Source organism: Condylostylus longicornis, unplaced genomic scaffold (genome assembly GCF_029603195.1).
Source record: "Condylostylus longicornis isolate FDR11 unplaced genomic scaffold, ASM2960319v2 ptg000028l, whole genome shotgun sequence".
NCBI lineage: Eukaryota > Metazoa > Arthropoda > Insecta > Diptera > Dolichopodidae > Condylostylus > Condylostylus longicornis.
The window spans coordinates 5,045,449-5,588,455 of record NW_026577997.1 but is presented as its reverse complement, the minus strand read 5'-3'; the positions used below and the strand labels follow the sequence as shown (position 1 = coordinate 5,588,455).

The 543,007-nt window shown below is 22.7% G+C and overlaps 17 protein-coding genes across 30 annotated transcripts; 6 read left to right on the top strand and 11 right to left on the bottom strand.

Moving 5' to 3' along the window:
* Positions 1 to 103,017: 103,017 nt before the first annotated feature.
* On the bottom strand, positions 103,018 to 103,948 carry LOC129607734 (deoxycytidylate deaminase-like). The gene is made up of 2 exons (XM_055518903.1): positions 103,887 to 103,948; positions 103,018 to 103,765 (listed from the first exon to the last, which is right to left on the bottom strand). The coding sequence occupies exon 2, from the start codon at positions 103,733 to 103,735 to the stop codon at positions 103,178 to 103,180; it is 558 nt and encodes a 185-aa protein (XP_055374878.1). The 5' UTR covers positions 103,736 to 103,765; positions 103,887 to 103,948; the 3' UTR covers positions 103,018 to 103,177.
* A 23,279-nt stretch (positions 103,949 to 127,227) lies between these two features.
* On the bottom strand, positions 127,228 to 175,527 carry LOC129607633 (phosphorylase b kinase gamma catalytic chain, skeletal muscle/heart isoform). Of its 8 annotated transcripts, none has more exons than XM_055518756.1 (11): positions 175,268 to 175,527; positions 138,105 to 138,283; positions 137,893 to 138,025; positions 137,509 to 137,660; positions 137,352 to 137,442; positions 137,126 to 137,262; positions 135,687 to 135,784; positions 134,653 to 134,736; positions 131,840 to 131,932; positions 128,277 to 128,435; positions 127,228 to 128,198 (listed from the first exon to the last, which is right to left on the bottom strand). In XM_055518756.1, the coding sequence occupies exons 1-11, from the start codon at positions 175,363 to 175,365 to the stop codon at positions 128,061 to 128,063; spliced, it is 1,362 nt and encodes a 453-aa protein (XP_055374731.1). In that variant the 5' UTR covers positions 175,366 to 175,527; the 3' UTR covers positions 127,228 to 128,060. The 8 variants fall into 8 exon arrangements, with proteins under 8 accessions (XP_055374731.1, XP_055374733.1, XP_055374738.1 ...); XM_055518758.1 differs by lacking the exon at positions 175,268 to 175,527 and adding an exon at positions 154,593 to 154,957; XM_055518763.1 differs by lacking the exon at positions 175,268 to 175,527 and adding an exon at positions 154,601 to 154,957.
* A 3,302-nt stretch (positions 175,528 to 178,829) lies between these two features.
* LOC129607663 (septin-1) lies at positions 178,830 to 197,880 on the bottom strand. Its single transcript, XM_055518804.1, has 5 exons — positions 197,431 to 197,880; positions 180,014 to 180,206; positions 179,687 to 179,942; positions 179,243 to 179,608; positions 178,830 to 179,167 (listed from the first exon to the last, which is right to left on the bottom strand). Exons 1-5 carry the CDS (start codon positions 197,455 to 197,457, stop codon positions 178,936 to 178,938), a joined length of 1,074 nt encoding a protein of 357 aa, XP_055374779.1. The 5' UTR covers positions 197,458 to 197,880; the 3' UTR covers positions 178,830 to 178,935.
* A 1,122-nt stretch (positions 197,881 to 199,002) lies between these two features.
* Positions 199,003 to 201,074, top strand: LOC129607620 (CAAX prenyl protease 1 homolog). The gene is made up of 2 exons (XM_055518714.1): positions 199,003 to 199,294; positions 199,510 to 201,074. The coding sequence occupies exons 1-2, from the start codon at positions 199,211 to 199,213 to the stop codon at positions 200,770 to 200,772; spliced, it is 1,347 nt and encodes a 448-aa protein (XP_055374689.1). The 5' UTR covers positions 199,003 to 199,210; the 3' UTR covers positions 200,773 to 201,074.
* Positions 201,075 to 201,668: 594 nt separating this feature from the next.
* LOC129607621 (translocating chain-associated membrane protein 1) lies at positions 201,669 to 204,851 on the bottom strand. The gene is made up of 5 exons (XM_055518715.1): positions 204,563 to 204,851; positions 202,843 to 202,922; positions 202,657 to 202,765; positions 202,235 to 202,566; positions 201,669 to 202,157 (listed from the first exon to the last, which is right to left on the bottom strand). Exons 1-5 carry the CDS (start codon positions 204,695 to 204,697, stop codon positions 201,710 to 201,712), a joined length of 1,104 nt encoding a protein of 367 aa, XP_055374690.1. The 5' UTR covers positions 204,698 to 204,851; the 3' UTR covers positions 201,669 to 201,709.
* A 964-nt stretch (positions 204,852 to 205,815) lies between these two features.
* Positions 205,816 to 206,801, bottom strand: LOC129607723 (thioredoxin, mitochondrial). The gene is made up of 2 exons (XM_055518887.1): positions 206,438 to 206,801; positions 205,816 to 206,345 (listed from the first exon to the last, which is right to left on the bottom strand). Exons 1-2 carry the CDS (start codon positions 206,564 to 206,566, stop codon positions 206,061 to 206,063), a joined length of 414 nt encoding a protein of 137 aa, XP_055374862.1. The 5' UTR covers positions 206,567 to 206,801; the 3' UTR covers positions 205,816 to 206,060.
* A 704-nt stretch (positions 206,802 to 207,505) lies between these two features.
* Positions 207,506 to 208,241, top strand: LOC129607735 (probable 28S ribosomal protein S25, mitochondrial). Its single transcript, XM_055518905.1, has one exon. It carries the CDS (start codon positions 207,665 to 207,667, stop codon positions 208,166 to 208,168), a length of 504 nt encoding a protein of 167 aa, XP_055374880.1. The 5' UTR covers positions 207,506 to 207,664; the 3' UTR covers positions 208,169 to 208,241.
* Positions 208,242 to 208,292: 51 nt separating this feature from the next.
* On the bottom strand, positions 208,293 to 209,667 carry LOC129607730 (uncharacterized). Of its 2 annotated transcripts, none has more exons than XM_055518898.1 (3): positions 209,401 to 209,667; positions 208,955 to 209,339; positions 208,293 to 208,902 (listed from the first exon to the last, which is right to left on the bottom strand). In XM_055518898.1, exons 1-3 carry the CDS (start codon positions 209,445 to 209,447, stop codon positions 208,555 to 208,557), a joined length of 780 nt encoding a protein of 259 aa, XP_055374873.1. In that variant the 5' UTR covers positions 209,448 to 209,667; the 3' UTR covers positions 208,293 to 208,554. The 2 variants fall into 2 exon arrangements, with proteins under 2 accessions (XP_055374873.1, XP_055374874.1); XM_055518899.1 differs by having other exon boundaries at positions 209,435 to 209,667.
* Positions 209,668 to 210,267: 600 nt separating this feature from the next.
* Positions 210,268 to 210,859, bottom strand: LOC129607757 (uncharacterized). Its single transcript, XM_055518930.1, has 2 exons — positions 210,535 to 210,859; positions 210,268 to 210,471 (listed from the first exon to the last, which is right to left on the bottom strand). Exons 1-2 carry the CDS (start codon positions 210,688 to 210,690, stop codon positions 210,394 to 210,396), a joined length of 234 nt encoding a protein of 77 aa, XP_055374905.1. The 5' UTR covers positions 210,691 to 210,859; the 3' UTR covers positions 210,268 to 210,393.
* A 1,065-nt stretch (positions 210,860 to 211,924) lies between these two features.
* LOC129607648 (tyrosine-protein phosphatase corkscrew) lies at positions 211,925 to 255,688 on the top strand. Its single transcript, XM_055518785.1, has 12 exons — positions 211,925 to 212,107; positions 213,192 to 213,382; positions 213,474 to 213,600; positions 250,254 to 250,434; positions 250,979 to 251,158; positions 251,216 to 251,336; positions 252,003 to 252,542; positions 252,635 to 252,909; positions 252,978 to 253,068; positions 253,157 to 253,346; positions 254,924 to 255,093; positions 255,196 to 255,688. The coding sequence occupies exons 1-12, from the start codon at positions 212,094 to 212,096 to the stop codon at positions 255,249 to 255,251; spliced, it is 2,136 nt and encodes a 711-aa protein (XP_055374760.1). The 5' UTR covers positions 211,925 to 212,093; the 3' UTR covers positions 255,252 to 255,688.
* Positions 255,689 to 260,352: 4,664 nt separating this feature from the next.
* On the bottom strand, positions 260,353 to 262,520 carry LOC129607784 (WW domain-containing protein tag-325). The gene is made up of 6 exons (XM_055518960.1): positions 262,452 to 262,520; positions 261,983 to 262,343; positions 261,347 to 261,673; positions 261,170 to 261,275; positions 260,777 to 260,953; positions 260,353 to 260,668 (listed from the first exon to the last, which is right to left on the bottom strand). Exons 1-6 carry the CDS (start codon positions 262,518 to 262,520, stop codon positions 260,629 to 260,631), a joined length of 1,080 nt encoding a protein of 359 aa, XP_055374935.1. The 3' UTR covers positions 260,353 to 260,628.
* A 3,487-nt stretch (positions 262,521 to 266,007) lies between these two features.
* Positions 266,008 to 331,262, top strand: LOC129607804 (carboxypeptidase D). 3 transcript variants are annotated; one of them, XM_055518980.1, is made up of 13 exons: positions 266,008 to 266,547; positions 318,661 to 318,884; positions 318,971 to 319,298; positions 319,440 to 319,591; positions 319,704 to 319,798; positions 325,353 to 325,452; positions 325,540 to 325,856; positions 325,939 to 326,659; positions 326,723 to 326,999; positions 329,155 to 329,369; positions 329,426 to 329,578; positions 329,639 to 330,750; positions 330,823 to 331,262. In XM_055518980.1, the coding sequence occupies exons 1-13, from the start codon at positions 266,026 to 266,028 to the stop codon at positions 330,942 to 330,944; spliced, it is 4,338 nt and encodes a 1,445-aa protein (XP_055374955.1). In that variant the 5' UTR covers positions 266,008 to 266,025; the 3' UTR covers positions 330,945 to 331,262. The 3 variants fall into 3 exon arrangements, with proteins under 3 accessions (XP_055374955.1, XP_055374958.1, XP_055374956.1); XM_055518983.1 differs by lacking the exon at positions 266,008 to 266,547 and adding an exon at positions 309,085 to 309,997 and having other exon boundaries at positions 330,823 to 331,238; XM_055518981.1 differs by lacking the exons at positions 266,008 to 266,547; positions 325,353 to 325,452; positions 325,540 to 325,856; ... (4 more) ...; positions 329,639 to 330,750; positions 330,823 to 331,262 and adding an exon at positions 309,114 to 309,997 and having other exon boundaries at positions 319,704 to 319,869.
* Positions 327,148 to 329,148, top strand: LOC129607805 (uncharacterized). Its single transcript, XM_055518984.1, has one exon. It carries the CDS (start codon positions 327,282 to 327,284, stop codon positions 329,034 to 329,036), a length of 1,755 nt encoding a protein of 584 aa, XP_055374959.1. The 5' UTR covers positions 327,148 to 327,281; the 3' UTR covers positions 329,037 to 329,148.
* A 4,930-nt stretch (positions 331,263 to 336,192) lies between the features above and the next one.
* Positions 336,193 to 365,434, top strand: LOC129607766 (arginase-1). 2 transcript variants are annotated; one of them, XM_055518941.1, is made up of 8 exons: positions 336,193 to 336,261; positions 336,546 to 336,606; positions 336,735 to 337,092; positions 337,159 to 337,344; positions 337,515 to 337,701; positions 364,749 to 364,848; positions 364,915 to 365,005; positions 365,087 to 365,434. In XM_055518941.1, the coding sequence occupies exons 3-8, from the start codon at positions 336,876 to 336,878 to the stop codon at positions 365,311 to 365,313; spliced, it is 1,008 nt and encodes a 335-aa protein (XP_055374916.1). In that variant the 5' UTR covers positions 336,193 to 336,261; positions 336,546 to 336,606; positions 336,735 to 336,875; the 3' UTR covers positions 365,314 to 365,434. The 2 variants fall into 2 exon arrangements, with proteins under 2 accessions (XP_055374916.1, XP_055374915.1); XM_055518940.1 differs by lacking the exon at positions 336,193 to 336,261 and having other exon boundaries at positions 336,391 to 337,092.
* On the bottom strand, positions 356,793 to 361,653 carry LOC129607764 (protein elav). Of its 3 annotated transcripts, XR_008696844.1 has the most exons (6): positions 361,290 to 361,653; positions 360,618 to 361,156; positions 360,235 to 360,499; positions 358,671 to 359,731; positions 358,272 to 358,349; positions 356,793 to 357,919 (listed from the first exon to the last, which is right to left on the bottom strand). XR_008696844.1 is itself a non-coding variant. In XM_055518937.1 (5 exons), the coding sequence occupies exons 3-5, from the start codon at positions 360,484 to 360,486 to the stop codon at positions 357,904 to 357,906; spliced, it is 1,329 nt and encodes a 442-aa protein (XP_055374912.1). In that variant the 5' UTR covers positions 360,487 to 360,499; positions 360,618 to 361,156; positions 361,290 to 361,652; the 3' UTR covers positions 356,795 to 357,903. The 3 variants fall into 3 exon arrangements, 2 of the variants coding, with proteins under 2 accessions (XP_055374913.1, XP_055374912.1); XM_055518937.1 differs by lacking the exon at positions 358,272 to 358,349 and having other exon boundaries at positions 356,795 to 357,919; positions 361,290 to 361,652; XM_055518938.1 differs by lacking the exons at positions 358,272 to 358,349; positions 360,618 to 361,156; positions 361,290 to 361,653 and having other exon boundaries at positions 356,794 to 357,919; positions 360,235 to 360,607.
* LOC129607765 (endoplasmic reticulum-Golgi intermediate compartment protein 2) lies at positions 365,379 to 369,560 on the bottom strand. The gene is made up of 8 exons (XM_055518939.1): positions 369,373 to 369,560; positions 369,258 to 369,294; positions 368,958 to 369,185; positions 368,658 to 368,897; positions 368,406 to 368,591; positions 368,223 to 368,333; positions 365,806 to 365,955; positions 365,379 to 365,743 (listed from the first exon to the last, which is right to left on the bottom strand). The coding sequence occupies exons 1-8, from the start codon at positions 369,448 to 369,450 to the stop codon at positions 365,493 to 365,495; spliced, it is 1,281 nt and encodes a 426-aa protein (XP_055374914.1). The 5' UTR covers positions 369,451 to 369,560; the 3' UTR covers positions 365,379 to 365,492.
* A 9,939-nt stretch (positions 369,561 to 379,499) lies between these two features.
* LOC129607645 (microtubule-associated protein futsch) lies at positions 379,500 to 411,385 on the bottom strand. Its single transcript, XM_055518780.1, has 9 exons — positions 411,287 to 411,385; positions 398,536 to 398,708; positions 398,236 to 398,458; positions 397,991 to 398,149; positions 395,125 to 397,937; positions 394,533 to 395,055; positions 383,664 to 394,442; positions 380,510 to 383,605; positions 379,500 to 380,382 (listed from the first exon to the last, which is right to left on the bottom strand). The coding sequence occupies exons 2-9, from the start codon at positions 398,623 to 398,625 to the stop codon at positions 380,213 to 380,215; spliced, it is 17,853 nt and encodes a 5,950-aa protein (XP_055374755.1). The 5' UTR covers positions 398,626 to 398,708; positions 411,287 to 411,385; the 3' UTR covers positions 379,500 to 380,212.
* Between the last annotated feature and the right edge of the window lie 131,622 nt (positions 411,386 to 543,007).

Sequence of the window (543,007 nt, the reverse complement as noted above, 5' to 3'; positions counted from 1 at the left end):
AGGAAACAAAATGAAATAAATCGTAAAGCACATGAATAAAAAATAATCAAAATTAACACTGCGCGCACATATCGGAACAAATTATTGAAAAAAAAAATTCCTACTTGTACTTTTTAGTATTTCTCACTTCTACAACCTATTGTGCAAAAATATTCGTATACATATGCTATATAACTATATTTATACAAAAATACATAAATTTTAATACTAAAAATAATTACACGCTTAAAAAAGATAAAAAATTATGGACAAAACGACAAATCATTCTTTTTACCATATGCAACGAAACACTTCTTTTATTCGCAAAATACACACTCATAATAATGCTTGGCAAATGTCGTTAATGCCATATAGTATACATAGTCAAGCGATGGCTTACCAGCATAATATGTTATTGTTGTTGTACACAGAAATTTGCTTCGTTTTTCTGATATTTTTTGTTTTTTTACAATTTTTGAAGTTAATTTGAGAAGCGGAAATTAGTTATCAGAAAAATATTTTTTTAATTTTATATGGTGTTCAAATAAAACATAATTATTAAAGCATGAAGAAACAATAAAAAGAAAGAAGTAACTGCAAAAAAAAAAAACACAAAACAGAAAATTAGTTAATCTAGTCAACCAAAAGGTAAGCGAATGAATTCACACACAAACATTTTTCTTTGAGGATTTCATGTACAAGAACACGTACGCAATCAACGACAAAATCGAGGAAAAACGGCAAAAAATTTTTAATCGTAAAAAATATGTTTACAAATTAAAGGTATTTAATAATTTTCTCTCTAAATCCTAAAATATTGGTGTTATTGAAAATTTCTTTAATCAAATTTCAAATCCTATTGAATTTGTGATTTTAAGGGAAAAAAAAAAAAAAGTACGAGTAGACAGTCGAAAAAATCATTATCGAATCAAGTTAAAAATTTAATTTTGGAAAAAAAATTGAATCATTTTAACATTATTGCTCACAACTTACAGCTCATAAACATGACATCGGCTAGTTTACTCAATGACTTCTGTGTAACTGAAGCTTGACTCGAAAAAATCAAGTGGAAGACAATAATAGTCGCAATAATGGAGTAAGAGAGAAAAAACAATACAAATTAGTAAGAGAGAAAAGTAGTGATTAACATTTTTTCCGCTAGATGACTTTTTATGCCATTGAGATATATTAATAATGTCTCAATTTTGACATAAACCTGTCACCAATTACTCTGAAACAGATTATATTATTGAATAAAATTCGTCCTCAATAGCTCGACTCTCTTAATTTTTTGTATAACAATTATAACAGTTTGTAATGCCTGCTATTTTAAATGAAAATATTAATATACTTAAATTTCATAATTTAACTGCGCAAATAAATTTGTTGAAGTTGGCCACAAATCTCTTTTCACATTATAAATCTAAATTTAAAATTTAAAGCACACTTTTATGTGCAAATATTTTATAACGGTTCATAAATAATATACATATATATGAAAAACATAATGATATACATAATATAATTATATGATAATGAAACAAATTGCATGTTATAACCTTGCCTAATGATGACTGACTCACTGACTGATTGAGAAGTTGAAAACCATATTATTATTTTATGCTCTTTTATTATTTTATATTTTTAGATTTATATTATTATTTTTCTTTTAACTCTTATATTTTGATAATTAAATTATATTATTATAATTTAGAAAATAATATCATTATAAAGTATAATTTATATTATTTGTATTTTTAATTTCAAATTCTATATGGTCGAAAATTTATTCAACAACTCAATGAGTTATTCGATGAAAATATTAAAAAACAGAAGAGGAAACCTTGAAATTTTTAATATAACAAATATAATAATTATTATTTAAGTTTTAATAATGATTTTAAAATTTGAAATTATATAAAAAGAATGAAATATTATTTTTGATTTATTTTATTATTTGAAAATTTTTTTTTAAATAAAATTATACTGACTGACCTTGTGAATATTTTTTAATATAATTATTATTATTACTTCATTAATGAAGTTTTTGTTATATTTTTCACTTAACAAAATACTTAAAAATTGCGTACACTTAGAGTTGAAAGTGAATGAGAAATAAATTTAAAAAAATTCCAATTTTAATCAGAAGTGTGGGAAAAATTTGGAATATAACAATATTAAAATAATAAGATTTAATTATATAACAAAAATAAATTATTTATAAAGTAAATATTTTGCTTAAATTACAATTTATGAGTACATTGTTCAGACAAAATACTTTAATTACAGAATTATAAGGAATTTTATAAATAAACACTTTTAAAATTGAGTATACGGAAAATTATAATTATTAATATTATTATTTTAAGTCATAATTATTAAAATTTTATTACCTAGAATAAAACTTACAGATAATAATTGCAATATAATATTAACATAATCGCATTATATGTAGTATAGTAGTTAAAAATAAAATATTCTAAAATTTCTTTGTTAAGAATTTTGAATTATAAAAGATTATTTGGAATAATTTCATTAGCATTCATCTGGATTTTGAATTAATCCAAAGTATCATTTCGACGGTATGCAGCATAATTATATTTGAGCAGTAGGTAATGATCGTTTCACTGCTACCATCCCATATGAATGTATTTGGCGCCTTTCAAACTTTAAATAGTCTTAATATTCCGAATTTGAAGAGTTCTAATAAAAAAAAATTTATTAGAGTTTTGAAACTCATTTAGAACTTAATATTTTCTTTATAAACGGTATTTAAAACCAGAGTCCGACTGATTCCATATTTATAATCAGGGTCCGTATACTAATTTATAAAATCGTATTGATATTAATGATTTCGTAAAAAAGTTTTAAAACTTAAATTGTTTTAAAATACTGGAAAGCCCTCATAAACAAAAAAATAAAAGTGTGGTTTAGATACGATGAGGCGGATCTCAACATACTGTTGGGGTTGCTGACTGAACATTGCTTCTTCAGGCAAAATGGACAAAGTACTTGGAGTCGCTTTGACAAATGTCTGTTTGGGATGTTAGGATATTGCGCAGATAGAAGATATGGAACATGTTTCACATATTCGTCTCTGATGTGGAAGAGGAAGCGTAACCGGGAGATCTTCTTTTACAAAGGTCTGGGGTACCAGCCGGGAGAGTCTTTGGCGCAGCTTTTGATTCGTCAAGGAGTTAAATCAATTCCAACAGATGGCTGTGGGTCTGCTATAGCATTTAGGAGTGTTGATTTGAGGGTTGCCTATGGGCCAACTCGTTGGCCTAATGTGTAAATTTCGTGTGTGGATCCCCCTCTCTTACTACTGTTTAAATAAATAATATTGTTTAAAATAAATATATTGATTTTTTATTGACTTATATTGAAAACAAATTTGAAGTCATTTTTGTCTTTCAAAATCAGTCTTATTTGCCAAAATATGTTTGAAGCACAATTATGAACCATACGTTAATATAATCCTAACTATTAATAATCAAAATTATCGAATACATTAAATTCCAATCAAAATTAACTAAAACATTTTTTTTTTTTTAATTTACTCGGTTGTTAAACTTCTTGAGTATAAGCATAAGTACTAGTATAAATTTTCTAAATTATTAGGATATTTTTGTTAAAATTTTTAAACAAATTAAATTATTTATTACTTGCAATATTATTATGCTACCAATTACCATATATCTTATAATGTGACTGAATACATATACACTCATTTTATAGACGTACATACATTTGTGTATTCAAGGTATAAATATTTGTAAAATAAACTATTATGGGTACATGTCATTAGCATTTGTCTAGGTACTGTACCAAAATCTTATTATACATTAGCATTTAATAAACGTTCCATTAGATAATAATTTATGTTTTTAATGCTTGTTAAAATAAAAAAAAAAAATTAAATAACCAAAAAATATTTGATATTTTCCCATCGTTTATTCGACAAATTAAAATAAATATAAAAATATAATAAATAATAAATTTTTGTTCAAATCAAATTAAAAATTATAAAATTATTTATTAAAATGCATTAAGAAATTATTGACTTTTATACATTATTATTCGGTATATATATATATATATATATATATATCATAGATGTACCTACATTCAAGTGTTATGCATCATATAGTTAAATAACATGCACGTATTTATGTATATTTTCTGATGTATATACATATAATTTTATGTACATATAATTTAAATATATTGTACATTTAACTATAAATTTCGCACCAACATTATATAATAATAATATAGTGTATATATATATCTCTATATAATACTCGTATAAAAACAACTAGTTTATAGTATACATAATAAATGAATGTACAATATGTGAAAAAGCGAAGAGAGAAAGAGAGAGAGAGAGATGGAGAAAACAGAAAAGAAAATCTTAACCGTTATACCTATTAATTTTAAGTAGTTAATTCTTTTTCAAAGAGACGTTATATTAAATTATGGAAAAATAATGGCTATTTTTCTTCTTATTCTCATTTTTAGCATATTTCTAAGAAAATAGTGGAAGAAAATGACCTTACAAACTTTGCTCTGTTCGTTTATACACAAAATTTCTGCTCATTAACCTATTTTTATCTCTCCTCGTTCCCTCCTCCACTTATTTCTCTTTTACTCGTGTGACAACTTGTAATGGTGCAACTGTAAGCAATTTTTAAATTCCAAAAACATTTAAAGAGAGAAATCTATTTCTTTTGTCGTAAAAACACATACATAAATCTTAAATAGACAAAATGGCCGCTGAATTCGACAGTTTGTCGAATTATAACAATTTCCAAGTTTTTAACATCATGTTTTTCTTATACGTTTTGTCTTTACCTTTAATATAAACTTTAACGATCTGTAGAATTAAATTTGTAATTTATTTTCAGAACAAAAATCTTGTTCTACCTCCTATAGTTAGTCCATATTATCTCTTAAAATATAGAAATTACAATATTTTACATTTTGTTTCTCTGAAACTGAGATTTTCCTGGTAAAACTTTTAAGGGTAAAGAAATAGTTCTGTCCTATCAAACAATTTTAACCGACTTAGTTGATCGAATGCAGTTTCGAGTTTAAGCTAATCCGGAAAGTATGCAATCGCTCATCCTAAATATATGCAATAAAAATACAAATTATAGCAACATTAACAAAACTAATTCTCAAACAACTTAAAATTATTCAAGTGGAATGTGCTACTTTACGAACCCTTCCTTTAATCCGAATTTAATTTTTTTTTTCTTTCTTTTAAATTGGATAGCTCGTCGTTTCATGCCATCGTAATATTATTTTGGTTATTAATATGAGAAAATTATATTTGCAGAACTATTGAAATTATTTTTTTTTTTTTTTTTTGTTATTTATTTAAGTATTTATATTGAAAATTATGTTCATACCGCACATACAATTAAGATTCCATAACTAAATTGAATATTCTATGATATATCAAGTGATATGCACTCTTCTACCCAGTTAAATCTAGCCACATCTATATATTATATGTATATGTAAGACATATAGGTGAACATGTTTATAGTTTATATGTTTATATGCAATTATATTAAATAACGATTTATAACACTGTGATTTTATAATGGACTTGTGAGCGACTATAACAAACAAGTTTGATTTAATTGAAAAATTAAAAATAAAAAAAATGTATTTATACTTACATAGAAAACTGTTAATAATAGGAATGTTGATTTTGTCACAATTACATAGCTTATAGGCATCAGATTTATTAAACATAATATTGAAAATTTAGAATATATTTTAAAAGCAAATTCATGTACATGTATGACAAGTAATTGATTGTATATTAGAAAAGAATTATACAAAGTTTATAATAAATAAAGTTATTATCCAATATGTTATTTTTAAATTAGATTCAAAAGGTATAATTTTATAATTTTTATTGTTATGAATAATAATTATGTAATTTATTTAAATTACAAAATTAACAGATTAAGAAAATTTTATTAAATAATATATTTTCACCCCGGTTATACAATCTTACAATCTGTATAACAGATATGTTCTTGGATAAATGCTATTTGAATTTGTATTATAATTGATTTTTCAATTGTTATATGTATATAATGAGCTCAAGGTGGAATATTAAGGATTCAAGAAAGCTCGGAAATCCCAGATATAGTTTACATGCAAAATATAAAGTCAAAAATCGAGAATTTGGGCTTGTCATGGGACCCAATCAAACAAAAAGCCAAAAAAAGAGAATACGATGGAGATAGCAAGTCGCAAATGTTATACTCCTAAGAGGACTGGAGTGAGGATAAAAAAAAATATAAACGGTATTTGATATCTTTGAAAACATTTGAACCAAAATAATATTCTTTTTTTCTCCGCGGGAACCGAGGCCCTTAAGCCCTTCTTACGTTGAGACATATGATCTTTTGTGATTCGCATTCACACCTACTTTAGCTCTATATCTAAGCCCTTGACAAATTGCAGTATAGCAGCCACATCAAGCAGCAAAATTTCCACCGAAATCAAAAAGCCCCCTCTGTAATAACTGCTCCACATCATAATCAGTTAAATTATATGTTTATTTGCATTGGATTTCCGTTTAAGAATTCTCCTTAAGATTTAGCCTACATCATTAATAATAAACAAATCAAAACATATATACAAAATAAACTTTTAAATTATGTTTATTTAAACAATATTAAATTATTTCCAATTCATTTTCATTATAAGAAACCTCCTATATATGTACATAGTAAACGTCTTGAAATTCAAATTATCCAATGTAGATAATCTCGATAAAAATCTATATTATACTTACTGTAATCTTTTTAAAAATTATTATAATTATCATTTGAATTGACGATTCAAACTAATATTCATTAGGATTTGATATTGTTGAATGAGAAAAAATTAATATAACATTTTAGAAAACAAACTGTATAATATGGTAAAATCATTATTAGCATGTTTAAAAATATCATTAAAATGTTATCACCTCATACACAAATAGGTTGACTTAAAGCAAAGCATATTATGGTTGCTAACATCAAAACGAGACTTATGGAAAAAAATTAACAAGAAAAAAAAATTGAACATTTTTTTTATTTTCATGCTAAAATTTCATTTTTACAAAAAATTTTTTTTGGAAAAACTGGGCCAATCGGCTTCAATTTGTCCACTTATTTGCAAAATTAATTGAAAAACAAAAACTTTTTTAAGTAATCGAAAGAACCGATTGCTTATAGCTTATACATGACACTCTTTTTCTATTATACAGAAATGTATAAAAGACTTGGAATGTGAATTCTTTCCTAACAAGTTTAATACCTATCAGTTTTTCACAACAGTCAACAGCATTACCGAATCAAACATAATTCAAACATAATTTAAACATAATTCAAACATGATAATACATCATAATACATATTCTGCGTGATGCTCTCACTCGCAGAAGAGGGAAAATATTGGAAAACTATGTACTCGAGTTCATCAGGAGGGCGAATCTCAAACGGAAACTCTTCTCTTGATTCCTACTCTTCACCGAGAGTTATGCAATAAGATGTTGCAGAACAGAATGATACAAGAGTGAGATTGAGTGATGTAATATTGACTCTAAATCAAATTATTTAGAGTCAATTGTCATTCTCCTTCACACATTCTAATTGTTAACATCTATTAGATTGTTTAAGGTGAAATGTGCTCTATGAATTCCTCGTTTAATCCAAAATAATTTTTGTTCTTCCACTTATTTTTTTACTTGGAATCGTTTAAAATTTTTTTTTTATGTTAAATACAAACCACATGTAATGATAATTATTGGTAGAATTGCAAGAAATAAGCAAAAAAAAAAAGTAAAACATATAACAAGTGGTATGTAAATTACGTTATATAAGTGTATGTATGTATATGCATAATATTGTATACTTGAATGTATTTTTAAAATACATTTAATAATCAATACAAATTTATTAACAACGTAATAAAAAAACTAAACTGATGTAGACAAAAAAGCAAAAAAAAAAATAAACTTCCATTTTTCTTCAATTTTGCATTTAAGAAATGAGGCAGTGAAGACAAAACTCAAAATAGCAATTCTAGATTGCATAAACACTTTAGAATTATGGAATATTGCAAATATGTAAGTATGTATGGATATTGACATTATATTATTGAATTTTATTTTAATTAATTTTCATTTTACTTGTTAAAAAACAGAAAATAAAACGAATAATACCTAGTTTATTTATAATATTGAGCTTCCAGCAAATCGAGGCATACTTATTTAAATATAAAGAGTTCTGAATATGAAAAGTGATTCTCAATCTCTTTGTTATTGAGAACGGGAAACGAGCTATTGTGATTGTGTCAGATAATTGGGCTACTACTGTAACACTACTGTAACAGTATCTTCCGGGGCAGTGTAGGGTTGTTTTGAGAAGCTCTATTAGGGTCCACGAGTATCCGATGAGCGCTTTCACTGTCTTTTTGTTTTGGCACTTCAGAGTCAGTGAAAACTCATTTAATTTTGAAAGTGAAAAAAAATTTTGTCCGAAAAGTGAAGAGACCACAATATATTTTCTGATGAAGTGTGATGCTCTCACTCGTAGAAGAAAGAAAAGATTGTGGGGAACTATATGTACATACTTAAGTTGATCAGATGAGTGGATCTCCAGCAGGTACTGTAGGAGTATGCCCTCCATTAATTTTTAAACCGATTATACAAACGAACCTACAATCTTATTGTTGAAAATCACAATTTTATTTAAAACACGTTTTGTGCTACAATGGTTTGAACAACGTATTAAAATTTTAAATATGAAGTTTGATTTAACCACTACAACAATTCGGCTTTGCAGCAGAATTATTCTTATCAAACGACTGTTGCTTGCATTAACAGTTTTGTAGTTCTGTGGTTAATTTTTCTTTTTGTAGTTCTTGCAGTTTGCTTGAAAACTTTTAATTATCTAAGGAATTTTTTAAATAAATTAATTAATTAAAATAAAATTTTTTTCATAAAATATTTTTGTTATAATAAAATTTATCATCACTGATATAAAATTAATTATTGTAGTCTCTATATTTGTGTTAAACATTAAAACATGTAGAGTTCTGATTTCATATTTTAAATTAATTTTATTCTCATTCTTGTTTGTTTTTGTATTTTTGCATTATGAATTTTATTATATAATAAATTTTTATTCATTATAATTTTGTTCTATTAATTAATTATATTATATTATAAACATACACATTTAATATTTATAATACACAAATTAACAGAAAGATATGCAAAAAATTAAAATAAAATTTTCATATATAATTGATTTACTTTTAATATTGTAAGAACAAAAACAAAAAAAAATTATTATTATTTTAATTTATGTGACGATAGCCTTATCGTCTGAACAAGAAGTGCTACTAAAAAAATAAAATTTAATTTATGTTTAATATTGTTTTTATGTAAATTTTTATTCAGACTATATTATAAATTTAGTATATTAAATATTAAATTTAAGAATTTTAAAATAAATTGGAATTAATTTAGAAAAAAATAATCGTATTTTACAAGTGTCGAGTGTTTAAATTTAGAATTCAGAACAAAATATTTAAAGATAATTGGAAATAAGTTATAATGTAGCTTCTGTAATATTTAGTGCGCATAAATGTAGACACAATTATTTAGGATTAAAATAGAATTATGAAATTCCAATTACAAAAAATTTCAGAATTAATGTCATATGATTTTTTAGTTAAATTAAAAAATAAGGCAATAATTTTTCACAAATTTTAAATGAAAATTACAAATATTCCTGATATCTAAAATGCAATACAAAATTATGACTGCAATATTCTACTGAACTCAGGTCCAAAATGCAAACAAAAAAATTTCAAACGGAGAAAAACAAAGAGAGTAGACAAAAAAAGTTCTCTATACTTTTGTATTCAGAACTCAGGTAAACAATATGTTATTAAACCTTATTTCTTACATTTTTGCAGCGGAATCGCAATGAAACTTCTTTTACAATGCACATTGTATAAACGCAAATATAGTCTAAAACATTGTCATTCGCTGCGAAGTGAATAATGATCTTGGCGAAAATGATTTTTTAGCACTTTTATCGGCGAATTCGTCTAAATTTTAAGCAAATGAGGTTAAATCAAATTATCGGCGAATTTGCCTAAATTTTTAACAATTGAGGTTATAGCGAATTCAGTTTTTTAATTTTTTGCGGTAGTAACGTCTAAGATCCGGCAAATGAAATTATTTGTCGATTATAATTTGAAATGTTGCTGAATTTGCCAAATTTGTTTGATTTCGCTTAACAATTCGGTTCGCCGTTCATAATAAGGTCGGCAATTGAAAAAGAAATTTGCCTTGCAAGAAATATTTTGCAATTATTGTTCTCTTGATGATTTTTCGCTTTATATTTTAACATTTTTCTAACAAGTGATACATTTTTCAGAAATATAAACCATATTGTTCAGTTCACAATATTGTTGATTATAGCCATTGTTCAATTTATGATATTCTTGATTACTGCAATTATTTAATACATCTTAAACATTCTTAGCTTTTAAAAAATGGCTATTTAAAATAAATCTTTATACATACAACATACTAAAATACTTTTGAAATCATTGAACTATAAATAATACTACAACATATAGGGTATAAGATTTTCCAATTAAATTGAATTTATAATTAAAAATATGTATATATATATATATTACAATGTCTAGAAGAGAGGGTTTTTTTTCTCCAGTATTTAATAAAATGCTGTAAAGTATGCCACATTCATCAACAACTCATGCTGTCTTAATTTTCCTTTTTGCATATCAATCAAAATATTTTATTGAAATTTAAATTTTTTTCTTATCTTTTTACTCTTACAATTGAAAATTATTAGTTATTATTTTTTTTTCTATATTAATCATTAATTTTTAATATTAAAGAAAATGCAATAGAATTGCGAAAAAAAAGTTCTTAATAAAGAAAAAAAAGTAAGCAATAAATTTTCTTTGTTAAGCATTTCATTTAAAATAACAATTTTTTTTTGTGTTAAAATAACAATGGTTTTTCCCAATATACAAAGACCTCCCATCATACGTGATTTGAGTAATTTTTTTTTTTTAATTTTATTTATTTCTAGCACATATTTTTTATGTAAGTATATATACTCTATAATTTATACATAAATTTTACTATTATTTACCGCTAATAATTTCTATCTAATTTATTTCTATTTTAACAATAATATTTTTAATAATTTATTTTTATTTTCTATACATGTACATATGAATATACATTCGAACATCATTGTATACATATCACGTATTTTGTGGCACTATATACTGTGCCTACATATATGATTGGTATATACGGAATCATTCTTAGCTATTCCTATATGGCACTTATGGCACTCATATGCGCAATCGCTGTTAAAATATTATGTATATGTACAATATGCGTTTAAATTAATAATAATTGTTAAAATTAAAAAAAACATAAAATTCAATAGAAAAGAAATAGAGGTGTTTCAATATTATTAGCCACTTAAAAAAATGTTATTCATCACCAATATCTTGTCTATATCTACATATGTATATTTATTTCGCTTTATAGAATTTGAAGCAATATTCTTTCGTATGTAAAAAATAATGTAAGAAAATGAAAAATTTCAATATGAAAAACCCCAAGAAACTTGGTCACCATGAATTTGTAAAAGAAAAATCATGATTTTAATTAAAAATTAATAATAGCAATATATATATATATATATATATATATACATGCAAATTATGAATTTATCTATAGCATAACATGCTACGCTTACATTATATCTACGACAATCTATTCCCTTATGTAATTAATTTTTTTTAATTAAATTCATAACAATTTGAATAAGAGCATATTTTTTGAAAAAGAATCTTGGAAAAGATTAAGAGTTTAGAATGTTCACATTAAAATGTTTGATAATTAAATTCTCCCACTGCTCTTTTAATAAATTAGAACGTTTTTAAAACTTAAAATCTTTCGTACGACTGGCATCTCCTATATGCTAATCTCCAGCACGAATTAATTTGAATTAAATCTACCTTATTTAATGTAAATGCCAGGGATAATAGCTGGTTTTTGTAAAATCATGTCAGGCGGGTGCAAATGATATGGGAAGGAGAGATCCGGAGCTACAAGATGAAGTTTCTTCAGCATAACTGCACGCTTCGAAGAGTTACATCAATCTAACCTATGATTATGTAGTTCCATCCATATGACTAAAGTAATGCATTACATTCACCTACAAACAATTTAGTTACTATTTACAACAATAATGTATATAAGAGTCCACTTTTATTTAATAATGGAAATTTGCTTGTAACCACAGAATTGACAAGTATAACAATAAATTTTGTTCCTTTTTTGTTATACAAAAAAAAAATCACAATTTTTTTTTTCTTAACTTACATGTAATCTATTTTTTTTTAACATTCTGTTGGATTTACATATTAGATAATAAAATTAATATTATATCAAAAAGATTAATCGGATTCAAATATTTCGAGAGAAAAAAAATTATAATTCAATAAAATGTAAAATAAATTTAATTAAATTATATGTAATATGTGAGAGCTTACTATAATTTATAAGACTTCATAAATTTTATGAGTGTATTCATGAATATGTAAATTAATACATTTGTGTATATATGTATTTTTAAATAGAGCAGGTTTTAATTTAATCGATGACTAATTTTTCTTAAAGCAAAACGCAAAATCGAACAGCTAAAGCAGACATTTTGTTATTAGAATTGATTTAGAAACTACTAGACCTATGACTAATCTATTTTAATTACGATTCTTATCTGTTAGACACACAAACTACCTTTTATTAATACATAAATAATGTTTTTTATGATTGTAATATTGTAAAATATTGTATAGATTTTGATATATAAATATTAATTTGTTATACTAATTGAAATTCTATTAAATTGTTTAATTATTTTTTTGTAGATTGAAAGCGAAATTTATTCTAAAAATTGCAAATTTACACCTTTAATATGAGAAATCAAGAACTAAAGTCTTGATTTTAATTTCATTTACATACAAAAATGGGCTATTAATTATAGAATTTTTTTATTTGCAATCATTTTGAATTAGATAGCCAGATATTTTCCTTCCATATTTTCCCGGGGTTTATTTTCTTGCAATTTTGTTACCATTCTCAAAATCTTTTACAGAAAACTTAGTTAGAAACTTAAAATTAACCGCATTGCTACTAAAATTCTCAATATAAATACATACATAATGCTGGGCCTCCTTAATACTTTTATATGTACGAAAGATGGACTCTTTTGTATTCAATTATATACCGTAATCGCCTCATAATTTATTTTTAAAATTTTAATTGTGCTCTTTTAATCTAAATGGAGAAAATTTGACTGTACAAAAAAATATATATCCTTATAACTTTCTCCGAACTCCGAAAAATTTGTATTAGGAACGTAAAACGAGTTCCGATAATGGAAAACAGTTTTTGAAAAGTTTTTGAAAAAGAAGAAAATCCAAAGTAGTTTCCGAATTAAACCTACTATCCTTGAAGGAAAAAGCTTTCTCCGAACATCTATTCCGAATTTCGGAGTTTCTTAAAACAAAAGTTTCCGAATAAAATCTACTTTCCCTTGAAGGAAAAAGCTTATTCTGAACATCTATTCCGAATTTCGGTTTTTTTGATAACTTTTCGTAATAGTTAAGAAACAATAACAACCTGAGTATCATCACAGCTGAATATAATTTCATGAACGTAGAAGCGTAAATTAATAATTTTTAAGGTAAATTTGTGTCTCAATTTACGATGACTTTTCGGAATATGATTTTGGTGAAAAATTTCAAAAAATAAACACAGTATAGGAGCTGGTTTGAATATCAACCATTCGTAGAACTTATATAAAACATCAACCATTCGCAAAACTTATATTGATTTGTCGAAAATGAATTTTTATACAATCTTAAACATTGAGTATATGCTTATAAGTACCAGTTAAGTTAACAAATGAATTACTCAACAATATTTCAACAATATTTCGCAAGTACTTAACTCAAGTGAAGAGAAGCCAAATGGTCTGCTAATTTTTTAAAATTATTAATGATAATTTATAAATTTTATTTCGTCACCACAACAATTTTTTTAAATTTTTTTTTGAATATTTACTTATATGGAATTTTGTTCTTAACGAAAATCTTAAATTACACAATTTGAACATTTTACAAACTTTTAAAATTTAAATATTCAAAAGCGTGATCAAAATGATATTTAAATTTTTTTTTTCATATTTTAATATAAATATATAAAAAATATAAAAAAGCAAAAAAAAAAATTTACAATCAAATAAAATGAAAGAATAAAAAAAAAACAAAAAAGACAGAACAAAGAATTAGATGCGAAAAACCTACTGCCCACATGAGAAAATATGCACGATAATAAATCATATGGGCAAAAAAAAAAACAACAATAACAATAAAGCAAAAAAATTTCCCTATTAAGAAAACTCGTCTCAATGAAAAATCTATTACTCGTATAACAAGAATTTTCAAAAAGCTTAATGTATACAAAAAATAAACCATGCGACATAAAAAAAAAAGTCCAAGAGCTTAAATGTATAAGAGTAAAGGTACTTTGACTCAATGATTACAGCTTTTTTTTTTGTTTTTGTTTTAAATATATGAATGAAATCTTATCGTATAATTCAAAATAATAGAATAAAATATTATAATAATGATATACATAATAATAAACGATATATATACAAATGCACAGAACCGGATCTTAAAAAAAAACTTTACTCTACAACAATCTGCAAATCAATTGAAATGCTGAGCGAGTACATATAAAATTTTGTTGAGCAGAGTATGTGAGAGGATTTTTTCAACTTGGAAGGAGAGCAAATAATGTGGAATTAATATCATGGAATCATTTGAAATAAACACATTTGTGAGTGCACTCTTCTCAGTGACTTGGTTAACCGTAATTTCCAGCAATATTTACCAACTTTCAATTTTTTTCGTAAAGAGTTTTGGAAAAGCTATTTCGAATCTGTAAGATAACAACATCTTTCAAACTTTCTTCATTGAGCCGGAGTCCTATAAAGCAAGCTTTAATTATCTATCTTCGTCGTATTTCTTATTCAGATATCACTATTTGTATAGAGTCGGTTGAAATTCTATGACAAAAAAAAAACTCCCTTTTCTTTGAAAACATTGGCATATTTACCCATGGACCGTCACCTTAAAATCTAGAACACAGCCCTGTATTTTTACCCTATTTTATTATATAACTATAAATATAAGTACATCTTATATAAATATTATGTAAATTTTGACTGAGTATGTACAAAGATAAGAAGTTTTTGTCACGTATTTTTCCTATATTTAGAAATATTTTAGTTAAAAGATTTTTTTTCATAGATAACGTTATTCTCTTATATAATATTGTTGTTATTATTATTATTATATAATATAAAAGTATTGCCAGAATTTTGAATTCTGTTTTTTTTTTGCCTTTTTTTTTTTTGTACATATTTTTATTTACCAAAAAAGGGGCATTTATTTGCTTATATTCAATTAAAAACGCATATTTATTACAATTTAAGTGATGCAACATTATTTTCCATTATAAATTAAAATTTTCTACAATATATTGTTTAAAATTGTTACAATATATTTAGTAAGTATGTTGTATATAGATAATCTGATCATTATTTATTAAATTAAATTTATTTTTTTATAAAATTATATAATTTGCATATTCCATTTAAGGAAGAATATTCGCTATCTTATATTAATAGTTAAGATATTGAATCCATATGCTACTTACTAAAATGCAGTACTTAAAATTGAAATAAAAGGGCTTACTTTGATTGCACTATAAGAGTTATAAGAATTTAAAATCGGAAATAAATATGTGTGTATACTTACAAATAAAAGAACTTACATATATTTTTGTTTTACTTTATGTATAAAGACGGATCTGATCGTATATTTATTTTGAAAAAAGTGAACTCTATAGATGCCATATTAAGTTTATTTACATATTATATGTGAAAAATATAAAGGTGTCATATGAAATATATAGACTATAAAAGCAGTAGTTTCTATTACGTCTGATTGAGATAGGAAGTCGATACATACAAGGCGATATATACGTCGATATATACCAGGCTTATAACCACGGTTGGGCGCCACGTATCCAAGTAATCTATTTGTGACTAGACTGCTTGTCTAACCTACCAAACAAATTAATGATTATCACAGGTCGTATAAGACCTTAATTCGGCCCGGGAGAATTTTGAAATTATTATATTCAATGAGTGATATGAGTAGTGTTGTTATGAAAAGGATTGATTATCTTTTATGGTTTCAGGTCTCATCTTGGGATGAGTTCCGGGACTTGTTAACGTTACTCACCTCCTGTTCCATAACCCAAAAAAAAAATAAGCTCGTAGAAAGCCGTAAAATTCGTCTAGTAAATGTTGGCGTTATCATCTTTATTGTAAACACAAATTTTATTCTCTGAGAACAATACAATAAATATAGTTTTACAATAATATTAATATGAGGGTGTACGTGCTCAAAAGAGCATAACTGTATAGAATTCTCTGAATTAATAATAATTTGAGAAAGAAAATATAAAAATTTGAATGCAAATCAAATTTTCTCCTAATAAAATTTTTATATATATATATATATATTTTTAGGGTTATTGCAGAGGTAGAAAATTAATATTAGTTATAATTTTAATTAAAAAAACAAAATTAAATATTAAAATGTATGTAGGTATGTAGGCATAAATTAATATGAAATCAACTTTTTTTCCCTTCAAAATTATCATAATTTTTATTTTTTTAAAATAATAAAAAAAAATAATAATTTTGTCCGTCCCCTAAAGGATAATATGAGTACAAAAAAACCCACCAAATCAACTTCAATGGAAATCTCATAAAATATTTTTTTTTTCCTAATTTTGTTTTTCTCTCCTTTATTATTATTGTTATGTATTGTAAATCTTGAATACATTTTGGTTTTAGTCAATTAAATCTAAACTAATTATGTAGTCTAAGCATATATTCTGAACATGAAATGAACGAAAACTCAAAAAAAAAAAAAAATTAAATTTTAAAAAATTATCATTTCAGTTTTCATGATTATTGTTCATCTGGTTGTTTGACCGTTTTTTCGACTGTTTTTTTTTTTGTTTTAGTTGTTTTTCTTCTTCTATACTATACACGTTCTTTGTATATTTTATAAACTTATATAATGCTATCCTTGGTAAAATAAAATTTTTAACTTAAGGTCCAAAAAAATAAAAAGGCAAAAAAAATTTTTTTTAACCCAAAATTATTGGAATCTCGAAAAAAAAAAAAATAAAACAAAAGAAATGTACTCTTGTAAACTAAAATGAACACTACTTTCGTAATTTTCTCGGTCATCGTTATCTTGTTATAATTTCATTCAATTATTAGTTTCGATTAGTTTCGTTCAATTTTTGGTAACGCGGTAATAATAGTACAATGATTATGGCAAACAGTCTACCTGGTTTTGGCGAAGAACCTTAGGTTTAAATAATAATAGGGGCTTGTTAATTAACAGGTACAGCCAGATTTGATCTAATTTAAGATTCTAAATTAAATTTTATTTTAAATAGAGTATTGATTAATTAAAAATTTTACCAGAGTTGCCATCTATTGTTAAAACTAATAGATTATCTGAATGTCAAAATATCCGAGAAAATAATGTATAATGTCATTGACATCCAAAATCCGAAATCGCCGGGAAAATATGACAACAAAAAACTTAAAAAAATATTGTGTCTCTTTTTTTTTTCGATGTTATTTCAACTTTTTTTTTTTGTGTTTATATTTTTTTGCTATTTTTGTTGTTTTTGTCAAAAATTTCAAATTCTAAAAGGAAATCGAAAATGATTAAATCTAAAAATATCATCAATTTCCAAAGAATTGTTGTTAGCCCTTTTTTTTTTTTTTTGAAATTTATTTTGTTCTGTTTTTATTGTTTTTTTTTTTTTGTTTCCTCCTCTTCTTTAAATCATCTTGTATATTGACATTTATTTTATATGTGCATATTAAATGTACATATAAGTTCGAATACATGCTATACTTATACATTCGAACACGTATATATACTTAATGGTTATACGTAAAAACTTTGTTATTTTTTTTAATATTTTACATTTATACTTCTGGCATTATTTAGACAAAATAAAGAAATATTTCGGTGGCATCTCCCCGGTACGTGTTGAGAGATACCAACCGCGCGAGAGGAGTTCACCACAAAATCAAAAAAAAAAAAAAGAAAAAAATATATAAAAAATTCAAAATGATAAATAAAAACTAAAACACAAGAATAAGAGAAAAATATATTTTTGTGAAGAAAATTATAAACTCAAATAATAAAAAAACTTAAAGGAAAAAGCCTATAAAGACTGCAATCAAGAAATAAATGCAGAAAAGTCAAACATCCAAAAGAAAAAAACGCAAAACAGCCCAAACGCACTATTATATGAGAAACGATTCGTATATACGCGGCCACTTATTAATTCAATATTTTGGCGATGTTAATAAATACGTTTTGAAATACAATTAATATTAAAGAAAAATCAGATGGAAGAGATTTCAACGTTTATAAATCAAAATATTTTATTACCTTTAACATAAATTAAAATAAAAATTTAATTGTAAATCTTAAACTTTTGGCACTACATCAGTGATTCATAAATTTTCACTATCACTAAGAAATTGAGAAACCGTTTATAATCTAGCTCAGTCATCTTATATGTGCATACAAATACAATACGAAAAATGTAGCGTTCCTATATGTAACGTTAAATATGTGACCCCACAAAATAATTTTATGGACTACCCACAATCACAAAATGGACTAACAAAACCTGTAAGTAAATTTAATGTAAGTAATTTTTTACTTGCTAAGAGATTTTCTTTGGACTCTATCACCAAGATTAAAATGAATATTTACGAAAATTTCAAAGGTAGCAATTGTATGTGATTCATGGCAAAAAAAAAATGGAAAATTTTGTAGTTATTCCTTGTGATTATGTGTTTCAAATAGAAGATTACATGTTGCATTTTAATGTAAACAATATTAACAAATGTCTACTAGACATTTTACAATTTTGTGAAATGTCTAGTAGGCATTTAATTTAGAATTTCATTTCAAGAAATTCTAAACCGGACCGAGCCGATTTCAGCTGGAATTGAAAGGACTATTGGGCTAGAAAATGTTTTATTTTAATTCTTCGAAATTGATAGATATTTTAGAATGGTTTGTAAAATAGCACATTTCCTTTCAACAACTGGTTTAAAAGAAACAAATTCAGTAACAAAACCAATATTATTATTATGATTATTGCATACGTTCAGGATGAGAAGAAAAATTGCAAAAAGTATCATTAACAAAAATTTGTGGCTATAAACATACAATGAATGTGACATTCATTGTATGTTCATAGCCTTCCCATGTTTAAAAGGTGCCAACCAGACGATCGGCAAGTACTGTAAGAAGATTTTTTGTAGCCAATTTTGTTTCTGGAAATGTACAATCATATGAAATGAGAAATTAAAGTGTAAGTTTTTTTTTCTGCCATTTTTTTTTCATTTCTTATTCTCTTCATTTTTTTTTCTGCAGTTTAAGAAATTTTTTTATATTTTTTTTTAACTTTTTCAATTTTTTTTTTTTCATATTGCCTTTTTTTATTACCATTTTTATTGTTGACCATTCTTTTTTCTTCTTCTTCTTCATTTTTATTATTTTTTTGTTTTCATTTTCTCAAACGTGTGTTTGATCGTCATCAATTTGATTTAAAATCCCTTAAAAACAGTTTATGGTATAGAAGTTGCATTTTATGTGCATTTCAAGTAAAAATTTTCAAGAGGAAAAAAAAGCGCACATAATTTTTTTTTTTGTGAAAAAAAATTTGCATATTCTGGACAATATTCACTCTTTTCCACTTTATTTTTGTTTTTTTTTTGTAATTTTGAGGGAAAAATGTGAATTTTTCTCTTGTCTTTTGTTGTTATTGTTTTCATATTCTTATAAAATTTTGTGTATATTTTTTTGTTATTTTTATGATTTTTTTTTGGTTTTCACCATTTTTGTTTTTGTTTGTGAATTTTTTGTTGTTTTTTGATTTTATTTTGTTTTTATTTCGTAAGTTTTGTTATTTTGTTTTGCAACTTTACTGTTACATTCAGTGCTACTCTTTTGTTACAATACCTTTATTATAGAGGTAGGATGTTACAAACCTTTATACAAATATATTAAAGGAATTTTGGGGTTTATATACAAAAATCCAATTTTGAAGCTGGGCTGATGATTTCTACTTTAAAAAAGAATTTTTTCTGTTTTCTCTCTTTTCTTATGAAAAAGAAAAAAAAAGTATTTAATTCAATCCACCCATCTTTTTAGTGAATTTTTTTTATTATTTCCAATTTTTTTTTTGCATTTCTTTATTTTGCATATATTCCAATCATCCATCCTTTTACTGAGTGAAAATTCTCATTGTATTCACCTTCATATCTGTATTCTTTAATATTCTTCTGTTCATTCACATTTTTAATACTTTATATTAGTATAAGAATTTTAAGAATACTTGAAAAGTTCATGCATTCCGCGCAAAAGTATGTAAACAAAAAGCAAAGAAAAGCAAAAAAAAAACAAAATCATAATAAAAAATAAAATTTACAGTACATAATTTAAAAGCTTATTTATTCTTATTCTCTAATTGTTTACCATTGCTTTCCAATTTAATAACTAAAATTTACAGACGAATTCAATTTAAAAGTACACTGAAAAAAATTGTTAACATTAAATTCTTCTCATTATTGTAATCATAGACAAATAGACTGTAATTGTCCGAAAATGGCCCCATATCGTAATAAATCAAGATATAGGACTTCAAGGAGCGCTTAACGTGTAATACATGAGTAGGGGGCATTTCAAATCCAATTTATACGTCAGGGAAAAAGGTTACTTTATGTAACAATCTGCAATTCACAAGTCATAAGATTTCTAATTTAAAATTAATTATTAAATCTATTAAACTTCAATAATCTTATGCACTCAAGTTGATTTTAAACAGAAATTTCAAAATAATTATAAATAAGAAACAGGATTAATATTAATTAAAATATTTTTCATTACATTTTTATTTTTTCATTACAAGACAATTAATTCCAACTGTCTTATTTAAAAATCAAAATCATAAATATTTAGGTATTTGATTAATAAATTTTTTTTTCTTTATCAAGATTTTATAATTTCTTGTCATGTTTTACATTTATATTTCTCTATATATACGGGTATATATACACCTACATTAATATTTATAATATGTCACATATATATTCATATATAATGGGTGATATTTAATTAAAGCACTTAGATTTCGAGAAAAATATGGAAAAATTGTAAATTTACGTTTTCATTGGAATCGAAAAATTTAACAATTTAATTTCAAGTAAATACTTTTCATATATTTGTTCGTGAATACTCTTCCACTGATCCACTCGGATAATTCAATTTTTGCTACATACTTTAAACATATTGAATTTAATATGATTAGTTACAAGTACAATATAACTAACTGTCAAATTATTTTCTCACCAAATCTTAAATAATAATTGTAAAGTATTACAAAAATTAGAAATTTGATTCTGCCATCTATTATTAAATGACAAATTAAACTAATTCGATTTGACGTTGACAACTGCAACGTGTCAAGTGTCAATGCGGTAAAGTGTCAAAAATTAAAATATGACAAACTGAAGACCAAAAATCAAATATCACCCATTATTAAAAGATTGATTACATAAAAATCTATTACATTTTAAATTTTAAAATTCAATATTGAATTACTTGTAAATTAAAAATTATTTAATATTAATGTATATGTATATTATATTCATACGTATGTATGTATGAATGTATTTAATTAAGTGAATGCACGCAAATGTGATAAAATTTCGTAATTATAATTAAAAATTCATGTAATAAAATTACGTTATAATATGTATGTTAAGATTTTTTTTTTCTTTAAAAAGGAATCAAAAAAAAAAAAATTTAAATAAATAAATTTCATGTTTTAAATTAGTCACACAAGCAAACCTTTACTTAAGATTTTATTTAAAAAAAAAAAAACAAAAAAATTTTACCGCTCATACATGAGAAAATTTTTATTAAATAATTTTAAGCATCACGGCAATTACAAAAAAAAAAAAATTATTAAAATAAAGCTATGTGAATGGTAAGATCTAAATAAAATTAAAAATTGTGAATCATTACGTTAACATGTGTAACAAATTAATTTAAGAGGAATGAAAAAAAAAAAACTTAAATAAATTGCATAAATATTTCAACAAATTGCAAACAAATATAAATAAACATCCACAATAAATATGAATTTTCTTTTAATGTTGACACAAATACAAAGAAATAGAATGAAAATGTAATTTATTTTCTTAAAACAAATATTGTGTTTCAATGTACGAAAACGTATATATACGTTTTCTATGTTAGTGAACAAAAATTGGTGCCATTACAATTTAATACAACAATTTGAACTTCCAATCTAATATACTTATATGAAAGTATGAAAAATTTCAAAAACAATTACAATAGCCCCATTTTTTAAAATTTTCTGATATATAGAATACGCTCAAATCTGATATAGACAACGCTGAATATGTAACCATTTCAATGTAATTTAATTTAAAAAAATTTGGATTTTTAATAGGAGAAAATTAATCAAATTTATTGTTACACAAAATTATAACTTTTACATAATTGAACAAAAAAAAAAAATTTTTTTTCAATACAACATGTTTGAATTAAATTAGAACATGTTTGAATTGTATTCGAACATGTTTGATTCAAAAAAAAATTTTTTTTAATTCGACAATTCGATCATACAAAATTAAATAAGAAAAATCCAAATTTTTAAAATTCAATTAATTTCTAAACTTAATACAGAAATAAATCTGGAATTGTCTGTACAAAATACAGATATGTATGAATACATTGTGAATTGAATATTTCCATTTTTTTTTTGCATTGTTAAAAGATTGAGCAGTAGTTAAAAGAAAAAAAAATATATTTTTTTTTCCTGTAATATGGTTATATTTTCTGTCGTTTAAGTTTAAAGAGATATTCAGATATAAAATATTCAAAAATAAATATATTTGTACACATTATTAAATAAACATACTATATACCTTACATATATGTATATATACTTATATATAAGAGTACATTTTGTTTATAAATTACTATTTTGCATACAACAAACTTTTCACTATATAAAAATATGTATGAATGTTAGGTTGATTTTGAGTGAAATGACATTTTCTCGGCAATTGAATGCACAAATAAATTATTGTTGAGTGACTGTTTCGTTGACGGCCGTTAAATTCTTTAAATAAAATACAAAAAAAAAGAGAAAAATATAACAAAAAATAAAAACATAAAAAATAATAAGAGACAAAGATTCTTTTAAAATTGCATACAAAAATTTTTAAATTTTGTATGTTATACATATACGCTATAAGGTATAACAGAAAATAAGTCCTAATATAAAAGATTTAAAATTTATTGGAAAAAAGTGAAAAACTCTGATTATTAGTAAATGATTTTTGGTCAAGTTTATGCAGATCACTCGAGAAATATTTGTTTACCGAAATTTTTGGTGAAATGTTTAAATTTACTAACCATTGTTTTTTTTTTTTTTTTGAATTTGAAAGGTTATCGAATCAAAATTTTGAATTTTCTTTGCCAATTGTTTGAATAAATTCTTAATTTCCCAAATTTAATTAAATATGTTTTAAAAAACAAAAAGTGTACAACCTGGTTTACAGCGTGTATGAGACTGTTATACCATGATATTAAAATTTCAAAAGGCCCGAAAATTTCAAAGTTATTTTTTTAACAGAAAAGTTCCGAAATCGTTAGGCAAAATAATTTTTCAATGTTAATCATTAAGAATCACATTGTTTCTTTGTGTTTTACAGTTTACGTGCTATAATGATCCATGTCACAAAAAAAATTTTTTTGTATGACATGGGTCATTATAGCATTAAAAAATTTTTTGAAAAATTTATATGAAAATTTTATCCATACGCCAACGATTTTGGATATGGATCAAAATGGATCCCAAATTAAATTTTAAGTAAAGGTGGATCAAAATGACATCGGCGTATCTACGAAACTAAATGATATAGCGAAAATCTGATTACATATATTGAAAGATCATCGTCGAAAACCTACGGAAGTGGTCTTAAGTCAGAAATTTCGAAAATGGCGTATAGATCAAAATAGCACTCAGCCGACGAATTGTGTTTACATAGAAGAAAATTTTTGTTTTGTGGCAGTGTCTGATATACTAAAACACTTGAACTTTCTAAATACATATATGGTATATGGTATTGTTCTAAAGCTTTTATAGAATTCTTCTATATATTCTTGATCTTTTAGAAAATTATGATTACCCACGGAAATTTTTTAATTTATTTATACATATATCTACATACATATGTCCATATATATATAAAATGAACATCATCTTAATATGGAACTAATGTCTCTGGGAATTGAAAATCCGGACACCGAATATATTTTATATATGTAGATATAGCGAATATTTGAACATATATTTCCAATTTACAAATATATATATATATATGTGTTATAAATTGTTATATATACATTCATTTGTGTATAGTATATATAAAATGGGTAACCATCATTGAAATGTTATGTTTTATTATTTTTTTTTGTTTTTCTTATTTTTTTCTATATATTATTTTTATATGATATTTTCTTTTTGATTTTTCATCTACCTGTCCGGGTATGTAACAAAATCTTTTGTTTTCTTAAAAAAAAAAAAAGTTTCTATACTTTTTCTGTTTTTTGTTTTTTTGATGACTGATTTACCTGTCGGTGGCTTTAATCTTTACTTCATCTTATTCTAAAAACTTTTATAGAGTTGAAACACAGAGAGGAGAAAAAAAAACCACAGATATTTTTGTAGCTTTTTTTTTTGTAACCGTGTTTTTTGTTTTTTTTTTCTCTCTTTTACATGTTATTTTTATTTTGATGATTTTCTGTGTGTAACTAGTGATGACAATAATAATGATATTGATTATATAATATTGATGATGGTTTTAATCATAATGATTGGCTGTAATGATGATGATCATGCTGATGGTGATGGTGATTCCGTGAATCCCTTCGGTATTGTAAAAAATTTTCGAAAATAGAATAAAAGAAAATGTTCAACTTTTTTTGTCATTTCAATTTTTGTCTTTTTGTTTTTTCGTTTTTGCTTTCTTCAACTTTAATGTAAATATTTTTCTATTTTAGCTTCATAAGATGCTAGAAAAAAAACTAATCATTATTATAGACATATATGTATACATACATACTTATATAAGTTGGTACACAATTTTAGAATAAAATGTAAGCATAGTTAATAAACAAGTAAACAGTTAAGCAAGGCAAATCAAGCGGAAAAAAACAGCAAAAAAAAGAAGAAGAAGAAAAAAATTTCTAATGAGAATTGAGAACTGCAAAAAAAAAACCAAACTCAGAGAACAGAACAGCAGCAATAATGTTAAAAAAATAGCATAGACAACAACCATAACAGCAACAACAACAATTTTCGTTTAAAAAGGTTAATAGGTTGAAAATTTCTAATATTAAGAATAGAATGTAGTAGTTTTACTACTTATTATGAATAACATTATTATTTGATTTTATGGTTTTTGTTATTCAAATCCCATGATGATGCTTTTTTCATGTAATTTTTTGAAAAGTACAATTATAAAGCAAAAAAAATAAACCAAAACAAAAAAAATTTAACACGATATCAATCAAATTTAATCACTTTGTTGGCATATCTGTGTGAGTAACATAACGGTTAAAATTTTATTATGTTCGTATACGATGCTTATATAATTTTTAAAAATTTTCCTTTAGAGGTACCTTTAAAATAAATATTTTTTGCAATTTTTTTTTCTTCTGTTTTATTGTCTACTGTAATTACTTTTTTTTTTTGTAAATCACATCGTACGAGTAGTGCACGAATGTCATAAAATTATGATTAAGAGTGTCTCTAGGTGTATAAGGTATTTATTTTTCTGTAAGCAAAATAAAGTATTTGACATATTTTATATAATGAAAACATGTTGTTAAAATCACAATAAAATGTTGTTAATATTTAAAAAAAACATATATGTAAAATCTAAATATGGTGAGTTTTGTGTTAAAACGCAATTATTTAATTAATTTTTCTTATATTGTATAAAAATTTTACTCAAGTAAAATTTATAAGTCAAGTCCTGTAACACATGACATTTATTTAAATTCGAATTCTCTTGGATAGTTGGAAGTAAGTTCTGTTGTCGTTCTGTTAATAAAAAAAGATATTTTTTAGCATAGCAAATCACATACTAGCGTTCATGTTAAGTTTCCATACTGTGTTAAGTTTTCTAGCTATAGTACCAATTTATATCAGTTTAAGTTAAAAAAAATATTAAGAAAATTACTTCTGTACATTTATTCCGATTTTTTCGATTAATTCCGAATATTTTTCGAATTACTCCGAATATTTCCCGAATTATTCCGAATATTTCCCGAATTATTCCGAATATTCCTCGAATTATTCCGAATATTTCCCGAGTTATTCCGAAATTTTTTGAATTCAAAATTAATGTCAAATTTATGAAAATTTAGTTGTAATGTCAGTTTTCATAAAGTTTTTCACAATAAAAAGTATTTTATTGTGGCTTGTATTCAGTAACTTCTCCCTGAAAATAACCTTCTATTTTTTTTCAATCAATCTAAAAAATACCAAGAGCTTATCACTTTATTCGTGTTTAAAATCACAACAACACTAAATACCACTAATAAATAAAAATTTAGTCTATTGCACTACATACATAAACACATCTATGCTTCAATATAAAATCAAAATAATTTGCACATTGCCCCCTATTTGAGTTCATAATTTATTACTGACTATATACAAAATTAAAAAATATTTAGAACAACACACTTACTTACGAGTATACATATATACAAAGCACAAATACCACGTTCAGAAATGATTTTTCTTTAAAAAAAAAATCTATAAATTTAAGAAAAATAAACTTTACTATTCTAGATTTTTTTGTATATTGCCTTAAGGATATTTAAGATTTTAATGTTTAACTAGAAGAATATTAAAAAAATATTAAGGCATAAAATTATAAGAACTTTTATTTTTCGTTCTCTGCAAAAATTAAATTAAAATAACACGTTTTTAATGTAAAATAACACCTTTCTAATAAAAATATGAACACTAATTTTAAAATGTTTTTGTTGTTTTTCCAACAAAACTTCATGTCTATTATTATTTTTATGATAATGGATTTTTAAGTTAGAATTAAAATACTCGTAAATTCAAACATAATTTCAATGCTAATATTTTAAAATATTCTTATAGATATCAATCAATATTTGAACTATTTGTATGTGCATAATTTAGGCTGTTATGCAATATATAAATTGTAGCTTGAAAGAAAAAAAAACAAGTAAGTCAAAAAATTATATTTCGGGTCAATAGATTTTTTTATTAATTGAAAAATTCTGAGATATTTTTCTTACCAGAAAAATATTTTTTGATTAATTTTATCTGAACTAATTTTATTTAAATTAGTTTTGTTTGAATTCGCAATTAATCTAAATAAGTTTTGTTTGAACTCGCCAAAAAATGCATTTCCTTTTAATCGTATATTACGGCAATCTAGTTGAAATTTTAGTATAAATTGGCACACCATCATGAAATCTACCGGAAAAAGTGGAAAATACGATTTTCCGCCATAGTAATAAGTGTTATACGTATGAACTGTTATACACTTAAACTGTTATACGGTTAAACTGTTATACGGTTGTACACAAAAGGAACCAGACCATGAATAGTTGCTCATAAGGTATTAGATATCTATGAGTTGTTGCTCATAGGGTACATTAGATTGCAATTTAGTACTGTAATTTACAAAATTACTAATATTGGTATAATTACTGCCGTACTCGAAAAACAATTTACTTTATAACAAAAATGGAATTCAATATTGTTTCATTCTATCTGATGATATTGAAAAAGTTGTTAACAATTTTAGTAATTACCATTTCTTATAAAAAACAAAACAAAAAAAACAAATCCAAGTGTTAATAATTTCATAATTGATTCAAAGTAATTGTTGTCCTAGTTTTTGTTTTCTTTCTTCTTTCACGGTCATTATAATGTAAATGTTAAGAATATTCAAGTGTAAATGTACAAATAAATATTCAAAATATTCATTATATTTTTCTAGAATATTGTAGTGTATAATATTATATATACTAGTATATATAATATTAAATGAACACAGTAAATATTAAGATACTGAGAAACAATACAAAATCGAAAAAAAAACAAATAATATGCAGTTGAAATTTAATAATTTTGAAAATTCTCTACGATTTTCCAAGGTAATATAGTCAATTCAAAAATATGATGAATCATTCACAAAATGTAAACACTTATTAATCATAGATGGTCACTTGAAGGTATTATTCTATAAAATAGACCTATTATTGTTCACTAACTTCGAACAATACATGTGCCATTGAATACAGTTTCGTACTCGACCGAAATCCTTTGGTTGAATTGTCGGTTTTGCATCTATAAAATAATATTATTAACAATGCAACGAACTTTATATTAACAAATTTCATGAAATAACAGTTTAGATATGATCTGCTCTTATAATATTTCCAAAATAAAAAAAAATTAGTTGTACATGTTGTACAATATCAAATTTGAATTTTTCATAATTTCAGCAGTATAATTTAGATAATATACTAAATCCCATTAAATATAAATTCCTCGGCATATGAAATTTTAAAATTAATTTCATTTTAAAATATAAAATGTAAGTATAAGTGATTACACAATTTAATATTTAACATCCATTTATTAAATTATACCAAAAAAAAAGAAATAATTTTTTTTAAATTCTACCAGCTTATCTTTAATCTTTAAAAAAAATTTTATCATATTTTACCAATCGAATAATTAGTTTTAATTTAAATATTATATATATACACACATACACGCATTTGTTAAGCGCATACCGTCATAATATAAAATAGAACGTCTATATCATATATACACAATACATGTATATAAGAGTGCTTTACATAAAAGATTTATTATCCTTTCATATATTGTTATATAAATTGCTATGCTTTATTTAAACATTAATAAACTTAAATATAATACCTACACAAACATGTATAACTTATTCTCTTTTAATACAGTTTTCTCTTATCTTATATATATAATAAAATTTATTTGTAGATTTTAAAAATTAAATACCAGCAATAATTTTTTATTTTATTTTGTATATATATAAATAATATATTAAAAAATGTACTAAAATAAAAGTTAGTAGAGGCTCCCAATAATTCAAAAGTCTAAAACAATTAAAAGCAAAAACAGAATAAATTTTATTCAAATGAATGGATTGCAAAATAGCACATTTCCTTTGAACAAGTGAAATTAAATATATTTTTTCATTTATTTATTTATATAACTTTATATAATAAATTTTTATAATATAAATAATACTCTCGTTTGCCAGGGCTATTATGAGTAAAAAAAAACCGTAATTTAATTAATGTATTGTATTAAAAAATATCTTAAATATTGCATACTTTTAGGACGGGAAGCAAAAAAATCATTGACGTAATGGGTAAATTCTGCTCAGATTGATCAAGTGAATTAACGCAAACAATATTATATTATTTGATGACAAAATATTTACCATTTGTTTTTAGGTTTTACAAAAAAAATTCGAATAGATTATCGTTTCGGAGCAATAGAAAAGTGCAAATTGAAATTTTGTGAGTCTCAAAAGTCCAAAACATGATAAGAGAATGTGGTGTAAAAAATAAATTTTTTAATTCTAACAAAATGAATTTCTTATTATTATCTAGTAGCTTCTTAAATTTCAGAGTGCAGTAATTTACCGACTGCAAGAAAAAATATGTTATATTGAAATATGAATGGACTTAAGGAAACAATTAATTTAAATAGCCATTTTCTCATTGGAACGTATTCTTCTTCAAAGTAGAAGAGAAATTTTCAGCAAAATTTATTTGTATATAAAATTTCAGTTCTCTATTATAAACAATGAAGATTTTAATATTGTTACCAGAAAAACAAACGGACGAACAGAATGAAACTGTTAATTATATTTCCTTTTTACAATAATACTAATTTAGAAATATACTAAAATTTTAGAAGGATAAAATTAAATGCACGCATTATATAAAAATATAAAAATATACTTAAAATGTGACCATACGTACGTGTGCAATAAAAAATGTAGGCATGTAGTATAAGAAGATCTACTCTCTTAAATCAAAAAAAAAAAAAAAATAATAAATGCAAAATTTCAAATAAAAAAAAAAATCAAAATATGCTACTATTTATAAAGACTGAAATAAATAAATATAAATTTATATACATACATAACTACATATGTATATATATAAATTTATTTTATTTGTTTTAATTAATTAATTTAAATTCAAAATGCATAATTTTACCTTTTAATTCTTATATACTTTTTCATATTATATCTTATACTTATATATTGCACAATTACCATATTATGTACATATATTTTGTAGACTTGTGATTCAGTAAGTTACCCGACAAGTCAAGTCTATATATACACATCTAAAATGTTATGTTTTAAAAATTTTAAATGTTTTGCTTCTTTTTCACATATAAGAAAGTATAAAAAGAAAAAAATAACAAGAAAAATAAATGAAAATTTTGCAAGAAAACGACAAGGATAATAAATTCTCAAAATATTAAAACCACGTACACATAAATAAAATATAAAAAAAAGAAAAAAATTGAAAATTTCATATATGAGACATGAATTCATATACAAAACTACTTGGTAAACAAAAAAACTTAAGTAGAAATGGTTCCCGTGGAAAAAAATTACAAAACCAAAAAAAAAAAAAAAAGCCCAACAAAACTCTTGAAACAAGAATTCTTGAGGTTGACAATTTTTTTTTTCTTGTCTTGTTTTTTTTTAATATCTAAATCTGATCACTTTGTATCGGTGGTTAAATTTTTAACCTTACTTAATAACTTTCTAAATATTTTATTTTTTTAAATTATGCGTTACTCTTAAAGTTCAAAATTCAATTAATTTATTTGAATAAAAATAAATGGTTGCTTCAAAATAACCAATTAATTGTAATATTTTTGTTCTAGCATAATCTACTCACCACACACAGTGGGTAATGTTTATATGTAAAGTTGAACTGCTTAAATTAAGAATTAATGATTTTGTATAAGCATATAATTTTGTTTATGAGAGGATTTAGACTTTTAGTGTACAATTTTTTTAGCCTCTCTCCTTGTAGTAGTGTGCGTGAATATGACTAAAACGTGTAAAACCCATAGATTAGCCAACATTATTTTTCTTTCTCGGCCCTCCTTCTCCATTTAATGAAATATTTTGAATTAAGCTTTGGTTGTAGTATATACTTCTTTGGTGTATAAAGAGCGTTTGCATATTCCAGTTAATTTAATCGTCATTCGGAAAACTCTTGGTTACTTCTTAAAAATTAGCGAATATTTTGGATTCTCCTGAAAATATCTTTGGTCTTCCTTAATGCGATACAGTCGCATAATTTGAGAAAAAGCGAAGAATTTAAGAACTTCTAAACCTTTACTTGAAACTTGAATTTTTTATATTAATTTCTTCTATTTTGATACGACTACCCCATATAAAATTCCTATTCGCCTCAATATCTCGATACCTCTCTTAATAGCCCTTAAAAAAATTTCTTTATTTTTCTCTTCACAGTATACAAATATGCACGTACTCGTTTACATGTACTCATATAAATAACATCGTAAAATATAGTTATAGGATGTATAGAATTTATATGATACTATAATTATAGAGGATGCTACAAATATAAATAATTGTAGCCAAAATTATAAAGTACACAAAAATGTAATAATTTATTTAAAGATTTTTATAGAAATTGAAATAAGTAATAGATAAAAAAATGGTAAGTAATTTTCACTTAATCAAAAATAATGATCAATGTTGTATAAAAGATGCACTTTTTTTGAGTAAGAATTAGTATAACGAATTTTGCTAAACTAAAAAGGATTTTAATATTAAGATAGAAAATATAACATAGTTATACTAAAGAGAAAATAGTTATAGACAAAATAATTCCAATATTCTCAACAAATCTTAATATTTTCAATAAGAGCTCAATAAAACCGAAACAATATCCCAACAATTATTTTCTAAATAAATTTTTAAAAGAATGTCGTCAATCAACCTACGATATAAACTCACTTTTACACGAAGTATCGAATTGAAAACCAATTCAACCTATAGGTATTTAATCCTATTCTGACGAAATCCAATTTGATTTTAAATTTAACTATACAATTTTTATTATAATTATTTTCTATTTTTTAAATTTCGGAATTTTCTATCAACATTTTCTTTTCATCACAAATTAAACACACAGAATATATGTATATCTTTATACAAATAATAATCAGCTCATACACACACATACACACGTTTGTTAAGATATAAGCTCATGTCAACGGTATTTTATTAAAAAAAAACAAAAAAACAAAAAAATCTTCATAATCCACAAAAAAAAAAAAAAAAAAAAAATACCAAATAAAATAATGAAAATATTGAAATTAATGCCATCACATGGGTCAAATCTTAAATACCTTAACCTCACTTCTTTCCCCCCCACCGCCTCCTCTCGTCCATCGCCAAAAATAATATTTCATCCGAAAATACACATGTACATATGTACCTACAATGTAACAGAGCCAACTAACATTTAATATGAACAGAACAGATAACAACAAGGTAAAAACAAAAAAAAAAAAAACACAAAATGAAAAATCAAAAAAAAAAAAATAATCAGGGTTCCAAAATTCTTAAACAGGTGTCAAAGGTTAAGCATTAATTCATTTTCAAATTTTTTAATTTGTAAGCCAAAAGAGCATTACCAAAAAAAAAAATCCCCAAAAAAAAAAAGAAAAGTAAAAAATACAAAATGAAAATCAACGGCAGCAATAACAAAAACACCAACAACAAAAATCTTAAGAAAAGATTAACTTGCATACTAAATTCAAAATATTCTTTCTTTTTTTTTATTTTACAAAAATTGCAAGTTATTTACGAAAAAAAAAAAAAGTTTTTCATGCGCTTTAAGCTGTAAGTTCGTGTTCCACAAAAAAAAAAAATCCCAAAATCTTAAAATTTTTTCTCATTTTTTTTTTTTTTACTCTTCGCCTTCTTATTTTTATTTTTCTAGCCTTTTGAATCCAATATACCTGCAGTATAAAACTGAGAGAATAAATACAATAACAAATAACAATAATTTCAACCGTATAGTAAGAATATCCAAAAATTAAAACAACAAAATCATTTCGACCACAATAAAATAAAAAACGAACAACAAATCGCAAACGAACCAAACGAAATCAAACCAAACAGAAAATCAGTTTTATAAAATCAGATTTTGAGTGCTTAATAATATATACATACATACCTAGATATATAAATGGTGACCCCAATACTCCAGGTGGTTTACAAATGATTAAAATTTTTGTTTGCCGCCTGTTATACATTTTCTCTTATATATATATGTATATATATATATATAAATACATTTGTTATTATTCTTCTATATACACATATATTGTTTATATTGTACCTGTGTAGATATTTATATATATATATTTTAAACTGTACATACAACAAAATACAAATATTACACAATAATGACAAAAAAAAATTTGATTTTCCTTTTGGTTTTTTATATGATTCTCCTCTCGCGCGAACTGTTTTCGCGATTCCGGTCATTTGCGATTAAAAATTTTTTGAATTTTCGAAAAAGACGTGAAAACAAAAACAACAGAAAAATTCGGAAAAAAAAAAAATTAAAAAATTTCCTGTAAAAAAAAATTTTTTTCTCATTTTTTTTTTCCTGACTCTATTTGTTTTCATATTGTATTTTAAACTCTTATCTTAAACAAATGTTCTGCCAACACACACTGGACTAATATTATATGTATGTATATAAACATAAGAAAAAATTATAATGTGTGTATAGGTGAATTTACATTAACCTAAAGGGCAGGTTTAAAGTTATTGAAATAATACGAGAAAACAAAAAAAAAAAAATAATAAGGAAACTAAAACAGAAATAAAAGGGCAACAAATTAAAAAAAAAAAAGTCAACAAATAAAAAAATTGCATCTTTCGTTGGAAAAAAAAACAAACAAAACAGAAAAAAAAAGGAAATCATACCTTTATAGATCTGAAATCTTTCTCTTCAAATTCAAACATAAAACAAATTATATATTCCAAGCAAATCGATCAAGCACGCACGCAAGAATTTATAGCACGTACACGAAAGAACGATTCAATATAACAACATACACATATTATATACGTGTTCTTGTATATAACGTACGCTCATTTACCGAATAAAAGAGCACAGGGGAGAGGAATGAGAACATTAACAGAAAATGAAAATAATAACAGCAACAATAATAATAAGAACAACGTCAACAAAATTACACCAAAAATTTTCTCTTATTTTTTATTTTATTATTATTTTTGTTTGGTTTTTTTTTTCTCTTTATTATCTTATTATTTCATTATTATTTTTATTATTCTTATGATTCTTGAAGATGAGTTACACCATTGCTTCATGTAGTAACACAGCATCAATGATGTTTCTCTTTATTATTTTTTTTTTTTTAAATATTAAACATACAAATATACCAATAAATAGTATTAATAATAATAAAAATAAAAATGAAATAAAAAGATGATAGAAAAATAAAAAACAAAACAAATACAAAAGAAAATATTGAAAAAAAAATTGTAATCAGATTTTCCGACTTTTACAATACACACTCATTTAATTCAAAACACACATACAATACAAATTACATATTGTGAATTGCATTTGCAACAAATTTTAACATTTATTTGTATTTTGTGAAATTTGTTTTTTTTTTTTTCAATTTTAATCTGAAATTGTGAATTCCGGTATTATTGCAGTGAGGCGCCTAAATTTATGTTAAAAATATTTCAAACTTATTACCATTCCCCATTTTAGTTGAATTTTCTTGCACCACAATTTTAAAACAATTTCTAGCAACATACAAACTTGGAACTACGCATTGTCACTGAAATTCACAATTTTTTTTTTCACACTATTCTTTTAACTGCATGAAAAAATTTCGGGCAATCACAAAATATTTTGAGAGTGCAAATTTTTGCTCAAAAAATTTTACTCAATAGTAAAACACAAAAAAAATGAAATTCACAACTTTTTTTTACACCAATGTTTTAACTGCACGAAAAAAAAATTTCGGGCAATCACAAAATATTTTGAGAGTGCAAATTTTTGCTCAAAAAAATTTATGCCACAGTGAAAAAAAAAATAATAATAATTTCCAGAATTTGAGAGATGAGATGCCAGTGATTGTAATTAAGAAAATATTAATTTTTTAATTAAACTGAAAAGAATCGATAACAGAACAATAAGAAGAACGTTGAGGCGACAAAAAAAAAAAATTTTTGTTTATATAAAAAGACTAGACTTTGGCACTATTGGAAAGTCGCTTTCTCTCATTGTCACCTGAGTGCTTCATAATTTTACAAAAAAAAAATAATGTGTACCAACATCTGACCAAAAATAATATTACACTTGCACATGGTGGTGTACCAAAAAAAAAAACACAACAACAACAAGAAAAGAAGAAGATACCTACATAAAATGAAAAAGAAAGAAAAAAATTGAAATGAAACACAATCCGAAGACAACTACGAAATTCTTGTATAGCAGATTTTTTCTCGTTTTTTTTTTATTAACATTATTTTTGTTTTCTCATTGATCTTATATGCACGAGTATAAATGTGTATTGTGGCTTTAAAACGTTAATAAAGGTATACAACATTTTAATGCAAAAGGAATTAAAAATACAAAAAAAAAAAACAAGCAGTTTAATTTTTTTTTTAATTCTTTTAAAAACGCAAAAATATAGTTGTTGTCTTTAACAACTTTCATAAAAAGAAAACCATTTTAAAACTTTGTTGCAACAAATTTTCAGCAATAAACACAAAAAAAAACAGTACGCTACATGTACCTAGGTACCCCCATATACATACTTTATAGTTTGTTGTTGTTTCACCATGATGTTTTTTATATTGTTGTTGTAATTTCATATTTCTTGTGTTGTTACATTGTTCTAATTGTTCTATATCAAAATATATATACAATATACATTATTAAATATTGATTTAATTAAGAATATAAAATATAAGTAAAATGAGTACTAAAAAGGATTGAAAATCTTTTATAATTGATAATTTGATATTTTATTTAAAAAGAAGAGAAAAAGGGATACAACAACAACAACAACAATAAATTCAGCAAAACAAAATTGTATCATCATTAATCTTTATGTGTTCTGTTGTTGTTGTTGCTTATTTGTTGCATTTGTTATGTTTAAAATTTAAAATTGAGATCAAGATTGTTAAATTGTTTTTGGTTATTTCTTTTTAATAATTAAATATTTTTTTTTCAAATATAATGTGCAACATTGTATAACTTTATTAACATCAGTTTTCTTTTTTAATTCTTCAATTTATTTCTTATGATCTTTATTAAAATAAATGCAATATTTTTTTTATTTATAATTTAAAATTTGAAAATATTGTGTTGTAAGGAATGTGAAGTTACCATATTTTTAGAATATTTTATTATACATTTTTCTCAGTGTTTAAATTACATTAAATTCATGAGAAAAGTTTTTTTTTGAACAAATAGTGGATACACATTGATAGAGATGTTTAAAGTTTAGAAGAGTTAAAAGAGAATTTTATTAAGGAGAAGAAAAATCTTGAATAAGTTGAAATTAAAAAAAAAATCTAATTTAAAACAGCCAAATAAAAATTGAGTACGAGGAGGCAGTATAGTCACCCGCCGAATTAGATACTTAATGAGTAAAGAAATTATAGTATGTTATAAATTATAGTATACAACAGTCCTAATACTCCACTTGAGAGTGCAAATGGTGAGAGAAAAAAACATAATTTTCCTGTCTCCAATAGAAGGTTTCACATTTTTTTAATACACTTGTCTTATTTGTTTTGATAATTTTTAATTGTTTTGTTGAATTGATAATCGTAAAGTTCGGCCATAATCGTAAATTATGTGAATTTACTGAAAGTCAGGTCACAAAATTGAAACGTTACTTAAGTAAAATCTGCTTAAATACCGCCTACATATTACGTGAACATAATTATTTAATAAAATTTCTAAATTCAACAAAATCAACGTAATCGTATCAGAAATCCGAATACGATCAAAATCAAATCGATTTTCTCTTGTCTTTATTTCTCCTCAGCCTCACTAAAAATTTTTACACTATTCTAAAAACAATTTATACATATACTTACATAAAAATGATGGAAAAATTTTTATAACGATATCGTAAATAAAATTATTATCAATTTTTTATTATTTTTTTTTTTTTGTGGTTATTGGCGAACAAAATGATTATAATCAATTCGATAAGCACATTAACTCGGTATGCTTTAGTATTTTAATTAAAAATCAGAAGGAATTTATTGCATTTATTGCAAACGTTGAGAATTTTATTCTCTTTTTATTTTTATTTCTCGTATATTCTTGTTTTTATTTTTTTATTTTGTTTTTTTAATATAATTTGATTTCTTATAGAATGAATGAGTAGAACAATGTTGAAGTAAAGTAAAGAAGAGAAGAGAGAAAAAAAAAACACAATGAACGGTAAGTAAGTAGTGCGCGCATACAGCGTATAAAAAATCATTAATTAAAAAATACTGTCATTATTATTTTAAACATAATCAAATTAAATTAGTTTTCTTATTGGTTTTATTCTTTGCATATTTTATTGTAAGTAGTTTAATAAAAGATTATTTAATATTGATAATTTTTTGATAGATATTTTGAATTGAATTAAAGACACATAGAGGGAGAAAACAATAGTGACTTTAGTGTCACTAACAAAACCAAATGACATGGCAGTATGACACTATTCTTTATTAGTGATATGTTATGCCATATGATTAGTGATAAATTATGCCAGAAAATCACATATTATGTAAATGACTAAGTATATAAGATTCAAAATTTAGTATGTTCTCACCATAATTATCCGATTTAAACTGACTGACGTGACGTAATTGTAGAAAATTTATAATTTTAACCAGAAATACACTCTAATTTTAAAATTTTTAAATGTGTATAAATCAAATGGTAATAAAATAACTATACAGAAAAGGCATTAAATTATTTTCAGATTAGTATTAAGCAAAATATTAATCATTGCATAATATTTGCAATTATCTACTTATAGCAATGATTTCATTGTCACAATAAAGAACACCTGAATAAAATCATTGATGCATTTAATAATTATTTAAATTACCGACAAGTTTATTAATCACAAAGTATACGGTTAATTAAATTTTTGTGTCGTAAAAATAAACTCCGGAAAAATTCACCTAATGAACTTCGGAACTTTATTGAAATTTTTATTATAATGTATGTATAAATTTAAAAATATATTGTTGTAAATCAACGGGAGCTTTAATTTGAAATGCCATATACTTCTTAAACCTTAATACAAACCTTAATATTTTAGTATAGCACGTATAATATAAGAGATTTTTGTAAAGTATTTAATTGCAAAATTCATCTATAGTTTCAATAATAATATTTTCGTAAAATAATGTCAGAATCAAGATCACATTTTTCTCTTTTTTTTTTTTTTACAAAAATTAATGAACTGTTAACATAAAATATTAGTTGAATGCAATAACCTTATAATAATATTATTTATTTAACATTCCTTTTAAGAAAAGCTTCGGCTATATAATATTACAAAGTTGTTTTGTTTTTTTTTTTGTACATTATTTTTTAAATTTCCCAAAAATGTTTAAATTTTTCTTTGATTCTTATTTTCTGTGTTTTTAAAATTCATTTTTTTTTTATTTGACAATTTATTACTTTAATTCACACCCGCTTACTTTCTCTTTATAATCAGATCAGTTATGCTGTGCTACTCTTTGCGCGCGATTGTATCATTTTACAATAATTTTCAAAAACACAATAAGTCATTTAAAATAAGAAAAAAAATTGTTCATATACTTTGATGACAAAAAAATAATATAGAATGTATAAAAGTCAAAAAAAAGATATCTGTGGCTAACAGAAAAAGTAATATATTTAGCCGACTCGTAAGTCGTGTCAAAAATTAGATTAGCATTATTTTAAAAATCTGTACTTAATCTCTTGTATTCTCACAAAATCCAGTTCCCCTATGAAAATTGTATTCAGAATTTTTTAAATCAAAAACAAATACGTTGAGAACCATCGTGGAGCAATCAGTTGAGTGAAACTCACGAATATAGATTACATTCGTACATTTCGAAATAGCATTCGACGCAATACATTGTGAGGTATCTGGGAGACACTAAGAAAGAAAAGAATGCTAGAAAAAATAATCTGATAATAAAACTACTATACGAAGAATATTAAACAAGAATACTGCATAGTGGTTCAGTAAGCTAGCCAGTCAACACAGACACCGGAGCGAAACTAGATTGTCCACTCTCGATGGTGCTATTGCAAACAGTTTTAGATGAAAAAATGAAAGAGGTCACGTGCACACCTAACGGCCATGCATATGAAGAGATGCTAGACAAACGCGATAAAACGAGAAGAGCTCACCTCCGAATAAACACACACTAGACAAATTTCCTCAGAATAATTAGTCGAAACACATACCAGTTCAAGATAAGTGATATGAAAAAAATTCAATTACCTCGGTAGTATAATTAATACGCAAGGGAGTACAGAGGTACACATCTTGAATAGGATTAGGCTGGCTGGAGCAGGATTTGCAAAAAAATGGGTTGCATGGAGATCATTCGACCTGAACAGAAAAACTAAGTTAAGACTCTGCGGGATTTGCATAGAACCGATACTATTGTATGAGAGTAAAACCTTCGTCAAATGTGCGTGATCTTCTGGTCAAGAAGAATCTGCAATGTGGAATGGTGGGAACTGGCAGTTGAGGAGCCCGTAATGACACAAATAAAAAGAAACAAAATATCGGTGGCGGCGGTATACCCTGAAGACATCATAAGGAAAACTTGAAGTAAGGAAACCGAAAATAACTTGCCTTGGAACAAATAAATAGAAAAATTACCGAAAGCAGTAAGACAATTTAATGATTATTTTAAGCTAACTATATAAAATTATCATATTATAAGAATATTTCAAAACTTTTGGTCCATTACAAACGTAATAATAAGCAAAAAAAAAAAAACTCCAAAAAAAATTTTTTGCAAGAAAAATTTTTTTGGCAAACAAAAGCCTATTGTATTTCTTTCTTCTATAAAATACCACCATAACCAAAATAGTTTTTAATTAGCTGTTGTTAATAATTTATGACTGTCATTATGCAACTGAATTTAGTCAAGTGTAAAATTGGTTAATTTTAATTGTTAATCTGTAAATCTGCTGAGAAGTTTAGAGATTTTATAAATTTTCACTTTATACCGTGACAAATTAGAATTACAATGTATCCAAATACATTTTAACATTAATTTCAAAGTTGACTAACCTTGAAGAAAATATATACCATTGTAATTTTACATATATTAAGCAAAAATTCTACATGGTATTAACTGAAATTTTTTTGGAAGCTTAAAAGTGTGATAAAAAATTGTTGTAAATTTTGAATGAGTAAAATAAGGTTAAAATTAATATTTAAACTTTTCCAAATATTGAAAAAATATTTAACAGATAATGACCGGGTCTAGATCTTCAACCAAGAACAATTTTGATTTGAATTTGAAGCATAAATACGTACTTGGTTCGAATTGGAACTCGAATTGATATTCTGTCAGATTTCCAGAAAAAACCCCATTAACACATTTGATTATAGCACATTTTTTTCCCAAGTCTCAATCAGTGGTAAAAATTAAGTGTAATGTACAAATTTGTTCTGTTCCTGGTAACTGGTAAGCAGTAAAATATTAGCAATAACTTCGATAGTTTACTATATCTGAATAATTTTAATTTTAAAGAACCAAACAAAGAGTAAAATTCAAAGGTATTTAAAAAACAAAACTTGAAAAAAAAAGATATTGGACAATATTAGTAATAATGGAATGAATTGAATAGGTGAATGGTGACCCTTTCCAATGGATTACTAACTTAATGTCGAAATATTCGTAGAAAAAATTTTTTTTTGTCCAATATAAAAAATTTAAACAAAAGTTTTTTTTTTTTTTTTGGTAAAAAAATAAGCAAATCAAAAAACAATTTTTAGATTTAACGCTTAACAAACATTAATTATGAAATAGAGAATGAATTGAAATAGAAACCATATTATTTACAATAGATATTTTGCCATTATTTTCTGGTAAGGCAATCAATTTCATATTAGGAAAGTGAAAAGAGAAAAAAAAAATAACTTTGTTTCTATCTTGAAAAAAATTAGAAACGGAAGTTGAATAATAAAATGAAAAAGTGAAAATTAACACCATTTTGAAGTTTTTTAATATGATTTCGATTTCAATTTGAAAAGAAATAATTTCGAAAATGTTCACCTTAAAAGAAAGCTACGAAGGGAGCATTGCGAATAAAGCAATACAGGGATTCAAAGCCTGGTGATGCCTGTGACTGACATGTTCGGAAAGGGTTTCGTGACCCCGATGGAAATTTCGTGGCTTGAACTGACTGGGGTGTATGTAAAACGGCTAATGACTAAAAACTGTATTAACTTCTGTAAATCAATCAAATTTCCTCCTCCCAAATTGAGAGAGTTTGATAAAATTTTCAGAATGGCCGTACCTGGATTAATCTAGTACTTCTAGAATAAGAGAAAATTAATTTATATAATTTTTGGGTGTCAAAAATTTTTATTGTAGATTTTCGGAAGAAACTCATTAACCTCATTGCTTCTACAAAAAAAAAAATTACATTGATAGCACTCAATTAATAAAATTTGCAAAAATTAGTAAATTTCAAAAAAAAATTTTTTTTTGTTTCGGGAAAAAGTAAAAAAAAAAAATTTTAAAAAAATAAAAATTAGTATTTGAAAATTTTCTCACAATTTTAATAACAACAAGAACAACAAAATAAAACAAAGTTTAATGCAGACTTCTCTTCACAGTTTACTCATATTATGCTAAAAAAAAAAGAGAAAAATGAGAAAAAAAATTAAAAGAGCAGAAAATAAATTTATTCAAATACTAAAAAATATTGAAGTCGTGCGTTTTGAAAATTTCCATACTTCCTTTCGTTGTAAATGCCAACTATTCATATACACATATGTGCATATACATGTACATATGAACAAATTCATATATGCATACATACGCAAGTATATAAAATGTTTAAGACTGTAAATTGTTGCAGTACTCAATTTTATAAGAAAAAAAAATTAAAAAACACAGAAACAACATCAATAAAATAACAACAACAGCAATAGTATAAGAAAAAAAAAATTGTACATAAATCTAAGGAATGGAAAGATAGAATTTTCTTCTGACAGCTTAAACCTAAACCCAAAATCATATTTTTCTATATATATACGCTATATATTTGATAATCTTGTATTTTTCTTTTTCTTCTGCTTCTTCTTTTTCTGAATTTGTTTTTTTTTGTATATTCGGCCTTTTATGAACACAATTCTTCCATATAACAGTGCATGTAAAATTAAAAAAAATCTATCGCATAATTCGCGATCATGAAGGCTTCCTCTTGATAAAATTTGTTCCTAATTCATGAAATTCCAAAATGTTTGTGCAATAGCAATTAAAGATTCGGAGTATCAGCTGTAGTATAAGCTGAAATTCAAAGAAATTTACCTTCCGGAATAGACCTCGCAATTAAAAATTCGGAGTATCGCCGTAGTCTAAGCTTAAACTTACAGATTCTTACCGTCCAGAAGTCGACATCACATTCAGAATAAAAAGTTGTGCATTTACTAAATTGAGATCAGTATTAAAGCAATTTTAAGAAAAAAATTATGGAGCGAACATTAAATCCGTGTTTCAAAAATCTTAAGGCTGATTTTTTTGTTTCGCTCTTCCACAACATCTATTATTGTATTAGGACAAAACTCAAAAAGAAATCAAATTCAATAAAAAGCCGAAAAGACAAAGTAAAAAATTTGATACGGAGCTCATAAAATGTTCAATACCACTTTTGGTCTACCGATTTTTTTCTTGTTATTATTTGTACTGCTCTGACTAACGTTGTTTTTCTTTTTCGCTCATGTTACTTTTATTATAAAGTATATACATACGTATATAATATACGTATACAAATCTTGTATTAATAAAAATTGAAAAAAAAAATGCAAAAAAAAAATTGTCTATTGGATTGGAAAAGGATTTCAAATCAAAATATCCTGATCGCTTGGAATCCCATATCAAAAATTTTAAAATAAAAAAAAAAATTAATAAAAACAATAAAAAAAAATATAAATAACATCAAAAATAACATAACTACATCCCAAGATGAAACAAAAACAGCACAAAAACAACACCAAAAAAAAACATCAAAAAGAAATATGAGCAACAGGAACAACAAAAACGAAAAACGAGAAAAATTACGAGAAAAAATAAAATTATGACGATAGTTGATTGCTTTGATTATGACTTACAAAGTGATCATGATGATGATCAGCATCATCATCATCATCACTTACAATATGATTACAAAAATCATCATCTGTACATCATCAATATCATTATGTATTATAATTGTAATCAATGGTAACAACAACAACAACAACACTGGCATACCATTTTCAATATTACTAATAACATTTTAATTTTTAATCAATACAATCAATACAATCAATATCAATCAATATAATTGCAAATTCATTTGGCGATTTGTTTTATTTTCTTTGTATTATAATTGTTGTTGTTTGTTGCTGTTGTTGTTGTTTGCTACAATTTTTTTTTTTGATTCTTGTTTTTCAATATTTTTTTTTCATTCTTTTTCTTCTTTTTTCTTATATTGCAATTTATGTAGAAAAAAAAAAATTACAGAAATTATGAATTGTTGCAATCGATGTTCGATTAAACTTTAAAGAAAAATTCTATAATAACTAAATATAAAAACAAAAAAAAAAGATCGAGAACAAGGCGAAACAAAAATTAATGTTTTTTTTTTTTGTTTGCAAAGAGTTTTCAATATTTTTTTTTGCTATTATTATTGTTGTTGTTCTATTTTTTCGTTGATTCTATAGAATCCGACCCTCCCCTCCTCTTCTTCCCTTATTAATACTTATTAAAGGTATTCTGATTTAGAATTTAACGTTTGTAATACACATTAGAATCTCATAATTTTATTGATGGCGCCCGACTATGGGCTAAGATGATTAGTTGACATTTTAATATTATTGTAAATATTTTGATATTATTTTATAATTGAGCAGTAAGATAATACTGTCCTAGTCAGAATCCAAATATGTATATTGTTTAAAAGCACACGTATTGCATTAATATGCGAATTGTATAGGAGTGTACGTGATAATGCAGCATTAATACAGGTATAATTCAATTTATATGAATTGTAATTGCTGAATTATGTATTAATACCATGTTATTGCGATTTTGAAATCTGGATAAATTGGTTAAAAATTTTTTGAAAATCATTCCCCCCGGGATCATTTAATTTGATAATTTTAAAATTCTTATAGAATTTAAAGCAAATATTTGGTAATTTGAAGATTGGAATATGGGGGACTGTACTCACAATTTGCTCATAATATTTCTTAGTTTGTCTATACCAAATCAATTCAAATTAGTAATTTTTATCTTATTAACATTGGAATAATATTCAGAATTATCTTATTATCGAACAAACTATTTTTTCTCAAAAATTTAAATTCTTTTTAGAATTTTATAAACACAGTTTTAATATTCATCTATTCACAATGCAATGACGAAGAAAACTCTAAATTTTCCATTTTCTTTTTGTTCTCTTATTTTTTTACGATTTTTTTTTTCAGTTAAGAGTATAATACTGATCCATCATCTAAATATTATACATATTTGTGTACAGTCGAACGCAAATATATACACACCCATTTTTTTCGGATATTAAGTGCATATTTATACTCGTATATCGAACTTTAAATTTATGCATATAAATTTGCGTGGAAGCGTATAGTGGCGGTAAAATTGAATATATTTTTAAACGAATATTGATTTTAAGCGAATTTTGCTTTTAATCGTGTTACTAATACGAGTGTTCGACTGTATATATGCCTTAATAATATTATATATGGGAGAATATAGCATATTTTATAATGTGGTACAAAATCCTCGCTTACTGATATTGATATTGATGATCATATACACGATATACATATTACGTATACAAGACTCAATATATGTATGATGATATAAGGATGATGATTATCATCAATAATAATATAATAATAGTAATGATGATTGGTTTGGGTTTATGTTTTTTTAGTTTTTGTTCAAAATAACATGTAATAAGTAAAGTAACCAAAAAAAAATAACTACAAAATGCAAGAATAAGAAGAAGAAAATGATGAAAAATGAAAATTTTTGTTAAAAGAAAAATCAAAAAAGAAAAACTTGTTCAACTCGTCATCAAAACAACCATATAGGTACTTAAAGTAAATCGACTTTCTGTTGCAAATGCAATGCAATATTAAAAATATAAAAATTCCAAAGGAAATTGGTTTTTGATCTCATCATCAAAGTGTAATACACATAGGAATTTTTAGTTTTTTTTTCTCTTTTTTTTTTTTTTTTTTTTGCTTAGACTCTTTATTATTATCTGGATGAGATCCCATTTTTTTCTTCTTCTGTTTTTTCTTACTGTTAATTCATATACACATTCTATCTCTTTCATTCACATTTATTTGATATTGAATTGCATTCGCTCATTTTGTTTTTCTTTATTATTTTTTACATTATTTTTATGAAATAATACGTTTATGAAAAAAATAATAATAAAAATCAAAAAAAAAAAAAGTAATTATTTATTGAAAAAATATCTTTTTGATCAATATTGAAATAATATGATGTTGTTATTCATACATATACATACATACATGCATTCATATATTTTAAATCGAATAGTAGATAAAAAATAATATGCACTTTTATATTTTTTTGTATAGCATAAAACCAATTATGTTTACCAATATAGGTACACACACATAAACACTAATACATAGGCCTTTATTATATAACAAATTTGTGTGTAATTGAAATTGGAGCTTTTTTTAATAATCTTCTTTTATTTTCTGTAATCTACGGTCGACTATTACTAAAAGTTGAGGGTAAATATACAAAAAAAAAATTAAATTAAATTAATTTAATTTTTTTACTAAATTAATTTTTTTTTTAATAAAATTTTAATGGTTTCTAATTAACAAAATGTGAAATTTTTCTCTCTTTTTTTCCAATTAATATCCTTTTCATCATGTTTATTCATACATACTTTGTATAGTACAGTAGAATCCAAATATTATGAAATTACTTCAAATCAAATCATCAAAAAAAGTTAGGACGTTTTGCGGCAGGTCGAGCGAGGCTTATATATGAAATTTCAAGCAAATCGTTTGAATAGTTTCTTTAAAATGATCAAAAATGTAAAACAGGCCTGATATATCCCAAAAATTGATCAATCCGTGTCATGGTCGAAATAAACTTACATATAAAATTTCATCAAAATCGGTTCAGCCGAACTTGAGGTACACGCGTGCACACACAGACCGACAAACCGACAGGTTGCTAAAAATAGTTTACTCACATTTCCCTACTATGGAGAAGTGCGTTCCCACCAAAAACTCGATATGCAAAATTTGTTGCCATCACATAACCTACCTATTGTATACACAATACGGTCGGTAAAAACACCATATATATTAAAAAACGTAAAAATCCCCTTATTTTACATAAAAACGTAAATAACTCAATATTTTTGTCATAGAACCCAATATCCTCAAACCTTTTATACACAACATAGAATACTTAAAAGAACTCTAGTATCCTCCGTTAAAAATATATAAACTCTGGAATTTTCCATATCATTTGAAAAAAAACACCATATATATTAAAAAACGTAAAAAACCCCTTATTTTACATAAAAACGTAAACAACTCTATATTTTTGTCATAGAACCCAATATCCTCAAACCTTTTATACACAACATAGAATACTTAAGAGCAATCTAGGATCCTCCATTAAAAATATATAAACTCCGGAATTTTCCATATCAAATGAAACAAACACAATATATATTGAAAAACGTAAAAAACGCCTTATTTTACATAAAAACGTAAACAACTCTATAATTTTGTCATAGAACCCAATATCCTCAAACCTTTTATACACAACATAGAATACTTAAGAGCAATCTAGGATCCTCCATTAAAAATATATAAACTCCGGAATTTTCCATATCAAATGAAACAAACACAATATATATTGAAAAACGTAAAAAACCCCTTATTTTACATAAAAACGTAAACAACTCTATAATTTTGTCATAGAACCTAATATCCTCAAACCTTTTATACACAACATAGAATACTTAATAGCAATCTAGGATCCTCCATTAAAAATATATAAACTCCGGAATTTTCCATATCAAATGAAAAAAACACAATATATATTAAAAAACGTAAAAAACCCCTTTTTTTACATAAAAACGTAAACAACTCTATATTTTTGTCATAGAACCTAATATCCTCAAACCTTTTATACACAACATAGAATACTTAATAGCAATCTAGGATCCTCCATTAAAAATATATAAACTCCGGAATTTTCCATATCAAATGAAAAAAAACACAATATATATTAAAAAACGTAAAAAACCCCTTATTTTACATAAAAACATAAACAACTCTATATTTTTGTCATAGAACCCAATATCCTCAAACCTTTTATACACGACATAGAATACTTAAAAGTACTCTAGTATCCTCCGTTAAAAATATATAAACTCCGGAAGTTTCCATATCAAATGAAAAAAATCTGATGTGGTCAGCACATAACCGTTGGTCATGTCATGTCTAGTTAAGTGAAAGTGTTACAGAATATTATAAAAATGTCTGTTAAATATTTCTTTCCAATTTTTAGGACATTAGTAAGCTTATAGTTAACATACCTAGAAAAATGTAAATTTGGCTCTTAGTAGAGTTTCGCTTTGTGCCACCCAAATTCCCTGAAATGCTCGTCAGTTAGTTTCGGTAACAACCAGAACTCAAATATCAAATTTCAAGAAATTCCATAAATTCGTTCAGTAGATATGGTGAAAAATGGAAAATCGGCCCGCAGATTAGTTTTCCAGCCCTGATCTTTCCAAAAAATTTTATGTTCATTGTTTTAATACGAGGAATTCATATATTAAATTTCAATGAAATCGGTTGATTATTTCTCTTTATGTACGCAAAAATGTATATTTGGCCCGTAGTAAACGTCTAGTTGCTGACGCCTGATTTCTTCCAAAAGTTAGGAGATTTTGCGGCCGGTCGAGCGAATCTTATGTATGAAATTTCAAGCAAATCGGTTGAATAGCTTCTTTAAAATGGTCAAAAATGTAAAACAGGCCCGCTAAAAAGTGGAGTTCCCTAGGCCTGATATATCCCAAAAGTTGATCATCCGTGCCATGTTGGAAATAAATTACATATAAAATTTCATAAAAATCGGTTCAGCAGAACTTGAGATACACGCGTCCACACACAGACCGACAGACCGACAGGTTGGTAAAAATAGTTTATTTACACTTCCCTACTATGGAGAAGTGCGTTCCCACCGAAAACTCGATATGCAAAATTTGTTGCCATCACATAACCTACCTATTGTATACGCAATACGGTCGGTAAAAATTTACTTCGCTTTTAAGTATATTGTGCCGAAACGATGAGAAGGCTGCCAAACACATTTTGTGTGATTAATGTCATATGGGCTGGTTTGGAAAAACTCAATATATCCAGACGGGGACATCCCATTATTTAACGAGATTTTATAAGTACTCTTGTAGAGAAATGCAAGCGGTGATTGGATTAAAATAATATCCATAAAAGTCGTAAAATAAATTCATTTTTTCGAGTTTTCTCTTTTTTCAAATTCAATTTCGAATTCCTTATTCAAGTTTTAATTCCAAATTTGTCTTATCCAGGTTCAACTGTACATATGTATTTAAACTGTATATATTTGTTATAGTTTCACCTGTATGTACTATATGTATATATGCATTAATTATTGCCCAGCCTAGTTCAATTTATTTTATATTTTTTTACTGGCAGATTTGATATTATTCAGATAAAAGATTAAGGGAGAATAATTATATACATATAAATATATACAAAATATATAAGAAAATATGTAGTTAAATATTATTAATTTGAGTTTCATTTAAGATTTTAATTGAATTTTTAAATCATCTGCTTATTTAAAGCGGGGCAATTGAGTAACCATATAATTAAAAAATTAAAATGATTATATGACATATAAAATCATTATTTTATTGTTATTGCAATTATATTTTAATAATAATTTTTTGTAGGACTAATTTTCTTATAAAAATTATACAAATTAATATTAAATTCAGAAATATTATGATATTGTGATACCTATACGTAATTTTTCATGTATCTTTAAACACAGAGAACTAGATTTGCTTTGAAAATTCGATAATAGTACCTATAAATCAATGCTAAATATTTAAATATAAGTTATACATGAAAATAATTTTTACTTCTGAATTAAAAAACTAATTAAATTTTAAATCGAGCTCTCATTATTCTTCCTCTAATGTACAAGAATTAATCATTTTCTAAAAAAAATTTTCATATAAATTTTAAAATTTAAAATATTTATAACATTTTTATACTTTAAACTATTTTCAAATACAAGTTATTAGAAAGTGTTATTGAAATTTTATAAAAAAAAAATTTAATTAAATTTTCTCATCTGTCTTTAAAATTTTTTTCCTCCGTTTTTATTCATAATGATCTAATACTTGGGTTTTCTGAGCATACACATTCTAAAGCACATAAAATTAAATTAAATTTACTAACTATTTTAGAAAAAGTTAATTTACCAATAAGATCAAGGACAGCTTCATTTTATATAAGAATTTTTATATTCAATTAAATGTAGTTAAACAACATTTCAATTATTTTGAAAAAAAAAAAAAAAAAGAAAATTAAAATCAATTTCTTCAATAATAACAATAAAAATAAAGTATACAAAGAAAAAAAAAATTAAATTCCATTTTTCAGAATTTAATTCAGAATTTTATAATCCAGAGCAATTTCTATTTTATATATAGGGTGGCCGAAACTGAATGGTACTTCCGAAGAAATGTGATAGAACGAATCTAACCGAACAAAAAATTATGGGTGACATTTTCTTGCTCCCATTCTCATGCTCAATTTATTGTACTTTCTATTTCCCAAGTTTTTTTTTTACTGAGTCACGAAATATGATCAATAGCACCGAATAAGCCAGCATGTTTCAAAGAAATATTTAAGTGGAAAATCATAATTTTTAAAATATTTTTCATCAACTTTCTCATTCGCACTGTTTACTCTGAATTCCAAAATATAAATATAGCGTGAGAAATAAAATGCTATGGATCAGTGTTTAAAATATTCCTTTTAGTAAGCAAGCCTTGAATGCAAGAAAATTTCTGGACAAATCATTCCATTAAGTTAAAAAGCCTTAATATACGACTATGGAATCAACATTTTCATTACCTTTAAAAATGGATTCACAAAGTCAGCTTGTAATATTTCTCGAGTTACCAAGAAAATATTATTAGAACTATTCATTGTTCATAGGGATACCATCTTAGAATTTCGGAAACTCGAAGAAGAGAATAAAAACAAAGATATCCCCTTATTTTCTTGTATTTTTGGATCAATTCTATGGGTAGTGCAACTGAGTCTCAAACACCCTATAAGTGAAGAAATAAGTTAATACATTTTCTTCTAATTTCTCTTACATTTTCTATTGTAGAATCTTTTAAATTTTCCTCTCTTTCATTTAAGTACGTATGTTAGGCTTTACCTATGTAGGTAAATATTATTCTATATAGAAGTGTGTGTTTATATTCAGATGCATTATTTACACTATAAGCTATATGTGATGTGCCTATGTTTGAATGAATTTCGTACATAATATTGAAATGTCGGTATGTACACTAACTATGAAGTATAATTTTGTAAACTATTATACAAAATACAAAAAAAAAAATTTTTTTAAAATGTTTTATCCTCGTTCTAAATTTTAAATACAAATTTAATATAATATAAGTATAAGTGTACATACACACACGTACGAGTAAGGAACATCTACATAATATCAAACTTTAATGATTTTTTATATTTGAAAAAAAAAGCCAATTACCAGTTACTATGTTATTTATTTTTATTATAGTTATTTTTTGTTTTTCTTATACATTTTCTCTTCATTTTTCCACTTAAATGATTTACTTTAATATTCTTTATGAAAATGACTGTGAAAAATTGAAATTAAACCGTTAAAAATTCCATCATGTACAATGAAAATAGCTATAAATTTTAACAGCTTCACCAGTTATTATAATAAATGTTATATATGAAGTGTATGCTCGCAAAAAAAAAGTACTTAACTTACTAGTTTAACAGGCCAAAGATCCCAAAATAAAAAGAATAATATAAGAAGAGAAAAGTATAACCAAAGTACCAAAATACTATAATGAAAATTAAGAAAGAACGAAAAAAAAAATTACAAGAAAACGTTTAATTTCGAAAATGAGAATTTAAATGTACCATATTAATACGATTTGTAGGGCTGCCTGCTTAAATATTGAAAAAATATAAAAAATTTTTAATATGTGCATACAATATATTTATTATTTCACCCTAAACAATCTAATAATGAAAAATAAATTTGTAGTTGAGCCTTAATACTATTGGCTATACACAAGAGCAAAACAAAATCTGAGTACATATTTTAATTTTTGAACACAAAATTCTTCTACTCAGTTGAAAATTTTGAGAATTTTAAGAATGAGAATATAGAACGGTTGTTTGGTTGATGTTGGGTTGACGCATCAATGTGCCGTTTTAATACACTTAACTCTTAAGAAATAAGTCACCATAGAACGTCCGATTGCATGTTGCCAACCTAAGACATCCTGTTTCAGTTTAGTTAGAATCCTATTTAAAATATCGATTTTTATTGTTGATTATACATCTAGTTCCGTCACGTTTATTATAAAAAAATAAGTAATGTAAAATTAATTGGAATCATCATATAAATAAAATTGAATAGAAAAGTACAAAGATATTCAGAAGGTTATTAAATCTAATTCCAAATAAAGCAAGAAGAAAGAAGGTCCACTTCTACTTATCACAACAGAGAATATAACATTATCACCATTCGACGCCAGCTTAAAATGGAGCAATCCGATCATATACATATAATGTTAGAAATGATTTACTACTTTCAAATACAAATTTTTCACAACGAACTGAAACAAAAAGTCACAACATTAGCTACGCTTCAAACTCAAGAACAATTACAAAAAAAAGGTCAAATAAACCGGAACGATTAGAATAATTCGCGCTAACTATCAATTCTCATATACTTTTATTGCTAGTCGAAAATAATTAACACAATAATTATTTAAATATATAATTATTATAATACAATTAAATAGAAAATTAATGTTAAAAATCGAAAATTAATATTAGAATACCGTATTTTAAAAATTCTTCATATTTGTACATATGTGCATTTCAAATAAACACATTCACATACAGTTAATATATATAAAAACAAAACTCAATACCATATCATACATGTATAACAGAAATTTTAATAATAAAAGTTTTTTTTTTTTTGAAAAAATAATAAGCGTTTTACACATAAAATGTGCATAACCAAATCAAACATATCATAACTATACAGGTACACATAAACATATCGTTTACCTTATAATAATAAAAATAACAATAAACAATAACATTAATAATTATGGTGAATAACTTGAAAATTTTAAGGTTATTAAAGGATGAAAAATTTTTTTTGATTTCCTTCAAAAAACAAAAAGTTGTTTTGGTTTTTAGTTAAAATTTAAAATGAACAAATTTTTTAAAAATTATCCAACGAAAAGCAGAAACAAAAATATTCTATAAGAAATTGCACATTATTACCGAGCGAGTTAAAAATTAAATTCCACTTTTTTTTTTTCATCGATTTGGTTTTCCTTAATATTACGCGATGATGTTCTTTAACCTTTTTTGTTTTGTTTAATGTAATTTTAATAGAATTAAGCCGCCATAAAAAAAATTCTCTCATCTTTAAAAAATTTTTTTTTTTTTATTTCGGAGGATTTCAAAATTATGAAAAAGAGAAAAGAACACAAGAAAAAACACAAAAAAAAATTATACACTTTAAAAATGAAGACGACAAAATTTTAATAAAGAATAAGAAGCTCAGGAAAAAAATATGAAAGAAAATTTAATCCTTTTATTAAATATTAAATATAATTATGTGCATACTTAACTACCTATATACTTGCATAAGTGTATAAGAAGGGTACAATACACCAGTTTTTTTTCATCATCAATTCTATGGACATTAAGCTTTAATATTGTGAAAATTAATTTAAGACTTGATTGGTTTCATTGTGCCATAATACGCGCATATTACCCTATTTTGATTATTACACGTACATACATACATATAAGGAAAAAGCAACTATAAAATTTTAAAATTTCTTTTAAAACAAAAAAAAAATTATAATCAGTTATTCGAACATGTTTAATTAATAATTTTCAATTTTTTTTCAATAAAAATTATTAAAAAACAATTTAATTCTTAATAATTATATGCCATGCCTTTAATAAGCAATACTTTCTCATTGAAATTAAGAAAAACATAGAGAAAAAATTTACGGTTTTATTTAATAACTCACAGCTTTACGTAGCTCAAACATTGAAAATAAATTGGATATCTCAAAACAATATGTGGCATCCGAGTAGTTACACAGTTCCGAGTACATTTTTGAGTATGTTTAACTTTTTTAAGAACTATTTCAATTGTTTAACACTTTAATTTACAAATTAAACCTTAATTTAGGTCACCACTATAACAATTTTAGATCAGCGAATTATATATTTGAGGTCGGATATACCAAGATAGGAATTTACGATGTTACACCAAGAGCAAGATAAAAATAATAATTGAATTTACAAGTATTCTAGCAAAAATTTATTATGCACTTGAAAACATTTATCAGTAATATTAAAATTTTTCTTTTGTTGTATTTTACAATATGAGCTGCAGCATTTAAGTGTTATAACCTCATAATCTTATTCGATTTCAAAGTTATAAATTATATGGCTCGGCTTTTAATATGCTCGAAACGAAAAATTAAAAAAAAAAAAAACCAAAAAAAAAGTCATAATTTTAAACCAGTTTTGCCAATAATTTTTGCTGTTATTGCTATGCAAAAAAAAAAAAAAAACAACAAACAAGAATCAAATACAAAGTTACAAAAAATTTTTTTATTATAAAAATTTCGAAAAATTGAAATTAATTTTTTTTTTTTAAATTCACATTAAAAATCATAAAGGGTGCCACATATAGCCGCGTTATCATAAATATATTGGAATTAGGATTATTAATTATTGTTATTATTATTTTTTTTATTTTCTATATTTAAAATGCAATAAAAATTAAAATATTTTTTATTATTGAATTTTAATATTTAAAAAAAAAAAAAAGAAAAAATGATTTTTTATTTCACCTCTTAAACTCTTCAACTCTTTTAATATGTGCATTTTTTTTTTCTTCTCAGTGTATTTGGGCTGAATCGGATGGAAGGCAAAAGAATGAATGAAAGGGGAAATTATTAATATTATGATTAATTTTAATTACTTTTTAAATTTTACTTTTGACATTTTGTAGTAGCTAGTGATTTAAATTTATTTTTATTTAAATATTATGTTTTTTTTTTTTCATTACAAAATAAAATTTTCTTTAATATGCATAAAATTTTTTTTATTTTGTTTATATTATTACTTAAATACTTTAAAATTTTATTCTTAAATGGGCTGTATAACAACAAAATATAAAATAAGAAAATTATAAGTGCGGCCAAATTGGACGGGTTTTTAAAAGTAAAACAATAATTTGACCACGATCATTTTACGCAAAATAGTTTGTCTTATATGCATGTATATTCGCATACAGGCAGGATGGATGGCAGAGTGAGCGCTTAAAAGTCGAAATCACGAAAACAAAAAAAGCCGAATTCATAAAATCAGGGTCGGTCAGTTGGAGTCGAAGAGTTGGAGTCGGGGAGTTGGAGTCAAAGAGCTGGAGTCGAAGAGTCGGAGTCAAAGAGTCAGAGTCGAAAAGCCGGAGTCAAAGAGTCAGAGTCGAAGAGCCGGAGTCAAAGAGTCGGAAGCGAAGAGTCAAAATATAAGTGTTAAAAAATCGGAGTTGAACTAAAGAATCGGATCCGAAGAGTCAAATTCAAGAGAATGGGAATCTAAGTGTGAACAGAAATCCTTCTGAGAAAGAGAAGGTCGCTGTTGAGCAATTGTCTTAAACTTAAATTTTACTCTCTCAATAGTATTCAACCGGCTATTGGATGTTTCTGTTAAGCTTCCTCTATTTCCGATTTTATTTCGGATTTTTTTATATTGATTGTTTTGATAAAGTACAACTAAATACAAATGTGTTCAGACAACATTACCTGAATGGATGAAACATATTTTGGAAATGAGATAATGACAACTGAAAATACAAAATTTCGATTGCAATATAACTCTTATGATTTTGATTAATATTCTAAAATATAAAATATTTATAATCAAAAATGACTAATTTCACATTCCTGAAAACAATAAAATGACACGTATATACATATAATATTTTTCACAAAATTTACGATCAAGGGAAAAAATAATAAAAGAAAGACAGAGAAAAAAGGATTATTAAGAATTCTTTTAAATTATTAACGGATCATTATTAAATTTTAAATTATGGTCACTTCAAATACCGGACAAAGTAAAGATCTTAAAATCTCATCATTTCATTTCTTGTTCTTTTAATATTACTTTACTTTTTTTAAAATTTAATTTCTATATTTTGTAAAATTTTGACATTTATTTTTTAAATATTTATTAAATTTTAATGTTTATTTTGTTGAAAAGGAGTGTACAAAAATAATTTTTTTTTTTTTTTTAATTTGAAATATGAAAATAAAATGACAAATCAATATTTTCTAAATTTATGGATTTTTCGTTAACATAAAATAAATTTTTAAATCTTTTAAAATTGAATTATGAATTACTTTAAACTATTTAAGTATATAAAATATTTTTAAAAAAACAATTTGAAATAACACCCAACTAACATTAAAAAATAAAACTTTATTTATATAATTTTCTTTAATAAAAAATTAAAAAAAACATGTATGAATGAGAATTATTAAATTTAATTTATGTTCATTTTAGTCTATACGAAAGAATGGATTTATTGAATTTTATCTTAATGGAAGAGAATTTATATATACACATGTATAATAATATTATACGGCAACTTTAGACATTAAAATGAGAATATATATGTATGATTATGAATCAAGGCATATAATGAAATATGAGAAATTCTGAAGAAAATAAAAATTATTATTGAAATTTTTGTAAATCTACGTAAAATATTGAAAAATTTTCATCAAAGTCATTTTAACAACATATTAGTCAAAATTTTTAACCATTTGAAGCGTATATATACAAGATTATGTGATTCGAACGAGTAAATTTTTGCTACACTTTATGTGTTTTTATTATTTTGAATGGGAAAGCTTAAGATTTTCAGGTTTGTTGTATAATATGAACATTGCCCAAGCTTTTTCAATATTGTTTTTTTATTATTTTTAGCACAAATTTCTCTGAATAACTCAATAGATCGATTATAACACCTTATATCAAACTAATTGATCCTCAAAATCCAGATGATTTTGTACATTGGCATAAATTTTTTGGAGCGGTATAGTATGACTTCAGAAAAATCTCATCGTTATGAATAATCAAACGATTTTTTTTTTTTAATTCAAAACATTTTCTTTAAAATTGTTCAGCCCAAATGGGTTAAATAATGCATTTATATCATAAAAATTGCTAATATTTGTTTGTAATGTATATGAAACCTGATATTATTTATGTTCATACATGAATAATTAATAAGAATTAAATTTGAATTAATACTAAAAATGTTATTGAAATAAGAATAAAATTGTATTGTAAATAAAATTATGTACATACATTTAGATACATACATACATATGTATGTTTAACATAATATGTATTTAATATTAAATTTTAGAAGTTAATTAAAAATTAAATGACTTACATTAATAAAATATTTTCAATATTGTGAATAGCCTGGATCAGTAATCTGAAAAATAAAAATGAAAAATATTATATTTTATTATTGGAGATTCGAACATTAAATTTTATTAATTTAAATAACATACATACATATGTATGTACATATGTAACTAGTATTTAATATTAATTATTAAAATATACATATGTATATAATAAATACCTAACATAATTATTAATTGAATAATCCTCCTGTAAAATTGTTCAATAAATTGTACATTTTATTTAAATATCACATTTTTATTAAATTTTGAAAATGAGAAATTTTTTTTTAAAAGAATTTTGTACATTTTGAAAGAAATTTTTTCGAAAATTTTAAAACTTTTGATTTTCATAAAAACAAGAGAATACTTGATTTTAAAAAAAATTTTTTTTTTGAATATTAAAATAAAATTTTCTAAGCAAACATGATTATTAATCTGAAATATTGTATTTTCTTAAATTATTAATGTTGAGTATAGTAGTAATGCAAAACAATTTAAATAAAATAATTAAAAATCACTAACATTTTTAATTGATATTTTAATCTTTAAATTCCAGTTCATCACAATCTAATTGAATTTTAAGTACATATGTACATACATATATTGTAAATTCTACAATGTAGAAAATCATTCTTGTAGGTATACCTATACATGCATACCAAATTACCAAATGATTGTGATTGTGAACTTAATAATTCAGTTGCATTTCTATTAAAATAATTGAGTTATACTATATATATATTTTTTTAAATCATTTTTAATACATTTTATTATAAGTATATGAAGGATATCCTTTATAAGAGGTAGTCTTTGGATTATTGCTAATTCAATTTGATATTCATATATTTACATATATATATTCGTACAAACATGTATATATGAATAAAAAATACTTATAATAAAAATTAAATTAAAAATTCAAAAAGGAAGACCTTAATTATAAAATAACAATTATCTCATAATATTTACATACCCATCAAAATTATTTCATAAAAAATTTGTTATACATATACGTACATATATATATTGCTATATATGTACAATTTTATGTAATTACATTTTATTATCTTAAATGTTATACATATTATAAGCACATATATATTACATATATTTGGATTACTCAAAGTATACACTGAGGGTAATCCAAGTAACACGCGATGTACAAACAAATTCAAATTAAACTTCATATATATATTTTTTTATATGAATAAAATTTATATAAGGTAGCAATAATTTTAATGTCATTAACTTATAAATAAAATTAAGTTATTACCTTGGGTTTTGATTAAAATTTTTCTTATAACGTAATTATTTTATTTAAAAACGAGTAATTAAATTTTTTAATTAATAAAATGTTGTTTAAATTCGAATGTAAATTACTATAGGAAAACAAACTGACTTTAGGTTAGAAAGAAAAACAACCTGTTTTTGTAATTACAATTAATTTAAAAAGAAAACATAAATAAGAAATTAATTCAAAACTCCTTATTTAAAATTCTCAACCTTATAATTTTAATAATTTAATCAAAATTTCATGATCAATTATTTTTTAATAATTACAATTGTGATTTTTTAATTAACAACTTTATTTTTAATATTAAATAATTTATTATTCAGCAATTCAATCATATTAATTAAATTATTAATATTTATTTTGTTATAATTATTAAATATACATAAATATAAAATAATAATTATGATTTAATATCTTTATTTCTATATTTAATTTTAACGGGATTTACAATCATAACATAATAATTCAATTCACAATAGAGTAAATAATAGATATATATAAGACAGCACTTTTACGAAAATGACACACTATTCCTTAATTAATTTAATTTAAAAAAATAAACATAGTATTCACAATTTAATCACATATTCAATTTGTTGAAAGAAAATTTCATTAAGAGAATAATATTATTTTCAAAAAAAAAAAAAAATAGGAGAATAATATTGTTCTACATTTTATACAAAAAATTTGTTGTTTTTCTCTTGTCTTGTATTATTATCTGCTCTATGATTATATTAATAATGATCTAATATGATAATTAACAAAATGTGTGTGTAGGACAATAAATATTAACATTGAAATTTATCAATAACTATAATGTAACATGGCGAAAAATCTGTTTAAAATGACACTAATATATAATGAATAATGAAAATTCGAAAAAATTCTGCCATGATCCGGTAAAGTTTTCTATAATTGAAGACATCGGGAAGTTTACTTTAATAAAGATGTAAATAAATATTTTATACACAAAAATATGGCCTCATAAAACACTACTATAACTCCTAAATCGGGTACATTTTAACATGTGTGATCCAAGATCAAGTTCAGATCAGTGTATATATATTTCTGTTGAAGATTCCATATAAAATTCTACATTTTACATAGAATATAGTGGAAAATGAATAGAAATATAAAATACGATCAGTATATTTTCATATAGATCGTATTTTCATATAAAATACGGTCAGTATAAACATATTTACAACTATAATTTTATACTTCTTATAAACGATCGACATGGATTATCCTACAACGTATACCTAAAAATTTTTGTATACTTAAGAGTATAGAACCGAATCTATTGTATTCTTTAATTTCATCTTCATAAAACACTGCTAACAGACATCTGTCCATAAAAAACTTACATCCACATATTTTTACATGCATATATACATATACTTTATAAGGTAGATATTATAAATTTTTCTTAATAAAAGAAAAATGATTAATAAAACAGAAAAAAAAGAAAGAAATCAAAACTACAAATTAAGTAAATAAAGAACACAAAAAAAAAAATATATAATTTTCAAAATTAATTTAAAAAGAAAAAAAAATATTTAATAATAACCACAAACAACAACAATGATAATAAATAAATAAAAAAAAAATTTACTAATTTCCGCTTTTTATGATCTAACAAAAATTTTTACAATGCAAGAATAAGAAAAAAACACACACAGAAAAAAAATATAAGACAAAGTAATAAAAAATTATTAAAGTGCGCGAAACAGAAAAGGAAAGCATCAGAAACCCAAAACAACAAAAAAAAAAAAAAAGAGAAAATTAAAAACAATAATCTCAAAGGATTCCGACACAACTTTGGTTCTGCTGCAACTTTATTTTATACTTAATTTCAATACATTCAATTTTTTTTATTATTGTGAGAGTTTTATGTTGGTTGCTCTTGACCGCGAACTTCATTTATCTGCTAATAACTTATATTACCTGTCAGTTTTATAACATTTCAGTTTTGTTTTTTTTTTTTTGCTTTTTCCCATTGCTTATATTTAATTTTTTACTTTTTTTGCTTCTCATCAATGTGGTTTAATATTACGAACTTCCGTTTCCCACCCCCATTTTTTAATCATCATCAATATGATCATATTTACATGATCATCATCATTATATATGTATGGCCATCTTCATTAAAAATTCTTAATATTTTTATGATGATCATTCTAATCAAGAGTATACAACCATACAATAAAATAAGAACCAAGTATATATGTACATACATATGTACATCATCATTATTATATAATTATCCCTTAGAAATTTTAATAAAACTCATCATAGTAATTCTTCAAACGAAAACTACAAAAAAAAAAACTATACAAGAAAACAAAAAGAGGATAATCAAAAAAAAAAAAAAAAGAATAAATTCAATAAGCATTCTAAAAAATAATAAAAATGTCGGTTCACATAGTCGCGACGCGTCTATCATTTCATTTTAGTTTAATAATAATATCCTCATAAAAATTTTTTGTATGCACATATAGGTATCTTAAATAAAAGGAGCGAATAATACCTGATGAACCCAAAACTTAATAACATGTGAACGCATTAAAAATTTTTTTATGTTTTTGGTTTACCACTCAAAATTACAATGTGTTTACCATAGAATATGATATTTTAATTCTCTTATACATATATTAAAATGAAATTGTTTATATTGTGGATAAATATTGTGTGTGTACACAATATACAATTCTTGTAAATTCAATAATTGCAAAATAAGAGCAACAACGGCAACACTAAAACTAATACGATTAGATTTTAAAAAGTTTTGATTATTTACAATAACGGAGAGCAAAGCACAAACTTCTGCCCTTTTTTTTTGAGTATTCTCCTAATAAAAATCCGTCTTTCTTGCAATCTCTACACCCTTAAACATAAAAATATGAGATGTCAGATTTAAATAAGTTTTAATGTCATTGCTTCTCTTAAACGTAATTTATTTTGCGTCTCCTCTCCTTGTTTTGCCATTTTTTTAATGCAATTTTTCCCCTTTGTGTCAATCACGAATATACTTCAATTTTTTATAAATAGTTCACTCACGAGCACCGATAAATATTTCACTTCTTTCCACATCTTCCAAAATTTGGAAAATGTCAATTTTCAGTCTCCTTCTTCAACAATACGTCACCATTATAAGCTTTTTCGAACTTCTATGTAATAAAAGAAATATAACAGTAGCTGGCCTCATTCGAGTCTTAGGTTTTGATTTACTCCTTTCTTGACAACCGTTTGCCTTTATGTCTCACTTTTAGTCTGCTGTTTTAAAGCATTGCAGATCATAACACTGGCTATCAATACTTCAAACTGCTGCCTTTGTATAAAAACTTTTATATAAATTCCAGTACAGGACATTGATTCTTAAATTACAAATTGAAAAAAAAAAAAAAACAAAGTAAAAATTTCAATCCCTTGTATAATAAGCACAAAAAAAAAAAACAAAAAAAGTGAAAAAAATTCTTGCGGACACACAAAATAAGTTTTATAAATCCTTACTTAATGCAATTGCGCATTGAATTTCCATTTTTTTACTCAATGAATAATTATTTACATATGTATGTAGGTATATATATATAAGTATACATACGTACAAATATTGGAAAGAAATTAGTTCTTAAAATTAACTTTTTTAATTTTTCTCGTCCAACTGTTTTTTTCAATCGACGCCGATTTAACGCCTCACAGTTACTCAAGATGTAATCGACCATCTTCTTCTCCACGGTGCAAAATCTACAATACCTTTCCAATGCCACTCACAGTTCATGCTGGTTATATGATATGCTATGTGATAGTTCAAAACACTGTAATCCGAGAAGAAGCCAATTGCCTTCCGTTCAAATCTATGCGCTTCTACATTACCGTATAAACCCATATCAGCGAACACTCAAGATTGGATTACTTTTTTAACGATTCTGCTGATCGCCATCTAACTGTCGGGAAGACAGTGGAGTATCTCCACTGCTGAAGCCGGAGTCATCCTCATTAATCCAGTGATTATCAACAACCCATATACATTAATTGACAATGAATTTCTGTGACTACTACTCGTAATGAGTTAAGAATTCTTTGGAAAATTTGAATATTCAGAATTAGTTTTTCTCACCAAAATACCTGGTTTCAATTAAAGTTGTATTAGAATATGTTTAATATGTACATATTTATTCGGTTCTACTAAATCCTTAATTTAATAACCTTTCTATTGTCTTCTTTCAAACCCAAAAAAAAAAAAACGGCAAATTATATTGAAATACCTTATAAATTCTTTTGCGATATTCTTCGCTCCTAATTATACACATATGTATACTTATGTACATACTGAAAACTTTAAAAAATTATTTTACTCGAAATAACTTCAGCTTGATAAAAAACATATAAAATCAAAACAAAATAAAAACCAACGCAAAATCAGAACAAAATAAAAATAAATGCAATTCCGCGTACCAAAAAGCCAGGTGAATTCACCTGTAAATTGTTTTATATATATATATATATATATATATATATGCCACCAGAGATATTTTATTAACTGGCAAGATATGTTATGGTAATACCACATACCACATATTATTCTTTTAGAAAAATAAAAACAAAACCGAAAACAAGAAAAAATTACCTCCTTTTTTCTTAACCTACTATACTCTTATACTGTTTTTATTATTGCATTATTGTTACCTACAAATGGTAGTTTACTACACTACAATTACACAACGAAAGAAAAACTTCTGTTTTCTGCTCTCTTTTAACCTCGCTCCCGCCATGTATTTTTCCTGTTACTCCTTAAAAAACTAATGAAAATCATATTTATGTATACACACAATTACATTTATACAAAAATATAATTTCGTGGTCTTCAATATCTAGCCTCAATTATCTGACAATTTATATTTGACCGCAAATAACCAAACAGTAATAACATAACATAAAAACAAAAATAACATTAATTTCATACAGGCAAAAAAAAAAAATTCATTTTGTTTATTAACCCAAACTACTCTCAAAAAAAAAAAATTAAAAAAACTCAAATTTACATTAAAAACATAATGACGATAATAATCGAAAGTAAACGAAGACAGAATTGAACAGAACAGAATGTTCGAAAATAAAAGACAACTAAAAGCAACATTCAAACACATAAAAATTTTGTAACAATAATTTTGATTACTTTTTGATAATAATTTTTTTTTTAAAGATTACTGACTATAACATTATTTTGCCATAATATTAAATTTATTTTAAAGTTATGGAATAAAAAAAATAAAAAATTCCGCCTTTACCAAGAATTAAAACTCAACAAATTTTGATTATTTCCTTTGGAAACTCTATGACAATAATAATCAGTTTATTCAGATCCAGGTTAAAAACCAAAACGAACAAAAATATTTTTTAATAATTCCTAATATTTTATAATCAAAAATCCAATAACGTAGGAACCTGGCTATTTCTGATATCATATGGAACCTATGAAAGAGGAGAAATGTAACATGAGTACTATATAAAGTTTTTTGAAAATTTGCAAAAGTAAACTTGGTCCAAACAAATAAGAAAAGTACACGTTCACCATTTTAAACTCTTTCATACATGTATGAAAGGATGTTCATAACATACAAACATAATGATTTTTATTTCATTCAAACATGTATGAATAAAATTTTTGTTCAATTCATATGTGCATGAATAAAGTTACTTATATCATTCATACAATAAAGTTTTCATACTAATCATAAATTTAAGAGTAAAGTTTTTATAAATTTCATACATGTATGAATTAAATTTGTTTACCGTTTATGCAAACACAACAATACAATTTATACACTTCTACATATTGTATAAATCAAATTATTACTGATTGTTATCCACATGTTGGCTTATATGATACAGATAGTTTTTTAGAACGAAAATAACTCGTTTTTAAACAGTTCAACAGTTCATGTTGCTTATTAGAGTCATACAATTCGGATCATACAATTGTTCGAATATGATTTGTTTGTTGAAGGGCTATGGAAAGATTGTAAAAAAGCAGTCAAAATCAAATCGAACCAAATTGTATTATCAAACATAAATAAAATCTATGTAATTAGGATATGAATTCTGGTTAAACTACAGAGAGGCCAATCACACACATTTGTAAAATAAATTCATATTAAGCAAAGTATCATATAAAAACTAGCATTTACTTAATAAAATAAAAAACCCTTTACATTTTAATTCTATTTTTTAATATTTAACGCTGGCACTGGCAACATTTCCTGTAAATTGTTTGATTATTACCTACCAGGAACATAATTATCATTAATACTAAAGTATATTCAGGATATTATTCCTATTATTTTCATTTTTATTATATTTTCCATTGTTTTCATCTGCTAATGAATGCATTTTGATATTTTAAACGCATCAAATTGTTGAATTTGCAAAAATTTCAAAACTTTTTAACTATAGGTACGCTTATTAATGACTCTATTTTAATTGACTTGGTCTATGTATACAATTAATTTCAGTATACTTATGTATATATAGAAAACACTACTATAAGGAAAATTTCTTTTATAATATACAGGAAGTGAATAAAATATTTCTAATTTCTATAATTTACAGCCGTTTAAAGAAAACTAATGATTTTACCAAAAATGGTAAAATTTCATTGAAGTTGATTTTGTTTTCTCTAATATTTTCTTTATATTTTACGATAGTTTAAAAGAAAAGTACTAAAATATTTTCCTTTTTAAATTTATATCAAGGAAATGTTTTAGATGAGTTTAAGAATTAATTTTTCTTAACAATTTAAATTAAGTATATATTTATATATATATATATATACAATATAATATATATACACTATTTATATTATGATAATTATTTTATGAAAAGAATTGTTATAAAATTGTTGTGTTGTTTTTCAATATATGGTTTTGGCGGTATGTGCGAAATGTCAATAAGTAAATTCCAATATAACTTCATGAACTAAAAATGTCAATTTATAAATAAAAATTCTCTTCATTTGCGAGGAGTTCTTATATTTTCTCTTCATTTCATATAGATACTGAAATTTAATTGACAACTATGTGTATATTTTTTAAGCTTCAATAATCATAAGCTGTTTTTAATATTATCGACTGTCAATTCGGAAGAGTTATTAAAACTATAGATATGAATTGCTTTGTATATTGTATTTAAATTAGAATGAGATTTCTAAAGTAATCCATGTCAGATAATCAATATTTTGTATATTAAAAAGATGATGAAGCGTGAGAAAAAAAAAACAGTTCACATAAAAAACACTTATTTAATATTTCCTAACTAAAAACCTACATAATATTATATACAGGAAATTAATAATCATTTACAAGTTGATGAGTACATTACATATTTAATATAAAATTCTAGTTCATCTGAAAAAAAGAAAATAATCTTAACTTTATTGCTTTATGAATTGGAAAAGATAAAGAACATCAATATAGAGATATTGAATGATCGCTATACATTAGTTGTTAAATTGTTGTTTGAATATTGATGAAATTCTTAGTACTAGAAGAAGACAACATATAGAAACTGTATATATTTTGCAAAACTGATGACTTTGCAATTAATGATATTCATTTCAATTTCATCCATAATTGTAAAAGGTATACAAAAAATATATAAATTTCAAAAATTTTCTTATATTTAATATCATACTTGTATAATAAATGTTCTTATAGTTTCTTTGATATACATATATTGTTTAAACAGTATACCATTCTACTCCACTTATCATCAATATTATCGATAGATCTGAGCCTTTTAAAAGATATTTTTACTTGTTCTTGTTTTATTTGGTGTGGAATACTGCAAGAATATGCGCAGACTGTCTGCTCGTACCATAGTTTTGTCAATCGTATAGACACAAACCTTATTAACTTGAAAGCATTGGAAATGAGAAGAATATCTTACGATAAATCTGTCAATAGCAAAGATGAAGTAGCAGCGGAGGCGAAAGCTATGCAGATAATGCAGATAAATGAGCAGCTTTTGAGCAAATATATATTAAAATTTAAGAAATAAGTACCACAGGAAGTAAAAGAGTGGCGGAATTATTAACCGACCATAATATTGGAGTGAATCATTAACATTGAGTAAAATTAACTACTACATTACGCAATTTTTTATCAACTCTTAAATATATTTCAGCCTTTTCACGTAAATGAGATGGTGAAAATGAGCTACCTTCAAATATAGGCAGTACCACAATGCCATGATACCATCATCCTTACTCTTATTTCGAATGCAAACAAAAGACGTAGTAAAACGTAGGAGTACAGTACGACGGCGAAATTTGAATATAAAAAATTTTCAATTTCAATTCAGTTCTCTTTAAACATCATTCTTTACAATAAAATTTATTCCTCTATACCACACATTAAAATTATTAAAAAAAAAAAACAAAAAAATTAAAAATTTTCTTTGTTTCAAACAATTTTCTATTAATAGGCAAAAATATTAGAGAGAAAGAGAGAGAGAGAGAGAAAAATCTATGCGATGTAAACCGTTGACAATTCAAATTAATTATTACAATAGCAAAAATGTTGATAGCTTATTTTTTATAACACTTTAAAAAAAAAAAACAAGCAAGAAGAACAAAATATCAAAAAAAAAATGCAACACAAATTTTATAATAATCGAAAAAGATTCATAATAAAAAATAAGAATAACAAGAAAAATATGAAATGAAAACAAAAAAAATTAAAACACAAAACGCTAATGGAATGAACAGATCCGTCCATACTTTAATGGTACATAAAAATCAAATAATTTCAATTTTAAATTTTCAAAAATTATTTGATTTTCTTCTTTTCTTTTCTTTTTTTAGTTTTAGGAATTGGGCACGCTAAAAAAATAAATCACTCTCTTTAATTTTTTTTTCAACAGTGTTCGCTTTCTAAAGAATTTTTACAATATTTTTTATATTTTCTTGTTTTTCTTGTGTTTTCTTGTCATTTTATTCATTTTTGTTCTTCTTTTTATTTACCTGCATAATTATAATTTTTTTTTATTTTGCTTTTTTTTATTATTTAATTTTATTTTTTATTTTTGCTTTTTTTTTTTTTTGGTTACCCTAATGGACCTATGATTTTAACTCTCTGCTAGTGAAGACAACTAATTCAGCAACTATACACAAAAAAAAATATAACAAAACAGAAAATTCAAAAACAACAACAACAGCAACAACAAAAAATGTTTGAACAAATGGGAAAATATAATTTAATAACATGAGAAAAGTAAAGATACAAATATCTATACAAAAAAAAAACACATAACAATAACAACAAATAAATTATTATATGCTCAGTTTATTTTTAAATACACACATATAGAGATACACACACACATACACATAATATCTGCATAATAATATTATAGACAAAAAATATATTTGTATATATGTACATATAATTTGATTTGATAATCATATAAAAATAATCAAGAAAAAAAAAAAAACAAACAATAAAAATACAAAAACAAAAGCAAAAGAAAAAAAAAATCTACATTAGCCTACCTAGGTTTTCATATCAAAACCAAGTATCAAGCAGGTCGATTTGCTGTTTTTCCTGTCTCTATATTCCCTATGTATGTACGTATGTTTGTACGTATAACAGGCTAACTTAAAATATAATCAAAATAAAAAAATAACAAAAAAAAAAAAAAAAAAACTAAAACAGAACGAAATTTTCAAATTGAAGAAAAGCATATTTAAAATTTTAGGGTTACCAGAATGTTTTAAATTTTATTTAAGCATAATAAGAAAATAAATAGGAAATATGTGTTCAAGTTCGTACAACATAATTTCGAATTTTTACTGGATTCTTAAATTGAATTAAAATAATTAGATTTTTAAATGTTCTCTTTATGTAATTATAAAAAAAACAAAATTTCAGTTCCAACTACATATTCTGCAATTGCTTAATTAAAAACAGGGAAAATTTTACTTACATTAACAATCATATAACTATTATATCGCTATCCTCTATTTTAACAGTGAATTATAACAGTATACTAGTGTTATGTATCCATAAACATTGTTTAATTTGAAAGAATTCTAATATTAATTTGAAATTATATCAAACTAGTTTGGGTGGTTCACATAATTTTTAATCCCTAAAATTTTATTTAATTGAGACTATACTGATTTTAGACGTAAAAGGCAGTATTTATAATTTATTGATAAATAAATTAAAATTTAGGTAACTGTTTTGAAAAAATTATTTCATAATGAAATTAAAATTCTATCCACTACTTTAATTACAAAAATATTTTACTACAACCCCCCTACCAATTGTTAACCATACATGTAATTAACACGGTCTTTGTATATTACAATTAATTTTTCATTAAAAATTAATTATAATTTCCATAATTTACGAATTAGTCAAATTACTCAATCATTAATATATTAATATAATCTGGCAATCCTATTTTAGGAGTATACGAGTATAGTATAATATTGAGATAAGGATTGAAAGAAAGATGAACAACAAACGCATCATTTTACATTTCCTTTAACTTCTCTTTTTTTCTCTCTTTTTCTTGTTCTTGTTTTTTTTTTTTTTTGTATTTATTTTTCGTATTTTTCCCTTGTTTTTGATTTTTAATTTTTAATTTTTTTTTTTTGTTTTTCTTTCAACTTTCAAATGTTTAACTGCGAACAGCACTCTATGTTGTTTGTTATGTGCTATGCTTGTTGTTGTTGCTGTATGTATTATTTGCCAGCTTGGGGAATCTTGTATAAAAAAAAAATTTTTTTTTTGCTGTTGTAATTTTGGTTTTTTTTTTTTTTACTTTCTTGTTATTCTTATTTTTAATTTGATTCTATCTGTGAACATAAAAAGTAAATTTAAAAAGCAGACAGGGTAAAAAAAAAACACTACGAATGGAAAAGTAAGAAAAAAATTAAAAAATATAAAAAAAAATAAAAAGGAAAATTATACACAAAAATTATTAATACAAAAAATACAAAAAACAAAAATAAAAAAAAAAATACACGCCGCGCGCCTTGTCAATTTCATCTGCGCGTTTTTTACTTTTTTCTTTTTTGTGCTCTTGCTTTGTTGTTGGTACTCTGTTAAAATTTGTTTGATTTTATTATTGTTTTTTGTTATCATTGTTACTGTTGTTGTACTATTATTATATAGGTACTATTATTACCTATATAATACATAATATTGGCAATTTTCTCCAACTTAACAATTTTATTCGCATATTTATTAATATAATGCAAGTATAGGAGGGAGATGCAATTCATGCATAAACATACGTACTTATATAATATATTTGATTTCAATCATAAAATATAATATAAAAGAATATTTTAAGAATATCAGAAAATGAATAGAAGTGTAAAGTTCCTTTCTATACAGAATTTAATTTTTTCCTTTTTTTACTACAAATTTACTAATGGAAAAGTTAAAAAATAAAAAGAAAATAAAAGGAAATTAAATAAAAAATTCAATATATTTTTTTTTTGTTTTTAGTTACTTGCGTTGTTCAGATTGTTTTTCTTTTTGTTTTACTAAGATTAACCCAAAATACACAAAAAAAAATAAACTTAAATCTGAGAGAAAACATTTATTTCGGTAACTTTTATTTTATATTTTTGCATTAAACTTAAAAAAAAAAGAAAAATTATTTTCGTAACATTTGCCAGCACTTACACACAGCATTTCGATTGAAGATGAAGTAGCAAGATGAACGAATTTTAATAATTTTTCTTCCTAGTTTTCCTAATTCAAAAAGAAAATTTTCTTATATTTGAATAAGCCCAGTGCTTTTCAAAATTTTCAATATAAAAAATTGTAAAAATTTTAACGACCTATCAAGGGTTAAAAAATTTATCACCAAAATTATAAAATTTTTCATAAGAAAATAACAAAAGATTTAAGTGAAAAACTTGTACATATAATTTATTTTCTTAAATGAGATTCCACAGAAAAAGAAGAAGAGCACTAAAAATAAAATTTCGCTCAGATGGTATTGAAAATATTGATCGTCAATATGTTGTTGAAGACGATTTCATAGTTATATTAGTATTACATTTCCAGATATTGCTTACGAAAAGACGTTCAAATTTATCCTAACAAATTGGTTTTTAATTGAAAATGAGCTTTTAATAAACAAATGTGCTTAAAGGTAAAGTATTATCGTAGAAGAAACGAAATTTTCTTAAAAAGTGCGCTTCTATATGAAGAGGACATATGATCTCATTCACGCAATACACTGTAATCATCGATCTATAAACAAATTACATTTTATTTGTCATTAAATTCGTGAATTTTTTTTACAATTTTTTAAAATATCGAATATTTTTTTCCAAATATTACGTATAAAATAATTGAAAATATTTTTATTTTTGCTTTTATTTTAGTGAACATACTCAAATAAATACACAAAATGCATTTACAATGGTAAATAACACAAAACTTACTAAAAAATTCACTTCTTTATAAACCAAAAAAAAAAAAATTCATTTTTCTTTAAATTAACGCCTAAAACATTTAAAATTACACCTTAAAAACAAAAATATAAATAAATTATTACACAACAAAATTTACAATAAAATAAAATGCAAGTAAATACAATCATACTCTCGCACACACATCCATTCATTAATTATTACATATATATTAAAAAGCATAATTATAAATTGATTCAATCTCACGATTTATTCTTGTCAGGTTAAATACTTAATTACTTATTATATAAGTATGTATAACAATCATGTATATACATATATGGGTATAGGGTGTCTCCGTGATGAAAATAATGATATGAGATGATAAAAAAATTATTTGAAAAACAAAATCTCTTCTCTTTGAAATTTTAAGCATTTTAATATTTTAGTCATTCTGAGTATTTTTAAGATTTTCAATTGTTTAATATTCGTTGATTTTAATAAAAGTTGTTTTCCTTGGAAAATGTACAAGGATTTCTAAAAATTTCCTTTTCGACGTCACGGCCATTTTTTTGTTATAATTTCTTTCCAGACTCTTCTTAAAGCGTTTTAAGAATTGAAGCTGAGGAAGCCTCCCAGACATGGGTTTTCAAAAAACTTCACGACCTTTCTACCTTTAGGTACTTTATATAAATGTATTTAGCAATCTTCAGCTGTAATCAAAAAGAACTAGTGGATCGTGAAATATTTTAACTATTCACTTGTACCACGTCTCTACAGCTTATTATCTTTGAGGAAAAGAAGTGGGGTGGGAGGAGGGATAAGAAAGAGAAAGAAGGAGAAGTGTGCTTATATTTCACTAATTAAAACGTATTTGTTGGGAAACACTGTTATTATGCCGTTGAGTACACACATATACGTAAGTATAAGATATAAAATATAAATAGGTTTTCATACATACATACATACATACACGTATTTTTTATTTGATTTATAGCATTAGTATGATAAAACGGATAAAACCAAATATTTATCAATCTTTTTATGTCATCTATGAAAATATTAATTTTTTTTTTTATTATTTTTTTTTTAAACATTTTACTATTAATTTTTGTGTTTTTTTTTGTTTTTTTATGAAATAAAGTGCACATATTTAGGTCTTGGGAACGCGATAATATTTAATAATCTTTTAAATTGGTACATGAATTTGTTAAAAGAAAAAAAAAATTAACTACAAAAAAGGAAGATGAATAAAATTTTTGGTTTTAAATGTGTGGGCAAAACATTAGGATTATTTTTTGATTTTTAAAAAATTAAACTTAAAAAATTGCAACTTTGGAGATAACACGTTTTATGGAAAATTTTCAGTGAATTAAAATTTTGAAATTTTTTCAGGAAATCACAATGGATGACCTTAATGATAATTACCAACACTGAACATAAAATTAAGCTATATGAACAGGAGAAGCAAGAAAATGTGGTAAACAATGTAATATACTCTTTAACCCAGCACTCTAAATTATGGAATTATCGTAAGTTTGGGATGCAATAACCATATCAGAATATGGAATTACACGTCATTAATGTCATAGGCCAGGGAATCTTTTCTTACTCTTACAGGCCCAATATTTAAAATTGCAATAGTAAAGAAGGCCAAATAAGTTTCAATACCCATTATTGCAAATTTTGCAAAGTTATAGCTGTTGAAGTTTGTTTTTTAAACTGAGAAGACATATTCAGTGCCAGGTGAATTATACAAAATTGTAATGCATAACCCCAAGTTGTACTAAATTGCGACTGGTCTTCTTGGCAATTGCGACTGGTCTTCTTGATAGGATTAGTTTATGTAAAAAATTTATCATTAACATTTAAAATTTCAAATCATATTGTATATGTGAAATGCGCATTACAAATTTATAATAACTTTTATAATATTATTCAAGAAAATTCAAAATTTTTTAACAAAAAATATCGTGTACTCTTATCAAACAAGCCGTAAAATTTTTATTTTTTGTTTTTATTCTTCGATATGAATTTTATGAAAAATTAAAAATATTTCATAAAGAACTTTTTATAAAGTGTGTCTTAAATAGCAAATCTCTTGACTACATACAAACATACACACATGCACACATGCATATAAAATAATATCAAATAATTGAAAAATATTCAGAAATTAATAAAATCTGCAAAATAAGTAAAAATTTTTATGAATAACACACATACCATTTTATGCATATCAACATCTAAACATGTACATGTGTGCGTATATACATATATATATGAAACTATTAATGGAACAACATGAATTTTAAATTACATATTGTGGTTACTGAATAGAATTATTATAACATTTTGTTTTTTCTTTTATACTATTTTAATTTATTACAATAAAAGATAAGAAAATTAAAAAAAAAAAATTCAATGCATAAAATAATAAATTTTTAAATTTTATGTTGAATTACAAAAATAATTTTACACTTAAATATTTAAAAATATTTGTAATTTTTACGTATTATTGAATATTAGCCAATAATGCGCGTTCCTATCACAGAAATACCTATTGCACGTTCGTCTCACACGAATATACTTGTAACTGCTACGTAATACTTGACAGTAGTTTGTGAATGGAACACTACCAAGCCATGTTTCGAAAGAAATGTGCGGAACTGCTCCTTTCAACTGATACCTCGTTTATACAGGCTAGTGTTATGATTGGGAGTGATATGCTTACAGAGTGTTATACTTGTGAAAATTTAATTTTTATTTAAAACTAGTGCTATATTTTCTTACAATAGGTTGCGGTTTTTCTTTATTTGTACGAAAATATGCCTTACGAAATCGAAAATATGATGTAAATTAATTTCACTCCTTTTTATAACACGAAGCCTAAACAACTTCCCACTTGACGTGCCCTAAATAACTTTTCTAAGTGCCCAACGAGTATTGCAGAGGCGTGTTCCGTTGGGCACAAATTTGCCAGCGTTAGTGATTTAGTTATACACTTATATCGTGAACGAGTGCCTATCATAGATCAATCAGGGGCAATTGATAACAATAATTGAACGAGTACCAATTATACGCTAACCAAAGATTAATCAAATATTTTATAACAGTTATGACAGTTTAGTATTTATACTGACTGTTTATAATATGCATAAATTTTTCGACTATTAGCCGCCTATATTAAAATATTCTTTACTTCACCTTTTAATATGTATTACAATATATACGTGTATATATAACAATATACTTACTTATTATTACAAAATAATAGAATAAATTAAGTGTGAAATACTTACATAATAAATCTACTTTAATGCCCAAAACTTACATATAATAAAATTATTTGGAGTAGAAAAAGAAAATTATAACATTTTTGCGGCCAATATTCAAAATTTTTTTTTTTTGATTTTTGTTATTTAAATATAAAAAGTCATTTTTCATTGTCACTTTGTATATGTATGTATATGGTATATAAGCACCTCTTGACAATGCAGTCACAATATGAAAGTTATTATACAATATGTATTATAAAGTTGTATAAAAATATATGAACAATAATTGTAATTTTAAATAGAATTATAAGAGTAACTTTTTGAAATTCAAGTGGAGTTCATGGTAATTTGTATGATATTTTGATTTTATATAATTCAAAAATTGTTCACACATTTTATGTACACACATGTACACAGTTTATTATACAAGAATATCTGATGGGGAATTGAATATCATTGAATAGCATACAATTATGTAAAATATTGATGAAAAGATTGATAAGAATTTTTCTTTTCATTTCGTTTATATACCTATAACGACGTATAGAATTTGTATTAGAAACAAAAATTCTAAAACAAAAATAGAGAAAATTAGTTTATTGGCTTGCAGAATAGCACATTTTATTTAAATGAAATAGGCGAAAAACTAAAAAACCTTCTTAATTTTAGAATAATAAATGATCTGTCAGATGTTATTCAAAGGAATACCTATTAGCCTGTGAAATTTCAAGTTGTTTCCAAAACTTTTGTAAACGTTTTCACACTAACGAATAGGGGGACGAACAAAACTAATATAATATTTATATTCTTTCAAAAAAATTTTTGGAAATTTCCTGAAAATTTAAAAGATAAAGGTGTGAAGGTTGATTTATATCAATGAAGTATTTATAATAAATTTGATATTATTACGAGTTTCAAGTGTTTTTCCTCCAGTGGATATTGAAAATGTTGTGGTAATTTATCATGTATAAAAAACTCTAAGCTCAATCTAAAATTTTAAGAAAAATTAATTTCAAAATTCCTATTTTTTAATAATTACGAATAACAATTATTGGTTGCATTTTAATTCAGAAATCACAAGAACACTTGTATTTTAAAACAAATATGATATTTAACAGTTAACGGTAAATTTTAATTCTAATTTTTTAACGAATCTGCCTAAAAACACAAATATTCTTCATATAGAGTATAAAAACTTTTTAATAAACAAAAAAAAAAAATATTTTTGCCCTCGGAAAACTTCGGATTTTTGAGGCCAACTCTGTGAGGTCTTTTGTGGTTTCCATACTCTTAATGTTATGCCTTATATCAAAAACAAGTAAACCTGAACACAAAGTCTTGATTATCGACTTAAAATACGACTCTCCAAGAAATAAATGTTCGTTTAGCCTTCTCTTTCTGAAAACGTCAATTTCAATTCTGAATTTTAAGTTGAGTAAAATGGTAACACTAAAATAATAAAAAATTAAATTTCATTTTTAAAATACTAAGTAACTTTGCAGGTTGCTAAAATATTTAAGAGAAAAAAAAAATAAATTTATAATAAATTTTTTTTTATTTTTTCTTCTTCATATTTTTTGTTTTTCATTTTTAATTTCATAAACTTAAACTGAATTTAAAAGATTCATTTTTGATATAGGGTTGAACGTTTTTTTTTTAAAAAATAAAAAAATAAACACCAGAACAGAGCAAAGCAGCAGCTGATATTATTTAAAATAGTTGCACATTTATTTAGCTTCATAAAGGCAAGTACACATAATTTTTAAAAGGTTTAAGTAAAAATATACATATAAAAACTGTATACATATAGAAAGAGAAGAGGTCTTCAATAATTTTCATACTTTCAAATGAAGCCCATGATGACGATGAGCTAAGAAATATATAGGTACATATATACGTATGTATATAGAAAAGAAAAGTATATATAAAATATCAAAACAGAAAAAATTAAAAAGATTCTGAAAAGGAGATATGTATCAAAAGTGGGAGTTTCTCTCCCATTAGGATTCCTTATTAGATCTTAACATATCCATATAAAATATTTATAGTATATGATTGTAAGTACCTAAGTATATTTATATCTAAGTGTATATTTATTATAATATAAATATGAATGAGTTTAAAAAAAGAAAGAAAACTTAAAGGAATGTGATTGAGATTCACATATTTCCACCTCTTTAAAAAGAATATGTTATTTTCATCTTTTCATCTTTTCATCTTATTATTATTATTATTATTGTTCTTATTTTGTTTTTCCTTTACTTATATATTTTGAGAAATGTTCCTATTATTTTGATATAATGTCTGCGCCTGATGGATCCACAATATTTATACAATGTATGATTGTATACGAGTACTTTTGCGCCTATAATGAAATTGTTTAATAATTTTACTGCTTTTTGTATTGCATTTAAGTTGAACACATGAACAATGATCTGAATACAAAATTCAAGTATATATATGAACATTACAGTATTAAAACACGAATATATAAATGAAGAAGAAAATAATATTATAACAGTTTGGAGATATAGAAGAGTACTCGTTGAAATAAAATGACGAAGTGAAGTGATAAAGGGAATATTGGAAATCATAAATTTCATATTATATACCACAGATGATTTTTTATCCCAGATAGCATTTTGAAACAAAACAAAAACAAAAAAACTAGAATTTTTATACGTGCTTTAATATAAGGATAATTTTTTATATATTTTTTTTTCTTATATTATTATTGTCCTTATTATTATTATTATTATTTTTAATTAAAGAATCCCTTTTTATATCAAGGTAAAAAAAGAAAAAGTAAAAAATTTACTCTGCAATAATAATAATGTGTACGTTTTTCTCTTCTCTTATTTTGTTTGTTATTGTGTTGCCGTCGTTTTTATTTTGATTGTTATGACTGCGTTGTATATTTTGTTTTCTTTTGATCTAATAAAGAACAGCCCACTAAAAAACAAAAAAAAAAAACTAAAAACTAAATTTTTGTACACATATTTATGAAAAGCACATATTTTTATATAAAAAACAAATTATGTATATATATATATATATATATATATATACTTATACAAATTTATATATTAGATTTATAAATATAGATAGGGTGCCTCTCAAAGTATCATCATATCACAGCTGGAGTTAAATAATTGTGAGAAATTTGTAAAGAAAACGAATTATAATATACAAGAGTGTACAAGAATATTTTTTGTATAGTTTCATATAAAGCAAGTCATTCTAAATGAACTTATATACATACGTCTACACATATAGCAAATAATAATAATTATTCTATATTAGTTTTGACGAAAAAAAAAATTGTTTTTTTTTTTTTCGAACTCAACTTACAAAAAAAAAACATTTGGAGAACAGAACAGAAATAGAATTATATAGAAACGGAAAGAAATTGTTTTAATCATGATTTTCCATTTTTAATTTTATGTTCAATGCTGGATATAAAAATATTTTTTTCTTTTTATTTTTTTTTTTCTAGTTTCTACAATCCAATATTTAAATAACGAATGTATCGACTGTAATATTAAAATTTAATGAGGAAAAATTTTTATAATTCTAATAAATTTAAAACACGAATTTCGAAAAATGTTGGCGGCTAAAATTATAATTTCGAAAAATTTTCGGAATTATATTCGAATTTTGAAAATATTCATAGTAAAACTTTAAATACTTAAAACTATTATTCGAAAAATTTTAGCTCAATAAAACAGAGAGGAGTCAGGTATATATAAAAAAATTAGTCAAATTTAAATTTCGAAAATTTTCTGTTAAGAAAGATCATTGTGATTTCGTGATGAAATATCATTGTGAAAAACATTAATTTAAAAAAAAAAATTAGTTCATTGTGAAATTTAAATTTTCGAAAAATTTCGAAATAATTTTTCGTGGTGAATTTTAAAATTTGAAAATAATCGTAATAAAAACTTTAAATTCAAGTTTTAACTCGAAAATATTTATAATAAAAAATTATTTTCGAAAATCTTTGTGGTGAAATTTTTCGATATTTCGAAAATATTCAAAATAAAATTTCTTTACAAAAATTGAATTTTAACAATTTTCATTGCAAATTTCACATTACGTAATTGGTTTTGGTGAAATATAAATTCCGAATATTTTTGTGGTGAAAATCATAATTCGGTTTTTTTTAATAATAAAATTATAGAATAAATTTTCCAAGAAAAATTGGTTTTCTTCTCTTCTTTAATTAAATTATATCGAAATTAATCAGTTAGATTCCTTTGGAACAACCTGTACATATTTCTGCATTGCAAAAAGCAAAAAAAAAACAAACAACAGACAAAATAAAATAATAACGAAGAAAGCGTTTTGTTTTAGACAATTATTTATAGAAAATTCTAAAAGAATAAACGTTTTCTGTAATATTTTATATATGAAAAAAAAATATATATTTTTCTGATTTATGGGGAGGTGAAGTTTAAAATAAAATAAAAATTACAAATTGGTTGAATTAAAGTATCAAGAATGGTGTTTTTTTTGTATTGTTCTCGTCTCTATCTCTCTCGTTCTCACCCTGTGTTCCATATCATACCATCATATTTTATATCAAAACAAAAAAAGAGAAATACAAACTGTCAGACTTTTATAACAAAAATTGTATGGAAAAAAAAATCTGTAATTTTAAACTGAAATAATTTCAAAGTAATTTCTTTCCTCAATTTTTAAAAATATTTTAACTATATAGGTACTTAGTTATAATGAACATATTATGTATATACTTACAATATAACATTTAAAAAGACTTATGGATTAAATCAAAAGAATAATAATTATTTTGTTATGTTTAGTTATGATATTCCAATATTATTTTTAAAAGAGCATGGTTTTGCAAAAATTTAGAAATATTATGACCAGTAACTAAAGCATCTAACATTAAGCTATACAACATAATAAAAAGCCTTTTTAATTTTATAAGAAGACGATTACTGAATTACGTTACGAAAAAATGTAATCAATTGCTTTCATTATTTTACTGTTCACTCAGATCGGCCGAGAGAGTAAGATCAATGCAATCATGAATCGATTTGTGAACACAATCCTCTCTAAACGATCTTCTTAGAAATTTTATTCAAATAAATAATATTTGTTTAAATAGCGTTCGTAATATTAGATGTAAATTTTTTTGCCGAATATTTTATTAAATTCAATTAAATAAAAATATTCAAATATTTCAATAAGAAACAATTATTTTCAATATACACATAAAACATACGTTATACATAAGGAAAACGTCCAATAAATAAAAACATTTTAATCAAACATGGCTTATAGCTCACATGGCAAAAATAAATAACTAAAACCAGCATGAATTAATTCGATCCCCTAAAATATTTATCATATATTATTCATAACTTGAACATATACACAATATCACATGTAAACATATTACATGTAAATTTCGAAAAATTGATTTATTAATATCAATAAACAACATAATCAGGTGGGGCAAAAAAAATATTATATAATATAATAATAACACTTAAAGAGTGCAAATTGATGAAAATTTATGTTAAGCTTGTCTTTTAAAAAAACTAAAATATTCATCAAAATATCATTCATTATTTTATTACGAGTATAATAAAGTATACACAAGTTACTTTGATCATATTGTGTTTGTGTTAGCATTTGGGTTAAGCGTTTTTGTTAGCGTTTTTGCTAGCGTTTGTGTATTCAATAATATTTCCAATAATCACCATCAAAGATTTATCACAATTAAAGATTGTTGAATTCATTTTTGAAGTATACTTACTTATTTAAAAATAAAAAAAATAGAAAATTCAATTCTACAATTTTTCAAAAAAGAAATGTCCGTCAGTCTTACTTTTCCTTTTTTTATAAATTTAGCTTATATTAGTATACGAACAGTTTCAATTTTAATTGAAAATTTTACGAAAAAATTTCATAACACTAAAATTATTAACCTGTTTCTTCCAACTTTTGTTTACAAATTATCAAAGTAATAACACTTTTCGTCACAATATTATTAAATTTAATGCCACTTAAGTTTAAAATGAAGTTTGATTACTCACTATATACGATTATTTTATTTTGTTTTATAGCAAGCATAATTGCAAAGCGAAAAAGAACGTAAAATTTAACCAGGCCAGTAATCAAAAAGCTTACAAGAATATTGAGTTTTTCTTTGAAATATGAGTTGATAAATTTTTGTCGAATTTTTAAGAAAGTAAAACATATGGCCGAATAATATAATTTGCCGAATACGAAAACCAAATGAATAATTTTTTTTTGAACAAAATTTATTCTCAGGGTTGCTTGAAAACTATAAAATATATTAAGCCAAAGCTATGAGCTTAAATAATGAAATTCGTTAAACAACTGAATTCGGCAGATCAATGAGTTCTAAGTTTTATTCTAAATACATAATTTTAGATATGGGTACGAAAGTGTTAATTAATTTTAAAATTCAAATATTTTAAATTTTAAAATACAAAGAGAATATTAAAGTATTAAAGGAAATTTAATTATTTCTATAACTTCTTTGTCATCTATAAATAAAATAATGTTGTATTTAAATAAATTATATAATAATATGATAATGATAATCTATATAAATTTGTAAATAATATTATAAAAACAAAAAAATTAATTTAGAAAAATCACGAAAATTTCAATTGATCATCAAAAATTCTAATTTTTTTTTTCAATATTAAAGATATTAACGATTATAATGAATTTTCATGACAGAAAACATGAAACTTTCAAAATTCAAAAAAACTCTGTTTAACTCATATATTATGTACCTAGACGACTTTACATTTAATGGAATAAATCTTTAAGATGTTCTTATAAACTTAAAATGGTTAATTATTCGTTTAAAATTTAATATTACATAAGATATTCAACATATGATTTCATAAAATTCATGTATACATTTAAATATCGTGACAAATGATTTCATCAAATTTAAAATTCTAAAATTTAAAATATGTAAATTTTTTATTAAAAATATAACCTTAAAATTTCACGAATTTATAAAAAATATAATGCTTAATATATATATATAAACAATTTTAGCACTATATATTGAACTGAGTATATATGTACACCTCATAATTTCATAATTTGTAAACCTTATATTTATAATAATAAAACATACTATAATTGTTATTAAACTAAAAATTTATTTAATTTTAAATTAATAATTAAAATATTGTAATATTAATTTAATCAAAATAATTATCACATAATATCCAGTACAGTATACATATATGTATACACAAACATACTGTGCGAAAACTAATCTGCTTAAGAATATTATGTGAACCCAATAAAATATTTTTTAAATAGATAGAATTAAAGGAGTTCCGGTCACACTCCTCAATACTATGATTGAAATTTTTATATAGTATTGAATAAGTAATTAAATTAATATACTTTATATAGCTAGTGAGCTATATTAATCCGATGACGGTTTATGTTATGTATATTTAGCAGGGATAAATATACATAACATGTGCATTTCGACTTACAAGAAAGAGGTAGATAAGTTTAATCAGCTTTTTAATTTCTTATTTTTAAAAGGGATGGGAAAGAAACAAATGGATGTCCGTTTTAAATAGTTTTTTTTTTCGTATTCAAGAGTTCAATTAAACAAGAAACCTTTAATATACACAAAAATTTCTGTGATTTGTGAAAAAATTGCTTGAACCAAGTCCTGATTAATTTTACAAATTTTATATTTATAAACATATTTTTACTTTTCGTTCATATTTTTCTCATTGCTATTAGTTTTTCTATTTTATTAGTTTGAAATATTTTATAAATTTTCTCACAAAAAAAAAAAAAAACAAATTTTTTAAATTCCAACAAATCAAGAATTATTTCACTTTTATTCAATTCTGATCAAAATAAATTGATACTAATTTACCCACTTATGTTAACTGAGATATACAAAAAAAAAAACGAAAAAAAACCTTCAAAAATGGAAATATCTAAGATACACCAAAAACGCAAATTAATAAAAAATAATCAAAAGACCATCAACCTATTCTTCGAACTTGTTCACGTATACAAAAAATGAGCAAAAAATTTAAAGTACCATCAAACAGCAAATTAATCTCCTCTATTTCACCCTCTATCTCTCTTCTCTTCTCTTCCAATATATACATAATCAAACATATTGTAATATAGAGAAATAATTCGAAAAGAATTTATTCAAACCACTTTTAAAATAACAACAATCACAATTTTAATAACAACAACAACATTAAAATTGTAAATGTTAAAAAAAAATAATCAAAAAATAAATAAATTAACAATACAACAACACTTTAATTACATAATAAAATCATATTATTTTTATCTTAAGTATTAATTTTACATTTGATTGAGATTTGAGAGAATAAAAAAAAAAAACGATTAATACGAAAAACAAAAATTATTGAAAATTATTTTGAAATTAAAGAGGAAATTCAAATCCCTCTTGAAGGTTTCGTTCCACATTCAATCTCTCTCTCTCTCTCCCTCTCTCTCAATAAAATATAATGCACTATATTATTCTGTTACGTCTCTATTGTACTATACTTATTGTTATTGAACGCACAGAATATACACTTATACACATAATATCTGTATATTTATCACTATTCACATAGGTAAATTTATTACACAGGTAAGTTGAAGTTTTAACTTTTAAACATTGTAATAAAAAATTAAATGTAAATACCACAATAATGTATTGGAAGTAACAGTAATAGTACGTTGTACATAAAATATTAAATTATAAACATGCAAGGTTTGTGGTCGCTTTACAATTTTACCTTGTTATCGCTATATTTTTTTTCACTGTCTACTTCCACTAACTTTATTTAATTTTTAAGTGTATTATTAACGAAAAAAACAACAACATTCATTCTCTCAAAATTAAATAAAATTCGAAAAAAAAAATAAATAGAAGTAAAAAATTAAGTATATTGTGTGTCGACTCTAAGACACTGGGATGAATTGAAAAAAAGCGATTCATAAAATTACAATTTAAATGGTGACCTTATTATAAAACTCTCATATATTTCAAATTAATTTATATTGCAGGAAAACTTTTACAAATCAAAATTCGATGTAACAAACAAAATCGTAAGAAGATCAGAACTTGCACAATTTCGACCAAAATCAGAATTTCGATAATTTGGGACGCAAATCTTGACACTCTTTCCGCATCGAATTCAAATTAAAGATTTTTGAAGGTATATAACATATTTTAATCAGTATAATTGTTTAAGTTTCTAAAATATAGTTGAGAGAGATAGTAGCTAACATTCTGAGTAAAAGTGTCATATACGTATTTGTGACTCAATGTTCCAAACTCTCGGTATTACAAAAGTTATGTTAAATTTACAATATCCTACGAATATAGTTTGTATTAATATAAAAGTCATCTATTCCCAATGGGTAAGTGTATGCACGTATATATATAATATAAAAATTTTTAATGACTTTAGACACAATTAAATAAATATTTGACATCAATTGTCATATTGTCAAAATAATTACAAATATTAAAAAAATTTAATTTTGAGAAAAAAATACGACCTTGATTAACAAAATATAATCTGAATGAATTGCATTTGTTAAGCAAATTGTAATAAAATTAAAATAATTAAAATGGAATTATTTTTATTTATTTTGAAATTATAAAATTTCAAAAAATTTATATTTAGAGAAAACAAATATGGGGAATGATATATGTAGATTACAGAGGGGGACATTAACTACCGTATTTCAAAGGATCTCTCTAAATTCTCTAAATTTCTGTCTATTATAGGCTAGTCACATTATTTTTACAAATATTTTTCATTCGATTCGATCTCTTTAAGTATATTTCTCAATTCTCCTTCCCTTTGAGCTTCAATCTGACTACAGTGTACGTCAGCCATATCTTCACTTTCTTTCTTCTATATAGCCACATAAATCTTTGTAACTTGGTATTGATTAATTAATGCAATAACTTTCACATTATGTCAAATGCATGCATATATAAGTCTCTATATAACCATCACAATTAAATAAATTTTAGTTTAAGTATTTTTGATATTAAATTTTAATTTAAGTATTTCTTTTAATGATGAGGGCTTCAAAAAAAAAAAAAAAGCAATTATAAAAAACTCTCTAATCGTTTTTCGTTTTTATTTCTTTTATATAGATTGAAATCAATGTCATTTCATTAAAAATAAATAAAAATAATATAAAAATTAAAGACATCAATCAAAAAAAATAAAGTAAATGAAAAAAAAAATACAACATAAATTTTTAATGATTACGGTATGCAAAGAATTTTTACTATAATTAGTTTTGAACATGACAATAATATATAAAGAAACAATATCAAAAGAAAAACGATATAAATCTTAGCAAGATCTTTAAAACTTAACCTGATAGCCATTAAAAGCCTATACTTTCCTAAAATGTTTCAAAGTGTCATATTTGTAATAACTTCTTTTTAGTTGTATACTTGGACTAATCAACTGTTCATTTATGGGTATTTGAAAAAAAAAACATTTTTTATTCTCCTTTATTAATATTTTCTCTCCTTGTCATTCAATTTTCATTTTACTCAATTCAATATTTATTGTGTATAGTGTGTAGTCCAGGGATGGAAAAAGTGATACGACAAATGTGATTGTATACGACAAATGTGGTGTTTTCAGAAATAAAATTGGTACGACTGTACGCTCTACAAAAATATGATACTATATCTAGTTATATATGTGACACTCATTATAAAAAGTATATTTTAGATATGATGCAAAAGTATAAAATGCTACTTAGATTTAAAGAGCGTGGATGCTTCAGAGCCGAGAAAATGTGACTGTAAAAAGCGTTTAAAAATTTTTGAAAAACAAATATTCCTATGTTTAGAATTAGACAATACTTTATTCCAATATAAGAACTTTAATATACGTATAATATTCCGACTGCTGGAAGCGTTTTGAGGCTGTTCCAATTCAATCTTTAGTTTTCAATCAAAAAACATAAAAAAAATCATTAATATTGTAAACTTTACTTGGAACAACAACAATTAATAATATTTAGCTAAAAACTGCAAGAAATCAGTAATTCCCTATAACACTAACATTATAATGTCTATGATATATGAATATCCAATGATTGCCAATATAATGTAGTACTACTCCATATAACACATGTAAATTGATGTAGTGGTAGTCTCACTCTCGGTTTGATTAACGCGGCATTGTAAAATTTTTTGAATTCCCATCTCTGGTGTGCACGTACACTTTTAATTCTTTTCTGCTATCTCTTTTACTCATATTTTATTTTAAATACATGCGAATTTTATTGATAATTTTTCATTTTTATTTAAAACATTTCGGAGCACAATATTTTAATGCATTTAATAATACAAGTATAGTAGAGCAATTATAAGTAAAATATAAGAAGAAAATCACATCTATACGTCAAATTATGTATAGTTATAACGGTACTTTTGACATTATTTTAAAGTATAACAAACAATTTTTTTTATAATAATTTTTCATTTCGTTTTTTCACTTTTTCTTATTTCTTTCATAGTCTTTTGCGCTATTCATCATAGTAATCCGGTAATGAGTTTAAACACTTTATCTGTTTTTGTCTCACATTATTTTATATTTAGTAATAGTATATATGTATATCAATTTGGAAATAAGAGAAATCTAATTATTCTATAATTTCTGAATAAATTTAATATTGGAAATTGATTTTTCAACTGTAATTATATATAATTTTTGTATAAAAATATCTTCACAATATTTCCCTTACTTACAGGTACATATTTTCATTGACAATAACTTATGTTACTCCAGTAATTAACATGAATTTTTCCTTATTTCTTATTTTTAATTTAAAATTATTAAGAAAAAAAAATATTTAATAATATTATTCAAATAATTCGAATTCAATTCGAACAAGACGGAAGGTGAGCGTAATTGCAAATGGTCTCCTGACGCAACACTTCAAATAAAATTACTTTCTGCATACATTATGAGAAAAATGTTGTTGCTAAAGCATATTCTCTGAAAATGTTTGCTCAAATCATTCCTGTAAATCACAAATTTTAAGTATTCTTTCATTTTATTTATAGCGCTTGTATTATTTTCCTCAATAATTTTGTTAATAAATTTCAAATATTTAAATAAAAACTCATACGGCCAATATAATTAATTTCGTTAATAAGTTAATAATTCAATAAAACACGATTATTCTTAAAAGGAAGAAAATTTTAAGGTATTAAAAATAGTTTTACAATAAATATTTTATTTTCTTTTTTTATTTTTGTTTTATTCTTTGAAAAAATTCTTTATAATAAATTTTTAAATTTATTACACTATTGAGAATGGTGCACCCCATCGTCTACGCATTCTTTATAATTATCGTCTACTATTTCTTTGATGTAAACATATTAGAAAGAGATAGATATATGTAAAAGCAAAGTGAACAGAGCAAGAAAAAAAAAATAAAGTAAAAAAATTATCGTAAAAATAAATGACATGAGATCTTGTCACTTTTCTACAAAAATATGATCAATGACGGATGAGGTTAAATGTAAAAAAAAAAGCAACAAATACACACACGCAACACGATATTTAAAATTTAATTTGTTCGTTTGTTTGTTTTCTTTTTCTGATATTATTTTTGAATTCTTTGTATTTTTTTTTATTCAATGAAAATGTTATGCAATTTTTGCACTATAATCTTAATTACCTGTTATACTTTTATACTCTTGCATATTTTACCAGTTTTGCCATCATTCTTCTTCTTCTTATGCTTCTTTTCTCTTACTTTTTTGTTTTCTTCTTATTATTACATATTAAGATTTCATTATATTTTGTAGTATAATTTTTTTTTTTGTATTAAAATCTTAGAATGTTAAAAACGGGAAGAGGATAAGAGTAGAGAGGGGAGAGAGAGGTATATATTATATTAGGTTCCGGTTCTTAATTTTTTCTCAAATGAAATTATTATATTCCTCTTTTTTATCATTCAAATGATCTGTAAAGTAGCACTTTTCCCGTGAATAAAATTGAATTACTTTTCTTTTCGCTCTTTAACATTTAACCGATTCCCTTATATTGCTCTCTTATACTTTCAAATTCTGTGTACCTATCACACTGTTTTATGCTCTAAACCGTTAAAATCTTCAATTTCTACAAAGTACAACTCCTTAGGGAAAACGTTGTAAAAAATTTGCAAAAAGAAACGAATATCAGAAAACGGTTATTTTATTAATAATTATCGTTTTTCGCTTGAGGAGTTTAATTTTTTTTCGATGAAATAAATTGTCAAAAAATTGGAGAAAAATAAGTTTTCCGAAAAAATCTACTTATATATATTGGTATGTAAAAGTTCAGCGTTTTCTCTCAAGCGGAAGAGAAGTTTTGTAAACAAACGCAGGGATAGAAGGCCGGACAAACAGAAACCAATAAGTACGTTTTTTTTCAATTTTGTTGAAAAAGTACTACTAAAAAAACAAATTCTTATTTTTCTTCTTTGGCAATTATTTTAATCGCTAAATAATATGGCAAGAAAGAATTTTATCTCAACCATTCAAAATGTGAAGAAAAATAAACCAAAGAAAACCCATTGTAGAAATTCTTCAGAATTTTTTTTAATTAAAACCTACTTGACAGGAAAAATGATATGAAACAATTATCCTTAAGCTGTTATTTACCGAACCATTTCAATAATTTTATTGTATTTAGAAAAAAAAAATACAAAATTGAAATTTAAAACTTGCACTATGTTCAAAATTTTTAACACTTTCATTTTAATACAATTTTACAAATTATTGAAATATCTTGTTTTTAATGCGCCTAATTTTATGCAATTTTTAATATAATTAAATTTCTTCTACACAAAATTGTCTTAGACTGCGGCAGGATCAAAGAGCTTCTAAATAACAAAAACAGAAAAAAAAATATAAATTAATATAGAAAAATAATGGGAATGCGTAGAAACCAAGTGAAAATACTCAAATATCTTCTAACATTGTCAACACAGGGGTCATCTGATAAAGTTTTGTTTGGAAGAACAAAACACATTTTTATTTTATATGGAAAAACTCAAACAACTTTGATGCACCTATCACCGTCCGGTGGATATGGTGAGTTAGTTCACAGGAGAAAACAATATGGAAGTGAGTCTGTGGACGTCCTTGTGGCAAGGAAGGTGTGAGAAACCCCCTTAAGATATCTGAATACATAAGGAGAATGCAGTTAAAACGGGCGCTTTAGGTATGATAACTGCTTGGAAGGCGCCAAAGATCCACTTCTTAGATGACGGTAAACGGTTACTCTACATGTGTATACTCGTAGTAATCTACTCAAAATCTACCCACAATAAAATAACAAGTTAAACAAGAATACTAAGAACTCGATGGTGAATTAATCTAAGGAAATGAAATATATTTTCTTTTTATGACGCCAGCATTTTTTGTATAAAAATCAACACCTTATTTAAAGAAATCAAAAATAATCTAATATATTAAAGTCATATATTATTATGTAATCAGTATAATTATCAATTACAATATAATTAAATTTATTCTATTAAAATCATTTTAAATTCAGTATTAAGCTTTTTTTTTGCTCAATTTAATTTTATTACGAAAAATCAATATTTTAATTATTAAGACGGAAATATGATAATTTTTGTATTATTTTATTGTAAATTTAATTGCAATAAAAAATTTAATTAAACATAAAAGCATATTATTCAATACATGGTGATTTGTGGTGAAATAAAAACAAACACTGCCGGCTTAATCAAAATTTGATAATCGGCCATTGGAAGTCAAAATTTTAGGAATATGCTTTAGAAAAATCGGCAAGTATTATGATATGGAATTTAATCCATTAAAATTATGGATCAAGAAATTTAAATTTTCGTTAATTGTGTCAAGATTCAAGCCGTTCAAGCGGCACGAATAAGGCTTGCCGCTCTGACGGGGCAAACGTAATTTTACCAACATACGTTAGTATGCAAATCAATAAGGACAGTGTCCATAAAAAAAAATTAAGCGTGCAAAAAGTATTGTTATGCAAACGAATTGATTTTAATTTTTGATAATCAATAAAAGATGGCGCTGCTGTAATTTTTTTTTTTTAAACAAAGACTCTGTACTTAATTTTTCTTATTTTCTTCATTCAAGTTGTAATTTTCTTTTAAATTTGCTTTATACTTTGAATATTATTAAGTAATACGCAGCAATAAGGAAATAAATTATTATTTTTAAGTAAAAGAAAAAACGAAATTATGAGAAATAAAACTGTTAAATAATTATAGAAATGGATAATAGCGCCATTTTGGATTTAAATTGGCATAAACTAAACTTACTTATAATTTTGTTAGTTTTTTTGCTTTTTTCCATCATTTTACATAAAACAGAAAAAAAATTATTTATAATTGTTGCTTTCAAATCTATTGTCCAAAAGAAAAAATAAAGCAAAAAAAAAATAATTTTTTTTTCCATAATAAACTTGTCAAACTTTGAGGTCTAAAGTGAAAATTATGAAATTTTTATATTTAATTTTTTATTCCATTGTTTTATATATGTAAAATTTATTTTAAAACAAGAAAAAGTTTCACAAGTCCAGAAAAATGGTTATCTTGAATTAAGTCACAATTAAGGCACTTAAATTTCTGCCTTCCAAAGAAAATTGATGGGATTTCATCATGGTACAATTGGAGTGCACGTGTAAGAAAAGTGATGCGGAAGTACCAAAAATTTCATAATATAATTTAATGGTAATAACTGTAGTAATTTTATCCTAGTATACTAGCGCATTCCCCTATCTATCACGTAGTATACCATCGTTAGGAAAACACCTTATATTATTCAGTAAAACAAGTTCTGAATCTGGTCAATTGAAATGAAAGGTATAAATGTCAAAATAAAATTAATTTTCAAATAAAATTACAAAATTTTACACGCACTGCTTACTACTCATAAATTCGAAACAAATAAGAATCGCTCATTAATCAAATTTTGACAGAATATTGATCATTTTATAATAGGAAATTGAAACAATTCAAAAGAGTTTTAAGAACCAACTTAGGCAATTGCGATATTGTAACAATGGAAATAATCTGATCGGCATTAAAAATAAATTTTATGAATATGTTTAAAACCACAAACCATTGGGGCTTATTCTGAGTATCGAATCACTAAGTGATATTAATCGGAAAAGTTTCAAAAATTTTTTTTATAGACACGAATCATTTATAAAAATTGGTTTGTGTTTACAATATTTATATCGAACTTTTTTACACTCACGAATTCAATACACATTTTGTACATGGGCAAGTGTAAAGAAAAATTACAAAATAAAACAATTGAATTACATACCAATTGTAAGTATGTTAAATAATTCTTGCAACCACCGAAATTAAATATTATGAAAATATAGAAACGGTGTTTATATTTGTACATACATATATATACATATGTATATGTAATTATGTGTAAAAATTTTTATTTTTGATTACATAGATTTCCTCTTTACATGGAAATCAAATATTTTTTTATAATTTTTAATTTTTTAATTTAAGAAAAAGAAAAGAGAAAAAAACTAATTTTATTTTTTTTCTTAAATTACACTTATTGCTACTTGAGACGACGAACCGACCGACCTCTTTTTGTTTTTGACGATTCTCCGATATACATTGGCAAGAGTTATAACCAAACTCTAACGAAATAACTCTTTTAATTTTTTATTTCTCTTTTTTATTTTTATCATTAACTCATTATCTATATCTATCCCTTTCTCTTTTTATTTATTTTTTTCATTTTAACACAGAAAAACAGTGCAGAACTTCCGATTCAGTTAAAGGTTAAAAACTATAATATTAAAAAAAAAAACTTTAAAAGGTATCACCACAAATTAAAAAAAAAAAGAAAAAAAAAAAACAAATAAAATAATAAGAATGTTATGTACCTACTAACTATAAAACAACCGAAAAATAAAAACAATAAAAAAACAAAAAATTTGATGTGAACAGTTAATGAACGACCAAATCTTTAAGAAAATTTAAAATCATGATTTTTCAATATAGATCTCAGATATAAAATTTTGAAAAAAAAACTGTCAAATGAGTAATTGTCCAAAATATTTCCGATAATGTTTTTAATATGTCTTCTTTTATTCTAGTATGCTGCAAAGTCAATTCATTGTATCCAGAAAATCCGATATCTCACTCATAATAAATATTTTTGCCGTTCTGACTTTCTCAGGCGTTCCGAATAGCTGTTAATAATGCTACGACGAACAAACAAAGAAATTATATCAGTTTATTCGAAACTAATGAAAAGATTTATTAAGTCTCATTATTATTATTCTGTTCAATTATAAAGTTGTAATACAGAACTGTAAATACAACAAAATACGTTTTCTATATAACGAATAGGTAAAAATATATAAATATTCGTGCTGAAAATTCGTCTTTTCAAATTTGTTTCGATCACAATACCTTCCTTAATTTTTGTATAAAATGTGAAATGAAACGAAAATACGACAGAATTTTAATAATAGTTTGCGTACCTTCACACATATCTACGTATATATGTAGAAGAAATGAAAAAACAAAATGAACAACGAAAAAACCCCCAAAAGAGCCCATTAAAATTGAAAAGTTGATTTTGTGGTTCCCATATATTTTTGTAATTTAGTATTTTAGTTTTCTTTTTTTTTTTTTTTAGAGACAGATTATGACTATGGCAATGAAATTTTTTTATTTTAAATGGCATTTTTTTTTTTTTGCTTGTAATATTCTTTTTCTTAAAATAGAATATAGAAATATAATGGTTAAAATTTTAAAATAAACTGTAATAAAAAATAATTAAGATTTTTTTTTTGTTTTTGTCTTCTTATTCTCTTGAAATATCTTTTAAAACGACCCTAGTAAAACTTGATAACTCTAATAGAAATTAAAAACCAAAAAAAAAACTAACAAAAATAAAGCTAGTTAAAAACAAAAAAGCAAGTAAAAATTAAAAAAAAAATTTAGATTTAGTTTTTCGAAGAAAATAAACTTTAAAATCGACTCATTAAGAAAAGAAGAACAAGAAGAACAAGAGTAAGAAGAGAAGAAGAGCAAGATGAACAAGAAGAACAGAAAAGAAGAAGAAAGAAGAGGTAGAAGAACAGTGAAGAGACAGAAGAAAGAGGAATGAAATGAAATTAAAAATTAACAAAAAAGAAATAAAAAAACAGAACAAAACCTATTCGAAAAAAAAACAGAGAAGATAAAACAGAAAAGTAGTTATAAAGAGAGTTGTATTAAGAAAAAAAAATAATAATAATAAAATGATAAAAAATAAATAAATAAATAAATAAAGAAATAGATTATATAGGTAATTTAAGAAAGCAGTAAACAAGTTTAACTAAACAATGAACTCAACAACTTATTTTAGAACCTAAAAAACACAAAAAAATACAAAAAAAAAAAAACAAATAAAATTAAAAATTAAAACACAAGAAAAAATTTAACACAAAATAATTTTTTTTTATAATTTTATTTTTAACAAGTAAAAAGAAAAAGAATTATTTATGTAAGTAAAATGTGAATTTCATGAGATATTCATTATGATATTAAAATTATATACCGTTTATTCAAACATATACCATTATACAAACATGGCCAAACTGCGGCTCTTCAACCAATTTCATGCGGCTCTCGAAGAAAAAATTAACAAATATTTTTAGTGCAGCTCAAGTCGAAAAAAAATATTCCCAAAAAAAATTTTTTTATGGAAATTTGACTGAAAGTAAAAACGCAGTAGAGTATAACTTTTCCCACACTTTTTAATTTTGTCAATGCTTACTTAACGTATGGAAAAATAATTTGTATATATTGGTAAATTCTTAAACGTCAAATTTTACAAAATCTGAGTTGTCTGAGTTTCCGAATACTCTACGTTTTTATATTACAATTAATTATAAGCCAGATTTTCAGAAATTTGCAATACAAACCAAGCCACATGCATCAACCAGTAAAGTATAAAAATATCATATTTTTTTTCTTTAATTCTAACTCTTTTTTATTTGTAGGACTAAGACATTTTCAGCCAGATATTACATAATTTATAATTTATATCATAGCGGCTCGCAAAAAAATCAAGATTTTGAGTTTTGGCTCTTACCACGACCAAGTTTGGCCACACCTGCCATTATAGATATAATATAACACATTTATACATATGTATAACACATTATTATATTAATAGGTGAACAAAAAATTTTCTAAAACATCAAAAACAAAAAAATATTTTGCTTTTTTTAATCGACGTTACTTACTTACTTTTATTAAAAATAAATTTATCATATATAGGTATATGTACGAAATTGTATATATTATGTGTATGTATATAAGTTTGTATGAATTCCTATGGCAACTTTCTCTTAAAGAGTAATGAAGCAAAAAAAAAAATCTAATCTTTAAAAAATTTTTTAACTAAAATTTTTTCAAGTAGATATATACTTAATTACATTTATACAAATGAATACTTAATATACAAGTAAATAATTAATTTAAGCACTTAGTACATATATTCTGTAAAAATGCTATTTTGAATACAGTTCGTTTGTACTGCGATGCATTATTATCCTTTACAGCTATTTATTTTCAATTACTTGAGAACGGTAAGTCTGATATCAATCTTTGGCATACTGTTACATAACGTTAGGTCTGTAAATTGACAAAAAAGTTTCCGAACCCGATTTCGCTGTAGCTTTAACAGTTTTAATTAAAATTATAACTAAAGTATAAACTGTTAGAAATGATTTTTTTTTAGGTTCTACAACAGAAAATTAGAAAACCTGAACCTTTATTTTTGAAATTGACATACACAACTTATAAACTTCAGCATTTGAGCAATATACTTCTAATAGTAATTGAGAATTTAATATTATTTAATTACCAATTAATTCCACATTTTTGACTTATCAATCTCTAGCTAAGATTAAGCAATCTCAATAAATTCTCAAGATTAAAATAATTTAGGGCTGTATGCAAAAATAACAAAATTAACTTTCTAATGTAAAATTATGTAGAGTATACACAAGTATTTAAAGATACATACATAAATATATGTATGTATACACATAAATGATTCAATTTATAGCAATTACAATATTTAAACAACATGTAATGTAATGTTAAAATGTCATGTTATGTTAATGTTAAAATTAATATTACAATAAAATAATATTAATATAAAAGTTTTCCGTATAAAATTTTTTTTTTTTTGGATTTTTTTCATTTTTGGCATGTCTTTCACAGTTTTTGACATAAGTTTTTTTCTTTTTTCTATAACATTTATTTGATTTGTATATGTTTTGATTTTGGTAGTTTCGTATAATTTCTATTTTTTACATTTCCATATGTACATAGATATTTTTTTTATTTAATTTTTGAATTCAATCGAAATATTATAAGATTTATACGGTATCTAGCTAGTACCCCTTTTCATGTGTCTATCATATCATTTAAATTAGAGATATAAAAATTATATGTTTATAGTAAATGATAATTACAATACTTACAGTATAACTCAGTTATACCGTACATAACATCGAATATAACCATTGATTGATTATGTACCGTAAAAAAACACAAAAAATAGCAAAAACAGTTTTATTGCAGAAATATTGTTTAAAAACTTACAACAAACTGTTATACATATATGTATAAGTTGAAGTGATATCTCTGCCTTCTTATGTTGAACAAAAATTTATGTGAACGTTTACTACAACAAACTTTTATTAATTAACTTAAACTGATCTAATAAAATTTGTAAAGAAAGTTTGTAATCCGCATACTGATGTAAATCTGCAAAATTATCAAAATATAAGTACTCCGAAAAATTTTTTTTTTTTCAAATTTCATATTAAGTATAATTGCATAAAATAATTGTATAATTTTTTAATTGCAGGTAGATCCGTATAACAGAATTTCGTATTTTCTCTTTTTTGTACATTAATTCCTTTTGTGTACATTATAAAGGATTTATACTGTATGTGATTAACTATGAATTAAATGTAAATATGCATTTGTAATCTATATAAGTATTATACTATGGTATACTAGCGTGTTTGTATTCCTACTGATAATACGTAAAAATATTTTTATCCAAATGGATAGTGCAAATCCTTAATGCAAAATTAAAATTAAATAAAAATTAAATCAAATTGATATATGTATATATATGTATACATTCAAATCTTGTTATTTCTGCCATTATGAACGTAAATGTAATGTATTATATAAAAGTATGGATGTACTTATAAAATATAAAATAATGTAATAAATATTATTTGTTATAAATTTAATAATTTAATAAAATAAAGAAATGTGTGTATTTCTAATTAATTATTATTATTATATTATATGTATATATAATGTATATTATAATAATATTATACATATTAATAATTATAAAATATTAAAAACAAAAAAAATTCAACATTTCAACCTTAACTCATTTAATAAAAAAATATATAGAAAATTGTTTAATGAACATGAGCATTTGATTTTCTTTTCGGATCTCTATATATATATACATAAAACTTATGTACATATAATATACATAAATATAACTATGATTTAAGATATAAAAACTGGTATATGTGCAATTTCATTAAAATTAATGTCTGTATGTGTCAACTGTCAACTCAATTAAATGTCTTTCTTTATATATTTACTTATTTGTTTTTGTATATTTTATTTTGTTTTTCTGTTGTCTTTGCAATTCAGTATCCGTATCCGCAACTGTATTTGCATATACAAACGTATATATATATATATATATATAGACTTAAATAATGTATGCAAAAATAAATATTTAAATGTGATTACATATATGTATATGGGTTATGTATGTAATAAGGAGAGTAAAATAAAGAGTAAATATTAATTTTAAATATCTTAGATGATCCGACAATTTTTTATTTATTTATTTATTTATTCACTTTTTTTTTGTTTTTAAATTTTTTAATATTTAACTTGATTTAATTAAATCTAATTACCTTTTTATTTAGTGAAATTTTGTTTTCTTTTTTCTCTTTGATTCATTCACATGTAGTGTAATTGTGACAATTTAAATTTAAGAAAAAGTGATAGAAGAAGGAAAAAAAAAATAAAATTGATTATTAAAATAATATTTAATCTTATGATAAGAGACATATTACTTGTATATGTCAAAACGCGGCGAATAGACATTATATTAAATAATTATATTATTGTGTGTATATTTGTGTATGTGAAATTATGAACATGAATTTCAAGTTACATTACAATCAAATACATTTAGGATTAATACAAGAGACTTGATTCATTGGTTCTTCGGTTTCACAATGAATCAACGAAATTGATAAAAATGTTTTCTATAAAATTAATATATATACATATTTTCTCTTTATTTTTTTAATTTTTGTGACCCTCTCTTTGAGAAAATTCAAAATAGTTGATAAAATTAACCGTTATCAAAAATTCATGGAGGGTCAATTGTTTGATTTAAGATAATTATTAAATTATGCAATTAACCCTTGAATTCGATCGTTATGTTAATGTTCCTTTCAATTTTTTTTTATTATCCTAAATGTATGCAATATGCAAATTTGGAATATTTTAGTACGTTATGTAAATGAAAACTATTTAAATATTGTGTATAGCAGATTGTTTTCAAAGATTTAAAGAAATTCTATATTATGAATTCTATTTCTCATATTCTTGTCTATCCCTTCAGATTCCTTATATTCCTATGTAAAAGAATATATTACTCCAAACGTATGTAGGACGAATTATTTAAAAACAAAAATGTTTGAAGAGCAAAAAATAAACTTCTTTTCGTTTTATGAAAAAAATTTTAAAACTTTCTAGGAAAATTTTTTTATTAGAAAACCTATAAAACCTATAAAACAACAGCATAAAACATTTTTTTTTCCACTAACTTTATTTTTAACAGCATATAGACAACGAAATAGAGAACCATTTTGTATAATTAAAAGAGCATTTTGTAATTTGAGGAACATTTTAATAGCGGCAAAACACATACACAATAGCGTTTTGTTAGTATTACTGTTGTTTTTTTTTTTTTGTTTTTCGTTAACTTAAGGCTAATGTCCATCACTTACTCTATAATATACATATATACATAGCTATACTTCATTTAAAATGTTGGAAATATTTAAAAGAGTTTATAATAATTGAGTTATCTTAATGGTTACAGGCAATAAAATTAATCGACTTTTGTTTTGTATTTTTTTTCTTTTAAATAAATAAATTTTGCGATATTAAATCGAATAATAATAAAAAACTATTTTAATTTTTTAAAAAAAAAACAAGTTAATCTCTATTTTTTTTTTTATTTATGTGAGAACTGAGACTTGAAATTTTAAAATTATTTGTGCCATGAGCTGCTTTCTCATATTGCCAAATTTATCTGATTATTCAGATATTTAGAAGGTTTTCGATTTATTTTTTTTAGCTCTCTATTTGTTAATTACATGTTCAAAGATTAATTCAGAACGCATATAAAATTCGAAATAGTGAATTATGTAAAAAATTTGCAATTATTACGGTTAAAAGAATCTCGATTTTATCGAATTCAGTTCAAATTTCAATACAATTTCTAAATGATAGCTTCAAATACGATCATTAATTTAATGCCATAATTTCATTTAAATTTAAATACACTTTTATACATATGCCATATACATATTGTATTCTTTGATTTAAAATTAATATTTAACTACATATACACAGTAAAACCTGTCAAAGATGCACGGAGCCAAAAAAAAAAATTCGTCTTAAACAGGTTTGACTGTACATGTATTTCTTTTAAAATAAATTTGACTGATAAAATTAAATTATTAAAAATATTCATTCTAAAAATTAATTTAAGAAAAAAATACATAAAACAATTCCAATTTAAAAGCATTTACAGAATGAAAAAATGATTTAAAACCTCATTAAGAAAATTTTAAACAAAACCTTACGGCAAAATTATGAAGTTTATTAAAAATGAAAAAAATTTTTGAAATGTCACATACTTTGTCTTTATTTTCTTAACTACATTTGCATCAAATACAAAAAAAAAATCATCAAATATATTTGAACATTAAAAGTATAAATATTTTTATTAAGTTCTAAAAATTCTTAAAATAAAATCATGTAAATTAAATTTTAATTGTTTTGCATCTTCTCTTTCTTTCATCAATAATGTTCAATAAAATCAAATTCTTCTTCTTTAATTATTAGCTTATATAGCTTAAGGATGTTTTCTTATTATTTCTTTGCGATAAAAGCAAAAAAAAAAAAAAAACATTTACTTTTATTTTTGTTAATTAAAAGTAGAGAAAAATATTGGTGCAAAAATAATGAGTAACTTACATTTATTATACAGTAGATTCACGTTAATTTGAACACATAGCAAAATTCAAGACTGTTCAAGCTATTAAATTGCTTAAATTAAGTTTATATTATATAATTCAGATAATAATTTAGATTGCAGCTTGTATTAAAAAATTTAGCGTAATCAATCCTCTAAGGGTTGAGACATAACCCTACACAACCGTTCTTCGAAAATTATACCGCTAAAGTTTTACAAACCACAACTTCAACATCGTGAGTATGCAGAACTTACAGTTTTCTCTTTTTAATATTTCCTGTCATATCACTAAAATACCGTACTATAGCATACTTTTTAAATATAACAACGTTACCTACATGTATTAAAGTTTTGTCAAACCTTCTTTCTACAAAAACTGCAAGTACCTTTTTTTTTTTATTTTTTTAATTGGTGTGAAAAGAAAACTTCCTTTTATTCGGAATAAAATACTTTTATTTTTCGCTAATATATTTCGTGCGCTACATAAGCACTTTATCAAAGCTGATTTTCTTCTAATTAAGACAACAAACAATAAAAATTGAAATCTATTAAAATTAGGAATATTATACCTGACTTAATATAATCTACCTGACTTAATCTAGAATTTGATTATTTATTTATTTTTTTTTTTTTGTTATTATTTACAAACTAAATTTATACCTGTTTTAAACCTTAAAACTGGTCAAATAATTAATTTAAAGAGCCAAGTAGCCGCGTTACCTTCGTCCGTGTTTAGTAGGCAGTCCTTGTTTGATTTGTATATCTGCATGCTTTCATGAACTTCTCTCCTGTGTTTTCCTTTTACCTCTTTTAATACCTCTAAGTTATCTTCCGTGATTGTGTGATCCGTTTCATAAATGTGTTTTGCAACCATAGAATTGAAAATCCGGTTAAATCCTACTCTCCTTGCACGTTTTATTTCACTTAAATGTTCCTTAAGTCTTGTTGTAACGGGTCTCTTCGTTTGTCCTATGTAAAATTTATCGCAATTATTACAATTCATTTTGTACACACCGCATCTTTCATGTATCTTCAATTTATCCTTAGCCGAATCTGCAAGTACCTTTACATTTTAGAATCAGTTTTCTGTATCTCCGAAAAGATATACTGTTAAAAGTTCTTATCTTATATATAAAAGCACAAACAGACCTTTTAGTCTTAATTTTAAGAAATACATTCTCTTATAAAATTTTTGCATTCTATTTAACTGTTTTTCTTTTTTTTGTTCTTTTCAATGCACTATTTATAAATTTTGAATATAAAATTTCATTAATAATATTCGTTCTTTTATATTAATACAAAGGTTCATATAGTTAAAATACTTAAATTTAATATCGGATTTTATTTTCATTGGAACGACATATAAATATAGGATATTTTATATATTTTATTTTTTAGAATTAATAACTAAATATGCATATTTAATAATCGTATATAAAGTAATTAAAATCATAATAATAAAATTTTAAAATACAATTCTTAAATTTTTATTTATATACGAGTGTATAATGTATTACACACACACAAATATTATATATGCATATTTTATTAATATAAGCCCAAGTAAGATCTCCAACGTTTGCAGAAGAAATAACACACAAAAAGAAAACGAAAAAAAAACAACATGCAGAAAAAGACGAAAAGAAAACGAAGAAAATAATGTATTCTCAATTTTGTACATATATTACTCGTATATCGTATTTATATCGTATAAGATGTAAAACGATTTTCTGCACAATTTACTCATTTTCGTTTCATTGCCTTTGTACGCAGCATAAACAATTACATGTGTGTATGGTATAATTATTCTTACTATTGTTATTGATTGTTCTTATGTGTAGTTTTACTATACATAGTAGATTTCTGCAAATAAAATTAAATTATGAAATGAACAATTAAAGAAGAGAATAGATTGAAATAATTCTGTTACTTCTTTTAATTGTTGTTTTAATTTATGAACTTTAATTGCCAAAATGGTTTGCGCTAATTACATGTACTTATATTTATATTGTGTCAGAATAGAAAAAAAAATTATTTATGTGACGTGCATGTACAATAAAAATTATTTATGCTTACATGTGTACAGTAAGTAGCATTCAATTCGTTTGCCGAATAAGTTAACATAAAATTATTAAACGTTCTTATACACATTATGTAAATAAAGTAAGAAAAACAACACGATAGGCAGAAGTACCATATTACTATTCGATTTCTCCACGAATGAAGTCAACGCAAACTTATAAATTTTTACATTAACAGAACTCCTTCTTACATATGCAGGATATGTTATACGTTGACTGTGTTATGTGACTAAATATTAGGCAATAACTTATTTTTCTGTTACAATTATTATGTTCCATTTTATTTTTTTTTTTTTTTGGTGTACATAATTTGGTCAGATTTAAGTTTAAGACAGGACAAGAGCGATTTTCCTATCGCCTTACCCATTCCATACGTATAATCGGCATTTACCTATGTGTTTCTAATCTTATAGATTAAATTACTTATATAATTTTGAATAGTGTAATTATTGAGAGATTTAAGCTATATTATACTTGTATAAAATTTGGAATTTGTAATTAAAATTCCAATTTTTTTTATTTTCTCAAGTTTTATTTTAACATGGAATTTTATTTTGGTGTGAAAATTAATTTTAATTTCAGGTTTTCCTTATTTAATATTATTTTGTAATTTTTTTTTTTGCAAAAAGGAACAACAGAAAGTGTTCTCAATTAAACGTGAAGAATTTTTATTTTGCAATTTTTTTTTTTGCTTTTATATTTTTTTGTTTTTTTTTTTATTTTTAATGATTTCTTTATTAAAAACAGCACCTCTTTAATAAAACCACCTACACTTACATGTTCCTGTATATAAAACAGAATTGAATAAGTATCTAAATGGTTGAAAATGAAAATGATGTTGATGTGTTTTAAATACATGGCGGCGCATTATATTAAAAAAAGTTTTTGGGTGGTCTGCTTAATTTTTTTTTTTTTTCACTTTTTTCGCTTTTTTGCTATTTTAAATTTTTAATTCCTTTGACATTTTTGTAATTTTTCGTTTTTGTTTTGTTTTATTTTTTCTTTTTTTTTTGTGTTTTTATTTTTAAATATTGCAAATAAATGACGATTTAGTCATTCAGAAGTCAGAGGCAGAATTGGAAAACTTTTGGCCTCCTTCGGTTTCTTCTCAAGGTAAATTTCTTGAAATTATATTTGCGGTGGTCGATTACTTTAGTTTTTTGCTTTCTTTTTCATTAATGCAAAAATTAATATACTTGGCCACTAAGGATAAAAAGGTTCCTCATCTCTGCTATAGGGTATTACAAAAGTATATGTATAAAAAATAAATTAGGAATAATATAGCCTTGTAAAGTAGCACTTTCGGTATGAAATTGAAAATAATTTTGTATTTTAAAATATTGTGTTCTTGTTCTTATTTTCTTGCATTATCATGAAATGTTGCATTATTGCATACCTTTAGGATACAACAAATTGGATAAAGCTATTAAATTTAAAAGTACAGCACATAATTAAATCTAATTAAGTAATTTAAAAGAATTTCTAACTCTTTGAATATGAAAATTTATTTAATTTCGAGAAGTGATAATTGAAGTGAGTAAGGGAGAGCTGGGGTAGGGAAGGAAGGTAAAAAAAAAAAAAATAAAATATTGTAAAAAGATGGCCGGCCTATAAAGCGGACGGACTACCACAAACTTAAACCAGTAAGTATACATTTTCAGAAAAATTGTTGGTTAAATGTTATTTAGACCCATTTTTGTTTTTTCTTGCAGTAAATTACATTTTGTTTCTGGTATTTTAAAAAGTATTAAGAATTTCATACAAAAGTTTATTCAATTTAATTTTATTGTTGAAATAAAAGCTCAAAATATAGAATTAATTAGGGTAAATTAATAAAATTATGTATAATTTTGAAAAAAAATTAAGGTTATGCAGCTATTTACTTATAAAATTAATAAATCAAAAATTTACATATCATTCATTTATTAAAACCATTTTAATATCTACAAAATTTCAAAGATCTTCCAATTGGAGACTACAATATTGGCTACCTTCTTGTGAAATATCATCAGTAGACCTTTTTGAAATTTCAGCACTAATTTTTTCAGTATCATCAAAAGTAAAAGATATTTTTTTAGTTTTTAAAACATATTTTGTAAGTGCAATTCCTTCCAAAATTTTTTTAGATGCTATATTATAATCTTTTTCATTATCTTTATCACAACAAAATATAACTTCTTTAATACCACTTTGTTTTATTAATTGAGCACATTTATTGCAAGGGAATAATGTAACATAAATTTTGGCACCATTTATATTAGCAATATTTTTATTTAATATTGCATTTTCTTCTGCATGTACAACATATAAATGTTTTTCAGGTTTATCCCATGGTAAGTCCTCATCACAAAAATCCTTTGTGCTAGAATTATAACCAATACCAACAATACGATTTTCATTATCAACAATGCAAGCTCCAACTTGAGTTTTTGGATCTTTTGAACGTTGTGCTGCTAATATGGCAGTCAACATAAAATATTCTTTATCTCTTAAATAATTTTGTCTTGCCATTATAAATTAAAATTTCAATTTTCTTTTGCTCTAAAATTTAAATTATAGAAATATATATGAGTTATTATAAAAATATTAAACTTAAGAATATCAAATTTAAAATTCAAATTTAATTTTTGCAAAAAAACATTTTCAAAAATATTATTCTTACATTTTTTTATAATTTATTAACAAAATATCGAAAAAATAGAAATGAAATAGTTTTGAATGAAATCAATAAAATGAATTTAACATTAGTTTTATATCGTCTTTTTTATCGTCTATATGAGAAAATAAATAAAATGATAAAAAACATTTTTAATTGAATATGATAAGATAAAAAAAAAACAATGCATTTAATTATTTTCTATCTATTTAATTTTAAAATATAGAATAAATATTTAAATAGAGTACAAAAACTTTATAAATTATGACACATTCTAATTGAGTGAATAACGTAATTTAAATAGGCCATTTTCCAATATGTCAAATGTTATATATAACTGCAAAGTATTGACATTAATTAAGAATATCAAAGTGTCATTAGCTATACGTATTGCAATATACGTTGCTCACGTAATTTACGATCATTTTAAATATTCCTTTAAATTTTTCTTAAAAAAACTATTTTAATATTGCAAAATATACTTAATTGCAGATGATTGTAATGTGAAAAATTAAGCGATTGACAATGCAATCGACATGGCATTATTGCCAAATCTTTAATATACTGAAATTGTCGTTAAGCGATACAATATATGCATATTGATTCGTATATATACAAATAACGTCGGAATCGTGAAACTTATAGGCTAACCATTAGGCACTTGTTTTAAAGTCTGTATGAAAACGACTATATCCGCTATACAACTCTTCGCTATACCCGAATTCGCCGATATAAGCATTCTCTTAGATTTACTTAAATTGTCCAAAGAAAATGTACCATTTTACAAACCATATAAGTAATGCATATGAGCACAGTTTATTCGACTATATCAAAAACTTTAGTTATACATTTTCGAAATTATAGCATTTTTTCTATTTATTCAAAAGGTCTAACTTAATTTGATTGTTACCTGTTTTTAAAATGATTAATAATGAATGTTTTAACAAAAATTAAGACTATACATACAAAAATAAACAAGAAGAATGAATTTTTCCACCTACATTTTATTTTAAAATTTTCATCTAAAATCCAACCCACATTTCTAAATCAACATAAAGTATACATAAAGGGTTTTTCAGCATTACATACATATTTGTACATAAATAGGAATAATTGGATTTCAAATTTTTTTAATGGTCAAAAACGTAAAATAACAAATTGATTTTTTTGTTTAATTGTCAATTTTATTCAAACATATTTTATAAATTGTAATCATATTAAATAATATACGATCTTCAGAAATGTTTACAAAACATTCAATAATTATTATTCTAAAAGCTTTGTTTTATTATACAATGTCATCACATAAGGTTTATCGTATTGTGAACTGCAAATTCAATCGAGAATTATTAATTTCTATGTTACTATATATTAAAAAGATAAATCTTTATTATTGAAAAACCCATTGCACACACATTCATATACGTATATAACAAAAACCTTATTTAATTGAATTGGAAATTAAAATTTAATAATGTTTACTATAATTTTATTTTGTAAAAATTTTTCATGTACATGGTTGGGCATAACAAATATACTTTTAATTAATTATAACAATTTTAACATGATCATGGAAACATTAATCTCTGCACCATACTCATATAGAACAATTTTAATTAGAAGAATTATAAGAATATTTTTATATTTTATAAAAAATATATGTATATGTATATTTTGCGTAGTAGCAACAATTTAGTTAATTGTTTTTATTATTTCAATATATATGTACAAATATTTACACGGAAATACATATATATATATATATATATAAACATATAATATTTATTTATTTATTGTAAGCACCTATTATATGAGAGTAATGTGAGCACTTAAATTTATGAATTACTTATTAAATAAAATTTCTTAAATAAATATTAAAAAATTGATTACAATTTTATATACAGTAATTATTAAACTAAATGATTCATATTATATGCGGGAATATATCGCCGAAACAACATACACCGATAAAGTATTTATAGTGTATACTTATAGAAGAATATATATAAATATACTAAGTATCACTTAATATAAGTGCTTAGTATAATAATTTCAAAAATAATCACATAAGTATATACACAATTTTAAAATGAAAACATTAATAAACATATTTGGATTTTTTTTTTAACAAATATTTTAAATATACGAGTAATAATATTTAATTAATATTATTATTAAATTAGTATTTATCATGATATATATATATATATACTATATCTTCTTATGATAATTTATAAGGTTTTTTCCCCCTTTATAAATTTGTACAACTTAAATAATAATAATTGTGCATCAAATTTTCCTCAAATATACATATACTTGGATTTAAGATACATGCATATATATAGATTCAAATTATTGATATATTATTAATAAAAGATCATTTTAAATACTTTTTTTTTTAGTGATTATGTTGTATATCACTTTAGATCAATTAATCGTAACTTTATATAACAAATAATATTGTTATAAATAATAAGTAAAAATAATAAATAATAATTAAATAATAAATACTTAGCATATGTCTTGATTTTTTTGTGTTTTATGAATTAGAAGCATGCGACAATGTTTGCATACTTCTAATTTAGAAAAAAAAAATTTTAATTTTTTTTTACTCATACTTATATTAAATTATGAATAATTAACAAAATAATTATAAAATAATAATTATGAATAAATTACCAATATATTATCAATTTACCAAAAAATAAAAAAATTGCCAAAAAAAAAAGAAATTTAAATAAAAAAAAAATAAAAAAATAAGAGTTGACGGTATCAACTCTGTGATATCCGTACAAATTTTTTATCCGTTGTGCGAGTAAATGACTCGTACCATGGAACAGACTATAACTTTAAGTTGCTTAACTTTAAGTTATACCATAAATTAATTTATACAAAATTTCAGTACTATGAATTTTTCAATATTTTCAAACATATGGCCAAACTACTATTGAAGTTGTACGGCAGCTATCACAAGAAGTCAAAAAATTTCAATCATTTTTATCAAACACATTTGCCCTACTAATTAATTTGTTTGTGCGAAATTTCAATACCACTGCTTTTATAGCTTCTGAGATATAGCCAAAAAAATTTGGAAGTTGTGTGGCAGGTACCCAAACCAGTACCACGATCATAACCAATTTAAATTCTGGCGTTTACTATAATAAATAATTTGTGAAAATTTAGTGAACTTAGCTCAATTATTTTTTGAGTTATCGTTGGGACGGACGGACGGGCGAACGGCCAAATAGACCGACAGACATGACTAAATCGAGTCAGAATTCGACGCTAATCAAAAACATATACTTGAGTCTATATCTCAGACCATTATTTCTTAGCGTTACAAACGGTAAGGCAAATTTAGTATATCCTTCAAACATAATGTTTGTACGCGTATAATAAACAAACAACCACACATTGTGCAGATCTCCCGATTTGTTCGCAAGAGAAACATATGTGTATTTTATTCTTACTCGCTACAGCAATTATAGTTGTAATTTCAAATATAAATAATATTCCTTAAAATAAAAATTTTTAACAGTAAGTATATTTATAAATTGCAAATTAATTGAATATTTTGTTAGAACTTTAAATTTAATACCAAAAATTTACGTAAAAATGTTTTTAATAATGTTAAATATCAAAAACAAAACTTCAAATTTAAACACTTACTGGAAGGTAATAAAAAGACGTACATTAAGTAAGTATATAAGTAAATTCCAAACCTCAAATATAGAATCTATTCAAAAAATAAACCATATTACTTAAAATTATCCTAATATGCCGGGAATCCAAAATATAATGATGAGATTTTAAGAAAATGAAAAAAAAAATATTTTAATATTCAATAAATTTTATTTAAGAATTTTTAATTTTTCTTTTTTTGTTTAATTAATTATTATTTTATTAATTTATTCTTTATAGGCATAATAATATATTAACATTTTTATAATATATATATTCGATATTATTAAATGCCTTTTAAATTCATTCTATACCATTTATAGTTAATATATATTATTGTTATATATATACAAGGTACAAGTGCTATTGAGTTCATATTTCGATTAACTCCATATTTTTATGAAAATTTAATATTAAAATTTTTAAATATTTGGTATACTTATTGACGTAATTTTATATTATTATAGTTTTATTCTTCAGTATATAGTATGCCAGGTTGTCATATACGTTCTTCGGAATTTCGTTCCGTGTATCCAAATTTCAATTATTAATAAATGAATCGTGGATAATTATTTTTTTTCATATTTTTCAATTTCTTCCATTATTGAGTTAATACAAGTGTATACTGGACGGCTATTGTAATATTATGATCATAATTCATAAAATAAATAAAACAAAAACAGAAGAATGAAATAACCAAATTCATATTTTTTAATCTCATACTTAAATATGAATTCATTGTTATATACGGGTAATAAACCTAACTGAATTTGCCTATTTTTTCTCTCTATATACATATCTATAGCACCCACAGAATTAAATAATCATATATCAAAAATATCAATTTTAAATTATTTACATACTTCAAAATTTATTTTCTAAATAAGATGCTTTATTTCTACTAAATTACAAAACTACCATGCATATATATTAGATTTTTAGTCGTTTTCATTACACATACATATATATTTTAATACGCATCAAACTTTCATATAACTGAAAAATTAATATTTAGTTAAAAATTTATTTTTGCAATAAGTACCGCACTTGTGCAGTACAATATTATTTTTGCAATAAGTACACTTAAATGATTAAAATCAATAATCTAACTATATATATACAATATGAATTTATGCAAAAAATCAAAAAAATTTTTATGTATGTAAGTGCATATAAGTATTTCAAATATGCTTATAACTATATTCTTATAGACAACAACAACAATATAATAATCATATCATTCCACCTGACCACAAAACAATTTTAAAACCGCAAAGGTCATTAAGGAATTAATAAATACTTATAATACCTACATCCATATACTTTCATACACATATACACATGTACGACTAAGTAAATGCATAACAAATATACCAAATACCATTTTAAAGACAATTTTTTATTATATATATATATATAAGTAAGTATATTTAGTTTTTTTCAGTTTTTCAATTTTTTGCGCTCTTTTGTTTTCTTTTCAAATTACCTACATTATATTGCACAACTTCTACATAATAACTATAAGATTGTAATAATTTTTATTTTTTATATATAACTGTAATATTTATATATACTATGTATATATATAAGTAATAAATATAAGGTATATTTTCATTTAATAATAGTAATATTGAAAAAGGCGAGAGAGTGGAACACAGTGTTGTTCCACTCAAAAACAATGTTATAAAAAAAATAAAAAGAAACACCCTCAAGGCATAATTTTAAGATTGAAAATATTTTGGTTATAATCTGACAAGTTGAAGAAAATGCAAAAAAAAAAAACAATAATAATGATAAAAATATAGCACAAAAAAAAATTCGATCTGAACAGCACATGATCGACAATATTGCATGCTTTCCATGCTTTAAAAAGCACGAAAAAATTTCGAAATTCGAATTTATTTTAATTCCATAAAGTTGTTAGACTGTTAACAGCAATATAATTAGTAATAAATATTATAATATGTTTCCCTTCCAGAACGATATATTAAATTGTCACTTTATAAAGATCCAATATATTTATAGTTCCGCTTATAAAAGTTCAATCTACGCGAAAAGAAAACTTTTTTATAAATTATAATATTAAATAAATAGACCAAACTGCCAAATCGAGATCACTTAGTACAGCCGAAATCGAAATCAATACAATTAACATTGCAGTGTTTTTAATATCTTTTTGGAAATTATTGCAAAAATAAACTTGTAAACACTGAATAGTTTTCTGCAAATGTACATAAAATATAAATGTAAACTGCCCTCACTTGGGTTAACATTAATTCCATACACGATAATTTCATTTTGGAATATAATACTTTTCAAATTGTATTTGTACTATAATACGTTTGATAAACATACAATATATGAGCTGAAAGCTAAAAAATAATTATTACATTTTATTTTTTATAAAGATGCTGGAAAGTTTATTGAGTAAGCACCGTAAGAATATGGTGTGCATTATAAAAATTTTACTGTAATTTTTAAAACCACAAAAATCTATGATTCGATGCTATTGAAGTAAAAAAACCAAACTCTAAAAACCAAATAATAAAAAAACATTTTTTTTTCTTCTCTTTTTTATAAATTATGTAACTTTAAAATGTATTTTCCAGCTTTATATTATTTATTGCAATATAATAGTATGTAAGCATATACTTAAGCAGTACGAAAGTATAATTATATTATTAAATACTATAGGTAAGTAGTAGATTTAAATTAATAAGAAAATAAAAATTTTAAGGAGCACATAATTATTGTGGTTTGAAATATAAAAGAAAAGGTTAAAATAATCTCAAAATTTTAAAAAGATGAAGAAAAATTTCATTGAAATTAATAAGAAAACATAATTGAAATTAATAATTAAAAATATTATAATTTTACTTTCACTTGTTATATACACATACACAATTATATGTTATAAGTTATTAATTATAAGTTAATTGAGATTTCATAATATTAAACACCTCCCTCCCCCCGCCCAGGCAGTAGGTATTATTTAATTTTTACAGAACCTGAGTGAGACTTGAGAGAAATAACATAATTGTTTCGCTGCTTTTTTTTTCCTTGAACTATAAACCTTGTAAAGTTTTTACGATAATTTTTTATTTTCCGTTCAAAAAACAACTTCCGTCTGAGTATTCTTCTACCCGAACCATACTGTTTATTAAAATTTTTGTTATTGTTTGAATTTTGATATTAATCTTAAAGAATCTAAGGGAACTGAATCATTTATATTTTGTTTAGCAAATAAAATCCTTATGTTACTCTTTTCTTTATAGACTCAATAATAATACCAAGTCACAATAGAAAAATTTAAATTTATTGTAACCCATTTGATCCAATCCCTTATATTTTCGTTAAATTAATAATTAGAGTTTAATTTATTATAATAGTATATAAATTCACGTACTTAACAAACTACAAATTTTCTAATTATATGTACTTATATATTTGGAAGTCGTAAATCATACAATTCGATTGAAATATCGTAAGCACATTTTCAATTATGTAGATGAATGATCTACTCTAAATTAACGATTATTATACTTGTATATTAGCATATAAGTAATTGAAATTATTTATTACTGTTAATCAATATTAAGTATATTCTAACATTAATTTTAATATTTTAGAAAATAATCCATTCTTGTTCTAGAAATAAAAGAGTGAATACAATACAAAACACAAGCGATGCATTATCAAGCCATAACATACTTAATAATAAAAACAAAAAAATGTCTTAATGGTGAATAGTGGTGTATAAAAATTAAAGGCCATAATCTTATTATAATTTTAAAGAGCTGCCTAGAACTCTCCAAAAACGACTAAATTACAATTAATTTACAATTTAATTTATAAAAATATTTTTCAAATTTGACTTACCATTTTTATTCACAATAATTAATAAAATTGACACAATAAACAATAACATTTTGTACTTTATTATTTTCAAAAAAAAATTTTTTTTTTATTTTAATTATTTTAAATGAAAATTCAAAATTGTTAAATTTTTTTTTCATATAAGAGTTGGAAAATTTCCTTCCAACCCCGTTTTAATTATTTTCCTTTTTTTCTCTCACTAATATTTTCAATATTTTTTTAACTACATATAATTTTTGTATTATTCACAATTAATATTTTTTCATTGAAATTTTTTTAACCATAAAATTCTGTAAAAAATACACACAATATTTAAAAATTAAATGAATTTTTCTTCAATAAACTCTGGATTCTTTTCTTTTTAATTTCAAATACAACCAATCTATAAATTTTAATTACTGTAATTATTATTAATATTATTTTAATTTTGTAACCAGTGAGCTACCACAGTTAAATTTTTTGCGCTAAAACATTTACTTACATACATAAATTAAATTTATATATAGATAAAATTTTTTAATGAACTTTTTAATATTTTTTTCTTTTTGTTGATTTGATTCTTTTGCATTTTTCAAATTAAATTCAGGTGAATTTAACATGTTTTTTAATATAGTTACATAAATATTATAGTCTATTCTAAATACTATAAGTATGTATGTATGAAGTAATTATGTATGTTTAATATAAAAATAAAAATTTAATGGCATAAATAAATTAATGCACAATGAATGCAACACCTACTCACCTATTTTTTGAAAATTTAATTAAAATATATATATATATGCATGTATATCTAGGTATAGGTATAAGTAGAACAATATTGTGAAAATTTGAATATAAAGAAAACAGTCAAAACCAAAAATTAATAATATTTAAGTATACAAACATAATTATTGTATAATTATACAAATATAATGTACATACATATATATACATATATACATATGAAGATAGATTTCCGTTTAGATTTTTCAACAATAAATTGAAATTAATTTTCAACAATTAAATACAACAATAAAAAATATTGTTGATATAAAGTAGGTAAAAAATTTTTGAAAAATACTATATTACATAAATATTAATTATGAATGCTTAAAACATACGTATACAAATCACTTAAATTCTACAGCCGTGTGATGCGATTTTTGAATTAGTTATTTATTTGTGTTAAAACATTTATGCAAAAACACCAATTCTGTATATACCTTGACAATAACATTGTCGTTTACAATAAATAATAAAAAATTTTAAAATTAAATTTATTCAAATGTGAAAATTTTGAGTTACATCAGTTTTGTATCAAGCGAATGATCTAAGATCCTTTTCGAATAAAAATCAAATATGGCTCCGTTTTCGGTTTAAAATAACTAAAAATTTAATTAACCGATTATTTGCTTTATACTTAAAATATTTTTTTTACTATTTCGATAATATTATTTTAAATATTAACATTTTCCTTAAAGGATTTTGAAATCGCATACAGAGACTTGGGTCACTTTAACAAATAAACCATTCATATTATTATTTACAAATATTATATATCATATTTTTTTTTTATTTCTATTGGAAATATAATTATGGTTAATCTCGATTATAATCAACAAATTATTGACGATGAAGTACAAAAATATGCTAAGTACAAAATTTAAAATTGTGTACATGATAGTAATTGTAAGCTACTTGCATATTTATGAAAAGAAATCAGTTAATTATTATTATTATTATTTAGAGGATTTTTTATTGGTCTTAATACGTAACCCTTTTGGATTTTATCAGGCCCTATTAATTAATTTTCATAAATTATTTTAAAATATCTGTAATTATAATAAAATTATACAATAAATACTTTACTAAAATATCAGAATTTTGTATAATTTACTAAAATATCATATTAATGTGATATATTTCGTCTTCACTTTTCAAGACTTAAATATTTTGTATTTTATATTTTGGTTCTGATACTTGAAATGAAATTTTGTGATAATCATCAAAAATGTGTTGGATGGTTAAGCTATTATCAGATTCATAAATAGGTGTAGAAATTTTTTCGAAAAGAAATTTATATGTAAAATTGAAATGTCCGGAATAATGCTATATAACTTAATTTTTATTCTTTATTTTTTTTTTCTAATTAAACAACTTAAATTTGTTATTTTACCATAATATTTGCAATTCATTATAGGCATTATCATTTGCATTATTATTATATACATAATTAGCATGTAAGTAATATTAAGGATTATATTTATTATATTCACCACACTTTAAAATTTTAGAATCTTTTAAATATTGTCATCATTAATAACTTATCAAAATATTTAATTATCAAAAAAAAATATTTTAAAAAAATTTATATTATATTAAGATTTCTTTTTTTTTTGGCTTAACTCAACTCAAATAGGTACTCGTAAGTTGTATGTTTGTTGTAAAATTTAATTATTGTGAATAAAAATGGTAAGTTGAATTAAGCCATAAAAAATTTATTAATTATACAATTATTATTTTAATTACAAAAAAATAAATCAAAAATGTACATTGAAACATACCTATATACTCAGATATTTAAATAAAACTACCTTGTACTAGTACCTACTTGTAAGCTACAATTTATTTCTCTTTTGATATATATATATATATATATAGATATAGACATGTATATAAAAGACAATTTATCTTCTCTTTTCTCTTCAATTGATTAAAATTTTGTTCTATTTTTGCTCAATTTTGTACAATTTTAAAGAGTAAAAATAAAACTATTCTTATATTCACCACATTAAAAGTTTTATAATTTTTTCTTTTAATTTATTTTTGCTTGTTTTTGATTTCTATTCAATTTTTAACCATTTGTATTAAGAAAATTATTTTTGTTTTCAATAAGATAAAATATGATATATGAACATACAATATACAAAAATAAATAAAAATATTGAATTTATGACTTAAATAAACAAATTTTATGTAATTAATAAGAAATCGAAATGATGATATTTAAAAAAAACAACAAGAGAGAAAGCAAAAAAAACGAGCAAAAATGTCATATAAGAAAAGTTTTACAGAGAGCACAGCAAAGCATACATAGCAGCCATACAAACTAAACAACAATACAACAAATATAACCATTTTTTTTGTTTTTGTGAGTGTGGTGAAAATTCCATTCTTGTAAAATTTAACTTTTTTTTTTGTTTATTATTATTGTTTTTGTTTTTTCTTCTTTCTTAAAGTTGATTTGTTTGTTTTTGTATTTTTGTTTTTTTTGATCCTCAACTTAATTTTGCAATTTTTGCATTTCTGTTTTTCTTATGTTTATTATTCTTTTTATTATTATTTTGTTTTAGATTTTCTTTTCTTAAATACTTAATTAAATTAAATTCAACTAATTTGAAATATTCATTTATTTTGAATTTAATTTTGAAAACAAGAAAAAAAAATATTAAAAAAATTTTACAATTTTTCATTTATAATTAAAATTTTTTTTTTTATATATTTTTATTTTTGCCTTTCTCGTTCATTTTCATTATACATATACATTGCACATACAATACATACTTATATGTATGTTTGATAATATAAAAAAGTTGACCAAAAAATAATAACAAAAAAAAAGAAGAAGAAAAAAATGACACAAATTTTATGTTTTCTTCTTAAAAACTGGTTATAAAAATGCACTTTTTTTCATATATATACTTAAGTATATATATATATATATATATATATATATATATATATATATATATACATACATATACAATATAAACAACATAATACTATTATAAGAAATAAAAATAATAATAATAAAATCAAAATAAATTAAAAAGAAAAAACAGTTGAAAAAGAGAAACAAAAAAAAAAACGTACAATAAAAAATTTTATGTTGAAAAACTTTGTAACATAATATTTATGTATATATATACATATATATAATAATTTTTTGCAAGCAAATACTTTTGAACATATATTATGTATGTATATACAGAATGTATATACACATATAATTACAATTTAATATTATTTAAAAAACAAAAATAATTACAAAAAATAAAACCGAAATTCCCCACGTTTTTTTTTTCTACTTTTTATAATTAATGCTTATAGAAAAACAAAAATAAATTCGGAATTTTTAGAAGACAAAAAAAAAAAAACGATCTTAATACTTCAACGTTACAAATAAAACTGAGCTCAACAAGTAAAGAGTGGTTAAATTTAAAAGCATAACGATTGTTATACATCAATCCATGCCTCGCTATATACTCATATTTTAATAATATATATATAGAGTATAGTAGCATACATATATACTGTTGCTGATTGTTTTGCCGCTGCTGTTGCTGCTGCTGCTGTTCTCTTATGCTATATTGTAAAATTTGCTGTTGTATATATTGAATTATTATCATTATATATATATATATATATGTTATGCTGTATATATCACATATTATTTTATGGTTTATTTTATGATTGTATTATATGTAATAGATTATATATATACAAATATATTTTATACTATTCTTATTATTTAGAGTTAGAGTGTTTTTTTTTAATTTAATTTTAAAATTTTAATAAATTTAATTTGTTTCGGAAACATTTGATATTCTTTTTGCTCTTTTTATAATTGAGAGATCCAGGTTCAGTTTAATGGGAAATATTTTGGTATTTGTATTTTTTTTTTGGTTTTAAAACATTCTCTTTTCTGAGTTAATTCTCATTTTAATGAGATTAATTAATAAAATATATAGAAATGTACTTGAATAAATTTAAATTTGTTTTTTTTTTTATATAAAAAATGGTAAACATTTTTAGTAATGAATTTTTTTTTAAAAACTAATGAAAATATTTTACAATTTTTCATTTATAACATTACATTATGTTCGTTAAGTTAACGTAAATTATAAAAAGTAGAAATAAAATCAATATGTATATACGATCAATAATCGATCGTATTTTGTATAGCAATTTCCTAAAAAAAAACCTTTAAAACCGAAACACAGAAAGCTAGCGACATGCTTCTTCTACCGCAACACTACACAATTGAATATTTAAAAAGACAAAATTTGGTCGTTGAAATCTACCGTTATCTAAGATTTGTTTTTTTTTTTATACAAATTTGTTAATATAATTTTTCTTCTAGACGGCAACTTGTAGTAAAAATTTTTATAAAATCGAAAAGGTAACGGTAAATGACATGTCATCAAAAAATTATAAATATATTTTATCTTGACTGACTCCTCAATTTTTTTTTTCATCCTGAAAGTATGCAATAAAGTAAAAGGTTTTTGTAATTTAAATAATGTCATAGATTATTTAAGAGAAAAGTATTTCCTTACAAACCAACATATTGGATCTTGGTTTGATCAAAATTTATTAAATAATATTTATTTAATAAAGTTTGTTTAAAAAATTTTATTATTTTGTTCTAAGTAATACCTCCCTTATTGTTGGCAATTCTGTTGTTACAATAATGAAAGAGAAAATTTTTAAATAATTTGAAAAGAGTATAAAAATATCATGAATCTCTTAAAACGCTGATGCTAATAAGATAAATTTTATGCTAAAAATTTTATATTTTCTTGTTTTGGGATTTGTGAGTATGTAAAATATGTAAATGCTTATTTATATATATATTATACACATGGACGTATACATATATATATACATACATATAGCTGGAATCTTATAATCATTATACTTGAAATTTGAAATTAACTTGGAACTTGTCTTTTATTTATTGTTTTTGTTTTTTTCATTTTTTCTCTTTAAATTATAAAAAGGTGGATATTTAAGAATATTGAGAATATCTTCGTATTTAAGATACAAAAACGTATTATTATTTATTTGTATTTTTTGTTTTTTTTTTTATTTACAATTTTTTATACGAGATAAACAGGTGAGATGAATGCTGGAGAATGATCATAATTTATTTTCTGTTTAATTTTTGTTTTTTTTTTTATTTTTAATGTACCTACACGTATATTTAACAATTTTATAGGTAAGTATACCTTACTATGGTAATCTTATGTTGTCGTCTTATATAATATTATTATATGTGATTGTATGCATGTATGTACGTACATGGAGAGTTGAATAATTTAATAGTTAGTTTTGATTTGTTTTTTTTTTGTTTGTTTGTTCTTCTTTTATTTTTAGTTTCCTAATTAGTTTTGTGATGATTTCAATGAAATGTATTGCATTCGTGTATTTAATAATATGATGAGAGAAGAAATTTTAAGATGGAAAAATTATAATATTAAAATTTTGGTGAGTAAAAATATTGATTTAAAAAATTATTGAATTTGTTCGTAATCGCTTTCGTGAGGCGATTATCTTCTCGCAGTGCGATTTATGCTCAAAAAATTTCACTCAACAGTAAAAGAACGAGTTATATTTACAAAAAAAATTATCTGGAATTGTAATACAAAAATTGTAAGGTCATCTGAATCTGATCAAAGGTATACTGTTTGTGGAATAGGGCAATAATTATTTTCGTAGAATTAAAAAGCATATTAATACTTTCATTCCATAGAGGATCTACGATTGTCTTAATTCTTCTGATATTTAAACTTATAATATAGTGTATTATCGGCTCATATCTGTTTTATCTTGTGATATTACATTGATTGTAATAGATCAGGATGGTATAATGTTGATATTTAGAAATGGTGTATTCGTTCTGTATAGTTTTTATAGGCCAACTTGCCTATCAAATGCATATTTAATATGATATTTAATATAAACTATGCCATATATGCCTCATGTGACACATATGCCACATGTGAAGCATATGCCACATATGCCACATAATATTATATAATATTGTAAACTATAATAAGAATCCTTCTATGTATATACTTACATGTACAGTATAATAGAATTCATTTAATTTTCCTTTTTTTTTCTTTCCTTAAAATTTTAACTACTGTTTTTCAATTTATTTATGCATAAAATTTATAAATTAAAACAAAAAATTATTAAATGAATGCATATAAATAAATACCTATATAAGACATTCATATATAACATTTTTATATATTGTATGTGTTTTCTATATAATGTGCAAGTATATACTTATCGGACCCGATACTCGATAGCTCCCTGCATTTATAAACGTATAGGTATACATAATGTTTTTCTTTTTATTTTTTTTTTTCTTAAATTCAACACTGAAATTCAACACAAAACACAGTATTATTTTCATCTACAGAATATATTATGTATATATATATATATAAAGTTATATTTAACACTATAAGACTATTCCAATTGAAAAAATTATCATTAAAAATTTAAAGAGAAAAAAAATGTTATTATTCTCATTCTCAATATTATTTGTTTACAATATAAACTTATATACAATAAGTATAACAATAATAATTAATAACTTTTCTCTTTTATTTATAAAAAAATGAAGAGTATTCATTAAATTTTTATACAACATAAATATTTTAGTTCTCTTCTTTTAAAATTTTAAGGTTAAAAACCTTTCCTCTTGTAAATTTTTATACCAACATAATTTCACCTTAAAATAGATCTTATTTAATTTTTCTCTCATTCTTAATTCAACTCAATTTTCTTTATTTTTCTCTTTGCATTATGTTGAAAAATCAATCTAAGGTATTTTAAAAATAAAATTAATTTAAAATAAAGAGTTTTTGTATTTAAATTTACTCAAAATTGAGAAATTGTCATTGGGAAATGGAAGTGTGTATATAAAAGATTAAAGTGAGAAACTTTATAAAAGATATTAGTATATTAGTTTATGGTGATGGAATTTAACCACAGACATTTTTATATATTAAAGGAGTAAATTATAGGAGTTTATATAACACATGTATGTGTATGTTGCAATTATTGCACAACTTAAATTTTTATTAATGTTACTAAAATATTGAATAATTGTGAACACTGACAATTTTGTTCTCTCTCTCTTTCATTTCACTTGTATTTTTGCAGTATAGTAGCTTTAATAATTTTGCTTAAAGAGAAATTTTGAATTTTTATTAATTTTAAGAGTAAATTATTAATTGTTATATAAATATGAAAATTGTAATACGTATAGTGATTAATTAAAGGTTTTAAATTTTTTTTTTAAATAGTGATTTTTTGTTTTTCTCTTTTTATTTACATAATGTACATATATATTATGCATTTATTAACTCTATATATAGGGTGTTTCGCAAATAATTTCTGGTCTGATTCTTTCATCAATTTCTCGAAAAAAAATTGTATAGGTGCGGGGGGAGAATGCAGATATACACGTTTTCGAGCTACAGTCTGTTGAAAAACAGTACCAAACTTTTTCTGCTTATAAATAAATGTTTATAACTTCGGAACCATACAAAATAGAATTGCCATTAGGATCTTGTTTTACAAGTGATTGATTGCTTTTTATTTTTGGTCTAACTATTAATTTGAGCCATAGTTTTCGAGAAACAGCTCGTTAAATGTAGAATTTTTTTTTACGAAACTCGAAATTTCTCAAAAATTTTCTCGATGAGATCTAAATGTATCCCGTATAACATTTTCTTCTATCTTTCATAGTTTTGTCAGTAGAACTATTTGCCAGTTATAATTGGAAGCTTGTGGAAACACCTTGTATACATCTATATATGCACACATGTTTATCCATTTATTACTTTTATATAATATATTTTTTTTTATTATTTTTTTATGTTACTGGTTAATATTCTGTTAATAAAGTGGCTCATATTTTTGTTCCTATTCAATATTTCTCTGTTTTCTTTTGTTTATTTTGTTTTTATTTTTTTTTCTCCTTTTTTTCATTTTAATAATTTTTTTTTTGCTTTTTATTATGCAGGTGTATAGTATTTTTATAATAATATATGATTTGTTTACCTGGTTTTATATACCTATCTATATATTCAAGTGTGTAAAATAATATTCAGGTATAAAAAAAATAAATAACAAAAATCAAAAAATATAAATGAAAAGAATATGAAAATATTGATATACTGGTACAAATAATATGTTATTCATATATTGGATGCATTCAACACACAACACTACACATAGTAAATATCTTTCAGTATTTCAGAAATCATAAGAAAATGAAAAGAAAAAACAAGGGAACAAAAACAATATTTTTGAGAAAGAAAATCCCGACGTACTACTTTAAAAATCGAGCTACAAAACAAAAATAAATTATAAAAAAAAAAAATAATAAAAAATCATAAATACAAGGGTATTAAGAAAAAAAAAAAAAAAAGAAACGACGAAAAACAAAAAAGTTAAGAGTTTCCGTTGGAATTTGTAGCACGTGAGCCTTTAAGGCTTTTAAAATTCCTTTCGATAATTATTACACTCTTCTTCATACTCTACATAGTTGAACTTCAAAATAGATTGCATTTTTTTTTTTGTTCTCTTCTTCTTGTTTCTCTGTGTTTTTTGTTTTGTTTTATTTAGTTTTTTTTTTTTTAATATTTTTAATTTAATTCTTACGCTAATAATAAAATTTATTTTTGTATTTTTCATATTTATTTATTTTTTTGTTTTTCTTTTTTATTGTTGTAAGAGAAGGGTATTACATTATTTAATAATGAGGGATTATCGTAATTTTTAGGCATTTTGTATTATTAAATTGACCGTATTTAATTATTAAAACATCATATATTTTGTAAATCCATAGTATTTATTTTTGTATTGTTATTCTGGAATTTGTAGAGAAAAAAAAAAGAATATTAGAATTATGAAGATTAACAGTTATAAAATTCTAAGAATTATTGTAGCGTCACATATTTGCAGATTTTCGAGAAAAAAAATTTCTATGTATATTGAATTTGCCCAATTTGTTCGCCCAAGAATAAGAGCGAAAAAATAAAAATATATGAGCATAATAATTAGCGGTAAGTGAACAAAGGGATTACAAACTTACATTTGCAATCTGACACATTTTTTTCATTAAGAAATTGTAAAACTATTAATTTTTTTTTGTTTTTTTTATCTCCTATGTGCACTGTCAATCTCGTCTTCTATTAAGTTCCTAGCTATAAGTTATAGTAATCACAGTTGAAAATATATGAAATTTAATGATGTTCTATCCGAAAAGCTTAAATTTCGTCAAAATGTTAGTTAACTCCTTTGTTCACTTACCTCTTCATTATTATGACAATATTAATAATTTACTCCCTAATATTAGTTAGAACTGGAACAATGGTAGCACATTGTTGTTATTTACTGCAAAAAGCATTAATTTTTTGTTTGTAAAACTGGAAAAAAAATCGTCAGCATCAATGGTATAAAATTTTTGCTTCTCTTATATTTATAACATTAATTAAAGTAAAGAAATCAAACTTTTTGACATTAGAATTTTTGCTTTCAAATTTTTGAAATTTGTAATTTACTACTCTTTATTTTTCACAAATGAAATTCAAGATCAGATGAAAATTGAAATCTGGTTGAATAGATAGAGAAAAATATTCAAAATTTTGAAGTAATTGTAATTTTCAAAGAAAAATTGAAAAATTCGAATCAAAGAAACTCTCTGCTTGTCATTCATTTAATTTTTAATTTTCTTTTTTAAATAAAACCTTATAGTAACTATGATCAACTTCTAAATTTGTTTTTTTTTTCGATATTACCTTAATATAAATTTTATTGTTACTCGGTTTTCTTTAAAATTTAGAGTTTATATCTTTTCTTTATGGTATTAACCATTATTATAATAAAATGTTATATGTGGTGTTCAATTTGTAATTTTGTGTTTTCTTATTCTAGATTTTTACTTCTTATTGCTTTTTTCCTTCTTTATTCGGTTATTTTCTTTTTATTATCTTTATTATTATAATTTTGATTTATGCATAATCATGATGATGACAGCAAATTGCGTGTAATCGTTGTTCTATGCTTACATATAAGTAAAAGAGCATTTTGTCGCGGTTTTTAGATAGGTAAACATAAAAAGAGTATAAAAAAAAAAATAAGAATGAAAATTTAGCGAAAATTACTTTAGAAAATAAAAAATGAATAAAATAATAATGAGCTTTACGGTATGTGATGATGTCTGCATGATTTTTCTTTTTTTTTTGCATTATTTTGTATTTTGTATTCATTTCAAATGGGAAATTGAAGCACCATTATCTTGAAGTTCAGGTTTGTTAAACAGTGGCCCAATGCAAGTATCATAAAATAAATATAAAAGACTAAAGTAATTCATGTATAATAAGTACCGATATTATTCCATTCTACATATCTTTGATAGTATTGATAGTAAGATTGATGATAAGATTCGCTCAACTCTTGAAATAAAAAAAGGTTGAACATTTCTGATTTCATATTATTTTTAAGTAAAATTTAATAAAGTCTAATTTACAATGGAAATTTTAATGGTATATTGCATTTTATTGTAGTCTAGAAATGGAAAAATAATTTCACTGACTAAAAGAAAATTACATACAGAAAAAATTAAAAGTAAAAAAAGAATTAAAACACAAAAAAACGATTAATGATTTTCAATAAAAGTAGGTTAAAGCTATAAATTATGATTTAAAAAAAATTAAATAGGCTAAAAATTAAATAGTTGGTAGCCATTCCATTTCAAACAAAAAAAAATCAAATTTTCTTATACAGAATCAAAAAATTTTAACTATACTCATTAAAAAGAATGTAAAAACTACATTTAAATACCGACGAATTGTTTTTTTAAGAATATTGTAACAAAGTTTTTAATGTTAAAAAACTTATCCTCAATATGAATTACAAAAAAGTATGAAAAAACTTGGTACAAATATTAAGTAGAATATAAAAAATACAGAGTAGTCGTCCCAATTAATTTATTGTTGAAGAAATAAAGGATTTTCGAAAATTCAGTTCCAAATCTTAAGATATAAGGCATGTTTAATAAATTGCAACCACCAAAAACTTCAAATGTAGCATATTTGAAAAATCTTTTCTACAAAAGAAGCACATTTAAAAATGAATAAAGCATTTCTAAAGATTTTCTTTTAAATGCTGCAAAATTATTTTAAGTTTCACATACAAAAATGTAAGATATTAATAATCTGTAATAAAAGTAAACTATTTGGTTCCTATATAGATCTATAATGATGCAAAAAAAGATTTCTTTAAGACTTAAGTTAGAGCTTTAAGCGCATATCTGAATTATCGAAAACTTTCATATACCCATGTCAGAACAATTGATATTATAATATATAACTAGATAATTCCATTAAGTATAAACCAAGGCAATTCTAAATGTTATAACAAAAACCATCATAAACTCAATGGGTTTATATCTAAAAACTCAATTAGATAAAATTAGAAATATAAAATTTCAAAATTTCTGGGTATTTTTTAATCATTCATTTCCGACTTAGTTTTTGTGTAAATCTGCAATAGCAGCTATGTTAGATAAACCTATTCTACAGTAACATTTCTTAATTCTCCAAATAAAATAAATATATTTAAAACAAAAAAAAACTATTTTATAGGTTTTTCTTATATATTTTTTTTTTTATTATAAGTTTTAATTAACTTAATATTTTTTTTTTTCTGTTTTTAATTTTTTTTCTTTTAAATAATTTATTTCAAATTCTCATAACTTAACATTATGTACATTTTTATTATAATGTGAAAAAAAAAGAAATCAATATGCATTATTTCAAGCTAATCAAATTCAAGATAAAGTTTTATCCAATTTTTTTCATTATTCTGCTTTCTAATAATAGTTTCAACTAACTGAAATCGAATAGACAATAATTTTAAACAAAAACAGTAATAAAAAATACTATTTTGTATTAAAAAACATTCACCTATATTGTGTTAGTCGAATCACTTGACGTGATAAGTTATTATTAAAAAATCTCAAATTGTTCTTAATATAACCCTATTCCGAAACTCGAAATTCTATACTGAAAAATAAAATTATTTTCAATAATATCTTATTACCCCAAGTGAATCAACTGCTAACACAATATAAGTGATTATTCAAAAATATCAATTAAATTAAAAAATTTTCTAATTCGTATAGGAAATAATTTCGTTTCTTTTCTTTTTATATAAATAATATCGCAAATGAATTTATATTCACATATAATTTGACTTATTGCTTATTAAATTTTTATTCATATAATATTATTAAAATATTATTTTCTATTTTATAATTTTATTTTCACATTCAACAAATAATATTATTATTTTTATAATAATATATAAGAATACAATTTAGTACGTTAATTAAGTCTGAATTTATTTTAAAATAGCCAACCAAAATTTGAATTTCAATAAAATAATTTAAAAAAAAATATTTTTGAAGTGAATTAATTTAAATATTATTTTTATGATTAATAAATAATATTTAAATTAATTCTATTTAATATTATAATTCTATATAATTTTTCTATTTAATATTATAATATTAATTTCAATTATTAATTAAATTATTATTTATGATTAATATATTTTAATTATGAAATAAAACACATTTTTAGATTAATGTAGAACTTATTGAATTCTAAATTATACATATAAAATTTCTGTTCGCCATTTATTTTCATTTATTTTTAGGTAATGAAAATTATAATTATTTGATTTATTAATGATTTTATAAAATAGTTCTTAAAGAACGATCACCTATTAATGACAAACTTAATAAAATGTGAAGGTGTTCTTGTGATATATACCATTAATAATATTTATAATTTCAATTTAAAAATATTGAAGCTACAATTTGTAAATATATATTTGTATAAATATTATCAAAAATTAAATTCTTGCATACAAATTAGTGCTTTAGAAAAAATAACACTCGCAATAATCGGCTTCAATATTTTTAGTTAATTTATATTTATCTATCATTTAAATAGATAACAAATAAACATTAGAAAACTTTATAATTTCCATAATAATGAAAAATTAATTATTCCTTATTTATTTTAAACAATTCAATTATATAATATTAGATATTTGGTTGGTAGTCCACAATATGAACAAGCATACATTGCGCGAATAAATCAAAAATTTAAAAAAAATAAAAATTTATTTAACGTACATAAATGTTTCTCTAATATTAATTCTATCATAAAAATAAATAATATTATTTTATTAATTTTTTAATAACAATATATTTATAAACAAAATAATGTTCTATTAATTAGGCAAGCGTGGAAATTTTGGCATAAATTAACATTTAACTACATTAATATTATTCAATTAACATGCTTTCATTTAAAAAAAAATATTATTCTAAAATTACAAAATATCTTTTATTTATTTTTGCTAAAATTGAAATGCTAAAAAATAAAAGAATTTTAACAAAAATAGAATAATTTTTAAAATAATATTTTTTAATGTTGTTTAATTGAATAAAAATATTTTAAGTTTATAATAAATAAATACTTAAATTGATTTTAATTTATAATTTTAAAATTTATTTTATTTAACTAATAATATTATATTTAAAGATAGGTGTCCCATTAAAAATTTAATTTTATAATATATGAAATTAAGGTAAAGGGATGGAAAATTTTATAATTTTCCAATTTTTTATAATTGATTATTTAATAAGATTGAACAAAATAATTAAGATTAACCATTTTTTTTTTTTTTTTTGGAATCAGTTTTTAATTTTTATTGAATATTGATAGTATAAAAAATATTTGTTGAATTTAATTAGAGTTTTATTCCTTAATATTAAATAAACTTGCATATTTGAATGATAGTACGAAAAGGAATGTAGCTGCAAAATAATATCTACAAAAATCAAAAATAAATTATTCTTCTAGCGAATTTATATCAAAAATTGATAAGTGAAAAATTAAAGAATTGAAATAAAGAGAAAAAATTTGTTTAAAATATTTAAAAAAAAAACAATATATTTTTTGAAATTAATTAAATAATGAGACACCTACTTTATCTATTTTTTTTATAATTTTTAATTTAGTATGTTTTTCTATTAAATTTATTAAATTTTTTTTTTACATTTTTATATGTTTTTTTTTTTTTTTTGGAAAAACTATTACAAAATCACATATTTAAAAAAAACTAATTCGTAACTTTTTCATTGAATATTTTAATACGAATCAATTCTTTTATTGAAGAAATTTTATTATAATAAAAAAAAATAAAATATATGATTTAATTAACAATATGTAGGCCACAATAAAAATTTCGATTATAAATAAAATTTAGATTATAAATAAAATTTAGATTATAAATAAATTATTGTATCAGAAAACCGGCTACAATTATTGTCTTCAAAATGCTCATAATTTTTGATATTTGTATTCGAAATTTTTATTCAAATAATTTCACACAAAATGAAAAAATGAAATTTTTTTTTAAAACACAAGGAGTAGGTACAATTAATAATTTCCAAATGTTGTTTAATAAAATATTTATTAAAAAAAATATGAAACAGCATTGAAAAATAATTATTAAGGACGTATGTATGTCACTTATACAACAAAGTATTAATTAATAATACACATATAATATTTGTCACTTATATTAATATTATTTTATTATAATAAATAATATTATTTATTTAATAGAAAAATTTATTATTTGTAACAAAGTGCAAGAAAATTCAATGAGCTGAACAATCGTTTAATAATTATATAATATTGTTATGATTTTCTTTATTAAAATATAATAAAGAAATAAAAATTTTATAAACATAATAATGAAAAAGGAAAATAATTTGTAATTATTTATAATGTATATAAAAATATACATTTTATATACATTATAAATAAATAATATAAAAATTTTTATAAAACGAATATTGCATTTCTTCTTCCTGTATTGGATAATTTAGTAATTATGTAGAATACAAATTTATTGGTTTTTTTTTCATTCTGCATTTAATTGTTTTCATTTACTGAAAATTTCAACAATAATTATATTTAAAAATTAATTTCTTATTCACATTATTTTCAATATTTAATTAATCTAATTAAGTTTTAAATCTAAATTTATTTCGTGGCCTTACAAAAATTATTGTAATATTTTTATTGTTTGATATTTAAATATATTTATCTTCAATGTGATCGCTTTATTATAAATACATATAATAATTAATAATAATATTATATTTGATTAAGTGCTAATTAAAAATTTGATATCTAATAAATATGATATATATTTTTTTTTTAAATTTAATTTTAATTTTTCAGTTTTGATTTTAATAATGTATATAATTTGAATATACAAAATTACTACATTAATTAAAAAAAAAAATTACTCATAATTTTATATTTAAGTTTAATGACTGATCATTGAATTATTTAATTATTATTTTTACATTTACTTAAAATTATGAAAAATAAACAAAAAAAAATTATTTTTTTTTTTTAATTTATTTCTATAAAAATAAAGAAATAATAACAAAATATTGATAAATAGGTTTTGTTTTTTTAATTACAATATGAAATTTTTTATATTTTTTTTTTTTTTTTAATTTTACATTTTCATTTACTGAATTAATTTCAATATATTTTTTTCTATAATTCTCTGTTTCTTCTTTTTTTTTTGTTTTATTTCATATCTAAATTATTAAATGTTTTATTTTTTTTTATAAAAAATTTTTATATTTTAATTTAATTTAAATTTTTTTTACTCTAAGGTAGTAATAATTTCTTTTAATTTCTTTAATTTAAAAAAAACTTAAAAGTCGAATTACCGACTTTGTAACTTTTTTAAATAAATAGCATGAAGTTCTGTACGTGGTGTATTCTCGAAAAGTGCTGCTCTATTTTGTCCTTCACCTTTCTTAACCCAATGACCATATACACGGAAGGCACAACCATCAATTACCTAAAAAAATAATTAAAAAAATAAAGTATTATAATCAATTTGTATAAAATTTATGTATATTATAAAATTTATTATTACCTTTCTAAGTATTTTAACACGATATGGATCTCTTATAGCATCTTCAGCTCTTAAAGGTTCAGCAGTATAACGTAATCTTTTTATTCTTATCATCGCTCTTACAACCATAATAGCGAATTGGAACTTTTTCCGTGCATTAAAGCGACTTTGTTTACGGAGCTATTATTGAAAATAAAAGAAAAATAAAATAAAAAAAAATATTATTTTTTTGAAAAAAATAAAAACATATATAACAATTTCAACAATAACAAGACAACATATAAAAAACAATTAAGTAAAAAAAAAATAAACAAAAAACAACACACAAATTGTAATCATAATTCATTCAATCCAGAATTTCTATACAAATATAACAAAATGTAAAAAATGATGAGATATGAAAATAAATAAAATAATTTAAATTAATAAATTTAAAAATCATATCTCAGCATAAATTTACAATAGAAAATATATTTACATAGAAAACAATAAAAAGAATTAAAAGATATAGAAAGCACAAAAAGCAGACAAAAAACATAAGATAATTTTAATACTAAAAATATAATTTTTAAAATTTTAAAATAATTTCATTTTAAAATTAATTATATAATAAAATAGCAAGCATTTTTCATATTATATTTGAATATCTTAATGAAATAAACAAGATTTTTGAAAATATGTAAAAGTATATAGAAGAAGAAATGTAATACGAAGTTGGATATTTTTGACAGTATTATAATATATAATGAATATGATTCTGTTCATTTTGAAATATTTAAAGAAGAAATGAATTAATGGAATTTTTAACATTATTAATATAAAATATTTTAAAAAAATATTCCTCATACTAATATTAATTCTAAATAATTAAAGATTTTTTAGCCCTTTCTTAACTTATAAATTCTTAAATGTTAAATTAAAATAAAATCTCGATTAAGTTTTTACTGTCATTCAAAGTTTAACATTTTAAATGTCAAATAAAAATTATGTTTTATGTCAATCATGTATACGTCATATTTATTTTATTTAATTTTTATATGCAGATAATCTGCATTCTGTGCATAATATTAATTTGCTTTATCACAATATTTCATATTTGAATTTTTATGATTTTCATTTATAGAAGAACCAACCGTTTCGAAATAATTGAATGAATTTGTTTTTATATTATAAATAAAAAATTTAGCATATTCTGAACTTTAACTGTATGTATACATTATGGAAATTTTGAATATTTTACATACGTTTCATGGTACGTTTATATGAAATGCATAGTATATTTGGTCTTGTAAACATTTACTTGAGAATGATAGTAAAATTATAAAATAGAAAAAAAAATAATTAATTTTAAAATATAGCCAAAAAAAAATTCAAAAAATAGCATTTACTTAATGTAAAAAACAATAATTTTTCTTACATTAGAAGTAAGCAAATATTTAATTAAAAATTATAAATAATTTTGACAAAAATAAATTTCGATATTTTCTCTAAGTGCTTCAAGTAGTATTCTAACATATTATTGTCAATAAGTAATTATAAAATCAAAAGAACAGAAAAAAAAACATTAAATAAAACATTACAAGTAAGAATATATAAGAGATTTTCGTAAACGCAATACTGCAATTTGAATTCCAATAATTTTTGATGCTAACGTCATACATTTCAGTTTTAGTTGCTAACGCAAGTTATTGTCATTTTTTGATTATTATTTTTTTTGCATTTTTTTATTTGTTATTGCATTTGCAAAAATTAATTATAAATAAATGATTTGGATATAGAAAAGAAAAAACAAGTAAGAAAAAATGAGATTTTTGTTTACAATTTATAAAACATCAGTTAAAAACGGTTTTTTTATTTGCATACGACTGTAATTTGCAAATAAAAATGATTAATGTGATTGACAGTTGTCTGATATTCGTCAGATTAATGATGTTCTGGGAAAATAACAACGCGTTGCATATATTTTCAACTATATTCTATAAAATTAAAACATAATTCAACTGATTTAACTGCGTTACTCAAACTAATTTCGCTTTATTGCGAGAATTTTGCAAAACCAAATAGCAACATTTGTTTATAAACATGAATAAAGTACAGTTTTCACTATATATCGCTATATATTGCGTTTATGAAAAGGCTTATAATATACGAATTAGTTTTTTTTTTTTGCTTGCACAGAGAATAAAAAATTTTTAAAAATTTCTACCTTTTAATTGAATTTTATTCATTATTTCAGTGCTTTTAAAGCATTTTATTAAAAATAAAAGAAAAAAACATACCTCAAGCAATGAATGCTAAGAAGTAGACTGAAAAATTTTTAGAGTACAACCAAATTTTAATAAAAAGAAGAGTAAATATAAATTTAAGAAAAATTTTTCAAATTTTCTGCACTTTTTTTTTTTACATTCTAGAAGTTTAATAAAATTATAATAAATAAGTGAAAAATATTCATAAATAATTAAAAATCAAAATTTTAATAAGAATAAATTGCATATGAAAATAAATAAGGGAAATTCGAAATATTGTAAATAATTCTCACAATTTAAAAAAAAAAATATTTTAAATTAATTATTTTTATTTTAATAAATTCGAAAATTCAGAAATATATTTTATTGCCGTATAGCAAGAATCATATACAAATTTAGGAGTTAGGAACTCGAATTTTAAATTAAAAAAAAAATTTAATGAGTCATCAGCTATATTAAATTCAATTACATACCGTTGGCACATCAATCAAAATAACATAAAATTAATAAATTTGTAATCAAGAAGATGCTTATTTTTAACTATTGCTAACTTATTTAAAAAATTAAATTTCTTAAATTCAAAAATACGGTAATGTGACCCTTAAATTCAATTGAGCTTAGAATTCAGATGTTTGAGATTTTAATTGAAATCAATTCAGCTAATACTACTGATTCAGTTCAATTTTTGTCTACTTTAACTTAAATATGAATATTGGAAACTTATTCTGAATATCGAACCACTAATAGTGATAATTATCGTAAAAAGTTCGATATTATTATTGGAAACACAAACCAATACAAAATGTTCGTGTCTGAAATAAAGTTTTAGAAAAATTTACGATCAATATCACTATGACTTAGTGATTCGATAGTTAGAAATAAGCTTCATTGCTGAATTCAAATTAAATATACCGTATTAATTTGAAATCTAAGATTTTTTTTTTAAATAAATTTAAACAAAAATAATTTTTTTTTTGCAATATTAAAACATCTATTTTATATAATGTATAATTAAATAATATCCAAGAAGCAATAAACTTTTATATACAATACAGTTAAGTATATTGCTGCTGCTACTTAGCGTGCACATTTAAAATAAAAAAAAAATTATAAGTAAGTGCACGGATGTTTTTATTTTTTTTTTTTTTTAAATAAAAAGCGAATCCTTTTACCAACATTATATAAATATATATAAAAAAAGACAACTAAATTTTATTAAATGAGAAAATCTTTTTATTTAAAAATCTAATTTTTAATATAAATTAGAATTTAAATTGATTTTTCTAATAGTATAAGTATATATAAGTAGTATGTGCATGAAGTTTTTAATTTACTCACTGGCTCATCACTTTTAAGAACACCAAATTTTATTAGATTTGTAATATTTGTAACACATTTTGTAAAACGTTGTATTTCACCCATATGTATATCCTATATAAAATGATGTTTATTAATTTTAAAAAATAAAAAAAAAAACAAAGTTAATAAAATTCATTCGCCATTTTTATAATAATTTTGAACTAATAATTAAAAATTAAAATATTATTAATTTATAATTTAATTAAATAAAATAAAAAAAAAAATTTTAGTCTACACTAAAAATCCCCAAAAACTTTATATTATCAATGTAGGTTTGACAACTTTACAAAAATTATCCCTTACATTCAATTTACAAAAATAATATTTTACTTCACAATTCAACTTAAAATAATGTTAATTATTGAATTGTAATAAATAGATAAAGTTGCAATGATGCTATTTTTATATATTCAACTCAAATTTTTATACAAAAATATATGAGCACGGAGAACTCCGCTACCCATACCTAACCAGAATTGAATTTAAAAATCGTATTTTTGCAATATGCAACTCAAAAATACTAAGAAAAATAACGTAGAAAATACTTAAAAAAAAAGCACAAAATAGTATTCAAATTGAGATTGACAAAAAAACTCTTTGTTTGCAACAATAATCTAAGTAGACAATATTCACTCACGCTACGTTTAAGAAAAGATTACACGATTATAAATATTTACTTAAGAAAAATATAAGAACACTTTTTTAATAAAATTTAACTTTAATATACAATTTCAATTTAAGGACATCTACCAATAATACAGATGTCAAATTGATTTATTGAGATATTAAAACATTATTACTAAATAAATCAAGTTAATATTCTACAAAATCTACTATAAAAAACAAGAAGTTTTTTTGTGACAGTCACGTTCCTACAAAGAGATTTTTATGCAAGACAAATATCACTTTGTAATAAAAAAACAAATTTTGACAGCGACAATCGCGACATGTTTACAATTATGACTTATGTCATAATATCGCATATTTTTTATTAGAGAAATAGATAGCTACAATTTAACAATAAAATTGTATTTTCTAATGGAAATAATGAAAACATGAACGCAATAAAAAAAAATATATAAAAAATTTTTAAAATATGGACAACTTGATTTAGTTTTACAAGTAATTAATTGGGGAAAATTCTATATTTTGAGAAAAATATCGAAAATTTTATCGAATAATTATTTTGAATTTGTTGTTCACAATATCAAAATATAGAAATTCAATATATTAAATGCAATATATTATTATTTTTGGAATTAGAAAAGATACAAATTATGAATAATTTTTCAATTATAGATTCGCTTTTTATAACAAACAAAATTTTCAAAATTTTAAATTTTTTAAAAAAAAATATTTCTGAATTTTCTAAGCATATGAAAAACTCTTAAACATTTTTAATTATTTTTAATTACTATTAAAATATTGCAAATTTAAGAAAGAAAACTCTCATATTATTATAAATAAGTTTATAAAAGGAAGCTATTTTCTTTCAATCAAGTTTAGAAAGACAAATTAAAAATAGAAAATTGAAAGTTAGTATGTTAGTGTTAAAATATGTTTAAATAATAAATCAAAAATATCAAAATATTTTTTTTTGTGTTAATAAATATTAAAAATCATGCTTGTTTTTTTTTTTCATTTCAAATTAAATTTCAACTAATTTTTTTTTTTTATTTATTAATAAAATATTTCATTGTTATTATTATAATTCAAATATTTTCTTATTTTTTAGATTATTTCCATTTTAACAATCATAACAATAATAAATCACTTTCTTAACTGTAAATGTTGCATATCAATTAAAATTTAGTATGTGTTAAATGTCATCAAAATCAAAATATTAATGTTAATTATTTTATTAGTTATTAATATTCAATCAATTTTTATTATTTAAGCATTCAAAATAAGACGAGACACAAGACAAAAGACAATTTAAATAATATTTTTTTTTTTATTTTTATATAAGAATTTAAAATTTTTTTGATAGACTTTTAATTTTCAATTTCAAAATAAATAAAATGAAGAAACGAGTTAAAAGACATTCTCTATGTATACGTATAAAAATTAACATTAAGAGAAAAAACAAAATGAAATTAAAACTGATTTAAATGAAAATCAAATGAATATATTTTTTTTTTATTGAAAGTATAGAACTATTTTAAAAATTTTAATTTTAAATACAAAAATGTATAAATCAAAAAATTAAATTAACAAATTAAAAATGATCTATTCAATTTAATTAAACAAGAGACATAGAAGTTTTCAAAAATACGAATTTATAGTTTTTGTGAATTTTTTTAACAAAATGTCAAAAACAATGTGTGAGATTTTAATTGATATTGTCGATCAAATGATCTGTCAATTACAATAATTTGACAATTAAAAAAAAATTTTATACTTTTTATACATAAAAAATATTATTAATAACATTTATGAAAATAATTTTCAATAATCATTTTAAAATTAAACGTATTTATGAAAACATCTATTATTTAAATAATCTCAAAAATTAAAAGGAAGAAAACAAAAATTATCAAAAACAAAATGTAAATTATGTATGAAATTGTATAGGTAAATACATATATATGTATGTAGGTAGGTATATATCAGAAGAAAAAACAAATATGAGATTTTGGTTTTATTTAAATTTAGTTCTAATTTCACAAACAAAAATTGAAAAAAAAAAAAAAAAAAAAAAAGTTATTATAAAAAACGAAAAATAATATAAATGGATCTTTCACTCGTCTCTTAAAATTGAAACATTGTTTTGTCCAGAAACTAGTGGTTACCAGTGCTAATTCTGTGATACGACTCATTCTTCTTGATTTCATTGATAATTTGCGTTTCAATTGAGTAATATCTTCTTCGAAAAGCTATTAAATATTTTTGTTTTTCATTCATATAAAGGTTGTCATTTTAAATGCACATTGCGTGGCATTTTGCCAAATATGACATAATTTCAACACACATATGCGTGGTGTGGCGAATATAATTTTTTATATTTTATAATAATTTATTGTTATTTTTTTAGTTTTATTTTGATTTATTATTTTACAATATTATATTTTTATTTTTAAATTATTTTTTTGAATAATTTTTTTTTTTTAGCATGATTTTTTGATTTTATATGAATTTTTTGATTGTGTTTTAATTAATTTTTTTTTGATTGTATTGTTAACAAGAACATGTAATTATATTATTGGTATTTAATTATGTTTGATTTGTTTAATTATTATAATTTTTTAATTTTTGTATTAATGATAAAATAAACAAAAAAAAAATAGTTTTAAAGAAGTAATAAATAAGGTATTTTGATTTATATTTAAAATCAGAGTATTGAACCACAAAATAAATGAAAAAAAAATAATAAAAAAGAAAAAAGAAAACAAATAAATTAATAAATTTTTGTAATAAAATTAAAAATAAATTAAAATTTTTAAGCTAAAAATAGAAAAATGATTTTCAACTTAAATCCAAAAATTAACAAAGAAAAATTTTCTAAATACTAAAAATGCATAAGAATTTAAATTTAAAAATTTCTGTATATCGAAAAGATTTATAGACACTTAAAATTAAAAAAAAAACCTTTATATTATTAAAAGTTAAAAATACTTTGGTGCTTAAGATATTTTTTTTGAATTTAGCTCTTTTTCTATAGAGATTTTTTAAATGAAACAAATCTGATAATTACAATAAATTTATATACCGAAAACAAAAATAATATAAAAAGGATTTATAAAGTAGAAGAAGAAAAAAAAAGAAACTGGGATTTTAAAAAAATAAAATCGAAATTTTCAAACATTATTTTCATTACAAATCTTACCATTTGATTAAAGAATGGATGCTTTAAGACTTCCCTGACTGTAATTCGTTTAGCTGGATCAACAACTAAACATTTCCTAATTAAATCTTTTGGATCCTCTAAAATTACAAAAGAACAAAATAAAAAGATTACTATAAGTAAATAATTTACTTTACAATTAAAAAAAAAATTATAATAATTATGAAAAATATATTAAAAATTTACAATTTTATTTAAAATAAGAACTTACAATTCTATTATTATTAATTTTTTTTTTTAAATTATTAAAATTATATATTTGTAAGTGCAATAATAATATCAGTTAATCCTTAAGTTTTTAGTAGTTATAAAATAGAAATTGGTGCAAAAAGAAAAAAAAATATTATTATTATTACTATAATCAAATCACTATTAAATTTTTTAATGATATTCGAATGAAATCATAATTTAAATCAATATTTGAAATTAAATTAATTAACTTAACTTACAATAATTACTTATTTTAATTTAAATGTTACTAAAATAAAAATTTGTCAACTTTAATAACTTGAATATTTATCAATTTTAAAAATACTTAAATAATATTTGAATTTTAATAAAATTTTTACTTAAAATTTGAACTTAAAATAAGTAAATTAATCAAATAAAAAATTTAATGTTTTGAAAAAACAATTAAATGCAATTATAGAAAATAAAAATTTGGAAAAATTAATCAAAATTTAAATTACATTGACAAAATATTATCCAAATGCTAATTTAAAATTTAAATCTAAAAGTAAATTTGATTTTTATTAGTCAGAATAAAAAAAAAAAAAATAAATTTAAAAATAAATATGAGTCATAGGAATTTTTTAAAATTAATCTCATAATTATATTTAACCGAATAGTTATATCTAATTGATTAACTAAATCTAATTCGATTTAAATACAATAAAAATTTTATTTTTTTTAATAGTATTTTTTAATTAAATATTGGAATAAATTATTCGTATTGATAAGTATAACATTTACATTATTAGAAATTATTGTATTTTATTCAAAAATGTATAAAATTTTATAAAATTTTTAAAATACAAATTTAAATAGAATTTTTCTTCAATTTTTAATTAAATAATAATTGCAAAAATTACTATAAATAATTATAAATAAACTTTAAGAATTCAAACCTTTTAAATTTTCATAGAAATAAACACAAAAATACATAAATTTCAAAAAATTAAAAACAAAACCAAAAATTAATTGAGTAAATACATATACTAATAATTTTGAATATTTTTACAAAATTTAATTTAAATAATAAAACCTATAATTTATTGATTACTTTATTGAAACTTAAAATTCTAAATTTAAAATCTAATCCTGTCTAATTTAAATTATTCTAGCATATGTACGTTAATTAATCTTATGGTTAGACATTCATAAATGAAAATATTCTTTTCGTATCATCAGTATATCTATACCTGAAATATCAGCCCATTCTGGTGATGTAAAACTATATTTTCCTTCCATAATATTTCTTAACATTGTCATTTGTTTTCTATGCCAAAATGGTGGGCAACCAACTAATAGTGTAAACATTATAACACCACATGCCCATCTAAAATACATTTAAAAAAATTTTAATTTATTAACATTATTTTGAATTTGAATATAATTTTAATAGAATATAAAAAAATAAATATTTACATATCAACTTCTTTTGAATATCCTGGTGAACCTTCATACATACTACATCTTATAGTTTCTGGTGCTAAATAACCGGGTGTACCACATAAATCTATATATTTTAATAAAAATTATAATTTTAAAATATAAATATGGAAAAATTTTATATTAAAATTACCAGTTAATTTTTGATTATCTTGTAATTGTCTTGCAAAACCAAAATCGGTTATTTTAACATTATAATTATCATCTAATAAAATATTTTCTGGCTTTAAATCTCTATGAACTATATTTTTTGAATGAATATATTCTACACCTTCGAATATTTGTCTAAAAATAAAAAAGAATATGATAAATGTATACTTTAATTTTACATTATTATTACTTATTTATTAATTAATGTAAATAAAATATTTAAAGAGGATGAAGGTCTAGTTAAAATGACTATTGTTAGACTCACTGTAATACGATTAAATTAAATTTATCAATTTTAAAAATGTCATATAATCCCTTCATCTTCTTCATTATTTTTGAAATTTAAAGAATTTTGTATAAAAATTACCGCATGATATGCCTAGTCTTTTTTTCTGATAATGTTACAACTGATGTTAAATAATCAAAAAGTTCACCTCTTGGACATAATTCAAATACTAAAAAATAAAATGCATCCGATTCGAAAATATCTTGTAAATCAACTAAAAATAAAATAAAATTTCATTAATTTCTCTCTATATACAATTTTATCTATTATATTTAAGTAGCTTAATATCTTACTAATATACGGATGTCCCATGACTTGTCTTAAAATTGCAATTTCTTGTCTAGTTTGTTCTTTCATACTTTGTGGATTCATTTCATCACTATCATTAAGACCACCTAAATCTATAATTTTTGCTGCATATTCTCTACCAGTTTCTTTACAAATACATCGGCGTACTGTTGAGCTAACACCTCTGAAATATAAGAAAAAATAAAATATTAGAATTAAAATGTAAACACAATAAATTTTTTTATTTATTTTATCAATAAGTTCATGAGTACTTGTATTTATAAAAATATAATTTTATTAACATATGTACATGTTATATAGACACATGTATGTAAATCAAAGGAATTAAATCATAAATTTTAAATAATATACGGAAACAATAATGAAAACAACCTATATAGTAATCGATAATTAATAATTTTTCGTTTTCGTAACCAAATTTGGTTGGAATAAAAATCATAATAGACAAAGTGAAAAATATATATTTTAATTTATTCATGTATATAAGCATGAATATATACAAATTCAAATACAATATAGGAAATGGAAAAAAAAATTATACTTAAATTTATTTTGAAAATTTTCCATATTTGAATAATAAAATTTTTGTATACCCTTCTTGTTCTTCACAAATATTTGTAAAAATAATTAAAATAAGTGCGTCTAAGTTGAATTCTTGTTAACAATTACAGAAACAATTAATTCCAGTATGTGGTTGACTATACACAAAACGCAGTAACATAAAAATTGAAGTGTTTTATCAATTCTATTGGTTGCTTTTAACTCAATTGGCCTATAGCAATTTGATTTACAGAAATGACAATAATTTTTAAGACTGGCGAATACTGGAGGTAGTGCAAATTGTACCCTATAACGGCATGGCAGGATACAAAATGAGAAATTTTAATATAAACCTGGGTTCCATAACTTGTGAGGCATATGTACGTTTTTTAGGAAATGCCTGAAAAGTGACGAGGTGAGAGGTGTGAGAGATTTAAATATCTAAATTTCTCATACTAAAAAAACAAAAGAATTTTATGTAAACTTTTTGGCACTCCCATACCATTATCAAGAGAGATCTGATATAAATTGTAATTGAATGTCAATATAAAAGTTTTCTATACCTTATACTAGCTGTAAGATATAGAAAATGTACTACCGTAATAATTTTAAATTCAAAGCATGATTATTTAATATTTAGTTTTTTTTTCTAATTTAATTTATCAATTAGCGAAACTATGATATAATTTAAAAAAAATTGCAAAATTTTAAAATAAACTTGTCGATTTTATATTAAAAAACTATTATCACACTATATTCGAATAAACAACCTTTTTGCTATTAATCTATCTATATTAATAATTAATATAACAAATAGATAAAAAAAATAAAATTAAATTAAATAATATTACGGAATAAATAATTGAAAATATGCATATTTTTATCATCAAATCAAATTTTAAAATTACTTAAATATTGAATTTTAAATAATAATATAGAATATATAGAAAGTTATATAAGTATATACATACAATAGAAGTGATTCTAAATTATTATTATAATAAAATGTCATTTGAATTACATAATAAATTGAAATTGTTATACAATATTATTAAATAAATATAAATTTATTGATTTATCAATTTGTTATACAACGCAATCGCAATTAAGAATTTGTAATTTTAATTGCGTTTTACAAAATAGAAACTAGTAAATTTCAAATTTGCATATACGTAATTTTCATTTGAATAAGTCAATCATAAATACTAATTACCTATTTTCTAGATATTTCCTACGAATTGTATGTAAGATCTTCTGGTCTAGAAGAATTGGGAATACCGTCTTGTTGACACTATCCAATAAGAAACCAGTAAGTGTACAGATAAGAAGATGGAGGCGATGTATACTTTACGAAGGCCATTAGAAGTAATTGCCAGATGGGCTCTAAAATTAAAACCAGAGAAAAAACGCGAGGTGGGAAAGCCTTGAGCAACATGGCGAAGAACAATAGAAAAAAAGATCAAAAGTAGGGACAAAACATGGGCACAATTAAGGCTACTACAAAACAATGAAGTGCGGCGGAGAGGCTAAGTGGAAACCTCTTATTCCTGACTTATAACAGTGTCAGTTTACTATAACTGCATAAAATTATATTATTGTCTCGCTGTATAAACAAACGAATATCGTAAAATTCAATATTTACAAATTAATTCACAATTTTGTAGTTAATATAGAAATTAAATACAAATAAATTTACAATTATAATAATACTGCGCATTATACTAAATAACATCAATGCATTAATGTAAATGTACTTAAATAAAAATTTATTTACATTAAAAACATATAATAATTAAATTACAAATAATTAACAAACTGGTTGACGCCTTTTTAATAAATTATAATTATATTTATTATTTAAAATAATTATTTGATTTCTAAACACTTTAATCAAATTTAAATTCAACAATAATTTGAAACACATATACACACAACAAAAAAAAAAAAAATTTAAAAAAATTGTGTGTCAAAATTAAATGACGACAAATAAGGTAAGCCCCTGGTAGACAAACGAAAAACAAAAATATAAATAAATAAATATTTTATTAAATTTATAGTAAATATTAAATGAGTTTAAAAGTAAATATATAAGTAATAGAATAATGATGATTTTAATTACGTTATAATTGAAAAGGATTATTTTGATTTTATATTTTGTGATAGAGAAAGAATCGTAATTATTTTAAAAAATAGTAAAATCAAAATTTTATATAATTTCCAAACATGAAAAGTTTGAAATCCCCTGAATTATCAAAAGAACACCTCCCTCAAACCAACGCAGCCTGTCATGGTTTATTGTAGTCGTTCCATATCGCATTCACTTATACTATTCAAGTATCCCAAGTAAATACACGGTGATATCCCTCTGGGAGTAGGATACGAGCTCCCTTATACTTAAAAGGACCTTCTAAATCATTTGTGCCTTCTGACGGGTAGAGCGCAACAGTCAGAACAAAATATGTACATCCATCTCCTCATCATTCCGCCAAAATCTACACAAATGAGAATCCAATTTTACTATTTTAGTTTGTGAAAATTATGAAAAGCACGAACAATCCATTCACAATAGCTGTGATGATATACCTCATTAACCTCCCAGTGAAGATTCGATTAACCCTCAAGCAAAACGCCAAATCTGTTCCTAATTGCAAACATTGACAGTCCAATTAAATTTGCTTTTAATTTAAAAATTTTTCATTATAAATGAATTTCTTATATTTTTTTTCAAATATTTTAAAATATTTTTAAAAATTATGAACTCATTTCTACTTAATTATTCCTTTCATAATTTCTTATTTTGTAAATCTAGAAAATCATTATCAAGGCTAATTTTTATTTACTTGTATATATATATATACTTGTTATATATTATATGATGATGTAATTTTATCGTTAAAAACAATATACTTTATTGTTTTGAATATAAAGTAAACAATTTGTTTTGAAAATTATTAAATACTTAAAGTGAAACAATAAATAAAATTCTGATATGAATAGAATTAGAAATAAAAATTTGTTTCATGGTAATGGAGTATATTATGTGTTAATATTTCGAGTATACCAGTCACAATGAAAATTTCAAATATTTATTCAACAACAACACGATTTAATTAATTGCTCTCACCATTTCCTTCTAAACTTCACAACATTTTCTTTTCTTCAATTCGTATAATTAATTTATAAAAATTTGCAAAAATCTGCAAGAATCTGCAACAATCTTCTAAATATAAAAAATTAGAATAATATAGCTCTATGCTACAAAACAACAGCAAACTACATCAGTCTATAAAGTAGTAAATTTAAAAGCATTGCTGCCAAATAGATTAATCCAAATATTTTCATTCTTCCAAAATAAAATCTTCGTTTTGAAGATTCGATAAAAAAAAAAAACTTCAACTTTTCGAAATCTTCAAGTAAAGTTCAACTGCAAAAAATTAGGAGGCCAAATCATCACAATTTATTTGTTTAAATTGCGTTCGATAAAATTAAATGACAATCAACAACAATCTTCAAAACTATCAAATAGATTCTTACGGTCATTTGACTTATCAAATGATGATCACTTCGACTATGTCGAAAGAAGCCAATGTCGATCTAAATCTGAAAGGTTAATTTTTAATTTTTAAATCACTATAAGAATTATTTCCTATATATACCACTTTACGTATACCAAATGAAGTTACTTATAATATGCGTGCAAATTTATGTTATACGTATAACGTATGTACATCATATAGTTTTTCATATTATAAATTTGCAAAATTATTAAACTTCCGAAAAAAATTTCCATTAAACAAATTGAATTTCCAATATCATTAAATTTCTGATAAGTAAAAGCAAAAAAAAAAAATGGCATTTTTCCAAAAAAACAAAAAATATTTTTATTTTTTTGCATGGGTATTTTCCGAAATAATATTTTTATCAACAATTTTTTTTTTCAAAAAGCATAAAAAGAAAAGCCATTGTATACTTAATTGTTTTAAATATATTTTTTGTTTTTCATTTTTTTTTTAATTTTTACAAATATTTATCTGATTATAATAGACTTTGTACTCTCTTAAAATTATTTATTTTATATTTAGTCCAGCTTATTTACTATCTATGCTAAAATATTATAAACATAATCAATTATTGTTTTTCTACTCATATGAGTCATAAGTCATAAGCTATTAATTTTTTTTATTTATTACTCAATTTGTTTGGGTTTAAATTTAAAGATTGTATTTTTCCACTGCATATTCAGCAAAAATGAAATTGTAAACAAAATTTTATATTTTCGTTAATAAGTTGAAAAAAATAAACTCTTAATTTTTTATATTGACACTTAAAATTTTCAATATTTTAACCTCATCTCGAATATATTATTAGGTAGCAAGATATTACATTCAATCATAATTTCCTACATAAACTGTTTGATTGCTTTAATTGCATGCGATCATGCTGTTGCACATGTATGCGCGCTTGAATATAAAATACCTATTTGATACAAATAAGCAATCAAACAGTATAGGAAAATTTTAAAAAATTGCTAGTCTACCCTTACAAATAATAAGATCATTCACGCAGGATAAAAATCCTATAAAAATTTTTAAAATAAATTCAATGAACTTAAATTTTTTATTTTTGTAAAATTTTTTGGTATACAAAAATTCTTTGTACCTTATATTTAATTTTTATATTTTTTTTTTCATTTTTATTTTTTATATTAATGCTAAAAACTCTTCTGACCAGATGTTTGTACACGCTTTAAAAGAGTGTTAAAAACGTGAAATATAAATGATAAATTTTAAAATTAATAAAATAAAAAAAATTTTAATTTTTACTTTTTTTTACTTATTGTGACAAACAATAATGAATTTCCTCTACTATAGGCACACATATAGGCACATTCATACACAATATTGTTATTTTAAATGAGAGGAGAAATTGTTGCGTTGGTGGATGAATTGTAAGAAAAAAAAATGAGAATTTCGTCTTCTTTGTCACATGTGACAATGACAAATTTTAAAGTTACCTTAATTTTTATATCCAAGTTACTTAAAATATATTTGGTTTTTTGGCAATTATCTTGTATTTAAAAAAAAATATGTAAATACATACATATTAAATATTCTAAAAATTTTGGTTGAATAATAGAAAATTACTTTATTTAGAATTAATATTTTCTGACATAGAAACATAAAAAATATAAAAATTTCAAAGAATATTTTTTCACTCAAAATTAAAGAAAAAAAATGATATTTTGAAAACCCTATTTTTGTATGTTTACTAAACACTTTTTAAATTCTATAACAACAGAATGTCATGGCAACTGTCATTAATAGACAGTCAAATGTCACTATTACAAAGCAACCTCTGAAAACTAACCGTTATCTTAAATCTGATATTTATTTAAGACAAAATGGAAAGTACAAAACCTTAATTAAATACTCAAACAATAAAATAAAATCGCGCTCATTCTTAATGCAATTTCTGCGCATATTATAATTTAAGCTAAAATTAATATTTAATCTATACAAGTATGTTACACCATAAATATTATAAATTTTATTTTAATTTTTAATGAATGAATTAGATAATTAATTAAATATTTACTTTTAAAAATTTTAATTACTTAAATTTTGTATAATTATTTATTTTGTAAATTTTTGCAATTTCTTAGTAAAACTACTCATTCTTTTATTTCAAATAAATACTAAATATGTATACCTAATTGTAAAACTATTATAGAACGTAATTGATTCATGAGTCTAGTGCATGTTTTGAAAAATAAAAAGAAATATACACTTAAGATAAATAAGTGCAATTTATACTTGCAATTTCTAATAAAATAAACAAAATTATGAAACTTAAAATTTATAACACGGCAATAAATGGCAATAACAAAGAACAAATTTTTCAATTTTATTACTTATTTAAGTTGAAAAAGATTAAAAGTAAGAATAATATTTATAATAAAATATTTTATATTATAATCCCAAAGAGAATTAAGATAATGCATATATTGAAAATTTTCAAATGCAATATGGAACAAAATTATATAATTGCTAAAAATTGAAAATTTTTTGGTATCACTGTAAAAAATTAAAATGTTATTGGTACCGTTTAAAAAGTATTCATTACTTTGTTACACTAAAATTTATTAATAACATTAATTTTGTCAAACACAACTGATTGAAAGCAAATATGAATACATAAATTAAATCAAACTTTAAATTGTAACCAAAATAAGCATTTCGAGAGAACACGTGCAAACTTATCGAAAAAATTTTGACATATTTTGAGTAATATTGTCACAATGACCAAAACAAACGCGTCCATATTGTTTAAAATTTCAGATTAGTTGTATACTTGGTCAACATATCTGTTATCGTAAAAATATTCTTTACTACGAAAACTTAACGAACTTATCTACTCTTCTGATGCGTTCATTTTAGTTGAATATATTTATTTCTTTGCATTGGTATTTTTAATATCTGTCAAGTCACGATATATTTATTTTAGCCTTACCACTTTAATTTCAATTAAATAAATTTGGAATTTAGTGTATACCGAAACAATAAGTAAAAGGCTTAATAAGGAATTTTTAATTATTCGAAAATGTACATACTAGATATTTCTGATAAAAATTTAAAAAATTAAAGAAATTTATCGGCCTTTAAAAGTTTAACCTTTATTAAACTAAAATTTAATTTACGCGTATGAGTCATAACAATTTTTTTTTTGACAATTTAATCTAGCCTTCATCTTTTGTTTTAAATATTATTTATCCTACTTCCTATTACAATTTGAAATAATTTAAATATTACTCGTATTAAAATTATCTAATATGAGGAAAAAAGATTTAAGAAACTTATTAAATTTAATAGTCACTCTTAATATAGTCACACAACGCAACCAAAATTAAAACGAAACAATTGAATCACATATGGGAAGAAAATGTGAGTAGAAAATAATTTTTTAAGTTGAACCCATGATCATGAACTTTTTTTTTTTTGTTTTTTAATTCTAATCAGCAAATTACTTTTATTTGAATTTTTATCATAGAATGAAATCTTGATAAGAACTTAAGAGTGCGGTTTAGTAGTTTAGTTTCCTTATCTTTATATATATAAGTATATGTATATCTTATTTTATTTGTTTAATTATTATTACCTACTTTTATTGTTATACTTTACTTCCTTTAGTGTTGACATTTACTTATTTTTAATAAAAAATAATAAGGAATTTACAAAATAACTTAAACATTGTACTTAAATGCATTATGATTATTTTATTAAAAAAACATTCTATATATTAAAACTATAATCGCTCTAGCTCTATAATAAAATACTTAACCTTCGTTTTGAAATTCAATAACTACACTTAATTATTATGGGAAAAAAAAATATTGCGTACTTTAACAATTTAAAGTTAATATACCATTTTAAAATAATTATTATTTTTTGAAATTTTCCACAAAAATAAAATATAAAAATCATATATTAATTGAATTTTCAAAGATATTGTTAAAAGATCTCACTCTTTGATAAATTCGAACAGTGATAAATTCCATAATATTTATTAAATTTTGAAAAGAAATCCAATTTGACCCAGAAATCAAGTCATAAACTTAATGACAATGGTTTAATCCATGATGCAACAAGAAAATTTATGAAATATAATTAAATTTCAAATGTCAGCCCCTAAATTTTTTTGAATTTTCTTAAAATTTTAGGCTGTCAGACAATTTTGGCACTGCTATTATCAAATTTTGTCAACAATTTCTAATATTAAATTTAATATAATTAATTTTAAGGCATTTTAATTCCAATTTACTAGTTAATGTCAAAGAAATATTAAAACTAAATTATAGATTTTCAATTTAAATTAATCAATTATTGTAAAATATTTAAATAAAATTAATTTCAGTGTTGCTAATCCACCTATGTATATATCTGTAATGTAGTAGATTTAATGTGATCACAATGAAATATTTTTTGTTAAAAATTTTTTATTATTTTTCTTTGACTGCACTATAGCAAAATATCGCCATCACAGTCAGTATGTAATTTTGTTGCTTAATACAAAAACATAATATGTACAACATTTCGATATCGTAAATTTCAAATTTTATCGTAATTACTAAAAAGTGAAGTAAAGTGAAAAAAAAATTCACAATTTAAATCACTTTATTGCCTATATGATTACTATTATACACTCAATTTTGTATAGCAACAAAAACCTTGTTCATTTTTATGGAAAATAACCAAGATAACAAACGATCAACATTTTAAAAAACTGAAAAATAAATAAAATGCAATATAATGAAGAAAAAAAAAAACAATTTCAACAACCACGATATTAAATGGGAAAATAGAAAATTAACACTCGAAAATGTAGGCTTTAACAGTCTGTCGTAGCAACCATAATAATATTAATAAAACTGTTTAGATGCACACTTAACAAAAAAAAAACTCTAAACAAAATATGCGAATAGAAAATTCTTATATGATTAATAAAAAGCATTTGTATGTATAACAAAAGAAAAAACTCTTCTTTAACATTATTTTTTTTTTTTTGTGGAACATTACCACTTGAAAAAGGTTGTGTAAACAATGGAAAATTCCTTTACAACAGACAAACATTTTTTTTTTACAAAACTCTAAAAAAAACTCAAGGAAAAAAAATCAAAATTTTTCTTTGTTTACATTTTTCCATTTCATTTTTATATTTGATTTTTATTTTCTTTATTTCCCTTCTTTTACATACAAAAACAACAAAAAAAAAAATAATATGGAGAAAAATGTTATATAATACCGTACTCATCATCACCATTTATCTCTCACTCTCTCTTACATTCTTCATACTTCAATAATATTTTAACATTAACATAAGTATAACACTTATATTCATCTTTTATTTCACATTTCGTTTAATAAAATGCATTTAATATGAAGTTCTAGTACAGTATAATAGTTTTTGATATATATCTATATATACAATATGACAGTATTGGTATGTAATGTATGCTTCATAGATATTTGGTTAAATATATGGAGTATCTCGCTTAAGAGTTCTTAACCTCCAGCAAACACTTTATATGTGCACAAATGTATATATTATGAACATTAGGAATTTAAACAAACCAAATTTGTATAAAAAAACAAAAAAAAATGTATAATAATTGCTCTCAGTTGAGAAGGCAAAAATACAAAGATTTTTCCATAGAAAACATAAAAAAAACGAGAAAAAAAGTAGAGTTGACCTTGTCAACTCTGTGATACCCGTACGAATTTGTTATCCTATGAGCGAATAACTAATGTGCCATAACTAACTATGGGGCAGACTATGACTTTAAGTTGCCGTATTACCATATTAATTTATGCAAAATTTCAGTACTATGTGTTTTTCAAAATACTGGTTGTGCCAAACTACTATTGAAGTTTTATGGCAGCCACCAGAAAGAGCCAAGAAATTTTAACGAATTTTATCAAGCACATCGGCCCTACTAATATATTTACTTATGTGAAATTTCAATACCACAGCTTTTATAGTTTCTGAGATATAGCCAAATAACTTTGGAAGTTGTATGACAGCTACCAGAAGAAGCCAAGCAATTTCAACGACTTTTATCAAACACATTGGCCCTACTAATATATTCGTTTGTGTGAAATTTCAATATTATAGCTTTCATAGTTTCTGAGTTATAGTCAAATAACTTTTGAACTTGTATGGCAGGTACCAGAAGGAGCCAAGTAATTTCAACGACTTTTGTGAGATACATTGGCCCTACTAATATATTCGTTTGTGTGAAATTTCACTACCACAGCTTTTATAGTTTACGAGATATAGCCAAATAAATTTTGAAGTTGTATGGCAGCTACCCGAACCGGTACCCGGATCATGCCCAATTTAAATAGGGTTCTGGCACTTACTACAATGAATCATTTGTGAAAATTTGGTGAACTTAGCTCAATTAGTTTTTGAGTTATCGTTGGGACGGACGGACGGACGGACGGACGGACGGACGGACGGACAGACAAAGCTAAATCAACTCAGAATTTGACGGTGATCAAAAACATACACTTGAGTCTATATCTAAGACCGTTATTTCTTAGCGTTACAAACGGTAAGGCAAATTTAGTATACCCTTCGAACATACGTTCGTACGGGTATAATAATAAGCCAGATGTTTTTATTTCTCTTTTAAATTTTTTTTTTTTTTTTGGTTCATTCAACACACACTGTGTTTTTCGATATCGATTAAAAAATATTTTGCTGCTACTGCTTTTGAATATTTAAAATAAAAAAAAAAAGGTTACCAGCATTATAAAAATTAAACTTAAAAAAAGACGTAGATCAAGAAGAGGTAGGAGTAAATTGTCCGAATGTCACATTCTAAATTGTTTATACAAACATATATTTTTAAAATTAAATTTTAATCAATTGCTAACTCAGAAATACGGTGACGTTATTGTGACACAAACAAAAACTTCAACTAAAAATTTGACGTATGAGTTACTGCGCTAGCTATATACATGTATATGTATGTATATAGTTTCTTATATTTCAAACATTTTCCACAAAAATTTGCAATTCATTTTAGCTCAATTTGTCGTTTCTTCTCCTTTATTTCATTTTTTATAAAACTATTTTTTATACATTTTAAGTTTTTTCATATTAAATATGCATACTTATACACTTAATATACCTATATGTACGGATATATCTTGCTGTTTTAACAAATCACCATTATATTGCCGCATTGCTTTTGCACCACCCCCCGTTGTTTTCTTTGATTTTAATTTCATTTTCTTATTATTGAACTCTTATGAAAATTTTCGATTTGATCTTGATTTGATGATCAATTTTTTGTTATACTTGCAACATGCATATCAGTATATTAAAAATTTTCTTATATTTTTTATAACACTTTTTATTTGTTATATTATGTTGCTAACAGACGTATGTATGTGTATAATAGTATTGATTTATTAATATTGCGTTTTTATCATTTTTTTTTATTTTTTAGATTTTATAGCCAAAGCTGTCAAAGTCTTCTTTGTTTAGAATTCATTCATATACGTATACGTATGTAGATGTGTACATATATATATGTACATATATTAAAAAAAACGAGTAATAATTTAGAAGCGTGCTGCTGTTTCTTTACATCATCAAAAAATAGTAATAAATACTCATAACTAAAGTCTAAAATACAACTTGGAAGAAGAACAAAGTGTACAAAAGCAGAAAAACAAGAACAAATTCAAATTTTGATGGATGGTCCATAAATTTCAAAATAAGAATAAATTTTATAAATAAAAGCAAGGGAGCCAAAGGAAGAGAATAACAGAAAAATAACAAAATATATTGAACGTTTTAGATTTTTTGAAAGACTCCTTTGAAAGCTGATAATTGTAGCTGTCAGATAAGGTTTATTATCACCACACTAAACAATAATTTATAACAAAATTGATCTTTTTTTTTTTGAATTTTTTATGCATTCTCTTTATTTCCTACCATTTATAGGTTAGTATTATACTTATATTTTAAAATCGATGTTGTTATTTTTATTTTTCAATAGAAAAAATAGATTTAATATTTTGTTCTTTTTATCTCAGTCTTCTTTAATGGGGCTATTTGTATTCCAGTTTGAACTTACTGTTTGACTTGTTTTTCTTTGATGAAATTCAATAATAAGGGGGAAAATAGAACTATATATATGTATGCATTTGTATGAATTGTAAGTAAATATAGAATTTATGTAATTTGAATGATCGACATGTTATGACATTTTATTTTAATATAGTTCATGTAATAATTATAATGCATTCTACAAATTAAAGAAATTGAGGTTATGTGATTCTTGAAGTTATTTAATCTTATTTTCATAAATTAATTATGCATTATAATTTAAAAAAAAGACTATAATAATTAATTTATTTAAATTTTAAATTTTATTTTTAAAAATAATTTTAGAAACTGTTATACGAAGAGGTTAAATTAATTACTAAACAGAAAAAGAATTGTTCAAAACAGAAGACTTACTCAGTTTGGTTTTGATTTTATTACACACTTTTATGACACATTTGTTTTATTACAAAATTACATTTTTAATCGAACCAAAATTAAATATATGTACATGACATGACCATAAAAAACCTCTAGCTAAAGTAACAAGGCATAGAAAGTTTTCAAAAAATTTAAAAAATTTTTAACATTCTCAAAAATCACTTTAAATTTTATTATAAAAACTCCATTTAAATTATTTTTATGAATATTTTATGTTTCAAACTTAACATTTTGTTATAATAAATTGTATTTCAAATAAAAGTTGGGAAAAAAAGCAGTCTAGGAAATTTACTTATCAAAATTTGTTTAACAAAAAAAGAGAAGCACAATAAATATGGTGGGAAAAGTATCATATGTAAAAATTTTAACAAGAAAACAATTAATTGGAAACCACAAGTATACTTTGCCTGCCCACTTGCATTTCACATTATTAGGCAACTTCAAATTTATTAACAACATTTTTTTTATTGTACACACTGTAAAAAAATTTTCGTAAAAATTGAAAAAATTCAAATACTAACTTGTCTGTAGCAGTAAAAGTGCCATGATGAGGTTAAAATTTTATACGATTAATTATAATTAATTAGAATAAATTGAACTGTAGAGTAAATTTACTGTAAAAATTATATTTCTCTACGAAATTTTCACCGGTTAAGAGGAAATATTAGTCCATTTCATTCTCATTTTCAGTGATTCTACATTCCATTCCATAATGGAAGTACTACCCCAATCGCTCATTGTAGAATATTTTTCTTCAATTTTACCATAAATTTATAATTTTAATATGGTAAAAGAAAAAGCTTCCTGTCATATCAACTAAATTCCTTAAATTATAGTAAAAAATTATTTCAACCAATTTTTTACAGTGTATACAATACCATCACTATTGATTATAAAAATTTTTCTTAATTTAATAAAAATAATTTTTAAAATTCTTCTTCACCCACCAATGATTTTCGGAAAATCATTTCACATAAAACAGAAAAAATAATATATAAATCAAGAACAATTAATCAAAATTAAATTCATTTTAATAAATTAAAAAAAAAGCAACAAAACGATAAAAAATAAAACTGTTATATAATGTAGATAAAAAGTACATAATTGCAAGGTTATCAACATATTAATCAAATTTTTTTTTCCCTTCATAAATTTTCAAGTAAAAAACGAAAATATTAAAATTAAAAAATTCTTCAACATACCTAACAATAATAGAATCTACACAATTCATAATTAAATTTACGATATCATAAGTTAAATTCGAATATAATTGCATGTTCTTCAACCTACATACATATATCGGCTCCATATACCAATTTGCTACAAAATTGTAACAACTCCAAATATGTTAATATTCAATTTGTTAGTTTTCAAATTGAAATTAAACAAGACAGTCAGTTGCGCATTTTGTTAATTTTCAAATTAAAATTCCAGCAAAAATAGATAGCGTAAACCGCCGGAAAAAAAAAAAAACCGGATAAAATATTTTAAACCAAGTTTATTAAATATTTATAACCAAGCCATCCGTTCGCTTTACGCCTTAAAAGAATTTTCATCCATCTGATAATAGAAAAATTATTCTGAACAAATTTTTATGTTTAACTGGAATATTACATTTTTCTGAGTTGTTACAGTTTTGCAAAAATCAATTGATGTTTACCTACAAGTACCAGTCTGTACTAATTCTGTACAGACTGGTACTTGTATTATATGCGTATATTGATTTTTATATTACAAGGTCATTATTGTTTATAATAAATAATTTGACTATTCCTAATAAACATACCACATTAGCACTACTATAATTTACGTTATGTGCTTACATAGTTTGAAAATATTTTAGAAATATTTTCGAACATAATAAGTACAAAATGTATAAAAGTTTACTTAGTAATATTAAAAAAGAAAATGCGCAAATTAAATTCGCAAAAAATATAAAATTAAAAAAATAGGTAGAGTAAAAATTCATGCATATTATTTGAATAGTATTTAAATAAATAATTAAAATTTATATATGTATAAGTATGTGTATATACATACTATATATATATTAATAAGTATGTGTATATACATACATATGTATGTATATGCAATTAGGCGGGGGTATATTCATCATTTATGCATACTATATTTATTACATTAGTATACAACATATACGACAATGAACGGTAATTTCCATAAATAATAAGACTACTTACATATATCGTAATAATTTATCGTAAAGATTTCTTATTCATTTATTCTTCCAATTTTGAAATTCTTAAAAAATATTTAAAAATTTCATTTAATTGCGTTGTTAAATTTTTATAAATTCTATTAAAATAACTAAATTAAATAAAATTATTGATTTGAATAAAACAAACTTGCAAAAAAAAAAAATTATAATAAACATGATACACTACCTACAACGCGTAATAAAACAAATTAATTATTCGAATTCCACACCTTATAATTAGAATAATTAAATGTTCTTTGAAACGATCGTTTAACACTATCATTCAAAATTTCATTCAAAAATTATATAACTTTGGTTAGTGGATAAGATACTAAGTAGGTTACCTAAGAACCTAAGCAGGTTAACAAATTATTTAGAGTTTTCCGAAAAATACCACTTTTAAATTAAATTATTTGCTTGTCAAATTTACTGTGCAACCACACTATGCAATAATGAATCATCGTGATAGTAATTATAACTATCATGATAGTATTAATGTTTATTTTGTACAAAATACCTATAACCATATAGTTCAATGTCACAAAGTTTATTGACCCATATAAAAGCATAATTTTTACCAATATCATAATTACAGTCGAAATACTAAATACCTATTAAAAACTGAAAATAGAAAAGAAAAAACCTTTGAAAAAAATTGTTTGCAATCCTTTTATAAGCAACTGTATAACACTTTATATGCTTTATAATGGAAATACTACCCCAACCGTTCATTATACTATAGACATAACGGATTCTTCAGGTAGATGGTTTTTATATGTTTATAAACAAAATTAATACAAATCCTTAATATCATAAGTTTTTATTAATTTGTTTTAACTAAATTATGCAAATACGCATTCCATTTGCAAAACAACTCTCAACTATTACTCGGAGTACATTTACATATGTATGTAAATGTATGTAGTTATATTTAGTTAATTACTATATAAATGTATTATTGTAATATCGTAAAACAAATTTATATGGCTATTAACAAGAAACAAATGCAACAATTCCGCTCAATTCACTTATATTATTAATAAATTCCAAAATTAATTAAATATATATGTACATGGTTATACTGATATATACATACATATGTACCTCATTATAATTTGCATTATAATTATTATAAATTAATTACTGTGATAAAAGTAAGATTAAAGAGATTTCAAGTAAAAATTTCAATTCCATTACCATTTGCTAACAATTACTGTAAATATTATAATGTCATGAAATAAAATATCGCATTGTAGATATACATATATACTAAAATGCGAATAGTATAACAATTACGTCATAAAATAGTAATCAATCAGTATAATTTGCCGTCTTTATTATAATATCAAAGAATTTTTTATTATTGTTGTACTATTTAATATTTCAAGGTCTTATTATAACACAATACAAAGCGCTATAACAATTTTAATATACATATGTATGTACATATGTATGTCATTATACAGCCGGTTAGTGCGTATTCACTTGTTTTGTATAAAAAAAAAAAAAAAATCGATTTCTTACTCTTTCCTCCTTTTATACCTAAATTGTACATATTTACTCTTTCCTCCTTTTATACCTAAATTGTACATAAATACGATCTACACATCTAAAATTGCCCTATCTTAGCTATCTATTTACAAATTCTGAACATACATACTTACATATATAAATTCCTTTGTTTATTTTCTTTACCATTAAATTTTGCACAGATTCACTGAACTTTTATAACAGTAAAATATTTATGTATGTGTATTTATATTTTGCAAGTTTATTTTTTTACGATATTAACAAAAAAAAATTTTGTTCTTCACACTTCGTTCGATATTTTGTTTATTGTGCTATTATCAAATTTCGAATTTTTAAAAACACAAAATTTTTTTTTCGATAAATTATGAAATTCAAATCGATTTGATAATAAATTTATATTAGAAAAATTAATAAAAAGCGCGGAATTCGATGATAATAATTAATTTTTTTTTTCTAATTTAAAAATTAATAGACGCCTTAAGCAACTTCACTCTTAAAAGACAGAATAAAACTGACCTGTGTTTGATTAAAACAAAAAATTTTTATTTCTCTGTTCAAAAAAGTGAACATAAAAATAAAAATAAATAAAGAAACGAGCATAAAAAAAAACCTATGCAACAAAGCAGCACAACAGTAAAACTCATACTTACATAAAATGTGTTATACATTCATACAATTTACGATACGGTATATTTACAGTAAAGACAAAACAGAAAAATCAAAGCACTTAGCGCACACATAAATGTGTGGCATGGCATTATTGAAAGAATAATTATTATGTATAACAAAAATGAAAGGAAAAATAAAATAACAAAGAAAACAATAAAAAAAAAATATTTATAACCAAGTATATTCCGAATAAATCTGCTTTGTTACTAGAACTAGATAATATTATAAGCACAATCGTACACACTAGTCAGCCAGCCAGATTATATTATTATTAATATAAAATAAAGTCTGCACAACATACACAAATCTCATTCTATATTATGTATGTACGTAAATATATAATATATATTATAAATATCACTGCCTATATGCATGAAAAAGAGAAGAGAACAAAAGAGCCGTTTTTCAAATAAACAAAAATAATTTCATATGTTTGTATAAAATTTACTACATAGATACTGGGATTAGATACTAGGAAATGTAACGCACAGAAAGAAGAAGATGTTAAGTGTTTAGATCTTGTGGAATTATTATTAAAATAATATTCTAAGAGGAAAATTTACACCTACATATGTATGTATGTATATAGGGGATTATCAAATATACATAAATACTATTAATAATTGAACACAGCATAGTAACTGAGACTGGAGTACTTTTTGTATATTTTACTTCTGATATATTTTTTTTAATAAGAAATTGAATGCCGAATATTCTGAAATTATTAAGGAAACCCGATCCTAAAAATTTACATTTATTAAGAACCAATTTTTTACCTTCTTTTCTGACTTGATACAATTGACAATACCACTATTAGTGTCACCCAAAAAAATAGTACAGCACAGCCTGCGGTTAATTATGTTATCATCACGTTAAATTCTTAAATTTTACTGTATTTATTGTATTATAAATTTTTATGCCATGGCACGCACTTGAGTATAGAAATTCATACAGATATGTACATACGTACATATGTATATGTATGTATATAAGTATGCATACACATTTGTATAACAGAAAGCAAATTTTAAAATAATCACGAATAATTTAAAAAAAATTTTTTTCCAAGAGAAATTAATCAATAATCACGTTTTTACTTTTTATGTATGTATACCTATGGATGTGTGTATGTATTTATGTTTGTTAGATAATTATACTGTAGAACGGTTTTGTACTTATTTATTAAAAAATAAATAAGATTTTTCAATTATCTTAATTTATTTAAATATATTTTTAAATTCTTAAATGAAACTTCAGACCTCTTGACCACGGAAATAAAATTCTACATGTATGTACGTAGTTGTACATACATACGTAAACTTGTTTGAATTTGATAAGAATTTTTAACGTTTTATCAAGTATTTTCATATTGAATGCAAAAATTTTAATTTTATGATTAACTAAATATTGGAATATTTTTTATTAGAGAAAATAACTAAATTTCCTTATGTCTTAAATTTAAAGTATGTTATTAGCCTTTAAGATTTTCAAGAATACTCTCCAATATAATAAACTAAATTATCATTTACAAATACCTCCTAAACTCCGAGTTCAAAAATTAAACTAATAAAAAAAAAGAGAAAAGATTTTACGATAAAAATCTAATTAGAATAAATATTTTTCAAGTCCTTTAAACGCATTGCATTCAGGAAGAGAAACAAACAAAACTAATATTCTTTTCTTCTCTCAATTTTCTTGTGTTTGCACCTGTTCATTAATTTGATTTGAAAAATACAAACGCTTGTTCTCAGACACGTGGTACCAAAAATATTTAAAATGCGAAATTTAAATATTCAGGTAAAAAAAAAGTTATCCTTAACCCAGCTAGGCACTTTGTCCTTAAGAAATTTTTAATGAATATGTAAGATAAAAATCTTTTTTTTGTAGAAAGGTTAACTGCTGTTATAATAATTAAAATAGTTTGTTAAATTAAAAATACGTTTTTAATTTAAACTTTGTGCTCATTTTTTGCATAACTCATACATTTTCATTTCATTTTGATTAGATTTGATCTGTCATTCATTTCATATACTTAAAATTAATTACGATAATTAAAAATTCCGTCCAAAACAATTATAAAAACCCAATTATAATAATCAAAAAATAATATGAAAATAATCAAATAATCAAAACAAATCATTGACACCACGCCATCTGTTATTTTTGGTGACATATTCGTGTAAACGTGACTAAAGTCACCAAAAATTTAAAATTATCATTATAAAGCATTTTCCTTTTCCCTTTTTTTTTACAATTTTATGAATTTACATACATACATATGTATGTAATATGTATGTATAATGTTATATAATAGCACCATGTAGTTTAGGTAGCTGCAATAGTAGCAAACAAGATAAACATGAAAATTGGTGATTATTAACACACTATACCGGGTCACGCAGCGAATAATATTTTTTTGTTTAAATAGCATATTGAATTCATTCCTTATGAACTATATCATATGTACGAGTACATGTTAATATTAAATATATTTATGTGAAATATTTAGTATTATATTTCTTGAATATAAGAATTCTAAGTTAAATTGTGGTAAAATTAATTATTTAATATGCAGCAATTAAAATAAAAATATAAAAATACAGGCAAACATAATGTAAGACACTTTAAATAATAGAAAATTATTGGGAATTTATTATTAAATTTTTGGAACATTAAGATATTATTTAATTTTAAATATTTTAAAGTGAAAATTTGACAATTGACAAAGAGTCGGGTGACACTATACAATTATATTGTATTACAATACAATATTATGGAAATTATCATTTTCTCAATGTTTTAAATGCCCCATCTATTGTCTTATAGAATTACTAATCACATAAAGTAGGCTATCGTCTATGTAGTTGAATAAAATTATCAATCATTTTTCTCTAAGCAATTATAATTGCTTAATAAATTTAGAAAATTAATTAACATTTACAAATTATTAAAGATTTAAGGTTAAACGCTATGAGACAATCCATCTGATGTTGATATTTTATTGATAAAATTTAAATCCCTTAAAACTTTATTAAACTCACACAAATATTTAAATGAAATATTGCTATTTAAATTTGAAAGCAAACATTTTTTCAATATATTCTTCCACATACATATATTTAGTAAATATACACATTATGTATATGTATATTATGTACAACATATCTATTTTAATCTTCAATTTTTAATCAATGTCTAACAATCAAATTTATATTCAATTTATTGATTTACAAATAAGTATACATATATAGTTAAAGATTAAATCAATAAAATTATTTACTTTCCAGAGAAAATGCTAAGTGGTGCTTAGAAAAGAACTGAATTGTAATCAAAATAAATTTATAATGTCAAACTATAAATTAGGACCATAAAATTTTGTTACGTTTCAGGAAAAGAGTGAAAATAAACGCTTTCATATTTACTCTCAATTACAAAGCAGTACTTACTTAGATTGTTACGATTTTTCTCAATAGAGGCTTTTAATATTTTTATTTAATTAAAATTAATGTCTCAAATGCTTAAAAATTAATATTAACATGTAAGTTTTTGATTACTAATTACAAAATTAGTTTTTAATTTAATAACAAAAATATTAATTTTTAATATTTAAATTTCATTCATATTACAGGTACCTATGTTTTTTTTATTAGGCCCAAATATATACATTTGCACCTACAAATTAAAGTTCAATTGCCTGAATTTTATAACGGATATTGTTTTTGACATACATACATACATTATATATTTATACTTTATTATAATTATTATGATTATTATCATTATGAGAATGGAATTTCATTTAATTTAGTTATGTGTTGTAGTCAGTTTATTTGGAAGTGTTATTCAACTCTTCTATAACAATATCAAATAATTCACTAAAATTTTATATGATATCATATAAATAATTTTATAAATATGTAGATAAATATGTACATAATTAACAAAAACATAAATCAATTCGCATATGTACATACTTTAATATACATTCATGCATATATGCTGATAAATATGCAAAACACCACAAATAATTTAATCACCTGTTAAATTCTAAGAATTTTTATGTAATTTTAAACCTTTTACGCTCATTTAGTCACATACTTAATTTCATTCTAAATGAGTATAAGTACTCAAATTATTAAAAAAACATTCAATTACAAAATTCATGTTTTTGTTTATTGTTCATAAATGCATTATATATGTACATACATATGTAGGTATGCATAAGTTTTTTGTATAAAAACATAATTTTTCGCAATATTATTTTTTTTTTCTCACACTATTCTCATTTTCATATTACCGATTTGAACCCGAAATTCAACAAGAAATATTAACATACAATAAAAACAACAAAAAAGAATCTCTCTTCAAAAAATAAATCAACAAAAAAAAAAATGACAAACAAATAAAATAATATTGAGTTCCTTGACCGGATGAATCAATAAATATTCGATTTCAATATTAACTAAATCAAAAAAAAAAATTAAAAACGAAAACAATAACAAAATGATAACAGTAATGAGAGTAATTAAACTAAAAATAACAATTAATAATATAACAATAACAATTATAATAATAACAGTAATTATTACAAAAATAATAATTATAACAATAATATAAATAAGCAAATCAAAAAGTTCGAAATTTTCAAATTTCGGCGGAAAAGAGAAATTTTGTGTTGTTTTTTTTTTTTTATTTTTGCACACCCACGATAATATTGAATATGGACTTAAATTAATTAATAAATATTGTAAGCAAATAAGTGTAGATCAAAAATTATTAAAGCTTACATTAACATTTTAGATGAATAAGTGTTTCATTTTAGGAAAGTGTAAGCATTGTCTAAATTGGTAATTGAATTGATTTTAAATTATGGCCTCTGTAATTTGTTAAACGGCTACAATTTTAAAAAATAATTTAAAATTTGAAAATAAAGCCCTTATTTTCCATATTTGTAAAACTGTGTTGTCTTAAAAAATAATATAACAGTTAAAAAATACAATGTGTACCTACGTACTTAAACAGTAAAATTTATTAAGTTCGAAAGATGAACTCTTAATCTATATAGGAAAATTCTATTTAAATAATTAAACACTTACTATATTTTAATTACATTACTTAATTTGTTGTCATTTTGTGATATTCGGTGGCGACATCTACAAGAAGCATTATAGTTTTACATAAATTCAATTACACAATATTAGTATTAATTCATTTATTTACTCATTTAGATTTACCTAAATGAAATAATTACGTTATTGCCCTTAGTAATACATTTATTTCTATATTTAAATTAATAAACTACAATTTAATTTGTTTTACCTGGCGCTAAATTTGCTCTATTTATTTATAAACTGTTTACTTTTAAATTCAATTTTTCTTAAAAAAAATTTCAAATGTCAAAATTTTTAATTAAGAAATATTATCACATTTTCATGATAGCAACAAGAACATTAACCTTTTTAATTGTCTTACAAGGTCGTGTATGTTTATATGTAAATTTTGCTCTAGTTATTTTAAATAAAGAAAAAAACATTATTGCCACTGGTGTAATAATTACAAGTTGTTTGTTATTTATATGAAAATTGCATCTATTAGACAATTAAAAATAAAAAAATACGAACATTTTTTTTAGAAAACAAATATTTTTACATAAATATTGATAAGTATGAGTATTAAAAAACACAAAAACAGCCTAATAATGCTACAATAAAATTAGGGTTTTGGCGCGTTCAAGTTCAAATATTAACCATATTACTTAAATTGTAAATATCATTAATTTACTTTCGCCGAAGGGTTACGTTTTCATGTGAAAATATGTATTTCTTCTATCATACTTAAGGAAATTCTTCTCAGAATTTTCGGATATAATGAGAAATCAAGTGTATGCCATTTTTCATTCAACTTATGGTATTTGCTTTCAAATCAAAATAAATTTCTCTCTGTGTAAATTATAATTCTTACAATTATTTTCAAATTTTTTTTTTTGCTTATTAAATTATTTTTATTGAATTATCAAACCCAAGAAAGTAAAAATTATTTGATTTCAATAAGTACTTACATACATGGTCAATTTAACTTAAATAAGAAATAATAAAAAAACAAAAATAACCTATAAAACTTGCTACCGGTAATCTTTAAAGAATAACAAAAAAATAAAAAAAAATTTGGAAAACCAGTAAATAAGTTTTAGGTAAATATATAAAAATAACTTGTGGTACACTTTTGATATTTTTTATTACCAATAAATCAAAACACTTGTTAAAAAATACAATAAGAAAACCGGTTTAACTATTCTTTTGCGAATATATTCGCTAGACATACTCACATATTACATAAACATACTTACACGTATACAAGTATATTTGCTTTCATACATACGTATGCATATGATATATCCGAGTAAATATGTAATACATAATCTACAATTTATAAATTACAATAATAAAAATGAGAGACTATAGAAATCAATGAGTGCCATTCAAAGGAGTAAAATAAACAAATTGTTATGGTTAACATGACACAAAATGAGTAACGTTGATATATCGACGAATGGAATGAACGAATTTTCAAAAATCAATTAAATTTTAACGTAGTGCATTTCATTTGATTATTTCGTTCTTTATTAACAAATAACACACAAGCACGCCATTTGAAGTCTGAGACTGTAGGGGTTAAAGACTTTTATCGAATGAATATTATTAGTGTCAAGAATTGTAATTTTTGATTTGGCAAAAGCAAAACAAAGGCCGAACATAAACAAAATATTCCACCAAAACGAGTGGATATATAAGCATGTTCGACTCTTTTTTTTTTTCAAATTATGTATAAAGTATCGAAGCAAATTTTGATGATTAAATCAAAAATTTATAATAGATCAAATATTTTTTAGAACCTGTTCTTACCAGTCTTCATTTAAGTATCAAAATATAAGCCAAAATATCTTAACTACTTAGTTTAATTTTAGAGTTTCAAATTTCAAAGAACAAAAAAACACTTTATTATATTTTGTTCATTTAAGTCTATACAGTGTGATTCAAGAGTCAGTCAGGAATACAATCGAATCCCGGCCACTCCGTATATGAAAAATTTAAGGCCTCAAATAAAAAAAAAATTTTTTTTTCACAAATAATAAAGGATATTAAAAAAAAATTAGTTATCTATTTTATTGTTAGCTGTGTACCCCTACAATTTTCACAGGAATTCCTTACTTTCTCTCTTACTATATTTTAATGTACATATGTACATATATTTATCCGTTAAATTTATTGAAAAATAATACTCTTGTCTAAATATAGGATTGGCAGAAAGTATAAAGCCAATAAAAATACTTGAGTATATTTGATTTCATTAGGGAAAAAACAGCAATCGCATTACAAATTATTAATAATTAATTACTCTAATGTATTTAAATATTAATTTCACATTAGTTTTATATAATCTAAAGAAAAAAATTCCATAAAATTTTCCACTATTTTATTTAATTAAATTCTTTCATTAAAAAATTATTAATTTTGATATTTTGCAAAACTTCTCTAACACCATGAAGCATTTAATTAAAATTATTGTATATAACTATAACTACTTTGTTAATAAAATTTGCTAATTCATCTAAAAAAAAGAATATGCAAATTGTTATTTATTACATTTTAATTTTATTCAAAAAATTTCACATGTTTTTTTTTTTATTGAAAAATTTTTAAAATCAATCATTTTAAGCAACAAAATTGTTAATTTTTTTTTTAAATTCATTTGAGTATATTTTTATAGAAATATATTTATACCTATGTACGTGTTTGCATATGTGAGTATGTCAAGAGAGTATATTCGCAAAATATACTTATTTGTTTACAATATTCGTTCGATCATGAACTTTTTGCAAAATATTTAAGTATGACGTAGGTATTTTATTAAAACATATCAACAAAAAAATAATTAATTAATGATCATTGATCTCTTTATGTATGTAAGTTCAAGAGTCTAAAATTTTTAAAAGGAAATTTTTAATTTTCTTGAATGCTTATAGCTTCTTACTTTTTACAGTTGTACAATAAATAAATATTTAAATTTTGAATAACTTTATTAAACATTGTTTTTAATTAAAATTTTAGTACTAAAAATAAATTTGTACTAAAATCATTTCATACTAATCGAGATTCGATTGTATTCCTTGTAAAGGAACATTCTCCTTTTAAAATTCTAACTCTGCTAAAATTCTCTAGGATCCATGAGTTTTGGAGATAGTTTTAAAATTATTATCAAAAAAAGATTAAGCAAAAACTGGAAACAAATTTGTGTGGAACACTTTAAGACCACAATTTCAACGACAGTGTCGGATACTAGCTCGTTTTTTCCCAGATTTTTTTGCCATATTAAATTCCTGAATTTACGTTTGTACGGAGAACTGTTTAAAAATATTCATATACCTATGTATGCGTAAGTACATACAAAAATTCATGTACCCTCTATAATATAACAGTATTAACCTTTATTCGGTTGAGTAAAATTGGAATTCTGGAGAAAATGCGACATAACAAGCTCATATTTCGCCGAAAATTTGAATATTTTTAGCATAGCGTAAATTCTAAAACATTGTACTTACATACATATTTGGTATTTGCAATCAAAACTGACATTTACATACATACATATATGGATCACTTTAATACCCTCTAATTCTCTAAATACATAATTTTAAAAAATTTTAAAAAAATTTTCCTCGTAATTTTTAATAATTTATTTTTTATAACAAAAAAAAACTACTAAAATATTTTGATTCCTTTCAAAAATAAAATCAAAATTATTATTAGCCTTCAAAATTTTTTTATTACCCCAAAAGCAAAATTAAAATAAATATTTCAACAATCTTGCACGCAAAATATTAAAAATATTATTTGAAATTAAATTCCGGTTTCATCACTTACTCATCACATTCTTATTCACGTTTATCATTTTTTCTAAAAAGGCAATAAAATTTGTACAGTTAGGTTATGTACATGAATATATGTATGTACATACATATCTATGTATGTATATGTACTTACGCATGTTGTCATTCAAATTCCATGTCAATTGATAGCTTTTTTTTTTAGAACGTGTACATATTTTGACAGACTTTTATCAATAACGAATTGCTGATAACAAAGTTCACTACTTGTTTAGGTAAAATTTAACAATCACGCCCACTTCTTTTTCGTTCTTTTTTTTTATAAATGTTCATATAAAATGCTATACATACATATGTGTATATAAATATGTCAATCCATATAATATAAGAATACATATATACATATATGTATTTCCAATTCAAAAATTTAATTTTGCAATTTTATTAATACAAAAAAAAAAAGCACAAGTAAAAATAAAAATTTGATTATCAATTGAGGAAAAACTAAGTATGTACATACATATGTATACAAAAATTTTTAGAATTGAATTTGGAAACAAAGCAGTTTCTTTGAGATTAATTCTATATTTTTATTGATTTTGGAATATGTGTACACTTACACAGTCATAAAATGAAATCGTAAAGTATATAACTTAAAAGTTCCGTAGACGTCTATTCATATTACGTCAAATTTTTGCGGACATAAAATAAGAATATTGTTTTACGTCCAAATAATATATGTACGTATACATACTTTATATATTTTACATATATAAACAATCTAATTATACATTAAATGTATAGTTCATAATATAGTCGATTGGTGGCATTTGAGTTCTTTCGGATAATAAATATGTATGTACATAAATATGTATACGTCACTTGTCATGTCCTCAGTTTTGTTGCAATAAATATACATATGTACATACATATTTTAATTGTTGAATATGGCTTTAGGTATCATTAATACTGATAGAATTTGCTTGTCGACACATATATACATACATATTATGTATATACATAATTATATTTAGCGTGTAATTAAATAATCCTATAAGTATGCAAAAAATTTGTTTTCACTGAAACACAATAAACCTTTTATCGTACATCGGCATGTTAATGTTGGACCTAAAATTTCTATTTGTGTTTTATTTAAATCTTAAATTTTTTTATAAGGTTTCAAATTAATTACCTTTTATTTACACATACTTATTTACATATACCATTAATATATTAAAATAGAGAAAAAATACTAGATTATGACACAGATTTTTCTATATTTTTGTCACTTTATTTCAGTTTTATCGTACAATAAAGTGTTTAGTAGAATAATGGACTAAATTAATTTTATTTAATTTAATGCCAATATAAATGTGAGCCACAAAAGAAAACAAAATTAAGCTCTTTTTTAAATTTCGAATCACATACATACATAGGTATTTTTATTATATTAATTGTTTGACATTTAAAAATGAAAATATATCAAACATATTGTCAAACCAAAGGGAACATTACCGGTCTAAAATACATGTTTAAAATTCATAAAAAAATATTTTTGTTATAGGTATGTGATTTTTCTAGGAAGAGTCTAGAAATTCTGGTACTCGAATGTTCGTATTCATAAGCACATACATACATAATACATCGATTTTTGACATTGAATATAGGTTATTAAAATAATTTCAAATACTGTGTAAATTGAAATTCCATTCCGTTATATTTTTCGATTACCCAGAAACATATTTAACTTAACTACTTGTCAAGAATCATAAATTTTTTTCCATTCTATGTTCTGAAATAAATTCTATGTTCAATTTAATTTGGTTTAGTTTTTTTATGTAACTAATTTAAAAGCTATTGACACCATGAATATTGAATGAATATTAGTTACTTAAGTACTTACAATTTCTAATTTTATTATCTGATTATTTATTTTTTTTTTTAGAAATATTTCTTTATACATCATGAACAAAAAAAAACAAATTTGATATGATCAGCATATTATCGAACCATTGTGAGCTTTTTTAAAATAAACCCTGTGATGGACGGAAATCTTTTGATGCCCGGAAGACCGTATCTCCTCTGTCATGAGAACAAAGCCTCCTAGTATTTTCCTTCTCCTATGAGCGAGAGGATCTTACTCCCCCAGAATGTGTACCCACAGAATCTGCAAATATCTCAAAACTCAAAATCTTATCAATTAAATTCTTCTATATTCTCATCTGATTCTTGTACAACGTTTTAATTTTTTTAAATCGCTTTTGCTCATATTCTTTTAGAAGCTCCTTGACCTGCCTCAGCACCGAAAGATTTCTTCAGTATGTGGTCAGTATATGAAAGTAGTTTCGAGTCAGAGCCCTCTAAGTGGTTCGACTTGTGGCACATTATTAAATTTTTGATGATTCTACTCCGTTCGCATTCGGGTGAAAACAATACCTTCCTAATATATATTCTATATAGAAGACATTCTATCATTTAAAAAAGTAGGACATTTTTGAATTATAAATTTATTTTTTAATTTTTTTTTTTTGTTTGCATTCCATTTTAATTTTTTAATTCGATTATGGCATACTTTTCACATTTTATTTGCAAAACTTATTATTTTTTTTTATTTTCTTTCGAAATAAATCATAAAATTTCTAAAATAATTATTTAAATCCATTTATAAATGACTTTATGTACGGGTAATACTCAAGTATATGGCGGTAAAAATTTACTTTTATCTTTTAAGTTTTAAGTACACTAAGTATAGGGTTATTATTTAAATTTATTTAAGCTTCTTAGAGGAATATTTATTTTTACACTTTGATAATTTTATAAGATTTCTTAAAAGTTGCTTCAAATTTCAAAAGCAAAGAAGATTTACTCAAAATATTTCTGTCAAACACTAACTTTTAATTATTATTTAGTTATTTTCATTTTTAAAACGATTTTCAACTTCTATATTTAAGTATAGATTTTGTAATTGAATTATCACTGTAATACTGTAAAAGAAAAGCAGAAAGCCTGTATTACAAGCAGTTAATAAAGAAAAATAAATCAATTAAAATTAATTTCTAATATTAATTTCCAATTGCACGAAATTTTCATTTGATCAACTTTGACAAAACATTAAGAGTATTAATTGGTCTTATTTCTCCAACTTCCCTGCCAAATAATAATTTTCATTAATCATATGATATTAAAATTGGCTTAGGTATTTCTAATCCTTTCAATAAAAAATTTAGCAATTACATATAAGCAAAGACTTTATAATGTATTTTTAAAGTATTTGATATACCTACATAAGTAAGTATCAGTACGGAAGTTACGGAATTTATTATAAGTAGGTACATATATTTTTTGTATTGGCTGTTTAAATCAGATTCGACTAGTTTAGAATATTACGTCGAATAAAAATTCATAATTTATTCACGTGATTCAAACATTTTAATTAAGATTATAAAACTACATATACGAAATTATTTGTATATAGTAAGTATGTACGTGCATACGTATATACATATGTACATATGTATACAGAACTCGGAAATGTACTTTATATACACACATCATCATGTTTATATATCAGTAAATTATTACTTATACTTATGTATATGTAAAAAACGTAAATAAGTTTTTTAGGAGTCAACAAGTGAGAGTATAGCCTATTCTCTATTCTCATAAGATTTGCTGTCAGATTTAGTTATTTTTTTATTTACATAGGTTACAATTTTCGTTTAGCAAATTGTTAAATTTTAACAAAAAGTGAGAAAAATTTTTAAATCTGATATATGTACATACATACATATGTATATGTACATATATACTACATATGAATAAAAAAACATCAAATTTTATCGTAGATTTAATCTTAGATTTGTTCCAATACGTAAATTACCTTAGAAAAAATGACAGTGGAATACAGTAAATTGAGATATTTAGATAGTTGTATAACAGAGAATATTTTTTCATATTAATTTTTCTTTTTTTATATTACACACAAATAGTATTATTCAAAATTTACATATGTGTGTACATATATCACTTATATTTTCCTTTTTTATTTCGCTTCATTTAAAATCTGCATACAAAAATATTAATACATACACACATAACAAGGAAAATAAATAAGAAATTTTGGAGGCACACAATGAAATGACGACGAATAATAGAAACAAATTTTATATAACAAATAACTGTAAAAATAATTTTTTTTTTTAAGTAAACAAAACTATAAGGAAATCAAATTCAAAAATAATCGTTTTCTAAGAGCATACATACGTACATATGTACATACCTATATACATAATGTTTATAGTTCATTCTATAAAAAGTATATATACCTACATACCTAATTATGTAAGTTTGTATGAAAAAATAGATAATATACAAGAAATACAATAAATATTTTTGATATCGTATGAACGTACATATGCACATATACATATATGGGAGTGCAAGAACGTAAAATACATTGTCTAAAATATACATATACATATGTACATTAAAATTTCACATATGTATGTACATACATATTTACTTTTTGTTGTTTATCATAAACAAAAATTTATAAAATTTTTACTTTAATAATCTAATCTAACCTAATTTTTTTTTTTATTTTTTTAATTAAATTTTTTTAAAATAATTTGCTATCAAATTTAGAATATAAATAATATAAAATATCGTAAAAAATATATTCGGTCCACTAACAAAAATAGGTCAAGTTCAAAGTCCCCATAAAAAAAAAAAAAATTAAAATTAAACAAAAAAAAAAAAATATTCAGAAAAAAAATTTACAGCAAAAGAAGAGAACAATGATTAATAATGAGAGTACGAAAGAACGCATCAATGAAATTTTATCATTTAAAAATTTCGTATTTATAAGAAGTATTAAGTAATAAAGTAATGCGTTGTCTACAATCGCCGCATTATGCAGTATGGAGTAGCGTATTTAAGTATTCGTAAAATTTGCATATTGTTGTGTATTAATTTATTTGTGCTAAAAATAAACCGCATGCATAATCCATTTCTAATATTATTGAAAATTGATGAATTAAAACAAGAAATACGATACTTGACAAGTTTACTACTGCTTTGAACAAGATGCAAGACATCTATTATGTATATTACAAATATAACGTCATCTGAGATTTGGTGTGCAATTTTAAGTTTACCAAAATATTTTGATATTGATTAACTTAATTTTTTACTAAAACTAATTTGCGACTTCCAAAAATATCATTTAATTCCTCTCTTTTCGCGTTACCAACAAATAATATTCTGTTACTGGCATACGTACATACATATGTATGTATATTTTCATTTTCCAAGTTAAGCTTTATACTAATTTATTCGTACATGTACATACATATGTACATATATTATATTACATCAAACATAATGTTTTGACTTATTTAATAAAAAAGCAATACATACTTAATAATAAAAAATCAAATTAATTTATTTTTTATGAGCTTCAATCTGAGACGCCATATACATACATATGTTTTTAATAATTTTAATTTATAACAATTTATTGTGAAAATAAATCTATTTCTAGTTACATTTTTGAGGTCGCCACCAAAAAACAATAAAAAAAAAAATAAAAAGCAGCGGTCATTAACAGCTGCAAACGCAAAAATATTTTTTTTTTAGAACTTACTTACAATATAACATAACTGTAATTAATTATATACTCGTATACAGTGTTGGGATATATTCATATTTTTAATGCTAAATTTGGCAGAATTTTTTAAAGATTAATTATAATAACGTTTTGAAAAAACCATTAAAGAATCTTTGAAAAAAAAAAGTTTTTAAGGTTGTTCATTTTTATAAACAGCTTTCATTCGGCATAAAATGAAATTACATTTGGCATAATTTAGCACAATTTGCTCGACCAAATATTCCAGTAGTTCTTGTATTATAAAATATATCAATGATTGAACATTGTAAATATGTACATAAGTAAGTATATGTGAAATTATTACAGAGCGCACAATAACGTTACATATTTAGTTAGTCAAACAAATAATTAAGTTAAATTTTTTAATTAAGGTACCATGTGTGTACCATAAGAAGAGGAGACACAATTTTCTTGTTTAAAAATTGAACAGAAATTAATAACGCAATTTCTGATTTTAAATCAAACACAGAATTTCAGAATTAAAGGAGTCAAATTTCATAAGAAAAAGCTAAATAATTAATTTTTATTATATTTTTTGCTATTTTATTCTTTTTTTTATTCCTTTATGTAATTCACAAAGAAATTTCGCATAAAATATACTTTGTACATAACGCCGAAAGCTCAAATATCTACAGTAAGAAAAAAATTTATTCTTATTTTATAAAAATAGAATTAAAAAAAAAAATATTTATACATAATTTTGTTTATTTATTCATATATTTATTTAATTATTTATCATTTAATAAGAAAAAACTCAAACATTTCAGTTTTTTTTATTCATGATTTCTTATTTGAAAATCAGGCGATCTCAAAATGATTTTGTTTCAATCTACATATTTCTTTTATTAAAGTTATTAATATCAAAAATATCAAATTATAAAAAAAAAATAAAATATTTTTTTGCAAAGTTTGCGACGCAAAATTTTTAAAGCTTTTTTCTTAATTTATGAATTTGAATTTTATTTTAAGAACTAATTTTTTTAAATGGATTTTGTTTGAAGGCAAAACATTTTTTTGTTTTGTTTTGAATACATAAAAAAATATTTTGAAGGAAAAAGTTCGCAAATTAATAAAAATTAATAAAATAGTTTTTTTGTTTTGTCTGTTTTTTTTTTCAATATTTAATAGTAAATATTGATAAAAATTGGACTTGAAATTTAGAAATTGATTTTAGAACAAGTAGATTTTGTAAAACAAAGAAATGCAATTAAAATTTTAATTTAATTTTAAATTCTAATAATTTAGAATTGTTTGGCCCTTTCAAACGCATATTGAATTTCAAAAATTTAAAACTTTTTATGTGCACTCATATATATAACAAAAAAAAAAAAAATAATTAACTTACTTATTTTAATAAGATTTTAAAATTTTTAAGGTTTAGTAATTAGTAAAACAATTTAATGCCCCTTAGGCAAACACATTGTATATTTTGAATTTATGTATGTAAATAAGTACAACTTTCTATTTATTGTATAGTAATAATTGTAATGGCAATACGAGTAGTAAAGGTTATACTTAAATACAACATTTCACTTTCACAAACAATTTTAAAATTACAATAATAAAATGTAAGTAATATGTAAATTACATAAAATTCTGCTATTCGGATCGTTCTTGAAATTATTACGGATTAACGTGAAGCTACTGGGGTATTATTAAAAAATTTTTGAATTGATTTTATTCAGAAAATTATAAAACTTTTATTAAGTGAGACGAATAACAGAATATGGGTGAATTTTTTAGCAAAGAAATTTTCACACTTCTATGCAAGTAATTTGAGAAATTTTAAGGAAAATTGAGATCCAATTTGAAATATTCTTCTTATCAAAAATTAATTTATCCAAAAATTAAATTTAATTAATATTTTATTTAAATTTTAAATTAAAAATAAAAATAAAATTGTAAAAGAAAAAGATAAATAGCGAAAAAATTTTGCATCTGATTTTCTTAACAAAAAAAAAAAAACAAAGCAGGTACTAGACACGAGTACTTTATTTAAATTATTTTCATTATTTTTGTAAAAATGTAATTAGGGCTATTTTACTTTAATTATTTTATGATTCAAAAATAAATTACTTAATTACAAATACTGAAAATATTTAAAATAATTATGTTTTTTTTCGGATTTAAAAAAAATTAAATACCAAATAAAAAAAAAAACAAAATTTATTTTTTTTTTTTATTTTTTTAAATTTTTATTTCCTGCAATCAATTGTAATCGTCAAAATTCCTGTGATCGATATTGATCGTCATCAATAAGTAAAGTACTTTAAGTTAATTTATTCAAAATTGACGTAAATAAAATTTAAATAACGAAATAAGTAAGTAAGTATGTGTTAATTTAGTTTGTTATAAAAAAAAAAAATCGAGAAGAAAAAAGAAAAATTCTTTTTTCTTTTTTGTCAGTGAAATAGCAAATAAATCACAAATTAGTAGCAATAATGTACTTACTTACACAGAGAAAAAAATAAAGTTGAATTATTTTTTTTTTATTTTAAATTTCAATTCAATCTAACAAATTTTCATTTTGTTATTTTGTCTTGATTTTTTTTGTATAAAATTATGTTATATCATAATTTTTTTTTTTGTTCATTTTACAAAATAAGCTTTTAATAAATACAAGTATAAGAGAAGCAAAAAAAAAAAAACGTGATTGACAATAAATTATTTAAAAAAGATTTAAGCACGTGCCCCTCTCTTTTTTTCTTTTTATTTTAAAAAATTCACTGACATTGAATAAGACAGACAATAAAATAATGTAAGATGTATGAATTTTTTATTTATAAATACACTTAAGTATATATATTTTACAGCTTTTAAAATTCTGAATATATAAGTATGCAAGTACATCTCGTATATGTGCATATTTTAAATATCAGCCAAATATAAATGTATAAGAATATATAAATATACTCTTATAATATAGGGTAACTATAAATATCTAGAATATAAAAAAAAAAAAAGATTTTTTTTTTATTTAATTTTGTGGGCTCGTCCTTATAATGAATGCATGCAAATTCATCATTCAAATTATTTTTGTATTAAAATTAATTGACTATTTTTTTTTTTGTTTTGCTTCGATTTTTTATTTTTAAAATTATTTTTTTCTTTTCTTTTAAAATACTTAATTATAAAAAAAAAAACAAAAGAACAATAATTGTAATTCTTTTCTTTCAATATAAATTTTGTCGAATCACAATATTACAAATATATTTTTATTCACGTCAGATGCCGGGTTCGAAATTTTTTATTACTTATTCTTAATTATTTTAAATTAATGATTTGTTGATATTTGATTTGTAAATATACATATGTATATGATATATAATTTTATACATATGTATGTATATATTAAGGCAAATAATAATAAAAATATATCAAAACATTTTTATAAATAGATTCAATTATAAATCTATTAAGTATATAAAAGTGTAGATACCCATCAAGTTTGTTCTGACTTATCTAAGTAAATAAGAATAAGAAACAATAGGGTTTAGGTTTGTTGTCTTATTTTTTTTTTTTTTTTTGATAAAATAATATAAAAGAAAATTGACAATAATTGTAATAATTGAAATGTTTCAAGCTTAAAATTTTTTTGGAATAGATTTTTCGTATAGAGCTATTACTTAATTTATTGGAGGAAATACTAAATAGGTGTTTAAACGAATTGCTTAATAATAAATTATAATTTTCTTAAATTTTTAGGAAATTTAAAATAAACATTAATATAGTTATAAAAATATGTATATCTGGAATTCAATTGATGAAATCAAATTATTTCTTAATTCAAAAACAATTTCTAGTTAAATTAATAATAATCACAGTTCGAAAGTTATGTAAATAGGTATTTAATCTTATTGTTGAAAAAAATAATTATTATTTATTTAAGCAAATAATTATAGCAATAGAGAATTGTGCCGAACTTTTACTTGGTGTTAAATAAGATAAAATAGAAATGTAACAGTTCTTGACAATATGCCATAAAAAACTTTCTTGACGGTATATTAAGACATTGTAATATATTTCGCAATATATTTAAGTAGGGCCCTACATATGCAGCTACCTTCTCTGTTAAAATTTACGAAGCACTTAATACAATAAGAAATGTAGCACCTATTGTGGAAATATTACATATTTAAAATCACATCAAGTCGTGTTGAAGAGAATTGATTAATATTAATCACAATAAGTAAAAACAATTTCTAAACAATGGTGTTATACTTAACATTTAATTGAGTAATGAATTGTACATATACGAGTATTTAGTTTTTCAGTAGAGCGAAAATAAAGAAAAATTATAATAATATTTTAAAAATTTTGATACTTAGTAATGGTATTTGGTGGCAAGATAGAAAAGCAAAACAAAAATTAAATGATTTAAATTCCTATTTTAATTAAATTTGAAAAAAAATTAATTATAACCTTTTCATTTTAATTGTTTTTTCTTTTTTATTATTTTTCACTTTCTACTAAGTATAATAGGTTATCTACTTAAAAATATTGTTCCGTATAATCCTTGAATATACATTATGTACAAATATTTTTTTGTTAAAATATTTTCAGTATTATAATTTAATTAATAGTGATGTTATAGTATCTTTTAACAAATTATATTATTCTACACGTATATGAATTGAACCAAATCATATTAATTCTATATTGAGTAGATATACATACACATGTACATGTTCTATTTCTCTAACAAGTTTTTTAAGAATAATTTTCTAAATTAATTTTTGCCAAAAGCTTTTTAATATACTTACATAGAAAAAAATATAAAATACACCAATTATAAAAGAAATATTTGAAAACTTTTCAGAAAAAAAAAGAAAACTATTTTTAAATCAAAGAATATAACAAAATTTTCAACAAAAAACATTTTTTATATCATTATTCGAAAATTTTAGAAAGGAAAATAGAGGAGAACATTTAAAATGTCAACATAATTAAATTTAAAGTTTGTATTTTTCTATTGAAAATTTATAACTAGACGTAGACCTACATATTATTATGTTGATGTATAAATATAAATATAGAATATTATTGTAGATTATATATTAATGAAGAGGAATATGAGCAAAGGAACTGCTCCCTTCCAACCACTGCAGCCAAACCATGGGTTACTGTAGCCCAGCCATATCACACTTGTATTACCCCGGTCCCAAGTATATACGCAAAAATATTTTCTTCAGGGTATCTACCCAAATTTACACAAAAGCGAATCCAGTTTTTACAAGTTATATTTCATCGCATATGATATTAAAAAATATAAAATTACATAGATATAGCTATGTACTTAGTTATACTATAATCAAAAAAAGACACATGTCATCCCAATCTCTTCAATTAAAAAGTAAACAAATTAAATTGGTAGGTCCTACCGCTATAAATAAATTTTTGCTTTCAAAATTATTTTTTCGCCTTTCACTTGTTTATTTTATCGTAAATAAATTTTTAACCTAAAAGATTACATAAGAAATATTAAAAAATATTTTATGGTTTAATTCCTTTGAAATATATATAAATAAATAAATTAATATTCAAACCTAGCTATATGAAATTAAATATTTATTGTAGAACTCACCTGCCAAGAATTTCTTTTGGTTCATATTTTGCATAAAATCCTTTAGCAGCATCCTTATCGGGTAGAATATCATCATCAATTTCTTCTTCTGCACCCATTTTATTTTTTTTTTGTTTTCTCCTTCTTTTTTTTTTTTTTACTTTATTATATTAAATATTAAATTTTTAATTATAATTCTAATAAGGTAACTTTGAATTTTTTTTTTCTTAGAAAATATGAAAATTTAGCCTCTCTTTTATTTTTTTGATTTTCTTCTATTCTAATTATTATTATTAATAAATTTAAGATTGTATCACTTTATAGTCAATTTGACTTTTTATAAATATTATTTTATAATATTTTAATTTATGTAATTAAAATTAATTTAAATAATCCTAATTGGAAGAATATATTATAAACTATAGCTATAATATGTATGTACATATGTATGTATGTAGAAATTTCTTACAATGAAAATTTAATAGGCAAAATTTATTGTTTGAAATTGAAGATTTACTATAAGTATACTGTGCAATTATCCGATTTCTTTATTTTTAATATTCTTAAATTTTCTTAAATAATTAAATTAAATATATTATTTTCTCAAATATTAATATTAAATATATATTAAATAAGAAATATTTTGTACATTTAAGCACCACAATATTTATAATTTCAATGTCATAAAAGGTTAATCACTCAAAGAGCATGAAGATTCGATTAGACCACTTAATTAAAAAATAAATATTTATTCTTTAATTTTATTTCAATATTTATATTACATTTTATTTTTTTAATAATCATATTAATTGTTTAATTCAAATAAAATATAATTGATATTACGCGAGTAGGAAAAAAAAATCACTAATTTCTTTCTATAATTTTTTTTATTTGCGAAAAATTCCAATTAAAGGTATGTATTTTCTCGTGCTTATACAATTCATACCAATTCAACAACACCGTACCGAATGACAACTTTGTACAAATGTCAAATTATTTAAAACCAAAAACAGAAATAGAAAATGACAACTTGAAAGACAATATTATAATTTATTTTGCCATATTTTTTTTTGACATTGACAGCAAAAATGTAAAATTCAAAATAATAAAAAAATTTTTCATAATTCTCATATGAATTTGATATTGTGAATAAATTTGTTTTAATTGTGAATTTGATATTGATGAGACATCTATCGGTTGTTTCTAGAATGTTTATAAAAAAAAGAAAAAATAAGTAACAGTATTTCTCAAATTTATTACTCCTCATTGGAAAGCCAGTTGCTCGAATTTAACATGCGACCTAAGCAGTATGGTACAAAGCAAAAATTGCTCGTTACTTACAATTTAGGCCTTCTCAACAGTCAAGTCCTTCTTATTTAATTTTGAATTTATTTCAAATTTAACTTGAGATTTCTACTTGTAGAATATTAAATGAATATCATTAAAATTCCAAATATTTGACCACATAATAGCTGAAATTGATCTTAGAAATTTTATAATATTTGAAGTTTTATAAAAAATGCTCACCATTCGTATCCATTTTATCCTTATTTTGAAATAAAAAGAAATTTATATAAAATTTAAAATAAAAAATAAAAAATTTTTATTCAAAAAATACTTGGTATATACATAAGTAGTATATGCATTGCAGAAATTATAATTAAATATTTTCTTAATATTAATTTATTCAACTTTTTTTGCAATCAAATAAATATACATATCTATTTTATGAAATCTATATTGTTTTTTTTTTTTGTTGAAAATAAGTTTTTTCATAATTACTGAGCCTAAATTATTTAGTCATTAGTTTTGTAAATCAAAAATATATAATTTATTCACAACTCTTTGTTTTAAAACACTACAAATTGAAAAGAAAAGCGATTTAAGTTTTTTTTTTTGTGTTGTTTCAAATTAAATATTTTCAAAATTCAATTCAAATATTAAATTTAAATAAAACTACTTTAAAATTTTATTATATTTTGCAAGATCAAATTGTTCATGTTTTTAAATTTTGTTTAATTTTTTTATGTTTTTTTTCCGTAGAAAAGTACAAAAGCTTAACTTAAATTTACTTTTATATTTTTATTCGTACATATAATTTATGTATGAATATTTATATACATGTAATATAGTATACATATTAGTATTTAGTAAATAATATTATATTAAATTTAAATTTTTTATAACATATTAAAAAGTTGGTTAATAAGGGAAAGATATTTAAAAGAGCTTCATGAGATTCTAGAAAATAATTGAAAATACTTTAAATATTTGAATAATTCAAAATAAAAAACCGAATATAATTTTATAAATTTTTTGAATGAGATGAACTCAATTTGTTTTAATATTTCCATCTTGAACTTTTAAATGTTTCAAAATTTTGTCACAAAATGTTACAAGTTCTTTAATTTATTTTGAATACATATATGCAATTTTCAAAATGCAAATTACAACATTTAATTTAGTTCTTTTTTAATATTTTGCTCATATTATATAAATTATATTATAGGCACCATGTTTAATTATGATTGATTGTAAGTGTAAAGATTAAGTTTTTTCTAAAAAAATTGCAATTAGTTAAAATTAATTTTAGTATTTGCTGTGTTATTGCTGTTATATAAAAATTTTTTTTAAAAAATTTCATTTAATCTTTTACAATATTTTTATTTTGGGTTTTATTTAATTTTTAAATGTAATCATAATATCAATTTTTTTTTTTGATTTTAAAATGATTTGTTTCAAATTTCCAATTTACATTGAACACATTTCAAATGCTTATGCAATTTCAATAATTTTTATATTCAAAATGATATTTATTTATTATTATTATAAGAAATGATCTTTATTTATTGATTTTGTTTTCAGTTTAACAAACTATTCATTCTCATTAAATTACTTAATAAAATTTAAAAAATCAACTCATAACTAAACTAAATAATATAACTAAAAAATTTTTGTATAAATGATTAACAAACTCAAATACTAATTACAAAATTTTAATTATTCAAAGCTAAATAATTAATTACAAAAAAAATTTTTTATTAATAATATATATGATTAATTATTTTATACGAAATTCATAATTTGTGATTTTTATTTTTGTTCTTATAACCTAGTGATATTTTATTCAATTTTTCTTTTTTCAAATATATTTCTATGTTTTAATATTAAAATATTAAAAGAAAATGTTTAGAAGTAATTATTATTTAATATTTGTCATATAATTTATTTTAAGTTACTTTCACAATATATTTGTATGTAGGTTTCATTTTTCTTTTTCAATTTAGAAATTTATTTAAACACAAAATTCACAAAAATTCTTTTAACTTTTATTTTATACGTTTTTTTTTTAGTTTGTAAATTTTGTTTTATAATACAGTCTACGATAAAAAGGGTATAAATTTTCTTATAATTAGAATTTTAGGGAATTTTATACTTTTATTTATATTTTTGTATATAAACAAATTTTTTTAATTTAATTTTTGTTATTCATTTTTTTAACACATCTAATTTATTTTATGTATGTATTTACATATAACATATTAATATAAATCAGAATATAAATGTGGATAGGATTTTACTCTTTTTTTTCATTGTTTTGTTTTTTAATATGAACTGTAACTTTAATTTCAAAATATAATATGAAATTTATGATTAATTCTATATTTTTGGATGGGTTCAGTAAATATTTATTGTTGCGCTTGCATTTTTGCTTGCATTTGCGCTAACATTTCTTGCATTCTTCTTAATTCTGCTTCTTTTTCTTGTAATATTCTATCTTTATCAGATGTAACTATTGGTACAATATTATCAGTTGCTTCTTTTTTAATACCATTTTTAATACCTTTTGCCAAACGTTCAGAACGATAATTTTCATAATGAACTTCTTGTGTAACTTCTTGCAAATCTTGCATATGTGTACTAAAATTTCAAAATTTTTAATATTAAAATTTATAAAATATTTTTTTTTATTAAACATAAAACTAAAGTACATACATTAACATTGTTCTCAATTTAATGAAATCACAATGTTCTGGATTTTCAACTTCAACAACACCCCATGGGTATAAACGACCACGAACTTTTTTACCCTTAACTTCTAATAATGTATTGGCACCGCATACAGCAAATGGAACTGCCTCTTTTAATTGTTTTACTTGTTCCTTATAATCTTCATCTTCATCACTGTCACAATCTGGTAATGGATAAATTTTTATATGATTTTCTTCAATTTCTTGTAAAATTCTAGTTTTTAAACGTTGAATCTCTTTTTTAGTTAAACAATCAGCTTTTGCAATCACAGGCACAATATTAACTTTTGAATGTAATTTTTTCATAAATTCAATATCTAATGGTTTTAATCTAAAAATAAAAAATAAAACAATATTATTTATAATTTTTTATATAATTATATTTTATAAAAAAAAACAAAAAACATACCCGTGACCAAATGGTGATATAAAATAAAAACAGCAATGAATACGATTATCAACAATATTACGTCGATTCAAACCGCTTTCGTCTCTTAGGAACCTTTCATATTGCTCATCAATATATTCTAATATCGCAGAATAATCTGAATTATTTATTGCATCACCAAAACCTGGTGTATCTACAACAGTTAAACGTAATTTAACACCACGTTCTTCAATTTCAACTGTTGATGCTTCTAATTTCACTGTTTGCTTTTGTTTTTCTAAAATATTACAAATAAATATGTACAAGTTATTTTTATTACATTTAATGCTTATATAAAAATTTTTTTACCAATAGCTCCAGGTATAACTCTTTCTGGATATAAATCTGTCAAAAATAAACTGTTCACCAATGTTGATTTTCCTAATCCAGATTCACCAACCACCATTAATGTAAATTCAAAACCTTTTTTTACTGATTTTCTATGAACCTGGTTTGGTAAATTAGCAAAACCAACGTAGCCAGGAGTTTCAAGGCTCGAAAACTAAAAGAAAAAAAAAGAAAAAGATATGTTAAAAAAAGAAAGTTTTTTGTACCCAATCAATAATTTGTTTTCATTTTATGTTTATTTACAAAATGTTGTACATTTATATTTATTTTAGAATTTTATCAAAATTTTATTACTTTACGGTAATTAATCAATATTTGCCTAAGTATATCCGGAAATTGCGGTTTACTAATTTATTTATTATGATAGCCAATAAATGTTTAATCTAATCTTAACACTTAAGTGAAAGATATTTCAACTACCTTATGTCGAAATTAAGAGTTCAAATATAAATAAAAAAAATGATAAAAAAAAGTAAATAACATTTTTATTTCGATTATATAAATTGTAATAATTTGAAATTCTGTTACAAACAAAAACTGGTAGGTAACATTATTAGACAAAATGAATCACATTTTGAACACATCAAAATGAAACCCAAAAAAAATTAAAAATCATTAATACTTGTTTCAAATAGCTCTTCATACTCTCTCGTCTACAAATAAAATTTATTTTATTATTTACGCTCAATGAATGCTCGTATAAACAGGTCCAATGTTAAGTATAAATGGAAAAATTGTCATCAAATATAAAAATTAACTACAATATTTTCAAATGATGAAAGATTATGATATTCGTTGAAATTCAGGAAGACATATAACATAAGTACGAACACAAAACCCTAGTGGTTTTTACACAAGAAAAGAAATTTTTTAAGTGCTTATTTCTGCTTAAAAAAAACTCAGAAATCATATTTTGTTGCTTATGTCATGGTCGCAGTAAATGAGCGATATTGTTAACAAATAAACAATATAACAAAATATAAAAAAATCATTTATCATTATGCATTTAAAAATATTTTCAAATCATATTTAAATTAACCCTATGTGTACAATGTACAGTAATAAGCAGCTAGTTTAAAACTAAAACAATAATATTGAAAATTTTCTAATGAATACAAATTGAAAATCTAGCTAATAAAAAATTCAAGAATTTTATAAATGTATCAAATAGTATTCAATCACAATTTAATTTTATATTTTCTAGCTATTTTCAGAATAATTTAATTTTTTTAAATGAATTTTAATTGAATTGTATAATAAAATATTCAATTTAAATTTAACCATTTTTCAATAAAATTGTAAAAAAAATTTTGTTGAAAAATCAATTGTATCAAAATTTATGAAAATAGAAAAATAAAAAAAATATTTTTATTAATAAATCACACTTCACTTGAAAACTTAAATAATGTTCATCTTATAAATGCTGAAAACAATCACCACCACCAATTTTGAGTAATTACACATTGTCTTTTTTCCAAGAGAAGGTGCTTATGTTTGTATGTAAGTTTTTAGGTCATAACAATGTAGAAAATCTTATTCGGATTTCAATCTCATATACATATATTGTGAAGTATATGTATTACATTCCAAAGTGATGAAAATTGTACAAGCAAGTAGTAAAGAATAAAATTTCATACTCATAAAAGAGCAAATAGAAAATCATTCATTCTAAAGGATCAATTATTTGTCATTTGTTTCGTTTTTATAAGATATTTAAAGAGTTTTCTTTATATTCGGGAATTTCAATCAAAATTATTAATTACAACGTTCTCAAATAAATTAGAAAAGTCTAAAAGAATTCAAATTATTTCCTAACTAATTTAATAAGAAATAGAAATACTTAAATATTTATAATAAAACTATTCTCTTTACCCTTTCTCTCACTCTTTCTCTCATTTTATTACAATAATATAAAATTATTGTGCGTGTTGCAATTACATGCACACCATCAAATTAATGTCAATTTATTGTCATTATTCTATAACATTTTTTTGTCATCCCATTTTATTAAAAAAAAAATGTGTGCCCCCTTAAATGGTGTAAACCTAATTGAATTGTTCATAAGTATTTTTTTTTTTTCGTTTTCGATAATATTCGATAATAATGTTATTATTGACTAACTATTCATGCGTTTCAAAAATTTGCTTTCTACTTAAGCACAAAGATACTTTTTATACACACTTTCAAACAAATAATTCTCTTTAGTTTAAAAAAAAAATATTTGTTTTTTATAATAAAAAAACTGTTGCAACTAAAAACAAGAAAATAAAAAAAAAAAAAAAAATTCTTGATTAAAATTGTTGTTCCCATACGTGTGTATATGTGCGCTAACAAAACGCTTTCATTTACTTACTTTAATAAAAAAAAAAAATTTTTTTTTGTAAGTACACAAAAAACATTTGGAAAAGTTAAAAATAAAAAAATATTTTTTTTTACAGGCGACTCATCAAAATCTACTAAAAATCAGTTATTACTTATGCAGGCATTCCTATAAGAGTGTAAAATACAGTATGTTCCATTTGAAGTAAAAGTCAATAAGGAAAAAATAGTGTTTTACGGAAAAATCTTTTGATTCATTTTAATTTATTTGCAGTCTCTTACATCTTGCAGCCCTCTTTTCAGTCAGTATGCTGCAAAATTGAAATTTTATACATTTTCTTTGAGCAAACATTGAAACATTGAAATCGAAAAATTAACAAATTTATTTATATACAGAAATTCGGAGTTAGGATCGTAAACTTTGTAATTTAAAAATTATCAAATTCGAAAACAAAATTAACTGTAAGGAAACTTTAAATACAAAAATAATTATTTAAGTATATTTAACTGAACTGGCATCGGAGTATAATTCGAAAGAAATTCTTTTTATGAATTTAAATTAAATCATTATGTAAGTAAATTATGTGTATGTAAGTACTTATGAATGTAAGTATACATTTATAAGCAATAAATGAAAGTAATGTGGTCTTTACATTCACAGATAGTAAATTGCGTTAGTAGTAAGTTTATCGAAAATTTTGTTATACATATTTAGGTAAAATGTGTAAAAAACATTAAGAAATGAAGCTAAAAAAATAATCAATAAAAAATAGTACTCATAAATTATGACTTTGGCAAGTTAAAGTAAAAATTTTTTCACCAAATAATTTTTTCTTAACATGAGTGAGAAAAAATTGTTTGGTGACTAGAATTATTAGATAAAAATTCTAGTCGCCACAGAAAATTTAATTTTTTTTTGAGAAATCCACTTCATATTTCTGACAAAATTTCCCAATTCTTTAACCTTCACCCTATCTATTGAAACACTTTGTACATTTACAAAAAAAAAATACCTACATACCTACCTAACTATATACCTACAATATATTTTAGAAAGAATAAATTTAATAAAATAAATGAAACGGAACGAAATCAGAAAAGAATTCAAAAATATTTTCATTTTTTTTTTCTTTATTATTTTATTTAAGAGTAATTGAAATGCATAACGCATAATTGACACGTTTATTAGTTCATTAGTATATAAAAGGCTGTCTATGACCCCATCTACATTTAAGTATATATAAGTATTTACATACATTATTATTATTCCTATTTAAGTAACAAAAAAAAATTTTTTTTATTTACTGTGAATTTTTTTATTTCATAAAATTCCATAATGCATAAGTAAGAAAGTATGATGAAAGTATGATTTTTTTTTTTTAAACCATTTTAAGTATGTCTTTATTTTTTTTTTTGTGCTTTGTTTTTCTTAAAAGTATGGAAGTGTACTTACGGTGATTTTAATCATTACAAATATGTATATATACTTATTATGAGTACGTATGTATGTATGTACAATTATTATTATTCTAAAATGTTTAACAAAAAAATTTCCTTATTCTTTCTTATAAATACTACTTAAGTGATCACATACACCGTATATCTCTACATACTTACATACATAATAATGTTTTAAGAGTAAATTTATTCGCATACTTAAGTACACATAACCTCTATCTAAAAGAATCTTTAAAAAAAAAATTCTTTTCTTTATTGTCTTTCAGCAGAAAGTTAATTTAAATTGCAAGCTTGTACCTTGTATTTAAATGCGGTAAAAAATCATGTATTGTACTTTAATTATTAATAAATACATACATATATAATAACACCATATAGACATGTACATGTGTAGAGAATATATATATATATATATATATGTAAATACTTACACACACCTAAGTATGTGCATGCTTTGTTTTTTTAATTTTTTATTTAAAAAGTCACACCCGTTTATATTTTTATTTAATTCATTTTCATGATTATTTTAGATAGATAAATATTTAAATGTGTAACTATAGAGAATATTTTAGAACATTTCCCAACAAATTTGTAAAGAATAAGAAATTTACTTATTTATTAATTTTAATGTAGTCTACTCGTTTGTTTATAAAAAAAAAATTGTTCTATTTTTACATCATTTAATTTTGAAAGGTGAAATTTTATACAAAAATTCATATAAGTAAATTCGTGGGGAACCTACTTATTTCCATGAAATAATTTAAAATGGTCTAATAATTTTCCTATAGTAATAATATCGTGTAAAGAAATAATTTTTGACAATTTATTGACAATTTGAGGAACCATCAAAAATTTTTTCAATTTCAATTATAATTTCCAATTTAATATTAGCAAAATTTCAAACTCTAATTTGATAAAATTGCAATTATCAAGAAATTATTTCTTCTAAACTCCATAATTTTCCAAAATTTTAATCAAAATGTCTTCCTTTTAAAAATTACATGCATAATATTGTTTATACACTTAATCCATCAACAAATTTTTCAATTTAATCCTCCTTTTACTTTTATTTATCATCCTAAATGTATGCAATTAGTTAACATATTATGATATTGAGAAAATCATGTAAAATAAAACATTGTTTGTTTTTAACACTCAAATGATATGTCCAATAACGAGCCACTCAAATTATTTAATGGAAAATGTGCTGTTTTATAAAACCAAATTATATTTTAATTCAAAATTTATTCATTTTTATGCACTTCAATGGATTATACTCAAGTAAGTATTTGAGTTTAATCGTATTTTATAAGAAGATAATTATAATTTTAATCAAATGTTTGTAATATAACAACGATATTTAAGTATATATATATTATTTGAACGTGAAAATAATAAAACACAAAAAAAAAGAAATTAAAAATATGAAAAAAAAAGGATTAAAGTACTATAATATTGTTATCTCTACTATAGTCTGAAGAAATACTTAAGTATATTTCATATTATTTGAACTAAAGGACACAAAATCAATTTTGTATAAAGTAAGAATAAGTGGTAAAATATTAGAAAGAAAATGTACTTATTGTTGTACGCACTTATTTTTATATAGAGGCAACAACAGAAATTAAATGCAAAAATGGAAGACATAAAAAAAAGAATTTATTTAAGTACATATTATGTGATTATTGAGAATAGAAGGCGTTATACAATTCTTACTTTATTTTATTTAATTTTAAAGGGTTAATAATATTATTCAATATTATAAGAGGGAAAATAACTCACTGAAAATTCTAATTCAATTTAGTATTTTTATTTCTAGTAAATTTTAAATATGCAATTGAATAATATTAACATATTTATGTAATTCAAATTTCCTAAGTTAAATTATTAAATTAAAACCATTGGGTTTTAAATATGGAACAAGTCATGTATAAAAATTTGAATTACATACATCAGTTTTGTTACAAAATTAATTTTAAATAATTTATTTTATTACTAAAAAGCTACACTTAAATGATTTAGTTTTCAGATCATATAACAAAATTTGCAATTTGGCTTAGTGTTAACATTAAATTTTACAACAAACCAAAAAAATTAAAAACTTTTAGTAAGGTAATTATTAACAAATACAAATTATTTTTATAAGAAAATTAAATTTCATGATGCTGAATTAAAAATTTCAAATATTTCCTAAAAATTCTTGAATTTAATGAATATCTCATGAAAGCGTTCAGTAAATAATTATTTATTTTCTCGATTTTGTATAATTTTAGCAAGAAATTGTAAATTTTTATTCAATTGTTCAGTAATTACATATTTATTAAACGCATTCAAGTAACTGGGTCACTTTAATAAAGATAAGAAATTAAAAAATAAAAATGAAACTCTGTGTTTAGCAAGCAAAAATAAACAGCCTATTAATTAATACGATTTCATACTTATAAAATCATCTTACAATTCGCAAAAATATATTTAAAATAAAAGTTAAATACTTATTATTCATTAATTAAATTATTATTTATTATGTAAATGAAATGTAATACTTATGATTTTTCAAAATTTTTATTTAAGATATTTTACTTATCGAAAATATTTTTGAATATTAAGCAATAATTTGAACAATATACCGCATGAAAAATTAAAGTATATATAAAAAATAGCTGAATAAAATTATAAAAATATGAAAATTAAATTAATACCAGCTTATACAAATTTGAATTAAAAAATATGCCCATTTCAATCATCTGCTTAATTCATCAACAAAATCGAGCATACTCGTATAACATTATGTATAAAAGGCACGAAAAAAAAAAAATAATAATTATTTTGACCTTAATTTGAGACCTAAAATATACAAATTTGTGTAGTTATGCATCTAATTACATATACATATAAAATGTTTACGTATATATAATGTAAAAAATACAACAGTACTTAAAATTTTCAAATTGCTTAATCAAATTAATTATCAAATTATAAGTATGATAATTGCCTGTTATTCGAAAAATGTTATATGAACAAAAAGCTATATACATATACAAATTTTATTTTACAAGGGGATGAATCGGAAAAATTTTTTTAATTTAAGTAAATATCTTAAATGTTGACAAAAATTTTATCAATAATCGTTTATAATGTTCAAATTTAAATGTAAAATTATATTTGTACATTAAGAATTTTCTCCATTACATTTTCAGATGATCTTATATTACATATATTTATTATTTTCACTGGAATGGAGGATGTTTACTATAACATAAGCAATACATTCATTAATTTTATGTATCTTCAATATTGTCCTATACATTTGTACAAACATAAAAATGGCTTGAATTTACACTGGCCATCAGCTAAAATTTTATTCTGCCATGTAGGTATTTAAAAACGGTTTGTTCCTTAGATTTTGCTTCTATCGTTATAGAATCACTTACTTAATTCAATTATACCTAAAATAGAATCAGAATAAATTTAGTTAAAAATTCAATAATTATTTATCAGATTAAGAATTTCAGTGGCTTCAATTTAAATTGAAGCGGTTCAAATATTTTCGTAACAAAAAACATTCAATTTTAAATTCAGGAAATTGCAAATATTTAAATAAATACTAAAAGTGTAATAAGTATGTCTTGAATTCCGCCCGGAAATCATGAAAACTTTTGAAATTTGTTATCAATTTTTCCTCCCTTCAGATACCTATTATACAGATTATTCATTCTGTTTTAATTCTATTACTCGTATGAAAACGAAAAAAAAATTTTTTTATTAGTTTAAATTTACTTGAACTACTATTAAGAATTCTAATTTAATTGTCTGAATAACTCAAATTAATTTAAAAATAATATTTTTTAATAGTTAATATAAAATATACGTATATCGTGCTTACATATAACAAGCAAGTATACTGTCTAGAGAATTTATTAAGATTTATTTGTTAAAATAAAATAGCAAATAAAACTTATGAAATTCCATGTTAATTCAAGTCATTTCAATAATTAAAATTGAAAAAAATCGCTTTAAACCTTAAATAGTTTTATAAAATATTTCAGATCAAATTCCAAGAATATACAACTGTTGATTATTTTACAATATTTTGAAATTTTTAGATCAAAAACCAATAAAATTTATTCGTGTTCCAATCTTAAACATTTTAGTAAATAATTTAAAAATTTTTCAAATGGACAGACAGACAAAATAATTAAGAATAATCAAAATTTGTTTTTAATTTTGAAAGTAAATTCGAGAATTCGCAAGAAAATTTTTAAATTTATTCATTTTCTAACTAAAATTTCTCATTACAGTTGCGTTTTAAAACTTATTTCTCGAAGTTAATAACAAACACCACACTAAAACAAAACATTTTACCCCATAGGGTAAGACCCCTTTAACACTACATCGAAAAAAAAATCATTTTTATCGTTCACAAAGCTTAGAAGCCTATAAAGTGTACTCATAATTAACAAAAGAGAATTTACCTTATACTTTAGCTCATTAAAAACTTAAGAATTTCGTAATTAACACTTAGTTATTGTATTTCACACAAAGTGCAGACTGCAGTGCAAAGAAATATTTCTTTGACCAAATAATTAAACTATTATCAAAAGAAAATTAAAATGAATTTATCCCACATTTTTTATTTTACATTTTCAATTGTAAATTTTAATTTGTTCTTCCAAAAAAAAAATAAAGCATCACTTAGCCTATTTTTGGAATATAATTTTCAAGCAAGACGCTATAATCAAAGTTTTCAATTTCTCATTTAAATCTCAAAAAAGCTATTGTTTAACACGTAACTACATCATTATTAACACACTTAACTCTACATCAAATATAATTAGCCGCATAATTATTTAGCAGAACAGCATTTTCTGTGTAAGTTTTCACTATGCATAACTAACATAAGTAATAGCAATTACTTATTAATTTACTTAGCTATAAAACTTTCAAAACCATGTAATAATTTTTATTATTTCTTTTTTTTCCTAAATTATTGTTTCTAATTTTTTTTATAACAAAATATTTCTAGTAAATTTAATTGTGAAACTACAAATGTAACACATTACAAAATAAAAATTTTTGATGTGATCAGCACGATCAGCACATAATCGACCGCATTTAGTATTTTATGAGTAGGTATATCAAAATTCCAATAAATCTATATTGTAGTCTTTAAGAATTGCAAGAAAAAAAATTTCATTTAAATATGGCCGTCCATGTTTAATTAATTCGTTTGCCAAACAGAATTTTAATATTAATCACTTAAGTCCATCCATCAGATTGGAATATAAAATTTTGAGTAAACTTTAATTGAAAAATTCTCTTACACATATCCGAAAATACATATTATTTAAACGTCGTCCCATATTAGACGCACCCCATTAACTGAAACTTAAAAATATCCCCAAAATTTAACAAAATTCATAAAATATCAAAATTTAAACTCAGACATAATTTTTTTTTTAAATATACTCAACCGAAATTTGGATCAGCATGAGTGCAAAAAGTACTGAACGATAGTACGATAATGGACCCTAAAGAAAAAATAAACTAATTTATGATATTTACGGTTATCAGGCACGGAAGAAAAGCGTTTTCGTCCAAAAAAAAAAAAACGACATGTGAAATCTAGTTAGATTACAATACCTATTCCTCTCTCTTTTTGAATTTAATACGGTCGGTAAAAAATTAATAAATACCTACAAAGCTATAATATACTTTCCCTCTCTAAATCTCTATTTCTTTCAAACATAAAAAATAACTACATACTTTAAACCCTTAAATTAAAAACTAAAAATATTAAAAAATAATGGAAAGTAAAACCAAAACCACATTGTTCTGTATTTTTCTTTCCTTTTCTTTTTGTAGTATTATGACGCTTGCTTGCTTTACAATGACTTATTGTAATACAACACTTTATACACTTATTTATGTAGAAAGCTAAAATGTGACTATATTCATAAGTAGATTAAATTTCCGATTTGTGGTGATTACATTAAATTAGTAAGTAAGCCACAATACAAAAAAAAAAAAATTCTGTTGACAAAAAAAAAAAGTTTTTTTTGGACAGTAGAAGGGTTTTTATTTTTAACAACAAAAAAAAATATGTATGTATGTATGCTACCACCATGTATAAGAATGCAGTGTTGAATATCAACACATAGCCGCACAACAATAATGCAAAACCATGCGCTTACATAGTTAAAATTAAAAAAAATAAAAATTAAATTGCAATATTATTTCCATTTTTCCTACAATAAAAATAAATTATAAATTTTCGTGTACATGTAAGTATGCATACATTTTTATTATTAAGTATTTAAACGTATGTACTTAGATATGGGGGGTTAATATTTTGTGCATCCTTCCAGGAAATGTGCAATTTTTTCAAAATTTATTCATGTATCAATTTATTTTTTACAGTCATATTTGTACATACTTTTCATAATTTACGTTAAATATGTATGTATGTATATATGTACATATTAAATGTATATTGTACATACTAATGTTTATATGCACTTGTATCGGGAACATTGCCCCGTTTATTCACCCCATAAATATTTTTAACCATAAACTACCTACATACTTGATTTTTACAGTTAAAGTGAGATTATAATTTTTTAAAGAAAAAAGAAAAAAATAAAATAAAAATAAAAATTGGAATTGATTTTTTTTTTTGCAGAACTTTTTTACATTCTTAATTTTTTAAATAAAATATTAAAATGAAAAACGTTCATCTCTTTCTATTTCAATTTAGAAAATAAAAAAAAAAAATAAGCACAAAAGAAACAATGAAAAAAGAATATGAAAAAAAATTTTTTTTTTTTTTTTTGTAAAGTTTCAAGTTAAGCCAGCCAGGCAGTTATAAACTACCGTTATAAAATCCAGAAAAATTTTAATTTATAATCGTTCGTCTTAAAAGTGATATGAAAAAACTTGTAAAGTAAAAGAGGATTAAAAACAAGAAAGAAGAATAAAAATATTAAATGTTTACTAAATTTTCATAATTTAGAGAAAATAAAAAGCAAATTTCTTTTAACATAAAAAAAAATAAAAATTCCAATGGATTAAATGGTCAAATCTGTTCCCATACTTCAATTCGGCACTGCAATTTGAAAGTACATAATAAAGTGTGTATTAACGTGACACATCGAAATATGTAAGTAGTTTATGAATTATGGTTTGCTTACGGCCCATTAAACATTTTATTTAATGCTTTAGAGGAGGAGTGAGTTGCCAAATCCTTAAAAGCCCCAAAAATTAAATTATATAATATTTTTATGCTAAATAGCTAGTATTTATATACATACATATGTATAACAAATACTATATAAATATTACAGTAATTTGGTTCCGAATTGTAGGAATTGTGTATTTAAATCTAATTAGAAGATTATATTTTAAATAAATTAATAATAATAATATTTAGATTCAATTCGGTTCTGGTACAAAATTCTTGAATTCTAAAGCTGATTTGATATTAAGTAAAGCTGAGAATTTCATTAAACTTAATATGAAAACTAATAAATAAACCAAGCAGGATTAATTAGAAATTGTCATATATGTACATGTGCTTCGATTCTAATAATAAAAGAGTTCTTAATATTTGTAACAGATTGTATAGAATTCAAATGTTATGAGAAGAAGAAACCCATTTGCATTTTGGGTATTTGCTGCACTAGCAAAATATACTAAAAAAACGTTTTATGTACGCTTGGAATTTTTACACTAAAATTTCATAAATTTTTTTCTGTTCATTTATTTCAATTTAAATGTTGAATGTAAAGCGTTTTCTTATACCTTATTCTATTCCTTTATTATTTCATTTATCTTCCTTGTTTTTTCTATCATTATTTATTTATTTATAAAATATGCATGTAAACACTTCACCATAATAATGTTGTTGTATGAAATTGAAAATGTAATAATTTCCTATATACTCGTACTTATCTACTTATGTAAGAAAGAATATGAAATATAAAAAAACATAAGCAAAAATCTCACTTTTTTATGTACTTGAAAAATACAAAATAGAAGTGAGTGATAATAAGAATTGTAAATAAATACCAAGAAATCTATTTTGCCATTTTTAGTTACCTACTTAAATTCTTATTGGAATTATATTATGAAAATCTTATTAGTTTCTTGATACTTATTTTATTTTCATGTTTTTTAAATGTCACAAGTTAAAATGAAGGTTAAGTTCTTAGGCATTTTTCCATTTTTTTTTTCCTATTTTGATTTTTAAAGATTTAATTATTTATTACATTTACAGCCTGAGAGTATATCTCGTTTTTTATTCACTTTCAAATCAGAATTTTCAGTATTTCTAATGGATTTTTTACTTTTCCAATAAGATTAGTCATTTTTTTAAATTGGATTTTTGCATTTTTTCTCAAATTATCGATTGAACGTCTCACTTTCAAAAACAAAGTGAATTGAACGTCTCACTTTCAAAAACAAAGTGAATAAATTTTGTATGCTTTTTACAAAAAAAAAAACGAGATATTCAATACCAAATAATTCTTCTCATTCGAAAATTACATTATACAAGTATATGACAGTTACTCACTTGCTTCTCACTTTCCGAGTAAAATGGCGAAATAGAAAATCAGGCCCATTCAACACAATTTAATTCAATTAAATAGAAAATTTCATTCACAGAATACTAAAAATATTTGTATTAAGAAATAAATTAAAATATATTCACTTTAATTATAGTAGTAAAATTAGAATATTTTGTAATACAATTAATTTTAATAATTCTACGAAACTGCTTTCTAATTGAATTAATTTAAAATAATCCCTAATTAATAATTTCAATTTTTAAATATTATTAATTTTGAATAAACAAAATTTATTTTAATTAGTTACTATACTAGATATAAAAAAAGCAATGTGCAAATGTAGAAGTCTAGAATAGCATTAGCACTAAAATTTTCATAAAGACTTTTACATATATGCTAAGTACTTGTTTATTATTTGTTTTATTGAAACTTGCTTCAAAAAAAATCTTTTTATACAACATTTTTGTACCACATCCGAAATTTTAATAATTTTCTTACAATTTAATTTAAAAAATTAATATCAGCATTTTTAATAAAACAATATAAATTCTAAAAATATCAAAATTTTTGTAGGAAATATGAAAATGACTTCATTAGGGGCTAGTATGTACTTAATTGCAATTTTATTTTTAATATAATTTTTACAAAATCTATTAGAAAAAATAATGGTAAAATTATTTTTTCATAACAATAATTATTTTTATTTTTTATTTTTTATTCCTCATCAGCTACTGACCAATATTATTTTTATAGGTAAATAACAGAAATATGTTAGTAGGTATGTAAGTATAACAAATTTTATTATTACTTACTTACATATGTATGTATAAGTATATAATTATGTAGGTACTTATTATATAAGTATTTTGTTTTATTTTATGAAAAATATTATGTGATTTAATATCAAACAAAGTGTAAAAAAGCACTTAATGCATAATACATTCGTTTTAGTTACATCCCTACATATATATTGTATATAAAAATTTTTTTATATTTTTAAAAAATCAAAAATAAAGCAAACAATAATCATTCTTTCTTTCTTTCTTAAAAAAAAAAAAGGAAAATTACAGTAGAATAAAAAAAACATGCTTTTAAAATTGTTTATGATAAAATTTTTTCACAAAATCTCTTTAAAGATGTTAAGCAAGTTTAAATAAAATATAATTATTTTAATAATCTCTGACATCCAAATTGTAAGTAAAACGCAAACTTTACAAAGTTGTATGATTTAGAAAATATTAACTATGTTAAAAATTTGTTTAAAACATTAGAACTGCTTCGAAATATTTAATAAAAGGCAAATAAAGCAAGCCATTCATCTAAAAATTTAAATTGCTATACTTTAGTAAAACTGATTAGTCAAAACATTAATATGTATGTAGCTGACATTGTCAATTTAAATTGAAAACAGCTGATCATTTTTGAAATGTGATTATTAAAAACAAAAAATAAGATTTGATTTGAATTCCAGAATTTTTTTTTTAAATGTTATAAATAATATGCAAGAATAGTGATCCAAAATGTTAAATTATAAAATTTTTATGGATTACGGATCTGATGGAAGCTAGTGTCAGGGATCTTAACCGTTTTCTGAAAAGTTCGATGCGAATTTTTTAATATTTTACGGTAATATGGGGATATCTTAATATTTTACGGGGATATCTAGCTCATGTGTACCGGCAAAGTACTGTTACGGTAATATAAATTTATAATAGTGCGATATATAAACTGTAATATACAACTTTTGATACGATTTGGATGTCATCGAATGTTTTAAGGCTGTTAAGAAAAAAAAAATATGATTATTTTTTATTTCTGCTTTCTTGGTTTTTTCCTTGTATTTTCTAAAATTCATTCCGGTCTGATAATTATTTTACATTACAGTTTTTTTATTTTTTTTTAAAGAAACAACAAATTCTATTCTGTTTCTCATATTTTTCATAGATGATTTTCTTCATGCATAAATATTTTAAGTATGTTGTAAACAATTTACACCCCTCTAATAGCATAATTTTGTGTTTTCTTTTTTCTATGTTTATATAATACAAAAGATGTTTTTTAAAATAAATTTTCTTTCAACTCGGCTTAGAAATTTTTTTTTTTGAGTAATAAACTAAAAATAAAAGCAAATATAAAGAAAAATTATATTAAATTCAAATATACTTATGGCATTTTTATAGAAGTTTTAAAGAGATTATAATTTTTCTTTTTAGCATCCAGAAAAATTACAATCTTAAAAATCTTATATTTATATTTTAATTTATTAATTTATTATAGTCGTTCTGTTTTCTCTGGTTAGTATTGAAGAACTTTTAGTCATATTTTATTTCTTGCATCTTTTTTTTTGCTTTTAATTTTCATTCCTCTTGTACACAGTTGATATGGAACTAGGTACCTACATTAATATAAGAACAATTTGTATGACTCAAGAACAGATGGATGCAAGAATGCATGAAATTTTTTATTCATAGAAGAAACAAAAAACAAAATGCCTTTGTATACAATATTATTTATTAATTATTAAAAGAAAAAGATGAAAGAAATAATTTACACAGTGTATTATTAATGGATTTATGATAAAAAAAAGCAAGAAATAAAAAATGTTTCCAAAACAAAATTAATAAATTTAATATTAATTTTAAATTTCATATTTTTTTTTTGTATTATTTCTTAATGTAAATTTTATTAGTTTAAGCTATTTACATTCAATTATATAAGAGAAAAAAATATATGAGTAGGCAGGTGATAAAGTTGATATTATAAAATGCATGTGTCTGAAATTAATTTAACTAGGTATGGAACAGTTTACCTATATGTATGTGTAATTATTGATTGTTGCATGAAAATATTATGAGTCATAGTTATGGATAATATTCACTTGAATACCTAATGCGCGATATTATGTATGCATTCATTTAAAATGTGTACTAAAAATATACAGGGTGATTCATTAAAAAAATACGATATTCCTTTAAAATTTTTAAATACAAATGGTTTATTTTTTTTTTGCTTTACTTATCTCCTATATATGTACCTACTATTGAAAATTTTTTAACGTTCAATGTTTTAAATTAAAGGTTACGATACGAAACTGTGCAAAATTTTTGTAAAAAAAAAAATAATTTAAAGTTTCTAAAAATTTAATAAAATATAGAAGAAAAAATTGATATTTTTCTAAACACTAAATGATTGTGTTTCTGAAATTAGGTATAGATTGTAGGTCTACATAAAATATTAGTTATATAGATATTGTAGTTAAGCTCCTTTAATCTAGTCCAGGCATGGGGAACCTGCGGCCTTAAGGCCGCATGCGGCCTTTTAACTGTTTTTTAGTGGCCTTTGTCCTTAAAAAAATTTATTTCTTATATTTCTTAAAAGTTAAAATTTTGCTGCCAAACGAGGCTGGAACCAAATATAAAATTGTTATCGAGCAACAAACAATCACAGAAAAGTCATTGAAATAATGAACCATATTATTTTATTAATAATGTACATACTTACTTATCTATTTTTATTTATGAAATAAACTGTTTTATGTTATTTTTTATATTCTGACATAATTTTGTTTTCATCAACCTACACAAAGCAAAAATTTATAACCTTTGGACTTTTTTTAAACTTTGTGGCCTGATTGACTTTGCATTGACTAAAATTTGGCCTTATATAGAGAAAAGGTTCCCCATCCCTGATCTAGTCCTTTCAAAAATGGTTTGCCCAAACTGCTTTTATCTATTTCGGAAGCGCTTAAAGCAAAATTAAAAAAATAGTTTGGCAAATTGAAAATTCATGAAAATTTGTTAAAATTCCTACATTTCAGAAAACATTCCAAATTTTTGTTCTGAATTAGATTTTGCATCTAGTTCCAAACTAAAATTTTACTCATTTTTTATACCCTATACAAAACGATGGTATATATTAAGGGACTAATTACTGAATCATTTTGTATATAATGTGTTCTTATTTAAAATATTTGAAAATATTGTATTAAATAATATTAAGTATTAAAACATCTATTAACTCTATACTTAGACAACTTTAAAAAGAAGATTTTTAGAGATAAGTATGACGTGTAAAAATTTAGAAATTAAAATACCATAATTAAATGATATTCTAAATTAATTTATCCTTAAATTTTATTGATTATACGAGGAATTCTTCCAATAATTACCTATACCTACATATGTACATAATTGAATGTCCTCAAATTTACTTAGAATTATAATAGGATTGCAGTAGTACAATATATCTATAACACTATTATAAATTATAAGAAGTGGAATAAGAAGGAACGATTTTAATAAATAAGTATACTTATTGTTATATGTATATTACCTCGGTACATATAGGTCTATACAATATAATGTAATGAAAAATGAGAATATTAAATTTAATATCCTTTCTGTTTTCCGTAAACGACAACGCCCTTGAAATGCTTATTAAATATGAAATAAAATAAATAAAGTGGAAATATGTACATAATATAATACGTACATCTAGTTATGGCATATAGAAATATTAAATTTTTCCACAAAATCCAAAAAAAAAAAAAAAAAAAGTATTAACATGCAATTTTAAGTTTATTTTTTCTCTGTTCCTTTGCTGGCTGATTTTTATATGCTATTTATTATATTCTTATAGTTTTTTTTTTCTTGTATTAAGACCAGACAACGCCTACAAACAGGAATTCTTTGGCAATATTAATTTTTATTTCAAAAAAAATCAAATAACCCCCCATATTTTTTTGGGGGAACAAAAAGTATCTTTTTAACTAGCATTGATCAAGTATGTACATACACGCTTACATATTACACAGAGGTATGTACATATGTACAATATATAAAATTGCAAAAACAAACTAAAAAAAGTAAAGAAATGAATATAAAAATCTTTGTAAATATACACACAATGTTTGTATGTACATATTATGTATATAAAAGATATTATACGTATATAGAACGTATGTATGCATGCATGTGTATCAAAATGTAATGCTATATTATATAAATATGTACATTAAAATATCAATTTTTTTCTTACATTTTTTGCAGCAGTATCTGACGACATTTCACACTTAAGTTCGTCCGGTTTTTTTTTTTACTCCAATATAAAAAAAATATGTAAATCCTGGCAGTTGAAAGATTACCTTATTTGTTTCTTTTCTTGTTTTTTCAAAATTATGTTTTATATTTTATTTTTTATTGATTCAAATATTAAAACTTTAAATTTAATATTTTAAATTTAAATATTTTAAGATTAAAAAGCAAACAAAAAAACTCCTTTTCCTTTCTCTCTACGTATTCAAAGAGAAATAAAATGTAGGGTAAAAAAATTACTAAGGTGATTGAGGTGAATTCATTAAATTTATTATAGAAAAAAATCGGTAATTTCTTATTAAAAATAATTTTATAAATTTCACGAAAATCTGAATTTTCTTTTCAATTTTTTAACGATGTAAAAATTATTTTATAATTCTCCTTTTTTTTCTTTCACAATTTTATTTTTTTTTTTTCTTTTTAAATTTTTTGTAAACAACGCTTCGATTTTTTTAACGCTATTCTTTTGAAAGCCGGATAAAAACTGGTAAAAAAAATTTTTTTTAAATAGAAAACAGAAAATAAATTTTCCTTTTCCCTCTTGTGTTAAATAAATACAAAAATTAAAATTTGTATGAAATATGACAGCCGAAACGAAAAAGGAGAAATTTTTAATTACAAAATGTCATTTTGCTATAAAAATAAAAAACGAAATGCATGACAGTTCATTCAACAATTTATATCTTGTTCTCATTGTAAATTGCAATTTTAAGTTACTTAGAAATGCGAAAATGCTTCATTCGACAAAAATTAACTCAGGTAAATAATAAAGTCGCGACTAATTTAAAAATACTTCAATTCAAAAAGTAATTCAAGTATATTTTGACAATGTCAAAAAATTATGTTAAAATTAATACTAGTACTTATATAAAAAAAAATATGTACTAGAAATTATAAACATAATTTGACAATAATATGATTGTTTTTTCACTTTGACAGTTTCAAAATTTTATATATATATGTAATATATAACATAATATTATAATCAACAAAACAATTTAAATCTGATTTCTATTACTCTAACCACTTTTGCTTTCCAACTTTTGAAAAAAAGTACTTTTTTTTATTAGTACAATTTACTAGTGTTTTTGTTCACGTAACAAAAACATAAATATTTTGATTAGTCGATTAAACATAAATTATAAAGAAACATAACACAAAACACAAAAATAAGGAAACATAAATATTTGATTAGTCGGTGAAAAGTAGTAAAAACTTGCTATTGCAATAAAACCCTGCATATTTAGCAATCAAGTAACAAATTTTAACAGGCAGCAAAAAAAAAAAAAATTGGGAAAATAAAATTAAAATTGCTAAAAATAAATTAAAATTATCACAATTTTTCAAAAAAAAAAAATATTTTGATTCATTAATTTGACATATTAAAACGACCCACTTTGGGCTATGCCATGCTGAGTTTGTTGAATTATCCTGTTTTACAGAAACATGCAGAGCTGTCAAAATATCTATTGACTATTTCGCAGGATAACTATGTCAAATTAATTTTGATAGAAATGTCACATTGGTTTGCGTCTCTCCTTGTTTAAAATTTTAAATTAGGATAGAAAATCTTTGGACAGTTATTATCATTCTACAGAGTACAGAATATTAACAAAAGACTTGATATATAATTTTTATTACTAATTAATATACTAGTTGAAAAAAAATATATTATAGGTTATTAAGATTTTCCAACTTCACCGCTTTTTTATGCTTTATAAAAAATGGAGTACGATATCATAACTTATACCTTGATAATAATTTTGTTTTTAGAAAATTTATGGGAAAATTATTTGGTTTTTCGACAGGTAAGTTATTTTAGAAAATAATAAATATTAATAAAGCTTGAGCTCTGTATAACATGGGAATTGTTAATAACTTCTGCATGTTTGAAGAAATAGTAAAATTTGATTCACTATAAGACATGGGTTACGTGGTTTTTACAATGTAGTTTCCTTCAAAAATTTTCAGATATTACTTTCAATTATGTAATTGAATTTATGTAAATATTTGTTTATTTCAGATTAAAGTATTTCGTAAAAGCACAAAAGTACCGAATGAACTAAAAGATGTAATGAAAGATGAAACATTTGATAAGGCACGAATTTACGGATTGGATAAAGAATGCTTTCAGCTATTTCGTTCAATTATTCTAGACCTGATAATATTAACAATAGAAATATATTTTGGTTTTATAGCATATTTATGGCAAAAATCGAAAGACTATACAGCATTAATGGGATTGAGTTCAGATAATGAAATTCACGTTAGTTGCACTTTCATTATTGTTACAAATTTTTTAACAATTATAAAAGAAATGCCATTCAAATTGTACAAAACCTTTTCATTGGAGGAAAGACATGGTTTTAATAAACAAACTTTAAAATTTTTTATTTGGGATCAAATTAAAGCATTCATTATTGGACAAGTAATATTTATACCAATTGCTGCCGCAATAGTATTTATAGTTAAACTTGGTGGTCCGTATTTCTTCTTATGGCTGTGGATTTTCACTGGAATTGTTGTCTTTTTGTTATTAACAATTTATCCATCGGTTATTGCTCCATTGTTTGATAAATATCGTCCTTTAGATGACGGTCCATTACGTGAAGCAATTGAAAAATTAGCTGCGTCATTGAAATTTCCATTAACAAAAATTTATGTTGTTGAAGGTTCCAAACGTTCTGCTCATAGTAATGCATATTTTTATGGATTATTTGGTTCCAAAAGAATTGTTCTTTTTGATACACTTTTAATAAACAAAGGAATGAAAGATGATTCTGAATTAAAAGAGGATGAAAAAGGTAGAGGATGTACTGATGATGAAGTATTAGCTGTACTAGCACATGAACTTGGTCATTGGAAATTGGGTCACGTTACAAAAAATATTGTAGTTATGCAAATTCATTTATTACTAATGTTTGCAGCTTTTCAATATTTATTTGAATATGATGAATTCTATCAAGCCGTTGGTTTTCCAAAAGGAGAACGTCCAGTTTTAGTAGGACTTTTATTAATATTGTCATATGTTCTAGGAGCATATAATGCGATAATAAGTTTTGCAATGACTGTACTTTCAAGACGATTCGAATATCAAGCTGATGATTTTGCTAATCAATTAGGATTTTCAGACGAACTTGGAGGTGCATTGATTAAATTGAATATTGATAATTTAGGTTTTCCAGTTTATGACTGGATGTATTCAGCTTGGAACCATTCCCATCCAACACTCCTGCAAAGATTGAATAGACTCAAAGAAAATAAAAAAGAGAAAAAAAGTAATTAAGAATTGAGAAATATTGTAAAACTCAATGAAATAAATAAGAAAGGAAAATAAGAAATAGATTTGACCAATCAGAATGATACACTAAATACCTAAACATTCTATGTAGTTAATTTAAAAATGCAAAAATTTTTGTATACTTTAGAAATCAGTTTTTTTTAGATGCGATCCAAATTGTTGTAAAAAAAAATATGTGTATGTTGAAAATTTATTTATTTTTGAAATTTATTTGAATACTTTTGTTTTTTTTTTAAATTTAAAACAATTTAGTTTATATAACAACAAGCTTAACATGTACTTATGTTTGAGATGTGAAATGAAAAACGCAAATATTTGATCACTTTCAACAATATGGATTCAACTCACTAATGGAAAAAATTGAATTTGAATTTTGTAAAAATATAAATGTATATTTAAAGGAAAATAAATTTTTTTTTTCAATTTCTTAATTTAATTAAAAACTTGAGTTTTAGGTTTCATTTCAGAAATAAAATTTGTTCTCATACAAAATCTAATGCAAATTCTAATGCAAAATTATTGATGACTTTATGATGTTTATTGGCTCCTTTTAGCGATATGCTTAATGCTTGATCTAAGCAGTAGTTGTCTTAATAAATGAGTCAGCATATACTTGAAAAGAAGGTATAAGATTTTATCTCAAAAAACTAATTAATTTTCAATTATATAATCAAAAGTCCTGAAATTTGGGAATAGGAATAAAACAAATATTTTGTAATTTTAATTTTTTTTTATAAAAAAAAAAGGTTTAAAACAAAAAAATTTACATTGTTTGTTCATAATAAACTTTTCACTTAAAATTTTTTGAAATGCCGGAATTTTCATATAATATGTATGTTGTGTGCTAATCGTTAATGTATGTATTTTTTGTGTGTTGTTTCTTTATTTTTGTTTTTTTTTTTTTTTGTTTTTGAAAATTTGTTTATCTAGTTTTAATTTTTCCCAAATTTATTGGCGATTGATCTGCTTCCGGTAAATCACTTTCTTTCTTCTTTTTACTTTTATCTTTATTTGCTTGTTTATTTGATGATTTTTTACTATTTTGTTGTTTTGCTTCAAGTGCTCGTTCTCTTTTTGCTTTTAATTGTTCAGTAATAAATGAAAATATTAAATATCCTTGTAATACTATTATACAAATTAATGCAATAAAACCACGTGCTGCTTGTTCAGTATTTGCCACACCATAATATAATGTTAAAACTGATATGACCATTGTTGAAAAACGTACCAAAACAAATATTATACTATTAATATAATTTAAACCAGAATATTTTTCATCACGATCAAATACACTTATTAATTGGAATAAATGTGCAATGATTTCACTAAGATAGTGCAATGTCAATAAAACTAAGGCAATTCGTTGGAAACTAGAAATAGAATTAATAAAAAAATTGTATTTTTGGAATATTAACATGCCAAAAAAAAATTTTTTTTTAAAACATACCCTAAGAAATAACTACTTGCAACAACTATAAAACCACATACGGAATGAATAATTTTTGGTTGACGATCTTCTTTTTTAATTCGTTGAAAATATAATTCTGGTAGCATATGTAGATAATATGCTAATTGTATTACAAAATATAATTTATGTAAAAATATCATAGGATGATTTGGAAAATCACTCCATAACAAATTAAATTTTGAAATATATCCTTCACGTATAATAACATCAACACCCCAAAAAAATGATGTTAAATAGAATACAATTAGTTGGCCGGATTCATTGAATAATGATAATTTATATTTTGATAAATGCAATCTTTTTGATACTTTCTACAATACAAAAAGAAAAAAAAAATTAAATTATATATTAATTAATTTGAAAATTTAGAATTGTTTATTTATAGGTATTTAAAAACTTACATCTAAAAGATATTCTTGTAATATCGCATGCATTATAATACATATTAATGTATAAAAGAATACAGCACAATAATCTTTAACACCAGATTCATATATCATCCGTTTATCCCTAAAAAAATAATAAAAATTTTGATTTATTTTCATTATTTTATTAAAAATTTAATTTAAAAAACATTTAAATTTTACCTTAAAGAATCTTCGGTTGTTCCTTCAGGTGTTATGTGATGATGTAATGAAATAAATAAATTGGCAATTGAGCTTGTACCCTAAATAGAATTTAGAAATAAATTTTAAAATTTTAATTGATCCAGAATATTAATAGTTAAAATACTAGTATTCACCTACATCATAATTATGTTACTTAATTATAGAAATTGTTCTATGCAGTCAAAAATTATTAGGTATAGATACATACAAGTATAATTACCACCTATTTCCTATATTATGACCATAGTTAAATCTCAAGAGATTTTTATATTTTTCAGATAAGACATGAAATTTGATAAGATATTTCTGATAACTTGTTTAAAAATAAAAACAATGCCATGCTTTTTGGAATAGATTGGTACCTACTGATATTTGAAAAACAAAAAACAAGAAGACGTAAAAATAATAAAAAAACCTAAAAGCTCTAAATTTTTTAATAAGCCACGTATAAATTAATAATGTACGCGTAAACTAAACAGATCATGTTAATTTTTATGTTTTTTTCTTTTATTTATGCTTTAATAATTGAAACTTTCTCTAAAGTTATTTAATTTCGTTGATTTTATTTTCTTATTATGATTAAGAATATGAAGAGAATTGTTAATTTAAAATTTTAGATTTATTTATTACATAAAATACATAAGGTATATAAGGTAGGCTACAATAATGTTGCAAATTTTCGCCTCAAGCAAACTTTTTATAGGTATAGGTAAGTGACTGGTTTATTTAATATTGTCAATATGCAATTACCAACCAACCAGCCAAATTCAAACCGGTTTTTATATTGAAGATAAAGCTGATATAATCTTAAATATAATTGAGCAAAAAAAAAACGCTTTACAACAGACAAGGTACCTATTGCATTTCTACAACTTGTTTGTTATAAGAATGAATTTTTATTACTATCACTTGTCCATTTTACATAGATACGAACATGTTATTCAAGTTCAAGATCAAAAATCGTAAACTTAAAAAATTTATGAAATATTTTAATTAAAAATCAAAAATACATTCTTGTAGAAATCATTCAATAATTCAAGAATAATTTACAAAGAAAAATTCCACAAGTTGCCGGACGCAAAAAAGAAACAAACAAAAAATAAATTTTCACGCAAGTCCAATTAAATAAGGTAATGTCATTTTTAATAAAAAAAAAAAAAAAAGAAAATTCTAATAAATGACTTTCTAATCTTCAATGTTCTGTCAAAACTTTTTATGATTAATTTCTTTAAAATTGCATTTTTTATTTGAAATAAGAAAATATAAGTAGTAGATATGAAATAAGTTTTAAATTAATTAAAATTATTCCTTCAGCAACATAAAGAAAACCACACTACTACTACTACTACTACTTTCATAACATTTAAAACAAAAAATTTTTTCTCAGTTTTCAGGTGCCTATGATAACAAATTTCTAATTACACCGGTCCAAAAAAAAAAAAAAAAATTCATATTGTAAATTTTTTCTAATTATCGAAATACATACATACATACATAGCTAAAAATTAATTAAAAAATTTGTTTATTTTAATCAATTCATTAACCTTTTTTTTTCTTCATTTTAAATGAAGATGCTACGTGGCAGAAGTATAAAAAATTTTAGGATTATTATGCTCTTTTTTGTTTTGAAGGTAGGTAACATTTATTAAATGAAAGTTTTTTTTTTTTTTTCTTAACTACTACCATACCACTTACTTACCTGTAATGTTAAACCGACAACAAAAACCATTGCAACACAAGATATGATATCAGCATGATTTTGTATTACAAATTCATGACTTAAAATTGGTGGAGATTTGGAACTTTTTCTCCCCATTCCCGGTTTAATTGCCATGTTTATTTTTTTTAATAAAAAAAAAAAAAAAGTATTATATTGAATAGCCGACAAGCTTTTTGATTATCAAAAAACAAAAAAAAAAAAAAAACGAAACGTGTAAAAACGACAGCAGAACGTAATCCGCTTTAACTTTTACAGCCTGTTGGCTTGATAAAACAGCAACTACACAACTATTCGAATAACTTGAATACAAAAATACAAAAAGTCAAATTTGTATTGAAAAATGAATAAAGAAAAAAAATACAAACTATCATAATAAAAAATTAAATGTCAATCAAAATTATTAAGTTGGTACCAATGACAATTTTTTTTTTGGAATATGTAATTGAATTGTTGTAAAATATTGTTAATGTTGCCATATTAAAAAATTTCTCTGAATATAAATGTTAACAAATGAAAAAGATTCTTTAATTATTGGAGTAAAAATTTTTGAATTATTTGAATCGTAACTTCCTTCTATATTATGCAAATACAATTTGAATAATTAATTTTAGTATATTTAAAATAAAAATTTAGAATGACAATATCTAGAATCTGTATTGTGTTAACCGAATAATTGCATATAACCAAAAGTTATTTAAAATATTTTTAAATTTTTTTCACATAGGTATGTTATTACTAATAATTTTGCTTATGGGAACTTTAAACCCTCAAATTAAATACAATATTAAATTTAATAATTATACATAGTAATAAATGTATATGAACATGTACAATGAACATGTATATTGAGTTCAATTTGGAGTTTAACCAGTGGACTAGCTGTTTCACAACCACAAAAAATTTCTTAATTCAAATTAGCTTGTTATAAAATTGAATTAAAATCAAGACATATTCAATATCTAGCAAAATTATGCTAGACAAATTGTTTTGAAATAATTTTATTTAAAATTTCTCAAGAGAAAATCTGATTTTTTGATTAATTTGGTGTCTTACTTAATTAACGTATGAAATTTTTTAGGTCCAAGGAAAATTGAGATTCTTCCATACGGATTATAGGACAAGATATATACGTGCACTTATATATACATGTATGAATAATTAAATCTTCATCAATGTGTACTCCCTGTAAATACAAACATAATGTACCAAGTTAAAAAATTCAAGAAAAAAAAAAAAAATTTAATTTATACAAAATTTTATTATTTTCTTAGCACTATCAAGTTGTAATTCAAATTATGAAAATATACTTTAGTACCTAATACGTGTATAATTTTTACCATTAATATAAATTTTTTTTCTTCTTCTTCTTCTTCAAAAAAATTGGATGTTACAATATAATAGCACAAGTCTCAACAAACCGAAACAAAATTTTATCTTTAATTTCATTAAAAATTACAGCTTGCTTACTAATCTCCATTTATTTTTTCTTTTTCAATTTATTTATCAAATTTGTAATTATATCACCGTCAACTAAACCTATAAATTTGTCGACAACAACCCCATTCTTAAATGCCAAAACAGCGGGCACTGCTTTCACTTCAAAAGTTTCAACAAGATCCAGGTTAGATTCGACATCAACAATAGCAAGATCAATTTCATTGGAACCTTCTAGTAATTCACTCATTTTTGGAGTAAGAATTTTACAAGGATCACACCATTCTGCATGAAAATTGACGATTACTGGATTTTCACTATTTACTACCTAAAAATTTGTAAAAATTTTCCTCTATTATGATTTTCTTTTAAAAAATAATTCTTTATTATTATTGATAAAAAAAAAAAACACAAATTTACCTTTTGGTCAAATTCATAATGGTCCTTAATAATAAAACTCTTGAAGCTTGAAGTTGAAGAAGATACATTTTTCCAATCAAATATACAACGATTTATATGTTGTGAGCAAGCTTTTGCAACTTTAAACATTATTCTAAGTCGAAATTTCGATATTGCAACTATTTATAACAAATTAAATTTAGTAGTTCCCCTTATCAATACAAATTGTTTGCACAGAATATAAATCGTTATTTTCCTAAGAATATTTTACACAAATTAATTTTAGATATTTCAAAACACTATAATCATTTTAGTGAATTTATTTCCAAAATCAAAATAAAAGTCGAAATTTGCTTAAAGGCAATGGACAAAAGAATTATTTATGACGAAACCAGCTGATGAATACATATGAAATTTCAGTTGTCAGAATGACAGTTTCAAAGTAAATATTTTACGTGAGAGACCTCTGTTAGAATTTTTTGAAAACTTCACTAAACATAGACTTGTAAGAGCTTTTTTGACTTTAAGTTTCTTCAAATAAAGATTTTCAAAAAATTGAAGAATTTGAAACGTTAAATATGTATTTAAGAAAAAGAAAATCCCAAAAATTGAATGTAAGTCAATCAACTTAAAGTTATTCAATTTAAAAGCGACGAACCAATGACTATTGAGAAAAAACTTGAATACTTAATAGCTAAAATGTCAAAATCCTGAATTCAGAACAATTTGTTGAATTAAATGATGGTCTGAAAATTTACAAAGTGTGCTGCATAATAGAGAACAGTTTTCATTTTTGGAGAAGGTGACGTAATCGAGGAGATAAATTATATGGAAAGGAGTTATATAAACTATGTTTCATTTACGCGTTTAAATTAGTTAAGAGTGTGCACTATGCGAAATATCTAAAGGGAACAATTTTTTTTTAAGTAACAAATGGAAACCAGATGTATAGATTTGTAAGTTTTTTCTAATTGAATAAGTTTCTTTCAGATGACGTCATATTTGAAAACGTCAATGTCATTAATTAAACCTTTCATATTTAGCAATGAGTTTTAATGATAATTTTCAAAAACAGCTGGTTTAATCAAAATGAAATAAAAACATTGTGGTTGATTTCTCGATTATCTTTAATAAAACTTACAATTTTTTAAGCATTTTTTTGTAGTTTTATGTAAGAGAAGAACATTCGAAACATTTCATTTCTGTTTAAATTCATTTTATAAAAGTTTTCTTTTCTAAATAAACAATATGCCGTTTATGAAAGGACGGGCTCCAATTCGCAGAACTATTAAATATCTTGAGGCCGGTAAATTGGTGCTGAAAGAAAATATTCGCATATTTAGTATCAATTATAATACTTTTGCTGATAATCACAGTGGTGCCCGAGAAATAGTATTTTGGAATATACCACAAATACAATATAAAAATCCAGCTGTTCAGGTTATAACATTTAAGAATATGACACCTACACCATTTGTTAGATGTTACTACGATGATGGAAAGCAGGTTCTTGTGGATATAGATAACAGAAATAGAACGGAAATTTTAGATCATTTAATTAAAGTTTTTGGTAAATCAAAAGAACAATTGGCTATGGAGGCATTTTTAGCGGAGAAAAAAGATAATCCAGCTAATTTTGGTTATGGTTGTGACAGACACTGCATATGTGAAATACTCGGACAAGTCCCTTGTCCAGGTACAGTACCTCTACCATTGCATATGAGAGGCAAAAACAAATATCAACAACAGTAATTAATATCACTATTTGCTTTTTTTGTTCATGAATATAGTGTACAAGTAAATATAAATATTTATAAGTATGGTATTGGATTTTGTATTTATAGACGATTTAAATGACCAGAAAAAAAGTCATCTCAACAGTTTTTTACAACTAAATAATGTTTATTAAAACTAAAATTTATTAGCTTTTCATCAAATTACAAAAATTAATTTCCAATATAAAACTATATTCAATAAATTTAGGGCTCTATAAGTTGCTTAACATAGAAAATATAACAAAAAATAACTATAATTTGGGGGGGACGAGGTTGATCTAGAAATTTAAAACTCAACTAGGTACGACAATTTTGAATCCAATATTCACCAAAGATATTGGCTGATAGTCTCAAGAATAAGTTTTATTTTTCATTCGGTAATACTTCTTTTAATTTTTCATTTTGAATACGTAACATTTCGTTTTCAGCTCTTAGTAGACTATTTTCTTCTTTTAAACTAACGAGTTCATCCATTTCAAGGCACAAATTTCCTTTGAGGCTTTCTATTTCTTCTTTCATATTTTTTATATAGTCACAAGCTCTAATTAAAATTGCACTTTTTGAATCATTTGATGTTTTCGATGTACTGCTTGGTTTTTCTGGCCAATCATCTTCTGGTAATAATATTTTTAGTTTTTCTATCCATTGATTAATCCTATCACGTCGACGTCTTTCTACTTCATTATGGTTGGCTCGTCGGGCTTCATCACGCTAAAAGAAACATTAAATTAGAAAAGTTATTTAAAAATTTTTTGTTTTTTACTTTTCTATTTGGAGGACGTGAGGGATGCTCTATTATTTTCGTTTTTGTTTCTAAATTTGGGACTATTGGTATCTTTGGATATATAATACATGGTCTGTTTGTTTGTATTTCACTTATGTTTGAATCTGCACGTTGTGTATTATTTTCCAGACGCTGAGTATTTTTATTTCTCGCAGATTCTTGTATTTGCTGCTGTAATTGTATTGGCTGTATTTGTCTTATATCTGCGGTTGTTGTAGATTCTATAAGTCTATATTGTACACCAGAGTTAATTTCATATTCGCATCTATCGTCCAGTGGGTTACGAGGGTTTAAATCAGATTCAAATATAATTAATGGGTCTTGGTTTGAAGATCTCTGATTACTAAAGTTATTCATATGTTTACTGAAACATAACAAAATTAACTTTCATTCGTATTTGCACCTTACATAATTCATTATTTCACCTATTATAATGCGATGTAACAAAGGTGAATTTACCTTTGTTTGCCATTTTTACATTATTTTGGATAGTGCAATTTGGAAGGTGTTATAAAAACAAAGCAAATAAAATTTTTAGTCCGACATAAGCTATTTTATTTTCCAGTCCTATTTTCCTTTTGTAGCGAAAAAGTCTTCAGTAAATAAACAAACAAAAATTTTTTCTTTAGCTTGTGATGATAAACAATTCAGACTTTTACAAGTTTTATTTTATTTGCTATGATTGAAGTTTGACTTATCAGCTAATCATGTGATTTTATAATAGTGAAAATGACAATTAGTTTTAGGCGATGGTTTAAAATTTTATATCTACATTGTCAATGTGACGAAATTTAAAAAAAAAAAGTGACGTCATCGGGAAGAAATTAGAGAAAGATTGTTTATAACATGCTAACATCACTTAATATTATCCTTAAAAAGTTGTGTAAAAATTCTTCTTCTTAACAAAATTTTATGTTCAATGACGTCATAAATAGTACTAATAAGTAATGACTGGCACTGGACTTTTTACAAAAATTTTTGAGAAAAATACTTTCAATTGTTTTCAAGCATAATTTCTGTTCACACCTCCTATTTTGAAGATCTCATACAAAATTGAAATAAATGTATATGTAATTTAAATTTTTAAATTAAAAATATGTAATCTGATTTTGATGAAGGCCTGACTAGTTGAATTTATAGCCGTTTTAGTGCAATATTGAAAATGATCTTTTTTCAATACAGACATAAAGTGTTGATAAATTTCAATGAACTTATTCTATGTTCGCCAATGTCTTTATATTTTCCTACATATCAGTTCTACATATTTATAATATGCAACACTTTAAATTAATAATATATTGTCACCTTTTAGTGAAGGGTTTAGAACCTGCCGGCGGCCAACTTTATTTACAAATTTTCTCCATTATATTTTTTTTACTACATTAATTAAATTTAATTATAAATTTCAGCTATACAAATCATGCTCTTAATTCTGGTGCTTTATCAATTGTTGTTCTTGAACTGGGATGTTTTCCTTCCTCTATCATTTGCAGTTCCTAAAATTTGTGATTAAAATTTTTTTTTAATTAAAACTTATTTTAAATTCCATTTATATTTACTTTTTGTTGTTTTGCTGGCCTAATAACAGTAAAATAGCGATGAACTCTTAATCCCAATAGATATGATCCATATAAAGTTAGCCCAATGCAAGTCCAAACTACACCACGGTGCATTCTATCCAATACTTGATTTCTTGAAACTTTTTTATTTAACATTTTTCTGACTTAAAATAGTTTCTTGTATATAAATTCACTTTAAGTTCATAAAATAAATTTTCTGAATAGTAATTTACTTATTATTCTCTTCAATTTTTTTTAATTTATTAAAATATAAATATTGAATTTTGTTTTATAATGTTAAACAGCTGATAATTTATTGTTATTATTAAGCATCATGTACTTTTGAAAATTTCCCAATTTATAGAAATTTGCTTCTAAATTTCCTGTTATTAAAATCATTCACAATATGAACTGGCTAAATTTTATTTTATATACAACATTATAATTGGGTTTGATTATGGTATTGTATATTATAATTTAAAGAAATAACATACACATATACTAATTTGTATATATTTATATACATATATACATTAAAGAGCTATGAAACAGTTTCGTAAACTATGAAATTGTATGATAAAGAAATATCGCAAAAAATATCTAGTTTACTCTAGTTTTCAATATGATTTTTCTGAATTTAGTTCCCGTTTTACAAATTCTGATTAATTTATAACATTATAAATGCTTAAAATATTTCAAAATCAAATTCATCTAAACATTTTAAAAGAAATTTCTCTACTGGAGGATTTTCTAAAAAAATTATATGTAAATTAGAATGTAATTTAGAGATACTTGTAACGGAATATTGAATTAATTTAACTTTAACCGTTTCCGTAAGTCTTGCGATAGATTTCCAGTTTATTTTCTTTCTTTAAAATATTTTTATACAAATTATAAATATTTCAGAAGCTGTAACTAACATGTAGTTTGTAAAAACTATTGTGAATTATTGTGAAAACTTATTTGTGACATTTCTGTCAATTTAGTTACAAATTTGAAATTTACAATTAAACTTCAATAAATAATGTCAAATTTCAATAAGTGAAATCTGAATTTCTGGAAAGTGTTACCAAACCACTTCTTGTTAAACAAATTAAAATTTTAGAAAAATCAGCAGAATTTTTTTTTACTAATTTTATAAAATATTATATAAAATCAATAAAATGTTATTATAAAAATTAATTTCCAATAGAAAGTATATATATTTTTATATATATATATATATATTTTTATATGAAAGTATAAAAGATTTTTATTTTTAAAAGTAAACCATGTTTAATAGTTTTCAGTTAAAATTTTATTTCCAATCATTTTTTATGATTAATAAATCTGGTAATACTGTTAGATTTTAGTTGTCAAAATTTTTTGATTTAGGGAGAGGTGTGTGTTTCAAAGTGCCAATATATTAATATATATATATAATTTTTAAGTTCAAGAAATATTTTAAACAATTAAAGTAATTATCAAATTTTTAAAAAAATTTTAAGGTTTTAAAAAAAATTCTAAGCTGTCTTTGGTGGATTCAAAGTCATTGTTTAAATTGAGAATTAAGTGAAGATATGATCTCTAGAAGGTAAACCTTTTTTTTTCTCTCACTCAAATGGTGTTAAAATACTAATAAGAAAAAAAAAAGAGGAATTTAGAATTAAAATTCTTTTATGTCAAGAAAAAAACCAATAACAAAATGAAACTATATTAAAAAAGAAATTCGAATTGTCTATAAAATTAATCCAAATTTGATTAAATTTTTTGCTCCATATACTTACTAAACAATAGAAAAAAAATTTATATACCAAATAATTATATTGTGTACATACTTATATCTGATTTATATTTTGCAATTTGAATGCATTTCACACATATGTAGATAATCTGGATCAGCTTTTGTTTCATTGTAAACTATCATCTACCTACATATGTTTTATCTCTCTTCTAAGTACAGTACTTGTCATGAATAACTATATACTAGGCCATTTTGAATGTAATATGTAGGTAGGTAGGTACATAGGTAGGTACCTATCTATATGTGTATACAATATTATATGGATACAAGAAAAAAAAAAAAACAAAATAAAAAACAAAACCCTTCTATATAACCATAATACTAATTGAAAAAGATTAAATCATCAACTGATACAAAATCGTTTTATACATTTTATTATTTTTTTTTAAGTTTATATTTTAATTTCAAACAAAATTTCTTTGTATTCTGAAAAAGTAGGTCAAATTGCAAATCTTACTTATTTGTGATAAGTTCAGTTAATGTGAAATTTTTTTTCAATAAAGATTTAGGTAGTAAAAAAAAAAATTTAACAAAAATTTATGCCCTACTCAAAGGAAAAATAATATTAAATTAATTAATAGATTTTTTGTATGACTGTTTGATAATATCTTCATCTACCCTTCTACTATTTCGTTCCACTAAGAGCATCAAAATTTTTCTTAACAGTTGTAATTTTACTAACATTTTTTTCATTTTCTAACAAAATGCCCCTACCAACTTCGATATAAAAGAATTCAAAATTTATTAAAGTATTTTTTTAACATTAATTTTTACATCCTTAATTTCTAATAAAAAAATTATTAATTTTATAGACTTTAAATAGAGGAACATATAATACCTGTACTTATATAAAATTAAAATTTTTCAATTATAGCAGGTGGTTTCATCCTACAATAACTGGCATTGAATCTGAAAGACTGCTTCTTGAATATGGATTTGATGGTTCATTTCTTGCACGTCATTCAACTACAACACCTGGAGCATATACATTATCTGTAAGGCGTGGAAATGAAGTTACACATATTAAAATACAAAATAATGGAGATTTCTTTGATCTATATGCAGGTATAATAAATTTTTCTTTTATAATTTTATATAAACTTTTGTTAAAAAAGAAATCTTTTCTTTTATATATATTAAAAAATAAATATTAAAGGAGAGAAATTTGCAACATTACCAGAACTTGTACAATATTACATGGAAACCGGTGAATTAAAGGAAAGAAATGGACAAATAATTGAATTAAAGCAACCATTAATTTGTTCTGAACCAACAACGGAAAGGTAAGTACCTAATTTTTTTTTTGTTATTCAAGCAATTACCTATCGAAATATTTATAATAGTAAAACTGATAACTTGTAATAAAATTCTAAAATATTATTTTTTTGAGATGGTAGTAATTTTTCGCGAATTAAATATAATGAAGAGAATGAATGAAGGCACGTAAATGCATTCGTGTGTTTTTTTTTAACTTTATAAACACTTGTATAACCTTCAATAAAAAATTTTTTTTTATTTTTATTGTTATAGAATAAGTAGAAGCTTAAAATAAGTTTTTAAGGAAAAATAATCTGTTCATACGAAAAAAAAATCTCGATCACTTAATTAAGTATTCTAGTATTGTTTCCATTTTTATTGTCGTGCGTCAATATTTTTTATTTCTTATTGTTTAAGTTTAAGCAATGAGAATTATAAAAAAAAAAAATGTATAGTAAATATTAATATAAAATTATTGTATTTCTCTGCTACATATAGTAATTTTAAAATTTTTTAGGAAGTTTTATTTTGCTGTTCTTGTTTAAATAAAATTTTATTAAAATTTTATAATAATGTACAATTTTTCCATGAACTTTTTACGTAATTTAAAATAAATGGCATGGCAAAATATAAATATTTTATAAAAATGTATGTATTTTCATATTTAAGGTAATTCCGTTTTAGAGGCACGTTTTTTCTATAAAAACATATTTAAAAGTTCAATAATCTTTAATATACAACACTAAATGTAAAAATTATTTAAATAAAATTCATTTATTGAATTTCTAAATTATTAAATTATATCAAGGACTATAATCGAATTTTTTGTCAACTGTTATTAAATTTATTTGAATTTCGTATTTTATAATACTAGCTTAACTATTAAATTGGATCGGATCAAATGATTTTACCCAATTATTTCAGTATCTTTGTATAGTTAACATGAATTTCATGATATTGTCAAATATTTAATTATTCAACTAGTAGTTTTTAGGATATGTTTTACAAATATTTCAGTTTATTTAATATTTTTTCCCGAATATTATTAAAAATAATTCAAAATTTAACAAAAATGTTCTATGATTCAAAAAATTAGTAAATTATATGAGAAACAATTAATGTCGTGCAACAAGTGCAATTAGAAACTATATGTATAATAGTATTTAATATTTTTTTTTTCAAATTATTTTATTTTTAGGTAAGTTTTATATGCTAACATTTTACGATTATGCGGTTAAAATTTTTCTCAAAATGGAAATGAATACGCAATTAACAAAATGTAGAAGAGCGTTAATTTTTCATGCATATATATCATGTCTGCTTGTTCATTTTATTATGATTACCGTGTCAGCTATTAAATTTTTTTCCTAGGATTTTTTTTTTTTTGATGGTGGATTACCTAAAAAGTAGTACAAATGAATATTAAAAATTTGTATTTGAAGAATATTAATGATTTATGGAAGACCAAAAAAATGAAGAGTACCAAAATGATATTGTCAAGTTGGAAAACCATATTAAAATTATGGGGGTAGGAATTATTTTTATCTTTAATCTAGAAGAATTTGTATTTAATGTTCGAATACGCGAACATTATTGACGTCAAAAAGAATTCATTAGAATAGATTTTATTCAAATAATTTTTATTTGTGTTGCTAGTACGTGTTAACCATAATGGTTTATTCATTTTCTAAATCTAAAAATCAAAAATAGTTTAATTATAAAAATTTTGTTTTATTCAATAAAATCTTGAATACTTTGCCAGAATAATTAGTTTATCAGAATTTTTATAGAAATTACTTTTTTAATTTAATTCGACCGACAACTTAATTATGTTGAAAATAATGTAAGAAGAAGCGTAATTGTACATAAATTCAATAATATTATAATTTTTGATTAAGTCATTTAAATTAATCTATATACATGAAATGATTAATTCGTGACTAAGTACGTAACATGTTATTTGAAACTGATCATTTGTTTTCCATTTGCATTCTTAATGATTCTTAAATGGTGATAATTTTTTCTTTTTCTTGTTAAACTTGCAGAATTTAAAGTTCACCCACTTCATTTTTTCGTACATGCTTTCAAAAAAAAAAAAATAAAATCAATGACAAAAGAAACAAAAATGTTAAGAAAAACGTCAGAGCTATTTCTTTTCATGACGCTATAGGCTTTCTTTTCCTTTAATGGAAATGTTGGTAGTGCTATTTAAATATTGTGTTTTTAATATTAAAATGTATACATATGAAAATTATAACGTCATAAGTTAATAACAAATTTCTGAATAATTGTTTATTAAATTTTTGTTGTTGTTTATATAAGAATGATTCAACTGGTCTTCGTTTTTTGTTTTTTTTAACCATTTTTGGAATTTAAGAGAATTTCAAGAATTGTGTATTGAATATAATAAATAAAAAAATAATAATTCTGAAAATTTGAAGTGGTTAAATAATATTATGTACGTACATACATAATAACGCCTCCACAAAATGCTTATCTCTTATTTTGTTATTATTGTTAAAGATTACTCGAGTTTTTAGAACTCTTTTTTCTGTTTTTATTTTATTTTATTTCATTTTTTGCTAAATTATATTGATTATCTAGTTTTTTCCATAATAATTAGTTTGTGACATATTAAGTAGGATTATTTGATTAAATGTTATTTGATAATAAATTTAGAAATTTTATATGAATTTAAATAGTTTGTTTTGATTAAAATTACTGAAATGATTTAAAAGTGTTTCAGAATTTGTTTAACAATTAATTACTATATTTTTTTTAGATTTATTATTTGTTTTGTTATTCCTAAACTATTACGATTTTTATATATTTTGCGGTACAAAATTAAATTAATAGAAAATAATATAATTAATGTATTAATTAATTTATATATTTTTTTTTTTTTTTAATTAATATCATGCAATATTTATATTAATAATGAATTTCCTTTGAATTATATTATTAAAATATATAATTATCTGTAATTTATAGTTATTTTTAATATAATTATTAATTTGTGTATTAAAGTTGAAAATAAACAATTCCAAGAATAATGATAACTTAGGGAGTTGTAGTGAAAAATATCATTTAATTATTTGTTTGAATATAAAAATTGGTGACAAATTTGAAACTAATTTATTATAAAACTATTAAAAATTAACATTTATTTTAAGTAGTTTTGAAATCCTTGATATTGTTTTATTTTAGAATAATATTATTTTTATGAAAACTACAAGATTACATTTGTTTAATTTCTTATTTTATTTTTTAGTTAAAACGATGGTACGATTATAATTACATTTTAGGAAATTTTAATTCTAGTATTAGTTAGCCTTGATAATCAGCTACAATTTTTTTAAAATCTATTAAATTTTTGGTTTCTAGTTGGGTTTTTATGTTTGCAAATTTCCGAAATACATTTAATTGCGATTAATTTCAATTTTTTTTTTTAAAGTTTCCTAAGTATGACAAAAGAAATTTTTTTGTCTTCTTATTTGTATTTTAAAATATTTCTGTAGAGTTCATATTATTATTGTGCTTAAGTCAATTCAATCATAAGTTTTTTAACAGTAAAAACATATAATTGGTTCGGATGCTATAATCTATACTTACTACATAATTAATCAGTTATGCATTAACACTTATGAGTTTATTATCCTTAATATAAATTTAATTAGTTTAGATTGAAATTTAAATATCTGAGATTATTATCGAAATACAAATTATCAATGTAATAATGTAATTTTAATAATTTGAGCTGAGAACTTGTAATATTTTCAGATTAAAAGCTATAAAATATTATTTTACATAGATATTATACTAATTCAATATTCCTTGCCGCATTTCAAGCACTAAGCTCAAAATATTAAAATTTTACAAGACTTAATTTTATAATGATGTTATTAACGTAATTTTGAATTTGACGAATATTTTAATATAAAAACGGTCGTAGACTTTTTCATCGTTCTTATATAAAAATTTTTTTTTAACTGTATTGTACGCTAAACATTATTAAGTATGTGTATATATAAACCACAATTATATACATACATAAATAAAAGTTTACTTCAAGATGATGTTTGAAGAATTTTTTAGCGAGAGGACAAAGTCAAGGTTATTACAAACTAAAGGAAAATAAATAACAAAAAAAGAAAAAAAAGAGATTAAAATGAACGTATTTTGTTTTTTTTTGTTTAGTTTGAATAAGTTTCGTTTATGTAAAAGCAGAAAGTAAAAAATATAAGACTGATGACTTTCATTGTAAAGTTTTGAAATACATAAGTTTTTTTTTTTTACTATTCTTTTTTTATAAATAAGTAGGTATTATGTTTTTACACGGTATGACTATTGTATATTAAAAAATTTTTTTTGAATGGAATGACATGTAAGATATACATAGTAGGTATGTAAGTATATCTACCTCCGATATTCTGTTACAATATTATAAAAATGATAATAGTTTCATGATTATTTTATGAGTAATAAAAGAAAAATTCTATAAAAATATTGTAGTAATTCGTAAAAAATTCAAATTCTGTTTGATTATCATATATTGTTCGACTAATAAGAAACAATATTATAAATCAGAAATAATTTGTGGAGATTTTTACAAAAATTTTGAAAAAATGTGATTATTTTAGAAATTTTGAATTAAAAATGATTTTATAATTAAATATTAGAAATAATTAATTAAATATACTATTAGAGATTTTCATAAACACAATACTGCAAAACAATAACTGCGAAACGCAATACTGCAAAATCATAACCTGTTGAATATATGCAATATAATTTTAACTATAAAATCAAAACAGTTCACATTGTTGCTAAAATTTAGCAATGTATATATGAGCTTTGTTGATTTGCAACATTTGTTTATGAACATAAATATAGCGCAATTTTTACTATATATCGTGATTTACAGGCGATTATGAAAAGGCCCATTACTTTCCGTAAAATAATTTTATTAAAAACAGAGATAATTTTAATATCATTATTTTAAATTTTTAAGAAGAAAATTACCAAAAAAAAAATAAAGCATTTGTTTACTTGGTGATTTTAATAATTAAGTTTATTAAAAATTATTGTTGTAATGTAGTTTACTCACCCGAAATGTCAATTTAATTTTTAATTAAATTACGGTCAATTTAATGCCAATTATATTATTAAAAAGTAAAAGAATATTATACAAAACATACGAGTATCGTAATTAAATTTAATCATTATTTTGTATATAGCAATGTGACAAAAAATTTATCACAATAAATTAATTTTTTTTTAATTTACTTATACTTTGTCAAATTCAATTACTCCGAAATTATAATAGGTATACTCGGTCTGTAGAGTATAATTTGAAAAATCTTATTAATGTTAATTTTATAGAATTGTTTAACATATTTTATTGTTTGATAAATATGTAATAGTATACAATTGTGATCCTGAATTAATTTTAAATTTTAGGATTGTGACAAAATTTAATTGATATTAATTAATTTTTTTGGAATACATACATAATTGGTGTTGCCTTCTTGAAATTATTTACATATAAAATGATCAATATATTAAAAATTTTCCTTTTAATTTTAATTCGAAATTTTATTAACAATATTTTTAAAGTACATATGTACATATACAAAAATAAAACAATTCAATTCTTTGTATAGCTAGTAATTTGTTAATTATTTAAACAACAACAAAAAAAAATCACCTACACATATGTACATATATATTTATCAATTTTACACATTTTAATACTGTCATGACAGTTTAATATTTAAAAATTAATATGAAAAAAAAATATTTATCACATATGGTCATGTTGACTTTTAGTTTTGATATGTTTCTGTCAAAAAAAAAAAAGAGTAGAAAAATAACAGAGAAAAAAATATGTGTACATATACACATTATGTATACATATATATATATTAAATTGATTGTGTAACTTTACATTTATCAACATTTATACAAATATAACAATAGTTATATACAATATCAATTTGAATAAATATAAAATTAAATAATTTTAATTTTATAATAATCTTCACATAAATTTCAAAAAGGTGTAGAAAAAATATGAATACAGTATTATGGCTGTCATTTTATAAATTATTATTATATGTACAAATATGTGTATAACACAAAAATAAATTCATATATATGATTAGTTTTATAATGTATAAGAGTTATGTAAAATAAATACTATGAGTGAATTTAATTCTTAAGAAAAAACAAAGTTTACAATATGACTTAAAAATTGTACTATGATTGTACTTTATACCATACTTTTATATACCAGTTAACCGGTAATTTTTCATACCTGTATTCTCATGGACCCATTTTCTAAAACAAAAGACTTAGAAGAGGAACTTGCCCAAAAAAAAAAAATACAAAACTATGATGTGGCTACAGTAAATATTGCAATAGTATACACGATGGCTTAAGTTGGCTCAATAAACATTTTACAATATTTTTTTCCCAAAACAATTAAAATAATTTTTAAATTTACAATTTTTATAAAAAATATTTTTCAGAATATCTTCATGTTTATATTTTAGTATTTATATACAGATTTTTCTAGTTAATAACAAAATTTTTATTATTAATTAATTACTAAACGTATAGAAATTAAAAGCTAAACATATGCAAATAACAAATTCAATAAATTGAAGTACAGTAGAACTTCTATATCTCGAACTATGTTAATGACGTAAAAAAGTTCGAGCAAGAAAGATACTTGAGTTAGACAAATTAAAGTTAACAGAAATATGTAGGATTACGTAGTGTATGTACAATATATTTGTTTACAAATTATTTACAAATTATTTTTCAAAATTTCAATATTTTATTAAATAATTTTGAGGTTAGAAATTTTCAATAAGTGTCATGTGAATGACAATTTTTCTGAAAACAATTCTCTTATATATTAAAATTTAATGTGTATTTCAAATTGAATTCATCAGGTGTTTGTTATTTTTAAAATATTAAAATTCTAAATTTTTTTAAATTTGCATAATATTATTTTCATTTCACATACTCGTATACTAAAACCGAAAAATATAAATCAAAAATGGCAAAAAAAAATTTTTTTTTTGTTACATTATTATCACCTCAAAATTATTTAATCAAACAAAAAAGAAAGAGAAGAAAAAAAATATAAAATGTGCGTTTTATTCCAAATACAAAACCTATTTTAAAAATTTTAAAATATTTTTTAGTATAATAGTTATAAAAGTATATAAATACAAATATAACACATATACATGTATGTATATGAGAATGTTATATTATAAAATTGTTATAATCAATATATTTATAATAGCTATATATGAAAACTAAACAAAAAAAAATTAAAATACCGGCTTAATCCAGAGATTTTATTCAATTTAAAATAAATTTTCATTTAATATGCAAAAATTTAATATCATTTTAATTCAATTTTTTTTAATTTTTTATTATTTTTCTTATTTCTTTTTTATTATCGAAATTTTTTTAAGATTTAATTCTTTCGTAACTATCATATTTGTATAATAAATTAAAATAATATAGGAAGTAAAAGTTTTTTCTTTTATTTCTTTCATTTTTATTTCATAAAATATCATAAAGTTTGAGTAAATTTATATGTACATGTGTGTATTATGTACGTATACATATGAATTTAAATTATAAAGAATGTTGGAGTAATTTAATATAATAAAATAAATCAATTAGATTTACTGTTATACAAGTATATAATATTAAATAATAATTCGGAAATAAAACTTGAAATTTTTGTCTTACGCATTTTTTTTTTTATATTTTTGGCATTTTATTATACGTATAACATTTCAGGTGTTATACGTATAACATATATAATAACCTAGTATATATAGGTTACGTAAATGAGTTATAGTTGCGAGCAATAATCATACGTACATTTGTTTCTATATAAATGCCAGTCCTATCGTAAATATTCAATTTTATAAATAAATTTTATTCTCATATAACAATCGATTTTTAAATAAAAATAAAATTTATTTTATTTCATATAGATTGAATTTTAGAGTGTTACACATGTGAGATATAAACATTTTTATTAATTTTAAAATTTTATGATTACACAGTGTTATAATAATAATTATATTGAGATTAATTCTAAAAATCAATCAAAGATATTGTAAGAAGTTTTTTTTAGTAACGCCATCTATTTATGAATACTCGTACCATAATTGTGACAGCATTTGAAATTTAATTTATATCGAATTGTACATAGTCCTTTCCACGCTGAACAGCCCTTCTTTTAATTTCTCATATCTTCTTTTATGTTTCTCATATTCTTTCTCCTATCTATAAAAATAAAACTTGTCTCTTGGTGAGAGTTTACCGTTTACCTACAAATTTTAATACTGTGTATATTTTCGCTCAATGCATATATTCAGTGTGTAAATAGGCCCAATGTAATTTGTGCAATATTTTTTTCTCATTTAAATTTTTTAATTAAAAAGGGAAGGTGGTTAAAAACGTGTTTTATATGTAATAACTAAAATACGATATTGTTATCTAATAAAAAAAAAATAAATTAATTGTTTTTTTTTCTTTATTTCTTATTTTTAATTATAATAAAAACGTCTGGTGCACTTGTTATTTCCTTTACATTTCTCTCTATATTATTAAATATTTTTTTTCTGTCATTCATTTTATTTGTTCTTACATCCATAATGTTTGATTAGTACTTGTATAATTTATTTTTTATTATTAATAATTATTGTACGAATATTTCAATAGTTCAATAAATAAACCTCAAGAAATCTAAATAGCAATTGTTAAAATAAAAATTCAAATAATAATATTTTTTATTTTTAAAATTTTTTATTGATATTATAGAAAAATTTGAATAAAGCTGAACTTTAAGCTTAATTAATTATAAAAAATTTATCAATATAAATGTGGTTTTTTAAATAATAACAAAAAGAAAAAAATTAGATTAATCTTCAACCTATCATAAAATAATATTGAGCACCTTGTTAACTTTTCATCATATTTTTTTTTTTAATTATAAAATTTTTTGTACATTTATTTACATTAAAGTTTTCTGTGTTTAGTTTTCATATATAAAATAAATAAGTAGAAACATTTGAAGTTTTATCGTAATTTTTAATATTTAATTTATATTTTTAATTGTAGAATGGAATTGTAGAATGGAATTTTTTTTTATTTTAGAAATAAACAATAAGAATTAGGTAGCTATTTATTAATATTTAAAATAAATTTTCCATTATTTGAATAATAAAGTAATAAGGAGGGAACCCTTATTACAATTGCGGTATACTAAAAAGTTTCATAAAAATTACAATTAAATATTTGGTATTACAGTTATTTTTGTTATTCGGCAAAAGCAAAAAATTTTAATTCTTTTGTTCGCTGAATTTGATATTTATTGAGTGGTTTTTGTTTGAGTCTTAGGAGACACGGTTTTAATGAGTTTAAAGTTAATTATATATAAAATTTTTAAAGGTTTTTATTGAATAAATGGTTTACAATTTAAGAATTATTTGTATTATGTATGTATGTAGATTCGAAATACTTTTTAAGTCTAATAATTTTTTGAAATTTAAATATTAAAATTTATAATAATATTCATTTTAAATTAGATTAGGTTAGGTAGCGTTGCCATGCTCCGCACGTACTGCCAAAAATTTATTAATATTACAATATCGTACGTTGTTGTTTCTTTACAATACTAGATAGCGCTAAGTGTGTTTTTGGAATACTTTCCCTTTTAATTTAATTTTTTTTTTTTAAAAACAAGGTGTCTCAAAAGTAGATGACTTCCTATAAATACAATCTTTCTATGAAATGAAGGAAACTATATCTTTAAATTTCTCAATATAAAAATGCTTTAATACTTTTAAAGCTTTTAATAGTTTAAGAGTATTTACGTATATATTGTATACATGTATATAAATATACACACTTATATTAAACTTAAAAAAAAATTTTAAAGAAATGAAAAAAAAAAATTAACATTCTACAAGTAAAATAAAAGCCTTTTTCGGTTTTTATTTTTTTTATTAATTTCTTTTGCTTCTTCTTTTGCAATTCAAAAATTTCGCGCATTTTTTTTTTTTGTTTCTTTCTTTATTTCTTTTTCTTCTTCTTATAAGTAGGTATATATACATTCGAAATATATATATATATATGTACATAAATAGGCATAAAATGTTGTAAACTTATGTACATAAAAATTGTTTTGATTTTCATTTTTAAATTTTACTATACTTGAACATTGAATCGTAAAAGTCTATCACTCATATTATTTTCGTTTATACTTACATAAGTATATAAAATAATATTATGGTCTTTATATAAATTTACACTAGGTGTCAAAAAAATTTGAATAATATTTATATTTTTGTGTATGCAGTTGTCATTTATTTGTTAATTGAGTTTGGCATATGAAATGAGAAAGTGAGATCAAATCCATAGGTAAAATAGAGAACAAACCCTTTGCCCGTGGCCTATGTATTAAATTCAGAATACAAAAATATTTTAGAAGGCACTCTATTTTAATTTTCGAAATAAATTTCTTATACCTAGTATATGATTTAATATTTCAAGAGAGTTTTAGAAATATTGACTTGTTTTTACATATAATCCATATGTGACAAATTTTGCGCCAGTTATTGCATCGGTTCTCTAAACCTAAAGTCCTCGCGACATGTATTTTAAAAGCATTGTTCAAAAAATATTTTTTTAATAAGTATATTCGATTGTTATATTGTTTGTTATTATTAATAAGCTCATGAAACTTATAATAAGCTCATGAAGCTCAAACTTATTAATAAGCTCATGAAGCCCGAACTTGGTTTGAACTTTATGTCTTTCATTATCACTGAACTTGAAATTTTAATTGAACTCTTCTACTTCTTCAAAAAAACAAAAATCTGATGAAATATTTAAGTAGTTGCTCTATTTTTTTTAGATTTTAGTGTATCAAATATCTTCTTGTATTATGCGTTTTATATAAATTGTACATATATATATATATATATATATATATATATATACAATTCTTTAAAATATGTGCAATATCTTCGAAATCTGTGAGTTTATGTGTACTTAATCCAAAACATTTTATATTAAATAACTAGATATATTTAAATACATATATTAATATTAAAATAAAATAAATTTATTTTATAATATACCAACATATAAAAGTATATATATATATATATAATTTATGTGTGTGTAGTATAAAATCATATATACGTATAATGAGTAAAAGAAAACAATAATAAGAAATAAAAAGCATAACATTATTATTTATTCTCTTTTTTATTATTATTATTTGTATATACATTTAATTTTACATACACACATATTAATTTATATAAAAATATTCATATATATTCTACATGTGTATATATACTTAATAAATATTTGTATAAACAATTTGGACTAAAATAAAATATAAAAATTTTGCAAGATTTAAGTTTAGTTTCATTAATTTACTAGAACCGATAACAACGTGTTAATTTTAAATAATAAATTTAAAAAAAAATATATTATAAAAAAAAATATATTATACATACGTATTATGTATATGTAAAATATGTCCATATATTTTAATATATACATAAAAAATGTTAAAAAAAAAAATAATATTTAAATTTTGCGGCTCCGGTTAAAACAAATCGAAGAATAAACTCTAAAGAAATTCATTTTTTATTTTATTTAACAACGCAATTTAATAAAAAAAAAATTTAAGTTTTAAATTAAAAAATGATTATTTAATATACAAAAAAAAGCCTTAAAAATCATTTCATTAATTAAAAAATTTAAATATTTTTATTAATTTTATAATATAATCATTAAATTTATATACACCATATACTAAATTAGTGAGAGATGAATAAGCTTAAATTATTAATGAGTATTTGACCCAATATGAGTATGATGACAGTGAATTTTTTAACAATAATTTTTATGAATTATTCAATAATCACTGAAAATTATAAGTGTTAATTTATTGATAAAATAAGTGTAAGAGAAGCTATACACATACAGTTATATTGCAGGACAAAATTAATTAATCACAACTAAAAAAAAAAAAATTTATTAAAACTAAATTTAGTTGAATAAATTTAGTTAATTGAAAAAATTTACATAAAATATAAAATGTTCATAAATAAAAACCAAAGAAGTCATAATAATAAAAAGATTAATAAATATTTCATAATTATTTGTGAAAATAAATCAAAAATTTAATTAAATCCAATTTTAATTGATTATTTAAAGAATTTAAAACTTTGTGTTGAATAACACAATAATTTTGATTTTTGAAACAAATTATTATAATTACTTATGCAAATAAATTTAATTTTAATTAATAAATAAATAAATAATAAATAAATAAATAAATAATAAATAAATAAAAAAAAATGTTTCAAAAATATGTTACAAAAATATCAAACAGTATTAATACTGTTAATTACTTAAAAAAACGAGCCAAAGAACATCATAATCATAATTATGAAAATACATTTGATAATTATAATAAAAATAATAATAATTATACAAATTTAACAAATAATAATAATAATAATAATAATAGTCATAAAATTGATAATAATAATGTATTATTATTAAAAATAAAACCAACAGAAAATATAAATATTAAAAATAAAAATAATAATGATAATAATAATTATAATATAACAAATAATAGTTATAATAATAATAATAATAATGATAATAGAACAAATTCATTAAGTAGTACATTTGATGAAGAAATTGATTTATATCAATTTGAATTGAAAATTTTACCAAAAGAAATTGCTGAAAATCGAATTAATTTATATAGAGTTATGTTAGTATTGAATTTATTTTATTTTTTATTTAATTTTTTTTTAAATATTAATTATTATATTTTATAAAATAAGTTATTTAATATTTATAATATTAAAATAATATTAAAAATTGATTTATGATTCAAATTTCTTATTAATAAAAGGCATTCTTAAGTAGTGGAGAACAAACCTTATATGATTTAATAAAATATTTTAATTAGTGAATAATTTAATAATTTAATTGTAATTTAAGTATAATTTTCCCTCTGTGTATACGCACCTAAATATGGTAAAGTATACACAGAGAGAAAATTTTCAATAGAAAACGTTGGTAATTTTTTTTATATTATTAAGGTAAACTTTGACATTATTTTTTAATAAATTCAAATTAATTTCTAATTAATTGGCTTTATTATATTCAGAAACGAAATTGTAAAGTGATTATTTAAATTACCCGCACCAATATTGAATGTTTTCTTCAAATAAATTCAAAATTATTTGCTCCTATTTCATTTTACTTATATGCGAAGAAATTATACATATACAACATAATTTTGTTTGTGGTTTCATCAGTTTTTTACTAAAAAAAAAATTTGTTTTTTTTTCTTATATTATTAATTTTTGACACGAAAAAAAAAAATGGAATAAAATTCATTATTAAAATTTCATTAATTTCATTTCATTGCCTCTCATTTAATAATTTTACTTAATTTGGAAATTTTTGATTCTTTATTCAGATTTCCAATTCCAATTTTATTCATGATACATGATGGTTTTCTATATGTTTTCCCAAATATTATTAAAATGATTTAAGAAATATTTATGAATCATATGGCTTGGTATGAAGATTTTTATAAATGAAATAAAATTACCATATTTGTAAGAAAAAACAAAAAAAAAAAAAATTTTTTTATATCTAGCTATATTATTTAAATGTTGAATACAAAAATGCTAATAAATTTTAAAATTTTCAAGTATATTTGAAAAAATCTTCAAGTTATTCCATAATAAAATGGTAGATTCCAGAGAGGGCTAAATTTCATATGATTTGAAATATTAAAATTTTTTTCTTATCTTTTTGCATTTTCGTGATTTTTATTCAGTATATATATAGTTTCTGTTAGTTTGATTTGCTAATTCATAATATTGAGACTTACGCCCGAATAACACGTCCAAATTGTTAATACTTGCAAGTATTAGTTAGAAAATAATTATATTAGTTCGGATGAGCAGTTGGCTTCAATTAATTTGAAATTATTTAGTCTGCCTAGATTTTGGTTGATGTTAGTTGGCAATCTGTATCATCTGATTTCAACCCTCTTGATTTTTTTCTTATTACTAATAAATGATAATTGTCTTGTTTAAAATGATATATTTGGCACCGTATTGTAGCCTTCAAAACAGTATTGAACATGAAAATGGTATGATATTCCAGTCGATCTAAATGGTATGATATTCCGGTCGAAGTAATCTCTTAATATGTAAATGTCAACGATTAATTTAACGATTTCAATAAAATTAGCGTGTAAATTTGAAAATTTTCTGTGTTTCTTATTAAATTAATTAATTGGTTCGCTTACTTTTTCTTTTGTTAATAAGCTTAATGACCCTCTTATTGTCTTATATTTAAAATATTTTTAGCTGAAAATAATCTTCATATTTATGTTAATGCAACTTAATTAACATTTTTTTTTTCGTCATTATTACTTTCTTAATTTGATAATATAATTTGAAATTATCATACACGTGTTAATAATTAATAATAATGATAATAGTAGCAATTTATATACTGAAAAAAAAAAATTTAAATTTATATAATTAATTCATTTATTTTTATCTATAAATTAAATAACATATATAGAGTTTATATAATTAGGAAACTAGTTTTATACTTGATTATATTAAGTATTTTAGCAAACAAGCTATTTATTTGACAATTTTCTAAATTTTATCATTAAATTTATATTTATAATAATATTATTTAAATAATTTTAATAATGAATCATTATAAAATAAATTAAAGTAGTAAAATTACTAGAAGATTCTCTTATTAATTTATTTGTTTTTATAAATTTAAATGCAAATTTTCATTTATATTAATTTTTTTCAATAATATAAATTAATTTTTCCATTTATATTTATTTAATAGTTTTGTTATTAATTAATTATTTCTTATTTATTTTAGTCTTTCTATCCTCATCCTTAAAGTATGCAATAAAGAAATATTATTGCGTACTTTAAGGGTGAGAATATTAAGAAAATGGTGTTAATAAAACAACCACATGTACAATTTTTTTTTCTTTTTGTTTGAATAAGTGCTATTAAATTAATAAGAGTTATCAATTGTTTGAGGGAAATGAAAACTATTCATTTAGCCCAAATTAGTTAACGGACAGGAGGGTAAATGCCAATTCCATTGTATATGTACTAAAAAAAACCATGTACTTTTGCACAAAAACTTTTATTTCTAGTCTCAAGATTCTGAAGAAAGAGATCCCACTAATATCCATGTATAGAAAAAATTAACAATACAAAGTAAAACCGATTAAAATTTCTTTGTTATTTGAGACGTAATCGATTTAGTAAAGTGTACGACTCTTATTGTAATAAATGGTATATATGGTATATAAACATATATGTACATATATACTATATGTACATTTATATAATTTTTCCTTTTTTTTTTGTTATAGAATTGGATCGCAATTTCTGAAAAATGCTAATGTTAATTTATTGCGTGCGTAGGCACACATTCAATTTAATGTATATTAAAATAAAATTTATTTATATTATAATAAGTATGTATATACAAAAAAAAAAATTTACAAAATAAATATGTTTGAAATATACGCAGAATTTTATTTTTTGACTAAAGCTTATTCAAATAGCTATACAAAAATTAACAAAATTTATGCTGAAATTGCGATTTAATGGAAAATTTTGTAATTTATTATTATTGTAATTGTAATTATGTATAAAGATATTGCAAATTATTGAATATTTGTCAGGAAATGGGAATCTATTTAAAGAGTAGAAATATTTGCAAAATGAAGAACAATGAACGTGTATTTACTGCAGTTTATATATAAAACGTTCTATGTTCCAATAAATTTGTAGTGTGGTGAAAGTAATTAATAATAAAAAAAAAAAGATTTTCGTTCATTGCTCTCATCAGCTTAGTCTTGACTATAATTTTATATAGTTTCTGTACTTTTTTCATTTGTATAAATATATATGATTATTTAATAATTATAAAGAAAATAATTTCAACATTTTAATATATCAAATCGCCTTCAAATTAAGGTGTATTTAGTAAAAATTACAAAATAGACTTACATAATACATGAAGGCGTTCATTTTTCCTACGTATATTTTTATTTGTTTACTACAAAACATATATTTTATTTAATATATACTATATATTTAACGATATATAGGCTTATTTTACTATATATTAGTATGAATACTATAGATTTAACTAATTAAGCTTAAACTATAGAATTAATGACAAAATATAATTGCTAAAACTATTAAAATAATTAAAATTTTTAATATTCTAAAATTTTATTTAATATTTTAAGATCTACTATAAGTACATGTATATATACACTTAATTAAATCTAGTCTCTATTTTTGTTTCTTTGCCAAATTAAAAATTAAACAATGTTTTGTTTAATTACTAAATTGTGTATGTAGTGTTTTTCATTAAAATGACAATAAAATTTTAAAAAATTTTTCATTTTTTATTTTTGTTTCGGCTATAGTCTTTGATCATATAATATAAAAATTATTAATTAATATTTTTATTATATTTAATATTAAATGTTATACTTGAGATCGCCATATATATTAATGTTTTTCATCAAAATTTTAAAGTTGATCAAACCAAAAAAATATTACAATATTTCCTCATTATTTTGTATAGATTTTAATTACAATTATTAAAAATTCGCCATATGTCATAAGAGTATAGCCTGTTAGAGATTTGTATTGAAATTTGTAATGAAATTTTTAATTAACTTACGCAACTGATTAATTAATAATTAGAATACCCGTACGAACGTGTTGCCACTCCTTTTACAAGACGCAAGTATATTTTTTTAACCAGCGTCGAATTCTGAGTCGATTTAGTCATAACTGTCTATAGAGACGTAAATAACATAGTTTTGAAATTTCGCGATTATCACAGATTTGACAGGGTCAGTTCTACCAATTCCCATTTTATGTTTTTTCTATATATACCCATAAAATATAGGGTATACGTAGGAGATCTTAATTTCATAAATAAGAGAAAAGTATTTTTAAATGTAAAAATATTATTATGTCATATTCTAAAACAATTTAAAGAATTTAATTTTAATTTTAATAAAAATATATTTTTCTATTTTGAATTCATAATAATGCATGATTAAATAAATAATTAAAACTTTCTATTATTAACATTTGAACTCTTTTTAAAATAGAATAAATACTTATGAAATATTTTTATCTTAATAATTATTTAATTAATAAGAATTTAATATTAATTAAAATTTTCTATTTTTGAATTTTTAATTAGAATATTGGAATAATGGAATACCATTATTAAATCAGAATTTCTCTCTCTATATATACACATATATATTTATAATTGATGTCAAGTTCATAATTTTATAATTGGGGGGGAATGATAATAATTGAGGGTAAAATACTTTCTCTAGCTTTTAATTATATTTTTTTTTTTTAAATAGAAATTTCTAAAGAATCTTTTCAATCTGAATGAATTAAACACTGCAATGATTCTATTTAAAGAATTTTTAAAAAGTATTCAATTAAAATTATATAATATAGAATTAATAATTGTATTTTGCACCTTGAAAATAATTTATTTAAATGAATTTATTGTAAAATATTAAATTGTATTATTTATATAATATGGTGATAGTTTTTAATTATTTCTGTAGAAAATTAATAATATGAAAGGTGTTTTTAATAAATTATATTAATTAGAATTTTTATGCGTAATATATTTTCTATTTTTAGAAAATAGGCTTATTTTAATTGTTATACAATCTAATATTATATCTTTTGAATTTTCTGACTTTTTTAAGAATTCATTAAAAAAAGAATTATAAATTCTTCTTAATAAACGCTTAATACTTTACCGATATTTCTTTTAAATAAATTTAAAATTTATTCATTTAATATAACAGTTAATTTAAAAAAAATTTATTAGAAATTTTGCTATAAAAATAAATAAATAAAATAATTATTACAATAAATACAGAAAACTTTTTCAAAAAAATTTATTAAATAAAATTTATGAATAATTTTTTTTTTTTGCGCTACATTTTATTATATTTACTTATATAATTGCAATATTATTGTTATATTAAATCAATTTAGAATGAAATTACTTACTTTGTATTTCTTTGCATACATAAAAATCATTTCGAGACGTGCTAATAAAATAAATTCTGTGAAAACAGAATCAAAAACAAAAACAATTATAAATAAAGACGAAATATCGAGAAAAGTAATAAAATTTCGTTCAAATATACCGTAATTATACCTGAATAACAAAGTTTTGTGTATAAATAGTTAAAATATAGAACGTGATTAGAGGTTCTCCCTCTCTTATACAAATGTATGTATATAAATTTTTAAATTTAATATATGTACGTGTTAATTACAAAAATATACAAAAAACATTCCACATCCATTCAATTTATTAATATTTATCAATTAGGTTTTGGATTTTAGTTTTTAAAATTAGCAATACTTTAATATATTTTTGTTTTTTCATTATAAATTGTTGCCATAATATTTGTATTAAGTCATTTACTTTAATATTTTAGAATTAAATTTAAATTTAATACAAATGGTGGTTGAAATTTTGTCTTTGCTTAAATGATAAGAGAAATTAAAAGAATAAATATTATTTTCAAAATAAAAGATAAAATATACAAAAAACAAAAATATTATAAGTCCCAACAAATCAACAACAATCTAATAAAATGAGGTCATAGTATGAGAGTAACGCTTTAATTATTATTATATTGTAAAATTTAAAAAAAATTACCTAAAACGTAGGTCAAAAAGATACTGTAGCCATTTGCGAGTTATTAAAGTTTCCTCACGCTCCCGTCTCTATAATACCCCTCTTCTAAGTATAAAGATGGAGATATTCCCAAGAGAATTGGACAGCAATTTCCGAATGCTCACAAAATTCCGCCCATTCGATGCCAGATACCGCCGCGCACGTCGGTGTTCTTTACTGTTACCAAAAAATCTACTGTTTTCAATGTATATATTTATATTTTTAAGTAAAAAATGTCTTCATTTGCATTTTGATTTACGAATTCATTGTATATTCCAATAACTTCAAATTTTTTAAAAATTTACCATATTTTCAAATTGTTTTCTTGTTGTAATTTTTATGATAAAAATAACAAATTTGATGAATTACTTTTTGTATTTTATTATAAAATTTATTATTTCTTATAATTTTATTTGTGGTGTATCGAACATATGACAACTAAATACTTTACGTGACAAAAAAACTTTACTTAACCTACGCCGCTTCAGAACGACAACTACAATATGATTTAAACACATGTTTCTCTTACTAATCCCTGAAAAGTTTCACTGCGATCACCATTTAAAATATCAAATTCAAATCGTAACGACATTTGTATAGTTTAATTTCGATAACTTGAGAATAAAGTTCAATGAGTGTTAGTTCGATTATTGGTGACGTTTACAGAATCTATATACATATATCTTCGTATAATATTTAAAATTATTTTTATTCGAGCAACTCAATTAAAATTAGTATATCAACAATCAGAAATTGTAATTTAATTAGAAATATTGAAATACTTGAATGTCGTCGATTCTCTGTTATGAAACAAATTTTAAAAATTTTATTTGATTTGTTCGAATTTTTCAATTAAAATTATTTTATTATTACTATATACTTTATATCTATTATCTGTTATCTTTCAATTTATTACAATAAATTATACAATATAATAATTTTAAATAAAATCTTATAATTGCATAATAGATAATTACATTTAAAATATTTTTTATAAGTAAAATTCTTATTTAAAATTTTAAATTAGATTATATTTTTTGTTATTTGAGTTGCTTTTCAAAATAATCAAAACTCAAATACTTGAATATAATTAATAATTCGTAATAAATTAAATAGTAAAATTTTTTTTAAGATCACTTGAAAAATATTTTTCTCAAATAATTGAAAACATGAATTGCATATATATATATATATATATATATATATATATATATATATATAGATATATATGCATATATCTATATATCTATAATAAACAATTTTAATTTACAAATTTATAAATTATTTATTTCTATAATAATATGTAATCTAATTTTTCTATTTGTACAGCAGTTTTAATTTTCTTAATGTGCTTTCTATTTAAGAATATTTGATTTTTTTTTATTGTTAGGTATATATATATATATATATATATATATATATATATATATATATATATATATATATATATATATATATATAATGTATGTATATATGTAATATAACAATTAAATTAGTTTTAATTTTATATAATCAAAATATTATAATAAATATTTTTTTCTTAATTTGAATTTGATAACACAATTAAAAAGGAATTCGATTTTTAACAATATACAAATAAGGTCAATATATAAGTAAATGAGTTGAAAAAATTTAGATATTAAATAAATAATTTTATTAAAAAATAATAACATTTTTTTCTTTTATCATAAACAATTGCATAAGAATTTGTTATTGATAAATTTTGTTGAATAAATAAGAAATTTGTATAAATAGACATTCAATTTGCAATAAAATTAGAAATAATAATTAAATTTGAGTGACAAAATATTTTATTATTTTAAAAACCTTAGCGGTAATTTATAAAGAAATATGGTTTTAAAAAAAAAGAAGAATATGTTTTGTAAACCAATGTGAGTTTTAGAAAAATTAGTTTTTAAGATTAGTTTGTAGATTTTAATTTCTCATGCATAATTTTATACAAATTGTCTGAAATTAAATAAATAAATTTTATAACAGTATATATTTTAAAAATTTTTTTGAGAATATCGTGTGAAATGTAGTATAAATTTTTTTGGAAACCTTTCTTGCATTCGTTTTTGTTAAATTTACTTTCAAATGACTGATTACAAGTCAATAGAACTATTTCATTAAATATTGCATTTATAACACAGGATCCGATTCTAGTTTAGGGAATTCAAAATTGTCGCAACACGATATTTATATTACAAATTCAGTTTATGAGTTTTGATTACTGAATTGTGCTTAAAATAAAGTCATATTATGAAATTTTGAACTTATAGGCAAAGTATTCTACAATTTTTATTTATAATATACATGATTTTATATACGAGAGTAGTTGACTCATTTGTCATAAATTTATCTTTGATAATTTAATATAAATGCTATTTTAGAAATTGAATACCGACAGCCGGAAACTATACAAAAAAAAAAGCTTATATAGAAATAGGCAAATTCTTACTGTAGCACTTTTTTTGAATAATAATATTAAATAGAATAAAAATATTTCTTAAAAATCATAATTAATAAATTGAAATTAATACAATTTCTAGGAAACAACTTTAGTAAATAAGTATATGTAAATTAAAAAATTCTCAAACAACATAAATAATAAAAAAAAAAATTTTTTTTTTTTTTTTTATTAACATTTAATTTTTTAATTAAAAAAAAAAATTGCCATTATTTTACTACGTCGAATTCATTGATTTTCAAGAATATTTCTTATATGTATTATGATTTATATATTATATTATATACATATTCTTACTCATAGATAAATAAAAATTATCTTAATGCTATAAACATAAATGTTTCCGTTCTTTTTTTCAATACCAGTTATTAATTAATTATAATAAAATTCTAATATTTTAAAATTAAAAAAAAATATATATTTAAATTCAGTACAATAAATAATTTCATCTAATTTTTTCTTATGAACTTTTACAATTTTAGAATGTTGATTATTACAATATAACTTTGTGATATATCCTTTACGTCACCAATAGCCGAATTAAATCCGATTGAATTTTATTTTTTTTTTATTTTTAAAAGATATCTTTATTCTTAAAGCTTAGCAATTCTAATGAATTAAAATATTTAAAAATTTATAATATAAATTTTGAATATTTTAAAACTATATATGTAAACAAATTATTTTTGTTATATAAAAGAGTTCATATAAAATATTAAAGGAAAATTTTTGTAAATTCAATGGTCAGAACCTTGTCACACTTTATGTACTCGTACATATTTATTTAATACATGCTATCTTTAGGGTTAATTACAACAACTAATTTTATTAGGCTTATTTTACGCGATCAATACTTAAAAATTCATATCGTTCGTTTCTTATGTGTAGTGTTGTATTCAAAATAAGAATAGGTATTGCATTAGCACCAAATTTCACTAAGTTTGTATATAATATATATACATATTTCTTTATGATAGTGAGAATCGTAAATATATACTATTTGTTATTGAGTTATGAGTCCATTACTGTATCTTAATTTCGATAATGCTGATTTTGAATAAAATTTATATCTGATTTTACTAAACGAATGTAACAAATTTGATCAACTGTTTTAGTATGTGTAGTTCTCTAAACCAGGGTTTTTTCGAAAAATGTCTTGAACTAATTATGTGCAATCATCGGGCCGTTTTCGAAAAATCAAATTAATATTTTTCTGGTCTAATAATTGGGAAAAAAAATTCAGAATAAATCGCTGAATCAAGCTGAACTTTAATAAAAGAATCATTTTTACTCTTCTTTTTCTCTTAAAAATTGAATGTGTGAGTCACTATATCCAAACATTCATATAATTCATTTTTTAAAGAGAAGAAAAATTTCAAATTTCTGAATGTAAACTTCTTCTGTAAAAGTCGAATTAAAATTTTTAGAAATGTTCTAATTAGAAAATTACTAATTTTTTTTAATTTTTGAAATGATACCGGAAATTTTCATAAAATATTGTACGACCCTTTCGTAGAATCAATATACGTATATAATCTTATTAAAATTCATAAATGTTATTAAAAAAAAATAAAAAATACATCGTGCGGTCGGTCATGTGCTTAGCCGACCTCTTCTCTCTTTTTTTTTAACATTTTATTTTATGAACTCGATTAAAGGTCAATAAGGTATTCCAATATATTTCTAATGTTCATTCGCATTTTTAAAAGACCTGTCGTTTTTTTTCTATTTTATTTATTTTAGTTTTTTTTCTTTTTGTAAAATTCCATGTCAATGAACCTGAAAAAATAATCGAAAAGTATTGAAAATTTAAAATATTTTTTTTCGATTTATAAATATTAGCAAAAGTAATTTGTTTTAAAAGGTAAAAATATTCATGTAATATGCACGTACACACATTGTACCTTCCTGATTTTAATTGATAAATAGCCAATGACTTAATAAGAATTTCATTTTTTATTTTTAAAAAAAAAAATCTACGATAATTAGTTAACAATAATGATAAAAAAAAAAAAATTCTGTAACCAACCTGAATTTTTAATAAGTGTGCCGCATTGTCTACACTACATTGAATTTAATAATAAGGTTAAACTTGAAAAAATTTTCCGACTCTAAATGAAATAAAATAGGTGACAAATAATATAATAATTAAATTGATGTGTCTGACTAATTTTTGTTCTCTTCTATAATTCTAAATTAGCATTATTTGCTTATTGTCTTATCAAGACATTGGCAAAAATAAATTGAAAAATTTTATTGGAAAAAAAAAAAATTAAAAAATATTGAATTCTTTTAAGAAAAATAATGAATGGTATTTTTCCGGTAAATATTTGCTTTTTAATAAAACAACAAAAAAAAAATATTCTTTTAAAAACGATTTTTCGACTTCAATTCCACGTTTTTGCTTTTTCTTGACACTCTAATGATTATTAAGAAGAAAAAACACATTTTTAAAGCGTCATAACAATAGCAATAACAGAAAAAATAAGCAAGTTAAAAAGAAAAGTTTATACAATAGGAAATTTCTGACATGATAATTTCCACCTACTTATATAAAAACAAAACAAAATTATGTAGTCACATATATCGCACAATGAGAAAAACAACGACATAACTCAAAAATGTATTTATATATATGTATACATTACATTCCAGTATTCAAAATATTTATAGTTAACTGAAAATCAACCCTAAATAATATTAAAATGTATCAAACGTTGTTACTAATGTTCTAAAAGAGTCCTTGACTTTCAAAACTTAGTAATATAGCTTTTCACACAATTCAGCAAATCAAACTTATAAGCTGAATTGCGTATTAATAACGTATTAGTGAATTTTTCACTTGTAAATTCACTTAAATTCAGCTTTTCATTAACTTTTTCACTTAAATTCAGCAAAACACTTATTAATACACAATTCAGCAAATCAAACTTATAAGCTGAATTGTGTATTAATACTCGTACCGCATTGTATTTTCCACTTATAAACTTAAATTCAGTAAAACATTTATTAATACACAATTCAGAAAATCAAACTTATAAACTTACATAACAAATTTTATATTAACACCGTATTTCTCGACTAACACTTATAAGCTTAAATTCAGCAAATAACTTTTATAAGCTGAATTGTGTATTAATACCGTTGTACTGCAATTCATACTTATAAGATTGAATTCAGCAATTTACCGTTATAAGCTGAATTGTGTATTAAAACCCCGATACTTCATTTTGCAAGAAAACGAGTATGAACAACATTTCTTTCCGCATTTTATTTTATTGAAGAAAAATGTTATACCAAAGCCAGTCTAATATCACTCTAATTATTGACTTAAATAAATTATTGTTCTCACAAATGTGCGACACCTTATATGTATACTACGACATGTTATGTGGATATATATTATGGAAATAACTACAGAAGTATGAAAATAAAGGTGAAAAATAAAAAACTTGTTTAGAAAGGTTATATTTAAAAAATAGTATGAAAAAATAAAAAGAAAAAACTAAATAAATAAAAAAGTGTCAAAATCGTATATGTAAACTTTAGTTTTTGTTTACAAGCTTTTAAAATTATGTTTTACTCTCTGCGTCTTTTTATATATAACATTTTAATATTATAATTAAAAGTATATGTAGTATATGTATATCTAATGTAAGCAGAAGTTATGCGTGATATAAATTAATAAATATCATCATTATTAATTATTTTTTATATTATTATTTTGTTTACAACATGTAGATGTGAAATATAATTGACTGCATTTACTAGTAATAATGATATTTAAAAAATAATATCGAATAAAATTTTTAATCGTAAACAATGTTTTATAATATGTAGTACAATAGAATTTAAATGGTGTATTTATTATTTGTGTTATTGCACATTCTACATATTTAAGTATGATTCAGATAAACAATAATGAAATAAATTTCGACATTATAATTTCTATCAATTAACTTCTTAAATTCAAAACAAGTATTAATAGTGTGCTTTCCCCTATACCATAAGTGTGGATAAGCACGTGCGTTATATAACGATATCAAGTAACTATTATATTGTCTAAAAACTCCTACATATACATATATAAATTTTTAAAGGATTCACTGTAGAATCAATGTGATTTTTTAAAATTGCTAACAAATTTCAATAGAACAAAATTCATTCAAATTTTTGGTACTATAATTGTATCTTTACGACGTTTCTTATAAAAACTATTTATTGAACTTATATGAAATTTTTCTTTATTATTATTATTATATAAGAGTTTACTAGCTCATCTTCCTATGAGTTTCCTATTTATAACCTATGAGTTTATCTTGTAGCTATGTAGATTTTTAAGGGAACTGAATGAGGTAAGAGGATATCTCCCTCGGATCATAGCAGCCATTCGCGACTAATAGGAAACCTGGCCAAAATAATTACCATACCAGACACCAAGTACCGGGTAGTTGAAAAGGGTGTGCACTGTGGTTTCGTCATTGTTATGCAGGTCATATTTTACTAGGCATTGTATTAAGTATACTTTTGTTATATATCAGACCCAAGAACCGGATTTTTTGATATTTTAAGCAGAATTATAACTTACCATGGATATCTACCTAACCAATCACATATATGTAATCAATGGCAAAAGCAATAACAATAATTTAATGTAATCATCATGATTTTAAATCAAATACACATTGAAAAACTGAGATAATTAGATTTAGTTTTTTTAAAAAAATATTTATTTTATTTAAGAATATTTTATTTAATTTAAATTTTTTTTTCAATTTCAATGAGAAACCGAATAGCCTCGCTTGTATATGAGTTTAAGATTTGTTAGAATGAATATTATGTACATAAACTGAATACTAATTATAAAAAATAATATTATGTAGAACGAGGCACGGTTTGGAATACATGTTATGTATTTGTCTATTATGTGTTTAATATGACGAATTCATGATGAATCAAATGAATTTCTTTTAAATTAATGAATAATCTAAATGTTAATCTGTAATGACTTGTAAGCATTTTTTGATTACAATGATTAATTTGTGTAATCTTTAAAAAATGAGAGTATAACGTAATTAACTATTACATAATTACTTACGTTTACTTAAAATTTAATATTTAGTTTTCAGTTTACAAATATTTTTGTTTTCTTAAAAATAACTCCTTAACTAAGAAAAGACACAGACTCATTGTTTGTGACTTATGAGTATGTGTCTGACTGTAATATCTGTGGTTAAAAACAAGAACTGCCTAAATCGATTTTAGTACTTTTTTTGATTCAATTGAAAATTTTAATTTGTTATAGTGTTAAACTGTATGTTATACAAAATTTGTATCAGCAATTTTGTATCATATATACAATTCCGAGATTATAAATGAAAATATTGAAAATTTGAAATTGAAATTAAATATTAGCAATCGTGCAAGTTCTCGTGATGATATTTTAATTGATTACATTGACCTGGTACACATTACATATATATGATATAGATTCTCTTCAAGACTCGCAATATGTTCTATTTTCTAATTACATATACATATATGTGACTTTTGAGTGCATGCTAGCGTTATAGTATAAAAAGTAAATTGTAGCTTGCTTATCTTTTAAATTGTCCTGATGTCATTGCAAAATTTCATTATTATTTCAATCACGATTAAGATCAGACTAAGTAAATATTTTGTTTTATTTATATTCTTGTGATTTGCATTTGAATTATGATTTCGTGTATATATGTACGTACATTTTTTTTACAAATTAATTTGTAATAAAATACACATTAAACGCATTCATTTTAATTAATTAATATTTATTCAGAAAATTAATAATAATTATTTAATTTATATTATTTGTACATAAACTTGCGGAATTTTTAGAATTTTCTCTGAGTTGTAAAATTAAAATAATTTTTATATTGATTATTATTAGAATAATGAAAAAATATCACGTATACCAATTATATGATAATATAAATTATCCTTTAAAAATTCTTTAAAATTTCTATAATTACAATGAAATGCGTATGAAGCTGTATGAATGTATACTACGCAATTTCTATACTACGTTTTAACTCCTTTTCTGTCATTTTCTTCTGTAACGCACTCTTATAAAATGCGATATTCCTCCTTTACCATCGGAAGTGTTTGCTGCTTAACAATTTATTATTTATACCTACATATTATACTTTTTTTTTAACAATTTTTTCTGACATAATTTATTGTATGTTAGAAATTTGCGGGTATAATAAAATCAAGGACGATTCTTAACTAAAATTCTAAATAAATTTAATTTTTTATTCGTGTTCGGCCGTAATAAGAAATATTTTTACTTCTATTTCATATAATTTACATGCATATCAGATTAAAACGATTGAGTTTGTAATGATTATTGAAATTATACCAAAAGATGTTGATAAATTTAAGAAAATATCACGCAATTTATTGCATTGTATGATGTCATAACATAAAATCAAATTTTCTATATATAAATTAAAAGTCTAAGTAATTTATAGTGCTTTCTTAATAATTAATTGATTAATTTAAAGAAAAAAAGGATTTTATTTATTACATTTGTTAAAATTGCCTATTTTTAGGCGACATATTGAATAACAAGCGATACATTGCAGTGTTATTATTATTATAATTAAATTAAAACTTTGCGTATATGTGTTTATTTTTAATTTTACTATGACCTAAATTTGCTAAAATGAAAAATCCTTTAACTGAATATTGTGCAAATATAAGCAATCTAAGAGTATTTCCCAAAATTTATGAAAATAAAAATGGGGAAAAAAAAAATTAAAATTGGATTAAAAACCACTAATGGAATTTTATGAAAGCACATACTCTTTACAAATGACAATTTTCCCCTTTTCATAAATTCATTAAATATTTTTTGGATGAAATTATTCAATACTATAAATAAATAGGGTAAATTTAATGAATTGTTGCTCTTTCCATAAAGTAAATATATAAGTGCAATGAATTCTGTATTCTGTACTGAATGAAATAATTCTTGTTTTATATTAAAATCTGTTATACAATGCTATGCTAGCGTATTTTCATATCCGATATGTATACATATACATAATGTTCATTAATGTGTGCTTGTTATACACACATATAAAAATTTTTTTTCTTGCAGTTTTTCACTGTATATACGCAATATTATTTACCCTAATTTTCATTATTTTTTAAAAAAAAATTTTTTTATGTATTTTCAATAAATATAGGTCAATGGAAAATATGGGTAAAATTTTTTTTCAATATTTGCATTTTAATTAAAATATCAATGCAGTAATACTATAATTTGATGTTATATACAAAAATTGGGGATTTTTTTTTTTAATTATAATAAATTTATTTTTTGAGTTGGGAATACCATTTGCTTGTGAAAAGTTAATTTTTATATAATAGTATAACTCAATTATGTTTTTGTCTTTTGCGTGGCTATGAAGGCCACTTTTATATACTATAAGTACTTTGAACGAGTATATAAGGAAATCAATGTGATAAGCATGTGTTATAAAATTCTTCTAAGAGAGCTTTAGAGTTACTATGAATGTCTCACATTCTTTTAAATTAAATTTTAAAATTTTTGCTTTTATGAGTTATGAGCCACCACTTAGAAGAAGAGAGTTTCTTGAATGCTATACTCTATGCTGTGAAAGTGTTATACCACGATAAAGTCAAATATTGTTTTTCGCCGAAAATTTATTTAACCCATGTCCTATAATTGAACCAATACATAAACACATTCGTATGCATTTGAACAAGTAATACACAGTCGGGCAGTGGATTTGTTCGTTTTATAATAGTTATGACATTCAAAAACAAAAAGAAACAAACGGGTCACATTGAACGCATATTGTACAATTTTTAGCATGTCATACACAAGAATTTTTGGGGATAAAGTTTCTATATGGAAATGTATAATATCCCTTTATCAATATAAATTTATTATTATTTTAATTATTTTTATAATTATGTATATGTTGTGATAATGACATTTCATTAATCAAATAAACTATTATAGAATATTATTGAACCACAATAATTAATTGGAAATTTTGTAATTAAATTGAATGTCAATTCAATTTATATAATATGTAAAAATGAATTGAAATTAATGAGAATTTGTTTTTTTGTTATTAAATTTGCATTTATATACAAATAATTACGATATTTAATATTCACATACATTTTTGCATTATAATAAGCGTATATTTATGCATAATAGAATTTTTATTCATAATATTGAAATTAACTGTATATTCTTATAGAATACTGAACTCCCTTAATATATGTGGAACTTTATCATTTGTAACTCAAAAACATAAAAATATAAAATTAGTCCTTGATCTACATTATGCAGGATTATAACCACTTTAATAGGCTTTCATATACACGTGGTATGCAAATAATTTTTTATATACACATGTGCATATGCATATTTAGTATAGGTACTCATAAAAACAAATATTATGTATTTATAAATATTTGTATAACTATAAAATTAGTTGAGTTTTTTTATAGGATTTTTTTTATTTGCATATATTCAAAATTTATTTAATATTTTTGCTCATACATTTTTTCTATTGTTATAAAATTTATTTTATAACCCTTATTTACTATTATTAATATTTTTATAAGTAAACTGTACTAGCTATTTTTAATTACAATGATTATTGATTTTTATTCTCTATTCACACACACATACACATACATATTAATAAAAGATAATTTAATGGCTTTATGCAGTGATCACACGAGGAATTGCTATTTTTGTTTTATACAAACAGTTAAATTATAATATGCACTGTTACTCTCTTTATTTATGACGAAGGTGAAATTTTTAATATAACATGAGTTTTTAATAATGGAAAATTTTCGTGTTGTAAAAAACAAAAATGTTAATTTTGGTGTATATAACAGTTTTAATTAAATTAAATAAATAACGGTAAGACTTAATAAAGAGAACTAGTCGTTTTCTTTTTTTAAAATTTTTATAATTTATTTTTTGTTAATTTATTTTTATTTTTTAAAAGAGAGTAAACGTCAAAAATTTATTAACGTCTATTGTTGATCTTCTTTTGCTGTCATTTATCTGAGAGAGTGTGTTCGGAATTATTATTATTTTTTTCTCCCTTTAATTTTGAAATTTAAATCTTCTTATTAAAATTTCGGCAAAACATCTGTCAAATGACTCATAATTTTTATTTGCTTGTGTCACCTACAGGTTTAATAACTTTATTATATTAGTTCAATTTTATTTTTAAATAATTCTTTTCAATATAATTTACTATACCATGTTTATAACGTATATATACCATTTTATGTTATAATAATAAATTTCACAGTATAAAAATATTTATTTATAAAGGATATTTTACGATGGATGTATGTATGTATAGGAATTTATGTAGATATATTGAAGGAAAAATATACCAATCGATATATATGCACACATATTTTTAATAAATTCAATACATTGTATTATTGGAATATAATTTTATATAATAATATTTATGTATATAAAGGTATATACTTACCATTATAAGGTAAAACATGTTCAAATGTAGAAAAAAAAATTAAAACAAAAATCTTTAAAAAAAAAAGCTTTTGTGATGTAAAAAATTCTTAAAAACAAAAAAAATATATTGAAAACTTACCATACCATACAATATATATACTGATACAAATACATACATGTAAAAATGTTTATGTATATTATGGCAATATAATAATTTATTGGTAAACACTTATTCATTAATGCAGTCCTCAAAAAAAAAAAAAAAAACAAGTAAAAAACTGAATTTCAAAAATTCAAGGTGGTTTTACGCGCCAAATATAGAATCTAGAATTTAAATCGAAGTATGTAGTATAACAGTTTACATATTGTATTACTATAGTATATATATTTTTGGATATATATTCATAAATATTTATGTATATATTGAGTATATTAAAATATATGTATTTATATTTAAATAATATGTCAAATACATGCGATTTGATTTATATCATAAAGTATGTATAAGCCTATATATACTATATCTATATATTGTATGAATATATATAACATTAATGTTTTATATTGATACCCTGAATTAAAATAAAAAAAAATGTTGAATTTCTTTTATTCGCGTTTTCGCGTTGTTTTTTTTTTATTTATTTCTGTTAATGTTATGCTTTTCTTTTTATATTTATTATGTTATTTTTTTTCTCTGTGTAATTTATATTAAAAAAAAAATGCTTTGAATATCGTCGAACTTAAAGAAAAAAAATAACAATAATGCTTGTATTGTGTATAATCATTTGATATTTATGTACATACATACATTATTAACATATTTATGTATATCCATACTATATGAATGTACATGTGCATATATATATATACATTCATTATCATACATAAAATGTTATTAAGAAAAAAACACAATAATGTTTTGTATTGATTATAAAAAAAATAAAGATTATGTTTAAATAAAGTGACAATTTTCTGATATATACGAGTATATATATATATATACATAAATATATATATGTATGTATGTATATGCCTATGTACATATATCAGAATGAGATAACAATAAATAAACAAAATTTATGTATATACTAAATTTATATATGTAACATTTTTTGGGTATATTTGTCAAGATTATTATTATTATGTGACAAAGTAAATTTAACCTGTATGTACCTTTACTACTTACTATTTATATATATATGTTTGTATAATTGTGTATATATATACATAGATATACATAATAATTTAGTTTTTGTTTTTATTGTTTTATTTTTTTAATTTGAAAAGCTTTCTTCCCGTTTTAGAAATTCATTCACAATAATAAAAGAGAGACAGACGACGACAGTCAGAAAAAAAAATATTAAAGTATATAGTACTGCATGTAATTTAAGTCAGTCAGTCAGTCATAATTGAATACTCGTTGCGTTAATACCTAAACTAATAAAAAAAAAATTAACAAAAATTAATTATTAAAAAATTATAAAATTAAAAATAAATATATTTTTTTTTAGTATTTAAAATATAAATTTTATTGAAATAATTAAAATTATAAAAAAATTCCGAATATTAACAAAAATTTATTTAAATACAAATACATTAAAATCAAAAGTATTTACTTAATAATAAAAATCGAAATTATTAAAATTATTAATTTATTAATTTAAAAATAAAGGAAAACTAAATAAATTAACAAGATTTAATAAGAGTCGAGTAGAAAGAGAATAAGGATTACGGTCATTTTAAACATTATAAGATTGTTACCTCCACATATAATAATTGCATACAAATATATATAACAGATAAATATATTTTAAAAAATATAAATTTAAATTTACATATATGAATAAAAGGAAATACCTTCAACTTAAGTACGTTTTAATTATAATTCAATTTTTTTTTGTCTTAATAGATTTTTTAAATGCATAATATAGAAATTATATAAGTGTTATACTAATTATATTCAATATATTATATACATATAATAACTAATATAATTTTTAACAAAAAAAAAAAAATTATTTTTAAAATAAAACAATAGTGAATTTATTTTTAAATTCAAGTATAATAATAAAGTTATTAAAAAAAAATCAATTAAATGCTATGTATAACAAAAAAAAAAATACAGAAAAATTACTTAGATTAATTAGAATAATAGTTAGAATACTACCTTGATTTAAATATTTCTTATAATTAAACTTTTCTTCTACTTTTATATTTTATATTTATTTTCAATATATTATGTGTGTGCATTTGTACGTATAATAACTTAACTTTTGTATGATTCACTTGTTTATTGTATTTTGTTATATTTATTTTATATTATGTTTGTATATGTATGAGTATATGAAATATGCATAAAATTTTCGGTAAATATTAATTCCTGTCTTTATATATTGTTGATATATATTGTTGATGATACAATGATATCCCTATAGAATGAACGCTCAAAATCTCACAAATTTTGTTCATAATATAAAGATAGACAGCTGTTTTAAAATTGAAAACAATTTTATATATAATGTAAAATTTGTAAAAGTTAAAAATAAAAATTATTAGTGAAACAAATGTTTCGTTAAATAGAAAATTTTTGTTATATAGCGTGTTCAATATATAGAGATTATACTGTAGATAATAATAAATACATATTTGATTTTGTTTTATTATAGGACAAGTTATAAAATAAAGTAGTTAATTAAATTAGAATTTTGAATAGATTTTTTAATTTTGAAATTAAATTAGAATATTTGTGATTTCGGATATTATGATTTAGGAATAAATTCCAATTTGAATTCGAGTTTTTAGTGGGATTTTGAAAATATTGCAATTTTAAAATTTTCTCATGAATTATTATTTTAATGTTAAAGTTGCTTTTGAAAATTGAATTCAATTGAATTCTGAGATTTAGAATTTTTTTTCTCAAATTTAGAATTATTTTGGAAGTGCTGTCTTTGGTCAGTCAAAATTTTAGTTATTAAAATTTTTGTTTTCTAATTTTTCTGTTATTGTAAGCAGTTTTCTCTTAATAAGAGAATCAATAAGAGTATAATAAACCCATTATAATTTTTGTATAATAACATTGATTTACTTTTCAATTTAATTTTGAATTTGTTATAAAATCGTAGTTTTATGGTGCGAATATTGTAAAATTTAATCAAAAGAGGGCAAAAAATTTTCACTTATCATTTTATATTATTTCATTTATACATTAATAATTTTTGTATGAATTCAACATTTCGGGTGAAACAAGTAGCTATTTCAAAAATATTTTTGTATCTATTTAAAAGTTTAATTCATTTGATTAACAAGGTTAATAATATTTTCATTATTATCATTAGTTTCATTAATTTTATATAAATTTTTATAAAATAATATACTTTCACCTGCTTTTTACTATTATATCGTATAATAAATTAACAAAATAAGATAAAGTATAGAAAAGCAATAGAAAATTTTAATTTTTAATAAATTTCCATTATGTTTGAAGTTATTGTTAATTCACATTTTAATCTTAAAATTGAGTACTTTTTATATTTGTTGCAAATACTGCAACTTGGCAGTATCTATTGTTTATCTTTATCTAATAATAGTTTATGAACTTTACTGTTATAAACTGCTCACTATTTCAAATAAAATTGTAAATTGTACTAGGACATATTGTATACTAGTATATATTGTTAGTAACTGTTATATTTGCATTTTTGCGCTGCGGTACAGCATGTAATTTCCAAACGTACTTTTTTTGTGATCTTTCCTACCGAAATTCAATTATTTTTGTAAATTTTAAAGAAAAAAATCAAAATTTAAAGAAAAGAAATGCCTATAACATTTTTAATTAATGCGAAAATTTAAAGTATTTTATTAAATTTAATTTTGTATCTCTTCTAAAAAATTTATTATATTTGATCAAATTCCATGGCCCATTGCTATTTAACTTTTGAAGCCCTGAATTACTGACATTAAAATGTACAAATTTTTTTGTTTTTTTTTTTTTTTAGAAAAAGTACAAAGTAATTTTACCAGGAAATAATTGATTTTTTTTGTTTTCCTAAAAAAAAAAATCGTGTGGGCACAAAAATATAAAAATTCTTTCGGTTATATATTAATATTCATTACGATAATTGCTAATGACGCATAGGAAATTGTTATTAAAAAAAAACAAAAAATTTCTTTTTGTTTCATTTTTTTTTTTTCGAACTCCTTAAAAAATAAGAATTGATTTTATATCAAAATAAAGGTCATATCAATAAATTATCAATTACAACGTCCCCAATTTAACCTCTTACTTCTCATCATATATCCCATATATGTATAATGTAGGTCTTTACTTAAAACAACTAACTATTATTGGTATTTTCATACATGTGAATTAGTTTTTAAAGAAGAGGAGAAGAACAAAAATACAAAATATTATAATAATAGCAATAGTGAGTAAATGTAACAGTAAAAAAAAAAATTTACGATATTGCATGTAGGTGTCTCTTTTTTTGATTTTTTTTTATATCCGAGAATAAGGACATTTTTGTGTTTATGAATTTATTATTTTCGTTTTGTATGTTATTATTTACCATTTCGGTAAGTTTTATTATGTAGGTGCTTACATGAAAGTAATATTAATTTAAAGAATTATCATTCACGTATACGGGAATTAACGGAATATTTAATTTAAGATTATTTTAAGTTTAATCTATTTCTATTTTTAAAATAGTATATCTATAGGTTTTTCCTTAGAATTCAAATAGAATAGAAATTCTAGATGATATAATAATAATTGTATAATTAATTTATTAATAGAACAATTTCTAAAAATAAAATAAACATGAATTAAATATGGAGTATTTTAAATTATAAATTATAAATTTTTATGCTTATATGCAAATAAGTAATTACCTTATATGTACTTACATACTAAATTACTATTGAATTTATATTAATAATAAATTAAAGCTTTGAGTAATTATTGTTAAATATTATAAAACTGTTTTTCTGAAAATTACGTAGAAAATGTAAAGAAAAATTCCCTTGCATCATAACTAAAGAGGCAACAATCATAAATATTTAATTTCTTTATGAAGAATTAGTAAAAAAGCTTAATTATAAAAAAAAATCTTTCTTTTACATTTTTATATTTTTATAATTGGGGTTTTCAGAATTAATTCTTCTAATTTTTTTTTTTTAATTTTAGCTCATAGTTAGTAGCAAAATTTTATGAATTTGGTTTTTTTTTTTAATTTTTTTTTTGTCATTTGTTTTTTTAACGTGCCATGCCATTCATTATTAATTTATTCTGTGCGCAAATATTTTCACACAAGTTATACAAAATTTGCTGTGCTGTTGCGCTGTATAATTATAAAAGCACACATAGGGAAAACTTATTTGTTTCTTCAAAATATTATTGTTTTCTGTAAATCAGTAAGCATTATTAAGTTTTTGTGTAAACATTAAACATATAGTTAGTTAATCTTAATTATTGTTTAATCAAAATTGAGACCTTATATATCAAATTAATAATTATAATAATTGTAATTATTAAAAATGTTGTAAGGAATTATTGAAATATTATTATTATTATAAAATTATGAAAATTTTTATTAAAATTGAAAAGAAAATTTTCAAAAAAAACTGTTGAGGATTTTCGATGATTCAGATATTGCACTGAAAATTCTAAATTAAATCGTAAAATTTTTTGCACAACCATATATACAAAAATCTGCAAAAACTAAATATTTTACTTTTCAAAATTTTTTAATTTTAATTTTTTTATTTACTTTTTACAGATGGTTTCATGGTAATCTTTCTGGTAAAGAAGCAGAAAAACTATTATTAGAACGTGGTAAAAACGGTTCATTTTTGGTTAGAGAATCTGAAAGTGATCCAGGGGATTTTGCATTAACTGTTAGAACTGATGATAAAGGATCTTCAGAAGATAAAATTACACATGTAAAAATTAGATGGCAAGTAAGTAATTACGTTCGGTGGAAAAAAAAAAATTCAAAACTTAATTATTTTTATGTTTTATTTCACTTTTTTTGTAATGTCTTGTTATTGCATTTTTTTTTTTTAATTAAACAACTTGTTTCTCAATTTGGTCATAATGACTTTGAAGTTTATTTAACAAGTATTATTTAATTTGTGATTTAAAAGTTTTTTAATTGAAGAGTTTTTCTACATTTACTAGTAGCTATTACTAATTATTTATAATATTATAAAGAAAAAATCTTCTAAAATCTTGAATTCATAAAAAAGTAAAACCATAAATGAATGTTCTATAAATTCAATTGATTTATTATAAATTAACAACTTCAATATTTTTATTATTCTGCTTCATTTTTTGTGGTTTCTGTGGTTTTAAAATAAAAAGGTTAAATTTTTTTTTTTGTAATGATTTGTAAAGTTGGTTTTATTTTTGCAATATAAATGCAATAAAAATAATAATTATTAATGACTAAAAAAAAAAATGAAATAATATTAATAAAAATCTTGAATTTTTGTTTTTTTCTAGGATAAAAAATACGATATCGGAGGTGGTGAAAAATTTTCCACATTATCAGAATTAATTGCCCATTATAAAGAGAATCCAATGGTTGAAACTTGTGGTACTGTTGTGCAGCTAATACAGCCATTTAATGCTACTAGAATAACAGCAGCTGGAATTAGTGCCAGGGTCGAAAAATTAAATAAGGTAAAAAATTAATAAATGAAAATTATAAATGTTATATTAAATTTGTGTATATTTTAGGGTGGTTTCTGGGAGGAATTTGAATCTTTACAACAGCAAGATAGTCGTGATACATTTTCTAGGCAAGAAGGCAGCAAAATTGAAAATAAAAATAAGAATAGATATAAAAATATTCTTCCATGTGAGTTTTGTTTTAAAAAATTTAATCTGTATTTTTTTTTTTGGTTTCTAGTTGAAATTCTAGTTGAAAGAAACAAAAAAAAAACTTAGCGAAATATTGAGAAAATTTTAACAAAATGTTATTTATAGCAAAATTGAATATGAGTTCTTTTTAATACGTACTGCTTTTTCTTTTTAGCCATTTATTAATATTAAAGGTGTGAAATACATAACAAATTAACACATTTTGTACCAGTCGCTTAAATTCATAACACACATGCTTCAAAAAATAATCAAATACAAAAACAAACTGCTGTTGTTTTTCTTTCCAAAAATTTCTTTTATAAATTTTACAAAATTTCGTGTATATCTTATGTATTTGTTAAAACAATTTTCATTTAAAATCAAATATTGATTTTTAACTATATTGACTTCAAAGTAGTTAGTAGCTCAAAAAACAAACACAATTATAAAGAATAATCTAATGGAATTTTAATCTTATTGTATAAAAATAAAAGTAGACGTATGTCAAATTTCTTTTATATTATCCATTTATTTGTTTTTAGTTGAATACGTATAAAAAATTTTTTTTTTTGTTTAAATTTCATGTTTTTAATTACATACATATTTTGCTGTATTATTCCAAAGTAATTGATTTTAATTTTTTATTTTTATTATTATATTTTAGTTGATCATACACGTGTTAAATTAAAAGATGTTGATCCAAATATTAATGGTGGAGAATATATAAATGCTAATTATATACGTTTACCAAGTGATTCAGAATATTGTAATTTTAATTCATCATCTGAAAATTTAAATAATAGTATACATCAACAATGTCAGGCATGTTTAGCTGCACAACAACAAAAATGTTGCCAAAATTGTCAAATGTTAAATAAAATATGTGTACAATGTGCCATGAAATCTGTATCACCATCATCAAATTGCACAAATTGTAATAAAAAATCAGATACATTAACAAGTAGACATAAAAGAAGTGAATCAATTACATCATCTTCAATTAATAATGGAAGTAGTATTAGTAGTGGGACAGGTGGTTGCGGTTCCGCTAATGATAATAAATCACAAAAAAATGAAAAAGAAATGTTTAAAACATATATTGCGACACAAGGCTGTTTACCGAATACAATACAAGATTTTTGGAATATGATTTGGCAAGAAAACACAAGGGTTATTGTGATGACGACCAAAGAATATGAAAGAGGTATATGCACATAAAAGAATTTTGATCATTTATATTTGAAATTCTTTTTAGAAAAAACAGAATGTATTGAAATAATTTTTTTTTTGTTTCAGCAAAACAAAAATGTGCAAAATATTGGCCTGACGAGAATCAAACAAAGGAATGGGGCTGTGCTAAAGTAAAATGGGTCGCCGAAAGCTCTGAAAAAGAATATAAGTTAAGAGAATTTTTATTCTCGTGGAGATCTCAACCAGAGCGCCGAATATATCAATATCATTTTATTGGATGGCCAGATCATGGCGTACCCAGTGATCCAGGTTGTGTTTTAAATTTTTTATATGATGTTAATACCAGACAAAATCAGTTAAGCCAAGCTGGGGAAAATCCTGTAAGTTTTTCAAATAAAATTTAAAATTTCAAAATTTATATTAATACTTATTTTTAATTTATAATTAGGGACCTATTTGTGTACATTGTTCTGCAGGAATAGGACGTACTGGAACCTTTATTGTGATTGATATGATCTTAGATCAAATTGATAGAGAAGGTAAATATTGTAATAAAATTTATATTTTATCATATAAATTATAATTTTTTTTTTTTTTATTAAATTCATTTTTCTTTGCTCATTTTAGGTTTGGATACTGAAATTGATATTCAAAGAACAATTCAAATGGTTCGTTCTCAACGCTCTGGAATGGTGCAGACTGAAGCACAATATAAATTTGTTTATTATGCTGTGTTATATTATATTCAAACATTATTCCAGAGGAAGCGTGCTGAAGAGCAAAGTTTACAATTCGGTCGTGAATATACCAATATTAAGTATGTGGATGATTTTTATGTTTAGAATTTTATAATATTTATTTTAATTGATATTGTTTAAAAAAAAAGTTAAACTAAAAAAAAACAATAAAGAAAACTAGTAAAAATAAATAGAATTTATAAAGCAAAAATAAAATATTTACAATAAGATATATATAGGTGTTTAAAACGATTTTTATTAATAAAAGAAAATAATTTAATTATTAATTTTAAGATTTTATGTATTTATTTTGTTAATATTTAGATTTAGAATTTTATATTTTAGAAAGAAAAAGAAATAAAAGTATTACAAATAAAAGTATTTAATAACAAATAAACGCTACAGAAAGGAAAATTGTGAATAAAAAACTTTTATATAGATATTTATATATTTTATATACACAATAGGTTTAATTTTCTTTTTATCTTATTGAAATTTTAAACATTAAATATTTTTAAAACGGTAGAGAATTATCCTTGCATATACGGAAACAAATTTTATTTAAATATTATATGATATTATTATTTTATATATTTTTGCCTTCATCTCAAATATATCAAAAATCTTTTCAATTTTGTATATGACTGAAATTTTTTTTAGAAATCTTACCCTAAGTAATCTCATTTAAATAATCAAAATGATCAAACTGACATAAATTAAATATATTTTGCAATAAAATGTTTGTTTTAATAATATTTTTTTAAGGGATGAAAGTATTTACAAACGAAAAACTCCTTTACACCTTAAAGAAGTTTTTCGTTTGTATTTTCTGTACATACGTTTAAATTATTTCCTATATCTTAAGATTAATGTTTTTATTTATAATAACATTAATTTTAAGAATAATTTGAAATAGAAATGAATCAATGATCGCAATAATCAAAATGCAAATCTTTTTATGCTTTATGGGTAAACTTTAAAGCATATAAAATATATAATTATTTATAAATATTTTCATTTCCTAAAAATGGTAAAATAAACAAACTCATATCAAATTAACGAAATTATTTTAAAAATAATAAATTTTCTTTATAGAACGTTACTGAACCAAAAAGAATGACCTTGACCCATATTTTATTCTGTAGCTTTTTTGTTATACTTTTATGATCTTTCATATTTTTCAAATAGATCTGTTTTTGTATAATTTGCAAAACTTTCACAATTCATTAAATATGCTAATATGAATAATTTATATATTCGCATATATATAATACTGTGAATCATTTATATGTATATTACCTGTATGATTTGTGCTTTATGTCAAATTAAATCCACCATTCAATTTTATTTTTTTTTATGTTTATGACTAATAGTCTGTGCAATTTCCGCTTCACAAATTCAAGGTTAAATTTTGTGTCGCAGAATAATAGTTATAATAATAACAGAGATATAGCTAGGTAGTTTTCTTTAATAACAGGATGTGATAAATTGAAAGATATTAGAATGTTTTTTTTTTTTTAAATAGAAACGCATTATAATGTTAAAATTTAAGAAAGTAAATTATTTTTTTTTCATAATTCCTTTTATAAATAAAAAAAATTTATTCTACATTGGATTGTTTTCACTTGATATTGAATTTATATTATTTTCCTTTTAGGTATACTGGAGATATTGGAACCGAATTAAGATCTCCTTTACCACCGTCAATGTCTAGCTTAAGTATAACTAACAAAAATCAAGATAATCATAATATTAGTAATAAATTGGTTAAAAATAAATCGCCAATCGATCAATCAACTCCAAAGAATGAATTTGTTTCTCAAACAGGTATTTTATAAAAATATATATTAATATTAAAGTAAATTATAAAAATATAATTTTATTTTAATTAATTATTTATATAATAATGATATAATAATTTTGTTTTAGCATATGAGAACATTCCTAAAGACGTTAAACCACCTCCACCACCAAGGAAAGCATGACAAATCGATGTTTAAATTTTATGTATACTTTTTATATTTACATCTTACATTATATTATAATATATAAAATATAAAATGAAAGAATAAATAAAAACTAAAATAAATAAGAAAGAGAAAAAATGTTAAACCTATAAATAGAAATAATAAATATTTTAAAATATATACTTTTTTTTTCGAATTGGGCAAATTTTTTATAATAAGAAAAAAGTTAAACGGACAAGTCAAAAAAAAAAAAGTAATTTTTTGGTGATAATTTAAAACAAACAAAAAAAAGCAAGTAAATTTCAGTAAACAAAATTAATATAATATAAAAATAAAATCAATATTAATCATTTTAAAATGGCTATAAAATAAGATGAAAAAATTTTTATTTTCAATTTTACAAAATCTTTTTTTATTTTAACACTTTTTTTCTTTATGCCTCCTTTTTTTTGTTCTTTTGTGTATTTATCTTAAAATTATAAAAATTTGAAATGTTTGTACTATTTTTTACTAGTTTTTAAAAAATTTTATGATATAAAATGTTGTTCTCAATATTTTTTTTTTTGTATTTTAAGTAAAAATTTTTATGTTTTAATTTAATTTTCATTTATTATTGTATATTGTAATAAGTACATATTTGTAATTTTTTTTTGCTAAATTTGCATGTGATATTAATATTTTTATACCAGAAAAGTAATTGTTTATTATTCCATTATTATTTTAAAAACAAAACAAAAAAAAATATGAAATGAAATAAATTTGCAAAACTAATACTAAAACTTTTGAAACAAAATAGGAAAAAAAAATACAAAAAATTAACATTATAAATATAATATTAAAAAAATATATATTTCATTCAATTATTAATTATTATTATTATTATTATTATTATTATTATTATTATATTAATTAAAAAAGATTTTTATTTTAAAGTATTATTAAAAAAAATATTTTAATTCTTTAAAATTTGATTGGAAAACAAAATAGAAACAAAATTATTATTTTTTTATAAACAGAATTTGTAATATCTGAAAAATTTTATTCTAAATTAGGAAAAAAATTAAATCTTTTTAAAAAAAAAATCTTATAACATATTATTTTATCATAAATTTTGTTAAAAGAAAAAAAAAACCAGTGTAAAACCCATTATAATCATATAAAAAAAAATAAATAATATAAAATATTTTTGTTAAAGTTTGTTAAATTATAAAATGCGCAAGTTTTAAATAAAGAAAAAAAAAACCGTATCATAAATAATTTTTATGTGTAATTAATAATTATAATTAATGCTTTTTAATTATTAAAAAATATATATATATTTTTTTTGTTTATTACATTACTTGTAAGATCTAATAGATATACATATTATGTATTTAAAAATATAAAAAACATTTTTTTTTTTAGGTATTATGTTCAATAATTATTGATAGGCACATAATTTTGGGGATTTGATAAAAAATATTTAATTGTTTTAATGTGAACACAAAATTATCGACATTTATAAGTTATATTATAAAAAGAAAAAAACCAAGTTTAAGAAAATTGAAAAAAAAATAAAACCAAACTAATGAAAATTATGTATAAAATGAAAATTGAAAATAAAAGAAAATTACAGCAAGATTCTTAATTAAATTTAAAAAAAATTTAAAATTATATAAACAATAAAAACAAGAAAATATTTTAATAAAATGTGTGTATTAGAGAATCTACATTATCATTAATATTATAATTAAATAAAAAATATTTAATTAAATTAAAAAAAAAAAAAAATAAACCAAACATATAGTAAACAGATGATTGAAATAAAGAATCATAATTAAAACAAAAAAGAAGAAAAAAAAACACAAAAAAAAAAAAACAAAAATTCATTAATAATTTATAAATTTTATGTTATTTTAAAATGTATACCTATGGATTTAATAACACCTATATTATTTACAGATTTTTTATTGCCTATACACACATAATTATCTATTATATTTGATTTAATTTCTTTTTTTCAATTTTTCTACATTAACGCAAAAATTCTGGCATTATCAATAATTGATTACTGAAGTATGTATCTTCGTTATCAAAGAATTTTTTTCAACACTTTAATCTTTATTTTAATCCAAATATGTAAATTCAACATAAAAATATCAAAATTTTTAAATTTATATAATTTAAAAACTTGTTATATTACATTTAACTTTTGTTTGTCATATTTATTTAATATTAAATGTATTATATACATGTATTATATTTTTTTTTATAAGAACCACAAGTCGAAATGCTAAAGGTCCACTATTAATATAATTACATTTAATGTAATGTATTATAGAATAAATAAATAAATAAATAAATTTTTCACTTCATTTCAATAAAAACATTTATTTTCAAAATTTTAATCTAGTTTTACAACAAAATATTTTAGTGATTTTTTGAAAATGAATTTCGTTTTTAAATTTATTTAATAATTTAATATTAATATTCATTTATACTGAATAATTTTACATTCTTGAAATATAAAAAATCCATAGGTTACTATTATTCATCATAGTTAAAAAATAAAGAGCAAAATAAAAACATAAAATTTAATTAAAAACTTAAAAAAAAAAAGTTGTTGAGTAGATAATAATAGTTAGGAATATATCAAAAAAAAAAATTAAAACCACAAAAATAAAAAAAAATAAAAATAGGAATTTAAAAAAAAAAAAAATTATTTAAAAATAAAATTGGTATTGAAAAAAAAAAACATGAGAAAAATTTATTTTAAATAAATATTTTGTTTTAAACATATTTTTATTTAAAAGTAAAACAAAAATGTAAAACAAGCAAAATTAAGAAAATGTAAAATTAAAAAAAAAAAACCAATAAAAAATTATGTTATGTCTAGTCTAGAAAAAATTTCATTACAATAAAAAAACATTAAAAAATTATTTAATTAAAAAACAAATCAACAAAACATTAAAAAGGATGATTTAAAAATTAAAAATGCAAAAAAAAAATAATCAAATAAAAATATTGTATAAAAAAAAATTTAAATATAAAAGAGTACATACATAATATATAAATATAAAAAAAGAATTATTAATACCCGAAAAAAAAAGAAAACAAATTTTAATAATGTTTAGGTAGATTTTTGAAATTTTTTTGTGGAAATAACAAAATAGGTGAAAATAACTTTAAAATTATATATATATATAAATATAAAATTTATATATGTATCTATAAGTATTTATTATGTATTACATAATATTAGTTGTAAAAAAAAATTATTGTAACAAAAAAAAAAATATAAAAAATGTACTGGAAATTTGGTAAAAACAAACAAAAAAAAAAATTCTATTAAATTTTGTATTTTATTTGAAAAAGAAAAAAAATATTTCTTTTAATTTGTTATTTTCATTGAATGCATAAAATATAATTTTTTTTAACATTCAAATTGTTTAAATTCAAATAATTTGGTAGTTTTTGTGTTTTTTACAAATCTTCTACCACTTTGTATAATATATATATATATTAAATAATATTTAAAGGACATGCTTAATAATATTTTTTTTGTTAAAATATAAATTTTATGTCCGAACAATATATGTTTTATTTTTAGATTATTAAAAGTATATCACTTTTAAATATATTAACAATTTAATAATTATTTTATTTTTTATTAATTAATCACTATAATTATTTTATTTTTATTATTATATCATTGTAATTTGTTAATTAAAAAACATCATTTTATTGAAATAGAAAAAGAAAATTCACTATAAAATTATGCTACGAAAAAAAAAGAAAATGGCCCACTTTAATTATTAAAATAAAAAATTTTAAAATTTGATTTAAAATTTCATTTTGTATAAAACATAATATTTTGTATTGTTTTTTGTTTATGTTTAAAATTTTATAAAAAGAAATATTAAAATATTATTTTAATTAATATACATATTCGAAAAATATGTAGTTAATAATAATTTACCCATAAAAGAAATTATTAAATTTTTATTTTTTTGTTTTTACCTACATAATTTTAAGTAAAAATTTTAACATTTTTGTAATTAAAAAAAAATCATCTATGACTTTAACCCATATATATTTTTAAAATATATTTAATGAAAAAACAAAATAACTACATAATATACACATACATATTTTGAATCAACAACACTATATAAATTAAGAAAAAAAATTTAAGTTATTAATCTACAATATTCTTTAATATTATTTTAAAATGAAGGTTTATAAGATGAATAAGATCAAAAATCGACAAAAAAAAAACCATTAATGTCATGTTTTATATACTTTTCTATTCAGAGTTCTATAATAGCGCTACAAAATAATGAGCATAAATTTACGTAGTATTTAAATATTTTTATTTATGTAGTTTTTTTTTTTTTTTTTTTTTTGAAATTTTTGAAAAATAAGACAAACTAAATATAATGGGCATTATAAAGTTTTGTGAAAAGTGCATATTATAAGAAAAGATATTTTTTTATAAAGGTTTGTTTTCTATTTTTAAACAAAATAAAACAAAAAAAAATATATGAAAGTTTTTTCACTAAAAAAGGAAAAATATTATCTCACTTAAAATTTTTTTTTTATATTATTTTTAATATTGTTGTGATTTTGAAGAAAAAAAAAATATAAATATATATATATATAATTATATGCAATTGTAAAATAATATATTTTAAATTATGAAGCAAACAAAAAAAAAAATGCATTTTTATTATGTAAAATCGAAAATTTTCTAATAATTATGCTTAACGTCCTATTTAATTAGATGTAGTAAATTCTTCTTTCAACTAGAAATTCAAACTAGATTTTAATGTTCAAGTTTAATAGTCAGAAAAATATTGCATACTTATAGGTAAGTAAATATTTTCGTCTCTTTTTTTATAATGTTAAAAGTTTTTGATCTTTATAAAACTCTTTTTAATTTTATCCCCAAAATCTAGAATTATTAAACAGTTTTATTTAATTCAAATAAATTTTGTTGTTCCGGGATCCCGTCTTAATTAATAAAAAAAAATAGTAAATAAAAATCTATTACGTCAAAATTTATTTAAAAAGAAACCAAAATTCTTTGTATATAGCAAGTAAATAAATATATTGAAAAGTAAAAAATATAAAACAAAAATTCATAATAAAAGTTATTATTTTATTAATTTTATATAATAATATTAACATAATAATATTAAATGTATTATTGGTACTATAACATTTTTCAACTCTTTTCGTATATAATACAAATACAAAAATATACATACAATTTCATATGCTTCATTTTATATTATTAAATTTCTTTTGCTGTATTATTATTTTTTCTTCAATAATTTTATTTTATTGAATAGCCTTTAAATATACCCGACCGGGGTTTATACACGGACATGATGGCCATTTTTTGCTGATTTGCCTAGATAACACTCTGCCGAAACTCGTTCTGTGAGGTAAAACTAAGATTCGAATACAATGATACCACTTACAAGTTTATTTATGATGGAACAAATTCAAAACAGTATAAATGTTGAAATTAAAAAATTGTATAATTTAATAATACTTACTCAAAAATTTTTTCATCATATTCAATCATAACTTCTAAACAGCTTGTTAAAATTTCATTTTCTTTCATTGTTGTATGAATATCAGCATTATTAGTAACAGTAAAATGAAATATTGTTGGTGTTAATGAAACAGCTAAACTCCGAGAATTTACAAATTGCAGAGGCATACGTGTTAATCTTAAAAAAAAAAAATAAAGAATTTTAGAAAAAACAAAGAAAAATTTAAATTTTAATATATGGCTAATAGGGTCATAATTTATTGAAGAAACGGAAACAATTCAACCGGAAACTGCCAATGATTTTAATATTTTAATAATAAAGTGTATTTTGTCTGCGTTTCTGTTTCTGGTATAATGTACGAAGTTTGAAATATTTTAAAGATAATCTACTCACTTATGCAAATGTCTTAATAGGTATGATAATGTATCTCTATTTTGTTCTGGCAATGATTTGACTAATTTTTGAAGCACAGTAATTTTCATTTTAATTGGAGCCAAAGCTAAAAAACAAAATATATACAAATTATCAAATTTAAATAAAATTATAGTAATATTAATTAATAAATCTTACTCCAATCTCTTGCTGCACCAATAAATAATTTTATTTCGGATGCATTCACTAATGGATCTTTAATTTCTCTCAAAAACAATTTCAATACACCAACTATTGTATGAATATCTCTAATATTTTTTAAACATTCATAATCATTTCCATCAATAAGGAAGCGTATCTTTTGTATTTCAACATGATTTCCTGACATTCTATATAAACCTTCAGTTGGTTTCTTTTTTGCCTTCAATTCAATTAATTTAACACATTCTATAACAATTTTTGGTATTGTTGGATAATCTTCATGTTTAACAACATTTTCTAGTTCAGTATCAAAACAGGGTTCATCTAAAATAAATTAATATTAAATTTTTAAAATTAGTATTAATTTTATTTAAAAAATATAATAAAATAAATCTGAAAATGAAAATTCTTTATTGTATAGCGAAAAGTTTATTCCAAACGTGAGACCATTAGCGAAAAGAGATCCAAATGTAATGACCAATTTCTTGAATAAAATTTGCTTTTTCATTTAGTTTCCAAGTAGGTAAGTCTTATAATTCCATTTAATATTTATGTATAAAGAATTTTCATTATTGAAAAATATTTTTAAAAAAATTTTAAAGAAAAAAATATAAGAAAAATTTTCATGTTTACTTTGATAAATATTTTGTTCTTTTAATGATTCCACTGTTGGACGATATTTAAAAAATTGAGTAAATTTTGTCCAAAATCCACTACCACTATAACCATCTGTTTGTGTTGCGTTCACTTCAGATAATTGTATTAATTTTTTCAATGTTCTTTTCTTTTCTTTATCGGATGGCATTACTGATAATGATAATCTATGACCTGATACTGGTGAATTAGTTACACTTGGGGGTGGAGGTGGTGTTGATGTATTATTTCCTCTTAATAATGTTGTTTTAATCATATTTATTGAATCGTTACTATCATTAAATTCTTGATTTAATCCTTGATATTGTTGATATTGTTGTTGAGGTTGTTTTTGTTGTTGCTGTTGTTGTTTTTGTTCATATAAAATCTGTTGTTTTTTATTAGTTTGTTCTAATTTCTTGACAGTATTCTCTAATTCTTCAATTCTTTCTATATACATATTTAAAACTTTATTATGACGTATTGCTTCATTTTCTAATATTTCAATTTTTTTCTGTAATTTATCATATTGTTCCATTGTTACAAATAATGGTAATCTTTGTAAATTTGATAATGATGAAGGTATTAATGATGATTTTGAATTTTGTCTTAAAAATCTATTATTTGTTGATGATGATGATGATGATGAAGTTGTTGCACGATCATGTAAAGAACTTGTTAAACTTTTTTTTGTTCGTTTTTCCATTTTTTTTTTTGTGTATTTAAAAAAAAATCAAAATTAAACCAATATGAATTTTTAATAAATTTTTTAAATAAAAAGTAAGGTTATGTATGAGTATTTATTTTTTTGTTATAAATATTTTAAAGGAACTTGAATATCTCAGTTTTTTATTTTATTTTATAAATTGTATTTCATTAAATTATAAAAATGATAACTAGCACTTTTACGTCCATGTGCATATAAATTTGATTTTAATCTTAATGAAATTTTCGAACAGTTATTGTAAATTTAAACTGATTATTATAAAAGAATTCAATACGAATATAAAACTTATCATATATGTATGTACATAAATAAACATTTATACAATAATGGCTACATATGTGTTATAAGAAAACTATTTCCATTGAGTTTATCTTTTAAGGCACTTTATTTTATTATTTTCTTAAAAAGCACAAAAAAAATATACTATAAAAAATTTCTGATAAGATAAAGATTTTCCTTATATATTATATACATATGTATGTATGTATATATGTATGTTTAAATACTTCATATTTATTGTTGAATTTAATTGTTTTTATATTTTTTAAATAAAACTTCATGTGGTTATTGCAATTTTTTCTATTTTTTATTTATTTAATTGAATTCAATGTTGTCTATGCGTTTATTAAAATGCTACTGTTATACAATTCAATAATAATGAATTTGTGACGTTAAAAAATAATTAGTTTAGTACAACAAGTTCACTCTGGTACTGGTATAAAACCTATATAATATACTCAATTCATATTGTACAAGATAAAATTACGAGTTAAAAAAAAAAATAAAATAAAAAAAAAATATGCTAAAATAAAATGTGACTCCCATATTTTTGTTAGTCATCACGTTTTTATTTTTTTATTTTTTTTTTACATATAAGAATGTTTGTAGTTTTTATAAGTGTGTATTAATTATAGAAAGAAGATGACGATAAAAAAAAAAAGTTCTCACATTTCAGTTTTGATGATCCAACACCAATTATTAATGTTGTTGTTGTAGATGGTGTTATATGCATAAATTAAAAGGTTTAAGTAGGTTTTTATTAATTTGTTATACAAATATTCCGGAGAGTGTTTTATAATGCAAATCGGATTATTTAATTTAATTATATAAACTTGATTTAAAAGGAAAGGAAAAGTGAAAAATGTTTGAACAATACTTTTATTGAAAAATACTTTATTCAAACATTATTCAAACTTTATTGAAAAATTTTTTATTAAAAAAAGTATTTTAGTTAAAGTTCGAATTATAAATACATAGATGTGCTACGGTATTCCTCTACTTACATGCACACATACTTTAAATTAAGCAGAACATGTTTTTTATTATAGTTGTAAGCTTTACTATTGAAAAATTTTTAAATTTTATCCGGCCCCAGTACATTCGACTATTCTAGGATATTTTTTAAATTCTATTAATAGTCAAAAATTAATTAATCAAAATCATCAACATTTTCTTATAGTTATAAATTGATATTTCTTATAAGTAATAAATTTTTTCAAATTTTTAAATTTAAATATGAATTATAAAATTCAAATTTTTAAATATTTATTTATATTACCTTTTTATGGAACTCCTTTTTATTATATTATAAATTTTTATTAAAAATTCAAAATTAATTTGAAAGTTTTTTTCGAATTATATATTGCAAAAGCAGTTTTACAACTAAAAATTTTATAAAAAAAAATATATTTTTCTTGAATTATACCTTTAAATAAAAAATACCTAACACAGTAGAGGGACTTAGCCTAGGTATAATATAAGTTTTTGAATAAAAAAAAATCGCATTGAGAATTTTAAATTATTTGATCTAACTTTTGTGGTTTTTGGTTTTTGTATTAAAAATATATATAAATAAATAATTTAGTGCAAGCGTGTGACATTCAATCAATAAAATTTAAAAAAATTTCAAAAAAAACAGATACGTATATGTTGTATTTTTTTAATATCCGAATAATCGGGAAAGATATGAAAAAGGCACAAGAATTGTATTAAAGTATGAGACTGCAAAACGATATCCATGGGTATATTCTTAACTTGGTGTATTTGTTAATATTTTTTATTAAATAAACTTATAGACACATGAAACTATAGGCAAAAGGAATTTCAAAATTTAACTGGGAACTAAAAAAAGCAAAAAATCACTTCAAATACTACATTAACCGACATAAAATCCAAATAAAGATTGATGAAAATTGGCAATACTAAAAATATTTAATTTAAATCAATTTAAATGTCACCAAAAATAATATGTATTCATTTAACAATAATCAATACTTATTAATTTGTTCAAAATTTATAAAGAATAATGAAATAAAACATAAAGCTTTGTTACACAAAAATTTAAAAATTTTGACATAGACGTTTTTATTAAGACCGAATTTTATTATTTCAAATTCAATTTAAATTCAAAATTCTCTTCTTTTGCATAGAGTGTGTTTCGTTCAAATATTTAACATGACTTAGTTTATATATTTGCCGCTATAAGCGCTATATTAGCTAAATATATAATTTTAACAAAATGTCACAAAAAAAAAACCAAACAAAAAAATAAACAATATAAACAAATCAAAATATAGTTGTCAAAGTGCTGTCATTTTTTTTTTTTTTAGATGAGAAAGTTTTATTTTTTTATTACTTTACAACAAAAAAAATTTTTTTTCTAAACTTTCGGATCAGTTAAAGTTGAGCTATTGGATTAATCAAGGAGAAATTTCGGTGTTTTCTTGAACGTACTTATATAGTGAAACTTTACTTTTTTTTTAAAACGATATACCGTGTGCTTGAATTATAACTGTAAAATTTTTGCAAAATTATGTTTTGGGCTTTGTATAAAATAGATTAAGACCTGCTTATTATGTGTTAAATTATAAATTGAATAGTGTTGTTTGACCATTTTACTAAAATAAATAAGAAATCAAAATAATTTTTGTATTTTAAAAGGAAACCAATATTATAATAGTTATGATTTGCGATCAGTTTTAAAAATATAATAGTGTAGTGACTGTAGTTGCGTGCCCCTCTTAATTTTTATTTTTCAATTAAATTAATAAAAATTCTGAGAAACAAGGGGATATTTTTTTTTCTTAACTTGCGAACATTTATTTACCATTTTTTTTATGATCGTGTAAATAACAAAAGAAAAAATAAAATAAAACAAGTTTTTTTTTTTACTTGTTTTTTTAGTAAATTTTTTTTTAAGTTTTTCAACTTAAATTCAATTTTAAGTAAATATTTGCAAAAGTATAAAATAGTATTTAAATATAAATTTAAGTGAATTTAGTAGAAAAAAAATTTTAAAAGAAAAATAAATATCAAAATGCCACCGTGGAATATAAAAAATTTAATTCTATTTATAAATATTTTAAATATAATTTTTGCATATCCAAATCCAACAACTAATACTGATTCTAGTCATCATCATATTATAACATCATCATCATCATCATCCTTAACATCAAATATTGATAATGAAACATTATCATTTTTAAAAGAACCATATTATCAAAGTGAAGCTGAATTAGAAGAATTATTTAAAACGCTTGTATTAAAATATCCAAAACAAGCAAATCAATATTCAATTGGTACATCATATGAAGGAAGACAATTAATTGTATTACAAATTAATGATGATGTTAAATTAAGAAAAGAATTAGTACCAATGGTAAAATTAATTGGTAATATGCATGGTGATGAATCAATTGGTAGACAAATGTTAATATATTTAGGTGAATATTTATTAGAAAATTATGGTAAAAATGATGAAGTAACAAATTTAATTGATACAACTGATATACATTTAATGCCAACAATGAATCCAGATGGTTTTTCAAAATCAAGGGTAAGGAATTTAGAATATCTGTTCATTTTAGCGAAAATTATTATTATTTAAATAATTTTATATACTTATTTTTAAATTGCTTATTATTTACTCAGATTTTTATAAAACTAATCAAATAATTAAGTAAATAAAGCCAAATGAAAGTTTATATTTAAAAAGTAATAATTCTTAGTGACTTACTAATAGGTATACCTACTAATTTATGTATTTAATACCTACTTTTCATTGGCCTCACAAATTCAATAAATTGTTCACGCTCATTAATCAATTAATTAAAATTGTTGGTGGGTAGGTTAACTTATATGATAATATAGACATGACTTGGACTCTGTTATTCGTGATTCATAATTTTTCGCACTACTTCTGATATTTATGATTAATTTTTCATAATTTTTTTTAAAATATAAATAAATTTGAAGCCCATATTCAAAAAATTTACTCCAAGATAAGCTGATCGTGAAAAAAATTTTATTTCTAAATTTGAAATTTACAATCATGATTCTTTTATTGTAAACAAAATATTATCACATTAAAAATATCAGACTCAAAATAAACGATAGATAAAATATATAGGCATATAAAGGAATTATTTCTAGATAAGTAATAGGCAGGTTTAGGTAAAGTAACTTCTAATTCAAATCTTATCAAATGTTTTGCAAATAAATATCTGATATATACACGAAATTAGGAAGCGAAAAAATTTTAAAATTTTTTTTTAATTTCACAAAACGCTCTTTTAAAAAGCCGGATATTTACATTTAAAACAAGCAAGTGTAATAATTTATAAAAAACAAATATAGAGCAAACAATTTATATATTTCATTAATGGGTCGATCAAGTGTTTTCTTCGTAAATTGAAATTTTCAAAACTTGTACTACCTTCTGCCTACTTATTTTTATTTTTGACTTGATAAATTATTAGAAAACATAAGACTTCAATATTATTTCTGAATCAAAAAAAATTCCCTGTAAATTTTTTTAAAAATGCTAAAAAAAATTTAATATTAAGTATTCCTTGTAAATTCACTTTCTGGCGCTTTCAGTCCAAAAAAAATTTTGTTCTTTTGCTGTTTTTTTTTTTTGCTGTTTTAAAGATTATGTATTTGATTTATTAATGGAATTTCGTTTTTAAAATTTTTAACACATAAGTATACTTGGGAAATAAATATAAGATTAATGTCAAGACATAAAATTTTTTTTGATATTTATGTAGAAATGAATATGTATATTAAATGTATGTATGTATGTACATATATTTAGTTTTGTTAATATTGAAAATTGAATTGCCGATTTATGATGCATTAAAGATTAGAGTATGTTAACAAGTTTAATAAATAAGTAAAATCAATTTTAGAAAACAAAAAAATATTCTAAGAACTTATATTATGTTGCTTAGGCCTATGTGTCCAAGAATTGATATTTAGATTATAGTTAATTTTCAATAAAGGTGTAAAATTTAAATTTTGTTATTAAAAAAAACGATCGTAAATTTATACTTATAGCCTTGTAGTTCTATATTCTACTTGTAATTCATAAAATCTTATTGGAGATTATATAAAAAATGATGTAGTAAATATTTATTCCCACGGAGAGATATCTTGTTGCTACACTTAGTTCCCTTGAAATCCACAATCTAAAATCTACATATCTAAAAATACTTACTTGAATTTCCGAGCACAATATAATATCTCTTAGCTAGAGCTATCGTAAATCTTGTTCTTATAAAATACGTGTTATTACCTATTATTATATTAAGTATTATACTAACTTTCATGTATTATTTACAAAAGCAGGTGATTAACCTGTTGCATTCAAACATTTTTATTCTATATTGTCTTCGTATTATAAAAATTTTCTTTACTTATAAATTAATTCTCTTATCTCCTCCTGCCTCTCTTCTCCTGCCTGTCTCCTCAATATGACAATAAGTAAACAAATAACAAAAATTGATTAGTACTCAAACAGCGTAATATAAGCATGTTCGTAATTTATTAGTTAAAAATAAATTGTATAAGGTAAAATACGTAATCAGATAACAAAGAAAAAATATTTAACAAATAGTCACAAAATTTTTATTAATTTTAATAATTTTATTATTTAAAAAATTTATCAAAAATTCCATTATGAATTTTAAGTTATATAGGATTTTTTTTTCTTGTTGTTTGGAATACAATAGATTGGGGTCTTAATAGACTTACATTGGGATTGATTAACATAAATATCGCATTTTTCAACAAAAAAATTGAAAAACAAAAAAGGAAAAAACCGCAATTTTTTACACAACATAAATTTAAAATAAAAAATTGGAAATTTCATTTAGAGTACAAAATCGTGGTTTAAAACTAAAAACGTAATTTTGAATAAATTTTAAATAATTTTAATTTTTGCTTAAAATAGATTGTATTAATTTGAAATTATCAGGGTATATGATTTTATTTAAGACCTCAACAATATTGTGTAGTAACAAGATTGTTGAAAATTTGATTGCTTATTTTTCTATTAAAAATTTAATTCCCGGCTACACATTTACGTCTATGTCCGTAAATTTTTAAATTGTGGATATGCACTTTTTCAAAGAATAAAAATGAAAAAAATTAATTTAAAAAATAAAATTTCCAATTTCCAATTTTAATTATAATTAAAATTTTCAACTAAAATTCATTTTAAATTTTAAATTTTCATACATTTTACTAGTATATGCAGTCATATTTTCCAAGCAATTATTGAAATATAAAAAAAATCCCTATAATTAGCAATAAAAATAAATTGCTATGATGCTGTTATATGAAGGTTAAATTCATAATTGTGATAATTTGTGTGGGAACTAGCATTTATTGGTATAACATAATTTTTAATTTTAGTAAATTTTAGAACACATGTTTAGAATTTAGTTCATTAGCTCAAACGAACTAAATTTTTATAATAAGAATATTTTTTTTTATTAGTAAATGAGGAATGTACTTAATTAGTAATTACACTTTATATGAAAAATACATATTTACTTATAAAATTTTATAATTAGTATGCATTAACAATAAAATTGCACCATATATACTTAAGATATAAAAAATACTTGAAATTTTTAATTGTAATATTCACGTACTTGGCAACTTTATTAATAAATTGCAATATAAAATTACTTACTTGAATATGGTGGTAATTTATCGCTATCTCTTTTGAGTGAAATTTAAGAATTAGAGATTAGAGAGACTAGATTGATTTGTAAATGCATTTGAATGCCAATTTTTATTAAATAAATTCTTAATCTTTATTGATCTGGTCTTATCTTAATCTTTATTATAAAATTAATATTAAATTCAATTTAAATTAAAATTGAAAATAATTACGATTAATTGATTAAATTGCAATAACAAAATTAATTTTTTTTTTTATTTATTTATTTGTTTAAACCTATAGGTGTGGATATTGTAAAGCAAAAATTAATATTTTATTCTATAAATACAATTTACTTAACGTTTTTAATTTTACATTATATTTATGAATAAAAATTTTTGTGGTTTTAATACACGTACGAGTATATATATATAAATAAATCCACCTCCTTACTTATTTGTTCTTTTCTACAAATTATGAGTATATTATAATTATATTTACACTAGGGTGGATCAGATTTTATTTAAATTGTAATAATTAGTGATTCTATGTTGCTTAATAGACTTCAGTAAATAGAAAGTAATTGGGTACAAACATTCAATTCAAAATTTTCCAGAATGCTTTCAGACAACATACTCTGAATTTTTATTATAAATTGATCTGGAAAAAATAAATAACTGTGTTGTGATCCACCCCAATATACAAGTAATATACAAATATATGTATAAGTACTTTTTTATTTATATTATTATATATTACAATTTTACATACTTTTTCCATTTTTATTTACTTATAATATATTTTTGAATCACACGAAATTTTAATGAATTTATTATTTATACAATTTTACTTGTGTTATACAAATTGTTTTCTATAGAATTAAGATTTATTTAAACAATTAAAATATAATCCACATTTAGTGGATAAGATTACATTTTAAATAGGAAAAAAAAAAACAATTACATTATATACTTATAAATATTTTGTGTTATTTTTTTTGTCACCCACATTTAATTTTACAATTCAAGGACCTTTTTGTGATTCTTAATTTATAGACTTGTTTACAAATACGAGTATTTTTTTATTTGACGAAATTTTATTTAAAAAAAAAAATTTTTTTATTTTGCTCGTTCATTTTCGAAATCAGGGTCTTTCTTTATGTACTCACACTTTTTAATTAATTACTTAGTAATCGTGAGTAACTATAGTAGGTAATTAATTTCGGTACTAATGATTTTCAACAAATTACTTAATAAAATTCTTAGTTTTTTTTAAATTCTTTGAATGTTTGAATTGCTGAAATTATTTTAAAAAATTTTAAATATTTATACAACCTTAACCGAAATATTAAATAAAAAAAAAAAATTCTTAGATGTTCAAATATACCGCAAAAGTAGGTACTTTCGTAACTTACACATATGTATCTAGATTCTAATGTTAAAAATCAACAAGGTTTCTGTAATTTTAACATCATAATTCATAATTCTATATATGTATATACTTACACATTTTCTTTGGTATGTTATACATATATACAAATTACATATAAGTATGTGTCATTTAATAATAAGTAATTTATAGTTTTTAATGTGCAAAATATTGGCCCTTATATAATATATTTGTACTTATATGTATAATCCTCTTATTATGATTTAAGTATTTAGAATTTTCTCAAGGTTATTATTTTATTTTCTAAAATAAAATTAAGTACAAAGTTATACAAGCACATACACTATATAAGTACTTACTTTACGTACGTGTATAACAATATGTTTCCTACATAAGTACATTTTTTTTTTTTGCCTTGAATGTATATAGAAGTCAAACACTTATTTAATGGTATTAAATTTTGTCAGTACGTATACTTCTATTTACTTTGTTTTTATTTTACAACTACTTAAATTTAAATGTAGAAAATTTTCTATAGTTTTAAATACTTGAACTACTTTTTTTTTTTTGTTTTTAATTTTACAAAGTTTAAATAGTAGTTGTTTGAGTTTTTGCTTTCCTGCAGGTAAATAAGTACTTGCATATTTCCTATTGTTTTTGTGTTACTTTTTTTTTGTATGATGACTTTAAAATTATGTTATAATAAAAGTACGTATACTTTGAATATAATGAGAAAAGTAATAAAACAAGAAGAAAAATAAAATATTTAAAAAGTGTGGTAAATAAGTGTAAAAAATATATAAGTACATTTATGTATATATATAATTATATAGCTTTTTAGATTTATTTAAAATAATCCCATAAGAATAATAAATATATAAGATCATATGCGTATACGAGTTTGATTATTCTACATTGTATACTTGAAAATGTACTTATTTACGTATATTTGAGTATATATGTATGTACTTACATGCTTTCAAAGTAAAATCGTTAAAACTAAATTTTCAGAATTTTATTATTATATTTTATAAATATTTAAACAAATTTAATCAATATCTCGTATGTATGTAATTAGTGACAAGATTTAACGCATTGATTACATTTAAAATTACATACATAAGTACTCCTATTAATGAATTATTTTTCATGAGTACAAGCATCGAAATTTAACCGATTTCATTGTTCTAAAAACAGTTATTTATTTAATAAAACCCAAAAAACCAATGGAATAATAATTTTAAATAATGCGGTAAAACTTGCATATAATAATTACATATTTGTGGTAAAGTATGTTTTTGAATCTCATTTATTTATTATTATATATGTATACGTGATAAGTACTTACGTCTAACAATATTTGAATATGTACTTGTTGTTAGCTATACTATTCTTGTACCTATGCTTCATATCATACGTATGATTACAATTAAGTAATTTATATGTGCCTATGTATGAATTATTTTATTTATTTACCTATTTTATATTCTAATTTAAATATTTAATTTTACTTGACAAAAAATTCATATAAGTGTATATATACGAGTACAAAATAATAATAACAAATAAGAGAATAAAATCATTAATTATTATTATTTATTTTTTGTAACTTGTTGCTTTTCATTTATAAAAAAATAAAAACTGAAAAAAAAAATATGGAAAATAATAAAAGTAAATCGTGGAAAATTAAAAATAGATTGGGAAAAACATGACGTTTAATATTCTCGTGAAATATTTTCGTAGTAAGTACTTACATTTGCATATAGCTATGCATATCATATTTTGTATTGTACTTGTTATTGCTCACTCAAATTAACACTTGTATAAGAATGTATACATATATAACTATGTTTCTATACGTATGTATAAATACTTAAATTTTTTTATGGTGTAGGTGTCACGAGACATATTCAAAAAATTATAAACTTTAAGAAAAGTTTAAATGAACTTTTTTATAGGTGTTTTTATACTATTTAAGTATTTACTGTCTTCTAAAATACTTAACGTTGTTAGAAATGGTAAGGAAAGTACCATAAAAAAAATTCCAGTTTAAAGTGTTTATAAAAAAAAAATGTCATATTTTTTTCAAGTAATTTAAAACAAAAAAAAGAAAATACTAACTAACTAAAGCGATTTTTTTTTTACTTAAGTGTATTTAAAAAAAAAGAAAAGAACTTTTTCAAGTTCGTTGGCCATTTCAAGTACTTTGTACTTAAAATTGCTTTAAAAATTATTCTTTAATCCCTAATTCTAAGAAATAAGTGAATAACCACAATCCGGTATATTCAATTGAGTGGAGCTGTAACCATTACTACGTCATCCAAAATTGTGTTATACTAAATGAAGTTAACCACAATCTACTTAGTAGAAAAATGCAAGGCACCTAAAGTTTTTTTTTTCAATTTAGTAGAGAGGTTAAGTACGGTAAAACTTAATTATATATATATATACGTGTATATTTTATTATGTACTAGATCTCATATACTTAAATCAATTATAATTTTATAAAATTTTAATTTGTATATTTACTAGTATACGGTATATAAACATAATACTAAAATAGTTAATGTATTTGATTATGCAAAACCAACTGTGTGAAAACAGTATTTTTTAAGAACTGTAAGCATAGTAATTAATTTTAAATCGAAATTACATGCATAACAAATGAACAAGTAAATAATAATTATTTAATAATTACAAATTAATTATCATGTTTTTTTTTTTCAAAACTAATTCTTTTACACATTGCTTAAATAAGTTTCTCAACTTCCAACTATTGTTTTTATTAAAATAGCTACTTAATTTTTAAATAATTTCTTTCTGTATACCTACTTACTTAATTTAGAATTCATTTTGTAAACATACTAACTATGAATTCAATACAAAATAAGTATACGAGTTAAGTATTTCGTCATACTGTTGTTTTTATTTTCAATTTTAGTAGAAGAAAAAAAACAATAGAATAAACCGGTTATGCAAATTAATAATATTTCAGAAATATTCTACTTTATGGTTACATACGAACTACATCAAAATTTTTTATTTGAAATTTATAAATATTTGTATATTGTAGGAAATAATATACTCGAATATAATTTTGTATAACACAAAATCACTGGTACAGTGGTACCTACAGTGACATTTTTTTTTTATTAATAATGGCGCTAAATTATAATAAATTGAATATGAAATCGGAATAGAGTTTTTATTTTGAATATTTTTTTACATTTTTTATAATCTAAGCTAGACATACATTTATGTACATGTTTAGGTACTTAAAATAGTTCTACTTATGTTTTTTTTTTTTAAATAAATCTGCAAAAACTAAAAACCTATTTTATATTTTGTTAAAATAAAATTTTATACCGTTTTGAATTTTGTTTTTTTTGTGTTTGAAAGGTATTATAAATTTACCATTACATTTATAAACAATGACGTTCTGACTTATAAATATAAGTACATATATGTTTTTTAATGAGCATCTGTTTCTAAATCGATTTAGTCATGACTGTCTGTTCATCCGTCCCAGTCATATAATTGGAAAACCTATTTGGTCACATCTCAAAAACCACTGAAGATACAGAATTGCAATTTTGATCTTTGACTACAGGGAAATACAAATTCCAATACAAACGAGATACAAAATTCTGTCACGAGATCAATTCTGTCTGTCTGTTCGTCCGTCCCAGGCATATAATTGTAAAAGTTATTTGATTACATCTCAAAAACCACTAAAGATACAGAATTGCAATTTCGTACAAATTAAAATACATATACTCTTTCGGCAATTATGTTTGATAAATGTCATTAAAATTATACGACTCCTTTTTGTAGCTGCCATACAACTTTAAAAGTTATTGATATATCGAAGCTACTATCTGACATGTATGACTAAAATTTTCATTATTTTCGTTGCAAAATTCACTAAGATTTCCTAAATTTGTTCAGGTCATATACAGCTGTCATATACATTTTCAAAAATGATGTAATCATATTAAGGGAATATGGAAACTCTTCCAGTAAAAATTGAGTAGAAATGTCAAAATGACATGTTAATAAACGTCATTGTAAAAATACATATATAAAACAACACAGTACAGTGTAGCAAAATTATATAATTCTTCAATTCCTTGATTCGTGTGGGGGGGTATCACAAAGTTGACATTTTTAACTCTATATATTATACATATATACATACATATATTCCCGTTTGTATTGGAATTTGTATTTCCCTGTAGTCAAAGATCAAAAAAGAAAACTTTTATTTTATTTCTTGTTTTACTTTCTACCTACTTAAATTAATAGCTTCCTATTATATTGCATACTGTTATATTCCCATGTGATTCATAATTTATGATTCATTTCAAATTAAAGACATAAATTTTAATGAGATAATTTTAGATACTTTAATAAAATGTGAAGAAAAAATGTGATGAATTTTAACAAATTTTTGTATCATCCGTCAATTTGTAATTTATAAGTATAGTCTTTTTTTGTTATATTTAATTAATTACTATTAACTAGATTTTTTTTAAAGCATTTGCCTTAATACAATTATTAAATCAATTTGTTAAAAAACAATTTGGGTTATTTAAATTGGGTAATGAAAAATGTACTGTTAAAGTGAAAAGCTTTAAATGTAACTAATGTTGGTAGCATAAGTACCACCATTACTTCAACTTATCCATGTTATTTTGAATTATTTTTCTGAATTTATGCAAAATTTAGAAAGTTTTTTATTAAAAAATTACGAAAATTATTATTGAAGATTTTTAAAATAAGATTAATTGAAAAATTTCAACAGTATTGAAGGATGATATGTAATTAAAAGTGTACAGTCTGAATTCCGGCACATTTTTCTTTAATATTTGATAATTATAAAAGTTCTATATTGTTTTCATATTTTCATGTTCTCTTTAAAAATATGGTATTAAAAATTTGCTTCATTCGTCGCCAGATACAGTCTTCCATTACAAAACAGTCCCCCATTTTCAAAATATTAGAATATAATTTTGCATTACACCTTTTTACTCACAGAGCGGTAAAAACATGATTGAATGCTAAATGTTGTTGCTATATTTTTCGGAATGGAGTTATTGGCACTGGTGTCTGTATAATTTTCTTCTTTGAAACATTATCATATTCAGTACTAACTCGCCCACCTGAAAATTATTATTAAATTAATTAACATTTATGGCAGTAAGTATTCGATTAACTATTCAATATAACAAAATTCATTGTCTTTCGTACAAGACCATAAATTTGTATTTTAAATCTAATAATAAGTTCTGAATTTATTATTTTTGCAATAGAAATTTTCCTAGAATCGATTTATTCAAAAAAAAAAGGAAATAACAAAAAAAAATGCTCTTGAAAATCGAAATTCAAAAATTTATCAATTGATTTTATTGTCTTTTTTAAAAATTCAATTAAAATCTTAAAGCAGATGCAACTATACTCATGTACATAAATACAGATTTTATCAGATTTCATAGAACTCATACATATGTACACATATAAAAAATTTAATAAGTCATGCATACAAAATCATATTGTCTATTGTGTATTTAAATTTTGTGATTTTAAATACAGAAAAGTAATTGCATTAAATAATATACTATGAGTGGTAAAATAAAATGCTCACCCGCACATTTTGATTTGTTTTTTGAACTGTGTTTATTGTAGTATGTTACATATACATAAAAAAAAAATAAATAACAGAAATAAAATACGAGATTTTGAAATAACTATAGAAATAGTAACAGTAGAATGATTTTTAGTAATAGTCAACATAGCTCTGTTTTTATTTTTATTGGAGAAGCCTTAATTATTGAAAATAGCAAAATGTATAATAAACCAGTATGAAAGAACGAAAATAATCAAAAATGTTAAAGAAAATAATCAGAAAGTCATCTGAGAATATTGAAAATGGTACACTAGTATTTGCTGCCCTAAACTTGGGTTCATACCATATGCATATAGAGAAGTGAACGATGGCAAACAAATTGGAGCAGCATACTTGTTGTTCTTCTTAATTTTATATTGTTAAATAATGCTGCATATGTACATATGTAACTAAAAAGTTTTTCATATTGCTTAGCAATTTATCAAGCAAAACAACCAGTGTTAGCAAATTTTGGCCAAGTAAATTTTGCTTGATTAGCTAATTTGTTATTTTGTGCCAAATTTTATAAATTTTAAAGTTGAACTAAAAAAATCGAGCATTTTTGCTTTATCTTATATAAGGTAAGTGTCCCTATTACTGACATATTTCGCAACAAATTCAACTTTGGCGTGAGATATTTTATATGTGGGACACAATAAGTGATCGTGTTTCCGATTTTTTGAATAATTTGGATAATTGAGAATAATGTTTTTTATAAAATTATTTAATCAAAATATTTTTTAATTCATAATTTTTCGATTAAAGATGAAAAGAAAAAATGCTCCTAATATTGACATAACCGCAAATGTTTGTGTCTATTACTGACAGTTTGTGTTCCTAATACTGACAATGTAATTTCATATGCTGTAATCTATATTCTATATATGAATAATGGTTAAAATGGTTAAAATGATAATATTAAATAAAAAGGGAATAATAATTTAGATTTCTACGGATATTTCATCTTATTTCAAAAAAAAATAAAAATGAATCAAAATATAATTCAAACAAAAATAAAAAACATATTTTTTATTGAATTAAAGGTAAAAATATGTGAAATTCAGCTGATTTGAATTTATTATTACTGTAGAATGTACATTTGCTAGTAGTCTTAATATGCAACAATGAATAAATAAAAATTTTTAAAAGAAATTTATAAAAATCTAATTCGAAATGACATAATGTTTTATAAAGTATTATAAGTAATATTTGCTACAAATGTATTCTTATAAATAATACCTAAAATATGATGTACCATATCACACGAAATTATAAGAAATCATATCAATATATTCTAAAGCTGCTAATAAGCCTATTCTAAAGCTGCTTTCTGCAGCTTTAGAACAAAGACTATTTATGTATTAAGTACGTAACGAGAGCAACCCATTCTTAATTTTTAGAACAACATTTTGGGTTATTAAAAAGGACTACATTTCTTATTTAAAGAGAACCATTTCCGTTGTGATATTTGTTATGACGTTAACGTTTACAGTAATTTTAAAGCATTTTTTTAGAAAGCGAATTGTACTGTTTTATTGACAGTATTGTATACAATATTGATACACAATTTATTAGACGAATATCACTATTAAAAAGGTAAAAAGGTCATAGTCAGATATAGGTTTTCACAAATGTAATCGATTTTTATTCGACAGAAATAGTTAAATTAATTTTAAAGTATAAAAAAATTATTTTAATTAATTAAAATGAATATCAAAATTAAAACTTTATACTGACATAATTTTGTACATAATATTGACCTTTGTTAGATCGTATTACTGACACCAGTTTTTAAAGGTAAAATACTCCGAACCTGTAGTAAATTCTTAGTGTCAGAATTCGGACATTAGAAAGAAAATTCAAATTCGATTTTAATTAAATAAATACGAAAATAAAAATTTAAATATTTTAAAAATGACGGCATTTATAAAAATACGGATTTTTGACGTATTACTGACACATATCTCAGTAATAGAAGCATGGTCGAATTTTAGATGTTTCTAATACTGACAGAAATTATTTGTTAAAATTCTTATTTATTTAACGTTTTTACTCCGAATTACTTATAAAATAAGATAAAAAATAATCAAAATATTTAATTTAATATAAATACATATATTTTTAACCGTCAAATAAGTCAAATACCAATAAAAACAAAATCGGAAAAATTAAGCAAAAAGTATAAGAAATTCTCCAATGCAACCCACCCTTGCTATGTCTATGGAAACAAAACTGATTTATGTTCAATATTTTGGAGTTATTTCAAAACTAAACAAAAGGAAGTATTGCGATAATTTGAATTAATCTAGAAATAAAAAAATTTATATATGTTGTATAGAGAAAATCTCTTAATAATTAAAAAAAACCTCGTATATGTCAGTATTACCGCCACTGTCAGTATTACCGACACTTACCTTAATTGTGTAAATTCATTATGCCAAACTTGACATTAAAATGTCAATATCCCAATACTGTAAACTATCCCAAAATAGAAATTCTTTAGTGAGCAATTTTATTTGCTCCTCACAGCAAATAAAATTTTTGAACTTGCTACTAGTGAATGTGCATACATGCATTGAAATTCTATAGGAATGTATACAGGACTATAGGTAATTTTGTTCTATTAATTCATTAATTCTCCTATTTTGAACATACAAATGTACCATATACACCCATAATACTACTTACAGATGTGCATATAAAAGAATATTTTTTAAAAATTCGGAAATATCGAACATTCCGAACTCAGCTACATATCTTAAATATGTACATTTCTAGGTGTATATGTCGGGACCCATCATCATTGATCGTTTATCATAATAAAAAATATTGGAACTTTTTATTTCCTTTTGTTTTCGATCTTCTTTATTTTAGTAAAACATTTTCTTTATTTGCACATTTCTCTGTTTGTTTTTTTACTTTTTATTCTATTTTTTTTTTTTTTTGGAATTTATTTACTTTTATACTCAAGTATATAATATTTTAACAACAATATTATAATAACTGTATTAATAACCATTTGACTTTTTACTCAGTCATGCGTTTCCAATTTTTTTTTTGTAAACCTTACTTATGTACAATGCTACGATGCCATGTACATAGTACAAAAATATATGTGCTTGTGAATATTTTTAGTTCAATATCATGTTTACTACGATAGAACACACATAGGCATGTTTATAAAATAAAAACTTTAAATTTAATCCACGTATTCATTATACTGATAGATGACACTACATTTAAAATTGGTAAAATATAAAAAAGCTTTTACCTTAAATTAAAAAAAAAAATTGAACGTGTTCATCTTATTATTTTATTATTTAAAAAAATATAGAATGACATACATACATACATGAACATGTACATATTATATTTGTAAATACATGAATATTTCAAGTACTTTACTTTACCTATTTAAATATAAAAATAAAATAAAAGAACAGAGTGAACACTGTTTTTAACACTTTTAAACATTAAATAAAATGAGAGTTGTCGTTTTACATTTTAAAGCAGTAAATAAAATTTAAAACAGGTTTTAAGGTCTCAAAAAGGAGTTCGATATTGTAACTGTAATACTGACTTATACGTCTTTAATTCATTGAGGCACTTGTTAAGAATAGCCTTTAATATACACATAAAAATTATTAACAGTGCGGCCAACACATATATTGTCATTCATTAAATTTTGAGCTATAATTTCCGAACTAGGCCAATTTTTTTGCTAATATAGAAATCGAATATCCCAGAATTTATAAATACATTTTTTATGCCAGTCTATATTCATTCACGAAACTATGTAATTCGTTTTATAAACATAAATTTTTCGAATTAAATTTTTTAAATGGTTCAAATTATCTAGACTACACTGTGTACATATTTATGCAAACTAGAACTTATATACAATACAATATTTAATTTAAAGAACACAATAATATCATACACATGTGTTATACTGAGAAATGTTATTGTTATACAATATTTTGTATAAATATATATATATATATATATATAGATAGACAAAAGATGAAAATAATTTTCATCCATATGATAAGTGAACTAATTATAATTAATGTTTTGGAAAGTTATTAAAGTTGTTATTAAAAAAATAGTGTTATTAAAGTTGCTTTTTACAGGGTTATTAAAATATCTCAATATTACTCTAAATAAATTGTTTTTTTTTTCAAAGAAAAATCGTTTCTAATTTAAAAGAGCTATATCCACAATATGATTTGAGGTCTATGTACGCTTTTCTTTTATATATTACTTATATATGAACATAGATATATGGCTTTATACATGTATGTATGTCATTTTCAAAATATCGTGTTAAGTATTTGAGTTCGAACACTAAAAATATATTAATTTAAAACAAGCTTTGTGTTATATGAGTAACTTTAATATAATGGGGAATGTATAATATTTTAATGATATTTTTATATATACCATTGACGTCACTTAATTTAATAAAATTATTAAATTTATTTTATAATGGTTATATTTATTTATATACAATTCATTTGTGTAAATATACGCAACGCAATGACACAAAGAACCCGATTAAATTTTTTTGTTTTCTTGTTTTTTTTTTTTAAATTCTATAATTAATAATCTCGATGTACATACTTATAAGTAATAAATTCACAGGAAATAAAATAATTAACGAGGAAAGCTATGGTAGACAATTTTGTAAGAAAAATTACATAGCAAGTATATGTCAGAAAACATAAAAAAATTGGATTATTATTGTCAATGGAAAAAATATTTTTAGCGAGAAGTAAAAATAATATTGGTTAAATGAGAGTTTATTATTTGGAAATCATCTCAAAGACGATTCGAAATTTTTGTCGGTTGGTCACACTCTTGATGATATTTTTGCATGACTCTAACATGAAAACAGCCCAACGTAGAAAGCTGGGATCTGGAAACCTTTAGACACTGCTCTTTGTTGGGAAAGTTTGAGTGACTTTTTTGAGTGATTTTTGAGTACTTTTTTTAAAGGATTTTTTCAAGTGACTTTTTGAGTGATTTTTTCAAGTAATTTTTTGAGTGACTTTTTTGAGTGATTATCTTTACATAGATTTTTTAGTAATGTTCTCATGGCAGTAAGCCCGTCATGACGGGGCAATTAAATTTCAATAAAAATCTAAATAAATTAATCTTTTCATTTCTAAATAAACTGCGCTAATATTCAAAATTTTAAAATTTTTCATATACTGAATTTAACGGTACTAAATTTGAGACCCCGTTGCTAATTTAAATTGAATAATATTTTATTTAAAAAGTAATTTAAAAATAATACTTTGCATATTGCATTATTGCAAATTTATTAAATTAAAATTTAATTTAAATTCATAAAATTATTCTTGACTTCTTCTGTTCTTTTCTCATCGATCGTGTTATCGATATTGGAGTTGGTGTCAAATACAATATTAACCTAATAAAATCAATATTGTTCGATTTTTTGGTATATGAAAAAAAAAATGTACGAAAAAAAAATTAATACAGTTTTAATAAATTTTAAAATACAATAAGTAAATGAAATCAATAAATTTTTAAATGATTGAAAAAATTTGAATAATTTAATTTAATATGCAAATTATCGTAATTTTAAAAGAAAATTCATTTTTTTTTTGTTTTAAGGTCATTCAAATATGATAGTGTGAGTTTAAGTATATGTATACGATATTAAGTGCCTCGGTACGTATTTCTTTCCTTTATTCGTATTTCGCGAATAATAAATTTTGCAAAAATATTAAACATTGTACGTCAAAGACAGATGATTACTTTCTCTACTAGAAGTATTGAAAACACGTTATGTTGTATAGTTACCAACCTACACGATATATGTACATGTACAGATAAAGATGGATACGTTTTACATAGATCAATAAATGTAGCAATATATTAAGTATATCAACGTGTAAACTCATAAAACAAAATTTAAACAGGAATTTAAACATTTTAATAGGCGCGTAATGTAAGTAGTACGGGGTGTTATTTTTTTTTATCAATAATATGTACATATCCAAAATTTTAGAAATTTCAGGAAAGAATGAAGAACATGAACTAAATAATGTGTGTATATGCACGAAGAGAAAATATGTTTTTTATAAAAAAATTTCGGAACAATTGCATATTTTTATTCTGTGTAAGTAATGTATGAGTACGAATGAAAGTATGCGTGTACGTATGTACTTATCTACGTGTTATTAGTCGCTACCTAGCGTTATAATGTGAAGTAAGCCATATTTAAATATTCAGAAAATAAAAATTTTGAAAATTGTACTTAATTTTAAATAAAGTTTTCAAAAACCATCAAACACACACGTTACACGAAAATTTTACATAATCATTGATTATGTATTTGTAATTTTTCTAAACACTATGTACATATATATATATGTATAACTGTTATATATATAACTGTTCACTTTGCAATTGTTTGTGCTTAGTTAAGTATATTGTGTGTTGTGAATTTTTTTTCTAAAAATTCTTTGAAGATTTCAGAAAATATTTCTTTGTTCTATATTTTCTCATTATTTTCCTTGAATGAAAATCATTTTTAGCTTAAAATTCCTGAATAGACTGAATTTTAGCTTTTGCTAATTTTTAAATCTTTATTAAAATTTTTTTATTTTTTAATTATTTTCACTAATATTTTTCTTTTTGTTTTTAATCGAAATCAATATTTATTATTTTGTTAAATAAGTTAAAATAATTAATATTTTTTTGTCATTTTTTGATGAAGTTTTAATTAAAGGAAAATTCTTTGAAAAAAAATTCAAAATTTAGTAAGTATTCGATTTTTACATAAAACGTGTATAATGTACATACATACATAGGTACATGTATAACTATTGTAATAGAAATAGAAAGTCAATGAGAGTAAAATTAATTTGATTTCTTATTTTTTAAATTTTTTTTTTGTGTTATGAAAAACATGCTTTTAATTAAAGTTTAAAATTTTGCAAAAATAAAAAAAGAAAATGGTAAGTGTGTGTAAATCAAAAGCAAACCTGTATCTGTAGATATTATAAAAATAATAATTTATAAGTAGAGATCAAAAGAAAATTTAAGAAAACAAGTTTTAATATGAAAGCAGTTATGTTGCACGCTTGTTATGAATATGTATATGTACATAAATTTATGAATGTATATTACACAATTTCGATGGTAGAAATTTCATTTTGTGACAAATTTTTATTAAACTCATCTACCATTTAGAGTATTTAATGATATTACAAATAATTAGATAAATAAATTTTTCTCAAAACATGGGATCTTTTTACTTAATTCTGTCAATATTTTATGGTATTATTAAAAATCATACAGTCGAACACGGTTATTTGTAACATACATCCAAGTAAAACTCCTTAATACCTATACGCATTGCATTTTTTGTCCACATATAATTTTTTTACGAGTAATCAAATCGGAAATGTGTTAATGAACAATACGCATATATGAGCAAAAAATTTTGCCCGAAAAAGTAAGCACATATAAGAGTATTCAACTGTACATAATACCAATTGCAATTATACTATCTCATGTACATATTTTACTTCTTGATCCATAAAATAGAAAAAAAAAATGGGTTTTCTGTTAAAAAAACGATTGATTGTCATCCAAAATTGAAATTGGTTCATTTTTTTGCATAATTTTGTATATATTTTTGTAATTATCATATTATAAACAATTTTGAATTTAAATGTATATGTAAATATGTTGGGGCTTTTACCGATTAAGGAAGTCAGAAGAACAGTTTATTTATACAAAATATAATATGAGAAATGCAAGTACACATATTATATTATACAAACATACAAAATCAGAATATTTTATGGCATTGGACTTAATTTATACGAACATAATTTTTTATAAATGAATCATCCGTATTACACGCATTCCACAAAACATGTGCAAATTTTAATACAGTTAAAAATATCAAAAAGTTCCAGGTTAATACATAAAACGTTCGAGATTTTAAATCATTTTAACTGAGTATGTAAAAATATAGTGTTACCATCCATTTTTATACTCAAATTTTAAAAGAAAATAAAATAATTTTATTTTGATGATTATATAGTGCATATATTACTCATTATTCATAAATTTAATCCATTTATTACTCATAATATAACAGTCATAATACGAGTATTATGGTGTAAAAATATTTTGATTTATAAAAATTTAAATTTGATTTCATTGTGGAAGTACCATTGTATTACGGTTTAATATAATAATGTACAAAAAATCGTTATACGTACTTTGATCATAATATAAAAATGTAATGTAGTTAATGGGTCTGTAGGTTTCATATTACTTTTTTTTTGTATTCTCTTTTTTTATTCCATTTCCATTACAGTAAAACAGATAATTTTAATACTTGAAATAAAATTTAAAAAAATTAATATCTTTTTTACTACAATGTAGTTAAAAGTTATTGTGAAAAACAATAAATGCGTACACATTATATGTGCACATATACTGAATAAAGTTGATTATTTTGATTCTTTGTTAATGAAATGAGATTGAAACAAAAGAATACTTTATTTTACAATTGTAGTTCTTTATTACCATTATTGCCATAACCTTAACAATGAAATTTATTTCCAATATAAGTATAAGTAGTCATTAATTATAATGTCGTATTTCAAAGAATAGTCATTATTTATCGTATTTCTCACGAAGTTGGAATTGTCGAGATTTTTTAATATGAACTTATTTTTTGACAAATGAAGGGTAATAAAAAATTTCTTTTGAATTCGTATTTTATGTGGTCTATTTTAAAATTTTATTTAACTTCAATAATGTTTATAAAGAAAATTTAAAAAGTAGATTAATATTTACCTTAAATTTATTAAATATTTTGTCATCTTTCAAAATTGTTATTTATGATTTTGACCTTTTCAATGTTAAAATTGCATAAATATGATGTGAGTATTTGATTAACCATATTAATTTGAATTCATTATTTGAGTGAAGAACTCAGAGAAAAAATTTTCATTTGTTTTGAACTTGATGAGTTTCTCTTATCTCTATAATTTTAATCTTTGCAATACATATTTTAATATTTAAGAAGATTTTTTTATGAAAATTCATTGGAAAATATCTTAAAAAAATCTAAAAAGGATGTACTTTATTATTAAATATTTTTTTTTATGTGTATAATTTTGCATTTATTTATTAAAGTTTTTTGGAAATTCCCATTTTTTTTCTATACTACCCAAGGATTTTTTTAAATTTTTGTAAAAGAAGTTAAATGAACTTTACATATTTTAAATTTTTTTTTAATATATCAAAGTACCAACAGTGTTCATTCTATTTGAGACTTATTTCGGGATTTTGATTAAAAAATTAAAATTTCATTTAATTGTTGTAGAATTTTTACTAATTTCTAACCAAATAATGGTAATATTTTTGACTAACAATATAAAATAGAAATTATTTTATCACTTATTGAGTATGGAGAAAAAAGTGTGGGACGACATTAAGTATTTGAATATCGAAAAGCAATTTATTTTTTGTTGTTTTGTTTTATTGTTTTATTACATACTTAAGCATCTTATTTTTTAACATTAAAATAAATTTTTTTTTAAGAATATTTCTCCACCCGGTACACATTTTAATTTTTCAAAGAAAAAATGAGATCATATTGAAAATTGCTCATGTGAAATTTTACTCAAAATGAAAGGTGAAATTAAATTTTTTTTTTTTTCAAATATTGCCGAATTAAAAATGAATGGCCCATTTAAATGAAATTTCTTATACTACATATACATACATATAGTATACATACATATTTATTTACACTCAAAAAATTAATCTGATTTAGTTAGATATAAAAGAAAATTTTTGTATATAAAATAACCAGTTTTTTTTCGGTTTTCTTATTGTACACGATATTTTTTGTCTTATACAATAAGTGTGTTTTGAGAGTAGTAAACAGCCTTTAATGTAAACCAATTACGTACGCATTTTTACAAATTTATGTATACATACATCGTTATACAATATAATTTGGGCACGTTTGGTTTCTTGAAATTTTTCTAAAATTTACGTATTCGTCAATAAAAAAAGCTCATTACAAAAAATTCTTTTACACACCCCAATTTTTTTACTTTTAATATTTACGTTGTCTTGATTTTACTTTACCTAAAAACTTACATATACATACGTGTATGTACATATATGAGTGAAAAAACCAAAAATACTTTAAAAATTATTCAAAAGAAAACAAATTAAATAGGTTTGCAATGATTTTTTTTTCTGTGCTTTGATTTTGATTTGATCTACTTTAAGAAAGCATTTCAAAGTTTTTATTTGCAAAGCATTTATATTTCTGATACCTGCATATCTACCTACATACCCAATTACCTATAAAATTGTATGCCTCATCTATAAACACACATACTTATGTATAAATATAATATTTTTAGTTATAATTTTATAGTTATGCTATTAATGTAGTTTATGTACATAAGGTACATTATGTATAGTAATTATATCAAAATCTGAAATTTTTATATAAAGATTAAATAAAAAAAAAACAACAAACAACGTTCATTTTTTAACACATCAGTGCGTTAATGCTTTGAGCATGAAAAGGAAAAAAAAATTTGTATTTTATTGGTAGCATCGTGCTCCCTTCTTTCATATTTATTTAATAGTGGTATAAATGTATGTCTTATCCTCTCATATAATACTAGGTAAACTAAATTATACTGAAACTGACTTTATGTATGGTATAAATGTATGTACGTGTATGTATGTATAAAGAGAGCAATGACCGAAAAATTTAATGTTAAATGGTAAAATTTATGGCAATATGGTACTCATTGTTATATGGTTAGTTTTAAATATTTACATGTACATATGCATACAGTGTACACTGTGTATTTATTTACTATAAAATTATTACATTATTTTATCTTTTATATATTCTTTACATCTTTTATGGTTTTATCTTTATCCATCATTGCCATCATCATCAAAATAAAAAAAAATAAAAAAAAAAATATGAAAATCTAATTAGCATTCATTAATACTAAATTGTAACTACAAAATATACTCAATATACACATACATGTAAATAATAGGTACTATACGATACTTCTGCTTACGATACTGCTACTTCTGTAAAATATTTGAAAATATTATTATTGGAATATTATAGTTAACTCTGTGATGTTAGGTAGAGTTTTTGTTTTAAAAAATTTGGTTGACTAACAGACTAATTGAAATTTACTAAAATTTTTTATTAATTGCCAAAATTGAAAAGTTAAGTTATTTTGCTTAATTTTTGCTTAATTCAGAATCGGCCAAATTACAGTGAAATTTTTCAATCCACATAAATTTATTTTAACTAAATGGCATTTTTGAGTTTGAGAATCATACATATATCACTACTCACACTTAGATTTATATATATATTATATCGCACTCATTAATTCGAGTAGAAATAAATCGTTCCTAATTCTGACACGTAATTCCCCAAATCATAATTTGGTATTTTTTTTCCCAAAAAAATACAAACGTATAATAAATTCAATAAATAAACTTATATTTAAGTAAATAAAATAAAAAGTTCAAATATACATAGTACGAGTATGTACAATAAGTGAAATAATTTCTAAGTACAACTCTTTTTAATCTATTTATCTCTGTAATCTTCACAATATTTGACTCATAATTATTTAGCTAGCCTGCAAAAAAAGGTCATAAGAATATCTATAGAGATTAAATTAAAGCAAAATTTGTAATATTATTTTATTTGTCTTTCATAACTTATCTATTTGTTATACGAAATTATTTAGATTTGTTTTCATTTAAATTGTTGTTTGAATAAAAAATATTAAAAAGAAAATTGTGTACAATTTTTGCAAAATAAAAATACAATTCCATCACCATTAATTTTACTCTATATTTATATTAAATGAAATAATTACTTCAGGGAATTATTTAAGTATTATAAAAATGATAAGAAACATTATATTATTATTCTTAATTCTATATCCTTGAATTATTTTATAAGTAATATGATTTTTGAACTAGAAATAAGACATATTATATAATTGAAAGTTTTGATTATAATTCAGATACAAATTGTGTAAAATTATTAAAAGTGAAATGTTTAAGGCCAAATAACTAAAAATATTATGACAGTTTCTGGAAAAATAATAAGTGTAATATTCAAATAGTTCTGATAATATATATAACGGCACCTTTTGTTTAGTCTACCGAGCAATTAAATATTTCATATTTATTTTTGCAGATTATAAAAAGCGCCATTATTGTTTTGAGAAAATTCATTCTCACAAAATTAATTCAATTAAATTGGTTCAGTTGATCCAAAATTTGGGAATCTTTAGCAGTATACTTGAAGACTAAATATTATTGAATTTCGTTCTGTTGGTTCAAAACGAATTGAAATTGTGTAAATTCGGAATAACCTGTAAATATATAAATGCATTGATTAAAAAATAATTACATACTCATACAAATTAAATATTGGTTTGAAGATATTGATTAGACAGAATTGGAGAGATCATTGAAAGTGTTAGCTATATAAAAAAAGTGTAAAGTACAATAAATTTTAAAATAATTTTAAAATAATTATAAATATTATGTACTTACAGGCTCTCAAGGATAGATGTATACTAATTTTAGGTACAGGTAATATCATCCCTAATAATTTCATCTTTAATAATTTTAGCATTTTAACATAAGTTATTTGTTGAATTAGTTTGGCAATTTTAACTGCGACGACAAACACAAATATTTTGCTAAAATTAAATGTGTAAATATGATTTCTTAATAAGAAAATTATACATAATTATTTTGTAATTGCTTAAATATATATATAAATAGAACTATTTAGCATAAAAGTAAATATTCAAGTTACAAATAATTAATTCTTGGTATATACATAATTCACAACATTTTATATTTATTTATTTATTTCATTTAATTAAACATAAGGAAAAAAATAATTCCATTTTTTTCTCCTATATCAAATACAAATAATATGTGATTCTAATTATAGAAGATAAATTAAATTAACTTTGTTGATTCTCATAAAATTTGAGTGTATAAATTTTAATATTTAAGCATATTTAGTATACATATTTCTGCGTATATTCATAATAATGAATGAATATTCATCGGATGTATGGGTTTTTATAAAGTATACATTATATGTATATTAATATTAGAATATATTTCAATAAATATACATATATATATATATATATATATATATATATATGTATATATATTATAGATTTACATTATAGATTTATATGCATTCATTCATGCCGGTAAGTATATACGTAACTGCTCCCAATTGGATTTTCAAGGAATTATCATGCTCACGTTTTATTGATCGTATTGAAGATCCCTTTTTGAGAAAAGGAAATTGAAAATGTTTCTTTGAGATATTACAATACTTTAGTTGAACAAATTTCTGATTTTCACAAATGCAAAAAACATAGTGGTCTTCGTATTTGATACCTGTTTGGCAATGTGATATTATGTAGGTGTATCAGCATTTTCACGAACAGTCGGAAAGCTTTGGAAGCAGAAATTTCTACTTCTAGGACGGTGCGGGATAACAGATTATTTTTCAACGAGATGACGTAATCGTTCAAAATGGAGCCGTTTTGGGTTTCGGGTTATAGCGGAGTCCATGGAAACTACGTGGAGATTAGGATGTGGAGATCCGGTGGTAGCAGGCAGTTATAAAAATGTGAAAAACATAATGTACACTAGTTCATATAGTTAATAAATTTGCACTCTCGCCCTCTTTTTTAACTCACTTGAGAATTTTTTCGGACTTTGAGGCAAAATATTGTATCGCTTAATTAATATTCTAATCTTTAAGATTGTTGAACAGTTTGCATAAGAGCTTTAGATCTATATACTTCATTTGCATTGCCCTTTTTAAGTAAACTTAAATTAAAAAAACGTATTTTGCAAGCTATCTTTGTTTCTTCTTATCCTCACGTATAAATATATATTTATATGTAGTCATTAGACGTATTGTTTAACATTTGATCTGATTGGAATTCCGAACATTTCTCAAGATTATTGCAATAAAATAGAAATAAAAAATTATTTATTGTCTTATATTTTTATCAAAATCTTATTGTATTTCATGTTTATGTCCTTTTTTCATGCTATAACAGTTTTAACATTTATTTTTTGTTCTTTTTGTTTTTCTTATATGTTGAGTATAAGAATCATTATTATTTGTGCCAAAAATAATACAAACAATCCGATCAAAAATTTTGATTCTAACTTTATAAATAAATAATATTGGAACAAAAAAAAAGACAGTTGTCCGCCTACAAGCTTTATTATGTTTTTAGTAAAATCATTATCAATAAAATTGGTACTTAAAAATCCGATTGGGTTTATATTTTTATGTTTTTTAATGTATGTAAAATATTATGTTAAAATACTTAAATTAACAATAAAAATTATTAATATATATACAATAATATAAAGCGTATTTACAGGGTCGGATTACCTACGTCAGTGGCCTTAGGGTAATGAAATATCTGAAATGTACGATATAAGGTGATAATATGGGGATATGTATGATAGTTTTATAAGAGTTTGTCCTAAAAGATTGGCAATTAGTTCAAGCATACTGCTTTTAATGGAATGTTTCATAGATAATTTGGGGAAAAAATATAGCTTTAGTTTAACGAATTGACAATAGCGTGTGTTGCGTATTCAAAAGCTTTATACACAATAATCTTCTCAAAATTCTGACCAAATTACCAAGGCGGGAAACAAATTAATTACCTATTATTAATTTTTGGTCAACTAAAATTTTCTATGTGTAAACGAGTATTATAATTTTCTTCGACTCTGTTTCTGGCATTAAGTATATAATGACATATATTTTAAATATATTGTTGTACATACACATAATTATGTATGTGTTTTTCATATTGCGTAAACAACCCACATTTTAATATAATACTTAAAGAAATATTTTTATATAAAGAATCTTCTTTTTTTTCGTCCTTTTTTCTATACAAATATAATTTTTAATTAAAGTGTATATTTTAAGAATGTCTGTAGGTAAATAAAAGTATATATGTTAAAAATATAATATGAGATAAAATTTAAAGTAGAAATAATAAGGGTATATAAGATATATAGGCCTAATATCGTTAAATATAAGGTTAAGGATAATTTATATATAAATGAATATTGATACATACGTGTATGAATATAGACCCTCTTATTCTTAATTATATAATACATGTGTACGTACTTTTATTTAAATTACTTAAAAAGAACAAGAAAAAAAATATGTTTTTATTTTATTATCATATAATTTTAATGTGACATACCTACCCATTTTATATTATGTTTTTCTTTTATACTTCAATTTTTTTTTTTGCTTGAATTTTTGAACAAAATTGTTAGAGAAAATTATTTTCTTTTCAGTTTTAATCCGTCAGCCATAGCTGTTTTCCTTTTTAGCACTTTTCCAAAAAAATTTTGAAAAAAAGTGCTTATTAGTTTCACTCTGTCCGTCCGTCCGTCCGTCCGTCCGTCCGTCCGTCCGTCCGTCCGTCCGTCCGTCCGTCCGTCCGTCTGTCCGTGTGTCTGTTTACAAAACTTCTACATTCTTAAAGATAGAAAGCTGAAATTTAATACGTACATAGATCTTTACTAGAAACTTATTTTTGTAGAACAAAATTTTTACCTATCTCCCCCCCTCTAGAAGTTATACCCCCCCGAAGCACTAAAAATGGCCTATTTTAACTATTTGTTGCAATGAAACCATAAGCATTTTTGAAATTTTGCAAACGCAGAAAGGCAGTGGCTTGCTTCCCCTACCGCGGTATACTATAGTTAAATTTTAGAAAAACAAAATGGCCGTTCAAATTTACCGTTATCTAAAGTCCTTTTTTTCCAAATTTTTGATGTCGCTTTTCTTCTAGACCCCAGCCTGTAGAAGCTTGAAATTTTAGGGGCTTTTAGACATTAACAAGTAGTTCATTTCGTTAGAATAAAATTTTTTTCCATCTCCACCCCCTCTCAAGTTATGGCCTCTTGAAATTTGTAAAATTTGAGTTTTTGACACCTTATATTTCCGAAACCGCAAGCATTTTCAAATTTCTATAAACACAAGAAGCTAAAGGTAAATTCCATGACATTAAAAAATATAATTATTTTTCTTAACTCACACAATTAACCCTTAAAATCGAGCATTATGTTAACCCCACTTTATATTAATTTTTGCTTTATTTCAAAGACTGCATGTATGCATCATCCTAAATATATGCAATCCTAGAAATAGTTTTGTATATGAATGAAAACAATTTTAATAGTGTGGTGGATATACATAGACTGTTTTTAGAAGCAGAATTTTCACTTGTTGAAGGGAAAAGTGCTGCAATACAAACCATTGGTTTGACCCAACTTTATTGAATTTTATAATTAGTCTGTACTTATTATTTATTTTTTAAATTAAACATTTGTATTAATTTAATTAGTTTAAATTTTTGTAAATGGGATGTTCAAGGAAGCCTAATGAGTTAAGAAAACATTTCCCCCGGGCACCCATCGCGATGGCTTCCAACGCTTCTATCTACAGTAGAATTATCCTTTTTTCAACAAAATATTTATAAAAGTGTAAATAAGTGATAAATGTAGGAACAAAATCTTTCTAAATATAGAAAATAAATTCTTCAAAGTACTTCATTTGAAACACATAATGTTTACTCAAATTGCAGCGGCACTGCCACGGCAAGAGTCTTTGTCTTTATCGCAATTTTATTTTTTGTTTGTACTGTAATAGTTATTCAAAATTTTATTTAAAAAATTAAAAATTATATTTCTCATTCAATTGTAATGGTATGTAATATTCAATTTTCCGATACCGTATGGGGCCTTTCGGTGTCGCTGTAATGCAATAAAATACCGTACCGCAAAATAAGAGACATGCCATAGTTTTTCTATATTTACAATTACAACAGTCTTGATAAATAATCTTGACTTTAAATTTTTGTTGTATAAATTTTGCTGTTTTGGAAAAATCATTCATTGAGCCTTACTTGTTTTAGTTTTTATTTTTATACTGTTTCTAATATCAGATTATGGTTAAAGGTATCATCACGCAATATTATAAAATTATACACACTTATATAATAATTACGATGTTGGAGTATGAGTGGAGGGGGATGTAGGGGCCAAAAGATAATCATAAAAAAATTTTTTTTTTCCCTTATTCTTACTTGTAAGTTGTATATTTGCTTTTCATTTTTTTTTTTTCATTTTTCGTTTGTTTTATTTAATTTGACCGAAGACAATATTTGATATCCTGTTGCTGCAGGTTGATTTTCTTTCATTATTTTGTAATCTTTAATATTTTTATTGTTTTGTTTTTTTTATTTTTGTAGAAAATCTTCCATCAAAATAATATTGTTATACGTAACGTATACACTTACATATTATTTTAGAAGGACCGAAAAGTAAAAGACGTAAATTGTTTGAAAGGATAAAAAATTTTCCATTTCATTTTTTCTTCTTATACACAATTTATTGTGATTTTTTTTTTCATTTTTGATTAAATGAAAAATATGAGAAAAATTGTTTTTTTTTTTATATTTTTTATTTTTCGGTTAAATGTAATATAATTTTAAAAAGATATGATTAATGAAAAAGAAAAAAAAAACGAGGCAAAAAAGGATATAGATAACATAGGTGAGATAATAAGAAATCATTTTAAGGAAAACAAGAAAAAACTCAAGAGAAAATATTTTCTTTAAAGCTTTAAAAAATTATTTTTAAAAAAATATTTGATTTTTATTTTGAAAATTAAATGAAAAATGCTTCAAGACATTTTGATTGTTTTACTCAAATTGTGTTGAAAATTTATAAGAAATGAGTTAGAAAATTAGGGATTTAAGAATTAAAAAAATTATATTAATAAAAACATGATTTTGGTAGAGATTTGATAAAGAGATTTTTAATTAAATTTAAAATTTTATAATAAATTTAAATTGTTTAGATTATTAATTATATTTTATATATGTATGTATATAAGTTTGATTTTAATTAAAGTTGAAATTTGATAGATTAAAAACTGAATTTATTTTATATATTGTAAGAATGTATGTATGTTTTAAGTGTAAAATACACTTAATTTAGAAATACTATTCGAATATATTAAGCTATGACTTCTTAGTACTTCTTATTATAGGAAGGGTATACGAACAAATGTGATTGCGAGTAAAAGAGATTTACGATCTCTCTCCTTATACTTAAATATTTCAAACATAGCATTCATATCTTTTTTAATATATCATGAAAAACGTCAGAGGATTTTCAAAGTACTATTTATCGTAAATCTTTAATTTAGACCTTACATGATCTATATTAAGTTGGCAAAAACCAAAAAAAAAATATTTTTCGATATTTTTCAATTTTCAATCATTGTTTTTGACAAATATATATGACAAGTTGACAACTATGACATATCGAAAGAAAAATTTTTTTTTTGACATTTCAGAATAGACCGTGTTTTTGATATGTGTTAGAAACATTTTCGAATTTTATATAAATTAATTATGAGTGGTTATTGTGATTAAAATCAAATTAAGTATAAATGCCATTATGTATAAATCAAGTTGATAATAATTTGTAAGCATAAGGAGAATGAAAATGTTTCAATTGGATTTTATTCTGAGAAATTTTGTATCCATTTTACTTTCCTGTAACCTAAGGTTTTTAGTTGTATGTTCCTTTTTCATATATACATTAGTTCTCTGTAGATTTGTGCTAAATATAATTTAACCTGCTATGGGTTAAATAAATAAATAAAAATAAAAGGATTTATTTTATATGTACTTAAACATTAATTTTAATTTATTTTAAAAAGAACACATCTATTTTTAAATGAAAAAAGAAAGAGAAAAAAAAAATAATCTCTTATGATTTATATAAATGGTTATTTGTACCTACAATTAAATATATATATTTTTGTACCTTTACAAAAGTTAAAATTAAATAATGTACCCATGTAGGTACCCCAAAAAAAAAAAAAACTTTTTATTTATTTTGTTCTGATTTTTTTTTTTTTGTTAAACGAAAGGTAAAATAACTTTTCGATTTATATATTAGATTTTTCATATTGTATGAAAAATGATAATTGGACCATGTACAAAACAATGGTGATTGTGTGTGTATATCCTGTATTTCCCTAAATAGATGGTATATCCACAAAATATTATATATAATATGTTTGAATGGGTATTTTGTTTTCTGTTAAATTTCAAAATGAGTTCATTTAAAGGGGTTATTTATATATTAACATTAATTTATAGCAAAAAATTAAATAATATTTCAAAATTAGTCTAGGTATTATTAAAGTACATGTATACGTACTTATATATAGAATTTATAAATTTAATGGAATTTATGTGTTAAAATTTTGTGAAGTTGTTGTTTTTATAGAGCAAAAATTTTATTCTAATAACTTGAAAAAGAATCTATTTCTAGTTAAATATTAAAATTTTAAGTCAGGGTAAAAAAACTCTACACATCTTTTATTTTCAGTGACGTTCAGTAATGTTTTTAATTTCAGTTGGTATGTTTTTATAGATATTGTGAGCTCTGCTATAAATTTTATCATGGCTAATTAATTTGGATTTAAATGACATGATTCGAATTTTCTGATTGTTGTTGGTTTTACGTTAGTATCAATTCTGTTACACAATTATATATGTGAGACATATTTGTATGGCCAGCTAGAAAATCCATCAAGAGATTTTGGAAAGTTGTTGTTATTCTTATAAATAAACCGCGACGCTGTTCTTTGTCTATATCTAAACATATTCTAAATTGCCTTATTCTGAACAGTTTAAAGCATTTTAAAATTTTTATTAAAAGAATTTCCTCAGATTTGAACTGCCTAGTTAACAGCGGTTCGTTGGAATAAGCTATACAAAACAGGGATTCTTTTAATTTTTCTTGCTTTATAGGCATGCTCTATAATTTGATTCTTGTCTTGATTTGTAAAACGTAAGAAAGCAAACAACTTAATTTTAACTTTTTTTTTAACATTTTTTATTATGTTTTATTATAGAAAATAATATATTTTTAACATTTAATATTATTTAATTCAGAAGCAAACATAAAATAATCTCAATAATTTTTATTTATAAACAAAAAAATTTGGCAGCGAAAAATCACTTAATATAACAATACAAACACACACAATACATTTTTATTTTATTAAATCCTTAAAATAATTTTATTTTAACAAAAATTTTATATTATTTATGGTTTGATATTGAAATTTTATACCAATATGATATATATATATATATATATGCATATATACAAGTTGGTTAAAATCAAATAAGTATATATATATGTACACATAATTTAATTTTCAAGACCCACGCAAAAGACACAAAATTTTTATGGTAATTTTATTGTAATCCTTTTTCACCCTCCGTTTTTTTTTTGTTTTTTTTTATGTTATTTGATACTTTTTATAGTTTTTTCATTAAAATAATATGACGTCATGTAATTTAATTTTCGGAATATTTAATATTATACAGTGATACGATCGCCAAATGAGAAAATTCAACTTGCTTTAAATATAGCCCTTTATTCACTATAGCCCAGGTGGTAGAACATCTGTCTAGGAAGCAGTAACTTACTTATTCGAGATCTTCCATTAATGATTGTACGAGATCTTTCACTGATGAATTTTAATTTTCACACAAAATACAACAGTTCGTTGCCATACAACAGAATCGATTTTACACAGGACCGGAATTTTCTTAACTATTTAGGAATGCAGAATTAAAATTACATTGCTTTAGAAATCCAATCTCTTTAAAATAACAAAAATGCTTGATTTTCAACTACAAATCGTATATTTTGATGTATGAATACAAATCATACATGTATAAATAAAGAAATCATACATGTATGATTGAAAAAAACATACTTGTATGAATACAAAATTTAACACTGATCGTAAAAAGTAAGGTATGCCTGTACGTTTTTACAAAATAATATAGAGAAAAAAAAAAAGAAACTCAATCAGCACACTCATAAAACAAAGGGCAATAAAATCTTTAGTATTGACACAATGTCTGGGGGTCTTAAACAAAGCAAGGAAAAAAAACAAAAAAGGATGTGGTATATGAACATAGGTGATATACATAGTTATATATACATCACATATATGACCTGTTCATATATATAAAATATAAAATTAAAGTAGCAAAATGGTTATATGTATATGTATAACAAAGAATAGCGCATATCATTAATAAAACATATAAAAAGCAAAAAAAAAAAAAAAGGAGAAAGAACAAGGAAATGTGGTATGATTGAGCTTTCGTAAGTTTTAAGAATTAAGGATACGTATACACGTGCTTGTCAGTTTAGTACCCACACGGAAGATTTATAAATGAAGCTAAATCAATTACAAAATGTCAAACTTAGAGAAATTTGTAATTTAATGGAATTTATTTCATAAACAATAATTAATATAATTTTTGTTTTATAAGTTATCAATTAACTTACTTATTAATTTTATTATTTTTTTTACAAATTCATTGATTTAATTAGTAAAATTATAATACACGTAACTTGTTGATTTAACTGATAAGCTGAACTAAAATATAGGACAAAGTATTACTGTCCCACTATCGCACTTTTGGGCGTCTAAATGATTTTTGGCACTCATTGATTTGCATGGCAATTGATGCTTGGCCCAAGCAATTCGTCTAATATATATGAAAAATTGCTCAATGTTTAAAGATTTTATTGAAATATTTTGAAATTATTTTCCAAACAATAACGACATTTTGTGATTTAATTCTTTGTATTTCTCGGTATGCATATGAAACTAATGTATGTGTATACGTGATTGTAACTGATAAAATTTGAGTGTGTATTGTTATAGGTAAAAGGAAAATGTTAAAAACCTTTAAATTCACAAATATTATGTGATGAGAAAATGTTTTCCATTCTTAAGCTATAATTCTAAAATTCCATGTACATATACACACATTAATATGTACTATTAGTATTTTATATGGTATACGAGTACAACATACATTATTAAATCAAAGGGACTGAGTAAAATTTTATATTTGAAAATCTATTTAAGAGTATACAGAATAAAAGTTCACGTAACTTTTTGTTTTATGATTTTTTTTCTTTTTATTATTTTATTAGATTATACAATCAATATCAAATTAAATACTGTTATACACGATTTTTATGTTTACATATATGTACATATAATAAATTCGAATAAACAAAGAAATTTTGTAAAATTTTGTGCTAAAAAAAAATAAGTATTTAATTCAATAATTAAATAAAATACTTAATGACGAGAAAGCTCTAACTTAATAGACAACATACACGACAATAGTTTTAAATATTGCAGCGTAATGTTATAAGGAAAATTTTCTGAAAATTTCAACCATCAACCTCAAGTCTGTACCATTCAATGAGACCAGTTCTCTGAGCGATCCTACAAATGAGCCCTTCCTAACATCACCGACTCTATCAGTCATTCTTATAGCCCTGCTAATTATTTTTAATTTAAATTGCAAGCTTATACAATTTCTTTATAAATTTTTGCTAAATATATTGAAATTTATATTTGATTTTGGTTTTAATTTTGGTTTTAGCCGGTTATTAAATTATTTGAATATGATTTCAAATTTTGTTGGTACTCTGTGGGTAAACAACGCAATTAAAAACGTAAAATATAAAATAGAATAAAATAGAATAGAAAATTATGAAAAACATAAATTTCCTTCAAAAATTTCAAGAATAAGTAAAATTTATTGTAATAGAAAGAAAAAGGTGTGGTGATGTACGTTGACCTTTTCTGAATTACACAAAGAATTTTTCACAAAATTATTCAGCAAAAACTTTTGATATTTCTTCATCTTTTTCTTCTGGTTGTTTCTTCTATTTGAAACTGATTTTATTTTGTCTACAAAATATTAAATTTTATTTTGCTTCTTCTTTTTTAGCTTTTATTTAATTAAAAACTTTTTCTTTCTAAAAACTAATTTTACTAGTTAAGGTACCTTGCCATATTAATATTATGTAAATTATTGTAAAAATTCTTTTACATAATTACTTACTTATACGAGTATGTATATACATAAATAAAAATGAAATGTGAGGGATATATGCTAGAATTTTATAACCAAAAAAAAAGGAAGCTATCAATTATTATTAGAAATGTATTTGTTCTTCTTTGTTCTTGATAATCATAAAAAAACTTTATTAATTAAAGAATTAACATAAGTACATTTATTTTTGTATTAAGTGACATAAAAATGTTGATATTTTGACATTAAGTAAGTCATTTTGATTTAGATAATGAGAGAAGAGTGAAATTTTTTTTATCTCTCTTATAAGTTGAAAACAGAACAAGAGCGATTTACAGACTAGAATGAAGCGAATTTATTGGCGCAAATTCAACCGAAGGCGATAAAGTAATCTAATTTTTTTACTGTTTCGTGTTTTTTTTTTGTTTTTGACATCATCTGTTTCCATGTGTATGTGCAATTATATGCAAAATACGAAACAGTTGCCTTTGTCTGCCTTTTCCGTAGTGAACAGTTGATTCTGCCGTTCTAGAATTAAATGGGATAACATGATAATTAAATGGAGTAATATAAAAACGGTGTGATATTATTTTAATATCATTATAATAATTCATTTGATTGCCATTATGGCGTGATAGTCGCGCCATTGTGATATTATGAAATTTTCATAATTTTTAGAATCAAGAAAATGTTAAATGAAAAATCATGCTTTTTCATCTATCAAAAATTATTTTTAAAAGAAAATTTTAAAATATAAAATTTTTTTTATATGAAATATTGTTATTTTCGCTCAATTTAATATTTTTATATTTAAATTCACAAATAACCCAAATTCTATTAATTAACAGTATTAATATTAAATTATTATTTAAATATTTGTAAAAAAAATTTATTCGAAACCAAGTCTATAAATAACTTTTACCCTAATAAAAAGTTGTAAGGTTTAATAAAATAAAATATTCAATGAATTTTTTAAAAAAAAATCATTTCCATCTCTATAACCTTAAAATTAATAATTAAGTAATTAATTTGTAAAGAAAATTTAATTTTTAATATTTTGTATTTTAAATGCTATTATTATTATATTGTCTCTCTTTCTATCTTATTCTGTATAATGATAAAGTTAAAATTATAATTAAAATTTTATCTTATTACTCTTTTATCACATAATTTTTCATCATCAAAGAATATAGAAATGCAAGAAATTTTCATTCATATTTTCTAAGAATAAATTATAACAATTTTTTTTCCCTTTTTTTTTCGTGAACCATATCTGATAATAATCAAATTTTTTGTGTTTTTGATTGTTGATTAAAAATTTATGCTTATATAATTTCTATATTTAACCACAAAGAAATAAAAAAAAAATAGAAAAGGGAAAGCCCCTAAAACAATATTTTTAAAAGTTTGTTTTCTTTTTCGCAAGAAAAGTGATGAAAAAAACACTGACAAAAGAAAAACGGGTTGACTTATAAAAAAAAAATGAAAACATAATATAAACGCAATCGGACCCTTAAGATAAAAGACCCACGTTCAATATTTTACAATCTCTTTTTTTTGTTCTCATTCTTGTTTTCTTTGGTTTTTCATATTTAAAATTGTAATTATTTTACGTGGTTATGAATTTTGATTATGATAATTGTATAAAATAGAAAAGGAAAGGTGTAAAATAAACACAAAATGATTAATAATATAAAAAGAGAGAACAATTTTCTCTATTAAATTTTTCATAATATTTAATAGAGCAATTAAATTAAAAATGAGGTTAATTTTTATCACATTTTCAATTTTATCACAATTTCATGTTCACACATAATTTTTTTTTTGTGTCAAGTAATTGGAAAACCTAATATTCAGTAGATAGATCATCTGAAATTTGGCATTAAAAATGCTAATTTATATTTAATAAATATTAAATGCCGCCATTTAATTTGAAAATCTTTGATTTGTAGAGCACAGTAAAAATCTTATCTTATACAATTTTGAGAGCTATAACAGTTGGCAGCTACAATGTGTCAACAGAATTTTGTCTCCTCAACAGTGTCTATTGACATGTGTCATTAGAATACTGTTGTTTACTGTTTCAAAATATTTTTATATATAGTTGCTGTTTCTTACAGTAATTATTGAAAGTCTTAATGAAACATAAGGAGAATGCGGATTTGGAAAGAGACGGCACTTGCATGTTTAGTAGGAAAATGGAGGAGATTTCAATGTATCTTCGCTAGCTGAGATAAGTGGAGAGTGCTGAGGAAGGTGAATTATAAGTAAATTAATAAGAATTAAAATAATTATTATTGTAGCAAATAAATTTCATATAATTTTGAAACTTCATTTGAATTTCTAAAATTAATTTTCTATATTTAATTCTTTAATAATATTGCAAAAGCGTATTTCTATTTAATTTCTAAATTAAAACTGCTCCTCTTATTTCATACACATATGTGTATATTTTTATGGCTATCTAACAAATAAAACAATATTACTTTGTTTGATTAGAATTGGGTGTGTAATAATAAAATATTAATTAAATTTACAATTTTATTAAGAGGAAAAACACTTATAATATTTTATTTGAAAAAAATTGCATATTTTAAGAATATAATACTTAATTGATTTCCTATATATTTAACTACATATGTAATATAACAGAACAAAACAAGAGTATATTCAAATATATATATACATATGTATCTACGCGTACAAAATCTACATTCTTATATCTACATACAATGCGAAATTGAAAAAATATAAGAGAAAAAAAAAATATAATAACCAAATGAAAGTAATTGTTATTTTGACAAGAAAGTCTTAAAGGATAACGAATTTCTACATACGTATATACATAAGTATATTATTACAAATATAGTTGATACAATTCATAATAAAAATATGATTGAATATATTACGTGCCATACTTATAGAACGTCAATAAAATAAAAGCTTTACGTATTTAAGCATTAAATATCATAAATGATCGCTTTCAATTCAATTCAACAATCCTTTTTGCTTTTGTTATCTTTTGCTTGTCTCGGGACCATGTATAAAATTTTAATAATGAATAATTGGAACCATATATGTACTCGTATGTATGAACATTATTTTTAAATTGATTTTTTTTTTTTTATAAAATGATTAATTTTTATTTGAGTTTTGTTCTTGAAAATCGAAAATAATGGAAAATTTTTGTATATAATAGAAAGGAAATCACATCATGTATAGTGTTATTTAAAAAATATATGGGACTGTTAGTAATATTTTATTAATAAAAGTTTAAAAATTTTAAAGTATTTGTAATTTAAGATGATTTTATTGAAAATCGACTATTTTCTTAAAAAACATAATTTATGAGTAAGTATTTATGAGCAGTAGCCTATACTCAGCAAATTCAACCTGCCGTGTTTTTAACTATAGTACAGTCTTTTTACAATAATAACCAAAATAAAAGCTATAAACAAGTGTCTAAATGTGTACTTCTACAATATTAATGAATTTTTAATTTTATATACAAAATATTCGTATTTTATTTAAAAATTAAATTTATTTATTAAAAAATTTGCTTAAATTTTATATTTAAGTCTTTAATTCCTAATTTTTTTTTTTTCCCCCAGAAATTTACAGATCTTTAGTTTTGGTAATCAATTAAATTCATAAGGTCATAAATCGGTACATTTCTTAAAAATTATTTTTTTTTTGGTATCATATCTAATTTATTAACATTTTTTGCCTATATATACATACACATAATAATTTACTATAATTAAATTAATTATACAAATATATGTGTAACAGAGAGAAAAAAAAAACCCTCGAGAAATTTATATTATTATCCTTATCAAAGAGATAAACATATACGTATATACTGTAGACGTACATATATGTAAATGAAGAGTTAATTTTTTATATTTTTATCGCTTAAGAGAATATATACAATTTGTAACACTATCTCTTTAATTCATATTCCATATACACACACATATAAGTAGATATTTTTTTATATATTAATACTTAAACTGTATCAATATATATAATATGATTGTTAGTGGTATATAACAATAATATTAATCAGGATGTTAATTTGAATTAATTGAAAATTTTTAATGAAACGAACCTTTAAGGGAATTACATATACTAACATATTATGTGTGTAATCTAATGGGTATTTCGAACATGTAATTGAATATAATTTGATATACAAGTATTTATATATACTTATATAGATTAAAAAAAAAAGAAATATTGTGGTAAAGATAAAAATAAAAGAAATGAAATAGGTTCTTAATTTAATTTAATAATAATTGACAATTATAAATTTTTTTTTAGAATGCAGTGAAACTTCTATATAATGAACATTCAAATTTGATTAAGTGTTATTTATAATAAAATGATAGGAGTATTCGTTTAATAGATATTCTGCTGTAAGTTAGGTACATACAAATTGATATTTAATTGTTGTATGTTCATGGTATAACACAAATGTTCTGCTCTATACAATTATATATGTATATGTACGAATTGTTGCCTCTTTTGTACTATATAGAAATCTTTTTTAAATAAAATAATTGAAACACAAAAAAAAATCTATTATTAAGATTTTATTTATTTTGAATAATTTGAATTTGTTTTATTTAAAACTCTTTAAAATTCAAATAAAGAGTAAGAAAATACAATTTTTTTTTTTGTAAATAATTTCCGATTTCCAAAAATTTTAAAGAAAAAAATGCATAACAAAAAAAAAAAATCCTTGATAAATAAATAAATCGGATTTTATTGTATAAGTAAAATTCTATTTTCAATTTACTCAGAAAAATTATTCATCATCTTATTAAAAGCGGAACAAATTTTTATTTTGTATATATATGTGTATGTACTTATATTTTGTACCACCAAATGTAAACTCAAACATATAAGCAATTCCATTTAAGGAGGAAATATTCGTATTTACAGCAGTATTACGACTACGAAGAAAAAGAACAGTAAAAACAACATTAAAAATTGCTGTATAGTGCGCCCCACCAAGCCGCAAGAACTACATTGGAGCCATAAAACCCTTTCGGAAACATCTCCAGTAGTAGGTGAACCATTGCCTCCCATTCAATAACTGCTGCGCCAACACAATAAGTGCACCGCCCCATTCTTCCTCTTTAAGGCAGAGACGACAGATCTCGCCCTCCGCCTTGCCTTTCCTTTTCAAATGGACCATATTTTTTATTAAAAATATAGTAAAATATTTAAAAATTAAAATTTTTTGTATTTTCTATTTTAAAACACCATCACAGGTGTGATTTTTGAAAGACCCTTATATATTATACTATTATTTTAACTTCATAGATTTTGACTAGGGAACAAAAAAATAATTTCTTTGATTCAACAATAATTATTTTTGATTTGATCAAATATGAAATAATTGTCATTTTGCAGAAAATTTAATTGAATATGAAAATATCGTTACCATAAAAATTTTTTTTTTGTTATAATAAGTAAAACATCATTTGTCATGTTTTTATTGTACAATTCACTAATGTACATACATATATAAAAATAACAAAAATTATTATTATTTTTTAATTAAAAAAAAACAACAGTTACGTGATATAATTTTGCAAACAAATTTAATTCTAATAAAATTAATAAGGGCATTTTATGTAACAGAAATATTGAATTGGTTTTTTACCGTTGATCCGACATATTGAACTCTATATTATATAATATATATATATTATACACTGTATGTGCATATATAACAAAATTTCTCATCTTTTTAATTCAATCTCTCTTTCTATCTCCTGTGTCTTATAATGAAAATTGAATGCCGCCTAAAGCATTTAATTGTGAAAAGGAAATTTGAAAATTTATTATGGCAACCCCATCATATTATTTTTCTTTAATAATATTTTTAGCACTTTTCCAAAAAAATTAAAAAAAAAAAATTCTTATTAGTTTCATTTTGCCTGTTCGTAGGAGAAGATCCGTAGAAAGTTAAAATTTTTTATATAAATATATTTTTAATAGAAACTTTCCGTAGCGTGTAGGGGTTATAACTAAAAGTTATCGCCCCTAAATGCACTTTTTTGACTCTTTATTGTAACAAAACCACAAACATTTTTTAAATTCGGTAAACACAGAAAAGTAATGACTGGCTTCTTTTAGTGTGGCTTAGTACTTATAGTCGAGCTTGGAAATGACAAAATCGTCTCTGAAACCCTGTAGATCTGAAAGCCTCTAGAATTTAAACCGCGTAATTATGTAACTCTTGAATTCGACCATTATGTTCAACCCTCTTTCAATTATATTTGGTTTCATCGTAAATGTATGCAATAATTTGAAATATTTTAATGAATAAAAGTAAATAAATTCTTTTTCAAAAGCAGTAGTTTTACTTGTTGAAATGTGCTAATTTACAAAACCATTTGTTTGATCCAATTTTAATTTTTAATAAAATTCTCCTTAATTATCTCAAGTAATCTAATGCACATTTTTATAATAAATAAATTTTAACCTTGCTTGTTAAATTAAATGGAAAGTTACAAATAATGTGGTAAATAAAAAAAATATTTTTTTTTTAAATAAATCGTTTAAGAATGTTTTCTTTATTCTTTTAATAAATAAGTTAAATAATATAAGTATGGGTGTAAGTAAATCGATAAAATTTTATTTTATAAAAATTTTAAATTATTAAGTAAATATCGTATTTGTTTCATGGCAAGAAAAGTTGTCTACACATTGTGTATACCAATAGTGTTAAAAAGAATTTCGCATTGAATGCAAATTGAATTTTAATAATAAAAAAAAAATTATTAATTAATTTTCAAATAAAATTTTTAAAAATTTTTTTTATTTTAAATCAATTAATCAGAAATTCTAATAGACGAGTACGTGAATATTGTAATAATTTTAAATTTTACTTTGAATTTTTAAAATTATATATTTACGTATGTGCATGTTCAAATATATTGGTTTATAAATTAACGAAATGATTTATATTTGTAACATGTAAACCTTAGCATTCTACTTACATTTTCATGCCTACCATAATTGATCCTACGAAAAGAAAGCACATAAATATCGGAGGAACGAGACGTCAAGTTAGAGTTATAGCAACAATTTTATTTGAAATGCGAAGATACATTAAGCCAGATTTCATAAGATGAAAAATGAATAAAATACTCGCACGACATCTCGTCTTTCACTAAAGTGATTTAAATGAACTAATTTGAGACTGTGTTCATAAGGAAGGGAGGATGATGGGGTCTTCCCAAGGCAGAAGACTTTAGTGCAAATCTCAAAAATTTTTTTTGTCCGTTAGTTGAGTGACCATACATGCAAAGCATATGTGCAAAATGATGTACGAACAAGATGGAATACAATTGACCCTATAAGTAACAGAGTATGCCTCACTCAGGTTCATTTCTTTCTTACGAATCTATTATAATATAATATTTTCTATATTTTTGGCCTAGAATTTAAACTATTCAATATACCTACATATTTTCTTGCTAAATATTTTTTTGTATTAAGGTTACATATAACATTACAAGTACAACGCAGTACATATTCAATTAAATACCTTGATATGCAGGTGAAAAAGAGAAAAAATTAAAAAATATAAAACTGATTCAAAATAAAGTTACCCTCATATTTTACATTTATAAATTAGGGTTAAAAAATTTTCTATATAATCATATATGCATCTGTATAGGGCAGCTAGGCTAACCCAAATAAGTATTTACGTACGTACATATTTGCATATTAAGTATGTGGCATATGTGTAATATACATACATACATTATATTCATTTACAAATTATTATTTTAATAATGAATCAATTTTTTAGAATTTTGTTTTTTTTTTTTTTTTGTTCTTCTTTTTTAATATTATAAGCATTATAACTTTTCAATTTGGACTAACTAGTTACTTATACAAAATGTTATCAATATCAATCTAAATAAAAATTGTAATATAATATTTACCAAAAAAAAAAATAAGAACGAACGAAAATAAACGGGAAGGAAAGAAAAAAAAAATGTTGGCAAGGAAGTTCATTTAAATTTTTTTTTTTCTTTTAGTTATGGGTTTTTCATTTTTCCTTTTTTTTTTTGCATTATTTCCACACTACATACACTATACATACACTATTATACAGTTTATAAAGAACACAAAAAAAAAAAACTTTTTGTAAGTAAACAAAAAAAAAATAAATTCTCTCCTCTCTAAACAATGAAGAGATTCAAAAAAGAAAAAAGAGAAAAAAAAAATTGTATGAGTTTTAATTAACCTGTTGATGAGCAAGAATATTTTTATGTATGACAAAAATACACTGTATGTTATTTAAATACTATGTGTAATTGTTAAAACGTAACCAATGCGGTAAACGTCAACGGCGAACGTTTTTCGTTATTTTGTATATAGTGTCAAACTGATATGAAAACAGTTAATGTTAAAAAAACCGCCGACGAATTATAATTAGAATAGGAATCGATTCCGGACAGTTCCATTTTATATGTATATGTGTATATTTTATATGAACTCTGACAATTCGCTGCAGAATTAAAGAAAATCGCTCTTGTTCTGTTTTCACTTCATACGGAATAATTCTGTGCGGTTTGCAGTAGCGCAAATCAAATTTAAATGACATTCTTTTGAAAAGTTTTAATTTAGCTTATTCTTGTAAAATTTTTTTAATTTTATAATTTATTAAATTTTACTTAATACAACATGAATATGTTTTAACATTCGTATATATATATACTTATAGAAAAGAATATTATGTATATTTCCATATCATAAAAATATAAAGCCATCTACCGTATAAAATGTGTTTACAACTGCTCATATCTTAATTATTATTTCTTTATATAAGATTTATGTAAATTGGTAATGTTATGACAAGAGGTACGTACCTTCATATAATTGTGTTTTTTAGTTTAATGTAGGCTACTTATTTGATATACAAAAATTAAAACATATCCTAATAGGGTTAATAAAATGAAAGCTTTTATTTTCAATTTCAAAAACAAAAAGAAAATAAGAAAAATCTCAATGTAAAGAAAAAACAAAAAGCTTTTCTAAATTTTCATGAAAATTTTTTTTCATACATGAAAAATTCTTTTTTTTTTTCCATTTTCTTTAATGAGATTTTATTTTTCATTCAGGACTTTTTAATAAAAGAGAAAACATGAAAAAAGTCGCATCGAAAAGAATTTTTTTTGTAAATATTTAAAAAAAAAAAAAAAAACAACAACAAATTTTTTTTTTCTCATTCCAAGTTATTTTCAAAATTTAAACAAAAATCAAATTTTTTTTTACAAAAAAAATAAAATTTAAAAAATTTTTAATTTTTTTAACACAACAAAATAATTGAACAAAAAATTTTCCTCTAATTTTGAATTTTATTAAAAAAGTTACAATTAAATTTATTTAATTAAAATAAAAAGGAAGAAATTTTAAAATAATTTTACATAATTAAAAGGGAAGAAAAATAAAAATCAACAAAATTTTGTGAAAATCAACGAAAAAGAAAGGAAGAAAATAAAAAAAAAAATTTCAAGGCGAAAAGAAGGCAAAAGTTACAAAAAAAAAAAAAAAAAAATATAAAAAAAAAAAAGGAGAAAGAAAAAGTTTTTTTTTTTTTTTTTAATTAAAAAAATAAAAGTTTAAAAGAATTGTTAAACAAAACAAAAGAATGAGTTCAAAAAATTCAATTAATTTTTTAAATTTAACTTTTTATTTATTAATTACATTAAATATTATTTTAAATATTTCATTAATAAATGGTTATATATTAAAAGAGGATGAATCATTTTTAAATGATCCACATTATCGTAGTCAAAATGAAATTGAAGATTTATTTACAAGATTGGAAAAATATTTTCCAGATATTGCTAAATTATTTGTTATTGGTAGATCATTACAAGGACAAAATTTATTGGTATTAAAAATAAGTCGTAATATTAATAAAAGAAATTTATTAATACCAATGATTAAATATATTGCAAATATGCATGGTGATGAAACAATTGGCCGTGAAATGTTAATATATTTAACTGAATATTTATTATTTAATGATGGTAAAATACCAGATGTTACAAAATTAATTGATACAACTGATATATATATAATGCCAACAATGAATCCTGATGGTTTTTCAATATCACAGGTAAAAAATATATATATAGGTATAATAGAAATAATTCCTTTATTATTTTTGTTATTTTGTATTATTTTAATTTTTATCCTATTGTTAATATTAATTCAGTAAGAGTCATGATTTTTGTTATAAAATATAGGCGAAAAACAGTAAGAAAAAAAAAAATCAAACAAAACAATAGGGGGTATTAATTTTATAATATAAAGGACAATTTTTTTCATTTCTTCTTTTTTCTGTTTTGTTTTAAGTTAATACCCTTATTAACATATAAATTAGAAAAATATTATAATAAAAATTAGAAAAAATAAGAAAATCAAATCAAATTTTTTTCTAAAGAAATGAAAATTTAAAAAATAAAATTTTCTATAAAATTCACAAAAATTCAATGTAGAATATTCAATATTTTTATAACTTTAAAAATTAAACATGAAATTAGAACTAAAAAATTTTTGAGCATATTTTAACCTTCTAAATATTCAAATAAAGTATAGAATTCTGACGTATCAGCATACAGACATAGAAATGATTTTTGTTTCCTATAATATTTTACAAATTACATGAATTTTTCTTCTTCTTATTATTATTCATTTTGCTTGAAAAATCGATAAATTTTTGTGTTTTACAAAATGTTATTATTATAACTATATAGAGGTTCTCATTATCTTGTTGCTATATGTACATATATGTATGTATAATATGTTTACTGTTATATCGTATACTCTCTACTACATAATATGATTTTATTACAAATAAATGAAAATGCGCGTAGGATGATAGTAGAGAAATAGCATACTTATAGAAAATAGAAAATTACAATGTTATATTTTTGTTTTATTTTTTTTTTTTTTGTAGTCTATACGAATATTTACTTGCAGATTATCACGTTATAAGTACATATATACAAAATTCATGTACATAATTAATATATATATTTATATATATATATGTATGTGTAATATATTACAATGGAAATATATATAAATTTAACATAGATTTTAAAAATATTTTATAACCTTATTTTTTTTTTATGCCCCGACATGTTATAGGGAGGCGGCATCCTGTATATATTTAAATATATTGTTGTCATACAATGTTAAAGATTGACATATTGTATTTAACATTTTGTGTTTTTTTTTTTTATGTTACCAACTTGCCATTTATTTTAGTATTATGTGAACAAAAAAAAAAATAATAACTAAAATAATTAGATATATTTAAAATTTATAGGATATGAGAACCGGATTTAACATGTTATTGAAGAAGTTTCTTGATTCATTAATAAATGAAATCTTGCCGTTGTTTTTTATTATTTTTTATGCAAAAAATATATGTACATACCTACTTATATATTTTGTTTAATATTTTCGTATTATTTATAGTGTTCCATTTAAAAGCGTATGTATAACACTTTAAATATACATAATAACATTCTGGGGCTGAACTATATCCTCTCAAATAGTAAATACTCAAACGGGAAAGTATTCCTAACTAAAATACGTTATAGTAGTTAATTAGTAGTTAATTCCAGTAGATGGCTTCAAATTTTTGCATAAAAAAATGACAAACTTTCAATGAATATTGAAAGTGAGCCACAATTTGTAAATTATTTAGTAGACCAAATTAAAGGTAGAAATTTAATTTCTATTCATATTTTCGGAAGACTTTGCTTTAAATAATAAAAAACGCATGTTGTATGTTGTTGTATTAGTTTTAGATGGCAATGCTATATTGGCATAAATAAGATATATATGAACATAACATTATTAGGCATGAATGATTCTTAAGCCGAATCACTTATAGTACATCAATTATTAATAATTTTCATAAATCTCAACTTAACTTTAATTAATAATGCAACAATTGTAAAATGTATTGTGCGTAAAATCTTATTAGATAAACATATTTTAAATTAAATGTGTATATATACATATAAGGTAAGTGTCCCTATTACTGACATACTTCGCAACAAATTCAACTTTGGCGTGAGACATTTTATATGTGGGACACAATAAATGATCGTGTTTCCGATTTTTTGAATAATTTGGATAATTGAGAATAATGTTTTTTATAAAATTATTTAATCAAAATATTTTTTAATTCATAATTTTTCGATTAAAAATGAAAAGCAAAAATGTTCCTAATATTGACATAACCGCAAATGTTTGTGTCTATTACTGACAGTTTGTGTTCCTAATACTGACAATGTAATTTCATATGCTGTAATCTATATTCTATATATGAATAATGGTTAAAATGGTTAAAATGATAATATTAAATAAAAATGGAATAATAATTTAGATTTCTACGGATATTTCATTTTATTTAAAAAAAAAATTAAAAATTTATCATATTATAATTCAAACAAAAATAAAAAACATATTTTTTATTGAATTAAAGGTAAAAATATGTGAAATTCAGCTGATTTGAATTTATTATTACTGTAGAATGTACTTTTGCTAGTAGTCTTAATATGCAACAATGAATAAATAAAAATTTTTAAAAGATATTTATAAAAATCTAATTCGAAATTACATAATGTTTTATAAAGTATTATAAGTAATATTTGCTACAAATGTATTCTTATAAATAATACCTAAAATATGATGTACCATATCACACGAAATTATAAGAAATCAGATCAATATATACTAAAGCTGCTAATAAGCCTATTCTGAAGCTGCTTTTTGCTTTAACAAAGACTATTTATGTATTAAGTACGTAACGAAAGCAACCCATTCTCAATTTTTAGAACAACATTTTGGGTTATTAAAAAGGACTACTTTTCTTATTTAAAGAGAACCATTTCCGTTGTGATATTTGTTATGGCGTTAACGTTTACAGTAATTTTAAAGCATTTTTTTAGAAACCGAATTGTACTGTTTTATTGACAGTATTGTATACAATATTGATACACAATTTATTAGACGAATATCACTATTAAAAAGGTAAAAAGGTCGTAGTCAGATATAGGTTTTCACAAATGTAATCGATTTTCATTTGACTGAAATAGTTTAAACAATTTTAAAGTATAAAGAAATTATTTTAATTAACTAAAATGAATATCAAAATTAAAACTTTATACTGACATAATTTTGTACATAATATTGACCCTCATTAGATCGTATTACTGACACCAGTTTTTAAAGGTAAAATACTCCGAACCTGTAGTAAATTCTTAGTGTCAGAATTCGGACATTAGAAAGAAAATTCAAATTCGATTTTAATTAAATAAATACGAAAATAAAAATTTACATATTTTAAAAATGACGTAATTTATAAAAATACGGATTTTTGACGTATTACTGACACATATGTCAGTAATAGAAGCATGGTCGAATTTTACATGTTTCTAATACTGACAGAAATTATTTGTTAAAATTCTTATTTATTTAATGTTTTTACTCCGATTTACTTATAAAATAAGATAAAAAATAATCAAAATATTTAATTTAATATAAATACATATATTTTTAACCCTCAAATAAGTCAAAAAGCAATAAAAACAAAATCGGAAAAATTAAGCAAAAAGTATAAGAAATTCTCCAATTCAACCCACCATTGCTATGTCTATGGAAACAAAACTGATTTATGTTCAATATTTTGGAGTTATTTCAAAACTAAATAAAAGGAAGTATTGCGATAATTTGAATTAATCTAGAAATAAAAATATATATATATGTTGTATAGAGAAAATCTCTTAATAATTATAAAAAACCTCATATATGTCAGTATTACCGCCACTGTCAGTATTAGCTACACTTACCTTACATATGTGCAACTTAATATCTAGCTATAAAAAACAAAATTTTTGACCGAATTAAATCACTAAATAGAACTTAAAACATATGTCAAAAAATTATAAATTTAATTGCATTATAAAAAAATTATAAACAAATATTTCCACTACTTCCATCTTTTGATTATTTTTAAAACTGTAGTAGTAAGTACGGTTTATACCAGAACCATTATTTCGATAATCCTAGTAAATAGTAAAAAACAAATGCAAATAATAATAATTATTGATAATTACTAGTTACTTTGTTCTTCTCATCAATTACTAGTTATTTTGTTTAATTTGTTGAAATCTATTTGAATAGAAATTATTTTAATTATTTGAGAAATAATTATGAAATAATTTTTTACAATATAATCATTATTTCTTTAATAATATGTTCCATTTTTTTAATGTTAGTGCAAAAATAAATTTTTATTTCTAATTTTTTCCAATACTTTTTCGTTTTGTTCTAAAATTAGTTCCAGAAAAACAAATTAAATAATCAATGAATTCTAAAATTTTATGATTTGTAATATTGTGGTATGAAATTAAAATAATAAAATATTTTATTTTTTTTTCTGATAAAGATCGTAACATATAGCTTAAAATTTAATTTAATTGATTGTACATATACATTTGTATATACATACATATCAAAAGTTTGTGAATTAAATACCATTTATTACACTAAGTAATAGAATACTAATTATTACAGCATCGAGAATATTATTGTAAAATACTTAACTTGGCCATATTAGAAAATTTGATATTTCTACGAAATTTAAAATATACAATTATGTATTTATCATTTAATACGCTTGATCTTAATATATCATTTTAGGGCCCGACTTTGGAAACTATTTTTAAGTGTTATTGAACAATTAGCATATATATGAACTACTATGACTCCATCTTATTTCAAGAAGCCGAAACATTTTTTATGTGTTCAATAAATCCTATACATAACATGAAATTAAATTTATATTACTGTTTTCTCAAAACTGTTATATTTTATTTATAATGTAGCTATACATACATATATGTATGTATATTAAATTTATATATAAGACCACAAAGCGCACCGATGTTTTTGTTTCTTTCAAAATTATTTTTGCATTTCCACATTATTACTTATTTATTATATATTGTAACATACCATTCACAAAATGTACTTAAAATTATTTTAAATACACAATAAAATTATACTATATAGACTAATTTAATGATAAGATAGTGTATAAAATTTTTCCGTTTTTTAAATTATATTCCATAAAATACGTACAACATGCACATTAATTTATAAAGTTTATGTATACCGTTATCATCAACATAAGTATGTTTTACATATTTTTTTTTTTTATTATTAATGTGCAGACGGGTGGAAAATACAGTATAGCTATATATATTTATGTATATATAAATAATATATTTGTAGAATATATTATTTTGTATTTATGCAGAAAATGAGAAATGCATAAAAATAACATCGTTGAAAGCGATAATATAAAAAAAACAAAAATTGAAAGGTCTCCAAGGATATTCTTATGTGACATTAATTATTTATAGACTTTCTTTTTTCTGTTATTCTTTATTTTTAGCACACTTATGTATAAAAATATCTATATAGGTTTTTATATATCAGAATTGGTTATTATTATTCTGTTGTACTTTTATTACTCATTAATTTTTATCTTGTTGTTATATTCGTGATTATAATAAAAAAAATGACTAAAATGGAAAGAATAATAAAAGAAAAAATGTCATATTTTCTTTTTAAAGAAGTGTTATTTTCTTTCACACCCCCCCCCCCTTTATTTTATTAATAACTGAATCAATATATTAATAAATTTGCGATGAAAAAATTCCGTTGAGACCATTGAGTTCTCTTTCCATATAGTTGAGTACTTGCTTTAAATTTAAGTTATATTAAATTTTAAAAATTTAATCTTTTGATTCAAATATAAATTTTATAACAAAAAAAAAAACAATATAAATTGAAAAGTTAAAAATAAATTGAGGGAAGAACCTAAAAGATATAATCGCACTTCAGAAATATTTTTGTATCCTGCGTTACAATTTTTCATTTTTCATTCAAAAGTCGCCTCATTGACATCAATTTCATTTTATTGTTGTCATTGTTGTTATATTTCAATTGCTTTTCATAATATTTCCTTAGGTGTATTTAATGCGTAAGATCATTTTAGATTTATATCTTTGATGATTTAAAAAATAAAAATTGAAATACTAAATGAAACAAAATTGAATAGGGCCGTTTTTAATAAAATTCTGAAAAAAAAAAGAAATTTAATTTGATTATACGTAGGTTGACGCATTTGATTGTCATAATATGACTTACATTTAACTTGTCAACTAAATATCATTATTGTACACTACATGACTTAGAATCAATGAAATGTACTTGGATACTTATGTAAGGAATGCAAAAAAATTTTATAATTAATTGGAAAATATTGATAACATTTTGCTATTGAATCACATATAATCGCCCACATATTAAGTATAAAATCGATGTAGGAAGATAACGTATATATATGTATATGTACAAGACTTCATAAACCATAACATTTTTTTTTAATTAATAATAATTGTCCTTTTGATCTCACTAATGTTATCAAATGTAATGTAAATCAATATTATAATATTGATTATAACAAAATTTATTAATTAATTTTAATATAATATTTTACAATATATTGTACAAAAAAACATGATTTTCGAATATTCCAAATATTGGAAATATACTAAATATGCTAAAACCATTATTTCTGATTAATTCAATTATTTTGTTTAAAATTATAAAATTTGAAGACTTTCCACTCGCATGATGTGCTTATACTTGTCGTGTGGTATAGAAATTGTTAATTTTATGTATAACACTCAAAATTCAGTTAGTGTCTCTTCACTATTCTTGACATTTTTGTTTGATTTTGAATGTCGTATCGATAGCTTCTACATGTAACTACAAACGGACTTAATTCACAATATGTAAAGCATAATAAATTCACAAAATATAAAATGTGAATAATTCGTACCAATGATAAGATGAGAACAATTTCAAGAACGAAATTAAAAAACAACAAAACCTTAACCTATGAAAATTAAAATTATGCGTTAATTAGAATATTTTATTGACTTTCCGTTGTAATTTAAATTTTTATAATTAGGTACTACAACTGATAATATTTAGGTTTCAAGTACAATTTTTATTTATATACTCATACGTAGTTTTAATATTGATTTTAAAATAAAAACATTATTTTATTATATTGTTTATAGCAATAATATTATTATGTATATTTTATAGTAAATTCTTATTTGTTATTTTGTAAATGGAATATTAGAAATACCAAAAAAAAAATAAGAAAATTTTATGAACCCTTATATTTACTAAAAAACTATAAAAATTGTTTAAGTGTTATATTATTCAAGAGTTTGTTATATATAGTTGTAATTATAGTTAAACATATAAATATACATAGTTTTATAACTAAATACTTATGAGGGCAAAAAAAAAAACAAAAGCATTAAATACAATATGTAAGCATAAATATCCTTGAAAAGATTGATTATTATTTTATTGCTAGAAAATTTTTTAAATTTTCTTCTGTAATTGTAACTAATTTGTTATAATAGCATATAATTTTCGAAATAAATGACTACGTAATATTTTTTAGTGCAAAAAAGAAAAAAAATATTACCAAAATTAATTTGAAATAAAAAATATTTTTGTGGCAACAGAAAAATTATTGAGCACCCGAAGTAGAATAGGGTTAACGCCTATATAGTATTCATTATACTTAATTTATAATAAATTATTCACTTCTATAACGAAATACTGAAATAATTGATAATATATTTTTGTACATATTATAATTATGTCTTATCAATCTTAAAAATATTTTTAATAAAAAATTTAGTTACTTTATTTTTGCTTTTTTTTTAAATTTTTTAGCTTAAAGAGTTTATCAATTTTATTATTGACCTTTTAATATTTTACTTTTGCTAAAAATATTAAATAAACTGATAATATTTTATTATTTTACATGTATTTTATTTGCAATTTATAATTTAATAAAATATTTAATTTATTTTATATATGATTCAAAAAAAAAATTATTTCTATTCATTTCTCAAACAATTTTAGGGTTTCTTAGGAAAATTAATGACAAGAAAACTAAAAAAAATGGAAAATTTGGAATTTTGAATGCTTATGTTTCCGAAAGTACATAATATTCCAAAAAAAATAATATTTTGATTTTAAAATCTTTACTGGCCCCTTCAAAAACCGTTTGTTTGACGCTTCTATTTCTTTCAAAATGGAAATTGTAAGAAAAAAAAAAGTTAGGACAAAGAGAAATTTCGTGAAAATTTGTAAAAATACCTGTATCTCGAAAACCCTTCGGATTTGGTATCCACTGCTAAACAAATATTTATTAATATTCGATACTCAAACTATTGGTATGTATTGTGTCTTTCTAAATCACTCTGTATATTATAGGGTTAAGTGTTAAAAGATCTTTGGTTTTATGTTTTACGTAAATAACTCGGCAAAGTTATAACTCAAGAGAAAGTTTCTTAAATTATCGCCAGACGTCTCCCACTACTTTTCCTTGAATTTGATGTTTCTTTATGTATACTAAAAATGTCTACTAAAGTTGTCATTTTTTATTAGCTTCATTTTTAAATTACTTTCAGTAGTTTCAAATCCAGATCACAATTATTATTAAATAAACTTTTTTTTTCAATTATTACTTACATAAATTTAATTTCCCTTAATTATTTACTTATATTATATTTTTTTAGTAATTATTTACATATCTTAATTTTATTTGCTTTATAAAACTAATTTACTTACTGTTAATTTTTTTATTTACAGGAAGGAAGTTGTAATTCTTTGCCGGGTTTTGTTGGACGTAATAATGCAAATGGAATCGATTTAAATCGTGATTTTCCTGATAGATTAGATAATAGTACAATTGATCGAGCAAGACAACCAGAAACATCAGCAGTAATAAATTGGATTACATCAAATCCATTTGTTTTATCAGCAAATTTTCATGGTGGTGCAGTTGTTGCAAGTTATCCATATGATAATTCAATGTAAATGTTACAAAACGAAAAAAAAAATCAATTATATTATATATGCATATATTTAATTTAATTAATTATATTTAATTTATTTTTAGAAAACATCGTGATTGTTGTATTGAAAGTGTAACACCTGATAATAATATGTTTAAAAAAATGGCATCAACATATTCAATAAATCATCCGATTATGAGAAATGGACATAATTGTAATGATTCATTTAATAATGGTATTACAAATGGTGCATTTTGGTATGAATTAAATGGTGGAATGCAAGATTTTAATTATGCTTTTACAAATTGTTTTGAATTAACAATTGAATTATCATGTTGTAAATATCCATATGCATCAGTATTACCAGAAGAATGGAAAAGAAATAAACGTAGTTTATTGGAATTTATAAAATTGGCACATGTTGGAATTAAGGTAAATTAATTAATATATGTAAATTGAAAATTACAAGTTTATTCAAAAATTAATTAATATATGTTCAGAAAATATTGCGTATTTAAAGAATATAGTATAATATAAATGAATACTAATATTTTATAATTTTTTTTATTTTAGGGTTTAATAACTGATTTAAATGGTTATCCTATTGCGGATGCAAAACTTGTTGTTGAAGGTCTTGAGGGTAAACCAATTTTAAGTACAGATCGCGGTGAATACTGGCGTTTATTGACACCAGGCCAATATAAAATACAAGCACAGGCATTTGGGTAATTTTAATTTTAACGCAATAACATATATATTTACATTTTTATTAATTTAATTATTATTATTATTTTTTTTATTTTTATGTTGAATTCCCATATCAATTGAAATTTTCAGTTTTCAACCAAGTGAAGTAAAAACTATTGAAATTGGTGAAAATCAACTTGCAACAAGAATTGATTTTGCATTAAAACCAGCTGAATTTAATGATGGTACCAACAATAATAATTTTTACAATTCATTTTATTTAGGAAATTAAAAAAAGAAAACTAATTTTTTTTTTTTTAAGAAAAAAAAAACAACCTAAATAAACTAAAAGCAAAATTAATTTTAATTTTATTTTGCATAAAAAATATACTTATATATAAAAAATACTATTTTTTTTTTCAAATTATATTTTAATTCTAAAAAAAAAAAATTATAAGAAAAAAAAAATTCAATTGAATTTTTTTTTATTATTTTTACTTTTAATTAAATCGACAAAGCATACAAACAAATTATTTTAATTATTAAGAATCATATTATTTCAATTTTAACTTCATTATATTCATTAAAAAATATTAATTATTATTTTGTGCACTGTTCTTATATAATTTTTTTTTTTCAAATATTTTCATTTAAAAAATAGAATTATTATTTTTGTTTTTTATTTCTTACATTTATTATTTGATTTTTTTTTGTTTTAAATTTCTCATTCATTTTATTTTTAATACATTATAACTATTTTTTCGGTTATTTATTTTTTTTCTTCTGAAAGGTTTTGGGATTTCTTATTTGTTTCACAATCAAGTTCAATTGCATTAATATAGTGTTGGTTATAAAAATTGATCCTTTGTAATTATAAAAATAGAAAAGAAAAAAAAAAGTAAATTTATTTTTGTGAAAAACAAAAAAAAAATACGAAGATACTTTACAAAACAATTAAATTTAAGATCAATTATTTAAAATAAAATAAACAAATCCTTAAAGACGAATAAACATTTCAGTAAATGTGAGTATTCGTAATTTCAATCGAACTGAATTTAAATATACCATATAAAAACATGTTTTTTTTAATCTGTTAAACAATTTTTTATTCATTGCTCTTTTATTGTATTAATTATAAAAATTTTCATTCTGCATTATGTCCTAAAATCGTCTATTTTATTTTCATTGAATTTCAGAAATTTTAATTTCAAAAATAAGCAAATATATATAAAAATATAAAGCTTATGTTTTAAAAAACTTATAATAAAAAATTAAATGCACTTATTATAAAATATAAATTTAAAATACTATATATATATATAATTCACTTTTTAAACAAAACAGAAACATATATAAACATTTTTAAATATAAAAAGTATTTAATATAAAATATTAATAAATTAAAATTTAAAGTATATTATTAAAATAAAAACAAAATGTTATTATATTATGTCAAAGTTTAATGTATTAATTTATTATTATTAAAAATTTCATACAATTATTATTATTATTGTAAATTAAAAAAATTATATTAAAAGTATATTTTCAATGAGATTGAAGTCAACGACATGTCATGTACCCATTCATAAAATTTATTGTTATCAAATTAATGTGAGATATGAAAATATTACAAATACACGTGCATGTAAAAAAATATTCATAATTAAATAATATATCTTATATTGTTATATAAAAGAATAGTATGTGTTAGATTAATTAAATAAGAAACAAATAAATAAGACAAACAACAAAAAATAGAAAGCAGCTATGAGTAAATTCTCAATAAACATTATTATATTTGAATGTGAAATATAATACTTTTAGATTATTAAATAAAATAGATTCCTTTTATATACATTTAATCAAAATTATACTCTATAAAAAAGGAGAAAAATCTTTAAAAATACACATATAGTAACTATTACTCTACAATATATAAATTAATATAATAATATTTCACATAATTATTAATTAAAAGAATATATATTAACAACCCATTAAAAAAAACAGTATTCATTTTTGTTTTAAATAAATTAGAAAACAAGACTATAACTAACTAGAAAAACATAAACTATATTTTCAAATCAAATTTCTATTTTTTACATTTTATGAAATTTTTATTTTTTTATGTATTAAAAAATTTATTTTTATCAATATGAAATTAAAATTTTTAAATATAAATTACATTAATATATTATTTTGTTTTATATTTTTAAATATACAAGACTGGATTTTAGAAAAAAAAACTTGTACCTAAAGACTTTTATCCTATATCTATCTTTTTATATTTTTAGTATTTGAAATAAAATAAAAATATTAAATTTAAAAAAATATTTAATATTCCTCACCGATTAAAAAAAAAAAACAAAATTACCAATTACATACCTCCTTTTTTTTAAAAATGGTAGTATGATAAATTATTATTCATACTATTATGAACAAATATCAATGGTTATTTAATTTTTAATAATAGAAATTAATAAATGTATTAAGATATTTTAAATAATTCTAATTATCTAAACAGTTTTAACAGAGGCCTATACACCAAGCACTTTTTACTTTTTTTTTATTTCAATTAATCAAAAAATTTGCAAATTTTTTGTTGCACCAAGAGTCAAAACACTAATAAGCTATATTTGATAGAAAAAAAAATTTTTTCCGAAAGTTGAAATATCAAAGTAAAAGTAAAAGTGGTTGGCGTAATAGGATCCTGCTCTATTATAGTCCATGTTATAGTTATTAAAAATGGAATTAAAATTTTGAACTAAAATAAATTAAAAATTCCAAAATGTATTTATTAAAAAAAATTAAATTAAAAATCAAATTAAAAATTGTTATGTTACATGAAATATTTTTTTGAATAGAATAGAATAAAATTTTCTAGATACATATATCTTTAAAATATGTTTCAATATTAATTAATTTTATCATAATAATCTGATTTAACCGATTTACGTTTGACTTAATCGATTATTTGAAAAAGAATGTTTTTAGGTAGCATTTCTGTTCGTTTTATTATCATTTTTTTTTTCTGGTAAGTTTTAATAAATTTTATTAGATATGTAAAATTTGAAATTATTACTATTTAACTTAAATTTAATATTAATTGGGATTAAAATATTAGATTAATAGTAAAAAAATATTTAATTATTTGAGATTAAAATATTAAAGATATAAAAATTGTCGATTAAATAAACATTTTCTTTATATTTATTTCATAATATAATTCATTTTACAATATTCTTTTTAATCACACCTTAATTGTTATAAATAATTGACATTATATTTTATTTTTCATAAAAATTAACATAAAAAAGAAAAAAAAAAACTTCTTTTTAACTTTAAATTTTTTGTTAGTTTTGAAATTGTAATTTTAAAATTATTCATGTATATTATGCATATGTGTATTATAAATCAAAAAAAAAAAAACACAATAAATATCATTAAATAAATTATAATATATTTTATAATTTATTCATTATTATTATATCATTAGAAAATTTTAAATAATAATTATTAAAATTAAAAAAACAAATGTGTATGTATGTATAAGATTTAAAGAAATTTAAAAACAAAATATATATATATATATATACATAAAAACTTAAGTAAATGTACAATCTATTCAATATTATAAGATAAAAAAAAATATAAAATTCAAAAAAAAAAAAATATAAAAAACCAAAAATTATAATGTTGTAAAGGTGGGTCAATAAAGTTATATTTAAAAAAAAACCAAATTAATGAAATTTTTCAATCTAAATAATTTTGGAAAAGTTTTTTATTACATAAGCTTTTTTTTTTTTGGTTTATTTTTATTCTTATTTTGTATAAATTACATATATAATAAATTAAAAAATAAATAAAAAAAAAAATTATATATATGACATAATATTTGAGTGTAATATTTAAAAGTATAGAGTGTTTGTTTCTTATTTAAAATAAAAAAAAAAATATTTATAAAAAAATGAATAAAAAGAATTTTGTAGCACATTATTAGAGACTTTTATAAATGCAATACTGCATAACAATGAGTATTTCTGAAAGTGCAGTTTTTTATGGTTAGAGTTGCAAAGCTTTAAGACCTCTACATTTAATTTGTGCATAAAGTTCTGGTAGTTTTAACCTTAAGAACTGGATTTTCAGAAATACCCAACAACGAAACGTAATATGTATTGCAATATATATATATTTTTAACCATAAAATAATATATATTTTTTATTATATTCTATAAAATCAGAACAGTTTATATGATTTAACTTTACTACTTATACTAATTTCTCCAATTAGTATCGAGAAATTTAAACAAAATAGATTAGCAGTATTTTATTTTAAACAAAAAATATAGCAAATTTTTCACAATAAAATCGCAATATATGCTGCGTTTATGAAAAGGTCTTATATGTTTGGCATGATTGATCAAATTAAAATTAATAAAATTTTTTTATATTATATCGTATTTATCGATTTTAATTCATAAAAAAGAAATGCTAATTTTGGATATGATTACAAAATTCTTTTTATTTTTTTTTTTTATTATTATTTACTATAATAAAATAGAAAACTTATAATTATAGAATATTAACGATTATTTAATAAGAGAAATGTATATATATATATAAAATTAACTAGTTTGTTTTGTATTTATTTATTTTTTTTTTGTGTTTAATATTTTGTTTTGTTATTTTATTTTATGTTTTTAGTTTTGTTAATTATTAATTTTTTTTTTTTGTTTTTTTTTTCGTCTTCAATATGTATTTTGAAATAATTTAATAATAATATTATTTGCTATGCACTTCTTGTTGCTTTTTTTATAATAATAATTGATGCTTAATACTTTTTTTTTTTAATTATGCTTTTCTTGGGTAATAAAATAAAAAAATAATATATATAATATTTATAGTCAAAATATACTTATGTATATTATGTATTATAAAATATGTATGTATTAATTTTTCATAAGGCAATAGTCATAAAAATAAGCTCTAAATTTTATTTCATTTTTTTTTTTTGTTCAAAATGTTATTAAAATGTTAGTATACTCGTAAGATTTGTATTACATTTTAATTTTGAATAATATGTAGCAGGATAATATCCAATTTCTTTTCTAAAAAATAATATAAAAGACAAAATAACTTCTTGAATTGTGGAAAGAAAAATAAATTACATAATATTCCACATAAAGAATATCGAATTTCTCTATATTATTCAAATAAGTTTTTTTTCAAATAATAATTTGCCGACTCAAATTCTTCGAATTTCTAATTCGAATGCCGACTCAAATTCTATTTTTAATAGAAGAAATCAAGTATTCTTTTTATTCATCAAGTAAGATCAAATATTTTTTTTGTCTTATTTCCTTTAATTTTCATACTTCGGAACTCAATTTAAAATTCCTTATTGAGATTTCATATATTGAAACAATGACTGATTAATTAAAGCTTGGTTTATGCATTTCATTTTAATTTAAATAAAAAATATATTGTTAATTATTTAAAAGAAATTGAGGGTATTTGGAATAACTAGTTCCGACAGTTTAATAATTCTTAAAATAATTAATACAACAGTTTTTTGAATATTGACTATAAAATTATGAAAAACTTTAATTTTGCTATTAAAAATAATATAATGCATTTTTTCTATTTATATTTGCTTTTGCTTTGTTCATGATGACTAATAAATAAAAAAATATAATCTTCATGTGGATTCATAACAAAAAATATATAGTTCATAAATTTGTAATTATGAAAACCTTAATTTGAAGAGTATAACACAATTCTTGTAAAATTTATTAACAGGTGCTTATAGGACTGTTGTAAGACAAAGGAAAGGACAAGATAAATATGGATTTATACAACCACCAGAATTTATACATCATAATTTTGTTGCAATGGAAGCGTAAGTATAATTAGTTACAATATCTCTCTGCTATTATAAATTTATTTCGTGTTCAATGATTTTAAAACAAAACAAAAATCCTTTTAGATTTATTCGTAAATTATCAGAAACATATCCAATATTAACATATATGTATTCAATTGGTAAAAGCGTACAAGGTAGAAATTTATGGGTTCTTGCAATTGGTAAGAATCCTAAACAACATACACCTGGAATTCCTGAATTTAAATATGTTGCAAATATGCATGGAAATGAGGTTGTAGGTAGAGAAATGCTTTTATTATTAGCTAAATATTTATGTGAAAATTATGGAATAAATGAACGTGTTACAAAACTTGTCAATGATACAAGAATTCATTTGTTATTTAGTATGAACCCTGATGGATACGAAATGTCAGTCTTAGGTATTTAATGACTTATTTTTTTATTTTTAAAAATTCAGCAAAAAAAAAAAATATATGCAATTTTTTTTTGTTACTTTTTTAGAGGATAAATATTCGTATGGTCGTACAAATGCTAATAATGTTGATTTAAATAGAAATTTTCCTGATCAATATGGCATAAATAATTTCAATGCAAAACAGGAAGTTGAAACTTTAGCTGTAATGAATTGGACATTATCTATACCATTTGTATTATCAGCAAACTTACATGGTGGATCTTTAGTTGCAAACTATCCCTATGATGACACCGAAGAATCATTTAAAAATGAAGTACTTAGTCGATTAGTACATGCCGAGAGGAATCCAACAGAAGATAATGATATTTTTGTTCATTTAGCTAAAACTTATTCGAATTCACATCCGACAATGCATTTAGGTGAACCTTGTCCGAAATTCCCATTAGAGAAATTTAAGAATGGCATAACGAATGGAGCACAATGGTATTCGGTAACTGGAGGAATGCAGGACTGGAATTATATAAAAGCAGGTTGCTTTGAGTTAACATTAGAGTTAAGTTGTGAAAAGTATCCAAAATCATCAGAATTACCTGATTTCTGGGAAGCGAATAGAGAACCACTTTTAAAATATATGGAACAAATACATGGTGCTGTTCATGGTTATATAAAAAGTTCGATTGGTCATCCTGTTGCCGGAGCTAAAATATGGATCGACGGTAGAAAAATGTTTTCACATACTGGAATTAATGGTGATTATTGGAGATTAGTTTTACCTGGAAAACATAATATAACAGTGATCGCTGACTCGTATGTTAATTAAATTGTGGTTTATATTGTAATTAATTAATGGATTAATTTTTTTATGATTAGGTATGAACCACATATACAAGAATTCGAAATTAAGGGTAACGGATCGATTTCATTACGTTTAGATATATCTTTAATGCATGATGATGCACAACATTGGGCTTCCGCACACGATTACAGAATAATTCAACATGTTGTTAATACCAAATACTACACGAATAGTCAAATTAATAGGCAAATGAATGAATTGCAAAGACTAAATATAGATTTTGTTGCCTTTGAAGCTGGAGGAGATACAAATATTCCGAAGAAATATCATTCTTTGAAAGTTACATCAAGTGTAAGTATAAAAATATTTTAAAACTTTGTTTATAATAACGATTTTTAAATTATGATAATAACGAAAATAAATACGGTAAGTGAATAATAATTGCTAAAGCATATGTTTTTGACATAAGTGAATATTCAAAATGCTTTCGTCGAAAGTTTAAACAAAACAGGAAATTGCTAGGAAACAAGAAAACTTGTTATTTTGATTATCGATTTAATAAAAAGGAAATTCAAAATATACAAATTTTAGTTAAAAGATTTTCCATCGTGCAGATGGTATGTGAATTAAAAAATGACTAGCCCTGCAAGTCGAACTGGTTTAATACCGGCTTCAAAATCTTTATTTAAATCTACAAAGCCACAAACAAAAATTTATCATGATGAAGCTCCATCATTTAACTTGATTCCTTATAAACTTTGTCAATCTATTGAACTAAGTATTCGACCCTTTGGAGATTTGTATAATCCATATTCAACGCGTTGTTCTGTTCTTTGCAATCATCCAGCACCAAGAATTCTTCGAAGTATTATAAAAAACGCTAAACATAGTAAACTGCAAGATGTAAAATCGTATAGTAAACAAGATCAACAAAAGTTCGAAACATTTCATCTGGATGAAAACGGAGTTATACCAGAAGAATTTTACCAAAGGTATAGAGAAACAGATTCCAGGCCATTATCGCCATCTCCAACAAATATTAGTGAAAAAACTCGTACCAGTGGTACTGGGTCTATGGTTAATAGACGTTGTATTACACCAGAATGGGGAAAATTTGAAATCAATAAAAGAAAACAGTTAATATTGGATTTAAGACGATCACATAGTCAAGATACAATTGCCTCGAAAGATATAACTTCAGAAATGTCTCATTTTGATGATAGGTCAAAATTGGATGATCAAAAATCTGCTCCGCAAATAAAAAGACCAGACAGTAAGACAGTTGAAGGTAAAGCTAAAACTGATCCTACTACATGTGTTGAAAGTCCCTCTGATGATCAAGAAAATCAGGAAGATGATAATGACGCTGTTCAGCCTACCACTTGCATAAATGATCGGGATGATTTTGAAGAACAAGAGGAACAGAGACGTGGTAAAAAACGTAAAAAACTTAAACAGCCACCAACAACATTTCATTTAAACAAGGACCCTGAAACGCAAATATCCACTTTGGGGCCCGAATCGGTTGCCGCGAGTACTAGACCGTCTTTAATTCCAACAACCGAGTTAATTTTACCAGTCGCTACAAGTAGCATGGGGAAAAGAAGTGTTGAGTATGAAGCTTTAAAAGAAAGTTTTTTAACAACAGAAACTTTCAAAGTTTTATCGACTGGTTTGGATATTGATGTGTTAGAAGATACTTTTGAAAAATATTTATACAGAGCTCGAAAGGAAGCTATGAAATATCTTTATTTAAAACAAGAAAAACTTGAGAATTCTGATCAACCAACCTCAGCCAGTCGTTTACCTGTTTTTCCCCCTACTATAGTTGAAACTGGAAAAGCTGTGAAATGGTATGAAGCGGATCAAAAAATACCAAGAAAACTGTCTAAATCGGGTTGCAGATTTGAAATCCCAATGAATTTTGAAGAATTGAATAAAATGTCCGCTTTTGAGTATTTGTCGAAATATGCTTGGGTTTCAAGGCAACGTAAATCGATTTATCGCAGAGTGTTTTTAAAATTTAAGAGCGCGCAACAGGAAGATGAGAACGGAAACGAAGAAGAACGTTTCATTCCTACTGAGAACTTCCGAAAAGCTCTTTTTGATGTTTTAGGATTTTATGGTACTCTTGATGTAGTTACAAAAGTTGAACAATTTGTGGAACCAGGAAATTATGAAGGAAAATTAACCTTTCGAGCATGGTGTGGAGTAGCTGCGTTTAGTGAAAGATTAGCTTTGTACGCTCATACAGGTGGTAATGGTGGAACAGATTCGTGTGATGAACTGGAGAAATCTGACTTTGATAGTTTTGAGGAAAGAAAAATTTTTTTAAAGATGAATAAGAAATTAAATTTCGTTTTAGCTATTATTAGAAAAGTACAATAAATTTTTTAAAAAAACATTTTTCAGTTTTTTATTTTTACAATTGAATACGACAATAATTATGATACAAAAGTAAAATAGCGGGATAAAATCTACTAAATTAATTTTTTATTAATTGTAGATTGGTTCACCTGAAGAAACGAAATTCCACATTTTAATACTAAGTTCTGTATTCAGTTCGATTCCAGTAGGAAGAGAGCTTACAATGAACCTAGCTCGACATATAATTGCGGGCAATAAGGAACCTCCAGTTGGAAAGCTACTTAATAATACAGTTATTCATTTCTTGCCTGTAATGGAAGGATTTGAAGATATTTATAATCAATATATGTCAAAGTAAATTTATAAATTCTTTTATTTGTTATTATGCGAACTATTAATTTTTTTATTAGCCCATCAATATGTGATCCAGAAGTTGAGAATGAACTTGCAGCCAGTATTGTAAGTCCTGAATCGCAACCGCAGCGAAATCTACTTTTAAAAATGCTTGATAATGAAGGATTCGATTTAATATTGTCATTCTCTTCCGGTGGATCTAATATTTAGTGAGTTACAGTTATTTTTCTAAAAGATATTTTATTAATTTATCATTGTGAAATTTACAGTTACCCTCAGCCGAAAAATGATTCAGTTGAAATATATCCGAAATTGGCAAAGACTGTTCAAACAACACAACAATCAGAGTTTTTGATTTCACCACCAAAACCATGCCCATCAAGCAAACTTCGATCGAACCAAAATGAAATTGTACAAAAAATAACGAATCTGTTTTATGATATATATCACATTCCAATGCTTACACTAGAAGTTTCTTGCTGTAGAATGCCAGTTGCTAAGGATATTGGTACAGTATGGCGGGAGAATTTAGATAAACTATTAAATTTCCTTTATTTGACTGAAACTGGTATTAAAGGATATGTTAAAAACAAAAGAGGACAGCCTGTAAGAAATGCTCACGTTCAAATTTCCGGACAAAAATCCCGAGTACAAAGTGTTACTCGAAATCTTGCTCATTTCCGTTTGATTTTACCTCCAGGAAAATTTGATTTGATTGTAAAAGCAAGTGGACACAAAACTAAAATTATTAGTTTAGAAGTATACAAAGGATTAATAAATAATTTGGGAGATGTATTTTTAGATATCGGTCGAAATAATGAAAGTGAACATATTGATTTTACACCAAAAACACAACAACAAAAAGAAGGAAATTTCAATGATGCTACCATAACCGGATTTGTATTGGATAATTTAAATCATCCAATTCAAAATGCCAAAGTATCTATAATATCACCAGATTTACCACATACAACATTTTCTGATAGTAGTGGAATATATACTTTAAAAGATATACCAGCTGGTGATGTAACATTAAAAGCAGAAGCACCTGGACATGAATTTGGAACACGTTTAGTACATGTTGGTACATTTGGAGGAGAAACGATACGTGGTGTTATATTTAGATTAGAAATTGATGATCGAATATGGGGCCTACCACGTTTATTATTTATAGTTAGTACAGGATGTATATTAGTATTGTTAATAGTTTGTTGTGCGATGTGTGTACAATTTGTTGGAGCTAAAACAAATAAAATAACTGGAACAGCTAGACCTCATTATAATTTTTCGATATTATCTCAAAAAGGTAATCCTAAACGTTTATTTGATGATGATGAAGATGATTTAGATGAAACAGAATTATTTAGATCACCTATAAAACGTAAGTGATCAATTAAAGCAATTTAAATATCAATTATTTATGGTATTATTTATATTTTTTAATTATTTTAAGGTGGTATAAAAGCAACACCTTATTATGATGATGATAGAGATCCTATTATCGATACAGACGAAGAAGATGAAAGTGAAGAAGATATTGTTATGCTCAATAAAAATGGCAACAACTGTGATTAATTGAATCCAAAATTTCCTTAAAAGATGAATTTACTGACTTATAATTAAATATATTTTAGTTAAATTTAAATAAAATATTATAATTTATTTTGTTTTATAAAAAAAAAAAAATTTTTTTATAAAAAAAAATTTGCAATTAATTAATAAGTTTCGAATTTCTTTTACTTTACGAATAAAGTAAAATGTTTAGTATGAAAAAATTTAAAAATTTACTTAAATAACTATTTAATTATTTTTTCAATAATCGAATTAATAGTAGTCGAGTTTTTACAACTAATTACAACATTTATTTTTAATTAATGATTATTTTTTTTTAAATTTTAACTTTAAATTCAAAATCATTCGTAGCAAATAATGTCGTATATTGAAACCAGTTTTGTTAAACAGGCTAAATATTTAATATTAATAATAATATGTACGTGGAAAATTAAAAAAAAAAAAAAAATACTTTAAATTACTTAAAATAAGAAAAATAATTCACAAAATTAAAAAGAAAAAACTGAAAATACAAACATTACAGTCTTATGATAGTTAAAACAAAAGAAAAAAAAAAAATTAACAAAATGCAGCTCTCCTGTGATTACAAAATAAAAGCAAGCACATTTTTAAAACTTAATTTTCCTTATTTAAATAAACAAAAAAAAACCAAGACTTGTTTTATAATTTTTACTAATTTCTCAATAATTTAGAACGACAACAAAACGAAACCTTTTTTTTTTTTTTTAGATTAAATCAATTGCGTTTATAAGTATTTTGTATATAATATATTATATATAAAGTAAATAAGAATGAATAAATGTATAATTTTTAACTATTTAAATTAATTTTTTTATTTTTTTTTACGAATATATTAATTTTATTTGTAATTTGTAATTCAACATTTTTTTTTTTTTAGCAGCATCATTTACAAAACTAGTTTTTTATACTATAAGTTATAAAAAGAAAAGCTGTCCATTTCAAAAGATCCATATTTAGATGCATTTACTAAATAAGCAATTTTAAACTACTTCAAGTAAAAATAAAATAATTCAGATATCATATATGTGTACATATATATATATATATATATATATATATATAACACGATCTTTAAATTTTTTTTTTACATTTAAACTAAAAATTTACTTAAAATTGTTTAATTTTAGTGCCCGTTTATTATTTGTTAATTGAAAACTTCTGTCCATCATGTACCTTTAAAATTTTATGTTTTTACTTAATATACATACATTATATAATAAAAAAAATATATATATTGAAAACATTCCAATTTAATTTCAATATATTTTAATAAATATAATTAAATTATAAATTTATATAATAAAGAATCACAAATAAAATTTATTATTATTATAAAATTTTTTTAAAATTTACAAGTTCCAATAAATATTAAGAAATCATTTTAAGAATTGCAGCATTGCATAGCATTAAACTTGCGTAGTTAAAAATTTTAATTTTGTTTTCTTTTAATTTTTTTTTTTTTAATTAATGAAATTTAGATAAAATAATAAATATAAAATATTCATAATGATTTGTAAATATAACATAATAATAATTTAAATAATAAGATTATAATAAAAAAAAAACTTAAGGAAAAAATAACAAAAAATAATTAAAAATAAAAACAAGGCATCAACGTTAAAAGTAATTGTTGATATTATGCAATGCTTCTTTTTAAATATATTAAAATTAAAATTAAAAAAAAAACAACAACAAATACATAAATATAATATATATAAATTTTTATAATGTCAATTTAATATCAAGCTAAACAAAAAGTACACATTAAGTAAATTAAAATAATATAAATATAAAAAAATAATAACTTTTAAGTAAGAAAAAAAAAAAGTAATATATATATTTTATTAAAATTAATTAATTTTATATACACAATATATAAATAACTATGTAGAAATATATATATTATAAATATATCATATAAAAATTATATGTATTATTTAATAATATTAATTAAATTAAATAATATTGTATATATTAAAATAGTTAAGTAAACAAAAAAAAAACAAAAAAATCTTATGTGTATTTAAGAAAACTATTTAATATAGAGAAGAAAAAAAAAATATGCAAATATTCTCGCACCTTAAAATAACAATTAATATCTTGATTTGTTTTTATATTTTATTTTTTTTTTTTTTTTAATAATTATAATAAATAATAATAAAAATATAATATAGAGAAATTCAAATATTCTGTTAGTATGAAATAAATATTAGAAACGCTACTTAAAAACTTGATATACAAATGATATTTTTATACAAAAAAATAATTAAGTTTCAGAAATATTTAAAATTTAATTATTGAATTAATTATTTTTCAATTATGTAATTATTTTTCTTGTTTAACATTTACAATAAATAAATCGTCATTTCATTTAAACGGCATACATAAAAAAAAAAAAATAATTTTCAAGACTGACCAAAAATACTAGAAAAAACAAAAAGTTGTGTCAGATCCCGCCGAAATTTTTCTTTTTTTTTTTTTTTTTTTTTGTTTAAATGATTATGACATTATAAAATTATAATCTTTAAAATATCAATTTATTAAAAAAAAGAAAATAATATCAAAAAATTAAGTCTGAAATTTCAAAAAGAATATTAAAAAAATAAATAAATATAGTTTTATAGGAAAAAGACTAAACAAAAAAAAAAACAAGTATTTATACATTTAAAGGCCGATAAAACATATATAAATTTGCAATATAAATTCATTTTCAAAGCATAAATATGACAAAACTACATTAAAGATTTTGAATTAGTAAAAAATATTGTATTATAAAATATTTTTTGAATTGAACATAAATTTAAATATTTTTTTTACAATATAAATTAAATAATTTTGTTTTCTTATTATTGTTTTGTTTTTTCTGTATTAATTTTGATAATAGTTTTATTATTTGTAATTTACAAGCACAATTTTTATATTTCATTTTCTTAAGAACATAGGAACATAGTCATTTAGTTTTTTTTTTTTTTTCCAAGAATCAAAAACATAGTCATTTAAATTGAATGCACATACAAATATTTAATAAAAAAATCATCTAAAAATTAAATAATAATTTTTATTTTACAAAAGGTGAAATTTGCATATTTTTTTTTTATCTTTTTTTTTATATTACAAACTCTTAACATATTATATTTTCTTTTTTGTTTTAATAATGTATATTATTTAACATAAATCAAACCCTCAAAATTATACTGTCGTATTTTACAAAAATAGTTTTATAGTTTTTCCTAACATCAATACGCCTATGGAAGAGTTATATGTAAGACCACTGCAATTTTTTTTTTCCATTTTGTTTTCGTTTACAATTACATAGATTTAATTCCATTTTTCGGCTTGATTTCAGGATTTAATTCTTCTATTTTTATCATTTTGTAAAATACGACAGTATAACTTGGGGACGTCGAAATATATTGGGAATTGAAATGGAATTATTTCTTTATTTCAATTGAGGTTGAATTATACCCCGCTCCACCCCTGCCTTACAACTTACGGAATTCATAAATAATTTATAATCGATTTGATTTTTGTTAGAATATAAATAAATATGTAAATATTTTTTTTATTTTAATTATATATAAAATAAATAAGTTACAATATTAATTTTATAAATTCCCTATTATTTTTTTTTTTCTCAAATAAATCTCAAGAGTATTCATTTACTTAATAATCTAAGATTTAATTTGTAAATTAATCTTAAAATAAAATTTTTAATTTGGAATAAACTTAAAAAAAAAAAAAATATAAAACATCTTGTACTTGGTGGTATTTGTAAATACTTAAGGAATCATTAAAAACTTAGAAATAAAAATCATTAAAAATTAGAAAAAGAAAAAAACATTCGAATCAAAATGATTAAAAAAAAAAATTATTTAACTTTGAACTGAAGCGCAAATTTAATCAATTTAAACGTAAAAACAATTTTTATTATTAAGAAACTATTTTAATAACGATATTCTGATCTTTTTTTTTTTAAATTAATTAATTAATTAAGTCTTTGTACATAGTATAATAATATATTTATATATAAATAATATATAATTGTTGTGCTCATGTGTATTTTATTTCTGTTTAAGAAAAAAATAAAATTAACAAAAAAAAAAAACAAACTAAATTAAAAGAAAAAAAAAACAGTTATACAATTTTAAATTTAGTTTATACATAAAAAAAAAAAATAAAGAAAAGAAATCAAAAATTCTAACATTATTTTATATTACTTGTCTTATTTTCTAAATTTTATTCTTAAAATTTCCATAATTTTAGATTATTTCCCACATCTACAACAAGAATTATATTAATAGGATTAAATCAATTCGTTAATGGAATACAAGAGACCCTTGGTATCAATTATAATATAAGAAAGAATTTGGTTGAAATATCTTCCAGTAAAGATCTTCCAGTTACCATTCTAGATTTTTTAAAATTGACTTACTTAAGTAGTATTATATCTAGTAGAACAATAATGTGTATTTGAAAATATTTTTGTTAATCTGTCTCATTTTAATTTAATGTGATTTAATTCTTTTCAAAATGTTAAATTTAAAATAAAAAATATTTCTAAACGGAGCTATTTATATAACTAAAGTTTCGTGTTCCCGAAATTTTTAGAATTTTTACAATGTAAAGCAAAACACACAATAATTTTTGTAGTATAGAATACTATTAAAGCCAATCATCCAAGCAAAGCTTTCATGTTGGTCAATAACAGTTATTATCATTATTTTTGATTTCCTTCAACATCTTCAAAAAATATAAATGTGTATATACATATATGTATATATATATGTACTTGAATGTGGGAATGATATGAAATTTATAGTTATGTTAAAAATCATCTGAACATTCGTCATACCGAGCATTTTATCGACATTCAGTACATATGTATCTATTTTTGTTAAAGAAATGAATTCAACAACAAAACCATTATGAACGAAAAATTTTTTGAAATTTGAAAAAGGTATTCCTATTTTAAAATGAAAAATTATTTCTATATCAGCGTTGTAAAATCACATAATTCTCTTTCAATTTTTTACAACTTTCAATTCCATCTATAATTTATATTTTAATTTTGAATTGAAATAGGACACGCAATTTTACATTTTTAGATTAAATATTGAATAAAATATAATTATAATTACAAAATTTATATTTTATTTGCTTATATTTTGTAATATTTATAATACTAGTTGAGTAAATGAGATCTATTTATTATTTCTTTTCATTGTAACCAATTCAGTGCTAATAAGACAAATAATTTATGAGCTAATCCAATCTATTTAGTATTGACGTTTAGTTGATGGTAAGTAAACAACCCAAAAAAAAAAAAAAAAATATACTATAATATCAGATTGTTTGTACCAAAATAATAATATTTTAGTAAGACCAAAAAGTACTTTACTCGAAATTCTAGTAGGACATATTTATATATAATATTTATGTGCGATTATTCTTGATAATCTACAAAATATAATTTTTGCCATTATGATAATTATGAACTTAATCAAATTAAATAAATATACATATATATTTTATGTATGTATGTATACATATATATATATATAAAAATTCCATTTTTGAATTCAGATTTCATATCTGCTGGAGGTGCTCCCTATCTCAAAAATTATTATAATTCGCATACTTATAAGTATGTATATATGCAATTTATATTATAATGTACTTGTAGAAACAAAATATTTTTCTTTAAGGTTATCAAATAATATTTTTTTCTTTTATCAATTTTTTTTTTTTTTTTGATTTCTTTACTCTTGATAGACAAATCTATAATAAATCAATGGACAAAATATATTAATTTTGAATTTTGTGTGCGGCAAATATCTATTAGATTTTAATTGTGAAAGTTATAAGGAATACAAATAATTTTTTGGCGAAAAAAAAAAAATTTATTTTAAAATCATGTTACCGGGTATTGTACAGAAAATCAATTTAATTTCAAAAAATTTAAAATATCAAAAAATATTTTATAAACAAATTGCTTGTTATTCAATTTCAAAAACTCAAAATCTTGGTATCATTGGTGTACCATTTTATAAAGGACAACCAAAATCTGGTGTTGATTTGGCACCAAAATTTCTAAGAGATTATGGTTTAATAGAAAAATTAAAGAATATTGGTATGTATTGTGATTTTTAAAGAATTTTTTAACTTATTGATTGTGTAATTTATTTTATATTTTTAGGAAATAAAAAAATTATAGATTATGGTGATCTTACATATAATTTGGAAAATGTTAAAACATTAGAAAATGCATTAAATTATCAAGATGTAATATCTGTTAATAAAGCATTATCATTAAAAATTCAAGAAATTCTAAAAGAAAATGATCAATTTTTAGTTTTAGGTGGAGATCATTCAATTGGATTTGGTAGGTTACCTATTCTATGACATATATATAAATGATACTTAAACAATTTAATTTATTTGAGATCTTATAATACTTACTTTAATTTTTTTTTTTTTAATTATTTTAATTTAAAATGGGGTTTCCTTATAATATATAAATCTTATCATTTTATCTTATTATTTTTGTTTTAGGTTCTATTGCTGGACATTTAGCTTTCGATCCAAATATATCTGTTATATGGATTGATGCTCATGCTGATCTTAATACTTACTTATCATCAAATAGTGGTAATATACATGGTATGCCATTATCAATGGTTATTGATGAATTAAAAGATTATTATATTAAGACTGATGTATCGAAAATTGTGAAAAATTAGTAAGTATATAATTTATAAATATTTTTCTTTTGTATTACATTTTGTTATAAATTGTAAGATTATTGATTCATGATTCTGATATGAACATTTTTTTATATCTTTTTTAATTATTTGTATGCTTTATTTAATTCCAATCCAATATGATTTCACTTTAATTAATTAAAATATAAAATTCCTTGATCATTTATTTACACATCTATAAATGAAGTTTACCCAAAATTTTATATATTGTTGTTTATAGTGGAAGACATATATACAGATAACAATTATATAAATACAAAAGAAAAACTAATAGCTATAATAATATAAAAGCATAATTGTATTCTAATTCGGTTTTGTTATTTTGTATAACAGTTTCTTATATACCAAAAATAATCATAAAATAATGATTTCTATCATTGTAAAAACATATAATAAACTTAAATTAATTAAAGAAATACATGCATAATATACAAATTAGACAATAATAATAACTAATTACTAAGTAATAACTAATTTATTATTCTTGTTAAGAATAGTGGATATATTTGATTAAATACAATTCTATGGGTAATTATTTAAAATAAGAAACAAACATTTAAGATTTGAACATTTTTTTATAGACCCTTACCTGAAAATTTTCTTACCAACTTAAGTGCTATAATTTATATTTAATTAACCATACTGAACATAATTAATATTTTAGTTTAAAATTATTAATTCTTAAATATTATAGTACAGCAAATACTCTAATTATATATGAATACAAAATATCCTGATTATTTAATTAAAAAAGGAAATACATAAAATAAAAAAATAAAAACTAAAATATATAAATTAATAAAAAAAAACACTCGTTTTAATATACTTTTTTAATTTTTTCAACTTTATTTTGTGTTAATCTTATATGATTTTGTGTGATATTGTAATAATATCGTAACTCGACTCCCTTTTTATAATTCGCATTTGAATTGGAGTTCCTTTTTAGGCTCTTTTTTTGGCAAATTTATTCCGAATATAACTGGAACGTATAAGATTCCCATGTTGTTATCTACTTTGAATTATTTAATATATATGTGGTATATTCCTGAACCAAATCCTTAACATGATTATTATAATTTTGTTGATTTATCATAGTTTACCTTCTTTAATATTGCCTTGTTGTGAATTTTATTGTATAATTATACGTAAATAAAGCTTACAGGTTCACAAATACACATTGTAAATAGATTAGCCCTCTATGTACGAAGTGTATCAAACTTACCTATAAGATTTTGTGTATCAAATAGTGATTTATTTTTTTTTTTGGCTTCTATAAATGTATGTCAAATTTTTATTTTATGTGACCAAATGTGTTATAAATTTTTTCCAAAATTCGTTATTTAGTGCTGGTGCTTTACAAGAAAATGTAAAATTCCTTATTGTTCGAATCCATTTTCCAAATATTTTATTTAAGTATGACTGTGTAATAGAACTGGAAAAATCACCTAAAAAATAATTAATAAAATTTATATATAATAAATAAAACTCTAAATTTATAAAAACTTTTTATTAAAATGTTTTTTTTTTCTCTCTCTGTTTTTTTTTTTTTTGGACCTAAATAAAAATGTCAACATAAATTATTAATAGGGTCTCGTCCTTATAAATTCAGTCTCTTGTTTTTTTTTTATTAAAGTTTTTCCATAAACCTAAAATTTAATCTTCAGTTTTTATTTTTTCGTTTTTCAACTATTTTATAGGAACAATCATAAATTTTTTAAATTTCATAATGGTTTTTGTATTTTTTTTTTTTATTTTGAAATTAATAATATTAAATTTTATTTACAGTCTATTTAAAATATGATTTTTCCTAATATTAATATTAAAAATTGTTTTAAAATTTTTTTGTTTTTTGTTTAATTTAATTTAAAAATATCACAGAAATCTCACAACTATTTTTTTGATAAAGTTGGTTTTTTCTTTATTTATTTTCTGATTTAAAATAAAAAGGTTTACAAATAATTTTAAATAAAATTAAAAAATAATCGAAAATTCATTAATAATATAAAAAAATTTAAGATAAAAAATTAATTAATATTTAATAGTAAATAATAATAAAAATTATTTTTAAAAACATAAAATTTCTGTAATTATACGAAATAAGGAGATTTTGGTAAAGATTTTCGGAAAATCTTGAAAAAATTTCCACAATCACATGTGTATATAAAATAAAATATAGTCACCGAATTTTGTTATATGAGAGAATTTTATATTAGTACGGAACTTAAACCATTAATTAATTTGATGAGCAACTTAAAAATGATTTAAAATTTGATTTATAATTATTTAAAATAATAATAAAAAAAATGAAATATATTCTTATATCATTTATTATTTTATATATTTATGAAGTTTCTAGCTTAATAAATTAAAATGTATATAAGATTTTATTTTTGAAATTTTTAATAAATTAATAAAAATTTGTTATTGGATTATCAAAAATGAAAGAAAAAAAAAAATTTATGTTAACTTTTAATAGGAATTAATTATTATAATATTACTCAATTAATTCAAATGGGAAATTTATGACAAATGAAAAGAAAATGAAAAATTAATTTTTCGAAATAAAACTAAAAGATTAAATAATAATTTTATTGTTGTAGCTCTTTTTTGTTCCCTAAACAAAGAATATTAATTTTTATTTTTAATTATTCTTAAATATATGAATTTAATTGGATGATTTCACAACAAATTTTATTATATAAATGACAAAAATTAATTAAAACTCATTATTTTAAATATTAAAATAAAAATTAAAAAATTAAAATATTTGTATATAAAACATAAAAATAAAAAATAACAAAAATTTTATTGATCAATTAAATAAATAATAAAAATTATATGAAAATTTTAGCTATACTATAGCTTATTTATACCAAAATAAAAAATTAAAAATCAAAAAATAAAAATATTAAATATTTAATTTTTAGAAAACTATAATTTTATCATATAGTATAATTATATATTATAATTTTAACACAAAATGAATGGAATGAAATAAAAACATAAATTAAAATTATATTATATAGTTTAAGCGAAATATTTAGCATAATATAAAATCACTTTAGTGCACTTTGATTTTTTTCAGTTTTTATATAATTTAATATTGCGTTTAATCTGATTATTATATATGATTTTATTATTATTATTATAAAAATGTTAATAATATGTTTTGTAATTATATTGTTAAATTTTGTGAATTATTTTACATTTAAATAGAAAAAAATTTAATAAACTAGTTCGTTTCAATTGAAATATATCATTTTGTATCGAGCTAGTTAAATAATATCACCGAAATATCATTTGAACATCGAGGAAAATTTTAGAAAAAATGAATATTTTTTTTCAAGTTATTTATATAAAAATTTATTTTAATTTTATTTATTTAACAAAATGATAAATTACATATTTAGTACTCTTGTAATTACGAAGTCAATATCAAATGAATTTAAGTAACAACAAATTGAAATTGTATTAAAAAAAAAAAACCAGGTTAAACGCTTGTTGTAATAAGTAAACTAAAAACATTGTTCTTTTTTTTTTTTATATATAAAAGAAAAAACAAATCAAATTAGCTTTAAATTTTTTTTAAACTAAAAAAAAAAAATTATTAATTTGTTCCTTTTTACTTTTTCTCAACATAAAAATTGCTTAAATAAATAACTGAAGATTGTTTTTTTTTTTTTTTTTTTTTTAAATTTAAAACTATATTTTTAGTATTCTGCTTTCTGAAATTAAAAAGAAAAAACAACAATATAATAATAATTAAATAAATTAAAAAATCTATAATTGTAATTTAAATCTAAAAAGGACGATCAAAAACATGTTTTTGTGATGAAAATTTCATTTATAATATATAAAACTATTTCACGAAAAAAAAAATAAATTAACAAAACTATGAAAAAAAAAAAAATTGTATTTTGTTTATATAATATGTAAAATAATATATAATATATTATTTATACATACATATATATAATATACTAATTTTTTTTTTATTTTAGTTTTACACACAAATCAAAAATTTTTAAAATTAAAATATATATAATTTTGTTTTATCAACGCTTTATTTTTTTTACACATAAATTTAGCTTTGTCCTGAAAATAAACAAAGAAAAAGGAAGATTCAATAATAAATATTTGATAATAATGATAAATATGTATAAAAAATTTAATTAAAAAATTAAATTAAATATTGAATTATATAAAAAATTAACTATAATTAAATAAAATATATATATATATATATATAGAAAAGAATAATGAAAACAATAATAAAAAGCTGAATAAAAAGAATATTAATTATACACAATTAAATATGTTTTAAAGAAATAATTATTTAATATTTCCTATATATAAAGAAAATTTTATATAAAAGTGAAAAATCATAGAGGATTGAAATTATATTATATATGAATGTGTTTTATTAATTTCAATTTTAAGAATCTTACTTTAAAAATAAAATTTTTTGAAATATAAATAAATAAATGAGTAAATTGAATGTATAAAATTTAGTTTAAATAATAAAATAGTATAAATGTATTTTGTTTTTTTTTTTTCTGGTAATTTCAATCTTGTAATTTTAAATTAAAATGTAAAAAATTTTAATTTTTATGAAAACATTTTCAATATTGAAGAATCCTCTAATAGATTTAACGCTTTGTTTTTATTATTGTATTTTGTTTTTTTTCTTGACTATATATAGTTTTGCAATATAAAAATTTAGGAGTAAAAAAGCTGCAACATTTTAATAATATAAATTAGAAACAATAATAGTATTATAATACATAAGTTTGCTACTTAAAAAAAAAAATTATACATTTTATAATAAATTAATGGACAGTAAAAAAATTTTTTGAATTTAAAAACAAAATAATAGCAATATTGTAATATTTAATTAAAAAAATTTAATATAAGAATCAAATATGTAAACAATTTAAAAAAAAATTTATAAAAAAAAAAATGAATTTTGTTTAAAAATTTAATTGATTTACTGTCCGAAATTAAAATTATATTAAATTTAAAATAATTTTTTTTTTATATTATAGTTATAGAAATTTAATTCTTTAGTTAATTTAATAATTATATATATAGATACATTATAAGTATTTGTAAAATTAAAATAGATTATCAAAATTATTTGAAATCAGTATAAAATATTGAATACTTTGACGGCAAAAAATTTGCTTAGAATACTTTTGAAAATCTTTGTAAAATCTTTGTGGTAAAGTTTGCATTGAAGGTAACAAAATTATGACAATAGTGAAGATGAAATAGAAGGGTTTCCTCCTTTGCAATTTTCATCCTTTTCTCATTGTAGAAGCTAAAAAAAGTTTTAAATTATTAAATTAATATTTATTTTTTGAAATATTTTATATTGTAAACTTCACACTTGCAGTCATTTTAATATTTCATACTTGCATTTTAAATTTATCTAAAGCATGATTGAAATAAAAACCTTTGAAAGATCCTATACTTCCATATTGAAATCCATACATAAAATTTTCTAATTCAAATTATTTTTATATTATTCCACATATTTCTAAAATATTTCTGTTGAAAATTTTTATATTTTCATATTATTACGCTTTAAGATTTTTTTTTTTTAAACTTTATGACAAATGGCTGCTGATTTATTACCTTCTTATTCGATACTCGAATAATTGAATTCATTAATTGACATATTAATTTATTATGTTATTTGCGTTTATTCAATATGATGATAATTAATTGAGAATTTCGTAATTTCAAGCCAGCCTATCTTGAATTCGATTGTTTTTGATTTCATTTTAAAATCAAACTTTCTAATCAAATTTCTGTCAAAAGGTTGACATATTTCGTTTAGTACCGATATTAATTTTTATGACTTACATTGAAAGTGCAAATTATTAAAATATTATTTATATTTCAAATCAAATTTTAATTTAAATATATAATTTTTCAATTTGACAAGTTTTTTCTTAAAATCACAGATTTATATAATAAAATTTAGAGGAGTCAAATAATTGACTTAAAAATTTTGTTTCTTATATTGCATCCATATTTCTATATAATTCGATCAAGAAAAAAATTTCGATATGTTTTTATAATAAATATAATACAGTTTAAATAATAAATATGTAAAAAACAAACATAAAACAAAATTCCATTCATAATTCATTAATAATTATAAAAAAAAAAAAAAAATCATTAACAATTATAGAAATTATTCATAGATATATGTTATGTATATAAATATTATAAAATAAATTAACAATATTTAAAAAATGAATTTAAATTGTTATTGTATATAATTAAAATAAAGAGAAAAACTAATATTTAACAAATATTTAAAAACAAAATTATGTATAATAAATATAATAAGTTATAAATATGGAGGTTTAAAATTATAACTGAAAATTTACTTACCGAAATAATTTTTAATAATAATATAAATAATTAATATTCAAACTTAAAAACATAATTTTACTTCACTTGGTTTTGATGAGCAACAGAAAAAAAAAAATCATATGTCATAAATATTTATATATATATATATATACATATATTGGATTTTTATTATTTTGTTTCATTAAAAATTGCTTTAATTAGATAGTAATAATAAAGTTAATAAAATTATACGTTTTTTTTTTTCATTTTATAAAATAAAAATTCTTTTTTTTTTTTTTTTTCTTTTTTTTCACTTTTGACATATTTGTTTTAACAACTTATAACAAATTGAAATTAAAAAAAAAAATAAACTGTGAAATTACAAATTGATTATTGCTATTCATATACAATAAAACAAAAAAATATAAACAGGTTATCATGACTGCACCAACCATGTTAATTCTCCCGCACAATGCATTTCCACATTTAAGAATCATCACTAATATTATTATATAACCTCACCCAAAATTATTGTGGGGGATTTTCAACAAAATTAAGTATAAAACTCATAAAACTGTATAAGAATCAAAAAGTACAATACTGAAAAAAGTATAAAAATCAATAAATAATAAAATTCAATAATTTATGTTGTATAATAATTAAAATAAATGTTTCTTTTATATAGATGAAATTTAAATTATATAATATATAACTTAAAAAATTTCAGTCACCCTTTTCTTACCATTTTATATCGAAAATTTTTGTTTCGATTTTAAAAATCGATTTTAATTCATTTAGATTTTCAAATTAACATTTCTTATTATCAAAATTATTTCCGATATTTAAAATTTATTAAACATTCATTCACAGAATCAGAGGGCGTTGATTATTCTATGTTCAGAGAAAAATGTTTTATGTCTCAAAGAAATCAATTTTAACCTTTAAAATTGAATTCAACTTTTTTTTTTAATAATATATCATTACAACTTACATTGATCTTAGGAAATTTATAAAAAGAGAATTCTTAATTCAACTCAACTATAGAATACAATCAATAAGACGTATATATGACGTTTCTTTCTTTTAATATAATTTTGAAATAAATAGATTTAGAAATTTAAGATGTCAAATCTAAGTTCGTAATAGAGATTTTTGGTATATAGCAAAATTCACACATACATACATTTATAAGACTAAAATAAATAATTATTACACATTCAAATAGTATATAATAATAATAATAATAAAAATATACATGCGTATAAAAATAAACAAAATCATAATAATGATTTACTTATATAATTATTATAAAAAAATTTACAAAAATGTACACAAAAAACAAAAAATTTAACATGCAAAACCTACTAAAATAAATTGATGAGAAACAAAATAAATATGAACAAACAAAGACAATATTTAAAAAATAAAAGAAAAATATAAAATTAAAAAAAAATATATAAAATAAGGTAGAAATGATAAAGATTTTTTATTTTATTTTATATTTCTATGAAATACTCTTAACGCTGGTTTTTGTCTTTCATTTATATAGCGACATAAATAATTATATAAGGTTGTTATGCTCTGCCACTTTAGTCATATACGAATTTGCAGTCATGATGATTTTTATATTAAAAAAAATTTAAATATATAAGAAAAAAAAAATATACAATTATTCTTCATCCCCACATGAAAAAGTTTAAATGAATTCAATGTTCTTTTAATATTGAAAATTAAAAAACCTAAAATAATAAAAAAATATTTGACTGGTTTAATTTATATTAGATATTAAAAAATTTTTTATCATTAATTCAATTGGGTTATTAATTTCCATCCATTCTGTACTTAATCTTTCAGCATTTTTTAAATTATGAAAAAACAAAATTATTACTGGAATATTAATTATTAATTCTTATTAATTATTGTTTAGTTAAAAAGGTTAAAATTTCAAATTTAATTTAATAGAATTTTTTGAAATTTTGTTGTTATTGTTTAAGAAAAAATTTTCGCACGCAAAGGAAAAATATTTAAAAGACATTTTCAATGACAATTGGCCTTAAAAAAAATACTTAGTACAAACTATAAGTACAGAGTTGTCGTATTTGAAAAATATACTGTATTTTCTACTAGAATTTTCAGGCGAATCTTTTCAGATAATTTTAGTCAATTATTAAATTTAAATAAAGAAAAAAAAGAATTAGAGATTAGAAAATAGCATAATTTTGTTTCTTTTTGGGGATGATTTTCTGTATATTTTTTTAAACATAAAAAATTTTGTCTATGCGATAAAATGATAAAATGATTTTTACTTGGATTTATAATGAAACTTAAAGAAATTAAATAACACAGTAATAAGAAGATAATTACGTTTTTTTTTGTTTTTGGTTTTTTTTTTTACTAATTATGTTTTATGATTAATCAGAAAACTTGTATTTTTTTTGTAATTTTTCTATTATTTTTTTTTTGTTTTTCTTTAAAAATTATATATAAAATTTTTTAATACTTTGTTCTTTTCTTTTTTTGTTTTTTGTTCTTTTATAAATTTTCTTTATATTCTTGGAAGAATAAAACAAAAAATGAGTTTATTTCTTAATAAAAAATTTAAAATAAATAAATAAATTCAAAAAATGAAAAATTGCATTTAAATAAACAAAATTAATAATGGAAATAAAAAAAAATGGAAATAAATTTAAATAATATTTTAGAATGCAAGTACAATAAAACCTACTTTTAATAGTATTTTTAGATATAATATAACAAAATTAAAAAATAAAATATATATAAAATTAAAATTAAAAAAAAATTATTTTAAAATATCACAAAATTGTTTTTAAATTGCCATCATATATAAATTTTTTTTTTAATACTGATTAGTTTCATTTAGCGGAATTCTACTGTTGTACAAACTATAACAATTATAATATACGAATGTACAATAATAATTAATTTAATTATAACTTTTTAATTTTGTGCTCCCTGAGCTTTCTACTTTTTTTTTTTAACTTTTGAGATGAAATAACAAAATAAAATATTTTTACTATTAATCATAAAAAGATTGTATTCTTATTAAAATGTCATTAAAATCATAGACACGTGAAATAAATTATTGGAAGACCATAGAGAAATTTACAAAAAAATGAAGGTATTCTGTGCAGTATAAGTGCGAATAGTTTTTTGATTTTGTTGACTGAATAAAAACTCATTTCTCTTAAATGTTAAAAAAATATCTCTAAAAAAAAAAACTATATATGTACGTAAAATAAGAATTTTTGAAAAATTTTTTATAGAATATTTTTCGTGTCGACTGCATATGATTTTATTAAAAATGATTTTTATTAATAATATTAAAAATTAAATGAAATTAAAGAAATATAAAATTTCTTTGAAAAAAATTTTTCATAACTAGCTATATAAGAAGAATTTAAAAATTTTATAAATGTAAAATTTTTAGGTTAAATTTTTTTTATCGTATAGATTCAATTTGAAATTTATTTTATTATATTTTATAGAATTATTATTACAGATTATATTATGGGAACACTTTCGTTTCTTTTTCTTTTTGATTAACTATAATATAGTATATAATACATATATTATATAATATCTAACTTATACACATTTTTTTATATGTATTTTTTTAACTATATTATTAATACGAGTATTAAAGAATAAAATTTCTAATAGTAAATTTATTTTCATCTTTTTTTGAGCTTTTTTTTTTTAATGAGAATATAAGTATAAATTGAAACGAAAAGAAATTTAATTTTAAGTTAAAAATATTATATATAGTAAAAAATATTCTTATATAATGGATTCGACCTATCCTATTTATTAAAAAAAAATTAAAAAATATGACAAACCCAAAAAAAAAAATTAAACATTTTAAAAATTTAAGTAAGAAAATGACATTAAATTCATTAGACTAGAACAAAATTAATAGAGTATTATAAATTAATCATAACATTTATCTATAATTCAAATTAGCATTTGAAAATAATAAACTTAGAAATAAATATATTGTTTTAATTTAAAAAAAAAAAATTATAATTAAATAAATTATTATAAAAAAATAATTTAAAAATAATGATTGTCTCTGGTCTTTTTAAATGATAATAATTAAATAAATATATTTTATAATTTAATATATAATTAAATTAAGTATTAAACTAATAACAAAAAAATATATATTGTCAAAATAATCATGTGAAATCAAAATATGAAATAATTATAAATTACTAAATAATTAAAAAATATATAAAAAAAAAGAAATTATATTCAAACTATTATAATTTTTTATATTTTACTTATATACAAAAAAAAAAAAATTAGCTGAAGAAATTTTTAAATATTTGATATATATATATATATATACATTATATATCGTCATATAAATATTATATAGTTATATAGAACTATATATATATATATATATATATATATATATATATAATTAAATACTTAATTAATAAAAATAAAATAAATTAAATTTTATTTAATCAAAAAAAAAAAAAATCGAAGAAGTCAAGTCAATAATATACAACAAGAATTATAATTAATTATATAATTAATATATAAAAACCTTGAAAATAAACCTTGAATGAAAATATAAAAAATACGTTTTGAAAGGAAAAGAAAAACAACAACAACTGTTTTATAAAAATGATTTAAAAAAAATTAACAAAAATTAAATAAAAAACTCATAAAATTATTGAAGAAATTTTTTTTTTTTAGTTTTTCATTTTTTTTTTTTTCTTTAAGTTATTTTTATAATAAATATATATATGTGTTATACGGGTATATAATATAATAATTTAAAAATATGAAATAAATCTTGATTATATAATTAATCTAAAATTTAAAATTTAAAAAGAGAAAAAGGAGAGAATTTTTTCATAATTGTTTTACATTTTTTTTTTTTTGTTTTAAATTTAATTTTTTCTTATAAATAGGAGATATTTTAGCAAAAAAAAAAAATGTATTTAATTTAACATGTGTCAATAATATATATATATATATATATATATATATATAAATGTATATTTTATATATTTATAAATGTTACATTTATATTATAATTACAATTAATTTTTTATTTCATTTCAAATAGTATTCAATTTAATTTTATATTTTTATACTGTATTTTTGTTTTTTTTTTCCATTATATTTGTTTATATGTATAAGAGAATATTTTTAATTATATTATAAATTTATATATTAATTTATTCTTTGTTTCTTCTTATTATATTTTTATATGATTCAAATATTTTGGATATTTAATAATTTATATTATTTTTATTTAATTATTTATATATTTCGATTTTTAAGTTTTTAACTTCTAATATTTTTTTTATTTATTAAATTTATTTGAGTTTTAAATTAAAAATTTTTTTTTATAAATTTGTTTTTTAATGTGTTTGTTTCATAATTTTGTGTTCACTGAAACTTTTTAGTATATATTTTATTTAAAATTACAATGAATTTTATTTTTCATATGTTTTTTTTTGTTTAATTATATTAAATATGTTAAATAATTTAAATAATGTATATATAGAAAGTGGAATGTTTTATGTATATATATATATATATATATATATATCTTTATAAGCTTTTATAAGATTTCTTAATAACTTTTTTTTATATTTAAATTTAAATATAAATTTTTTGCCTTATTTTTTATTCTCGAATTTTTTAATACATTTTTTTTGCTTTTCTGTAATGTTTTAATTTAATTTATTTAGAGTTGGAAACTTTGTCTAAAACATTGTAAAAGTTAATTAGTTTAATTTTCTTATTTATTATTTTTTTTTCTTTTTTTTTTGTTGGAACATTGTTTTATTTATATATTACATATACATAAATATTTTATATTTACTACAATAAGCATTTATTCTATTAAGTATTTTTCTCATTTTGCTTAAAAATTGTTTTTTTTTTTTTTTATATGGTTTTAATATTTTTTTTTTATAAATTTTAAATAAATATTTAAAATATAAATGATCAATGTTTGTATGAACATATTGCAAAAGTTCATATAAGAGTATTATATATTTATGTATATTTAATATTATTTTTAAGTTATTTTATAAATTATAATATTAAAAAAAAAATCTTTGAGAAAAAAAATCTTCTGACTAGCATATTTTTCTTTTTTTTTTTATTATTTTGTTAATGAGTCAAAATTAAAATTAGAATTATAATGAAATTCTTTTATTTTTTTTTTTGAAAATGGCATTATATTGTAATAATATAAAATTTAGATTAAAATCGGTATAAAATAAATGAGTATATAATATAATATAGAAATTTAAAATTAAATACAATAAATAAATTAACCTTAATATATTAAAAATTTATAATAAATATTTTAAGAATAAATTAATAAATAATATCAAATTTATATAAGACAAAAAAATATATGTAATAAAAAATTATATACTAGAGTTAAGTATTATATTATGTAAAATTAATATTTAATTTCCATATTCTTTGTGTTGTTATTATACATTAATCATATATTTAAATTCATGATACAATTTCAAAATAAGAATATGGTTTGCAATTAATATAAGTAGTAAATATTATTTTGTAAAGTATATAAATATAATAATAATAATATAACATTAATTTTTTCTTGTTTAATATTAAATATCTTGTATTGTTAATAGTAGAATATTTAAATAAAAATAAAATTTTCTTTGTAATCGTTGTTTTGAGATCTGAAAATGACTTTACATATATATATATATATATATTTATATTATGTAATATTTAATTTTAATATGCAGATGATAGAAATATATCAAGAGATTCTGCTTACTCAAATTGAAGAAATAGAATAATATTAAAAATGAAAATGATATTTTGATTTTTTTTGTTAAAAACATTATTTCTCTAAAATAATTAGCCAACAACAGTGAGAAAAAATAAATAAAATATGAAAAAATATTTTCAGATTTTAGAAGAATATTATCGAAATTACATTATTTCATACATGTTTTGAATGTTTATATAAAATTTTTAATAATAAGGTTGAAATAATTTTATTTTTTTTTTTTGTGGAATAGGCGAAATTTATTTGTTATGCGACTCTTCTTCTTTTGTCTTCCAAACTAATCGAAAACATAATAATCTTTGTTATATAATTAATTACAGTATATAAATTTTGTAAATGTCCAGTGCGCTAATAATATTATTACCATTGCATAGGAATAAGGTATTTTTTTTTAAATTTTTGCACATTTTCTAGTATCAATAAATAGAATATTATTAATATTTCATTATTTATGATAAATTTTATGCAATATTTTGACATAAAGTTATTTAAAATTGAGTCTCTTCATTTAAACATTTCCATAAAAATATTGAATTTTGATAATTACTCTATATTGAAGTTGCACATTTATAAAATCAAAAACGAATTTTAAAACATTTTTTAAATATTTGAGAGAATTTGATTTCCTTTAAGATATTTTAAAAAAAAATACACCACACCGTGTAAATTTCAACCTTTATCAAACATTTTCTTTTTTGTGATTTACAAAATTTCATACCATCTTACTAATGTAAGTTACAAAAAACAATGATGTTAGTTACTAACATAATATTAAAATTAAAATATTTGTTTTTCTTGTGTATAAAAAATAAAAATTGTCTACGTCATGTATATTTTTTTTTATTCCTGATTGTTGTTATTCTTCCAACAAGATAGTAGAGAAGTTTTTAAATGGACCGGAAAATTTGCAAGAAGTTTATTTTTGGTAATGTAAACAAAATGAATATAAAAATAATTATCAAAAGAACCTAAAAAAAAAAAACAAAAATATAAAATTAACACAACTGAAAACAGATAAAATACAAAATGCATGTATAAAGAAGGCAAATACTAAAAATAAAAAATAATAAAATAAAATATGTTTTTTTTTTTTCATTTAAGGACACAAAATAAAATCTTTATTAATAAAATTATAAATACAAAATCAAAATTAAAATATAATAAAGAAATTAAAAAAAAGTATGTAAATTAAATTTTGTAATAAAACATATAAACTAAAAAAAAAGTTTTTTTATTGTTTTTTTTGTTTAAGAAATAAAATAAAATAAAATATAAAATGTGTGTATGCATATGAATTTATATTGGAAATTTATAGTTTACCGAATTGCATTATTTCAATTAAAATAAAATTTCTTTTTTTGTATGGTTGGGTGAAAGTGTTTAAATATTTTTGATATTTATTATTTTAAAATCTGATTTTATTTTAAAAATTCCCATTTTAGGGTATACAATTTTTTTAAAAAGATAGTTGACATTTATTTTACATTTTGAAAAATTTATTGAAAATAATTCACCGCATTAAAATAATAATTATTATATTTGCAAATATTTTCAGAATTAAACGATTTATATTCTTTATTTTAATTGAAAACATTAAATTATTTTTGTGATACATTTGAAGATGATTCAATTGCTATTGAATTAATCAACTCGGTAAAATATAATTTCCTTTTTTTTTTTTGAAAACAAAAATTAACCACAAAAAAAAAATAAGAAAATTGAAATATAAATAAAAATTAATTCTTTTCTTTTTTTTTTATATAACACTTTATATTTATATATATAATGTATATTAATTGTACTATGTATTGTAAATGTGTTATATTAGTTATAAGAATTTTTTTTCCAGATATATGACATAGAAACAATTATAATTATTATTACCCTATATTTTATATTATATTCTATTATTTAAAAATTTAAATAATATTTGATATTGCAATCAATACAAAAAAAAAAATTAAAATAAAAATGAAAATAAAAAAAACACCATACCCAAAAAAAAAAAAAATTAAAATAAATTATAAAAATAAAGAAAAGTACAATGAAATTTATAATATAAGAAGGCAAATAAAACAAAAAATTTAATTAACTTAAGAAAATAAAATAAAAATAAAAATTTTTTCCATCCAAATATAATTTATATATGTTTATTACTACATGACAATATTCATATTTCATTCTTTTTTTTTTTTGTTGTTTATTATAAAAATTCATTATATTATATTTGTGAATTATAAATATTGGTTGTACATAAAAATTAAAACTAAAAACATAAGAAAAAAAAAAAAATTTTTAAAAAAACCAAAGGAAAAAACAGAATTGAAAAATAAAATCATAAATATTGTGTGTTTCAATTTTAAAATAAAGTTTTCTTTAATTTAAAATAATATTTAAATACAAAAACTATAATTTGAATAAGAATAAGGAAAATGAAATTACAAAAGTAAATAAATCAAAATTAAAATTAATCAAAAAATAAATTTTAAATAAATTAAGAATTTTTTTTTTTTTTAATTTTCATTGCTTTTCTTCTTTTTGTATAATTTTAAACTAACTGGTTTTTGATTATTATTAAAATTAAAAGGAAACACATAAATTACACATTAAAATGTTAGTCTCTTTCATATATAAATTTCATATATAAATCAAATATATTTATATATTTTTATAAATAATAAATAGTAATAAATTTTTATAAATATTTTTTTGTTTTTGTTTTGTTTTTGAATATTTGAAAAACTATTAAAATTGAATTTTGTCGGCAAAAAGAAAAAAAAAAAAATTATTATTTTGAAATTTTGATTTTTCACTCAATTTTTTTTTTTCTTCTTAAATAGCTTTAAATTAATATTTTTAATTGTTTTTTTTTGTAAAAATTTCTTGAATTTAAAATCAGAAATAAATAAAGAAAAATTTTGTTTTTTTGTAATTAAATTTAATATGTGTGTTTGATCAATTTGATTTTATTTTTCATAATCAGTCAATTAACCCTTTTATATTTGATTTTAATTATTATAACTTATAATTGAAATAATTATTTGCGATATACAGCGTTCAGGACTCTATTACATTAACCACTTTTACCTTTAATTTTCGATTTTAATATTTAAGTTTTTGTTAGTATAGTTCATTAGTGTTTTCAATGTTTAATTGATTAAAAAAGAAGCAAAAAGTGGCTGGAAAATTTAAAATAAAAAACGATCATTCTTTCTCCATTTTGTTTGAATAAGTTATACATAGCAAATGCTATAGAATTTCGTGAAATATTAATTTTCTATGAAAAATATGAAAGATATGATTTAGTAAAGATATAAATCATTAATACATGATTTATATATAAAAAGTGATTTGTGTAAAAATATTCTTTTTAAGGGTATTTATAATTCTAAAATATATATTTACACACATAATATACTTTTTATTGAATTTAAAGATATTTAAAAAGAAAAAATATTTGTTTTCTTTTTTTTTTTTTAATTATTGCAACAAAATACAATAAGCCTCAATTTTATACACAATCATAACACATACTACATGAATTAACCGACATTTAATAATAACAACGAATGTTAAATTACAATATTACCTTATGTAAATAATTACATGGTTAAATAATACATATTATTATTGTTCTTTTTCAAAAATACGAAAATTTTGTTTTTTTTTGTGTATGTGTTTATGTATTGTTTATTAATATATTTTTGTTTTTGTTTTATTTTCTTTTCTTCCTATCTTAATATTATTATTTTATTTTCATATTTTATTTTCATTTAATTTAAATAATTCGATTAAAAATCTTCAAAGTCAATAAATATGATTTTGAAAATGAATTTGTTTGTTTTTTTTTTTTTATTAAATTTTTTTTTTTTAATTTTTTTAAATTTTTATAAAATAAATATTTTAAAATATTTTATCTAAGATTAAAAACTATTGCACAAACAAAAAAAAAATCATATTTTTATATATACTAATATATATATATATAAATATATGTATATGTTTATCTTTTTCATTGGTTATAATATATTTTATATACATTTAGTTAAACTCATATACATATAAACTATATATAATATTTGCATACTTTTTTTTTGTATTATTTTTAATTTATAGAGCGTCATAATTTTATGCGAATTTAAAAAAAAAAATCATTTTGAAATACATGTTTTTTTTCGTTTTAAAAATATTTTTATTCTTTTTTTTTTTATTTATTTATTAAATTTAAAATTAAATTTATTTAAGAATTAAAAAATTTTAAATGAGATAACACATTTTTTATAATACCCAAACGTTTTTTTCTTTTAAAAAAGTTTTTCATCACATAAATTTTCTCATTTTAATTAATTTAATGAAATAAATGATGGGAAGGGGCTAAATCATACATAAAGAGCTAAAACGTGCATAATTAGCAAGAATTGGTATTGTGAGAATTCCATATATTGTTACAGCTTTAAACTGTTCGAATGGACTTTTTCAATTAGTTTTGTTTTATTCAATAAATATTAAACAAATGTTTTGTATATTTCAAAATTTATTTCTCTAATCATATTTTGTTTTTATAATTAAATATTTCATAATAAATGAATATTAAGAAGATTAAAGAAAAGTTCATCCGAATTATATAATTAATAAATAAAATTAAGTTGGTTTAGAAGAAATTAACTAATTCATTTTCAAGGCAAAAAATATTACAACGCTGCTCTTTAAAGGAGTTTTTAAAGGTCAGCTATTTTAAAAGTATTCCGTTTCGAACAAATAAAACAATTTAATTTATATTTAATATCTTGTAACTAAGTTTTAGAACGGATAACTTATGTTTTCCTTTAGGATATTTTTGTAAAATAAGAACGATTTTTTTTTTTATTTTGAAATTAATACTTTTTATATTGGAATGATTTGTTTAACATTGGTTTTCTTTAATTTTTGAAAATCATACCAAACGATGTTTTATAAAGACTTATAGAATGTTACTAATAGGAAAAATTAATGCAAATATATTCAACAATAAATTATTTTAAATAGAACATAGCACAATTTAAAATAGGTATGACAATTTTAGTTTTAATATTAAAATTAAAATGAGAAAATGCGTTTATGTATTTTTCTTTGCCTATTGTTTTTTCTAGTAAATATTTTATGTTTGTGATATATTATGTATATCATAATAATAAATAGTATTTTTTTTAGCATTAATACAAAAATTTTATTTTGATTTTGAATTTAGAATTGTGAAGAAAAACGATTTTATTTTTAATTTAAGGAATTATGGAATTAATAACCGTATAAAAAATGGAACGCATATGTGTAAAAAATTTCGTTTTTTTTTTATATATATTTTTTTGTATCAATTTATTTTTATTGATTTTTCTTTTGTTTTATTTGCTTAAATTTTAAACAATAAATATTTTCTAAGCTGCGTAATATGTTTTACTACTCTATATATAAATTAATATATTGCCACAGGTTGTTTTTTTTATTTATAGTTTTTATAAATATTTCATGTATAATTTTTATATATTTTTAATTTAAAAAAATGTTTTGTTTTTAAAATTAGAAAAAATAATTTTATTAATCCAATTATATATATATATTTTTTTGTTCTTTTATCAAAGTATACGGATTTACTTTAATTTGTTTTAAATTAAAAAATTAAGAAAATTATTTAAGAACAAAAAAAAAATCGTATATTTTAGATGAAAAATAAAAAGAATATATTTAGAGTAAATAAGTATTTTTAAAATAAAAAATTGAAAAGAAAAAGAAAATTATGACGATAAAAATACGTATTTTTATTAAATTTATTTATTTAAAAAATTTCAATTTGTTTTTTCTCTGTTTTATACATACATATATTATCTTTCCTTAATAAAATTTTAATTTTTAAAATATTTTGACTAGAAACGCTTTTAGTTTTTTTTTTTTCTTTTATCCTATTTTGAAATCTTCCATTTTTGTTAATATATATTTTTTTTAAGTTATTATTTATTAGAAATGTTCAATTTAAATAAATTATTTTATTTTTATGAACAAAAATTTTTTGCCATATCTCTCGTTTGATTTATATTCTTTTTAGCATTTATATTCAATTTTTTTTATTGTAATTATTAAGAAAACTTAATCGCTATTAAAAAAAAAAAATATGATCTCTTAAAATTAAGAACTAAAATTATTTCTGTTTGATTACAAATTGTTTGTTTTTTTTTTATTTATTTATTAAATCTTATGTATGGTGCACAATATTTATAGGTTTACGTTTAATATTTATTTTTATAAAGTCGTTATAATATTTTAGTACATTTATGTATAATTACATATTATGATTTTTGTAAAGCATATTATAAATAATCTTTTTTTTTTTACTTCTTTGTTCTTGTATATATAATTATGTTAGAAAAAATGTTTTTCTCATATTTTACGAATCATTTCGTTAGAGCTCACATTTATACAATAAATATATATTCTAACATTATTGCAAAAAGAAATAAAAATAAAATAAATAAATAAATACTTTCTGTTTTTTTTTTTTTTGAATTGCAAATTATTTTAAATAAATTTCTTTAAATGTGATTTAAAAATTCAATTTTTTAATTATTTTCATTACTTAATATTTTATTGAGATTATGAGAGCATTTACGAAATAATCGAAACTTTTAGTAGCTTCGTTCTCATTGATATTTGTTATAAAAAAAAAAAAACAAAAATTATTTCCTAAACCAAGTCTTATATTAACAATCATATATTTTATTAAGACAAGGTTAAATTTAGTTTAAGAGGAAGAAAAAAAACAAAAGAGTACATAAAATATTTAAATATAAAAAAACTTGAAGGTTCTGTTGATGATTATTTCTTATTTCTGTTTTCGTCCCATTTACACTTAAACATGGATTAATAAATAGAGAAATGTGTGCTTTAATAAATTTGATATTACACCAATTTTACACCTTTGGTCGAATTCATCAATGTTCTTTTAGGCATGGTTCTTTTAGTTTGCTAAAACACTGAAATATTTAAAAAAAATATTAATATATTCGCTAATAAACTTATCAAAATATAGATAATTGAAAATATTTTTATATTAGAAAGAAAAATATAATTTAATAAATGTAATATAATATATATATACATATATATATATATATATATATTTTTGAAATTTTATAAAATGAATCATTTATTTCAATAGTTTTTACAAACAAATTAAAAAAAAAGGGAAAACAATAAGAAAGAAAGAAAACTAAATTAAATAATAAACAAACTTAAATATAGGTAGTATTTTTTAAATAGTATGTAATTAATCAATAGTAGGTTTAAATTTTAGTATTTTTTTTCTTTTTTAATTGTGACTCTTACTTAAATTTGGATTTAATAATTGTTTTGCTTCAAGATTTGTTCTTAAATGGGCTTTAGACAATATTGATTTAAAATAAGCTTTAAAAAAAAGACAGAAAATAAATTAGTATTATAGTGTTTTTTGTGTGTTTTTTAAAAATATACTTAGTTGAGATTTAATAAACAAACAAAAGTAAAAATTATAAAAATTAAAAAAATCTGGTATAAAAAGAAATAAAAAGTTTGCAAAATGGTATTATTTACAAATTAAAAGGCAAAAAGAAACTAAAAAAATTAAGCGAATAAAATCAAAAATGTTAAAAAATACCAACTTTCAGCACAAATAAATCAAAGGCTTGTTATTTAAAAAACTTTTACATTATAAATTTAATTTTAAAAATAATAAAAAAAGATATTTACTTCGGTTTGTTGGTTTTGAAACTGACTTGTAATACCCTGTTCCCTAATGTATAACCATTTAGGGCTCTGATTGCCATTGCAGCCTCATCATAATTAGTCATTGATACAAATCCATAACCTTTACATTGATTTGTTGATGGATCCTTAACGATTTTAACACTTTGTACGGCTCCAAATGGTCCAAACAATTGCCAGAGAGTACTCTCTTCAGTTTCGGGTGCCAAATTATATATAAATATACTATATGCTCCACCAGGTCCAGCAGCAACAGTTGCAGCAGCAGCAGCTGCTGCTCCCAATCCATTTGGTAACATAACATCTAACATATCACCGGCCATTGGTGAGAAACGTGCAAGACCTTTATTAACTGGTGTATGCATTGCACCACCAATTCTTCTCACTAATTGTGGATTCAAAAATGCTGCTGGTAATTGTGGCTGCAATAATTTTGTATTTGTGCCAGGTGTATTCGAAAATTTTACAACAATAGGATCTGTACAACCTTTTGGTGTTGTACCATTTAATGCAATTATAGCACGTGTTGCTTCTTCTCTTTTATCAAATCTTATAAAACCAACACCTTTTGTTTGTGTTTCGTTACCAGCATTTTGTAAAATTCGTGATGTTATTATTGAACCAAACGGTGAAAATATACTTTCCAATTCTTGTTGTGTCATTGATTTTGGTAAACCAGATATATATAAATTAGCTCCTTTAATTGCATCTGAACTTGGTCGAGCAAATGATACTTTTATTGTTTTATTTTGTAAACGTAGTCCATTCAATACATTAACAGCTTGTTCTGCATCTTGTGGTCTAACATAATTAACAAAACCATAACCAAGACTTTGACCTTTAATTGCATTTGGATTTAATGGATCCAAAAATGTTTGGTTTTTATCTCGGATCAATTTAACACTTTCAATTTCACCAATACTTGAAAATAATGAACGAATTTCATCTTCAGTCATCGTTTGTGGTAAATAATTAACAATAAGATTTGTTCGAGTTTCATTTGTTTCCATAATTTTACCGTTTTGCTGTTGTAGAGCTGCTTGAACCTAGAAAAAAATTTTTTTTTTGTATTAATTAATCATAGAAACCCTATTATTGCATTTAATTTGCATATATTATAATATATGTGTATATCAATTATATCTCCACAAAAGGCATATATGTACCTGCTACACACATATATTTACATAAATACTTATTGTATGTATCTAAAATCAAATATTAAGGATTGATAAATTATATTTAAAGTTGAAAATTATATATATATATATATATATGCCTTTTTATTATTATATTAATATTTATATAATTTCAATTTTAGAATTATTTAATTATAAAATATTACAAAAAAAAAAAATGTTAAAAATTGTGGCTTTTAAAAAAAAATTTCACGAATTAATTATAAGTATAAAAACTATATGCTTTGTGTGTATGCATGTATTTTCTCACTAATATTAAATTAAAAAAATAAAAATTATTTTTTTCTTTATTTTTGCTGAATATAACAAAACAGAAAAAAAAAAAAAAAATGCCGTATATATATAAGTACCTGTGCTTGTTGTACTGCAGCAGCGACTGCAGCTTGTGTAGCAGCTGCTTGATTTGCGGCTTGTGCTAAAACACCACCGACTGGATTAGCAGCTGCTGCTGCTGCAGCGGCAGCAGCAGCTGCAGCTTGTTGCTGTTGAACTTGCATAATTGCCTGCTGTACTTGTTGTTGCTGTTGTAATTGAATTTGTTGTTGTTGCCCTGCTGCTGTTTGATTAATTGCTTGTGTTTCAACACCACCAGCGTTTGTCATTATTTTTTTTCTCCTTATTTAAAAGAGAAAAGTTTGATTTTTATCCTATCCTTTTTTTTTTTTCAGAATTAATATTTTTTTTTTATTTATTTATTTTATATAATGGTATATATATATATATATGTACGTACTTTGTTTTTAATGAAAGGGTAGTGTAGTGTGTTCTATATTATATCAAATTTTGTTTTATATATTTTGCTGAAGGGGAAATTTTCTCCAACAAATTTTTTTTTTTTGTAAGTGTGTTGGAAGTTCACTTTTTTTCTTTTTGGTTTTATTTTTTATTTTTCTTTTATAGAGCCAATCAATATATCGATTTTTCTAATATGAAATTTTTTTTCTTGTAAAACTTTTACTTTTTCAATTTAGGATTTTTGTATATGTATAACAAATTTCAATTGATCTTTTTTCTTATTAGATTTTTTCCTTTTGTATTTTTCTAATCTTTAATATTTATTTTTGTTAAATCAAACTTTTTTGGATGAATTTTTGTTTTGTTAATTATTTACTTTAAAATACTTTATGTAGAATTATAGAATTTTTAATTAAGAATTTTATTAAGAAAAAATTTTTAGAAGCACAAATAATTTTCTAATTTTTTTTTTTCTAAGTTAAATAAGTGGCAATAAATAATACTTTTTTTTTATATATGCAATTAGAATTTTGTTATCTGAAAGGAATCAATAAAAAAATTTTTATTTAATTATTAATTTAGTCCTTGACTATGCACAAATTTATAAAAATTATGAAAAGAAACTGTTCTTTGCGTAAAAATTATCTAATTGTAATATTTTTTCCCTTACGTTTAATTTTTTTTTTTGTTTTTTGTTTTTTGTGAATTTTTTTCTATCATCAATCTATTATGGCGGAATTCACTTAAAAATATTTTTTATTCTTAAGTCGTACTACTCTATTTGATTTTTCAAAAGAAAAAATTTATAAAAAAAAAAATATTTTTAAAAGTAAAAAATATTTAAATTTCAAATTTTATTTATTTCAAGAAATAAAAATTAATTGTGTAAAATTTTTTTACTTTTATTTTTTCTCCTTTTTTCTTTTATTTTTTTAAATATAGAACAATAAATTTTTTTTTTTCTTTTAAAAACCAAGCGACTTTAATTCACGGACGATAGAATTTCAAAATCCACAAATTTCTTGAAAGGTTCGCACGAAAGTGATATGTCGGCAAAAGAAATGGGATTTTATGGTAGTGTTGTACTAGTGTCGTGTATTTCTATACTTATGTATGAATGTAATTTATATGATGAATGTATATAGAGAAGAGCTAGTGATTTTTCATTTTTTTATTTTTATTTTTTATATACATATATTTTTTTTTCTGTATATGAATCTATAGAAAAGTATAGAAAAAGAATCAAAGCGCAATTTATAAGAATGAGATAGAATTAAAATTACTTTTTTTTTTCTTCTTTTGGTTTGTTTTTTCAATTCATTCAACTAAATGAAAAGAAAATAGCTAACAAAAATATTAGATAAAAATTAGTATAAGAGTTGAATGCATTATATTGCATTATGAAATTAATTAGCTTAGCAAATAAGATTTTTAAAAGTAATAATCTCGGCTAGTAGATATTAGATTTTGATAACCAAGATGTATATGTATCTTAGTACTTAGTACATAAGTTGAGTTCATGTTTGCAGTATCAACTTATGTTTTACATATATAGTAAGGTGCAAATTATCTCTTATGTTCTAAGATAAAATCTGATGAATATTCAGACATCACACAAATTTTCTACTTTTATGTCGAAATTGTAACAGTAGTGTTTCAAATATTTCCGATCTATAAACTTATATATGATAAATAAATGATTCAAAGGGATAAAAACCAACTTTCTTATACATGCTTAAAAATTTCCATTTTTTTCCATCAGATTTATTGTGATGTCAAATTTCGATTCTACATACATTTATTCTAAAATTTAATTTGACATGAACAGGAACCTTAGAACTACTCGTGCATACCTTAGAAGCACCAAAATTAAAAACAGTGATAATTTGTATTTGCACTCAATAAAAATTGCCGTTTATTTACAAAAAAATGGCAGAAACAAAAATTGGAAAACAGTGCTGTAATACGTCATTTCTCTGCTGCAGAATTTTGCTGCTATTACAAATTATAACGAAAAATTTTTATGTCAGTAAACTGCATAAGTTATATGTTTTATAATTTAATGTTTTCGTAAAATATTCTACTTATTATTTTCTATATAGCGTAAAATTCAATACCAAAAATACTAAAATTATAGTTTTATGTTACATAGCAATGATATAGGAATATGTATGTATGTAATAATACATAAAATTAATTGATATAATAAAATCAATTGTTCAATTAACAAAAATAAATTTGAATTGATAAACAAAAATCTGTTTTTCCATCACATAGGTAAAAATATTAAATTACCATATTTTAAAACATTTGAAATTTTTGGCTTATAAATCTTGGACTACACCGTCAAATCTTTTTAAGAAAATAAGTATATGCGTATATAATGTTTAAATGTATTCATAACAATAATAATAGACCATTTTGCTAGTTTTTTAAAATGAATTTAATAGTATTGGTAAAATTTACAGTATAAAATGTATAATATATCATGAAACAGATGAATGGCTTAAACGAGATAGCTATTGCGCAATCACAATAAAAAATTTGATAGAGAAAGATAACTATATACGGTTACTCACCTATATTTAACTAAATAAAATTTAATGTTCCGATTTGTGGACCATATCATTTTTTAAGTGTCATATATTATTGACACATTTTGATTATTTTTAAACAAATATTAATTTTGCTTAACTTTCTGTAATCAATATGGTAAAAATTTTTAACTTATTTTCTTGACTCATCAATATGTTAAATAATAATTGTAAGGCTATGGTTAAAAAATCATCAGAATATTTACAACAGTCCTATATATTCAACAATAAATGAAATTTCAAATTAGCAATTTTTCTCTTAATATTTACTTTGCGTCAAAATCTTACTGTTGTAACACACGGTATACAATTTACCATTTAAATTAATTTTTTGTCTAATATGAACGATTTTTGTTTTGTATAAAATTTCGGTATTTAATATGAGACAAAAATACTATATACATTTTCATACATATATAAAACTTAAAAAGCAAATGGGTTTGGGATTTTTATTTTTTTTTTACTGAGTTTATTTAGATGGGAAATTATTTTAAAGAGAAAAAATTACAGTTGTGGCGTAATCAAGGGGAAAATATATAAATATATTTCATTTCCTTCGTGTTAAAATTCAGCGATAAATTTTTTATTGTAGTTCGTATATTATATTGCATTGCGGTTGAACATAATCTCTCTCACTATAAAGAAATAACATTAAGAGAATACGTATGTATTATGTAAATGTAAATATAAATAATGTGTAAAATGAATCAGTAAAATAAAAACAATAAAATGCCGATTGCCGATTGTTAAAATAATTTCCCAATCTCATTTTCTAATAAAATTTGAATTTTTTTTTGAATGTGTGTGGCGGCGATTTTTATAAAAGAAATTAATATATACATATACATATAATTCCGATCCGATATGTCAGATTCATTATTCAATATTCATATTTCATATAGAGTAATATGGTTGGATTAATGTTGCAACACATTTACAAAAATCAAATAAAAATTCTGCTTTACAATACATGTATAATACAATGTACATATGTACACACATATATACCATATGCAACATAAATTTATAAATATTTTATATTTTCAAGCATACGTATACGCAGTCAATAACTACTTACTATGTGAAACAAAATGCAAATAAAATTAAGAAAAAAAGGCAAGGAAAACAGTAAACCATAAGTTTGTTTTGATCGTGTTCATTGAACTTTTCTTCTTCTGAAGAGGGAAAAATTCACTTTTTGTTTTTGTTATTTAATACAGTAACTATTACAATATTACAATATTACATATTACATATTTGATAAGTACATAATCTATTTCAAATATTTTTCCTTTTCAATTATTTAATTAAGTATCAAATCTTAAAATCTTAATAATTATAGCAAACTATAACGAATCTTTTTATATTTCTAAACCTACACAAATTTTGTAATAATTAACTAATTTATAACGGTTCAGTATTTATTACAGTAAAATTTAAATCTAACGAATGCAATCATATACGAGCAATCTACATAAAATTTAATTATATTAAAATGTTAATGTTTAAAATATAATAATTATTCTTATTTTCAGTTTACCAGCCAAAAATCTTTATTATATAGGGCTGCGAGATCTTGATTCATTTGAAAAATCTTTTATAAGAGAAAAAGGAATAATGGCATTCGGAATGATGGTGAATATTTAATGATAAGTTTTTTAATTTGTCTCTTAACTAATTTTTTTTTATTAATTTTTCCAGGATATTGAGAAGTTAGGAATTCCGACAATTATGGATTTTATAATTAAATCAATTGGTAGCAATAATAAAATTCATATTAGTTTCGATGTTGGTATGTTATATTATATACTGTTAAATATATTAATTTAATTTATTAAATATACTTTAATTAATATTTTTAATTTCATTCAAGATTCATTGGATCCAAGTATTTCTCCTAGTACTGGAACAAGTGTTTTTGGTGGACTTAATTTACGTGAAATATTTTATATTTTAGAAAAATTGAATGATACAGGAAACGTTACCGGTTTTGATGTTGTTGAAATTAATCCATTACTTGGTGATGAACGTGATGCTAACTTAACAGTTAATACAGCAATTGAAGCAATTAAAATAATAATGGGATATAAAAGATTTTAATAAATTAAAATAAAAATCAATAATATGGTTTTTTTTTTTGCTTATATTATGTATACAATTTTGTTCGGCACGTCTTTTATATTTTTAATACAATATTATTTTATTTAACAATAGCACACAATAATAAAAAAAAAAAATTAATAATTTTAATAAAATTCAATTTTTTTTTGTTTTAAAAATCACTTATTTAAAAAGATTGGTAATGTTTCATTTGGTATGAGATTTGCTTTACTTAATAAACTATTTGTAACATTATTATAATTATTGGAATTATTTATAAAATTTGTAGTTATTAATGGTTCTGATTTACTTTTTGCATTTACAATTGGTAATTTCATTTTAGTTAATGTACCATCCTTATTGAAAATATGTGGTGCAAAAAATCTTAATATATGTTTTTGTGAAAAACGTATGAAACTATTTAAAATACCTATATAAAAAATTAAAAAATTTATTAACATTTTTCATATAATGTTATTTTATGTTTAATACCTGAGGCTTTTATAATTCCAGCGATTATAGAACAAAGACGGATTGAAAATTTTATTAAATTCTCTCTATCTGGTTTTACAATTACTTTAAGTGCAGCCCAATCATATTTGAAATAAACTCCAGGCAATCCATATGAATTTTTATGTGAATCTGAAAATATGTATGTAAACGTGTGTAACTATTTATTCTATAATATTTTAAAAATAATATATTTATTCTTCTATGTTAAATTTTTTTTTGCATAGTTATATATTATGTGTCGATCAAACGAATATGAAATTAGAACTTAACCGATAACCGACAAACCGCATAATTTCTACTTATAAAATCATATTCAAAAGCTTTTAAACTTTTTATGATACATATGTAAATAAAAAATTATAAAAAAGAACAAAAATAATTTAAAGCGTGTACATAGGTCTATGAAAAATTTACTTTTTTCTTATCAGATGTTTACTTAATAGCTATATATCATTAAAGTTGCAAGGTTATTACAGGTCGTTATCAAAATATTGGATCAATTTTTTTTGAAGTTTTTTATTTATAAAAAATTTTTGCGGTCCAACCAGTGTGTGTGCTTGTTTTTTTTTTTTGAAGAATTCAATAAATTTTTTTTTATTTTGTGCATTTAGTGTTTATGTAAATCTTTAACTGTTCGGAGCAAGTATGAGTCAGCCAAGAAGTAATAACACTCAAGATAATGAAATTTTTCAAATGGGGAATCAAACGTACACTTCAATTACATATTTCAAAAGCAATTGGAAATTATTCAATGTTTTTATACCAGGTTATTAAAATTCTATTTCTTATAAAATGTTGAATAAATAATTATAATTCTTCATTTATAACTATAAATATTATGAATAAAATAATCTGCATTTATAATTCATATTTTTCATATCAACTTTATTTATAGTTTTTAAATTTTTTAGCATTTTTACTACGGATCGCAGCCGGTTTAGTAATATCATGGACTTTATATAGTAATATTCAACCGAATTTTAGCTCAGCTAAAATTAAAGGATTTTCAACAATATTTTATGTTGGTTCAATTCTTGGAGCCTTAATTATTGCTCTTACAGTATTCAAAATTGAAAAAAAAATATTTAATGTAAATATTAATACATATTTGATATTAGTGATAAGAATAATAAATTCTTTTTTTTTCTTTTCAAATTTTTTAGTATATAAGCAGTACTTTAATAATTGTTCATGGAATATTATCATTGATTGCATACAATGATTTATATGGTCTCATAATCGGTAATCTATTATCGGGTGTAGCTTATGGATTAATAAGTATTTCTAGTGCAATACATGCCAGTGAAATTTCGATTAGTTCTAAACGTGGGAGACATGTGGCATCACTTCAAGTTGGAATAACATTAGGCGTTTTAATTGGATTACAAGTTTCTGTAGAAACAATTAAAAATTCTGTACCGAATCAGTATTTATTTTGGCTTACAAATGGAATCATATTGATTTTATGCGGCATACTGAGCATTGGTAGTACATCTTATTTTTTTATGGAATCATCTATTTTTTGGATTCATAAAGGCAATAACATTGAAGCCAGAAATATAATGTTAAAATATCGTAATGAAATTTACGAAACATTTGATATTGCAAATGATTTACAAATGATGAATGCGTATGTACAACATGGTGCTGAGGAAATAAATATGTATATTCCATCTATATCGTTCGACAAACAAAAATATATGAAATTTATAAAAATTGCCCTTATTAGAATAACATATGCATTTGGAACTGCACTTACAATTAATATAATTTTAATATCATATGAAACGTGGCTGATTGGTTCATCTGAGGGTATTGTAACATATTTGTTACCAAGATTTTTAACAGAAATTACGATTATATTATTTATCGATCGATTTGGTCGTAGATGGCCTCTTATTATATCAACCGTGGTTTGCGGTCTGTTATTAATAGCTATTGCTGTTTTAGTAATGAACGTACAAGGATCCACTGATACATATTTCTCTAATTCTATTTTTTTTGCATTAGGTATATTAATAATATTCTATCAATCATTTATTGGTTTTGGTTTAAGTATGTCATCTCAAATTTTAGCGGTTGAAGTATTTGATTTTTATTCGAAACCCTTTTTTAATTATTTATTGTTAGTAATCGAACATATCAGTTATATTACTGTTATTCTTTATTTAAATACACAATACTTTAATATAGTTGTATATTTTTTTACAACCGCTTTCTTTCAACTGATTACCGGATTTGTAACTTGGTATTATATAAAAGAAACTAAGAATTTGAATATTTTAACTTCATCTACACTATTTAAATAAAATTTTATTTATTGAAGTTTCGGTCTGATTTTAATTTTATGTAAATTTTTTAAGAATAATAAAAAGAGTCGTCTAAATAATACTTACCAACTATTCTTACGTTTTCCTTAACCGAATATTGATACGCTGCAATTGTAGAAAATACGTTATGGATTTCTGTTGGAACTATTTCTATAAAGTACTGCATTACAGCCTTGTCTGTGTAAAAAAATATTTTCATCGAGAACATTTTTAGAATCGATTAAAATTGAATTAAATATGTTTTCTTACCAGGAACAATTTTTTCGTCGCCTTCTAATGGCTGGACGTGTACTACACGAGATGCTAAATCCCCAAAACTTAATTTATTAATCCTATGTGAAAAATTTGTTCGTACTCGATGAAATTCATTTAAGTGCCAGTGGTTATTGGAAAATCCAAAAGATAAAGTTTCACCACTAATGAAATGCAGAATTCCTAAATATTGTATTTTAAGTACATAATTGGGGTACTTATAAATTTTGAAATTGTAAAAAGATTTACCTGCAACTTTATTTATTAAAAATGTTCCATGCAATCTGCAAGCATCGTAAGGTATATTTGGTTTACTTGTTCGACTTGGCAGTTCGTTATGAAGACTTGTGCTATGTTCTTGTTCTTTCATTACTATGTCTTTAAATAATAAATCTGCTAAAGAATGATACTCTTCTCGCAAAAATTTGTTGACATGTTGCATTTCTTCAAAGTATAATCTTTGATTTGCATCTAAGTCCCACCAAGTACCTATTTGAAATTATTGAGTTTTAAGAAATTCAAATTCATTTATACAATGCAAAAGTATACTCTCTCTTTTTAAGATCCCATAAGAAAAAACATCTTGTTTTGTATCATCTATTAAATCTATACCAGATAGTCCAACACAAGGCATCGCTATAGTTATATCAACATTCATACGAACTTTTATGTCTAAATTTATATCAGGTTTGAATGTGAATAATAATTTAGGTCTACTATAATACGCTATTTCACTATAAATTAAGTATATAATGAGAATTCGACTTAAAAGAGAAACTGCAAATAAAAAATTGATATGTATTAGCATAAAATTGAAATAATGATATCGATAATATTGAATTCGCTTACTTGTTCCGCCAATTTCAGACGGTTCTTTATACTCATCCTAAAAAAAATATTTAATCAGTTTAATCTAAGTTTCTGGGTAAAAAAAAACACGTAAACAGGGAATAAGCAAATTTACCGGAATTTTTCCAAATGCATCCAAATTCTTAGTTAATTCTAAAATATTTTTTTTACCCCTATATCTTAGTGAAGACATTTTTAGTTATATTGTCTTCAACCGAGAAGAAATAAAAATATTCAATACTATTTATTCATCAAAATGCTTATTAATTACTTTTGTTGATAAAAATAATTTGTAAAGGGAAATAAGACAATTTGCCAAATTGTCAAAACAATATTTTGACAGCAATTACTTATTCATGACAGCAATTACTTATTCACAATTCACAATATAAAGAAAATGTCTATAGATTTTTACGTTGGTACCATTGTCATTGAATATTCAATACTTAATATTTTGAATATTTTAAAATTTATAATGAAACTAAAGCAAAGACTACTTAGAAGGAATGACTGAGCAATATAAAATTAAGATAATATAATAGAATATAAATACAACAGTAGTAAAAATAATTGAAAACTTAATATTAATATACAATTTAATCAGGAAACATTTAGCAACAAACTTTTAATAAAAATGTTGTTAGTTAGTGTTACCGTTTCAAAATTTTTACCGCTCATTTCTAGTAAAATTAACTGTTGAAGGTAGGCTCTTTTCATTACATTTTTTATGTATTATCTTAGGTATCTAAAATCTTTAATTATGTTTTCGAATCACAGACAAACTTTATTAATTCTATATTGAATATTTTTATTAAAAGGTGGAAAAACAAAAAAACCACCCTTAATTTTTTATAAAAGTTATTATTTTTACCTGAAAAGGATATTGTTTTCTGTAATAAATGTATAAAAAATTAAAAGGAATTATTATTTTGTTCGTTAAATTTGTTAGATTACAGTTATTTTCTTGGATAATTTCGAAATAATTTGTAAATTCAATTAGAATGTCATAAAAGTATTAGAAATAAGGGTATATCAACATTTAGAGACATCAACATTTAAACTATATAAAAAATATCGCAAAAAGTATTCAACAATATAGATATTGCCGAAATTGAGGCAGTGGGCTGCTGTATTGCATGGAAATGATTAATAAAATTAATAAAACATTTTTTTTTTGTAATTTTTCGATAATATTTATTTCAAGCTTTTCATTGGTAAAATTATATATTCTACATTATAAATTACAACTAAAATACATTTTTATGTAACATATTTTTTTTTTACGATTTATTTTTATTTTTTTTTTTTTTAATAATGCTATGCAGTATTTTTTTTTCATGTTTTATAGTGTCAATTTAATTTTTTAGTATGAAAAAATTATAAGATATATATATATATGTGTATATATATATATTTATATTTCTACACATGTATATATAGAAATATACATTTAGGATTTATATATGTATTTTTAAAACTATTTAATAGAAATACTGATATATATATATATTTATATCAAATTAAGTGCTTTTATATAAATTATAAATTAAATCAAATTAATTTAAAAATAATATCAAATTGAATTCACAATTGAAAAGTTAATAAAAATGTCACTTCAACATTTTTAATTTTCATATTTTCTTAAATTATAGAAAAATTGCTAATATAAAAAAAAAGAAAATTAACTTTTAATTTTTTAATTTTATAATTAAAATATTTAATTTAAAACTATTTAGAAATAATTACAAAATATTTTCAAAAGTATAAGTATATAAATAATTTTTAATTAAATGATTGTATATAAAATAAATAAATTTAATATAATAAATATATTTTTAAGTGTTATAATAAATTTTATATAGTTATACATTTTATTGATATACATCTACTATTATATAATTTTATATTTATATAGGTATATATATAAATGTTTATAGTTCGAATAGGGCATTGAAATTTCTTTTTCTTTTGAATATTTTTCTTTTAAAGTAAAATTATATATATATATATATATATATATATATATATATATTTGTATATATATATATATATATATATATATTTGTATATATATATACATATATGTATATTTATTATTTTGATGTTTTGTTCTTATTATTTAAAATTAAATTTTAATAAGAATTCTATATTGTTTTTTTTTTTTGAAATATTAAATTTTTTCCAGATTTTTTTTTAGTTTTAAATGTTGTAATTTTTTCAATAATAATTATCTTAGTAAATTCAAATTTTTTATTTTATTTTTTTTCATTTTTTTTTATTGATTTTCAATACATGTATTTTCTAATAATTTTATTTTCATATATTTTGTTTTTTAATTTGATAAACCGTAACATTCAAGTTGTTTTTATATTTAACTTATTTATTATTCAATATATATATATATATATACTAAATATATTTCATATATAAATGTATATATATACATATATATATAGTTTTTTTTGTGTTTCAATTAAATTTTTTATACATGAGACTTTAAAATATATATACGTATATATATAGATTTATATATATATATATATATATATATATATATATATATACATATAAATTAATTATTATTAATTTTTCATTTTGTCCTTGCTAAATGAATTAAAGTGTTTTTTTTTGTTAAATTTTAATAATTAATAATATGTATTTAATTTTTTTTTTAATATTTATGTTTAGTTTTTTGAATTGATTTTAAATATATAGCTATATGTTATTCATCAATTATTTATTTATTTTGTTTTATTTTTTTGCTGCTTCAAATGAGCACTTTTTATGTATATGTATATACCTTTATATAAACATATATATATATATATATATATTTATAGTTTTAATTATTATGTAAGAATTTAAAATTTTTTACTAATATTTTTTAGACTTATATATAATATTAAGTCATAATTTGATGTGTTCCTAAATAAATAATAATTATGTTTTTTATTTAATATAGATGTGAGTTTTTTTTTATTATTATAATAATTTTAATTTAATTTTTTATTTTAATAAAACATATTATGATTATTTGTAAATTTTTGTTTGTTTTTTTTAGTGTTTGTTCCTTCTTTATTTTGCTGTTTTAAATTAAATAATTAAATTTGTATATGTTGTATATATAATATTAAAATATGCATATATTTTATAAGTATGTGATCTTTTATTTATTTTGTTCTTAAAATTTTGTATGTAGTTATACATATATTGTTCTATAAATATATTGATTGTAATTAATATTATTGTTCTATTGTATAATAGGTTCTTGTTTTTTAATTTGTAAAGGGAACTAATATTGAAATAGAATTTTTGTATAGAATTTTCAATATTTGTTAATTCACGTATAGTTGAATTAATTAATGAGTTTAAGAAATTTTAAATATTGTAGTAAATCTATCTGGATTTCAGAAAATGTTAGATGTTTTAATTGAAAAATTGATTTTTATGTTAATTAAAAATTTGGTATATTCCATTTTGATTACCGTTTTAAAATTTTAAATCCATAGAATTTATATGAAGTAATTTATTATAAAAATTTTCATGGCCTTAATAACCTTTTAGGATATTATTAGACTCTATTGTATGGAGTATTTCTTGAAATTTTTTTCTTTAGAAATTTTCGATATATTCCCTTATTCATATATACAGTTGATGTTCGACCATTATAGGCATTAAGCAGAATATCAATTTTTTTTATTTTGTCTTTGGTTGTTTTAAAGCTAGTCGCAATATACATATACATACACAAACAGTATAAGATCACTTTATATATATATATATATATATGCATTTTAATATTACTTTTAACATAATAGTGTTGACTGTTTTAAATTATAAAAAATATTCAAATAAATTTTATATGAATTTAAGTGTTTTTAATTAAAAAATAAAATAATGATTTTTCCGTGTAATAAGAACAAAATAATTGATTAGATAAAGATAAAATGTTTTTTTTTTTAATTTTTTATGCTATTAATTTTTTTTTTTTAATTTCCTTTCTGTTTTTCAAATGCTTCATTTATTTTCTACCCTATAAAAAAAATTCATTATTTTTTATTACTTATTTATTTATTTTATTTATTATAATATTTTTGAAAAAAGCACTTCTTCTCATCTCGCCTATGTCTGTTTGAGATATAATATTCTATTTTATACCTATACACATATTATATAGTATATATAATTAAATTAATTATTATACCATTTAAAATAAAAAAAATCTAACTATATATTTTTTTTTTAATTATAATAATATTAAATATTATTTTTTTTAAATTGCTATAAAATAATTATTATTTTCTTTTTTGCCTTTTTTAAGAACACCTACGTCATACACTCTTAATTACTGCCCTTTATTTATATATATAATTTATATATATATAATAATAATACCTTAATATAAAAGTTCAAGCGTAAAAAATTTGAAAAAATCTATTATGCAAGTTCATGAAATTAATTTTATTCTCATTTATTTTTTGATATATATAAATATTTTTTTCTTTGAAATTTTTACACTTAACTAAATTGAAATTAATATCTTTTTGTTTTGTTATTTATTTTCTAATAAGAATTCTAATAAGTGATACTAAGTAAAAATTAAAATATTTTTTTTTTTTTTGCAAATAATAAAATATTGTTAAAAAAAAGAAGGCTTGTTAAAAAATATGGTTAGGTATACACTTTTCAATTTTTCGTTTAAAACTTCATAATATATTTTATATAAATAATTGATTAAATTTTTGGGATAATTTTATATAAATATAGGTTCAATGTTTATGTAGGTGTATAAAAGGTAGACCGCACAGCCAAAGAGATGCAATTTAACAGATTGTTCCATTTTTAATTTTTATGTTGAATTTTGGTTGTTCTTAATCAACTATTTCATTTGTTTTATTAAACGTTTTCAAGATGTAATATTGATCCATAAAATAATAGTAAATGATTCTTCCACATTGTTGCAACAGGAATATCATCTTGAGGAATATATTTTGTACTGACTTGAATTTTTGTCCAATCTATACATATAAATCAAGGATTACATAAACTCATGCATTACTTAAAATCATTAAAAACAAAATTATTATATCTAAAAAAAATATAAAATTGTCAAATAAAATTGCATCTCTTTTCTTTTTTTATGGTTCTAAATTATTATTTTTATTTAAAACAAAAATATGATCATAGATCGTTCATCAATTAATTAAAATTATAGAAAATTACAAAAAATTACAAAAAAAAAAATTCCAAATCAACTAATTTTTTTCCTTTTTTGATTTTGCTATATTTTTGTTCTTTTTTTTTATTCTCATTTACTTTTTTAAATTTAAAAAATATTTCCTAACATAATCAGTTCAATTTTAATATTTTTTTATTCCCATATTTAAAGGATCCATCACAATTCAGTGATTAAATTATATATTTAGCAATGATGTATATAAATGCATATACATATATAATAATATATGTATGTAGAACAATATAATATTACATAAATATTTATATGTGTACAACTTTCGATGCCGTATCTATTATACCGTATCATATCGATCATATTATGATCGTAAAATAATTTACTCATTTTCTCATTGTGAAAATCATTTTAAATTTTAAAACACTATTATAACGACATTAATTTCATATTGATGTTGCCGTATCACTATCATTAATGATAGTGATATTTATCGTATAAAAGTTTTAAAAACATTATTATAGACACAAATCATTTATAGACAATTGATTTGTGTTTCCAATAATAGTATTGAATTTTTACGATAACGCTATTACTATCATTTAGTGACTCAATACTCAGAAAATGTTTCAATATGCAAAATATAATTTTATTAGCAACACGATTGTTGTCAGTAAAATACTGTCAATAATAAATTAGTTATACGTTAAAATACGAAGTGAATGGTTTATATATATATAAATCTTTATGTAATATTCAAATTTATTCAAACAAATATATATATGTATATGCAGTTTGTTATAATATTAAAATAAAAAAATTATTTTCATACATATTCATTTATTTTCTTTTTCCTTTGAATTATTAATTTTTTAATATATTTGACTTTGTTTTTCTTTATTATTATACTTTATTATTTTTTAATTATTAAATGTTTTCCTATATATGTTTATATATTCTATATATTTACAATCATTTAAGACAAAAACAAAAATGCGAAGCGTTCCTTTTCATTAATATCCGCCTTCATATATTTAATAGAAAAAAAAATATTAAAAAATTCATATAAAAGTTTTATTAAATAACAAGGAAAAATTAAAAAAAAAATATGTGAAAAATGCGAATATAAAAAACTTACATGAAATTTTTTTTCAATGTGGAATTGTGCTCTACTAAAATGGCATCTATATGATGGGGATTAAATTAAAAATTATATTTTATGTATCATTTAAAAACGAAATTTAATTAATTAAAAAAAGGAATAATAAAGATTGATTTTGTTAGTAGTTATATAATAATAGAAGGTTTTCACTTTAAATTAATCAAAGTTTCTTATTTATTTTTTTTAGTTTTCTCTATCAAAGAATTTCACAGCAAGTTTTTTATTTATTTTTTTTTTTTATTTTTTTCATTTTTATAATTTTATAATTATTTTCAATTTTTAAAGTTGCTTTTTAGTTAAAAATACATATATATATATATATATATATATATATATATATATAACATATATATGTGTTTATATATATATATATATAAATGTTATATATATGTTATGTATACACATATATATGTTATATATAACATATATAACATATATATAACATATATAACATATATAACATATATGCTTAAACATTTTTAGTATTTTTCTTTTTTTATTTTCTCCATTAAAAACTATATTCATTTCATATACTTCTTGTTTGTTATATATATAATTATATAATGTGTGTGTTTAATTTAAAGTCAATTTTTTTTTAGTATATATAGTCCTAATTATTTTACTTCTGATATTATATTTATATATATATATACTTAATACGTGGACGGTGCAACAATTTTATATATTTAGTACATAATATTTTTATTTTTTTTTATTTGTAATTAAAAAAAGAAAAAAATATTCAAAAAATGAAATTCATTTTTGCAATTTCAATAAATTTTCGGTTTAAAGAATTATTATTTTAAAAGTAAAATTAAAAATTTTTAGAATAAAAATTTTTCCATTATTTTAATATTAAAACTATATATATAGGTGTTGTATATATAATATATTGTTTGTATATATATCAAAATAATATGTGGGTGCAATAAAAATAAAAAAAATTATTTTATAACTTTCTATGTATTTAAAATGTAAAATTTTTCATAATAATTTGTTTTTTGCTTTGAATTATATATTTCATATTGTGATATATATATATATATATATATATATATACATATATAAACGTATATATTGTTAGATTTTATTTTATTATATACACATATACATATATATATATATATATAATCATATATATATACATATATATATATATTTATAAATAAATTGTATATATAGTTTTTAATATTATTATATTCATTTTTTTAAAATGTAAAACGGACTGAGCATTTTGTCATTAGAAATTTTTTTTTTGTTATTTTGATATTTTAATTTAAATTTTTTGTTTGTATGTATGTTTAAAAAAAAATGAATATAATTTGTAAAATATTGCATGCATATGTTTTTTTTTCTTTATTATATAAAAATGTTAATGTATAAATTGAAGCACATTTCCACGTGGGTCTTATGATGATATTTTTAATATTATATGTAATTTTATGTTTGTATTGTTAATTTAATACACGAAATTTTTAAAGTGCAAAGGAAACTAAAATTTTGTTTTTTGTTTTTTTTTTTTAGAAAAATGGCATATTATGAATGAAATATTTGTGTTTGTCATCTTAAATTCTTTTAATTTTTTTTATTATATATATATATATATATATATATATATATATATATGTATTTAAATTTTATTTTTCAAATTTTATGATTTTATTTTTTGATTCTTTTTCTTTTGATAATCAAATAAATTTAATTTGCACTTTTAAAATATATATATGTATATATATATATATATATTGTATATGTATATATATATAATCGAAAATTAAGATATGGACGATTTCCTTATTTTTTATTAAATTAAAAATTAGCTCATAAGTTTTTATATATATTCTTTTTTGTTTGTTTTTCTTTATCTTTTCTGATGTTATTATATATATATATATATATATTTTTTTTTATATTTAATCCAGAATTACTTTTGACCTAATAAATGTTTATACATTTATTTAAATTAATTATAATATATATTTTATTTTCACTTTTCTGATATATTTCTGCATGTCATTATCATAGTGTTCGGCCATTTTAATTTTATATTTTTATAATTTTTTTAATTTGTTTTTTTACTTTATATTATATAATTTTATATATACTAATATACATATATATATATATATATATATATATATATATATATATATATATATATATATATATATATATATATCTGTTGCAATATCTAATCTTTCAAAAATGAATGTTTCAAATACATACAAGGAAGTAAATATGAGACAAATATCTCAAAAATTTCTCCTATAGTATTCTCTCGTTTTTTTTTTGCATGTATATATTATATATATTTGCATATATGTATATATGTTAATATGTATATATGTTTATATAAACTTATATTATATTTATATTTATTTATTATTAATTGTATAACCTATATATTTTTATTCTATATTATATATAAGATAAATAAACTTAAAATTTTTATTTTTTTATCTCACGTTTTTTTTATTTTATTATTATTTTAATTATTTACCTCTTTTATATAATTATAATTAATGGAGTTTTTTGTTTTACTGATTTTTTTTAAATGAAAAACAAATTATTTTAATATGGATTTTATAATTCTATTATTTTTCTTCCAGTTCTATAGTATTTTAATATTATTTTGTTGTTTTTTTTTTAATTTATGTTCTGAAATTAAATAACATTTTAATGATCGATTTACAAAATGAAATTATTTTGAAAGGAAAGGGATTGGAACGGCTTAAAATTGCTTTAATTTCAAAATTATTATTGAAAATATTAATATAAAACGAAAATAAAATATTAAAATACAAGAAAAAATCAATAATTTGGTCAATATAATTTTTTAAAAACTGCGCTATTTTTATGTTCATAAATAAATGTTGTTAACAGTTAGTTTGTTTATAAACATGATTACTTTTTTCGCAATATAACGAAATTAATATGTGTATAGGTTGTAGCGCAGCTATATCATTATATGAAAGTATATTGCCATATATATCACGTTATATTTTTGAAATGAATTAAAATTAAAAATATATATCGACCATTTGACATTTTCATATAATAATTATATATATGTATGTATTTAAAATTGATGTTTTTCATTTGTTTTAACATACATTTTATAATTATAAATATAACAGTTAAAAAATATTATATAGTTTATTTATAATAAAGATATTTTATGAAACCATTTTGAAAATAAATTCATTGAATTTTTAAAATTATTATATGAAAGTTTAAAGAACATTTTGTTTTATTTTATTTTTTAATTTTTAATTATTATTTTTGCAAGTAAATTGACATTTTAATTTTTTGTATATTGTTGTTTTTTGTTTTTTATTTTTTTTTTCTAAAATTATGAGTTAATATTTAAAATTTTTTGAGTTTTAGAGAAATATTATTTATTATATATATATTGTGTAATACAATATATATATATATAAATTAAATCTCTTTTAAAATCCACTATTATAAATTTATTATCCTATTCTATTTTAAATTATTTATTTATTATTTATAGCATTTTCAATGTGATTTTTTTTTTTTGGTATTTCTATAGTATATAAACTTAAAAACAAAATATTTTATAAAGGATTTTTAACTTTAACATATTAAATTCTTAAATATGTGTGTGTATTATAAAATATATACATGGTATTAATAAAAAAGAAGAAATATAGGGAAATTAAATAATATAATTAATATTAAGAAAAATAACAGTTTGTGTAATTTGTAACAACAAACAATATTTTTTAATTATAAAAATTTTTCTCAGTTCTTTGATACTGGCAAAAATTTAAACATATTTTTTTAATTATTCTCTCTGTTTTCTTATTTTTTTTTTTTCATAATACATTTAATATTTTCTCAATATCTCTTTTTTTTTTTTTTAATATTTTATCTACAAATAAAACAATGTATAAATTCCAAATAAGAAAATAAACATGACAATTGCATTTTTAGAGGCACATAATATTTTTTAAATATTTTTACTATATTTGTTTTTTAAATTAATTTTGTTAATTGTTTTCATTTATAAAACATTATTTTTGTTTTTAACATTTGAACATTATGTTTGTTTCCAAACTTTCATTTTCTCTGAATATTTTCAGTATAACAATTTTGTTTTTAATCTTTTCAGATAATATTATACTGAAAATATATATATATAGTAAATATTTATGAAAATAAAAGTGTTGTGTACCTGTATCAAAACTTATTTTTATTTAATTTGAAATATTCTTTTTTATTTTTTTCATTTTTAATTTATATGTGTTCGATTTGAATTTAAAGAAAACCAAACGTTTCAATATATAGATAATTAGCTTTATAAATGACAGAACGATTATTTAAAAATACTCAACCATTATATAAAAATGGTTGCCCGTAACTGTCATCAGCTATTATCTAATACGTTTGTATTAATATTTGTACAGTTTATTGGTTTTACTCAATTTTAAAAATTATAGAAATTTTAAGAACTGAATTTTTTATATCTTTGTTTTTTTTTTGTGTCATTTCAATTTAAATCTGGTTATTTTAAATTTAATTACTAAATTCTTGGGAATGAATGTCAGAAGAAAATGCTATAAACATTCCCGTGGCCTAGAATTCTAAACGGTAGGCTGAACATGATGTTTCATGATCTTGTAAATTAATTGTACATCTTGAAGCTGATGGCGATAAATCTATATGATATTTAGCTAAAAGTTCTTCATTTTCTGATACCCAATATCCTAATACATCTGTATCATATGTTGGAATTATAGTAACCTCTGCAAAATATATATAATTATATTTAGTGGAAGTTCATTGAAGTAAATTAAGGTTACAATTTTTTTTTTAATTTAAGATAAAGTATACTAATAATAGATTACACTTATTTTGTTTATTTATACATACCTAAATCTTTATCTTCCCATGTTTGCTTAGCTTCTAATAATGCATCATAAACTTGACGACTAGGTTCTGTACCAGAAAATACATAGTATCTAGCTCGAACTTTTTTAAAGAATTCTACATGGGAATAATAAGAATTTCCATTATGAGGTACATAAGTTAGGTCCATATAAATTGGAGTATTTTTTCTTGCTCCTTTTACTGGTGATTCGGATCTTTTTCTTAAATTCTTTTCATTATTAAATTTTGTTTTACTTAAAATTAAACGCTTTTCTCTTTTTGGAGTTGTCCTAATATCATTTTCGCTAGTAACAGGTGCTGGCGATGGAAGCCCTAGTGGTTTACCCCACACTTTTGCTGGATCTTTTATACCTTCTGTTTCTTTTTGTTCTATACTTTTTTCACTAGTAGTTTTACTAGATGAAGATTCTATTTTAGTACTACTACTACTGCTAGAACTAACTGCTTTTTCATCTTTACTTTCTATTTTGGCAGTCTCTTCAGCTAATGGAAATTGTTTTTTAATTTGTTGAATTTTTTGTAGTGGATCTTCTAATGGAAATCGTGATTCTGTTGATTCAGATACCACTTCCCCTTTTGACGGTGAGTAAGAATATTTAGCTGTAACCGATGACATTACTTCTTCACCACGTAATTGCCTATGTTCTTCCAGTGCTTTTTCAAAATCTAAATCCGCTTCATCTAAAAATTTTGTATCGGGTTTTTTTGATAACCAAGAAGATTGTGCAATACTACTATCACCTTCTGACGGTTTAAATGATTCTTCATGTGCTTGTGAAAATGTTGTATGTGTTTTTTTTACAATTGCTATTGGTTCTGATTTAATATCGCTCAATGTTTCTGGAAGTGCACCGTAGTAAGAAGTACTCATTGGATCTGTTTTGTGCGCTATTGTTACTGGAAGAGCCGAGTGTAATTCTTCGCTTCCGTATTGTGGAGGGATATCATCTTGGCTATCATCTACATCGATGTCAGACTTTTTACTAATTCCAGAACTAGAGTGCTGTAAATCGTAGTCATAAGAAAACTTTGAAGCTGGTGAATGAGCTGCTTGTGATGTTGCGCTAAATGGTGAATGCGGAATTTCTTCATCTTCTGTAACACGAGATGCCTGTCCCGAACTTATGTCAGACCTAGGGGATTGTATCTCATGTGGGTCAAAATCGTCACTTCCTGGAGTTGAGCTTCTCATTTCAGATTTTAAAGCGCTAACTTCTTTTGTCGTTGGGAGAGCGGGTTGCTGCGGTATATCATCGGCTTTTTCATTTTCGCTTGTTGTTCTGGTTTTCGTTACCGTCACTTTTTCCTTTTCTGGGTCACTAGTGTCTGTTGTTGTAATTACCTTTTCTTCTGTAACAGTTTCTTTCCCATCGGAGGAAATTATTTTTGTAATTGTGGTAATAGTAGTTGTTATTATCTTTTCAGTACTTGATGTCAGCGATGATTTTTCCAAGTTTTTGATTTCTGTTATATCAGGTGTAGATGTTCTAGTGACATCTGGCGTACTTATAATTGAAGAACTTTTTAATTCTTCTTTACTAACTCTAGGGAAGGGAGACGTAGGTTTCGGCGAAGATTCCGGTGTTTCAGTTGAACTACGCTCTACTGGAGTGGGAATCGATCGACTTTCTGAGGTTAACATACCGGGACTAGATTTTCCTGATAAATCTTTAGGCGATGAAGTATCGGAGAACTCATTTATTTCTTTTGCATTTATCGACGATGATGATATGGTTTTGGTGGCTGAAGTGGTTAAAACAGATTGGGAAACGGAAATTTGTTTATGGTCCATTGTGTACTCATCTTTTATGTTAGGACTTACAGGTGCTGTTGGTGGTGTTTTTCTGTCAGAAATTTCCAGTAACGTTAATGCTGATTCAGCTTTGTCTGCTTTGACTTCTTCATCTGAAAATTTTCTGCAAACGTCCGTTTCTGGTGATATAGAAATTTGACTAGTGGTTTCTGTGGTCGTTTCTTTTATTGTGACAGTTTTCGATTTTTCGTCGATAGTTTCTAATTCAGTCTCACAAATTTTTTCGGACAGAGAGGTTAGTTTGTTAATTGTTTCTTCAGCTGGCTTATATATACTAGTCATCATGATTGATGCGATTGATTTTGATCTTGATTCCTTAACAGGAGATGATTGATCATCGCTTTGTTCCTCCCCGTCTGAAGTGGGTTGTGATGACGCATGGGACACTATTTTCATTTTACTTGCAACCGTTTCTTTTTCAAGAATTTTTTCGGATGGCTTAAATTCTTTTTCTATAATAAGAGCTTGACCCTTTTCAGACATTTCGTATTTATCCTTCTCTTCTATGGAAAAGGAAGTAGATTTCATTTCAGGGGAAGATTTATCTGATCCAGGCAAAGACTTAATTGTAGCCTTACTGTCTTCCTCCGGCGAAGATTTTTTAGAACACAAATCTACGTGCATTTTTTCTTCAACAAGTTCTTTTTCACAGAGTATATCCGGCGATGTTCTTCCAGAATGTACATCGGGCGTTACACTCGGAGTAAATTTAATTGTTCCCTTAGGGCATATTTCAATTTCTTCGCCACCATCTTCACTACTAGCAGTTACCAACATTCTCTGAACCGTTTGACTGTCATCTTTAACTACAGTTTGAGACAATTTTTTTTCGAGTTCTTCCTCATTAAAATCAGGAATTATTTCCGTGATTGGTTTGTCTGACTTGAGAACTTCTGCAACATTGGCTACTATTTTGGCAACTTCCTGCTCTCGAGGGGAAACTGGTCTCTGAATCTGACAAATTTCTGATGTGGTGCCTAAAGATGTTATTTCATCACTACTAGCTTTTCTTTGTGGTGAAGACCTAGTTTCCTCTTCTTCCTCTTTAATTTCATGGAGAACAGTTTCGTCCCTTTCGTAAACCACTATATTGTAATCCGTTGCAGGTTTAACACTTTTATCTGCCAAAGGAGAATCTAAAGTGGTTATGTGAGTTTCTCGCAATTCTGTTGTAAAACCAGATACACTCGTGCTTTTCCGCTCCTTGGATTCTAATTCTAACTCAATATTGGAAGTTTTTGCTTCTTTTTGTACTATTTGGTGATCTGAAATTATTTCCTTAAAATAAATTTCTAATTTAATATGCGAAAAACCCAAACTCACCTTCACCTGCGAAAAAAACTGCGATTTCTTCCTCTCCATCTTTCAATTGGCCTTCAAGTAACTTGCCTGATTCTTTGCCTAATTTGATTTTTGAATCATCTATTTTCGATGAACGAGATGCCTCCTCAATTGATTGTTTTGTGTCCTCTTCTTTTGAAGGGGAAGCAGACTTTTCGTCAGGTTTCTCGTCGGATGAAAACTTCTCACTGATAACAGATTCTCTTCGTGATACTGTTTTCTCTTCCTCTTTTGTTTCTTCTTCTTTTGATGGTGAAGGAGATTTTGAGGAAGATTCTTTTCGTGATTCCGGCTTCCCTTCGTCTTTAACTTCTTCCTCCTTGGAAGGTGCCGGAGACTTCACACCAGAAGTTTTTGCTGGTGAAAGCTTTTCACTTATAGCAGATCCTCTTCGTGATTCTGATTTTGGATCATCTTTGGTTTCTTCTTCTTTGGAAGGGGAAGGAGTCTTCCCTTCAGGCGTTTTCGCTGGAGATAGTTTTTCACTCGTAGCAGATTCCCTTCGGGATCCTGGTTTCTCTTCGGCTTTCGTTTTTTCTTCCATTGATGGTGATGGCGACTCTGTGGAAGGTTCCTTTGCCAGAGACTGTTTTTCACTAACAACAGATCCTCTTCGTGATTCCGTTTTGGCTACGTCTTTTACTTCCTCTTCTTTGGAAGGCGTAGGAGATTTTGCGTCAGATGTTTTTGCTGGTGATAACTTTTCACTTAAAACAGATTCTCTTCGTGATTCTGATTTTCCTTCTTCTTTGGTTTCTTCTTCTTTTGAAGGTGAAGGAGATTTCGCGGAAGGCTCCTTTGCTGGTGATGCTCTTTCACTTGTAATAGATTCTTTTCGTGATTCCGGCTTAGATTCATCTTTAATTTCTTCTTCTTTGGAAGGCGTAGGAGATTTTGCGTCAGATATTTTCGATGGTGATATCTGCTCACTCATAAGAGATTCTCTTCGTGATTCTGATTTTGCGTCCTCTTTGGTATCGTCTTCTTTTGAAGGTGAAGGAGATTTTGCGGAAGGCTCTTTTGCTGGGGATGCTTTTTCACTTGCAGTAGATTCTCTTCGAGATTCCGATTTAGACTCATCTTTCAATTCTCCTCCTTTGGAAGGCGTAGGAGATTTTGCGTCAGATGTTTTCGCTGGTGATAGCTGTTCACTCATGACAGATTCTCTCCGTGATTCTGATTTTGCATCTTCTTTGGTATCTTCTTCTTTTGACGGTGAAGGAGATTTTGCGGAAGGCTCTTCTACTGGAGATGCTTTTCCACTGACAATGGATTCTTTTCGTGATTCCGGTTTAGATTCGTCTTTCATTTCTTCTTCTTTGGAAGGCGTAGGAGATTTTGCGTCAGATGTTTTCGCTGGTGATAGCTGTTCACTTATGACAGATTCTCTCCGTGATTCTGATTTTGCATCTTCTTTGGTATCTTCTTCTTTTGACGGTGAAGGAGATTTTGCGGAAGGCTCTTTTACTGGAGATGCTTTTCCACTGACAATGGATTCTTTTCGTGATTCCGGTTTAGATTCGTCTTTCATTTCTTCTTCTTTGGAAGGCGTAAGAGATTTTGCGTCAGATATTTTCGCTGGTGATAGTTGTTCACTTATAACAGATTCTCTTCGTGATTCTGGTTTTGCGTCCTCTTTGCTATCTTCTTCTTTTGAAGGTGAAGGAGATTTTGCAGAAGACTCTCTTATTGGGGATGCTTTTCCACTTGCAATGGATTCTTTTCGTGATTCTGTTTTAGATTCATCTTTCAATTCTCCTTCTTTGTAAGGTGAAGGAGATTTAGCCTCAGACGTTTTCGCTGGAGACAGCTTTTCACTCATAACAGATTCTCTTCGTGATTCAAATTTTTCTTCCTCTTTGGTTTCTTCTTCTTTTGAAGGTGAGGGAGATTTTGCGGAATGCTCTTTTGTTGGGAATGCTTTTTCACTTGTAATGGATTCTTTTCGTGATTCCGGTTTAGATTCGTCTTTCAATTCTTCTACTTTGGAAGGCAAAGAAGTTTGTTCGTCAGATGTTTTTGCTGGGGATTCACTCATAACAGATTCTTTTCGTGATTGTGATTTTCCTTCTTCTTTGATTTCTTCTTCTTTTGAAGGTGAAGGAGATTTTGCTGGCGACTCTTTTGCTGGCGATGTTTTTTCACTTGCAATAGATTCTTTTCTTGATTCCGGTTTAGATTCATCCTTCAATTCTCCTTCTTTGGAAGGCGAAGAAGATTTTGTGTCAGATATTTTCGCCGGTGATGGCTGTTCACTCATAATAGATTCTCTTCGTGATTCTGATTCTCCTTCCTCTTTGGTTTCTTCTTCTTTTGAAGGTGAAGGAGATTTTGCAGGAGGCTCTTTTGTTGGGGATGCTTTTTCACTTGCAATAGATTCTTTTCGTGATTCCGGTTTAGATTTTTCTTCCAATTTTCCTTCTTTGGAAGGCGTAGGAGATTTTGATTCAGACATTTTCGCTGGCGATAGCTGTTCACTCATAACAGATTCTCCTCGTGATTCTGATTTTGCTTGCTCTTTGGCTTCTTCCTCTTTTGGGGGTGATGGAGATTTTTCATAAGGTTCTTTTACTGGAGACTGTTTTTCACTAATAACGGATTCTCTTTGTGATTCCGGTTTTACACCTTCCTCTATTTCTTCCTCTTTGGAGGGCGCTGGAGATTTTGCGTCAGATGTTTTTGCTGGTGATAGCTGTTCGCTCACAACAGATTCTCTTCGTGATTCTGATTTTTGTTCCTCTTTGGCTTCTTCTTCTTTTGAAGGTGAAGGCGATTTTGCGGAAGGCTCTTTAGCTGGGGATGCTTTTTCACTTGCAATGGATTCCTTTCGGGATTCCGGTTTTACTTTGTCTTTTATTTCCTCTTCTTTGGAAGGGGTAGGAGATTTTGCTTCAGGTATTTTCGCTGGTGATAGCTTTTCACTTGTCACAGATTCTCTATGTGATTCTGATTTTGCTGCCTCTATGGTTTCTTCTTCTTTTAAGAGTGATGGTGATTTTGCCGAAAGTTCTTTTACTGGAGATTGTTTTTCACTAGTAACGGATCCTCTTCGCGATTCCGGTTTTGCACCTTCCTTTATTTCTTCCTCTTTGGAGGGTGTTGGAGATTTTGCGTCAGATGTTTTAGCTGGTGATAACTTTTCACTCGTCACAGATTCTCTGCGTGATTTTGGTTTCTCTTCCTCCATTACTTCTTGTTCTTTGGAAGGTGAAGTAGACACTATGTCAGATATTTTAGCTGGTGATAACTTTTCACTGACAATCGACTCTCTCCGCGATTCTGCTTTTTCTTCCTCTTTTGCTTTTTCTTTTGATGGCGAGATGGATTTTTCAGAAGGTTCTTTAATTGGCGATTTCTTTTCACTTACAACAGATTCTCTTCGTGATTCTGGTTTCTCTTCCTCCTTTGCTTCTTCTTCTTTAGAAGGCGAAGGAGACACGACGTCAGCTTTTTCAGCTGGTGATAACTTCTCACTGACAACAGATTCCCTTCGAGATTCCGGTTTCTCTTCTTCCTTTGTTTCTTCTTTTGATGGCGAAATGGATTTTTCAGAAGGTTCTTTAATTGGCGATTTCTTTTCGCTAATAACAGATTCTCTTCGCGATTCTGGTTTCTCTTCCTCCTTTGCTCCTTCTTCTTTAGAAGGCGAAGGAGACACGACGTCAGATTTTTTAGCTGGCGATAACTTCTCACTGACAACAGATTCTCTTCGAGATTCTGGTTTCTTTTCTTGCTTAGGTTCTTCTTCTTCTTTAGAAGGCGAAGGAGACCCCACATCAGGTTTTTTATCAGCCGATAGCTTCTCACTGACAGCAGATCCTCTTCGAGATTCTGGTTTCTCTTCCTCCTTTGTTTCTTCTTTTGATGGCGAGATGGGTTTTTCAGAAGGTTCTTTAATTGGCGATTTCTTTTCACTTACAAGAGATTCTCTTCGTGATTTTAGTTTCTCTTCCTCCTTCGCTTCTTCTTCTTTAGAAGGCGAAGGAGGCACGACGTCAGCTTTTTCAGCTGGTGATAACTTCTCACTGACAACAGATTCCCTTCGAGATTCCGGTTTCTCTTCTTCCTTTGTTTCTTCTTTTGATGGCGAGATGGATTTTTCAGAAGGTTCTTTAATTGGCGATTTCTTTTCGCTAATAACAGATTCTCTTCGTGATTCTGGTTTCTCTTCCTCCTTTGCTTCTTCTTCCTTAGAAGGCGAAGGAGACACGACGTCAGCTTTTTTAGCTGGTGATAACTTCTCACTAACAACAGATTCTCTTCGAGATTCCGGTTTCTCTTCCTCCTTTGCTTCCTCTTCCTTGGAAGGCGAAGGAGACCCCACATCAGACTTTTTATCTGACGAGAGCTTCTCACTGACAACAGATTCTCTTCGAGATTCTGGTTTCTCTTCTTCCTTTGTTTCTTCTTTTGATGGCGAGATGGATTTTTCAGAAGGTTCCTTAATTGGCGATTTCTTTTCGCTAATAACAGATTCTCTTCGTGATTCTGGTTTCTCTTCCTCCTTTGCTTCTTCTTCTTTAGAAGGCGAAGGAGACACGACGTCAGCTTTTTTAGCTGGTGATAACTTCTCACTGACAAGAGATTCTCTTCGAGATTCAGGTTTCTCTTCCTCCTTTGCTTCTTCTTCTTTGGAAGGCGAAGGAGACCCCACATCAGATTTTTTAGCTGACGATAGCTTCTCACTGACAACAGATTCTCTTCGCGATTCTGGTTTCTCTTCCTCCTTTGCTTCTTCTTCTTTAGAAGGCGAAGAAGACACGACGTCAGATTTCTGAGTTGGTAATAATTTTTCACTAACAACGGACTCTCTTCGTGATTCAGATTTCTCTTCCTCCTTTGTTTTTTCTTTTGATGGCGAGATGGATTTTTCAGAAGGTTCTTTTATAGGCGATTTCTTTTCACTAATAATAGATTCTCTTCGTGACTCTGTTTTCTCTTCCTCCTTTGGTTCTTCTTCTTTAGAAGGCGAAGGAGACACGACGTCAGATTTCTTAGCTGGTGACATTTTGTCACTAACAACGGACTGTCTTCGCGATTCTGGTTTGTCTTCCTCCTTTGTTTCTTCTTTTGATAGCGAGATGGATTTTTCAGAAGCTTCTTTTATAGGCGATTTCTTTTCACTAATAACAGATTCTCTTCGTGATTCTGGTTTCTCTTCCTCCTTTGGTTCTTCTTCTTTAGAAGGCGAAGGAGACACGACGTCAGATTTCTTAGCTGGTGATAATTTTTCACTAACAACTGACTGTCTTCGCGATTCTGGTTTGTCTTCCTCCTTCGTTTCTTCTTTTGATGGCGGGATGGATTTTTCAGAAGGTTCTTTGGTAGGCGATTTCTTTTCACTTACAACAGATTCTCTACGTGATTCTGATTTCCCTTCCTCCTTTGCTTCTTCTTCTTTAGAAGGCGAGGGAGACACGACGTCAGATTTCTTAACTGGTGATAATTTTTCACTATCAACGGACTCTTTTCGCGATTCTGGTTTCTCTTCCTCCTTTGTTTCTTCTTTTGATGGCGAGATGGATTTTTCAGAAGGTTCTTTAATTGGCGATTTCTTTTCACTTACAACAGATTCTCTACGTGATTCTGATTTTCCTTCCTCCTTTGCTTCTTCTTCTTTAGAAGGCGAAGGAGACACGACGTCAGATTTCTTAGCTGGTGATAATTTTGCACTAACAACGGACTCTCTTCGCGATTCTGGTTTCTCTTCCTCCTTTGTTTCTTCTTTTGACGGCGAGATGGATTTTTCAGAAGGTTCTTTTATAGGCGATTTCTTTTCACTAATAACAGATTCTCTTCGTGATTCTGGTTTTTCTTCCTCCTTGACTTCATCTTCTTTAGAAGGCGAAGGGGACACGACGTCCGATTTCTCAGCTGGTGATAATTTTTCACTAACAGCGGACTCTCTTCGCGATTCTGGTTTCTCTTCCTCCTTTGCTTCTTCTTTAGATGGCGAGATGGATTTTTCAGAAGGTTCTTTTATTGGCGATTTCTTTTCACTTGCAACAGATTCTCTTCGTGATTCTGGTTTTTCTTCCTCCTTGACTTCATCTTCTTTAGAAGGCGAAGGGGACACGACGTCCGATTTCTCAGCTGGTGATAATTTTTCACTAACAGCGGACTCTCTTCGCGATTCTGGTTTCTCTTCCTCCTTTGCTTCTTCTTTAGATGGCGAGATGGATTTTTCAGAAGGTTCTTTTATTGGCGATTTCTTTTCACTTGCAACAGATTCTCTACGTGATTCTGATTTCCCTTCCTCCTTTGCTTCTTCTTCTTTAGAAGGCGAAGGAGACACGACGTCAGATTTCTTGGCTGGTGATAATTTTTCACTAACAACGGACTCTCTTCGCGATTCTGGTTTCTCTTCCTCCTTTGTTACTTCTTTTGATGGCGAGATGGATTTTTCAGAAGGTTCTTTTATAGGCGATTTCTTTTCACTAATAATAGATTCTCTTCGTGACTCTGTTTTCTCTTCTTCCTTTGGTTCTTCTTCTTTAGAAGGCGAAGGAGACGCGACGTCAGACTTCTTAGCTGGTGATAATTTTTCACTAACAACGGACTCTCTTCGCGATTCTGGTTTCTCTTCCTCCTTTGTTTCTTCTTCTTTAGAAGGCGAAGGAGACACGACGTCAGATTTCTTAGCTGGTGATAATTTTTCACTAACAACGGACTCTCTTCGCGATTCTGGTTTCTCTTCCTCCTTCGTTTCTTCTTTTGTTGGCGAGATTGATTTTTCAGAAGGTTCTTTTATAGGCGATTTCTTTTCACTAATAACAGATTCTCTTCGTGATTCGGGTTTCTCTTCCTGCTTGGCTTCATCTTCTTTAGAAGGCGAAGGGGACACGACGTCAGATTTCTTAGCTGGTGATAATTTTTCACTAACAACGGACTCTCTTCGCGATTCTGGTTTCTCTTCCTCCTTTGTTTCTTCTTTTGATGGCGAGATGGATTTTTCAGAAGGTTCTTTAATTGGCGATTTCTTTTCACTTACAACAGATTCTCTACGTGATTCTGATTTCCCTTCCTCCTTTGCTTCTTCTTCTTTAGAAGGCGAAGGAGACACGACGTCAGATTTCTTAGCTGGTGATAATTTTTCACTAACAACGGACTCTCTTCGCGATTCTGGTTTCTCTTCCTCCTTCGTTTCTTCTTTTGTTGGCGAGATTGATTTTTCAGAAGGTTCTTTTATAGGCGATTTCTTTTCACTAATAACAGATTCTCTTCGTGATTCGGGTTTCTCTTCCTGCTTGGCTTCATCTTCTTTAGAAGGCGAAGGGGACACGACGTCAGATTTCTTAGCTGGTGATAATTTTTCACTAACAACGGACTCTCTTCGCGATTCTGCTTTCTCTTCCTCCTTTGTTTCTTCTTCTTTAGAAGGCGAAGGAGACACGACGTCAGATTTCTTTGCTGGTGATAATTTTTCACTGACAACGGAGTGTCTCCGCGATTCTGGTTTCTCTTCCTCCTTCGCTTCTTCTTTTGTTGGCGAGATTGATTTTTCAGAAGGTTCTTTTATTGGCGATTTTGTTTCACTGATAACAGATTCTTTTCGTGATTCTGATTTCCCTTCCTCCTTTGCTTCTTCTTCTTGAGAAGGCGAAGCAGACACGACGTCAGCTTTTTTAGCTGGTGATAACTTCTCACTGACAACAGATTCTCTTCGAGATTCCGGTTTCTCTTCCTCCTTTGCTTCTTCTTCCTTGGAAGGCGAAGGAGACACGACGTCAGATTTTTTAGCTGGTGATAATTTTTCACTAACAACGGACTCTCTTCGCGATTCTGGTTTCTCTTCCTCCTTTGCTTCTTCTTCTTTAGAAGGCGAAGGAGACACGACGTCAGATTTCTTAGCTGGTGATAATTTTTCACTAACAACGGACTCTCTTCGCGATTGTGGTTTCTCTTCCTCCTTTGTTTCTTCTTTTGACGGCGAGATGGATTGCTCAGAAGGTTCTTTTATAGGCGATTTCTTTTCACTAATAACAGATTCTCTTCGAGATTCTGGTTTCTCTTCCTCCTTTTCTTCTTCTTCTTTAGAAGGCGAAGGAGACACGACGTCAGATTTCTTTGCTGGTGATAATTTTTCACTAACAACGGACTCTCTTCGCGATTCTGCTTTCTCTTCCTCCTTTGTTTCTTCTTTTGATGGAGAAATGGATTTTTCAGAAGGTTCTTTTATTTGGGATTTTGTTTCACTGATAACAGATTCTCTTCGTGATTCTGATTTCCCTACCTCCTTTGCTTCTTCTTCTTTAGAAGGCGAAGGAGACACGATGTCAGATTTCTTAGCTGGTGATAATTTTTCACTAACAACGGACTCTCTTCGCGATTCTGGTTTCTCTTCCTCCTTTGCTTCTTCTTTAGATGGCGAGATGGATTTTTCAGAAGGTTCTTTAATTGGCGATTTCTTTTCACTTGCAACAGATTCTCTACGTGATTCTGTTTTCTCTTCCTTCTTTGCTTCTTCTTCTTTAGAAGGCGAAGGAGATACAATTTCTGATTTTTTAGATGGTGATAATTTTTCACTAACAACGGACTCTCGTCGCGATTCTGCTTTCTCTTCCTCCTTTGTTTCTTCTTTTGATGGCGAGATGGATTTTTCAGAAGGTTCTTTTATAGGTGATTTCTTTTCACTAATAACAGATTCTCTTCGTGATTCTGGTTTCTCTTCCTCCTTTGCTTCTTCTTCTTTAGAAGGTGAAGGGGACACGACATCAGATTTCTTAGATGGTGATAATTTTTCACTAACAACGGACTCTCTTCGCGATTCTGCTTTCTCTTCCTCCTTTGTTTCTTCTTTTGATGGCGAGATGGATTTTTCAGAAGGTTCTTTTATAGGTGATTTCTTTTCACTAATAACAGATTCTCTTCGTGATTCTGGTTTCTCTTCCTCCTTTGCTTCTTCTTCTTTAGAAGGCGATGGGGAGACGACGTCAGATTTTTTAGCTGGTGATAATTTTTCACTAACAACGGACTCTCTTCGCGATTCTGCTTTCTCTTCCTCCTTTGTTTCTTCTTTTGATGGCGAGATGGATTTTTCAGAAGGTTCTTTTATAGGTGATTTCTTTTCACTAATAACAGATTCTCTTCGTGATTCTGGTTTCTCTTCCTCCTTTGCTTCTTCTTCTTTAGAAGGCGAGGGAGACACGACATCAGATTTCTTTGCTGGTGATAATTTTTCACTTACAACAGACTCTCTGCGCGATTCTGGTTTCTCTTCCTCCTTTGCTTCTTCTTCTTTAGAAGGCGATGGGGAGACGACGTCAGATTTTTTAGCTGGTGATAATTTTTCACTAACAACGGACTCTCTTCGCGAATCTGCTTTCTCTTCCTCCTTTGTTTCTTCTTTTGATGGCGAGATGGATTTTTCAGAAGGTTCTTTTATAGGTGATTTCTTTTCACTAATAACAGATTCTCTTCGTGATTCTGGTTTCTCTTCCTCCTTTGCTTCTTCTTCTTTAGAAGGTGAAGGGGAAACGACGTCAGATTTTTTAGCTGGTGATAATTTTTCACTAACAACGGACTCTCTTCGCGAATCTGCTTTCTCTTCCTCCTTTGTTTCTTCTTTTGATGGCGAGATGGATTTTTCAGAAGGTTCTTTTATAGGTGATTTCTTTTCACTAATAACAGATTCTCTTCGTGATTCTGGTTTCTCTTCCTCCTTTGCTTCTTCTTCTTTAGAAGGCGAGGGAGACACGACATCAGATTTCTTAGCTGGGGATAATTTTTCACTAACAACGGACTCTCTTCGCGATTCTGGTTTCTCTTCCTCCTTTGTTTCTTCTGCTTTAGGAGGCGAAGGAGACACGATGTCAGATTTCAGAGCTGGTGATAATTTTTCACCAACAACAGATTCTCTTTGAGATTCTGGTTTCTGTTCCTCCTTTGTTTCTTCTTTTGATGGCGAGATGGATTTTTCAGAAGGTTCCTTTATTGGTGATTTCGTTTCGCTAATAACAGATTCTCTACGTGATTCTGGTTTTTCTTCCTCCTTTGCTTCTTCTTCTTTAGAAGGTGAAGGAGACGCGATGTCAGATTTCTTAGCTGGTGATAATTTTTCACTAAGAACAGACTCTCTTCGCGATTCTTGTTTCTGTTCTTCCTTTATTTCTTCTTTTGATGGCGAGATGGATTTTTCAGAAGGTTCTTTTATAGGCGATTTCTTTTCACTTACAACAGATTCTCTTCGTGATTCTGGTTTCTCTTCCTCCTTAGCTTCTTCTTCTTCTCCTTTAGATGGCGAAGGTGACACGACTTCAGATTTCTTAGCTGGTGATAACTTTTCACTAACAACGGACTCTCTTCGCGACTCTGGTTTCTCTTCCTCCTTTGTTTCTTCTTTTGATGGCGAGACGGATTTTTCAGAAGGTTCTTTTATAGGCGATTTCTTTTCACTGATAACAGATTCTCTACGTGATTCTGCTTTCTCTTCCTCCTTGGCTTCTTCTTCTTTAGAAGGCGAAGGAGACACAATTTCTGATTTTTTAGATGGTGATAATTTTTCACTAACAACAGACTCTCTTCGCGATTTGTCTTCCTCCTTTGTTTGTTCTTTTAGTGGCGAGATGGATTTTTCAGAATGTCGTTTTCCTTCCTCTTTTGCTTCTTCTTCCTTGGAAGGAGATTTTAGAGAAGATTCTTTTGCTGGCGAATGTTTTTCACTTGTAGCAGATTCTCGTCGCGCTTTTAATTCTGCTTGCGTAAGGTGCGATGGTTCTGTAGATGTGATAAGTACAGCCTTTGGCGAAATGGTTTCCGTTTCTGAAATATCAAGAGGTATTAATTCTTCTACAGTCGTTGGGCTTTCGGCAGAAGCAGAACTTTTTCTTTTCATAACTTCAGCAGACTTACCGGTTGTTTTTAACGGTTCAGGAATTTCGTCTTCTGAAGTAGCTGCACTTGCTTCACGTGAAAGCGGTTCCTTCTCGCTGATATCTTGCATTTCTACTACTTTTTGAACACTTATTTCTTCTAGTATTATCTTTTCTTTTGCTTCAGTTTCTGATTTATCAATAATGGGATGTAATTTGTCATCGATTGAATCATCAATTTCTTCGCCTTCTACATTCTTAGAATCAATTAGAGACACAGGAGCTGTTTCAACTGGTGAAGAAACCGTTTTTTCAACATCAACTTTCGCATTTTCTGCTGGAGTCGATATTTCTTTAAGGTCTAAATGCAAGCTTTCCGTTTTCGGAATAGTGACTGTTCTTCTTTCTTCCAGAGAATCATCTATTTCTTCTCCTTCAATGGCTTCAGGAACAACTTTTTCTTCTGCAACATCAACTGGAGTTGAAACAGTTTTCTCCACTTCCAATTGAACTTCTTGTACCTCAACAAGCTTTTCAGGTTGATCTTCTACTACTGCTTGGTCCTAAAAAAAATTGTTATTAAAAATTTTAGAAAAGCGTTTTAATTTATTTAATTAACAATTTCCTCTTACCTCTTCTCCAGTTTTCGCTACATCTACAGCGACATCTTCTACTTCCTTCTCTTCTTTAGTTTCTTCTTCCTTAAGGCTAACCGATTTCCCCTCATCTTTTGTTTCTGGTTTTTTTTTAATTTCACTACCATCATCTTCATAGGTAATTTCGGCTTCTTCATGAACTGGTAAATCAGCAACTTCATCTGGTGTTTTAACAATATCTCGAAGAAGATTTGATTGCATGTCAAATTGCATTTTAGTAGGTAAAATTCGATCTTCATGTTCGATAATAGTAGGCTTAGGTGGAGAAATTGGTACTTCAACTTCTTTAGTTTCCTCCTTAACATATTTTTCTTCTATAACTAAGTCTTCTTTAATTTCATCCAAGGGTATGCGTTCATCCTCAGGTAGTGTGGGTGCGGTCGTCGCACCTGACTCGATTGTAGCTGAGAATTTTTCTTCTGGCAAACTTTCTTGTAAGTTTATTTCTTTTGCTTCAGGTACTTCAAGAATTTCATCCTTTGTATCAGAAGTTTTTTTTGCTGAGCTAATTTTCTCTTCTGGTGTAGGCGAAGATATTTCTTCAGTTTTTACGGTTTCTTCTGTTTTAGCTTTAACTATTTCTTTTGCTGAGGATATTATTTCTTGAACCTCAGCTTTGATTTCTGTTTTTTCATGAGATGTTAAAATTACTTTTTCCTCTATGGAGTCTGGTTGCATTTCGTCATCAGGTTCATCTACTTTCTTATCATATATTTTACCTTCTTTTCCTGACTCATCTTCATCTTTTTCATGCTCATCTTCTTTAAATTCTCCTTTTTCCTCGGCTTCAGCTTTTTTAATTGCAGCTTCAATTTCTTCTTCAGCACTGGTTTTTCTTTTTTTTTCAGATTCTTGCGAGTCTCTTTGGTGTTTTTGCATTTCCTCTTCTTTTGTAAGACTACTTTCTTGATCGTTAACGGAATCCTCTGTATATTGTTCTACTTCTTCTTTTTCTATAATTAAATATTCTTCTTCCTCCTCAGCTTCCGTTTGACTATCTTGTTTTGAAACTTCCCTGTGGTCTAATTTAATATCTTTTTTTTTTTGCTCATCGCGATTGAAAACAGCTTCTATTTCTCTCACCACTTCTTGTTCTTCTTTGAGATCATCCAACTCGCGTTGTTTGATTGCGTCAATTTCGTGCTGTTCGATTTCTTGAATTTTTTTACTTCCAATTACTTCATCCGCACTGGGAGTAGATACCAGACTTGAATCCGTGGTTGTAGTACCTCCTTTTTCGATTCGAGATTTTGCTGATTTTGGTTTCATCGATTTTATAGGACTGCCAGGTGTCTTCGTTGGTGATGTTGCACGGGGGCGTCTAGAAATCGGTTTGCGTTCAACTTTAGTTTCCCTTTTGTCAGAAGTTTTGGATGTAAACTCACGATGAGTTTTAGTGGACGCTTTCTGCTTAGATTCTAAAACTTTTCGATTATTAGCATCTTTAGCACTTTTTGCGGGTGTTCCACTTGGGCTTGATTTTGTGATTCTTGACATAACTTTAGATTTTACTTCACGATGATCCTTTTTGGCTACTTCTTTTTTTTGAGGGGTAGACGTTGGAGAAGACTTTTTTTCACTAGAGATATCTTTTTTAAGACTTTTTCTTTCCATTGACTTTGGAGGCTTCGTATCTATTCGAGATCTTACAACCGGTTTTACCTCTGCTCTTGGTTTTTCAGTTTTCATTTTTTGCTTTTGCTTTATTTCTATTTCTTCTTTTTTGGTTTGTTCTTGTGCCTGCGGCTTAACAATGACAACTTCCACTTTCTTTTCAGTAGCTATTTTGTTGTCTATTTCGTCAGATATTTCTTCAGATTCTTTCATGTCGGCTTGTTTGTTGTCGTCAATTTGTTCATCAGATTTTTGATCTATTTCCCCATTTAAACCATCCTTGATTGGTTGGTCCTCTATTGGCTTCAACGGTTTTTCTTCAATCGTAGTTGGAATTATTTCCGCTTCAGATTCTTTGGTTTTATTGTCTTGTTGAATGACTTTAGTTTTATAATCAGACGTTGGCATTGGCTTAACGGTCTTGGACGGAAGGATTGGCTCGGGAATCGCTTTTTCTAATGGAGTTGCTTTGACATATCTTTTACTTGCAGGCGCCGTTTGCATCACTGGAGCCAAACTTTTTGCTGTACATATAGGATGTTTCATAAATTCTAAATGTTTGATTCTTTCAAGACCTTCAATAATTTTAAAGTCTGGTGTACTTCCTGGAAAAAGAATTCTAGTGATTGTATCTTCAGGATTTGCTGGTTGCCATACAAGCATCGCACAAATTGACACTAAATTTTGAAGCGGAAAATTAAATTCTTTTGAATCTTTAGATGTAAAAAGTTTGCTATCATTAGTATGCCATTTTTGCAAAAAATCTCTCACTTCTTTTGAGTCTTTTGATGGGCTAATTACATACATATCCAGTGTACCATGACCTACTTTATGGTACAAATTAATTGGTTCGGAGTCCCGGTAACAAACTTGGGGCCTCAAATTTAAATTTCTTAAATTACTAACCAAGTGATGTCCCCTTTCAATTAATTCTATCATTAATGGATCCTTATCTTTGTCACCGTCAGGACTAGGTAAACTGCCTTTTCTTTCAGGTACATTGCTAAAAAAATGACCAATTTGTGGATACACATGCTCCCCTTGCTTGCGTTCAATAACAGCACTCATACCACCTATGTTACAATTATTAATCCTGGTCATTAATACTGCATCTAATCTATCTAAATGTCGTACAAAATCCCAAAAACAAGCTTTTCTATTAAACCCACCGTCAACTAAAACAAAGTTTTATTAAAAAATTTAGTTATAAAAATAATTTTAATTTTACCTAACATATTAAATCCATTTATTCCAAATAATGCGGCATCACCTTGACCACCGGGGAAGACATATAAAGTAGGATGACTAAATCGTATATTTCCAACTACATCTGACGTTTCCAATAAATCATTCAGTGCAGCTGGAACCAACATTGGTCCTAAGTAGTCTAAAATTTTTAAAACAATAATTTTAACAGGGAAAAGAATTTTTTTTTTATCAACATTTTGATTAAACTATATCTGTAATATTTACCAATAAATTCATTAATTTTTTCATTGCTGGTATCTAAGACATCAGTCGGATTGATACGAATTTTACATAATTTTGTGTATGGTTTATCTGGCAAAACAGACCATAATCCTACATCAGCACAATGAATATTCATCGTGATTGTATCGGGATAAGCTCGGAGAACTCGTTGAACTTCATGTTCTTGAAAGGCTTCAGCAAAATCAGCCATAGAAAAAGTTGCATCCTACAATTTTCAAAAATATTTTAAAAAAGGAAAAGCAAACTGAATATTATTTAATATTCTTATTAGCTATCATATACCTGCAATATCCATGAACCATTTCCAGAAAAAGTATAGCCAGAATGTATTATATGTCTGTGTCGTGTAAAACTACTCAATAAATTTCTCATACATTGTATAAGAGTATTATATTGGGGATGAATTAATATTTCAGTAACTAAATTTTCACTTGCATATTGTATAAGCCGTTCGCCTGTAAATAAATAAATTGATAATTCAAAAATTATCTTTAGAAAAAAATATTTAAAAAAAAAAATTACATAAGAAATATCTCGAAGAAATTTGTACTCTTTTGGAATAACATTAATAAAAATTTTAAAAGATCTTCAATTTAACTAAGTACATATATACTATGCTGTGTTATATATTAAATGCAAATACTAAAATTAAATTAGTTTGTAATGTTTCAAAAAAAATTTCTCCTATATGAATAAGTATAACGTTCCTAAAATAAATATGAATAACGTGCACACTTCTATTCAATATGGAATACAAATTATGTTTGTTTTTGAAGTGCAAAAATTTCAGAAAATTTTGATATTTGAACAAAAATTTGAAGCTATATGTATGCTTTAATATGAACTGGTATTGTTTTACGAATCTGATTTATACTCATCATCCCTTTCGATTTCCCTTTATTTATTTTATCGAGAACCTCTAATATTCATTTTGTCCAGAACGCAATTTGACAACGTGTTTAAAACAAAATTTTGTTAATGATTTTAAAAGGATTAAGGGATGAAATTTCAGATTAGCCATCCGTTATTATATCGATATTACTTGTCGAATTCGTAAAACTTTCAAAAATTATACTGGCTGATCAAGAACGTGATAAGATTTATTTCATGGAAGATCTGATTTCGAAAAAGCTTTGAAAGTTCGAAATTCTCGTTTAAAAGACGTCAATCAAAAAAATAAATAAAAGAAATGCAAAATAATTTTTATGCAAATGACTATTGCTGTAAGACGGTTAATGTGTATTGCTGTAGATTGGTATTAAGAAGTAACGATTATGTACCGCGTACTTTAAATACCTTAAAGCTAAAACCTATTTTCTAGTGTTAAAGTAATACCGTTATAATGAATAAACAAACGTCTATGAAATTTTATATCCATACATGTGGTTTAAAATATAAGAATGTCAAGTAAATTTTATAATATTGTAAAATGACATACATATAATGATAAGTCTATATTAATACAGGTACATAATTTGTGCACAGGATACACAGAATGAATATGCTCTTAACATTTTAATAAATTTCATTCTAAAGTATGCGTTTTAAATATTATTTTTTATTTTATTATTTTTATAGTTTTATTCTCCATTTTTTATTATTTTTTATTTTTGTATACTATATATACATACGTATATAAAAGATTTTTTTTTCAACTTTTGTTCTGTTTTTAATTTTATTTTTGCTCTCTACCAATTATATTTGTGGTTGAATTGCATTTAGATTTTAATTAGTTTTTCTTTTTTTTACTTTTTTCTTTCCTTTTCTTTTCCATTTTCTATATTATTTATATAAATATATTTTATATATATGAATTTTATATTTAGGTACGTGAGTTTAATATAGTATAAGAGTACTTGTTCTATTCTTATGGTAGAATTATGACGACATGGTTAACAAAAACAGAGAGAAAAAAAAAAAAGGAAATTGAAGCTAATTATCTTGATTTTATGATGATACTTAATTATAATTAAAACGCGTGTACAGAGAGGCATGTACATAATAATAATAATATATTTGTTTGTGTGTATTTGTCATTTATATACGTGCAATTATATTAATTTATTTTAATCCTCTTCTCGGCCGATAGTTGTAGGCGAATTTTTTTTTACTCTTCTATATGTGTCAGAATAATGTGTAAGTAAATGCACATTTTTTTTATTTTATTATATAATTTTTATATTTTATATTTGAAATAATAATGGGCTATAAAAATATTGTTAGATGACATTGTATGCTGTTCTTTTAAATAAAAACACTTGAATTACAATATTTTAATAAGCAGCATTTTTATTATTATAATTATAATTATTATTATTTTAAGAAAAATAAATATTTATTTAAAAAGTTTTTTCTTTTAAATAAATTAAACAAATAATTCTGTTTTAATATTTTTTTTTATATGAACTAAATAAATTTTTTATACATGCCTCCAGCATTTCGCCTATAGAGCAACTTTTCCGAAGAAATATTTTGAATAGACGTCATATTGACCAGCGAGGTCCAATACAAACAGTCTCTTCTTTTATAGATCAACTACTTCAAGCTCAGTGAAAAGATTCGTTTATCATACGTAGGTCACTATTTATATTTCGGGTCCTGGCAATACTAGTGCTGCCAGGTGCAATCTGACACTTCCATTGGAAAGTTTGACATTTTTTAGGACAACTTCACTCAGAACGTTTTGTCATTCGAGCGCGAATTGTTTTGTTTACAGTGACATAAGATATATAAGATATATAAGATAGTCACAGCGCCGGCGAATCATTCTTCATCATGACAATGCAAGCTCTTACAAATCAGCTGAAATAATGGACTATTTGAGCACTCAAAATGTCGAATTGATGGGTCATCCGCCGTACAGTCCTGATTTAACACCCAATGACTTCTTCTTATTCCCTCACATCAAAAAAAAAATGTGTGGGCAACGATTTTCAACACCTGAAGAAGCAGTCGATGCGTTCAAAAACCATGTTTTGGAGGTGTCTCAATCGGAGTGGAAAAAGTGCTACGAAAATTGGTTTCAGCGCATGCAAAAGTGTATTGATCTTCATGGGGAATATTTTGAAAAACAATAAAACCATTTCCAATGATAAATGTTTGTTTTTTATTGCTAGACCCGAAATATAAATAGTGACCCTCGTATAGGATATAACTTGTAATTTGAGGTATTGAAGTAACAATAAATTAAATTTTTTTTATAGCAAATATTATAGCTCTTTTCTTTTAGTTCAATATTGTAATTATAAGTGTTCAAGCAGATAATTGAATACGAATATAATACAAATGGTAATATATGATTGAAAATTTATAAAATTTACTGCTTTGTTTTAAAATATAAAAATTTAAATTGATTTTGTTCATATAATCGTAAATATTTATAAATATACGAAATAGAGGAAAAAATTAATTAATAAACATTTTATGAATATTTTCATATACATAATTATGTACATATATTAAAAGTATATTGTGTACGCACAAGCTTAAAATCATTTCAAGAGGTAAAAACCGAATAATGAATTTTTTAATTCGTTATTCGAAAATTTAAAAAGCAATATTGAAAATAATATAAAGGATATGGTGTGATTTTATTGTTATGCATAATACAATATACGTTTTTGCCTAAAAATATGCAATTCTTCCTTATTAAATACAAATATGTACATATGTGATTGTTATATAAGCTTTTTATATTGTTTTTCTTCCTTTTGTTTAAAAATTATCCGATTTTCATTTACATTGTCACAAAAATTGAAAATAAAACAATATGCATTTTCTGCAACATAGTTTTTGTATAAAATTTTTTTATAGTATCTACATATATGAATACACCAACATATACTAGTGACAAACATCAATATAAAATGTATAATATTTTTGTTTTTTTTATTATTCTGTTTGATTTTAAAATTAAAATTTCGTTTACTTGTATTTTAATTGAAAATTGATTTCAATTGTTTCAATTTTATACACATATTTTTTTTCTATAAAAAAATTTTTTTAACAATTTTGTATTTCGCAGGACCAGAAAAAAAAAACAGGTCGAAAAAAAAAAATTCTGGTTAATTGGTGACATGTTCGATTTAAATTTTATTTCCATTTGTTTTATTTTATTATTTTTTTATTTAAAATAAAATTTAAATTCAATATGAGAAAAAACAAATTTTAAAGCATATTTTATTTTAAATATGTAGGTGTATATGCATATGATAATATATGTATATCAATGTATATGTGTATTCTTGTATAATTTTAAATTATTGTTCTAAATTTTCTTTATGTTAAAATTTTTTAAGTCTATACCAAGCATATGTATATAATAATAATATCTATGTATCATGTACAAAAAACTAATGTATTCAAATTACAATCCTATTTAAGGTTATATAGGTGACATGTCTGTATATTTATTTCTTTAAGTATAATATATTTAGAAAAAGGACATTACAGGTCTGACATAAATCAGACATTTTTTGAATAAATTTTCTTTTTCTTTTTTGCTTGTATTTTTTTTTCTCTAACTATAAGTTTTTACAAACAATATCTAATAAGATCCTATTTAATATAATCTTGTAGTACGTACGAGTAATAAAGTTGTATTTATATTTTTATATTGGGGAATTTAGTGTAAAGTAATTGGGCTAAAATTCAATATTGAAATAGAAATTTAAAAAAAAATTTTTTTTTTATATTGTTTTCCTTAAAGGTATAGTAAAAACTTTTGGAATTTAAAAAGAGAAAATTTAAAAAATTTTACTAAAAATTTGCTTTTTTGTTTATTTAGTGTAAATGTCATAGGAATTAAATTTATGAAATTAATTTTAAAAGATAGACAAAAGAGTTTTTGAAGACTTTGTTTTTCTTTAATATTTAAATTTTGTGTTTATTATTTTATTAATGATTTATGTATTTAAATGATTTTGATCTTCTATTTAGAATTTTGTTGATCATCAATGTAAATAGTTTTTAATCCTAGTTACCATATTTAATTAGATTTAATGCAAATGATATTAAATATATTGAGATTGAAAATAGGTTAAGTAATTTTTATATTCCTATTTATATCGGAATTAAATTAATAACTTAAAGGACTGCACATTTGGGCTCCAATTGAAATATTATTTACATAATTTGATGAGGCCCGCAAATTCTATTGAATAGTTGATTTGAAGATTTGATAGCTATTAAATTGGGAAATCATAAAATGAACATACTACTCAGTTTGTCAAAGTTTCAATAATTTATATAAAATTATTTTTATAGAAAACTAAAATTTATTTGATTAAATACGAATAATTGAAGAGAATTTATATTATTTTTATACAATATACACAATTTCGAATTAATTTTGAATAATAGTTATTCAATAAATTAAAAAATTTCAAGTAATTTTTACTTAATTAATTAATAGAAATAATATCAAAATACTAATGAATATTAACTATTGTGTATAATAATTGCAATACGAGTATTAAATATTTAAAAAAATTGATTATTAAAATTGTTGACCTAACAAAACATTTAATTAAATTATTTTTATTATTAATTTGTATAAATGTTTTTTTGTTGTAATTTATCGTATATAGGACAGTGTATAATTTATTAAAGGAATTTATTTAAATTATATAAAATTATAATAAAAAGTAATAATTTTTTTATTATTACCATTGGGAAAATGTGAATAATATTTTATAAAAATGCCATTAATTTAATTTTACAAATTTTTTCCACAATTATTTATGGTGCATATATAAATAACTATAAATAATATATTTAAATAAACTATGTATTCAAATTCAATATAAATTTCAATATAAATGGAATTTAAGGACATTTAAGAGTAATTCAATTGTTAGAAAATTGCTTCTTTTTCCTTTTAGTTTTTTTGTACATTTTATACTTAAGGGGACAAGAGTATGTGCATGTATTATATTATATTTTTAAAATATATATAGATAACATTTTGTTAAAATTATATATATGTATATAGTCTATATCTAAATATACATATTTCTCAATAGTTGAATATGGTACTCAAGGGCTATATATGCTTCGATGAACATTTTAGTATAATAATAATTGCTCATGTAGTGTTAATAAAATTCCATATACATATACGAATGTATGTATAAGTTAAAAAATTTTTGTGAACAAAATAAAAATTTGGAGAATATACATATATTTAATATGCTAGAAAAATTTTTATAATATCGAAAAGAGGTAAAATTGCCTAAGTCAAAATTAATGGTTATAAATTAATGAAGAATTTTATAATTAATATTTAATATTAACTATTTTATTTTTTATTTACTTAAATTTTACTATTATATCATTATAAATATTCTGTTATATTATAACATGATTGTTAATTTATATTAAAGTCTGTTTCAATCTTTCAAATTTGAGAAGATTTTCGACTTAGTCAAATTTTTAGAGAGACGTTTTTTTATCACTATAATTTGATTTGAACGAATTTTTTCTGTTTATAAAATAGAAAACAAAAATTTATGGTACTATTAGCTATATTTCGAGATTGTGCACTTATTTGACTTAAGCACTTTTACGTTTTTGCCGTATAGTTATACAGTACATACCTTTAATAATTTTGTATATGGTACGAATAAAGAATATTTTCTATTTTATTTTTAATAAGAGCAGTTTTTGAATAGTTTTTTTATTTTTTCGTAATGGAATACTTATGATGGAATAATTGAATGTAAGAATACAATGACTATATTGTTGTTTAAAAATAATTGTATGGAAACGATGTAGTTAATGTACCATAGTTATTTTCTTTTTCTAGAAAATATATTTTTCTTTTAAAAATAGTTAAATTTGAACAAGATTGGAATAACATTTTGAATATCAAAACAATTTTATGTTGTTATAGTTTTGTGTCCCATGCTTTATACAAGGTAGGATATACAAACTAAAGGCAGAATATGTATATGTTTGAGTGTTATAGTCCACCTAAATTTCATGCTCACCTTTTTTTAAATATTCAATATAAATTTGAAAATATTATTGTATTATTATGTAACTGAAATTTTATTCGTTAAGTATTCTAAGCGATTTCGCTTTACGCCTCCTAACGTGTAAAAGAAATTGCACACTTTCCTCACTACTATCAAAGTCACGTTAAAAATACACGTGTTTTTTCAAAAATTTGTTAGAATCTTTCTTAGAATTTGTATCTTAAATCATAGAAAATCATATTTGCTAATAAATTTCAATTAAATTCCTAATTAAATTTTTGTTATATAACAAAAAAAAAAATTATAATTAACTAACTATATAAAAGTTATGAAAACATTTACAAATTCCAAGAATATTTAATATTTTTTATAATGTCAAAGAGTTATACAGCAGCCAACTATTACATAATGAGGAATCTCTTTCGATTCAACTAATTTTCATTTTCAAAAAAAAAAAAACAAAAATTAACAAAAAAGCAAAAAAAAAATTTATAATGTTTATTTTTGATTATTGTTTTTCTTTTTTCATTTAAAAAAAAAAAACTTACTAAAGAAATTTCACGGTTTTAACATGAAAATCAGAGTTTTCCTCTTAATACCCTATATATTACTTATATGGTTTTATGGTTGTATATACTTTTTTTTACTCATATATAATGTTTGATTGCAATTGCAATGTTTGCTTGCATTTTGTATAATCACAAGAAAAGAAAAAAGAATAAAAAAAACATAGAATGTATTGCTTTTTAATACTAAATTTCAATGAAAAATTGAAGTAAGGAAAAGTGCATTTTCCTTTTAAATGAATATGGAAAAATCGGAAAAAACTAAAGTGATGAAGAGACTGAATTTGTGACTGATATCGTTTTGAGGAATTTACCTAATGTGCAAGAATACAAGATTATTAAAATTCTAATGAAAATAATTCTACCTTTCGGCAATAGATGTCGCTAATAATCTTTCAGTGTTTGGGGTTTTTAAAAATTCGATAGTACTTTTTGCCAGCTATTAAATCTAGTGAGTAATAAATTTTCATTAGAAATAGAATTAAATCAAAGCACCAGGAAAAGAATTACTTCAGTTATAGATGTCGCTAATAATATTTCGGTGTTTGGGGTTTTTTAAAAATTGCAGTAAGTCATATTCCATTGTATACGAGTAATTTATACGTCAGTTTTCAAATTTAGTAAGTACTAAATTTTTAATAGCAATAGAATTAATTCAAGGAACTAGAATTTTTTTGGCAAAAATTACTTGTTCTAATTAAATTGTAGATTTTTAGGGACTTTATATGAAAAATTTGTGTTTTGTTTGAATTTCATAAATAAGGTTTCGATAGTTTCTTGTGCTCCCAAACAAAATAATATTGAATTAAACTAATTTCAGAACACCTTGATTCCCATATTGAATTTGAGATTAATCGAAGGCATATATGAGTTTTTTTTTTTTTATGAATGCAGGAGATCCAATTAAACTTTTAAAAGTCTATGTATTGGATTAAGCTAAAAAAATAGATTTTTCAATAAACAATTAGACTTAATTTAGTTAATTAGAATATTTTTAAAATTTCTTTATTTTTTAAATGAAAATTCTAAAAAGAAACATTTTTTTGTTTTTTTTACTTTCTGTTAATTTGCGTTTTATTATATTTTTTGTTCCTTTTATTTAAAGTTTGCTATTTTAAAGAACTATATGCATTGCACACATAAGTATGTGGAAATACAATTAAAAAATAAAAATAAAAATTGCAATAAAAAAAGAAAAATGTTAAAGAAAATAACAACCATTTTGCAAGTTTATTTTTCTTTTGCTTTTCCTTTTTTGCCTTCATCATATTTGGATTCTGTTAACGTTAATATTGTATAACACAGTGGAATTTTTTTTTTTTTGTTTTATAAAAGTGCTTTTAATTGAAATGAAGGTTACACAAGTGGCAGAAAAAAAGGTGATCGTAGTGGTTGGTTGTTGTTTTATATATATATACATATATATAAACTAAGCACACATATTTTATTTATATATACTTAAATATTATTATATTTGTATATATGTATATATAACATGAGCTCATAGTGTGTATTCTTATTAAGAGTGTTTCTTAGTGACCTTAAAAAGTTGAGAGCCTAAAGAAATATGAAGTATGCGAATGCAAAATATAGAGTACAAAAATAAAGCAAAGTTAAAATTATACGCTTGTTTGTTTGATTATTTTTGGGTTTCACTCTAAAAACAAAAAAAAAAACACTATGTGTGCGCTCGTACATGTTGTATGATTTATGATGCATAGTTTTCAGTTGTTATACACAATTTATTGTATTTATGTGCAATGTTATATATATATATACACATCTATATGGTTGTGCATTGTTTATAAAGTAAAAAAGTAATTAAATAAAGTGAAAAATATTAAAAAAGAAAAAAAAAAATATGAAAGTATTCAAGAGTTAAATTGAAAGGAAATAAAAATTTAACCATAAATTTTTTTAATTTTTTTTTATTTTTTTTTAAATAAAATATCGCTGTAATTAAAACTTAATGTACTTATATTTTTTAATTTTCGTATTTCTTGAATATTCAATCGAATTGAATTAAAAATTGAAAAATAAATCGGAAATTGTTTTTAATTTTAAATTATTCAAATTCTTAAATTTTCAGATTATAATTTTCTTGTTATATGAATTATAATTATATTCAGAGTCGGATTTCCTATTTCAGTAGCCTTAGTAGGCTAATTAAATTCAATATAACAAATTATTTTCTTGTTCTACTACCAAAATTTAATTAAAATTGTAATTTTTTTGGCATTCATTAATTTTTTTAAAATGAAACGTACTCAATTCAATGAAAATCATTTTCATTTTTCTATCGCAAATACTAATATTATACCTTCATTAAACAAAATCGCACAATCAATTGTAATCTAACATTAACTCTCAGCAGTAGTAAAGTTCAATTAAGTTAAGTTTTGGGCATTGCAGCTTGTAAGGTAGATATAACACGATTTATTCCACTTAACATATTATTTAGTGAGTATATTTTAAGTAAATGCGTTAATGAATACGAAATATTACGGCAAGAAAATAATAAGGCCATTGAAAACGATACATATTACAGATTGATATGTTAACATTTGGCAACGACGACAGCAGCATTCGCATGATATTGAAAGCATAAATAAAACTGAAGTATATTACTACATTTACTATATTTGTTGCACATGTAGTAATTTTAATAGGTTAATTTATTTGAAGTCACAGACTGACAGAACATGCTCAAATATTCTTACATTTTAAAATTGTTAAAATTCTTTAAAACTATTGCTTTCTCAATTTCTATTTCATTTAATGTACTCACTTTGTATTTCATATCATGACATTTTTAATTTTATTTCCACTCGAATACTCAATACCAATACTCATTTCTCTTATATTCGAGAACTTGTTATGTGATATTTTAAAATAATTTTTTGTATACAAAACTGTTATACAATTATAAAACTGTTATATTAACTGTATATTTTCAAGGTAAAAAATAAAATATTAAATTTCTATTTTCTACAAAATAATAAAAATATTTCGGAAATATCAAAAAACAGTTTAATTTTGAAATATTTCTATAAACTTCAAATCAAATCAAAAAAAAAAAATGAAAACTTTATTTGAAATTAAATTTTAATTGAAAAATCAATTTATTGCAATTTTAACAAAATATAGAAATGAAGTATACTCATATAAATAGTGCTTTATGATTTTTAAAATCAAAAGCAAATTGATTTTGAAAATAAAATATTTTTTTTTAGAAAATTCAAGTGTTTTATTTGTTAATTTGTTTTCGAAAAAAAAATATTTAAACTTGATGTATTCAATTGATTTCATAAACTAGTTTAAAAATTAAAAAAGTAAAATATTTTACAAAGAATATAAAAATAATTTTTTAAAAATTTTTAATAGTTTGCAATCATAATTGTTAGGCGAAACGTAGAAGATGGCGTCAATGTATTTTGGAGATTTTATTGGAGAGTTTCAAATGAGAGTTGCCATTCTTAATTGTATGTGTATGTAGAACAAAATTTTAATGAGTTATAAGTTATACCAAGTTTTACGGCTGGCTTGTTCCTTGAATTTTTCTGTAAAAATCTTTAATTATTTAAAACAGTCCTTCAGTCACAATAATTTTAAGAGATTAATAATTAAAGCTCAATTTAGAGTATTTAATAAATAATTAATGTTAGCTTCTTAATTGAGCATATTGTTTGCAATTAAATTTTTTAATTTATTTTTTAAGTATGGGGTCGCACTCTAAAGATCTGTATATTTAATTAAAATCTACGGGAAAAGTGATGTCTATTTTGATTTTAATAAAAAAAATGTAATTACAATTACATTTTTAATTCTCCTCTTTTAATATTATATATAATATAAAATTCATTTCGAAAATTAAAAAACCTTTAAGGCAAAAATTACATACAATTTATATAAAAATTTCACTCTTCTATAATATTATTTCATGCTATAATTTTATTACAATATCTATGTATGTGTATATATATAAAATTACATCTTTGAAATTAAATTTCAATAACGAAACAAGTTCCGGAAATTAATAATTTTCTTTCATATATTTTCTTATTTTATTTTTATACGTGTTATACGTATACATTTCTCATTTAATTTTTTTCCAACTGATGTTAAAGAGAAACTCATATAATATATAAAATGCATATGCAGTGTAAATGAAGTATGTACTTAACATTTTCTTATACATGCAATTTAAATGTTATATGTACACAATGTATCATATAGAGAAATTGTGCATAAATTCAAATAGCAAAATATAATTTGTTATATAGAAGACAGACTTTGTATTATAACAATCTATTTGAAAAGTATATAGTGTATAATAGTTATAAAATATATATTATAACAATTATATATGTATTTAAATATATATAGTAAAGGATATTATGATTTATGAAGTATTTATGTCATACATGTACAAACATGAATTACGTTTATATAACATTTAAAAATTACTATTAGGATATTTGTTTTTTATTTTAGAAGGAGGCTTTGAATAAGAGAATCTATTATATTTTTATAATTGAGCTTTATCTTAAATTAAATAAATTTAAAATTAAAAGTTGAAAAAATTTCAATTCATAATGATATCCAAGGATATCATTTGAGAATAAAATGAGAGAGTGTCATAATGCCTTAATTAAAGGTGAATTTTGAAAACTGAGCAATAATTTTGTATTTGAGTGTAGTCGATTGTAATTTTGTTAGAAAAATTGTATTTATATGTTAGAGTTATTGTAAGAGTTCAGAAATTTAATGGTTCATCCTGGATATAACAAATTAATTAAGAGATTTTTAAAAAAGAATTTGAATTATACCGAAAATCCTACATTTTTCATTTATTTTTTGCATATTTTCTTAAATTGCTTAAATCAGTGCGATATTTTGTTATATTTTGAGACCATACACTAAAAAATATCTGGTTTAGCTAATTTTCATCTAATCATATGAAAACTATTAAGTATTTTCAAAGAAAACAAAAATTTTTACATTAGAATTCATAATTGGTCTGCTGTAATTCTTAGATTTTTTTAAAAGGAAATTGTTCCGAAAGGAAATTTTCCAAAGGATTATTAACTTCATCAAGCACAATCAGTGGGCTTTAAAGTTTTATTCGGAATACATAACGGTATAAATTTGTATACTACATATAACCGAAGCATATATGTAAGAAAATATTTGCTAAAAACACAGTAAGACACAAAATATATTTAAGCCAAAAAAAAAACCAAAAATCATGGTGACTTGCATTAAAAATTTTTCTAAACTATTTTCCTTTTTCCATACAAGATGAAATTTATTCAACACGATTCGTTAAAAAATAAACGAAATTTTTTCATAAAAAAATTTTTTTTTTTTTTTTAGTTTATATTCATAACATAATTTCTCATCCTTAATACAAGAAAATTTATAATAATAATAATAAAAAGAAAACCTATAACAAAAAAAAAAACAAAAAAAAAGAAAGCATGTACTTACCGTATCTTGCTTCCTCTCCCTCAGGTGCATGTTGTGTAATTGTATTAAGTTCATCTTCAAGATCAATATGACAATCTGACACGTCCCAAGACAGCAACCCTAAAAAAGATGAAAAAAAAAAAATTAAAATAAAATAAATAAGGATTGAAAAGGAAATTTAGTTGTTGTGTCAGCGTAAATATTAATGTTAACGAAAAAAAAAAAAACAGAAAATATGAAAACTATAGTTAGTTCTGGCAACAAATAGGTAATACTTACCCTATTTTTAGGAATTATTTTACATTTCTAAGTAGTGATATTTTTGGTCTCTAAAAAGTAGTTTTAAGAAGTCGTCAAAATACATTCACGCAAAGTGTAAGGTTAACAAGAGCGAAAATTTATTTGAAACAACTATAAAGAGTAAAACTTGTCTAAAAAATTATGTTTTGTTTAATTTTACATCAAAGTGTTGTAATATTACCCAATATATTACAATTTAAAGTGTAAAATTACATTTGTTATTGCAGTATTCCTTTCTTGCTAATAACTAGGGTGTAATTCTAATTGAATTTATATAATTTTCAATAATAAAGTTTTTTGAGAATTAAAAATTTAAAAAAAAAAATAATGGTCTGGTGTTACCCTGGTAATAGAAGGTAACTGAATAATATCTCATATGATAATGTTACTTTTCTTGAAGTGTTGATTAGTCAGGGTGTTTTAAGATGGAATTTAATAAAATCTCTATACTGCTATTAAAATTCTCTTTTAATTTTAAATTCAATTAATTTTAATTTACTAAAATCTTAATTATTCAAAATTACTCAGTTTTTTTCTTCTCGCATTTCTCATTTATAATCACAAATTCCAATTTTATAAAACGAAATAAATTGAGGAATGTACTAAGCGGATATTAGTCTACATTTTTACTTTAATCCTTTAAATTCTCAAAATTTATACCACACGATAAAATATTTCTTAAAGCTTATAATACTATTCCCAAAAAGAAAAAAAATTTCTTTCACTTAAAAAAAAAAAATTTGCTTTTTTTTTTTTTTATTTAAAATTCACATTCATATACCATAACTAACAGCAAAAAAAAAAAAAAAGAAAAAATTGAATCCATTTTTATTACGGTACAGGAAGAAGTCATATAATAAAAATGATGTGAAGGAAACATATTCAATCAGAAAATATTGAAAATAAATGATTTGAAAAGTGTGTACTGCACTATACTATATATATACACATGTGCCTACATAAAATGTATATAATAATGATAAAAGGCATTTGCAAAAATGTCCTTCCCATTAACTTTATGAACGTGCATATGTGAGCTTGAATTTTTTGTTTTCTTTTTGTAAATAAAACGAGAACGCTTTTATGTAAGTATATAAGATGGAAAAAAAATATATATAAAAGAAAAAATATAATTTTATTTAATAACATTTTTGATCCAGAAAATTTTGTGCAAGTGCTTTTGTGCCTCCTCTATCACCCTCTCTTATTCTTTGAGCATAAAATTTAACCCATATCGTATTTAGTAATATTTAATATAAGAAATATTGTTTAAAATTTAAAATATTTTTTCCAAAAAATTATTAAAGATCGAGTAGAGAATAGTCTTGACTCTTGAGTTATACAATAATTAGAGCACTCAAGCTTTTATAGTTCATTATTATTACAATTTTAAATTGAACATTCAAATTTTAGACCGATATTTGATATTCAAATATAAATTTTTCCAATTTGATCCTAGATTCGCTTTATTTGCTTTATTCGCTTCTTTTCAATGTGATTTCTGGTTATATACGATTATATTTTGACAGAAGCCTTCAAGTTAATCTTATATTGCATAATTCTAAAAAATTTTCCTAATGGTCTCATCAAAGTCAATCTCATTTTATTTAAATATATTGAATTGAGTATTAAGTGTTTAAAATATTCAATTTTTCGCATACTATTATAAATACATTAATATTGTTATATGCATTTTATATAACAATTTTTATATTATATACAATGTGTAATTAATCATTTCTGATGTAAACTTAGAAATCTTATACTGAAATTATCTTAGAAAAATCCTTAATATTATAATTTTAACTTAATATGTAAGTCATGGATTATATTATAAAATTTTCTAAAAGAAAAAATCCTAAATTTATTCCTAGATTTATTGAAAATCGTAGATTTAAAAATATTTTGTCATATTTATTTAATTTGATTTTTTATTTCTATAAAAAAAGAAGCATTTCAATTCTAAATATTTAGTAGATTTTTCATCATATAAGAGTGTCTGTTGTTTATAGTTAAATATTTAGCTTAAATATAATAATCGAAGTATAAAAAAACTGTCAATCATTATTTCAAATTAAAATTTGTTATAATATTAAAAGGGCTTTTTTTTATTTTATATACACAATGGTGATTTCAAAAAAAGAAAAAATAAATTTTTCATATTATAAAATGATTTATGTATATTATTGGCTTAAATATATAATTTTGATTTCTTATTCCATTCTTTAGGGTATACAAATAAAATGAATGAGAGAAAGAATAGCAGCTATGAGACCTGTTATCATTTAAATATCGTTTGTATTCATTTGATGTTAACTGCAAGAGAGAAAAGCTATAAATTTTCCATAAAGATTTTAAAATGACATTTCTCATTTCTTTATAACTATATATTGTGATTAGTATATTGGAGAGATGAAAGAGAGGAGGTCATTTTAGAGAAGTGAGTAGAGAGATAAAATTGGGGTAGTATTTTTATTTTCAAATAAAATTACATTTTAATTTATCACTCAATCAAAAATTTTCGATATCAAATTAGTTATAATATAATATATATATATATATGTATATGTATTCATAATATATATTATTTAAATTGTCTGGTAATATATACAGAAATGAGATAAGAATTATAAATAATTTTTTATTACTTATAATTTCAATACAATTGAGAATTAATTTCTGTTCATATGTATATAGGTCAAGCTTATAAGTTAATTGGTAGTGATTGGTGGTAATCTCAGATTAGCATTAAATGTGATTTATTTAATGTGATCAATCATATTGTATAGTAAATCTCAGAAATCACTTTAAATTCTTCATTTAATTGTGCCTTAATTAATGGTACAAAATAATAAAATTCTCAAAACAAATTCCTTTGTAATTTTCGCCTGAGAATTAGTAACAGTAAATTATTTAATAAATGGCCAAAAATTATTATGATAATAGACTAAAATATTGAAATCTTAAGTTAAAATTACTTTTGTTTATATTCGCATTAGATTTCATTGCAATTAAATTGTCATTTTTATAGCGTACTGCGACGTGAATGAAAGTGTGAACAAAGTGCAAAATGTGACACTCATTTATTGCATTAATATACCATTCTTAACACTTACTCACTAACAATATTAAGAAGAAAAAAAAAAGTAATAATTTTGCACTTTAATTTTTCATAATTAATTAAAATTATTACAAATTTCAAAATTTCCTTGAATTTTCTTTGTTATTCACTTATGAACTAAAATAAATTGTAAAAGAAAAATGATAATTACATATTTTTCTTATATAATTATAACATGCAATATGAAGAATTTTTTGCAGAAAATTTAAAAAGAAAATCAAATAAAAAGAAAATTGTTTTTTTTTGTTCTTTTATGATAATTTTAATAGAAATCATATCACAAACAATTTATTTTATAAAATTTTCATCGTTTGAATGAAATTTGAATGGAAAAGTAGGGTAAAAAAAATGAATGAAAATTAAATAAAGTGAAACAAAAGGACAGTTCAACACTGAAAAAATAGCAAAAAAGAACAAAAAATAATGTTAAATCTTGGATAACCAAAAAGCCAGAAATCCTTGATATTTTATTCTTTTTTTAATATTGCTTCTTTTCTCACCACCACATTATACATCAGCTGTGTTATGACAGTAATATTTTTGCCTCAATTTAATGCAAATGCTATGCTATAGTATCAAAATCAAGTTAGTTGAAAATATTAAAAAAAAATTCTCTCTCTCTGTTTTCCTAAATTCTCTTAGATATATTTAAAGTGTTTGATAACATGATGATTATGTGATTGTAAATATTATAACAGAATTACTGGTTTCACAGTATTTTCAGCTATTATATATGTTGGTTGGTACGTAGTTGAAGAGCGATGGCTGTTATAAATTTTTTTTTTTTAACATTTTTGCATTTAATGAATTTGGTTTTATGGTTAGAATAATTTTTTTTTTCCCCTGTTTTCTCATTTTTATCATTTTTTTTTACTTGAAAACATTTGCAATTATTTTTGAATTTTCGTAAGGAAGTGAGAATTACATTTTTTGTTTTTCGTTTTTTTTTTCTTGACGATTAAACAATGATGAGAAATGCAATTTTGAAAGCTGCAATTTTGAATAGAAAAGTTTTGTCTTTAATGATATTTGTTGTTGAAATGTTTGATTTTTTTCTTCTTTTGTAATTTTTGGTTTTTCCGACTTTACTGTGAATTTGAAGGTTCCATATTTTTTTTTGCTTAAATAAAATTTTTATTATATTTTTGAAATGACTGCTATTCTTTAAAAAGTTCTTTTATGTTATGATTCATTTTATATTTTTTATATTTTTTAATTATTTTTAATGATAAATTTTTAATAAAGAATTAAGAATAAAATTATTGTATAAAAATTAATTAAATATCATTTAAAGTAATTTTTTGTGAATTAAAGATGTTAAAGGTAAAGTAGGAAACAGAGTTGGTAAGGAAACGAAATTTGAAAGAAAATTTTTTGAAACAGATGGTACAAGAACTTTTTTTTCATAAAATTTAAAGACATTAACTATAGCATTGTCATAAGAATTAGTGGCAATATTAGTTAATGTCTTCGACGAGGTAATTCACAATAACTACATTCATAGTAATTACGAAATATGATATTGTAATTAATTTTTCATTGTGAACTTTTGATATATTGTGAAAATTTCTTAAATTTCAGTTCAATATCATTTCAATTCAATAAACTTTTAATTACAAATCATATTAATTATTATTTCAGCTCAATTAATGCATTTATAATCAATTATTTTACTTTTAAATTAAGAATATGTTATATGTATAATCTTATAATTTCGAATATTTTTGTATAATATTCACAATTTTTGAATTAATACAATCATCTTTTTTGTTATTTTCTTCTCTCTAGTTAATTGAACATAAAGATTGATAATATATAGGTAATATCACATTGTAATTATTATCTTATATACTGCATTTGAAAATATGACCATCATAAATATTTTGTTATGTATTTGACAAGAGATTATTTAATTTTACAGTTGATTAGAATTTATATTGAATTATGTTATTCAAAACTATTATACTACATATACGAGTATTTCGATATAATTGTTGAGTTGTTGATATATAATAAATGTACGTTATATATAATAAGGATATTTTTGAACAGAATAAAAAATTTGAAAATGTACTTGAAATATGATATTAATATAGTGTATTTGAATAGAATTGAAAATTCCAATAGATTTATTAACTTTTTACTATGAAAAACAGAATAATCAGAAAACATCAGAGTATTTCTACTAGAAAAATTGCCGTTATAAATCCATAACATTTTGTCAGATATCAGTGTCAGATATCACAAATCAGAAGATGTAATTGATAAAGTAGCCGCTATCCTGCTAGGGATGCGGAGTTACATGAGATATGCACTGATTTATTTTCCTTCTCATTAGAGCCGACAAAAACGTATTTGTAAGAGTAAAGAGTTAATTGTCGACTATAAAAAAATTATAATAATATTTTTTTAAATTTGCATTTTTTATATTTGCTTCGGTCATGCTGCAGAATACCTTAAACTTCAGCCATCTTACTCAACATTCAGCCATCTTACTCAACATTCACCCCGAAGTAATCCTGTTGTGATAATTTTTAATTAATTTTTGTTAATTCAAATATTTGTCAATTCAATACACATTAAAATTAATTAAATTATTTAAATATTTTATGAAAATAACTACAAAAAATTTAAATAAAAAATATTTCCATTTAAGCGTAAAATATTTTTTGAAAAATCGTAATATGAAACCTCAAAAATTTATTAATATAAATTTGAAATAAATTTTCATTATTTTCTGTACGTATTGAAATCAAACGAAAATTTGTAGATAACACACGTTTCTACATATATTAAAATATGATTTATGTGTTGAAAATCAATTTTAAAATCGTTTTTTATGACAACACATTTATGGCATATCTAAATTGAAATTTTTTTTTTTGTATTTTATAAAAAATGTGATGAAAAATATGTTAAAAATTTCTTTGAAGAATTTGAATTTTTTTTTTCTTTACTATTTTGAATTATCACTTAAATATTGTTGAAATCAACAAAATTTAGCGAAATATAAAAATATTCCATTTACATATTCAATTTTGTAATATTAAAACCGTGTGAAAAATTTGTATTTGAAAACTAAATTGAAATGCTTTAAAGCCTTTTTTACATTTATGATAAAGTAGAGCATATCAAATTTTATATACGAATTTATTCATTCAATTTTGAATTAAATATTTAAAGTTTTTTTACTTTAAATAATAAAAAAAAAATATATTGGTAAAGTCAACCGTGTATCACGTAAAAAATAAATAGGAAGGAAAAATTTCATTTAAAAATATACTAAAAAAAAAAAAAATTGAAAATTAAGGTAGTTTACAACGAATAGATTAGAAAAATGACAAATTCACATAATATATTTATTTTATATACATGTAGTGTTATACAATATACCTAAGTTAAGATTACATATAAAGAAAGAATAAGAATTATGAAAAAAAAAACCCTTAAACTCACATATCAAAATCATTGAAAAGGATAAAAATAAATTAAGTTTTATCCTTGAACCTTTCAACTTTTATACATTTTCTATAATATTATACATATTATGTATAATATTAAGAAATAATAATATATAGAGAGAGAGAGAATCTAAAACAGAATTGGTTTAAGTATAGGAAGAAGAAGAACAAGTAGAAATAGAAATAAATAGTTTTTTTTATTTTATGATTGGTTAAAAAATATGTAAAAAAAATGATTTTCTATTTTTTTTTATTTTCTATATAAATAATTGTTAGAGTCACCTGTAGGCCATTTTTTTAATATTTTATTTTATTTGTTTATTTAAATTACAATTTAAAAGCTAAAAAATGAGTCAAATGACCTGATATGGCTCATTTCTTAATAGCTTAAATTATTATCCAAAAAACAATAATATTGCATACTTTTAGGGGAAATGACAAAAATAATAAGAAAAATTCCAAAATAATAATGATTTATAGTTAATTAAGAAATCCCTATTAAATTATTTCTATAATTTTGAGTTACGAAGCCTTGCAGCCTTGCTGATTTACAGTTTCATCTACATTCTCGTATTATTCCCAAGTTCTCGGCGAATTTAAGTATTAAATACGTATTTACGTTACAATCCAATTGGGAAATTTATAATACATTCGTATTAAAAAATTAAAATAAAAAAATTTAATATTGAAATTTTCTTCAGAAAATATTAAAGACCAAGAAAATTGTTTAAAAAATTCTAAATTATGTTGAAATATAAATATTAAAATTTGTTATTAAAGATACCAGCAAAATATTTTGTTTGAGGAAAATATTATTCACATATAGAGCATACATGTAAGTATAAGATGTTAGCAAATTTTTAAAAGGACAATTTTTTTTTTTGCCCATAAAGAAATAGGAAATAATTTGATAAATTTTTTTTAGGATTTCAATTTTTAATTTTTTTTTGTGAATTTTTTACAAAATTGATTTTCTCATTTCAACTTCATAATATCGAAGAGATTATTTTTGCCCTTTATTTTTAATCCATTGATAATTTTGGTTTTAAAGTTAAAAATTTTTTAACCTAAGTAACTTTTCTCAAAAAATTTATTTAAATTTTCAAATATTTTAGGATTTTTTTTTTTATCTAATTTGATTTTCTTTTTCCTTTCAATTAATTTTTGTAAATTTATAAAATTAAAATTTTATTAAGATTTTAATATGCAGAATGTGGTTAAAGTTAAATGATATTAAATTATTTTTGTATGATTGCGGTTTGATTTGGTTTAATCGTATACCATACCAAATGTGTATGTCCTAATACTGATTCGTACTTAAAAATTATGAAGCTAAGAAATTTTCTTTTTTTCAATTTCTACAGTAGTAAATTATAATAATTTAAAAATTGATTCATACATGTTCGATTTCATACATATCTACATTCAAACTAGTTCGATTCAATTAAATTCAAACTCAATTTTTACGAAGATTAAAGTAAGTTTTTAAATTTAAGCTTTTAAAATTGTAAAAGTTTTTAAAAATGCATGAAATTAAAATGTCAAAATAAATTTTTTTTTTGTATAAAAAAAGAAAGAAAAAACTTGATTAAAAAAAAATGAAAGATCAAACATAAAAACTACAAAAAAAAAAGACGTCCAAATCAATTATTTTTATTGAAACAGTAAAATAAAGGATAAAAATATTAAATTGAACCACTTAATTCAATTATTCTATTTTTTTTTCCCAATTTTATATAAAACCTATATGAATTTTTGAATATCCATTTTATTTTGAATTTTTAATGGTTTTGCCTTTGGCATATATGTATGTATATGTATTTTGCCACTAAAGATACAAATAAAAAAAATTAAAGTTATTTTGAAGTTAAAAATTTTACTTCTTGGAAATTGGGTTTATTTTGCAATATTATTTTTTTCAGGAATTTCAATTTTCGTACATATACACATACATTATTTATAATTTCTTACAAATATTGAACGCAACTGTAATTTGGTACAGTTTTTTATGAGGAATTGAATTTGTAATAAATTTATTAATGTTTCAAGTAAGTTGAATATCGAATCGCTAGTGAGTAATAAAAGTGATAGTGATAATTATCGTAATTTCGATATTATTATCGTAAATCCAAATCACTTCATATAAATGGTTCGTGTCTATAATAAAGTTCTTGAAACTTTTAAGGTAAAAAATACTATAACTTAGTCATTCGATATTTAGAACAAGCATAGTTAAATATTTTGTATTTATGAGTTAGTATTTAGTATTATATAGTATGTAGTATTATTCATAATTTAAAGTTATGAGTTAAAAGAGTTGAAGAATTATTATAAATTTTTGAATTGAACTAAAGTATTAGAGTGTTTAAAAACTATGTATATTTTTTCAAGTATCAAACATATTTTGGTTAAAATCTTTTCCTTATGTAGGCTAAATACCTTTTCTCCAGAATATGAACACTCATTATTTGTGAATTTAAATTTATTAGAAATTATAAATCCTGTGGCTATACAAAATCTCATTAGAAAAGAAATTGAGTTTAAAAAGCATTTTTAAGCAGAAAATTTTTAAAAATAACTCAAATTTTTATTAAATTTAATTAAAAAATATTCTTTGGCGTATTTGATAATAGTCTTCTTTTCGTTTAAACTAATTTAATTCCAAAAAAGATTTAGAATAAATTTATTTTCTGTTATAATTATAATTTTCTTATTTTAAGCTTCTCTACATAATTATGTCCTTTTGAAATTCTGCTATAATCATTTTGGAAGAACAATTTTCGATTAAGCAGGGATTCAATGTTAGAAAATTCCTGTAACATTTACGATATTTATCAGTCAAATATACTTCACATTATACTGATATCGTAAAATATCGAATGATATAGGTGCATATAACATTTTAAATAGAAATGTTTTTACATGTTCATGTGCGTATATTAAATTTCTTACATAACATAATTTACAAAAAACGTGTGTATTTAATCAAATTTAGATCTTTAAACTGTACTATCTTATATAAGATAAGTTTCGATTTATATTTTCATCCTCCTAAAAATATGCAACTAAGTATAATAATATATAAAAAATAAATGATGAAGATTATATCAAATGGAAAAGAATTTCAAAAAATAAAGAGAACAAGAAAAAAAAGCAAAAATACAAAAAAAAAAGGATAATAAACTTTTATTTATCCTTTTATACTTATTATTGGTTTTATATTTTTTTTTCAGTTTTGTACTTTTTACTTTTTCTTCTCTCCATTTTTATGTTCATTGTTTTCTATATAATATGAGCAAAATAATAGTAAAAGTTTTCAATAAATTTTTTTCTATATAGTGTTTTATAACAGTATTCTTATATATAACAATAGAATGTATATGTATAATAATAATAATCTCTTGTATATATGAGGTTATGTTCTAGGGATAGTAACTTTTTAAATATTTTTCTTTATTTTTGAAAAAAAAAAAATTCAAAGAAGAACCATCATTCGTGTATAAATTTTGTCGATTTTTTTTTTTTTCAAAATAAATTTACAAACAGTATAAAAGAATTTCAGTATCAGATTATGTACATACATAGATAGTATAACAAATATCAATTTAAAATTAAATCAAAATTTTTTTCAAAAGTTGCTCGATTTTATACAAAATGTTTGTGTATTTAAGAAAGTTTCAAAGTCTCAAAGCGAACATATTTTATATTAGTGTGTATAACTGAAAGAGTATTTTAAACTTTTTTTTAAAAAATACCATTTTATTTAATTTTTCAACTAAAGAGAGATTATATTATTGAAGAGATTATATAAAATTTATGTAATATAAAGTGTGGTGAATATGAATGTGGTGAATATAGGTGTGGTGAATATAAGTGTGGTATATTGAAATTTAAAATTCTAAATTAAATTTGCAATTTAATTTTGCATAATTTTAAATAAAGTTATAAATTTCAATAAAATATTTAATTAACTTTATTATTATTTTCGATTTTGTTATATTTGTGTTTATATTAAAATTAATAGTGTTTTAGACTAGAATAGATTTAAATTTAGAAATTATTATGAAAATATTAGAGATCATACAAATTTATAAGAAATTCATACTGAAACAAATCAAATTTATTCCATATATTACGAAAGCCTGTATAAAGTGATTGGCATTAAAGAATTCGGCTATTTCTCTTTCGAAGAAAATATGTGACCTCTTATTTTGAAAAAGATGATAAAAGAAAAAAAACAAAAATATTTCGAAAATTAATATTCACATTTTTATTGTGGAATTTTGTATATTATACATTGAGAAATCCTCATTTTTTCTTAATTTTGTTTTTGTAGCAGATTTCAAGAGCTTTTATGGAATTTCATTAATTCAGAAAATTCTACAATTCTATTGAAGGACATATACTCAAATCACTCATAATGAATAATAAATAATGCACGAAATTGAGCCATAAAGCTGGGTTATAATTCATAATTCAGATATCACAACGAAAGTGCTCAATAGTATTTTGCTTAGGTGCCATATTTCGGCAGCACTTTTAAATTCTATTCGTAGCTCTGTCATAAGCTCCTCAATCCTAAATTAAAATTGAAATAAGTATTTTTATAATCTATGAAAATCAAGAAAATATTGCATTTTTGAAAATAATTTATATAACAAATATTATATTAAAGTGAATTCAATTATAAAAGTTTTTTTTCACTTATTAAAAGTTGAAATTAAAAGTAAAATTGAAATGCACTCACTAAAGAAATAAAAATGCATTATAAAAATATAGAGAAAAAATCTTGAAAATCTCAAACTAAAAAAAAATTGCAATTTTAAAAAATTAAAATTTTTTTTTGTTATTTTTATAATTTACAATGAACAAGTTTTAAAAAAAAATTTAATTGCATTAATTTTGAAAATTATTATTTTTTTTTTTTTATTTTTATTCTTCTTCTTGTTATATAAGTAATTTTTTTTTGTTATTTTAACCACGTAAATGTTTCATAATATCACGTTTCTTTCAAAAAAGTTCAAAATATTTTTTTTAATTTTTTATTTTTATGTTTGGATAATTTTTTCTTTAAATTTATTATACAAAAAGATATAAAATCCTTTTAAAGGATTATGTATAGGTATTAAAAAAAAAAAAATTATACAATATAAAAGAAAGAGTTCATAATTTTAGAAATTTATTACCTACTGTTATATTCACTGTTTTATATACATATATTATATATGTATAATTATTATGTATATTTAATATATAAGTAGGTTCAGAAGAATTCGCTAAGTACAATGGTTCGATATACCTTAGATAGTATATGACCAGCAATATTGTATTTATTTGTATATGTATATGTATACATATACATTAAGTTTATTACATAAAATGAAAAAATTTATATTACAATGTTAATGTGCAATAACAACCATCAAAACAGACATAAATACAAAAATAAAATTTCTAACCATAAAAGAGATTAAAGGTATAGTATGAAAAGCAAAAGAAGAGAAGAGAAGACAAAAGAATAGAAGTGAATGAAAAGTTCAGTCTTCAGTCAGAGAACAGAAGAGGTGGGCGAAGAAAAATGAGTAGTTTGGGATGTAGTAGATAAAATTATTTTTATTTGTACTCATTTTCTTATACTTTAAAATTAAAAATATTATATTTAATACCTTGAGCGCAGTAAATCTTTAATAAAATGAAATCTCATCATTGATTTTCGTTACATCCCAAGAAGATGATGTTTTTACGTATAACAGATATATTATTTTACGTTTTTTTTAATTTTGATACATTTAGAGGGCGCACTAAGATTTTTATTATTAAAAAAAAAATGGAATTAAGTAGAATTAAAATTTATTAAGAAAAGAATTTTTTTTTTTAATAACCATTAAAAATTTTTTTCACTTATATAACAATATTATTTGCGTTAAAAAGCAATAATAAAGTGATTTAAGTATAATTTTTGATTATAATTTAATATTGTTATAAATTTTAATAAAATTTTTTGCATGATATGAAAAAAATTTGATATTTTTAGTAACCAAAAAACAAAAAAAAAAAAGAAATAAAAATATTAATATTAATGAAAATGGCGATTTAGAATTGAAAATGTAGGATGAGCTCCAAATTATCTGGGCAATTGAGCAGCAAATGAATATAAGATTCATATAGAAAATATCATACAAGAAAATTATTTTAAAGTGGTTTATAATCGTTTGAATGGAACGTTGGATACTGAACAGAGTTGGCCTCCTAAATTTTTTCTGGTGTAAAATATTCTTGTTTAGAATTGAATCCGTCGAGTTATGTTGTTATAACAGTCATATGATTCCGTCCGTTGTTGGGTAAATAACTTGCGGCTTAAAACTTGAACAGATTCTTAGACATAATTTTGTTAGATACTTAGACACAATATTAAAAATTGACTAGAAATTTTAATTTTAATAGTTTAAGAACCATAGGAACTTTAGGACAAGTATCATATTCAAAAAAAAATATATTTGGTTATATAAAATTTTTTTTTAAATTAAAAATTATATACGCTAAGAAAACCCATTTAAAATCTTATAAATTCTACTATAAATTGGCAAATATGAAAAAAAAAACACTCACTTCTCTTTTACTCTTCTATTTTCTTTTATTATTTCTACTACTCTATTTTCGAAATTATTTTTTTGTTTCAATAAGTTTAATAGATTTTATGTGAATAAATCGTGATCATTTTAAATTCACAAATCCGTATATATACCGTACCTTTAAGGACTAATATTTTTTGCTAATATGTTGCGTTAACACCATGCCATATTTATATATACACACATTCATATATATATTCATATAACATTTTATTAATGTGTTATAAGTCTATTTAAATCTTTTAATATTTGTGTTAAAATTACGGATATTTTGACTTTATTATTTATTCCCACTTAACAGGCTATAAAATATCCTTAAAAAAATATATATACATATTTTTTTATTTTGTCTTTTTTTTAAATTTAAATATTTTCTTAAAAAAAAAAAAACGTAAAAATAACAAGACATATAACAAGAATAAATACAAAATACAAAACAAAATTTTCAGATCGTTATTATTAGAAATTCTTTGCCTCGAAGGAAAGTTACAGAAAAAAAAAAATAAAAATAACAAAAACGATTCGTGTAGGTCGTAAAATAAATCGTTAATTTTCTGGGTTAAACCATTTTACAAAACGTGTACATTATAAAAACAGGAGCCATGCTAAAAATGAGGGAAAAAAAAAGTAGAAAATTTTTGGAAGATACGAAACCCTTTCGAAAAAAAAAAAAATAAAAAATATTTTTTTTTTCCCTTCTTTTAAAAGAATTTCCCATCTTATCACAGAAAAAATTTCCCACATCTCTTTGTCACTTTAAAAAGTTCTCTCTGTATAATTTCGTCTTTAGCTTTCTCTTCGTATTTTCCATGCTAACGTGTGTCTCTCTACTCCATCTTTTTATATGCATGACTTTGTTCGTCTTCTAGCATTTTAATGTAAGCCTTAATACCTTCCAATATATAAATTGTTATCTTATTATTTGAGTAATAATTTTCAATGAATTATGTATTATACAAAATATTCTTTTAAAAGGAAAAAAAAAAATTACAAATCCTGTGTTTTTTCTTTTTATATTTCTTTCTCTCCAACTCCATTACTGTATAACGTTCCATATGAAACCCCTTGGTTATTTGCACGTTTCTTATATATTTATGTATCTGTAGATAAAATATAAAACCTTATAACTTCTCATTTACTTAACATAAACTACTATGTTATTATTAATGCTGAGATAATAATAAATTTCATTGGAAAGAAGTTATATTTTTGAATTATATTAGTGTACATACATAAATATATATATTTATATATGTGTGTAAACAGAGTATAATATGATCATAATAATATATTTATATAAATTATGTATACTTAGTAAACTAAATTATATTTCAAATATTATTAGATGAGAAGTATTCATGAGATCAGACAGGAATTCCAGGAGGATATTCATTGGGCATAAAAATAATTTTTTATTGACATTGGTTACATTAGTATAAATTTTTAGTTTTTACAATTGACGACCTCGACTTCTTAAAATCTACTTCAATTAACCGAAGTACTACATATATTTATGAATTTTTTAGTGCTCGAATTTGGTTAAAAATTACTTCATTATTGTAAAATGTAATATTGTATTTGATTTTCACATTTTCGGCCAATTCGGCTAATTTCGACCACTTTCGGCCACTTTCGGCTAATTTCGGCCAATTTCGGCCAATTTCGGTAAATGTAAAATTAATTGCTCTACAATCGATTTATTTGTAAAATAAGTCATTTTAAGTTAATTTTGCATTATAAAATGAAAAAAAAAAATACTAAACGATAATGTTTGAGTTGAGATTAAGTTTGTTAAATAACTGCAATAAATAATTTACGATATCTTATACCGTCAATTAATTCTTATACTAATTAATCAATTTTTCTCAATTATTAAGAAGAAGTTTTATTAAATTTTATTTTGGAATTTAGTTTAATAAAAAATTTTAACTTTATTTTCTTATAATATATTCTTATTAAAGCAAAAATTTATAAAAAAGTTTTAAATATCATCTTTAAAATTGTTTGGCTTTCCTCTTGGAATTCGTTATTGTATTCTCTCTTTTGATTATGGAAATTTTTTTATTATTTCGAAATACGAGCATTAGTTTGTTAGGTAAGAAATTTTTTGTTTCTTAATATTTTATTCATACATAATGTAATACCCTACTATGAACATAATATGTACATATATGTATATTTTCATTATATTCAGTATTAATAAAGTATAATATATAATGTGCATATATATTAAACATCTTTTAAATATTTGAATAGAAAATATAAAAGAATTGCTTAAGTTTTCGGCGTATTGTATTACACCGCGTTATAACCCAATTGCCGTGTCTTATTAAGTTGGCTTCCTTTTTATTATCCTTTTTAATGCTATACTATGTGTACTTGTTTCTCTTTTTTTTTATTATTATTATTTTTTTTTCTTCTTAACATTTTTATCCTTTCTTTTTCTGCTCTCTTTTATTGTATTTATATTGTATTTCATGATAATATCATATATAATGTTAAAATATGCATAGTATGTCGAAAAGAAAGTTTTTTCTTTATTTTTAAGGAATAGAAGAAATTCCAGTGAGAATTCAAGGATTTTATATTGGCTTTTTATATTAGTGAAATAAAATAAATAAAATGGAAAAGAAAAAAAAAAAGAGGGAAAAAGTTTAATAAAATATACAAAGAAAAGAAAAAAATCATAAAATTAAAGGTACAAAAGAAAAAGAAAAACAGAATAAATTTATAAAAGTTCCTTGTTATATGCCTAAAGTCAAGAAGAACATTTCAGATTTTCTTTCATATCTTTTTAATTTTTGTTTTGCAATAACCGCTTTCAATATTATAGGCAAAAGAAAAAATCTCATTTTCATATCAGTTTTGGAAGAATGAACACATTATGTACATATTGTTAATGCAAGTATATATGGGAATGTCAATATGTGCTATAATATTGCCATTATTTGTTACCTTGTGCAGATTGTGTGGCAGAAAATTTTCGCTTTGTGTATATGAATATAACAAGTTTCTACATATATAATAATAAAAATGAATTCTAAAAAGTTAATTTAATTCAATCACGAAGCAAATATTTTCAATTAAATTCAAAAATTTCTGTATACCTATTGATGAAATTCTCTATTGAATCCAACAATATGCCTGCATAATATATAAGAAAATTAAACCAATTTTCAGTGGAACATATATGAAAAGACAATATTTGGTAAGTGGTTTGATTGATTCCTGGTTTTATAGAGAAAATACATTTTAAGTACAAATTAAAGAATTCTATGAATATATTAAAATCAGACTGAAAATGGCATAAAATGTGTTTTAAGCCAAAATCAAAATAATTGAGTCTTAAAGATTTTTCTTTGAAATCCCATAAGTTCGTTTCGTTATTTGTTCATTTGTTGCAATGATCAGTTCCGCAATTTTCTATTTATTTAATTTTTTCTCTTCTTTACAATTTTGTAAAAATTGTTTTCTCTTCTTATGTGAATTAAGTAAATTATTTATAATATCGTATACCATAATATCGTATAATGGAATTTTGTTTATTGATTTAAATAAATTTTGGTCGAAAATTCTCATTTTACTTTATTAATATTAAAATATTGAATTTTCTGTTTTTTTTTTTTTTTTTGTAAATGTACTTTCAATATAGTAGAAATTACTTCGGTTATGTGAAAATATATTCACAGGGTGCTTCCTCAATCAAGTAACGTCTTTATTTTGAAAAATTTTCTATTCTACGAGCGAAAATTTATTAAAATATAAAAATCTTGTGAAAATCAATTTAATTCAAATTTATTTCTTATTTTTTTAGTTAGAATCGGATTGACTGGAATCGGGATGACTATAGAATCGGGATAACTGCAATTGGGTCATGAATTTCATATAAAACAGTGTAAAATTCAAATTCTGTTTTTCTGTATTTGGTCCAAAGCTCGTATCAATAAACTATATTCGTCGTATTCCTGGTATTTTGGGCTAGGCAATTTATTTCTGAGCAGCATTTTACCTTTGATTTCTGTACAATTCTCTATCAGTTTTTTAAATATTCATAAAAATTCGAATTTTTTTGTTTCATTACGAATTAATTTAACAAATAAATTAAAGTTTAAAGGCAATTAATTTTTCCTATTTATATAACCTATTGAATAATAATCTTTATTGAATAAGAATTTGCATAAATAGTTCTTTGTCTTAAAAACATTAATTTGCAAGTGCTAGCTAGATTAATATTCATATACAGTTTCCATATTCATTTGAAAAATTTAATATTTTACTGCACACTGTGTAGGGGTATTCACTGAAAAATTTCAAAATTTTAAATATTCACTATCAATTTTTCCAGTATTACTGTATAAGTACATATTAATGTTAAAAAAAAAAATTAACTGAATGGCAATGCTGATTCAATAAAAAAAAAAATTCCATTTAATTTTTTTTTGAACGAAGAAATTATACAATAGGGGGATGAAAAGAACCAAAGATAACAGTAACTAAAGTAAAAATAAAATATAAAATGAAATTTTTCCGCATAGTGTACGATGACGCAGTATTGAATCCAATGTATCGATGTAAAAAAAAAAATTTCTGCGAAAAAGTGAAAATTATTTTTTTTTTCTTATTATTTTTTTTACCTAAAAATTAAAAGCATTTTAAATATATTCTTTTTTGCTAAACATCTGGAGTGTTTTTACTTTAAAATATTAAAGAGATGGAGGAGGAAGGGGGGGGGGGGGCGCAGGGAAAAGTTTATTTTTTTATTTTTACAGAGAAAACTGTTAAAAGAAAATTATTAAAGTGTATTTTTTTTTATATATTAGAAGAAAAGCTTCTAAAAATAGATCGATATGAGATAATGGTATTTGAATGAGATGGTAATGAAAAGGAAAAATTTTTTAACTGTTTAAATGTCGGAGGGTAAAGTAATGTAGATATATATATAATATTTTCGGAATGGAAAATTGTTATTATTTTTACAAAAAAATATTTTAAGTACTTAAATTTTTTTTTGAATGTTTAAATGACGTTTTATTTAGAATATTATTCGAATAATTTTAAAAAATCAGAATTTTAAGACTAAAATTATTTATTTTAAAATATTTTAATTTTATTCATTTAATGCTTATATTAGATAGTATTTTCTTGGACTGATTGATGCTAATATTTTCTGAAATAAGTTCTCAACCGCTGGAATCATTTGGTTTATAACTTTTTATCATTATCCGGCTTATGTTGAAAAATTCAACTGTAGGAATCATTTTATTGGTTATTTTTCGATTTAAAGTACAAAAATTGAAAATTTAGAAAAAAATGTAAGTAAAATGATTTCAAATGTTTAATTTTTGGGGCAAAAATCATTTCTAAAATTTTATTTTTAAAAAAATATTCAGAAAATACTAAACTAAATTGTTTTGCTAATAAAAAATACCAGAATACAACCCGGAATTAGCAAGAGGTGCTTGTAGGAAAATTGAAACTAATGATTTTTTGAGGAGGGAAATTATTATTTTAATTAGTTCAGAACTTTCAATTAGAATGTATATGAAAAAAAAACCGTAACCAGAATCTTAGTATAATAGAATTGGTAGATTCAGACAAAATTTTTTTTGTACAACCCTTAAAAATTGAGTAGGATTAAAATTTCAATTTAAATTTTGTAGCTTAATTTATTTGTACAAAATAAATTTGAAGTTCAATTAGTAAAAAACATTATACAACAAAACAAAAATCTAGACAATATTTATGAATTTATTTATGAATTTTTTTTCTTATCTTCATTTTTCCATTTTAAAATATTCATATTTTTGTTTTCAAAGTTAAAAAACTTTCTTCTTGTTTTTTTTTTTTTAAATTTGCAAAATTTAAATAATTATCTATGAAATTTTCTACTGAAAAATTTTGTAGATGAAAAAATGGGAAAGAAATTTTTAAGCTATATTTTTTTGTAAGAGAAAGGTAGTTGATTGTACTTCCTATTTTTTGATATTATTAAAAAAAAAATGGAAAATTTATATTAAAATTTAATCTCATTTATTCCTCTATTTGAATATTCTAAGATATTGTTTTGTACTACATAAATTATCATTTATAAAATTTTTAATCTATATTAAGTCGTTAAAAAATTTAAATGCTTTCATAAATAAAGTGAGTTTTAATAAATCTATGAGTGAAAATTTTGTATAGGAAACATGAATAAGGCATACAAACCATGTATGGGATTTATGCGCTAGTTAAAATATATGGGGTACACTCTATTTGCTTTAATTCAAAAATGATGCTACCCCAAATAAGAATTTCCAAGATTTTCAATTAAAATATGTTCGTCCCATATAAAATAATGTCGATTGTTTTGGGACGAATAAAATAGTGGGCAATTATCATCATTGTTTTGTACACGAAATCATTTATTAAATTAAATCACAGCAATTATAATTATTAATAAATGATGCTTTTGTATTTTTTAATTTTTCTTTTATATGTTGTGGTAAAATTTTCCTTGTAATTAAATTTGCTTTCAAAAAAAATTAATGAATTTCCTATTTTAAATATTGGCAATTATTGTAATTTAAAATAAATTGCATATTTTTGGGATGAACAAGAAATATAAATTCAATTGAAATGAAATAATGTTAAAAATTAATACATAAGTGTTTAATATTTCTAAAATGAAAATTAAGTGATTTATACGTGTAAAGGAGATTAATGGAATTTTAAGTTTGAAGAAATCAAAAACAGTATATGTGGAAAATACTAAGAAAATTCCGTTTAAATATTTAATAATTTATATAAATGACTTTTTACCGTTATATGCTTGTTTTTATCATTGAATTCATTATTAATGGTCATTTGGTAAGAATATTTTTGTTAAAATTTGTTTAACATTAATCTTTAAATGATTAATGATTAATTTTTCTGTATATGAAAAAATTACAAAAGGAAATAATAGTAGAAATGGAATATCTAATGTCTTATTTGTTATTGAAAATCAGCCAAAATAGCCATTAGATAATGATATAAAATTAAATTATCTATGATCGTTGTTGTAAATGAAAAAATCATATTGAATTTTTTTTTTACTTTTCTAATAGTATGTCTTTATTTTGTAATACAGAAATTATATCTGCCTTTTTTCGATTACAGTTAAATTTTTGTATTTAAAATTTATAATTTTCTTTATATTTTTCATCATTACTTCGAATTTAGTTGGCATACATCACTCAAATTTTCACAGTATGCATAAAAAGTTTAACAAAATTCAAATTTCTAAAAAAATAGAAAACTAAAAAAAATTGGCTTAGGCAGTTTTGGCTTACAATCATTATTGAATCCATTAAATTAATGAGTAGTCATGAATCCATTAATTTTAAAGTAAAATAATTGGTGGTTTTCAATTTGAGCCACAAACCTTTTATGTCTTGAATGGTAGACTGTCTAGTTATCAATTTTACTCTTTTATGATTATTTTAAGGTTTTAAGTGAATAAACAGACTATAATTATTTTCTTTACCGGTCCATTAATTTTTTTTTTAATATTTTAATAAATATTTTATGTTCCACTTATCATTACCATATTTAAATAAAATTTAATAATATTTCAATTATAAATTTAGTCTAAATTAAAATTAATTTGAATTATACACTCCTATTGTTCCCACTTAAAAACTTAAGTCCGATAAGTTAAAAGTAAACAATTTTTTCTAAAATTAAAATTTCTATTGAAATTTCATATTAAAACATTTAAAGCGAAAAAAAAACAACAAAATTAAAAAAAGTGATTTTACACAATTAAGAAAAGAGCCTTGACTGTTAGATTGCTTATGAGAGAAAAAAAAAAAATCCTTGAACTATACCAAAATATGTGAATACTTAAATGGTAATGGAAAATACGAGTATGTAAGTACTAAAAAATTTAATGATTAATTTAGAAAAAAAAAATTTTAGAGAAAAATTTATTTTAGGATAAAAGCGCAATTTACTTCACTCTCATAATATTTGTGAGTACGATATTAAGTTTTCAAAATTTTCAAATTGTATAAACAATTTTAATATTTCCAAATAATAATGCTCTTAGACATTACGCCCTATCCTAATGGATTGTTCATAAAATTATTGGCAAGAGTTCGAAAATTTTAATTTTGAATAATGTACATTTGAGCTTTATTTTTATTAAAAAAATTAATTTTACGTTTATTAAAAAAATATTCTATAAAAAATATTAAGTAGAAAATAATGAATTCATGAGTTTGTCAAGGCATTATACTTCAGTATTTTGTCACTAACCTATAAATATGGTAAGAATTGAATCTTAGACTTGAGCTGAAATAAATTATGGTCTGTTAGCAAAATTGAAACAATGCATTTGGAAATTCATTAGCGAGACCTTGGAAATTAAATTTTTTCTTTGTTATTTTTAGGAGAATTGAAGAACGTTTTGCTGGGATTAAATAATTTCCTGCATTAAATTAGAAATATTTTTGAATAAACTGAAAAAAAATTTTGTATCGTAACTCAAATATTTTGTTATATAAAAAAATTGATTCTATTTTAGGCATTAAAATTTAACTTAAATCAATAATTTTAATTAAATATTTCCCACTTTAAAATTAAAAAAAAAAAAATATATTTTAATTAAAATTGTTCAAATATTTTATGAATTTCATACGTGATATTTGTTTAATTTATGCGGTTTAATATATGCTTTTTGTTTATTTTAGATTTATTTTAGATTTAATCAAAAAATATAATGTAAATAATAATTTACAAAAATATATGAAAAATTTTTTTTAAATAGAAATTTTTATTAAAATCAAATTGTTATGGGAATATCATTGGCCCCTTCCATGAATTTAGTTAATGCAATTGTGATATTCTTAAAATTAATAGTCTGTGAAATGAAATTTTGTATATGAAGAGAAAATTTAAATAGTTGCACAATTTTGGCCAAACTAACATCAAACAAATACAAACTTTCCAGAATAAGGTCCTTCGTGATACGGTGGGTCCTCCTTGGTATGTACACAATGGCTACATTAATAATCAATGATAATTGAACGCTCTCATCCTCAATGGTGAATGTACGCTCCCGCTTGTCCGTTAAAATTAAAGCTTAGCTGTACTCAAATAAAAATTGAATAAATCCTGTATTGTCTGAGTCAATTCTAACAAAATAATACACTGGATGGCCTTTGATATGCAGTAGGTCAATGTTCATACTTATTATCTGTTGAGGTCTTTATATAAAAAGCTTTAATTGTGAGTACTTAATTTGAAGGATAAATATGACAAGTAAAAGAAATAAAAATGACAAAATGAATAAGTAAAGAAAATCGCCTTACCCCCAAACAAAACTTTCAAATTATTTAATAAAAAACTGACAATTCATTCTGAATACGCATGTATACTGCGTGCGTACTGTTTAAAAAATTGCAAATTATTAAAAAATTTTATTATCTTTAATTTTAATTTATGTTAAATTAAAAATAATTTTATAAATAATTTTTTTTTCCTTCTTCATAATATATTAAAGGCTGTCGAGCACAACATATACGCACATTTCCTACACAAACCTTACATATAAATTTCTTTTGTTTTATTTTATTTAATAATATGTCTGTATACAAATTATACACTTATATACCTTTATATGTATATGCAAAATTAATGCCTAATAATGTTAAATTATTTCTACTTTTAAAATTAAAATGAAGCAAAAAACAAAAAAAAAAAGTAAACAAAAATCCTTGAGACAATTTTTCACAAAAGTGACATTTTAAGTCAAAATAATTTTTCTTATATTTAAAAGAAAAAACAAAAATTTTTACCGTAAGAAGAGCAGCGCGGTAACAAGCGGCAGCGTCATATACACAAACTAATTTTCATAATTTTTGCTTTATTCTTGCGTTAAAATTTTTGTATTGTGTAAGGTATTCTTCTGAAAAGTTTTCTCTCTCACCTTTCATTCCTATTTATTTAATAATTTAAATCATTAAGATGTATATGCATACACATACATATATAAATGAAGAAATAAACAGGTATGCATAAATGAATAAAAATTAACACTTTTTTTTTCTGATAAATCATTATGATTCGTTCATTTTGTTATTGAAGATATAGAAGTAGAGAGAATAAAGCAAATGTTAAATTAGATCACATCCTATTTAACGGGAATATCCTGTGTTAAATATAATGAAATTTACTGTTTATGACAGAAGATTGTAAATAAAAGAAAAAATATACAAGGAAATGGTATTAAAAAGGAAATTATGACAATAAGGAAAAAGTATGCTGCTGAGAACTGTTATAATTATTATATTGTGCCTTTTAATATTTAATCTCAGGTGATTCGCTTTTAAAAACTTAAATTTTGAAATCAAATTTTAAAGAAATTTCTATTTCTTATTAAGTATATGGATCTATAATTAAAATATATTTAATAATTAATTCATAATCATTTATGAATTGATCGTGTTTTAAATTAAAAATGATTAATAAATTTTAATATTCATATTGTAATTATATATAAGGGTATTAAAGAGGATTAAACGAAAATTTGTGCATTGTCCAGAAAATATTTCACATATAATATTAGAAAAACCAATGAAAATAAACTACAAATCAGATATGTGCAATCTTTATCGGACTATAAGTGGCATAAGAAAGCAAAAAAAAAAATTTTGTCTGAAATCCAATCCAAATCTGTAGAATTTTATTTGGCAAAAAAATATTTACTAATAGCAACAATGTAGGATAAAGAACTTTCAAAATAATATTGATGTGTAAATTGTCTTAAAAAATACTTCGGAAATAAGAAAAGAAGGTGTTCTGAAGTTTCGAACATGAAATTTCGTAATTTTAGAAAATATTTTAAAAAACAAATACCAAAATTTTTTTTTCAATTTTAGAAAGGAGACCTATGGAAATCGAATTCAAAATTTGATTCTTTGGGGACTTCAGTATTTATTTCATCAACATCAAAATTATTTTTCTTTACGAATTTTTTCTCAGGACTATTGTAGGGCAGATTTGATAGTGTTTAGTGATATTATTACTTTACGTGGGCTTCTATTGCATATTTTAATTGCAAAAGATGTTGTAAAATATCAAAAAAGAAATACTCACAAATTTGTTATTTAAGTAATAATTATGTAAAAAGCAAAAATTCCAATTAATTATGGAATAGACACACAAATCATGTATATTATAACAGTAGTATAGATAATTATTATTGTCAATCTTAGAAATTATTATACATTTTTGTAAATTACATTAGATTTGGTTTTGTTAACAAAATTAATGAGTTCTATTTTAATTATGCGTTAATAATAAATTGTATATGATGTCCAAAATTACCCATGGGTGTCATATATTTTAATAATTAAGAGATTTATAAAAGTAATTAATATGAAGATGTAAAAATAGTTGAAAAAGTAAAGTGAAAAATAAAAGTATAATTTTGTATGAGATATTTGATAAATATCATAAAAATTACAACACATGTCTAAATGAAAAATTATTTGTAAGAAAAGGATCAATGAATCCAAATTAATAACAAAATAATTCTTTACCATCTTTTTCAATATTTCAGGATTCTTTAATTTTTTTTAGTAACATTATTTTTTATTAATAAGTATATGAATTATGTTAAATGTAAGCATACCAATTACTACTAAAATTATACTAATTGTAAAATTTGTAATTAGCATCTTAAATTCTAATACATTGATATTCGAGACAAACTACATATTACAATTGTGGCCAAATTTGTAAAGATAAATCTAAAGATAAATCTCCAATAAAAAATTCATTATTCTAATATTTAGAATTTATAATATTATCATAAATTTCCCGAAAATATCAGATAATATTATAAAAATTTCAAATTTATTAAAATACCAAAATTTCAAAAACCCAATTCTCTTCAATGTAAGCCTAATTACAAATTATATCTAACACAAGAACGAAAAACTTTAATGAAAATAAGAAGAACTAACAAAAATCCTTAAAGTGTTTTCCTGTAAAATGTAATTTTCCAATATCTAAGCATACATTGGATTGAGGGTACGATACAGTAATATTATTGGGTATTGTATACAGCTATTTCGAAATGATGATCATTTAATGATAAATATACAAGTTAACAACCAATACAAACTTCAACACGCATTTCTCAAGTACCCACTTCAAAATGCATTTCTTCTAATTAATCAAATGTAAACATATCCACAATGAATATTTCGAAATAAACAAAATCAACACTATCAGCTTAAAAATAAACGTTTTCCATAAAATAACAAAAATCTTAAATTACAATTACGCAATGCACATTATTTGTTTGCCACATTGTAACAAAATTAATTTCTTTAAATTTTTATAATTGCTGATAAGGCATCACGCGTAAACAAAACGGAAACATAATGCAAGCGAGGTTTTCATTCTTTTTCAAATCAGAAAATATTTGAAATTTTGTAAATCATTATTATTCTGAAAGTCAAACAATAAAGCTGAATTTTTTAAGAAAAAAATTTTAAATCTTTTTATTTAAAAATCTAACTAACGGTTCGATTAACTGAGTTAGATTAACTGGCGCCCGAGCTAAAAAGGGTCGGTTGTGTTGAATGAGCGAAGTACGTAGTGTTCTCGCTTAAATAAAAAAAAAATATAAAAAAATAATAAAAAAAAAAAGAAAAAAAAAAAAAAACAAAAACTTTGGTTATAAAACTTTTTTTATAAATTTTAATTTATAAAATTTTCACAAAAAAAAAACAGTTCTTACAAAAAATAATATAAAAACATAAAATCTCAAAACAGTTCATATAAAAATAAAAAAAAAATATAAAATTATAACAAACATAAAAAAAAAAAAAAAAACAAAAAAAACTCTAAGATATAAACCAGAAAATTTGGAAGAAAACAAAGGAAATTTGAGCGAGGACCTACAAAACACTTTCCTGTCGACACACGTGGAAGCTTGTTCCAGCTGGCTAAAAAGGAGTAGGAAACGAGGCCCCTTAGTAGCGGACAGTAGCAAAAAGGAGTCACCATCCAGAAAATTGCTTTCTAAAAGGAGAAGTGACAGCCGCCTACTCTGCTGGAATTGAGAACCACAGACCGTTCCCATAATGAATTTTATATTCATTGTACTGTAAGTAAAAAACAAAAAAAAATAATAAAAAAAAAAAAAAAAAAAGAGAAATTATTATTTTTGGTACCGTGATCAAGCCTTTTTCGTCGATAACCTAAGGTGAGGCTGCCTTAGGCACGGTACACACCAAAAAAATATAAAAAAAAAAAATATAAAAATAAAAATTTTACAAAAAATAAAATATTATTTAAGAATTGTGTTGTAACTGAAAAAAGTACCCTCATCTGTAAGGCGAAAATAAATATCCGTATATCCGTAAAGTAGAACGGGGTTACAATACATTCACATTTATAAAAAAGAAATTTTTTCTATTACAAAAAATTTTACACAAAATATAAGAGCTCGAGTTAAAAGAAAAAATATATGAAACATCAGCGCTGAAAATAAAAAAAAAAATAATAAAAGAAAAGAAAAGAAAAAAAAATAAAAAAAATTTTTTTATATGCATGCTATTAAAATATCTTTTTTGCATGCTAAATACTGAATATCTACTAAATAAATTCATAACATAATACCCACTAACTAACTAATATTTTTTTAATAATATTACTAACACTAAAATATTTGAAAATTTTCTTTCTGAAAATATAAATAAAAAACATCTTTTACAGAAATTTATAAAAATATATTAAAGAAAAAACTTTTTAATTTTTAAATCGAATTCACTATAAAATTTTTTTTTTTGCACATATAAAAATTATTTCCTACACAGAGGAAAATTATCGTTTTAAAGTTGTTACAAAAAAATAAATTTGGATTTTTTAATTATTGATTGATACCCAACTTTTTAAAACCCAATTAGTGAAAATTATAAGAAAAATAATTTTTATTTCATTTATAAAATATAAAAATACAAAAAAATTATTGTCTACCTTAATTGAATTTTGAATTGCCTCAAATTTTTTGATACCATAAAAAAAATATAAGGAAATTATTTGTTATAAAATCTCTATAATATAGTTACATTGAAGAAAAAAATTTACTTTTGAAATAAAAAATAAATAAAAATTTTCTTAAAACATAAAGAAAGCAAAAATTGATAGATCATACGATTTTGACTTGTATGATTTATCCTCGAAAAGATTGTCTACTTTTGCCCAATTTAACTTGAAAGTGTTTTACTTTGGAAGTTTTATATCACCCTATTTACGGAAGTACAACTCGCTTACAATGTCTACACCACTTTTAAAACCTTCTGTTTTAGATAACCAGATGGCTGAGGGAAACTGCAGTGAAGATTTACATCAACAACCACAACCCACAATTAGAAATATTACTATCGATACATCTCAACTTAAAAATATTGTTAGGGAATTAATGCAGGCTGAGACAATAAATACCCAACCGCAACCTATATTTACTGAACCAACAGAACGACGTCACGAAATTACTGTAGACACTGACAAAATACCTGATATTATTAATAGTATTAAGGAATTTTCAGGAAAAAATGGAGAGTTCAGCTCTTGGCGAAAAAGTGTTGAACGCGTACTAAAATTTTATGAACACATAAATAAAACATCCAAATATTATGGCATCCTTAATGTCATAAGAAACAAAGTTGTAGGTGAAGCTAATATTGCATTGGAATCTTATAATACCCCACTTAATTGGGATAACATAGTGGACTGCCTAAATTTACATTACGCAGACAAACGCGATGTTGGTACTTTAGAGTATCAAATGTCAATGTTGACACAAAAAGGAAATTCGGTTGAAGACTTCTATCGGGAAGTCTATCAACATTTATCACTAATTCTTGATAAAATTTCGTCTATGGGGCTAGGTGACGAAGCTTTAGACGCTATGACAAATTCGTATAGGGGAAAAGCATTAGATACCTTCATTAGGGGACTTCGAGGGGACTTGCCAAGATTATTGAGTATGAGGGAACCCCAAGACCTTCCTCAGGCATTGCATTTGTGCCTTAAGGTAAATAACATTAATAGACCAATTTACAATCATACGGCGCCCAAAGGGCCCCAATATCAAATACGCCAACCTATTTCACCTTCTTTTTCTCCAAGAAAACAAAGTTATAATCACAACCAGGGTTATTTTCAAACTCAAAACTACCAATATCCAAAATCATATAACAATAACAAACAATATCAGAATAAAACACAATACAACCCCCAAACTGTTTTCAAAAGAAATCCCTATACTAATCAACAACATGGACTTTTAACAAGTAATAACACTCAAGGAGTCAATAGGACTCAACATTCCCATGCTGTTCAAAACTATAAGAGGCCACGGTCTCAAAGTGATGGTCAGCCCAACAAAATACAAAGAATATTTAATACTGAAACTACACAACTAAATTCAAAATGCGAATGTAATTGTTCGCTAGTGCGGGAAGAACAAATAAGTGAAACTCCTGTAAATTCAAATAATGACAATCAAAATTTTGAAACTTTTTTAGATTAGACGGTTCTTCGCTACCATACATAGAACATCGGGCGAAGAACGGAAAAATTTTGAAATTTTTAATAGATACCGGGTCTAATAAAAACTACGTTCGGTCCTGCCTTATTAAAAACCCTATTCCAAACAAAACCAAATTTTACGCGAATTCCATAGGAGGAAACATTATAATTTCTCATCATGCACTATTAAATCTTTTTAACGAACAACTTCCAAAATTGAAATGCTTTATTTTGCCCAAAAAAATGACATTTGACGGTATAATAGGTAACGATAGTCTTAGGGAATTAGATGCTGTTATTGATACAAAGAACAGTTGTCTTTTAATACAATCAAAAATTAGAATTCCATTGAAACAATATATCACAAATTCAGTTAACAATATAAACATAAGAAATTCTCATTTACCCACAACCCAAAAAATAAAACTTGGCAATCTTATCAATAATTGCCCAAACCTTTTTGCAGATCCAAACGAAAAACTGACATACACTACTACTGTAAGAGCAGAAATAAGAACCACAACTAATGATCCCGTATACTCAAAATCCTATCCATATCCAACTTGTTTAAAAGACGAAATTGAAGAACAAATACAGGAACTATTGCGGGATGGCATAATTAGACCTTCACGGTCGCCATATAATTCTCCTGTATGGATAGTTCCAAAAAAAGAAGACGCATCAGGGAAAAAAAAACATAGACTCGTTATAGATTACAGAAAACTTAACGCTATTACAATAGCAGACAAATATCCTATTCCAGAAATCAATGAGGTTCTAGCTAATTTAGGACAAAACAAAATTTTCTCAATAATAGATCTTAAATCTGGTTTCCACCAAATTTTACTTAGGGAAAAAGACATAGAAAAAACTGCTTTTTCCGTTAACAATGGAAAGTACGAATTTACTCGCCTTCCTTTTGGACTTAAAAATGCCCCCTCCATATTTCAACGTACCCTTGATGATATTCTTAGAGAACATATTGGCCGACGGTGTTATGTCTACATAGATGACATAATTATCTTTGGCAAAAGTGAAGATGAACATTTCGAAAATTTACAGGCGATCTTTCAGACTCTAGAAAGGGCTAATATGAAAATACAATTAGACAAAAGTGAGTTCCTTAAAACTGAAATAGAATTTTTAGGCTTCATAGTGTCAGTTGATGGAATTAGGACAAATCCGAAGAAAGTCCAGGCGATTTGTGATCTGCCGCTCCCAAAAAATTTAAAAGAATTACGCTCATTTTTAGGAATGTCTTCGTATTATAGGCGATTTATTATAGATTACGCGAAAATCGCCAAACCCTTGACATCCCTTTTGAGAGGGGAGGAGGGTCGCGTTTCGAAAAGTAAATCAAGGAAAACACCTGTTAATTTAAATGAAGAGGCGATAAAGGCATTCGAAAATTTAAAAAATTCACTTGTTTCGAAAGAAGTATTATTAGCACATCCTAATTTTAGTCAAAAATTTGAACTCACTACGGATGCTTCTGATTACGCCATTGGCGCAGTACTTTCTCAAAATAAGAAACCCATAACATTTCTGTCAAGAACATTGACAAAGACTGAAGAGTCGTACGCGACCAATGAGAAAGAGATGCTCGCAATTGTGTGGGCCTTGAAGTCTTTAAGAAATTTCCTGTACGGATCTAAAAGTGTAACAATATTCACGGATCACCAACCGCTTACTTATGCTCTTAGTAATAAGAGCACAAATAGTAAGATGAAGAGGTGGAAAAGTATTTTAGAAGAATACAATTACGAACTCAAGTATAAGCCTGGAAGCACAAATGTTGTTGCAGATGCGCTGTCAAGACTGGTCCCAGAAACTCAAACTAACACACTTACCACGACAGATCATAGCAACGAGAGTTCCTCGCAAGGTTTGATTCCGTTTATAGAAACTCCTATAAACGTTTTTAGAAATCAGATAATATTAAATACGAGTGATACTAATAGTTACAACTTAACTAACCCTTTTCCCAAATATAACAGACATTCTGTTGAACGTACAGAGCTTTCAGAAACTGACCTTATTGATATACTAAACAATTATCTTAATCCAAATTTGATAAACGGAATAATGACAGGGGAAAGTATAATGGGTAAAATTCAACGTATTTATTCATTACATTTTCAAAGTTATAGAATCAGATTCACTAGAATTATGGTACAGGATATCCCTAACGAATTAGAACAAGACGAAATTATAGCTTCAACCCATCGTCGTGCACATAGGAATGCTGAAGAAAATAAACTTCATATTATTCGGTCTTACTATTTTCCAAAAATGACTACAAAACTTAAAAATTTCGTAAAAAAATGCACTATTTGTAAGGAAAACAAATATGAAAGACATCCGACTAATCCGAAAATACAAAACACACCAATACCCAATTACGCAGGACATACTCTTCATATAGACATATTTTCGACTGAGTCAAAATTAGTATTAACCTCAATCGACAAACTGTCAAAATACGCGCAAGCAAAAATAATTAAAAGTCGATCTATAGAAGACGTTAAAATGGCATTGAGGGACATCCTATATTATTATGGTGTTCCGGAATGGATCGTGATTGATAACGAAAAGTCATTGAATTCGGCATCCATTAAATCAATGGTTGAAGATGAGATGAAAATTAAAATTTTTACAACACCCCCCTATAAAAGTGAGGTTAATGGACAAGTAGAAAGATTACACTCGACTCTGACCGAAATTATGAGATGTCTCAAAGCGGAGGGTACAAATAGAAATTTTGACGAACTTTTACAAAGAGCTGTTAACGAATATAACTACACGTTTCACTCGACAACCAAAAAACAACCACATGAATTATTTTTCGGACGAATTCCCAATTTAAGTCCAGCAGATTTCGAAAGAACTAGATTAAGTAATATTGAAAAACTCAAAAATAAACAGATTAAGGATCTCGAATTTCATAATAAAAACAGAAACCCTTTACAAATTTATATGCCAGGACAAGTAATTTATGTTAAACATAATAAACGGTTAGGATCCAAACTTACACACAGATACATTAAAGAAATTGTTAAAGAAGACAAAAATACTGAAATTTTAACCGAAAGTGGAAAAAGAATTCATAAATCTAATATAAGAAACTAATTTTAGGATATTCCCATGTGCTATCCTAGGAAATGTGGAAATATTGGATTACACAAATTCACAAATAATAGCAATTCAAATGGGACAAGCCAAAATTCAAGAAGGAAGCTTCAGAATAATACATATCACGGAACTTGAGGAATTACAACAAGCAACAGAAGAAATTGATCTTGCAGTAAAAACTTATGTCACCGAAAAACATCCCTTATATCCGTATCTCAGTCATGAAATTTCTCAGTTAAAAGAATATTTGAATGAAATAAAACCCAAACGTGAGAGACGAGCAATAAATTTCTTAGGTACTACTTGGAAATGGCTCGCTGGTACTCCCGACCATGACGACTTTGTTATGATAAAGAAGAAAATTAATAACATTCTAGAGAACAATAATCGACAGACAATAATAAATAACCTTTACAATGATAGGCTAAATCTTTTATCAAATATAAGTAATCAAATTTTAGAAACTATAAAAGACAATAATATCCTTAGTGATCAGGTTGCATTTAAGTTACAATATAAAATAAAAATTCTAAAAGAAGAAATAATTAATATTAAATATGGTATTCATTGGGCTAAATTAGGCATAATAAATTCAATTTTAATCTCAAAAATAGAAATCAAAACTATCTCCAAAATATTGGAATCAGAACAGCTCCCTTTTGCAACAGCAGAAGAAGCTTTAGATTTTTCCAAAGTAAAAATAATTACAAATGGTACTTGCTTGCTTTATGTTATAGAAATTCCATTAACAAAAATTGAAACTTATAACAAAATTTTAATCAAACCAATAAAAATTCAAAATGTAATAAATCAATTAGAATTCGAACAAATTTTAACTAATAACAAAGAAATGTATGGTATCGCAAAAGATTGTAATGTAATAAGATCTTTAACAATTTGTAATAAAAACAATATTGTAAATTTAGAAAACTCCGCTTGCATAAAACGTTTATTTGAAAGCAAAAACTCCACTTGTAACATTATCAACAATCAACACATACCAACCATTGAAGAAATTGACCAAGGGATAATATTCTTAAATCAGTATAAAGGTGAAGTTTTCATTAATAACGAAGTACGAAATCTTTCCGGTACTTACCTTATCAAGTTTCATAATACAACAATTTCAATAATGGGTAAAAATTTTACTTCCAAAGAAACCAAATCGATACAAATACTACCTCCTATTCTACAACCAAAATCAATCCAAAAGGATATTTATGAACATTTGTCACTTGAACTCTTAAAAGAAATTCATATAAATAATACCAAACAAATAGAACTTTTAAAACAGGAAAACGAATGGAATCAAACAATCAACTTTTGGTCTATATCAGTAATTATTATCATTCTAACTATCATAATCATCAGTGTATTAGTTAAAAAACGACGTACCATCAAAATCAATAACATCTCTAAAAATGAAACAACTAAACCAGTTGGCAACCCAGAAACTGCAATGCATCCGCAAATCATACTTCGATTACAACCTGAAACATCAAATGAGGACATTTGAATTTGAAGGTGGAGGAGTTAACAACCAATACAAACTTCAACACGCATTTCTCAAGTACCCACTTCAAAATGCATTTCTTCTAATTAATCAAATGTAAACATATCCACAATGAATATTTCGAAATAAACAAAATCAACACTATCAGCTTAAAAATAAACGTTTTCCATAAAATAACAAAAATCTTAAATTACAATTACGCAATGCACATTATTTGTTTGCCACATTGTAACAAAATTAATTTCTTTAAATTTTTATAATTGCTGATAAGGCATCACGCGTAAACAAAACGGAAACATAATGCAAGCGAGGTTTTCATTCTTTTTCAAATCAGAAAATATTTGAAATTTTGTAAATCATTATTATTCTGAAAGTCAAACAATAAAGCTGAATTTTTTAAGAAAAAAATTTTAAATCTTTTTATTTAAAAATCTAACTAACGGTTCGATTAACTGAGTTAGATTAACTTACATAGTCAATACAATCAATATTATATAACAATTAAATATATGTATAACGCAATGGATGTAACATATTTCTCAAAATTACAAGATATTTTGTTATACGGTTTTTATACGATGAAAATGTTACATGTAATGTGGTTGAATAAAACTATATGTTGTGGATGGTCTATTAGGATTTTAATAATTTTTTTTTATGTGTTAAATTTTGGTATGTATGAACACATATATACGCAAAAAGTCAATATATATATATATGTATACATATATATCTATAGAAGAAAATCATTATATCAATTTGATTTACTGTGATATTGAATGCGATGTTATATACAGGAATTTGGAAAAAAAAAACGAAAGCAATTAATTTGTATCCTTGATATAGTAGAGAAAAAAAAAGTAAAAAATTAATATTGTAGAAGAAAGGAAGAACGCAAGAATCAAAACGCTATTTAGGACTTTATCATTGCTCATTTATATTATACATATTATATACTTGATATATACTTTTATACATAAATATTTTTACACATATTTCTACACGATAGTTATTTAGAAATATATTTTTATTTGTCCTGATAAAATATCTTTAAGGTATTTTAATGAAATATATTACAAATTGTTTTTTTCCAATATGGCATAAATGTCATACATATACAAAATATTTTAGAGTATATATATATATATATATACCAGTAATATATGTGTATATACAACATTATTTCATATACTTTTATACTGGTACATTAGATGAAAATTCTATGTAGGTACTTAATTTTAAGGATTTTTTCATGTTCAATGAAGCATTCTCATTGTATATAAAGGATATTTATAGATTAAAATGAATTCAATTCTCATTTGATGAGATGACATAGACATGTTCTATCTGACATAATCCTTTTTATTTTTTCTGTTTTTTTTTACCTTTAATCGTTTTATGGTTTTAGTCAGGATATTAATCACTTTTAAAGAAAAAATATTGAAGAAAAAAAAAATGAAATGAAAAATTGAAATAAAAGCGTTCGTTCTTCATTAATTTAGTTGATTTATTTATTTATTTTTCTTTCTTCTTGTTGTATCCATTAGAGGAAATATTAAATTTTAAGAGTAAAAATTACTTGTATTGAAAAAAAATATGTGTGTTGGTTTATTAGAAAATTTTTAGAAAATGAACATTTTAGGGTGTTGTAATTTTTAAAAAATAGAAAAATTTTTTAATACTTTGAATTTTTAATTAAAAAAATGTAAATGGTTGCAGCATATGGTCATACATAATTAATTGTTAAGGAGGGTAATTTTTTTTGGAAAATTGCCTATTTTTAGGGGTACTTTTGCTATATGAAATACTTTCTTTATTTTAAACCTGTAATTATTACTATAATATATTGTACATTTAGTTAAGTTTAGATTTAAGATTTACATATATAGATTTTGTATAGGAAATCAATTTTATGAATTTTAATTAAAAGTTTTGAAGTCATTTTTGGTATAAAAGTACTCGTCCTCGTACATATAATACTTGAATTTACATTGTATGAGTAATTAATTTTATGGTTAATTATGCTAATATTAAATTATATATGTATATAGTAATATACACAATAAGATGTAATAATCTTATATGTATATGAATAATATACTATGTTGTTGAATATTATAATATGCAGTTAGTCAGTGATTTTGAACTATCAAACATTTTTCATACAATCTGTTTGATTCTAATGAATTTTTGTTTGATTCGGGAATTTCTATCAAAACAAAATGTATGGAAAATATTTGGTGCCAATACCTTGCCTATAATAGAATTCAAATTACATTACAATATTAATAATTCAACACGATTTTCGATAGAAATATAATTATTTATTTAAATTAAACATTGAAAGCAATTAATTGAACAGTTTTGAAATTTATTTAAAATTATTCTTATACTAATTTATTCCAGTAATTATAAAAATCCTAAACTATTTAATTATTAACATTATTTTGTAACACAAAGTAATTAATATTTTATGCAAATTCTATTACAATTTTAAATTTCATTGCAATTATTGACATTATAACCACGTATACTTGTTTTAATTAAATATTAATGAAATTTTTAATTAAATCAATTATTCCTTTTAAATTACATTACCATTCTATGTCGTACACCCATAAAATTCACCATGTTTAGAATATACAAGAAATAAATCTGGTAATTTATATAGAATAAATTTTATTTTTCAGCTATAAAATAATTCTTTTGAATATAACAGATTTTAATGTTATTATACAGAATACAATCTTTTATAATAAATGTTGTGTTTACAAAATATCTTAGTTAATTATTTATTTTAACCTTCACTTTTATCACAAATAAATTAGAGAAAATCATTTAAAAAATTTTTGTCAGATTTTTAATTAGTACATTAATTCAAACTGATTAATAAAATAACAAAAAATAAAAACAAAATGTTATACATGTACACACATATAAATAATGAATGAAGATTAAAATGACCTATAGTGTATAACTATTAATATTTTGAATAAATTAAAGAATGTTAAGAAATTAGTAAGGTAAATAAGAATTTTATTATACGATAAAGAAAAATATAATGAATGTCAAAAATGAAATATTATTAAATAAAACCTTGAATATATTTTATAATTAACTTTGTATATAATTATTGTAATTTATATTATAGTGATTAATTATGAATTTTTATATTGTGTTTAAATTATTTTTTTTGTAATAGTTACAATTTCTCTTCTGTGAAAATGGCGTATTTGCAAGTGTTATATTATAATCACGATTGTCAACTAAAATTTTTTTTTGTTTAATTAATTGGAAATTTTGATTGTATAACAAGAAAGGGATATTTTTGAAATTCTCCGAGTTACGTCTACAACGAATGATTTTTTGCTAATTAATTTTTCGTATTCTCATTTTAATATGAGAGATTCGTCGTTATTTCAGCATAAAATTATGAAAATAATTATTAAACTGTTCATGTTATCGAATATATTAAAATATTGCAATTTTTCTTTAATAATCTTAAATAGAAATATTATCGATAATTAAGAAGCTCATAAGTATTATACGAATATTTTTAATTATGTATATGACAGAAAATTTAATTTTATGAATTCTTATATGCTATGCATAGCACAACGAATTATGAACGCCACATTTTAAAATTATTACTGTATAGACAAAAAATTAAAATTTAAAACAAATTTTCAATAGGATACTTGTATCAATGCGTATACTAATCTACATAATATGTTGTTCTGCTTAAATTGTGTAGTAGTGGTGGTGGTAGTACAGTAAAAAACATGTGTATAAAATTAATATGTGGTTTATTTTCTTGTTCAAAAATTATTATAGGTCAATTAATATGCAAAATAGTTTGCTTCTCTTAACGAATGCGTATGGGAGAGTGTTATAAAGTTAATATAGTGCATAAATTGTTAGTGTATAAATATAATTAATTGATTTATTTTATGTTATTATTGAAATTTTGTATACAAGATTAGTTGTTATATGAAGTTAATGCCTTGTAAATATGTTTATAATATAGAATAAATTACAACTAAAATATTAAAATTCGATTTAAAATTTATATATATATACTTGTATATGTATTAAAAATTTATTTATTAGGAGGACAATATTCGATCAATGAGTTTATTAAATGTTAATGGTTTGCAAAAAACAAAAATGTTAAAGGTATGTATTTGAATAAATTTATTTAGAAAATTTTTGGGTAATTTTCATTATTTTAAGAAAAAAAAAACATGAATCCAGTTTTCTGAAAAATTTGAAAATTTGAAGCAGATTATTTTTGTATAATAACATTTATTTAATTAAAATTCAGGATAATTTAGTACCGTTGTCCATGTTACATTTTTTGTAAAAAAATCTCTCAGCTTTTTCTCTTAACACTATGAAAAAATTTATTGATATTTTAAAATTTCGTGCTGTATCTTAAAATATTTTTTAAATAAATAATCAAATATTTTTAATAATAATTTAGAAATAATTAGTTTTAAACAAAAACAGAAAAAAAAAGAAGCAAATAGAAGATGTCATTCATTTAAAAAATTTTGTTTTTCTTAGCAGATAAAGGACGATAACAGGTAAAATTGAATTTGTTTTGAAGCAAAAAATGAAAAATAATAATGAAAGAAAAAAATCAATTTAAATGTCAAAAAAGTTAAAGTTTTATTCTTCTTTTATTTACTTAATTCTTAAGGGCAAACAAAACTCTTTCCAATTTAATTAAGAAAATGAAGTGAGAAAATTATTTAGAATTTTAGTTTTAATATTGAAATTTTTTTGATAAAAATTAACCCTGATAAAGAAAATATTTTATTAATAATTAAATATTTAAAATAATTATTCAAAAATTATTTAAATGAAAATTTTACGGTTTTTAAATTTATAAAATTTATTTAAAAAAAATTAAAAAAAAAAAAAATTGCATACTTTTAGGGGATTTATAAACGCATCCTTATAAAATGTTTCTGGCTGCAGATTTAAAATAAAATTTATCATTGCATATTTTTAGGCGATATAGTTATTTCATCCTCTTAGGATACTCATATACTTAAAGAAGTTTATGATTGCATACTTTTAGGATAATTATGATTACTCAATTTTGGGGGATTTATGATTATAAATACCTTTATAATTTTCCTTTGCTTTCAGTAACGTTAATTAGGACTCAAGTACAATTTTTCCTCCCCAAAATTTTTTTTTTCTTGCAAAACTCATAAAAAGGACCTATTCGTATTTATATAATTCAGTGTTGTGTATAAAATTAATCTCATTTTTATTTATCTTTAAACCTAACCTTTAATTAAATTTTTTTTTTCACCAGAAGATCCTAAAGGAACCCAATTATTTTACCCCAAAAATAAAAAGGGAAATTTTCAATAATATTTTGTTCACAATTAAAATATAATATGCTTATTATACAATATATATATATAATATATATATATGTGACATTATATATATATATATATATATGTACAATGTAAAAATTTCTTGTTTTATTTCTTTGTAATTATTAAAACAACGCCAATATTTTATGAGAAAATTTACATCTGATGTTAAAATTTCTCCCCTACAGGCTACAAAAGTACATGAAAAAACACACAAAAAAAAAATTCGACGAATGAAAGAAAGAAACAAATGAGCCTATCATCTAAAAGTACAAATTAATAACATCCTTTTATAATGTATATATATATATATATATATATATATAAAATATGAATTTGCATACATCTTTTATATTATAATTGTGTACATATATAGATCTCTATATATATGTAAGTATAAAGTGGTTTTTTATATAGATGTTAATTTAGGAATTGAAGGACAAGAAAGTGCTTTTAAATTAGAAAATGTGATGGTGGTAAATGAATGAAAAAAGAAAAACATAATGAAAAATAATAACAATAATTTTCCTGTTTTTTATTTTGTTTTTCTTGTGTTTCTTTAATTTTTTTTCTTTTTTGAAATTTTCTTCTATGATTTGTTTTTTATTTAGGTGGGGGGCCTAAAATTACAAACATAATTTAAAATTTTACTTTCATGTATAATATAAACATTTAATGATTATTATTTAGAGTTCTAAAGAGTATGAAAAACAATAAAGTTAATAAAAGGAAAAATGAAAACAACAACAATAATGTAAAATAAATTATTATATAATTTATTTATTTTTTTTTGTTTTCTTTGTCTTTTTCAAAAATTTTTCACCATTATATATGAACTGTAAGAAAAAGATCATTAAATTTATAGTTAATTGGTGTAGCTAAATGTAGCATGGAATCATGTAGAATTTTTACCGTATTTCTCACTTCAAAGAGCAGTGAGAAAATATACTAATAATCTGACTTGAAAGACCTTGTAATTAAGAGTTTTATTCAAAATAAATATGAAAATATAAAAATGTGAAGAATTGCTTGATCCATTTAGTAAAGAAAAATTTCCTTGAATTAGCATTATTCTCTCAATATAACATAAAAATAATGGAAAACCTAAAACTTTTTTAATCCAAATTCAAATATTCAATTTCATGTGTCATTTGAACTTTTTTCAAGAGCCTTTAACTTCTTATAAAAAAAGTGAACAGATTGCCATAAATATAAGCATAATGAAATTTAAATAATAAATTTTCAGTGATTGTAAACCGGGTGTTAATATTAAAATATCAGGAAAGCAAAAAGTGTACACACACACACAAAAATTATTCTCTTCCGTTTTTTATTATGAAAACTTTCATACTTAATTGCAATTTTACATATGTAAAGTAAAATACAAAAAAAAAAAAAAAACAACAAAAAATGAAACAAAAAAAAGAGGAAGTGAAATGGAAAAATAACAATCTTTTTTTTTTGATTCTGTTTATGGTTTCTATTATTTTAATGAGGAAAAAAACAAAAGGGAAAATTAAATATTTTTTATTGCAATTAAAGGGGGGTTGTTTGCTTTCAATACAAACCACAAAAATTAAGCAACTATGAACACTTATTAGAGGATCAAAGGTGTTGCGACTCCTACAGTGTTCCTTAGATTTCAAATGGTGCTGGAGTCGAGTTTGTAATTTTAACATTTTGTCAATGAAAAATTAATAAAGAAAATTTGTATAGCCAAAATATTTTCGAATTTCTAGAAATTTTTATTTAAATTTCTAAATTGGAAGCTCGAACATTTTGCGCCGTTGCCGAAGAATTTGAACGAAATTTTTCAAATAATAAAAGTTGTAAAGTAGAAATTTATAAAATTAAAAATTCATTTTAAATGTTCTATCACAATTTGTTTTTGTTACCCTATAGTAGAATGTGCTTAAATTCATTTCTATAATATTTAATAATTTTTAAAAATATATGTGTATATAGATTTGTATATAAAGGAAATTTAAAGAAAATGTAAAATGTAAATATATCTTTGTAATTTTTAAAACAAATAAAAACTCAATTTCAATCATGATCTAGTTTCGGTAGAATACCCATGAATACACAAATAATTTATAATAAATAAGCAGATGGGCTGTTTTTGTTTGATTAAAGAGAAAAAGAAGAGAATAAATTATTGTTATTATAGCAATATTATATACAGCAATTGTGTTTTATCAGTGTTGTTATTAATGTTGCGTTTGTGTTGAAAAAAATCAACACTGTTATAATAGTAGAACGTATATTATTACAGTAGTACGTAATGTGCCAGCGTATTACAACAAAGATTTGATTTGACCAAATTTCAATTTATCAATTATTGAGGCTTATGAATTTTTTCCCTAAAGAAATTTTTAATTTAATTTCGTTAATTTTACTTATTATATAATAGATTGAATTAATTTAATAAGCGGAATCCATAAAGATCTACTTATACTATATGCAAATAAAAGCAGGAATTCAATGAAAATTTCATCAATTCTGTTATTAAAAGTACAAAATAATTATCACATTATTATACAAGAATTTTATTGCATAATTTTACACGTCATCACATTAATATCATTGCAAAAGCAGAGCGAGCATTCTTTAAATATTCATAAGGAAAAGGAATAACATTTTCATTTCTTTAATAAATTTTAAATTTTCTCCATAAGCAGTACTACTTACTATATATAATTTAAATATTAAATTTTTTTTATGATTATTTTTTTCGATTTTTACAAAATTACATTTAAAATTTATGAAAATTTTCTTCAATTTTATCTCAATTTATTTTTATACAAAAAAGAAATTTTTTTCATTTTCATATTTTTAATATGTAAAATCAATTTTTTTGAAAATATTTTGTAAAAGTTTTATAAACGTCTAGGAATTAAATTGAAATAAAAAATTGAAATAAAATATGCAAATGTAAGAAGCATTTTAGTGTATAACAGTTTTGTAATAAGAAAATTATCAAATTGCATTTTATAGACTTAAAATTAAAGTAAAAATTTAATATTCAATATAGAAAAAAATATTAAAGAAAAATTATTAAGGACAATTAAGATGAAGGTCATTAATTTAATAAAAAAAATTAATATTTATAATGTGTGTAATGTCCTGGAAAATATAATATTATGATTAATATATTATTGCTATAATTTTCAAAATATATGTATATGCTATTGTCATTTATAGTTAAAATTTAATGATCTGAAAAATTAATTGATATTTTTATTATTATTATTTTTATAAGGGAATTTCATATTATTCTTATATGTATACAAGATTAAAAATTTTGGTATACAGAATTATTGTATTTGTAATTAAGTTTAAATATTTTATATATAAACCAGAAATTGTAATGAAACGTGAATTTAATAATACATTAAATAGTAATTACAATAAAAATTTTATTTAATATTGAATTATCGTCCGTAAATAAGATTGTCCAGGGTCCAATACAAAATTTATAATTAACAAAAATGTCACTCTTGACTATTCATTTTTCTATAATAACAATAACTTACTTAAATTCCCTGTAGAGAAGTTCCGCTTTTTTAACAATACCTACTCTAAACAAGAGTACATTCGGCAGAAACAAAGGACATGTAATTTTTATATTATTATTCAAACTAACAAAAATTTTTAATAAAGGGTAGTCTAAGCACATACAAAAGTGGAGAATCAGAAGAGAAGCTTTGGAAATTATGATTTCTATTAAATTACCGGCCCCTCTTATTAATTTTTCAAATTTATTATTTGATTAAATTATTACTTTTTTATTGTATACCAAATTCAATAAATTCTTGCAATATATAGAATAAATTATATTTCAGTAAATTTTTTGATTAAATTCTAACACTAATAATTATTTACACACAATATATAGAATGCTCTTGAAAAGTGATGAATTGACACATGCTAGGGGAGTATAGTGGTGCCTTGGCCGTATGTAAACTTTGATTCGTATTTCGACAGAAAGCTTGTAATTTGTTTAAAAACTTTTTTTGGAGTAAGAAGGTAAATTCTGGAACAATTTTTCCTTTTTAACAGACGAAGATCTATAGATCTAATATAATATGAGGTAGTTCTATAATAATATATGTATACAATATACCTATATTTGTTTGGTTTAATTCTAATGGTTATACTATATAACACATCAGTGTTATTTAGAAATATGTAGAATAGTTTCATGTTTTTGTTGAATTAAAATGAAATTTTTCCGACATTTTTTTAATAAAATTTAATTTTTAATTATTATAAAAAAATATTCAAATATTTTTTTTTTGTTGTATACGATTGGTAATAATTTCATATTGTATCAATAATATTTAAATAGAAAAAAGCGAAAATTCTTCTGATTAACATACGTTCTTTTACATAGGAAGCCTTTTGTTATTCAAATATTGAATAAAATTTATATAAGAATTTTTTAATATTACATTTTTTTTCTGTTCGAATTAAATTCTATTTTATTAAAATGGTGTTTATGAGAAAAAAAATAATATTAATAAATTGAATTATTTGAATATTATTAAAATTTTCTAAATAAAGGAATTATATAAGCTTTTTTTCAACAATAAATATTAAATTTATTAGATTTAGTAAGTGTTGAATAAAATAAGTTAGTTTTCCTATAATTTTTGTAGCTGTGAGCGAAAACCGTTTAAGTTAAATTTTGTGTATTTCAGGTTTATTGAAAATTTGAATTATTCATAATTTACTCTACCCTTTAGCAAAATTTGATAATTATATTTCAATTATTTCGGAAGTTATGAGCGAAATTATTAAAAAAATTATGAATTTTTGAAGGAAAATGGAATTTTAAGTTTAATCTAAATTCCCTTAGCCGTCGTGTTTAACTTTTTATTTTTAAGAAGTTTAAACAGCTTTGAGCTCTTAATAGCTTTACTAATATATTCTTTCAAAAATTTTATCCCTGTGCCGCATAATCCAAATATAGCAGGCAAAAATATAAAAAACAACAATTTTTTCAAAAAATTTAAGTTCAAACTTTTAATATGATATCAAACAGCTTCAACATAAAGCAGAGCTAATGTTTCCTCGATTTAGCTTCGACTAATTAAAATTTATTGAATTTTTACTAAAATAATTAAGAAAAAAACCTTTAACTGGGACAGATTCTCATTCGGTTAAGAGTTAAAGCTCTGGCTTGAAATGCTTTCCTATGATGCATATATGGTATGAGAAATATTAGCGTGATTATATTTGACAGAATATTATTTTCCGTCATTACATTTTATATACAACGAAAACATATAGTGCCGGTCAGAATTATTTAATTAATCTCATTTTTAAATAAAATCTTCACATTTAAGATAATTTGGGAGATAAGAAAATAATCTGAGCAATATTTATAGTGATTAATCTAGTAATTATTTTTTCGTTTAATATTTGTATAAGAAACAAAAGAAATACCAAAAAAAAAATCATTTTTTTGTTTGATCCTTGTCGTGGAATTTATAAATTTATCGACCACCTGGGTACTTTTTTAATTCACATAACACAAACTCTTTGTACAAAATTTCATATAAAAATCTGGTATACTTTAAACTTGTATACATCGCAGTCAAATAAATTTTGAGAAACATAAAATAAGAAATGAAAGTATTTTCAGTAATATTTGAATGATAAAAATAGCAACACAGTCATAATAATATTTCTTTCTGTATATAATTTAAAATGAATTACTTTTGTAAATATCTACGTAAATAACGTAAGTATGTCTATTATATAAAATATAAAAGAGAAAGATAAGACAATGGCAAAATATCTTTGAATTACAAATTATAATCATTATTATTTTGTATATTTAAATATACAGTCAAACGTAGCCCAAGTTGAACACTATTCTAAATCCACTATAAGCCTAAGTTGACCGAAATTTGTTGGCACGAAAATATTTCCTTAAATAATTCATATGAATTATCTGTCTTTGTTGATCAGGGACCACCAATGATCAACTTAGACAGGCTTCACTGTATAAATTTTCATTATGAAAATAATGTAGGATTTCATAATTGTATAATTTTCTTGGAAAATACAAAAAATAAACGACTCCACAATATTAAATGAAAAAACTCATATTTTTAGTTGAATTATTTTCAAAGATGGAAGTTGAAATTGGGTAACTATACAAAAGACTGCCAATGCTTTAAAAAAAATTAGAATATTATTTATAGTTTACTTTGTATGTATGTGTATGTGAGAACGTGAATTAATTGCAAAGTTAACTTAAATATTATAATATCATGTCTAAAGCAGACATTGTTATTTCATAAAATGTCATTTAAGACCATAAGTATAATTAAATATGATTATTTAATATAATTGATAATTATGAAATAAATTAAAATTTTAATATAGGTTTTTGTATTTAATAAGAAAAATTAAAAAATATTCATTATTTTCTTTTATATTTTAGATTGGATGATAAGATTTGTCAAATTAAAATTCTTTTTTGTTCTCATTTTATTTGAATACATTCCTACATTACTGAAAATTTATTAAAATAGATTGTCATTCAGAAAATAAAGTCTTTACAGACCAAAAAGTTGAATATTTTAAATTTGTTTATTTTTGCATAACAGTTTTTGTATAACAGTTTTTGTATAACAGTTATTGTATAACAGTTTTAGTGTTTAATTGCCAGAGTTTTTTTTATAACAGTTTTTATATTTAATTGACAGAATTTTGTATAACAGTTTTAAAGAACTTTGAAAAAATTCGTACCATTTCCAGTGATAATTGCTATTTAAAATTATAAAAATTACAAAATAATGTAAAATTTTTAAAAATTTTACGAAAATTTTTTCTCTGCCACTATTTTTAAATTTTGCTATCATTTAATATTTTCCAGATTTAAATTTTAAAATTAAATTTTCTCTGTTAATTTTTCATTTATTTTCATATAACAATATAATTATATAGATAAAGGTACTCGTATATGTGGATGTATCCATGGCAAAAATTATTTGTACATATTCAAGTAGAACAGGAGGAATGCTATATTTATATTACATCTTTTAATAATTGGCCAATTAAAAATTTTTTTTTTTTTTGTCGAATATTTTAAAAATTTAACATTGTAAGCATACCTTCCTAGTGATCTCTTTTTTTAAAAAAAATTCTTAGAAATATTTTTAAATTTTATCATTTTGTAATCATCTGTATTTATGTATGTATGTATGTATGTATTTAAATTGTTGTCGGTCTACTTTAAATTAAAGTAGAACAACAACTATACTACTTGCATATAATATGGGGAACTTTGAATTTAAATAAGGAAAATTGTTTCTAAAATCGAGAACGACAAATTTTCTAGTTTATTTTCTATTAATAATTTTATTTTTGTTTCCGTAATTGTCAGAATTATTAATGGTACAAGAAAATTTAATGACTGATTCACTACGTAAACGTAAATTGAATTTGAGTAAAATATTTTTTTCAAAAAATTAATGTATTGCAGGCTTATGTTGTAGGTTTAGAACAATATTGACATATATAAGAATTTTATAAATTCGAAATTGAAATGTAAGGAGGATTTTGTGTTACCGTCATCTCCGTTTTGTTATATTTACTGTTATGCGAGCGTTTTCAATAGGTTCAGTGTATTTAGCCTGAATACTTCATTTATAGCCCTCAAAAGTCTCCTTTAAAAATCTCTCTAAATTATTAATATGATTAACTATAAGAAACACTTTCTTAAACAAAACTTTTTTTTTAATACATAATTATTTGCTAAAGAGAGAAAATAGAAAATTTTATTAAATAAGAGAGATTTTGACAATAACTCATAATGACAGCTTAAGCATAATAAATTTCCTTTTTTTATGACAAGTTTAAATTTTTGCTTGAATAAAAATGCAAAATCATTTGCCTCCAAATTATATAAACAATTTCCAAAGTTCCTGTTGTTTTTTTTTTTTTTGTAATTTATGGTATTTAAATATGAAAAAAAAAATTAACATTTCAAATGGAATGTCACAAGTTTAATTATTATTGATATTATTAACTCTTAAAATACAATAGAAGAGCGAAATTTTTTTTCTATATTATATTCCTGTATATTTATTCTTGTATATTTGAGAGAAAAGAGCAAAGATATATTATATACTTGTATTTATGTACAATTGTTTTAATGCTCTTAATTAATGGTTTATGTCTTTTTTGCGCTCTGAAGCGTATACGAATCATTTTTCAATTCTTTGTTTTCTCTTTCTTATTTTTTTATATTTATTTTAACAAAAACAACAAAAAAGTAGCAAAAGAAAAGGATATTTATACAGTCGGAATTGAAAAATGCAATCATTAGCAAAAATGAGCAAAAAAAAGTAGAATTCAAAAATAAGCAAAAATGAAAAAGAAAAAAATTTTTGTAGTGCCTTAAAATAAATTTAGGTTTTTTTTTTTGTTAAACAGGATTTTAAAAAGTAGAGTGTGTGTATACGGTGGAAATGAGTGAAAAACTGTTTAAAATGAAAATTTTGAAGTCCTTAAATTAATACGAAATTTTTTTCGTTTTTCAATGAGATAAAAGGATTTGAAGTCAGTCTTATATGAATTCTAAGTTTTGAAGAAGAGAAAAGTTTTGGAAAAGCAAAAATTGAAATTAAAAATAAATTTTTTTTTTGCCTCTCTTTTCTAGGATTAATTGTTAAAATTTCTTTTTTATCTTTTATATTTCAAAATTTTAATTTAATTTTTTCTTAAATTTCGTCTATTCTTCACTACACTTTTATTTTTTTTATTGTTGTTGTTTTTTTCACAATGTAACAACCAAAACGTAAAGAAAGTAATCAAAAAAGAAATTTGATCCTTTTTAAAGGATTTTTGTTATCTTTGAGGAAAAGCGTATTTCAAAAATTGATGAAAAAATACTATTAAATTTTTTTCTAAAAAAATAAAAAATCCAAACTTTTCTGATTTGAATTTGACTATTGCGGTACTTATATATAGATTTACACAAACATAAATATAATATAAAATATATAGTAATGGTTAAAATGTGGAAATATTTCCAGTCTAATTGCCTTATTGTTGAAAATTTTAATCTCTTTTCAAAACTGAAATACTATGATAGAATAACGAAATTGGCTTCCTTTTTTTCGAATTTTGATTTTAAATTATTTTTGTTTTTTTACATTAATTTTATTGTTACATGAAAAAAAATGTATTTTGGGTTACAATTTATAGATCAATGTTGACTGTCATGATATTTAATATAAAATATTTTGATAAGAATTTCTTGAAATTTTAGTTAAAATGACTTAATCTTTGGGATTTTCAATTGAAATATCAAGTTATTTTAAGTAGGATAATTTCCGAATTGAATGTTAAAGGTTGACACGGCTACAATGAGCTACAGATATAGCGGTTCATTGTGACACCGCTGGATCTCCATGTTTCATCTTTTACAAAACTCAGCCCGAGGTATTTATAAACCAGTCGACATTAGAATTCTTAGGACTGTAACTCGCAAAAAGGCGATTCAAAGAATCTCTGTCCTGTCTTTAGCAAAAATGGACATTATTATAGCATAAATGTGTCACAGTCTCAGATTTTCTTCGGCGGGAATGTTGAACGTTCACAAAAAGTTCTCTTGACATGCTATCAAATACCCTGTTATAATCCCTACAATTATTTCGATCTGGCCCCGCCAGACATGATGTCGTTCCATTTTCCCACCTGCTGTTGGTTTCACCTGCATATTGTCACATTGCTTCGCAACACTCTAACTGACTAAGGGGCATCTGTAAATACATTTTTCAGGTATGACTTAAAGTGTCGCTCTCAGTGTGTCCCGGAATCAAATTGAATCAATTTTCGTTATCTTCGTTATCAATTATCGTTATCTTGCAATCTCGGACCAGTCTAGAATTGTAAATATAGTAAGCCTACAGTAAAGCTGAGTACCTTTTCTATGGGCGTATTATACATTTTCGCTTATTTACAAGGAATTTTTTTACTTATTTAGTATTTATTGTAAGAACTTTGAATTAATGCACAGATTTTCATATTGAATAACCAAATACTTCTAGAATTTTTTTTTTTTAAGATTCCATTTGACAAAGAAGATTTTTTATTTATTTTTTATAACGTAATAATTACAATCATCCTTTCTTCTATAAATATATTTTTCATTTTATTACCCGGTATATAATTATTAAAAAAAAAGAAAAAATACTCCACAATTCCAAAAAAAAGAAATATATTAAGAGAATATCATTAAAATTAAATAAAAAAATAAATAAACTAATAATAAATTTTGTTAAAAATATTCAAGAATAATATAGAGTTGTATGATTTTTTATAATATTCAGAAATTACAATGTAACAATATTCACAAATGTCATAGTCATCGCAGCAAAAACACAAACAATAATAATAATAATAGCAAAAGTAAAGTAAAATTAACTAATTATATTATTTATCACATTTATAATAAAAATACAAAAAGAACAGGAGAAAAAAAACGAAAAACAGGAAAGAAATAAAATTCATTTTTGCTTAATTTCGCAATAATCATAGAAAAAATAAAGTCACGAAAATGCTAAAATATTAAAAAATAAAAATTGAATTGAACAGTAAACGAAAAAATTAATATTATAACACTACAAACTGAGGAAAGATCTCAGAAAGCTAAGGAAAAAAATTCGGGGTGAATTTTCTACGATTACGAATGTGACTTTCGTTAGAAGAGAAAGAGAGTATAAAAATAGTAGAACTTTTTATCCTAGCGGCATTGTAATTAAAAGCTGTCAGCGGCCTGGATGTGAAGGGATAATTGTCAGTCATGTCAATATGCGGAAATTCGACAACTTCTTATATTTAAGACTTTTTCTTATCCCAATTGTATCACCTGAAATATTTGAACGCAAAGGTATTGAGGTTAAATATAAACGATCTGTTATCTGAATGTTTAGCGAATATATGATAAATGTACTATAGAATTCGATTGTTCATAGTGAATTTGGTTGTTGTCTTAACTAAAATGATAAGTTTTTGTTATTTCTCTTATTAATCTCAAAAATCAACATATCAAAAAAAAAAACTTAATTTTCAACAAATACAAAAAAGCTTCTCTAAATTTAAATCTTTAATATTTAAATTTAGAATCGACTGTGTACTCATATTCGCATATAGCATATAAATTAAAATACAAAAGAGAAGTATGAGATGAAATAGGAAAAGAGAAAGAGAATGCAAAATTATTTAACAAAAAAAAAAAAAAACTTCTTTTATTTTGTGAGATGAGAGATGAGAAAATGAGAAAAATATTTTTTTTTGTTTTCTTTTATAAAAATAATAAATTTAATATGTATGCGTGCGTATGTATAGTTCGTATATGTATATATATAAAAAAATATACATAAATTATAATATCAGCTATGAAAACGACTGTATATATCCTTTCTAACAGTTCATCATTCATTTTCAATGGCACGAAAAATAAACTTTTTTATGTCAAAAACAATTTCTGCTTTGTCAAATTTAATTTTTTTTTTTGTGTCTTAGGAATGACGACGACGAATTGTCTTGTACATTCATGCATACCTACATACAAATACATATATTGGTAGTTTAGTATAAATTGGAAATAGAATAAGGAAAAAGGAAAAATAGAAAATAGAAAATACAAAAAAAAAAAATAGCGAAATTATAAACAGTCATTTCTATATATAAGACATTAATAATTTTGTGCATTAACTGAAAAAGGACGAAAAAAAAGGATAATGATAAATAATCTTTAGTAGTTTTTTTTTCTTTTATTTTGTTATAATTTTTTTCATTTTTCCCTTTTTTTTTATATACTTTAATATTAAGATTTAATATTCCAAGTATTTATATGAATAATATGCAGATACCTATTTACATATTATAGGGGGAGGGGGGAGCGTGGTGGCTAAATGTGTGCGTATATTGAAGTAAAAATGTCATTTTAAATTTTGAAATTTGTTCCTGATCTATTGAAATAATAAATTGAATAAATTTCAGGTTCGTTTTTAAAAAATTTTCGATTGTTGTTTTTGGAAATATATTTAATTTATAGGTGCTCTGCTACTGGGACTTTGATCTGTTTGTATTTAAAAGAAATGATGTATTGTAATTTTAGCTATAAGAATATTTTAATGGATTGAAAATGAATAAGAAAGGCTCTGTGAATTGCTTTGGACATATTCGAATATTTGATTTGTTTTTATTTTCAAAGTGCACTCTGACGTAAAATAAACAAATAATTTTAAAAATCTGAGCTGTAGTTCTAGCATTATAAAATTTTTTCATTCGATCTGGTTTTAATTTTTTCTTTTGGAGCTCAAATTATCGGTAGACATATATAAAAATTAAAGGTATTAAAATAATGAGAAATAACAATTGATTACAGAAATGAGATTTTATTATTTCAGAAACTTGTGTGTATACATTGAGATTAAATTAAGGCTATATGAATATAAGATTGAATATACTAGCATATAAATATTAATTATATATACAATACATGTTATATTAAGCATAATAATGTGAAAATTATAATAATAAAGAAAATTTCATTTCTGTTGTGACAGATTAAGTTGAAGAATATTGAATTATCATCAAGGATTTCACATTTAATTTCATGTAAGAAAACGTATACGAGAACTAAATGAAAAAAGAAAAAAAGAACAAAACTTGAGAGGAAATAATAATATTCCGGATTACTGGAAATAAAAGGATACTCTACCGTATACATGTACTTGTACATAATGCGCAAATATATTAATTTAGAATGAATTGTAATATATTTGATTTTTATATTCTTGTTATTTATTACAGTATAAAGTGGTAAAAGTAAGTGGTTACCAATTAAGATGAAAAAAAAAGATATTTCTTTTGATGATAAAATTTTCTTTTGGAATTCGTAATATTCGAGAATTTATTCGTAATTCGAGAAATATACTATACTTATGCCTATTATATGGAAGAGGAGAAATTCTTTGTTTTTTTTTTGTATTTGAAAATAATTTGTCAATTGAAATAATCATGATTAATTGATTTTTATGTAAGGGCTTCGGATATTAAATATCTATACAATATTTGTAAAAATGTTAATTCCTATTTTGTGATGGTAATTTATTTAAGTGCTTAAGAAGAACTTCAAAAAAAGAAAATGCTAAATTTTAGTTAAAGATCGTTTTGCACATCTTATGAATGGGAAGTTTACAATATGAATGGCATGATATACATAATTTTTGAGTAAATGAAAATTTATGAGCTTTTCACATTGTAATTGGGTTTTATTAAATATTTTTCTAAAATTTTCTCGACCCGATCCAAACCTGAGCCTCGAAACCACTTCTTTGTCAAGTTTTTTTCGTAAATTATGCAAATTCAAGTTTAAAATCACTAAATTTTAATAATTTACAGTCTAACGTGTAAGGACAAATAAAAAATTCTGATATTTTTTAGTTCTAATTGATGAAGATTTCTTAAGAAATTTTTCAATTGTCTTGAATTACAGTCTTCAATGACGACACTTATTTCTTAATTTTCAATTAAATGCCATACGGTGCATTAAGATACTAATTGTCCTGTTTGACAACATTGAGTTTTAAAATTTCATTTTGTTTTTATACCCGTACGAACGTATGTTCGAAGGGTATACTAAATTTGCCTTACCGTTTGTAACGCTAAGAAATAACGGTGTTAGATATAGACTCAAGTGTATGTTTTTGATCAGCGTCAAATTCTGAGTTGATTTAGCTTTGTCTGTCCGTCCGTCCGTCCGTCCGTCCGTCCGAACGATAACTCAAAAGTTAATTGAGCCAAGTTCACCAAATTTTCACAGATGATTTATTGTAGTAATTGCCAGAACCCTATTTAAATTGGACGTGATCGGGGTACCGGTTCGGGTAGCTGCCATACAACTTCAAAATTTATTTGGCTATATCTCAGAAACTATAAAAGCTATGGTATTGAAATTTCACACAAACGAATATATTGGTAGGGCCAATGTGTCTCATAAAAGTCGTTGAAATTATTTGGCTCCTTCTGGTACCTGCCATACAACTTGAAAAGTTATTTGGCTATATCTCAGAAACTATAAGAGCTGTGATATTGAGATTTCACACAAGTTAATATATTAGTAGGGCCGATGTGCTTGATAAAATTCGCTAAAATTTCTTAGCTTTTTCTCGTAGCTGCCATATAACTTCAATAGTAGTTTGGTACAACCGGAATTTGGAAAAACACATAGTACTGAAATTTTGCATAAATTAATATGGTAATACGGCAACTTAAAGTCATAGTCTGCCCCATAGTTAGTTATGGCACATTAGTTATTCGCACATAGGATAACAAATTCGTACGGGTATCACAGAGTTGACAAGGTCAACTCTATTTTTTTCTCGTTTTAAATTAAATTTAAATTTTAGTTGGAATTTTTGTGTAACTTTTTTAATATTTCTTAAAAATAGTAATTAAAAAAAAACTTTTGATTTTTACTTAAAAAAACCACAATATTTTATTTTTTTTTAATTTGTCCAATTAAAAAGGTTTAAAGGTTTTAAAGAATTTTTATTCGTAAGTTCTTAAAATAAAATTTTATTTTTTCAATTAAATTTTCTTTTTTTATTTTTTCAACTTTGACATTTTTTTCTCTTTAATTTATATTTTTCCATTTTTAATTTTCCTCATAAAATATCTATTATCACCGGATTTTATTTTAATCCCAAATATACCTTTATCTAACTATACACATATATGTTTTTTGTTATACATTATGCATTTGTATAGTGTGAATATTAAGGGCCAAGGAAGGACACTATACACTATACACAGTAATATGTGTATATAGTTATATTCGATATTATAATACTCACATATAAGATATTTGTATATTTGCAAAGATGATTTTAATTCGGAAGTTTTAAATATTTATTGAAATGGACTTAAAAGAAAAATGGTGAGAGAAAGGAAAAAGAAAATTACGTATATATAGTTTAAAAGGAAAATTGAAAATAATTCTTTCATGACCATAAAAATCTACATATATATATATGTATATAGATATTTGGGTCGATAGACAGTGTTTTAAATTAAAAAGTTAACACTCAACTCTTTGACATTGATTTTTCTTAATTATAATGGTTTTCTTCTTAATTGCCTAATGTGGTAATGATTCTGTCAATGCATAACATTTGACTCTGATATTTCGAAATCACAAATATTAGACAAAAGCACAGAGAAAGCAATGTCAAATATGTAGTTTGGGTTCATTGCGACCTTTGAATGTAGATTTGTTGTACCATTTTTCGAATACGAGACACCCCTATATTGCAAATGTCCCTCTTGACTCGCACATAGGGTAAAATCAAAAAATTGTGTGACTGAACAGGCAACACCTTCACTCTATCGAGTGTATAAATATACCACTCATTGATCAAAGGATAAAAATCACATAAAAAGTGTGGTACCCCGGAATTCCAATAATGAAAATACTATCGAATTATTTTTTATTGAGGTCGTCTCCATATGTCTTGGCGTCCCACATACGGTCAACCGTTTCAGCATTTTATTGAGCCTCTCATCAGATCGATGGATTAAAAAATGTGTGCAAATTACGTTCCATCCAAGATTTTGGGACATTTTTTCGTAGTATTCGAAATTTCCATATGCCATGGCGCCCAACATGGGGTCAACTATCTAATCGTTTTATTGAACTCCTCATCAGCCTGAGAATTCAAATATGTATGAAAATTAAATTATATGCAAGATTCTCCAATTATTTGGGTATCTCTTCAAATTATCAGCTATCTTAACATATCTTGGCGCCCAACATGGGGTCCAACCAGCTAATCATGTTATTGAGCTCTTACCAGACCGGTGGATTAAAAAATGTGTGCAAATTACATCGTATCCAAGATTCTTCAATATTTAGTGTTATATTTGCAGTATTCGCCATTTTCACATATCTTGGCGCCCTACATGGCGTCACCTTGCTAGGTGTTTTATTGAGCTCCTCATCAGGCGGAGGATTCAAATATGTATGAAAATTAAATTATATTCAAGATTCTCCAATTATTTGAGTATCTCTTCAAATTATCAGCTATCTTAACATATCTTGGCGCCCAACATGGGTCCAACCAGCTAATCATGTTATTGAGCCCTTAGCAGACCGGTGGATTAAAAAATGTGTGTAAATTACATTGTATTCAAGATTCTTTAATATTTAGTGTATCTATTCACAGTAGCCAACATCTTCATATATCTTGGCGCCCTACATGGCGTCAACTTGTAAGGCGTTTTATTGAGCTCCTCATCTGCTTGTATGATTCAAATATGTATGAAAATTACATTGTATACAACTGTATATTTTGTATTGTGTTTTTTTCATTTTTAAATTTTTTAAAAAATTTATTTTGCATTATACTAATAAAAGGGAAGAGTTTCATAATTTATAGTTTCTTACCTATATTATTGGCAATATGAATTAAAAACAGTTTATTTTTAATTTTTTTTTTTGTATACAAGGTTACCGTGTAATTCCGTCCAGAACTGTTCAATGCGCATATTTCCGATATATATATATATTAGTAAGTGCAAAGAAAATACTAAAAAACACTTAGTTGTATAACTTAATTGGAATAGCATATACTCTTGCTATTTATATTAATTTTATATTATTCATACATGTACATTTATTCACCTATATATCTACTTAATATTAGAGCTTAATGGCCAGGTAAAAACGAAATAATAAAATAACTAAGAAAAATATTTCTCCAACTAACTCAATATCAAATATGGTAGTGTATAGGTTTGAAATATAATATAAGTGTATGTATGTATTAATGTACTCAATGTGAATTTTTATTTTTTACACGTTTTTGTAATTAAATGTTTTCATTCATACCATCATTTTCCATTTAAATTTTTTTTTCTGTTTCTTCTTGATTTCTGTCCTAAGCGGGCGCGTATATAAAAATTCAATTTTTATATTTGGTTAAAATCCTTGATAATTACATAATGTACACCATTACCAGCAGCTATAACAATATTCAATTTCTATAATGAAAAATACCAAAAATAAATAACCAAAAACTGTATTCTAACCACTATTTTTATATAATTTGAGACATCTTCTCATACTGCTCAAGTATATTATAGCGGGCGCAGGCCATTTTTATATTTTTTTCTTTTTTTTCTTGAATTAATATTAGATATTCGAGAATTAATGAAATCCTTATTCAAAGATTTATTTTTACTGATAATCAAAAAAATTAATATAATTTGTATTTTGTGGTTTCCAATGTGTACTTAAGAAAGTTAAATGAGGTGAACCGTGAAAAATTCGAAAATGTCTCATAAAATAACAAAAAAAAATTGTTTATAGTGAAATTTAATATTATTAAAATAAATTGAATAGGCGTTAGAGTGATATTATTATTTCGTGAAACGACAGATTAGTTTTCTTTGGCTCAATGAGTGTTGAATTGAATTGAGAAACTGAGTTTGCTTTGTATAATTTAGAATATGAATTAAATACAAATAGTTAGTGTTTTTCTTACAAAATAAACTCTGTTTTATCTGATATACTCCAAGTTCGAAATCGCACTCCAATTCCTTTATGGAAATCAAGTGACCTATTTGGCTCAATCAGTGGTCATCATTCAGCCATTCAATGCAAATCATTGAACCATTTGACTCGCTCATATGAAAACATTGAGCCATTCGACTCGCTCAACGGAAACCATTGAGCCTTTTGGCTCATTTTAAGGCTCATTCACTCATTGAAATGGTTTATTCGTAAGACTATTTCACTTTAAGTAGAACTTATTCAATATTTTTAATTCCCAATTGAGATGGATGCTTTATCAACTGACCTGCAGGGTTACGAACAAATTATCGGCATAAATTGTTTGTCTTTTACAGTAATCGTCATGATTACATGTCTGCATTGCTTGTATGCAATTTGATGCGTAATTGGTCTTAGAATTCAACTTATTTTACTTTAAACTAAAATTAACTAAATTTTTCCGAATGTGAAACATAGAACGTTCGCGTATATAAATCGATTTTTAACTATTTTTAAATTTTATTTGCTCATATTAATCTTCTATAATTAAATGAGTTTTTTCTTTTTAGAAAAAATTTAAAAGTATTTTTAGAATTTAAAACAGTTTTTTTTTTTAATAGCGTCATTAATATAATATCGTCATAGCTGAGTATAATATGCTATTTCTAGCGCGTTATTATTAAATCATTAAATCATTTGATAAGGTGCGGAAATAATTGATTTTTCCGAAAGAGTAGAATAGTATTCTTGCAGTGCTGGTAGGGAAAAATAAAATTTTAAAAAATATAAATTTTAATTTTATATTCATATTTGAATCTTATCTAGATTTGTGTATTATTAAAAATTTTTTTCTATTTGACGATATCCAGGAATTTGTAACGATTTCAACTGATTTTTCGGAACATTAGTAGTTTTCTGTGATATGCAAAGAAATTTGAATCGAAACTTTGGAACATATTTCAATTCAATGAATAATTTTTGAGGGTTACGAAAGATATTAAAGGCATTTAACTAGTGCTCTTAAATCCTAGGTCAAAAAATCTTTTGGATGTTCAAGTGTGCTTTTCAAGTGTCTGATAATGTGAGACCGGTACCACACAACTCTAAATCGATATATTATTTTGTAATATCATGATTTTCAAAAAAAAATTTTTCGAAATCATTTAAAATATTTTATAACAATTTTTCTTCTTCTTAAATTTAATGATCATTAAATTAAAAGAGAAATTAAAAAATTTTAACCTCATTTTCTCCTTTATCTTTAAAACCATTATCCTTTAACCATTATATAATATGACTTTATTATTAACATTTCAGACATTTTCAAACATACCAACACACAATTATATATTATGCGTTTTCTTGTATATTAATTTATTTTGTTATAATAACCGTATACAGAGCAAAAAATCTATAGATAAAAAATATTATTATTTTTTATTACAAAGGAAGAGTTTGTGCTGTTGTCTCTCCTTTTTTCTTTATATTTCAAATTTTAATAAGAAAAGTTTTCAATGTTTGCCGATTTTACAAGTTCTTTGGCTATCATTCCTGTATACGTATACATAGTATAAATCAAAGAAAATTGTATTACAAACAAATATTATTATATTGATATTATGCAAATATATTTGTTATATACATATATGCATATTAATTTTTAAGATATTTGAAGATATAGAAGATTAAATGCGTATATACAAGATGCTGTCTATGGTAAATATTATTTAGTCATTATAGTTAATGAAAGAATTACCTTTAAACTACCTTTGCATATATTAATTTTATTCTTATATTATATATAATATGAGTAGATTCTATAGATAACATCGTAAATGTAGTATAACATAATCCTTACAACTTCTTATACAATAAACGTTTATATATAATTATTTCCTCTTTGAATGTAAAAATTATAATGATTACAAAAGAGTTACATGAGATTAGAAAAGCTACATATGTTTTTTTTTTCTAAGTACAGTGTATAATATTCTGTTTATTTAAGAAAATTTAATTTCAGAGAGATCTTTAGACCAAAAGAAGATTCTTTTCAAAGGAAAATATTAAATATGATTATGAAATGTACTACATCGTATGTATGTATATATATTAATATTCACTTGTATAAGATATAGTAGTGGTTGTGGAATGTGATTAAGTTTAAAATGTTATATTGACAAGAATGCACGCATTTTTTTTCAACAGTACTCCTATAAAAGAATTATTTAACAAATATGAAATGCTCAATAAAAAAAAATGTTATGGCTTTTTTGATTATGGTGCACAAACACTTATATAAAAAATGGCGTATACTCCATATGGAAGGACCGAGCTTCTACTTGAAGTCTCAATCTGATAAGCCTGAATTGTTAAGTTTTAGCCCTAAAGATCTACGCCAAGTATTTCTGGCGCGACCGGCATTTTTTTAACCTTATACATTCCGTTCTAAGGTTTTGTTGTTTGCAGGCTTTTTTTAGAGTGTGTTCAATCTAGCTTCAGTTCTTTGTTCGGATAGCAGGTACTCTGACTGCTATTATCTAGTATTCTTTATTGTTTATAATTTTCGGCAAAAAAATTTTATACATATTCTGACACATTTTTTAATTCGTTAATTTGGCTACTTGCGGTTTTTGGTTGGGTAATTTTGATATTAGCGAGGTTTTGATATCGTATATCATAACTGAATTTACATATATAGGACTGGAATATACGGAGTTTTTCTAGTTCTGGATATCTGACTCTTCTTCCATATCGGTTAGATGCTCAGTTTGTATTATAATAATATCGCATAATAGATCAATTTCAATTATGTTATACTGGCATCCCGAACAATACCAATGCAGTATAAAATGACCTCCGTTGTAGTATATACTATGCGGTCGATTATTCTTTATTAACATTTCATTTTTATTAATTTTATATCTTAATTATTATAAGTACATAGTATATAGAATGGAGCCCCCAATCTCTATGTCGTATTATTATAAGTGTATAAGTGAATTCCATATACCAATTATATTTCTTCCAATTTCATACATATAGTATATACCTTATGGTATTTAATTTATTTTATATAATGATAATAATAATAATCTGTAGTAAAACATTAAAAAAAAAATATATTTAATATACTTTATATTTTGTTTTTGTTTAAATTGTCTAAATAATTCAAATGTTATAATATTAAAATAAGAAGAAAAATAAATGTTTATTTTTATATACCCATTTATTATTTTCAGTTTATTAAAATGAGTGACTCAATTAAATGTTGTTTTTTAACCTTTAACCATATAACATTAATGGTCTTTTTTTTTTTTTTTTATTTTTAAACATGGTTATACACAATATACCACTCATATATATACATAATTATATGTAAATAACATTAGTAATTATGATAACTATATTTGTATTCTCTTGTATAAGTATTATGAATGTACTCATACATTATAAAACATAATAATACGCATATAGTTTAAAAATATTTTGTTATATAATATAAGAGAAAATAATTAATTAAAAATAACATTTTGTATATAAATATATAATGTATATGTATTCACATATACGAGTATAACAATTTAATTTTCAAGGATTTCCTCATATATGTTTCGAGAAGAAAAAATAAACTGAAACTAAAATATGGACGAGTCTTTAGAGTATATTTAAAATATATAAATTGCATATACATATATACATTTGAGAATACATACATACAAGCTTATGTACACATGAAAAGAACATTTTTTTTATTATATAAACATATTATAAAATATTAAGTGAAATTATAAGTACATTATGTATAATAAATGAACATTCATGATGAAGATCTCATCCTTCTATATAGAGCAAAATATTTATTTACATGAAAAAAAAAAATATTTTATTCTACCTCATATTAACAATAATTTTTAATAATGTTAACCTTGATTATTTATTGATTGAAAATTCTAATTTTAAATAAAAAAAAAACAAGAACACTCTTCTTATTTTTTGCCCCCTTAAATTCTAAAACTATAAATAAAATTTATTAAACGGGCTTTAAATTTTTTTTTCTTTTCGAGGTATGAAAATTCGAGGTGTTAATTTAGGAATATTTTAAAAAAATAAAATTAAAAATTTTTTTATTTTTTTTTTTTTGTAAAAAAAATTCTCATATTGAGAACTAAATGACGTAAGTCGCCTGATATAATAACAAAATATTAACTTATGTCTCAAATTACCAATTTGAAAATCTATCTAAATAATTAATAAAAATCCGTTCAGGTGATCTGATGTTAGAGGACACAGAGGGAACTTCTATATGTGTATGATATTAAACAAAACGAGTTTTACGATATTTTTATATCGTTATACGTTCTCTCTTTAAATAATTTACGAATTTACTTTTCGAACATGGAATTTAGTAAAGCATATCTCCCTTATTGTTAAAATAAGAAACTTCCAGTTAATTATATAAAGTTAAATTTGATTTTCACAGCTCATTGAGTTTAATTAGGCGGTGACGACCCTACCGTATTTTTTTTTTCATTTTCATTAAAAATATTAAAAATTTTATTGTTGCTCTTGACTTATTTTTGTTGATACTCGTATTCAATATTGAATAGTGTGGGTATATTCTGAGTAATTATTTTTTATACTAATATTTTATTATATAATATTGTATATTAAGCTATATAATATTAAGTATAATTTTTATAGTGACTTGACCATATGGTTTGAACCCGAAACACTTAAATTAAGGAACCGCTGTGCCGTAATCACTGTTAAGAATAGGGAATTTTTATTGAAAAGTATTAAGATAATTGAAAAAATTGAATAAATTAATTAAATTTCGTAATTACTGCCTTATGCATATAAAGTCTTGATTTTATGAAGCTACTTCCACCTTAATTCACCTCAATTGTAATAATGAATTTTTATAGTAAGTTTCCTAATAAATTCGAATTTTATAACTTAAGACATTTTTTTCTTAGATCTCATATTATTCTTAAATTTTTCATTATTTACCCAATTTTAAAATTTTTATATAGCTATCTACTCAGTATATATTATTTGAAGAGTACTTTAAAAATTTTGAAAAAAAAAAAAAAATAAATAAATTAATAAATTAATGACATTTTGCACAATTCCATATTTTTTTAAATATTTTATTAGTAATTAAGTGTTTAAAAATATTTATTATAAAAATAAATAATTTTTGGTTTATTTTTAGACACAAACAAAAAATTAAATAAATTTAATTATGATTATAAAATTTTTATTTTATTTATTAAGTTATAAAGTCTTAATAAATTAATATTTAAATTTAATAATTAATTAAAATATAATTATAAATAAATTTGGTAAAAGTATTAAGAATTACTTTAAATTTTTTTGTGATTTAGCAATGTCGGGAAGACTGGAAGGAGATGAAACTGTCGAGCACTTATTGTGTGATGCTTGCCTATAGCTGAGAGGCTTCCGAAGGGGCTATGTAATCCCGATTCAGGTTTCGTAGTTTGAATTGGCTGTTATACTCCCTTTCTTCAGGTGCCTAGATATAGGGTTAATGAGAATTACAATAGAATTTATAAGTCAACATGGCAAGGGCCTAAGCGTTTTGATCCCCTACAGGAAAAAAAAATGAAGTCGCATGTTATTATTAGTATTGTAAATATAATAATGAGAATCTAAAAAACTTATTTGAACATCAAAATTTTTAAAAACAGCCAAAGAATTTTTAATATACTGTAAAATCCTTATTCTTTCCTACAGAATATTTACAAGTCCTCTGAATTCTATATAAAATTTCTTTAAAATGTTATGAAAGTCAATATATAAAATCTCAGTAATTTGCAATTTTAGTAATTCACAATAATATTTTCTAATAAAAATACCGAAGTATAACATTTTAATCCTTTTAAAAATTGCAAATTTTTATGATTCAGTGAAAAACAAAAATTAAATATTTCATTTTATTTTAATATTTGGAAATAAAATGACTTGTTATTTACACTCATAATATTTTTATTAAAATTTAATACCTAAATATTAAGAATTTTGTATTTTAGCCTCGTTAAAGATTTTGCATTTTACAATTTCAACAACAAAATCAAGATATCCTTTTATCAATTCATTAATTTTAATTTAACTGCGTTTTTTTGTTTTAATATATTTTCAGCCATTTGCAATAAAATACAGAAAAATATTTTACAAGTGTATGTGATATGCAAGTATTTAAGCACCTATTGGAAAAGGAAAAAAAAACAGAGACGAAAATACTGTGATTTTTATGATAGCTTTATAAGTAAGTAAGTAAGGTAGAAGAATCCTTAAACAGTAAAACAGAGTATAAGAAAATCTTATCAAAAATTTTTATTGGATATTTTTTTTTCTCTTAAACCTTTTTGCTCTTGTTTACTGTATTTTAAGAAAATCAAATTGTATAAAATGATCCTTTAACATTAAAATAAATAAAATGTTTTTGTGTGATTGAATGTTTTCTTTTGCTTCGGCTCTGTATTTTTTATTTTTACGGATAATAATGTATCGTAAACCGCATTAAATTCACGATTGCATATATAAAGGAAATATAATAAAATTTAATACGCACACCAAGTATTTACATACCCATATTATTATATATATAAACGGATTTCGAGTTATATTGTTTGTTGAGAGTTGTTTGTATAAAAATTTATTATGTACTCGTATTTATTTTGGTTTATGATCGTAAAATACATTAAATATTTTGAAATTTGTAATTTAAATAAGTAATCAATTCCTAATTATTATATAAGGTAGTTTAGAAAGGCTGCAAAGTATACCGTTACAAATTTGCAGTAAAATAAGAAAATCATGGCCAATGTGCCTTAAAACAGAAAAAATTCCTAAATCCACTCCTGTTCTTCTCACAAAAAAAAAGATCAAGGTACGATCTTACTCCGTCATTCGGATTTTACAAAATGTCAACTAAATAGCATAGGCAGTGAAAAGCCTAATGAGATAGGTAACTTACGGGCAGCCACTGAGGTATTGAGGTTGATCGTTTAAGGGTTCCGCGAATAGATCGTTAATGTTCCCTCTAAGTCAATGAGAAATACACCAAGAACAATGCTGCAAAAAAAGATATTAGTATTACAGTCGGAATTTTTACATGGTATTGTCTCTTGTTTAAAATAACCATATGGCTGCGCGTTGTATTACTGAACACTTTTCTGGAACTGCCTTTTCGATGTGGAATAGGAGGGAATATTTGATGTGGAAGAGGAGGGAATATTTGGTAAAAACGCCGGTTTTTGATTTGGAGAGCTGTGGAGACTTCCATGATAGATTTGCTGGAATGGATATCGGTTGAACGTCGGATGTTGCAAAGGATTACCGGTAAGGTATTGGGGTAGTGTCTCTTCCCCTTTTTACTACTCGTGCTGTTATTACAATTGTATTGTACTAGTGAATTTGGCTCCGTCGTAAAACTTCGAGCCAAATACTCACCGACCGACCTGACTATAAGTCATCTGCCACATTTGTCAGTTATTATTGTATTAAATATAATATAATAATGGATTTGAAAAGTTTTAGTTCCATCCTATATGTTTATAGCTAAAGTTTTGTATTATCGTTCGCAAAATTCATCTACTAATATTGTCAACTCATACAATACTAAAAAGAAAGAGAAGATTTCTAGCAATAAAAAAAAATTTTCAAATAGAAATTTAAATTTTTTTACAAAAACAAAAAAAAAGAAGTGAACTAGGTTTACCAATTTTCTGCGGTTTGAATTTATTTTAAAATGTTAAAAAGTTAAATTCAGTACGACACTGACAAAATAATACCATAATGCATATAAGATCTATACTATGTACATGAAGAGTACGTATATAGAGATACTTTAAATGTGTCATGTGTCATAAATTTAGTATTTTATAATTTATCAACTGAAAAACACTTACGTTATTTGTACTCGTATAAGTATTATACAGGTAATGTCATTAGTATGTTAGCATAAAAGTGATTTTTATATAACAGTATTATTGTACTATAATCATTATCATTACAGTATATTTGAACACACTATTAAACTAAAAAAAAAAGAAAAACAATAAAATCTTTGTTGAAGAGAAGAGAAATAAAAATTTGAGTACGAAAACTCTAAAAATTTGAATGAAATTTTGAATCAAAATATCAGGTATAATCAAATCAAATTCACGTATATATGAGTTTGTATTCTTATATACATATGTAGGTATGAATATACTCTAAGAGTATGAAGTGCTTATATGTGTGTATTTAAATTTTTCGTTATGTGTATCGTATAATATGTAAATAACATTTTGGGTAACGACTATTTAGAGGATTCCCATATTATGATAAAAATAATCCTTTATACTTCAGGTATAATATTATGTGCATTATGTGAACATATATCACTATATATATGTATGTATATATATATATATTTATGTTAATATGAGAGTATATATTATGCATCAATGGTATATATGTATATTGGTATAAAAAAATCAGATAAATTTTAAGTAAAATAATATGTAAATATAAAATGAAATTATCCTTTTTGCAGTCATTGGAAAATATAAAAAAAAAATATTGAAAATTTATCTTATTTACATATTACTTTATTTACTTGTTTTTATTTTAATTTTTTTTATTTATTTATTCCTGCGTTTCTATAAATAAAAATGCATAAATTATATACAAACACTAAATACCTATACAACTCATATTCTCTTTTATCTCTTAATATACACACTGTATGAACACACAAACTCATTTAATGAGAACTCATCATTATCATGACGGATTTAAGCAGGTATTACAAAAAAAAATTCTCATTTCGTTTTTAATATATGAATGGAAAATATGAAACTTAATTTTTCAGATTCGTGTTTTATTACAATTGTGTAGAAATTCGGCAAGACATCTAAGATTTTTGAAATTTAAAGTTTTTCAGTATGACAGTAAATTTTCCTGTTGTTTCCAAGATGGATTCATGGATTTTTGTTTCAATAATAAATTTCTTGTTTGCAATCTACTTACATTACTAATTATCAAATTGAATTTTAATCCGATAGCTCCAAAGTTTTTGCGAAAACTTTAATTCTCTAGTTAAACTTTGAGTACAACACAATACCCAAATTGTCTGTTTAGGCAGCCAGCAGTCTAAAATTTTGGTTTTTGTAATAAAGAGCACTATCTATGTTTTTTCTCTTAGAGTTTCCCCAGGATCTCATTCATGACTATAAGCCACATTAGGGAGAAGAGAATCTCAACATGGGACGTCCCTCTACTGATGTACCCTGCTGCTAGCCAGTTCCAAAAAAAGGATTCTAGGTTGCAGCGCTGAGATTATCCAGCGAAACATCGACCTAAGTAAGTTAATAAGGTAAGTTAATAAGTTACCTTATACCTAAGGTCGCCATACAATATTCCTGAGTATTTTGATTTTATTTCTGGTATTACAAAATTAATTTACAGAAAAAAAATCATCTTATATACTATATTATACGGCAAAATAATAAAAACAAAATAAAAATTGAATTAAGTGATTTACCTCATGGTAATTTAAAATGTAATCAAATATTTATGCGACTTATTCAAACAACCTTATACTCGGATGTGAAATTTTATTTTATCCAAAAAAAAAATAACTTAATAAGTTTTTAATAATCAAGATAATTTAAAATTTTTATGATTTTGCATTTTATTTCCAGTTTTGGTGCAGCGCAGTGAATTTTATTGAAAAAAATTTTTTGATGTGTTGTAATTATTACGAAAGCATTATAGTTGGCCTGAAATTTCTGTAAAATGAAAGATACTGAATGTAGTATAGGGTCGAACAAACAACTAAAACAGTCCACTCAATCTAATGGTTAAAATAATATGATTTGAAGATTTTTGTCAGCAGAATGTTAAAGAATAATAAACAGAGTTTAAGTGTAAACGAAACACTGTTTTAGGTGTAATTCAAATACAACTCATAAAATTTTAATTTGTCATTAGTGGAATTTTAAAATTGTGAAATTTCATACATGAAGCTCCTTAAATTTTGTGCGACATGGCAAGATTAAAGAAATTAATTTTTGGAGATTTTTAATATCCTTAACATTCTAGTCTGCTCTATCACTGTATACATGTACAGTGCCCCCCTACACAATTTTTATGGTGAGAGTAAGATCTACATTCTCTTATGAAATGTAATTTTTTAATTATTATAGCAATCATAATAATTATATTGTGACTTTTAACATTTTCTATTTTTTTTTTTTTGAATATCATTATAGAACAACTTTACAATACTTAATTTCTTTCCTTTATAGAACATAAAAAATAAGTACAAAAAAAATGAGAATATTATCTTTCTTTTAAATAAAAACAAGGATTTTCCTATTTTACTTAACAATTAAGGATAATTACTTATTTTCAATTACTTAAATTACTAAAATTCATGCACCTGGAAGTTCATTATATTATCAATGTTATATAAAGGAGAGCTTAATGTAGCTTCAATTGGTTTAATAATTTTCCTATCCTTTATTTTTAATGTTCCACCAATTATTTTAACAATAATATTCTTGTTCGTCTTCTTCTTCATACATTCCAACTCTATTTTAAGCAAGGAACTTATTTAATTTTAATTAAAATACATTTTTAATTTAATTTTCACATTAACAGCAGAGAACATTATATAAGACAAGGAAGAAGAGTAACTGTGACAGAAAACAAAGAAATCCTTTAAGATGTGATAACAAAAATTTAATTTTCTGTATTAATTTAAATACGAGTAATAAACTGGATGAAATATCGAGATGAGAAGTTGTTTAATATTAAATTTTCATTATTATAATTAGAAATTCTAAATTTTATGTGTTGTGTTTAATTAGTAACAGATTATTGCACTTTTTAACAATGGTTGGCTGTGTAGAACAATTATTTTTTTCTTTAACAATGTCATTAGAATCTTAAAAAGCACATGAAATTTAAAAATAGAAAAATAGTTAAACAATTACGAGTAATTAACAATTTAATACAAAATTTAGATCACTCTTTTTAGATCAGAAACGTTCGAACTCGCGTCATACCTGGAAAATTGAAATCTAGAAAACGAACAATCTTATTTTCTTCAAATTATTGGCGTATTTCAAAAAACGAATATATGGGGATTTCAAAGACATATCTATTTTTAAATATCATCGATTCCAGTAAGGGGTTCTCGATTCTTAGAATTTGCGATTCAGGTAGAAGTGTGTATACACTTCAATATTTTGTTAAATAATTTTAAATATTCAGATTATCACATATTGGCAATTCTGCTTCTCTCTTAAATTTGCAATTAAAATTAATTTTTAATTCAAGATAAGAAAATTTAAAAAAAATTTAAGAATAAAATTTTTATTAATAATTTAAGCAGAAAAATTTAAATTCATCAACCATAAATGGTTAAAAAAGTTTTTAATTTAAATTAAATAGCCCAAATAAAATACAAAAAGGAACAAAGAGAAAAATTTAAAAATTCTCTTAAAAAAATTAATTCACAAACAAAATTTTTTATTTTTCTCAACTTTTTTAAACTGTGGAACTTTTCTTTACTTTCTTTAATTATATTGGGTATAAAGGAGAAAAACAAATAATCACAGACTTGCAAGCTATTAAAGGAAAAAATTTTTCTTTTCGAATTTTTTATTAAATATTTTAAAGCAAAGGAGGACTTTCTTTAATAAGAAAAATTTTAAAAAATTTTCAATAGTAAATCGAAAAAAAAATTAATACAAATAATAAAATTAAGTGAACTAAAATTTTCGTCTTATGCTTTTTGATTTTCGTATTTGTTCAAGGAATTTGTATACAAGTACTTAAAATTTTTTTTTAACAATATATAGACTGATTATTTTGTTATATAAGAGTAAAAATTTTAAGAATATTTAAAAATTTGAATTAATCTACTTTGGTAAATTTTGAAATTTAAGGAGGTTAATAATGACTATAATTAAAATTAATTATAATTACTCGTTCAGAGCCTCCTACAAACCAAAATGGTTTAATAGTCCAAATTGAAAATCTTATCCTATGTATTTGATATACAATAACAGATTAGCTTTAAAATCAGGTAATCTGAAATTCTCATTATTTAACTATATATTTAGGGAATTTGTTCTCTTTTAAAACAACAGAAATTCACTCTAAAACAAAAAAAAATTTATAATGCAGGAATGAAAATAAATGGGAATTTTATTTTTTTTTTTGTCTTAAATCCCTTTTATTTATTGGTATATATAAAACAATTGCATTCTCTTAGTCTAAGAACAAAACATTAAAAAAAAAAAAACAGAGAGGAGAGAAAATCCCATCAGGTACATCTATCATCAATTGCTATACAAAAGTAAAATATTATTCTCAATATAAGCACTGCATAATATATAGTATGTATGTATAGAAGTTTATATACCATTTTGTATTATATTTGATTTTTAAAAGAATTGTTTTGTTGTTTATTCTACTTTAGATTTGAATGCATTACATAAAAGTGCTAAAAGCATATTTTTTTTTTCATTTAACACGTAACAGACATATATACACAAAAACATAAATATATATTGTTTATATACTATATATACAATTTTAAGTACAATATTTCAGGGGGAAATAAATACTTTTAAATTACAAAAAGTTAAAATTTTCACAAATTTTACAATTTAATGCATACTATTTTTGTAAGTTATATAAATTAATGTTAATGGTGTATATATATAATGGGATATATACCATTCATTGTTAATTAAATTTAGTAGAGCAAATCGAAAATTTTGAAGTTATTATATAACTAATTGATATATATATATGTTTGGTATATACTATGAATTTATTTGATATATTATAAAGTTTAAGTAGATTTGGTTTTCCTATATGAGATTTGTAAAATTATTTATAAGTTTATGTAATTGTGGTAATTTAATAAGAATATTATAGACTTATTCAAAGTACCTACTTGATTTTTAACAATTAGGCTAAAAATTATTAGATTTAAAGTATAGATTTGAAATGATGATGAAATATGAAAATTTTAAGTATAATGCTGAATTAGTCCCATAAAGTACAAAAATTAAGAATATTAATGCATCCCGGAATAATGTACGTAGCCTGAATATTTAATAGGACTAAATAGTATCCATTGAAATTGGCTTCGAATAGGTTATCGGCTATACTATAAATTTTATAACAATATTGTTCACATGCTTAGTAATTAATATGCACACGTATAAAAAATCAGAATCAAATTCAATTTTTAATATTTTTCAACTTACAACACATTAATTTTTGATGGTTAATCTACTATTATGCATTGTATTCAAGTAAAATATTTCACATACTTACGAAAGATTATGTTTATGGTTATATATGGGAAAGAAAAACTACTATAAACTTTATGTTTATATTTCCAACCCCCTAATGGGAAAAATTCTTAAATATTGAAACGATTATTTGAAAAAAAATTGTAAAATGTTTTGTTTATTTTCACTTTTAATAAGTCGCTTTTCTTCTTTTTGTTTTTTTAGCATTTCATATTCTCATAAAATGTGCAAACATACACAAGCGTATTATCCCTATATAAACGAGTAAATATGTGATTTGCTTGAAGATGTTTTGTTTTTGGTTTTGTATTAAAAATAGTAAAAAAAATAAATAAAATTGAATTCAATGCGGACAATAAAATCACTTTCTTATAGTTAAATCTGCAAAGTAATTGATCGAAGCATTAATATTTAAAGAAAAAAAACCATAAGAAGCAGTAAAGTAAAAATTAATCAGAGAAAAAATCAGAGAAAACAAATATTTTTTTCTGAGTGTATATGGGATTATTTCTTACTGAATTATTAAGTTTTATACCGTAGTAATAATATTGATTTATTTTGCTTTATAAATGCACAATGATTTTTTAATGGAATTCTTTAATGACTTCTTAATGGAATTTGTTTACTTAAAACACTAGAATACTATTATTGTACTTTATTTTAGTATTTTACTATTAATATTTTGAGTTATTTCTATAGAAATACAATTTGACTTGAAAATATTTTTACAAGGTATATTGGATCCGATTTAGAAAAGTTTAAATAATCTGTACTCAACCTGGATTATTACAGAATAAAATCCAATTTTAATTTAATATCGCAGCTTTAATATAATGCTAGTTTTCACAATTTTGTTTCTATAAAGATGTATGTATGTAATATTACATTAATTCAATTTCAGGATTCTTGTAATTGTAATTCAATAATAAATGAAATTAATATTATTATAATTAATTAAAAATTGTTTACAGAATTTTGAATAACTCTCAAAAATTAGCTATTATAATTATCTCAGAATTTCCTTAATTCTCTAGGTACCCCTAAATTGATAACTATAAATTAATATTTATTAAATTAATAAACTAAAATTGCATTATGGTTTACAATAAATTAACTCCTTTTATCAAATTTATAAATAAAATATTAAAAATTAAATGATAAGTGAGAGCAGCTAAATAATTCTGTACAAATTAATTTTACAAGCACTATAGTTTTTCTCTTTGAAATTAGAGAAATGAGTTAATACTTCACCTCTCTACATAGTAATTGAAATTGAGTATTATGAATATTACATAGCTGCGTTATTATCGTATATTTTGCTATTTAGTTATATAGTTGCGTTATTTTCATAATTTCTAACTTCTACACTACTTAGCTGCGTTATTTTTGTATATGCTGCTACTTAGGTATATAGTTGCGTTATTTTCATAATTTCTTACTTATAAATTGTATACTACTAATAAATTTATTATACTACTTACATTACGTAGCTGCGTTATTTTCGTATCAACTATTTTAAATATTATAAAAAAAAATTATTATTTTAATTGCTCTTTAAAATATTATTGAACTCAAAGTTTTTTTTTACTCAACATTTCATTCTATTATTTTAATGCAGTTAAAGAGAGAACAAAATATACATATGAAATTATTCAATATGAAAAACAAAAAAATAAAAAGAGAAAATTCATGTATTGGTTTCAAGTTAAATGTATTTTTAAACTTGACATTGACAACTAAATAAAACAACAGAAACAAAACAGAAAAAACAAAAATAAATAATAAAGTCATTGAATAAAAAATGAATTTTCAAGGTTTCAAAAGATTTAAGAAAAAAATATCAAAAGAAAAATAAAATTGTTTGACTTGATTTTAAATTTTAGTTAAACTTTTTAGTTTCTTTCTGTTCTTAAAATAAAATTTTTATTAAAATTTCAAATTTATGTGAATAAACAAAATATTCTATTTATTTCATAAAATCATAAATAATATTTTTATTTTACAAATCTTTTGTTCTATTTTTTGAATTTTATGCTATATAATGGTAAATACCATGAAATATGAAATGAATTAATTTTTTTTTATGATTAAGAGACTAACTACCGCTGAAGATTTAATTTTTAATACTATTATACAAATTTACACTTCCCATACGCCTTATAGACCCAAAATATTAAAATGCATTCATTATTTTAATATGACGAAAGCCTTATTTTTAATTGTCATTGTTCAAAATATTGTACAAATTATTTCCTTTCATTTTAATAAATTTTTTTGATTATTCATTTACATTTTTTATATAGGGTGACTTGAATAGTTGTAAGATCAAAAAATTTATAACTATGCCGAATATTATAAAGGTGATTTTCTTTTTTCTCTGAGTAAAAATTAAATTTTCGAAATAATGATATTTAAAATTATGATTCTTTTGATTTAAAGTATTTTATTCAATGTCTATATATAATTTTGAGAATGATCTTTAAATAATGAAATTTATACCATAGAATTTTAGTATATAATATAGATTATGACAAAAAAAAAATGTTTTTTCTATTATTTCTTTTCTAAAATTTAAATAGAAAATCTTTTCATAGAGAAAATTTTGAATTATCATAGAAATAATTTTAATTTACATAATTATTGAACTGAAATGAAAAGTTTCTTTAATTTATATATATATATATATAGAGAGAGAATTACATGAAAGTCTGAAAAATCCGAAAAATACACAGAATCAAAAATTTTTATATTGAATAAATTTGAATATAAAGGCAAAAATTTTTTTTCTCAAAATTAATATTCATGAAGAATAATAATCATAAGCAAGGATAATATAAGGATAATCAAATTGATATTCAAATTTCTTTATTTTTTTTTTTTTTTTGTAATAATAATATTTAATAATAATAATGTAAAGTTGATGAATGATTTTTGTAATTTTGTTTTTTTTTTTTTTTTGAAAATAATATATAGGCTTCATATAATTTGGAAACAAAAGAAAGAAATTTTTTTCTGACTATTATTGGACATAAGAGAATAATAATTTTTAGAAATTAAAATTTTAAATTGTTATATTGAATTTGAGTATTTTATGTCCTAAAATTAGTGTAATTTTGGCTTTAAAAATAATTTTAAATGAACTATTCACAATTGAATATTGCTTGAGTTTAAATTTGATTTTGATTGAGTTCAATGTGTTAGATATTCATTAGATATGCAATTATTTTTTTAAAATATTTTAAAAAGAAAAAAAAATATTCGAATTAGAATGTTTTCTTCATAAATATGTATATTCGGGTAAATTTAAAAAAAAATTGCATATTTTTTGGGGCAATTTATATTTTTATTTAAATTTTCCAAAGTACATTGTTCTTTCTTTTCAAAAAACAATTCATTTGTATTAGAATTCTCTTTATACATTGTATAATTACAAATTCATAGAAACGCTTCTTTGCATTGTGTATGTGAGCATAATAACAATTTATTTTGATACTATTTTTTCTTCCTTAATATCCTGTTAGAATTTTTTATTTTATAATAAATTTTTTTTTTATTTTTTATCATATTTTATTTTTGTATATACATACATAATATCGCTACATTTTTCACTCATATATTTAATATTATTTTTCTTTTTGGTTTCTCTATACAAGCCAGTTAGCCTTTTCCTTAAAAACAAAGAACTCTTTAACTCAAACCAAAATCAAAAGAAGCAGAAAATCATTTAAAATAAAAAAGTTTCCCTTATAAAACAATATTGTTCTATATATATGTATGTATATGTATATAAAATTTTGAAAGAATGAAAATTGTAGGGAATATTAAAGCACTAACGATATTGCTTTTCTTTTTATCTGGTATTTGCCAATACAATTACAATGTTTTGAAATTAGGGAATATTTTCGTTCATGGTATATATAACAAAAGAAATGAATTAGGAAGAGAATATATATACATATATATATATGTATATAATAAAAAATATATAAGAATATTTTGTTTTTATTTCCTATACAAGTCATATAAAAGAAAAATAATAAAACGTGATCAGAATTATATTTTTAGGGGAAAAAAAAAATTCATACATTTTGTCTAAAGGACATCATACATAATCTTTTGAAAAATTTAGAATATATGTACATATATCAGTATGTTTTTTTATATAATATGTATATGTGCTTGTATATATATTTTTTTTTACAAAAATTTTCTATTAAAAATATTCAAAAAGGTATAAAGAGAAATGTTAAAAAAAAAAATAATAATGGAATTTTATATTTTATAATATAAAAAATATTGTAATTTAATAAGGACATTTTTTCCATTGTTACATTATATTGCTGGTTTTATATAGAAATGTGAAAAAATTTAAAAATCTAAAAATTAAGAAAAAAAAATATTAATGTTTTTATTTGCTTTTTGTTTTTGTTATATTAATTTAAATTCACCATATTAATGTGCAATTTAAATAAAATTTAAATTGTGAAAAAAAGTGAAAACACCTGATAAGGTTTAAGTGTTTTTTGTATTAAATTTCATGTTTTCACTCAGAAATCATGGTTTCATATTGCATTTAAATTGAAATCTGAGGAATGGAATTGGTTAATAATTAAAATTTTTAATAATTGTTAAGTGTTTTTGGTAAAAGCTTGAGTAATTTTGAATGTAAAATCAAATTATTCAATTCTTAAAAGTAGAAAATATTTTGTTGAGTACTTCTAATTCAAAATTGTGTTTAATTGGAATTTAAAACTAAAAATTTTAAACAGATAATTTTCAGGCTTTTATAATAATTAAGGTGATTTTCTTGTTCAATATATTTTAATTGAATAATTTTAATTTATTTAACAAAAATGCCAATTTATAACACAATTTGATACTTTTGCTTTAATATGAAAATATTATGTAATGGGTAACCACTAAATTTTCAATATTAATAATTTTAAATAATACAAATATTTATTTATAAGTCCACATTAATTTTATTATAAAATTTAAGCTAAAATGGCAGAATTGACCACTAATTAATCATTTTCAAATAATATAACACTTATTCATATTATATTCAATTAGCAGTAATAATTCAGAATTTCTATTATGAATCAGACAAAAAAAACAAAAAACCACTAGATTACCAATATTAATAGCCATTAGAATTGTTTCCCATTTATATTTTTTTCTTTATTCATCTTACTTAATATAATAATATGTAATGTGTTATACAATTGTATATTTTATTAATATAAATTGTATTCAATATAATAATAAATTGCAATATTTCATTGTTTATCATAAAAAAAAATTATTATATAATATTTTTTGTTATATTCTCCTATATGCGTATATAAAGAGTAAATTGTGTAAAATTCTTATACAAAAAAAAAAAAAGTATAACAATAATATTTTCTCTTTATTTTTTTTTAAATTTTTCTTATTTTTATAACTTTATTTAATATAAATAATTTTTTATCATTATATTTAATGAGTTTTTCATACCTTATAAAAGTATTGAAAGCAGAAAAATATAATAATGTTATACACGCATATACATATTGTAATTGTATATCATTTTTAAATTATACTACATATTTTTTATGTTCTCTCGTATTGCGCTCATATACTCTTTTATATTGCGTATATTTACATTAAATGTAACTCATATATTTATTATATTGCATATATACAAGCGTATATGTAAGTAAATTGCACAGTAAAGTGAAAAAATTTTCTTTTTTGAAAGAAACATATTATAAGGTGTATAAAATGTAATAAATAATAATATTTATATCTACATATTATATGTATATTGTTTATATGCCTAATGTGTTATATAAGAGAAAGAATAATGAATAATATAGTATAACAAACTTATGGCTCTAAAGGATGTAAAAAATTTATTATTATTTGTTATATTATGAAAAACAAAAATATTTGTTTTTTATATACGCATCTTTTCAACATTTACAATATAAATTGTATGCATGTTTGTGTATGTGTGCGTATTATAAATAATATTTATATTGATTATAAATTATTTTTTCCTCATTTAACTTGAATTAATAAAAGTAGATATTATTTTTTTTCTCTTTTCATTGTTTTTGAGTTCGAAAGTACTAAAATGTACAATATACATAATAAAAATAATGTTTAATGTAACATAATACAAAAAAATTTTATTAATTTTATTGCATAACGTTAGGCACTTGAAAAAAGTTTTATGTTTAACAAAGTGAGTGAAATTATAAACGATTTTTAATATTGATTATTTAATTTTAATTAATAATTTTTTAATTGAAATTTAATGTTATATTGTAATTATACGATTTAATTTAATATGGTATTTAAAATTTCTTAATTATATAAAAATTGCATAATTTTAGGGGAGAAATTATTTTTTAATTCAAATATATTCATACAAACCTAATGATAAATATGGTTCTAAAGGATGTTTATAATATTTAATGTCATCACAACACTTGACATTCTTAAAATTATCATATTTATTTTGAAAATAAAATAATCGTTTATTAATTAAGAAACCTAATCATCATTAATTTGAAGAACTTTTGCTTTTTTTCTGAATAGAATATTGTGATATTAAGACCAAAGAAACCGTATAATTTTCTGGCATATAATTGTCATAATTAAGCCCCCACTTTTTTTTTTTAGAATCATTTATCATATACTCGTACAATACATATAATTTTTGAAAAGAATTAAATTTTCTCTTTTCTCGAACGAACTCTTAAATTCAAAATGAGTAAAAAATTTTATCTGTGTGTTAAAAATGAGTAAAAAAAAACACTCAACAACATATTTTCGTAATTAATTGTTAAAAAAAAACTTTTATACCAGATCCATTAATTTAATTTACATATTAAATATTTTTCGCAAAATAAACATTTTTCCAGCCAATTAAAAAAAAAATCAGCAATAAAAAAAGGATTTAAAAAAAAAAAACGTTTTCTATTTTTTTTTTTTGCTTCTTCTTCTCTCTATTAAAATGAATGACTATGGTAACACAATTAAAATCATCAACTCTTTCCACCAATTATAAATTTAGTTGTGTCGTCCTACACACGCTATCATCACTGTTACTCCCATCACATTTCAAAGTTAATGACATACAAAAACGAAAATGAACACAAAAAAAAAAAACAAAATAATAGACAGAGAAGATTGATTTGAAATCTTTTTGCATGACATTTTGTCTGTCAAAAAAACAAAAAAAAAAAAACTGATGAGAAAAATAACAATCCTACAATTCCCCTACCTAGGGAATTATTAAAAAGTTAAATAAAAAAGCAAAAAAGGAAAATAAACAAAAAAGCAACGTTTTCACAAATTTTTTTTAATGTTTTAATATTTTTCTGCCTCTCTGTCAGACCTTTCAATTTCTCTTCTATACTCTCTTACTACTCTCTCTCTCTCTCTTCTCATTCTATTATTTTTGTTAAAATATATCAGTCAAATTAATGTGATCACATACTACTAAAAATTAATAAATTTTTCTTTATATGGAATATAAAAGTGTAGAGATAAAATATTTTTAGTCTTGCATAACTTTAGGATAAGCACGAAAAAGGATCGCATTAAAAAATGTTTTAAAGTGCTTAAAAGTTGTATGTGTATGTGGTCAGAAAACTTGTTTCCGTAAAATTATTTCAAATTGTAATTTTTCAAAAAATTTTAAGTTCGGTATTGCTTCGTGAAATTCACAACATTGTACTAGAATAATTGAATTAAATTTTCAAGAGTTCAATTGACGCACTTCTGTTTGTTCTATATGAACCTAAAAATTTCTCTTATTTGTTTAAAAATTTCAGAAAGCTTTGTATTATGAAGCTCTTTTTTAGATCAAGACAAATCAAATGAGCATGATTAAATATTTAAAAAATTCGGCTAAAAATGCTACGGTTTTTCATTTTTCCAGAAACCAAATTAAGAGATTTTTTAAAATTTTTGTCAATTTCTGTAAAATTAATTGAATTTTCAGATTAACACTAATATGATTATTTGATTGAAGATTTCCAAAAATGACCTCAAAATTACTCTATCTCTTTTGGTTTAGCCGGAAAATGCTGTTTAAAGTTATTCAAAACGGATCGATCGTAAATATAGAATGTCCTTTGATACTTTTTACCCAATTATTTCAACATTATAATTAAAATTTTTAAATTCATTATACCTTTTAGATAAATTTCATATTCAAAATTATATTAAAATTTGAAACAGAAAAGAAATGAGAAAAAAAAAATAGAAAAAATAAGGTGTGGAAATTAAAATGCAAATTCGAATTCATATAATGTTTAAACAGACAGACTAATAGACACAGTCAAACACTCCTTCGTTTATTTTAACATTTTTCCTATTTTATTTTTTATTTTTTTTTTTTGCAATAAAAATTAAAAAGAACAAACAACAATTTCAACAATTTCAAGTTAACAGTGAGCAGATAATAAAATAAAGTAGAGTAAATTAAATGTAAAATGGAGGATCGAGCAAAAAAAAAATGTTCACCTGGAAAATAGAATGAAATTTAAGCCTAGAGAATTTTTTTTTTTTTTTCGTATTTTTAGTAAATAAAATTTTATGTACCTTATGAGAAATAAATGAATTTGCTTAATTTAAGTAAACACTTTAAAATTGGTATGTAATTTTTACGAAAAAAGAAAAATAGACACACAAACAGAGACTTTTTTTTTTGTAGATTAAAAATGATTTTAATCTGAAGGATTCACAATAAAGATAATGTGAATGTCATAATATGATTTGAATATTAAAATATAATACATATGAAATATGTGTTTGTTACAGGTGTGTGTGTTTGTTACCGTATTTTACAAAATCATATTCACACCATATTGTGAATTTGAAATAAATTTTTTTTCTTATTTAATTGTTCATTAAAAAATATTTTTTTTTGTCAGAATTTATCATTATCATGTCTGATTATGTCATTAAATTGTTGTTAATCAACTTGAATTCATTGAATGAAGTGCGTATATGAATAAAATTTCATATACAAGTACAAGTTTTGAATGGTTAATTAATCTATTACTGTGTTGAATATTATTGCTTTTCAGCAAGCACATGAGATAGAAGAGAAATGAGTGTTTTGTTAAAGTAAATCTAATATTTTTAATGAAAATTTTTATATCATTGGCAAATATTTATTGAAGAAATCGAAAATATTTCCTATTCATACTTGCAACAATAAAAATTAATTTAAAATATTATTAATTAAATTTCTTTTGATATTTCTCATGCTCAATTTATGCTAGTGTTTTTATTTATTAAATATTTTTCTAAATATTACAACAAAAAAATTGAAACTGTTTAACCCTTTCAACCCGGCTGGTACACATATGTACCAGTAAAGTCCAAACATCTCAAAAAGTTAAAAATGCCAATGTATTTAATTCTCCGCTGTACCATGTAGTTTTTACATTGATTCGGCATTCTACTTTCACAGACAATTTGGTTTAATTTAAAGGTATTAGATCCAATATATGAAATACATAATATGTGCTCATTACACTTTTCGAAAACCGGTTCGAAAGGGTTAAAAAATTTCATAAAATAGATTTTTAAATGCATTCTTGTGAATTAAAATAATGGAATTGCATGCTTTTCACGGTACAGATTTTAAATTGTTTATCCTAAATGTATGCAATATATTTAAAAAAAATTCAGATTTAAAATTCTGTCATTCGGTTCGCTGCTTTATAATTTAATTGAGAAATTTTATTTAAATAAGACACAAAACAAAAATTTTAAATTAATAATTATTACCTTATTTTGCCAGAATTGTAAAAATTAAAATATTAATTTATGTTCCATGAAAATAAATCCAATTGAAAATTACCTGAAAAATAAAATGAGAAACAAAAAATTAATTAATTTAATAATTATTTATTATACTTAATTATTAATTAAATAAAATGCAAAGGAATATTTTCCATTTTTATTGAAAATTTAAATTTAATATTAAAATATATTCAAATAAGCTTAATTATTAATTATTATAAAATTTAATCGACAATAGACCATTAAAATACGATATTGAATTAATAAAATTTTTGCATTTTTTTATGAATTTTTATGGTTGAATTAAATTTATAATTATTACTTATGATTTCTATATTATTTAATTATTAAAAAATTTATACATGAGTACATAACAATATGAACAAAAAAAAAATTGTTCAATACTAACTATAAATTACGACGTAAATTTCTGATTAAATTTATTAATAGAAAAATTATTTTGCATATACATAAAAATATATAAATATAAATGGCGCCAATATAAATTATTATTTATATTCACAATTTAACGATAATATAGTTATGGTTTTATATTATATACTTGTATATTTATTTATATATATATACAAGTATTTGAATGTATTTTCAATTATTAAATTATTTTCGTTCCTTTTTATTTTTATTTATTTTGCAGTAGACAGTCTCAAGTATTTATGATGATAATACCACCTACCCATAATCTTTGAATCAATGAATTGTAAATTTAAATTGATCTTTTAAGTCTTCAAAAACGCAGTTAGTCAATTCCTTCCATTTGTTTTAAGAACTTTTTTTTGATATTTAATATTATTCTTGGTTTTATTTTTTTTATTGAAAATTAAGTATTATGTATATACAAAGAAATTCCCTTGTTTTTTAACATATTATGTCTGTATAATGAAGAATTCTTAGTACAAGTAGGAAAATGGAAAATATTTTAATAAAAATTTTTAAAGATTTTCTTTATCGATCAATTTTTAAAATCTTAATAACTTTTTTTTTTCAAATGAAGAAAATTATGAAAAAAATTTAAAGAAAATTTTAAATTAAAGTGAAAATTCTTATAAAGTTTTTCATATTATTGTAATATGTGATTAAATTTTTTTATTGGAATTTATTTTAAAAAATTTATTAAAAATTTATTAAAAAAATTTAATTATATTTTTTAATACAAACAATAATAGTAATGAAAATTGATAAAAAGCATGAAAATATTATGAAAATTAAACTTAATCTTTGAATTTCTATACTTAAATTTATATCGTAATTTTTAATACCGTAAAGTGTATATCGTAAAATTTTAATATCGTAAATTTTAATATCGTATTTTTTTTTTTTTTAATATTAATTACTTCCGATTCGTATTTTTTTTACTTTTCTTTTAGTGTTTGATGAATATCGCGAAAATTTATGCACAATTCAAATATGTACTTTTTTAAATGGTTGGAAAAAAAACAAGACGATAAACTTTATATAATCCAAGGTTCTGAATAATAATTGCTTTCATTGTAAATACATTTATATAGGTATATGCTTCTATTTAAAAAAAAAATTTATGCAAGTCAAAACGCTTCCTATGCCCTTTTGTGTAAAATTAAAATATTTCACCGATTTTCAAAAATTTTTCACTGTTTTTTTTTTTTAGTTGGTGTTCAGGTAAAATTATAAAATGAAATTTATGTTTTCTTTTGCTTCTAAATTCAATACATGCTAATAAATTATTCTTAAAGTACATAATATATAGTGAACCTAATTTATTTTAGAAAATACAGAAAAAAAAAATGAAATCAAACATGAAAACAACTATGGAATGAAAAATTAAATAGAAAAATTTTTCACTTTTCTATTATGCACATATGAACTCAATATAATAGGCAAATATATGTTTGTAAGTTAGTGCAGATATGAATGCATAATATAGATTTTCATTTTTCATTCTACATACATTTTTACCTACATATATCGTTGAGTCCAACTTTCATGTAAATCTTATATATGTACACCCTCATATACACGTCTTATTTCAATATTACACTAAAATAATTTCTAAGGTTTCTCACTATTCTATTAGTTATATCGTTCCGCTTCTCTACAATTCTTAATTGTGAGTATGTATGCATTGTAATTCATGTAAGTTCAATAAATCACACATATGTCAGACAAAATTTCACTCGTTAGCTAAAAAGGTATTTTATTGTTAATTTAAATTTTAAATTGCTGACTTTTTAACTTGGATATTGTTAGGCAATTTATTTTATTTTTTCAAGTAACCAAAAAAGTTGAAAAACCAAAAAAGAAGAACAGAAAAAATTGAATAAAAAGTGATAAAGTTTGCAATTTTTTATTTTATTTTCTCTTTTTTTAAAAACATGAATTTTTCATTTATAAAAATGGAAAAAAAAATATTTTCGAAAATTTCTAACAAAATAGAAAATTTCTAAATTTTTCCCAACATGAATTTCAACAACTATAAAATAGTATTATGTCAAAATTTGGCTATACAATTTTATAAAAATGTAAAATTTCTTTTAGAATTTTTCGTACAACAAAAGGTTCTCGTAAATTTATTATATTCATTCATTTCATTTCTGTAATTGGGAGTGGAAATTGGAGCATTTAGGCATGAGATTAGCAGCAAATACAATCTAGATGCACAATAATTAATACAGAATAATGCCATCACATATAAATTTTTGAGCTTAAAGATAGAAGGGGTTAAAGGAGCTAGGGAATATGCGAATTTTAAAATTTCCAAATATTTAACAAAATAATGAATTCAATCTAAACTTATAATAGATTATAATAGATTATAATAGTAATAGTAGATTATCGTAACAATATGTTATTGCGAAACTATATCGTATAGTATAACGTAAATTAATATTAGTAATATCGTAAATTAATATTATTAATATCGTAAATTAATATTATTATTAGTTAATCAGAATCAGATGATTGTGATTTAATAATTACCAAAAAAATCTGAATTTTAATTAAAAATCAATTTGATCATGACCACATAACAACTGATCTATTCTTCTACATACACAGCAAATCATAACAATGCGGTAAGTTCCTCAAATAGAAAATAACCATTAATAAATATTTCATTTACAAAATATTTCAAAATTTAGAGAAAAAACAAATTTTCTAGATTTATTTGAATGTCAACAAAGCATCTCTAATACTCGTCAGAAATCGCAAAAAAAAAATGAAAACAATTTGAAAAATTACAATTTATGAAGTTAATCATTTTTATGTCACTTTCAGATTTTCATACATCACACAGATTTTATTCCCGTCCGAGTTTTATTATTAAAATTTTTAAATGAGAAATATGTTTTTTTTTTTTATTACGATATATTAAAAACCTCAAGTGAAAATTATAAAAAATTTTTCTTTGTACCATAACCACACCATTTTTACCTTAAATTTTACAATATTACAAAATATGAAACAATTTTAGGATTTTAGAGAAAAACTGTTCCTATTTCTCTATAGGGAAAATATTATTATTTTTTTTGTTCTTAAAATGTTTTGAAAAACCTGCTGTTTTGACAGCAAATTTATTTTTTTAAAATTTTAAAATTAAAAAGATTATTACTCGTATTGTCCTAGGTATATTTAATAGGATTTGTTAGTTTTTACGATATTAGATAACCAAATATTTTAGATGTTGTTTCTAGAGGCAAAACAATGGGATTTAAGAGAACGATCAAGCGTTGAATATAGTTACTTTACTTGAAATTTGTTTTATGAGGATTTATTGCCTTTCTTTTGCTTTGCAATTGGAAATTCAACTCATTCAGAATTTATACATCATTTTTCTTCGAATTGTACAAAATCCATGAGCAATATTTTGTATTTAAAACTCTGACTGCCAAATTCTGTCAAATGAATTCCAACTTCTTAACCTTTCCTATATTGTCATTCAAATGTAATTAACAATTAATATTCTCTTTTCCTTTTTAATTCGAGAAGTAGACAGACTGGCGGGCGAAAAATGAATGAAATGATGGCCAATTTTATGTTTTTCATTGTTGAAATTTTTTTTTTATAAAAACAAAAAAATATTTTTTGTAACTTTTTAATTTATTACTTTAACATTATCCTTATTTGTAGTGTTTGTACCCACCTCTACATGAATTTTTTTTTTTTCAGTTACAAAAGATATTTTTTAAAAATTTTTCACTGCAAAATTGCATATAAATTTTATGATGCATAATAAAAAAAAAATATCATGTTTGGGCGTTATTAGAATACTAATATGAAAGTTTTCTACTCTTTCCAAACTTGTTTTTTTTTTAACATTTTGGGAAAGAGACAAAAAAAACCTGATAAATAAAATTACATAACAATTTCTGTGTAGTTTTTTATATTTTTAGAAGATTTTTTTGGCTGTATGTGTGTTTAAAATAAAGTTGGGTCAAACCAATGGTTTGTATTGTAGCACTTTTCCCTTCAACAAGTGAAAATTCTGCTTTTAAATACAGTCTATGTATAGCTATCACACTATTAAAATTATTTTCATTCATATACAAAACTATTTCTAGGATTGCATATATTTAGGATGACGCATATATGCAGTCTTTGAAATAAAGCAAAAATTAATATAAAAAGGGGTTAACATAATGCTCGATTTTAAGGGTTAATTGTGTGAGTTAAGAAAAATAATTATATTTTTTAATTTCACGGAATTTACCGTTAGCTTTTTGCGTTTATAAAAATTTGGAAAAGCTTGCGGTTTCGGAAATATAAGGTGTCAAAAATTCAAATTTTACGAATTTCAACAGGTGGTAACTTGAGAGGGGGTGGAGATGGAAAAAAATTTTCTTCTAACAAAATGAACTATTTATTAATATCTAAAAGCTCCTAAAATTTCAAGCTTCTACAGTCTGGGGTCTAAAAGAAAAATGACATCAAAATTTGAAAAAAAGTACTTTAAATAACGGTAAATTTGAGCGGCCATTTTGTTTTTCTTAAGTTGAACTATAGTATACCGCGCAAGGGGAAGCAAGCCACTGCCTTTCTGCGTTTGCAAAATTTCAAAAATGCTTATGGTTTCATTGCAACAAATATTTAAAAAAGGCCATTTTTAGGGTTTTGGGGGGGTATAACTTCTAGAGGGGGGGAGATAGGTAAAAATTTTGTTCTACGGAAATAAGTTTCTAGTGAAGATCTATGTACGTATTAAATTTCAGCTTTCTATCTTCAAAGGTGTAGAAGTTTTGTAAACAGACACACGGACAGACGGACGGACGGACGGACGGACGGACGGACAGAGTGAAACTAATAAGCACTTTTTTCAAAAGTTTTTTTGGAAAAGTGCTAATTAAGTACATTAAAAGACTTCCAGTTCTTAGTCCTTCTATCAGGAATTCTGCTTCAAAAAATTTAGAATGAAGAATTTGAACAGAAATTGAATTAAATTTTCACATATTTTCGGAAATTTCCTACCCATCATTAAATTCTTAAGAGAGGCCGAGAAAATATAAAACTTAGAAAAATTTTCATATACTTAAAAATGAAGTGGGAAGAAAAGTTTTTTGAAAAATTTCTTTTTTATGATTCTTATGTACAAGAGTACAATCTCTCTTTATTTAAATAAATTTTGTAAATAATTTAAGGATATTTGAGAATATTTATTTTAATCCTTTTTTTCTGTTTTGTAATTTTATTTATTAAAAAGTTTTTTCTTTAAATAAAACACTTACGGTTCGTTTATGCTGTTGAAATGAAAATGGAATGTGGTTGGTTAAAAATTTTTTTTTGGTTTTTTTCCTCTTAGCATCACCGGAGACTTTACAAGCAGGACTTTATAATGAAAATGAATTGAAAAAATATGAAAATTTTTCTTATGTTTTTCACTTGTATACTTTTACTTTGTTTTTTTTTTTGTTTTGAACAGGATGTTTATTTGAAACGCGACTGATGTTACTAAATAAAAAATTTATTAGAAAAAAGAGAGGAAAAATTTTTTACAATTCAGACATTTTAGTTGTCTATCTATTCAGCTTACATTCTATTTTTGTTATTTTTACTACTATAAACACTTGAAAAGTTTTTTGAAATATGAAAAGTAAGAAGTGGAAAAGATTTACATTAATAATTTTACATATTGTTTTGAAAATTTCATTTCAACAAAATTATTTGTATACGTGATAGAATTGTTAAGAAATACTGAAAAATTCATGTTAAATGGAAAATTGAATTTGGAATCAAGAGGAAATCTGAACTAATAGAATCAAATTATTTGAATTAAAGTAGTTAGACCATATTTTAAAATATTTAAAAAATAATTTTGAGGAAAATTTTCACAAATACAGGTGCGATGTTTTCCACAAAGAATTGAAATATTTTATAAATTGAGAATTTCTTATTCACATAATTTATTGTTATATTAGTATAATTTCATTGCATATATTTAGGCTAACACGTATTTTATTGAATATTTTTGAAAAAAATTATAGGAATCATACAAATTTATTTGCATTAACGTTATAGAATGAAATGCAAGTACGAAATTTTGATTTGAAATTTTCATGTTTCCAGAATAGATTGTGAGGGATTTCTGAATTTTTTATTTTATTAATTATTTTGTAATTTAATCCAATTTTCACTAGTTTTTGCAGAAATATGTATTAAAATCATATTTAAATTGACAAATTTTTCTTAATTTTCCAATCTGTACTACAATAAAAGTATAATATCGGTTTCTATTAAATTTGTATATGTATAGTATATGATTGGACCAATCATTATTTGCGTTTTAGAATACCCAAATTTGTGTTGAATTTTTTTAATTGTTCCAGATCCTTATAAACTTTACGACTAATTGTTTTCCACTTCTAAAGATGGATATAGTATGCCATAAAGTAAACAATTCATATAATTTAGTGATTTACTATTTCCTGTAATTTAAACCCAGAAAAAAATCGTTTTAATTGATTGAAACCCCAAATAATCTGGGACAATGCGATTTATTGCAGTAAAATTCTGATTACCTGCTTTAATAAATTAATTAGAGTTAAATAAAATTTTTATTTTCGTGTTATTCGGGACAAATTGATGTTCCAATTCTTCACTTCAATTGAGTCTATTATTTCCACAATTTTAATAGCCCTTCATTTATTTTATTTTTCGGTTTAAAAAATTATAAAAAAAAAATATATATAATTATAAAAGAAATTGGTCTCATTCATATTGTGCATCAAAATGTGAAAAGGTTGGTAATAAATTTTTATTCATTTAGTTTGATTCTATTTTTCTTTCTTTAATATTCTTACCTATAGCTTTTATAAGTTAAATTGTTGACCTAAATTTATTTGTAGCTGAAAAATGTTCATTTATTGTCTCTGATTTCTGACACCTTTATTTTTTTTTTTTGTTTTGTTTTCATTTAAAATAACCATTAATTTTGATCATATCTTATGTAGATTGTGATGTAGAACAACAATAACAACAACAGCAACGACAGCATTCATTTTGTTTGATATTCAGGTTAAGTTTTATGTGACTGTTATACAATTTGTGTGTGTGTGCTATGTTCAATTGGATTTCTTTTTTTTTAAATTAAGTCGGACATATTTTGCATGTGTGATCTATAATCATACAAAATGACTTCATTGTAATTAAATTAATGGTTTTTTCTTTTTTTTTTTTGGGGGGGGGGGGGGTAATTTTATTGTTGTTGCAATATTAATTGTGTTTATTGTATTAAAACTAGTTTTGTATAATATTGGTATATTGTGGTAAGTTATTGCCTTAAATTTGTCTATATGGCAATTGTGGTAAAAATGTATTTTAATACTATAAGAACTTTGTGTACCAATTTTTTAAATAAGTTGAATAAGCAATCAAAAATAATTTAACAATTTTTCGAATATAACTAAAAATTTATGTTCATATAATTGAGGTGTCATTTTTGACAATTTATCAATTGAATTGATATGCCAAATTCAATGTGTCAATTTAAATTTTAAAGAATATAAGGAATAAAAATTCTATTTTAGAAAAATTCTGTATTTTTTAATATTTTCGCGAAATATGCAGGATTTAAGTTTAATTAAAAAAAAAAAATAAATTAAATTTTGAGTACTGACAGAAAATTGTCAATATTTTGTAAAATTTTTTATGTTGTAATAATACTGATTAACATAGAAGGACATCTTGTGGTCATTAAAATGTAATTTTTCTTGCCACATAGAAATGTCATTATTATTTACAGTTTTGTTTGATTTTAATGTACAAATTTTTCATTATTCGATAAAGAAGACCTTCAGTAAGCGAAATACATTTTTGGGATAGTTCAAATTTTTATCAGAGTCCCGGTAAAATCGCATTTTTTACATTAATAATATGGGAATTCCCTCAGAAATTATTCATTTTTCAAAATATTTTTAAAAACAAAATTTTTATAAATTTTTCATAATTTATTTTCCAATTTCGTATTTAATTTTTTTTAATATTATTTTACATTCTACAAAGATTCTACTTTAATATTTTATTTCTTTTTTATTGCAATTATTACATAATATATAAATAATTGGTAACAGGAACAGAAGAATACCATAATTTTTCATTTTTTCATATAATATTTATTCCGTCATCATCACAAATTTTAATTATATTTATTATCTATTTATTTTTTTTTGTTCATTATTTCACATTTTTATTGTAATAATTATATTTAACATGAATAAATTATGGAATTATTATTTGTGATAGTATGAGAAAATAAAAAATTCATTTATAATGCCGCCGGAAATTCTGAAAAATTTCAAAATTTACTTGCATATTATTAAATATAAAATTACGTATAATGCAATCGGGCTACAGGGAAGTGTTATACAGGGAAAGAGTAAGAAATTTTGCAAAAATATATTAGATTTTCATTGAAATTTGAATTGCAACTGGTCATTTATATCCCAATTAGCACAAATATATTGTTTTGCAACCACTACCCCGTGATCACCAGGTTAAACGAAGTATTTCATTTTGAAAAATATTATGGCTTCTTAATAATTTTGAATTAGAGTAAAATTTCATAATTATTCCCATAATTTCCCTATTGAAATTCTTTCATAAAGGATATAAAACAAATTCGTATTGAAAAGCAATTATTCGGGTTCTTTAATGATATCAAATACATTTAGGATCAAAACCGCTTCTTTTCGTTAGCCTTATAATTAGAAAATATGTTGGGGCTCGCTATTAAAGAATTAAACCCAGTTAGTTGTCTAGTATAATTTCGTGATGAGTTTTATGTGATTTAAAACATTTTCATTTAAATTTTATTCAACAATTGATTCTGACAAATTATTTAAATTTTTTAATTCTTCTCTTCATTATTTGGTTTAATTTATATTCAAGCCTCATAAATGAATAAGTACGAATATTACAAAAAAAAAAAAAAAATACAAAGTTAAATAAAGAAAACAATCTATTATCGTAATTGTCAGAAAAATATTTTTCCATACAAAAAAAAAATTTTTTTTTTAAAGAAATTTTCCTTTTCATTGTTATTTTTTTTTTCTGTTTTTCTATAAAGCATAATTTATTCGCCTCTCAGAATCAAGGATTTCCTTGAATTGTAAAGTATATTTAAAGTAGTTTTTGATTACTATATACGAGTACACTAGGTTTTTCTCTTTTTTGAATAAAAATTGCATAGAGAGTGTTGTTAATAAATTCAGTAAAGTTTTTTTTTTTATTATAAATATTTCGCACTTACACGCTTTCAGAATTTGAAGTTTATTTTGAATGCAATGTTCGTGATATTTTTAAAAAATGATTTTTTCTTCTCATTTTATTTTTTAAACTATATTCATTATTTAAATTGCAATATAAAATAAAAGAAAATTTAAGTAGAAAACAAAAATATTTTTTTTAATAAATAATAGTGAGGAAATTTTTTATTTAATGAGATGTGAAAACTTTAAAAATGTTATAATAAAATCGATAATGGTAATGAGTGTTTTGACTTATACAATGGCATTAATAATGGAATGCGGCCAGTGACGTCTATATAAAATGTAGACATTAATTAAGTACATTTTTTTTTTAATTAATTAATTAAAGAAAAATATGAGGTTTATGAATTTTTACTCAATAATTTGAAAATTGTTAAAAAATATCTACACAAACTCAAACAATTAGAATTGGGTAAAAATTTATAAAATAAAATTTTAAAAATTTCTTAAATAGAATCCTTGAAAATTTATTACAAAGAGGAGTCCAATTATTCAAGAATCTTAAATATGAAAGTTTAAATATATTGCAGTAAAATTGAGAAAAGAAAACTTCATTGTGGTCAAACCTTTAGCACGCAAAAAATTAAAGGAAAGAAAACTACCAACGCGAATTTACAAAATTTTTTCACTGCATCATGTAGTGAATGTTTTCACGCTACCAGTTTATATTTTGCGTGCATTTTATTTGAGTAATTATAATTGAAAATAATTGCAATTATGCACAACAAATAAGTATGATTTTTTTTTTTTAATTCAATTAATTTTTCATTTTAAAGTATAAAATGTTGTTAATTATTTTATTTAAAATTTTCTTGTATTTTCCTCATTTATTTGTGTTGCAAATAAAAACAAGAAAACAAAGCCACTTTTTTATACCACAAAGATTCTTCCCACATATACAAAAGATTTTTAAAATTAATTATGAAATTTAATTAAAAATCAGCTATTTTATTATTAAGTTGATAATTTTTTACAATAAGTTTTTACCATTAAAAGTCCTACTGGAGGATTTTTAGCGGAAAGCACGAAGTGGTAAAATTGCGGATTTCTGAGCCTTACAAGGTGCTGGAGCTCATTAGGAGGATGGATCTTAAGCGAATACTGTAGGATATTGTACTATGAGGGAACACAATTAATCCTTATACTCGATCGAGATGCACTCTTACCCAGGTAGTATAATCTGCTGTTGCATCATTCTATTTATAATTGTCAGACTATGAAAATTAACTGCTATAATTTTTTGTCACAAATTTGAAAAATTATAATTTTTAATTATCTATACTATAATCTCAAATAATTTTCACCATTTCTTTTCTTTCCCAATCAAATCATGAAAATTTTGCATTTGATAATTATATTTTTTCCGTCTAAATGATGATTGTTTCCACTCTATTGGGCAAAAATAATTTTCATGAGAGTTAATGTACTTGGGCCTTAGAAATTTGTTTAATAATAATATTAGGTCTTGTAATGTACGCGAAACTAAAAATATCTACTAGCAATAGGGAATAAAAATTTAAGTTCAAAATAATTTCAAAATTAAGGAGACTGTATTTGCATTCCTATATTTCGATCTCGCTTTATAACAAAGATTTTGAGATTTCTAGTCCATATTCATGTGGATTTTTTAATAATAATATTATTTACTTAATTTATTGTCCAACACTTTTGATTAATTTTCAGAAATAATTTGTTTTTTTCTCAATTTACAAAATTTATTGAGTAAATTTTCAATTAGAAAATTTTCTTTCATTTTCCTACACTACAATATACAAGTGAATGTATTTATTAGAAAACAATTTTTTTTTTTATTAGACTAGAGTAGATACTGAATTTTATTGCAAAGAAAAAAAAGGACATCTCTCCTTCATTTTTTATAATTTTATTATTATGAATATTTTCAGTTTGCAATGGCAAGTAAATATTTCTATTTTTTTTTCATATATTCAAGTTAATATTCTATTTTTATAGAATTTTGAATATACAAAATTAGAATATACAATAATTTTTTCTTTTGCATATTGCAATAAAGTTCATGGTTCTTCTTTATATTTCTATTTTTATTGCAATTCATACATTTATACTACCATATTTTTATTTACGATAATACAAGAATATGTTATTGTGCACCTATAAAATAAAATATTAGAGAATAAAAATAATTTTCTTTTACAATTTATGCCCAATATATATATGTATACATATGTATATAATATGTATAATAATAAAATATAGATATATTTAATAGACTGCAGTGCAGATATAATTCAATATCAATAAATTTTATGCATTATTATGCGAAAAGCAACTTGTATAAGAAAAAAAAAATGATAAGAAGAAAATAAAATATTTTTGAATTGAAAATAAGGATATATGCAAGTATAAAATATAGGATACTTTTGTACCTACATATATGTATCTGTACATGTAATGCCATTCACATTATAACAAAAGGTAATTTTTGTGTTGCTTCCGGTAAAATGAAAATTTAATATTATAATTTTGATATTTATACACAAATACATACACAAATATTATGCAAGTATATTGAAATGTTATATACAAAATTTTTTCGTGTAAACTATAAAAAAATACATATATAATTTTATTTTTTTTTTTTAATAGTGTTATTTTTAGATTTTGATATTAAAGATATTTACTACGGTAACCAAATTTTATATTTATTTTTTTCAAATTTATGTAAAATTGCATACATTCAGGCGATGAAAGAAAAAACAATTATTTTATTTTTTTGCCTCAATTGTATTGTTATTTTGCTTGTATATGAAAAAACCAAAATAATAAAATAAAAAAAATATTAAATAAAATACAAAATATAAGGATAATTAAGGACGATAAGTAATATTTTAAAATTAAATTTTCATTTTAACTTGACATTATTATCATTTAAATGTATAGGCATTTTCATTTCTGTACAAATATTTTTTTGTAAAAATATCATTGAATATTTAATTAAAAAAATGTAACAATATTTTGTAATTTAATTTTGTATAATTTATTGATTATTTTAAAATTTAGCTTATTTCTATAGCATATTTATTTAACAAGAAAATAAAAATGGCATCAATATTTGAATATGACGTAATTTGGACGCGTAATATGGTGATATTTATCCACTTTACAATTATTATTTATGTTAAAAATGAAATTAACTACAAGGGAATTGAAATAATTTTCCTCAGGACTTAAGAGATTTTATGATTATTAGGGAAATTGATCGATTAAAGAGCATACGAAATATTTTAATTAAGGAAATTATTTTAATAAAATTTTTACTTCTAATAATTTTTCCGTAATATCTTGTAGTAATATTAATAATAATAATTTTAATACCAACATTTAATTTTCAATTATTATTACAAATAAAATTTCTATTTCAATTTAATAATGCTTAATAATAAATATAATTATTTCGAATAAATAATATTTAATTGATTTAATAAAACAATTAAATAAGAAAATTTACTAAACAATATTCAAAAAAATTCAATTAAAATTCTAAAATTTATTAAAACAAATGAATAATCATTGCTTATTGATTACAGAATTTGAAAAAAATAAATATTTATTTTGAAATTCAGAAAATTTCCTATGCATTACCAATTTCAAATGTAATAGATAAATTCGTATGTACTGTGATAGAATTATTTTAATAATAATTTTAAATCAATAAAACTAAATATTTTGTAAATATAAAATTAAGGTATAGGCATAAGTAAATATAAAATGAATTTTCACAGGATATTCATATCCTTTTTCTGATTGTTAAAATTGTAATTAAAAATTATGTGATCGAAAATATTTTGTAATATAAAAATAATTAATAATTATTTTTGTAAATAATAAAAGATTTTAGGAAAATAAAGGATATTTAATTGAAATTTTATAGTACATATATTATAATATTGAGAAGTTTTGAATTTATTAATTATTTTCATAAAATATTTGCGTTATTTTAAAAAATAAATAATTGGAATGATTGAATTATTTGAAAATTAAATCAGATTAAATTTAATTAGTTTGGATTTCAAAATTTTTAAGAATTAGAGTGGTGAATTTATAATATTTTTATTTTGGCTAAGAGCAACACCTAATCTGGTAAGGGTTTATCATTTAATTTCCTGGAAATTACATTGAAATTTAATATTTCTACAAAAAAAAATTTAAAAGACATGACAAATTAATAAAATATGGTAATTTTTTTTTTTCTTAGAAAGTTATATTGATCATTTATGGATTCATAATGCAGTATTTGTAACAATATTAAAAATTCTCCTATTTAAATTTGTAAACCACATATATTATTATATCCTTTATCATTTTAATTTGAATGTATAGTATCCGTATTACAAAAATATTATAATACAAAAAAATTGAATTATTAAATATTCTATTGAATTTATTATTATCATGTATCAGAAAACCACAAAATATTCACATTTTTTTTTTTATATAACTTTAAATTTATTATATAAGATCATGTACCATATAATAATAATAATCTAGTATATTTTTTGTATATAAACTAAAATATAATAAATTTGTATTGTAACCACATAAAATTCAATATAAAAGATAAAATTGTTTAAAATTTCATTGTAAATTGTGTTCAATAAATTATTATGCTATTATATAATTTCTTTATATATAATATTTAAATAAATTTAATAATGACATGTTAACAGGAATAATTATTATTGAAAATTTTATGATAATTTTCATAATACAGGATCTAATTATTATTGAAACATCAACTACTTTTATTTCCTTTATGATAACAATTATCAAATTAGTTTTTTATGGAGGAAGGGAGAGGGATGAATAGAATATGTGTGATTAGTAGATAAAAAATTTAATTTTCAATATAATTTTATAAATTATTTAGATTTTTATATAATTATTTTTACCTATTAGATTTTTTTTTTTCGTTAATATTAGATAATTTAGTAAATTTAAAATAATTGTCAAGGATTATATAAAATTTTGAAAATATTATGAAATATTTCAGCAGAAACTTGATTATATTATTATTTTAAGAGTATATTTTCGTAATTTTTATATTAATTAAAAATTGTTGTATTACAGATTTTAATTTAGTTACTTTTTAACAATTAGTTTACTTTAAAAAGACTGGAAAAGACTTCAATTTTGTTATAACAAAAAAATAATCCTCTTTTTCTATGAATATTAATTAATTTTGTGTCATTTTTCAGGCATCAACCAATCAAGAAACTTAGCAATTATGAGAGTTTCTAATTAAATTACATAGATTAATTTAAATTACATAAAAATCTTTGAATTAAATTGCATAGATAACTTAAATACTAAATATATTGCTAATAATAAGTGTTTGGGCTAATTAATTTAATAAATTTTATGAATTTTGAATATACGGAAAAGAAAATTAATTTTTTTCAAAGATTTTTAACAAAAATTATCAAATTAAAAAATTGCATACTTTTAGGGGCATGGCATGGGAATTAAATAAAATTTTCTATAGTTTTCCCTCATGCATTTTAATAATTAGTCACTTAAATGTCATGTCAACAATAAATTACTCATTTTTATTCTTTAAAATTTTAATTAACACTCTTTTATTTAATAATTACAATTAAAAAATAATGATAAATTTTCATTAATCGTTATTAAATTTATTTAATAAATTTCATTAAAATACTTCAAAATCTTAATATTTTTTAAAATAGCTACAATTGTAGCTGAAATAAAATTTAACATTTAAGATGAAATTTTTTAATATTAATGTTGAAATTTTTACAAAATTTCATATTTTCATATAAAATTTAATATTAAATTTATGTAAAATTAAAATCTACATTAAATCATACAAGAAATTATTTTTTCAACCAAATATTTGTACCAATTGTAATAATAACTTTTGTTTAATAAAATGTTTTTTTTTAATATTTTATATACGTATATCCTTGAAAAGAATTGGAAAAGTCACGATTTTTTCTGTTTAAAATATTCGGAAAATGTTTCGGAACAGTTTAAAAGTAGCAATTTCAATGTGTGAATTTCGCTAAAATTGCAATTCATTTCTCAGTATTACTCCATATATATACAAAAATTTGAATATTAACAATATATTTTTTTAGTATAATAATAGTGTTTGCAATATAATAATGAATAGCATAGTTATATTAAAAGTTATACTGGAAAAATTATAAATTTTCCCCATTATATTGTAAATTGACTGAACGAACAAAAAAAAATTATATATATATATATTATTTTTTGAAATTTTCTTTAAAAATATGGAAAAAAAAAATTAATCAAAATAATTCAACTGTTAAAAATTGTAATGAAAAACAAAAATTGTAACCTTCATGCGAAAATTATTTCAGTAATTTTATGAACAAAATAAACATAGTATGTATGCATTTTTATTAAGTTTTTACAGAATTTTATATGATTTAAATGTTGTAATAATATTTATATGTATAAGCAAAATATTTCATTACATACACAATGTACGCATATAAATTAACTACAATAAATGTAAATTATAACAAGTCTCTGTACGCTTTTCATAAACATACACTCAGTTTTAAAGGATATTCAGTCAGTCCCTTTTTAAAATGTTTTCACTTGAAATTTTTAAAAAATTTGTATGACACGTACAAAATACATTAAAATATAAGAAAAAAAAAACAAGAAACATTCTGTTATTATTACAGTTGTTGGTCATGTCCTTATTTTATTACATTCCATATTTTGAGTAATTAAAATAACATATATTACATTATATTTGTATATACATGTATAAAATAAAATTTTATACATGTTATTTTCATAAAACTCGTAATGAGAGACAGAGGGACTAAATTATCTTTATCACCAGCGCTTTAATATACAAATTAAGTATATATATATATATATTTTAAATGAAAACAGCTGTGACAATTTAAGGACAATTTCCTTTTCATATTATTGTTGGTATTTTTGTTTTTAATTGTTTTTGTTCTTTTTCACAAATGAAATGAATTTATTCTTCATATTTGATATTAACGAATATTTCAACAAAAATATTACATTTTCAACAATTTTAATTGTAATTTCAAATCACTTAGATTTTTAATTCTAATTTTTCTTTTATTTTTAATTCAAAAAATTACCCTAAAGATTTATTTATACCCAAAAGGAAAATAATTTCTATATTGTTGTTTTAATCATTTAGAAAATCATACAAAAAAGCAGAAAATTGTGGGAAAAAATAATGTCCTTGATAATTTATTATAATTATTACAACATAATGATTACTTAAAATAATCGTATACTTGCAATTGTCCTTATGTTCCTTTTAAATATTGAATAGAATTGCCAGTTATATATATGTATATGTATATATATATATATATATCTACCACAAACAATAAGTAAATTATTTATATGAATGTGGTGAAAATTCTAGTAAATATTAATAATCGTATTTCAAAAATTGTGACATAAAATAATTTAGACTGATTGGTGAACCACAAGTGTACAAAAATAATGAACGAATGAATGAACAATTGAATTGGTTTTTCAAAAAGAGAAAATATTATTTGTCGATTAAAAATGAGGAGTTTCATATTCTGTACAATTGTATTATGCATTTTAGACAGATCTTTTTTTCATATTTTAACGACTTTTCATATAAATTGCGTTCCAGACAGACGTTTTTCCGTATTTTAACGAATTTTCATAAACTGCGTTCCAGAAAGACGATTTTTCATACTTAAGCGATTTTTCATATAAATTGCGTTCCAGACAGCCCTTTTTCATATTTAAGCGAATTTTCATATAAATTGTGTTCCAGACAGCCATTTTTTCATATTTAAGCGAATTTTCATATAAATTGCGTTCCAGACTGACGTTTTTTCATATTTAAGCGAATTTTCATATAAATTCAAGACAGACGTTTTTTCATATTTCAGCGAATTTTCATATAATTTGCGTTCCAGACAGACGTATTCTCAAATCTAAGCGAATTTTCATATAAATTCAAGACAGACGTTTTTTCATATTTCAGCGAATTTTCATATAAATTCTTTCCAGACAGACCTTTTTTCATATTTAAGCGAATTTTCATATAAATTCTTTCCAGACAGACGTTTTTTCATATTTAAGAAAATTTTCATATAAATGGCGTTCCAGACAGCCCTTTTTCATATTTAAGCGAATTTTCATATAAATTGGGTTCCAGGTAGACGTTTTTTCATATTTAAGAGAATTTTCATAAATTGCGTTCCAGACACATGTTTTTTCTGAATTTTAACGAATTTTCATATAAATTTCGTTCCAGACAGACGTTTTTTCATATTTGAGCGAATTTTTATATAAAGTGCGTTCCAGACAAATGTTTTTCCACATTTTAAAGAGTTTTCATATAAATACCGTTCAAACAGCCATTTTTGATATTTAAGCGAATTTTCATATAAATAATGTTCCGGGCAGACGTTTTTTCATATTTTGATGAATTTTCATATAAATTCCTTTCCATCCCCAAAATACTAGTAATAAATATGAACAAATTAAAAACCAATTAAAATTGATTCATTAATTATTATGTCTCTCTGAAATAACAAAAAACTAAATTACGTAATAGATTAAGATCCAAAATTGCCGTTCCATTGTACAAAAAAACAAAGAAATAAATATTTCGCGTGAATTTCAACACTTTTGCAATTTTTTACTATCAAAATTCAATTGAAAATTACAACGTGAAAGCATTTTTCTCTTTTTTCGTTATTAAAGCCTTTAAATAAAAATCTCATATATCTCATAAAAACAAGTGGTTTTTAATATTCTTTGTATTATTTTAAAATACACAAAAATATGATAAAATAACAAAAATCAGATTTAATCCTTAAAATAAAAAAGAACGAAAACAGAAAGCAGAAAAAACAATGGAATTGTTTTAATGTTAAAAAACAAAAATTTTTTATCTATATGAAAATTTTCATTGCAAGGATAATCATATATCCTGCTGACTTTCTATATATTTATCACATTAAAAAACCCCCGTTTTATAATAACGGGTAAGTTGATGATGATATAAACACAATAATTCTAACAAAATATTATAAGAGACTTTTGTATATTTTGGGTGATAATTTTTTTTTCTGATTTTTTTGTATTATGAAAATGGCAGCCTTTAATAGTTTTCACATATAGTTTATGTAAGTATGTGTTTATATATTATGGGTAAAACATAAAGTTAAATATTATTTAATCTAACAGTGAAATTTCAGTTTTTCGGAGGGCTATCTCTTTTTTCCTTGAATATATATATTTTTTTTTCAATACAAATTTTCCTCGTTCACTTTAAATTTTATTATCCTTTCATACTCGTGTGATTTTCTATTTCATTTTTTAATTTTTTCATGAATATTCATATTGCTTTTATTTTTTTTTGTTTTTTTTTGCCGAAAATTCTTTTCTGATTGTTTATGTCCCTCTCAGCCAGATTATATACTATGATATATTTTGTATATTATCTCACGTATATAATATTATGTATATTTTGTATATACTTAGATAAATATGCAAAAAGATTTGAATATATGCAATCGTAATTTTAATTCTTTTCATTTTGCTTATGTGCCAAAATATGCCCTAAGGGTATATTACATATAACGTACATTATATTATAAAATATAAAAGTAAACTGAAAATGAAATTACGAGGAAATAACAATAAAAAGAGAAGAGAAAAGCAAAGCCAGAATTATATAAAATTTTATCATTAAAATAAAAAGGACAATTTTATAGAGTTTATATATATATTTTCAAATATATACGTATATATATATATACATGAGTCATATATAGACAGAAGAAAAAGAATACATACACATTTATAATATGCATATTTAGATAAGAGTGAATCATACCCGTAGTTATGAAAAGTTCAACAGAAAAGAGAAGAAAAACAAAAAATATGAGAAAATGGAAAAAAAAATTTATTTAAAACGATGGAGAATATTATATAAGAGTTGGTCACACTAACATTAAGTGACTTAATAAAATTATAATATGCAGAGATAGTAGAATTTAAAGTATAAAGGTAACGTTATCTAATTCGTATAATGAGAAAAAGTGAATAATTAAATGTCCTGTTTTCTTCTATAAACTCGAAAATTATATTATATTAAATTTTGACTGTTAAACTTGTTGAAATTATATAATTTTATAAGATTCTTAAGGTCATTTTTAAAATTAAAAAAAAAAATTTTGACTTATCAGTCATTTAATTAAAAATTCATTTGAATTTCAACTAATTACAGGAATTTCTCTTATACCAAAAAAAATTTTAAGAGACTGATTAGATCACAGAGTGTAATACAACTTTCATCTGTAAAAAATTGAGAATAATAAATTAACACTATATTCATACATTCTGTTATAATAGAGAAAATATAATAATAAACTGAACATTAACTCTTAATTATGAGATATGAGAGTCTTCACACCATCACTTTAAAAATTTGCTCTTAATTGACGCAAAATTTTGTTATTTAATTAAATAATAATAATAATAACAAGAGTAAGAGAATATAAATCAGAAGATAAATTTTTAAGAGAGCAAAAACCAAAAGAGAAACTTAAATATTGTAAATTATATTATAATGCAGAGAATTATTAAAAATTATTTTTTTTTTTACAGTAATCCTCTCTTTTTCTATTACAAATACAAAAAAGAGTGGCTTAATGGAGATTAACTGTATAATAAGACAATAGCTGAGAATAAATTTTTATTTTCAGAATTTTAAATTTTAATAAATTTTATTTCGAAATTATCGTAAATTTATTTATGTTTTGTAACTCCCTTAGGAATCGCCATAATATTTAAGAGAAAAATCATTCATGCCAAAAACCTTCTCTTATACTTATAAGATCATTTATTATTTTTATGCTTTCAATATTATAAAATGAACCTGAAATTTACATATTGATATTCAAGAGCGCAAACAAAACAAAACTCTTAAAAGGGGTGAGAGTTAAAATCAAAAAAAAAAAAAAGAACCTACAATGAGAAATAGGAGAAAACAGAAGAAAAGAAAAATATGAATGTGAACGATTTTCATTACGCCTTCAGGACAATAATGCTTTTTTTCTCTTTTATTTTTTTTTTTTTTTGCGAAAAAAAGTTATTGTCGCCTTTTATATTTGCCACTATATAGCGAGCCAAAAGACATAAAAAAACCTATCATAACAGGACAACAATAAATTTCTGAAAACAAAAAGCACAGTAAAAATAAATAAATACTAAAAATGCAGGAAAAAAAGGAAAATCCTCGTTAAATTACAAAAGAGCAAAAGTTATGGAGAAAAAAAAAAAGAGTAAAAACAAAAAGAAATCGCAAACATTTCCATATTTTATCATTGTTAGCGAATTGAATAAAAAGGACTCGTGAAAAATTCAAATATTTTCTTGTGTTCGTGTGTATTAGACGACAAAAATAAAAATAAAAATATAACCAGGAAATATTTATTCGTTTTCACGGTAGTATGAACAAATTCACACAAAAAAAAAAATATTAAATATGGCAACTAGGATAAAAAAACTTCAGTTATGACTCAAAAAACTTCAAATCGTATTTTATTTCTCTCATTTTATGGCGATTCCACTGCTCCTTCACCTCTTTTTTTCAGATTTTCATTCTTTTATTTTTTCTCTTTTTAATTTTTCTTTTTTTTTTTTTTGGGTTGCCATTATTTGTATTATTATTTTAAGGATATGAAGGAGTAATTCTTTAATAATGCCAAGTAATTTTTCTATTCTTGTATCTTTTTCAATGCATTCAGCATACAATCTAGAAGATTATAAGTAGCCAACTCCAAACTTCAATTTAAGTAACTAAAAAACTCCAATTTAATTCGAATATTCGAGGGTCCCTAAATAAATGGAAGCATAACAAAATATGCTTTTATTGTCATTATTTTGTAGTTAAATAAAATGAATTAACAAATACAAGTTAATTATATTTAGTCTGTATTATATTAGGATATTAGAGGTAGAAAATTAATTGACTTAATTTGAAATCGTTGGTTTCTGATTCTGATTAATTGTTGTTTCTGTTCATTTTGCAAATTATTGACATCTTGTTGTTTTACCAAAATAATCTTACGGAAAATAAATAATGAAAGTTAGAATCTTTAACTAAGTTCTATAATCCAGCTAAAATACAAAATGTTTAAATTGAATTTAAAAATATTCTTAGAATTGTTGCCAGTTTTCTGGTTAATATTTTCTGACATTAAGCTTCAGTTTTTACAAATTTTATTAAAATTTTCACATACATATTAAAATTTTAGTTGAAACACCGCCATAAGAGATTATCTGAGCTCATTTTTCAGTGTTTCAATAATTAACACAAATTATTAATGGAACAACAATCTGGTCAGACATTGCATAAAATTAAATTTCAACATTTAAATAAATTTTTCCAATAAATTACTCACAAATTTATCGAATATCTCACAAACAGCTCCTAAATTCTAATTACATTAAAAAAATAGGACAAGGACGAAAACAACAATATACAATTGAATAAAATTAAATGTAGGGTGTAATATAAAGAATATGGTAGTTAAATACAGTCGTCCATTCCGTATAAGGATATTAAATATTTTTTTCCAATTTTTCGAAAAATTTGAATAAATTATAAGCAGATATTCAGAATTAGAAAAAACGAAAGGAAAAACACTATAAATTCTAAAGGATAATTATTTTCTTGTGTCAGTCTCCTTATACTTCATTTATATATTTGGATGTAAGTATGTCCTTTAATTCTAAGCTTACATTCTCTATCGATTTAAATATAAAAAAAAATTTTTTTTTTAATATTATATGGGAGTCATGAATAATGCAGTCATTGTTAATAATGTCCTTTTTTTGTTTTCTATTTTTTTTTCTTCTGCAGTAATGTAGTTGAAAATACTGACTGAGTGTTTATGACTCTGATGATTATTTTTTGTGCTCTATAGTTTCTGTGTGTGCGTTTGTAATTGTGTTTTATTATAATTTTATTTCTTCAATTTTAATCATGATAGGCACTCATTCACTCACTTGTCTTATTCACCTCTCTCTGACTATCCACCATCTTTATAGTGTTGTAACATAATATTTATTTACTATTTATATTCTATTTTGTATTATTTCACAATTTCTTGGCTCATTATTTAAGAAGATATGGTATATAAGAAGAGAATAATATAAAGTAAATGCGGAGAAGAGAAAAAGGAGAGCTCATATTTTTTTTAATATCTTAAATTATTGCCATTTAAAAATTATCACCATTAATTTTAGTACTTTTCTTGTAAACAGGGTGTGTTGTAATTTAATTACACGTGTAAAAAAAATATCTGTTTTTTGTTGATTAAATCCTGTTTTTCATATTAAATGTACAGAGAAAATTTTTTTATTTCTCATTTAATTTCATTATTTTTCAAAATTTTACTTGCAATACTCAAAAATTTCCCAATTGCACCTCAATTTTACTCTTAATTTTGACATTAATTTTGGGAATATTGTACGTTACAATCTTGTCTAGAATATTTATTTAATAAGTTGTTCAATATTGGAGCTCTGACTCTTTTAGGTGCAAGTTTAAATTGTCTATTTGAAAATTTAAGCAAAAAACCATACATAATATTCAATGACACACTCTGTAATTTCATCAACACAAAATAATATAGGAAATAATATATAAAAAAAATAAATATTATAGTTAGACATTCTAGATTTAAATATGGCGTCAATGTTGAATCACTTTCAGGACAAAATTGAAAAAAAAAACAGCAAAAATACGAAAAATAAGAGGCAAAAGAAAAAAATTGGCCTAAATTGCCTAGCAATAAAAGCTGTTGGAGGAATTTTTTTTTTCTATTCTTGCCATGCTGCTAATAGTTTTTGATTTTAATTTTTTTTTTTGATTTTCTTGTTTATTGCTGTCTTATAGCATTGTCACTTATTTGCTTTTGCTATATTATGTTTCTTGTTACTGTTGTTCTTGTTAAACTTGAGAATCAAAAAAAAAACTTTTTCTATAATATTCAGTGCTTTTCGAAATACAAACACAACAGAACAAAAAATAGGTTTGCCAGCAAAGTTTCATACTTGCCAAGTATGTTTTTTTTTGCTCTTTTGCTTTGCTCATTTTATTTTTATTGTTATTATTATTATTTTAGAAATATACTGTTGTTATAAGTCCTGTATAAGGACCATTTGCTATAATTTTCTTTCCTAGAGGATTAAAATTAAAAAACAAAAATAAAAGAGAAAGAAAAAAAATTAGATAAAGCGATGAGAGATAAAAAAAAAAACAAAATGATGTTGATGATAGTTGAGAATGAGTGCAACGATTATATTGTTGTTGCTTTTGCTGTTGCTGTTATTGTTACTGTTGTCGTTTATAATTTTTAATTTCTTCTCTTTTATTTTCTCATTTAAATTTTTAATGAAAAAAAAAAATTTGCAATTTCGTGAATTTTCCCATAATTTCTCTTTTTTTTTTTTTTTTCCCCCCTTTTTTGCTGTTGTTTTATTTTCCTACTAAAAATTAAGTACTTGGAAGAGTACTTATATAAAATTGAGAAATAAATATTAAAAAAATAAGAAAAAGAGGAAAATTTTTTTTGAGATTTAAAATTTTATGTATAGAGAGAGAAGTTCTTAAATTGAGTGCTTATAATTTAAATTTTTGAATGTTAATAGTTTGATGAGAACCATTTACATTTTGTTATTGTATGCTATTGTTTTGCATTTTGTTATATGTTGTGGTTGGAGGCGCCTTGGAAGTACCTATCTTTTAATATAAAAGATGGCTATTTAAATATTGATGTTGGTAAATGAAAATTAGATAAATTTCTCATACCTCTTGTATATTATGGTAAAATGAATACCAATACTCTGAATAAATCCAGCAAATTTCGGGGATTAAAATTAAGTTTCCAAAAATTTTCTGAATTAAATTCCATTTATACAAAAATGTAGACGGAAACTAGTGAGTATTTCACTTAAAATTCAAAATTAGCTTACATATTTCAGAGAATTTAATTCAAATTAGAGTTAAATTGTAATTCTAATTAATATTTTATAAAATTTCCTTGAATTTATCATTTAAATTCCGAAAATTATACTTGATTATTAAAATTATTATTTATTTTTTACTTCATATTCATTTGTTTTAAATTCATTTTTCTATTTGAGCCTTTTACAAATAACAAATTTCATATTTTCTTCTGTATTTCTATTTGTAGTGTTAATGCAGAGCTAAAAAAATAAAAAAAATTTGTTTTGAAAACAATTAAAGGTGTTGAAAATATTAAAGAAAAGTTTTTTCAATTGGGCAATTTTTTACACTTGAAATTTTTATTAGTTTTTGTTTTTTTTTTTTTTTTGCAAAATAAAATTGAAAAACCACTTATATTGAAATGCTTTACGAAAATTTAAAAAAATGGGGAATTTTTTTTTTATTAAAACTTTGGAAAATTTGAAATTTTTATAAGTTTATAACTTTTGTCCTTAAAGGAAAAATTTTTTTGTTCTATTTTCAATAAAACTTTTTCACTTAATAATTATTTTAATATTAGCTTAAAAAAAAATTTCCATTAAAAATTATAAAAAATTATTACCAAAATAATTTTTGAGACAAAAATTTTATACACCACCAACAAAGATACCCTCTATAGCTAGCAATTCGATTTATGATTTTAATTTTCATTTAACAAAGGGGGCATAATACTGCAGATTTGTTTAATATTGAAAATTGTTCATATAATTGGGAAATTAAAATACTACTGATAAATACTACCCCTACTGATTTCAATAATTTTATAATACAAATTAGTTCTCTTATGTAGGCGCACATATTCGGGATATTATAAAATGATTGGCTAAATTTTTGGAAAAATTACAAAGTTATGGCAGGAGAAGAAAATTTTGTTAAGTGGTCTAGAAATATTTCCTCTTATATTTTATAAAAAAATTTTCATAATAGCAATATTTTCTGACCAATATTTTATATAAAATGAACGCTGAACTTAAAAATTTTCAATTTGATTATAAAACGAATTCTGTTCTGCCACAAAAAATATTCTTAAGAATATTTCTTATGAATATGGCAAGGAAAATAAGGGTTACAAAATTAAATTTAGAACAGGAAAACAAAAGATTATTGAGTACTTCTCTATAGAATCTATTCATGTAGAAAATGCGTAGAAAATATTTTGCAATATTGCACTTTTATTTAATGCGTAATTTTTACATAAAAAAATAATTTTAATTCCCATTTTGTTTTTTTTTCTTGTTTTGCTAATTTTCCAAAAACAGATAATGTAGGTTATTTTTTTCCAATATTTCATCAACAAAGTATGCAAAATTTTTTTATAACTACTCCGAAACGAGGAATCCAATCGAAAGGGATTTATTAAACAAAAATAAAAAAAAGAAAGTTAATTATTCAGTTCAATGATTTTTTTCTTGTTTCTCTAAATACTTATTAAATTCTAAAAGGCAGAGAAAAGACAAAGTAACGACAAATGTTATATGAAGAAAATGGAAAATGGAAAATGCGTGTTATTGATTACGCATTAAAAATTTGTTTGTTTTTGTATTTTTTCTTTTTGTTTTTCTAATTCGTTTTCTTAAACACTAGCTAAGGGTATAAAAAATTTTTGTGTGCAATTATATTTCAATTGTTTGTGCGTATATGTCCGATTATAGTGTTAATTTGAATGGAAAATAGTGTCATAATACAATAAATAATGTAAAATTATTTTTGTTATTTTTTTTATAATTTTTAAGTTTAAATTAAATTTAAAACTGGTGTTCATGTAAAAATTTTTTAAAAGAATAATGCAACATTAAAAAATTGCATATATTTAGGGGCAGCAAAAAAAAAAATTATATGAGAAAATAAAATGGAAAAATGTAAAAAAAATACTCAAGAGAACGCTTGAATTTTCTCCTCAAATTTCCAAAATAATGTCCAATTTTTAGAGGCCTGTATATTTTGATATTTTAATTAAAAATTTTAAATTAAGAAAATACTTTAAAAAATTTCATAAAAAATAATTGTGTGTCTTAAAGCCAAAAACGTCTTAAGACATCTTAAATCAGAATTGAGTTAAATAGTCCCCTATATATATTTACATTAGAATACACAATAGAATTCTTTTAAAACAGTAAGAGGTATTCAGACTGAATCCTCTAGACTACTAGACTTACATACTTAAGACATTTTCACTTATATGTACGGAATCGAATATTATTCAACATAACAAATTGCAATGCTAAGTATAACTTTTCTATTACAGAACTATACACCATTTTAAATTATATTAATTATTCTTCTGTCTTAAATTAAATATGAGATCACGAACTTTAACGTAATAAAGCATTTTATAAGATTAAAATTCAATTTAATAGCAATTTTATTTTAGAATCTTTGCTATGTAAGTTTAAAAATAAAATTTTACAGATCCAAATTAATTAATATTAATGATGACATTTTCGAAATTTTTCGAACAATTCAAATTAAAAAATATTATTCTCAGAAACACTGAAGCAAAAAATTCAAATACAAAAAATTAGACAATAGACGTCATTATAAAAATATTCTTATCGTACATATAATCGGTAAAATATATAAGAAATTCAAAAGCTCAAAGGTCATCGAGAAGAGAGAAATAAGTAAGTAAATGTGTTTATTTTTTTTGAATTTGAAAAACAACAATTAAAAACCTTGATAGATCTATATATCTACTTATATTAGAGCACATAACATTTAGAACTTTACAAATGGACGCTAAAATTTTATTTAGTTTAAGTAATTATTTATTCTAATTCATTCTACACATACATAGACATTCTTAAATTCAAAGAATTAATTTTTAAATTTTCTATTTTTGTTTTTCATATAGATTATCTATATACCTTTTTTCGTTACAATTATAAAATTCGACCCTTAAACTTTTAATTATAAATTTTGTAGTCTAGGAGCTTGAAAGCATATTTTCTTTGAAATGAAAAAAAAATTTTTAATTGTTTTTTAAATAATTTATTAATTTTGTACGAAAAATTCTAATTTATTAGGTTTTATATCCGAGATTTCATAATAAAAATCGGAGTTCGTAATTTAATTATGAAAGTTTACTCTGTATTCTTCTACATATCTTCTATAGAGGGAACACATTGCATAAATAAAAGAAATATTAAAATATCCAATGACTGTATCCTAAAAGCAAAACATATTAAAGTAAATAAGTACTAAAATAACTCATATTTGGAAATTGTAGTGCCTAATTTACACAGTGCCTATGAATCCAATAGAATAAGCCATTAATATAAGCTAATTTACAAGACATTCATTTACCTTCATGAAAAATTAATTAACGACACAAACCATTCCCATAATATAATTATTAGAGAGAATTAAAGAGAAATTGAGAGAGGAAGAGGGAGAGAGGAGAAAAAACTATATTATGTAATTCAATTTATTTTTTTTAATTATGCGTTTTATTAATTACACATTTATACAAATGATCTCCTCTTGCCAACTCTTCTATATTCTAAACTTATTAAAAATCTATTATGCACTCATATTATGTACTCATATTTTTGATTTTATTTTCATTTTTTTTTTTTCTTAATTATGATCTCTTTTTTTTCCTCTTGTTTTCTCCTCTCCCCACTCTTTTAATATTTTGTTTTTTTTTTGGTTTGTACACACGCTTAATAATTAATTTGTATTTTGCAGTGTCTCTCAAATATGTCAAAAGTCACTTTTCTCTCTTTATAAATTTCATATTCCTTTTATATTTATTTTGAATTCTTACAATTTAATTTTTTTATATTATTTTATGTGTGAAAATAATGTATGCAATTATAAGTATGTAGGTATGAACATTAAAAATTGCATACACTTAAACATGCGTTTAATTTACTTAAAAACAAAAAGAGAGTTGTATAAATTGCATAAGTACGTGCTGCAATTCTGTTTTTATTAAGAGTGCGTTTTATGTATTTAGTGCATAAAATGTATAGCAAAGGCAAAGACAAAAGTAAAGAGAAAAAAAGAAAATTAGAATAAAAGAAAAAAGAACAAAGCGTAATTATTTTCGCAATAAAAAATGGGGGTAACAAAATACAACAACAACAAAAATTAATAATAAGAAGAAAAAATGAAATGAGCACAAGTATGTGTAAAAAAAATATGAAAAATATACGCAATATTTTGGGGAAATGAAACAATAAAAATAAAAGTGTATTGTACAGGGAAAAGGAAAGAAAAATCTTTTCCTTCCTAAAGTCGCCAGATTGTCTAGTAACTCTTGGTTTTTGTTTTGGTTCTTTACTAATTCTCCTGTTCTCTCTCTCTCTCTCTATCCCTCTATACTCTTATGTAAAATTGTGTGATATGTCAAGTAATCTAGAATTTCATCTATAGATTTGTTTACATATAAATTTTCTAAGAGTATAAGAACAAAATAAAAATTTTTTTTTTTTAGCTGGAAGCCATACAGTTATAAATTTTACAATTTGTTTTTATTCATATACCGTTATTGTTTTGTTGTGGGAAGTGATGTAAGAATACAGGCATATCACGTTATAAACACTTTTCGATATTATTTATTCAATTGAAATTTCTGGAAAATTCGCTATTTTTTGAGAACTGATTTTAGACAAAGGTCTATGTAATTGGAAATTGTAAGCATTCCAGAAAAATATTCCAATTTTGTAGATCGGCTCTAATTTTTGAAATTGAGCTGAAAATAGCATTTGTTTTTGTTATATCCAAGTTTTATGGCACAGTATAGGTGGTCCTTATTTAAACGTGGTTTTTCCGGCTACCGATTTTTGAAATACATGGCTTTTATTAGATTTATATTAGGTAAGATTAGAAAACTCTAAATTATTGAAACTTATAATATTTTCTCAACAATTTGAATAGGTTAAGGTATGAGTAATATAACAATTTGAATAGCTCATGTCATACAAAATTTGAAGAATCATTTTAGCATAAAACTAATATTCGTAAAGGTGTCTAATTCAGACAAAGATATAGTTATTTAACTGCACAAGTAGGTATATTGCAAGAATACCATTTCGACTAACATACAACTGTACCTCGTCTGTTATACGTAAATGTATTTGTTATATTTGTGTTATATTTATGTTTATTAATTTTGTTATTATTATTTTTGTTTTTCTTTTATAAATTACAAACCTATGTACGTTTGTGTCGTCGGTAATTCCTTTGAATTATTTTGTTAGAATTTTATTCCTGTGTATTTTTCTTGTTAAATCCAACAAAAGAAAGAGGTTTTTTTGTTTTCTCTTTTTTTTTTTTGTTTTAATCCTCAATCACCATCTTCAAATCGATTTAATGCCAATTTTTTTTCTATTTTTACATTTTGTATTGTTGTTTCTTATTTTTTCTAAGCTGTAAAATTTGACCTCAATATCCCTTTACCCCCCCAATGTAGATATCTACATATTATGTATAATGTGTGTAGTATGTGTTGCCGTTTCCACAATACCGGTATTATAAAAGATATAATATAATAAAATGAAAACACAAAATGGAAAAAGAGTTTTAGATAGTTTGGCGACGACAATATTATTAACAAGAGTTTTTTTTTATTTTTTTTTTTTTATTGGATATGGTATTATAAAAATACCATACCAGAAATAAAAGAATTTTTTTTTATATATAATAAAGTAATTGCATTTAAGGAAGAGATATTTAATATTGCGTAAATATTTAACTCTCAATCACAGTTATTTTATTGTATACTCATTATATTTCTCAAAAAAAAATTCAATTGAAATTTCTCTCAATAATATTTTATGAAAATATTGAGTTTCTGTCAATGGAATAAAGAGCGTATTTTCATATTTTGTCATACTTGTTTTGAATTCTCTGTTTTTTTTGATTATTGAATAGTAAGCATGAGAATTGTATAACACAATTATGATTTTACAAAGAAATTTAGTCTTATATAGAATAGGGATTTTAAAAAGAAACCTAAGTTTTAAACCCTGATATTCTTTCGTAGGCTAGGCGAGAATTTTTCCTTGAAAAGTTGATTCTTTTTTAACAGTATTTGTAATCTTCTGTCATGACGGTTAAATTGTTATTAATTAATTTTCTGTAATTACAAATAATATTAGCTTAACTGTTCCCAATTTTTTTTTCAAAAATGAATTCTTTTAAGTTTCATTTGCATTATCTCAGAATTTAATCAATTAATTTCAATTTATACCGAGAATAGGACGTTTAACTTAAAAACTGGAGCTTTATTTAGCATTTGTAGTTAAATTAGGAAAAAAAAATTTTTCTTAAAATTACAAAATTGCTGTAATCAGAGAAATAAATATACCGTTTTCTTAATAGTGTGTATTACGAAAAAAAAAAATTGCATATTTCGCGGGGCACAATAATTTTTTCATGTTTTATTTATAAGATTTTATTTATAATTTGAAATTTTCTGAACCGAAAAAATATTAAATTAATATTAAATTAATAATAAATTTTCTATGTTGTATAAAATGAATTTTTGAGCAAATAATGATATTTTAAAGGACAAGCAAATTTTTTTCGGTTCAGTTGAATCAGAAGCTAACAAAATTGGACTAAAATGAACCAAAACTAAATTGCTAAAATATTAAGATGCTGTTTTTCATTAATTTAAGCAAACAGAAAATAATTGAATACAAAAAAAATTATTCTGAAATTTTTTACATTTAAGGTAAATAAATTTCCAATTATTACGAAAAATTTTGCTCATATTTAGTAATTGACATTATTATAAAATTCTGATTCATACCGTTTAACTACACATTTATAATTTTTACATACAAAAGTTTTATTGATTAACTTAAGTTCTCAGTTAAGTTAAAAAAATCTATTATAGACAAAATGTTAAAGGGATTATCATGTTTTGCTTGATATTTGCTACTTGCTGCTTACCATTTTCATTGTTTCTCTCGATTATATTTATTATCAAAAAATTTATTTACATAAATGTATATATATGTACATATATTTCTCTATTTTATTATTTTATTATAAAAATGACCTTGAGAATTTTTTTTTTATATATATTTATTTATTCTTCTATATAAATAATAAAATAAAAATTTAAGTATAAAAATATTTTGTTTTTTATTATAGATTTTGTTTTTAGACAAAGTCTGGATAATAATTTTTCTGTTATTGTTGGAAAATTTCATTTTCATTTTCCATAAAAAAAAATTGAAAACCAAAAAAAAAATTTTTTTTTGAAAATAACAATCATGAAAAAGGAGAAAAGGGATTCGACAATTTTTATGGCGTCATTACGACCATATGGTGGTATTTGATTTGGTATGTAGAGAAAAACAAAGTAAAAACAGCAAAAAAACCCACCGATATACAAAAACATATGGGTACCAATTTTAATTTTTGTTGTTCTGGTTTTGTTTTTTTTTTATAAATAACACAATAAATACATTTTGTAAGTAAAATAACAAATAAATAAATAATAAATAAATAAAATATTTGTAATTGTATTAAAAATAAAATTATGTAAAAGAAAATTATAATTTTACATGCATGCATGAAATTTTCTTATTTATGAAAAAAAAAAAAATTAAATATTAAAAATAAAAAAAAAATTTTTAATATTAATAAAAAGCAAAAATATTTAAATAATATTATTAAAATTTTAAATTTGTTTATTCTCTCTTTTTTATTATTGAAGTACAAGGATGTTATGAATGGTGGAACTATAGTCAGTGCTATTATAGTATGAAGCTCAAATTTATTACCAAATTATTGCTATTAATAAAGTTTCTAACCATTTGATATTGGATCCTTATTTGATTACATTTCCAAACAGAAAAATTGTATTTATATGAAATTGAATAGCATGTCAGTATGCAAAAGAAAATTTTAATATACTTTCTTAATAAAATAAAAATATTTCACTCTAATAACGGGGAATCTCTAAAATTTGAATGTCTGCTTCTAAGTTTCACTATTCTAAATAAATTTTTTTTTTGTTATTGAAAATTTTTTTTCTAAAAAAATTTTCAATAGCAAAAAATTTTAATGCGACAAAATCTTCTTCACCCATTCTCAATCAACTAAGATATCCAATAATTCCATCATATTTTAAAAATCATTCATATTAATTATATTTTAAGTTTTTTAAATATTTCAAAAACATTTTCATATTATGTACATTATAATGTCAGCTAAAACAATAAGAAATTCAAATATTTCAATTTTTCAATCCATACTATATACAAGAGAAAACGAATATTTCCCATTTGTTTTATAATCCTCAACTAAACACAAGTACATTTGCATATATATATATATAATATACTTAATCATATTATCTATTACTAATATTGTTTCTAATATTAAAACACAACCAATATAATACATAATATGACTTTGATATTCTTGTCATATTTTAAAATTAAAATGAAATTAACAATATCACCATTTTATGTAACAAAATTATGTGACGGCGTCAATTTTCTTTTATTTTTTTATTTTCTCCATTGTTTTTTAAATCTTTTTCCAATATCAATGGAATTAATATGGAATATATTATGGTATTTTGTATATTAGGTATTTATTTGTAGATATAGTTAAATTTTTAGCATGTACATGTGGCAGACGTGCATTTTAAAAAATTTTCGATTATAAATCATGCAACTAATTATATATAGCTATTAGAAATTATTATATTATTAACAATATTATAAATTATAGATTGGAAAAATTATTATTTTATTTGTGAATTTAAAACAAACACATAAATTTATTGCATGTTATCCTTCAATAGATTTAAATAGAAATTATAAAATTAAATAATTGTCAAAAATTTACTAAAAAAATACTTAAATATCAATTAGATTAACAAATAGAAAATTAAGAGAGAAAATTATTCATTGAAAATTTCTCAATGTTGCATAATAATTTTATACCATTACCAATTTATTATTAGCAAATTCTGAGTATTACTCACGTAAACTTAAAAGAGAAAATTAATGCAATTAATTTACATTTTTCACAAATTGTTTAATATTGAAAATATTCCCTACGTATAGGCGAAACGCTTATTTTCTTTTCTCACAGAATTAAGATAATTTAATGTACTCATAATATGAGTGATATTTTGTAAAATCTAAACGAAAATTTACTGAAATTTTTAAATTAAATATAAAATTTCTTTAAATATTATAACATGTAAGAGAACTAAAAGAAAAATATTTAAAAAATAAGAGAAAAATCAACATTTAAAAATTTTTTTTTGTGGGTTATAAAAATATTATAATAATTGCTATTAAATTTTATTTTATAATTTAATAATTTTACAAAAAAATATAAAAACCAAAGAAATATTGTTTTAGGGTACATAAAACCAAAATAACAAAAAAAAAATCGAAAAGGATAACAGAACACTTGAAAAGATATTAAAAGAAATAAAAAAATAGAAAATATGGAAAGGAATGAAATATTCTCTCTATACCCAAATATCGTATGTATACATAGGTGTAGGCAAATATATTAATTGTATACCTATACAAATATTCTCCACGGTTCATTTTGTATATTTTTTTGCATATACACAAAAACATTTTTCCTTTTAAATTTATATTTTGACATTTTCTCTTTTTTATGCCATTTCCTTATTTATATTAAACATTTTTGTAAAATAACCTTAAACCTTTCTCTGCTGCCGTATACACAATACAAAGTACTCTGTTCTGTGTTCTCATATTTATGTTTATGTACACATGTTATGTTATTTATTATAAAAAAGAATAATTTTTCTCTCTTTTAAATAATAAACTATAAAAAACAATTTTTTTATTTTTATCTATGTTGCTTGTTTTTTTTTTCTGAAAATGAGGTAGAACAGTTAGCATGATTTGTGGCTAACTTTAAAGGGGTTTAAGATAAAATACAATTTATATGAAAGAAACCAAATTTTTTTTTTGTTTTTGTTTCGAAAGTGTGGGCTACCGAATTAGTGAATCTTTTTAAATCCCTTTATCTTTATATTTTCATATTCAATGTTCTATTATACTTGTATATCTATACAAATATTCATAAATATATTAAAATGTATATGTATATATTAATAAAAAAAAATCTATATTGAAATTATATTCTACAAAATGTTATTTATGTTAAGTAATGCATACATTCACGTAGACCCTATACTTTGGGTAAAACTTAAAGAAAACAAGAACAAAAAAAAAAAATAAAATATTAACAATGAAAATATTTATCACGTCTGAGTGTGATATTAGAGACCATTATATAACCAAAATTAAAAACAAAAAAAAAAAATCTAGGGCCATAGTACCAAAAACAAAACAAAAAAATTGAAGATTTAATGTGCGGTTCAATCCACTTACATAACAAAAAAACACAGAGTATTTGGAAAAAAAAGAAAAGAAGAGATGATTATATAATCTCTTCATATATAAAAATTTATAAGAGTATTATTTGTAATACCATACAAAAAGTAACTTATTATACCAAATATCTTATGTAGTACTGTTACGTACAGAAAAATTATTTTTTAAAGAGAGCACATATTGTATACATGACGAACATTGTATGCCTCTCTTCTCTACTATATATATATACCATATTTATATGCTCCAGTAAATTTATTTTCTGTTTTTTTTTTCTGTTCTTAAATTTAATCCTTATATTTCATTGCTCAAACCAACCAGTTAACCATTTACTACCACATATTATGTAGAAAATATAATAAATATATTGTATAATATATTATAATATATATGCACATACAATATAATATAAAGGAATGGAACCAATGTACTATAAAGGGTAATTCAACTTAACTATATACAATAATGTGTGTAAGTTTATTGGACTTTGTAAAAAATATGTATTGAATTTGTAATATAAAATTTTATATCAGAGGGCTTTTAAAAAACCATACAGACAGAATTTAAGAATTTATTAGAATTTTAAATTAAAGATATTTAGGTCTAGTGATTTTAAAATTATTAACACAGAAGAAATGAATTTTCATAACCCATAGATGAACTTTAAGTAAATTCTTTATGCTTTGCATCGTTTTCAAGCAATATAACCATTGTCTAAAAGAGATTTTCAAGAAAAAACTGTTTGAATCAAACAAAAAATGAGTTTTGAGTAAATTGAGTTCAAAGCTTTTATATAATTTCTTAAAAAATTTTAATTTTTTTTATATTTTTGCAAATAATTTCGAAACTAAGTGAAGTAGATTGATAAAATTTTTACAGAATATAAACAAAATTATCGAAAACTTAAATTTGTATAAATTTTTAAAAAATTATGAAAATTGGCTTAGTTAAGCAAATATGAAATTAAGAATAAATTTTAGGAAAAAAATTTTAATTTTTTAAATTTTTTCCCATAACTTTGACAATAATTGAGTTACACTAATCAAATTTTGAGAGAATATAGATTAGATTATAAGAAATTCAAATTTGTAATAAACTGAAAAATTACAAAATTGGACTTAGGAGCATTTTGATGCCACCTACAAAATATTTTGCTTATAATTGATAATTTTCTTTTTCCAAGCAGAATTAAAACAAGAAACTAAATTATTTTTGAATTCTTAAACTCGGAATATTCGGGACGTAAATAATGAACATCCTTTTCATTCGTGCACAATCGAAGCCCAAAACTTAATCATTTTTAGCCCCAAAACTGTGAAACTAACATTAATTTTGTAAACAAATCATATAAGATTTTTGCAGAATACTTATTTTTAAATGGATATTCATTGACGGAGATTTAAATTCAAAATTAATTTCTAAGACTAAAAAAATAAATAAAATTTTGTGGTGATGAATTAAAATTCCATATTTTGTGGCTTATATCACTTTAAATTGACAGCATTTCAAAATCTCAATAATTTTTCCTTGTAACAAAACTAATTTAACCTTTGTTCATTCTCATAAATAATCACTTTTTATGATAATTATATAACACAGACGTAGAATCTATATAATGGATAGCCCTCTGAAATATGCAAAAAAAAATTATATTGTAACAGATCATTATTTATCATATAATATCGAATGCAAGAAACTATATACAGAAAAAAAATGGTATATAACGCAGTGTACTCTCGGTTTTGTAAGCACGTACCAATTTATTATTTGTACAAAATTTGTTTGGTTTTTCTGTTTTGTGGGTAACTTGCACGGCTACCTAACAACATTTTTGTATATTAAATTGTTTGTACTTTGTATTAGTGAGCGATAGGATTCGACTTTAAAATTCATTATTTTTCATCTTCTTCTCTTAAAAAACACACTAACCAATGTTGGTCCTTTTTAAAGAAAAAATAAAAAAAATTTACACTTTTTGTAAGTATAATTTTGTTTTTGTAATCTTTTAAGGGTATTATACTTATGCGATGCCCTTTATTTTTGCTTACACATACACATATACCTATATTAAAATTATTTATGGGAAAACAAGTGAAATGGGGACACACTCACATCTTTTTTGCTATTGTACATTAATTTTATTTGCTTTAGTTTTTAAGATAACATTCTTTATACTTTTTTTAGTACACTTTTAGTACACGAGATAATATTTATATTTATGTAGGTATATATATACAAGTATAACAGGTACCCCTAAGAAAATACTCCATTTTTATTTTTTTTTTTTCTCAACAAAAAGTTTAAAATGTCAGAAAAATATAGTATGACAGAAATATTAATGATTTTTTTTTTCTGTTTTGTTTTTAACATTATAAATTTAATATTTTTTTAGTGTTTACATTTTATTACGTTAGGGGGATATGACATTAAAAACTGAATGTTATTATGTGTCATATATTTTAATATTTTTAAATGTTGAAGTTGTCATTTTCTTGATTATTTTATACGTCTATTAATAAAATAATTTTTTTAACATCTGTTTTTATTAGTGTACTCAAGTAAATAATTAAATAATGTAAAAGTATATAATAAATAAGAGTACAAGTTAATGTTAGTTGAAAATATTAGAAAACAAAAATTATTATTTAATCTATTTAGGGCTTCTTGTTTTTATTTTTCATAATATTATTATGGTGTTGATCTTGATATTGTGTTAAGAGAGCTGAACGTATGTATTATAAAAAGACACTTTATGATAATTGAAATATAGGATTACAAAGTTTACAATAGTTATAAAAAAAATATTTGCCACTTTAACCCTTTTATTATCATATGAAATTGTAGTTTTATCCTATATGTTATTGGTATGAATGAATTTAAACTGGAATATTTTAAGAGTAAAATACTTTATCATAATATCACCATGTTGTATATATGGTGGTGTGTTAAAAATAATTAATTAAGTGGTAGATGTTAGGGTATAATAAATGCAAATTCTGTTGATTCTTGGGAATATAAATGTAATTTCTTGTCTCGAATACCGCACATTGTCGATTTTGAGTATAACACATTTAATTCGTAACAATTTAACCGAATATAACACATTAATTTCAAAAAATTTTTATAACCTACACAAAATACAATAAAATTTTAATCATTCCATAATATCAGTAATGCCTCAATATACTCTAAAAATTATACACAATTTTATGTATAATTTTGAAATTTTCACATTTTGAAGGGCAAACAAAATTTTCTGAAGGGCAAATACTTTAAAACTAAACTGAAAATTTTTAGATTTACCCTTCAGAATTTTAATTAAATTCAATTCAAAATATTTTGTAGTGAATAATTTTCAATAATATTGAAATCCTGGCGGAATTATATTAAACTAATATTGTTATGCTCTCAATTAATTTCCCAAGCCAACACATTTTACATTACTAGTGATTAGAAGCTCAGGATCACATTTAAATTTGCATTTTAACTAAATTGAAGGGTAATTTATGACCTTATAAATTATTACTTATGTATAAAATTATATCAAGTGTAAAATTATTGATTAAATTTAAAGCCTAAGCCTAAGCCAAAATATAACTCTGTAAAAGTGCATGTGTTACATTTGACCATTCTATTTGCAGTTTCATCAATATTTTTGGAACACACACAAACATATAAATAAAGAAAATTAATGAAAAGGAACGAAATAATTATTTTACATACTAGTTTTTTAGAATTAAAATACTTTTATTTTTGTTTTTCTTCTATTTTTAATAATTAATACACACACACACACATGAATTTCATAAACTAAATTCAATATACAAAGTTTATTTATTATTACTTTTTCTTCTTCTTCTTCTTTTTGATTTTTGTTTAAAGAGAAGAAAGAGAAAGTGCAAATATATTCGTCGTATATTCCTTCTTCTTCTATACGTAAACGTATTCATTAGGGTGCTTGTGACTGTGTGGGAATGCGAGTGTGAATAAATATTATGTTTATTCACCACACATATTGCACACAATAATTATGTAATCTTAAAAAAAAAATGAATATAGGATGATGATCAAGGATTAATTTCTATCTCTTTATAAATGAGGAAGAAACAAAAAATATGAAAGAAACTTTTTTTATCTGATTTTTGTTGTTTGTTTTTTTGTTCTGTTTTTTTTTTTTTATTTCTTTACAATTCAATGTCAGAAAATGTGTTCATTTTTTCTATTCCATTATTTCTCTGGACATAAGGAAATATAAATAATAATAACGATAGTAAAAATAATATTATTTTGTGATACACAGAGAAAAACAAAACGAAATTTTTAAATTTCAAAGGAGGAAAATAAAAATAATAAGAAAAAGAAATTTATTTAAAAATGGAACTGAATAAAAAATCTACTCTTATTTTTAAAATATTTTTTGTATTTGTTCTGATTTTGTGATTTCTGCATTACTCGTGTATGTCATTTTTATAATATTTATCTTATTTGTATTTGCATTTGAAAAAAATTTACTCGTACTCATTATTATTGACATTGATAATGAAAATATTGTAGTCGTATTCGGTGTTCAATTTTAAAATAATTTGTTTATAATGTCAAAAGATTTTTGATTTAAAATCAACACAGAAGTTTTTTTTTTTTACTTTTTTTCCATAATTTCGGGAAAAACAACTGGAAAATTGAGAAAATTTTTTCCAAGAATATAGAAAATATGATAAAATTCAATATTGTATCAAATTATTAAGATTATTATATTGTACCAAATTATACAAGATTTAAGAAATTTTTCAAAAAAAATTCATAACTTCGAAAATATTTAAGAAACACTAATCAAATTTTGACAGGATAAATAATAGATGATAAAAAATTCGAATTTGTAATAAACTGAAAAACTATCAAGTTTGACTTAAGCGACCTTTGATGTAGCTGCTCTAATTTTTTGCTTAAAAATTAGAGCAGCTTTATTTTTTTATTTGTCATGTCAGTTTTTCGTTTTTCTTTTTTGTATTCGTCTTTTGCAAATATATTTATTTAAATAGGCATTAATAAAATCCAAGAAAATTTGGTGTAACTAAATTTAAATTTTGTGGAATTGGTTTATAATCTAAGATAGATTATTGATTTTAAAATTCGGAATTAAATAGGGTAAAATGGCGAAATATTGAACATAAATAAAATAATCAAAAATTCAAATTTGAATCAAGTTCTGAGATCAAATTAAAAAAAAAATTACATTTTACATTTTTAACCATAACTTTGATATATAGATTATACAATAGCAAATTCGAATTTGTAATAAACTGGAAAACTACAAAATTTGACTTAAACGGTTTTTGATATAGCTACACAAATTTTTATTTAAAATTTCTTATTTTCTTATTATTCGTGTTATTTTTACGTTAATCTTTTTTTGTATTCTTTTTTGTAAAAAATTGACATTGGAAAATTAAAGTCTTGTATCTCAATTTTATGGAATTGTTTAATAATGCAGAAATATTTTGGAACAAATGCAATTTTTCCAATTTTTGAAAATACCATAATTATTTTTGATTTCTAAATAACTACAAATCCAAATATTTAAAATTTAAATTTTTTTTCACTTACTTTCAATCCAATTAAATTACGTTAAGTAAATTACTATGCAGCTTGAGTCAACCGAAATTTCGGAATAATTCAGGATAATTGAATAGTCTATCATGAAACTGAGCTACTCTTAATAAGATTTAACAAAATTTCTAGAAATATTTTGAATTCAAAATCTGTAAAATCTTCAATTTGCAACCATGATGTCTTTTAATTTTTAACCGTATTAAGCAATACCTTATAGTTAACATGTTCAATATTTAAGCTAATATTTTCCTATTTCATTCTATAAATATAAAATATTTCAAAAATAAAAACAAAACGAAAAGGAAATAAGAACAAAGTAAAAAATTTTTTTTTTTTTCGAAAAAAGAAAACTTTTCCATTTTACTTTTCAATTTTTTTTTCCATTTTATTTTTTTCATTTTGTTTTTGTTTTTTTAAGTAATATTTTATTTATTATGTATAAGATTACAAAAAAAAAGGATATTCTTAAATAAAAAAAAAAATTTGCCTGCTTTTTATCAACTTTTCTTTTTTTCCATTTTTTTCTTTTTTTCAATTTTTTTTTTCATCCTTTATTAATATTTTTTTTCTATTTCATATCTACATTGTATTGGTACCCTCAAAAATTTTATCATAAATTTTATGAACTACTTTTTACTATCCTCATACATGTATGTATGCTATTATCCTTACAAAATATAAATACATTGTATATACATTTTATAATAAATTTTCCAAGATGAAAGTAAATTTATTTTTTTCTCTTTCATAATATTTTTTCAAGGGAGGATCAATAATTGGCTGAAAAATTCTTTGAAAAGGAAAAAAAACTTTTTCTTTTTTGTTTTGTTTTTGTTTTTTTTTTTATTATTATTAGCCGTCGTAATAGTATTGACAAATATATTATGATAAGTACTGTAGATGAAAGGAAGAAATGAATTTTAATATAGAAGAAAACCTATTCTTATATTTTTTTCCAGTTATTCTTTAAGATTTTATTTTTAAAAAAGTTATGGAACATAATTCCGACTGTATAACAAATATATTGTGAATTTATTCAAGTATAACAGTAGAATTTCGAATAATTTGAATTAGTTTTGAAATTTGAGTAATTGAACATTAGGTTAAGGTTAAAGGAAAATTCAAGTTATTAAAAAAATTTAAGGGTTCAAGAAAGTGAAGTTTAACTGTACTATAGCTACTTTAATACTATAACTGGTATACTGCGTAGTAGTATAGCTACTATAGCTGGCATACTGCGGCATTTTAATTTATTGCCAAAGAAATTTCTTTTTCATTTTTAAATATTGGTAAGAAAACAAAAAAAAGACGCCAGTATAACAATTTTTTTTTTTTCATATTTTTTGATTATTTTTAGAAATTTTCTTAAATAATCGAAAAATCGAAAATTTTCATTATAAATTCAAAAATTATTCTTTTAAGGTTCTTTTGTTTTATCTTATTTATTTTTAAAAATAATGAGCTTAAAAGTTCAATGAAAAGGATATCAATCCTTTTTTTTTTTTTCTATTTTGCTTAGTATGAAATTTTTCTCTTTGTTTTATTTTGATTTTTGGCATATAAAAAATAGAAATTTCAAATTAATGAGATTATTGAGTGGGACGGTCTTTTATGTTGAAATTTTTCTTTTTTGTTTTTTTGTTTTTTTGTCAATGTCTAGAAACTTTCTCTTATTTAGAGAAATATAATTAAGATTATTTTTTTATTTTTTTGGTATTTGCAATGTAACCAAATCTTTTTTGAAATTATATACGATTCTTGAAGTAGAAAGGGTTCATGACATGCAAGGTATTTCAATTACAAAGTCCTTGAATTGGAAATTTTTGTAAACTTATACGATTATTATTGTATTAATAGCTATTATTTATTAAATTATAAGAATGACGCAAATTTCTTAGCTCATTTTAATTAAATTTCGATTTTTGTGGTAATGAACTTTGTAAAATTTTGCTTTAATTCATTACTTTTACCCCCCAATAATTTGAAAAATCTGAATATCTTTGCTACTTATAATCAATTAACAAAATCATAATCTCGAACGGGGCCAGCCACAAATTTTCCAATTTTCAAGGTTTTCTTTTAAAATCTTAAAATCTCTGAAATAAATTTTCCATAAATGAAACTCATAACATCACACATGTCCTAATTAAATGTTCAATATTTCCAATTAAAGTACCATCATTAGTTACCACTTATGTAATTATGCAAAAATTGCATCTATGCTTTATGAAGAGTACATTAACTTTTTCCGCCTCTATTTAAAAATTTTCTTTAAGAGATTATGTTGATGTATTTTTCTGAGACTTTAACAAATTTGTATTCATAAATACAATTTTATAAAATAATTCCATACTTCAAATTGAAGACATATTAAATTTATTATTCAGAGTGCATATTCAGTAGTATTATTCTTCAGACTTCAACATTATTATTATAATCAAAATTGCTCTCTATTTTGTATAGTATATTTATTCTTCTTCTTCCATTAGCATTGTAATAATTCACAATACTAACAATATTTGAAAAATAAATTCAAATTCACAATATTATTATTTTTGTATAACTAAATAAAGAGAGAAAACTAAAAGTGTACTTGAAATTTTTCGTAAGTATGTACGAGTAATAATTCTAAAATAATCTTAAATTACTTAATTTTAATATGATTTTCATTATTGAAAGATGATAGGAATTTTAAGTACCTAGTATAACTTTTTCCACTATATTTTAAAATACAAAAAAAAAAAATCATAATTTAATTTGACATTAATAAGTTTTTTTGAGTTTTCAGAAACAAAAATGAAAAAACAAGGCAGAGAAAAATTTTGTTTAACCTTGAAATTAAGGACAAAAAATGATTATTAATCCGCAAGGGTAATTTGAAAGTTAATTTCTTTGACTTCTTGTTAATTATAATTTTTATTATAATTTTCCCCCAAAAAAACAAATATGATAAATAATTTAGAGAAAATGAGTAGGGAAGAAGAAAATGGAAATTGTAATGAAAATTGAGGAAAAATTAAAAATAAAACCAAAAGTAATGGGAAAAAAGGGAGAAAATTTCAAATTCATTTTATGAGAAAAATAAAAAAGAAAAATTTTGGTTTAATTTTTGGGTTTAGCGTGGCTGCCATATGGAACCATATGGGGTGGGAAATTTAAGGAATTTTTATTAAAATAACAACTTCTGAGCTAAGTGACACGCCCATAATGCTGTAATAAAACACTGAAATTTAATTTAATTTGATTTTCAATCATTTTTTCTTTTAGATTTCAGTCTCAGTTTTTCTAATAAAATACCAAAATTTTCCAAAAACCAGCAAATAAATTTTCAAATCATAATCACTGTTAACTAAAAAATTATATTCAAATGTTTGATAAAATTAAGCTCAATAACCCTTTTAAATAATAATTAATTATCTTACATTCAAAAGAGATTCTAATTACAAAAAATTAAATTTTGTCGCTCATCTTTGTAAAAGAGCCTGGTTAATACCCTCTCCTCTTACTTCAAATTCAAAAAATTTTAATGAATTTCATCTAGCTCTTAAAATATTATTCTAATGTCATTCTTCTGATCTTCTTTAGAACAATTTTCTAATTATAAATTACTAATCCAAAGATACTAGAGAAAGGTAAAAAATCCAGCAAAAGAAAATTTTATAATACAAAAAAAAAACCATAATTTTATACATTCAAATTCATTTAATTACAAGTTCAAGAAATAAAATCTGAAAACTAATATAGAAATTTTTATTATTCTATGAGAATATTCATTTCACGCCATCTTTTATTTATTTTTGATTAAAAAATACAAAAAAAACAAACACAAATTTCTTTTAGAATATTGAAAAGAATTTGCTCTAAGAGCCACCCCTTATAATAATTATAAAGGAAGAGGAAGATTTTAGTTAAAGGATGAAAAAGAAATAGAAGTACAAATACTATTACAAAATTTTTAACAAGGTACTAATGAATATCCTTAAAGTATACTTCAAGAATGCTTTCAAGAAAAATCATAAAAAGAAACACGAAATTAATTTAAAGAAACAAATGTGTTGTTTTCCTTTCATTTTCACATTCTTTTAATGATTTCTTCTTATTTTAAATATATACAAAACGTTTCTAATTATAGTTTCATTTATATTTTTTTATTAATTATAATGTATTTAAAAGAAAATAGCGAAAATAAATGAGTTATTTTGAGTAAATGTTAAAATTTCGCCCAAAAGTATGCAATTTTTTACCTTATTGCAAAATTTATAGTATTGTCTTTCATTTTAAGATAAAAATGTCAGAACTATCAATGAAAAATGTCAAAAATATTTAAATTAAAGTAAATGCTAATTTGATACTTAATTTTAAGCAAAATAATTTGGATTTTATTGCTGCTCAATTACTTTTGATTTAAATTGAAATTTTTTATTTAGTTGATTGAGATTCAATGTGAAATAATAAAAAAATATGTTGTGGTTATTAACTAAGTAACAATAAAATTTAAATTATTCGTCGTAAAATTAATGAATCCAATTAATTTTTACTTTAATTTAAATATGTATTAAATAAAATATTGCATACTTCTAGGTGAAATTTTAATATTTATCAAGATATCTCAATTATTTTCGTAATTTTCTTACATGTTTTTAATCGTTATATTGTATGCTCACATAATTTGAAAAGATTGCATTTAATTTAATTTAATTCTGTTAATAATTATTAGTTTTTATGGTTATTATTGAAATTTAGCTAATTTTTTATATAAAAATCCAAAATTCGATAATTTATTATAATTAAAACTAATTAATATTAGAATTTTAGTGAATCAATATTGAATGTATTTAATTAATAATTTTTGTTTTCAATTGCATTTCATTGAATTAGTAACAGTACAATTCATCAATGAATTTATATATTCAAAATCCCTAAAAATATGCAATTTTTTCAATTGGCTTAAAATTTTAGCACATTGCCGCATTTTCAAATTAAAAAATTAAAAATCTTATTCCAAATCATCTTTACCCTGTCAAATAACACTTTTGTTCTTTCTCTAATTTTTGTAATTCTGAGGCGTTTTAATTATGGATTAAATTTAGAAAAAAAATTTAAAACTTACTAAAAAAAATTTTAATAAAACTCTTGAATATTTTCTCGAAAAATTTTAAATTTTTTTTTACCTAAAAAAATGTTTTTCGATTAAAATTAAAATTAAATTTTTATATTTAGTTTTTTTTCTCTCTCTCTCTCTCTTACATACATACTTAAAATGTAATTTTTCTTCATAATAAATTTTTGTATAACATACGACCCATATAGGTATTTATGTATGTGTACATATATCATAAATCATGTCGTCTATCAAAAAATATTATATTCACATGAATACACAATAATTACATATAATTTTTTTTTCTTTTCGTTTCAGTTTCTTATTATATGGTTTGGTTTTTACGTAAGGATTTGTGCTTTTGCATTTGTTAACACAGAGTGTACCTTGAGCATGATTTTGTAATAAATTTACATGAATTAATTTAGTAAAATCGTGAAAGCATAATGAATTTGAATTGCAAGCGATGCAATTAAATGCAGTTGAATTGAAGATGGAATTTACTTGTGATTCATTTTCAATATTAAGGAAAAAGTGAAAAAGGCTTCTTAACACTGAGGTGACAACTTGTTGTAAATTTTGTACCTGAGCAGCATTTATATGAAAATTAAATACTTCACTGAAGAAAACTAATATCACGGGTTTTTTTATTCAGAATTTTACGAATTAAATAGTAAATGTTTACATTTTGCGGCAATATCCTCAAATATCACGATTATTTTCCGATTTTTACTATATGAAATATGTTAATCAACAAAATTTTCAAAATTTCTGGCACATTTCTGCCACTTTCATCATAAGTAATCATATTTCAACGGAATCCTTTATCCTTATACTCTAATATAATTTCTATATGTTTCTATAAATGAAACCACATTATAAAAATATCCTTTCATTTTTTTTTTTTCAAATTTTTTAATTGCTCAAAAGTTCATATGCTACTCGTATCATTTTACACAAACATTTATATACAAGAGTATTATCGCCTTTTTGCCTTGATATTAATAATATCAGAAGAATAATCTTTTATTTTTTTTTTTGATTCACTTGTGTATTTTACATATATTATGTATACATACGTCCCTTCCCATCTCACAAACCTACATAATACCATAGAAAACACAAAATTCATTAAATATGTATTAAAATCCCTGTACAACTTCTATTCGTACATAAAGCAAATGTACGTATGTATATGTAATTTTTTAAAATCACTATCAAATTTTTACCATATTTATTTTATTTTATTTCTTATTACAAAACTGGATGGTTACAAAATGAATATTACTTTTAAAAAGCAAAAAAGAAAAAATGAATTTGTGTAACAGCTTAAAGCGTTAAAACCAAATAGAATCAAATAGATACAAGAATCTATAGAACTTGTATAATCTTATATACGATAGTGAAAAATTTTAAGGATTTGAAATTACAGAGACAACACACATACTGTATATATACAAGTATTTTTGGATATAGTGTGTGGTAATGTAATGGATGTGTAATTTACAAAAGGTAGAAAATAAAAAAGCAGATTTTTTTTTGCTTTTTGGTTTATAAATATGAAAAGGATTCTAAATTATGCACTATACAATCTATTCGCTTTAGAGAGAGAGACAGAGAAAGATAGAGAGAGAGAGAGAGAGCAACAAAAAAATAAATGATAATAACAAAATGGCACAAAAAACTTTTATATTTTTTCTGTTCTTTTTCTATTTCTCATGTTTTGATATCCTCAAGAGGGTCCTTTTCTTAAATGAATTTCAAAAAAAAAAAAAACATTTAACATAATCTTCATTAAGAAAAAAAAACGAAATAGTTACGCATTCAAGTGTACATTCATAAGTATGTTTTCAATTTTTTTTTTGAATATTATGCACACTACGGAATAAAAGTCAAAAATTTGAATTAAAAAAATAAAACAAATAACAAAATGGAAATTTAAAATATGAGATTAAAGAATTTTTTTAATATTATTAATGAAAAATTAAATTATCTAACTGCTATAGAATATAATCTTAAAAATTCTATATTATATAGAAAATTTAGAAACTTTCTATACATAGAAGGAGTGTGAAATTGAAGGATAATGAAAGAGAAATTCTGAAAAAGAAATGAGATCTATAAGTATGGTAAGTAAAGCTACAAAATTAATTGTAATTTTGAACAAATTTTCTCATTTGTAAAGAAAAGGAATGTGAACGCTATTTTTCCAGAAACATACAAGAATTGAATCAAAATCAACTAACAACAAAAAAGCAACAATAACAGATAATGAATATCAATAAATTTTTACAAAGATCTCATTCATTCATTTCTCTTATTTTTGAGCTTCTTTCTATATATAAAATGAATAATAAATTAATGATTCTCTCAAAACGAATGAATTAATTGCAAATATATAAATAAATTCTGGGAGATTATTTAAATAATTGTGACAAGTAATAAAGGATCTATATTTCCCTACATTTCTTTAAAAGAGCTGTCTATTCTAGTTGCTATGCAACCATTTTTAAAATTTCTATCCAAATAGTTGCGAAAAATCAAATATGAATTTGCTCAAATTTTATATGTAAAATGAATTATGTATCAATAAATTTTCAAAGTATGTTGTTATTTAAAGACATTTTAATTGCAAAGACGTATTCTTGTCGAACTTGACTCATTAATTCAAATAAATGAAATTAATACTATGTTCATTATAGTAAGTGTCTCGGATTTTTTTTTTTCTTGTTTTGTTACTCGTCCAACCTATTCCCTGAATCGTACTGTGTTTTAGCTAGAGGCTAAGCATTTTATTTTTGACAAGTATTTAAACTCTTTAATTCGGTTTGCTTAACTATAATGCGTTGCCATGTATTACGAGATTCCCCTATATTCCTTTCGTTCTGTGGATTCCAAACTAATATCTGAATGGCTAAAATTTAAATGATATTAAAAATTTCAAAAAAATTATTCGAATTCATCACACAAATTAATTATAATTAAAAAAAAATTTTAAATTATACTTAAATTTTTCTCAGTGTATTTTATTATATTTTGCATTAAGAGTCTAAACGTGTGTATGTAACTATTTTTATATGAATTTTGTATAAAAGGTAAAGGTGTATTTGGTAAGTACCATGTCACTTAAATAAAATTTTATTAAAAAAATTTTTTTAAAAAGGAGCAAAAGGAAAAACAAATAATTTTTTTTTTTTTCTATGTGTGCACATTTCGTTTTTTTGTTTAATTTTTTAGTACTTTTTTTTAGAGAATTTCAATAGGTGTTTATTTTTTTTTTCAAGAGGATAATGGAGAGGTCTATTTTCAAGGTTTCAATTTTTCTACAATTTTAAATTTGTCTTGAATTTCGTGGAAAAAAAAATAACAATTTTCCTTAATTCTTTAAATATTAAGAACTTTTGTTGTTGCATTTCAATTTATTTCTCATGAGTTCAGGATATTTTTTATTGGGAGAAACACGATGAAGATGAAAAAGAAGACGAAAAACGATTAAAATTCCACCACTTCTAAATTACCACACTTTTGATTTTAATTCTGGGCTCTTTAACGTTGAAAACCAAAAAAAAATTTTTGTTCAAGTTAAGTGTTTACGTTTTTCGTGTATTTTTAAGTGTTTTCTTCTGTTTTAATTTAATGATTCTACTCGTAATTTTTTGATAATCCATTATGAAATTTACATCGTACATTATTACACGTATGTATGTAAATGAAATTTTTATATATGAATACTAATATGCATGTTTATTTGTATATACAATAAACAACGTCACTTGAGATTTACTTAATTGCGATTAATCAAAAAAGGATAATATGAAAAATAAAAATATCTTTATCTCTCTATGGTATTTTTACTACTTAAATATAAGAGTAGAAAAAAAAACACAATAACAATCAAAAATATAAAATAAAATGTGAGAGAGATGGGGAAAGGGAAAAATTTAATTTCATATACATTTCAATAAAAAATTTCATGTATAATAACATCAAAACATGTAATACAAATTCTCTCTCTCCCTCTCCCCCCTTCTCAATCATAATGCGATGTTCTCTTTATAATGTGTCATTTCTAAACATATGAAAATTTTCGGATGTTATATGGATGTTATACAAAAAACAAATAGAATTTTTTACAGCCTATCAAATATTTTGGAGCGATGAGAGGGAAAAAGAGAAAAGTGAGAGAGAGGTGGGTTAGATAGAAGAATAATGAATGGGTTTTTATACTAAAGTGTTATATAAGATTTTGAGAATTTTTTTTTTTTGTTTTATGTCTACATATGTATGTATATATGTATATTACATATTCAATTTGTTTGTAATATTTGATTGTCATTTTGGTTTTAGATCTTTTCTATATTTTTCTCAACAGTCTGAGAGTATTATAATCACTTTGAATGTCATTATTATAAAACAAAAATAAAGAAAAACATGTATAACACAAAATTTTATTTTTTATTTGTTTAAACATTTTTTTGTTGTCTTTTGTACTAAAAGTAGATTGTTATATAGAATGATGACGAAATCTTTTTGGTAACAAAAATAAATAAAGTTGGGTCAAACGAATGGTTTGTATTGTAGCACTTTTCCCTTCAACAAGTGAAAATTCTGCTTTTAAATACAGTCTATGTATACCTATCACACTAAAATTATTTTCATTCATATACAAAACTATTTCTAGGATTGCATATATTTAGGATGACGCATATATGCAGTCTTTGAAATAAAGCAAAAATTAATATAAAGAGGGGTTAATATAATGCTCGATTTTAAGGGTTAATTGTGCGAGTTAAGAAAAATAATTATATTTTTGAATGTTATGGAATTTACCGTTAGTTTTACCGTTAGGAGATATAGGGTGTCAAAAATTCAAATTTTACAAATTTCAAGGAGCGATAACTTGAGAGGGGGTGGAGTTGGAAAAAAATTTTCTTCTAACGAAATGAACTACTTGTTAATGTTTAAAGTCCCCTAAAATTTCAAGCTTCTACAGGCTGGAGTGAAGAAGAAAAACGACATCAAAAATGTGGAAAAACAGGAGTTTAGATAACGGTAAATTTAAGCGGCCATTTTGTTTTTCTAAAGTTTAACTATAGTATACCGCGCTAGTGAAAGCAAGCCGCTGCCTTTCTGCGTTTGTAAAATTTCAAAAATGCTTATGGTTTCATTGCAACAAATATTTAAAAAAGGCCATTTTTAGGGTTTTGGGGGGGTATAACTTCTAGAGGGGGGAAGATAGGTAAAAATTTTGTTCTACGGAAATAAGTTTATAGTGAAGATCTATGTACATACAAATTCAGCTTTCTATCTTCAAGGGTGTAGAAGTTTTGTAAACAGACACAAGGATAGACGGACGGACGGACGGACGAACAGAGTGAAACTAATAAGCACTTTTTTTCAAAAAATTTTTGGAAAAGTGCTAAAAAATATTATAACACATGAAACACAGATATGATAGTACATATATATATATAATCTATGTTATGTATAACATTTAATTGTACATATATGTGTATAAGTATAACATTTGAAAAAATTCTATGTACATACATAGAAATTTATGTATATGAGAGGAATACATATCATTTATATCCTTAATAACTGTCGTAGACATGTTAAAATTATTTTTATATTTTCCTATATATTGTCTATATTATATGGGGAACAAAGTATGTCCCATAAATTGTTAAACTCAATTTGAAAAAAATATTTTTCAAAAAGTCTTATAATTTCAACACAAAATGTTATTGAATGAATTAATATAGCACTATTTTGAGAATTATGAGTAATATTGTTCGAGCTCTAGTAATAGCATTCGGTTCAATTCAGTTTTGATTCGGTTTAGTTCGCTTTAATCCGATTCGGTTGTTTTCAATTCGTTTCGGCATTATTGATAATTTAAATTTTATTTTAAAATTAGGAAATTATGAAAAATCCAAATTAATAA

Excerpts from the sequence above, each read along its gene's own strand:
- LOC129607734 (XM_055518903.1), bottom strand. The coding sequence starts at position 103,735 with ATGGCAAGACAAAATTATTTAAGAGATAAAGAATATTTTATGTTGACT.
- LOC129607633 (XM_055518756.1), bottom strand. The coding sequence starts at position 175,365 with ATGGGTGCAGAAGAAGAAATTGATGATGATATTCTACCCGATAAGGAT. Across the intron at positions 134,737-135,686 it reads ATCCATTCTTTAATCAAATG|CTTTTCGAAGAAGATATTAC; the intron begins GTAAGATTTGTA and ends AATATTTAATAG. Across the intron at positions 131,933-134,652 it reads GTATCACAGAATTAGCACTG|GATATACATATGGGTGAAAT; the intron begins GTAACCACTAGT and ends CATTTTATATAG.
- LOC129607663 (XM_055518804.1), bottom strand. The coding sequence starts at position 197,457 with ATGTCGTCAGATACTGCTGCAAAAAAT. Across the intron at positions 180,207-197,430 it reads CAGATACTGCTGCAAAAAAT|TTTTCGAGCCTTGAAACTCC; the intron begins GTAAGAAAAAAA and ends TTTTTCTTTTAG. Across the intron at positions 179,609-179,686 it reads ATATCACCATTTGGTCACGG|ATTAAAACCATTAGATATTG; the intron begins GTATGTTTTTTG and ends TTTTATTTTTAG.
- LOC129607620 (XM_055518714.1), top strand. The coding sequence starts at position 199,211 with ATGGAGTACGATATCATAACTTATACCTTGATAATAATTTTGTTTTTA. Across the intron at positions 199,295-199,509 it reads ATTATTTGGTTTTTCGACAG|ATTAAAGTATTTCGTAAAAG; the intron begins GTAAGTTATTTT and ends TGTTTATTTCAG.
- LOC129607621 (XM_055518715.1), bottom strand. The coding sequence starts at position 204,697 with ATGGCAATTAAACCGGGAATGGGGAGAAAAAGTTCCAAATCTCCACCA. Across the intron at positions 202,923-204,562 it reads TTGTCGGTTTAACATTACAG|GGTACAAGCTCAATTGCCAA; the intron begins GTAAGTAAGTGG and ends AATTCTATTTAG. Across the intron at positions 202,158-202,234 it reads GCAAGTAGTTATTTCTTAGG|TTTCCAACGAATTGCCTTAG; the intron begins GTATGTTTTAAA and ends TTCTATTTCTAG.
- LOC129607723 (XM_055518887.1), bottom strand. The coding sequence starts at position 206,566 with ATGTTTAAAGTTGCAAAAGCTTGCTCACAACATATAAATCGTTGTATA. Across the intron at positions 206,346-206,437 it reads ATTATGAATTTGACCAAAAG|GTAGTAAATAGTGAAAATCC; the intron begins GTAAATTTGTGT and ends ACAAATTTTTAG.
- LOC129607735 (XM_055518905.1), top strand. The coding sequence starts at position 207,665 with ATGCCGTTTATGAAAGGACGGGCTCCAATTCGCAGAACTATTAAATAT.
- LOC129607730 (XM_055518898.1), bottom strand. The coding sequence starts at position 209,447 with ATGGCAAACAAAGGTAAATTCACCTTTGTTACATCGCATTATAATAG. Across the intron at positions 209,340-209,400 it reads GTTACATCGCATTATAATAG|TAAACATATGAATAACTTTA; the intron begins GTGAAATAATGA and ends GTTATGTTTCAG. Across the intron at positions 208,903-208,954 it reads CACGTCCTCCAAATAGAAAA|CGTGATGAAGCCCGACGAGC; the intron begins GTAAAAAACAAA and ends TGTTTCTTTTAG.
- LOC129607757 (XM_055518930.1), bottom strand. The coding sequence starts at position 210,690 with ATGTTAAATAAAAAAGTTTCAAGAAATCAAGTATTGGATAGAATGCAC. Across the intron at positions 210,472-210,534 it reads GGCCAGCAAAACAACAAAAA|GAACTGCAAATGATAGAGGA; the intron begins GTAAATATAAAT and ends CACAAATTTTAG.
- LOC129607648 (XM_055518785.1), top strand. Across the intron at positions 250,435-250,978 it reads ATGTAAAAATTAGATGGCAA|GATAAAAAATACGATATCGG; the intron begins GTAAGTAATTAC and ends GTTTTTTTCTAG. Across the intron at positions 252,910-252,977 it reads GCCAAGCTGGGGAAAATCCT|GGACCTATTTGTGTACATTG; the intron begins GTAAGTTTTTCA and ends ATTTATAATTAG.
- LOC129607784 (XM_055518960.1), bottom strand. The coding sequence starts at position 262,520 with ATGGAACAATATGATAAATTACAGAAAAAAATTGAAATATTAGAAAAT. Across the intron at positions 261,674-261,982 it reads AGAACAAAATATTTATCAAA|ATGAACCCTGTTTTGATACT; the intron begins GTAAACATGAAA and ends AATTTATTTTAG. Across the intron at positions 260,669-260,776 it reads TATGATGAAAAAATTTTTGA|TTTTACCTCACAGAACGAGT; the intron begins GTAAGTATTATT and ends TTCGAATCTTAG.
- LOC129607804 (XM_055518980.1), top strand. The coding sequence starts at position 266,026 with ATGCCACCGTGGAATATAAAAAATTTAATTCTATTTATAAATATTTTA. Across the intron at positions 325,857-325,938 it reads ATACGAAATGTCAGTCTTAG|AGGATAAATATTCGTATGGT; the intron begins GTATTTAATGAC and ends TTACTTTTTTAG. Across the intron at positions 330,751-330,822 it reads ATTTAGATCACCTATAAAAC|GTGGTATAAAAGCAACACCT; the intron begins GTAAGTGATCAA and ends AATTATTTTAAG.
- LOC129607805 (XM_055518984.1), top strand. The coding sequence starts at position 327,282 with ATGACTAGCCCTGCAAGTCGAACTGGTTTAATACCGGCTTCAAAATCT.
- LOC129607766 (XM_055518941.1), top strand. The coding sequence starts at position 336,876 with ATGTTACCGGGTATTGTACAGAAAATCAATTTAATTTCAAAAAATTTA. Across the intron at positions 337,345-337,514 it reads AGATCATTCAATTGGATTTG|GTTCTATTGCTGGACATTTA; the intron begins GTAGGTTACCTA and ends TTTTTGTTTTAG. Across the intron at positions 337,702-364,748 it reads TCGAAAATTGTGAAAAATTA|TTTACCAGCCAAAAATCTTT; the intron begins GTAAGTATATAA and ends TCTTATTTTCAG.
- LOC129607764 (XM_055518937.1), bottom strand. The coding sequence starts at position 360,486 with ATGACAAACGCTGGTGGTGTTGAAACACAAGCAATTAATCAAACAGCA. Across the intron at positions 359,732-360,234 it reads CTGCAGTACAACAAGCACAG|GTTCAAGCAGCTCTACAACA; the intron begins GTACTTATATAT and ends ATTTTTTTCTAG.
- LOC129607765 (XM_055518939.1), bottom strand. The coding sequence starts at position 369,450 with ATGTCTTCACTAAGATATAGGGGTAAAAAAAATATTTTAGAATTAACT. Across the intron at positions 369,186-369,257 it reads GTCTGAAATTGGCGGAACAA|TTTCTCTTTTAAGTCGAATT; the intron begins GTAAGCGAATTC and ends TTTTATTTGCAG. Across the intron at positions 365,956-368,222 it reads GGAAAACGTAAGAATAGTTG|ATTCACATAAAAATTCATAT; the intron begins GTAAGTATTATT and ends ACATATTTTCAG.
- LOC129607645 (XM_055518780.1), bottom strand. The coding sequence starts at position 398,625 with ATGAGAAATTTATTGAGTAGTTTTACACGACACAGACATATAATACAT. Across the intron at positions 383,606-383,663 it reads AGTTTTTTTCGCAGGTGAAG|ATCACCAAATAGTACAAAAA; the intron begins GTGAGTTTGGGT and ends AAATAATTTCAG. Across the intron at positions 380,383-380,509 it reads ATGGGAAGATAAAGATTTAG|AGGTTACTATAATTCCAACA; the intron begins GTATGTATAAAT and ends TATATTTTGCAG.